The 525,511-nt window shown below is 41.3% G+C and overlaps 4 protein-coding genes across 14 annotated transcripts; 3 read left to right on the forward strand and 1 right to left on the reverse strand.

Moving 5' to 3' along the window:
• Positions 1 to 24,376: 24,376 nt before the first annotated feature.
• LOC121282822 (vitamin D 25-hydroxylase) lies at positions 24,377 to 62,292 on the forward strand. Its single transcript, XM_041196637.1, has 5 exons — positions 24,377 to 24,616; positions 45,157 to 45,298; positions 58,912 to 59,544; positions 60,270 to 60,599; positions 62,117 to 62,292. The coding sequence occupies exons 1-5, from the start codon at positions 24,377 to 24,379 to the stop codon at positions 62,290 to 62,292; spliced, it is 1,521 nt and encodes a 506-aa protein (XP_041052571.1).
• A 33,184-nt stretch (positions 62,293 to 95,476) lies between these two features.
• On the reverse strand, positions 95,477 to 360,946 carry pde3b (phosphodiesterase 3B). 9 transcript variants are annotated; one of them, XM_041196602.1, is made up of 17 exons: positions 359,827 to 360,946; positions 189,434 to 189,487; positions 159,580 to 159,714; positions 148,689 to 148,946; positions 144,011 to 144,159; positions 134,667 to 134,782; positions 127,271 to 127,478; positions 126,236 to 126,330; positions 125,515 to 125,666; positions 122,231 to 122,368; positions 120,474 to 120,585; positions 110,902 to 111,015; positions 108,989 to 109,188; positions 100,057 to 100,260; positions 99,096 to 99,260; positions 98,497 to 98,755; positions 95,477 to 98,146 (listed from the first exon to the last, which is right to left on the reverse strand). In XM_041196602.1, the coding sequence occupies exons 1-17, from the start codon at positions 360,700 to 360,702 to the stop codon at positions 97,902 to 97,904; spliced, it is 3,480 nt and encodes a 1,159-aa protein (XP_041052536.1). In that variant the 5' UTR covers positions 360,703 to 360,946; the 3' UTR covers positions 95,477 to 97,901. The 9 variants fall into 9 exon arrangements, with proteins under 9 accessions (XP_041052536.1, XP_041052535.1, XP_041052533.1 ...); XM_041196601.1 differs by having other exon boundaries at positions 122,231 to 122,365; positions 144,002 to 144,159; XM_041196599.1 differs by having other exon boundaries at positions 99,096 to 99,257; positions 144,002 to 144,159.
• A 17,876-nt stretch (positions 360,947 to 378,822) lies between these two features.
• psma1 (proteasome 20S subunit alpha 1) lies at positions 378,823 to 401,914 on the forward strand. Of its 2 annotated transcripts, none has more exons than XM_041196832.1 (10): positions 378,823 to 378,932; positions 386,658 to 386,702; positions 388,999 to 389,100; positions 392,344 to 392,447; positions 393,380 to 393,468; positions 393,707 to 393,777; positions 393,947 to 394,076; positions 394,211 to 394,290; positions 400,766 to 400,870; positions 401,666 to 401,914. In XM_041196832.1, exons 1-10 carry the CDS (start codon positions 378,930 to 378,932, stop codon positions 401,723 to 401,725), a joined length of 789 nt encoding a protein of 262 aa, XP_041052766.1. In that variant the 5' UTR covers positions 378,823 to 378,929; the 3' UTR covers positions 401,726 to 401,914. The 2 variants fall into 2 exon arrangements, with proteins under 2 accessions (XP_041052766.1, XP_041052765.1); XM_041196831.1 differs by lacking the exon at positions 378,823 to 378,932 and adding an exon at positions 379,296 to 379,319.
• A 10,283-nt stretch (positions 401,915 to 412,197) lies between these two features.
• Positions 412,198 to 465,641, forward strand: copb1 (COPI coat complex subunit beta 1). Of its 2 annotated transcripts, none has more exons than XM_041197670.1 (22): positions 412,198 to 412,352; positions 425,670 to 425,820; positions 427,592 to 427,821; positions 432,787 to 432,956; positions 436,390 to 436,504; positions 436,927 to 437,019; positions 437,436 to 437,573; positions 438,155 to 438,274; positions 439,774 to 439,881; positions 439,977 to 440,123; positions 441,019 to 441,164; positions 442,188 to 442,284; positions 442,941 to 443,098; positions 443,995 to 444,115; positions 448,798 to 449,025; positions 452,315 to 452,494; positions 456,211 to 456,355; positions 457,974 to 458,093; positions 458,408 to 458,553; positions 458,655 to 458,744; positions 464,983 to 465,138; positions 465,317 to 465,641. In XM_041197670.1, exons 2-22 carry the CDS (start codon positions 425,730 to 425,732, stop codon positions 465,374 to 465,376), a joined length of 2,859 nt encoding a protein of 952 aa, XP_041053604.1. In that variant the 5' UTR covers positions 412,198 to 412,352; positions 425,670 to 425,729; the 3' UTR covers positions 465,377 to 465,641. The 2 variants fall into 2 exon arrangements, with proteins under 2 accessions (XP_041053604.1, XP_041053605.1); XM_041197671.1 differs by lacking the exon at positions 412,198 to 412,352 and adding an exon at positions 412,786 to 412,894.
• The last annotated feature ends 59,870 nt before the right edge of the window (positions 465,642 to 525,511 follow it).

Raw genomic sequence — 525,511 nt, forward strand, 5'->3', positions numbered from 1 at the left:
TTGATTGACCCCCTTCATTTCACATGTGGTGGTTGGCTAACAATGCAAATTGCCAAATAAAACTACAAATATCTTTAAAATTAGGAATAGATTTATTTTAATAAAATGGTGGGCCAGAGTTCAGTCACTTGTCGTGGCACAGAAGATGGTAAATGCTGAGCTGTTCAAATCCGAGAGGGAAACTTGAAACAACTGCCACAGCTATTTTACAATTTCTACTTATTTTGTGATGCATGCCTTGAATTCAGTAGTAATAAGACCACTGACCCTTATAGACTTCTTACAAAACTAAATTAAGCCTTTATTAATAAAAAATAATTTTAAGCACATACATAAGTTTACAAATTACTACTGTGACAACTCCTGGCTCCCCTAGTTAATCTAACTCCCAGTTACACTTCCATTAAGGCAACAGTAAACACACAGATTTTTTAAAAACCCTGACAAAGTAACATGATACCTGAACAATCGAATTCAAAGTGAGTTATCTTCACTTCAGTTCGTGTAGATAGCAACTTGAGGCTTAAGAGGCTGAAGGCTCTTCACACTTGTTAGATCTTAGAATGCCCTCCTCTTACACATAACCTCATCTCCGTTATATAGGTTTCTCCCTTTTTAATGTAAACCCCATTGTCCCAATTTGTCTTTTCAACTCTACTTTTCTAATAATAAAAAGCTTTCATAGTACCAATTTTATCGGTAATCTTTGGGAAAAATAAACATATTGTTTTGCTTCTTCTGGCTAAGTGTAACATTTCACCACCTCTTTTGAAATTCAAATTACTCTGGTTTATCTAAAAATGCAAATTTTCCCTTTGCACCTCACATTCTAAAACATCAGCCATGTTTAACTATATAACATTTCAAACCTAGCTTCTCTTCTGATACTTCAAAGCCTTCAGACCTGTCTTTAATTTAGTTAAGTCCACCACCACCCACCCCGCCCCCCCAACACACACACAGACACACACTATTCCTACCTTACAATAAATTCCAATAACATTATGAAAGTTAATATATTTTCCTGACACACCCCAATTACCAGATCTGCTGTTAGTGCAGTTTCTTTTTCCAGTTCAAGAGCATAGTGATAAGTTTTTCCTTCTTATCATTCTCATAAAGTTTTTCATTCTTGTTGGACTCTGTGTTGTTTTCGTTCCTTCTCTAGATAGAGCACTTACTCCCTCAACAGAAACTCTTGCCCTTTTAACTGAAACTCCTTCTCTCACTTGTTTTTGTCTTACCATTTTAATTTCTGCCTCCTTTGATCTGTTGTTCAATACCTCTCTGTTTCTGTTCAGTTCACTTGTAAATTTTAAATGATTTGACTTCCCTTCATCGACAATGTAATGCAGAATCTAACTGATGCCACCAGCTGTTACAAGGATTTTGCCTTAAATCTTCTCTTGGGTATAGCAATTCCAGTCATTTCATAAACAGATAAAGTGTGCTATGTTTAGATGTGTGCCTACATTAGTCAATATCTAACTATGTGATAACAGAACTCAGAAGTATAACAATAACTCCTGTTGATCGGAACTGGATATTTATGTATTTCACAGATGTGCTTTTTCAGTCTCAGACCAAGAAACACTTGTTAAGATCTGTAGTGTATGCCTGTGTATAAGGGAGCAAATGAGTAAGGAGGTAAAGAATGAAAACCCCAAGGGTGATACCAATTTCTGAGTCTGTGAGGCCTGCGAACTCCTGCTCTATTCTTCTATTACCTCTATGCCTCCAATCTCCAAGGCACTCTCAGTGGGAGAAATGAATAGCATAGGTTAGATGACCTCATCCCATCTGCATGCACACCTGATAGTTGCATGTAGTCTTCTGCAAGAAGATAGAAAAGGAGCATATGTTGGCTTAACATGAGGGAAAATGTGCGTCACACAAGTATCCAGCAAATAGCCAGCTTATGTGATTATGTGAACATAGAGCATGCAAGCACCTTGTGCTTGCCCCTTGCAATATTTCATGGTGCACAGGACAAGCACATTGTAATGACAACAACATAGAACATGCTGGTAAAATAAGGGCATTTGGAAATGATATGTATAGTTGCAGAGTGATGTTATTTTTTTCCTATGTAATGCTGCACGAACTGAGCTTACAATGATATATTATGATGCCTTGTACAGCAACATTGCTAAATTAAGCAAAGTGTGAACACACTTACTTTGGCAATCTTACATAATCCAGTAGATTCATTCCTCACCTGCTCCCAATATATGTCCAGAGGTGGCATAATATCTGACCATTCAGTAACCTCCATTCAGGCTTTTTTGCCTGCACAGGTGGGTGCACTTCCACTACAAAAAGACCCCCTCCCTTCTCTGTAGCACCCCCTGCAGAAGCACCTCTGAAAAAGAACCCTAAATTGGTGCTATTCTCTCTCTGAATCTTGCTTCATCTATTTTTTAAGACTTGTATCCAGTTCTCTTTTGGGAGTGACAAGATGTCTGTTAAAAGCTGATGTACGTGCACCAATAAATATTTAAATGAGGTGCTAGCACTTCATAGCATGAGATTAGCTCTGTGCACAGAAAGTTCGTACAGCACCAGAGGAGGATGGCCACAGTGCATTTGCATCTATATTGCCTTCTTGGTGTTACATGCCATAAGAGTCCTGTCATTATGAAACAATATATTGACCAACTCACCATGAGCAAATCCATAGGTGATCTGACAGTTTAAACAAATCAGCTAATGTCTTCGCTAAGAGACCGAGCAAAGGGATTTAATAGAAATGAATCGACACATTTATATGCTAATACCACACAGTGCAATTTCACCCCATTAGTGTCTAAAGATAGATTACCTCATTTTTAGTAAATGTTGGCAACAGTGAGGATTTTCAAATCATGATAAAGGATTAGCAAATTAATTTATTAGTATATTCATTGTGCAACTGAGAGATGATTGAGCATAAAATTATATTTAGGTATTACATTTTTCAAGGAACATACTTAACCTAAAACACAAAGTCAATCGATTGTCCTGCAGTCAGTTCTTTTCTAAGCATGTTTTACATCTGGTAATGTCATGATACTCTCCATTTTCCACTTTTATTTTTCTTTTCATCTCCTGAGGTTTTTTTCCATCTTTAGGCTTCAGCTTTCTCAAAACTTTCTTGCTTTTGTGCTCCTGCAAGCAATGACTGTTCAGAACTTTGTTAATTGGGCAAGTTGTGAAATGGATGTTTGAGGAAATTAGTCAATATGCTTTTATATTATAGCTAATGAGAAATCCTTCCACTGCACTCCATACTATAGATACAGCAATGCTCAAGGAACTAATTGTATGAAATATTAGGTTCACAAATGTGTCATTTGATCAAGGAAGCCAGTTTCACAAAAGTAATTGATGTGAGTATGTCTGTTATATTCATATAGCAGTTGGGCATATTCAACAATTGGGTCCAGAATCACTGGCACCAAACTGTAAGTAAATGTGAAGAAAAGCACATTGACTGGCCAGAATCATAGCAAAATATAAAAACAAGGAAATTATGCTAAACATCTCAGTTGTGTCCAAGCCTGGGCACCACATTTTAGGAAGGATGTCAAGGCCTTGGCAATGTTATAGTGGAGATTTATCAGAAGGGCACCAGGGATGAGGGACTTCAGTTATGTGGCGGGACTAAAGAAGTTGGGGTTGTTCTTCTTATTGTTGAAAAGGTTAGGGTAGATTTAATAGAAATGTAAAAAATTATGAAGGGTAGTGATAGAGTAGAAAGGGCAAAAACTGTTTCCACTGGCTATTGGCCTATTGGTAACCAGACAACACAGTTTTTAAAAAGGCAAAAGAACGAAGGCGAGACAAGAGTGGGTTGTGTATTGTTATAATACGGAACAAAAAGTGGTGAAAGTAGATTTAATGGTATCTTACAAACTGGTACTTGGAAAGAAAAAAAATGCAACATATGGAGAAAGAACAAGGTTGTGTGGGATTAATTGGATAACTCTCTCAAAAAGCCAGTACAGGCACAATGGTCCAGCAGGTCACTTGTGTTTATGACTCTGATTTCTTCCAGCACTTGTTCTCCCATAACCAAAATTTTTAACATCCATCATAAAGGTTTTTTTTAAGAAAATTACGAACATCACAAAATGATTAAATTTACCCATTGAATTGTCTTTTGTGTTTTTAATACTTTCATTAATGCTTTTGCTTGAAGGCCTCAGCATGCCCCCAAAAATCTAGACTTTACACAAAACCTTTACTCTATTAACTGAAGGCAGATCCTGTAACCTGAACATATCTGGTGCACACACAATTCGCCAGGAAATAATGGGAACATTTAATCAGTTTAAATATCTTTCATCAGCTTTCAAGACCTCACCATGGAATAAATCATATGTTTGAATCTACATCCTGTCACTTATAGGTAATTACCAGTAGCTAACTAGATAACTCCTCTTTTTTATAAAAGATCTGACACTTATGAAAAGTAATGCATATGTTCTTACAAAACAGTGCATAACTATTGCAAAGGGTTTTTTTGTTATGGTAATTGGGCACATGAACATAAAGTGGATAGCCCAAAATTATGGCATCAAAATAAAAATATCAAAGGCTAGGTTATACAGTCCTGATGAAGAGTCATGTGGACTTGAAACGTTAACTGTATTCCTCTCTGCAGATGCTGTTAGACCTGCTGAGTTTTTCCAGCTATTTTTATTTTTGTTCCAGATTTCCAGCATCCGCTTTTATCTTGGTGAGATTACTTTTTGTGAGAAACTTACCTGACCAGTTTGGAGGCTTTCACATATAAAATGTCAGGTTGGGAGGCATCATGGGTGCTATTGATTGACCTCTAATAAAGAAGACATTCAAAGTTCACAGCAGCAAGGGTGTGCTGCACAGGGAGCTGCAATGCTGAGCTGTGCAGGGAGTAGTAAAGGTGTTTTATGCAGGGAGCAGCAAGGGTGTGCTGAGCAAGGAGCAGCAAGCGTGTTCTGTACACTGTGCAGCAAGGAGGTGCTGTGAAGAGAGCTGCAATGGTGTGTTGCGCAGAAAGCTGCAAAGCTGAGCTGTGCCGGGAGCAGCAAGGCTAAGCTGTGCAGGGAGCACTAAGGGTGTGCTATGCACAGTGCTGCAAGGAGGTGCTTTGAAGGGAGCTGCAAGGGTGTGTTGTACAGAGAGCAGCAAGCATGTGCTAAGCAAGAAGCAGCAAGGGTGTCCTGTGAACTGTGCAGCAAGGAGGTGCCGTGAAGGGAGTTTCAAGGATGTGTTGTGCAGGGAGCTGTCAGGGTGTGCCATGCAATGAGCTGCAAGGATGTGCTCTGCTGTGTGCAGCAAGGACGCAGAGAGCTGCAACGAGATTCTGTGAAGGGAGCTGCAAGGGTGTGCTTTGCAGGGTGTTGCAAAGGTGTCCTGTGAAGGGAATTGTAAGGGTGTGCTGTGCATGGTGCAGCAAGGAGCTGCAGTGCAGGGGGTTGCAAGGCTGAGCTGTGCAGGGAGAAGCAAGCATGTGCTGTGAAGGGATCTGTTAGGGTGTGCTGTGCAGGGAACTGCAAGACTGAGTGTGAAGGTGGCTGCAATGGTTTGCTGTGCAGGATGCACAGCTGAGCAAAGAGCAGCAAGAGTGTGCTGTGCACTGTGCAGCAAGGTTGTGGTAAGCAGGACGGAACTGTGCAGGGAGCTGCAAGGGTGGGTGTGCAGGGAGAAGCAAGGTTGTGGTATGCAGGGTGCTGCAAGTTTGTGATGTGCAGCGTGCTGCAAATGTGTGCTGTGCAGAGAGTAGCAAGCATGCATTGTGAAGAGAGCTGCAAGGGTGTGCTGTGCAAGGTGCAGCAAGGAGGTCCTGTGCAGGGAGCTGCAACGGTGTGCTATGCAGGGAGCTGCAAGGGTGTGCTATGCAGGGTGCAGCAATGAAGTCTGTGTAGGTAGCTGCAAGGAGGTGCTGTGAAGAGAGTTACAAGGGTATGCTGTGCAGGCGGCAGCTAGGGTGTGCTGTGCAGGGAGCCGCAGGACTGAACTGTACAGGGAGCTGCAAGGGTGGGTGTGCAGGGGGAAGCAAGCGTGTGCAATGAAGGGTGCAGCAAAGGTTTGCTGTGCAAGGAGCAGAAAGGGTGTGCTGTGCACGGTGCAGCAAGGAGGTGCTGTGAAGAGAGTTGCAAGGGTGTACTGTGCAGGGTGTAGCAAGGGTGTGCATTGCAGGATGCTGCAAGGAGCTGTAAGGGTGTGCTGTGCAGGGATGAGCAAGTGTGTGCTGTGCAGGGATCGGCAAGGAGGTGCTGTGAAGAGAGCTGCAAGGGTGTACTGTGCAGGGTGCTGCAAATTTGTGATGTGCATGGTGCTGCAAATGTATTCTGTGCAGGAAGCAGCAAGCATGCACTGTGAAGGGAACAGCAAGCTGAGCTGTGCAAGGAGCAGCAAGCGTGTGCGTGTGCAAGCGTGTACAGCAAGGTGGTGCTGTAAAGGGAGTTTCAAGAGTATGTTGTGCAGGGGGAAGCAAGGGTGCACTTTAAAGGGAGCAGCAAGTGTGTGCTGTGCATGATACAGCAAGGGTGTGCTATGCAGAGAGCTGCAAGGGTGTGCTGTGCATGGTACAGCAAGGAGCTGCTGTGCAGGGGGTTGTAAGGCTGACCTGTGCAGGGGGGCAGCAAGCGTGTGCTGTGAAGGAATCTATTAGGGTGTACTGTGTAGGGAGCTGCAAGGCTGACTGTGAAGGTGGCTGCAATGGTTTGCTGTGCAGGAAGAACAGGCGCATGTTGAGCAAGGAGCAGCAAGGGTGTGCTGTGAAGGGAGTTTCAAAGATGTGTTGTGCAGGAAACTCCAAGGTCGTGCTGTGCAGGGAGCTGCAAGGATGTGCTGTACAGGGAGAAGCATGGTTGTGCTGTACAGGGAGAAGCATGGTTGTGCTATACAGGGTGCTGCAAGTTTGTGATGTGCAGCGTGCTGCAAATGTATGCTGTGGAGGGAGCAGAAAGCATGTGTTGTGAAGAGAGCTGCAATGGTGTGCTGTGTGCAGCAAAGAGGTCCTTTGTAGGGAGCTGCAACAAGTTGCTGTGAAAGGAGCTGCAAGGGTGTGCTTTACAAGGAGCTGCAAGGGTGTGCTATGTAGGGTGCAGCAATGAGGTCCTGTGCAGATAGCTGCAGGGAGGTGCTGTGAAGAGAGCTGCAAGGGCATGCTGTGCAGGGAGTTACAAAGGCGGGTGTGCGGGGGAAGTAAGCATGTGCAGTGAAGGGAACAGCAAGGGTTTGCTGTGCAGGGAGCAGCTAGGTTGTGCTATGCCAGGAGCTGCAAGGCTGAGAGTGCAGGGGGCTGTAAGTGTCTGCAGTGATAGGAGCTGCACGTGCGTGCTGTGCCGGGTGTTGCAATGGTGTTGTGCAGGATGCTACAAGGGTGTACTGTGCAGGGTGCAGCAAGGAGGTACTGTGAAGGCAGCTGCAAGGGTGTGTTTGTAGGGTGCTGTGCAGGGTGCAGCAAATAGGTGCTGTGAAGAGAGCTGCAAAGGTGTGTTGTGAGAGTGCAGCAAGCTTGTGCTGTGCAGGGAACCACAAGGGTATGCTGTGCAGTGTCCTGCAGGTGAACAACAGAGTGGGGAGCAACAAAACAGTTGATTTTGCAGTAGGCAGTACCCACCTAACAGGATGTAAAGACTTATGCTCAGCTTCCTTGACTTCCCACAGGAGGGGCTTCAGAAGGCTGAGTCTGTCACTTTAGGTGGCTGCAGACACCCGCAGCCTCCTAGAAGGAGATCTTGTAGCCAGGCATTGCCTGTAGCTGTGAAAGTCACCTCCACCCTCAATTTCTTTGCCTCTGGTTTCTTTTCTGGAAACATGTTGAGAGTCTCACAGTCGGCTGTATATAAATGTATTTGACAGGCGATGGCTAGATTGTTGTAGGGTATCAATTGTTGGAGGGTGTGTAGGCCTTCCTGCTGAAGGGAGCAGCCAAAATGAGCCAGAGTAGGATTCATATCTCTGACTAGCTGGCTTCCCACAGGTGCAGGGTGCCACAGGTTGCATGGATGTGGCAGTCTGAGGATCAGGTGAATGGGAACACCACCACCTGCAAGGTCACCTCCAAGTCACTCACCATCCAGACCTGGAAACATATCGCCGTGCCTTCACTGCTGCTGCATGAAAATCCTGGAACCCCCTTCCCTTATAGTACAGTGGGTGTACCTACACCACATGGATTGCAGCAGTTCAAGAAGGCACATCACCACCATCTTCTCAAGAACAATTAGGGATGGGCAATAAATGCTGGCCCAGCCAGCGAAGCCCACACCTTGTGAAAGAATGAATGGATAAATAAATAAATAGATAGGTATATACATAAAACATCTCAGTGCATGCTACATTGTCATGGAGATGTTTGGATTGTAGGTTCATTGGTTTCAATTTATCTGGGTGCTTGCAAAGAGAGTTAGTTGTAGCTTGGACTTGGTGTGTGCAGTTTGTAGCTCAATGAGAGAAGATAGCCAAAGTAAAAGGCAGTTAGTTAGGCCTGCACTGTAAGAAATGAAGTTAACTTCATCATTTGCCACATGGAATGAAGGTAGTGCTTAATCTCAGCCAGGGAAAAGAAGCTGGAAGGTCGCCTAGTTTGAAGCTAATGGAGAAATCTATAGTGATCCTCACAGAGTTTTGTGCAAGATTAGCTTGGAAGTATTGAGAAGACAACCAGAAGAATGAATTGAGGCATCCACAGTCAAGAGGTAGTCAATGAAAGTCTTACCTCTGAAAGTAGCTGGAACGGATGAGAATTAAAGTGGTTTCCAGACGACTGTGGCATAACTTTGGGTGGGCCCATCAGAAATAAATAATTCTAAGATATCATAAAATATAAGATCATTCTTAGGGGAATTAAGAAGTAAAATTGAGTGCAGAACCTACATAACTTTAGAGGAAATTTGGCCAGGTGGGCTAGTGGAAAGGAAGGAACAGCAGAGGAAGCTGGTCCAGTGGTCTCAATCTTAATGAAATGGAAGCCCATGAACTACTTGTACTTATGGCTGGAGGTGAGGGTGGAGGAGATCGGGAGAGGGGTTTAAGAAGATAGTTTGCAGTAGAGAAAAGAAACTGCATTCCATTTTTGCATTCCAAGATTATACTATTCTGGAATAGTGAGCAGTTTTAGCAAATGAGAGCAGGACCAGGACCTGATAATGTCTAATGTGGCCAAGCCAGAGCTGAACCAGTTGTCTGCCATATCAAATATAACTTCAAAGAGCTCTCAATAACCCATGCCAACAATTGAAGGCATTTTGCTGTAGCTTGTCAAAGCAAAGCTCTTTATTACCCTAGACGTGAGGAGATAGATATTAGCAAGTGAAGTTCAATGAAAGCAGTAGTTTTCTGATTACGTTCTGGATGCCATTTGAGAGGTGCAGATGGTTGGGCATGCCATTTGGTATTTCTACTGCCCTGGAAGAGTATCAACACAGACAGCATGAGATAGCCAATGATCTTCCAGGAGTGGAAGTGATCATGAATGATATGCTGGACTATGGATGTGGGGATATGATGGAAGAAGCCATCACACACCATGAGGAGAATGTAGAGATACTGTTAGAGAGAGCCACCAGGTGAAACTGAAGCTGAACAAGAAGAAACTGCGACTGAAGATGACAAAAGTCAAGGACATAGGTCATGTATTGACAGCAAGGCACTTGCCTCGATCCTGATAAGATGTGATTTGTAGCAGAGATGCAGCAAAAAACAGATGTGAAGATGGTTCAACTATTTGTAGATATCTTGCCCAATTTGTTATAGAAACATAGTAAATAGGAATAGGAGTAGGCCGTTCAGCCCTTTGAGCCTGCTCCCCCAATCATTATGATCATCCAACTCAATAGCCTGCTCCCACTTTAACTCCTTCTTGAAAATATATAATGTTTTGGCCTCAACTACTTTCTGTGGTAGCAAATTCCACAGGCTCACCATTCTCTGGGTGAAGAAATGTCTCTTCATCTCAGTCCTAAATGGTCTACCCTGTATCCTCAGACTGTGACCCTTGGTTCTGGACTCCCCCACCATTGGGAACATCCTTCCTGCATCTACCCTGTCTAGTCCTGTTAGTATTTTGTAGGTTTCTATGAGATCCCCCCTCATTCTTCTGAACTCCAGCGAATATAATCCTAACCGACTCAATCTCTCCTCATATGTCAGACCTGCTATCCCAGGAATCAGTCTGGTCATCAGAGTGCGAACTTCTACGCAAGCTCACTGTAAAGGATGTTCAATGGTATTGGGGCACAGAACAAGAAGCAGCTTTCACTCGCATCAAACAACTATGACAGTGATGACAACACCAGTGCTGAGGTACTATGATGTCAACGTTAAGGTCACCCTGCAGTGTGATGCCAGCAAAATAGAACTTGGAGTAACCCTTATGCAGCAAGGACAACTAGTTGTGTTTGCATCTGGAGTATTAGTACAAACCGTATTAAGAAAGAGTGCTTGGCTATTGTCTTTGTTTGTGAGCATTTTAATCAGTACCTGTTTGGGAAAGACAAAGTGATGTTAGAGACTGATCACAAGCCACTTCAAAGCGCCTTTCTATCTGTTCAGAGGTGTCTGCAAAGGATGTTACTTCATTTGCAGAGATATCAATTGGAAGTGAAGCACAAGCAGGGGGAGCAGATGTACGTCGCTGACATGCTGTCAAGAGCTGCACTCTCTTAGAAGGAAGTTGATGATGCTAGTACAGATTGTGAAGTCTTCCAGATTCAATTAGAAGCAATGGCACAGCATGTTGTGGAAGTCAACAACCCCAGCAGAGATATTGGCTGCGACTTTCCGGGCAGGACCCGTCGTTGGTGAGACGGGAAATTTGGCGGGCCAGCCAAAAGTCCATTGACTTTTCGGTGGGAATTTCTGTTAGATAAGCATCTTGCTCAGATCAAGCTATCTACACAATGAGATGCAACTCCCCATTTTTTGCTGCCAATCCAACCTTACAACTGGTGGGCAGGTGAAAAGACCAAGCGGCCTTTGCACTTTTTAGGAAACCTCATTCATGGGCGGGATGAGGTTTCCTAAAGCAAACAAAAGTAAAACAAACAAAAAAATTTAAATTTAATTAATAACATGCCTTGCTCATGTGACAGAGTCACATGAGGGGACATGTTTTATAACATTTTTTAATTCTTTATTTTTGTTTGAAAACTCTTCATCTCTCTAAGGCAGTTCTGTGTGTCAGGGAGATTCTCAAGCGCACACTCGGGTGCATGCGTGAAGTTCGCGCACACCCCGCTTGTCCTTTTCCCAACACCCCCCGCCTCCCCCCCCCCCCACACCAGCAGCACTGAGTGCTGCCACTTAATTGGCCAGCCAGCATGAAATCACCTTCCGGCCTCGATCACGGGCAGCGGTCAGCTCCCTGACCACCCTCGCCCACCCCCACCGATCCTGTTTTCTCCCTCCCTCCTCTTTTAAATAGTGGGATTACATTTGCCATTCTCCAATCTGTTGGGACTGTTCCAGAATCTGCAGAATTTTGGAAGATGACAACCAATGCACCCACTATCTTCATGTCCACTTCCTTTAGTACCCTGGGATGTAGATAATTAAGCCCTGGGGATTTATTGGCTTCCCATTAATTTCTCCAGCACTATTTTTTTTTTACAAGTAATGATTTCCTTCAATTCCTCCTGCTCACTAGACACTTTGTTCCTTAGCATTTCTGGGAAGTTATTTGTGTCTTCTTCCGTGAAGACAGAACTAAAGTAGTTGTTTAATTGCTCTGCCATTTCTTTGTTCTCTATTATAAATTCTCCCATTTCAGACAGTAACCTTTTCCTTTTTACATAATTACAGAAGTTTTTAAAGTCCATGGTTATGTTCATTGCAAATTTACCCTAATACTCTATTTTTCTCCCCTTAATCAATCTCTTCGTTCTCCTTTGCTGAATTCTAAATTGCTCTCAATCCTCAGGCTTGCTACTTTTTCTAGCAACTTTATATGACTCCTCTTTGGATCTAATACTATGCTTAATTTCTTTTGTTAGCCATAGTTGGGCCACTTTTCATGTTGCGTTTTTACGCCAAAAGGGAATGTATAACTGTTGCAATGCATGCATTCATTCCTTAAATATTAGCCATTGCCTATCCAATGAAGTTCCCCAAAATATAGTAGCCAACTCACCCCTCATACCTTCTTTGTTTCATTCATTTAGATTTAGTACCCTAGTTTCAGATTGGACTACTTCATTTTCCATCCTAAAGAAAATTCTATCATGTTATGTTCACTGTTCCCTAAATAACCCCACACAACAAGCTTATTAATTAACACTTTCTCATTGCACAATACCAAATCTAGGATAGCCTGTTCCCTACTTGATTCCTTGATGTATTAGTTTAAAAATCCATCTTGTACGCACTCAAGGAATTGTCCACCACAGTATTATTGCTAATTTGGTTTGCCCAATCTATATGTAGATTGAAGTCACCCATGATTATTATAGTACTCTTGTTACGTGCATCTCTAATTTCCTGTTTCATGCTGTCCCCTACCTTACCACTACTGCTTGGAGGCCTATAGACAACTCCTATTAATGTTTTATGCCTCCTTTTGCTTCTCAGCTCCACCCAGACTGAATCTACAACTAGATTTTCTGAATCAATATCCTTTCTCACTATTGAACTGATTTTATCCTAAATTAACAATGCCTCCCCACCTCATTTTCCTTTTTGCTTGTCCTTCTTAAATATTGAGTACCTTTGGATATTCAGTTCCCAGCCTTGGTCACCCAGCAGCCATGTCTCCGTAATCGTAATCATATCTTACTCATTTACAGCTATTTGCACCTTATTGCAAATGCTCTATGCATTCAGATATAGTGCCTTTAGACTTGTCTTTTAACATTTTTACACATTTTTTGTACTGTAGCCTTATTTGCTGCTAGCCCTTGTTTCCTCTGTCTTCCACTTTTGCTTTCTACTTTTCTGTCTATTATTTCTATGTTTGTTTCCCTCTCTGTGTCTCCCCACTCAGGTTCCCATCCCCCTGCCACTCTAGTTTAAACAAGAATTTAAACTACACAATACTAGCAAAATGCTGTTAGGATATTGGTCCCGGTTCCGCTGGGGTGCAACCCGTCTAGCTTGTACAGCTCCTATCTTCCCCAGAATCAGTCCTTGTGCCTCAGGAATCTAAATTCCTCCCTCCTACACTATCTATCCCGCCACGCATTCATCTGGTTTATTCTCTATTCCTGATCTCACTAGCACGCGGCACTGGGAGTAATCTTGAGATTGATACCTTGAGATCCTGCTTTTTAATTTTTTTTCCTAGCTCCCTATATTCTGTTTTTAGGACTCATGCCTCTTTTTACTTATGTCATTGGTACCGATATGGACCACGACCTCTGGCTTTTCAAACTCTCCCTTCAGAATGTCCTGCTGCCATTCAGTGACATCCTTGACCCAGGTACCAGTGAGGAAACATACCATCCTGGTATCATGTCTGCAGCCACAGAAATGTCTATCTGTTCCCCTTATGATAGAATCCCCTATCACTGTTGCTCTCCCACTCTTCCCCACCCCCTACCTGTGCACTCAACAAATGTCAACTCACTTGGCAACTTGGAACCTATGTAAAACTGTTGTCACTTCAGACGTACATGGTGTAAGTGAATAACCAAATAGCTCGTCACAACTGCAGGTACACACATGCAACCAGGAAGCTGCTCCTTCACACAAGGCAATGGTTATGAAGATTTGATTTTGCCAACTGAACAAAGAACAGAATAACCATTAGTCCCAGAGATCAACTGCTCCCCAACAAATGCAACAGATCAGCAGCAACAGTCTCCATGGCGATGACATTCCCCAGAGAGGCAACGTCACCCCAGGAACCAGGAGACACCAGATGAACAACCAACAACAACCCACATGGATACCATTAGAATACCTGAATGCTTTAAAAATTATGTGTGTAAAGCATGTATAAAGACAGACTAAAGTGTGACAGACTAGAACAAACAGTTTTCTGTTTGTCATGATGACTTTCTTTATATGGCAAGCCACAGGCATGCAACTGCTGAGGTCATCTTGGGTGAAACAAGGCTTTAGGTAGAGGTTACTTTATCCACCACATGGAACAGAATGTATGTAAACCAAAATAAGTAATGTTTGGCCTCCTTGTAAATCTGGAAAAATAGCAAGAAATCTGGCTCTGTTCTTGAAGGCATATACAACAAGAAACCCCTCACAAGTTCATCGTCACATTCTACAGAGGAAAATAAAAGCTTATAACTGAAAAAGACAGACTACAGGGCCAATTTAGGCACCGCAAGATTAAAAGCCCGATCCCATAGCATTCACATAAGCTGGAACAGCTCCTATAGCCTCAAGCCCAGTTTCTACCTGTTTCTTGAAAAAACAATAGATTTCACCCTGTATAGCACTACTCTGAGTATTCATAAAACAGTCATGTATGAATATATGAGGAAATTTATATTTTAATATGTGATCCACTGTAAAATTACAGGAAGAAAATATAAATCAGTTCCACTGTTCCAGATGTGTACGTTAAGATTTTTGTAAAGTTGGTGACCAGAGCTGTATTGTTTTCAATAATGTTCATTCCCACTGCTTCTGGAAATGATACACACATCAGAGCAACTTTACAGTTTAATCAACAGAATAAAATTCCTGTCTGCTGCAAGTCACATGATTTAAAAAATGATCATTTGTTCCTGTTAAAATTTCAGGTATGTCTCCTGAAAATATCTGATTCAAAGCTTTCCCAAAAATAACTTACATAAACAAGTTCTCAAATCCTTACCTCTGACAGAGTATGAAATACATGGCTAAATTTTTCCAGCTGGGTCACCATCCCAACCTTGGCCTCAATTCAGAGTCAGGAACTGGGAATTGGCCATGGAGAGACATCAGTCATGATCTTCCTAGATGCTCCAATTAAAAAATCGCCTCTGGAAGTCCTGAGGAAGCGGGAGGCCCAATAGGAGGGCCCACAGTGATTTCTGGCCTGCAGCCATACTGGGAGATATGACCACTGCTGCGGCAGGCAGGAGACTGCGAGGGCACCTCAAAATGCAGGTGTTTTCTGCAACATGAGGTAAAAAGTGAAAATCACCCATGGCTACTCTGTGGAAGAGAAATCCCTCCATAAGTTGACTAGTGGCCATGGCAGTGGCCATCCCACACACTGGCTCATGCTGGGGTGACCAAGTGGAGGCATTGATGACCCCCACTATGCTGCAGGGTGAGATCTAGTTGCCTGCCAGGCTCCGGCCTCTGGGTGAGGCCCAATTGCGATCAGGAAGATTCTGACTGCGCCATCAACACTCCCCCAATTGGCCCATTAATAAGCCTAATTGGCTACCTGATGATGCCAGGTGAGTAGCCTCTGCAAGATTGACCCCACCTCCAGCAAGATCACTAGGTGGCAGGAAGACGTCAAGTACCCAACCAATGCACTATTTAGAAATTTAGCACTAGCAAGACGATATATATTTATTCCACCAACTCATTAGTCATTTTCTCATGTATTTCACTAGAATGAATCAAAATTATGGTAGATATAAAGGTTATGATGTGGCTGAATTTCCATGGGAGAGCCCCAACTCTTCTGTCCTATTCAACAAATTTGGTGAAAGAGCCATTAGAGAAACAACGTGAACAGCATTTCACCAGGGTCTCCGTGGGTCTCCTGCTAAAATTATGGTGAATGAGTCAGAGCATCTCTGTGGAAATTCATTCCTGCTGAAGAGGCTGCTGAGGAGGAACGTTTTCAGTGGTGGACTGCAAGCAGTATTAAATATTGGAGCATGGTGAACATGGGTGAATTATGCTTAATTTTGAGGAATTTTCCTGAAAAAATGAGCATTACTTCTGAGATTAGGCAGCATTTATGCAGAGCTTTTACATGAGAAGAATAAATGGCTAGGTATATCCCCTGATAGGGTAAATTGTACATGGACTGGGGTAGCAACAGGCTTGGTGGAGTGTTACCTTTTCTTGTTGTATGGTTCTGATGTTAATTTCTGCACTAGAAGTACCCAAAAATGAGAATTTTTATGTGAATGTTTCCATTATTTGTGGTACGAGAAAGATAAGATACAAGTGAGGTTAATCTAAATGAACAATATGAAATATCCCTTGTCCTTGGTTCCTTTTGGATATACTTATAAGGCCCAAAAAGGCAATTGTTAAGCTCTTCTTGTCCATTTGTCTCTCCATCTCAAATGATATGAGTATTCAATAAGAAATCCATTTGCTTTCATTATCATGCATTTTTGGAGTTCTCAGTCATGTATAATTGAGATAAAGATTTAGCAAGGGAGCCAGCTGATTCTGTCCTTTAGCTGTGAACTTAATTCCATTTTTTGAGCCTATTTTAGCACCTGTATTGAATAAAATGTCTATATAATTTGTCAACAAATAGTGTCCCTGCTCTTTGTACATAACTTTGTGAATATTCCAACACAACAGCTATAACAGATAATAAGTACAAGGGTTTTCAGTGCTATTACACAACTATAGTTTTGCAATAGTTTGCAAAATAAACGCTGACAACTAGCAAAATGTCATAAAAGCTGAGATTTAAAGATCAAAGAAGTGGAGTGATCTAATCTGAGATCTGAGAAATACTTGATATGCCATTGATTTCTGGGAACCAGGAAGGTCCCAGTTTTAGTATGCTGCATCAGTTGATTTAACAGGGCCACAGTGGGGTACTTTAACTGGCCTCAGAGTCCCTGGGGTTATGGGATGGAGGAAACAGACTGTGTTTACACTCTCCCCCACAATCCAGTGTACCTTGGAAAACCACATGTGTGAATGTTAGGTCATTATAATGTTCTGTTTGGTTCGGATTACAAACACCTACTGATACTCATTATCTAGGGTACTTGAGGGAATATAAAACTACACAGCAGCACATATAGAGGATATATGTAACGTGCCAGAAGCAGCTATAAATCAGGAAAACAGAAAAGAGGCATAAATGGGTCTTTTTCAGGTTGGCAAGACGGAATGAGTGGTGAGCCACAGGGATCACTGCTGGGACCTCAAATGTTTACAATTTCTATAATGACTTGGAAGAAGGGATGGATGCCAAATTTGCTGATGACATAGAGATAGGTAGGAAAGTAATTTGTGAAGAGGACATAAGGAGGCTGCAAAAATATATAGATAGGTTAAGTGAATGGGCAAAAATCTGGCAAATGGAGTGTAATGTGGCAAAATGTGAAATTGTTCAATTTGGCAGGGAGAATAAAAGAGAAACATATTTTCAAAATGGTGAGAGATTGCAGAACTCTGAGATGCAGAGAGATCTGGGTGTCTTAATGCATGAATTGCAAAAGACTAGTATGCAGGTACAGCAAGTAATTAGGAAAGCTAATAGAATGTTATCATTTATTGTGAGGAGAATTGAATAAAAAAGTAGGGAGGATATGCTTCAGTTATACATAGCACTAGCGAGGTCACATTTGGAGTATCATGTACAGTATTAGTCACCTTATTTAAGGAAGGATGTAAATGCATTGGAAGCAGTTCAGAGAAGGTTTATCAGACTAATACATGGAATGAACGGGTTGTCTTATGAGGGAAGGTTGGACAGGCTAGACTTGTATCTACTGGAGTTTAGAAGAGTAAGAGGTGACTTGATTGAAACATATAAGATCCTGAGGAGACTTGACAGGGTGGATACGGAGAGGAATTTTCCTCTTGTGGGACAATCTCGAACTGGGGTTTATTTACTCATTAAAAATAAGGGGTCACCCATTTAAAACGGAGATGAGATTATTTTTTTTCTCTCATGAGTCTTTGGAACTCTCTTCTTGAAAAGGCAGTGGAAGCAGAGACTTTGAATATTTTTAAGGCAGAAGTGGATAGATTCTTGTAAGCAAGGAGGTAATAGGTTATCGGGGGTAGGTGGGATGCACATTTGAGGTTACTATCAGATCAGCCACGATCTTATTAAATGGTGAGAGCAGGCTCGAGGGGCTGAATGGCCTACTCCTGCTCCTTGTTCGTATGTTCACATGTTCGCATATTTGCACTCTCAAGAAAGGAGAAGAAATTGCAGAGGGGGTAAAAGAAACCTTAAAGTTTCTAGCTTTGTTCACTATCGACTTACTTACATTTCAGTTGCATACCCTAAAGCAGTTGTCACTGTTGACAACTAAAATGACATTTCATCAGCAGTAACAAATCCAACTGGGCTTAGGTCTTTGTCCAGTTCTATAATATCTTAACATTAATATGTATCTTCTTCAATACTGGTTATGTTTGAGCGTTAAGTTTTGGAATCACCATTACAAGTTCAGTAATCTGATAAGACCAATAGACCTAAGGGATAGATACCGTTATAATGTTCAGTGTCAAAATTTTCATTGACACAAGTTGTACATAAATGCAATGCACCATAAAGTGAGAGGAAACGGATTATCTCACATGGTGAGAGCCATGTAGACCTGAGCCATGGGACTGAATCTTCGGCTCGGTGAGCGGGATGGGGCCCACTCACTGAGGCATAAAGTGACGCGGGGTGACGTCCGGTATGCATCCCGACATCACTGCGCATCATTTAGATTTTCAGTTCGGCAGGTATGCTGCTGTCTTGGCTTCATGCCGACTGAACTGTCAAAGGCCTGTTAAGGCCATTAATTAACTAATTAAGCCCATTGAGAAAGCTGCCCATCCAACCTTAAGGTTGGGGGCAGGCGAAGAGCCCAGGCGGCCTTTGCATTTTTCATGGAACTTCATCCACGGGCAGGATGAGTTTTCATGAAGGGTTTATAAATTAAATACATTTTTTCATTAAAATTCATTGACATGTCCCAGTTCATGTGACACTGTCACATGAGGGAACATGTCTTAAATTTTTTTTCTTTATTAAAATGTTTAAAATTTAAAACTTATCTCCTCAGGGAGGTTTCTGGGCTTTTTTGTGCGCATGTGCGAAAGAGCACACTCCTGACTCAGGGAATGCCCCCCTACCCCCCCAACCCACACAGGGAGTGCATAGCGCTTCTGGGTGTGCGTCACGCTGGGCGGGCCTTAATTGGCCCGCACACATAAAAAGGCAGTGTGGACCCGATTGGGGATGCCGATCGGGTCTGCACCCACCCCCGCACAGCCCCCCCAATCGGGGGAATATTCTCTCTATGTAGAAAGATTGTGAGTGCAATCTCCCTGGGAAGAAGGAATTGTAAACTCAAATGGTAAATTAACTTATGCCGTACCTGTGCATATTGTAAATCCTATTGCAGAACAGCTCTGGCATAAGACGGCAGACGTCACCTGGATATACATTCAGTCAGAAAATCATGTACAATACCAATAGTTTAATTTATTCCACACTCTAATCTTAAAATGTTGGTATCACCCATGCTTTGCTGTAATATTCAATTTTTTATTTTAAATATAACTCATTAATAATAGGCACAATGGTTACCTGTTTTCAAATGGAGCATAATAATAAAATAAAATATATTATCTTTGATTGTGTTATGGTTTTGCATACTCTACTGATTCGCATACTTTGGCCTGTAGATGAGGAACTTGAAACAAACTATTTCTGTTTTTTGTCTAGCTCTTTTTACCCAGCCATCTTTGAACCTCCAAGTTTTGCTTCTCCACTTCATCATTCCAGCTCCCTGAGGCCATTTTTCTCTGGCTAATGCCCCCTGTGCAACAGTTTGAGATCAGGCTGAGGCAAAAGGTTGGAGACTTGTAACAACTGTTCTCAGCCACACGGCCCTTCTAGATGCAGATTTCCAGTAGCATCTTCAGTGCAGGCAGCAAGTGTTGCATCTGAAACAAGTTCTAAGATTTAAATTACAAACAAAAGTTATGGAAAAGGTATAAATCCTCCTTCTGTGTAATTTTCCTTTGCTTATCCAGGTTGCAAATCATGTACTAATACTGCCCATAAAAATTGGGAATTCTCAGTTGCTAGGTTGCACTTGAGATTCAAACTTTTTGAAGGGACTGGCAGAACCTTGGATTGTGAATCACCAATCAACCATTGGACAGTTTGGAGAGTTAATTTGATAACGTTTTGTTGCAGTTAGTTGTACAGTATATGAGCAGTTCAGAAGTTATAATTTTCTGCACCCACCAACTTCCTTAGCACAATGCGTGCCGTATTTAGAAAGCCATTATATGTTTGCTACTTGGAGAAAGAGAACGAGGAATAACCTTTGGTTGTTGGGATGTGTGACGTCATTGCAGTATAAGGGCTACCACTCACTGTCACCCTTATCTGGCCTGACAGAGCAGTAATCCCTTGATTTACCATGGAGACAATGATAAGACGAGCTGCAGCTGAATTCCAGGGCAGAATGGTATTGGCATTAACAGTAAAGGTGATAGTCACCGTAAATTTTGTTTTGGATCAGGCTGCTTCCAGAGCCAGTAGCGATATCAATCTGCAGTACATTACTGTATAAAACAGGTGCTATCAATCTGCAGTACATTACTGTATAAAACAGGTGATATCAATCTGCAGTACATTACTGTATAAAACAGGCGATATCAGTCTGCAATGCATTACTGTATAAAACAGGCACTATCAATCTGCAGTACATTGCTGTATAAAACAGGCGATATCAATCTGCAGTACGTTACTGCAGAAAACAGGCGACATCAATCTGAAGTTCATTACTGTATAAAACGCGATATCAGTCTGCAATACATTACTGTATAAAACAGGTGATATCAACCTACAGTACATTACTGTATAAAACAGGCGATATCAACCTGCAGTACATTACTGTATAAAACAGACGATATCAATCTGCAGTATATTATTGTATAAAACAGGCGATATCAATCTACAGTACATTACTGTATAAGACAGGCAATATCAATCTGCAGTACATTACTGTATAAAACAGGCACTATCAATCTGCAGTACATTGCTGTATAAAACAGCGACATCAATCTGAAGTACATTACTGTATAAAACGCGATATCAGTCTGCAATACATTACTGTATAAAACAGGTGATATCAACCTACAGTACATTACTGTATAAAACAGGCGATATCAACCTACAGTACATTACTGTATAAAACAGACGATATCAATCTGCAGTATATTATTGTATAAAACAGGCGATATCAATCTACAGTACATTACTGTATAAAACAGGCAATATCAACCTACAGTACATTACTGTATAAAACATGTGATATCAATCTGCAGTACATTACTGTATAAAACAGGTGATATCAGTCTGCAATACATTACTGTATAAAACAGGCGATATCAATCTGCAGAACATTACTGTATAAAATAGGTGATATCAATCTGCAGTACATTATTGTATAAAACAGGCAATATCAGTCTGCAATACATTACTGTATAAAACAGGTGACATCAATCTACAGTACATTACTGTATAAAACAAGTGATATCAATCTGCAGTACATTACTGTATAAAACAGGTGACTGATGGATTGATTTCCAGCGCAAGCAATGGAAACAGTGAAACCCCATGAGAAATAGAGAACAGCACAAAAGAGCCAAAGATCCTTTCAAAGGGCAGAATCCAATAAGTACAAGGTGCTATTGATGACATGCATATAGCCCAATGTCTCCTGCACAAAGGAATGATCCAAGAGTGAGTTAACTCACCACAACAGAGGATATTTTCTCCTCATGCTCCCATAGGCCCTCCCTATTACTAGTCTTCCCTGCATCTCCTTCATATTCTTCAATATTGGTAATCCCACCCTACTTGCCTGCCAGAATGCTCACACCTCATCAATGCTTACCTTTTCCCAAACAAAAATGAAGTTCTGTGCAGATATTGCTACAATTGTGCCAACATATAATTTATCAAGGTGCAAAGTGTCTTTAGTGTAACAGGGTCATTTGAGAACTCATTGGGGTGTTGTTTGCCCTTTTGCAAGTTGCCCTAGGCTCAGGTAAGGGTCCTATGCTTAGTGTTATGAGCCATGATGGAACCAGTGAATTTTTGGTGGCAATGGCCAAAGAGCTAGAACCTCGATGGAAAATGACTGCTTACAGGTGTATGATCCTTTGGGAAGAGAACTTTTTCTTTTAAGCACACATGAGGAAAGCAATGAGAAATCACCTTATGTGTTCATTTACCTAGTCATATTGCTCATTGACGTTGGAAATGGAAGGCTTTTACAAGCAACTGAAGAGGAAAGGACAAAACCATGAGGTGTGGAGAAATGAGCAGAGGACCTGGCCTTAGGCAGATCACTACTATTTAAACTGTCTCTGAACCCATGATGTTTCCCTTTTATAGCAGGCTTGCTTCTTGTGCTGATTACCTGATCTATGCTTCTTCCCCATATAACCCCACGGCTAAAGCCTGCGACAGGAGGCTGAGTGTCTGTATGAGGCTTCTGCGATTGAGCTCGTTCTTGATCATTATATACATGGTTCAAACAGGATCCTGCATCAGGTTGCAGCATTACTGCAGGTGTGGCAGCAGCCTTGTTCACCCTGCTTTCCAGCTCATGGTTAACAGCGAAGACTGGTAGAATGGTTATCGGGAGAGACAACATCTTTCCCTCCCATATCCAGCTAAACTTGCTCCCAAACTCTCTGTCACCATGCTTGTTGAGCTATATGTGAGCAGAGTTCATTGCACCAATGATATTGCTGAAGTACATAATCATGGTTCTCTCCTTTCCATTAAAATAGCTAGTTCTCTGACGAGTAGGTGGCAATCCAACCTGAGGCATGTATGGCAGCAGTGGAGATTCATGAAAGATCTAAAGAATGACATAACAGCTGCTGTCATGGAGCTGGTTGAGGAAAAAGGAAGACAAATTGAAAGCACAGCTCTAGAAGGTGGCAGTGTCACAACAGTTGCAATGGAGGCACAACTGAGAATTCCTTCCCACTGTGGTAGGTAGGACCCTTGACTTTAACAAAAACAGAATTACCTGGAAAAAACTCAGCAGGTCTGGCAGCAACGGCGGAGAAGAAAAGAGTTGACGTTTCGAGTCCTCTGTTGAAGGGTCATGAGGACTCGAAACGTCAACTCTTTTCTTCTCCGCCGATGCTGCCAGACCTGCTGAGTTTTTCCAGGTAATTCTGTTTTTGTTTTGGATTTCCAGCATCTGCAGTTTTTTTGTTTTTAAGGACCCTTAACCTTATCCATTCCATTTCCTGCACTTCTGCTCTCACCTGCTCCCCACTCACCCCTCCAAAATCATGAAGGGTTCCCTTGTCCTCCCCTTCCACCTCATTAGCCTGCCTATTCAATGGATCATCCACCACTACCTCCAATATGATGCCACAACCAAACATCTTCCCCTCCCCTTCCATTATTCTGAAGGGACCATTCCCTCCTGACCCCCGGCCCAGTCCTCGATCAGCCCCTTTCCCACAGCACCTTCCCATGCCCTTTTACCTCCTCCCTCCTACTAACTGTCCAAGACCCTTCCTGGTGAAAGGACAGTTTAGTTATACTTCTGAAGAAGAGTCCTAATATACATTAACTCTTTTTTCTCTCCACCGAGGCTGTTAGGCCTGCTGAGTTTTTCCAGCATTTTCTGTTTTTGTTTCAGATTTCCAGCATCTGCAGTATTTTGCATTTATCTTAGTTATACTTATTTTAATTTAATATACTGTACGTTGTACAATGGAGGCACTATTTACAATGTGCCCGTTGCTGTCAACCAGATTCACATATTCGGATCGTCAATGTTGGATTGTGATTTCAGTGAAGTGGGGAAGGTGGCAAATAAGTGGCGACCTTTTTCGTCTTCACCCCAGTTCTTTCCACTGCCAAGGTAACATTATTTCCATGAAAGTAGCTTTACTCCCATTTTAAATAGTATTACATTGTAGCTTGCTCTGTACTTTTCAAAAAAATGTTTGTGCGCGCATATAAGCACAAGAGAAATCTTGTCGATTGAGTCTTTTGAAAGACCTCCTATACGACTAAACCACATCTTCCTATGCTCTCTCATTTAAATTTCTCGTTTAAACGGCGTTTTGGTTTTCAATAACTGAGACCAACTCAAAAGAGTGAGTATAACGTCCGGGGTTACATTTTTTTTGTGACCAACTATGATTCTTTAATAAATGAGCTGGCCCCAAAGAATGAATCAATGCGCTCCGAGCAATGGGTCTGGTGGGAAGACGGGTTTGTGTACGCTGCCTGCGTGAGTTTGCTGTGGATGAAATCCGCCTGGAAAAGCAGGCTCCGGATCAGCGAAACCTCCACCAAAGTCCGACCGAGCCGGGAACAAACCTATTGACAACATTCTCAACCAATCAGAAAAGTGCTGCAATGGGGAACGGAGGGTTTCGGGGCGGCATCAATCCAATGAAATTTAAAAGATTTAAAAGATTATCAATCCAATGAAGAGGAAACAGAGCTGGGATTGGCGGCAGGTGAGAACACATGAAAATGATTCAAGTGTGAAGGGCTGCGAGTGTGTAAGTCATGTCGGCGCAGGGGCCTTGGTCGCTCTTTCAGGCGGTTTCTTTTTCGGACATATGTGTGGCCCTGGGCACTTATGCCTTCTTTTTGTTGAGTCTACTCCTGGTCCGGCAGCTCCTGAAGCAGAGGAGACCCCAAGGGTTCCCACCGGGTCCCACCGCTCTACCTCTCATTGGAAGTCTCCTGTCACTCATCAATGAACCACACGTCTTCTTGAAGAAACAGAGTGAAATTCATGGACAGGTACTGAAATAAAACAGTTTAATAAAAACTGTACTATGTGTTTGATATTCGATTACAACGAGGTCTGTATTTACCACAATAAGTTAGTCACCCCATAGTTTAAGTCTATTTCTCATTTGTGATTTTTGACTTTAAATGTTGATACTGATTCTTGGGTGTTTTTATCTGCCGCCGATTTTAGCTGCAGTTGAGAATCAGTGCTTTTTTTAACCCTAATCTAATTGTAAACTATGAAAAAAAACAGTAAGGACCTTTGTACTTTGCTTATCCTGCTGGCAGGGTGATCATCAAGTGCATAGCATCACATTAGTGTGAAGAGGGAAAACCTTGCAATTACTTATAGCCTGCATTTATATAGTGTCTTTACGAAAAAAAAATGGAGACAAAACTTGACAATTGAACAAAGAAAGAGACATTAGGAAAGCTTCTTCTTATTGTGTCCACGGACAGTCTATACATGGCCCAGCCAGAACTGGACACATTTTTGCATCTTGTTGTTGAATTTAGCAAGATCTGCAACAGTGCAGGGTTCCTCTAGCGATAGGCATTGCAGGAGATGTTGCATAGTCTGTGGCTCAGTTCCACATTTACAAGTTGTCGGGCTGGTTGTATATCCCCATTTGCTTACTGACAACTTTGAACAACCTACCCAGTCCTAAGTCTGTTATGGCACTTCCAGGTTGCCCAGTTGCAATTAGCTCCTGGGGAAAGGCTTTCATCTGGTAGAATTTCAAGCGCTGGGGGTTGTTCGAGACTGGCGAGCTGGTCTTTCCACAAGGCGATGCAGGCTTCAGATGGGGTTGATTGTAATGGAACAACACTGTTCATGAAGCTCTTCCTTGACTTTAGGTGGCTGGGTGTAGGTGTACGACCATTAGAGGGTGCCTCTCATCTGATGTTTGACAGAGTCACTCTTTCTTGCTGGCTACTGTTCTCCTTATATCAGGGGGAACGGTACCCACCATGATATATAGGCTGTTGGTGTTTGTTGGTTTTAAACAACCTGTGATAAGTTGGCAGCTTGCATTCAGACCGGCATCCATCTTCTTAGCATGAATAGATCTTTCCCATGCAGGGCAGGCGTATTCGGCAGTGGAATAGCAAAGAGCAAGTGCACTGGTTCGCAATGTTTTTGAGCTTGCTCCCCATTTTGGGTTAGTGAGCTTATTCAGGATGTTGTTTCATGTGCTCACTTTTGCCTTTGTCTTTTTGATGTGGTTCTTGAAGGTGAGGCATCTGTCAAGGGTGACTCTTAAGTAGATAGGGTGCTTGCAATGTGTCAGTGTTGCTCCACACCAGGTTACATTAAGCTGGCGTTTGGCTTCACGGTTTCTGAGGTGGAATGCACAAACTTGCATCTTTGATGGGTTTGCGCGAAGTTGGTTTTCTTCATAGTAGGATGTTAGTCCCTCCAAGGCATCAGGAAGCGTTTTCTCCATGGTGTTAAAATAGTGCTTTGGGCAGTGACACATAAGTCATCAGCATGTATAAAACGGTGTGTGACACGGTCTATAGGTTGGTCATTCATGTAGATGTTGTACAGCAGCGGTGCAAGCATGCTTCCCTGAGGAAGACCATTCTTCTGAATACACACACCAGTTGCTCCTAAATGGAAAAATAAACAAGAAACAACCAAGAACACAACTAGATAGGAAGAAGTACAGTGATGACCCTGGCTTCACTGGACCATTCACCATGGAAGAGCTGGAAACTGGTATATCTTGTCAAAAACACAGGAAAGCAATTGGTCTTGACAACAGAGCAACAGAGCAGATAAAGCATTTTGGATCACAAGCAAAGAAAAGGCTCCTACAATTGTTCAACCACTGCCTGGCAACACACAAGCTACCTAATATTTGGCAGAAGGCACTTGTAATAGCACTATTAAAGCCCGGAAAAGATCCCTCAGATCCTAAGAGTTTTCGGCCAATTTCACTGCTTTGCCACACCAAAAAGCTGTTTGAACACCTGATATTCAATAGGATAGCACCAACTGTAGATGAGAAGATCATTCCAGAGCAAGCAGGTTTCCGTCCTGGCCAATAACAAGAAGCCAACTGTTCAACCTTACACAACATTTCGAAGAGGTTTTGAGCAAGGCATGGTAACAGATTCTGTCTTTGTAGACCTGTCAGCAGCATACAATACTGTGAACCATAGACATATCCTCTGCAAGATCCTAGAGATGACAAAAGATATTCACTTAACAGAGCTGTTAGAAAGCATGCTTCAGAATCATCGGTTCTATGTTGAACTAGGTGGGAAGCGCAGCAGGTGCCGTATTAGGAAGGTGACTTAGAACTTGGTCAAAATGTAAGTTTGAAGAAGAATCTTAAAGGAGAGTAGATGAATGTTGAGGTGAAGGGATTGGAGCAGATATTCTGCAGTGTAAGACCTGAAGGCAAGACTGAAAGAAGTGGGAAATAAACAAGACACCACACTGAGAGGAACAGAGTTCTCAGTGGATTGAAGGGTTGATTTGAATACAAGGGTGAGTATTTGAAATTGGGCACATGGGAGGACAGGAGACATTGTAGGTCAGTGAACACGGGTGATGGATGAGCTGAAGTTTATGGAGGATTGGAAATTGTCCAGATGAGAATTGTAATGAGCAAGACTGGGGCTGACATAGGCTGGTGGAAGCCTGCCAGTGAAGAGAGGGAAGCAGGAAATGGCTGCAGCTGAAAACATCAGGCAGCATAAAGACACTTTTACTGCACCCCCCCCCCCCCCCCACCCCCGCACCCCCCACCCCTTGATAAACAGTACGTTAAGTAATGTGGAAATATAGACTGGTCCCTTAATCCACTTAAATATCTGATATGCCCAATTTTCTACCATGTTCTGCATCGCTGAGCAATGCTGAACAGCTGTTACACATAGGCATTCCTAACATTTGGTGTTACTTAGGTATTCATGACAGACAGTGGAATGTCACACCATGGTTACTGTCTCATTCAAATGAACTGTCCCATGTATGAGTGGATGCTATCACCAGCATTCTCCATTTTCCATCCCTGCCTGCATCAATACTGGTTTAGACATGGCAGTAGTGGAAAATCCTGCTGACATGCTCTAATTCAAGTCTCCTGCTCTGCCCCCATTTAACTGTTAATATTCCTCTTCATTATATTTTTGAAAGTGTCATGGTCTCTGCTTTATTAAAGATTTGTGGCATAATTTATACATTCTAACTTGCCTCAAAATGTAAATAATTTTTCCCAATCCCTCTAAATTTTTTCCTGTGATGACATTAAATTGATATCCTTTTATTTTTCTGAACAATGGAAATATTATTGGTCACACTATCATAACTGCCACATTTTTAGGTTTTTGTGGTACTTTCCCAATTTCAATAACATCAACTGCTCCTGTAAGTGGTATTTGTGTCCCCTATGATCCAGTGTGTATCTTTTCCTGCTCAATATAAATGTAAACAATAGGCCACAATAGAGAGACCTTACTCTGCACACTGAAACATTTCATGTGTTGCTACAAGATTTTCCTCAAAAGTGTCCCGGATATTCATCCAGACTGAACTGAGTTTACACTTTGAATCAATGTGATTTTTTTTATGTAAGATAAAAAAGTGAATAGTAAATGGTATAATGTAGTACTATATATATTTCTCTACCATCCTTAATACATAAAATAATAAAGATACCATATACTTAGGGCAGAAGGTTCAAATGCTGACACAGGCTTAAATCTCTGAAAAGTGACATTGGGTCAGGATGATCCTGCCCACTTCCAGAATTGACCCAGCTGCGTTTGCAGGCGAATCTCATAGAGAATCTCTGTGCAGCTGTCGGGAAGGTCATTAAGATATTCAAACAAGTAGTGGATAGTGTAGAGGATAGCCATAATCTCCAAAACGATATAGATGGGTTGGTGGAGTGGGCTGTAAAGTGGCAGATGGATTTTAACATAGAGAAGTGTGAGGTCATACATTTAGGGAGGTCAAACAGTTACAGGGATTACAAAATAAATGGGATATACTAAGAGGGGTAGATGAAGTGAGAGATCTTGGCGTACAAGTACACAGGTCCATGAAAGCAGCAATTCAAGTTAACAATGTTGTAAAGAAGGCATATGGAATGCTCTCCTTCATTGGCAGAGGTATAGAGTATAAAAGTAAGGATATAATGTTGGAATTGTATAAAATACTAGTGAGGCCACAACTGGAGTATTGTGTGCAGTTCTAGTCACCACATTACAAGAAGGACGTAATAGCTCTGGAGAGAGTGCAGAGAAGGTTTACAAGAATGTTGCCAGGGTTAGAAAAGTGTAGCTATGAGTAGAGATTAGATAGGTTGGGGTTATTTTCCCTGGAACAAAGAAGGCTGAGAGGTGACTTGATTGAAGTGTACAAAATTATGGGGGGAATAGATAGAGTGGACAGGATAAAATTGTTTCCCTCGATGGAGAATTCTAGAACCAGGGTACATAGATTCAAGATAAGTAGCAGAAGGTGTGGGGGGGACATGAAGAAGAACATTTTTACGCAGAGGGTAGTGGGTCTCTGGAATTCGCTGCCCAAGTTGGTGGTAGAGGCAAAAACTTTAAACTCTTTTAAAAAGTACCTGGATCTGCACCTAAAGTGCTGTAAGCTGCAGGGCTATGGGCTGGGTGCAGGAAGGTGGGATTAGAAAGTGCACCTGGGAGTCCTCGGGCTGGCATGGACAAGTGGGCCGAATGGCCTCCTTCTGTGCTGTAACTTTTCTATGGTTCTAAGAAACCTTTAAATTTAACAGCCAGAGGGTTTCATTTCATGGGACACTGGAAGCAGTACTGGGGAAAGAAGGAGCTGTTCCATTGGGTTAGGCTCCATTTAAACTAAGTTGGGATCAGTGTCCTGCAAAACTATAGGACAGTAGATATTTTGGTATGGATTCACCTAAGCTTCTGCCACCATACTGTATTTGATGATCTTTGGTACTGTAGCCAATCTTCAGTGAGGTTTTACTAATACCAAGTGATCTTGGCTTACCTTACCTTGATGAGGCTTTGCTTTCCATTGGACAGACTTGAGAGAGTCAGTATGGTTTAACTTTAAACATTTTATTAAGAACTACTTACAAAGACCTCCATAGTAAGCACAGTATACAGGAGACAGACTATCCTGCTCCTAGCTCTCTCAGACCCACTCAGTCATCTGACTACCGATGTCACAGTTTTGTCACTAATATCATCATGATCTCGTTAACATATGCATTAACCCATTGCTTAACATCTCCTCCCAAGTATAATCTCAAACTGTTACATCCTTTTGTTAAACTATTTGCATTAGGTTTTCCAACTACTGTAAACCTCCTACGGTTTCCCCCCTCCACGTCGCTTGCACAAAGGGCTTCAATCTCTTACGGTGTTTTCAGTTCTCTAGGAGGACATTGTGGATCTATGCAGTCACTTGTCTTTTCCCTGGAAGACAAACACATTGACAGAGTGGGATAGCACTTTTCCATGACTGCTGGTAATTGGGCTGTGATCTCTATGACTGAACTGTAAGGATTGTTGAAACCATTTAACGAAAGGCTGATTCAAGAGAAAAGACTTCAGGGTTTGGACACTTGCACTCTCTTGGACAGGAAGAGGACTAACACTCTCTTTAGAACCTTCTGCTCTCTCTTTGCACACTTGAAAAAGGCCTGAGAACATGAAGTATCTTCAATTCCAGTGAAGAATTTCACAGCTATGGACAATGAGAAAAGTATTCATTATCTGGAATTTGAATAAATCTGGAAGATGTGAAGAAGAATGACTTGGAGGATATGAGGAAAATACAACTTTCCTCCGAAAGTTAGGGTACTATGTGCACTCTCTGCAGGCCGGTGGTAACATTGCCACACTTGTTTTAGCATGAGGCTGTTACACTGTAGGCAATGGGATGATAGTGTCAACATAAGGTGGTAAGACCACACCATCTTCAACAATGGAATGAATCTCCAGAAATAATTGCAAATGAATTGTGTTTTAAAGTTCTGTAACCACAGGTGCTTGAGAACTGATACAGGTCGTTAATGAAAGAATTGAAGGACTCCCCTGGCCTTTGGGTTCTCTAATAAGTTTTGCTCTTTCTACGACCAAGTTTTTTCTGTCGCTGAAATATTTCTCAAAGGCCTCTGTCCCCTCTTCGTATGATGTCAAGTTTTCCCCAATACCCTGCTGCACACAAACATCTTCAGCTATGGCTCCCACAGCGCATAAAAGTGGACAAACCTGGTTTTTCTGAGGTTCCCCATACAACTTTGAAATCGCTCAGTACCTTTCGAGCACCAGAGATCCCACCTTCGTTCCTGCTGTGGACCTTCAATGTGTTGGAAAGGTTGTGGAAGGGATAGTGACTGCTCAGTGGCTAGTGACAGTTTGCTAGACTATGGCCTCCAGCGCTGTCACTATGTTTTGGTATGGATTTGCCTAAGCTTCTGCCACCATGCTATGATGGTCTTTGGTGATGTAGACAATCTTTAGTGAGGTATCACTATTACCATATGGTCTCAGCTTACCTAACCTTGATGAGGTTTTGTTCCCTTTAGACAGACATGACATAGTTGGTATGGTTTAACTTCAAATTTTTTATTAAGAACTATTTACAAAGACCTCATAGTAAGCATAGTATATAGGAGACAGACCATTCTGCTCCTAGCTCTCTTGGAACCTCTTGGTCATCTGACTACTGATGTCACAGTCACGTCACTAGCATCATCATGGTTTCACTAACACATTCATTAACTCATTAACTAAAGTAGATATGGCTTTAAACTGAAGGGGGAGGAGAGGGGTCAGGTGAAGGCAAATTAGAAATCTAGAGAAAGGTTGAGGCAACAGAGCAGTGTTACGATTTTGGTAAAGGCAAGCAATGTGGGAGAGGAATTGACAGAAAGTTTAACGGTAATAGTACATCAGTGAATATGGTCCAAGAAAAGAATAGTGGTTAGAAAATAAATTAAAGATTCTTTATCTGAATGCACAAAAGATTTGTAATAAGATAGATGAACTAATGGCACAAATAGAGATAAATGGGTTTGATCTAATCATCATTACAGAGTCATGTTTGTAAGGTGACCAAGGTTAGGAAATAAATGTTCCGGGAGACTTAACATAACATTTCAAAAAGACAGGCAAAATGGAAAAGGAAGAGTAGCTCCGAAAATAAAGGATGACAAAGTCAAGAGTAATAAAGGATCTTGACTAAGAAGGTTAGGAGGTAGAATCAATACAGGTGGAGATTAGGACTAAAAGGGGTTAGAAAACACTGGTGGGAGTAGTATACAGGCCCCTGCCAGTAGTTATACCACCAGATATGAGGGAGGGGAGGGAGATTCTCTTCCTGGAGGGTGGCAGGAGGTGGACACCCTCCTAAGACCAAGCAGGCCTGGACGGAGATAGCTGACGCAATCATCAGGAGTGTGGTTCACAGAGACTGTATCCAATGCAGGAAGAGGTTTAATAACCTTATTCACTCTGGCAAGGTGAGTGCAATTCCCAGCCCTTAGGAGAAGCCTCTGGGTATTTACCCTCCAGGAACCAATTAAGGGGCTTTGGAGCACATGCCGTGTGCATCCAAGGCACTTAATGACCCCTCAAAATGGCTGAGAGCCATAGGCTGCTGAGGACCTGCCAGCACTGAAACGTGCAGCTTCTATTGAATAAGAGCAACTGGTGTTGACCACAGAGGCCAGTAGTCCCTTATCTACCTCTCTTTTGTCCTTGCAGGGGAAACAGGCTCATAGTGCTCGTGAGAAAGCCCAGACAAGGGCAACGTATAAAATAGAAGCAGGAGAAGACCTTTGAGCCTGGTCCACCATTCAACTGGATCATGACTGATGTCAGCCAAATGTGAAACACAGAGTCATGATTTTTTAATAAATGGCCGAGCAGGCTCGAGGGGCTGAATGGCCTACTTCTACGGCTGACTACGTCAGCATACCTGCAAGTCACCACCACCATGAAGGAAGTGATAATGGACATCGCCAGGGTTGCTGGCAATGAAGAAGTCAAGCAAGGTAAAATGGGTATCCTGGTGGAGATGGGATTACAAACTGAGAAGCATACATTAAGGGGGTGCCGTGCACTCCATCCCGTCCAATCTGCCCAACAGAATGCTAAAGACTGAGTTGCATGGGGAAGCCTCAGCACTGCAGAGGCCTCTGCTCTCCAAGGCTAGTTCTCATCTTCTCTTCTTGTGTCTCCCACAGGTTGCAGCATCCATGAGCAATGACCAACACCTGCTTTATCATCGGGTCAAGCATAGACTGAGCAGACCTCAGCACAGGCATCTTCACACCTTACAAGTGCATCCTCGAGCAGTGCAGTTACAGTCACCTTAGTGGGTCCTCATGCACATTAGATAAGGTGGCGTTTGGTGATTCACACAGGAGGTCCCAGAGACAGAGGCAGCCCTGGGCAGACCCCTCGGAGGATGGATGACAGACACAGCCCTGCTCAACTTGGTGCAGACCTAGGGCCTCAGGAGTCACAGGAAAGAGGCCCATATGTCAAAGTTTCCTGAGGCAGTGCAGGATCATGGGCTGAGAATGGAGGAATCCATCCAGCTCATGTTTATCACAATGGCCAGAACATTGAGCGCACAAGCTCCTCTAATGAGAGAGTGGCCAATCTCATGAAAAGCGCCATATATGGCAGCACCCAGAGTGCATGCAAGAACGGCATGCTGATGTACAGAAGATGCACGTCACATTATGTGGTCTGGACCAGTCAGTGGTGCTGATGGTACAGGGATGCCTAGAGAAGAGACCAATTAGTTCCAGATTATGCTACCCTCTAGCCATCTGGAGTGCCAGCCAACCACTGACAGACACCAAGGAGGATGAGGGTGCCACCCCTTACATGATGCCATCATCATCATCGGTCTCCTCTGATTGATGGAGCATCTATGCAGCAGGACCCATTGATGGAGGTTTCCTCTGCAATGTTGCAGAAGCAGGAGATTCTGGAGATGCCCCTACGAGCAATTCCATGATGAGGACGACCAGCATGTGCATCTTTGCCTCGGGTAGAGACAATTGAGCTGGCTGTCTTCACTTCCCCTGAGGCCACAAGGAGGGCACGGTGTTGAAGTGGTCAAGAGCAATGGCCGCTCTGTCAGGGAGAGTACTGAGTGAGTCACTGGAGTGTTTTATACCTGTAACTGTGCATTGTTTTTGTGAGAGCCATGTAAATATTGACACATGAAGCCAGACATGTGAGCATCTTTTTATTAATGGTGGTACATATAAAGAGAAACAAAGTGGTGAGGGTGAGCAATCCACAGTGACGGTGAAACCTTTGTGCAGACATGCATCCTTCATTAGCAGTAAGAGTTTACATGTTCCAGGCTGTCTCTTCAGTTGAAGTGCTCAGGGTGAGTTCCAGACTATGTCGTTACTCCTATGTCAGAGAAGCTCACTCAAGCCTGAATCAGATGATCCCTGACATTAATGGCTTCCTGTGAGATTCTCGAGCCCTGCACCAGGCCTGGCCATCTCCCTGTGCAGCCAGGCTACCTTGGTGTTCTATCTCCTCTTCCTCCGTGGGGAGCTGTGTCCATCTAGCACTTCACTGTCTTCAAGGCCATGTTATGGAAAGTGCACTAGGTCACCACAATATCTGAGACCCTTGTAAGAGGGTACTGCAGAGTGCCACCTGACTGATCCATGCGCCAGATTTGCATCTTCAAATACTCGATGCCTCCTCTATTGTTGTCTTAGTGACCAGATGGCTTCAGTTGTAGCACCACTGTGTCTCTGTTTCAGGCTCTCGTGGAGGTGTGAGTATCACCCATTAGTATCCTTTGTCCTCTGGAATCCATTCTTAGAGTTTGGTGGGTGGAATGAAGATCTGCAGCAGTCTGGACAGCTAGAGCTGTCAGGAAAGTGAATGCATATATGCAAATTCTAGTTGTGGTTGACCACTGAGAGAGTGGAAGACCTTCCAGTTGATGAATCTGACTGACCAGAGACTGGCTGCCTTGATAGCCACAGGGTGCAATTGATGATGCCCTACACCTGGGGGAATCCAGCGACAGCAGTGAAACCCAATGCACTCTCTGCTGGCAAAGTCTCATCTGTCATGAACTGTCCATCCAGGTAATGGAGGCATCCATGACCTGAAGGATGCAGTGGTGCACAGATGTTTACAGTTGATCTTGAAAGGAACCAAACGTGAAGATGTTCAAGGCCATAGTGACTTTGATGGCTACTGACAAGGCATAGTGAACAGTGCTATGAGTTGTGAGGTCCTCAGCAATGAGGCCACAGATCTCTGTGACCATCTATCTGGAGATTCACAGTCTCCTGCAGCACTAGCTCTCAGTAAGCTCAAGGTAGCTCCTTCTTTGCTTCGCAGATATAACTTCAGCACAGGATCTATGTTCTTCCTGTCCCTCATCCTTCTCTGCCCTTCTAAGGAGCAGGGCTCTGCTCTTCTTGTGGAGAGAATTGCTTTCTTGCCATTGGACCCAAAATCTCATAGTCATGCTCCAACTGCCAGCTGCTGGCTTCCTTGTGCTCAGGTGCACCCCCCCCCCCCCCCCCCCCCCCCCCCCCCCCCCCCCCCCCCCCCCCCCCCCCCCCCCCCACCACCAAATTATGTTTGGCAGCCTTGCCCCCTGCTCTTGTATCTCTGGAATGCCTGGAGGTGCCGACCCCCTGCACTGCCCAGTGCTAAATCAGAGCATGCCTCTTTATTGTGCTCTCGGTAACCTTTTTAGCAATCTTAATTGCTGTGGTTAATGGATTGACAGGATGTCAGGATCATCCTGGTGAAACTTGCCAGTACACAAAACAGTGTTGGGAAACAGGCGTGCTGCCCGGCACTAGTATTTTCGTCTCCTGCCTGCCTCCATTCCCATTCTTGGCGGGACCTGCAAAATTCAACTCCTCGCCCCAACGATTGACAAGGCAACCATCACATTCACAAACTTTCCTCCTCATAAAAGCTGATCGTACCAACTGAAGGCTACTGTCCAAGGTGAATTGGAGAATGCAACAGCAGCCAGGTGAATGAGGAGTTCAAATAATATCTTTAATTCATTGAAATAAACCTCAATATAACACCATTAACAATGATATAAGGTCCCAAGTGAATCCCCTTGTGCAACAAATATGTCTTTCTCACCTGCTTCCTCTTACTTCTAGTGCTACTCCTGTGGCTTCAGCTGAGCTGGAGATAGGCTGCCCATTCTCCTGCTCTCAGACATGAAATGCCCATGGCAAATACCCTCTGAGAGGAGGGGTAAGGGATGAGAATTGTTTGAAAAATCCTCACTGTTTTGTGCCCTTTTCCATCTTCCTTCTCAGAGCCCACCTATACTTCCCTCCTGGGCAAGAGTGGGAGAGCTCTTGGCTGCATGTCAGTCAGGAGTTGAACCACATGGATGAGGCTTTGCTCTATCCTGTATAAAGCACCAGAGTGTGTGCAGGACATTGATCTGGATCAGCATGCACCTGGTGACCTACTGCATCTGATTCTCCATGTAGCTGGCCACTCTTTCCATTGAGGTGGACATCATGCAAAGGCCTGAGACACCATGTGTCATACTGCAAATGGATTTCTCCAACACCTCTCCAAGACTGTTCATTGCCTCTGTAAATGCTGACAGAAGCACATACATTTCCTATTGGTGCTCCACAAGTTCCTACTTTGTGGAAGACACCCGAGCATTAGTAACTACATCCAACTGAGCAGAGCTTGAAGTGCACTGCACCCTCTGGGAACTCTTCATTGTTGTACTTGTCTCCAGCACTTGCTGCTGCTCACATGTGATGTGCTCCTAGCTTGGTTGATCACATGGCAAACTCTACCACAGCTGCCATTGAAGTGTGTACATCTGCATTTGTAGAGGATGCACATTAGTTGTGCGATGATACATTCTCAGAGTGCTCACCCTCCTCTGAGTACTCCTCGGCTGGTCCTTCAGTAGCTCCTCCACTCGTGAAGGACCAATGGGAGATGAAGCAGGAGTTAGTGCTGACATTGAGCCTAGTGTATGTCATGCGAGTTCAGTTAGTGGTGACATCAACTCAGCTTGATTAACTGTTAAGTGTCAAGTGATGGCGCATCATCTAATGCTGTCATTAGATCTCTGGATAACCTCCAACCCCCACCTCTCCATCACTAACTCCTAGGGCAGAATTTTATGACAGTGGGATTTTACGTTTCCGCTGAAGTCAATGGGAATTATAACGGCTCGCCGCATTTTACGTCCCCGTCCCCGCTGAAATGGGGCCATAAAATTCTGCCCTTAGTGTGTGTGCCATCCTGTCAAAACTCAAGTGCTGGGGTTCCTGTAAATCAGTGTTTCCCAAACCATTTTCCAATGTGGCCCTATTTTAGGATTCAAAAATTAACATGACCCCAGAAGCCAGCAAAAACAAAACAGCAATAAAGCAGCACTGTAGCATTCAGTATATAATTTTTAAAGTTCACTTATTATAGATCAACATTTTTAAATATGAAAATATGTTTTTAAAATATTTTTTAAAAAATATTATTTTGTGTACTCGTAGGTTTCAACCAAACTCTTCATATTCACTCAGCACTCACTTCTAAAAGTCTTCTTTGAAGTGAAAGAGCACCTTGGGCTCACTGTCCACCCTAAGCTGTTTGGTAGAATTGTCCTGTGGGAGCCTCCAGACTGGGTCGTCTCCTCTCCACAGTCGCCATAGCTGCTTGGCGGAGGGGTAGCTTGCAACCCCACATGTGACCTCTGTGACCCCATTGGGGATTGTGACCCACAGTTTGGGAATGCCTGTTTTAAATACTGAGCCTTCAAGTGCGTGTCGTCACCACACCCGCACTTTATGATTGGCCAGGAATGCCAGTAGTAGGATGTTAATGCTGTGGTTGTCCCAGCAAAAAACCCTCTTCAATTAACAATGGGTTCCCAACCTGCTACCAGCCTCCCTGTATGTGGGTCAAACCTATTAAGATTCCGCCCTTTATCTTTAACATTAGTGGAATTTTAACTCTCCTTAATTTTTGGGAAATAAGCAGGGCAACAGTTAAAATGGAGAGGCTTTATTTTCCACTGTTTTCAAATTTTAATGTGGCTGCTTTTTGAAATGGATGAGGCTCCTGACAGACAAGACATTAATAAATGCAGATCTTATTCAAATGATGTACATGGGAACTCAATGGCATTTTAATTCACTCCTGAGCTGTGCACCCACTACAGCTAGGTGAAGCTTTAGGGCCAGTGAGCCCTCCATAGTAAAACTTCCCTTAGTGGGGACAGGAGAAGCAGGACCATTGTGTCAGGCCTGACAAGGAAAGTTCAGGCTGCTGCTGTCGTGGGCATCCCCTTCTCCCCTAACCATCTGTGAAACCCTCTTAACATCCCTCCCTTGCCACACGCCATCCCTTCACGCTACCCCCTTGCCAGGTCACACCCTGGTAACTCTGGATGGTTGTGAGTGGTCTTTAGGCTGCCTGATCGTCTTCCCTTTCCATTGCCAGCTGCCACATTCCATCCAAAGTATGCAAGCAGTTGACTGGCAACATTCAACCAGGGTTGCCAACTCTGATAAAATCTCCAGGAACAGAGTTAATCACATGACTTGCACACACATTCCAGCCTTTTAGTTGACCAACACATCCACCTTTGTGACATACTGCCTTCCTACACCAATTGGAAAGCCAAAAGACTCCTTACCCTATTTGATGATGCTCGACAGTCAGCCAAGCAGCCCATTTTTCCCCCATTTTCAATATTATTATATCTGGTAAAGAAAAGTGTTCAAAGAAAATGACAAAAAAAAAAAAATTTTTGATGTCCTGAAGCTTTTTCTCCAGGGTTGCACGCAGCAGTGCCCTACAGTTTGATCTTCAATTCCTGGAGACTCTAGGCCAATTCTGGAGGGTTGGCAACCCTACTTTTGACTGAGGATGTTTCAGGCCTACAACAAAGGCTCCTACTTGGGATTGCCATCCAATTTTGGCAAGAGTCAAAATCTGCCCTAAAGAATTTATGCAGAAGTGTACTAACTGTAGTCGTATTTTGGCCTAACTCTATTTCTAGACAATACAAAACTTTACAATCACCTGTTGGCTATGAAACTCAAACATGAAGAATGAACACAGACATTGAATACAATTCTGTTGTGGGAGGTCTCTGATCCATTCTAGAAGACTCCTGGCTATTAATGACACTGTCCCCCTATTAGAGATGTCAAAGACAGCTGTTAATCAAAAGCTACTAATCCAGGCTTGAGTCTATTCTTTGATCTGTGCTGAGGTGATTTGGAACCTATACCCCAGCGATCTTGAATCAAAAGCAGTAGATGCTGCATCTTTCATAATTAGATTAGACCAAGCAGCCATTCATCAATATAGAATGTAGGCAATATTGATAATGGCAAGGGTGTCTTAATTCAATTAAATTGCCTTGTATTGATCAAACACTTTAGAACACCATTCATAGAATCATAGAATTATACTGTACAGAAGGAAGCCATTTTGCCAATGGTGCCTATGCCAGCTCTTTCATAGGGATATTCACTCCCCACTCAAGCATTTATCTCATTTGAATGTGATACTGAATCTGAATCACCCTTTCAGGTATTCTAAATTGCAACATTCACTGTCTTTAAAAAAAATGTTTCCTCATGTCACCTCTGGTTCTTTTGCTGATCACCTTAAATCCATGCCCTCTGGCTACTGACCCTTCAACTACTGGAAACAGTTTCTCCTTAATCACTCTCTCAAAGCCAACAATTATTTTGAATGCCTCTAACAACTTTCTTTGCTTTAAGGAGAACACCACCAGCTTCTCCAGTTTTTCCAAATAACTGAAATCCCTCATTCCCCCGGTACCAAACTAGTACAATTCTTTTTAATTATTTTTTATTAATTTACAGTATGTGGGCATTGCTGGCTTGGCAAGCATCTATTGCCCATCCCTATTTGCCATCCTTCTTAAAATACAGTGCCCAGAAATTAAAGTAATACTCCAGCTGAGGCATTACTTCCTTGTTCTTGTCCTCTATTTCTCTGCTAATAAAACCTAGGATCCCATTTTTTTTTACATAGCCTTCTCAACATGTTCTGCCACCTACAAACATTTGTGTACATATACCCCAGTCTCTCTGTTTATTCCTGCAGTTTAAAACTGAACCATTTAGCTTATATTGCCTTTCCTCATTCCTCCTACCTAAAGGTGTCACCTTGTACTTCTCTGCTAAATTTCAACAGCTGTATGTCAAACCATTTTACTGGTCTGTACATGCCCTTGAGTCTGCTGCTATTCTCCTCATTGTTTTCTAAATTTACGACTTTTGTATCATGTACAGACTTTGAAAATATGCTCTGTATTCCAAAGTCCAGGTCATATATCAAAAAGAGGTAGTCTGAATACTGACTTTTGGGGAACACCACTGTATACTTACCTCCATTCTATAAAACTACAATATTTTTCTTTCTGTCCCTGAGCCAAATTTTGTATCCATGCTGCCACTGCCTTTTTAATCTCATGGTCTTCAATTTTTCCACCAAGTCTAGTCATTGTCAGCTGCACCTTAATTCAAGGATGAAATCTACTCAGAGTCGCAAGTTTCTGCCATGTCTTCATGTGACTGAACAGGCCAATTCTCAACCCACAGATTGTTGAGCACTACGAGGTGATGGTATCCAGAGTTCGGGATTTGTTTCCTTTTCTCTCGCTGCTCTGCCTCATCATCAAGCTGTTGCGGCTCAAAGCATGATGCAACTTTGATGGACAAGTTGTCACCTCTTTGAAAAATTGGTAGCCAGTTTCTCTCGGTCATTAATGTCAATGCTGTTGTGCTTCAAGGAGAGCTTCAGAGTATCTTTGAAGCATATTCTTTGTCCTTCCCTGGAACATAGGAAAATAGGAGCAAGAGGAAGTCATTCAGACCATCGAGCCTGCTCCGCCATTCTATCCGATCATAGTTGATCATCCACTCGTTTTTCCCACAATATCCCCATAGCCCTTTATGCCATTGGTATTTAGAAATCTATGAAGCTCTGCTTTAAACATACTGAATGACTGAGCTTCCACAGCCCTAGATGTTAGAGAGTTCCAAAGATTCACACTTCTCTGAGTAAAAAAAAAAAATTCTCATTTTGGTCCTATGTGGCTTTCCCCTTACTTTGAAATTCTTTCTCCTGGTTCTACACTCCCCAACCACGATCATCTTACCTGCATCTACCCTGAATATCCCTTTTAGGTATTTTATAGGTTTCAATGAGATCATCTTTCATCCTTCAAAACTCTAGAGAATACAGGCCCAATTTCCCCAATCTCTCCTCATAGAACAATCCCACCACCCCGGGAACAAGGCCGGTGAACCTTTGCTGCACCCTGTCTCTGGCAATACTTGCCATTTGAGAGTTGAGAAAACAGGACCTGGCAGGGGAGATGCTTTTCGGCCATTTGGGCAGTGTTGAGTCCATTGTTGATTTTTCAGGAGTTCTGACTGAATGCTTTTGGAGCTGGCTTCAAGAAAGGCACTAGCATTTGTTTGGTGGTCCTTCCATTGAATCCGGAGAATGTGTGGAGACATTGCTGATGGAATTTCTCTTGCACTCTTAAGTGTTGCTAATACATAATCCAGGTCTCACTGTCGTACAGGAGTGTGCTGATGACAACTGCTCTGTACTATGACTTATGATGACTTGTGGAGGTCTTTGTTGTCCAACATTCTCTGCCGCAGTTTGTAGAAGGCTGAGCTGGCACAGCTGAACGGCACCTCATCTTCCGACTAGGCACTTTACAACCTGCCGGACTTAATATTGAGTTCAACAACTTCAGATGATGAACTTTCTCCTCCATCCCCACCCCCTTTCTGATACCCCTTTTTCTAATTATTTATATGTTTTAAATATATTTTTCTTTTCCCACTTATTTCCACTATTTTTAGATGTATTCCCATCCCGTCCAGATGACCAGGTGTGTAGATGAGGATAGTGCAGTTGATGTAGTTTATATGGATTTCAGCAAAACCTTTGACAAGGCCCCACATGGGAGGCTTATAAAGAAGGCAAATGCACATGGGATACAGGGTAATTTGATAAGGTGGATTCAAAATTGGCTTAGTTGTAGGAGGCAGAGGGTGATAACAGAAGGATGCTTTAGTGACTGGAAGCAAGCATCCAGTGGCATGCTCCGTCCCCTATTATTTGTCATTTATATAAACAACATAGATGACTACGTGGGGGGTAGGATTAGTAAGTTTGTGGATGACACAAACATTGGCCGGGTGGTTAACAGTGAGGTTGAGTATCTTGGGCTACAGGAAGATATAGATGGGATGGTCAAATGGGCAGATAAGTGGCAGATGGAATTTAACTCTGAAAAGTGTGAGGTGATACACTTTGGAAGGAGTAATATGACAAGGAAGTATTCAATGAATGGCATGGCACTAGGAAGTTCTGAGGAACAAAGGGATCTTGGCGTGTGTGTCCATAGATCTCTGAAGGCAGAGGGGCACGTAAGTGGCGTGGTGAAAAAGACATATGGGACACATGCCTTTATCAATCGAGGCATAGATTACAAAAGTAGGGAGGTCATGTTGGAGTTGTGTAGAACCTTGGTGAGGCCACAGCTGGAGAACTGTGTGCAGTTCTGGTCACCACATTATAGGAAGGATGTGATTGCACTGGAGGGGGTGCAGGGGAGATTCACCAGGATGTTGCCTGGGATGAAACATGTAAGTTATGAAGAGAGGTTGGATAGATTTGGGTTGTTTTTGTTGGAGCAGAGAAGACTGAGGGGCGACCTGATCGAGGTGTACAAGATTATGAGGGGCATGGACAGGTTGGATAGGTAGCAGCTGTTCCCCTTAGTTGAAGGGTCAGTAACAAGGGGGCATAAGTTCAAGGTGAGGGGCAGGAGGTTTAGGGGGGATGTGATGACTAACTTTTTTAACCAGAGGGTGGTGATGGTCTGGAATTATGTCAATGGTGGTCAGTTTAGTTTTGGTATGGAGGCAACTGAGGTTAAAAAGTTTTCCATCTGGACAGTATTTAATACTGACACCAGAGGGTAGTTGATCTTTGATGAGGTAAATAGTCACTGTCGAGGTAGATTGCAAATAGTATGTGGATTATCACACAGTCTTGCTTGAAGCTTTCTATCAGTTGCAGGATTGTGATGAAGTTTACGGACATCCAAATCTTTAGAGCACAATCCACAGAGCCTTACGATTTACTGAATCAAATGCTTTGTCAGGTCAGTGAATACAATGAAGTGCCCCTGGTGTTGTTCTTGCCATTTCTCTTGGATTTTCGGTAACAAAAACCATGTCGGAGGTTCCTCAGGAAAGTTGAAAGCCACTGTGTATCTGGGAGGATACCTCCTCCTCAGCCACAGGCATTAGGCAATTAAGGAAAATGTGGATTTTCCTTGATTTTACCTCAATTGTTTCTACAGCATGATTTATCTCCCTTCTTGAAGACAGTTACTAGTGTTGCATTCCTGAAGCTGGGGGCGAGGTGGGGGTGATGATGGTGTGGGATTCCTTGTCATCCCAAATCTGTAGGATGAGTGCATGGAATCTTGATATAAGCAAAAGCCCACAAGCTTTGAAGGCCTCCGCTGGAATACCATCGCGGCTGCAGGCTTTATTGTTTTTCATTAGTTTCATTGCTTGTTGCAGCTCTCCCATTGATGATGATTCACAGTTGAAGAATTTGATGACTTCAGAAAACTTTTGTATGTCGTGATTGCCAGTGTACTGTTGGAACTTTTGGGCTTTCTTTTCTGATCAAATGTCCTTTATCTTCCAGACTTGTCTTTGGATGTCAGCCTTGAGCTGTTGGAATGCTGCATTGTTGACTTGCGACCTTGGGTTGTTCTGCCAGACAATGAAGGTTGCTTGTTTTTTATTCTGGAAGGTCACTCATTTCAGCATCGTTTTTATTGAACCAGTTCTGGACAATGTTTGAGCCCAATAGCCGGGCATAGGACTCCAATACAGCTGACTTTCTTTGATCCCACTGGTCTGGAATTGAATTGGATATGTGAAGATTTTTCAGTTTGGTTGTGAGCCACATGTGGGATTCCTCTCTTCAGCTGGGATGCTTTAGTGCTGAGACATTGATCTTCCTTTGGAACCTTTGGGCCGTGCAATGTATTGGTGCTAGCTGAATGTTCATCACTGATCAAACAAGTCTGTGATGTGTCCAGCAGGCATCATTCACCTGCATAGATCGAGTGAGACAGACAGTCATCACTTAGATTTTTGGCCCATATTTATGTTTGTTCTTTCATGAGATGTGGGTGTTGCTGATAAGGCCAGCATTTGTTGTCCATCCCATAACTGCCCTTGAACTGAGTGGCTTACTGGACCATTTCAGAGGGCAGTTAAGAGTCAACCATGTTGCTGTGAATCTGGAGTCACAGGTACGCCAGACCAGGTAAGGATGAGCAATTTCCTTCCCTAAAGGATATTAGTGAACCAGATAGATTTTTACAGCAATTGATGATAATTGTCATAGTCATCATTAAATTTAAATTCTACCAGCTTCTATAGTGGGTTTTGAACCCATGTTCCCAGAGCATTAGCCTGGTCCTCGGGATTACTGGTGCAGTGACACTACTATTATGCCACCAACTCCCCATGAGCAATGTCATATTCCAGGAGGTGCCAGTGCTTTGATCTAGGATGCCTCCATGTTATTTTGTATTTGTCCTTCTGGTGGAAGAGGGCGTTTGTTATTATGAGACCATGCTGAGCACACTTTGTCAGTAGGAGGATGGCATTTGCATTGGCTTTTCCCACCCAGTTTTTCCCATTGGTTCCACTTCAGACATCGGAATCATGGCCCTAATTTCCCTTGAGAAACTGAGTGGCTTCCTAGGTCATTTAAGGGTCAGTTACATTGCATTGAGCTTCATTGGAACACTGCAGCAAGCCTAAGACAGGTCGGAATGGAAGCAAGATGCAGAACTAAATTGACAAGTGGCTGAATGTTCAGAGTCACACTTGTAGGCAAACAGACTTGTGCCATAAAGCGGTCCCCAGTCTGCAATTGGTCTTCCCAGTGTTGAAGAGACTGGTGTTGGCGCCTTGAGGATAAATCCTACTAAATGCGTCAAGATTCGTTGCGGAAGTTAAAAGAAGCATGCATCTAAATGTGCTACACATGACCTGGTTCCCACAATGCCAGAGTGTTCATTCCCTTGCTTTCGCATCCCTTCCCTTGATGAATATAAAATATCCCAAATGATAAGAAGCAAACAGAAACTTAATTTTAAAAAGTGAGATGTCAAACCTTCATAGGTTGTAAGTTGCCTTATCTTATTGACATCATGTTAAGTAAGGAGTACCAGACTTCCTACTGCTGAGGAAAATTACAAAATATTTGGTGATCAGCTAGTGGAATAATACTAGTACCATGACTAATTTAATTATATAGTATATAAGCAGGTGGTGACTGTGTCTGCTGTGACACCCATTGCAAAAAAAATTCAGAGATTTCAAATTGCACACAGTTATTCCATATATATTGTGTTTTGTGGTGGTATGCTTTACCAGTATCTTAATTTCATTGTTAAATGTCACTTTCTTGTTTAACAGATTTACAGTCTTGACCTTGGTGGTATATCAACTGTTATCGTTAATGGGTATGATGCAGTTAAAGAATGCCTTGTTCACCAGAGTGATATTTTTGCAGATAGGCCATCTCTACCTCTCTTCAAAAAGCTGACAAACATGGGAGGTAACCCAAAGTGATAAATACCATTCGCCATAAGATTATAGTTGGGGATATCTTTTGTAGTCCAACTTTTTCTTGTGGCTTTTAAATCTAACAGTAAAGAGGGTCTGTACATTGGAATATCACAATGAAAATGAAACATTTAGTAATGCACAAACAGAGTGTTTCGAATACCTGGTTCATAAGTCATATGTCTGAGAATATAACTTTTGGTTTTAAGAATTAATGTTTTAACTGTAGAAAACTGGATCATCTGGTTGAGAAATTCATTTTTAAAAACTCTGATGTAAATGCAACTCAAACAACCCTGGGTTTATTACACTTAAAAGGTAGCCTGTGTTTGTCTTGCAAGGTCAGAGTTGATAGTGAAAAATCTTGAACAATGAATGATCCACCTCTTAGCTTGTAATGGAGCCAGGGAGTCGAGAGAGAGAGGCCAGTTATATCTATTAGCAATATAAATTATTCATAGCGATTGCAGAATCAAAGAGTTATGTTGAAGAGTAAATAATTTGTTTGCATTTCTGTTTGAATCATCTCAAAGCATGCCACTTCATCATGGAGACAGGATGTGGGGTTGGGGGTGGTGCAATGGGAGGTTATTTTCTTTAATTTATCTGTGTGTTTAGTGATAGAAGTAGGCAGTTCAGTTTGGGTTTCATGAGGAAAAAGCAGCTAGTGGAAGAAATCTACAGTGGTCCTCATTGAGCCTTCTGGCAGAAAGCAGTCAGCTTGAATAGTTAGCTTGGAAGGAGCTGCTGAGAAGCTGTAGGGGCAAACTGGGAAAAAGCAGTTTATGTATGCCCAAAGCCAGGACAAGGAGCTGAAGATTCCATGGCCAATAAAGAAAATTGGGAGATTGCTTAGACAAAAGCTAATGGAAGGATCCTTATGAAATTTGTATATTGAGGAATAGCAGGAATAATGAGGAGAATTAAAGTAAATTCTGGAGGGCTGTGGCATACCTTTGGCTTGGTCCCATTAAAAGTGAATGAACCGTCAAGATTTTGTAAAATAAAGGAAGAAGTAAAAAATAGAACTGAGTTTATAGCATGAGTGTTAAGTTAGTGGTGCTTGCTTTGTTCAATTTATTTTTGACATATAATAGTTTGTTTTTGTTGAAAAACATGAAATATTGTGGTGCAGTTCTGTCGGTTAATTGCTGGGTGTTTGGATTTCTTCTTTAAATGTTAGCAGTCCCAAACGGGATCGTAACAATAGCTTTTTTAGAAAAAACAATGAGAGAAAATGCTTTTGTTATTTGCAGGGCAGTCCAGTACTTAAAAGTGAAGTCCAGCAAAGAGTTGATTGCTGACAAGAAAAAACAAATTAATGCACAGTTTTCCCAGTGGAAAGTCCATTTATAACTTTTTTAAAAATGTAATCAGTTAGCATTTTTAAAAAAGAATTTGTCAGCATCACAAGTATGGTTAAAACCACAAACTCGATATGTTCTTTTGCACTTCCCTGCACTGATATGGGTGTGTTTGGGCAGTATTGAAATTGCAGATAAAAGCTTGTATTTTGTCACAATATGACACACTGATCATTAACATTTCAACACACTTAGTGCTCACAAAGATTCCTAAATAATATGATGAATGAGTGTATTGCTGATATCATTTTTCCAGTCTGCACTTTGCTTAATTGCTACTGGAAAGATCTTTCAGGAAATTTTCCTTTGTAAGCATATATGTAGAGGAAAACATATATTAAATACAGATTAAGGGGAAATTCTTTGAGTTTAGTCCCCTCTACTGGTGCATTCCCAGAATTGCCATGCATTGCACCATTTGCAGTTAGTTTGGTGACAACTCACGTAGAACATGATTGTACTGATTAAAACTTGTTTTTTAAAAAATTATATATTATATATATATAGTTTATTCATACAGTAGAAACCCTATCAGCTCAGTTTGTGGTCTTATAAGCCTCTTATGTAAATTTGAATTCCAGTATCTTCTATTATTTTGACTAGGAGAGAAACAGAACTATGCAAACCTGTATAATTTCTCATCATTAAACAACTCAAGGCTATAATCACGTCATTTTTAATGCTGGAAAGCTACAGCTACAGCATTCTGTGGAAGATGTGGAAGTGAGCAAGCAATGATTTAGGGTCAGCTGACAAGGGAGCTATCCAGCCTCTTGATAAACTGTTTATATAAATCTGCTTTATATCTGCTGTATAAACAGAAAATGCTGGAGATATGCAGCAGTCAGGTAGCATCTGTGGAGAGAGAAACAGAGTTAATGTTTCAGTAAATTTTTATCAAAATTGGGAAAAGTTTGAGATGCAACAGGCTTTAACCAAAATACAGAGGCGAGGGGAACAGGTGTGGGCTGGGGGGGTGGTGGGAGTGTGTGAGAAGAACAAAATGGAAGGCCCATGATAAGTTGGAAGACAGGAATGATTAACTGACAAAAGGGATAATGGTGCAAGGCATAAAGGAGCAGTAATGGGACAAGTAAAGACGAAAAGATGGATAGAGGAGCTGTAAATAAAAACAGCAGAATCACATACCAACACTTCGTCTGAAAAAATGGGGGTAGAGGTTATGATCCAAAATTGTTAACTTGATGTTAAGTCTGGAAGGTTGCAAAGTACCTACTTGAAATATGAGGTGCTGTTACTCGAGCTTTTGTTGAGTTTCATTGCAACAGCTTGAGAGGTCAAGGACAGAGGTCAGAGTGAGATAATTAAAACGGCAAGTAATCTGAAGCTCAAGGTCTCAATTGCAGAATGAACAGAAGTATTCATTAGTGCAATCATCCAATCTGTGTTTAATCTCCCCAGTGTACAGGAGACTGCATTGTGAGAATACAGTATACTAAATTGAAAGAGTGCAATGTAAATCACTGTTTCACCTGGAAGGAGTGTTTGGGGCCCTAGACATTGGGAAGGGAGGAGGTGAAAATGTATGTGTTGCATCTCCTGTACTTGCATGGAAAGGTACCATGGGAAGGGGAGCATGTGTCAGAGGTGATGGTGGAGTGGACTAGGGTGTCACAGATGGAACAGTGCCTTTGGGATACTGAAAGGGGAGGGAATGATGTATTTGGTCACAGAAATAGTGAAGGATGATCTGTTGGATGTGGAGGCTGGTGGGGTGGATTTTGAGAGCAAAGGGGTTCTGGAAGGGGTGAAGGCAGAAGTGCAGAAAATTGGAAGGACATAGCTGAAGGCCCTGTCAACCACGGTGAAGGGGAATCCTCAGAGGAAAGAGGAGGACCTATTGAAAGAACTGGTGCAGAAAGTGGCATCATTAGAACAGAAACAAAAACAGAATTACCTGGAAAAACTCAGCAGGTCTGGCAGCATCGGCGGAGAAGAAAAGAGTTGACGTTTCGAGTCCTCATGACCCTTCGACAGAACTTGAGTTCGAGTCCAAGAAAGAGTTGAAATATAAGCTGGTTTAAGGTGTGTGTGTGGGGGGCGGAGAGAGAGAGAGAGAGAGAGAGGTGGGGTGGGGGTGTGGTTGTAGGGACAAACAAGCAGTGATGGAAGCAGATCATCAAAAGATGTCAACAACAATAATACAAAAGAACACATAGGTGTTAAAGTTAAAATTGGTGATATTATCTAAACGAATGTGCTAATTAAGAATGGATGGTAGGGCACTCAAGGCATAGCTCTAGTGGGGGTGAGGAGAGCATAAAAGATGTAAAAAAAAAAAAATTAAATAAATAAATAAATAATTTTTTTTTAATAATGCAAGTAGATGGGAAAAGGAAAATCTATATAATTTATTGGAAAAAAAAAAGAAAAGAAAGGGGGAAACAGAAAGGGGGTGGGGATGGGGGAGGGACCTCACGACCTAAAGTTGTTGAATTCAATATTCAGTCCGGATGGCTGTAAAGTGCCTAGTCGGAAGATGAGGTGTTGTTCCTCCAGTTTGCGTTGGGCTTCACTGGAACAATGCAGCAAGCCAAGGACAGACATGTGGGCAAGAGAGCAGGGTGGAGTGTTAAAATGGCAAGCGACAGGGAGGTTTGGGTCATTCTTGCGGACAGACCGCAGGTGTTCTGCAAAGCGGTCGCCCAGTTTACGTTTGGTCTCTCCAATGTAGAGGAGACCACATTGGGAGCAACGAATGCAGTAGACTAAGTTGGGGGAAATGCAAGTGAAATGCTGCTTCACTTGAAAGGAGTGTTTGGGTCCTTGGACGGTGAGGAGAGAGGAAGTGAAGGGGCAGGTATTGCATCTTTTGCGTGGGCATGGGGTGGAGCCATAGGAGGGGGTTGAGGAGTAGGGGGTGATGGAGGAGTGGACCAGGGTGTCCCGGAGGGAGCGATCCCTACGGAATGCCGATAGGGGGGGTGAAGGGAAGATGTGTTTGGTGGTGGCATCATGCTGGAGTTGGCGGAAATGGCGGAAGATGATCCTTTGAATGCGGAGGCTGGTGGGGTGATAAGTGAGGACAAGGGGGACCCTATCATGTTTCTGGGAGGGAGGAGAAGGCGTGAGGGCGGATGCGCGGGAGATGGGCCGGACACGGTTGAGGGCCCTGTCAACGACCATGGGTGGAAAACCTTGGTTAAGGAAGAAGGAGGACATGTCAGAGGAACTGTTTTTGAAGGTAGCATCATCGGAACAGATGCGACGGAGGCGAAGGAACTGAGAGAATGGGATGGAGTCCTTACAGGAAGCGGGGTGTGAGGAGCTGTAGTCGAGATAGCTGTGGGAGTCAGTGGGTTTGTAATGGATATTGGTGGACAGTCTATCACCAGAGATTGAGACAGAGAGGTCAAGGAAGGGAAGGGAAGTGTCAGAGATGGACCACGTGAAAATGATGGAGGGGTGGAGATTGGAAGCAAAATTAATAAATTTTTCCAAGTCCCGACGAGAGCATGAAGCGGCACCGAAGTAATCATCAATGTACCGGAGAAAGAGTTGTGGAAGGGGGCCGGAGTAGGACTGCAACAAGGAATGTTCCACATACCCCATAAAGAGACAGGCATAGCTGGGGCCCATGCGGGTACCCATAGCCACACCTTTTATTTGGAGGCAGTGAGAGGAGTTGAAGGAGAAATTGTTCAGCGTGAGAACAAGTTCAGCCAGACGGAGGAGAGTAGTGGTGGATGGGGATTGTTCGGGCCTCTGTTCGAGGAAGAAGCTAAGGGCCCTCAGACCATCCTGGTGGGGGATGGAGGTGTAGAGGGATTGGACGTCCATGGTGAAGAGGAAGCGGTTGGGGCCAGGGAACTGGAAATTGTTGATGTGACGTAAGGTGTCAGAGGAATCACGGATGTAGGTGGGAAGGGACTGGACAAGGGGAGAGAGAAGGGAGTCAAGATAACGAGAAATGAGTTCTGTGAGGCAGGAGCAAGCTGAGACGATCGGTCTACCGGGGCAGTTCTGTTTGTGGATTTTGGGTAGGAGATAGAAGCGGGCCGTCCGAGGTTGGGCGACTATCAGGTTGGAAGCTGTGGGAGGGAGATCCCCAGAGGAGATGAGGTCAGTGACAGTCCTGGAAACAATGGCTTGATGTTCAGTGGTGGGGTCATGGTCCAGGGAGAGGTAGGAGGAAGTGTCTGCGAGTTGACGCTCAGCCTCCGCGAGGTAGAGGTCAGTGCGCCAGACAACAACAGCACCACCCTTGTCAGCGGGTTTGATGACAATGTCAGGGTTGGACCTGAGAGAATGGAGTGCAGTAAGTTCAGAGAGAGACTGGTTAGAATGGGTGAGAGGAGCAGAGAAATTGAGATGACTAATGTCGCGCCGACAGTTCTCAATGAAAAGATCGAGAGAAGGTAAGAATCCAGAGGGAGGGGTCCAGGTGGAGGGAGAATATTGGAGATGGGTAAAAGAATCCGTTGAACTGGGAGAGGACTCCTGCCCAAAGAAGTGAGCCCGGAGACGAAGACGGCGGAAGAAGAGTTCAGCATCATGCCGAGCCCGAAATTCATTGAGGTGAGGGCGTAAGGGTATGAAACTAAGTCCTTTGCTGAGCACTGAACGTTCAGCATCGGAGAGGGGAAGGTCAGGGGGTATGGTGAATACACGGCTGGGGTTGGGATTGGAAGATGGGGTGGGGACGGAGGGACAGGCCGGGGTGGAGGGTCCTAGATGGGTGTTGGTGTCGATGAGTTGTTGGAGTTTGCGTTCCTTAGTACTTGAGAGAAAGAGAAAAAGTTTCTTGTTGAGGCGTCGGATGAGCCGAAGGATAAAATGAAACTGGGGGCACGCGCAGCTTTGAAAAAGGGTACGGCGGTGCTGCTGGAGGGAGAGGTCGAGTGTGTTCATATGGCGGTGCATGGCACTGAGTGTGGATTTCAGAATGTGACGGGAACAGCAGTCCAAGAAACGTTTTATGTCCTGGAGATACCTGTAATCCTGGGTGGGTTCGAAACATGAGGGGTGGAATTTCAGTTGAAATCCACGTGGGGTAAGTCAGAGATGGAGACAGTCACTGAGAAAGGAGATGTGGCTGTGAAAGCAGGTTTTATTAAACACCTTGTCAAACACTAGGAGGGAAATGGAAAGCAAGGAAGGTGAGCAGGGCAAAAGAGAGATACGGAAATCTTGTCGCAGAGAGGAACAGAACTTCTTCAAGGAGGTAGGCATTTCTTGAAGAGCAGTGGCAGTCAATTAAACACAGAGATAAAAACAAAAACCCTGCGGATGCTGGAAATCCAAAACAAAAACAAAAACAGAATTACCTGGAAAAACTCAGCAGGTCTGGCAGCATCGGCGGAGAAGAAAAGAATTGACGTTTCGAGTCCTCATGACCCTTCGACAGAACTTGAGTTCGAGTCCAAGAAAGAGTCGAAATATAAGCTGGTTTAAGGTGTGTGTGTGGGGGGCGGAGAGAGAGAGAGAGAGAGAGGTGGGGTGGGGGTGTGGTTCTGGGAAAAACAAGCAGCGATAGAAGCAGATCATCAAAAGATGTCAACAACAATAATACAAAAGAACACATAGGTGTTAAAGTTAAAGATGGTGATATTATCTAAACGAATGTGCTAATTAAGAATGGATGGTAGGGCACTCAAGGTATAGCTCTAGTGGGGGTGGGGAGAGCATAAAAGATGTAAAAAAAAAAATAAAATAAAAAAATAAATAATTTTTTTTTTCCTTTTTCTCTTTTTATAATGGAAATAGGTGGGAAAAGGAAAATCTATATAATTTATTGGAAAAAAAAAGAAAAGGAAGGGGGAAACAGAAAGGGGGTGGGGATGGGGGAGGGACCTCACGACCTAAAGTTGTTGAATTCAATATTCAGTCCGGATGGCTGTAAAGTGCCTAGTCGGAAGATGAGGTGTTGTTCCTCCAGTTTGCGTTGGGCTTCACTGGAACAATGCAGCAAGCCAAGGACAGACATGTGGGCAAGAGAGCAGGGTGGAGTGTTAAAATGGCAAGCGACAGGGAGGTTTGGGTCATTCTTGCGGACAGACCGCAGGTGTTCTGCAAAGCGGTCATTAGAACAGATTCGACAGAGATACTGGGAAAATGGAAGAGTCCTTACAGGAAGCAGGTTAGGAGGAAGTGTAGTCAAGGTAGCTGTGGGAATCAGTGGGATTAGTTGTTAGCTGTTAGCTGAAGCTTATTCCCAGAAATAGAGGATGGTCCTTGTCAAGGACAAAATCTATTTGGTTGGAATAAAGAAATAAAGAATATATAAAGAAACAATAGAGGTACCATCAAACTACTGACTACCAGTGATAAAGATATAGAGGAGAAACTTTGCAGATAAATTACATAGAGATGCAAAAATTATAGAGTAGCGATAATGAAGGCCTTAATTACCTTAATATAGACTGGGATAGTAAAACTGTAAAGGGTAAAGAGGAGGTAGAGTTCCTGAAGTGTGTTCAGGAGAATTTTATTGATTAGTATGTTTCCAAGCCAATGAAAAAAGAGGCATTAGTGGATCTAGTTCTGGGGAATGAGGTGGGACAAGTGGATCAGGTGTCAGTTGTGGAACGTTTAGGAAATAGTGATCATAGTATCATAAGGTTTAGGTTAGCTGCGGAAAAGGACAAGGAGCAATCTAAAATAAAAATACTATATTTGAGATGGTCCAATTTCAGTGGGTGAGAACAGATTTGCCCCAGATATATTGGAATCAAAGAGTAGCAGGCAAACCTATAATAAAACAATGAGCTGCTTTTAGAAAGGTTCAAGTACAGCTATGGTACATTCCCATGAGGGGGAACCAAAGCCAGAACTCTCTGGATGACAAAAGAGATAGAGAGTAAGATGAAACATAAGATGTGCACGTATGACAGATGACAAGTGAGAAACTATGAGAAAAGACTGGTAGTTAACAAGAAAGGAAATCCAAAGTCCTGCATAAGCATATGAATAGTAAAAGGGTGGTAAGAGAAGGGGTGGGGCTAAATAAGGACCAAAATGGGGATCTACACAGGGAAGTACAGGGTATGGCTGGGATACTAAATGAGTTCTTTGCATCTGCCTTTGCCAGAGTCATAGTGAGTGGAGGTAGCTGAGATACTAGATGAGCTAAAAAATGATTAAGAGGAGATATTAAACTACAAGATCCTGAGGGGCATGACAGGGTAAATACCAGGAGACTATTTCCTCTTGTGAGGGAATTAGAACTAGGGGACACAGTTTAAAAACAAAAGGTCTCCCTTTTAAGACTCAGATGAGGAGAAATTTTTTCTTTGAGGGCTGTTGTATGTGGAATTCTCTTCCCCAGAGAGCAGTGGAGGATGGGTCATTGAATTTATTCAAGGCAGAGTTAAAATAGATTTTTGATAGGCCAGGGAGTCAAGGGTTATGGCAGGGAGATAGGAAAGTGGTGCTGAGACCACTGAGATAAGATCAGCCATGATCGTATTAAATGGCGCAGCAGGCTAGAAGGGCCTCTTCCTGCTCCTAAATCCTATGTTCCTACTGGAAAGGTTCGTTGTACTTAAAGTTGATAAGTCACCAGGACTGGTTGGGATGCAACCAAGGATGCTGAAGGAGGGTAGAAAGTATGGAGGTATTGGCCGTAATCTCCCATTTCTCCTTCAATACTGGGGGGTGGCAGTGGTGCCAGAGGATTGAAGAATTGCAAATGTTGACATCCTTATTCAAAAAGAATATAAGGATAAAGCCAGCAATTATAAGCCTGTCAGTTTAACATCGGTGGTGGGAAACTTTTAGAGACAATAATCTGAGATAAAGTTAACAGGGTCTCTACTAGGACGACTTGCTTTTCTTGATGTATGTTGATCTAGACTTGGGTGTGCATGGCACAACTTCAAAATTGGCAGATGACACAAACCCTGGAAATATTGTGAACTGTATTGAGGATAGTGATAGACTTCAAGAGAACATAGACAGGCTGGTTGAATGGGTAGACATGGCAGAGGGAATTTAATGTAAAGAAGCGTGACGTGGTACATTTTTGTACGATGAACAAGGAGAGACAATATTAAAAAGGCATAATTCTTAAGGGGGTGCAAGAACAAAGAGACCTGGGGTATATGTGCACAAATCCTTGCAGGTGACAGGAAAGGTCGAGAAATTGGTTAAAAAGGCACATGGGATTCTGGGTTTTATAAATAGAGAAAGTTATGGTGAATGTTTATAAAACTGAGATTCTGCCTCAGCTGGATAATTATGTCCAATTCTGGGCACTGCAGTTTAGGAAGAATGTAAAGGCTTTAGAGAGAGTGAATAGAAGATTTATGAGCATGGTTCCAGCGATAAGAGATTTCAGTTAAACAGATAGATTGGGTAAACTGGGGTTATTCTCCTTGGAAAAGGTTGAGAGGAAATTTGATAGAAGTGTTCAAAATCAAGAGGGGTCTAGACAGAGTAGATAGATAGAAACTACCTTCTGTGCTGTAAGCATTCTATTATTCCATAATGCTGTATCATATCTAATCTACTCAACTGTACAATTTACTAACCATTAACAGAAAATGAAACCTTTTGCTTATTGAGATCAGTCAATTAGGTTACACCTGTAACTTCCCCTCCAAGCCACACACCATCTTCACTATTCCTTTGCTGTTGCTGGGTCAAAACTGTGAACTCCCTTCCTAACAGCATTGTGGGCATATCTGCACCACATGAACTGCAGCGGTTGAAGAATGCAGCTCATGACCAGTTTCTCAAGGGAAGATAGGGATAGGCAACAAATGCTGGGCCTTGCCAGTGATGCTCACATTCCATGAAAGAATTAAAAAAGCTGTGTTGCCATAACAAACTGTAAAGGATGTGAGAAGCTTGAGTATTACAGAAAATTAACAGTAGTGTTCCTTGATCTTTTGACCATCATTGTTATAGAAATTGAGACTGATAGTGAGATAGAATGGTTGTTTCAGATCTCACGGTTAGTTACCAAGTAATAGTGTTAGGCAGCATTGTAGAATCATTTTTTTCCAAAAATAAAATGGGATCTAAGGCAAAGTAGTGGCTATTCTTAAACTTCCCTCATGTTTCAGGATTTTTTTCTCTTTGTAAACTGTGGTCATTTTAAAGATTGAAGAATAAATTTATTTCTGTGGCTAGGATTGCAGAAATTATTGAACTCATTTTCTCCTATTTTTGGATAGAATCTATATTGTAATATAAAATATATTAATTCCAGGTTATTATTTGGAGTTTATTACCTTGAAAATAAAATATTTGATGCAAAAATATGGTACTGGAAAATGGAAGCAAAATTGGGTGTGGGAATGGAGCAGTGATCTTTTACTCCCAATTTATTGACCACATAGTTAATTATTATTTCTAGCAGATGGCATTTAAATGAGATGGTGAAAACATGGGGCATTGTACTTCATTAACACCTATTATACACTGATTGAAAATGCACACCCACATAGAAAGGGCATTCAGTTTTGTTTGCGGAAAGGCAAAAGTCAATCAGTTGGCTGCTGCAAGCTCTTCATTCCTACCCTGTTTACAACTGGACTTCATTCCACTGCCACTATTTGGCTGTCAGATTTTGGATATCATCTGCACTTTTATCACCAATGGCCAAAATTGTCTTGTCCAAATCAAGAACGAGTGTAGTTCACTTTTCTGAAGCCGCCTATTGCCTCAGATCATCCTGAATGATGCAGGCCACTCCTATCTCCTTTTCAGCACATTTAACTGCGTTTTCAAACCCCTCTTCCTGCACTGTTGGGGTGGAATTTAACCCAGGGATTTGACTGCCGCTGGAGAGCTCGAGAGAGCCCCACGTTGCCTCATTTGGGGAAAGCCCGCTGGTATTAAGTGCCAATCAGGCACTTAACTGGACAGCAGTGGGCCTTTCTCAGGATCAAGGACCCCATGGGCGGAAATCCTGCCCTCCACCCACCCCAAGAGCTGTAGGCCAATCAGAGGTTGGCAGCTCTTTGTTGCTGTCAGTGTCAAAGGAACCCCTGAAAGATCTATCCTTAATCTTCTCCTTTGCCTTTCCCACTAACTGGCCCTTGGCAACATCATCTACAAATGCACGGTCAGCTTTCACATGCATATTGACAACATCCAGTTCTAACGCTTCACCCTTTTATCGATCATTTGATAGTTTCCATTCTGCCAGACAGCTTATTTGACATTCAGAAAGTTAGTTAATGCACAGAAAACAGAGTAGAAATAAAAGGATCATTTTCAGATTGGCAGGATGTAACTAGTGGGGTACTGCTAGGATCAGTGCTCGGACCTCAGCTATTTACAATCTGTCTCAATGATTTAAATGAGAGTACCCAGGGTAATGTTTTCAAGTTTGCTTATGATACAAATGATTGGTGGGAAAGTAAACTTTGAGGAGGTAAAGAGGCAAAGGGAAATAGACAAGTTGAGTGGTGCAGAAGAACATGGCAGATGAAATATAATGAGGGGAAGTATGACGGGAATATACAATAAATGGTAGGACCCTGGGAAGGACCGAGGATCAGAGAGACCTTGGTATACACGTCCACTGGTCCCTGAAGGTAGCGGGACAGGTAGATAAGGTGGTTAAGGCGGCATATGGGATACTTACCTTTATTAGCCGAGGCATTGAATGTAAGAGCAGGGAGGTTATGCTGGAACTGTATAAAATGCTGGTTAGGCCATAGCTAGAGTATTGCGTGCAGTTCTGGAATCTGCATTATAGGGAGGATGCGATTGCACTAGAGAGAGTGCAGAGGAGATTTACCAGGATGTTGCCTGGGCTGGAGAGTTTTAGTTATGAGGAGAAATTGGATAGACTGGGTTATTTTCCCTGGAGCAGAGAAAATTGAGGGGAGACATGGTTGAGGTGTACAAAATTATGGGGGGCATAGATAAGGTAGACAGGGAGGAACTTTTCCCCTTGGTAGAGGCATCAATAACCAGGGGGACATAGATTTAAGGTAAGGGGCAGGAGGTTTAGAGGGGACGTGAGGAAGATTTTTTTCACCCAGAGGGTGATGGGAATCTGGAACTCACTGCCTGAAAGGGTGGTAGAGACAGAAACCCTCATAATATTTAAGAAGTATTTGGATGTGCACTTGCGATGCCATGGCACACAAGGCTATGGGTCTAGTGCTGGAAAATGAGATTAGAATAGTTAGGTACTTGTTTGACTGGCGCAGACCCGATGGGCCAAAGGGTCTTTTTCTGTACTGTAGACCTCTATGACTAAGTTATCTACTTTCTTAGGAAAAGTTCATTGTCCACCATCATTCATGACCGGATGTGACAGGACCCCTGAGCTTTGATCTGATCCATTGGTTGTGGAATCACTCAGCTCTGTTTACAGCATGCTGTGGCTGCTGCTGCTGCTGCTTAGCAGGCATGTAGCTTCACCAGGTTGGCACGTCATTTTTATGTATGCCTGATGCTATTCCTAGCATGCTCTCCTACACACCTCATTGAACTAGGGTTGATTCCCTTGCCTGATGGTAATATTAGAGTGAGGGTTATGCTGGACCATGAGGTTACAGGTTCTGGTTCAATATAATTCTGCTGTTTCTGGTGCCCTACAGTATCCCATAGATGCCCAGTTCTGAGTTGCTAGATCTGTTCTGGATCAATCCCATCTAGAATAGTGGTAGTGCTACATGACAATGGAAGATGCCCTCTGTGTGAAGATAGGACTCTGTCTGCACAAGGACTGTACAATGGTCCCTCTTATCAATACCGTCATGCACAGATGCAGCTTTCACAGGTAGTTAGGTAAAGACAAGGTCAAGTATGTGTTTCCCTTTTGTTGGTTCCCTCGCCACCTGTTGCAGGCTGACTCGGCCAGTTTAGTCAGTAGTGGTGCTGCTAGGGCACTCTTGGTGATGGATGTTGAAGTCCCCCACCCAGAGCACATTGTGCCCTTGCTCCCCTCAATGCTTCTTCCAAGTGGTGTTCAGCATGGAGGAGATAATGATTCATCAGTTGAGGGAGGGAAGTGGGTGATAATCAGTAGGCGGTTGCCATGTTCACCTTTCATCTGATGCCATGAGACTTCATGGGGTCCGGAGTCAATGGTGAGGATTCCCAGGGCCACTTTTCCTGAATGTATATCTTTGTGCAGCCTCCTCTGGTGGGTCTGTCCTGCACTGGGAGTGTTACATTGTAAAAGAAGTGATTCATGCTAATCAATTGTGTCATGTCTCAGACCAATCCTAATTTTCATATGTTGTGTTAGTTAACTTGACGGCATTGGAAAGTGCATCAATATTGTGTTTTTAAAAAAATGTTCTTTTCCCAGGGCTGTTGAATTCCAAATATGATCGTGGTTGGACTGACCATCGTAAAATTACTGTCAACAGCTTTCGCTGTTTTGGACCAGGCCAAAAGGACTTTGAAAACAAAATTTTTGAGGAATGTATGTTTTTTTTAGATGCTATTGACACATACAAAGGAAAATCATTTGATGCCAAGTGTCTTGTAACTAACGCAGTTTCCAACATCACAAACCTAATTACTTTTGGAGAGCGTTTCACATATGATGATACAGAGTATCAGCATATGATTGAGATATTTAGTGAAAATATTGAATTGGCAGCCAGTGTATGGGCATTCTTGTACAATGCTTTCCCTTGGATTGGGATCCTGCCCTTTGGAAAACATCAGCGTTTGTTTAAAAATGCAGCAGAAGTTTATGACTTTTTGCAGAAGATTATACAGCGGTTTTCACAAAACAGAACATCACAGAAACCCCGGCATCTCATTGATTTATATTTGGACGAAATGGAAAAGAACATTAATGATCCTGAATCTTCCTTGTCAACAGAAAACTTAATTTTTACTGTCGGGGAACTTATTATAGCTGGAACTGAGACTACAACTAATGCACTTAGATGGGCCATCTTGTACATGGCACTGTATCCAAATATTCAAGGTGAGAAAACAGTCATAGAATACACTGACATTTCACAGATATTTTGAGTTGATAAAGTAAAGTAATTAATCACAATTCTTATTGTGAATTTCAACCAGCTTCTTTCTGACTTCGATCCTTATGGGAAAGCTTTAACCCAACCTAAATTTAAATGATTAAATATCAAAGTTCACTTGAGTTCATTGGCAATGTACAATTGTTATTCAAGTAAATCTTCCCCTTCAGTTCTACTAGAAAAATTGAAGACAACTATTTGTTCAATGCAGTTGCCTGGTTATGGTTTGTGAGGCAAATTTCATATTGCAATCTTATTTTTGCCAGTGTATGAAAAGTCATTGTAAGCTACTGTAAGCACAGAAAAATATTGATTCATTTGAACAATAGTGAATTCTTGAGGTCCCACACCATTTATTCCATTGCCCAATGGAATGAAAAAAATGTGGTACCAATACTTAAGTTCATTTACTCAGAATAATATTGAATACTGGGCAAGTAGGAGAGGTATACAAGTAGTCTATCATGGCTTAAGCAATCGAAAAACTTCTCAAGGTTTTCATTTTGAAGATTTCAATGTCATTTGAACATCTCAATCAGATTAGTACTTTCTTATCTATTCCCACTTAACCGCTATCATTTCCATAATAGTTCTGAAGTGCTCTTTAGTAAGTGTACTTTTTCAAATGTATAGTGAAAGAAATCACGATTTTTATTTGCGTCCTTTGCAGAAAAAGTACATCAAGAAATTGACACTGTTGTGGGAAAAAATCAAGTGCCTTCTCTGGAAAACAAGTCACAGATGCCATACACAGAGGCAGTTCTACATGAAATTCTTAGATTTTGCAATATAGCTCCACTTGGTATTTTCCATGCAACTGCCCAGAACACTGTTGTTCGAGGTTATTCCATTCCAAAGGGAACAACAATTATAACAAATCTTTACTCTGTACACTTTGATGAGAAATATTGGAGCACTCCTGACATATTTTGTCCCGAGAGATTTCTGGACAACAACAAGCAATTTGTGAAGAAGGAAGCATTTATTCCATTTTCTATTGGTAAGTAATTAGCTGTGTGAATGCATGTTGCGTTTTGATAAGGAGGTGGTGCAAGTGAATTAGGTAGAGCAATATTGCTGACATTGGTTCAAAATTTTAAAAATCTTTCTCTTTAGTGATTATTAAATATTTTTTGGAATGCTTTCAAAAGTGCTGCTGTGGTGCTGCCGCATTTATATACAGCTGTCATGGAAAGGTGCATGCATTACTGAGTTCTGGAAGAAACATGTTAAAACGTACATCTAGGGAACTCTCTAAATGGTTCACTGGAAAAGGGAGCAGACATAAGTCCCAGGTTCAAAATTAGCTGGGGTATGATAGTTTCTGAGAGAAGATTTAGTCAAAGTTCCTGCTCCTGAAAACTACCTATTAGGTGCTATTGCAAAGTACATGTATAAAGATGTCCAGCAAGAATAGAATAAGGCTTGACTTTTACTTTTAAGCAGCTTGCGATCAGAGATTACACAATAGAGAATACATTTGGGTGGTTACTCGAGGGTAACTGTGGAATGTATCTCATTTAGAGAAAGCCTCCAAGAGCTTATGGGAACAAGTCAGATTTTTTAAAAACCTGCAGCACTTTCAGGTTTCCCTGGTTTGGAGTTGGAAGATGTTCTCATAGTATCCTAATATTCTGTACGCGGCATAATTATGCTCATAAATGATAATTTGTAAACACTTATGAATATTTTCACATCTGATCTTTTAAACATATTGTGCTAGATGGTGCTGTGAGCTGTTCATTAGATTTGTATTTTCCCCAGAGACTTTCTATGGGATTTTGTATGGCAAGTTGCTATCAGTGGGACAGCCACACTGCATGACGCCATCTACAGGCTTCTAAAACCTGGGAGAACAGGACAGGGCAAACAATTGTGCATCTCCATAAGCAGTAAGATTGAAGAATTGTTAAGGAGCAGCACAGATCTAAACCAAGCAGTATAAGTTAGAATAGTGAATTCTGATATTGAACTTTTGACACAAAGTGGAATAAATAGAGGAAAACAACAAGTAGATTGAGAAAAAGAGAAGACACAAAGAAAAATATATTTTTTTAATAATCTCTCACAACAATTAAAAGCTGTAGATTGTGAATTCATATTTGTAAAGGTTAGTTTTCAGTGCCAGAGAGGTTCTTTTGCAATAATTAAGACTTACAACACCTTTAAAAGGAAACATAGACTGGAATGCCTTGACTTCATTTTTTGAGATAAATTTGGTCTGCATCTTTGACTTGAGTACAGGAATTTCACACCATTTTCATGCCATGGCACATTTCAGACAGCAACTTTTAGATTTGCACATAAAAAATGGTGAGCACCATTAACCTTGTTGTTATTTTCATGGCCATATCTCATGTATAATATACAAAAATAAATTGTATCATTGATGATAGCATTGGGGTGAGCAGCATGGGACTAATAATATTGAATACTTTGAGGAGGAACAAGGGTTATTACACAATGAGATGGTTTTCATTTTCATTTGAAACTAGTCATCAATTCCATTTTTCATAGGACGAAGGCGTTGTCTTGGAGAACACCTTGCAAGAATGGAGCTATTTCTGTTTTTTACCATGTTATTGCAAAGATTTCATCTTCATTTTCCACCAGGAACTATACCAAATCTGAAACCCAAACTGGGAATGACATTGCAGCCTAATCCATATCTTATCTCATTTGAAAGACGGTGAAATAATCTCAATAATGACCTATTAAAACAAATAATTTCATAATGGTGGGGGTGGGTGGAGAAAAGTGAAATTTAATTTTCTAAATGTTTGGTGTAGCTGATTTCTCTTTTGTTTTTCTAAATCTATGCTTTAATCTAGTGATCTAACTAATCCTACATTGAGGTAATGTGATATCTCCCCAAAAGGCTATAGAATCATACAGGTGTACAAGAAGGACATTCAGCAAATAGTGCCTGGGCCAGCACTTAAAAGCACGATCTAATTCATCCACTCTTCTGCTCTTTTCCCATAGTCCTGCAAATCTCTCCTTTTCAAGTATACAGAATTTTATTTTCAAGATTACTATTAAATCTGCTTCCACCACCTTTTTTAGTTCCAAGACCATGTCAATTTTTCGTAACTATCGCCTGTGTAAAAAAACACTTCTCATCTCCCACTTGGTTCTTTTGCCAAATCACTGGTTACCAATTCTCCAGCCAGCAGAAACAGTTTCTCTTTAATAATTCTATGTCTAAGGAAATTAATCTCAGTTTCTCCAGTCTCTCATCCTTGCTATAATCCTAGTAAATCTCCTCTGCGCCCTTTCTCAAGCCTTGACATAAATTAGAAACTGTGGTGTCCAGAATTGCACGCAATACTCCAGATGAGGCCCGACAAATAATTTCTAATGGTTTAGCATCACTTTCTTGCTTTTGTATTCTGTGCCTCAACAAAATCAAGCATCCCATATTTTTCACATCAACTGCTTATAGCTCTTTCAAAGAGCAAAATGTACCGAATAGTTGCATCATTCAATGATTTATTCTAACTTGGCATTTCACCTTCAAAGAATTGTTTATGTAGACCCCCAGCTATTTCTGTTCTTGCACCCCCTTTAAAATTGCACCATATTGCTTGTGTAACTTCTCCTTATTTTTCTTTCTAAACTACAAACACTTAAAAAAAACTTTAGTATCTTTAAACTAGGCTGTTAAGACTAACAGTTGCATTGCTGTGTCAGCTCTAACTACAATGCAGAACATGAAACAGTTAAGTTGGCTCATGTAAGAAAATAGCCCTGCACCCAGGTTCTAGCCTTAGTTTCTGGTAAATGGCATGTTTCTCCCTACCCTCTGTACTCACTTAAACGCAAGCCTCAGCCAGCAGTACTCTATAACCAACTGCTATATAATATGCAAGTATGGTCCTCAGTGACCAGATACCCTTCCTTTCTATAAGGAAGTACTTTATTTTATTAGCCCAGTGAAGACAGGATATGAATCATGTGTTGGCTGTCCGTCACTTTATGGATGACATCTATTCAGGGTCACGAGTTTCTGTCATGGGTCTTCATGGGACTGAGCAGGCTGATTCTCAACCCGCAGATCTTCAGGCACATGGGGGAGGATGTCCCACGAGGCGGTGGGATCTGGAGTGCAGGATTTGCTTCCTTTCTTTTCTCCTTTGCCTCTGCAATGCCTCATCACGAAGGCACTCAGACTTAAAATGTAATAGCTTGATGGACAAGTTGTGGCCTTTCTGAACAATTGGTATCAAGCTTCTACCAATCATTCATTTTGATGCCACCTCACTTCAAGGAGAGCTCCAGAATGACTTTGAAGTGTTTTCTTTGTCGTCTCTTGGAACATTGGCCATTTAAGAGTTGAGAGAACAGGACGTGACAGAGAAGAGAGTTTTTGGCCATCTGGACACCGTCCAGTCCATCAAAGTTGATTTTTGAAGGGGTTTTGCCTGAATGCTTCTGGACCTGGCTTCAAGGAGGACATTAGCGTTTGTTCGACTGTCCTCCTATCTAATCAAACTGATACGAATCATGCAGAAAAACAATGCACTCCTATTCACAATCACTCTTTGAGCAAGAGTATTTTCAAACTGTCTTTACAGCACCTCTTTTGCTGAATGGTAATTATAAACAGGATGATTGTGGAATTGAGTACAGTACTGTTTCAAACCATTTTGTTTAATAATTTAGAAGTCGAAGCCACGTGACAACAAAGAAAACAATCCATATAATTTTTGACAGTAAGTACAATATGGCTATAGTAGTTAGAATTTTTTTTATTTCTTCTACCCTGTTCTTGTTGGCACTGGTTTTCGGGTTCCTGTGTTTCGCTACCAATTAGTTTATTATAGTTTGCATAATTGCATGTATGAAGCATTCTTTGTATTAGAATTTATTGATGGAAGATCATGTGTGCATATAAAACAAATGTGAAATGCTAGACATTAATACCAGGAAGCAAAGCGAAGTTCTGGAATGCAATTCCAGTTTCTGCTTCAGTTCCAAGACCACGTCAAATTTCAAGAACAGGTGGTTAAAGGAAAATAAAGGTATCTGTGTAGCAAGAAGGAACAGGGGATTAAGGGGATTTGTGTGAAGGATAATCACATAAGAAATAGGAGCAGGAGTAGGTTATTCGGCCCTTCGAACCTACTCCGCCATTCAATATGATCATGCCTGATCTTCTACCTCAACTCCACCTTCCCACACTATCCCCATATCCCTTAAATGAACAGAAACGTAGGTTAAGGTGAATAGCTTATGCATGTGTTGTAATTTCTGTGAATGTAATTCTATGATTCAGCTTGATTTATCAGCTATTTACATGTGACTTGTTTTATACAGTACTTTCAAAACTTTTTGAGAAGTAATAAAGATACAATATAGAATAAAATAAGGTTATTTATATTCATGGTCCAGGTGGTTTCTTTAACTAACCCTTTTCTTCTTCTTTGGGAACTCGGTTGATTAATCACTTTCCACAATTTTTATTGAACACAGCAACAGTAAACTGAAACTGAAAAATATTGAAAGACCACCTGTCCTTCTACTTCTCTTTTTAACAATTGCTCCCGATATTGAAATTTAAATGTTTAGCTGTATTCCTGCAACATGGAAACTAGAAGTATTTTGATGATAATTTTGTCAACTAGCAAATAGTAACTGGAAAGGTTCTCCATTGTAATGTGTTTCCAATGACAGACCACCTACTGAATGCAATCAAAATGCAGGTCTACTTGCAATTATTGACAATGCCAAACTATTCATTAGTTTAAAACTACAATGTTTCATATTGCTTTCTCTGTGAGAATTAGGCAGCGTAGCTAAATGTGAGCCAATCCAGAGTATTTTAACATTTCACCTTTTCTTTCCCAGTTTCTTTGACTGATTAGAATATGTTGTGGTCGCAGTGGATATACAGATCTTAATGCCAATTCTTTAAATAAAATGCTGATCAGTTCCATAAACTTGCTCAGATTCTGTGTTACAAAGGACAATCTTCTAATAGATTTTAAAGGAACATTAAAGGTTTCCATATTCAGCTTCCTAAAAGGTTCCATTCAGAAGGAAATGCTGGAAAAACTGATGCAGCTGGCTTGCTGCATGAAGATAATAAAGTAAATATTTCACATTGTACACACATTAGCTTTTAACTTGAGTAAAGTGAATTTCAGTTCAGTGCGGGATCCAGTTATTCGCCCATGCTTCTTCAAACAGCAAGAGTATTAGAAGTTGCCATACATTGAGATTATGATTTTTTCAGCTAGGGAGTTCCCTAAATAACAAGGTTTACTTGTATTACGATTGCCAGGCACCACCAAAACACTGATTCAATAGAAATAATTTCTGTTCGTTCGTGCAAGCTGAGACAAATAGCACTGTTTCCCATTTAAGTGCCATCTACTGTGTCTTGGACTCTTGGCAGTCCTGTAGCCCACTTAACATTTTGTGTAGTCTGGTTGATATTGTTGCAAATGTAGCATCTGCCACATGCTCCAGCTTTTTTCTACCTGTCCTTTTTGGAGTGAATGGGAGTAAAGAGGTGGATGGATGGAGGGTGAAGAGTGAGGAGAAGTAAAAATATTGTAGATAGTTCAAAGGAGGAGGCAGAGCTAGCAAAAGCAGTGAGGAGCTAAAGAAAGTCGAGGGGGGTGGTGGTTTGAAGGTGACAGGGTAAGACATGATAGGTGTAAGGACTGCAAGCTTTGATGCAGCTGTTTCATATTCTGATGGAATACATACATTATTATTTTGGGGGAATACGTACAGTTTCTATTCTAAAGTTTGACAGTTAAATTAACCAATTCTGGTAAATGAAGATTTCTACATTAATAACCAATATAATGGAAAACTAATAATATATCTAATTGAAAAAAGTATCTGTCTTGCAAAATCACATTGATTAGCAATAAATAAGAAAGTTTTACTAATGTCCTGCTAATTACAAAAGGACTATTATACAGCAATGGGTAGTGTTGAAAATTATGTAAATATCATTCGTGACTTTTTTCTTTGGGCATTAGCTATGGCTCATAGGTTAGAACACTTGCCTATGAGTCAAAAGGTTACAGTTCAAGACCTACTCCAAAGTCCTGAGTGCAAAATATAATCTGACACTCCAGTGCAATACTGAAGGAGTGCTGCATGACTGGAGGTGTCATCTTTTGCATAACATAAAAAATCCCATCTCAGTCAATGTTTATCCCTTAACCAACATTACTAAATCAGATTATCTAGTCATTATCACTGTTTGTGGGAACTTGCTGTGTACAAAGTGGCTGCCCTGCTCTTTATATTTACAACAGTGAAAATACTTCCAAAAGTACTTCAGTGGCTGCAAAGCCCTTTGACACATCCGAGTCATGAAAGTCACTATAGAAATGTAATTCCTTTCTCTTACAAAAAAATCCAGACAATGTTGATTTTACTTCCCTTTTTATTTAACTTCTCTTTATCCCATTTGGGCCCTTCTCTCCATTTCCTGTGACATGATCATATTTCTGTAACACAATCATACCTCATTTCATTTCTCTCCTCTCAGGTACTTTGCATCTCCGTCCCCAAAATTTGCATACCAATCCTTCAGTATTCCTGTATCACCTTTCTCTGCCACCCAATCTTGAATCCCCCTTGCATAATCTCTCGGCTTTCTCCATTTAACTCTCAACATTCTTCAAAGGCCCAATCAAGCAACCTCATGACACAACTTCAACTGCTGCATTATCCACTCTCAAAATGCTTAGTCCCCAGCAGGTATGCTGGTTGTCATCTTGCCAACCTTATTGCAGTCTCACTGCCAGAGGATCAACAATCATGAAATGAGATAATCATCTCTGCCCAGCAAGGCCTTTGCCACAGGACCTCATTGTGGTTGATTGCATTGACGTCATAGTTTGACAGAACCTTAGCTCATGATAATGACACCTTGCAGCTTACTGAAGGCTCCCCAGCCATTTATACCATCCACCACCTGCCCCACTCAAATCACTGTAGCAGTGGTGTAGCTCTTTTCATCAAATCTTATTTTGGTTTCTCACCTCCTCCTCTAGCACCTTCTCTCCCCTCCCCCCGCTCCCCCCAACCGAGTACCTCATCTTCTCCATCCCTCTTGCTTCAGAGTCATAGTCATAGAGGTTTACAGCATAGAAAAAGGCCCTTCAGCCCATCAAGTCAGCACCGGTCAAACGAGTACTTAACTATTCTATTCCCATTTTCCAGCACTAGGCCCATAGCTTTGTATGCCATGGCATCATAAATACTTTTTAAATGTTATGAGGGTTTCTGCCTCTACCATCCGTTCAGGCAGTAAGTTCCAGATTTCCACCACCCTCTGGGCGAAAAAATTCCTCACATCTCTTCTAAACCTCCTGCCCCTTACCTTAAATCTATGCTTCCTGGTTATTGATCCCTCTCTCCTTTAAAATCCTCATATTCTAACATTTCCCCCCCACCCCACCTCCCCCCTACCCCCCCCCCCCCCCCCCCCCCCCCCCCCCACCACCTACCCCACCCCCCCTCCACCTAAAGACACCCTTGGGACAAAATGCAGCTCCATAGTGCCCTGTTATTCAATACTGAGTGCCATTTTTCCCCAAAAATGCTGCTTGCAGCTAGCACACACTTCTGTGTTAGCTGTGCCATACACTATTTTGATGAGGGCATTAGCATGCATGCAAGGAGTACCTGTTGGAATTATGTAGAGTAGGCAGATCATGGTGCTAAATCAGCGTATAATGCTGTCTCAAGCACACGAAACTGAGATAAACATTTTCTCTCAAAGAGTCGTTAGTCTGTGGAATTCTCTTCCCCAGAGAGTAGTGGAGGTGGGGTCATTGAATACATTCAAGGCTGAGTTAGATAGAATTTTGACCGACAATGGAGTCAAAGGTTATGGATGTGGGTGGGTGGGGGGGTGGTGGAGGGATGCAGACAGGAAAGTGGAGTTGAGGCCACAATCAAATCAGCCATGATCTTGTTGAATGATGGAGCAGGTTTGAGGGGCTAAATGGTGTACTCCTCATTCTTTTGCTCTTGATCTTGTCTACTTGCTGTGATTGTGGAAGTAGTTAGTGTTTTTCATGGTTGTTTAAAGCTGCTTTGGCCTACAGGGGCTGGTGGTAAAAGATTTTGCCCTGTTTTCATGGATTCTACACAAGACACTTGTTCCCAAATATGGGTGCAGTAATTTACATCCCTTTGGTTTACTGGATAAGAGAATAAGCAAAGGTGATACAAAGCAGAACAAACTACTGGATGGGTTTCCTACCTGAACCTCGGGTAAGAACAAAGAAAAGTACAGCACAGGAACAGGCCCTTCAGCCCTCCAAGCCTACGCCGATCATATTTCCCATCAACAAAAACATTTTGCACTTCCGGGGTCCGTATCCCAATGGGCTGGGTCCTCCATTGCACAACAGTGGCAAATATAGAGGTGTTCGCTGCTGTCATGAATTGGGACTCAATGGAAGACCTGATCTGCATTGTTTAAACTTCTGATGGGCAGATCCTTGCAGCACGGGCCCTTCTGAATCTGTCTCCGACACTAATAGTCTGAGATGTGTGCTTGTTGTGCGATACTTACCCTGGTATTGTCCCGCTATTAATATCTGGCATTGGTCAATGACTAACAGTGGACCCTATGCCACATACCTTCCCACCCACCTCCACTCCAACTACCCACTCCCCACACTTACTCACCCACCCACTAAAACCCTTAAGACCATTAAAACTTTTCTGAACACAGCAGCTGGTGTTGTAAAAAGGGGGTGTGTCCTCTCTGCTGCTCCTCTTCACCATTGCTCTCCATGGATGGCTACGTCGAGAGGTCACAGCTTCACCCAGGACAGGAAGACCTGGCTGCAAAGCCAGAAAAAGGTAGGGCCATAATTATCTGCACAGTCAGTGGCGATTGCCCCTGCATCACCCCTGACCAGAAGATCGGGCCTAATGTGTCAGATGTCTCTTCTGCACAAAAGAAGTCCTTACTGTAATCTACTACTTGTTGCAGCCACAACTGTAGCCTCAGAGCAAGGCAAGGATGGCATTTCCACTGCTGTGGAGGTGACCTGACCATGTACTTTTATGCGTTTGATTCCTTCCAAGCTGGTACAGACAATATTTGCAACATCTCCCAGTTTGATGTCCACTGTTGCATGAGAGACCACTGAGGTTCTATGTTTAAAGAGCGTTGAATACATTTCATTCTCTCTCGCAAAGAAGCTGGCAGAGCATTTGCATAGCTTCATGACCACTGCAGACCTCCCCGTGGTGCATGGTATCACAATCCAAAGGAATTCCAGTCCCTTTATGCTCAACATCCAGTTAGTCTGAGAGCATAAGCAGTGTATCATGTTCTGTAACAGTCTGTGTGAGATCTACATTTGTGCCAATATGACAAATCAGAGGGTCACTACCACAATAACATGGTTCCTGACTCCAGTGTGCAACATATAGACAGCATGCGTTATAACAAAAGCTATGCTGCCACACAAAGTGTGATAGACAAGACTATTGGGAAGCTTAAACATCCCTTCTGCTACCTCAATTCCTCTGGAGTTGGGCTGCAATACATGGCAGGGCATGTCAAGATTTGTGCTGGTCTGCCACATTGTACAACCTTGCCATCATGAGGGTACATACTTTTCCATTAACTATATGCCTGAGGAAGGGGAGGACAGAGGGGTCAACAAACTATAGATCATTTCTGGCTGGGTTCTGTGATTGACTCATCCAAATATCATGCTATTAAATACAATTCCAATTTCCCATTCACCACCAGAAACACTTTGTTGCTGACCTTCTCCTTCATGGAGGCAAGACATACAGCCATGCCTGATCCCACCAGTTAGATGCTGCAATAGAGGGGAAAATGTGTTTGTGAGTGTAGTGCAATAGATTTGGGTGTTGTGGCTGTCATGGAAGGTTATGCAATCTATAGTAAGTGGGTATGAGACTTGCAATGGCGCTAAGTGTGTGATGGTGAGGTGAAGCTCAGAATGTTTGGTGTAAATCATGATTGATAGAGATCGTTAGCAGTTACGTGATAGGGATATATGCATTGAGCAATGAGAGGTTTGTGGTGGGATATGGAGTATTTTAGGATATATTCACTGACCTCCACCATTCCTGAGGTCATTGAAACTCTTGTGGTACTAGATCCATGTCCTCAGGGTGAGCCTCCCAGCATTGACAGTCTTGAATATCTGGGACCGCTGCTTTTGCAAACTTTGTTTGAAGGGCCTGTAGATAGATGACACCGTTTCTCCTCCAGGACCAAGGCCTCCAGTGCAGCATCAGAAAGTTTTGGTGCCCTCTTTATGCCAAGTTGTGCCATTCCTGTGTACTTTTACAATAACTTCTATCACCTCCTCCAGCCAAAATGCACTGCCTCTTTCAGAGGCGCAGGCTGGTTGGTGGCAGACTCTCATGATTTTGTGCCCCCTTGCTCAGGCATCCACCCACTGAACAGGGCACTTCACACTGGTTGCATGTTACAATCATTTAAATGAACAGGCAGGACAAAGCTTGCGTGCTGCCTGCATCAGAAGCAACAGGCTTATGTTAATCACACATCACAATCCTTATGCCTATTTTCGGGTGTTAACCCATTTTGCAGCCCCACACTCCTCTTTCTTTCAACCCCTGCATGGAGTGACATCCTCTTGATAATTTCAGCCTTCAACTCAAATCACTTTGCCCTTTCTCCTCCAAGCTCTCTGGCCTCCTTTCTTCCCTTAACCTCTACCCCCATATACATTTCTTTACATAAACATACATTCAAATGCACTCCCTTGATCTTGCCATCTCAGGCAGCTTCTCTACTCCATAGACAAGGCCATCTTTGATAACTTCTTTGTATCCTTCACCACTCACTTCCAACTCGAGTGTCGTCTGCATCCATTTCAAAAGAAACTTTCCCCTCCCACCCACCCGCCCGGCCAAGACACTTATATTAGCACTTTCAAACTCCTCTGTAGCCTTTGGCCATCCATTCACCATACTTTTCAACTTTTTGTTTGCTCAGTCATTCTCTCACGTCGACCTTTGATGCTCTTAATCCCAGAAAAGCCATTACATTATCACATCCTGGTCATTCACTGTGTTACGTTCTTGATGCTCCCTCCCTAAGGGGTGCAGAGTTGAATGTATGTCACGCACAACAGTGTTGGCTTTCATTGTCAGATGTCATTGTGTCACATCGAGTATTTGTGAGCACTGCTTTCTGCCAAAAGCACCAATAGTCCACAATCATTCTGGAATACAGATACAACTGCTATTTACTTTCAGCACCACCAATTGCCGCCTTAAACTCCTCTCCCTTTCAGTCCAAATGTGAGGAGCTCATGAATTTGTCACCAAGATCAAAACAATCAGTTCATCTGTCTCTGCTGCGTTCCTCACTTCCCCTTGTCCAACTCATGATTTCATGCCACCCTAGTTCCGAGCCCTTATCTTTCTCCAATTTCTTTCCTAGTACCCCCGGTGCAAACTCACCTCATCAGAGATCCATCTGCCCCTTTCCTATTTTTACTTAGTTCTGTTGAAGGGTTATGAGGACTCGAAACGTCAACTGTGCTCTTCTCCACCGATGCTGCCAGACCTGCTGAGTTTTTCCAGGTATTTTTGTTTTTATTTTTGTTTCCATCTGATACTCTCTTGGCTTTATTCCCACTGAACTACTGACGAATCAACTTCCCTCTTACAGCCACAAACTCACAGCCCCATAATTAAATCCACTTCCCTCCCATTGTCTTCCACTATACCATCCTGACAGCTGGGGAATTTAAATTCAATTAACTAATAAATCTGGAATAAAATGCTAGTCTCACTAACAGACCATCATAAAAACCCATCTGGTTCACTAGTATCCTTCAGATGAGGAAATCTGCTGTCCTTACCTGGTCTGACCTACATGTGACTCCAAGCCCACAGCAATATGGGTTGACTCTTAAATGCCCTCTGAAACGGCCTAGCAAGCCAGTCAGTTATATCAAACCACTACAAAGTCTCAAAAAAGGAATGAAACTGGACGGATCACACGGCATGAACCGAGGCACTGGAAACAACAACAGCAAAGTCAGCCCTGTTGACCCTGCAATGTCCACCTTACTAACATCCGGGGGCTAGTGCCAAAATTGGGGGAGTTGTCTCACAGACTAGTCAAGCAACAGCTCACTGAATCATATCTTACAGATAATGTCCCAGACACCACTATCACCATCCCTGGGTTTTCCTGTCCCACCGGCAGCACAGACCCAGCAGAGGTGGGGGCACAGTGGTATACAGTCGGGAGGGAGTTGCCTTGGGAGTCCTCAACATTGACACCAGACCCCTTGAAGTCTCATGGCATCAGGTCAAAAATGGGCAAGGGTACCTCCTGCTGATTACCATGTACTGCCCTCCCTCAGCTGATGAATCAGTGTTCTTCCATGTTGAACATCACTTGGCGGAAACACTGAAGGTGGCAAAGGCACAGAATGTACTCTGGGTGGGAGACTTCAATGTCCATCACCAAGAATAGCTCAGCAGCACCAATACTGACTGAGCTGGCGGAGTCCGAAAGGGCATAGCTGTGAGAGTGGGTCTGCAGCAGGTGGTGAGGGAGCCAACAAGAGGGATAAACATACTTGACCTCATCCTCACCAACTGGCCTGCTGAAGATGCATCTTCCATAATGGTGTTGATAGGAGTAACCACCACACAGTTGTTGGGATGAAGTTTCGCTTTCACATTGAGGATACCCTTCATCATGTTGTGTGGCACTACCACCATGCTAAATGGGATAATTTTGAACAGATCTAGCAACTCAAGGCTGGGCATCCACAAGGCACTGTGGGCCAGCAGCAGCAGCAGAATTGTACTCAAACACAATCTGTAATTTCATGGGCCAGCATATCGCCCACTCTACCATTACCATCAAGCTTGGGGGTCAACACTGGTTTGATGAAGAATGCAGGAGGGCATGCCAGGAGCAGCACTAGGCATTCACAAAAATGAGGTGTCAACCTGATGAAGCTATAACACAGGATTACTTGCATGCTAAACAGCATAAGCAACAAATGATGGACAGAGCTAAGCGATCCTACAACCAACGGATCAGATCTAAGCTCTGTAGTCCTGCCACATCCAGTTGTGAATGGTGGTGGACAACTAAACAACTCACTGGAGGAGGAGACTCCACAAATATCCCCATCCTCAATGATGGAGGAGCCCAGCACATCAGTGCAAAAGATAAGGCTGAAGCATTTGTAATAATCTTCAGCTAGAAGTGCTCAGTCAATGATCCATCTCGGCCTCCTCCAGAGGTCCCCAGCATCACAGGCGCCAGTCTTCAGCCAATTCGATTCACTCGTGATATCAAAACGGCTGAAGGCGCTGGATAGTGCAAAGGCTATGGGCCCTGACAATATTCTGACAACAATACTGAAGACTTGTGCTCCAGAGCTTGCCACACTCCTAGCCAAGTTGTTCCAGTACAGCAACAACATTGGCATCTACTCGGTTATGTGGAAAATTGCCCAAGTATGTCCTGTACACAAAAAGCAGGACAAATCCAACCCAGCCAATTGTCGTCCCATTGGTCGACTCTCGGTCATCAGTAATGGAAAGCGTCATCAATAGTGCTATCCAGCGGCATTTGCTTGGTAATAACCTGCTCACTGACGCCCTGTTTGGGTTCTACTGGAGCCACACAGCTCCTGACCTTGTTACAGCCTTGGTTCAAACATGAAGAAAAGAGCTGAACTCCCAAGGTGAGGTGAGAGTGACTGCCCTTGACATCAAGGCTGTATTTGACCTCAAGGGGCCCTAGCAAAACTGGAGTCAATGGGAGTCGAGGGGAAAATTCTCCACTGGTTGGAGTCATAACTAGCACAAAGGAAGATGGTTGTGGTTTTTGGAGGTCAGTCATCTGAGCTCAAGGACATCACTGCAGGAGTTCCTCAGGTTAGTGTTCTCGAACCAACCATCTTCAGCTGTTTCATCAATGACCTTCCCTCCATCATAAGGTCAGGAGTGGGGATGTTCGCTGATGATTGCACAGTGTTCAGCACCATTCGTGACTGCTCAGATACTGAAACAGTCCATGTCCAAATGCAGCAAGACTTGGACAATATCCAGGCTTGGGCTGATAAGTGGCAAGTAACATTTATGCCACACAAGTGCTAGGCAATGTCCACCTCCAGTGGGAGAATCTAATCATCTCCATTCTATAATATTACCTTCACTGAATCCCCAACAGCAATATCGGAGGGGTGACCATTTAATACAGCCTTAACTGGGGCAGCCATATAAATACTGTGGCAACAAGAGCAGGTCAGAGGCTGGGAATTCTGTGGCGAGCTTCTGACTCCCCAAAGTCTGAGCACCATCTACAAGTTAAGAGTGTGATGGAATACTCTTCACTTGCCTGGATGAATACAGGTCCAATAACAATGAAGTCTACACTATCCAAGATCAAATAGCCCATCAGTCAATATCCCATCCACCACCTTAAATATACATTCCCTCTATCACTGATATACAGTACCAGTGTGTACCATCTATAAGACACACCACACTAACTCACCAAAGCTCTTTGGAGCACTTTTCACACCCACAACCTCTATCAAGTTAGAGAACTAGAAGAACAAGGGTAGCTGACATATGGGATCACCAACACCTGCAAGTTTCCCTCCAAGTGACACACCATCCTGACTCAGAACCATATCACTGTTTCTTCACTGTCATGGTGTCAAAATCCTGGTTCTCTCTTCATAACATTCCTGTGGGTGTACCTACAGCACATGGACTGCAACGGTTCAAGAAAGAGGCTCACCACCACTTGATCATGGGCAGTTAGGGATGTGTGGCTTTGCTGTCCTTGCCAATGACACTCGCATCCCAAGAACAAATAAAAAAAAGTCCGAACCAGACTGTTTGCAACCTCACCATTTTTTCTCACACTGAGCTGAGTTTAGAATATCATTTCTTATCATATTACAAAGACTGTATGTACTTCCACCTCTGTAACATCATCCATTTCAGCCCATCTTCTGCTGAAACCACCATCAATGTTTTTGTCAAATCCAGACTTGACTATTCCAATGCTCCCCTGGCCAGTCTCACATCTTTCCCCCTGCATAAACTTGAGTTCATTCAAAATTCAACTGCCGGTACCCTAAATGACTAAGTGCTGCTCAACCATCATCCTTGCGCACAATATCTTACAACATCTCCCAGGTCATCAATGCCTTAAGTTTACTATGATCACATGTTCAAATTACTTGATGGTCACCACCTCCACACAAACTCCATAACATCATCCAGCCCTCCAAGGCTCCTGCATTCCTCCTACTCTAGCCTATTCTGTATGCACCACTCCCTTGGCTGGAATTCTCTCCCTAACCCTCTTCATCTCTCTCCTTCTTGAACATCCTCCTTAAAGCATAATTCCTCGTGCAAGCTTTTAGTCACCTTTCTCAATATCGCCTCCTTTGGCCTTGTCATTTTTTGTTTAATTAATTTCCTGTGAAGTGCTTATGATAATGGCACTATATAAAGGCAAGAGAGTTATGTTATTGTTGTAAAATAAAACAAGTAAAATAAGTAAATTATCAAGCGAGGATAATTTTACTTTTCAGCTTTGTTGCCTTGCATGAACCACAAAATTTCTATAACTACTGAAACACGAATGGAGTTAAGCAGAAATTAAGTGATTATACAAGAGAATCCTCTATTGATGACCACAACAGTGGCTTTCAACATCAATTATCAAAACAACGTTATTCTTTTTCAATATTCAGTAGCAATACAAAAGGGAAGGTCTGGTAAGAATTGTATTGGGGCAGGGCAAGAAAGACAAGGTGACTTCTGGTTCAATGCACTATCTTTTCATCCTCTAGATCCTTCACTGCTCGTCAAACCTCGTTACATCAGTTGGAATTCCAGGAATGAATGTCGTAATTTTTTTAAAAAATCTACTGATCCAGCTAGCTACTTTTTGTCTGGTGACTTATTATCCAATCTGAAAAAAATGTATGGAATAGGAGCAGGGAAATTAGGGACCTTAATTTTAGATACTTTCCCAAGTGTCTAATTACTGAAAATTTCTCATCATTAACTGAATTATCTTGGGCTAGCTTTGAGCAAGTTATTTATTCAATTTAATTCTTTGATTGAGGACACTAAAGTCATACTTCGTCTCTTAAGAACATAAAAACCTAGCCCCTCATTTAGTTAAATCATAGCTGACCTTTGACCTCCACTCCACTTTCCTACCTGATCACCATATCCAATTTCCTTGAAGCCCTAAAATCTATTGATCTCTCCCTTGAAAATACTCATCTCAGTCCGAAATGGCCAGCCCCTTATCCTGAGGCTATGAGTCCTAGTTCTAGACTCTCCAGCCAGGAGAAACAGCCTCTCAACACCTACCCCATCAACCTCTCTCAGAATCTTACGGTTTATTTTTATTCATTCTTAGGATGTGAATGTTGCCAGCAAGGCCAACATTCATTGTCCATTGCAATTGCCCATGAGCAAGTGGTGGTAACCCACCTGGTGAGTTACTTAGTAGGCTATTCCAGAAGGCAGTTAAGAGTCAACCAAATTAGTGTGGGTCTGGAGTAACATGAAGGCCAGGTCAGGTGAGGACAGCAAATTTCCTGCCCTAAAGGACATTAGTGAACCAGATGCATTTTTAATAATTTGGTTTTATTCATGATCATTATTAACCAGGCTAGTTTTTTTTAACAAAAACAGAAACAAAAATGAAGGGTCATGAGAACTCGAAACGTCAACTCTTTTTTTCTCCGCCGATGCTGCCAGACCTGCTGAGTTTTTCCAGGTATTTCTGTTTCTGTTTTGGATTTCCAGCATCCGTAGTTTTTTGCTTTTATCTCTAGTTTTTTAAAAATTCCAGATTAATTAATTGAATTTGAATTCCTCGAGCTGCTGTGATGGGATTTGAACTCATGTCTCCAGGGCATTAGCCTTGGTCTCTGGATCACGAGTTCAGTAACTTTACCACTATGCTAACGTCCCCTTTCAATGAGGTCATTTTTCATTCTTCTAAATTCCAGAGAATAAAGGTGCATTCTACTTCATCTCGTCTCATAGACCAATCTTCTCATCCCAGGAATCAATTTAGTGAATCTTCATTGCATGCTTTCTTTGGCAAGTATATCCCTTCTTAGATACTGTGCACAGTATTCCAGCTGTGGCTTTAAAGACCTGTACAATTGTACCAAATATTTATACAAGAAGCCCCACACAATAAAAGCCAGAAAACCATTTGCCTTCCTACTTGCTTGCTGTACTTGCATACTGACTTTGTGTTTTGTGCACATCCAAATTCCTCTGATCACCAACACTTTTCTTCTTACCAACGTGAATAACCTCACATTTCTCCATATTTTACTCCACCTGCTGGCTTCTTGCCCGGTCACTCATCCTATCTATATCTCTTTGAAGACTTTGTGTCCTCCTCACAGCTTATTTTCCCACCTAGCCTTGTACAGTCGGCAAACTAGGATATATTACACTTGTTTCCTTCATCTATGATCATTTATAGATTGTGAATAGCTGATGCCCCAGCACTGATCCTTGCAGCAGCCCACTAGTAACAGCTTGCCAAACTGAAAATGACATTCTCTGCTTTCTATCCTTTAACTAACAGTCAAGTCATTTTAATATATTACCTCCAAATCTGAGCTCTCATATTGTGCAACCATCTTTTGTGTGGCACGTTATCGACTGTAAGCTTGTCAAAACACAATCTTCTTTTCATAAATCATGTTGACTCTGACTTTGCCTTGTCATATGATTTTCTAAGTGCCTTGCTACCATTTCCTTAATAGTGCGCTCCAGTGTTTTCCCAATGTCCGATGTCAGGCTAACTGGCCTGAAATTCCATTTTCTCTTTCCCTCCTTTAACTAATAGCATTGCTAGCTTTGCTACCTTCCAATCCTACTGCAACAATCCGGAACCAGGGGATTTTAACTGTTTCTTACAAACACATCCACTATCTCTGCAGCCACCTCTTTTAGAACCCAAGAATGTAGACCAGCAGGACCCAGGAATTTGTCACATTTTAGCCCCATTGATTGCTCCAGTGCTTTTGCTTTACTACTATTTGCTATTGCTGAAGAGACATGTTGCCAAAGCTTTTCATCTTGCACTCATCAGGACAAATGCAAGAATGCCACATTTTACACAATCACAAAAATTTATACCTCAGGAGTAAAAGAGAGTGCTGATTGTTTGGCATTGGCTGAGGCATTGCCTTGGAGAAAGAAACAGGAACCAGAGGCTCCCCAAGCTCCTGGGTAATTTAAAAAAGGTGCAAGACTTTAATAAATTCCTTTTGCTTGAAGAGAACAGGTTCCTGTGTATGAATGCAAGTCACTTCGAGAAAGCATAAATGAGCCACATTAAGAGCTTGACTGATCATCTTAAATTGGAAGTTAATGTAGCTTTTAGTACACTCAGGATTGTTCAGCAAATGCTTTCCAATCACAATCACATCTAACAGTAGTCATTTTGTTTTGGGTTTTGGAAGTGTGGACTGGTTTAGTATGGTCTGTACTCTGCCAATTATGAAGAACCAAAGGAACATGCTGTTTGACCTGATCAGCCAATCTTTGGGGGTACGGCCTACATACCTGGCATTGCACCAGCACTGAAATGCATACACCATGTTACTCAATTGTGTGGTAGACAGAATGTCTCTTTTGACTGTCTGCAGCATCCTGTTAGTTGAAAATACCACTTTGTGCATAGTAGCAGCATGAAATGGCTTGCTTAACCTGTTGTTTAAATTTTTGAGCTACTTTACCTTTCCAGGGTAATTTGAGGTACTTTAAAGGTCTGAAAGTGGTGGCCTTTGGCCCTTACTAGCAATCTTGTAAAGAGGGCCCTCGTCATTTGCCCACCTTGCAAGCTTGTCGCAGGAATAGAATGCATCAAAGCTATCCTGCGGGACAATGGCTAAACTGATCGGATCATTGTTTACTGTGTATGATGCAAACGGGCCAAAGACAACCAACTTTCAGACCTGAAAAATGCCCAATTTACCTCAAATTAATCTGGAAAGGCAAAGTATCTCAAAAATTGAAACAACAGGTTAAGCAAGCTGTTCCACACTGCTGCTATGGAGTGGCCAAACAGGATGCTGCCATCAGTTTGAAAAGACTTTCTTCCTCTCACACAATTGAGGAATGTCGTGTATTAATTTAAGTGCAGGTGTGATGTCAGGTAGGTAGGCCCTATGTCCCAATGACTGGCTGGCTGAATCAAACAACATGTTCCTTTGATTGTTCATCTTAGGCAGTTTACAGACTGGATTCAAGCAGCCTGCTCTTGCAAAACCCAAAATAAAACATCCACTTTTAGATGTGATTCCGCTCTTAGGCAGCATTTGCTGAACAATCATGGGTGTGCTAAAACCCTACACTAACCAGTTTAAGATAATCAGTTAAGCTTGTAATGTGGCCTGTTTATGCTTGCAAGAAGTGACATACATTCATGTACAGGGACCTGTTCTCTACAAACGAAAGGAATACATTCAAGCCTTGCACCTTTTTTGAATTACACAGGAGCTTGGGAAGCCTACAACTTGTTGCTTTCCGGAAAAGCCTCCCGAAATCTCTCCCCCTCTCTCCTTCATTTTCCTCCTTTAAAATATTCCGTAAAACCTACCGCTTTGGCCAAACTTATGGTCAATAATTCCTCCTGTGGCTGTGTCATACCTTATTTTATAATGTTCCTGTGAAGCACCTTGGGAAGATTTATGATATTAAAGCCCCTTTCTAAATACAAATTGCTGTTATGTACATTACAACTTTGAATCACCATAACTAATTTCTCCAAACATATAGTGGCAGGCACAATGTCCAAACTAATTTAAGCTACTTTTCTAAAATTCATGGTTATGCCACACTTTGCAAGATTTGCAAAAACAAAATTACATATTGGATGCTCGATGATTTTTGTCATTGCAATTGTTTATGTAAATTTTCAATGATGGTGTGGTGTTCAACTTTCCTTGCTGGTTAATAAAGCTAAACAGCTAAGAGAATAGAGAGATTAGGGTACAAGTTGAGGAAAGGCAGTCTTCCTTTCTTTAAAATGCTTTAAAGTGCTTTAAAGCAAGAAAATGAGATTGACACACAAAGTTCAGCAAAACTATCCCTCACCCTTAAACTCATACATACTGGTCCTACAGAGGGGCCTTCATGCCAAGGATGTACAACAGTCTGAAAAGGAGCTCTTGCTAGTCTTTGCCTACAAGGAGCCTGGGGTTAGTGGAGAAAGAAATGTTTGGCCAGGGCACAGCTAACCAGGAAGTTGACTGGATAATGGTCAAGACTGGGAACTCTGCTCACTCAAGCTTGGGGGTGCTGAATCCTAGCTGACATCATATAGGTGAGTAGAGTCCACTGTTTGAACCTGGGAGTCTTTTGATGTGCAGAATTTGTTCTTGGATTTGTTGGTCCATCGAGGTTTTTACTGGAGCATTGTTTTAAGATTTTTGAATTAACTTGTTAATCCTAACTGAAATGCAGAGACTTTTGAAGTGGTGAATCTTCCAAATAAAATTTTATTGAAGACACTCAGGCAGAAAAATCAATTTTATCAGTAAGTTATGATGTGTTATTATTAAATATATAACTTTAAAATATTTTAATGCATTGGTGATCTTAAGGCAGATGCCATCAACAGGGGGAATGTGAAAATAAACGCTGCACAGTTGTATATCTGCACAGTGCTTACAAACTGTGCTTTCTGGAAGTTTGCTGCCAACCCTCTGGTTTCCTCCCAGTCTACAGCCTTACCTCAGGGATATCCTGCCCACCTGCGCTCCCAACCATATGCAACCTCAGAACTGTCGCCAAGCTTTGTGACATTAACACACCACGTTCAATCCCTCCCTCCTCACCCGGCAGCTCGGGCAACAGCATCACGTCCAACTAAATCAGAGTTAATACAATGCACAATTTTAAAAATACATGTTTAAAGCACAATATATTTCAAATACATCTCTCCGGAGGCAGATGTTGGAAATAAAATTAAAAGGACGGAATTCCATGATCCCAAAGTTGGAATTCCATCAAATGGCAGAAATTTCTCATCCCTTTTTTTGTGTCTTCTACTGTGAAAACGGATGCAAAATACGAACATTTGTACCATTTTCTTATTCTCCACTATAATTTTTTCTGTCTCAGTCTCTAAGTGACCCACATTTCACTATTCTCTTACAATCTGTTTTAATATTTCTGGCTAGCTTACTCTTACATTATATTTTCCTTCTATTAATTTTTTGGTCATCCTCTATCCAACACTTTTCCATCCCCGGTTTACTACTATTCTTGTCAATATACTGAGCATCTTCTTGTAATCTAATTGTCACAGCCGCACTGGCATGACGATATTGTGACTCTTATTAAAAAAATACAATTTTTAAAAGCTACACTTAAAAGACTGAAATTCAAGATGGCTTCCAAATATCACCAGATCCCTATATTATCTTGTCTCCAGATCAGAGAACAAAGAGGACTCTCATTTTGATATTGACTCAATGTTTGTCAGAGCAGGAGACAGGTGAAACCCCAGACACCTTCATTGTTAAAAATGTGAGTTTGCCTTTTAAAACACAAAAGCTATTGAAACAACAGGCGGGAGAAGAATCTAACCACTTAATGGGATTACAACAATACCTTATTTGGACCATGGCTTAACACAGATGAGATCACATGATACAATAGCCATCTTTGTTCCCTACAGACAGATATTAACAGAAAATTCAAACCGTTTTGCAGAGAAATATCTTCAGAGACTTCGAGAGAGAGCAGCTTAAGCATATACCTGCAATATGTCGCAAGGCAAACAAGGACTCTCTCTTCTGACCAGTTCCAAGTTCAACTGAGTTCTCAGCTTCTGGCAGATCTACTACAAAAGCCTTTGCAGCCACAGAGAAATCCCTGCTTTTCAAGATCTTCACTTCCAGCCAAAACATCAACTCAATTAAGGAACATTGGGCTCATAATGAAATAGAGACCGAGTTAAATTCCATTTTTATAATTACTGTTTTACCTTCAATTGTACCTAGTTTAATGTGTGTGTGTGTGTGTGTGTGTGTGTGTGGGGGTGTATTGTGTATGTTAGCGTGGGTGAGTCATATGAGTGCGACATCAAGCTTTTGTTTAACCTTCAGGGCAAGTGTGCGTGAGAAAAAAATAAGCTTTGTTCATTTTTAATACACAAAAGCTTGCTGCTGAGTTGTTTAAATTATCTCAAGTCACTCCAAGGGTTAGAAAATACACACATCCACATACAAATATATTTGATCACAGGCATTAACGGTAATGCCTTAAAATTGTCCGTGATATGATACTATGGTGAACCTCATGATTTAGACACAGATGGAACTCTTTTTCCATGGAGATTTTTTTTTGAGGGAAATTATCTTGTGGAGAATTAAGAAATATTTCCTTAAATGTTTTCCTTTGCTTACCTACCATCACACCTTTTATTCTAATTCCCCAATCTACCTTAGCCAATTCATCTATCATCCCTATGTAATTGGTTTTATTGAAATTTAGCCTTCTAGTTTCAGACTTACGTATGTCACTGTAAAACTGAATGCGAAATTCTATATTATGATCACTTTTCTCCACTGGATTCCTTACTATGATGATTAATTTACCCTGTTTCAGTACAGAAGACAAGATCTGAAATAGCCCTTTCCCTGTTTGATCCACAATTTATTATTCTAGTTCATCCTCCAAACTACTTTTGTCAATTTGTTTGTCTGGTGGTCCCTACAACGGTTAGAGGCTCTCACAATCATTGTATTTCCTTCATCACAAACTTCTATAATTTCTTAATTAATATTTAGCCAACAGTAAAGATATTGTTTGGGGGTCTATAAATTAACAGCCTCCCGCGCCGCCCCCCCTCCCCCCACACCCTTTACCCCCATTTTTTCATCCTTGTTATTTCTCATTTCCACCCATACTTATTCCACCTCCTGCTCTTCTGAGCCAATATCTTACCTCGCTTATGTCATCCTTCATGATGAGAGCTATCCTCCTTACACTCCCCCTCTCCCACCAACCCCAACCAAATGCACACTTTTTATTTTGCCCATCTTCTCAAATCTTCAACAGGTCCCAACCTTGGTTAGCATATCTCTGTGATGGCTATTAGATCAAACCCATTTATCTCTGTGTCATTAATTCATCTTTTTAACTAATACTTTGTGCATTCAAATAAAGTGCCTTTAATTTTAACTTTTAACCATTTTCCCTGATTTCTCTGAGGGAATGGTGTCATGGTGATAATGTTATCGGACGAGTAATCTAGAGACTAATGCTCAGGGAACATGGATTCAAATCTCACCATGGCAGCTAGTGGAATTTGAATTCAATTAGTAAATCTGGAATTGAAAGCTAGTTTCAGTAATGGTGCCATGAAATGATCATCGATTGTTGTTAAAAACCCATCTGGTTCACTAATGCCCTTTAGGGAGGGAAATCTGCCATTCATACCCAGGCTGGCTTTCTTTAACTCCAGACCTACAGCAATGTGGTTGACTCCTAACTGCCCTCTGCAATAGCCTAGCAAGTCACTCAGTTCAAGGGCAATTAGGGATGGAGAACAAATGCTGGCCTAGCCAGTGCTACCCACATCTCTTGAAAGAATAAAGAATAAAAAATTGAACTGATTCAGTGATGCATTATTGCTGTTAAACTTGGTGTCCCTACCTGTCACAAACTGCTTTCACCCAAATTGCCACAATGTTCTATGGTCTTAAATTGGTCTGATAATATAATGATAACATAAATGTTAATAACTTTAGATTTATCATTTTTCCCCCGCCTGAAGAGTACCCCTTCCCCACCCGCTTTCATTTAAAGCCATATCTACAGCCCTAATTATATGATTCACCAGGACACTGGTCCCATTCTGGTTTAAGTGGAAACTGTCCCAACAGAACTCATTCTTTCCCCAGTGCTGGTGCCACTGCCCCATGATCCAAAACCCCTGTCTCCCACACCATTTCTGAGGCACACATTCAACCCTCTGATCTGTGTGGCTCTATGCCAAATTCCCAACATTTATATGTTATTAATGATGCATTCCATTTATGATCATTTATGGTTATCTCATTCAATTGAACAGCCAAGGTTGATAATGCAACCTCATCTAACAACGCTTAGCCTTAATACTTTATTCCCACGCTGAAGATAATTATAATCATAAGCTCACAGGAGCCCTAGCTTCAGAAGAGCCGACTACTTATGAAGAGAAAAACTATACGGAGAGATGCTGAGAATGGCTCCGTCAAATGAAAGAGGTTACTTACTTAACATTCCTAACCAATATTGTAGTATTCACAGAATCAAGCTAGGTATTCTCCAACAGCCACATAATGAAGATGAGGATGGTTTTGTAAGCTTGCTCCAGAGCCATTTTGTAAGCTGATTGTCAAAACTAAATGTTATACAATATTGAGTGAGTACTCCATTGTCAGAGGTGTTAGCTTTTGAATGAGGTGTAAAACCGAGGCCCGTCTAACCTGCCAAATAGTTGTACAAGATCTCCTGGTTCTTATTCAAAGAACAGTACAAGAGCCTTCCCAGTGCACTAACCAATACATGTCTCGAAATCAACATGAATAAAACATACAATTAACTGATGATTCCCTAGTGAAGGCGCCTCTAGGTAGCAGCGATCATAATATGATTGAATTTTACATGCGTTGAGGGAGGAACAAGTGCGTCTAAGACTAGTATTTTAAACTTAAATAAGGGCAATTATGAGGACATGAAAGCAGAGTGAACTGGAAAATGATGTTAAGGGATATGTCAATAGAAGTTCAGTGGCAGACATTTACAGGGATGTTCCAGAATATATACATTCCAAGAGAAAGAAAAATTCTAAAAGGGAGGGCCCACCATCCATGGTTAACTACAAAAGTTAAAGACAGTATCAAATTAAAGAAGAAGCATAAATACAAGACAGGTGGCAGGTCAAGAGATTGGAAAAAATATAAAGAACAACAAAGAATGCCAAAAAGATTAATGAGGGAAGAATTAAGAGTATGAGAGAAAACCAGCTAGTAACATAAAGGCAGATAGTAAGAGTTTCTATAGATATTTAAATAAGAGTTAACAAAGTGACTGTTGGTCCTATAGTGTGTGCATCTGGGGAATTGATAATGGAAAGTAGGGAGATGGAGGTTGAATTAAACAGGTATTTTGCTTTGGTCTTCACAGGTAACAGCCCAGAAATAGCTGTAAATCAGGAAATGGAAGGGACGGAGGAACTCGGGAAAATTACAATCACCAGCGAAGTGCTATTGAGCAAATTGTTAAGGCTGCAGGCTGACAAATCCCCAAGTCCAGAAGGACTTCACCCTATTTCTTTGAAAGAAATGGCTAGTGAGGTAGTTGATGCACTGGTTTTTAACTTTTCCAAAATTCCCTAAATTCAGGGAAGATTCCATTAGATTGGAAAATAGCAAATATAACTCCTTTATTCAAAAAGGGAGGGAGACAGAAAGCGGGAAACTATAGACTATTTAGCCTGTCACAGGAAAAATGTTAGAAGCTATTATTAAAGTTGTTACAGCAAGGCACTTAGAAAAGTTCAAGACAATCAGGCAAAGTCAACATGGTCTGTAAAAGGAAAATCATGTTTAACCAATTCATTGGAGTTCTTTGAAGGATTCACATGTGCTGCGGATAAAGAGTAACCAGTGGATATACTGTACTTAGATTTCCAGAAGGCATTTGATAAAGTGCCACATCAAAGGTTACTGCAGAAAATAAAAGCTCATGGTGTAGGGGGTAACATATTGGCATGGGTAGATGATTGGCTAGCTAACAGAAAGCAGAGTGTTGGCATAAATGGGTCTTTTTCTGGTTAGCAGGGTGTGACATGTCGTGTGCCACAGAGTTCAGTGCTGGGACCTCAACTGTTTACAACTTATATAAATGATTTGGATGTAGGGACCGAAGGAATGGTTGCTAAATTTGCTGACAACACAAACATAGGTAGGAAATTAAATTGGATGTAAGGAGGCTACAAAGTGACATAGATAGATTAAGTGAGTGGGCAAAGATCTGGCAAATGGAGTATAATGTGGGCAAATGTGAAATCGTTCATTTTGGCAGGAAGAATAAAAAAGCTTATTATCTGAATGCTGAGATTGCAGAGCTCTGAGATCCACAGGGATCTGGGTACCCTAGTGCATGAATCACAAAAGGTTAGTATACAGGTACAGCAGGTGATTAGGAAAGCTAATACAATGTTATCATTTGTGAGGACAATTGATTACTAAAGTAGGGAAGTAATGCTTCAACCGTACAGGGCATTGGTGAGACCACATCTGGAGTACTGTGGACAGTACTGCTCTCCTTTGTCATGAAGAGGAATTAATGTCTATAATATAACTGAAAATTATTTTTAAAATAGAGGTCTAGTGGGGTCTGTGTCTATGTGTTTGACTGTGTGTGTCTTAGTTGGATTAAAGCCAGCTAGTTTGGGTGCTTTGACGTATAGTAGTTTTGAGATGTTAATTAGATAAACATAAGGAGGATAGAGGATAAATTGTAAATTTGCATTTGTTGAATAAAGCATTCAAGAGTGGGGGTAAAATCTTGCACCAAGCTGGGAGATGCCAAGCAATGTGTTTATATTACTAATAAAATTGGTGGAATCAATGAATGTTTTGTTAGAAAATGTAAAATTAAAAACCTAGTAATATGTTGAAAAACTTATATTCAAAGGAAAAGTTAGTTATAAACAGAAAGGAGTTTGTGTGTGTAAGTCAGAGGCATTTAAGATCTAACCAGCCTGTAAGCCTATAGCTGTGTTTGTAAAAGACCCAAATTGCAAGGAACCTCATGTTGAATTTGTAACGTCAAATGAGCTTTGCCTGGTGTCTGTTTAAAGTCTATGGGTTACCTGTTGCCTTGGTGGAGATTTACCTGGGAGTAATTAATTGGGGATTTGTTTAAAGGTTATTATGGTAGTAATTTGACATAGACATGTGTTTGTGTTTAATTTGTTGTTAAATTAATAAATGTTTAATTTAGCTTTATATAAAAAAACCTCGAAGCTTGGTGGTCTTATTCCTGAATTCAGATCTGCATCTCAAATATACCAATTGAAAACATAGGTTATGACAGTTGTTCAAGTTTTCCTCTGGAGTTTAAACAACTCCGCTTTTACCAACTGCTGTCTCATAATACCTTATTTAAGGAAAGATGTAAATGTGTTAGAAGCACTTCAGAGAAGGTTTACAAAACTAATACCAGTAATGGGGGGGGCTGTCCTATGAGGAAAGGCTGGACAGGTTAGGCTTGTATCCACTGGAATTTATAAGAGTAAGAGGCGACTTGATTGAAATCTTTAAAATCCTGAGGGGTCTTGACAGGGTGGATGTGGCAAGGATGTTTCCTCTTGTGGGAGAACCTAGAACCAGGGGTCACTGCTTAAAAAAAGGGGTTGCTCATTTAAGACAAAAATGATGAGTTTTTTTTCTCTTGGAGGGTTGAGAGTCTTTGGAACTCGCTTCCTCAAAAGACGGTGGAAGCAGTTTTTGAATATTTTTAAGGCAGAGCTGTGTGGATTCTTGATTAACAAGGAGGTGAAGGGCTATTTGGGGTAGGCAGGAATATGGGTCGAGGTTACATTCAGATCAGCCATGATCTTATTGAATGGCTGAGCAGGCTCAAGGAGCCGAATGGCCGACACCTGCTCCTAATTCGTTTGTTCGTATATTATCTGGCTATTGATCTCATTGCTATTGGTGGGACCTTGCTATGCACAATTTACTGCTGTATTTCCACACAACAGTGACACTTCAAAGCATGCTTAATTACCTAAAAAATATATAAGTTGATTAAATGAATGAACATAAAAAATTCTTTTTATCATTCATTTACGGGATGTGGGCATCGCTGGCTAAGCCAGCATTTATTGCCCATCCCTAAATGACCTTGAGACGGTGGTTGTGAGCTGCCTTCCTGAACCACTGCAGTCCATATGGTGTCGGTACATCCACAGTGCTGTTAGGGAGGGAGTTACAGGATTTTGAGCCAGCGGCAGTGAAGGAACTGCAATATATTTCCAAGTCAGGATGGTGAGTGGCTTGGAAGGGAACTTAGAGGTGGTGATGCTCCCATGTATCTGCTGTCCTTGTCTTTCTAGACGGCAGCAGTTGTGGGTTTGGATGGTGCTGCCTAAGGAGCCTTGGTGAGTTTCTACAGTGCATCTTGTACATACTGCTGCGATTGTTCATTGTTGGTGGAGAAAGTGAATGTTTGTGGATGGGGTGCCAATCAAGCAGGCTGCTTTGTCCTGGATGGTGTCAAGCTTTTTGAGTGTTGTTGGAGCTACACTCATCCAGGCAAGTGGAGAATATGCCATCACACTCCTGACTTGTGCCCTGCAGATGGTGGACAAGCTCTGGGGAGTCAGGAGATGACTTACTCACTGTAAGATTCCTAGCCTCTGACCTGCTCTTATAACCACAAATAATTATTTGTGGCTAGTCCAGTTCAGTTTCTGGTGGTTAATGGTAATCCCCAGGATGTTGTTAGTGGGGGATTCAACAATGGTATCGCCATTCAATCTCTGTGGGTGATGATTAGATTCTCTGTTGCTGCAATTAAATAAGAATACATGGGTCAGTGGTGCAGGTTGTGTGCAGCAGCTGCAGCATACAGGAGTTTGTGGAGAGCATTGTGATCTCTGGCAACCATGGCTGCAGTATGTGTCTGCATCTCAAACTTCAGCTTAAGAGTTGTTGAGCTGGAGTCTGAGGTGCAGACATTGCAATGCATCATGGAAGGGGAGAGCTTCCTGGACACTTTGATCTGGGAGGCAGCCACACAATTGTGAGGTGTTTTTGCTCGGGTCAGGTCCCATTGATGTTTACAAATCTGACTGCCAAATTCTCTTACCTATCATTTTGACAATGGAAGTGATTAAATCAATGGGATCAAACTTAAAAAGGTTGGATAGCTCAGTCTGCAGTCAGAAAAAGATTATTGTTACCCCCTGCGCAATCTACAGAATTAAAAGTTCATCACTATTAAGGACACACGTATAGCTTCTGCTGGCACAACTCTCAAATGTTGAAATTCTCACTCTAATTAGATTCAATAATGAATCAATGTTCTGAATAAACCTCTGAGCCACTTGTTGGTTCAGGCTTAGGTGTTCTGTGACAGCTTAGCATAACAGCAGACTAGAATAAAAGATTTGATTTTTTAGAAAGGTGGTCTTCAATCTGGTGCCTTTATCTTGGGACTAGTAAGGTTAGATTTATCAGTTAAGGAATCATCCAGCATGAAAAACGACAATCAACTGCTTATATGGAAAGCTTATATATGTCCAACATCATCATTCATCTCAAAGGATACCTCATAATGGTAGGGAAATCATTTACCGTAACATCACAGTAACTTTAAAAAAAAGTTTTCAGACTTTACCTCTCCTGCCTTCTCCAAACCCTAGTCTCCCACTAAGCGGAAAGGATATTAATCATGGTCAGCTTGAAACTGATAGTTTAGTTGTTGAAACTCATAAGTATATATAGGTGGTCATTAGGTTATATATATTAATATACCCAATCAATTACTCTGGAACTACAAGTGAATAAATGTTCACCATGGACAGATATCAGAGCTCCATATTCTGCAATATTTTTCCAAATGGTTTCGGATCAACAAGGAATTTGCACTAGTTTCTTTTGGATGGACTTAACTGTTATGCATTTTTTCAAACTTTTGGAAGGGATCAAAGAGAATGTATCATTTTTGATACAAGAGCTTTTTCTAGAATTTTGATCTAGGTTTTTCACAAGTTCGCGTGGCCTTTCTCCAAGTTACAGATAAATATGAAACTCCCAGCTTACTCATTACATAAGTATGATATTGCATTTCAACATAAAATGAACATAATACTGGATAAAATGCATGCATAAAATTATAATTGAAGTTACTCTTTTCCAGGGCCTGATACTTGTTAAATGACTCAACTTTAGCTTTTATGGTTTCTGCTATCAACTGAATCCTTTAATTAGCTGTCTGTAATCACTCTCAAGATTCTATATACTTTATACAGTGCATTACTGAGTATTTTTGAAGCTATCCAGATAGTTTCCAGTCAAGACCCAAATGATTTTAGCAACATCATTCTGTTCGACCACTTAGAACATGTTTTCCTTTAAAAATGCATACTTCTGAAAATAGCAATTACTGTTTAAACAATTCCTTCATTTTTATTAATAATGTTAATGCATTGTTGAAACAGCACTGAAATAAGGTAAATTCCAACAGCTTTGCAAGTGGTTTGACAGATCGTGCAGCTCAATCCTACATTCGCAATTAAAAATAAATCTGAATAATGCACTTTGTTAATTAAAACAATCTGGTACCAAATTACAAAAAGGTATGAGAAAACAGCTATAACCAACAAAAGGGTCTCTGTATTTGCCAATGTAGGAGCATAATGGGCAACATCTGTGAGGAATCTAGGAGCTATGTTTTCAGATTCTAGCTGGATTTTTTTTTGTGTAAGGTGAAAAACTAGAGATAAGGGCATCTTTAACAAAAATAATAAATGCTCAAACTGTACACAATATCTCCAAAGAAAAGTTCCAATTATATGTTGACAATAGCAGGTATTTCAGAAAGGTACAGTTAACATTGCCTGTCTCGCTTGTATTTATCTGGTCATATTTTAATATTTAACTGTGAAGATCTGACAGGTGGTTTCTCCAGTGTTTACGAATAAATGTCAGATTGCGCATAACAAAATCGTCATCTTCACATCTGCAAAGCTCAGAATCTACAACTGAATAGGAATGTGTTGTAGTTCCCATATAAAGGTAATAATTGTGTCTTGAAAAAATTGCACCTTGAACAGCCAGATTCTTACACCACTTAGCTGTTGAAGAATTAATTCAAGAATACATCCTTAGTTTGCTGGTTGGAAGAACCAGCAATGCAATCCCAAATAATAGCTGGAAGACACAAACAGAGCATGGTTGTAGAGAATGGGAAATGAGGGTTAAGCGAAGAAACACTTTGTTGAACTTTGTTCAAATACTTAGTGGGGGTATAGTCCTCTATGTTGAGCACCACTTGGAAAGAGCAGTGAGAGCAGCAGAGGCACAGCATGTATTTTGGGTGGGGGAACATCTATGCTCATCAGCAAGAGTGGCTTGGTAACCAATCATACTGAGAGCACTGGCATGGTCCTGAAAGACATAGCTGTTGGACTGGGCCTGCAGCAGGTGGTGAGGGAACAAACTCAGGGAAAACCTACTTGGAATTGTCCTCACCAACCTACGTGGCATCGGTGCATCTGCGTGTGACATTAATGGTAGGAGTAAGCATCGCACAGTCCTTATGGACACTGTTGACACCCTCCATCATGCTGTGTGACACCACCACTGTGCTAAATAGGATAGACTCATAACAGATCCAGCAGCTCCAAACTGTGCTGTGGGCCATCAGCAGCAGCAGAAATGCATTCCACCAAAATCTATAACCTCAAGGCCCGATAGATCCCTCACTCTACCATTACCATCAAGTCGGGGGCCTGATCCTAGTTTATTAAGAGGTGTAGGAGAGCATGCCAGCAGCAGTACCAGGTAAACCTAAAAATGAGATGCCAACCCAGTGAAGAACTGCATGTGTGTCAAAATGGCAGAAACAGCTAAGTGATCTCAAAACCAATGGGATCAGATCAAAGTTCTAAAGTCCTGCCACATTTGGCTGTGAATGGAGGAGGAGGATTCATGAACATTCCCTTTCTCAACGATGGTGGACCCCAGTATGTCAGAGCCAAAGGCAATGCTGAAGCATTTGCAACCTTCAAACAGAAGATTTAAGTGAATCCTTCTTGGTCATTCTTCTGAGGGTCCCAGCATCATAAATGCCAGACAACAGCCAGTAAGATTCACCTCATGTCATTTCAAGAAACAGCTGAATGCAGCGGATAAAGCAAAGGCTATGGGACCTGACAATGTCCAGCTGTACTGCTGAAGACTTGTGTTCTAGAACAAGCCATATCTCCTGCCAAGCTGTTCCACTACATGAACAACACTAGGATCTAACATCAAAGTGGAAAATTGTCCAGGTATGTCCTGTCCACAAAAAACACTAATAATCCAACCCAGCCAATTACCACCCCATCAATCTACTTCTCATTCTTCTGCAAAGCAATGGAAGGGGTCACTGACAGTGCTATCAAGCAGCATTAACTCAGCAATAACCTGATCACTAATGCTCAGTTTGAGTTCTGCCAGGACCACTCAGCTCCAGATGTCATGACAGCCTTGGTCCAAACATGCACAAAATAGCTGAATTTCAGAGGTGAGGTGAGAATGACTGCCCTTGACATCAATGCAGCATTTGACCGAGTGTGGCATCAGGGAGCCCTAGTAAAATTGAAGTCAGTGATAATTAGAGGGAAAACTCTCCACTGGCTGGAATCATACCAAGCACAAAGAAAGATGGACCTGATTGTTGGAGACCAATCATCTCAATCCCAGGGCATTGCCGTAGGAGTTTCTCGGGGCTCAATCATCTTCAGCTGCTTCATCAATGATCTTCCAGCATAAGGTCAGATGTGGAATGTTCCCAGGTGATTGCAACTCCTCAGACACAGAAGCAGTCTGTGTCCATATGCAGCAAGGCCAGGACAACATTTAGGCTTGGACTGACAAACAGCAAGCAATATTGACACCACACAAGTGCCAGGCAATGCTCATCCCCAAAAAGCGGGAACCTAACATGACATTCAATGCCACTGCCATCACTGAATCCTTCACCATCAACATCCTGGGGCTTATCACTGACCAGAAACCTAACAGGCAAATGCTGTGGTTACAAGACCAGGGTAGAGAGTGGGAATTCTACAGCGAGTAACTGACTTCTGACTCCTCAAAGCCTGCCCACCATTTACAAGGCATAGGTAACGCTTGTGATGATGCCAATTGGCTGGATGAGTACAACTCCAACAACACTCAAGCTCAACACCATCCAGGACAAAATGGGCTGTTTGAAAGGCATCTTCTCACATTAAGATATAAGGTAACAATTTTGAGTACTATAAATCTAAACTCAAAACATTTGAATATTAATGATCTCAAAACCAAAATAGTTTAGGACTGAATCCAAATCCCATGTAGAGGCAAACTAAGAAACTAAAGAATGAACTTTGCAGATCTGAGAGATGCCAGTACTCAATGTACTCAAACAACCATTCATGGCAAAAGATGTTTTGGTGGGTGGGAATAGCCACAACTTGGATTGGCAATAATCTCAAATTGTGTACATGATCTAGCAGTACCTGTGAATAAATTTGACTGCCCACTATGCTTTGACAGGTTGAAATTTTCATGCCCCAAATGGGCTTCCGCATTCAGCAATGTGCACCTTCAGTCTCAAGGTTTCCATGGAAAGATCAACAGCACTGACTATTACAATCTCTGTACCTCTAAGCCAGCACTCTGAGGAACTGTGTTAGCAGGAAACTTTGGGAACCACAATGCCGGATCTGATGTCCACTAGAGTAAACAGGTTTGCCTGCATATTGTTGTAGGTGGATCAGTCGATGTTGAGGACAGTTTGGTGTGAGAACCAGTGTGTGCCAACTGCTCGAATCTTGGAAATGTTTTGTGCTGAGAAAAAACACGAGGCAGTGTACAGAGATCGCATCAGGGATTTTCAAGTTTTCTAGGAACGCTGCTATTTGAAAATTTGAAATCATATTCTGGTAGTCCTTTTACAGAAGCAATAATCGCTTCTCAGAGGTGATGAAAGTCTTTTTGTAGTTTTGTCAAGTGTCTACTGGTTCTACGAAGCTCAGAAAAACCAAATGGTCCTCTCTTAATTTACATCAATGCCTGTTCTGGTCAGTCATGAACAACCCACCTTGGAGAATGTTTGATAACAGTGTTCAACTATGTTTCTGAGAGTGGAGAACTGGACTATTCTCTGCAGTATCTGTGTGTGTTTTAACGGATTGAATTTTGACAGCCATTTGGCTATGTACAACCATCTAATGAATAAGATCTGGTCATGTTAAGAGTTCATTCCATACTTCAGAAGTCGTGACAGATTAAATCAGTACCATGTGAGTTAGTCACTGTGAAAGATCCAAGACATTCAAAACTGAAAGCTAAATTTGGTTGATGGCTGAGGCAGGGATTGGCGGGTTAAGCCAAAAAATGTCAGTGAGGTGATGCAAGCTACTTTGCAAGTCTAGGAGCAAACAAACATTTCAGTAGTTTAAGGAAACCTTCTCTCTGCATTGTTAAGCAGTAGAAAGATTCTGAACTGAAAACAAAAAAAGTTAAAGAATCAATAAACCCCAATAATAAACTTTTATGGTCACCATGAAGTTTGGCTAGAAGGAAGATCTCATTTTATGATCCCCAGGATATGGCACTGATTATTTTTCCTTTATGGAATCATAGCAATTTTGTTTTTTTTTTCCTTCAGTTTTTGTTTTTTTAAGTTAGAAAATTTTAGAATTCCAATAATTTAAATTATCAAGATAATTGAACTGATTTTTAAAAGAAAAACAAAACATCCATTGGTCAGTGTGGACCAAATTTACAAAATAAATGGGAAAATAAGAAATAAAAAGTTTAAAAATGTTGCTTGCTGTCATACACTTGTGTTCTATTACACATCAGCTAGTGCTAGCTGAATTCTAATAACGTACTGTTAACTAAATTAACTATACAAAACTGAGGAATCACATCATCAATGTAAACCTTTGACACAGGATAGATTACCTCAATTTCTGAATTCCTTGAAGAAATAACTATTTTTTAAAAAGTAAAAATGGAGGTAAAAATTAAACCAATAGGACACAAAATACTCCACTGAGTTAAAAAAAATATATTTCCAGAACTAGAACAACTTTAGGAAACACAAGGCAAGAAAATGATGCAAAAAGTACCGTATTACTATTTGTTTAAAAATGCTGTAAGTTAACGACTGGGTAGGCAGTATTTTAAAAATTCACTCAAAACAATTATAAAAATTATATATACTAATTTATAGAGCAAATAGATTGCTCTAACTATTGATAAATATAAAACAGAAGATGTAGCAGTTTTCTGTACTATTGTCTGAAAAATGAAAGTGTTTGCCTAGTCACATTTTAAAAAATAAGTATTTAAACACAATCAAGATTCAAAATGGTTAAACACCAAGCCTGTCTACTAGACAGGCATTGCTATTAACATTGGACATGACAACAAAACAATGTGTGTTTATATATATAAAAATAAATGTGTATATATCTATATATGTTATATATATATATATATATATATGTATACACACACACATATACATACACACAAAATAAACGAGCATTTTAATGGAATAAATTACATACAGTATGTGCTGTTAGGAGGTGTTCATATTTTTAACATTTAGTGCACAGCTAACAAAAGATTTTGCAACCATGGTTGGAGCATTCAGTTTGCTTAACTTTCCCTTCCTTTGTCAGTCAAGTACAGTACCTTTACAGCACCTCCCCCTTGTTCGATCAATATCATCAGTCACTGGGGTGGTTCAGTCTGTTGTATAACATGCATATTAGTGGTACGCTGACTTAAGATTTCTGATCTCTTACAGACAATAGGACAAAGAGCTTGGCATTCACTGTATGACCAATATGACAACTTGAGGTTTAGTGCGTTAATATTGTAAGTGGCTGCGAAAAGGCACACAAACACTTTGTTGCAGAAATTAAGGAACGATAAAATGCTCCTATGGCTATTAGAGGCCTTATTCCTGCTGACAGTGATGAGTCGAAATCTCTTGCTATCTTAAGATATCTACAGTCCCTCTACTCGCATCTTCCGCTATAGATATATAAAATGCATTTTGATACAATCCATTATTAATACAAACATGTTCAGATGAATTAAACATTTTTATAATGTAGGCATCGATCTGTGCATAACTAAAAACACTTGTTTGGTATTAAAAAGGTGCACAACTGTTCCAGTAGCTATTTGTACAGTCTACTTAAGAAAATTACATACCTGCAGCCTAAACTAACTTACAAATATTGTGTAAGAGCTGTACATGCATCTTCTTTGCAACCACGTTTACACTGGCTGAGTTTGCAGATAAATAGTTCTGAGAGGTACAATGCCCTGTGGAATGTCTAGAATTTCTACTGTGAAAAAATAGAACTACACACTCTACGATATGACATACTCCATCATATTGAAATTATATTGACAAGTATTTTACTATTTTCAAGGTATACTGATAGCAATACACAGTAACCTTTCAGCCTCATGATGTGCAATAACCAATTCATATTACGAGCAACATGGAGACATAAGAGGAAGTTTGTGTATAGTATGTGACATGAAAGATCAGTTGAACTTTCCAAACAAAAATGGATTTAAAATATGTGTTGTTAACTATGTCAACTGTTTTTTTTCTTTCAACCTGCATAACTTGAATGGCATTGCTTCATGTATCTTAGCATGGATCCTGAGTTGCAGTGAAAAAGAAACTATAACATTAAAAATTCCTTCATTATTAACATTACTCCTCTGTTCTATTACAGAACAATTATACTGTGATGTTCGGGCAAACTGAAATGCTTGGCCACTGTGCATTTCTGGTTACTTCCAGCACAAAAAAGGCAAAAACCAAACAAGGCAAAGAGTACATTAAAAGGCATCAGAAAAATGATGCAGCTAGAATTTTAGTCACTCTAACATTCTTTTCTGCAGTCATAAAATGAGACAAGGATTCTGTGTGTTACCTGCATTAAAGCAGATACTTTCAGAGAAAAAAAAATCAGGGGCCCTTACAACAAGGCTCTTTACTGCAGTGCTCCATTCTGAATTGCTACAGGCATAATCCGCAATTTTCAAGTCCACCTGATATAGATGCTGGACATCCGATACATGCCTAATATCCACCTTCCTCCTCACTAACGGAAAATGATAAACTTTCAGTTCACTTTGGTAACAGCAGTTGCTAAGCTGTAGTTTTTGCAACATCCTCCAGTACCACATGGAAACTGAGCACTCTTTATTCTGCAAGACAGCATCAACATGAAAACATTTGGACACCACAGGGCACAAAGGGCTTTGTTTCATGGTATACTCTAATCTTTCCATGGGTGAAAGTGCATATAGGAGTGGGATCCTGCTGAGTGCTAGAATCCTCTCACAGTATTAAGGCCTTTTAACAAAGAAGTATATCAGTCTCTGGTGTCAGCAGAGTGAGGCTTTACTATGTTCTTTATTTAGCACTGCATCTTCTCTTCTCAGCATTGTTTCTCCTCCCCTTGTTGCCTCTCCTCCTCTTCATCTGCTTCTTCAATTACCTGGATTTCATCCGAAGTTTGAGGTAAGGATGAGTTATCTGTTTGTTGTATATTTAGCTCTGACTTGCATTGCTGTTCATGCTCCTCCTCTTCAATGACCTTCTTCCACAGGTTATGATTTTCTGTTAGGTGGTGCATAATCTGGCAGAAGATTCTCCGCCTTTCTTTTCTCTTCCTCCTCTGCCCTATGAGTCAAAAGAATTAAATTAAAAATATTTTACATTTTTGCAGTCACTATTAATAACTGACTTTGAGTATATTTTTTGGTATTTTGTAGGTTCATTGCTCTTAATTTAATTGCAACCCAAAGAGGATCCATTCAATTTTATTTGAAACAATTATGAACAGCCTGCTTCAAAAGTTCAGTATAACAAAACAAAAATATGCTTTATAACAGTGGATATGAAACAAACTAGTGTTAATATAATGGAATTTCTGCCAGGTCATTCAATATGAAGCCTTATTTGTCATATAAAGAAATGTAGTATTTACATTTACTATCACTCAGAATTTTATTTTAAGATAAAACATTTACTTGTTGGAAGATCAAGATCCTCGTCATCCATTTCATCTTCAGTTTCTAAATCTTCTGCATCATCATCATCCTCACCACATTCTGGATCAATATCATCGTCATCCACCCACTGACCTGGTAGTAATCCTGCAGCAGCGTAGGAATTACACAGAGGACCTACAATATGTGTAATGAAAGATTCCTGCAGCTTAGCCAACTGAGGTGAAGAACGGTCCATGAAAGGGCTAATGGGTAACCCAAGGCTTGCTTCTTCATCTCCCTGTATAGAATAAAATAATATCAGAAATCCTCTAGTATTAAATAATGAGTCCCTTTACTTCGACAGCATAAATTACTATAAATCTCATGGGAAATCTTTTGTAGAAGATTATTCCTAATCTATTTGCATTGGATGAATTACTATTGTACCACTATGGTGCAAACACATGACAAATGCAGAATATGCAAGACAAATGGTTGATACTGCTATAGTACAATTATACATAATGAAATTTGGTACTCCATTTAGGCTGTTATGTCATTTATAATGAGATTAAGACCTATGCTTCATAACATCCAGCATATATTTTCTTGAAGGTATAACAAAAAGCAACTGAAACCTGTTCATAGAATTCATTGACAATGCCTTCTGTCCATTGCAGATGCAACTCCCTCATCTTTGCAGGGCCATTGATATCAGCCAGTTTTATGCACACCTGGCATACTAATAGACGATCATTTTCATTGGTCCAATCAATTCCTGGATTGTTGACTTCATTTACCTGCTTCAAGACAGCAAAAATGCCAGTATAACTTTACACATTTACAATTTATCACTACACCAAAAGTTAACTTTTACAGAAATCAAACACTAGAAGCCAGGCAGAAAACACTGGTTGTAATATATGTTTTGGATCAAAGCAGTGTTATTTAGATTTTGGTCTTAATGTATTTGTCATCAATTAGAAAAAATTTACCGAACACTTTCCCAATGTTCTAGCAAGTAAACACAACATCTGGTATAGGTGCAGAGCATACAAAGCAGATGGCCCCATGTTCCATGCTGAATTAACTGTATCACAAAAAGTCTTAGCACCATTGAGGAGGGGAAATTAACTAGAGTTTCCACTTATGATTACTATCCAGTTATTCCTGTCCCAATGTGTACATGAATAAAGAACAAGGAAAAGATTCGACTCAGCTGTAATACCCTCTACAAACAGTGTAACAAAATTCATAGTCATTTCTCAAGATAAGAGAGGGCTGCAGACTCAATGAGCTGAAGCAACAATCCTTGCCCCCAAAATTGATGAGGAAGAAAAGGGAGACAAGATTGGCAAAACTGTGAAGAAATAAAAACATCTGTTTTTCTAATGAGGTTCAAAACTCAATATATACATTTGTATTTGCACTGTTGTCAACATATTCCCTTTTGTTCTGATCGGACTTGCCGATATTGAAGAAAATTTGTTTGCAATTACTAAATGTGTCAAATAAAAATGACATGGGCTATTTTGTTTCTTGTAGTGATCACTTATGCCATAACAATGATGTTTGATTAGAAGCAGCTGTTCGACAAACCTTGGAGTTAAACTCAGCAAGGAAGTCAAAATGTTTTTTCAAATCAGTAGCAAGGATTGCTTCAATCACCAAGAAACGAAAACGTTTGAACTCAACGTGATCTAGGTTTGCCAAGAAGTTGAACTCTGAACGGGACATAAACAAGTTCCACGCAGCGGCAGAATGATGATTCTCCAAGACAGATCTGTCATTATAAAGGACAGCCTAGAAAATATTGAAAGAATACGATTTTAAAATTATTGAAAAAAACGTAAACACTCAATTTAACTATTACAACTCTAAACATTTTTTAAATTGAGACTTCAAATATCCTATCGTTGATCAAATATCATGAGAATGTTCTAGTATTACAATGTTGGTATAGCCTAGTAGCTTGAAAATCCATAAAAGCAGCACTTACTTCAAGTTACGAAATCAGTTAATGAACTCGTCAGTCTACGTGTTTAATAAAATGGATGAACAGCATTGAGGTCTTTTTATCACTTCCCACTATTTTTCACTCTCACTTGGCCCATCAGAAATCTGCAATTTCATTTTCTCCTTGATCATTAAATGCTAGTTAGATCTCTTCGCCATTACTGATAGATATTCAATTTAATCTATCTTACACACAATCAGATCTCAAACATAAGTGCTACGGCATTACTGTTACCATGCTAACATTTCAGCCTCAGCTGTTAATTATATCACAACACACATGAATTCTCATAAAATTTAAACTAGTTAACTTGAAGAGCTACATTTTCACAATGGTCAAGAACCCCAAAATAAACATTGAACTTTTGAGTTTTATCCATATTAAGCGCAGATAGTAAATTAGTTATTCAATATTTAAGTTATTCAGCATTATAATGCACAAAAGACTGAAGTGCACCTCTTAACAGTGAATGCCCCCAAGCTTGGATGAGGGAAAAACTTACAATACAATATGTAGCTCCAACTGTTCTAAACCGGCTTTCAATATTGTATTTTTTCAAAGAACAGACCACTTTCAAATATTAGATATATCATAGGAATAAGTAGGAGATACAGTAAACTGAAATGCAGTTTATTTTGTGAGAAGAATCCTGTCAATGTCTACCATATTTTCAGGTAAGCACATGGCTCAATCAATTGCCATGTAGGGTAGGCAGATCCAGCTCAGAATTATAAATGTGATTACGCATAAGAAGTACAAAACCTAAGAAAATGTTAAAAATACCAGGAAATTAAAGGTGCAGAATATATCACCAAGTCACACAAGAATGACTGAGCTGCAAGGCATCAGTCGTGCCACTGCATTAGGAGCACAATTTTTTAAAGTTTGTGTCTGAAATGAACATCGTTCAACATTTGGAAACACTCTCAAAGAACTAAACTCCAGTATTAGAATAGTGAACCAAGATGCCCAAAAAAATAACTTCAGTCAGTAAGTAATCATTAGGTGTAAATATTTTTTCAGGAGAAATTAGTAAATCTGACTAATTAAACTCCCCTCAACACATCTATACAAATTAACCATACTTTGTGGTTCATCTTTACTGTTGCTTTGTGATCAACGGCTATATTCTATGTAGATAATGCAATGAATAAATGACAGTTAAAGAAATTATTCAAAGTATTTGCAATTAGTATTATTAATGTATAATTTCACTCAATTCAGTAGCATAGTAGTAACAATACATTGCAAAGATGTCTTTCTGCAAAGTCAGTTAGCACTGAGGATTTGACTGTGCTAAAGCCACATTACATCAGTACTAAAGTGGAAAAAATAAAGACAGAATTACTATACATTTGTGGTTGGACACAGAAATTAATATTGTTTTGATAAACCTTCAAAGAGAATGTAAAGTAAAATTTGACTGTAACCTTGATGTTGTAATCAGTGCTCCCTAAAGAATTGTTCAGGTTTAAGTGTGGACCTTAAGCTATTTTGTATGACAAATCAAAAGTTTGAGCTTGATTATTACGATTAAATTTCAAATCCGTTTCAAATCTTATTTGATGAATATATTATTTTACCTTATACTATTTACAACAAATGCTGTATTTATATTTTATTCTCAAAGGACTACATATTAATGATCTTGTTGGATTATTTGGAGCTCTTTCCACTGCTTTGCTAAAATTCATTGTTGGACTAACCTTTTAAGTACGGAAAGGATTCATCAGTTTTTACAAAAGAAACCTTATCTTTCATATGTCAGTTAAAAACTGATGTTTGCAAAAAAAAAAACACGCTATGAGGTAACATACCAAACAAAAACATCCCGGCCTGGATCTTGCAGTCAGCAGCAAAGTGACAGTGTTCACTGCTGACCTTGAAGAAAGCTGCCCCACAAAGATCTAGCAATCTCTGTGGCATGAAATTCACCGGCCCCGACCTTAATTTGATTCTGGTGCCAACTGTAGAGGATTTTCTGCGACCAGCAACAATGATGTCATCAAGCAGCCAATCACAATAAAAAGCAGAAATTGATGTCAGCTCAAGTGATTTCTCAAGATCTTCACTTCAATAGCACATTCTGTGGAGCAGCAGGGCATCACTTACAGCAACTTCTGGATTTCTGCGTTTAACAACACTTGGATGCTAGAAGTTGCTGTCAGTCTCAGCTAAATTATGGCGAATGGCGACAGTTGTGCCATTACAACCGCAAAATTCGTGCCCATATCTTGATTCAGTATACTCTTAAAATAAGTCAGTACTTGTCATTTTGGTGAAGTGTTACCACAGTACTCAAAACATTAGTCACAAATCCCATGTATATAATTACAAATAGAGCAATAAAGTAACTTAGTTCTTTGGCCCAGTTCTTTAGCACTTCATCTGAAATGTCAAAGACTGTATTTTTATCTTTGGCTGACTAGATTTAATCAAATGAGTTTAAAAGATAGAACAAAAAAGGAAACATTTTACTTTATATTTGTAAGCTACATAATGGTCAAAAATATATAAAATGCACGCTAAATGTATGCTTCATAGAATCTTATCTGCTGACTGCATCGAATTTAAAGTTACTGAAATTTGGGTGCAATAAAACTGTTTAATAAAAACTGTAATTTCAAAATAATGTCATCTGACTTCACTCTGTGTATAGACAGAAGAGCTATATGTTACAATGGAAAATTAAGGACAGAAAGAGGCCACTCAGTCTATCGTGCCTGTGCTGGCTCTTTTGAAGAGCTGTCATGCTCAGACCCACATCGTAATTAATTGTCAGTAACCCTGCAAGTTCCTCATCCTGAAGTAACTGTTCAACTCCCTTTTAAAATTATTTATAGAATCAGCTTCCACCACCTTTTCAGGTAGAGTGTTCCAGATTCTGACAACTGAGTGAAAACAATTCTCCATGATTTTGAATCTATCTTTCATAGTTATAGGTTGCTTTTGTCAACTAAAATTATTTTTCAGTAAAGTATGCCACACTGATAAAAGTGGATTACATTGGATGTGCTGGAATGAATGGTTACTGAAGCTGAAATGAATTAGGTACTCTCAATCTGTTGATAAAAATATCAATGCAGAGAAATCAAGAAATTGACGGAAGGGTAAGGGAGAAATGGGGCAAGAAAATAACTGGGGAAAAAACTTCTACTCTCCCTGCTACAATTGTCTGGAGCCTTGTACTCAGCAGGGCAGGACTCAAACTTATTGCAAGGGAACAATATTATCACTTACCTTCTCTGACTACTGATTTAAAATGTCTTTGGCCAGAATTTTACATTCGTCAGTCGGGCGGGCCTGACCGACTCGGCGGCAGGCAGATGGCCGATTGTCACTGGTGAAACGGGCCGCGCCGCCATTTTCTGCGGGCAGGCCAATTAAGGCCCGCACCGCGGCTTTGCGACTCCTGTGGAGAACGGGAAAATAGTTGCAGGGGCAGGCGACCTCAGACTGCTGGTTCCAATGGGGAGCCGGCAGCCTGTTTAAAGGGTGGCCAGGCAGCCTGCTTGAAGCAGTGCACCATGGCCACCCAGAGATCAAGAAATGTTGCATGGAGGGCAGACGAGGTGGTGGAGGAGGAGGGGGGCATGCTGCAGGAGAGGCCAGTGGGGGGCCACTGTGCCCCCAGATTTTCAGATGCATGCCTTGCTGTCCTCCTGCAAAAGGTGGGAAATCGCTGTCAGATTCTGTATCCTGAGGATGGGAGGAGGAGGGGCCCCCCATGTCACCAGCCAGGCGTGGGAGGAGGTGGATGAGGTTGTAAGTGCCCATGATGACGTCCGGCGCACAGTGCAGAAAACGCTTCAACGATTTGCTACGCTCTGGACGGGTGAGTACCATGTTTGTCTTGGCCATTTGACCCAGAAGGCAGCCTTAGCCTTTGACCACCACCCCCCATGTATGGCTGCCGTTACTGCATAGGGCATCTGCCGCATGCTGGGTGGGCAAATGGGTACTGACAATGCTTACATTAGCCTTAGTGGTTGAGGAGAAGAAGGGCTTTCCCCGCAGCATATGTTGGTTTCTGTGGCATTTGAGTAGTTTGGGGGAAAGCTGCAGGGGAGGCCAGTAGACACATACTGAGAACTCCAACACATGTCATATTGATGGTAATGAGATGGTCCAAGGGGTGCCTCAAGATCTTTTGGGCAAGTCCCATCTGCTGGCATCGGCACCGCACCTATTTGATCCTCCTTGCCATGGGCGCTAGGACCTGTGTGCTATTCAAAGCGATGGACGCCGAATGTGTCCAAGGGGACCATTGGGGGAGGGGGTTGGGACCAGCCATACTATCTTCTGGGGACTCATCACGAGTAGTGTGGACAGGAGCCGCTGGAGGCCTCGGATGGGCCACTGTGGTTGGGGTGCGGCGTGCGCGTGCAGACTACATGAGCAACCTGCCCCAATAAATCCTCTTCTCTGTTTTGCAGGCAAAAAGTAACCACAATGCCCAGGAGCACCTGAGGACTAGAGGTGGGCGCGCCCTCTTCCAGCGCCTCACCCCATTCGAGGAGCAAGCCATGGAAATGGGCAGGAGGCAGGAGGCCAGGGCGGCGAGGCTGGGGTCCAGCAGGCAGGTATTTGAGGTCCACAGTCCCATCCACTCTGTCTGCCCACCATCCAAACCACTGATGGTTCCTGCAATCGTTAATACTGCAACAATGCTCGTTCACAGACTGAGACATTCTGACGTTTGGGTCATACAGGAGGGACCCTTGGCCCCTTGAGGAATAGCATCTCCACCACCTTCCACAAGTCACCTTACTCCATTTGTGACCACTATCACCATGGTCTAACATGCTATTGGATCGCTGCTGCACAGCCAAAGACTTATTCCATTCTAGGGGGCTTGGGACCTCCTGCACCCATTCAGCCAGTGCGGCCCAAATTACTTTGTCCAAAAGGTCCTCAGCACCTCAGCTGTGAACCTCATGGGCAATTTAGATGAATGCCACCACATTACTCATTCCTGCGCCAAGGGGAAATGTTGCCTTCTGGCCACATTGTCTATGCCCCTCCTTACAGAATGGAGGGCAATAATGTGACCTCTCAATCTCCCGTGTTCGGCGGAAATTGTCACAACTGTTTGAGATGTTTCCTCAGCCCCACAACTATCCAGACAACAATGCATCCACATCAGGTACTCCTGCACTCTCCTCACTCCTATGGTTCATAACAAGCCATGTGGCATTCATGAGGCCATCTGACCAGCCTGTCTGCATGTGCGTTTAATGTTTGGGGCCCGTCTTGACTCATTTCCACCTCCCAATGTTCTTCTCCTTAGGGTCTTTAAGGGTGAGCGACTTATGAGGCGGGGGGTGGGGGGGGGGAAACGGGATGAAAAGTTGAAGTGAATGAACGGAACTGATGCACCGTCCTTGTTGTTAGTTTTAGCATCACCACCAGAGTGACCACACGTCTGCACCGCAGCCCCCCGATCACAGCTGAGGGGCAACATGTGCAACTTGAGGCACATCATTTCAGCCAGCCAGGTACCAGCGCAGACACACACACCTCGGTGGGGACTTTACCGTCGGCTAGTGTCCCGGGTCACAGTGGAGAGGGCACATCACGATCGCTGGAGGAGAGGGCACATCACGATCGCTGGAGGAGATGGTAGGGACAGAGAGTGCTGATGGCTCCAGCAGTTGGAGGGCAACAGGGGACGAGGCACATGCTGAGTCCAGCACTGATGACACGCCTCTGGAGTTGTCCCCATTGCAGCTGCTGCAGGACAGGCAGCAGGAAGTGTGTTTGCATCTGGCAGGGTTGCATGAGGGACTGGTTCAGTTGCTCTCTGCGACGGAGGAGTCTAGGCAGAGTGCACATGAAGATTCCACCCTCAGGGCAGAGCTTCAGGCTTCCTTCAATGAGAGATCGGGGACTCTCATTGAGACGGGTTCTAACCAAATGGATCAAAATATGATTGGGATACGCTCTGACCTGCAAGCCCTCACAGCGGTACTGGCCACAGGTGGTCTTTCCCATTGTGGAGATATTGCGTGGACACCAAGCTCGGTGCCCATGCATCTGCGGTGAGCAGGGAGGTCGAAATGGACCTCACGTCGGAGCAGCAGCCTGTCGTCACTGCAAGCTTCTCTCATGGTGCTCCCATTCAGGGCAGCAGCTCCTCCACCCCTCTGCCAGTCAACATTTCTTACGTTGAGGCTACAACTGGGGTGGTGCCAGTTCAGGAACTGGCCACTCCCTCCCAGGCGGAGTCATCACAGGCTCCACGGGCCAGAGGATGCCCGCCAAGGTCATCTTGGCCAATAGGATAGCAGAGTCAGCAGGCTGTCTCACAAGCCACTCAAGAGCGATGGGGTGGCACGCAGACGTAGCACACGGAAACTTAAGCATAAGGCACCTTAGGCACTCCCCGTGTACGTCACCGGTGATTTTGTGTTGGCCTTGGAATAGGGACCCATTTTTCTGTCATTGTGAAATGTTCATGTGTGTTTTAATTTTGGACACAATAAAGTCCACCTTTGTTACCATGGCTGAGGGTCTTTTCATTGTGGCGCTTTTTTCTTTTTCACATAATTATCATGAGTGCTTGAGTGGACATTGATGTTTTTGTACTAAGGCCTTATTTGCAGCTGATAAGGAGGAAGATGTAGCACCTGAGTGCCACGTGTGGAAGTCCCAGGCAATGCTGTTCCTGCTGATCCATGTGTGTGGAGCTAGCTGAAGGTTCTTTGGATTAAATTGTCCCAGGTGTACCTGCCTCCTTGGTGTAAGCGCGGGTCTTCGTTGTGCCCCTCATCATCGCCCTGTGCTTCCTCATCCTCTGAGGCACTGCTGGGTTCATCATGTGCAGCCTCATCCAGGGCATCAAGGTCTTCATTGCCAATTCCATCCCCCCTTTCCAGCGCAAGATTGTGCAGGGGGCAGCAGACTACCACGATCAGAGAGACGCGATCTGGGGGGTACTGGAGTGCGGCCCCTGAGCGGTCACGGCAACGGAAGTGCATCGTGAGAAGACCGATGGCTCTCTCCAACACAGCCGTTGTGGTGCCCTGGCTCCTATTGTACCGCTGCTCAGCTTCTGTTCTTGTACAGCGTAGTGGTGTCATGAGCCACCTTCGCAGGGGATAGCCCTTGTCACCCAGCAGCCAACCATCCAGCCAAGCCGGAGCACTGAAGAGCCCCAGCACCTGGCAGTGTCTGAGGATGTAGGCGTCATGGGACCTGCCTGGGGACCTTGCACAGACTTGTAGAATCTGCATCCTGTGGTCACACACTATCTGCATGCTCATGGAGTGGAAGCCCTTCCTGTTGACAAAGGCACTGGAATCACCTGCTGGCGCCTTGATAGCCACATGTGTGCAGTCTATTGCACCCTGGACATGGGGGAAGATAGCAATGGCTGCGAAGCTTCTGGCTTGCCATGCCTGACTTGCCTGGTCGCAGCGGAAGTGGATGAAGGTCGATACCCGTCTGAACAGAGTGTCTGTAACCTACTTGACACAAGAGTGGACAGCTGATTGGGAGACACCACAAAGATCACCCACTGAGCCCTGGAAGGAGCCAGAGGCATAGAAGTGGAGGGCAACTGTGAGCTTTAGAACATCTGGAATGGGATGTCCTCCCACACAGTTAGGAGAGATCTCAGGGCCAATCATCTGACAGATATAATTGACTGTCTCCCTTGAGAGTTGGAGCCTCCTTCGGCACTGCACCTCAGTCATATTGAGGTAGCTGCTTCGCCGCCTGTATACCCTGGCAGCAGGATAGTGGCGTCGTCTGCGGCCCCTTGCACCTTGGACAACCTTTTGGCCCTGCGCCCCTTGAGCCTGCACCTGGACACCCAAAGGAATCTCCCCTGGAGGCTGATTGTTCAGTCCTGGCCTCCTCCTTATTCTATCCCTCCCTTCCTCCTCAAAGCTGCCTCCACTGGAGAGGTCAGAACCTATAGCCCCAGGCTAAATGGAGGCCTCCGGAAAGCTGCAAGGCCGAAAAAGAATGCTGTCTGCAGACTGGTTTCAAATTACACAAAAACCTCTTGGACATCGATGAGAACTACTAACAATCACACAAGTATGTTTTAAACACTTTTATCAATTATAACTTCATGTAAAACATGAACAATCCCTCTGAGTCCACATATCCTGACATTGCAAAAGTTTTCTTAAATAATCTCCTACCCGCCTGCCCGTTGGGCCCGTGCGCTGACCCGAAGTTCGCACGGACCCCTCAAAATCGTACACAATTGGCAAGTTAAGGGCCTTAATGAGCCCTTCAATTAATGGCAGGCGAACTGAGCGCGCCCGCTCACCAAAATATCGCGTTGCCACCCGCACGTCAGCCGGAAAATTCTGCCCTTATTCTCCCAAGTGGTAAGCTGGAGTTGGTGATTTAATTGCCCACCAGGAAAAGGCTTGAGCAAAGACTAGCACTAAAATCATGTACCAACTTCACAAGAGTTAAGCCTTCTTAGGAATACATTACTGCAATGATTTAATCAAGTAATTCATATTATATCCATGCTTAATTAAACCCACTTACTTGAGGTGCATTTGTTGCTACTAAGAATGCATTTGTACGCCCAGGATGATCATAATCATGCATGGCAGCTGCAACATAAAGTGCCATTAACTCCAGAGCTGGGATGTTTGATGCGAGGCAGCTATAGCTATCATCCGAAATGGCACAACTTCGGGAAAACATATACGCAACCCGGCCTGGTGATATTCCACTGTCAGAATCTAAGAAATAGTGAATGTTTAAAGGTCTATTGTAATGAAGTCACATTAGTTTTTCAGCTTAGGCAGCAATAAGCTTCCTGGAAAAGATCATAGCATTTTCTATAGTCACTATAATGATTGAAACCCAGTGCACTTTGTAAAACATGACATATATTCTGATTATCCCAATATCAAATTGGTTGACGACAAAATAAAACAATCATAATGGAAGAAAAAAGTGAAAATGATGCATTGCTGAATGGAGTCCCAGGTCTTGCTTGCTCTTAAATCTTTTGGCAAGTATTTAGCTTTCTCCAAGTCTCAGAACATGGTTATTTTGATTATGTAATTTTCATTTGTGGATGACAATTATATTTTTTGACTTTTAAAAACCTCAAAACAATATTCAAAAGAAAGCAACACAGCACACAGTACAATGCAAAAAGCACCTCCTGCTAACTATTAATACATTTTGCCCCTAAAAAGGACAGTCTCAAACTATCATCCATACTCTATGAACTATCTCAGGACACTATCTTACTACCTTCCTTTAAATCTTTTCTACAAACAAACCGCTTTTTAAATAGTATTTTTGATTATGCAAAATATCAAACTGACATGCTAATACAGTCAGAGCTCCCACAATTAAGGAAATGGATTGCGATGAAAATATATTTGCAGTCATGTATTTTTAAATGCTCTGCAAGTAAACTTAAAATTTAAATTTAGAAGCACCATGATGAAAAGCGATCTTGGTATCACCTTCACAGTGTGAACTTTAACTCAGTTCTTCCAAGCTGATAAAGCACTCCAGCCAAAAGATTATTTTGCTGGTTTTTCATCAAACAGTGACTTAAGGCACAAAGAGGTCATGTTAAAAACGTTGACATCAAATTCCTTTTTGATTTTCCCCTCAAAAAAATGAAGAACTTTGATGCTTGGAATTCAGAAGGCTAATGCTGCTATGTCATAACTTGTTACCATATTCATGTCATCCATATTCAAGTCATCCAATGAAGTAAAGTTGCTTAATTATGTAATATGCTAGTAAGAATAACAAAGTTTAAGTGAGCTGAAGAACTAGGCAGCATAGCAAACACTTTGGTACATAACATCCTGCTTCTGAAATGAGCTAAATGATTGATTTGTAGCTCAAAAGATATTTTAAACCTAAAGCGTTGCATTTTAAGTCGGCTACAAAAATGATCTTTTTTTAATATTTAGGAAGGTTTTTGTGAACCTTCCCACTGTCCTAACTGCAAGTTTAACAGCAACACGTTTTAAAGCCATCAGATGCAATTTTCTTCAGTGTCAACCAAGCATTTTCTTACAATGCTCCTCCATGGGGATGGTACACAGCTATGAACTATCACAAGTAGATACAATAGGATAAAACAATGAAAGAGGTGTGTCAGTGCACAGGTGTGACAATACACATCTTAAACTGTTCTCAATTAAGTTACGTACCTGTGGATTTCTTATTTCATACAATTGACATAGAAGCACCTTTTCATGAAGGGAATTAAAAAATATGCAAATTAAATATGTATAGTACTATACCAAATACACAGAAGCTCTCCAGGATTCAGGAATAAAGAATTAGTTCTGAGTTAATCATTAAAAACGTCCAATCATGCCAAAAAAGAATATATTCACCAGTCTCCAAATGACATTTTGGTGTTATCTTAGTTTAAAAATGATAGCAATTCTGCTAAAACAGTGCAAAGCATATACCTGTGTCACTTCCCATTAAATGATCACTGTTAATTTGCTGGAATCCTGGGATAGGCCGAGTTGTTAAGTACCAAACAGCATGAAGCACATCAGTGGCATGGACACGGTTGTGGTCTATTCAAAATAGTGGAACATGACAAGACAATAGGTAAAGTAAAAACCATTTTAATGATTTTTCTTTCTCTTAAAAAAGCATCAGCTCCTATAAAATGGTTGGGAAAATTTCTCCCTTTGTTGATAAGCTCAAAAAATCACCAGTTATTTCACATCACGAGATATTTTTTTCAGTAGATACTCTTTTACCCTGCTGTAACCCTCTCTCTACCCCTCAGCCCCTGTCCTGCCCAGCATGGTACTAACGCTTTTTGCTTTTTATTTAAACACCTCCTACACAAACCCCACCCCCCACCCACCCTTCTTATTAGTCTGCCTAGGTGCTTTTCTTTGTTGCGCAATAACTTATGCCGATATATGGTTCCCAAGTGGAAGTATGGTGAATCCTGTGACAAAAATAAAAATAGCTGGAAAAACTCAGCAGGTCTAACAGCATCTGCGGAGAGGAATACAATTAACATTTCGAGTCCGTATGACTCTTCATCAGAACTAGATGCCAAGATGGTAAATCCTGTATTAGTTTGTCCAAATGCTCAGTCCTCTTGGAGAAACTATGTGAGAATATCATAACATCTAACCATTACTGGCAGGTTGGATCTCTGACCTGAAAGTGATATTGCCCACCTTATTCCCCACACCCCCCGCCACTGCCACCCCACACACAGGTCAGAGTTCCATGTCTCAAAAATGTATTCCAGATAAATTAACAGCGTCAATTATCTGTAATAATACTCATTTTTTGTCTGTCCGGACTGTTTTGATTGGTGAGTTTAAGGGGCACATCTCTTGTTGGGTTTATTTGGTCAGCCATGCCTCCAGTCATGGAGACACCAAGTGAGTGGAGGGATAAGGGAATTGGTAAAGCCTGGTAAAAATGAAGATTCAATAGATTTGAATGAGAAAAGTTTTTGAAAAACTGCCAAGTGAATTAAAATAATAATAAGCATTGATTTTATAGACAAAGATGATGTTAATAACAGACCATACCCTCCAGAGTTTCTATACAATCTCACCCCAATGAGCATGCCACCATATAAACTAAAGTTCAAGGTAAAAACGGTTATAATGGTGTTATGAAATTTGAATCCTAAGCAAGCTGTTTTCTTTGATGATAGGTGCTGAAACTAAAACAGATAGAAAGAATGTGTACATTCCTTGAATAGTATTGAGCCCTTCAGATGTAAATTTGACTTTTCAACTCAGGAAAAAGCAGTTCCAAATTAGACTTTCATATTCTATGTCTATAAAGGAGCCACACTCTTGACAAAATTTGTATTTTTATAACTTGATCGGTTTTAACAATTGGAGAGCTTTACGTAGCATTTTCCAGAACGAGCAGTTTTGATTCTGTTGAAATTTTTGGTGAAAGATAAGGTAATTTGATAATTAGCCATAGTTCAGAAAGAACCATTGGCATCTCTCTCCATTAGTGAAAGACGATTGGCAATATATAGTTCAAGAGGAATCCCTCCATAAGCATGGAGAAAGGTGAGGAAGCAGGCCTCCAAGAGCTGGTACGGCTGCTACAGGGATTAAACATGTTGGCATCATACTCTAGCCATCTGAGAAAACCAATCCCCTAATGTTTTTGAAGAAAGAGTAACTAGGAACCCAGTATTTAAATAAACACTGCTGCAATAAAGATTTTTTTCATTCATTCATGGGATGTGAGCTAGGCCAGCATTTATTGTCCATCCCTAATTGCCTTTGAGGTAGTGATGGTGAGCTGTCTTCTTGAACCGCTGCAGTTCCTGTGAGATAGGTACACCTACAGTACTGTTCAGGAGGGAATTCCATGATTTTGACCCAGCAACAGTGAAGGGACGGCAATATATTTCCAAGTCAGGATGGTGAGTGGCTTGGAGGGGAACTTCCAAGTGGTACTGTTCCCATGCACCTGCTGCCCTTGTCCTTCTAGATGGTAGTTGTTGTGCATTTAAAAGGTGCTGTATAACAAGCCTTGGTGAATTCCTGCAGTGCATCTTCTAGATGGTACACAGCTGCCACTGTGTGTCGGTGGTGGAGGGAGTGAATGTTTGTAGCTGGCATGCCAATCAAGCTGGCTGCTTTGTCCTAGAGTAGACTAGCGGTAACACTCAAGCTTCTTGAGTGTTGCTGGAGCGGCATTCATCCAGGCAAGCGGGAGAGTATTCCACCACACCCCTGACTTGTACCTTGCAGATGGTGGACAAGCTTTGGGGAGTCAGGAGGTGAGTTACCCGCCACAGAATTCCTAGCCTCTGACCTGCTCTTGTAGCCACAGTATTTATATAGCTAGCCTGGTTCAGTTTCTGGTCAACGGTAACCCCCAGGATGTTGATAGTGAGGGATTCAGCGATGGTCAAGAGGCAAAGGTTAGATTCTCTCATCTTGGGCACTACTCTGAGGAACCGCTGCGGTGATGTCCTAGAGCTGAGCTGATTGACCTGCAACAACCACAGCCATCTTCCTTTGAGCTAGGTAAGACCCCAACCAGCAGAGTTTTCCCCCACCGCCCCACTGATTCCCACTGACACCAGTTTAGCTAGGGCTCCTTGATACCACACTCGGTCAAGTCCTGCCTTGATGTCAACAGCAGTCATTTTCGCCTCACCTTGGGAGTTCAGCTCTTTTGTCCATGTTTGAACCAAGGCTGTAACAAGGTCAGGAGCCGAGTGATCCTGGCGGAGCCCAAACCGAGCGTCAGTGAGCAGGTTATTGCTAAGCAAATGCCACTTGATAGCACTGTTCATGACCCCTTCCATCACTTTACTGATGTTCGAGAGTAGACTAGCGGTAATTGCTCCAACAACTCATCAACACCAACACCCATCTAGGACCCTCCAACCCGGCCTGTCCCTCCGTCCCCACCCCATCTTCCAATCCCAGGCCCAGCCGTGTATTCACTATACCCTCTGACCTTCCCCTCTCCGATGCTGAACGTTCAGTGCTCAGCAAAGGACTTAGTTTCATACCCTTACGCCCTCACCTCAATGAATTTCGGGCTCGGCATGATGCTGAACTCTTCTTCCGCCGTCTTCATCTCCGGGCTCACTTCTTTGGGCAGGAGTCCTCTCCCCGTTCAACGGATCCTTTCACCCACCTCCAATATTCTCCCTCCACCTGGATTCTTACCTTCTCTCGATCTTTTCATTGAGAACTGTCGGCGCGACATTAGTCGTCTCAATTTCTCTGCTCCCCTCGCCCATTCTAATCAGTCTCTCTCTGAACTTACTGCACTCCATTCTCTCAGGTCCAACCCTGACATTGTCATCAAACCCGCTGACAAGGGTGGTGCTGTTGTTGTCTGGCGCACTGACCTCTACCTCGCGGAGGCTGAGCGTCAACTCGCAGACACTTCCTCCTACCTCTCCCTGGACCATGACCCCACCACTGAACATCAAGCCATTGTTTCAAGGACTGTCACTGACCTCATCTCCTCTGAGGTTCCTCCCACAGCTTCCAACCTGATAGTCGCCCAACCTCAGACGGCCCGCTTCTACCTCCTACCCAAAATCCACAAACAGAACTGCCCCGGTAGACCGATCGTCTCAGCCTGTTCCTGCCCCACAGAACTCATTTCTCGTTATCTTGACTCCCTTCTCTCTCCCCTTGTCCAGTCCCTTCCCACCTACATCTGTGATTCCTCTGACACCTTACGTCACATCAACAATTTCCAGTTCCCTGGCCCCAACCGCTTCCTCTTCACCATGGACGTCCAATCCCTCTACACCTCCATCCCCCAACAGGATGGTCTGAGGGCCCTTAGCTTCTTCCTCGAACAGAGGCCCGAAACAATCCCCATCCACCACTACTCTCCTCCGTCTGGCTGAACTTGTTCTCACACTGAACAATTTCTCCTTCAACTTCTCTCACTTCCTCCAAATAAAAGGTGTGGCTATGGGTACGCAAATGGGCCCCAGCTATGCCTGTCTCTTTATTGGGTATGAGGAACATTCCTTGTTCCAGTCCTACTCCGGCCCCCTTCCACAACTCTTTCTCCGGTACATCGATGATTACTTCAGTGCTGCTTCATGCTCTCGTCGGGACTTGGAAAAGTTTATTAATTTTGCTTAAATCTCCACCCCTCCATCATTTTCACGTGGTCCATCTCTGACACTTCCCTTCCCTTCCTTGACCTCTTTGTCTCAATCTCTGGTGATAGACTGTCCACCAATATCCATTACAAACCTACCGACTCCCACAGCTACCTCGACTACAGCTCCTCACACCCCGCTTCCTATAAGGACTCCATCCCATTCTCTCAGTTCCTTCACCTCCGTCGCATCTGCTCCGATGATGCTACCTTCAAAAACAGTTCCTCTGACATGTCCTCCTTCTTCCTTAACCGAGGTTTTCCACCCACAGTCGTTGACAGGGCCCTCAACCATGTCCGGCCCATCTCCCGCGCATCTGCCCTCACGCCTTCTTCTCCCTCCCAGAAACATGACAGCATCCCCCTTTTCCTCACTTATCACCCCACCAGCCTCCGCATTCAAAGGATCATCCTCCGCCATTTCCGCCAACTCCAGCATGATGCCACCACCAAACACATCTTCCCTTCACCCCCCTTATCGGCATTCCATAGGGATCACTCCCTCCAGGACACCCTGGTCCACTCCTCCATCACCCCCTACTCCTCAACCCCCTCCTATGGCACCACCCCATGCCCACGCAAAAGATGTAACACCTGCCCCTTCACTTCCTCTCTCCTCACCGTCCAAGGGCACAAACACTCCTTTCAAGTGAAGCAGCATTTCACTTGCATTTCCCCCAACTTAGTCTACTGCATTCGTTGCTCCCAATGTGGTCTCCTCTACATTGGAGAGACCAAACGTAAACTGGGCGACCGCTTTGCAGAACACCTGCGGTCTGTCCGCAAGAATGACCCAAACCTCCCTGTCGCTTGCCGTTTTAACACTCCACCCTGCTCTCTTGCCCACATGTCTGTCCTTGGCTTGCTGCATTGTTCCAGTGAAGCCCAATGCAAACTGGAGGAACAACACCTCATCTTCCGACTAGGCACTTTACAGCCTTCTGGACTGAATATTGAATTCAACAACTTTAGGTCTTGAGCTCCCTCCTCCATCCCCACCCCCTTTCTGTTTCTTCCCCCTTCCTTTTGTTTTTTCCAATAAATTATATAGATTTTTCTTTTCCCACCTATTTCCATTATTTTTAAATATTTTTACATCTTTTATGCTCCCCCCACCCCCACTAGAGCTATACCTTGAGTGCCCTACCACCCATTCTTAATTAGCACATTCATTTAAATAATATCACCAAATTTAACACCTATGTGTTGTTTTGTTCTGTTGTCTGTGACATCTTTTGATGATCTGCTCCTATCACTGCTTGTTTGTCCCTACAACCACACCACCCCCCTCCATTTCTCTCCCCCCACCCAACCACCCCCCTGCCCCCCCGCCCCCCATACAACTTAAACCAGCTTATATTTCACCCTTCCTTGGATTCACCTAGTTCTGTTGAAGGGTCATGAGGACTCGAAACGTCAACTCTTTTCTTCTCTGCCGATGCTGCCAGACCTGCTGAGTTTTTCCAGGTAATTCTGTTTTTGTTCTAGCGGTAATTGGCCGGGTTGAATTTGTCCAGCTTCTTGTGTACAGGGCATACCTGGGCAATTTTCCACATTGCCAGGTAGATGCCAGTGTTATAGCTGTATTGGAACAGCTTGGCTAAGTGCGCAGCAAGTTCTGGAGCACAAGTCTTCAGTACTATTGCCAGAACATTGTCAGGGCCCATAGCCTTTACAGTATTCAGTGCCTTCACCTGTTTCTTGATATCACGGAGTGAAGACTGACATCTGTGATGCTGACGACCTCTGGAGGTGGCCGAGATGGATCATCCACTCTGCACTTCTGGCTGAAGATTGTTGCAAATGCTTCAGCCTTATTTTTTTGTACTGGTGTGCTGGGCTCCCACATCATTGAGGATGGGGATATTTGTGCATCCTCGTCCTCCAGTGAGTTGTTCAACTGTCCATCGCCATTCACAACTGGATGTGGCAGAACTGCAGAGCTTAGATCTGATCCACTGGTTGTGGGATTGCTTAGCCCTGTCTATTGCTTGTTGCTTGGCATACAAGTGGTCCTGAGTTGTCACTTCACCAGGCTGACACTCCATTCTTAGGTATGCCTGGTGCTGCTCCTGGCATGCCCACCTGCACTCTTCATTGAACCAGGGTTAATCCCCTGGCTTGGTGGCAATAGTAGAGTAGGGGATATGCAGGCCATGAGGTTACTGATTGTGGTTGTATACAATTTTGCTGCTGCTGATGGCCCACAGTGCCTCGTGGATGCCCAGTCTTCAGTTGCTAGATCTGTTTGAAATCTATCCTATTTAGCACGTTGGTAGTGCCTCACGATACGATGGAAGGGGTCTTCACTGTGAAGGCAGGACTTCGTCTCCACAGGTGGTCATTCCTACAGATATTGTCATGGACAGATGCATCTGTGGCAGGCAGGTTGGCGAGGAAGGGGCCAAGTATGTTCTTCCCTCATGTTGGGCCCCTCACCAGCTACTGCAGACCCAGTCTAGCAGCCAAATTCTTATGGACTTGGCCAGCTCGGTCTATAGTGATACTACCAAGCTACACTTGGTGATGAATATTGAAGTCCCCCCCCCCGAGTACATTCTGCGCCCTTGTTACCCTCAGTCCTTCCTCCAAGTGGTATTCAACATGGAGGAATATTGATTCATCAGCTAAGGGGAGGGTGGGTACATTGTAATCAGCAGGAGATTTCTTCACCCATGTTTGACATGAGACTCTGTAGGGTCTGGAGTTGAGGACTCCAAGGGCAACTCCCTCCCGACTGTGGCGCCACCTCTGGTGATGGTGGTGTCTGGGACACTATCTGTAAGGTATGATTCTGAGTATGACTACGTCAGACTGTTGCTTGACTAGTCTATGGGACAGCTCTCCCAATTTTAGCACAAATCCCCAGATGTTAGTAAGAAGGACTTTGCAGGTTCGACAGGGCTATGTTTTCCATTTACGGTACCTAAGTTGATGCTGGATGGTCCATCCGGTTTCTTTCCTTATTTACTTTCTAATGGTTGGATACAACTGAGTGGCTTGCTGGACCATTTCAGAGGACATTTAAGAGTCAACCTGGTCTGGAGGCACATATAGGCCAGACCAGGTGAGGACAGCAGATTTCCTTCCCTGAAGGACATTCGTGAGCCAGATGGGTTTTTACGACAGTTAACAATGGTTTCATGATCATTCTATTTTTATTGTATTCAAATTCAACCATGTGCTGTAGTAGGGTTTGAACAGAGCATTATCCTGGGTCTTTGTCAGTGACAACACCACTACGCCACCACCTCTCCATATTAATTTGAACACAAGTGTTTTGCAGGTCTCTTCTAGTAATATTTTAATACAAACTGGAAAGAAAAGAAATTCATCCATTTTATTCAGATTTGTTTTAAATTGTCAGTCCTGATGTATTAGCATTGTATATAGAATTTGCTTGTAATTTATGGTACAGAAACAGGTCATTCAGAGCGTAAAGTCTATTCTGGCATTTATGCTCCACCTGAGCCTCCTCCCATTCTAGTTCATCTCCATCTAACCACATGTTCTCTTCTTTTCTCCCTTATATGTGTAAATTGCTTCACCTTAAATTTATCTATGCTATGTGCTTCAACTTCTGCTTGTGGTAGTGAGTTCCACATTCTAAATGCTTCCTGGGTGTTAGGGAGCTTCTCCTGAATTCCATTTCAGGTGGTTTGTAGTTTTTTTTTAGTTTTAATTGGTACATTATTAGAGATCAAAGATATAACATCTTTTTTAAAAAGTAGTAATTAATCAATACTTCTCCACAGGGTGTACTTAGAAAAGTAGATATCTAAGTGGCAGATGAAAGAAAACAAAGTAGATGAGCATTACAAATAGCGTTTGAAGGAAAGTATGGGCCTAGAATTTGATTGAAGTCATGCTGAGAGAATTATGACTCAGCCCATCATGTTCATGCCATCAATGAAGTGCTACCCAGCCTAATCCTACTTTTCTGCCCAACTGACCAGACCATCTGAATCTTCCTGCAGTCTAAAGTCTTCCTCCTTAGCGTCAGCCACATGGTCAATTTTTGTATAATCTGCAAAATTTATCACGCCGCCTACAAGTCTAAATCATTAATATATTAAATGCAAAAAGGGGTCAAGTACTGGGCCCTGCGGAACGCCACTTTTAACAGCCTTCTGGTCGCAAAAACACATAGCAACTGTTATTCCTTTACTTCTTGCCACTAAGCCAATTTTAGATCCAAATTGCCACTCTCCCTGGGATCTCAAGGGCTTTTACTTAATTTGCTAGGTTTCTAATGGCGAGCTGCATAAGGACCCTACCGCCGGAGCCAGAAATCAGTGAAAACGGTTGAGGTGGCAAATACTTCCCCTTTTTTTGCTCTAATATTACCATCAGAAATCCCACAAAGATTAAGCCTTGTTCAATGAAGCATAACTAGGCTTTTAACAGTGATGCACATTAATAACGATTGCTGAACAACTGATCTAGCCTTGAAAAAATATTTTATATTCTTGGAATGTCGTTAAATGTTTCCAATATTATTAATTAGTAGATTTTTAAATTAAATTTTTAAAATAATTACATATGTCCCAATATCTATTTCACTTAAAGGTGGTTCAACTGTTAGTACTTTTCATTTTCTGGTTAACGTCTATGAGAATTCTTTAATGTATCTGCATGTTTGGGCAGTTTGATGATGTCCCTGTAATTCGACACTGAGAATTCCCCACTAAATTGTGCTACAATCAATTGTAAGTCAAGAGAGTTAAGATTCTCAACACAGATCATTAGATCTCTCAGCACAGCCTTCAAGATCAGCAGCAAGCGTCTTTGTTTCCCTCTGAGCTTGTTAAAAGAAAGGATGAAAAGGAGGAAACAAGTTCAAACTGAGATCTCCTACTGTTGGGAAATGAGTGAGTGGGAGTGAGTGCGTGGAGAGCTAAGGATGAGGCGAATGAAAGCAGATGAAGGGGTAAGAAGGAGATGAGCTGTTGAAAAGGGAAAGGGTTGGGGTTGCATTTGGAGCTTGAGGAGATAAAAGCACGAATGCTCGGAAAAATGCGTAGAAAATAAACCACTGATAGCAACATTTTCCCTGCACTTCCACCAAAAAATGCATGCAGTTACAGTCAATGGTTCCTTTCGCTACCACACTAAGCCACCCACAACCTCCTTTCTCAAAGGAAACCAAGGAAAAGTGAACAGTCAAAAGAGAGAGATGCAAATAAAAATAAGTTAGGGAAAGAGAAGCAGGAGTGATGAAAAGGAGAAATGCAAAAGCAGAAGAGGAGAGAGAGAAAATAACACAAATACACTAAAGGCAAAAAAAGTCAAATTATTCTCGTTTGGCACTTGCAATGCTACAGATGAGAACGTACTCTACATATAGATATGCTAGAAAAGACAGGGAGCTATTAATACTTACAAGGAATGTCACGGTAACCATTCTCCAGTGCACGAAAGTAGTTCATGAACTCCCGAATGGGGATTTTGAAGAGGTCAAATAAGCCAGTATCAAGAAACAGGGAATAAATGACCTAAAAGACCAAAACAGTTTTGTTGGTTGCCAAAACTTACAAAGGGAAAGTGACTGATAAAAGGCAAAGAATGCACAGAATCAGAGTTCTCAAATTTTGACCATCTTAATAGCTTCTGGGCTTCACCTTACAACAAATTCTCCATCATTGGTTTACACATAGCCATATTTGTATACACAGACCATATATTTGTTGTACATTCAGGCATTTTAAACTTTATTGGGCAGTGTGTTATGAGCAGTGCCAGAAGTTCGTAAAAATTTAGTGGACAGAGGGGTTTTGTTTTCAAAAATCAGGCTTACTATAGAAGATAACTGATATGCTTCAGGTAGTAAAGTATTTCTTTGTCTTAAAAGGAAAATTAGTCAAAAATAACTGACAACAAGCATATAATTTAACTTTTGCTTCTTCGCATAAAAACCCCTTCATTTTCCCCCAATCTTTCAAGCCACAAACCATCTTTAGAGCTTTTTCACAATGCCGCTCTTCTACCAGCCAACTGGAGAGAAAGAAGAGTGCCATAGCACCCAACTCCTCAATCCCTCAACTCTCAGAAAGACAACCGGTCTCCACTTGACTGCACTGGGAATTTTGTTGTATTGAACCTGTATTCCCTTGTTGCATTGTAACTATAATAAATATATTTTTATTTAAATGTTGAAATCACCATTAAAATGAGCTAGCAATCTAATTTAAATATATTCCCTAGTTGGACACCATTGTCATTATCTTTAATCATCGTGATTTCACCTCCAGCTATGATGCTTTACTCAAAATCCTTTTATGATTGCTATCAATGGTGAATAGTTAGTCAGCATCAAACACACTTCCAAGTTTCTAATCACAACGCTGCTACTGTAGGAAAGTAGCCCTTTGACAAGCCTAAGGAGGAATAGGGTCATTCATCTTTCTTCTGCTCACTTGTGACGGAAGTATTGCAACCGGTCCAGTGCTTCATTAGGCAGGCCAGTTGAGAACAGTCAGCACCTTTCAATTTCACAAGTTGGATTTTGCTTGAAGGTGTAACGCGCAAGCTACTGGTTCACTCTGATACATAAATATTTCATAAAAGTGCATTTTTCTAGCTTACTGATGCTACTTTTTAATTTTGCATTAGTTTTTGAAAGTTCAAGTGTTGCTGTTCCATTATTAAATAAATACAAATAGTATTTAGTATAATAGCATACTAGTAAATATTATTTGGTAAAGAAAAGTTTAAAACACGTTTGAAGTTTAGAATCCTTTTAACCACTAAAAATTATGTTAATGGATGCCTGGGTTGCTACTGCTTTGTTTTTTGAAATAGAAATAAAGATCCTGAGTTATATCCCTTGTTTACAAATTGCACAAACTTCTGTTTTGCTATTCTTGCAAATCATGGACCTAAAAATTAGCATTGCAGAACAAAGGTCAGGAAATATTTGTAAATGTTCACAATCTCAGCTACTGTATAATAATCTATGCATGAACTTTTCTAAGATCGATTTTTGGCTCATGAACTTAATCAAATTTTTTAACAAAACATGGGCATATAGGATTCAGTTTTATACTCGATATTTTTATTTCATGTCATTGTGCATATGTTTGTGTCAAAATTAATGGTCACTTAATCATAACAAAATATAACATCAGTAAGAAAACTAACCTGACTAAGAATTCTTCCAGATTGTCCACCTGTCATCTCTACAAGTTCAAAAATCGGAAAATTCCAACTATTTAGCTTTTCCATGCATAGCTCAGTGCTTTGTGTTTCTATTGGCTCCAGCAAAAGCTCTGGCAGCTGCTGTTGGTTTAGAAGCAAAATGAAATAGTTATGTCGCAGAACCTTGCATCATAAAAAATCATTTCTTTCAAATGTGACCAACTATTCCAATAAGGATAATTACAACACTTGCATCCCTTCCCAGGCACCTACCCATGCAAGCACAGGAAATTTAACACCTACCCTTTTACCTCTTCCCTTTCCAAAATCTCAGGCCACAAACATTCCTTCCAGGCCAAATAACAGCTTACTAGTACTTCTTTCAACTTAGTACACTAGCATTGCTGCTCACGATGCAGTCTCTTCCACAGCAGGGGGACCTAAAGCAGATTGCATCTTTGCTTTGCTGAACACCTCTGTTCAGTCTGCAAGCATGACCCTCAGCTTTCAGTCACTTGCCATTTTAATTCTCCATCCTATTCTCGCTGTCCCTTCTCTGACCTCAACTTCCTACATGGTAGTACAACAGAAACTGCAAGAGCGGCATTTCAGCTTTCAATTAGGCAATTTGCAACCTTCCTAAAGTTCAACAAATTCAAATCATAACCTCTGCTCCCATTTTCTCAGACAATAGGTGCTGGAAACGATTCTGTTGTGGCCATTTACACCTTCCATGGACTCTGTTTTGTTTCTTTACTATTCCATTACCATCACATCTTTTTGCACCAAAACCTTTTTTGTCATTTAATCACTCCGACCCCTCAAACTATCGCAAACCTTACATCAGGCATGCCTAACGTGCATCCCATGGGCCCATGTTGGGCTCCATGCCAGGCTGGGAAAGACACACTCTGTGCTGGGCCAGGCGAGGTGGTGGGGAGAGACACATGGCTGGGCTGGAAGAGGCTGGTTGCAAGAGTTCGAGTTGGGGGGATGGCAGTTTCTGGTGAGGATGAAAAGACTTGTTGCCCAAGGACGTAGCAGAGAGGGAGTGTGAATGAACGAGAGCGAGCATGGGGGGAGGGGGAGGGCAAGTGAGAGGGGGGCAAGTGAGCACAAACGGGCAGGCATGGGGGAAGGGGAGTGAGAGCAAGGGTGGGGTGAGAGGAGCGAGAGCATGCGATCAGGCATGGGGGGAGCGAGCGCAAGCAGGCAGGCGTGAGGAAGGGGGAGTGAGAGCAAGGGTGGGGGGAAGGGGAGCAAGAGCACGCAAGCAGGCGTGGGGGAAGGGGGAGGCAAGAGCAAGCGAGCAGGCGTAGGGGGAGGCGAGAGCGAGTGAGCATGGGGGTGGAAGAGCAAGAGTGAGCGTGGCGAGGGGAGAGTGAGCATTGGGGGAGGGAAAGAGGGAGAGCGAGCATGGGGTGGGGAGAAAGCAAGAGAGAGTGGGGGGTGAGCGAACATGGGTTGGGGGAGGGGGTGAGTGAACGTGGGGAGTGGCAGTGTGTGTGGGCCTGCACGATTGGGGGTAAGAGCACAGGAAGCCTGTGCTGGGGGAGGCGGGGGCAGAACACAGGCATGCCCATGCTTGGCAGGGGACAAAGCACAGGTGAGCCCACACGGAGGTGGGGGAAGGAGAGAAGACAGGCAAGTTCATGAAGGCGGTGGTGGTGGGGCGGGGAGGAGGAGAAGAGAGAGACGAAGAGCAAGCCTACACGGACAGAGAAGGAATGAATGAGTGCGGGAGAGAAATTGAGTGAGTATGGGAGAATGAGTGAATGAGTGTGGGAAAGAGAATGAACGAGTGATTGAGGGACAGTGCACACGAGAGTGAGTGAGGGAAATGTGTGTGTCTGGCTCCTGCAGTCTTATGATTCCCACAAACCATCTCCCCCACACACCAGCACACAGTCACACCCACTCACACGGTGGGTGAATGAGCACCAAGAGATTGGGAGCGAGCCAGACAAACCTCTCACACTCTAATGGTAATCTTTATTAATTACTTTTTTAAAATTATCAACTTATTGCTTTGACATTGTTTTAGTTTTGATCAACAAGTTGTTTCTTTTCTTCATAACTCAACTTCATTTTGAAATTCACATTTCATGTCGTACCAATCCTTATCTTTCTGAAATTTGCTCATCGGCCCCGAGTGAGAAGAAAATGGAAATAGGATATCTCCTCTCTCCAAGTGCAGAAGTTGGACAAGCTTGCCTTCCATATTTTATTCTTTCTTCCCATCTATTTTAGACCTACCACACGCATGCCATACCTTTTCCCCGGCGCTGCACTTGCTTTCAAACTGTTAAATCTTCAACTTCATTCAATTCTGATAAAAAATCATCAATCTGAAGCATTAACCATGTTTCTCTCTCTTCACATGCTGCCTGGTCTGCCTAGTGCTCCAAGCATTTTCTGATCTTATTCTATTAACTATTGCTGGCAGGAAAAACAGATTTGAAGCAGGGATACAATATATCAAATTGAAGTGGCTAAGACTTATCAAAAGTGATATTTTCACATTATCATTAATTATGTTTCTTAAACAAAACTTTGAAATAAATATACTCATACAATATAAGAGTGATATTAATTTACTAAAGGTGAAACAATATTCCCTGCAAGCGCTCCCACTCTGTTCCCCCACCCCCAGCTCTCCAACTAGCTGGTTGATTACAAAGTCATCTCTTAGGGAATTTCTAGATTGTAATTCAGCTTCTGCAATGTATCAACAGTTGCTGTTATCAGGTTCAGCCTAAAAATCCCTATATTGCCACAGTGACTACACTTCCAAAGTACTTCATTGGATGTAAAGACTTTGAGAAATCCTGAGGTCATGAAAGGCGCCATTTAATGCAAGTCTTTCTTTGTTTAAAAATTATTCCTATCTATTCAGTCTGCTTTATAAACAATATATCCCCCTGGGATCTGTACAAATTGTTATGGAAAGTATCTATATAAATAATTTGATTCCATGAGTGACTGAAGTCCCAAGAAGAAAATGCTTTCATTCCTACGGCAAAATATTTCAATAGACTTAATAAAATATTCTTGATATTTTCAGTAGTTTTCAACTTCAAAACACTTGAAACGTCAAAAATATTTCAAGCAAGATTGGCTATCAATGATTTCTGATAAGTTTAAAGTTTACATAAGAATTTATGTACAAGTCCCATGAGAATGCTATGTAAAGTGTTCATATATACAGGTATGACTGATCAAATCCAATGTGTTACTGCTAAGTCAGTAAACAAAAATAAAAACTCAGTGGCAGAAATCTGTCTCACCACAGACTGATTATTTTGCACATGTGTCTGCTGATCATCATTGTTTGTAAATTTTATGGATCCTTCATTTTCTAACTGTTCCTTTATTTCAGTCCCCGAGATGTGTTCTTCCTTTGATCCACTGTTAGTAGCAGTATTTTCAGTACCTTCATCTTAAAAAAAGCACAAATTCTTCCTGTTTATTCTTTCAGTGTTTCATCTTGTTTATAGAAGTGTTATTTTACATACCCAAGTTCTAAGTACTTTCTTCTTAGTTGAGCACATAACCTCAACTTTTATATCTTAAACTTTGATCTTAAACACAATAGCAATGCATATATGGATACTAAGATAATAAAACAATTACTACAATTTAAATTCAATTCATGAAACGAATATTTTAAACTATTTTTATGCTTTGTAATTTTTTTTCTGATCATAAGCCTTTAATGAAAAAATATAATTTTATTGTATTATTTTATTGCAAGAAAGTGACTGAGTGAATCCAAATTGTGAAAAACTCTACCAGGTCTCAGCCAAGCTTCAAAATTCAGTATTTCACAATAGTGGCATAAATCCCTTTTTAAGAGGAGAGAAAATAACAATATCCATTAGGCTTTGCCAACATACTGCTAGCTAATCACGAATAAGCAGATCCCATCAGTATTGAGCCATGCGTGAAAATTATTGTCGAAGGAGGAAAACTCGATGATCACAACCATAGAATTTTTCACTGACATACCTTGTCCTTTGGCACGGGGTGATTCTGCAACAGACTGCAAACTGCTTTCTCCCAAATCTATATTTTGAACAGATCTAAGCATATGTCGTCCGCAGCTGTAACAAATTAATTTTACAAAGCAAACATAATAAACAATTATGAATCGAATTTATTTGCCAATAATCCAGAATGACCAAGTTTCCTTCTTCATGTATCTTCATTCTGTATTAAATTCCAAAATTAACAAAACTGGTTGAACTCTCCTGTTTGTAAAAGCATGATTTTCCATATTTTAAAAAAACCTGGACTGAAAAACCAAGCCAAATCCAATAGGCCTAGCTGCACAAAACTACTCTATAACTAACTAGTCTTAGGAAACAGCACTCATTGATGCTTTAAGAGAAAACAACTTGTATTTCAGGTCTGTAGGAAAATCACATCAGTGACTGGGACAGATCTAGAAAAACAAAAAGCACTTTTTGATTGCACATGATTGCGGAAGTAATATAATCCAGGTTTTCCTGCACATTGGAAATGTCGCATTCTGAAAATGCGCAATAAAACTGAAGATTTTTCTTATTGTAGTAAAACTTATCAAGTTTTGTATCACAATGGAATCTTTATTTTAGTTGACAAGTATGGAACATTTACAGATGATCTGGAAAGAAAAATACATGTCATAAAGCATTTTTAAAAAATTACAACTCCCTTTAATATGGTAAGCAATTTAGAAGTAAAATCGTGAATACCTACAATGTGCTGCACTGCAAGTACTTGTTTTACATTTTGATTAGGTATATGTGAGAGATTTTCAAAATACCACAGACTGGGATCATTTAAGCTACAACTCACACTTTGGAGATCTGGTATCCCTGTTCGTTTTAACTACAACTAGAAGTTTCCAGCCAGCTTTGTTAGTGACATCTAGCAATCACATAACAGTACATTATTTGATAAACTTCCTTGTGAAATGTTAGAAAAACTTCATTCTTTTATAAAGGGGTTCGAATCCCACAATTAGCTTTCAATCAACATGTTCAGTAATGCATCATGTACCTGCTGCAGAGAACACTGCTTGACATTCTAAAAGATTGTTGAAAATCTGGAGAACTGAGCGTGTATCCAATTGGTTTATGGAGAGTCACCCTGGGTTTGGTCAATATGTCAGCTGTATCAGGAAACTCTACCGGTGAGCGATTAAAACCCGTCATTGCCCCAGGTCCATGAATTGGGGAATTCACGGGACTGAGGCTAGGAGAAGTACCTGGAAGAAAAGAAAGATTTAACAGCTTAATCAAGGCCAAATCATAGATATTTTTCTTTGAAACTTTTTAATTTGTGAGAATGAAGCTGTGTGTATTTTATTCTAAATTGTTTTCTCATCTCTTTTATCTGTTGTATTTGTCAATAGTAGTCAGGAGGGCGACCTGTTTCCAGCAATCCAACAATGCTCTTTTGAACAACCAATTAAAAGGGACGAATATGCAGCAAAATGACATGTTCTTCAACAATTTCCCCCTCCTTCCCCTGAAGCACTGTGTAGCCTCTAGTTGTTACTTAAACACAAATTAATCTCAGCAACATGGGAGATTGCAGATGTAAATCTACATTTCAACACTGTGTGGCAGCATGCACCGCTGTTTCAAAGTACAGCTCAAATTAATGAATATTTAAAAAATGCTGCAATCTTTTGTATTCGCCAACAGCCAAAACAGATGATAATTAGTGCTACAACAATAAGCAACAGCAGCAGGCTGTGTCATTAGTTATGGTGAATTTCTGATGTCCTTTCAAGGCACATACATCTGCAGTTTTTTGCTTTTACATAAGTGCCTTGTGTTTTACCAGTCAGTAATTTTGTTTTTCTTTGTGTTTAATTATTTTGGATCATGTGAAAACCAGAATAAATCCAAGCAGTTACAACCATTGCAGAACATGGCTCAAAATTGGTAGCCATAGCAAAGAAGAAAATTACTTGCTAAGTGAGATTTTGACCATCATACACAACAGTCAATAACAAATGACAAAATACTGGTTTGCAGATAGAAAAACATAAACTCAATATGCAATAAAGAATTGTAGCCTTATCTTTTACAGTTGCATGTATAATTCTTAAATTAGCTTCTTAAACAGGAGAAACACTAGAAAGATCACTGCCATCACATGGAACTGTGTTCCAAAATAGAATGAACTTATAACAGCAAATAACTTGAGCTGAGCTGAAGTCTGAGGTATAGACATTGTGGGGCAGCAGGAAAAGAGGGAAAGTTACCTGGACACTAATCCAGGAGACAGACACACCCCTTACGTTAGGAAGTGAGACAGGTCTGGTTAGTCAATTAAACAAAGATAAAAACAAAAAACTGGTCAGGAGCCTCAACATTTGCCTTTGTCCAACAGGCACAAGGTTGGTGCTGCCTGCATGGATGAGCAAACTGACCATGGCACATTCAAACAGGGAGAGCAAAAAGCTCAGCAGAGTCATGGGAACAGATGCTGTTATTTGTAACCACGGCCAGGAGTTCCAAAGGTTTTTCTGCCTACCTGGTGCAAGGGTTGAAGACATATTTTTTAATTAGAAAAAAAAACCTGGAGTTGGAGGAGAGGATACAGTTACTGTGGTGGCTTAGGTATCAACAACAAAGGTAGAATATGGAATGAGGTTCTGCTGAGGGAATTTGAGAAGCTAAGGTCCAAATTGAAAAGCAGAACCTCTAAGATAGTAATCTCTGAATTATTATCTGAGCTCCATGCAAATTAGCAGAAGGTCAAATTGATCAGAGAGGATCAGTTGGCTCAAAGAGTGGTGCAGGAAACAGGTTTAAATCCATGGCACATTGACACCTATACTGGGGGAAGAAGGAGCTGTTCCAGTCCGAGTAAATGTTATTTTAAAGCCCTATCTATAGCCCCAGTAATAAAATGGGTCAGGGGGGAAAAGGGTTCAAGTGAGAGGAAATTTATATTTCTAAAGAAAAAAGTGAAGACCACAGAGTAGTGCACTGATTTAGATGAAGTGTGTGACAGGAAGGGGCAAAATGTTTAATGGTAATAGTGCATCAGTGAATAAGATCAAATCAGGGAGTAATGGTAACAAGTTAAAATGAATTTATCTGAACAAATGAAGCATTTGCAACAAGAGAACAAATTAATAGCACAAATAGAGATAAATGAGTTTGACCGAATAGCCATTACAGAAACATGCAGAAGAATTTTCGGGTCGGTGAGTGGGGGTGGGGCCCGCTCGTCGACGCGTAAAATGACGCGCGGTAATGTCAGGCAGGCGTCCCGACATCACCACGCATCATTTAGATTTTCAGTTCAGCGGACGCGCACCTGACTCGGCTGTGCGCCCGCTGAACCGTCAAAGGCCTATTAAGGCCATTTATATAGTCAGTAAAACAATTAACAGGACTGCCTGGCCAACCTTAAGGTTGGAGGGAGGGTGAAGAGCCCAGGCGGCCTTCTCATTTTTCATGGAACCTCATCCACGGGTGGGATGAGGTTTCATGAAGATTTCATTAATAAAATTTTTCATCAAAACTCATGAATATGTCCCAGCTCATGTGACACTGTCACATGAGGGGATGTCTTAAAATATTTCCTTTTCTTTATTTAAATTTTTAAACCTTTAACTAATTTCTCTGAGGCATCTCTCAGGGAGATTTCCATGCTCTTTCATGTGCATGCCCTGACTAAGGGAATCCCCCCCCCCCACCCCCACCCCAATGCCTGCTCAGCGCTTCCAGGCGTGCATCATGCTGGGCGGGCCTTAATTGGCCCGCCCACGTAAAATGGCGGTATGGCCTCAATTGGGGCTGCCAATTGGGTTTGCGCCTGCCCCTGCACAACCCCCCCCCCACCGACGGGAGGAAATTTCTGTCCACGGTTGCATGGTGACCAAGGGTGGGGACTAAATATTCCTAGAAAAACAAAATAGACGAGGAATGGGCGTAGCCCTAATAATAAAGGATGTAGTAAAGGCAATAGTGAGGAGTGATCATGGTTTAGAAGAGCAGCAAGTAGAATCAATATGGGTGGAGATAAGAAAGACAGATCGGACAACCCTAATGGGAGTAGTTTATAGTACTCCTGACAGTATTTATGCTATTGGACAGATTATAAACCAAGATATTATAGAAGCTTGTAACAAAGGCAATGCAATAATCATAAGGAACTTCAATATTCATAAAATTGGACAACACTAATCAGCAAAAGTAGAATGCACAGGTCGGCTGGGAAGGTTGGCTAAGATAAATTGGAAAATTAGATAAAAGGTACAAAGGCAAATCAGCAATGGTAAACATTTAAGAAAATATTTCTTCATTCTCAACAATATACATTCCACTGAGAAATAAACACTTCACTGGAAAAGAGATCCATCTGTAGTTAACTAAATAGATTAAGGATAGAATTAGAGGCTGGTGGGGGAGAAATTATAATGAGGAATAAGGAAAACGCAAAATCATTAAATAAATATTTTGTGACCATCTTCAGAATAGAAGGCACAAAAATCATACTAGAAATAATAGGGAACCAAGTGAATAATATTAATTGTTTTAAGCTTCTCACTCCTATTACTGAAGGCATACTCCAGAGCTAGTTGTCGCCCTAGCCAAGCTGTTCCAGTACAGCTACAACACTGACATCTACCCAAAAATATGGAAAATTGCCCAGCTATGTCCTGTCCACTAAAAGCAGGATAAATCCCACTTGGCCAACTACCGCCCTAGCAGTCTACTCTCGATCATCAGCAAAGTGATGGAAGATATTGTCGCAAGTGCTATCAAGCAGCACTTACACAGAAATAACATGCTCACATATGCTCAGTTTGGATTATGCCAGGGACATTGAGCTCCTGACCTCTTTACAGCCTTGGTACAAACATAGACGAAAGAACTGAATTCCAGAGGTGAAGTGAGAGTGAAAGACCTTGACATGATGGCAGCATGTGACCGAGCATGGCATCAAGGAGCCTTAGCAAAATTGAAGTCAATGAGAACCCATCACTGGTTGGAGTCATACCAAGCACAAAGGAACAAGTCCTAAGCCCAACATCATCAACTGCTTCATCAATGACTTTCTCTCCATAAGGTCAGAAGTGGGAATGTTCGCTGATGATTGCATAATAGTTGGTACCATTTGCGGCTCCTCAAATAATTAAGCAGTCTGTTTCCATACGCAACACCTGGACAACGTTCCGGCTTGAGCTGATAAGTGGCAAGTAACATTGCCGTTACTCAAGTGCCAGGCAAACTCCATCTCCAACAAGAGAGAATTGTAACCATCTCCCCTTGACAGTCAGTGACATTACCATTGTTGAAACTCCTAACATCAACATCCTGGTGGGGGGGTTACCATTCAGCAGAAACTAAATTGGACCAGCCATATAACTACTGTGGCTACCAGGGCAGGTCAGAGGCTGGGAATTCTGCAGAGAGTAACTCACCTCCTGACTCCCCAAAACCTGTACACCATCTACAAGGCACAAGTCAGGAGTGTGGTGAAATACTCTCCACCTGCCTGGACAAGTACAGCTCCAACAACACTCAAGAAGCTTGACACCATACAGGACAAAGCAGCCCGCTTGACTGTCACCCAATCCACCACTTTAAACATTCATTCCCTCCACCACTGATACACAGCGGCAGCAGTGTATACCATATAGAAGATGCACTGCAGCAAGTCATCGAGGCTCCTTTGACAGCACCTTGCAAACTCTTGACCTCGACCACCTAGACGGAAAAGGCAGCAGATGCATGGAAACACCACCACTGCAAGCTTCCCTCCAAGGTACGCACCATCCTGGCTTGGAACTATGTTGCCATTTGTTCACTATAATCAGACCATACCTGGAGTACTATGTCAGTTCTGGACACCATTTTTGAGGAAGGATGTAGTTGTCATCGAGTGGGTACAACCAAACTTCACTAGATTGATTCCTGGGAGAGTGTTATCCAATAAGGAGAATATAATAGGCTTATACCTTCTGGAGTTCAGAAGAATGAGAGGCAATCTCGCAAGATACAACGTTATGAGAAGGCTTTACAGGGTAGATGCTGAAAGAACGTAATCCCTGGCTGGTAAAGATAGAACAAGGGGTCCTTGTGTCAGGATAAGATCATGGCATTTTGGATTGAGGTGAGGTGCAATCCCTTTACTCAGACGGTTGGGTATCTTTGGAATTCATTACCGCAAAGGGCTGTGTATGGTCAGTAGCTGAGTATATTCAAGGTCAAGATTGATAGATTCATGGACTCTAAGGGAATCAAGGGATATGTGGATCAAATAGAAAGTGGAATTGATGTCATGTTCTTATTAAATGGCAGAGCAGGCTCAAGGGGCTGAACGGACTACTCCTGCTCCTATTTCATACTTCATGAAAATTTTATTTGTACTCAAATAAAGAGAGATACTTGCCTTTCAACAATTACTTCATTTAACAAATGACACCTGTGTTTTTAAACATGTATGTAGAGATAGCTTCTGGTAAGCTCCATTTTCAAAGATCAGCAAAACAGAAAACAATAACATTTGTGGGACAACTTGATGAGAGGAATTTTCACATTTAGAAAGTTAATATTTCCCCATGTCATGTTTATGTTTATCAAACATACTGAGCAATGCATCTGTTTTTCAATATGAAATAGTGCTGTAATCTCTTAGGTCAGACTAAATTGTTTGATATTTCACTCAAGAATTGGGCTGATTTTTGAATGCTAAATAACGTTTAATAGAAAAATTAAGAAAAATATTCGTGGCTAAACTTAAGGGTAATTGTACTGGGCATAGATGGTTTACAAACTGGGTGCAATATGCTCTGACAATAATTGTATTCAACAGAATACTCAAGCTAATGAGAACAAAAATGTAAAATTTTGAAAAGTTACTGAGGGGGCAGTGCTTATAACCATATAAATAAAGTACATTTCTTTGTCAAAATATTACAGGATTATTATAAGACCTATATCATGAAATTCAGTTAGGCACTAGAGCCAGGGACAGAGCACAAGAATGAGAGACAAAATGAGAGCAACTGTGGCAGAGTCAGCATGACAGAGCAAGTGACACACATACTAAGGAATAAAATACATGTCCAGACTTTTTTTTTTGGAGGATACTATTCTGCATGATTCTTTAAGCACAAAACAAAATTCTCAGCTTTGTAGAAATCTGAAATATAAGACAAATTCATATATCATAACCTAGATGAAAGCGAAGCTTAACATTGAAAAGCAGGGAATATGGGAAACTCAGTGACCCTGCAAGTAAAGCACATGTTTGGATCAAAGTCCAGTCCAGATCCATAGGATAAAGGTTTTCTTTCCCCTGCTGACCATAATGATTACATGTGAAATGCAGTTCACAACCCTCCTCACAACAGAAGAGTATCCCTAAATTTAACGTTCTCACTCACAAGGGCCACACTGATAAACAGTACTGGGAATGGAAAATGTCACACTGTATCTGCAGTAGCATTCTAAGATTAGGGATAGAAAGAGGGAACAATGTGTGGTCCAATCACTTATGCACTACCTGGCCTGGGGCTACTTGAAGCAGAAAGAGGTACTTGAAATAAGAAAGTTTTTAATTCCCAGCGGTAATACCCTTCACCTTAATAAATTAAAAAAAACAAATTCAAGTAGGAACCACATTCAAAGTATTCATTTACATTTCTTCAAATAAGTGTGTATTTGTCTTAACCAGAGACACAAAATATTCAAGGTTCTGTGCTGTTAAAGAAGACAGTATCATTTATGAGAAGCCTATAACCTGAAAGCTAGAAAACAGAGAAAATAACATTGGGCCAGAGGAAATATAAGAGGAGGCAGCAGGAATCAAAATTGGGCTGAAAAGATTTAAGATTAAAACTTAGAAAACCAGAAATAGCTTTAGACAGAACATCAGAGCTAAATTTTCAACTATGGAGCCTCTGGAAACTAATCCAAGTTCAAAAGTTCCAGTCTTTGTTACATTCCCACAATGCATCTTTTCTTCCCAAGCTACAATCGCTGTTCAGAGAAAATGAAAAACTGGCAGCCACTCAGTATAAAACAATGGAATGGTAGAAATAATCAAACGGAAATTATTTGGTTAAGTAATTCAGGTTCTCTCTCAAACCATGAGAGTGTAGCTCAAATGATTCATCATCTGAAATTTGGGAATTCTTTTTAGTTTTAACTCAGTCATAACTTGACTCTTTAGATTAATGCAGTAATGCAGGTCAATAATGTCGCAATGCTTTCTTTTGGACAGGATGATATGTACATTCATCTTGATTTCATGCTAACATATTGAAGATGCAGACTTTGTATTAGAAGATCAATTCTCAACTTCTCATTTTGATTTTGTTAATTAGAAACCAAATTTTTAATCAACAATTGCTGTCCTGTTAGCTGCATCAGTTTCACCAAGAGCAAATCTCAAGAATCTTAGGAACAAAATTTGTTACCTGCTCGTCTGGGTCCATGATGCGATGTCAAAGATAAAGACGCAGATCGAGATTTTGGAATTGTCAACAGGTTTGAACTGGAAGGTCCATTCACCTGTGAACCTATAGTTAAAGTACTTGAAAACAGAAGACCAAAAAACAAGTCAGTAAAAAAAGTGCGCTCAAAGCATCCTAATATACTACATCAATGAAAAGTTGTGTATCCCACCATACAAAAATATACAGCGTAATTAGAAACATATAATATATTAAGGTAAATTATTTTCAATGGTTAACCTCCATCATTTAAATTTCCACAGCTTTATTTCCGTGTTTCGGCCAAAAAAAGAAAATCTACGAGGCCTTTTACTTCAACAAAAGTTGAAACTTGTTATAAAGAAAGGCATACATTAAAAAAGCATCTTTCATAACCTCAGGACCAAAGCATTTTATAGCCAATGAAGAACTTTTGAAGTATAGTCACTATAATGTAGGGAAATGGAACAACAGATTATTTTGCAAAGAAAGGTCGAAAAAAAATAGAAATGAGATGAGATTACAACCAAAAAATCTGTTTTGGTAATGTGAGTTGAAGGATAAATATTAGCCAGGACACCTCTGCTTTTCTTCAAATTGGGCCATGGGATCTTCTACCTCCACCTGAGCAAGCAGACAGGATCTCAGGGTAGTGTGTTATCTGAAAGACAGAACCTCTAACAATGCCACATTTCCTCAGTATTTCACTGACATCGGCCTATTTCATACGCTTACATCATGAAGTGAAATTTGAACCTTCTGAGCAAAGATGTACTGAGCTAAGGCAGATACCCTTAATGATAATACACTTGGTGTTATATGGCATAACAACTATTAATCCTTTAACAAAAAGTGAGCAATGCCCATGGAAGATTTACAGGTCTTATAAGAGATGGAAAACTATTTTATGCTGGGATCTTCTGACCTGAAGTCAGAAATTTATATGCAGATGCTCAGATTAACCTCACAGGTCGACACCCACTTACTTAGACCATTCCTCACATTGGCATTAAAGGGAGAGGCAGGGTTAATAGTCAAATGTAACTTGCTTAAGACCTCACAGCGCCCACAAATCTATTTATTGTTTGAGAGGGTGTGAGCATCGCTGGCAAGGCCAGCATTTGTCGCCGAATTGCTTTTGAGCCAAGTGGCTTACTAGGCCATAACAGGAAATGCTTAAGAATCAACCACATTGCTATATGCCACAGAGGCAGGCCAGCTAAAGGTGACAAATTTCCTTTCCTAAAGGGCATTACTGAACCAAATGGGTTTTTATGACAATCGATGATAGCTTCATGGTCACCGTTGCTGAGACTTGCTTTCAATTCCAGATTTAAAAATTGAATTTAAATTCCACCAGCTGCCATGGTGGGATTTGAACCCATGTCTTCACAGCATTAGCCTGGGCCTCTGGATTACTAGTACAGTGATATTACCACTACACCACCATTGCACCCAGGAAATAAAGAAAGGATACAACAAACTCTAAAATAGAGATAGGTTCAGTAAAATGTATTTTTTTTGTTTTCCCATATTACTGCCATTTCCCAACCATGTGAGCAGATTATCAACTATCTCCAACTTTTCTGCTAATAGCATCTTTGAGCTAGCTAACTTGAGGTGACTTTCTGATCTTTCCTCTTTCTAAGCACTGTGATTATTTTCCACTCTCTAGAAAGTCGAGACACATTGAGACTGGGAACTCACTATAAGGTGAAATTTGAGGAATGACCCGACTTCCCCATATTTAATAATGTTACAAAAATCATAGAATTTTATAGCTCAGAAGGAATCATTTAGCCCCATCTCATCTGTGCTCAAACTCCAAATCCTATTTCATGACCTTTCCCAAGACCCTTGCTTCTCTTTAAAATATTAGCCCCAATTTACTTTTAAAACCCATCATGATTCTGTTTCCACCATAATTTCTGGCATAACAATCTACGTCCTAAGAGCCCTCCATGTAAATATTTTAAACTACCTTTTGCTTCATTCTTTTGAGAACTCACTAACTGGTGGAAATAATTTTCCTGCACTTATTTTATCAAAAGTCCTCAATATCTGCATCTCAATTATATGTCTTTGAACTTTAGTATTACTGAAAAAAGACATTTTGTTGAACCTTTTCATCTTGCACTCATCAGGACAATCTCAAGAATACCAATGTTAGGGGAAGCAATAACTTTATACTGTACGAGGCATCACCTCGACAAATCAGAGTCCACTTTCCAACCAATCTCTTTGCATACAGTATAAAGTTGTTGCTTTCCCTGACATTGGTATTCTTGCGATTGTCCTGATGAGTGCAGGGTGAAAAGCTTCGACAAAAGTTTTTCAGCAATACTCAAGTTCTGTACTACCAAACAACTATCTCTGAACTTTCTTTATTCCAATGAAAAGTGCCTTAGTTTCCATAATCCATAATCTGTTGTTGTAACTTTTGCTCTCATTGCCTCTGCAAACTCTCCAGTTTTAGGAGTAAAGGAACATAGTGCAAAACAGAAAATATTATGATTTACCTCTGAATTGTGGAGTAAAAATAATGTTCTTGCAATCTTTCTACTATGGAGTTATCGAATTTAATTGTGGGATGGATGAAGTTGATTCTTCCACTGCATGCTCCAGTAATCCCTCTTTCGTCCTTTCAGACACTCCTTAAAATCTACCTTTTTGACCAAGCTTTTGGTCATTTGCCCTAATTTCTCCTCTTATGGCTCAGTGTCACATTTTGTTTTATTGTGCAACTGTGAAGCGCCTTGGGAACTTTTAGAATGTTAAAGGCACTATGTAAATATAAGTTTTCCTTATCAATGAAAATGAGTTTAAACAGAAAATGTAATAATTTCTATTCACTTAAAAACATTCAGTTAAGTTGCTTGTTTACAATTACTACTAAAGCTGGCTCAAAATTTTAAATGAGAATATATTGCAAAAAACACAAAAAACTGCAATTTAATACAAAAACATGAACGCACAGAATTAGGGCATTTTACTAAATTTAAAGGAAAAAGTTAAATAACCATTTGAATAAGTACATATCAACATCTGATCTGCAACTACACAATCTTCAAATTGCAGACAATATAGGCTCATTTTCACTTCACTCTGCTTATACATAGTTCTCAGAGAAGTTATGCACTAGTGCAACTTTCTTCCAAAGGAAACTGCAAACGTAAAGCAGATTACAATGAAATGTGTGCACACCGTTGATCAATACACAACAGAACATAATTCTTGAACCAATTCCAGGAATAAATTGTCCAGGATGAAAGGTGGCTTAAACTTTTGTAATGAACTCCGATACTTACCTTAATCAGCAGTTGGAGATCGGGAGTTCAGAGGCCAGGAACTATAATTCCCGGCAGGCCTTGGGACTTCTGCATATGTGCCAGCTGGGAAATGGCTACACATGCACAGTTCTTCCACTTTCACATCATCAGGCCAGCAACCATCCCTGCGCACATGCGCAGAAGGGAAAAAAAGGACAAGAAGTGAAACAGCACGAAAAGATCAGGGGGCCTGAACAGGAGTGCCATTTAAGAAAATGTCCCAGGGAACAGGACACAAAAATGGACAAGGAAAAGGTCCCAAATCAAGAATACAGTCCAAAACCAGGGAGTGGGACAGAAAAGGGTCTCAGAAGACAGTCCCAGGTAAGGGACAAAGACAGAGATCAGAACAGATCCTGTTAAGTAAAGTTGAGAGAAAGGAGCAGAGATAAAAAAGACTTCAAGTTAATGAAATAGCTGTGAGGAGCAGACTTGAAGCAAAGTGGGCTTGAGAGAAGCCCTGAAGATCCGAGAGGCAGCTGAATGTTGGTGATTTCATGCTGCAAACTGTAAGGGAAAAGTACACTTTTGGGGTAGTGGTGTTCTGCTTGGCGTGGCTGAAGATCTGAATGTGAACTTGGAAGGCGAAGCGTGAGTGTACTTGGAGATCCAGAGAAAAGGAATCGCAGAAGGCGAGATTGAAACTCTGGAGGTGGATTATTGTTGAAGCCATCCGAATGGGAGCGACTTCTGGAGAAGTTCCAAGGCGTGTTCTTCAAATGTGGAGATTGGGAACCCTCTTGAGAAAGATAAGTTTCAGTGAGGCTGGGTGGATCACGGTGTGATAAGCATCTTGGTGGGAGTTGAGAAATCCATAAAATCCGCTTGGGTTAGATTGTCATGTACTCTGGAGTGCGGTGGGTCCGACCACAATTCGCTAGTTGGTTCACATGAACCACATACTTACCCTGAATGTTAGAGTATAAGATAGATATGGTAAAATATTTTATCTTTCCGAAATTGTATGTGTCTGTAAAGATATAGCTGGGTTGAAGGAATAGTGAATAGTTGAATCCTTCTATTGTGTTTGAATTGAGATCTTTCCAACCTTTTTGTCTGGCGTAATATAGTTCATTTTTCTTCTTTAATAAATGTTCTTACCTCCACAGTTACTAAAAAACAAAGCTATGATCCAGCAAGCCTGGTTTCACTCTGGGATCTGACCTGTCCAGCTGTAGCATCAGCTGGGACATTAACACTTACAAAAATCATGAAAAATCAGGCAAGGACAAGAGAGTCTTGAAAGAGTGGCGAAGCAGCTGCTTGAAAGCGCTGAGGGCTCTTCCGATATAGACAGCAGTTCCTCAGCACCATTACTTTGTAACTTTGATGACTGAGGCAGATCCTAAACAGGTGCAGGTGGGCCCCTCCACCCAATGTGTCGGAGCCTTCTAGGCTTCAGACACCCAGAGAACGTTGATTGTGGTCATCTAATGCACTTGAGCAAAAAAGCAGGCAGACAGTCTCCAACTCAGCTGCATGTACCGGGAAAGCACAAAGAAGGAGCACCCACAAGCATTTGTGTAAATCCACCTGGTTGCATTTGGGTCCCACTGGGCGATAGCTTAGTGTTGAATGTCTTTGAGTATTTGGGAATTGCCTTTGAGTATTAAATGAAAGGTTACATTTGTTTCAGATAACATTTTGCGTGATTTCTGCAGTTTTGGTCTGCCACCAGTTGGTAAGCTCTTGAAAAAGAGGTCATGGAAAGGCTTGCACTGCATGAGGGCAATGGTGAATGCATGCCATGGCGTAATGTCATGACTGGCCACTATGGCTATATGAGGGAGAAGGCTGAATCATTTACTTGTGCGTTTATGAGAGGCGCTGGAGAAATGTGTTTGTCTGAGTCCATTTCACTGGTACTCATGTCAATGCCCGTTTACAGCTGCCCCATGGGTGCATTGTCATTGCCTGCCTGGTCTCCAGCCTCCTCCAAGGAGGTGGTGGTGGAACACTCAAGGAGGTCCTCACTCTCAAGGCAACTCCCTCTGGAGCACCAGCTTGCTCAGAGCACAGCATGCAACAACAATATGTACGACCCTTGACGGGGTCCACAGAAGGCTCCACCACATCTATACAGGCATCTGTACCTCATTTTCAGAAGGCCTATGGTGTATTCAATGGCTGCCCTTGTCGTCATGTAGCAGCAGTTGTAGGTGCCCTCTGCCTCTGTGTGCAGATTCTGTACAGGTATAAGGGTGCTCAGTCACCCAGCATCCATCCACGAAGGTGTTCAAGCGACCTAAAAGCTGAGGCAACTGGGACTGTCTCAGGATGAATGAGACACAACCACTTCCTGAGAAACTTGCACACACCTATCAGATCCTTTTGAGCACACTACTTGTATATTCAGCAATTGGAAACCCTTCCTATGGGGCAAGGCTCCTGGCTGCTCTAAAGAAACCTTGATGACCACAAGTTTGCAGTCGATTACGCCCTGTAGCTGGATGAATCCTGTAATGGCTCCAAATCTAACTGCCCTCTCAGCCTGACTGGCCTGATCTATGCGGAACCCATGCAATGGTCTTCCCTCTGGTACAAGGCATCCATTATCAACTTGATGCAGCATGGGCCGCTGACTGTGAAATCCCAAAGATGTCTCCAGAGGATCCCTGGGAAGATCCTGAGATGTAAATATTGAGGGCCATGGTGACCTTCAGTGCCACAAGTAATGGGTGGCCACCACATCCCATTGGCCTCAAATCCTTCTCCAGCATTGCACAAAGCTCTGACACCAACTTCCTGGACATACCCAGTCTTTGTTTGCACCGATGTTCTGACATTTCCATGAAGCTGAGTCTTTGTCAGTAAACTCTTATCAGCTGGGTATTACCTTCTGTGACCATAGGCCCACAATTGTGGCCTTATGTGCCCTTTTCATCCACATCCCTTTTCACCCTCATGAGCCTCCGGCTCCTATGGGTTTTGCATGGTCATCGGCCTGAAATGTTAACTCTGTTTCTCTCTCCACAGATGCTACCAGACTTGCTGAGTATTTCCAGCATTTTTTGGTTTGCTATGAATTCATTCCTAATTACTGTAATGCATCACTACATCTGTAACAATATGTCAAGAAATTATTGCACCAGGGATTAGAAATAATTGCTGGGCCTCCAAGAGTCCTCAACCAATTTCTGAATTTTATGCATCAGGAATTTCTAGTGCTAGAAATTTATGCTTCAAGGTAAAGACTTCATTAAGTATAAGGTAGGAACTTCAGGTACTATCACAAAAATGAGATGTCATTTTTCTCTCCATTAAATGTGAGAGATTTTTCGTGACTTTTATCAGCATTTTCCAACACTTTGGAAAGATCAATTTTACAATCTAAATAGAAAACATTTGGATCTGAACACTTATTCAACTGGCCCACCAAATACTACAAGACAGCTGCAACATTATTTCTACCTGATTTAGTTGGGCTTGCATATTGGATAATATTGTATTCAATGCATTCACAAAATGTACCCTCTTTTTATTCCTTTGTAGAAAAGACCAAAAAAAAGACATTATATAATTTGAACATTGATTTTTCAAAATCATTAAGTATTTAATCTATAATGAATTGTTTTAGAATGGAGATTTCAGTTCACAGAAATATTTTCTGACATGGAACTAGCATGTCACTATATTTATGGTTTACTCTAAAAGATAGGTATATAAAGTATAAAATAAATTCAAAAATGGTTTAATCCCACTGACAAGTGGAGTAAATATAAATAGCAATTGCAGCTCAAAAGAATAAAAAAGCTCATCTTTTCCCCCATTTTTAAAAAAATTCCTTTACTGTAAATATTGCAATAACAGCCTAGACAGGAGATGCAGTAATAGTTACAGGACTGTGCAGATTCAAAATGACTCATGGAATGAAACATCTGAAATTTCAATTGATGTCCCCTATCTCCAACGATTGCATTTTCAGGCAACCGCCTTTAATAGAGAAGATAGACTATCAAGACTATGAATTGCTGCACCATTATGATAACATGGACATCTGGCAGGACACACTCTTATGAGGGTACAGCACAGCCTCATCTGGCGCCATTCCCCCACTTTCTCCATAAAACCCTGCACATTCTTCCTTTTCAGAGAACAATCGAATTTCCTTTTGCCATTTCTTTTCACTTTTCCACCCTGATTATTTTTAAACACAATTCAAGAATAATTAGTAACGTTTGATAAATTATTCCCAGAACGACTTCCATCTTGTTCTGAAGCTCTCATCAGTGCTGGTTGACATGAGATACCTGCAATTCCTGCTGAAAGGGGTCTAAATCTCACTCTCACTTTTCTCACAACATACAGCACAGGAGGCAGCTACACCACCCATTATGCCTATTCCAGCTCTCAAGGAGCTACCCAATTAACCTCACTACCCTGTTCTTTCCCCATTGTCCTGGTAATGTTTTCTTTTCAATATCTATTCAATTCTTTTTGGAAAGTTGCTATTAAATCTATTTCCACCACCCTTTCAAGCAGCAGATTCCAGATCCCTCGTGCATAAATAAAAACCTCACCTCCCCTCCAGCTTTTATGCCAATAACCTTAAATATGTCTCTCTTGTCAATGGAAACAGTTTACCCTTATATATTCTATCAAAACCCTTCTAGTTTAGAAAGTCTCAATTGAATTTAACCTTACCTTTCTCTGCTTTAAGGTAAACAAACGCTCTTCTAGTTTCTCTATATAACCGGAGTCCCACAACCCAGGCATGATTCTAATAAATCATCTCCTGTGCCATTGACATTTTTCCTTAACTGTGGTGTCCGGAACTGGACATAATGCTCCAGCTAAAGCTTAAGCAATGATTTCATAAATCTGAGCTTTTCTTTTTTTGCTTTTATACTCTATGCCTCTATTTATAAAGTCCAGGATTCCACAAGCTTTTTTAACAGCTTTATCACTTTGAGCTGCGTTTGTGAATCCCTAGGTTGCTCTATTCATATAGCCCCCTTAAAATTGCACCATCAAGTTTATACTGCTTCTCCTCAGTCTTTTTTCCGAATCGCATCAATTTTAAATATCATTTGAACTTGATTCTCTTGGTAAGCAAGTTTCACTAGTCAATGGCCAGTGTTGAGTTGAGGGGTGGAAGTAAAGAAAAAACACAAAACCTTCTTGCTACATTCTATTGACCATGCCAACAGCCCAGAATTTTCTGGACAGTGTCTTATTTATTACTTTTTTTCTTACTCTCAGATCAATTAAGTTTACATCAAGAGTTACTGGTAGAGCTAGCTGATAAAAGTACAGAGAGGTCAGTGGGTTATTTGGGACATGGTGAGCAAAGGTTCCAACGGTCTATCTCCTTAACCAATTAGATTAAAGGATGTAGGAAGAAACAGAGGAACAAGGAAGAAAGAAATAGGGTGAATTAGAGTCAAATCACAGAATTACCGACAGGGAAAGAAAGATTGGATTAAGAGAAAGCAAAAAATAGAAAGAACCAGCAAGGAAATAAATTCAAGAATTTAAATTTTTTAAAAACTTTTAAGAACCATTTAGAATGTTGCAGAAATGGGACTTCACAGTTTCAACTGCTCTTGTTCTAAGATGGAGAGATTGAGTAGCATTGCAGGAATATAAATCCTGTCATTAAAAGAGTCCACATATCATTAAGTACCAACCCTAACTTCCTGTGCAAATAGTGCAAGAGCAGCAATTTCTTTAAACTCATGGGGAAGTTGACTGAAGTTTTTTGTGGCTAATGGCGCAGGGGTGCAAACTGCCCAGCAATCTGAGTCGATTCACAACTCATGGCATATCGCTTTCCAGCCACCAATTTCTAAGTTCTTTGCATGATAATAACAGCATGCATATTAAATTCTCCATTATTTTCCAAATAAATTCTGGCCCACAATGGTTATGAAAATAAACCAATTCTTGGCACTAGAATTCTGGTATTTCATGAAATTCTTACTTTAAAATGCTTACATGAATTAAACCCAACAATTATGCTGCTTTTAAACTTGTAAAAATGTAATCTACCTCACTGACCCACTGTCTGGGTGGGATTTCATCCCGTTGCTACGATCCCATCTAAGTGGAGCAGGTTCCATTGTTGGCAAACCAGTGGCTGACGTGGTCGTTGTCCATGTTCCTGTATTTCTTCTAAGCTGTCCAGTTGGTAAACTTCTCCTCAAACGCTAAGTTCAGAAAAATAAATTATGTTAACAAATAAATTGAACAAATGGATTTAGCGATCGACACCAATTTTATTAGAGCCATAGAAATATTACAGCATAGAAGGAGATGATTCAGCCCATTGAGTCCATGCTAGCTCTCTGTAAAGCAACCCAATCAACCCTATTCCCCCTCTCTCTCTCTCTCTCTGTAGCCCTGTCAGCTGATTTCCTACAAGTGCCCATCCAATTTCCTTATGTCTCCACTTCATTCACCCTTTTCGGCAGCAAGTTCCTGGTCATTGCCACTTACTGTGTAAAATTGTTCTTCCTTACATTTCCTTGCATCTCTTGCCAAAACCTTAAATCTGTGTCCCCTTGTCTTTGTAACATCAGCTAAGGGGAACAGAGTTTCTTTATCTAGCTTATCTAATCCTGTCATAATCTTGGGCACCTCGATCAAAACCTCCCCTTAACTCCTTTGCTCCGATAACAAACCCAGCTTTTACAACCTAACATTCTAGCTTAAATCCCTCATCCCTGGAACCATTCTAGTAAATCTCCTCGACACCCTTTCAAGAACCCTCACGTCATTCCTAAAGTGTGATGACCAGAACTGGACCTAATACTCTAGTTGTGACCTAACCAGGGCTTTAGAAAGGTTCAGCATAACTTGCCTGCTTTTGTTCTCTACACCTCTATTTATGAACCCAACATCCCATATGCTTTGTTAACTACTTTTGCAATATGCCCTGCCACCTTCAAAAATTTATGCACCTGATCCCCCAGGTCCCTCTGTCCTGTAAACTCTTTGAAGTTATGCTATTTTGTCCATATTGCCACTCTCTATATCCCTTTTGCTAAAGTGTGTTACCTCAAACTCCTGTGTTAAATTCCATCTGCAACCTGTCTACCCACTCAGCTAGCCTATCTATGTCCTTTTATAGTTGTTTGGTATTATCCTCCGTGTCAGCCATTCCTCCAAGTTTGGTATCATGCGCAACTTTTGAAATTTTACTCCATAATCCAGTGTCCAAGTCATATATGGTCCTAGCACTGAGCCTTGGGGAACATCATTGTCTACCATACTCCAGTCTGAAAAATAATCATTTACCATGATTCGCTGTTTTCTGGCTTTAAGCCAATTTTTGATCCAAGCCAACACTGACCCTCCTATTCCAAGAGTTCAGTTTAGTTAACCAGCCTTTAATACGGTACTTTGTCAAAAGCTTTCCTGAAATCCACATGACAACACTCATTGCTTTCCCTTCATCAGTTTCTCTATTACTGCATAAAAAAAAAAATTACATTAGTCAAGCAAGATTTGCCTTTTACAAATCCATGCTGGCTCTCCTGAATTATTTCAAACCTCTCTAAGTGCCTGCTGATTATTTTCACTGATGGTTGTTTCTAAAACCTCACCCTTCACTGATGTTAAAATGACCAGTTTGTAGTTACTAGCAATGCCCTTAAGCCCTTTCATGAATAAAATTGTCACATTTTCCATTCTCCAATTCTCTGGCATCTCCCATGCAGCTGTATCAAGGGAAGATTGCAAGATTAAGGCAGGCCCTTCCTCTATCTCCACACCCACTTCCTTTAGCAACCTAGGATGCAAGCCAACTGGACCAGGCGACTTATCCATCCTAAACATAGCCAGTTTATCCAGTACATCCTACTTCTCAATTTTAACCCCATCCATTACCTCTACCATCTCTCCTACCAAAATTTTGACAGCATCCTCCTCTTTAGTAAACACCGATACAAAGGTAGTCATTAAGTATTCTTTGCTTGTTCTGTAAGCATATCGCACCCTCTTTAGCCCTAATATGCCCCACTCCACCTCTTACTGCCTGGTTACTATTTACATGCTGGTAGATGACTTTTGGGTTCCTTGTATGTTAGTGGCCATTCTATTCTCATTTTCTCTTTTTGATAATCTTATTTTCCTCTATACTTCCTCTCTCAATACTGTAGTGTATAGTTACACCACGGAACTTTAGGATGGAACTTGCATGGTACTTCAGTCATATACCATGAGGAAGTTGAGCAAAAACCACCCACTTCTCAAGGAGAAAGGATAGGATAGGATAATAAGAGGCAGTTATTTCCAGGTGCCTGTCACCAATGGTAGATGGCCAAACATGCTCCATAAAGATGGATAACTTTTAAAAAGAAATACAAACTTTCAGTGAATAGCTGAAAGGGTGACACGAGATCTTATGTTTTAAGACTTTTACTATAACAACTAAAAGAACTATTGACGAAAAACCACTTTAAGCTCCAAAACAGAATTCTCCTCTTTTTAGATTTAGCATAACTAAAAATCCCACTTCACAATTGCACTTTACACTGTCCCTTAAATAGACAATCAATTCTTCCGGAATCAGCCTAAACTGATTCTTACCTCCTGAGGGCTGACTTCCATTCTTTTCCTTTTTCAGTCTGGTAACTTTCAACCCCAGAACCGACTTTCAGGGTGAGTGTTTTCCTGAAGATTCTTTCTCTAACTCAGGCTAGGCAAATCTTCCAGCCTCATATTAAATCTTCACAAATTTGGTCATTTCAATCTGAGCATGAGCTCCCACCCACATTCCTGCGTAAACTTTAGAGTTTTGTTCCTGCGTGAACTTTTGGCCTTTAGCTGGTCTTTCTCCTGGATCCTGGTAGGCTGATCTTTTTCAATGATATCTTAGAAACCCTTCTCCTCCCAAAGCCCATACCCATAGCAACAGGAATCATATGGGCCTTGCAGCCAAGCTGTATCGCTAATTAGCTATCTTATAGATTCCAACTCTATTCTTTCTTGGAATCAGGTAACCTGTCTAAAGTATAACCAACTAGAGCCTGACATTCTCGACTTGGAGGCTACCAGTCGATCCACTGTTAACACATATGCTTCTGCCATTGTTCACCAGCATGGACAGCAAGCACCTTCTTCCCTGTCTAACAACCTGAGCCCCTCTTTAATCTTTTAACAATCAAACTACCCAGGTTTAAAGTCAGCAGAGTTCAGGATAAGTCACATGACACCTTTCATTCTACCCTGAATTAAAAATACAGTCCTAAAACTTAACTGAGTTATAAAACCTCATAATTGTAACAGATATCAGGGAAAACATTATTTAACATGAATTCTCCTGTTTAAAAAATTACAAAATCTTACCTGTAAGAAAGAATTGAAATGTTCCATATTTCGATTATGGCATAAATCAGGATTAAAGAAATGATTTAAAATTAACAACCTTTCAGTTCACCTAGTCTACAATCCAATAAGGTTGAGGGGAAAAAAACAAATTCAAAAATAAAATTATGGAATAGTTCCATACACTTGCTGCAAAGCAATTTTTGTAAGCAACATTACCACAAGTCTGAAACTTTTAGTAATGTCATTATTTTTGTAAATCTTGACTGAGCAATTTGAAGAATATTTGTCACAAAGAATTTAAAATTCCATGCAGTCATCACTCAATGCATGGTTGCTTCACGGCCAAGTTCCCTGCTCCGTCTCAGTAATACATTTAGCCTCAACTTCAAATAAGCACCACTACTACACCAGGATACATTTCCCACATCCTCAAATCAACTATGCTTATTGTCTCTCTTAATGAAAATAACAATTTAGTTCCAATTTTGTACACTTCAACCCACGTTTACGAAAAACCAAGGTTAAGGCTTCCAAAATTAGGAGCATCTCATTAAAAGAAAATATGCAAAACCATCTATTATTAGCCCATCCCTTTTTTTTCAAAATAAAATAATTTCAAGTAAAAATTAGTGCTATGTTTATTAGAAACAATACATTTTAAACCAAAGCTAAACAGGTTAGCTAAAGGAATACTGGAGATTATATTGGACAATTCCAGTCGTACAAAATAGGTTGATGGTGAATCAGTCGTCCGGTTTACACGGTGCCTAATTTCCATTTTGTTTGCCATGGGCTTCACCAGAGAAGAAAATCAGGCATGGTGTAGAGCAGGCTGTTGATCTGCTGTCATCCTGCTTTATGCTACTGGCACTGGTCAATTTCACCCCCACAAACATACAATGTAAATTGGCACAGCCCATTGACATGACATATACATAATAAAGATCTTCCAGGTACTGTACATACTTATGATCACAAATTAATTATTGTGTGGTGGGAATGGAATATTGCCTCTTTTTGAAGTTTTGGACACAAATTTAACGGAAAACAAGAAATCTTTAAGTGCAATAAAAATGCTCCGATAACTGAGTGAAATATAGCCTTTACATGCTGCTGTGCTTGCCATTACTAACATTCTGCAATTTATCAACTTTTTTTTTACATCTGCTCAACTGATAAATTAGAACTTGCTTAAAATTGTACAACTCTTGCAATTGTTTGCCACCACAAACTCTTTGGAGACAAATGCATATGAGCCGCTTCAAAGTACAGATGTGTATGTGACAACACAATTCAAGTTAACAGCAAAGCAACATTTTATATTCTGCTGCACTATCAGCACAATGATACAAACAACCAAATCCCTGCAGGTCATGTCAAATCTTTTGCAGTATAGTTATCTAACCTTTGGAAAAATTCTTTCCCCTTTATCCGATAAGTCCTCCATTTCTGAACAGGGGTAAGAATCAGAAAATGATGTAAGGGGATTCACTCTTGGCCTATGTGTATTAGAGAATGTGAGCTGGGATGCAATCAGGCTGCTGATGGTTCGCAGAGAAGAGGTGATATTTGAAGGGAGGGACGGGTCAGCAAGAAGGTCTGTAACCAGGCTCTGTGCCTCACCCATAACGGCGGGATCCACTCCATACCCACTAACAGAATTCTGCAACAAAACACAATGTTATGGCTTTGAAATATTCAAAATTATGCATTCAGACATGTTTACTTTCTCTATTTGCACTAGGTTTGTACAATTTCAATGTTATTGTCATGGCCATCCAAATCTGTTGAAAGAAACTCAAAAACTATTACAGCTAAAATAAAACATTTTATAATTATACTGACAAATATATAAAATGGTTCATTTATACAACAACTTATATTTATATTGCACCTTTAACGTAATGCACCTTAGGATGTTTCATGATGTTAAAGGTGCTATATAAGTTGTTCTGGTGAAATGTCCCAAAGTGCTTCACAGGAGCATCATAAAACAAAGTAAACAATGAGCCACATAAGGAGTTATTCAGTCAAATGGCCAAAAGCTTGGTCAAAGAGGTAGGTTTTAACAAGTGTCTTAAAGGAGGAAAGGAAGAAAGAGTGACAGAAAGGTAGAGGGAAGGAATTCCAGAGTTTGGGGCCCAGGTAACTGAAGGCACAGTTACAAATGGTGGTGTAATTATAATTGGGAATGCACAAGAAGCCAGAATTAGAGGCAAAGGGTTGTCGGGCTGGAGGAGATTAGTGAGGTCAGGAGGTGAGCACATGGAGGCATTTGAAAACAAGGATGAGAATTCTGAAGTCAAGGCATTGCTTGACCAGGAGCCAATGTAAAAAAAAAATTTAAAACTGGCATAATTCTCCAGCATAATAAGTTAAACACCAGTTTTAAAAAAGTTTGTATTTTAATATTACTTTTAACAGCCAGTATAAATTAATCCATTACATCAGGCATCTCTCTAATACTGTGTGACACTTTGCATACTGTATCCTACAAAAAGCCAAGTATTTTGTTAAAATACACATTTGGTTCCTTAGGGAAACATTTGTTTTCTTTTTAATGTTGTCTTAATATTCAAGTGTTGAACTGAAGAAAACTCATTAATCTATTCTAGAATTTCTGAGGATTTATCATTTTACAACATTTTGTTTAAATCAGGCAAAAATCAGAAGTGACCACTTCGTTGACCTAAAAGCAAATTGAGATAATGGAGGTTGATTTTCCTTTGCCTCACGTGCACCACTCCCAAGCATTAGAGAGATTTGGGAGAGGCCATTATCACTCGTTCTCTCCCTCTCTCATTTATAGTTTATGAACATTCATTTGTTACTCTATGAACATTCTTGGAACCAAAACAGCATGGGTGGGAAGCTCTGATCAGAAACAGACAGGGGTATTAAAATGACAGGCAAATTGCATGGTCATGCTTTTGGTGCGAAGACTGCTCATGGAATCTGACTGCCAGATGTAATGGTGCTGGTATTAAAATGCTGGAAATCAGCAGCATGCAACTTCTTTAGTACCCAGTTAATTAAACTTTTGATATTCTTGGGCACACCACCCGTCACAGCAGAAATTTATAGAAAAAAATAATTTTCATTTATATATTGTATTTTATGTCCTCAGGAAGTTCCAAAGCACTTCATACCTAATGAAGTGCTTTTGAAATAAAGCCACTGTTGTAATTTGAGGATGCACAACAGCCAATTTATGTAAAGCAAGGTCCCACATACAGCATTTAGATAAATGATTAAACAATTTGTATTAGTGGTGTTGATTAGGGAATAAAAACTGTCCAGAACAATGGGAGAACTCTCCTGCTCATCTTCAAAAGTGTCCTGGGATCTTTTGCATCTGCCTGAGAAGCCAGATGGATCTTTAATTTAACAGCTGATCTGAAAGACACTTCTGACAAGTGAACAAAGAAAAGCACATATTAAAAATGGATCCTAATCTGAATGTTATTTCATTCATTCCAATACACTTTGTCATGGCACTACAAAAGTTAAAACATTTCCCAAATTACCCACTGTTATAGACTACTGAGACATAACAAACTGCATTACAATTATACCTTTGCACTCAGTTTGTCTGCAGAAAAGTTGGAAGTGAGTTCATATCTTTCTTTGAACCAAAATATGTTGCAAGAAAATCAGATGAAATAGAAATCTACATTATACAATAATTAAATCAATAACTATATAATATCACCCTCTTTGCCAATTAAGCTTGTATTCTTGTGTCTTTTTGCCTTGGTAAGCACCAATGTTGGTACTTTATAAGAACAATATTTCGATGTAGATTTTTTTTATATAGGTCATTGTGACGAGTTACATGAAAGGAGGGAAAGACAACCAAAGCTCTACCATCCAGCTTTCCAAGCAGTAGCTGTTAATGCTTTGAAAATAAAATTTGATAAATCAATTTTAGGAATAATCAAATAGCTTGTCACCCCCAACACAGAGTCAAGTCTAGACCATTATTTTTTTGTAGCAACTGGAAAAGGTTTACATTTTATATTAAAAATGTTTGGGTTCTAGAAAAACAACTGGTGTCATGGAAACATATGACCTCAGATCATTATTTCACCTTCCTCTGTTAGACAGTGATGCAAAAGTACTTGTTTTGTTCCCAATTCCAACCAAAATTCTTGAGTCTTGGGTGCCACAGGTGGCATGGTTATTATTATAGTGTACTAGAAGTAGTGGAGTACCATGGTCCTGGTGCGATCAGCACACCATTAACATGCATTGCAAAGTAACTCTTTCGAGTACAAACCCGTTTCCATCTGTTCCAGATGAAGTTACATTGTTTCATAGTTTGCCATTGTGAGATTTGAACTCTTGATCTTGGGGTTACAAACCCAGTACCAGAACCACTTGGCTATTTAGGCCAAGCAAAGTAACTTAATATCACTCATCACCACTGGATGAATACATATCAATGAGCACAGCAATGAGTTACTAGCTTCAAATACAAAGCCAGTTAACAACCAGCTTACTGACATTTAAGATGACAGCCAATTTACTAAAATGTATTGATGGAAGACTCAACTCCTTTTGTTCAAAAAAGTATTCCACTTCAATTTAATTTTGTGAAATATTACCGTTATCTAAGAATATTGGTGTGAAACCAACTTCTGAGATCGATAAGAGCAGCATAAACCAACTCGTTCTCCATTTTTTTCAGGGATAAAGCACACATGGGTCTCCATTTAGTGTGTGTTCACACCCCCAACCCCACCCCCTTTCTGTTTCCCCCTTCCCTTTTTTTTCCAATAAATTATAAAGATTTTCCTTTTCCCACCTATTTCCATTATATAATTAAAAAAAAAACCCCACTAGAGCTATACCTTGAGTGCCCTACCATCCATTCTTAATTAGCACATTCGTTTAGATAATATCACCAACTTTAATTTTGACACCTATGTGTTCTATTGTACTATTGTCGTTGACATCTTTTGATGATCTGCCTCTATCACTGCTTGTTTGTCCCTACAACCACACCACCCCCCCCCACCTCTTTGTCTCTCTATCTCTCCGCCCCCCACACACACACCTTAAACCAGCTTATATTTCAACTCTTTCTTGGACTCGAACGCAAGTTCTGTCGAAGGGTCATGAGGACTCGAAACGTCAACTCTTTTCTTCTCCGCCGATGCTGCCAGACCTGCTGAGTTTTTCCAGGAGATTTTCTGCACCTGGAAGATCAATGCTGCAGACTCATGTTTTACCACTTGGGGGCATAAAGGACAGGGACTCCAAAGTGTTCCTCAGGTTAGGAGTCCCAAGGATATTTGTTAAAGAACAAAACACCAATAATTAATAAATATTACTTTTCTAGTAACATGATGGATCCCTCCACCACAGTACTGTACACACTCTTGGTATGGCAAGATTTTTGAATAGACATCAAGTACATCATTATAATAATAAAAATAAAAAACTGCGGATGCTGGAAATCCAAAACAAAAACAGAATTACCTGGAAAAACTCAGCAGGTCTGGCAGCATTGGCGGAGAAGAAAAGAGTTGACGTTTCGAGTCCTCATGACCCTTCAACAGAACTGATTTTTCTTTACAAGGAGAGGGATGAAATATAACCAGCTTATATTTCATCCCTCTCAAAAAATCCAGTAAACTTCTGAGGTATGTTGATTACATTTTATGACCTCTCCACCGCATGAACAGTTATATGGTGGTAATAAGGTATTTGACCAATAGCAATGATTACTAAGGCATAAGCTGATAAAGGATATGAAATGGAAAACCAAAGGCAAACACATGCAGGTTACTGTAAATCTGAGCTGTTCAGGCTTTTCAAATAATAAAAATATTTTTTAGGCACAAAAGCTGCATTTTCAACCATAGTGTGCTTGTGATCTCAAAAAGAGTGCCGAAAACATCAAAAGAGGATACAAGAAACAATCAACTCCAGACAAAGCATACCATGAAGTCCAGGAAAAAAGTTTAGGGGACTTAAACAGACATGCCAACTCTCGTGTTTTTTTTTTTATTCGTCCATGGGGTGTGAGCATTGCTGGCAAGGCCAGCATTTGTTGCCCATCCCTTGTTGCCCTTGGGAACAGTTAAGAGTCAACCACATTGCTTAGAATCTGGAGTCACATGTAGGTGGGAACAGGCAAGGACGGCAGATTTCCTTCCTTAAAGGATATTCATGAACCGGATGGCTTTTTTCGAAAATTGATGACAGTTTCATGGTTGCCTTTACTGAGCTAGCGTTCAATTCCATATTTTTCTTTAATTGAATTTAAATTCCACCCGCTGCTATTTGAACCACTGCCCCCAGAGCATTGGTCTGGGCCTCTGGATTATGAGTCCAGTAACATTACCACTGTGCCACCATCTTTCCCAAAGTCAAATTGTGCCTCTCACAAAAGGGTTCTGTAACCTCAGGATTTTGGCAAGGAGATGTTTAGGCCAAGTCCAGCAGCTAAACTTTTGCACTTGTATCACCTTCGCCATGCAGAGTCAGCGCCCAAAGAACACCTCACTATCCTGGCCTACCACAAGCATCTCAGGAGCAAAGTTCAGACTCGTGTAGCTGAAATGCAGAAAATGCTAAGTAGATTCCTCTTCCTGATTGTGATGGATGTTTAGGAAGAAACATCAAATAACTGGGAAATACGGAACTGGTAAGTAAGCTGAATATGCCATTATTTAAAATTAGCTGTTTCTGTTGCCAACTGTTACTGTTTACGATTTGAGAATTTTGGATTGGAACATGAAATTGATTCATTTTGGTAAGACGAACATGGAGAGACAATACAAAATAAGGGGTACAACTCCAAAGGGTGTGCAGGAGCAGAGGGACCTGCGTGTATATGTGTATAAGTCATTAAAGGTGGCAGGACAGGTGGAGAGAGTAGTTGAGAAAGCATACAGTATCCTAAGCTTTATTAATATCGGCATAGGGTGCAAGTGCAAGGAGGTTATGTTGAACTTCTATAGGACATTAGTTAGATCTCAGTTGGAGTATTGTGTACAGTTCTGGGCGTCACAATTTACGAAAGATGTGAACACATTAGAGAGAGTGCAGAAGAGGTTTACCAAAACGGTTCCAGGGATGAGAAACTTCAGTTATGAAGATAGATTGGAAAAGTTGGGACTGTTCTCCTTGGCGAGGAGAAGGCTAAGAGGAGATTTGGTAGAGGCATTCAAAATCATGAGGGGGCTGGACAGAGTAGATAGAAACTGTTCCCACTCGTAAAAGGATTGAGAATGAAGGAGAACAGATTTAGTGATTTGCGAAAGAAGCTAGTGGTTCAGGTCTGGAATGCACTGCCTGGAAGTGTTGTGGAGGCAGGTTCAATCTAGGCATTCAAGAGGGCATTAGATGATTATTTAAATAGAAACAATGTGCAGGGTTATGGGGAAAAGGCACTGAGTCACAGTGCTCTTTTGCAGAGCTGCAGCACACACAATGGGCCAAATGGCCTCTTTCTGCACTGTAACAATTCTAAGATTTTGTAATAAGGGAGAATATTGGTGGTTCCCCGTTCTGAAACCAAACGTCACATTTGGATTTTCTCAAACTTCAAATATTTCAAATTAGAATACGAATATAAATTATGGTTAATAACATAAATAGGGTAGAGTTTTTGCTTCAGGAGCAATAGGGAATTCCAGCTATTCACAATGTATATTAATGATTTAGATGAGGGAACTAAATGTAATGTCCCCTAATTTGCAGATGACACAAAGCTGGGTGGGAGGGTGAGCTGTGAGGAGGATGCAGAGATTCTTCAGTGTGATTTGGACAAACTGAGGAAGTGGGCAAATGCATGGTAGATGCAGTAAAAGTGGATAAATTTGAGGTTATCGACTTTGGTAGCAAAAACAGGAAGGCAGATTATTATCTGAATGGCTATAAATTGAGAGAGGGGAATGTGCAACGAGACCTGGGTGTCCTCGTACACCAGTCGCTGAAGGTAAGCATGCAGGTGCGGCAGGTGGTAAAAAAGGCAAATGGTATGTTGGCCTTCATAGCAAGAGGATTTGAGTACAGGAGCAAGGATGTCTTGCTGCAGTTATACAGGGCCTTGGTGAGACCACACCTGGAATATTGTGTGCAGTTTTGGTCTCCTTATCTGAGGAAGGATGTTCTTGCTATACAGGGAGTGCAGCGAAGGTTTACCAGACTGATTCCTGGGATGGCGAGACTGACAAATGAGGAGAGATTGAGTCGATTAGGTTTATATTCGCTGGAGTTCAGAAGAATGGGGGGGGGAGCGGAATCTCATAGAAACCTATAAAATTCTAACATGACTAGAGAAGGTAGATGCAGGAATGATGTTCCTGATGGTGGAGGAGTCCAGAACCAGGGGTCACAGTCTGAGGATACAGGGTAGACCATTTAGGACTGATGAGGAGAAATTTCTTCACCCAGTGGGTGGTGAGCAGTGGAATTCGCTACCACAGAAAGTAGTTGAGGCCAAAACATTTTATGTTTTCAAGAAGGAGTTAGGTATAGCTCTTGGGGGAAAAGGGATCAAAGGATATGGGGAGAAAGCAGAAGCAGGCTAAGTTGGATGATCAGCCATGATCATAATGAATGGTGGAGCAGGCTCAAAGGGCTGAATGGCCTACTCCTGCTCCTGTTTTTTATGTTTCTATGTTCTGAGCAAGTGAGACAGGAAGTGCCATGGTCAATGATTGCAGATTACCAATCATGGTTGCAGATGACATTGAACTAAGTGGTAGAGTGATGAGAACATGACTAAGTATTTGGAGAACTGGAGAAAATAACTGGAACAGGGGTACAAAGACCATTGGACCAAAGATCCAATACACAGACCGTCAGTTTGAGCTTAGGGAAGATGATCAGCGGAGGTGTAAAGATTATGAGTGAAGACCTGGAGGAAGTGAGTAGTTTCAAATACTTAGGGTCAGTAGTAGCAGAAAATGGAAATATGGAAATGCAAATTAAGCAACAGATTAGCTCTGGGTGCAGCAGTTGGAAGAAGTGCAGTGCAGTGTTATACCAGAGAAAAGTATCACTGAAAGGAAGAATCTGCAAGACAGTCGAGAGGCCGGCCTTGTAATATAGTGCAAAAACTTGGGCAACATCAAGGAGGGAGGAACAATAACAGGATACTAATGAGATGAGAATGTTGAGATGGATGTGTGGAGTGACGAAAAAGCACAAGATCAGGAACCGTTACATCGGACAGTCGGTGCAGACTGTGGGAATATCAAACAAAGAAGCTGGGAAGAGGCTGAACTGGTATGGTCATCTGTCGTGGAGTGAAGGGGAGCGGGGGGCAGGGACGAGGAGAGCTGGGGAGGAGGAGGAGCTGACATGAATGGGGGCGGGGGGGGCGCAGACACAAAGGGGAGCGGGGGGGGGCGCAGACACAAAGGGGAGCGGGGGGGCGCAGACACAAAGGGGAGCGGGGGGGGCGCAGACACAAAGGGGAGCGGGGGGGCGCAGACACAAAGGGGAGCGGGGGGGGGCGCAGACACAAAGGGGAGCGGGGGGGGCGCAGACACAAAGGGGAGCAGGGGGGGCGCAGACACAAAGGGGAGCGCAGACACAAAGAGGAGCGGGGGGGGGGCGCAGACACGAAGGGGTGCAGGGGGGGTGCAGACACGAAGGGGTGCGGGGGAGCGCGGGCACGAAGGGGTGCGGGGGGGCACGGGCACGAAGGGGTGCGGGGGGGCACGGGCACGAAGGGGAGCGGGGGGCACGGGCACGAAGGGGAGCGGGGGCACGGGCACGAAGGGGGGGCACGGGCACGAAGGGGAGCGGGGGGCACGGGCACGAAGGGGAGCGGGGGGCACGGGCACGAAGGGGAGCGGGGGGCACGGGCACGAAGGGGAGCGGGGGCCACGGGCACGAAGGGGAGCGGGGGCCACGGGCACGAAGGGGAGCGGGGGCCACGGGCACGAAGGGGAGCGGGGGCCACGGGCACGAAGGGGAGCGGGGGCCACGGGCACGAAGGGGAGCGGGGGCCACGGGCACGAAGGGGAGCGGGGGCCACGGGCACGAAGGGGAGCGGGGGCCACGGGCACGAAGGGGAGCGGGGGCCACGGGCACGAAGGGGAGCGGGGGCCACGGGCACGAAGGGGAGCGGGGGCCACGGGCACGAAGGGGAGCGGGGGCCACGGGCACGAAGGGGAGCGGGGGCACGGGCACGAAGGGGAGCGGGGGCACGGGCACGAAGGGGAGCGGGGGCACGGGCACGAAGGGGAGCGGGGGCACGGGCACGAAGGGGAGCGGGGGGCACGGGCACGAAGGGGAGCGGGGGTGCACGGGCACAAAGGGGAGCGGGGGTGCACGGGCACAAAGGGGAGCGGGGGTGCACGGGCACAAAGGGGAGCGGGGGGGCACGGGCACAAAGGGGAGCGGGGGCACGGGCACGAAGGGGAGCGGAGGGCACGGGCACGAAGGGGAGCGGGGACACAGGCACGAAGGGGGGCGGGGGGGGGGCACGGACACGAAGGGGGGCGGGGGGGCACGGCCACGAAGGGGGGCGGGGGGGGGGCACGGACACGAAGGGGGTTGGGAGGCACGGACACAAAGGGGGGGGGGGTGGGGGATGCAGACACGAAGGGGAGCGCGGACAAGAAGGGGAGCGGGGCGGCACGGACACAAAGGGGAGCAGGGGGTGCACGGACACAAAGGGGAGCAGGGGGTGCGCGGACACAAAGGGGAAGGCGGGGCGGGGGGTTGCCACGGACACGACGTTTGGGGTGGGGGGGGGGGGAGAGACACAGTGGGGACCCCCCCCCCCCCTTTGTGTCCGTGACCCCCGCCCCCCTTCGTGTCCAGCCAGCGCATTTTTAGTTGCACTTTTAATCAGTGAATGGGTTTTCGCTTGATCTAGGATAATATACCAAATGAATGAGGTGCAACATAATTGGCTTTTAAAAGGTATGTGGAAGTATGAAGAAACATTAAGCAAAAATACAAGTGATTGCTCATAACTGACCGGTGGGTAATTTTTAAAACTATATGACTGTATATGAAGGCAGCGTTTGCTGAAATGTATGTTGAGTTGAACAATCGTCTCAGACAGAAGGCGGTGTATAATAAAATCAAATCAACAATGCCTGTGCAAAGCAATGGCTGCGTATTCTTGATCATCAAAACTAACCACCCAATGGTGAAAATATTCTAATAAATCACAGATATTTGAAATTATTATAAACAATACAACTTCTACTAGAAACAATACTCTGAAACCTGCAACAGTTTCAGTTTCTCAACCCAAATGCCACATGTTCAGTCTAATTTTTTCCACAGTTTTATGAAATAATTTGAAATAATCCATTGCAACTGGTATGAAAGCAGGAAACAGACTGTGCAGTCATGCAGTGCTACATCAAAGGGCTGAGTGTAGCTCACAGAAATATGTAATTCATGCAAAAGGGCAGGAATTAATTCAAAAGGTGACAAGAGTTTATACAATTTTGACACCAATACCATATACAAAAGCAGCTTGTCTGAATATGGCACAAAAGTCATTCCACACCCACCTCTGCCCCTTTTCATTTGGTTACTTCAATGATTTCAATTTCTAAAAGAAAAATATCTGCTCGGCTTAATGTATCCTGTACATTGTACAATGATAAACAACAGTGCAAGAAACAAAATACTTCAACAATGAAGTAAGGAACTTTTAAAAATTCATTTTGATAGAAATCTTCTAAATAATACTTCCAAAATTTCATAGGGCAGGATCTTCCGATTGGCAAGCGGGGGCGGGGCCCGCTTGCCAACACGTAAAATGATGTGGAATGATGTCGGGTGGAACTCCCAACATCACCCTGCGTCATTTCCATTTTCAGGTTGGCGGGGGCACAGCCGAGTGAGCTGCGGGCCCACCGACCTGTCAACGGCCTATTGAGGCCATTGAAAAACTAATTAAGGTCATTAATGGACCTGCCTGCCCAACCTTAAGGTTGGCGGGCAGGCCAGGAGCCCTAGCGGGCTTCAGAAAAAGCATGAAACCTCATCCACGGGCGGGATGACGTTTCATGAGGGTATTTAAATTTTTAAGAAAGTTTTCAATAAAACTTTATAAAACATGAGGGCACATGGCAGGGAAAATTTTTAAACATGTTTATTAAAAATTTTAAATCAGAGCTGATCTCCCTGAGGTAGCACTCACGCCCACTCCCACACTTCCTCCCCCCCAGCCCCCACTCTTGTGTTACACAAGAGAATTTCTATGCTCCAAGATCAGTGGCCATTTACCTGCGAGTGGCTGAAAACCTAACTGCGCTTCTGCATTGTTATTAGGGAATGTTGTGGATGAAACCTATACTTGCCTTGCTGAGTTCGGAGGTTGGGAACTGCGATTCCCGACGAACGTCGGGCATTCCGCTTATGCGCCATCCAGGAACTGACCGCACATGCGCAGTCTGGATACTTTGTTCTTCAGGCTGAGGACCGGCCCTGCACACCTGCACAAAAGGAAGAAAAATGGCGTGAAAGGACAGATCGGGTGGCCTGATATGAAGCGCCTTTGTTAATTGAGGGCCAAGGCTCCCAAACCAGGGAAAGGGACAGATAAGGACCCCAAAAGGTAGTCCCTTGTAAGGGATAAAGATTGGGGACAGAAACATGTCCCTTTAAGTTAAAAGAAAGGAGCAAAGAAATAAGCTCCAAATTAAAGAAACACAGAGAGCAGACTTTACGCCAAGTGGGCATGTGAGAAGCCCTGAAGATCCGTGATAGCAGCTGAAGTTGGTGACTCTGTGCTTTGGGCCATTGGGGCAAAAGTACCCCTTTGGAACAGTGGTGTTCTGCTTGGCACGGCCAAAGGTCTGAAATTGTGCTTGTAAGAGGATGCTTGAGTGTACTCAGAAATCCAGGGGGGAATGGAATCTCAGGCTGCAAGATTGAAACCCTGAAGGTGGGTCACTGCTGAAGCCATATAAGTGGGAGTAACCTTTGGAGAGAAATCCCAGACAAGAACTTCAAAGTTGGAGATTTTTGTGAGAAAGATGAGGGAGATCGGTTGGCTCACAGTATGACAAATGTCTGGGTGGGTTGAGAAATCAATGGAATCAGATTTGGTTGCATTTGTCATTTATTTTGTATTATGGTGTGCTCGACCACAATTTGCCTGTTAATTCACACGTAGCTCATACTTTCCCTGAAGGTTGGAGTACAAGACAAATATTGTAAATTGTTTTATCTTCCTGAGCTTGTTTATTAAAGTTTATTTTTGCTTGTTCCAAACCTGTGGAATCTTGTGGCTTGATTGACTCAGTAAGCATATCAAATCTCAAACTTTTTGTCAGCTTTAAACAAAACATTATTGGTTCCTAATTGGATCTCCCCCCCAACCCCGCCACACCCCCATCCACCCACAACCTAGGGTCTGGCCAAGGACCTTTTCTTCCTATTCTTTCACGGGACGTGGACATCGCTGGCTAGGCCAACATTCATTGCCCATCCGTAATTGCCTTTGAGAAGATGGCGGTGAGCTGCGTTCTTTGAACCACTGGAGTCAAAGTGATGTAGGTACATCCACTGTGCTGTTAGGGAGGGAGCACCAGGATTTTGACCCAGCAAAAGTGAAGGAACAGCGATATATTTCCAAATCATGATGGAATGTGGCTTGGAGGGGAACTTCGAGGTGGTAGGGATCCCATGTGTCTGCTGCCCTTGTCCTTCTAGATGGTAGTGGTCGTGGGTTTGGAAGGTGCCATCCAAGGAGGCATGGTGAGTTCCTGCAGTGTATTTGTAGATGGTACACACTATGTGTCAATGATGGAGAAAGTGAACATTTGTGGATGGGTTGCCAATCAAGCAAGCTGCTTTGTCCTGGATGGTGTCAAGCTTGAGTGTTGTTGGAGTTGCACTCATCCAGGCAAGTGAAGAGTATTCCATCACACTCCTGGCTTGTGCCTTGTAGATCGTGGACAGGCTTTGGGGAATTAGGTGAGCTACACGCCGCAGGACTCCTAGCCTCTGACCTGCTCTTGTAGCCACAATATTTATATGGCTAGTCCAGTTCAGTTTCTGGTCAATGGTAACCCCAGGATGTTGATAGTGGGGGGTTCAGCGATGGTAATGCCATTGGATGTCAAGGGGAGTTGGTTGGATTCTCTCTTGTTGGAGATGGTCATTGCTCGGCACTTGTGCAGCATGAATGGTGCTTGTCACTTGTCAGCCCAAGCCTGGATATTGTCTCGGCCTTGCTGCATTTGGACATGGACTGCTTCAGTGTTTGAGGAATAACAAATAGTCCTGAACACGCTGTAATCATCAGCGAATATCCCTGCTTCTGACTTATGATGGAAGGGAGGTCATAGATGAAGCAGCTGAAGATGTTTGGACTGAAGACACTACCCTGAGGAACTCTTGCAGTGATGTCCTGGAGCAGAGATGATTGACCTCCAACAACCACAACCATCTTCCTTTGTACTAGGTATGACTCCAACCAGTGGAAGAGTTTCCCTGATTCCCACTGACCCCAGTTTTGTTAGGGCTCCTTGACACCACACTCGGGTCAAATGCTGCCTTGATGTCAAGGGCAGTCACTTTCACCTCACCTCTGCAGCTCAGCCCTTTCATCTATGTTTGAAACAAGGCAGTAATTAGGTCAGGAGCCGAGTGGCCCTCCTCAATGTGAAGTTGAGACTTAAGTCTCCACAGCAACTGGGGGGACTGTCCGATACTACTGATACTGTCATAGACAGATGCATCTGTGGCAGGCAGGTTGGTGAGGATGCGGTCAAGTATGTTTTTCTCTCTTGCTGGTTCCCTCACCACCTGCCGCAGACCCAGTTTAGCAGCTATGTCCTTTAGGACTCAGCCAGCTCAGTCAGTCGTGGTGCTACTGAGCTACTCTTGGTGATGGACATTGAAGTCCCCCATCCAGAGTACACTCTATGTCCTTGCCACCCTCAGTGCTTCCTCCAAGTGGTGTTAAAAATGGAGGAACACTGATTCATCAGCTGAGGGAGTACATTACGTGGTAATCAGGAAGTTTCCTTGCCCAAGTTCGATCTGATGCCATGAAACTACATGGGATCGGGACTCAATGTTGAGGACTCCCAGGGCAACTCCCAGTCGGGAGCTTCAGCTCTGAAGAAGGGTCATAAGGCCTCGAAACGTCAACTTTGTTTCCACAGATGCTGTCAGACCTGCTGAATTTTTCCAGCACTTGGTTTTCGTTTCAGATTTCCAGCATCTGCAGTATTTTGCTTTTATATCAGAGATCGCGGGTTTGGAACCTGCTGTTGAAGGAACAATGCATCTCTCAGATGATGCACAGTTGCCAGTGATGAATGAGGTGTGAACCATGTGGACTGCTTTGTCCTGAATTGTGTTGAGCTTCTTGACTTTTGTTGCAGCTGCAGTCATCCAAGCAAGTGGAGACTATCCTATCACAGTTCTAGGTTATAATGTGAGGTTTTATAAGATTATTATGTTTCGAGGCTGTGTTTTAGTATAGAAATGAAGGAGGCCATGTGACCTGTTCTAAATTCTGCTGACTAAAAATCTGACTGTTGAAGATTGAAGGGGGCCCATGTTTTATACAGAAGAAGGTACAAGGTGTTCACATTTGTAGACAATGACAGGTGTATCTTTGCTGACAGTGGATAGGCTGTGAGCCTCCAAAGTCCCAGGCAGGTGTTGAATACATCAGGCTTTTTAAATGGTTATACTTTTGCTGCTTATTTAATCTGTAGATAGGATGAAGATGAGAGTCTGAAGGATAGATAATGAGCATTTTTACCTGGAATCTAGGTCCATGTGATTCACGTTGGCATGGGATAGCTTTGGGAGGGAGAGCATCCTTAGGAACTGTGTGATCAGGTTGTAATTTCTCCTAAAATTATCACTGAACCTCACAGATGGAAACAGTCTGCCAGGATCCGAGAAAGAGAGAACAGAGAGAGAGGGCAAGTCTCTACGGTTCAGTTTAGGAATGAGAACTCGCACTCTGATTTAAAAGACCAAATTTGTGAGGATTTAAAATGAAGCTGGAAGATATACCTAGCTTGAGCTAGAGGGAGAATCACCAGGAAAGCTCCCAATGTGAAAGACAGCCCTGGGTTTAAACATCACCAGGCTGGGAAGAGAAAAGATCAGAAGTAAACCCTTAGGAGCTAAGAATCTCTTTGGACTGGATCTAGAAGAATAGAATGTCTCCCTAAGAAACAGTATGAAGTATGAATAGCCATAGCATGGGATTTTCGGTTGTGATAAAAGTTAATGGGGAAAGTTCTTTTCTGTAGTTTAAAGTATAAGTTGCCGATAAAATAATATTTAGTCAATGTTGCTTCTAGCTCTGTGGGGTGGAGAGGCAGTAACAGCACCAATATAAATCAAAACAGCAGGGTAGTAACCTTCACTATTTCAACTATCTTATGAAAAGGTTATCTTACTCACTAGGTCTAATGAGACATTTGGGCATGCTTATTGCGACAGAATCTCAAAATCTGGTAGTGTGGTTGATCGTGTACATCTAATCTCTTTCTGCAACTGCGCTGGAAGCCCCTGCTCTGGATGGCGATGGTGGGGGATACAGTGATGCCATTGAATGTCAAGAGGAAATGGTTAGATTCTCTCTTGTTGGAGGTGGTCATTGCCCGCCACCTGTGTGGCGCAAACGTTACTTGCCACTTATCTGCCCAAACCGGAATGCTGTCCAGGTCTTGCTGCAGCATCTGAACAGTTACAGATGGTATTGAACACTGCCATCATCAGTGAACATCCCCCTCCAGACGTTATGATGGAGGGAAGGTAATTGATGAAGCAACTGCAGGTTGTTGGGTTGAGAACGCTGCTTGGGGAGCTCCTGCAGTGATGCCGAGGCTGAGAATATTGGCCTCCATCGAGCTTTCTGTAGTTTTTCCCCTGTATTCAATACAACTTGTGTTCAGTGATGTTCCACAATTTACTGGTAACAATGGAGCACCAGCAAACTTTACATGATAGCCCATCACCAGCAGTCGCTTGAGAGAGGATGATTCTTCCTTCCATGTGGAAGGTGGAAGTGAGATGTTAGTGTGTTAGGTGAGGATTTGCATGTGGCTTATAAGCCATATTCTAGCCCTGCAGGCTCTCCCACAGTAAGGACATCAGTTGTTGATTTGTAGAAGTGGTGTTGGAGGATTGTTAGTTTTCATTCCATTTCTGAGGACATGTCCCATCCATCTTACCTAATGTGAGATTATCATGCTTATCTGTACTTGGGCATGCCTGTGTCTTGGAGACTATTCATGTTTGTTCTTTTGTTCTCCAACTTGATTCGCAAAATCCTTTTAAGACGTGACAGCCAATGCGGCAACTCAAATGAATCCTCAAACTAAGCACCAAAAGTGGCAGTCAATGGGAATCCATTTTTATTGAAAAATTAGCAGCTGAATCCAATATGAACGACTGACTGCAGCTGGAACAACAATTCAAGTTTGAAAACCCAAGCTAATTCAAAGTGAGCCTTAAAAGGACCCCGAAGGGATAATACTTGTGAAAATGGATGGCTGGAGGTTGATGACCCTATCGTGGTCAAGAGGTGTGAAGTTGAAACATCTGGGAATCAGTGCAACTGCAGCAGCATGCACTCTGTTCTTTCAAAGATAGCAAGTCCAAGTATGCAGAAATTACATTAGACCTTGAAACTGAAAAAGTCGTGATTAAAGCAACCAACTGTGTGCCTGCACCTCCCCCATCCCTCCAGCTATCAGCCTGACATCACTCCTTGTCATCTCACTTTCCTACCAACTGGGCAGCAATCATGAGTGAGCAATAAATTATGGATTGCACAAGCCTGTTGGCCCCTCCTAATCCTCTCCCTCCTGCCAATCGGCTAAATTTTTTCTACAATCCTACCCACTGTCTGATAATTGTTCAATATGTCCCCTAACCATACCCTGACACACATCCTCCTTAGAGGCTTCCCCTGCATTAACCAGCTTCATTTTGCCGTTTATTAGTAACCCTCTCCACCAACTGCCTTTCAGCTCTCCTTCCCACTCTAATTGGCTGATGTTCCACCTTGATAAATGGTGCTGCAATGCTTATCCCCTGCCCCTCTCTCTACCCCTCATGAATTTTCTGATATCAGTACCTCTCCACCACTCAGACCAAGTGACGTAGACAACATGCATAGAATACCCTTCATCCTGCTAATTGGTTATCACTGAAAATCCTGTGGCTCACTGCTGTTACTTTGCTGTTAAGTCATCAACAGCATCAGAATTCAGGACACATCAAAACTTAGGGTTTTTTGTTTTGAGTGCATTCATTTCATCAACTTATGTTGGTCCCAGCAGCTTATATATATATTGCTTTCATCCTATCTTACTGATTGATTCAGTGTCAATTAATTGTGTTTACATTTGAAGATATACGTTTTCCCTTTGGCACACTAAACCAAACAGATTGACTGAGGAAGAAGTGTGAATTAAAGCAGGTGAATTGACTGCCAAATCAGGTATAGAAAAATAAATGGAGAGGGAAGAAAATATTAAATGAAGAGAGGTGAAGCAAAAAGAATTTTTAAAAAAATTTTAAATGTCACTTTTTAAAAAAAAATCCAACAACAATGAATACCTGAATAAGGCTCCACTCTTGTAATAGTTCACTTTCAATGCCAGAGAGATTAATTGGAAGTAACGGACATTTAGCACATTGTTAAAAGAATCTGACAGCTAACCCTGGCATAATTAAATATGTGCAGACCTTAAATGACTCAAAAAAAACTTGTTTCTTACATCACTTCACAGTAACTCTAGCTTTCAGTATCTAGTTTATACCTACAGCAACATCACATCATTCAATGCATTTCAGTGATGAGGGAGGGAAATGCTATTTTAATGAAGCCAATGATCTCGAACAGAAACTTTTAGATTTTTGCATTTAATGGTGCATCAGTCCTCATCTGAAGTTGCTGCAGCTTTTGCACATGAATAATGATGAGAGCTACTGGCTTCACTTTAATTTTAACTGCAAATTATGGACCAGTGGCTTCATCTCTGTTCTCATAACTTACAGTAAAGATTACGATTGCTGCTTGGTGCCACTCAGTCATACAAATGCAGTGGGTGTTATGAAATACAAAAATCATTTATTTATAATCAGACCATAAGTAGAACTGCCATTGCTCACATGCTAAAATACTGCCCTTCACTGCATGTTATTTCTTAGAGCTGCTGAGCTGTTGGTGAGCAGTACGTGTTGCATTGAAAATCAAAACCTTTGTTCCATCTGATCGAAGTTCAATACATGTACAGGTATTGCCACAGCATCATAAACCAGTTTGAACTCTAACAATGAGAAAGTTAGAAATAGCTGGTTGAAACAATATAACAGTTGAGTCTCTGACAGTAATTTGTTGGCATATGCACGGATTCATAAGGTTTCATTCAAATCATATTTGGGGCCTGAAAAAAAAACTACAAGCACATGGAACAATGCCTACTCATCATGTTTTATGTCCTTACTACTTCTGATATAATGACCTGTGTCAAGGCTGTATTCTAAGGCAATCATTTTTCACCCCATTCAAAGGATCATCCTCCGCCATCTCCGCCAAGTCCAACATGATGCCACCACCAGACACATCTTCCCCTCAACCCAATCTGTCAGCATTCCATAGGGACCGTTCCCTCCGCGACACCCTCGTCCAGTCCTCCATCACCCCCAACATCTCATCCCCATCCCACGGCACCTTCCCATGCAATCACAGAAGGTGCAACACCTGCCCCTTTACCTCTTCTCTCCTCACCATCCAAGGACCCAAACGCTCCTTTCAGGTGAAGCAGCACTTCACTTACACTTCCTTCAACTTGGTCTACTGCATTCGCTGCTCCCAATGCAGTCTCCTATACATTGGGGAGATCAAACGCAGGCTAAGTGATCGTTTTGCGAAATACCTTCAGTCTGTCTGCAACATGTTGCTTGCCATTTCAACCCATCATGCTGCTTTCATGCCCACATGTCCGGCCTTGGCCTGCTGCAACGTTCCAGTGAAGCCCAACGCAAATTGGAGGAACAGCACCTCATCTTCTGATGAGGCCCTTTACAGCCTTCCGGACTGAACATTCAGTTCAACAACTTCAGGCCATGAACTCTCTCCTCTATCCTCACTCCCTTTTTCAAAATTATTGTTATTTTTTTATCCACTTACTTTTATTTTTATTAATTTATTCATTGTTTTATCCCCCTTTTATCCTTTCTTCGCACCCCCCCCCCACCCCCCCCCAGCCCAAACCACCACCCCCTCCCGCACCCCAGCCCCATAAGGGCCATCTGTTACTTGTTCCATGTTGTTCTTTCAGAGTGCTGTTCTGCTATTAACACATTCTTCTTTCTTGCCTTTATGCCACAATCAGCACCTTTTTTAGCCCTTACCACTACCATTAATGCTCCCTTTGTCCTTTTATTCATGACATCTTTGTCAATCTCTCCTTTGCCCAACCTATTGCTGGCCTTCTATCCAGCTTCACACGCTCCTTCCCACTTAAACAGTATACATTTAATCATATTTCTACTTCTCTTTAGGTCTGAAGAAGAGTCATATGGGCTCGAAACATTAACTCTGTTTCTCTCTCTACGGATGCTGCTGGACATGCTGCGTTTTTCCAGCATTTCCTGTTTTTGTTTCAGATTTCCAGCATCCGCCGTATTTTGCTTTTATCTTTGTATTCTAAGGCACTTCAGAGGAGAATTTATAATACTGCACTGTAACCTGCCAAGTATGGAATACTTGGGACCAAGCCATTTCTGGATTTCTGAATTTTCTGGATTTCAGAATAACGCTAGGATGCCTAACCACAAGTGCTTGAACCGGAAAGAAATAAGCATCCAAGACATAAAGCAGGAACAAAACATTTTAAAGCAGTAATAAATACTGTTTTATTTATCCAAATACTCCATTTTCCATGTTTCCAAAGTACTGCACTCTTTAACATTTGAAAACACATTTATCAGTGAACACCCAGCAGGCCCAGGATACTTATGCGCCAACTTGGCACATGTAGAGGCTGACAACCGTAACTCAGTGACTGACTGAATGCGGGGAAAAGCGGGAGGTCATGCGGCTGAGCTGGGAAATTGAGTGGTGGCTTCAAACTATGTTGTGTTTCTGCTCCAGTCTGTTTACTGTACAGGCTGCTTACTCCGGGTTAACAACTCTCCATCACAGGCATCGGCAATTAGACCAAACAGTGGGGTTAGGGGCTGATTACTGTGTGCGTGTGTCTGTATGTAGGGACTGATTACTGTGTAAATTATATCTATGCCCATCCTCAAAAACCACCTTAAAACTCTTTAACTGCATCCTCCTCCATCTCCACGCCTCCTCCTGCTTGAATACCTTAGAGATAATTGTATCTGACAAAGGCCATTAAAGTAGTGCTTGGTAAAGCTCCGGAGATACCACTAACCACCATCAGGACCATAACATTAATGCTGTTGTCGCGCCACAGGTGGCCAGTCCTGGAGTTGCAAGTGCAATTCCCGACAATTGGTGTTTCCAGATTTTGGAGTTATGGATTTGAGAGGTTACAATGTAATTAATATCAATTAATTTCAATATCTTGCATCACAAGTTTCTGCTAATTGTTCTGAATCAGACATCTTGCTGTAATACAATCCAGCTGAAAATCTTGGAATTTTTCTCTACGCACAAGGGATATTGCTTCCTCCCCATCTACAGGAAATCTGACAATGTCTTGATTCTCTGAGTAAACACAGAACCTGTGTAGAATGCATTATTCAAAGCACAGGTTTCAAAATACTACAGCAGGAAATGTTTAGTCAGCCATCACAGAAATGATGGAACTGAATTCTGTCATTGCCAGGAGCATGTGCCAAGGCTAGTGGCTAATGAATTAAACAATATACTGCCATTCAAGGACAGCCAACAATAACCGTAACTGGCGAAGTAAAAATCCTTTCATCTTGGCACACTTGACCAGGTTTATTAACAGAACAAAGAAAGAATACAATGTCCCCACAAAAACATGTCTCAAAAGTTTAAGGTTATGTTTTTAATATCCCAGGACAGTATTCCAAGAGCAGCAGTTTTATTCGTGTCTTGGAAAACATTTCTGTCTCAATGACCACCAAATAGAATGCCATCGTTCATCTTACTGACCCCCTTGGCATTTGACTGAGCTCAAAGTGGCTGCCATAAGACACCAAATGTGAAGTCCTATTGGATGTTTCTGAAAGACATAGTACTAAACAACTGAGAGACATAATTGCTTTTGCATAGCTCAAATGTTGGCAGAATTTCATAAAGAAGTAATGAACTGAGTTCCTGAAGGAAACTTGCCAGTTCTAATGTTTGCATATTATAGCATCACAGAATGGTGACAGCATAGGAGGTGGCCACTCAACCTGTCATGTCCATAACAAAAACAGAATTACCTGGAAAAACTCAGAAGGTCTGGCAGCATCGGCGGAGAAAAAAGAGTTGATGTTTCGAGTCCTCATGACCCTTCGACAGAACTTGTTCGAGTCCAAGAAAGAGTTGAAATATAAGCTGGTTTAAGGTGTGTGTGTGGGAGGCGGAGAGATAGAGAGAGAGAGGTGGAGGGGGGGGGAATGTGGTTGTAGGGACAAACAAGCAGTGATAGAAGCAGATCATCAAAAGATGTCAATGACAATAGTACAATAGAACACATAGGTGTTAAAGTTAAAGTTGGTGATATTATCTAAACGAATGTGCTAATTAAGAATGGATGGTAGGGCACTCAAGGTGTAGCTCTAGTGGGGTTTTTTTTTATAATGGAAATAGGTGGGAAAAGGAAAATCTTTATAATTTATTGGAAAAAAAAGGAAGGAGGAAACAGAAAGGGGGTGGGGATGGAGGAGGGAGCTCACGACCTAAAGTTGTTGAATTCAATATTCAGTCCGGAAGGCTGTAAAGTCCCTAGTCGGAAGATGAGGTGTTGTTCCTCCAGTTTGCATTGGGCTTCACTGGAACAATGCAGCAAGCCAAGGACAGACATGTGGGCAAGAGAGCAGGGTGGAGTGTTAAAATGGCAAGCGACAGGGAGGTTTGGGTCATTCTTGCGGACAGACCGCAGGTGTTCTGCAAAGCGGTCGCCCAGTTTACGTTTGGTCTCTCCAATGTAGAGGAGACCACATTGGGAGCAACGAATGCAGTAGACTAAGTTGGGGGAAATGCAAGTGAAATGCTGCTTCACTTGAAAGGAGTGTTTGGGTCCTTGGACGGTGAGGAGAGAGGAAGTGAAGGGGCAGGTGTTGCATCTTTTACGTGGGCATGGGGTGGTGCCATAGGAGGGAGTTGAGGAGTAGGGGGTGATGGAGGAGTGGACGAGGGTGTCCTGGAGGGAGCAATCCCTACGGAATGCCGATAAGGGGGGTGAACGGAAGATGTGTTTGGTGGTGGCATCATGCTGGAGTTGGCGGAAATGGCGGAGGATGATCCTTTGAATGCGGAGGCTGGTGGGGTGATAAGTGAGGACAAGGGGGACCCTATCATGTTTCTGGGAGGGAGGAGAAGGCGTGAGGGCAGATGCGCGGGAGATGGGCCAGACACGGTTGAGGGCCCTGTCAACGACCGTGGGTGGAAAACCTCGGTTAAGGAAGAAGGAGGACATGTCAGAGGAACTGTTTTTGAATGTAGCATCATCGGAACAGATGCGACGGAGGCGAAGGAACTGAGAGAATGGGATGGAGTCCTTACAGGAAGCGGGGTGTGAGAAGCTGTAGTCGAGATAGCTGTGGGAATCGGTGGGTTTGTAATGGATATTGGTGGACAGTCTATCACCAGAGATTGAGACAGAGAGGTCAAGGAAGGGAAGGGAAGTGTCAGAGATGGACCACCTGAAAATGATGGAGGGGTGGAGATTGGAAGCAAAATTAATAAATTTTTCCAAGTCCCGACGAGAGCATGAAGCGGCACCGAAGTAATCATCGATGTACCGGAGAAAGAGTTGTGGAAGGGGGCCGGAGTAGGACTGCAACAAGGAATGTTCCACATACCCCATAAAGAGACAGGCATAGCTGGGGCCCATGCGGGCACCCATAGCCACACCTTTTATTTGGAGGAAGTGAGAGGAGTTGAAGGAGAAATTGTTCAGCGTGAGAACAGGTTCAGCCAGACGGAGGAGAGTAGTGGTGGATGGGGATTGTTCGGGCCTCTGTTCGAGGAAGAAGCTAAGGGCCCTCAGACCATCCTGGTGGGGGATGGAGGTGTAGAGGGATTGGACGTCCATGGTGAAGAGGAAGCGGTTGGGGCCAGGGAACTGGAAATTGTTGATGTGACGTAAGGTGTCAGAGGAATCACGGATGTAGGTGGGAAGGGACTGGACAAGGGGAGAGAGAAGGGAGTCAAGATAACGAGAAATGAGTTCTGTGGGGCAGGAGCAAGCTGAGACGATCGGTCTACCGGGGCAGTTCTGTTTGTGGATTTTGGGTAGGAGATAGAAGCGGGCCGTCCGAGGTTGGGCGACTATCAGGTTGGAAGCTGTGGGAGGGAGATCCCCAGAGGAGATGAGGTCAGTGACAGTCCTGGAAACAATGGCTTGATGTTCAGTGGTGGGGTCATGGTCCAGGGAGAGGTAGGAGGAAGTGTCTGCGAGTTGACGCTCAGCCTCCGCGAGGTAGAGGTCAGTGCGCCAGACAACAACAGCACCACCCTTGTCAGCGGGTTTGATGACAATGTCAGGGTTGGACCTGAGAGAATGGAGTGCAGTAAGTTCAGAGAGAGACTGGTTAGAATGGGTGAGAGGAGCAGAGAAATTGAGACGACTAATGTCGCGCCAACAGTTCTCAATGAAAAGATCGAGAGAAGGTAAGAATCCAGAGGGAGGGGTCCAGGTGGAGGGAGAATATTGGAGATGGGTAAAAGGATCCGTTGAACTGGGAGAGGACTCTTGCCCAAAGAAGTGAACCCGGAGACGAAGACGGCAGAAGAAGAGTTCAGTATCATTCGAGCCCGAAATTCATTGAGGTGAGGGCGTAAGGGTATGAAACTAAGTCCTTTGCTGAGCACTGAACGTTCAGTATCGGAGAGGGGAAGGTCAGGGGGTATAGTGAATACACGGCTGGGGTTGGGATTGGAAGAAAGGGTGGGGACGGAGGGACAGGCAGGGGTGGAGGGTCCTAGATGGGTGTTGGTGTCGATGAGTTGTTGGAGCTTGCGTTCCTTAGCACTTGAGAGAAAGAGAAAAAGTTTCTTGTTGAGGCGTCGGATGAGCCGAAGGATAAAATGAAACTGGAGGCACGCGCAGCTTTGAAAAAGGGTATGGCAGTGCTGCTGGAGGGAGAGGTCGAGTGTGTTCATATGGCGGCGCATGGCACTGAGTGTGGATTTCAGAATGTGACGGGAACAGCAGTCCGAGAAACGTTTTATGTCCTGGAGATACCTGTAATCCTGGGTGGGTTCGAAACATGAGGGGTGGAATTTCAGTTGAAATCCACGTGGGGTAAGTCGGAGACGGAGACAGTCACTGAGAAAGGAGATATGGCTGTGAAAGCGGGTTTTAGTAAACACCTTGTCAAACACTAGGAGGGAAATGGAAAGCAAGGAAGGTGAGCAAGACAACAGAGAGATACGGAAATCTTGTCGCAGAGAGGAACAGAACTTCTTCAAGAAGGTAGGCATTTCTTGAAGAGCAGTGGCAGTCAATTAAACACAGAGTTAAAAACAAAAAAACTGCGGATGCTGGAAATCCAAAACAAAAACAGAATTACCTGGAAAAACTCAGCAGGTCTGGCAGCGTCGGCGGAGAAGAAAAGAGTTGACGTTTCGAGTCCTCATGACCCTCCACCTGAACCCCTCCCTCTGGATTCTTACCTTCTCTCGATCTTTTCATTGAGAACTGTCGGCGCGACATTAGTCGTCTCAATTTCTCTGCTCCTCTCACCCATTCTAATCTCTCTCTCTCTAAACTTACTGCACTCCATTCTCTCAGGTCCAACCCTGACATTGTCATCAAACCCGCTGACAAGGGTGGTGCTGTTGCTGTCTGGCGCACTGACCTCTACCTTGCGGAGGCTGACCGTCAACTCGCAGACACTTCCTCCTACCTCTCCCTGGACCATGACCCCACCACTGAACATCAAGCCATTGTTTCCAGGACTGTCACTGACCTCATCTCCTCTGGGGATCTCCCTCCCACAGCTTCCAACCTGATAGTTGCCCAACCTCGGACGGCCCGCTTCTATCTCCTACCCAAAATCCACAAACAGAACTGCCCCGGTAGACCGATCGTCTCAGCTTGCTCCTGCCCCACAGAACTCATTTCTCGTTATCTTGACTCCCTTCTCTCTCCCCTTGTCCAGTCCCTACATCCGTGATTCCTCTGACACCTTACGTCACATCAACAATTTCCAGTTCCCTGGCCCCAACCGCTTCCTCTTCACCATGGACGTCCAATCCCTCTACACCTCCATCCCCCACCAGGATGGTCTGAGGGCCCTTAGCTTCTTCCTCGAACAGAGGCCCGAACAATCCCCATCCACCACTACTCTCCTCCGTCTGGCTGAACTTGTTCTCACGCTGAACAATTTCTCCTTCAACTCCTCTCACTTCCTCCAAATAAAAGGTGTGGCTATGGGTGCCTGCATGGGCCCCAGCTATGCCTGTCTCTTTATGGGGTATGTGGAACATTCCTTGTTGCAGTCCTACTCCGGCCCCCTTCCACAACTCTTTCTCCGGTACATCGATGATTACTTCGGTGCCGCTTCATGCTCTCGTCGGGACTTGGAAAAATTTATTAATTTTGCTTCCAATCTCCACCCCTCCATCATTTTCACGTGGTCCATCTCTGACACTTCCCTTCCCTTCCTTGACCTCTCTGTCTCAATCTCTGGTGATAGACTGTCCACCAATATCCATTACAAACCCACCGACTCCCACAGCTATCTCGACTACAGCTCCTCACACCCCGCTTCCTGTAAGGACTCCATCCCATTCTCTCAGTTCCTTCGCCTCCGTCGCATCTGTTCCGATGATGCTACATTCAAAAACAGTTCCTCTGACATGTCCTCCTTCTTCCTTAACCGAGGTTTTCCACCCACGGTCGTTGACAGGGCCCTCAACCGTGTCTGGCCCATCTCCCGCGCATCTGCCCTCACGCCTTCTCCTCCCTCCCAGAAACATGATAGGGTCTCCCTTGTCCTCACTTATCACCCCACCAGCCTCCTCATTCAAAGGATCATCCTCCGCCATTTCCGCCAACTCCAGCATGATGCCACCACCAAACACATCTCCCCTTCACCCCCCTTATCGGCATTCCGTAGGGATCGCTCCCTCCGGGACACCCTGGTCCACTCCTCCATCACCCCCTACTCCTCAACCCCCTCCTATGGCACCACCCCATGCCCACGCAAAAGATGCAACACCTGCCCCTTCACTTCCTCTCTCCTCACCGTCCAAGGACCCAAACACTCCTTTCAAGAGAAGCAGCATTTCACTTGCATTTCCCCCAACTTAGTCTACTGCATTCGTTGCTCCCAATGTGGTCTCCTCTACATTGGAGAGACCAAACGTAAACTGGGCGACCGCTTTGCAGAACACCTGCGGTCTGTCCGCAAGAATGACCCAAACCTCCCTGTCGCTTGCCATTTTAACACTCCACCCTGCTCTCTTGCCCACATGTCTGTCCTTGGCTTGCTGCATTGTTCCAGTGAAGCCCAACGCAAACTGGAGGAACAACACCTCATCTTCCGACTAGGGACTTTACAGCCTTCCGGACTGAATATTGAATTCAACAACTTTAGGTCGTGAGCTCCCTCCCCCATCCCCACCCCCTTTCTGTTTCCCCCTTCCTTTTTTTTCCAATAAATTATAAAGATTTTCCTTTTCCCACCTATTTCCATTATAAAAAAAAACCCCACTAGAGCTATACCCTGAGTGCCCTACCATCTATTCTTAATTAGCACATTCGTTTAGATAATATCACCAACTTTAACACCTATGTGTTCTTTTGTACTATTGTCGTTGCCATCTTTTGATTATCTGCTTCTATCACTGCATGTTTGTCCCTACAACCACATTCTTTCCCCCCTCCACCTCTCTCTCTCTACCTCTCCGCCCCCCACACACACACCTTAAACCAGCTTATATTTCAACTCTTTCTTGGACTTGAACTCAAGTTCTGTCGAAGGGTCACGAGGACTCGAAACGTCAACTCTTTTCTTCTCCGCCGATGCTGCCAGACCTGCTGAGTTTTTCCAGGTAATTCTGTTTTTGTTTTGGATTTCTAGCATCCGCAGTTTTTTTGTTTTTATCTCTGTCATGTCCATGCTGGTTCTCTGTGGGAGCACCTCAGCTAGTCCCATTTCTGCACCTATACCTCATAGCCCCACAAATCTTTCTCTTCAGATGATTATCCAATTCCCTTTTGAAAGCCAGGATTGAACCTTCCTCCGCCAATTCTGGGTACCACACTTTAGGAAGGGTGTGAAGGCACTGAAGAGTGTGCAGATAAGATTTACAAGAATAGTTCCAGAGATGAGGGACTCCAGTTACTTGAACAAATTGGCAGTACATTGCAGATCCTAGTCACTTGATGCGTAAAAAGATATTTCTTCATGCCACCTTTGATTCTTCGGCCATTCACCTTAAAGCAACGCTCTTTGGTTCTTGGCCCCTCAATCAATGGGAATAGTTTCTCCCGATCAGTGTCCACACCCTTGATGATTTAGAACACCACTATCAAATCTCTTTTCAACCATACCTTCTCCAAGAGCAATATTCCCAGCTTTGCCAATTTATCCAAGTAACTGGAGTCCCTCATCTCTGGAACTATTCTTGTAAATCTTATCTGCACACTTCAATGCCTTCACGTCCTTCCTGAATTGGACACAATATCTCAGTTGAGGCCAAACCAGTGTTTTATAAATGCTCACCAGAATTTCCTTACTCTTGTACTCTGTGCCTCTACTTATAAAGCTCAGGATCTTGTATGCCTTATGAACTGTTTTCTCAACCTGTCCTGCCATGTTCAACGATCTATGCACATATATCCCCCAGGTCCTTCTAATCCTGCACCCCCTCTTAGAATTGCATCTTTCATTTTATATTGCTTCTCCTCGTTCTTCCTATCAAAATGTACCACTTCACACTGGTCTGCATTATATCAGCTGCCACATGTCTGTCCATTGTACCAGCCTATCACTGTGCTCCTCACATTTTACAACACTTGCAAATTTTGTGTCATCTGCAAATTTTGAAATTGTGCTCTGCACACCCATGTCTAGAACATTAATATAGATCAAGAAAAACAGTGATCCTAACGCACCCCTGGAGAGCCCCCACTATTTATTAGGTTTAACTTTCAGGATTCTCTTTTTTTTACATCAATCATCTCTGTGGGTCAGTCAAACAAAAACAGACAGCCTTCACCCCATCATTACAATTTTTGCACTCCAGTTTTGTTCTCAACCACTTTTTCCTGCTTCTACCATGCATTTGCGCTTTACACTGACTAGACTTCAGATGTTGGTATACAGTGTGTCAAACTTTCTATTGCTATCACAGATCCATTTCGGATGTCACAAAAGCTACAAGAAAACAGTCAATCTCATAACAATTGTAACTGTGGTAAAGTTGAATCAGTGCAAGTGTACTACAAGCTCTTAAGAATTAATCATGTTGTAACTTGATAAAAATTAAAGTCATATAATGAAGGCAAAATGGTAATAATTAATGAATTCCTAGCGAAACTAAGTGAAATTGTTACCTTGCTGAGCTATGTAATGATTCAGTCCATTACAATAAAGTTTTGTTGATTTTGTAACCTAGCAGTTTGGACACTGCTGAGAAACCTGAACCTGATGTGTGAATAATCTTTGTGGTAGGAAATGTACTTCCCATGTAGCAAAAATTTTAAAAGTACATTTGTGTCCAATCAATAAGGTCTCTCACATTTGTGGGATTTAGGAACATAGGATTTGTCACTAAAAAAATTCTACATGCAGAATATGTACTTGGAAAAATTCCCCTTAGAATATAGTAAACACAAATGAATCTTCAATATCATCAGATTTCTGTTTGTGTGATACAATATATGCAAATAACCTCCAAAGCTCTGAATGAATTAGTGAAAGAGCCAAAGGGGCAGTTTATTTTGGACATCCTTCGCAGAGCTGGCTGAAAACTCAATTAATCTGAGAGTTGGGAAGATTCAAGGGGTAGGATGTGCCTCACCAAACCTCTTTGCCTGTCCCATCTGCTTTTACCTCAGATAACTGAGGGAACTCTTTGTATCCAAGTTTAAAACTATTGGTACTGCTGCTCTCCTGATATCAACTCCTGTACCTTGCTCATCTCCCCACAACTGTCTCAATCCATCATTCTGTAGTTTATCTATCTTCTCCACCCTCTGTAAGCTCATGTGTTCCACAAGGCCAAGCTCTTGCTGGTCTGCTCCCCTCCATTCTCACCTAGGGAGTATAGTGTTGTTTTGCTACTGTAGTCGTCCAAAGTCTGAGCCAACGATCCAGAAAAAGAATTTAAATCTCATCAATTTTGAAAATCTCTTCTGCACCTTGGGTTTAGCATAAATTATTTGTTTTTGTCGTCTATGCCTCTATTAATAGAGCCAAGCATTTGTAATAGACTTTCAACTTATTCTGCCATATTCAAAGATTTGTGTTCATAGAATCACACAAAGGCTGGAGAACAGAAGAAGCCCATTCTGTTAGCCGAATTAACAGCAACCCTCTGCAAGACCAATTCAGCTAGGCCCCACTTCTGTCCTTTCCCTGTAATGAAGCCAATTTTTTTTTTATCTTCAGGTGCTTATCCAATTTTTTTTGAAAGCCACAAATGAATCTGCCTCCAACACATCCTCAGGCAGTGCTTCCCAATCCTAACCACTTACTCCAAAAAAGTTTCAAGTGACCTTTGGTTCTTTTGCCAAACACTTAAATCTATGTCCTCTGATTCTCTGACCTATCTGCCAAAAGGAAAAGTTTCTCTCGATCTACTCTGCCTGACACCTGATGATTCTGGACAATTCTTTCAAATCTCCTCTAAATTTTCTATTCTCCCATGAGAACACCACCAGTTTTTCCAATCTACCCTCTAAACAGAAGTCGTTCATCTCTGGAAAAATTTTCGTAAATCTTTTCTTCACCATAAGACCTTCACAATCTTCAGAAAGTGTGGTGCCCAGAAGTGGACACAATACTCCACTTGAGACCAAGCCCATGTTTTATAAAGATTCGTCATAACTTCCTTGCTTTTGTTCTCTATGCGTCTATTTATAAAGCCTAACTTCATCGCATGCCTTTTTAACTACTTCCTCAACCAAGGGGAGACAATGCTGTAGTGGTAATGTCATTGAACTTGTAATCCAAAGGCCCAGGCTAATGGATTTAATTACATTAATAAAATAAAATTGAAAGCTAGTCTCAGTAATGGCGACCATGAAACTATCAATTGTAATAATCCATTTGGTTCACTAATGTCCTTTAAGGAAGGAAAGCTGTTATCATGACCTGGTCTGGTCTACATGTGACTCTAGGCACACAGCAATGTGGCTGACTCTTAACTGCCCTCTGAAATAGCCAAGCACATCACTCAGTTCAAGGGCTTTTTAGAATGGGCAACAAATTCTGGCCTTGCCAGCGATGCCCACATCCCATGAAAGAATTAAAAGCAAACCTGCCTGCCACGTTCAACAATTTGTGAAGAATAAAACCCCGAGGTCTCTGTTCCTTCACCCCTTTGAACTTTGTACCATTTTGTTCGCATTGACTCTCCAGATTTTATCAAAATGCACCACTTCACAGTTCTCTGCATTAAATTTGATCCATCAAGTATCTGATCATTTGGCCTGTTTATGTAACCTGTGAAATCTGTTACTCTTGTCCTAAATGTTTACTACATTTCTCAGTTTGTCATCTGCATGCTTTAAAATTATTCCCAATATACCAAGTCCTTAACCAAGTCATTAAAATATAGCAAAAAGATCATTAGTCCTAATACTTAATACTAGTTCCTTGAGAGCAACTCTGTGCATTTCCCTCCAGTCTGAAAACCAATTATTCATGAACCACTCTCTGCTATCCATCCCTTAACCAATTTCGTATCCATACACCACTGCCCATTTAATCCTGTGGGTTTTCTTTTTCCAAACACATCTATTTTGTACTTTGTCAAATACAGCAATCACACTATCCTCATCAACCCTCTACATTTCCTCAATAAAGAACTCAAACCATTTATTTCAATTTAGAAAAACATTTTAATAAATCTGTACCAACCTAACTTTATTAGCTTATGCTTTTCCAACTAATTTTGTTCTGGATGATTGTTCGACTGGCCCGTAACTGCCAGGGGAGAGATGTTGGAGGAGGATGGAGGTCAACATTGGCAAAGGTTGCAGACAGGTTGAGAAGGATGAGGAGGTATAGTTTACAATCAGGATGTTTTATTTTCCCAGAAAAATAGTGGGCTTGTGGATGAGAGTGCTGGCTTCTGCAGTCACTGAATGCCTTCAAGCAGCCTCTGGACCTATTTCTGGATCAGGTGGAGATCTCTTTTACAAGAATAGGTACTCAGTAACAAAAATGAGGACCAGAATGGTCTCCTGGATTCCTTTTCAATTCCCCAACCGGTCAGAGAGGAATTTTCCAGTTTCCACTGCCCCTCCTCCATCCAACTTCACAATTGGCTTTTTTGCCTCGCCTGGGAGATTACATATACTCTCCACCCAGAAACCATTTATTGTGATGCACAAGGTATCACAACTGCATGGCACAGGCTGAATGGACCATTAAGTTTTGTAATCACTGTTATTTTTGATATTTATATATTTTTACTGGCATTAAATACAATCTACCAGTTTCTTGCCACATCCCCCATTTTATAATTATCCACTTGCAACATTGGTTGGCTCTCAGAATTATTTACTACGCTACCAATTTCAGTTTCATCTGCAAAACTAGACAACGTTCACTCACTCTAGCCCTTTGTCCATATTACTGACATGCAATGAACAGAAGCAGTAACAGTGTGGTATACCACTATACATTTCTTACCTGCATGGTATTGCATCGCAGGACAGGGCCACCGAACAAAATTAGGAGTGAACAACAAAATTCTGAAAACTGGTTGAACATTAAAAAGCAACAGCACATTAAAAATTTGAAAAATATGGGAACCGTGGAAAGCTTTGAGAAAAGTAAATTTCAGGAAACCTCTTCCCAAAGATGACAAAACTGTTTCTCGTTTCCTCTCCTCACATGCCATCCTCTTCTCTCCTTTCTTCCCACTATACTCTATATTGCAATGTCCTTATCCTATTTTTTCCCAACCCCCCCAGTCCTTCGTCTTATTCCTTCTTTCAATTCTTTGCCTCTTCTGCCCATCACCTTTTCTCCCACCTACTCAAGAAATTGCATTTACATAACACCTTTAACACAGGAGGTCATCCCGGTGTGCTTCGTGGGAGTGCCATCAAATAAAATTTGACACACAACCACAAAGAAATATTAGGGCAGATAACCAAAAGCTTGGTCGAAAGGTTGATTTTAAAGAGCTTCTGAGAGGGGGGAAGAGGGAAATAAAGAGGCAGAGAGACAGAGAGGGAATTCTAGAGCTTAGGACCCAATCAGGTGGAGTCAGAACCAGCAATGGAATTAGTAATACTCAAAATTCTCCAATGCTCTTCTCCATTTCCTAACTGTCCCCTCTATCCTCCTTTCCCAATGTTTCTGATTGTTCCGTTCCTGTTCTAATTATCCCTTTCACTTCTCATCATCCTTGCCTATCTCTTCTCACACCCACTCATCTCACCCTTCCTCTTCCCAATCATTCTTTGTCTCCATCCTTTCATGCCAACTCTCCTCCCCTCCAAGTACATTCACCCCATCCCCAGCTCCTCATCCTCCATTATCACCCATTCCTCTCCCCTTATGGCTATTCCTACTCTTCAGTAAAGTAAAAACTTCTGCAAGTATATAAAGAGAGAGTAGGCATTGGTTCCTTCAAGGATGAGATGGGGAATTAATAATGGGAAACAAAAAATTGGCAGACACTTTGAATAAATACTTTGCATCTATCTACACAGTAAAAGACACAGAAAGCATCCGAAGAATAGCATAAAATTAAGATGCAAAAGGGAGGGAGGAATTTAAAGCAATAACCACTAGAGGAAAAACACTAGGAAAACTGATGAGACTAAAGGCTGATGAGTCTCCTGCATTTGATGCCTTGAATCCAAGGATCTTTAAGGAAACAGCTGCAGAGGTAGTGGATGCACTAGTTGTAATCTTCCAAAATTCCTGAGATTCTGGAAAAATCTCGGTGGATTGAAAAATGACAAATGTACACCACAATTCAAGAAAGGAGGCAGCCAGAACGCAGGAAACTATAGGCCAGTTAGTCCAACATCTGTCATTGAGAAAATTCTAGAATCCATTATTAAGGATGTAATAGCAGGACATTTTGATAATCATAATGCAACCAGGCAGAGTCAACATGGTTTTGTGAAAGGGGAATAGTTTTTGACAAATTTATTAGAGTTTCTTGAGGATGTGGGGAAGATAATGGGGAACCAGGCATTGATAAGGTGCCACATAGGAGGCTGCTGCATAAGATAAGAGCTCATAGTGTTGGGGTGATATATTACCATTGATTGAAGATTGACTAACTAATAGGAAACCGAGAGTTGGGATAAGCAGGTCACCTTCAGGTTGGAAAACTGTAACTAGTGGAGTGCCATAGGGATCAGTACTGGGGCCTCAATTATTTATGGTCTATATTAATGACTTGGAAGAAGGGGCCACTGTATCCTAGTCAATTTGCTGATGATACAAAGATAGGTGGAAAGCCGTGAGGTGAATGCAAAGAGCCTGCAAAGGGACATAGATAGATTAAGTGAGTGGGCAAAAATTTGGAGGATAGAGTATAATGTGGGAAAACGAGAGAATTGGAATAACAGAATTCTGGAGAGATTTGTTGCACTTCCCACGTGTTGCACCAGAGGAAACTGACGACTGTTCTATAAACTTGAGACATGTAAAAGGTTGGTATCAACAAAGTTCTCTCCCTCCATCTATCTCAATTTATTTTAATTCCCCAGAAAATCAATTTTTTTTTTTTCATTTACGGAATGTGTGCATCGGTGGCTAGGCCAGCATTTATTGCCCGTCCCTAATTGCCTTCAAGAAGCTGGTGGTGAGCTGCCTTCTTGAACTGCTACAGTCCCTGTGGTGTAGGTACACCTACAGTGCTGTTAGGGAGGGAGTTCCAGGATCCTGACACAGTGACAGTGAAGGAACGGCAATATAGTTTGAAATCAGGATGGTGGGTGACTTGGAGAAGAACTTCCAGTTGGTGGTGTTCCCATGTGTCTGTTACTCTTGTCCTTCTAGATGGTAACAGTTGTGGGTTTGGAAATGTCAAGAAGATATAATAATGTCTATAACGTTATTGGTAATTATTTAAAAATCGAGTTTAGTGGTGTCTGTGTGTGTGTCTTAATTGGTTTAAAACCAACTGGTCTAGAGGTTTTGATGTATAGGAGTAGGTTTGAAATGGTAATTAGATAAACATAGGGAAATTGAAGGTGAGGTGTAAAGGGGGCAATTTGCATTTTTAAATAGACCGTTCAAAAGAGCAGGTGAAATATTACACATAACCAGGTGAAGCTTAGAAACAAGGCGCTTATTTTTTAAAAAGCTAACTGCTAAAGTGGGTGTTTTGAAAGGGTTTTATTGTTAGAAGATTTAAAGTTAAAAAAACCTCATGACAATGATCATTTGCATTCAAAGAGGAAAATATGTATAAAGGAAGAGAAGGCTGTTGGTAAAAGGAGGAGGGATTCTAAGATCTAAAGCCTCCAGCCTGTAAGCCTCAAGTCTGTCTGCAAGGGCCCAGAGCTGAAACAAACTAATTTTGAAAACGACTGTTGAGGGTGTGCTTTGCCAGAGGTCAATTTAAAATTGCATGTTTTACTGCTGCCTTACCAGGGGTCTAACAGAGAGTTAGATTAATTAGGGGATTTCTGCGGTTATTATAGAAGTAATTTTGTTAACATATGTATGTGCTTACAATCTTTCTTGTATTAATAAATGTTTAATTCAGTTTTATAAAAAAAACCTCGAGACTTGGTCTGAATTCAAAGCCTGCATCTCGAAACATACAAACTGCAAAAATTGGTTAAGACAGTTGTTTCATGTTTCCCTCTGGGATTTGAATAACTCAGCCTTTACCATCGGTTGTGTCATAAGAAGGTGCTGCACAAGGAGCCTTGGTGAGTTCTTGCTGTACATCTTGGAGATGGTACACACTCCTGCCACTTGTCGTCGGTGGTGGAGGGAGTGGATGTTCATGAAAAGGGTGCCAACCGGACTTCTTTTCCTGGATGGTGTCAAGCTTCTTGAGTGTAGTTGGAGCTGCACTTATCCAGTCAAGTGGCATCCAGGCAAGTGGAAAATATTCCATCACATTCCTGACTTGTGTCTTGTAGATGGAATAATGTGAGCAAATTATAAAGCTCCGGTTATTACCTGTGTTTTGTTGACAGATGTAAATATTTTGGCCCGCAACTACTTCTAGTGAGTGGCAATTGAGTCGGGCTTGTTGGGGGGCGGGGGGAGCCCCATGGGCGTTGGGGTAGGTCAGTGCTTTGGTTGCTCAGAAGTTAGAAGTGGTTTTAATTTTTCTAACTTTTTTTGGGTAACTATTTCTGCATGACAGTCAGGACCATTCAAAGTTTGTGATTTAAATCACATTTTCAGGTGGTTCCCAGTGCAGGAAAATTGCCCACTGGAAGTTTGAACTTCCAGCAACTGCCATGCAATCCTGACCTGTGAACTTCTGCCCAGCAAATCTTTGGGTACCCCCCCCCAGTGCCCATCATGACCAAAGCTGATGTTATTCACTGAGCAAGCCAAATCCCAGAAGGAAGCTTGTCTTACTGATCATAACCTTTCTTTTTGTATTTTGAAAACAAGGGAAAGAACTACTGATTCCCGAAGCATAGACTCCAGTAACACTTTCAGGACTTAATAATTAAAAGGTTTATTAACCGGAAGAAAAAAAACACTTCAGCACACAAAATTAAAGTTACAATTAAAACAGTTTTACAAAACGCTCTGCCTGCAAAAAAAACCACTTGGTCAGAACACCCAAGAAAACTAGTTGGCAGCAGCTCCCTTATAGATTTTTAACCATAAAAACCCAGTAAGATACCCAAGGCAAAAACTGTTGTACTTTAATAAAAGTATACCACACAACTTCTAACTTTCTTCCACTTTGCTGTGTAAATCCAAGGAAATTCAGAAACAACCTTCTTGCTGAAACAAAGACTTTTCTGGTCTCACTGGGTGGCTGTTTCAGATTTCATACCTTCTCTCAGCACAGAGCAGGTATCAGGGCATCTCCCCAACACAGCCACCATAACTCAGCTCAATCATCTTTCCTGAAATATCCTTTTCACCTTGCACCTTAGATTCCATTGTCCTCAGCATCTCTTTGAACTCAACTTTTCCAAAATATACAAAAGATTTCATATTTTCCTATTGCCTCCATTTTTGAGTCAAATACGAAACCTTTCTAAGTTGTGTCCTGTCCAGAATACAGGAAGAATGGGAGATTCTAAGCTGCTCCACTGGACAAAGGCTACTTCATCACCCCCCTGGAATGTGACTTGTATAAACATTCCAGCCAAGCCAACGCAAAGGATTCATAGATGATAAAAACAAAAAACTGCGGATGCTGGAAATCCAAAACAAAAACAGAAACAGAAATACCTGGAAAAACTCAGCAGGTCTGGCAGCACGGCGGAGAAGAGTACAGTTGATGTTTCGAGTCCTCATGACCCTTCAACAGACCCCTTTCTTAATTTTACTTAGTTCTGTTGAAGGGTCATGAGGACTTGAAATGTCAACTGTGCTCTTCTTCGCCAATGCTGCCAGACCTGCTGAGTTTTTCCAGGTATTTCTGTTTTTGTTTGTTCATAGATGATAAGTCTGCACCAGCCAGTTACAAGACAAAGGTAGAGCTATTTGCAACTCCCAATGTTGTGCTAATGACCCCGCTGTTATCTGCTTCAAAACACAATGGGTTTCAACCAGGCACCTCATTAGCTGAATAGCTCAACCAAATCCCCCACCCTGTCATATGACTGACACTTCAGTTGTCTGAATTCCTTTGATCATACAGCTCTTGAATTTTATCTTCAGTTGCATTTTAACCTCTGAAGAGAACCGGACTCGAGGCTAGCAGCCTGCCTTTGACCTCAATTTTTGAGAGTCTGATTTCCAGGAGGAATCCTGTATTTTGTTTACTGAGTGAACTAATACCCAGGATACAAGAATACTTCACTGCACCTTCAACGGACTCAACCTGCAACCAAGTTCCTAGGATCAAGATCACGAATTCTGCCAGACTAAGCCACATGAAAGAACCTTTATTGGACATTGACTTACTGGACTCTGAGCTCACATGAAACCAGAATTATTATTTTTATTGTGGTCTTTGCCCTGAACCTCTCTCTTTCTCTTATCCCTCTTTTACTGTATGAATGTAAAAAGGGGCAGACATTGCAAAACCCTTTTCACACATTTTGTGAGTGTCTCTTACTTTACCTTATCATGATTTTGCTGTAGGGTTATTAATAGAAGGTTAGATAACTCCAAAACTGAAGGGTTAGGGAAAATATGCCACCACTTATAAAGAGGGAAATTAGAAATCAAAAGTACCTCTCACTACCCGTCCATAAATAGATGGGATCAGGGCTGTTTAAATTAATCCCTCTCCAGTCTGTAACAGTTGTAAAAATCCCCTGTCACTTCTAAACTCTCCTTTGAAATTTATGCATGCATCTAACATTTACCCTTTTATCTCTCAACTCTCACAGAAAAGCTTTCTCTATGAACCTTCTCCCCAGTCTACTTAATCATGGACACGCACACAGACACACACCTTTGTTACAGAATATCACCATATTCCCAAAATATTTTAAAAATCCATCTTCACACTCCGGAGATCGGAAGTTACAGGCCATTTGTTTCTGTGTCTCTCGGTTGCTGTAAATTAGAGAAAGAAAAGAGAAAGGCAGAAAAAGACAGACAAATATGGTGGAAATGAGAGATAGAGGAAGTGACAGACACAGAAATGCACAACCAAAAATGAATCACAATTCACAAAGCTCAGTGCTTACAAAGATACCTTGAAAAATTCAAAATCAATAGTGCCAGACCTGAGACCCTCACAAACCCTGTCATAAAGCCATACCCATGCACTCAATCTTCCTTCAGTGCTGACAGAAACCTGCACTCTAACATTAAGCTAAATGCTACATTGCACCTTAGTTCTGCAAAACTCACCAATGCAGTGTGATTTGACCTTCTACCCCAGCTATGATAAAACAGATGACCATCCGCTATTGATACCAAAGCCCAGGACCAAACTCAACACAGCTTGCACCCCTCCTCAGTATTGCTAAATTCCAAATATCTATTTTTAACTGCATCTTGTTGAGCACTGCATTTTTTTTAAAAAAGGTATTTAAAAAATTAAATACAAAAGGAACAGGATTATCTGGAGGATAAAAGGGTGGTAAAAAGTACAGCATGGTCTCAAAATGTTTTAATGGTGCTGAAGTAGGAGGTGGCACTGTCAACACAACATGACATGACCAACTGATCACAATGAGGTTGGACCCAACATTATGTAACAAGCTGCAACTTAACCAACAATCAAATAATCAAAATCAGACAGACAGGCTACAAGCAGCACGGTAATGTGGGCAGTGAAGGAGAAGCTGCTAGAATACATGGAGACCACAAATCGCTGATGAACAGCTATCCAGACAAGAGGTTGCAGTTATTTTTGTGCATTTTGTACACTGGAATCCTCAAATGGTTGCACTAGTTGATGAGGTCCCTGTGTGTTTGGGGGAAAAGGAAGCGGTTGGTGGAGGGGATTCTCGAGACAATCCATTGATGATTCAGCTGAGCAGAAGGGGATGGAGGTGTGAGGCTGGCCCCAACTAAGCTACATTTTGACCTTCAAATCTTTGATCAGTATTTCAGCCTCTTCATCCTGCTGGACTGAAAAGATTTTGGACCACTTGCCTCCCATAACCTTATTCAATCTCAGAACAGCCTAAGCCTGGAACCTCCCTTCCTGATGTTGCAACCCATCTCCAGTGATCCAAAATCTCATGACTACTTTTCCAGTGTTCCTAGATCCCAGAACTTGCTGCAGAATTGCCAAAACCTCCCTGAGACCTTCTTCCCCAATGTACTGCTAATCCCCAATATCCCATCTCACCATGGACAGAACCAGTGCCACTTTCCCAGTGCTCTGAGAGCCAGACCCAAAGAAGAAAATTGCAGACATTAAACCTCAACAAGCCTAATGGCAGGGGTTGAATACAGGGAACAAAGATAAATAGCTGCAGGGGAGAAGAATACAGAGGAACAAAATGACAGAAACTATAGCAAAAGGAACAGAAAGATAGAGAGATGATAAGGAAGTGAGAAAATATTCCAGAAGAGAGAGAAAATTACACCCAAAGAAAAAGGAGAATAAAGTCAAACTGTGTAAATAGTGAGAAAATACAGACCTATAAGCAGTAAACAGAAATCTGAATAAAATGTCACAAAAACGATGGCAGTGAGAACTAAAAATGCAAGCTATTTGCTGCCATTTGAAAGAGCATTATTAAAGTTTTGTTGGAGAAAATGACTCATATTTATGTTGATAAAAGCAAAAGACTGCAGATGCTGGAAACCTGAAACAACAACAAAAATAGCTGAAAAAATTCAGGTCTGACAGCATCTGTGGAGAAGAAGACAGTTAACGCTTTGAGTCCGGACTCGACTGGAAATGTTGACTGTCTTCCTCTCCACAGATGCTGTCAGACCTGCTGAGTTTTTCCAGCTATTTTTGTTCTTGTTACATATTTATGTTGTTTGCTTTTGATTAAAATCTTTACATCTTTAGGAAGGAGGCAGAGACATACACACAGACATGAGTCTGTCTTGAGCAATAGGGCTAAGAGGGAGGGAGGAAATAATCTGCAGAAAAATGTGGAGAGAGAGAGATAAATAATGAATCAGCCTCTGCTTGGAACTGGAGGCAGACTAGTTGTATGGGTTAGAAACCATATTTAAAAAAATTGAACCCTCTAACTCAATGTGTGAAGCACTGTGCCACATCTACCCACTTAATTCAGAAATGAAATGGGTTGTCTTATGAGGAAAGGTTGGGCAGACTGGGCTTGTTACCACTGGAATTTAGAAGAGTCACCGGTGACTTGATTGAAGTATACAAGATCCAGAACAGCCGTGACAAGGTGGACATGGAAAGGATGTGTCCCCTTGTGGGCGAGTCCAGAACTAGGGGGCATTGTTTTAAAATTAGGGGGTGCCCTTTTAGGACAGAGATGAGGTTGTGCGACTTTGGAACTTTGCCTCAGCAGGTGGTGGAGGTGGGGTCATGGAATATTTTTAAGGCATAAGTATATAGATTCTTATTAGGCAAGGAAATCAAAGGTCTTCAGAGGTAGATGGGAATATGGAATTTGAAACAAAAGCAGATCAGCCATGATCTTATTGCATGGCGGAGCAGGCTCAGTGGGCCAAATGGCCTACTCTATTTCTGATGTTCTTAATTACTCCTTGGTAGAGTCAGTTTTTCACTAGATGAGTTGTCAGAAGCTGGCAAACTATATTTTGAGCAGTATACAATAAAATTCAACAACAATGTCCAAGTGCACTAAACAGATGAGGTTAAGTAAAAATCGGATATTCTTATATACGACAATTTCTGATGTAATTTCGAAACATGAATGCAGAGGGCTACAAACCAAACAACCAAAAGTATAATTGTAGGAACTTCAGATTAAGCTACCACTAATGGAAAATTTTAATCATTTCCAACTAACTTCTGCATGAAGTGCTTTCGAGAAGTAGTTGAAGGTGGAACAGCACTAATTCCCGTTCAACAAAAATTAAAATGGAAAAATAAATCCCACCCAATAAACATACACCTTTCTGAGTGCCAATCACATTGAACAAACTCAACAAAATGTCTGGCGTTCCTGGTTTGCAGTATCGTAGAACAATTTTTGCATTATGCGTCAAAAAGTTAGAACATAAACAATAAATGTAAAATTTACTAATACAATATTGTCAAAAAATAAGATAGTCAGAAAGTACTGTGTTCTCTCAGGCCTAAGTTTATGTTAATACAAACTTGAGACTAACCTGATACTGGTAACTTCTGAACCATTGCTTCAAATCCCAATCCCAAAGGATCATCTGCAAAATATGAAAATAAGTGCCATTAACAGATTATAGTTGGAAAATAGATTTGCACCATTCACTGCAAAATAGGTAAATCGGCTACACTGATCAATACCACATTCCCACTACAAAACATATTTTCAACTTAGACTGGGGTGGCTGTGGGATGCAGAGGGAGGGAAAGAGGTAGGAGTGAGAGGCGGGGAATTAGTATTTTGTCAATGCCTGAAGGTGCAATGCAGGGAAGATTTTTAGATAAAAACAAAAAAACTGCGGATGCTTCTCCGCCGATGCTGCCAGACCTGCTGAGTTTTTCCAGGTAATTCTGTTTTTGTGTTGAAGATTTTTAGATGTTGCAGCCATGATTACACTATAAGCCCTATACAAACACAAATTTTGTTGTAGCCAGAAAACTGAGCAGACAACAGTTTTATCAAACTACCAGAACAAAAGTTGAAGTCAGATTAGATCCAATTACCTTCCAGTCACTCCCAATCCTGATCCCCGTTTTGCACTACAGGTGTTTGAACTCTTTCTGCTCTATGCCTTCCTGGCCCCTGCTGTTTCAAAAAAACTCTTACACATGACCAGTGCCTTGTTTCTGCTGTGTACAAGGATCTCTCAGACTTTGCCTCATTTCACAATTTTTGAAAAACCTCCCATTTAAAGTTTTCCTCACTCTAAATAGCTGAAAAAATGCCCTTACTTTTGCCCGTCCTTGCTAGCATAAAAGAGATCTCCAAGCCTTCATCTAGCTTCTGATGCTTTAAAAAATTGCACTAATGGGTTACTTGGTTCCTGCTGTATAAAAACTGACAGTCAAAAAAACATGCACATAGCATGAAAGTTCTTCCTTTACTTGCAAATCTACTTTATATAACATTGTCATTGAACTTTCTTGATAACTCTCCTCCCTTGTCTGATACTAATAGGACTATCAAGTCTCTCTCCATTGGCAGGCTACAATAACGTACATAATCTTTAATATCATAAAACATTCCACAGTACGACACTGCAGCATTCGCAAATAAAATTCGACACAGTCACAAAGGGGTATTAGGGGTATCCAAGAGATGGGTTTTCAGGAGAAGTGTCTTAAATGGAGAGAAAGAGAGTGAGAGAAAGAGAGAGAGAGAGGAAGGGAGGGAGGGGTTTAGGCAGGGCACTCCAGAGCTTAGGGCCCAGGCAGTTTAAGGCACGGCCACCAATGCTGAAGTGATTAAAATCAGGAATGCACAAGATACCAGAATTGGAAGAGTACAGACGTCACAAAGGGTTGTAGGGCTGGAGTTAACTGAGATAGGGAGGGACGAGGCCATTGAGGGATTTGAAAACAAAGATTTTAAAACTGAGGTGTTGCCAGATTGACAGTACAGGTCAGAAAGCTGCACTCACAAAAGCCTTCGATACAGGCAGAAAGAGCTTCTGGAAATTACTGATCCAAGTTGCTTGTCCCTACAAGTCCACACAAATGATTGGCCAGTTTCATGACTGTCAGCATATTGTAAGATGGAGTTTTCAACCATCCCCACCCCCACTTTAAAATTTTTTGTGTGGCCTCGCACATGCAGCAACCTAAACTGACCAACTGGAGTGCGACTTGCAAAGGAACTTAGAGCGAATATGCTAGCTCCCATATTTTTGGGCAAGTGTGAATTCATTAAGGAAAGCCAGCATGGATTTATTAAAGGCAAATCAATGTAACTAACTTGATAAGAGTTTTCTGATGAGGTAACAAGAGAAGTTTGAGTAGAGGAATGTTGATGTGGTGTGTATATGGACTTCCAAAAGGCATTTGATAAAGTGCCACATAACAGTCTTGTCAGGCAAGTTGAAGCCCATGGAATAAAAGGAGCATCAGCAGGGTGGTTCCAAAATCTCTGATGCACAGGAACCAGAGTAATGATGAACTAATGTTTTTCATTTTGGAATAAGGGATACAGTGGGGCTCCCCAGGTACGAGGGCCACTGCTAGCAATATATATTAATGACATGGACTTGGGTGTACAGAGCACAAATTCAAAATTTGCAGATGACACAAAATTTGGAAGTATTGTCAACCATGAGGAGGATGGTGATAGACTTCAAGGAGGACATGGGCAGGCTGGCGGAATGAGCAGACACATGGCAGATCAAATTTAATTGAGGTTTACAGTGAAATCCCCCAGGAATTGATGTTAGGGCTCCTGCTCTTCCTGATTTATCTTACTGATCTAGACCTTGGTGTAAAGGGCGCAATTTCAAAAGTTGCAGATGATACAAAACTTGGAAGTATTGTGAACCATGAGGAAAATAGTGTAGAACTTCAAACACACATCGATAGATTGGTGGAATGGGTGGACAAGGGACAGATGAAATTGAATGCAGAGAAGCGTGAAGCGATTCATTTTGATCGAATGATCACAGGGATACAAATTGTGAAGGGTGTAAAGGAGGTGCAGTTAATAAAGCATACAGAATCCTGAGCTATATCATAGGGACAGAGAACAAAAGCAAAAAAGTTGTCTTAAATCTGCATAAAATGCTGGTTTGGCCTAAACTGGAGTATTGTGCCAGGTTTTGAGTACCACACTTTAGGAAGAACGCGAAGGTGTTAGAGCGTTCAGAAAAAGATTCACGAGAATGATTCCAGGGATGAAGAACTTCAGTTACACAGAAAGATTGGGGAAGTTGATACTGTTGTCCTTGGAGGAGAGGGTTGAGAGGAGGTTTGACAGAGGTATTCAAAATCATGAAGGATGTGGACAGAGTAGATAGGAGAAACTGTTCCGTTAGTGGAAGGATCGAGAACCAGATGGCACAGACTTAAGGCAATTGACAAAAGAAGCAATGGCGACATGAGGAAAAACTTTCCAGAGAGTGAGTGGTTAGGATCTGTACAGCACAGCCTGAGAGTGTGGTGGAGGCAGGGTTAATTGAGGCTTTCAAAAGTGAATTGGATGATTATCTGAAAAGGAAAAATTTACAGGGCTATGGGGAAAAGGGAGGGAGTGGCACTAGGTGAACAGCCTCTTCAAAGGGGCTGAGTGGCCTCCTTCTGTGCTGTAACCGTTCTATGATTAATGTAGAGAAGGGTGAAATGATAGATTTTGGTAAGAAGGAGACATAATATAAGCTAAAGGATACAATTTTTAAGGAACTGAGGCGCATCGAGATATATGTGCACCAACACTGAAGGTGGCAGGGGAGGTTGAGAAAGTATTAAAAAAAATATTGGTTATCCTAGGCTTTATAAATTGAGGCATGAGAGTAAACAGCAAAGAAGTTATGATGCATCTTTATAAAACACTGGTTCAGCCTCAATTGGAATAGTATGCCAATACTGGGTGCCACACTTTACAAAGGATGAAGGCCTTAGAGCGGGTGTGGAGAAGATTTACAAAAATGGTGCCAGGGATGAGGGGCTTCAGTTACATGATAGATTTGCAAAGTTGGGATAGCTTTCCTTGGAGAAGGGGAGGTTGGGGATTTGGTAGACCTGTTCAAAATCATGGGCGGTCTAGGCTGAGTAGGCAGAGGGAGACCATTCCCATTGGCAGAAGGGTGAAGAACCAGAGGACACAGGTTTAAGGTGATTGGAAAACAAACCAATAGCAACACAAGGGAAAATATTTTCACATAACCAGTGGTTACTAATTATGATCTGGAATGCACTGCTTGAAAGGGTGGTGGAAGCTACAATTGTGGCTTTCAAAGGAGATTTAGATAAGCACTTGAAGTGAAAATAAAAATGGAAGGGAAAGGGTGGGGGAGTGGGTCTCGATGGATTATTCTCATGGACAGCCTGTGCAGTTTGGGCAAATGGCCTACTTCTGAGCTGCAACCAGTGTACGATTCTATGTCACTTCCAACACTGCAGCACCACTGTGCTCATGTCTCTGGAGTTGCACTGAGTTCAATAAGGTCATGGCTGACCTGACTGTGGCCTTAACTCCACTTTCCTGCCTGCTCCCATAACCCTAAATTACCTTGTAGATTAAAAACTGGTCTAACTCAGCCTTGAAGGTATTCAATGACCCAGACTGCACTGCTCTCTGGAGTAGAGAACATATCAAACATTAATAACCCTCCAAAAGGAGAAATGTTTCTTCATCTCCATCTTAAATGGGAGATCCCTTATTTTTGCCTCCGTCACCAAAGGTGGGCGGAAATAATGGGCCATAACTTCCTTGGAGTGGCAATCAGCATCAGGTTGCCCAAATACTTATGGGTGTTTCTTCAAATTCTATGGCCCAGTGCTTTCGCCCATTTGTTAGGCCGTTTGTCTGTAAACAATTTATCTCAAAAACTAATGGATGGATTTCAACAAACCTTGGTGCACAGACATAGTCTGGCCAGTTTTTGGGAAAGATGCAGATCCAGATGCTGGAATTTTTGAAAGGATCTATTAGTATTGGGAGACAGTATGCAGATGCAGCAACTCACCCAAACTATTTTGTGATTCATGTACTCGATCCCGCTGGCCTGCTGCAGATGCATCTGTCCATAAGAATGACCACTGTACTGTCATTGTGGAGACAAAGTCCCGCCTTCACATTGAAGGTAACCTCCACTGTGGCACTACCACCGTGCTAAATGGGATAGATTTCAAACAGATCTAGCAACTCAAGACTAGGCATCCATGAGGCGTCGTGGGCCATCAGGAGCAGAATCGTACTCGAACACTATCTGTAACTTCATGGCCTGGTAAATACCCCACTCCACCATTATCATCAAGCCAGGTGATCAACCCTGGTTCAATGAAGAGTACAGGAGAGCATGCTAGGAGCATCACCAGGTATACCTAAAAATAAAGTGTCAATCTGGTGAAGCTATAACACAGGACTGCTTGCGTGCTGAACAGCATAAACAACAAGGGATAGACAGGGGTAAGCGATCCCACGACCAATGGATCAGACCTAAGCTCTGCAATCCTGCCACATTCAGTTGTGAATGGTGGTGGACAAACCACTCACTGGAGGAGGAGGCTACACAAATAGCCTCATCAGTGCAAAAGATAAAAGGCTGAAGCATTTGCAACAATCTTCAGCCAGAAGTACCGAGTGGATGATCTATCTCGGTCTCCTCCGGAGGTCCCCAGCATCACACTCGCCAATCTTTAGCCAATTCGATTCACTTCACGTGATTTCAAGAAACGGCTGAAGGCACTGGATACTGTAACGACTATGGGCACTGACAATATTCCAGCAATAGTACTGAAGACTTGAGCTGCAGAACTTGCCACGTCTCAAGCCAAGCTGTTCCAGTACAGCTTCAATGCTGGCATCTACCCGGCTATGTGGAAAATTGCCCAGGTATGTCCTGTACACAAAAAGCAGGACAAATCCAACCCGGCCATCAGTCTACTCTTCGCCATCAGTAAAATGATGAAGGGATTATCAACAGTGCTATCAAGTGACAATTGCTTTGCAATAAACTGCTCATTGATGTCTAGTTTGGATCCAGCCAGGGCCACTCAGCTCCTGATCTCATTATAGCCTTGGCTCAAACATGGACAAAAGAGCTGAACTCCAGAGGTGAAGTGAAAGTGACTGCCCTTGACATCAAGGCAGCATTTGACCGAGTATGGCATCAAGGAGCCCTAGCAAAACTGGAGTCAATGGGAATTAGGGGGAAAATTCTCTGCTGGTTGGAGTCATACCTAGCACAAAGGAAGATGGTTGCGGTTGTTGGAGGTCAGTCATCTCAGCTCCAGGACATCCTTGCAGGAGTTCCTCAGGGTAGTGTCCGAGGCCCAATCATCTTCAGCTGCTTCATCAATGACCTTCCTTCCATCATAAGGTCAGAAGTGGGGATGTTTGTTGATGATTGTACAATGTTCAGCACCATTCAGGGCTCCTCAGATACTGAAGCAGTCCAAGTCCAAATGCAGCAAGACCTGGACAATATCCAGACTTGGGGTGACAAGTGGCTTATAACAGTCGTGCCACACAAGTGTCTGGCAATAATCATCTCCAACAAGAGAGAATCCAACCATTGCCCCTTTATGCTCAATGGCATTCCCATCAATGAATCCCCCACTATCAACATCCTGAAACTTGACCAGAAACTGAACTGGATTAGCCATATAAATACAGTGGCTACAACAGCGGGTCAGTGGCTAGCAATCCTGCGACGGGTAACTCACCTCCTGACTCCTCAAATCCTGTCCACCATCTACAAGGCACAAGACAGGAGTGTGATGGAATATTCGCCCTCTTGCCTGGGTGAGTGCAGCTCCCACAACACTCAAAAGGCTTGACACCATCCAGGACAAAGTAGCCTGCTTGATTGGCACCACATTCACAAACATTCACTCCCTCCACCACCGATGCACAGTAGCAGCAGTGTGTACCATCTACAAGATGCACTGGGCTCCTTCGACAGCACCTTCCAAACCCACGACCACTACCATCCAGAAGGACAAGGGCAACAGGTAGATGGGAACACCAGCACCTGGAAGTTCCCCTCCAAGTCACTCACCATCCGTTCCTTCACTGTCGTTGGGTCAAAATCCTGGAACTCCCTTCTTAATAGCACTGTGGGTATACCTACACCACATGGACTGCAGCGGTTCAAGAAGGCAGCTCACTACCACCTTCTCAAGGGTAACTAGAGATGGACAATAAATGCTGGCCCAGCCATGAAGCCCATATCCCATGAATGAATAAGAAATTCCCACAGTATTCTGTTGTCCCTCTCCATTTAAATAATATTCCACTTTTCTATTCTCATGCAGATCCTCACATTTTCACACATTATGCTCCATCTGCCAATTATTGCCGCTCACTTAACCCATTTCTATCCTTTTGCTGACTCGAGACTGCTACTAAATGAAGGGAAAAGATGAGAGGAGAAAGGCATGGAGCATAAAAGAATGGCAGGAGGGAAGAGCAGAGGTGCTAAGTGGATTTAGACAATACAAACATTGACAGCATCCTGTCAACTACCCATCTCCGAAAATACTCCCAGTTTGCACCTCCCCAGTCTCTTGCCCTTTGTTTTTCCCTACACCAGCACTCTTCCCCACCCACTTATAACTTAAAACCCACTTCCCTCCATTAAACTCGAGAACTGATTCTTTGTAGTGCCAAATGCTCTTGAAGTATATTTACTGGCAAAGGTACAAACACATAGATGGCCCGATAGGAAGTGCATATAGAGCAATAATCCAATTAGGAGAGTGGAGCGGATACAAGTCACAAGGCCCAAATGGGGAGGACAACAGCAGTTGAAGGTGGTTGGGATGGCATCAGGAACAGGGTGCATTGACAGCTTGCAGCAGAAGGTTCAACAGTGACAAGATCACCTCCTTTAGAGCCATTTTAAAAAGTCTTCAGAAATAAAATAAAAATATAAAAGACAATTAAAAATCTATCTAAAGGCCCTCACATCTCAGACAACTCAGGCCTATTTTTACTTTAGATCCCATTGAATGCTTTGGCCTCTTTCCACCTTATTGACCTGAAAGTTTGGAAAAAGCTGCTTTTCGTGATTCATTATTAAACACATCAGCCAAGATCTGTCGTGCCAGCTTGCAACCTTAGCAAATTGATGGAACATGGATTTAAACTTTACTTATGATACCGAGATTCCATGACATGTGACCAGAGGTCTATAGAGGTAAAACATTTGGGCCCTGCCTGAAAAGTGAATAGTCAAATTACCCTGTTAGGGTAAGGTATCTGAAAATTTGAGCAACAGGTGAAGCGAGCTATTTCACGTTGCAATGATCATCAAGCCAAAAAGACGTTCTGCTGACTGCACAAATGTCAGGTATGCAGGCCCCAAATCCTAATGACTGGCTCATATCAAACAGCATGCCCCTTTGGTTATTCATAGCAGGCCAGAGTATAGATCATATTCAACCAGCCCATGCTTGCAAAACTCGGGACATAATGCCCAACGTTATGTGATTCCGCGATTTAATTAATCAGCAAGTGCTGTCTAAAGTGTGCTAAGAATAACACTAACAATCAATTATCAGTCAGTCTCGCAATGTGGTTCAATTATACTTGCGAGAAGCTACATACCTTTAGTCACAGGGACCTGTCCTACACAGACAAAAGGAACATAACTTTCTTAAATCAAACAAAAAGAATGGGCACAGTAGTTCCCTGGTGCATTTGCCATAGCAATGCCTTGACTAGAGTTGACTTGCCAACCCCTTTGAAATTTGGCATTTTTGCATCTGGCCTGAGTGCAAGATGAAAACCTGTGGCAGGATGTCTAATTTTTCAGCAATATTCAGAAATCAGAAAGTACACCCAGTCACCAACCCTACAACCAGATATTATGCTTTGGAAAAACCTTGTAAAATAAAAGCCAACTTTTTGTGAAAAGCTTTGAAAAAAATATTTCATGCCCTTTATGTTTGACTGAAGTCCCACTGGAATCATTGAAGGCTACAATAAATTAATATAGACACACACACACAAACACAAAGAAGAAAAAATGCTAGAGACTTACTGTCATGTCAAATGTTGACACTTATGTCCTACAATACAATGAACCAACTTCAAAAATGTTGCCCTGGACTTCACATTGGTAATGCCTGAGAAACTGTCAGCATCGTAGCTTCACTGAAACTGACAGTAACTTCAGGACTATGCACATGTATAGAATAGAAAAGAAATATAAACGTTGTCATTGATTCAATACTTCTCCAGAGGCAGCTCCCCAACCACCTCCCAGGCTGCAATTAATGGAAATCAAATGAATTAATGAGAACTCTGATGCTGTTAAATCTCACTGTAAAAACACTTTGAAAGAAGTTGCACCTTATTGATGAGTGCAACAATATTTTTTAAGAGCTCATGAGCTTCATAACTACTGCAAAATGCCCTGAAAAGCTAATAACACGTCAAATTTCTCCAAAATGATAAAAAAATTCCACATTTTTTAAAACCTTTTTTCTTCATTTTTAAATATTTGTTTATCTTTATCTTAGCTTCTATGTTAATCCAATCATGAAGCATTCATTTCACGACTGAAAATTAAAATAAAAAATAAAGAACGTAAAGTGTTTCTAACTTCCTGATTTGCTGTACGTGAATACCTCAATGTGACTGCCTCATTACCTACTTGCTGGCATCACTGCTGCTGCATGCCAAGATATCCCCATAACTTGGTGCCAGATTTAAACTGCCATCAGCAAAGAGGAAATCCACACCACAGAGATTGCCAGACCTTTGCTGGCAGTTTTTTTTTGAGGTCAAAGCAAGTACCCTTTCTTCACCACTGACTGCAAAATCTGGGCCATAACTTGTAAAAAAGCATATTATTTTTGTGAAGGCCTTGCCAAGTCTCTTCATGCATAACGAACAAATTTTTGTTTTGCAAATTCAAATTCCACTGAGAGAGTAGTTTAAATAGATAAATAAAATTTACATAAACATACACATTGAGAATTTGAACACTTATTTTTGACAAATGTACAAGAAATCTGTACTATTCCATGTATAACCTGCTAGAAAATGAGAACAAATCATTGTCTTTGTAATCTTAATTATTAACTTTAACTGAGTTGAATCCATGATTTTCACAGGAATTGAGTTAAGATAACCATTTGTTATTCTGCACTCAAAAGGGGCAAACGTGCAGATCAGTGAGTTTTGCCAAATATGGAGATAAAACATGCGCTGAAGAATTCGAATATGAAATGGGATACAGCTAAGGATTGATATTTACTTTGTGTTGCGATATATTCAATATTCCATCCCTTCTGTCTATTTGTTAAGTAGAATCACAAATGCTGCATCACACATATCAACAGACAATTATCACGAATGCCCACAAATTATCAACTGACAGTTATGATATATCAGAAATATGTTAGAGCTACGAATGCAATGGTAATACACGGTTGTGAACCCGGATTCCAGAGGCTGTCTCACAAAATCAAAATTCAAGATGAAACTTGTGTGGAAATTTGTGCTGTTTGATGAATCACATTATCAAAGTTGCCAATACAAAAGTTTGAAACCTTATATGTCACTTTCACATAAATAGTGAAAATATAAATTCATAATTTGGGTAGGCGGGAATGTTGGGTTGAGGTCACAATCGAATCAGCCATGATTTTATTGAATGGAAGAGCAGGATTGAAGGGCTGAGTGACCTACTCCTGCTCCTAATTCATGTGTGTGTATGGAATCGGACAATATTGTTAGGCAGAACTATCTGCACAGTAAAAGCCTCATTAAATGGGCAAGCAATAAGAGCTGTTCAAAAATATATAATTTCAGGCAGGAAAATTGTGAGCTGTAGGTTCCAAAGTAACCAAGGCCACTAGATGTGTAGAATTGGACGAGAAATCCTTGCTTTTGTTAGATTTGTGCAGCACTGAAAGAGATCAATTTAAGCATTTAATCTTTCGAGAACCACATGAAATCAATCAACACAACTATTTTAATAAACGGTCCAACCTAAAAGCAAAAAATTGTGTACGCTGGAAATCCAAAACAAAAACAAAAATACCTGGAAAAACTCAGCAGGACTGAGCACCTGTGAAGAGGAATACAGTTAATGTTTCAAGTCTTCATCAGAACTAAGGAAAAATAGAAAAGAGGTAAAACATAAGCTGGTTTAAGGGGGGGTGGGACAGGTAGAGCTGGACAGAGGGCCAGTGATAGGTGGAGATTGCCAAAAGATGTCATAGACAAAAGGACAAAGAGGTGTTCACGGTGGTGGTATTAGCTAAGATATGTGCTAATGGTGACATTAAAGGTAGAAAGCAGGACGAGCAAGGTACAGATAGCCCTAGTGGGGGTGGGGGGAAGGGATCAAAATAGGCTAAGAGAGATAAAACAAAGGATGGAAATACATTTAAAAATAATGGAATTAGGTGGGAAAAGAAAAATATGTATAAATTATTGGAAAAAGGGGGATTGGAAAGGGGGTGGGGATGGAGGAGAGGGTTCATGATCTAAATTTGTTGAACTCAATATTCAGTACGGAAGGCTCTAAAGTGCCTAATCGGAAGATGAGGTACTGTTCCTCCAGTTTGCATTGAGCTTCACTGAAACATTGCAGCAGGCCAAGCATGGACATGTGGGCATGGGAGCAGGGTAGTGTGTTGAAATGGCAAGCGACAGGGAGGTCTGGGTCATGCCTGCGGACAGGCCGAAAGTGTACCGCAAAGCGGTCACCCAGTCTGCGTTTCGTCTCTCCAATGTAGAGGAGATCGCATTGGGAGCAGCGAATGCAGTAGACTAAATTGATGGAAGTGCAAGTGAAGCGCTACTTCACTTGAAAGGAGTGTTTGGGCCCTTGGACAGTGAGGAGGGGGAAGTAAAGGGGCAGATGTTGCACCTTCTGCGGTTGCATGGGAGGTTGCAGTGGGAAGGGGTTGAGGTGTAGGGGATGATGGAAGAGTGGACCAGGGTGTCCCAGAGGGAACAATCCCTGCAGAATGCCATTGAGTTGGGGGGGAGTCCTGAAGCAAAGATGTGTTTGGTGGCGGCATCATGCTGGAGTTGGTGGAAATGGTGGAGGATGATCCTTTGAATGCGGAGCTGGTGGGGTGATAAGTGAGGACAAGGGGGACCCTATCATGGTTCTGTGAGGGATAGGAAGGTGTGAGGGTGAATGTGCAGGAGATGAGCCGGACATGGTTGAGGGCCCTGTCAACCACTGTGGGTGGAAAACCCCGGATAAGTAAGAGCAACTGTTTTTGAAAGTGGCATCATCTGAACAAATGCAACAGAGGCGAAGGAAGTTCCTTCCCCACCAGCTTATCCAGCTCTATCTGTCGTGACCCCCCATCCGACTCGAAACATTAACTGTATTCCTCTCCGCAGATGCTGTCAGACCTGAGTTTTTCCAGGAATTTTTGTTTTTGTTAATAAAATGTCCGCTGCAGAGAGGCATCCGCATTACTTCTTTCAACTTGTGCACTGTAAACCACCAATTTGCAAATTAAAATAATAAACTTAGTCACTCGGGTGTGGGTTTACCTCCTGTTTATTCCAGGAAGTGGTTTATTGGGCCCAAATACTGTAAATGATTTTGCATAGAAACCATGTACAAGATAAATCGTGATATGTAAAACATGTAGCAAAATTGCAGACTGATTGGTTTAATACCTGCACAACCAATTCTCTACAAGAGATCAATTTCCAGTAGTTACAGTGCAAGATGTCACTTGGCAGCCACATCGTCTATGAAAACTGCACAAAGCCACAACACATATTTCCTCACATGCAAACAGCACGTAGCTCAAACAAACAATTGCTGATTTTGACGGTGCAATTAAATGCTTGATAAAACCCACATAGCACATTCATCCTTCTTAAATACCATTATAATTTGGATCAAAGAATCAAGAAAATTCACAGCTCAAGGCAACAATGATGCGACCCATTATTTAAGTGCCTTTCATGTCTACAAATAGTGTAATGACAGGAAATGCGATTTTCTTACTACTTAGGATGGCCAATGAGATTAAATGCAAAACAATCATGAAAATGACCAAATGCAAATTCAGATGAGGTCAGCAAAGTCAACGAAATCCTTAATCAAGAATATATGCATCAACAAGAAAGCTATACATTGATGTTCTGAATGTTCTTTTTAAAAGATGTAATATTTTTTGCAATACATTATATCCATAAGACATAGGAGCAGAAATCAGGCCATTAGGCCAACGAGTCTGCTCCACCATTCAATCATGGCTAATAAGTTTCTCCACCCATTCTCCCAGTAACCTTTGATCACCTTACCAATCAAGAACCTATCTCGGTCTTAAATACACTCAATTACCTGGCCTCCACAGCCTTCTGTGGCAATGAATTCCATAGATTCACCACTCTCTGGCTAAAGAAGTTTCTCCTCATCTCTGTTCTAAAAGGTCTTCCCTTTACTCTGAGGCTGTGTCCTCGGGTCCTGGTCTCTCCGACTAATGGGAACATCTTCTCCACATCCACTCTATCCAGGCCTTTCAGTATTCTGTAAGTTTCAATCAGATCCCCCCTCATCCTTCTAAACTCCATCGAGTATAGCCCCAGAGTCCTCAAACGTTCCTCATATGTTGAGCCTTTCATTCCTAGGATCGTTCTCGTGAACCTCCTCTGGACCCTCTCCAGAGCCAGAAAATCCTTCCTGAGATATGGGGCCCAAAATTGCTCACAATATTCTAAATATGGTCTGACCAGAGCCTTATAAAGCCTCAGCAGCACATCCCTGCTTTTGTATTCTAGTCCTCTCGAAATAAATGCCAACATTGCATTTGCCTCCCTAACTACCTACTCAACCTGCAAGTTAACCTTAACAGAATCCTGGACTAGGACTCGCAAGTTCCTTTGCACTCCAGATTTCTGAATTCTCTGCCCATTTAGAAAATAGTCTATGCCTCTATTCTTACTACCAAAGTGCAAGACCTCACACTTGCCCACGTTGTATTCCATCTGCCACTTCTTTGCCCATTCTCCTAACCTGTCCAAATCCTTCTGCAGCCTCCCTACCTCCTCAATACTACCTGTTCCTCCACCTATCTTTGTATCATCTGCAAACTTAGCCAGAATGCCCTCAGATCCTTCATCTAGATCATTAATGTATTAAGTCAAAAGTTGTGGTCCCAACACTGCCCCCTGCGGAACTCCACTAGTCACCAGCCGCCATCCTGAGAAGGACCCCCTTATCCCCACTCTCTGCCTCCTGCTAGACAGCCAATCTTCTATCCATGCTAATACCTTGCCTCTAACACCATGGGCTGTTATCTTACTGAGCAGCCTTCTGTGCGCCACCTTGTCAAAGGCCTTCTGGAAGTCGAAGTAGATAACATCCATTGGCTCTCCTTTGTCTCACCTACTCGTTACCTCCTCAAAGAATTCTAACAAATTTGTCAGGCACGACCTCCCCTTGATGAAACCATGCTGACTTTGCCCTATTTTACCATGCACTTTCAAGTATTCTGAAATCTCATCCTTAATAATGTACTCTAAAATCTTACCAACGACCAAGGTCAAGCTAATCGGCCTGTAATTTCCCGTCTTTTGCCTCACTCCTTTCTTAAACAGGGGGGTTACATTAGCGATTTTCCAGTCCTCTGGGACTCTCCCTGACTCGAGTAATTCCTGAAAGATCACCACTAACATCTCCACTATCTCTTCAGCTATCTCCTTCAGAACCCTGGGGTGTAATCCATCTGGTCCAGGTGTTTTAGCCACCTTCAGACCTTTCAGTTTTCCTAGCACCTTCTCCTTTTTAATGGCCACCATACTCACCTCTGCCCCCCGACTCTCTTGAATTTTGGCGATGTTACTCGTGAAGACTGACGCAAAGTACTTATTCAGTTCCTCCGCCATTTCTTTGTTCCCCACTACTACTTCTCCAGCATCATTTTCCAGTGGCCCAATGTCCACTTTTGCCTCTCTCTTACCCTTCATATATCTAAAAAAACTTTTGCAATCTTCTTTTATATTACTGGCTAGCTTACCCTCATATTTAATCTTCTCCCTCCTTATTTGTTTTTTAGTTGTCCTCTGTTGGTCTTTGTAGACTTCCCAATCCCCTGGTTTCCCACTGCTCTTTGGCTGCATTGTATGCTTTCTCTTTAGCTTTTACGCTGTCCCTGACTTCCCTTGTCAGCTATGGTTGCCTCGTCCTCCCTTTAGTATGCTTCTTCTTCTGAGGGATGAATTTTTGCTGTGTCTCCTAAATTACTCCCATAAACTCCTGCCATTGCTGTTCCACTGTCTTTCCTGCTAGGCTCATCTCCCAGTCAATTCTGGCCAGCAACTCCCTCATGCCTCTGTAGTTGCCTTTATTCAACTGTAATACCGTTACATCTGATTCCAGCTTTTTCCTCTCAAATTACAGGGTAAATTCTATCATATTATGGTCACTTCCTCCTAAGGGTTCCTTCAACTTAAGCTCCCTTATCAAGTCTGCCTCATTGCACATCACTAAATCTAGAATTGCCTGTTCCCTAGTGGGCTCCACCACAAACTGCTCTGAAAAGCCATCTCGTAGACATTCCACAAATTCCTTTTCTTGGGATCCACTACCAACCTGATTTTCCCAGTCTACCTGCATATTGAAATCCCCCATGATCACTGTAACCTTGCCTTTCTTACACGCCTTTTCTATCTCCTGGTGTATCTTGTGCCCCACATCCTGACTACTGTTCGGAGGCCTGTATATAACTCCCATTATGGTTTTATTACCTTTGCGGCTCCTCAACTCTACCCACACAGATTCTACATCATCTGACTCTACATCATTTCTTGCTATCGATTTAATTTAATTTCTAACAAAGCAACCCCACCCCCTCTGCCAACCTGCCTATCTTTTCGATAGGATGTGTATCCTTGGATATTTAGCTCCCAGTCCTGATCCCCTTGCAGCCATGTCTCCGTGATGCCCACCACATCATACCTGCCAATTTCAATCTGCGCCACAAGCTCATTTACCTTATTTCGTATACTGCGTGCATTCAAATACAACACCTTCAGTCCTGTATTTCCCATCCCCTTTCTCATTGTCGTCCCCTATCTGATGTGCTTGAAGTTAGATTCCTAGCCCTTTCCAAACACTCTGTCCTATTTTGTGCTCTGGAGACTTTAATAGCCTCTCCTGGGCTCTCCTTTCTTTTCAGTTTTTTCATAATTTTCCATGAAGTTGAAGCCACCCCCCCCACATGCTGCTTTGTTTCCCATTAGTCATACTTCTTGGAGTTTTACCCTCCCCTCGCCCCCTACTTTCTAGTTTAAAGTCCTGTTGACCACCCTAATTTACCCTTTTTGCTAGAACATTGGTCCCAGATCGGTTCAGGTAGAGACCGTCCCAACGGCATAGATCCGTCCTGTTCCAATACTGATGCCAGTGCCCCACGAAATGGAACCCCTCTTTCCCGCAACACTCCTTTAACCACGTGTTTACTTCCCTTATTCTCGCGTTCCTATGCCAATTTGCGCGTGGCTCGGGTAGTAATCCGGAGATTATAACCCTTGAGGATCTGTTCTTTAATTATTACAATTAGGACCACTTTTGCTGCCATTTGATTCCCTCACTTGGTGACATGCACTTACTCTCAATGAAGAATGAACATGATTTAAATGCCAATTGTCATCCTTTTTTAAGACTTGTTCAGGAGCACTGGGGGCATGCACCAACATATAGTCAGCTGCCTGATAGTTGATCCAATAGCCTTCATATCAGCCTGCAAGTGAGTAGGCAATTTGACTAAATTGTTTATCACAATAAAAAGGATCCAATTCATACATTTTGGCTTTCCCAGCATAGAACCTGCACTTTCCTGTCAAGGTGACCCAAGGAGCAATCAGGAACAGGAATCCTGGCTGATTACTTCCAGTTCTCAAGCTCAGGGGTGCTGAAGATTAACTGTTACATTCACCCATTTAAAAGCACTGAAATTATCACAACCAATATTCAAATCTGGGAGTGTGTGTGGCTGGTAATATAAGAATTGGGTCAATTTACACAGTAACCGTTGGAGGGGATCCTGAACAGAAACATCCTGAAATTCAAAAGATTTACTTTCACTTCCAAGTGATAAAATCAATTACATCAAACAATTAAGATAAAAGCAAAATACTGCGGATGCTGGAAATCTGAAACAAAAAACAAAAACAAAAATTACTAGAAAAACTCAGCAGGTCTGACAGCATCTGTGGAGAGAAAGGCAGAGTTAACGTTTCAAGTCCATATGACTCTTCATCAGAACATTAGTTAGTAAAATGTTTTTGACATTTATTTATTATTTATTAAGGCTTAAGTATTAGGAAAATTTAGCATCTTATCTATCTACTGATCAATATTTTTCTATTCATTAAAAGCAGTGTATATGTGGACCTCATGTCATATCCATTACCCTCCTGCTTCACTCTCAGTTGTCAAACTTAGTTGAATGGCTCAAAGTAAAAAAAACATTTGCAAGTAAATAATGTAGAGCTCAAAATTGAGAAAAGCAGCTTGAAAACTACCAAGAATGTATTAACTCAGGAAAACAATAAAGTTCAGGTTTCTGGTCGATGATCATTCTCTCTCCACAGGTGCTGCCTGACCTGCTCAGTATTTCCAACATTTCTGGTTTCTATTTCAGGTAAGTGGCAAGTAACATGTATGCTATACAAGTGTCAGGCAATGACCATCTTCAACAAGAAAGAATCTAACCATCTCCCTTTGACAGTCAATAACATTACCACTGCTAAATGCCCCTCTAACAACATCCTGCGGTTTACCAGAATCTGAACTGGACCAGCCACATAAATATTGTGGCGACAAAAGCAAGTGAGAAGCTGGGAATTCTGTAGCGAGTAACTCACCTCCTTACTCCCCAAAGCTTGTCCACCATCTACAAGACACAAGTCAGGTATGTGATGGGACGCTCTCCACTTGCCTGGACGAATGCACCTCCAACAATATTCAAGAAGTTTGACACCATAAAGGACAAAGCAGCCCACTTGATTGGCACCCCATACACCACTTTACACATTCACTAGTTCCACCACTGACATACAGTGGCAACACTATGTACCATCTACAAGATGTACTGCAGCAACTCACCAAGGCTCCTTCAACGGCACCTTCCAAGCCTGTACTTCTCTGACCCTTTTTCAGAGCTAAAGAAAAGTAGAAATGCGTCTGAAGAAGGGTCAAATGGACTCAAAATGTTAACACTGTATCTCTCTCCACAGATGCTGTCAGACTTGCTGAGTTTTTCCAGTGTTTTCTGATTTTGTTTCAGATTTCCAACATCCACGGTATTTTGCTTTTACCTTAGTGCTTTAAATAAATCCTATTGAGTAGTATAGCTCCAACATGGTTTGAGGAACAGGTTTTATTGTTGCGACCATTACTGTTTCCTATATAGCTGAGATGATAAGCTATTCAGAATGCATTACAAGCTTTTTTTCAAAGCATGAGAATCAATAGCCAAAAAATTGTTTTAACTCTATGCATCTTAAGCTAAAGTTTATTTTAAAGATGACTGACAAATTGTCCAAATAAAAAAAGTCATTAATGTGATAATTCCGAGCTAGGTCCATTTTATTTTTTTTTCATTGATGTATAAATTTAATACATGTACTTTAGTACATGCAAATTACACATTCTACTAGAGACACTTGGCAATTTGCCACGTATTTGGTTTTAAAATACTGGATTTTTGTCTTGCTACTTCCAACAGTCTTTAGGCAATTTTTTTCAAGCTGAATATCATCCTGACTTGGAAGTATATTGCTGTTCCTTCTTCATCACCAGATCAAAATCTTGGAACTCCTTACCAAACAGCACTACCAGAGCATCTACACCACACAAACTGCAGAGGTTCAAGGTGGGACATTCACTAACTTCTCAAGGACACTTAGGGATGACCAATAATCACTGCCCCTGCCAGTGACTCCTATATCCCATGAATGAAGGAAACAGCTTGCATACATAACACACCTTTAATGCAAATAAGTGTTCCAAGGCACTTCCAGGCATTACTTGACAAAGCTGAATGCCAAGCCCAAGAGGGAAATATTGGAGGAGTGCTTAAATCTTTGGTTAGGGTGGGTCTTAATGAAAGTCTTAAAGGATAAGAAAGATATGGGCATCAAAGAGATTTAGACTAGAAATTCCACAATGTGGGGGCAAGGCAGCTGAAGTCATGGTTGCCAATGGTGGGGCAAAGGGGGCGAGGGGTGCAAAAGAGGTCAGACCCAAAGGTGCAGAGTTTGACAACAGTATTTAGAGCTGGAGGAGATTAGAGATAGGGAGAACCTTGATCATGAAGTAATTAAACACAAGGGTGAAAATCTTAAATATGAAGTACTGAAGAACTGTGAGCCAAAGAAGCATAGGAAGAACAGGACCGGCATGTGAGCAGAAATCAACATAGAATAGGTATGAGGAGTAAACTTTTGGATGACCTGAAGGGTTGAAGCCAGGAGGCCAGCCAGGAGGGCACTGAAATAGTCATGATAACAAAGAGCAGGGTGAAGATTTCAATAGTAGATAGCAGAGGTATTGCAAAAATGGAAAAAGGGAGGTATTCCTTATGGGGAGAATACAAATTGGGAAGCTCAGCTGAGGGTCAAAGAGAAACCAAAATTCTGAACAAAATGGTTCAGCCTCGGACAATGCACTGGGAGGGGAAACAATCACTACTCAAGAGCAGACGGTGTTTATGGTGGTGGCCGACAACTATAAGTTCAGTTTTTCCAATGCTTGGCTAGCAGAAACACTGGCTGATCCATAACTGTACATTAAACAACCACACTGACAACATAGAGGGAAGGGATTCAACATAAGAACATAAAAAAATAAAGAGTTGGGGGCACCATTTGGTCCCTCAAGCTGGCTCTGCCATTCAATGTTCAAGGTTGATTTGATCTTGGCGTCAATTCCACTTTCCTGTTTGTTCCCAAAGAACCCTGAACTCCCTGACAGTTCAAGAAATTGTCTACCTCAACCTTGAATTTATTCAATGATTCAGCCTCCACAACTATCTGGGGTAGAGAATTCTAAAGATTCATGGCCATCAGAGAAGAAATTAGTCCTCAATCCCATCTTAAATGGTAGATCCCTTATTCTGAAACTATTCCACTTAGTTCTACATTCCTCTAGAAGGTGAAACATCTTCTTGGCATCTACCCTGTCAAGCTCCCTCACAATCTGATATATGTTTCACTAAGATCATCTTTCATTCTTTACTTTCCAATGAGTATAAGCACAATCTGCTCAACTTTTCCTCAGAAGACAACCACTTCATCCCAGGAGTCAACCTAGTGAACCTTCTCTGAACTGCATCCAATCCTTCCCTAAATAAGGAGACCAAAACTGTGCACAATGCTCAGTTGTGGTCTCACCAAAGGTCCTGCACAAATGTAGCATGACTTCCTTACTTTAATAATCTAAACCCCTTGCAATAAAGGCCAACTTTTTTGTTTTTGTCATTGCCTGGCACTTGTGTGGTACAAGCGCCACTTACCACTTTTCAGCCCAAGCCTGAATGTTGTCCAGATCTTGCTGCATGGACTACTTCAGTATCTGAGGAGTTGCAAATGGCACTGAACATTATTGCACAGTGAACGTCCCAACTCTGATCTTATGATGGAGAGATCATCATTGAAGAAGCAGTTGAAGATGATTGGGCTCAGGACACTACCTTGAGGAACTCCTTCAGGGCTGTCCTGGGACGGCTTCCAACAACCACATCCATTTCCCTTTGTGCTAGGTATGACTCCAACAGAGGAGATTTGTCCCTGATTCCCAGTGACTTCAATTTTACTGGTGTTCCTTGATGCAACACTCGGTCAAATGCCTCCTTGATGTCAAAGGCAGTCACTCTCACCTTACCTCTGGAATTCTGTTTTTTTGGCCGTATTTGGACCAAGGCTGTAATGAGGTCAAGAGCCAAGTGGCCCTGGCAGACAAACTGAGCATCAGTGAGCAGTTTTGTGCTGGTTAATTGTCACTTGATAGTACCTGTCAGCAACACCTTCCATCATTTTGCTGATGATCGAGAGCAAACTGATGAAGCGGTAATTGCCGAAATGGATTTGCTCTGCTTTTTGAGGACAGAACAAACCTGAACTATTTCCCACCTTGTTAGGTGCATGCCAGGATTATTGCTGTTCTGGTACAGCTTCACTAGGGGCGCAGCTAGGTCTGGAGCACAAATTTTCAGTACTATTGCCAGAATGTTGGCAGAACCCACAATCTGTGCAGTATCGACTTTTCTTGACATCGCATAAAGTGAATCAAATTGTACGTAGAATGGCATCTGTGATGCTTGAGACCTCAGGAGGAAGCAGAGATGGATCATCCACTTGGCACTTCTGGCTGATGATGGTTGCAAATGCTTCAGCCTTGTCTTTTGCACTCATGTGCTCGCTCCCCCATCAATGGGGATGGGGATATCGGTGGAGCCTCCTGCTCCTGGTTACTTGTTTAATTGCCCACCAGCATACATGACTGGGTGCGGCAAGACTACAGAGCTTTGATTTAAACTGTTGGTTTTAGGATTGCTCAGCACTATCTATTGCATGCTGCTTTCACTGTTTGGCATGCAACCAGTCCTGTGTTGCAGCTTCACCAGGTTGACACCTAATTTTTAGATATGCCTGGTGCTGCACCTGGCATGCCCTCCTGCACTCTTCATTTAATGAGGGTTGATTGCTTGGCTTGATGGTAATGGTAGAGTGGGGGATATGATGGGGCCACGAGGTTACAGATTGTGGTTGCTGCTGGTGGCCCACAGCGCCTCACATATGCCCAGTTTTGAACTGCTAGACCTGTTCTGAATCGATCCCATTTGGTACAGTGGCAGTGCCACACAACACGAAAGAGGGTATGTTCAATGTGAAGAAAGGACTTCGTCATCACCAGGACCATGTGGTGGCCATTCCTGCTTGTACATAACCTACACTATCATGGACATACATCTGCAACAGGTAGATAGGTGAGGAAGAAGTCTTGGTTAAGTACTTTAGTTTCTGGATTGAGGTTTAGACCAATAATCTTCTGACTGGAGAGTTTCACCACCAAAACCAAGATAACTTGACACCAGAATGTGTGAAACAATGTGCCCTTGAAAGCCATAGCCCCTTCAGCAGTCAGCTGGTGTAGAATAATAAAAATTTGTATAGAGAATACACTGACTGCAGTAAAAGTGGTAGATAATCTTAAATCAGCCTTCCTGCATTTTGTCACACAGTGGTATTCTGACTTCAGACCATTCCTTCTTGCCTTAACAGTTCAGCTCGTTCCCAGGTGACCTTCAGACTCTTTGGTCTTTGGTCACAGAAATAATTAATAAATAAGGTGGCCACAAGAGGCTGCTAGAGCTCCATTCTCAAACTTTCCCCAATGCTTTATTACCACGGGTTCCCATGTCTCCTCCACTCACAGAATTAGAAAGAATATTCAGCATAAAATAGCCCAACTGGTTCATACCAATGTATATGCTCCACATGAGCCTCTTCCTGATCCTCTGCATCAGCATAGCCTTCTATTTCTTTCTCCCTCGCATACAGAGCTAGCTTCCCTTTAAATGCATTAATGTTATTCACCCAACTGCTCCTTGCGGTAGTCACTTCCATATTCTAACCATTCCTGGGGTAAAGAAGTTTCTTAGCTGAAATTACTTGTGACATTCGCCACTCAAGATTCATCAGCCTTGGCCACACCACAGCTTACGCAGATAAAATTCTCCTCAGCCCCTACTTAGATAACTTGCTCTCTTCTCCAACCTCGTCCCAAGAAAAAGTTTGCCAGTGCTGAGATAGTTCAACATCTTTGCACTACACACCCACCCCCTTCTCATGCCCATTCTCCTGTCTCAATCGCTGCCCTTATTCTCCCCTCGCACTGTTCATTTCTATCCCTCTCCCAAACCCCTCCCAAGTCCTCTCCCTTTCAGCTCTCCTGTCTTCACTAACCTTCTCCCTTCCCCTAGCTTTTTTCATTCTTCTACTACTGTTTGCATTGCCAGGGGAGCAATTCAGTTTATAAACACAAAATATTTTAGTCAAGAATACTTTAGGATTGCTGATAAAAAAGACATGTTGAAGCTTTTTGTTTTGCACTCATCAGGACACTTTGTAAGATACCAATAATGGGGAAACAACAATTTATACTGTATGAGAAAAAGAGTGCTGATGGTAAGCAAGTGGGTTCTCATTGGTAAAGGCATTGCCGTGGAGAATGCCCCTATGATGGTGACTGACAGTTAACTGCCAAGCATGTTTGAAATTTAAACCAGGCAGCTTGACCCTGATAGGTCAAGATATTGCCCCAAGGAATGAGTCAGTGAATGGCTGTCACTTATTTTGTTTAGCTGAAACAGGCACAGTGTGCATACATGTTCTCTCTGTCTACAAAGAACAGGGCTCTGTGTATCAATATATCTATATTTCAGTACATGCAAATGCGCCAGACTGAGCAATCTTAAATTAGCAGTCAGTGTAATTCTTAGCACACTGAGAATTATTTAGCAAATGCTGTGGAATCACATCTAATGTTGGACACTGTGTTTTGTGCTTTGCAAGCACAGGCTAGTTGGGTACAGTCTGTACCTTGCCCATTGTGAACAGTGGCTGGGACATGCTGTTTGGGACATATGGCCTACATACATAGCATCACACTGGCACTGAAATTCATATACCACGTTACTCATTTGTGTGTCAGGCAGAATGTCTTTTTGGCTTGATGACAGCATCCTACTGGTGGCGAATGTCACTCGTGTTGCTACTGCATTGTAACAGAGTGAAACAACTAGCTTCACCTGTTTCTCAAATTTGAGGTAGACTGAGCACTTTTTTAGGGCCAGAAGTGGCAGCCTCAGGCCTGTTCATGTGTTTGCGCAGTATACGGCGCAAAATCATCTGATCGGGGTAGCTATTATCCTGCTCCTTATTTCAGCATCAAGCTTGCATGGTGGACAAATGGCTCAGGCCCTATTTACAAGGTTGCAGATAAGACCAATCTTGGCGTGTGGAAACATAAGAAACCCAACGTGTACGCATGTATATGAGGTCAGTGAAGTTAGGCTTGCGGTAGACCATAGTAGAGAATCCCCAGATTTCTCAACTAGTGCTTCAAGGAAGAGGAGTTCATTTGACTGCTCCATTTCAAAGGTGAATTTGAGCACAGGGTGGAAGCCATTAAGACATGTAAGGAAATTATTACATCCAGCTGCAGATTTAAATATATTTTTGATATGTGGATGATATGTTTGCTATGAGTGTGGTAGAAGGTTAGGTGTCATTTCATTGAAGACACATTTCTCATGGAACCCAACAGATATTTGAGAGAGCTGAGCCTAGAGGGGATCCCATGGCAATACCATCTATTTGGGCATACATGGTATCATTAAAACAGGCCGCAACTGCGCAAGTTGCTGAGTTCATAAGTTCAATGAATACTGATTCACACAATGTTGGTGGGTCTAGATTGCTGCGATATAGTGCTGCAGCACAAATATCTTTGGCTTCCTTAAGTGGGACATTGGTGAATAGGCTAGCAATGTCAAATGAGCAATGTCAAATGAACACAGCACTGTTATGACATACAAGTCCTGAATGACCTTCACAAATGTGAAGGAATCCTTCACTGCCAATGTGGGAAACTTGCTCAAAACGAATTGTAACAATTCGGCCAACTATTTGGCCAATTCATGTTGTGAAGAACTGCTCAAAGATATGATAGGGCATAAAGGGACAACACATTTGTGCGTCTTGGGCATACGCGAACATAGCAAGCCATGAGGACGAACCCTGTCATATATTTCACAAGGCAGCTCATTGCTCTTACACAAGTCCAGCAAGCATTTTTTAAAGCTTATTTTCGAGCAAGGTTGTCCGGTCATGTTGAGCAGCAGGTCCAACAGATATAGATTTGGACCTGTCATGAAGAAAGGTGTGCATTTTGTTGGTATCGTCATTCCTGTTAAGGATGATGATTCCCCTCCCTTTGACAGGTTTATTGATGTATGTGTCCGGGTTTGTCTTAAGGCCTCACAATGCTGTAAGACATCCATGTTGCGTGTGAAAGTCAGACAGGTCATTCGGAATCCCGCAGTATACATGCACTAGATCAGCCTGACACACTTTCATGGATTCAGCGTCTTTGGTGGACGCTGATTTGTGGTAGAATAGTTGCGAGTAGAGAATTTCAAACTCAGCACATACCTCAAAACAGTGTCTAACATGAGATGTGATTCTGTGATTGGACAACAATTGCTAAATAATCCTCAGTGCACTCAGGATTACGCTGACAACCAATTTAAGATTGTCAGTCGGGCTTGCAATGTTACACATTTACATGTACTGGAAGCTACATATATCAAAACACAGGGCCCTGTTCTTTGCAGACAGAAAGAAAACGTACACACATTGTGCCTATTTCAGTTAAACAAAATAAGTGACAGCCATTTGCTGACTCGTTCCTTGGGGCAATGCCTTGACCAATTAGGGTCAAGCTGCTTGGTTTAACTTTCAAACATGCTTGGCAGTTAACTGTCAGTCACCATCACTGGTGCATGCTCTGGGGCAACACCTCTACTAATCAGAGTCCACTTTCCAACCAACCAGCACTCTCTTCTCATAAAGTAGAAATTGCTATTTTCCCTCCCATTTGGTATCTTGTGAAGCATTCTGGTGAGTGCAAGACAAAAAGCTTCGATGTGTCTCCTTTTTTCAGTAATACTCAAGTTCAAAACAACTAAATGACTAAAATACTTGGTTAGTTTAGGAGATCGACTGAAAAATTGCAATAATCATGACAAAGTGTCTACCATGTTGTCTATAATCTAAGACATTCTTTTTTCATTTGCCAATTGATGACACTTTGGCCAATTAAAGAGCAAAAATATCATTTATATTAGACCTCATTTCTTTCTAGAAAAGATACATAGCTATATTCCAGTCGAAAACCACACACAAGGGCTTACTAAAAAAAAAATTATTTTTTATTTTTACAATCTTCAGAGAAAACATGGCATTCCATGCATAAAAAAAAATCCTTCATTAATTCGATCAGCTACAATTTACGAGGTGGGGTTTCTGGGTGAAAAGAACAATATTTTTTTCTGACCTAAAACTCCTCCCAATACACAAAAACCACAACGTAACGTCAATCGCTGAATTCAAAGACATTATCAGGCCCACTTAGGTCAATGACAGTTGTTTTCACATTATCTCTGCTAGCAGAACATGTAAAATGAATGAGCCCAGAAATATATATTATATTTACCATTTAATACTGTGCTGTATTTTACTAAGCTAACATTTAACAACTTTAAACAACACTTCCAACAAATGCAACTTTTAAAACAGCCTCCATTCTAATCATCTTGGTAGCAGAATGCTTACAGCAAAAAGTATGTTTTTTTGTTGTTTTAAACACAAAATATGACGAGACCTGGAGATGTAGTCAAACATTTAACCACAAATCTCTCTCTTTTTTGGTGTCAAAGTGGCCGTTCTTTGGGCTTGCATCAATAGGGTGACTGAACCCCCTTTTGGGGAAAGGCATTAAAGCCAAGTCCAATCCTATTCACAACAGACCATCAGGACTTTTCCTCCTGATTAGTGTCAAGCAACTCGTGCTGAAAATGAGTGTGTGGATCTTGCAGGCAAGATATAAACAACAATAACTCACATTTATATTGCATTTTTCAAGTAGTAAAACATCCCAAAGCACTTCACAGGAGCATTATCAAAAAATAGGCCACATTGAGGCATTAGAACAAGTAATCAAAGAGGTAGAATTTAAGGAGTATCTTAAAAGAGGAGAGAAACAGAGAGACAGAGAGGTTGAGGGATGGAATTTCAGAGCTCAGGGTTGTTGCAGCAGATGCTGTGGTTACCAATGGAAGAGCTAAGAAGATAAGGGATGGGTGACAGGTCAGAATTTGAGGTATATGGAGAGCCAGAAGGTTTAGGGCTTGAGGAGGTTACAGATGGGGGAGGGCAAGATCATGGAGGGATTTGAGAACAAGCACGAGAATTTTAAAGTTAAAACATTGTTGAACCGCAGGCCAATGTAGGTCAGCAAGCACTGGGGTGATCGGTAAGCAAGATGTAGTGCGAGTTAGGATACAGGAAGTTGAGTTTTGGATGAGTTCAAGTTTGTGTAAGGTGGATGCTGGGAGGCCAGCCATGAGTGCACTGGAACAGTCAAATCTGGCAGCAATAAAAGTACGAATCATAGCAATGTTATAGTATAGAATGAGGCCATTCGGCCTGTCAAAGCTGTGTCATACTCTGCAAGAGCAACTCACCAAGTCTCACTCCCCCCACCTTTTCACCGTAGCCCTGCAAATACTTTCTCTTCAGATAATTATCTCATTCTCTTTTTAAAGTCACAATTGAATCTGCCTCCACCACACTCTCAGGAAATGCATTCCAGATCCTAACCACTTCCTGCATAAAAAAAGTTTCTCATTTCACCATTGCTTCTTTTGCTGATCACCTTATATCAATGTCTTCTAGTTCTTGATTTTTCCACCAATGGGAAGGGTGTGTCCCTATCTACCTGCCCAGTACCCCCATGAATTTAAACACCTCTGTCAAATCTCCTCTCTATGACAAAACAGCCCCAACTTCTGTAATCTATCCAAGTAACTTAAGTTCTTCATCCTTGTCACCATTCTCATGAATCTTTTCTGCACTCTCTCTCTTTAAAGCCTTCACATCCTTCCTGTGTGCCCAGAACTAGACACAATACTAGAGTTGAGGCTGAACCAGTGTTCTATACAGGTTTATCATGACTTGCTTGCTTTTGTACTTTATGTCCCTATTTATAAAGTTCAGGATCCCACATCCATTATTAATCAATTTCTCAGCTTGCCCTGCCACCTTCAATGATTTGTCCACATATCCTCCCCCAAAGGAGCAAGAGGTAAGTCTCATGGACAATAAATGCTAAATCAACCGCTAATTTTCACCTCTAAACTTAGAATTTTCTACCATATAAAATAAACTAGTCCCAGCAATAAAGTGAACACAGAAAGCATCAATAAGCCATTTGCCTAGAATTTTTTCATCTGTTCATATTGAAACTGGAGCTTGTAAACAGATCTACTTGCTTATGGAACATATGTACAGAACAATAAGACAATACAGTAGCAATAATCACAATTGACTTTTAAATTCAAATAAAAAACAAAAATTGCAACAGACAGAAAACGATTAACTAAACTGCAAACTGTTCCATAGGACTGTTCTTCAATTTGTCTGACTTTCTTACCTTATTCCTTCTGTGGATCTTTCCAATTTGTTGTGCACGCATTCTTTTGATCTTTTAATGCCTTTTCATTGCTTCACTTGGATGATCCTCAGTTACCTTACATTTTCATGCTTTTCAAATAGCAGTTTGCAAGACATTCAAGTGGTTAATTTCCTCTGTGATTGTAGTGTCTATTCTTTCTCTCCCTATCATTCACCCCACTATTTTACCTCATGGCCCGATACAGAAATTTTTCTATCTCCCAGCTTTTTTTCTTCAGAATTCTATAATTTTCTGTTTTTAGTTTTTATTAAATTTTATGCACTGTAATCATTTCTGCAATGCTAAATACCAAGTGTGCCTCAAAGCTAAGAGATAGTTTTACGAAAACATCAATTTTGTGGTGAGCCTAAAATTCATGGTGAGTCTGCTATTTTATTCTGGAATAAATGGAGTTGTTTGGCAATGAAAAGTACATCAAAGCCAACATTTTTCTTCCCCTTTAAATATACTGTACACAGCAACTTCCAAAAGATGACGCATTAGCCTAACCACGCACGATGTCAAATCTTTCACATATGGTAATTTCTATCTTATTTGTGATTGCTTTATTGCCATTTAAAAGTCGCAAAATAAACGTAGCCCAAGTCAGCTAACCTCAGCCACAGCAGATCCAGATTTAGCTTTAAAGCTTTTGACTCAGGAGGGAAAGATCAAAATGTTCACTCCAAATTGCTATCCTGCTATTTGTAGACATCAATTGACGACAATGCCATCTTCAGACACCTCAGCAGTCTGCCTAAGAACAATGTCCAGATTCCCAGAGAAGGAAAGCCCCTGCCCTCCCCCACTCCTGAAAAATTGGAACAATGTCATTCCACACAATCAGCAAATTGGGATGTTCAAGTCAATTCAATTTTTTTTGGCTGGTTCATTTTTGAGAGAGGTTTTAATGCCAAAACCCCCTGTTCCATCTAGGTCAACTAGATTCCTAGAATAAAAACAAAATACTGCAGATGCTGGAAATCTGATATAAAAACAGAAAATGCCATAAAAACTTAGCAGGTTTGGCAGCATCTATGGAGAGAAAAATAGAGTTAATGTGTCGAGTCCAATATGACTCTTGAAGGTCTTAAAGAATTTCTGTCCTTCTCTTCAACGAGATTCCCGTTTGTCTTTCACCTTGTTTGCCTTCATTGCTTTCCAATTTCCTCCTGGTGTTTGATAAGGTGTCTACCAAAACTCATTTTTACAGCCACACCTCCTTCCTCAGTGACTATCTCCAGCTTCGACTTACCCAACATGGGTTCCAACAAGTTCCATCCTTCATGTTTTGAATCCACCCAGGATTACAGGTATCTTCAAAACATACAAAATTCCTCAGGCTGCTGTTCATGGGCATCCTGAGATCGATACTCAGTGCCATGTACTGCCATATGTACACACTTCACCTCTCTCTCCAGCAACACCGCCTCACCCTATCTCAAAGCTGTCCTTCCCCACCCCCCCCCCCAATTTCATTTCATTCTTCCTCTCATCCAGCGCCTTAACAAGAAAACTTTTCTCTTCCTTTCAGGCGTTAAGGAACACAAGCTCCAACAACTGAGTAGTACCGTCAACCCTCCAGATGCTTCCTCCTCTTCCCTCTGACCACGTACCTTCATCTAATCCCAGCTCTTGCTGTGTATTCACTATACCATCTGACCTTCCCTTCCATGATGCTGAACGATATGTGCTCAGGAGTTCCAAAAAAAAGTCATATCGGGCTTGAAACCTTAACTTGTTCCTCTCTCCACAGATGCTGCAGGACTTCCTGAGTTTTTCCAGTATTTTCTATTTTTATGTCAGAGTCCTGGAAGGCAACTCTCCATTTCAAACATCAATTGTCACTCACATTGCTCCTCATGTCACTGTTCCACATGCAAAAGGATTTACACATCTTCTTGTGCTAAAACTCTTAATGGTGCAACAATTAGTGATTCACTTCCCAAGTATAGGTAGAACCTTGATTGCAATCTGGGGCACCCTAACAGTATGCCCTCTGGAGAACAACACTGCAGGGTTCAATGGGGGTCAGCTGGCAAATCCACCCTCGAAACATCAAAAGTAGCTTGCAAAAACACAAAGACAGGAGCAAAAAATTCAAGAGAGGTCGCCCCATACAATATCACTATACATTATGTTCCTCCATCATCCAGGGCTGAACAATTGCAGGCGCCCCTGGCAACAGGAAAACAATAGAGTTTGCTTGGAGGAGCGATCGAGCATGGGAGAGACTGAGTATTTGAGGAGCTGCTTCTGCGGTCTCTCACATGCTGCTGCTCCAGTACCTACAATCACAGGTTCCCTCCATCCCAATCTTGCTGCTCCTCCAGAGACAGGATCTATGATTGGATGAGCAGCACAGGTGGGAGGGAGGGAACGTGGGATCGGTGGAGCTGGAGCAGCGGCATGGGGGCAGTGGATGATGGGGAGAGAGAGAAAGTCGTACTTGGAACCGAGTGGTTCCACAAAATCTTCGCCTAATCTGCATTTGACTCCCCAATATAAAGGAGGCCACGACTGCCAAACACGATTTGCCCTTAACAAATCCATGCTGGATTTCCTTAATTAATCTATATTTGTCCAATTGACTGTTAATTCTGCCCTGGATTATTGTTTCTAAAAGATTCTGCCAACCAGTTTAAACTGGCTGGCCTGTAATTGCTGGGCTTATCCTTATACTCATATTTAAAAAAGGGTGTAATATTGGCAATTCTCCAGACTTTTTGCATGCATATTGCACATCATGATGAGAAAAAGATTAGTGTTACATTCTGGACTTCACGACAACGGATAATAAGGAATGCTTAACAATATTAAATTTTTATCGCTTTGAATGACATTTAGTTTCCTAAGTACATTTTCAATTTTCATTATCCATTGACAGCAAAAAACTTAAGCATCAGATTCTAGTATATTTTCACCACCAGCTGCAACTTCCAGTACTGAAGATTTAGTCACCATTGCAGTAGATTTTAAAACAACAAAATTTGGGTTTATATAACACCTTTAATGTAATAACATATCCAAAGGTGCTTATGGGAGTGTTCTACAGCAAAATTTGTCATCAAGCAACATGAGGAGATAATGTGGCATATAACGAAAAGTTTGGTCCAAGAGGTGGTTTTAAGGACCGTCTTAAAAAATGAAAGGGATACAGCTGAAGACATGGCCACCATATTGTGGAGCAATTAAAAACACAGATGTTCAAGAGGGCAGAATTGAAAAGGCACAGATACAGTACCTTGGATGGTTGCTGGGCCGTAGGAGTTCGAGAAGTCGGGAGAGGCAAGGCCATGAAGGGATTTGAAAACAAGGTTAACAATTTTAAGTTCATGGCATTGTTTAATTGAGGGCAAATGTAGATCAGCAAGAGCAGGACTGAACAGGAATTGGCACAGGTAAGGGTGTGGATAGCAGATTTTTGAATAACACCAAGATTATAGAGGGTAGAATGAGAGGCCAGCAAGAGGTGCATTGGAATAATCTAGTCTCAAGATTAAAAAAGGCATGGATAAGAATTCCAGCAAAAGCTGAGTGAGTCAGACACCAATTTATGGTGACTGGCAAAAGAAACACAAACACGCAGTGGGTGTATTACCTTAGAGCGTGGTGGAGGTAGATACAAATCAGGCTTTCGAAAGGAAATCGGATAAGCACCTTAAGAGAAAAAAATTGCAGGGCTGCAGGAAAAGGGAGGAAAATTGGGACTAGCTAAGTTGATCTTGCAAAGAACTGATACGGATAAGACAAGCTGAATTGCCTCCTTTTGTGCTCTAATGATTCTACGGTTCTATGATTCTATGTAACAGAGGCACCAGGGACCAGGAGGGGAAGGTGGGAGGATGAGCAGTTTAGTGAGAATAAGTTGGGGAGAGCAGGAAGTTGGTCTCATGGGCAAGTGGAGCTCAAAGAAAGGATGAGGGTAGATGGGGGAGAAACTAGAGAACAATGCGAATTCAGGAGCAAGGCAGGGGTACATACATCCAGTACCTGATGAGAGGAAATTTCTTCCAGTAAAATATCAGGAAGACCAAAGCCATTGTCTTTTGTCCCTGCAACGAACTCCATTCCCTAGCCACTGACTCCAACCCTCTACCTGGCAACTGAGAGGTGGAACCAGACTGCTTGCAACCTTAATGTCATATTTGACCCTGACTACATCCGTACACCGTCACCACAAGCACCTAATTCTACCTCCATCTGGCAAGGTCAAGGGGCTAACCATGAATAGAGACTGGGGATTTTACATGGAGGGAGAGATTAAGAGATAATAACAGCACAGATAAGTCAAGAGAAGACAGAGCATGGAGAGTTGAGATGGAGGTTGAAATCACTAAGGAAGGTTGAGGGAAGAAAGCATTGGACAGAAAACTTCTAGGTGAGAACATTTTCAAATGAAAAGAGGACAAAATTCCAGTCATTGAGCAGAAAAGGTAATTTATTTTCTTCTTCAAAACTGTCACTGAAGTAACCATTTCAAATTGCTCGTTACCATTGTTTTTAAAATATTAGCCATGCAAAAATAATTGCACCAAATCTCCTTACCAAAATCATCCCATTCTAGATAAAATATCTAAAGCCCAATCTTTTCATCCTTAGCACAAATACAAAACTACAAAATCAATATCAGTAGATTAATGAAATTATAATAAGATACTATAATCAGATTCTGACATCCATTTCCACTCAACATCTATTCAAACATGTTGTTGCAATAGTATAGATTTTATGAAAAAGCTAATCTTTCTTTTAGGTGGATACAAGGAGCCTTAAAAATGGCTGCCAAAAGTCATCTGACCTTTTACAACTGCAATGTTTGTCAAGCTTCTAGAAAGCTCCAAGTGGATTGCAAATAGTCATACTCAGACATGAAGACATTTGAAATTCAATGCGCATTTCCACAACTTACAATGGCTTCTTTGGAAGCGTAAATAGCTCTTTCTAATCTCACCAAATCTGAAAGAATGGGAGCCGTTCAAGTTAATGGACGAGACATTTAAAAGTTTAACTGCCTCGTCTAAAAGACAATGAATGAGACTATTTTCCAGAGCTGGACTAACCAGGAAGCATGATTTGACTGTTTAGGATAGCAGCCATTGAGAGTTTTGAACTGTATAAAGTATGGCTGAGAACAACCATTTTGTGCAGAACTCCATGAAGGACTGAAGAGCCATCACCCAAGAGGGTTCTTGACCAAGACGCCTTTGGGATTTGGACCAGGTCAAAGTCACACTCAAGACAGATGGTCAAGGAGCAATCCTCCACCCTCCTTCCAGCTTCGCTATTGCGGGAAGCCGTGGCTACCTTGTCTATGCTGGGCAGCCCAAACTTTGTCACTCATGTGGTTAATCTGGTCATGAGGCAACCAACTGCAGTGCCTCTGCAAGAATTACAAGCAGGAAGGGCACCAGACAAATGACTGCAAACAGACTAAGTGCTGCAACCTATGTGGCAAGGCAGGCCACCTCTTCAAGACCTGCCCCAAACGCTGCTTCACTTATGCACAGATGGCTAAAACCAACGAGGGGGAAGCAGATGAAACACTTAGTGTCACTACTACCAATGACACTTGGAACCCGGTAACCACCAAGGCCTCCGGTGAGCACAACGGGACAAAGGAGAACCATAACAAGATAGACAGAGACATGATGAAGGAAAAGATTGAGGCAGCAGACAGCCAAACAACTGCACTGCCCCCTGAATCTCCCACTCCTCAGCAGAGTGAACCAATGGAGAAGGAACCAGCAGAAAATCATCCGGGGGAGCGGCAGCTGGTGAAGAGCGCCAAAAAGAAGGGGCTAAGAAGGGACCAAGCCACTTCCCAGATGAGTGACAAGAGGCGTCTCCCAAGGGCTGCTGCTCTACAAACGAAGGGCAAGGGTGGCACCAACAAAAGAAATGGCAAAGCTCTAGGGAGTTGGAGGACGAGACACCTGAGCTCCAGAACATTGGAGGCAATGAGGAGGCCAGCGCACCCCAACTTTGCCCACAACTTGAAGACGCCAGGGCACCCCAGCCCCACCTGAGCAGAAAATCTCCAATGGGGTGGGTCAGGACAGTTTCCTCAGCCCATCCAAAAAGGTCTGAAATTCTCAAAGACAACAGGTTTGGTAAGCGTCAAAATGCTTTAAAAACGGGGATGTAGATTGTATCATAAATGCGCGTAACATTAAATCTACCGCGCAATGTGTTGCGACCTTGATTACCTTGCCAAGGTCAAAGCTGACCTGCTGTTTCTGCAGGAGTGTGCAATACCGCACCTCAGCTCCTTTAGGCAATGGTCACAATGGTGGACCCATGGGCCATCAATCTGGTCGGAAGGAAACGACTCTCATTCCTCTGGCCTGGATATTCTACTGCGGGGAGGCAACTTCAACGTTTCTGAGGTTAAGGAGGTGGTGGGTGGGCGCCTCCTTGTAGCAGATGTAATGTACAAGAATGCTCTACTCTGGTTAATTAACATGTATGCCCTGGCACAAAAGGGCGAGCGGCTGGTGGTCTTTCAGCAGCTCACTGCTGCTGGTGACCTCAACTGCATCATCGATGCGGCTGGGCAATCCAGCAGGGCCAACGGCAAGTTGGACACTACGTCCAGATCCCTGATGGAAACAGTAAAGGATGCCAAGCTGCACGACGTCCTCAGCAGCCCTGCAGACGGAGCGCAGTGTAGATACACCTGGTCGCGGCCAGACGGGTCCATCCGTTCCAGGATAGATTTCATGTTTGTGTCCCGTGCGTTCACAGTCAGATCCACCAACGTCAAGCTGGTGCTCTTCTCTGACCAGTGCCTCCTACTGGCTGATTGTCACTTACAGGAAGACCAGAGGGCTGGCAGGGGGACATGGAAGCTGAACGTGCAACTGCTGACCCCAGAGAATATTGAGGAACTCAAGAGGGGTTACAAAGGTTGGAGAACCGTGAAACCCCTCTGAGTCCCTGACACACTGGTGGGAAGCGATCAAGGAAAACATCAAAAGGTTTTTCATCCTCAAAGGCATCCAGAAAGCCAGAAAGGAACAGAGGGAAATAAACCGACTCCAGGAAAACATGCAGAACCTACTGCAGCTGCAGTCAATGGGGGTCAATGTCAAGGAGAAACTCCAAGAGGTGAAGAGCCAGCAAGCCTCACTCTTTGCCTCAGAGGCCTCCAAGATCATCTTCCAGTCCAGAGTCTGCTCCTTGGAGCAGGATGAGACATGCTCACTTTTCTTCTTCCAAAAGGTAGAGAGAGAGCGCTCTGTGATTAGCAGCCTGAAGGAAGAAGACAGCTAAGTAAAGTCATTGCAGTCTGACATTTTGAGGATCAGCAAATCCTTTTATGCCGGATTGTATGACGTGAAGCCCACAGAAAGCGCAGCCTCCTGGTCCTTCCTGTCCTCTATCACAGAGGGCTTAGACAACAGTACACGGGAGCATCTGCACAAACCGCTAACTCCTGATGAACTGACTTCGAGTCCTTCGAGAAAAGTAAGACTCTCGGAAGCAACGGCTTATCTGCTGAATTGTATTCGGCTCTGTGGGACTGGATCGGCCCAGACCTGCTAGAATTGTACCAGAGTATGCTTCTGGCCGGCAGCGTGTCAGAATCCATGAGGAAGTGCATCATCACCCTCATCTACAAGCAGAAGGGGGAGAAGCAGGAAATTAGAAATAGGCGACCCACTTCACTGCTGAATGTGGATCATCAGATTCTGTCCAAGATCATCGCCAATCGGGTCAAGTCTGCTCTGGAGTTGATGATCCACCATGACCAGACCTGCGCTGTGCCTGGCAGGAACACCTCCGACAGCCTTGCGCTACATAGGGATAAGATTGCCTTTGTCCAGGACAGTGGTGTGGACACCTGCCTCATCAGCCTGGATCAGGAGAAGGCCTTTGACAGAATATCACACACCTACATGGTGGATATGCTCTCCAAAATGGGGTTTGGGGAGGGAATCTGCAACTGAATCTAACTGCTCTACACTAACATCAGTAGTGCCGTTTCAATCAATGGGTGGGAATCAGAAAGCTTTCCAATTAAATCTGAAGTCAGGCAGGGCTGCCCTCTCTCCCCTCTCCTCTTTGTGTGTTGCAAACCCTTTTCTGAGCCCATCAGGAAGGATCTGGGCATAACAGGAGTGACGATCCCAGGTAGTGGAGGCATTCCAGTCAAAGCCTCCCTGTAAGTGGACTATGTCGCCATCTTCTGCTCAGATCCGCCATCAGTGCACAGACTGATCAATATCTGTGACCAGTTCGAACTGGTCTCGGGAGCCAAGGTAAATCGTGGCAAGAGCAAGGCCATGTTCTTTGGGAACTGGGCTGACCGATCCTTTGTCCCCTTCACCATCAGTTCAAAAGGCCTGAAGGTGCTGGGGATATGGTTCGGAGGGACCAGGGCATGCGGGAGAAACTGGAAGGAGTTAGTGACTATGGCAGAAAGGAAACTGGGCAAGTGGGAGCGACACTCCCTCTCCATTGCAGGTAAGAAGCTGGTCATCAGGTATGAGGCACTCTCGGCGTTGCTGTATGTGGCGCAGGTCTGGCCCGTTCCTCACTCCTGTGCGAAGGCGATCACTTGAGCCATTTTTTGCTTCATCTGGAGGTTAAAAATGGATCATGTCCGCAGGGACATGATGTACTAGCCTCCACACAAAGGGGGTAAAAACGTGCCCAACGTCACCCTCATCCTGATGGCCACCTTTGTGTGCGGCCACATCAAGCTGTGCGTAGGCCCTCGGTACGCAAACACCAAGTGCCACTACGTGCTGAGGTTCTACCTGTCCCCAGTTTTGCGAAGGATGGGTCAGGCCACGGTGCCGTGGAACGTTCCGAGTAGTTGGACCATGCCATACCACCTGTCTCTAATGGAAAAATTTATGCAGAGAAGCACCTTTGACCACAAGTCCATCAGGCAGTGGTCGGCACGTAATGTCCTAGAGGCCTTGCGGGAAAAGGAAATGGTGGATCCTGTCGGATGGTTCCCCGAGCAAACTGTCAAAGTCATTCAGCAGAATGCCTCAACACCAGAACTTTCCAACAAGCACCAAGATGTAGCGTGGCTGGTGGTGAAAAAGGCCTTCCCCGTCAGATCCTTCCTACATGTCAGGAGTCTCACCCCCTGGCACATTGCCCTCGAGGTGGCCGGGGGGTGGCAGCAACCGTTGTTCACCTCCTTGTGGAACGTGCCTTTGCAAAGAAGGTCTGGAGAGAGATGCAGTGGTTTTTGTCCAGGTTCATCCCGAGCAGTGCTGTGACACAGGACTCTGTGCTCCACGGGCTGTTCCCAGGGACATACACCAAGACAAACAGCAACTGCAGCTGGAGGATCATCAACTCAGTGAAAGATGCCCTTTGGTCTGCCTGAAACTTGTTGGTCTTCCAGTGCAAAGAGTTATCCCCAACCAAGTGTTGCAGACTGGCACATTCCAAGGTCCAGGACTATGTGCTGAGGGAGTCACTAAAGCTTGGGGCAACTGCCGCAAAGGCGCAATGGTGAAAGGTCACTGTCTAAGACCTTTCTGCTATTGTGCACTGAGGGGCTGGGAATTGTATAGACCCCTCGGGCTGTACGGCTCGCAATGAATGTATGCATTGAATACTAACTGTATTATAATTGTATTGAAGCACCTCAGAGTGCAACATGATGTATGTTGATAACTCCGATCCCATTGCATTGACTGTCTGTAATGACCATGTTGAAATGACCGTAATATTCATTGATTGTACTGAAGCACCTCGTGATTCATGTGTAAAAATTGAATCTGATTGCACTTTTTGTGATGGAGATTTAGAAACATTTTGTAATGTTCTTTCAGATATTAATTGAATAAAGTATATTTTTCAAAAAAAAGAGGGTTCTTGACCAAGGGAGGGCAAAGAGGAAGGTATTCAAAAATCAACTGCTGTTCTGTCAAAAGAGTCCAGGCAATCTGTAAGTACTGCAACTGCAGAACGACTGAAGAACAAGAAACTTTCACTCTTCCAAAAGCCTGAGTCCACCTACAAAGTCTCTGACTATTCTGTTACAGAAGCCATCACAACTGCTGAACACAACTTCAATGCTTCACTCCAAACAACCACTTTAACTGCAAGCTACAGGCCTGTAACATTTTAAAGGACTGAACTGAATTTCAGCTTTATAACTATATGGTACCCTTATCTGCATTTAATCTATGTACTTACTTGGTAACTTAATTACTTTTACATAAGCAATTTAGAGCAAAAGTTTTGTAATAAACAAACCTTAATCTTGTTCAAGGATAAAGCTTTACTGCTGGTTATTTTGAAATTGAGTCACAAATTACAAGGGGGCTACATGCAAACACACAAATTATTAGCTCATGGGCCACTTTAAGGAAATACCTCTTACACGGTCATGACACATTCTTTTGCAAATATAACGTGGAGTCATTCCCATTGTGCCAATACAAGGGCAATTAGGGATGAGGAACTAGTTAGTGGTGCTCACAACCTATGAAAGAATTTTTAAAAATTAGCATTTTACTATGTAAATTTTGGGTAAAATTACAGAGCTGGCAACAAATTGTGGATACAAAGTTCATGAGTATTACAACAGTTTTGGTGAATATAAATTTACAACGACCAAGTAGCTTAACAATTCAATTATTTGCCTGCCTGCCTGCACTTAGCCACTTCTGATCAAAGAATTGCACAAAGAGAATTAAGTTTCTCAAGTGAAACTCAGAGCCTCCATACATATGTAAATAATTAATGTCCAAGGTAACAAGGATACCCAATACGTGGCCACTTCATATACATTTTGTTCACCAGTGCAAGTCAAACATCCCTAAGGGTTCATATTAATAAGTGGATAAGCAAGTCCGTGCGTATCTGTGCACGTTTCTAACAGATCAGTTTCCTGAGGAACTGTGTTAACTGCTGCTGTTAAATTGGAGCTGGCACAGTATTATTCTAAGCCACTGAACTAGCCTAATTGAAAATGAAACCAACTGTATCAATTTTGTATTTGGCTGCAATACACGCCAACAATTGGAAACTTATCTCAACACAGAGGTGAATTTGCATATAGCAGAGCAGCATATGTAAGGGAGCCTTTTGGATACACCAAGATTACATTCCTGAAATCGCCTTCTTGGTCAAATGAATGAACATGTGGGACACAACTATTTGCACTTCAAGTGCATCAGACGCACCAGGGTGCATTTCATCACTATCCTTAATAAACTAATCCCTATTTAATATGCAATTTATTCAACAGAATCAAAGTCATGGTGAACAAAGTGCAGTGATAATGTCATGTTTTCAAGCCTCATTAAAAATCAGATCCTATCAGAAATGCCTGTTTTTTGGAAGTGCCATGAAAGACCCACTTGGGAAGCCAAAGCCAAGTATCATCCTCAGGACGGACAGATAATCCAGCCCCCAATTTTCAAGTCGTGCATTCAGTACTTATTTTGTACAGTACTTTGATACAATTAAATAGCAAAACTTTAAAGCCACTTAGAAAGCAGAAAAATTGAGTTGGTTGGGCACAGGATTCTCTCCAAATTCCTCCAACTGAGGAATTGACAATGCAGTCCTCCCAAGGGCTACATGATGCCCAACAGCGACATTATCCGAAACACGATGTTAGGTTCCAGGTGTACGTCAACATCACCCAGCTCTACCTCAACACCATCTTTCTCGATCCCTCCATTGCTTCTGATTTGTCACACTGCTTGTCCAACATCTAGTCCAGGTGAGAAATTTCTACCAGTTAAGTATGGGAAGACCAAAATTATTGTCTTCAGTCCTCACCACAACCTTCATTCCTTAGACAGCCAACTCATTCCTCTTCCTGGCACTGCCCAAGGCTGAAAGAGACTGTTCATAACCTTGGTGACACATAGGTACAACATCTCAAATCCAGCAACCTCGGTATCAAAGCCATGCCAGATTTAGAATATTGCTAGATTTCAGGTCAAACGGTTTGAGCCACGGGCAGTTTTGGTCAAGCTGGGCCAGGTGGAGTCATGGGATGCTTGGAGCATGGGATAGAGCCACACTGTGCCAATGCAGCGGCCTAGTCAAATTGTCCAGCTAAGTTTTTTAAAAATTTACCCAGTTAAAATTGATGCATGGAACATGATAAATGTGTCCCATTCTCGGACAACTCCAGTTTTTGGACAACCGGATTTGAGACACTCTGACCGCATATCCTCTGCAACACCTAAGACTGCCAACTTTTACATCTGTGACAGCGCCTTGCTTCCAACCCTGCTTCAGATAATCTGCTGCTGAAACCCTTCCCCATGCCTCTTACCTCTGGACTGAACTATTCCAATTTTCTTCTGGCTGGCTTCCAACCTTGCACCCTCTACAAACTTGAGCTCATCCGAAGCTCTACTGCCCAAACCTAGCTCGCAGCAAGTCCCATCACCAGTGTTCATTGACTTACATTGGCTCATAGACTGGAAATGCCTCATTCACATTGGCAAATCCCTCAACGAGCTCCCTTCTCCCTGTATATGTAACCTCAAGCCCTACAACCTTCAGACTGCTCCACTCCTCCTTTTGCCTATTCCAATTTTCATGCTCCACAATTCTCAATTCTGCCTTAAGCTGCCAGGTCCCGAAGTTTTGGAGCTAAACTCTGAAGGGTCATATGGACTCGAAATTTTAACTTTATTTTTCTCTCTCAACAGATGCTGTCAGACTTGCTGAGTTTTTCCAGCATTTTCTGTTTTTGTTTCAGGTTTCCAGCATCCACAGTATGCTTTTATCCTAAGTTTTGGAATTCCCTAATTAACTTCTCTGTCTCGCTCTACATCCTCCTTTCCACTTCTTTCTCTGCAATGGTTCTTAAGACCTACCTCTTTGACCATGCTTTTGGCCAACTTGCCTAACATAGCTCTATTAAATTTGGTTTGATATCTGTGCTCCTGAAGTGCCTCGGAATATTTTAGTACATTAGAGGTGCTATATAAATGCACAAATGCTGAAAATTATCAGGTCAGGCAGCATCTGTGGAGAGAGAAGGCAAATTAATGTTTCAGTTTAATGACCCTGTATCATTATTCTGATGAGGGGTCTTCCACCTGAAATGTTAACTCTGTTTCTCTCTCCACAGATGCTGCTGTGTATCTCCAGCATTTTTTGTTTTCATTCATGTTTCCAGCATCTGCAGTACGCTTTTGCATTACTACAGAAATGCAAATTGTTGCTGTTGGAAATACCACAGCACCAGCACTGGCTGTAGGGGGTAATTACAAACTAATTAAATTTTTTTGGCAACTTTCATTGTAAATTCACATTTACAAGGGAAAAAAACTGACCAAAGCATGATATAAATTTGATACGCGAATGAGTTTCGCAGAAGGGCACGTGTATTCAACTTTTTCTTTTCGCGTGTATTACTGATCAATCTCCTCCATCATCCCAAATAGGAAGAATATGGTCTCTTGTCTGCATTGGTATTTCTGTCTCTCTCCCACAGTTGGGGGTGTTGTACAGAAAATGTAGCCCTCTGTGGCTTCCTTCCCATCTCTACCTCATTCCATCCTATACTCCTGCAGCTGATAATCTGATCACTTTTGGGTGCTCGCCTACAAATTACTGGATTTGTTGAATTCAGTTTCACAGCTTGCCTAATGGCTTTTAGGATTAGAAGTCATGACATTTGAGTTGTTAATCTAGTACAATCATACCACAATATTATATCATTTAAAAGTGTCTGAATATGAAGGAACATTCAATAATGATTCTACAACTCATTCTACTTTTCAAAAAATACTGTTGCTGTATAGATGAGATCTGTGGTAATGCAAAAGGTTAAAAGTGAAGGTAAGCATCATGTGCCAGAGTTGTAGAAACATGCTGGAAACTGGGAGAAATCTATGGCGTGCCTTAATGTTTGTGATTTGGCAATTCAAATCTTGGTGGCCCCAACAATCACCACAGTCAAATTCACAAGTTATCTCTCCATGTTAAGTCGCCTGCAACTACACGCCAATACACGATGCAACATATCTTAAAATAAATAAATCCTACTAGAATATTTAAACATTCTCCCAGTAAATCAAATACTCAGTTTATTTTGTGTTGAAAAATGATTAATACAAGCTGGTGATCACATAAAGCAGCTTTCATGCCATGTATCCTTTTCATTTAAATGCTTGATTGCTACTGTGTAGACTTTGGAAACTATACAAAAGATATGGGTTTAAGAATTCCTGAATTTAAAACAACTGAACAGAGCCATGGTTTTCAGTATACAGCAGATTAATGCTCCCGCTATTGTCACGACTCACTGGGGATAGTGCACTGCAATATCAAGTCCCACTGCTCCCCAAGCTGCGACAAATGTGAAAAAGTTTGATCAACCCACCTAACTGTTTAATCTAGTTTAAAAGAATACAAGCACCAGGATTGTAACCTAAATAAGTAAATAACTATTTATTGAACAAACTGTATTTAACCAGTGGCAAAAGAAAGAAATATGAGCTGCTAAATTCTAACTTCATAACCTAAACCCTATCCCTTGTTAAATCCCTATATGCACACACATTACAAGACACATAAGACACACAAAAACATGGATTTTAAGGGTGGGATGGAACAGTTCAATAACACCAATTCAAGAGTACAATATGCGACATTGAGTACAAGTTGATGTCTGCCAAATTCCTTTCAGTTCTTTGTTGATGACACAAGATGATCTTCCAACACTTTCAGTCTTTAGTTCATTGATTGAGCATTTGCCTTTCAATGTCTCTAATGGTGATTTTCCCCTTTGCCTCTTGACAGGGGTTTTCAGAGAGAGAGCGGGATTTAGAGATACAAGGAGAAAAAGCCAGCTAGCTATTTTATAGTGGAACAACTGGGATCTTACACACACAGGAGCGAGTGGTTTTAGGTCTTTTTCCTTTCAGGCTAAGAGCTATTCTGCTGCACTGCTCTCACACAAACCCTGGTCACCTGGTCAGGAGCCAGTTAAAATGTCACTGCCAGGCAGTTCCCACTTACACCAGACTCCTCCTCGGCACCATCCTGTCTTTCATGGCACACACTGTTCCAGGACAGTTACACCGTAATTTTAAGTCACAATCCAACAGAAAGATAAAGATATGTTCTTTACACTATGCTGCAGGATTTATAATAGGGAGGTTAAGAAATTAGATGACATTATTTCCACTTGAAGTTGCAACATAAATACAGGCAGATAAGAAATGCAACCATCCATCAAGGAGGTGAACTTTCATCCCCAACATCTTTCCAAATGGCAATTTCTTTAATTTTGCACAAAAATTATTGATTAAATGCTGATTAAGAACAACTGTATTCAAACAACAAGCATGTTCATTTTGATGCAGGTGTTCTACTGCAAGTGGTTTCAAAAGCAGTTTAAGACACTCGTTTCTGACTAAAGCAGATTACTTTAAACTTTCCAATAATTCCTATAGAAACAAAGGAGTCTGCAGCTTGCTGACTTTGTGACCTTCCAGATTGTATGCCAGTGGTGCAAAACATTGAGGTGGTTCATTAGATCCCACCAGACAACTTTTAGTATTTGGTAATGCTCAAAAAAATTGAGGATGTTGTAAAAACCAGAAAATAATGACAAATAATTAAGTTTCATAATTAGTTTCATAATTAGAAACATACTTGTAGCATGTTTTATAAGTAATGAAAATCTTCATCTGGCAAGGAAAATTTTATTTTTAATTTTCACACAAGTCTCACTCCCACCATAACCCATATACAATATGTACAAATATTAAGTTAATCATTGTGCATTATGTTCAGAATGGACAAAAGACAAATTGCAATTCCCAATTTTTATTTTAAGCAGCAGGACAGGCAGAGGGAGATACAGAGTAGGCCCAAGGATGAGAACACAGCGAGACTGGCGAGAGGATAAAACGGCAGGCCTGAGAGCTAGACCAACAGTAGAGATAAAGGAGCTAGTGGGTTCATAGCTGACCGACTGAGTTTGAAAAGTGTGATGTCACAGGAAAGCAGGTTAAGTGATTGGTTGGTGAGTATTTCTCTTTTTCTCTCTCCAAATGAGGGTATTTGTTTACACTAGGAGCTAGGAAATTAAAAACTTCAATTGGAGTAAGTATAGTTGTAAACTTAACAATAAGTGCATATGCACAGAGCAAGTATAGAGGCATGAATTAAAATCTGTAGTTTAAACAAGGTGCTAACTAGACTGCAAAAGAGGTAATAGATGGGCATTTGAGACCAGGTGCTTGTAATTGCTGCACCATGTGGGAACTTTAAGATGCTTCATGCGTCTAGAGGGAATCACATGTTTAGCAAGCACCACCAGCTGCTTCAGCTTCAGCTCAGGGTTTGAGCTTCAGGGGCAGCTGGAATCAGTCAGACCATCATGGAGGATGACAGCTTCTTGGATCACACATTACAGCAGGTGATCATCCCACAGGTAGTAAGAGTTCAGGACAGTCAATGGGTGACCATCCATAAGAGTAGGAAGAGGCAGAAAGCATAGGAGTGTCTGCTGTTTCTGCCAATCTCAAAAAGATACACAGCATTAGAAACTGCTGGAAGTGATGACACCTGGAAGGAGTGCGGTTCAGATCATAGCACAAATGGGCAAGGGACTGCACAAGAGGGAAAAACAAAGAGTAGAAATGCAATTGTTACGGGAACATCCATAACTAGGAAAACAGAAAGGCATTCCTGTAACCGCCATCGTGAGTCCCGCATGGTTGTCTCCCTAGTGTCAAGGTAAAGGGCATCATTGGATAGGGTGCAGAATATTCTACAGATGGAAGGGAGTGAGCCAGAAATTGTGGTACATGTCAGTACCAGCAACATAGAGAGGTCAGGTATTGAAGTCCAATGTTTGGATTTTCAGGAGCTGGAAGAGTATATGGGGTGGGGGGGAGTGGGGGGGGTGGGGGGGGGTTCAAAAAGTAGGACCTTGAAGGGAATAATCTCTGGATTCCTTCCTGACTCCCAGTGCCACAGACTAATAAGGGTAGAAAAAGGATCAATACATGGCTTGAAGCACGGTGCAGGAGGAAGGGCTTCAGATTCTTGGAGCACTGGGATCAGCTCTGGGGCAGGAGGCATCTACTCAAAAGGGTCAGATTGCACCTCAACAGGGTTGGGGCCAACATCTTCTTAGGGAGGTCAAATACAATAGGTTGAGAAGAGAAGTGAAGAGGAAAATAAGATTGGCAAAAAGAGTATGAGGCTGGTAGTCAACATAAAAGGGAACCCAAAAATTCTACTGGCACGAAAATACTAAGTGGGCAGGAAGAGATGCAGTGAGTCTTATTAGGGGCAACGACTGTGACATATGTTTAAAAGTGCAGGGCAAGGCTAGAATGCTTAATGAGTACTTTGTACGAGTGTTTACCAAGGAAAAGGAAGCTGGCAAAGTAATCACAGAAACAGAGATGGTATAGGTAATGGATGGAGTGATAATTGAGAGGCAGGAGGTACTGGACAGGCTAGTAAAGATTAGAGTGAATAAGTCACCTCGTCCAGACTGCTTAAGGAAATGGGGTGTAGTTAGTGGGAGAGCTTGCCATAATCTACCAATCTTCCCTAGATACAGGAGAGGTATCAATGGATTGAAGGGTGGCAAATGTGACACCTTTATTCTAGAAGGGACAGTTTGAGTAACTACAGGTTAGTTAGTTTAACGTCAGTGGTAGGTAAAGTTTTAGAAACAATCAGGGAAATAAATAAACATGCACTTGGATGGGTTTGAGTTAATTAATTTGTAATTGATATAAATTTGCACAGGTCTGTAAAAGACAGAACATGCTTGACTAATCTAAATGAATTTTTCGATGAGTTAAGAGGAATTTGATGAAGGGAATGCAATGTAATTTTTAACAGAAATAGTCAATGCGTATATTCGCTAACAAGTCTACATTAGTGAAAGACCAACAATCAAAGGTGAAACTATTTCAAATTGAAGACAAGAACATTGCAAGCCATAGAACATATAATATTAAACCATAAAGCAAAAGCGCAAAGATAGTCTACTGTACATTTAAAATAGTTACAGTGTAATGTTTTTGCCATAAACACAATGCAAGGTCATTCAAGGTTGTCCAAATAGGAAGTGGTCCATTATATAGTCAACAACACCTGGCAGTTCTCACAACTTTCACATCTTTCTCCTTTCAGCAAATTGGAAATATAATTTCAGATAAATAATACCATTGCACGTATTAGTACAATGTTACAGCCAAGCACAAAACAGGTTCACAAAACAATATTCAACTTTTAGTCCAAGTGTCCATTTAAAAAGGAGTTCCATATTTCATTACTAATACAGGCACTAAGTGCCAGACCTTCCCAAAAATGGTCAAATTCTTTAGCATCGTACAACAAGGCAATATTTTAATTGAATACCAATATTTTAATTGCACCAATAGCACCTCCCAAATCTTGAGTGTTTAAAAACATAAAACGAGACACAAGGTCTTCCAAAGGCAGCAGAGAACTGTTGCCTAGTAAGTAAACACAATATCTCAAAAGGGGAAAAAAGGAATCATACATTCCAAGTTTCAAATGCAGTTAGGTACTTCAAAACTGTTAAAGCAAATAGTAACGTGTAATTTTGAGATAAAAGAAATTGGCAAAAGTAAATATTATTTTAAGGTGGAAATATTCTGTTTAAGTTTAGCCTAAATACCCAACATGGTACAAACAGCTACATTGGAGGGAGGGAAGAAAAAGTTCAAGATATAATGTTAATCTATAGAAGCTATTCTGACCATAGAATCAGAGTTCAAAAGGTTATATTGTCCACAAATAGAATAATTAGTGAATCCCACTCCTTATAAAGAAACCGCTGAGTGATTTTGGGTGTCATTATACATAATACATTATACCTTATATACATTATACATTATACATTATACCGCTGAGTGATTTTGGGTGTCAATATACATTATACAACAAGCATTTGGATTCCAGGGACAAGCAAAGCATTTATTGCGAAGTTATTTTATTTTCACCACTGGTTCGATGTTTATTTCTTGTGTAGGAGGCAAAGGTTTAGATGAAGACTTTTCATGTTAAGCAAAGCAACACTGTAATTAACTTCACACTTCAGTCATGTCTGGAAGCAAAGAGATGACATACAGCAAAAGTCAGGAAACTAGTAATGACAGATTAATGTGGGAGAGTAATCATCATTATTGCAAAAGTTTCTAGGATGTGACACTTAGTCTCATACAGATCTCTCCCACAACTTTTCTTTTATTTTTCAAATTGTATTTTTCCTGATTACCTTTCAGTCTTCAGTTCTGTTTAAGGGTTACACCTAACAAAATGTCATGAAGCTGTCACTCAAATACTGGCCTGGCTAACAACACCGACAACCCATGAAAGAATTATTTTTTTTTAATTCAGTTTAATGCTGGCTGAACTATTGTGCATTTCCAGTATTTTCTGCATTGGTTTAACTCGTAGTAGTGGTTTCATTTAATATGTGAAGCATATTTGTTACATACTACAAATATGGGCTTCATATGTTGCAAGTAGTTTAATCCACAGAATTAAGGATCTACCATCATCCATGAATGGGCAGGGAAAGAAATCAAAAATATCTTATTTCAGGCCATTAACCTGCCTCTCCATAATAGGAGGTCTCATCTTAAACTGTACCGTCAGTTGTTTGACCAGATAAGGAACAGAGACAAGTTGATGCAAATACAAACTAACTTATGAGTACCTCTTAACAGTTTCAGGGCACCCTTTCGCTTCTAGATTGATCTCTTCTCCAAAAGAGGGTAGCCAACTCTTTAAGATTTGGAAACTCCAGAACACGCCTAAAGATAAATCTCTTGGGCACTTCTGCAAGTAATCCAGGAGAAAAATAATAAGGATATTTTTAAAATTGCAACCTCTTTTTGATTTTCTTTGAACACATTCATTTAGTAGTTAGAAAAAGATTAGAGGCTGGAAAAAAGGCTGTTTAAGTGGAAAGGACAGTTGAAGGCAGGAGTACAAGCGATGAAACCTCTAGAAACATGTCCAACCAGACCTGACAATTTAATACTAAGAATAAAGACAACCACACCTATGGTAGTTAAACATAATTAATTTGGTCAATCTTCTAAAGTAATACTGAAAATGGTGATTGGAAACAAACACATAATGCAACAGAACTCAATTAGTTCCCACTCCTTCTCAAAAGGTATTTTGTTGATTTCTCAATTTTGAATATTCTTTTATTTTTATTCTGCATGGGATGCAAGTGTTGCTGTCCTGGATTACCCTAGAATCACCAGGAATTCTAAATTAATCTCCAGGTCAGTGGAGTGACCAACACCAGGAGAAAAATCATAGTGGTGTTTCAAACACAGGATTGAGTAATTGTTACAGCGCAAAGAGAGGCCTTTTGGCCTATAAAGTCTGTGTTGGCTCTCCGAAATGAGCAATTCATTTAGTGCCAATCATCCACCTTCTCCACGTACCCTGCACATTCTTCCTTTTCAGATAATTGCCTCATTTCCTTTTGAATGCTTCAATCGAACCTGCCTCCACCACAATAACAAGCAAATGCATTCCAGACTTGAACTACTCACTGCATGAAAAAGTTTTTCCTCAGTTTGCTTTTGTTTCTTTTGCCAATTACTTTAAATCTGTGCCCTGTCATTCTCAATCCTTTCTCCCCATCTACTCTGTCCAGACCTCTCATGTTTTTCAATGCCTTTATCAAATCTCCTCCTAACCTTCTCTTCTCCAAGGAAAACAGTCCCAAATTCTCCAATATATCTTCATAACTGAAACTCCTCATCCCTGGATCATTCTCATGAATATTTTTGGCACTCTCACCAACACCTTCACATTCTTCCTTAATTGCAGTGCCCAGGACTGAACACAATACTCCAGCTGAGGCTGAACTATTGTCTTATACAAGTTCAACAATAAACTCCTTGCTCTTGTACTTTTATGCCCCTATTAATAAAGCCTAGGGTACTGTCTACTTTATTAACAATTCTCTAAACCTGTCCTGCCACATTCAATAACTTATACACGTATACACCAGGTCCCTCTATTCCTGCATCCCCTTTAAAGTTGTACCCTTAATTTCATATTGTCTCTTCGTGCTCTGTCAAACAAAATGAATCACTTCACATTCCTCCACATTGAACTTCATCTATGCCCTGTCTACCATTCTGCCAACTTGTCTATGTCCTTTTGAAGTTCTACACTATTCTCCTTACAGTTCACAATGCTTCCAAGTTTCATATCATCTGCACATTTTGAAAATTGTGCGCTGCACACCAAGGTCTAGGTCATTAATATATCAGCAAAAGCAATGGTCCCAACACTGACCTGTGGGGAACTCCACTTACAGACTTTCCTCCAGCCTGAAAATCATCCATTGACCAGGACTCTGTTCAATGTCACTCAGCCAATTTCGTATCCGTTGCTACTTTCCCTTTTATTCCATGAGGTTAAACGTGACTCAGAAGTCTGTTGTGTGCCACTATGTCAAAGCTCCTTAGGAAGTCCACGTGCACATCATCAATATCATTGCCCCCATCAACACTCTCCCTTCAAAAAACTCAAGTTAAACACAATTTTCCCTGAAGAAATTCATGCTGGCTTTCTTTAATCAACCCACATTTGTCCATGTAACTATTAATGTTGCCCTTAGTCATTTTTCTAGAAGTTTCCTCACCACCAAAGTTAAACTGACTGGCCTGTAGTTGCTGGGCTTATCCTTACTCCCTTTTTTTTGAACAAGGGTGTAATACCGAAGTGCACAGAATACTGGGAGAAATAGATAGCACTTATCAGCCCAAGATGGAATGTTGCCCAGGTCTTGCTGCATATGGGCACTGACTGCTTCAATGTCTGAGGAGCTGCGAATGGTAAACATCATGCAATCACCAATGAACATCCCCACTTCGGATCTTATGACGGAGGGAAGGTCTTTAATAGAACAGCTCAAGATGGCTGGGTCGAGGATGCCACACTGAGGAACTCCAGCAATGCTATCCCGGAACAGTTTCTCCCCATCTACTCTGTCCAGACCCCTCATGATTTTGAATACCCCTACCAAATCTCCTCTCAGCCTTCTCTTCTTCAAGGAAAACAGTCCCAAATTCTCCAATCTATCTTTAAAACTGAAATTCCTCATCCCTGGAACCATTCTCGTGAATCTTTTCTGTACTCTCTCCAACACCTTCACATCCTTCCTAAATTGCAATACCCAGGACTGGATGCAATACTCCAGCTGAGGCTGAACTATTGTCTTATGCAAGTTCAACAATAAACTCCTTGTTTATGCAATTTATGCCCCTATTAACGAAGCTTAAGATACTGTATACTTTACTAACCACACTCTCAACCAGTCCTGCTACGTTCAATGACTTATACACGTATACACTAGGTCCCTCTGTTCCACAACACCTTTAGAATTGTACCCTTTATGATGATTGAGCTCCAACTACCACAACCATATAGAATGTAAATAATAATGCCAGAGGTAAAATAAAACAGGCAAAACTGTTAACTGAATCCTTCAAGAGATATCACTTGCAGTCAAAAAAGGTACGGCAATGCCTATGGTAAATCACCAAAACATCCATTTTTGGATCATCATTGGTCAGATGACATGGGGTTTCTGATGGTGAATATATTTGCAGGTTTGAAGCATACACTGCAAGGTGTCCAGAAATGGGTTTCCAGAAATTACAGCTATCCCTAATAATACAACCAAATGATCTTTCTATTTTGTAAAGTCTGGAAAATTAATCATGGTGAACTATTTTAAACCAATTGATATCCAAGTATATTTCAAGTGCGAATCAATGGATAATGAACAGAATTAGAATCTTTTCCCAAGTAAACCGAGGTTAACTGAAATTATTCTACTCAAACTGGGCTCTTCTAATTGTGCGCAGATTGAAATTCAAACCCACAACCAACCAACCTATTCAATATATTGCAATGCTATATTATGCAAGTACCTGCATTGATTCAGCAGAGAGCTCAAAACATATGATTTTAGCTTCTTTTAACTAAGTGGTGAAAAGCATGGTTGACAACTTGCACTGATAAGAGTGCTAAAAGCAAAGAACTGCAGATGCTGGAAATCCAAAACAAAAACAAAAACAGAAATACCTGGAAAAACTCAGCAGGTCTGGCAACATCGGTGGAGAAGAGCACAGTTGACGTTTCAAGTCCTCATGACCCTTCAACAGAACAAAGTAAAAATAGGAAAGGGGTGAAATATAAGCTGATTTAAGGTGGGGGGGGTGTGTTGAGACAAGAAGAGCTAGGTAAAGGGCCAGTGATAGGTGGAGATAATCAAAAGATGTCACAGACAAAAGGACAAAGAGGTGTTGAAGGTGGTGATATTATCTAAAGGAATGTGCTAATTAAGGGTAGAAAGCAGGACAAACAATAAGAGTGATAAAACTAATAAGAGTGCCTTTAACTTGGTAAAATGCCCCAAGGCTTTTCACTTCAAACAAAACTTCAGTCACTCAAGGGGATATTAGAACAGGTGACCAAAATTTGGGTCAAAGAGGTAGGTTTCAGGGAGCATCTTAAAAGAAGAGAGAGAGAAAATTGGATATTAAGGGACGGAATTCCAGAGCTTTCTGGGCCTTGTCCACCACAGGAACGGTCACCAATGATTGAGCAATGAACATAAAAAAAGTTAGTTTTTTTTAAATTGAAGCTCTATTCACAGGGCTGTCTCTTTCCCCAATCTTCCTTCCTTACATAATGCTTTTTGTCCAACCCTAATGTCTCCCTGAAATACCGTTTCCCACTCTGCTTTACCTTTTCATTAATCCAACTCCTTTCTTTTTATCCAATTCCTCTTCAAAATCTTTACATAAAAGGACAGAAGCATTAAACCAAAATCAAAGTGTCCCACTTTGCACACTACAACACTTCACTGTCCCAAGTCCAACAATCCAAACTACCCCAGTAATTCCTGCATTCCCTGACCTACTCATCATCCCTTACTTCCTCTGCACTGCTGCAACTGTTCCCTGAGAAATCCCAACACTGCCTCAAAAATCCCTAATGTCTATCTTATCAATACTTAATAGCCCTGACCATTGAAAAGCTCTCACACCCTTTCCCAAATCCTTTCAAATCAGATAATCTGCTTCCAAAACCACGTCATCCATCTTATTTTAAAGAGAATAAATGCCATAAAACATTCACTTCCCTAAACAGGTTCATATCCTCTGACGCCATGAGGAACACCACAGGAGAATAAATTAAGCTATTTTGGTAAGAGTTTACTGAATGGGGACAGGGGCTTTGCTTCTTTATAATTCATCGTGAAGTAAGCATTCCTCACTATCAAAATCTAGTGTTAAGAAAATACAATAATTTTTGTAATATTTTTCTGGTTTGTTACAAAGTAGATTTACGGGCATGAGTGTGGATGATTCTGTGTTAATTACATTTGTAGTCAGGTAGGTTGCAAACTTGAAATTATCAAAAGAAGCTAGGTGTAGAAATGTACTTCAAATGCTAATAAACAACCATGGATGCTGATATAGCATGTAAGGTGTGCAAGGAATTTGAATTTTTTGATAAGTGAAGGGATTATTTGAATTTCAAAGGGATGTTAGTCTGTTTACAATGAGCCAGAAAAGCAAGGGTCAGCAGCATGTTCATTTTTCCCAAAGGTTACTGACAATATTGGCAAGATGCAAGTTTTTAATATTATGGGAAAGGTACAGTTGCAAAGGCATATGGAACAATGGAATTTACATATTAAAGAGAGAAACATATATAAAGGAGAATGAAAGGCTATGTTGGGGGGGCCACGTAAGATCTAACAGAAGAAGTGTGTGAAACAGCCCTGAAGCCACCTCCAGCCATTTGTGCATCAGTCTCTTATATCCAGTAACTAAAGTTGGAGAAAGTTATTTGGAATTCCACTGTCAAGCATGTACTGTGTTAACTTGCTAGTTTTTTAAAAATCTAAAATCTATTTTGGACCGTTGCCTTAAAGGGGGTATATAACGGAGTCAGGATAATTAGGAATTTTAAAATTTGTTACAGTATTAGGTAATTGTGGACTTAGGCATGTGCTTGAAATGTTTTATTTTATTAATAAATATTTTAATTTAATTTTTAAAATGTCTAACGGTCTCAGTGGACTCTAGTTCTGAAGTCAGTGTACACATCTTCTCGTAACAAATACAAATTGCAAAACCATTTTGATAGCGTGACCAAGTTTCCCTTGTTGATTTGGTCCACCTGGCACACATCATCTGCCACATCACAACACTGATACCTCTTAGCGATCAGTGTAACTTAAATTCACAAATTATTACCATTATGAGAAAGATCAAAAATAATCAACATTTAAATAAAAAAGACTGCAAATGCAGTAATCCTACATGAGTTGCTGCTAATAAAAGATCTTTTCAACAAATTGTGTTTGTATAAGAGGTTGGGGCAATTGACAGTAATGGACAACAAATGCAAAGGTTTGAGAATGATGCAAAAGTACTTTCACAGCAATATTATAAAAGGAATAGGTGTCATTTTGGCTTTGAAGAACAGCAACAACATTCTGGTTACATTCAAGGCACACTTTGGAAAAAGGAGCAAAAATCTCTCAGAATCACGGAGTGTTATGACGCAAGAGGAGACCATTCAGCCCATTGTGTCTGCACCAGCTCTCCAAATGAACATGGTGACATGGTGCCATTCTCCTGCCTTTTCCCAATACTATTGCACACTTTCTATTCAAATAATCACATGCCCTGCCTCCACCAAACTTCCAGGAAGTGCATTCCAGACTTGAACCACTCGTTGCGAGGAAAAGTTCTCTCACATCACGTGCTTCTTTTGCAAATCACTTTAAATCTGTGCCCTCTCTATCTAGATCATTTTACAAACGGGAACAGTTTCTCCTTTTCTACTCTTTCTCGCCCCTTCATGATTTTGAAAACCTCTATCAAACCTCCTCTTAGCCTTCTCTCCAAGAAGAACAGTCTCAACCTCTCCAATCTATCTTCATAGCTGAAGTTTCTCACCCCTGGAACCATTCTTGTAAATCTCTTCTGCACTCTCTCCAATGTATTCACATCTTATACTGTGGCGCCCGGAACTGTAAACAGTACTCCAGCTGAGGTTGAACTAGTGTCATATATAAGCTCAGCATAATATCCCTGATCTTGTCGTCTATGCTCCATTAATAATGCCCAGGATACTGTATGCTTTATTAACTGCTCCCTTCACCTGCCCTGCCACCTTCAATGACCTGTGCACATATACACCTAGGTCCGTCTGCTCCTGCACTCTCTTAAGAATTTTACCCCTGAATTTATAATACCTCCCCATGTTCTTCCTACCAAAATGCATCACCTCACACTCATTTCCATTGAGCTTCATCTGCCACCTATGTGCCCACTCCACCAACTTGTCTATGTCCTTTTGCAGGTCCATACTATCCTCCTCACAGTTTACAATGCTTCCAAGTTTCGTATCATCCGCAAACTTCGAAACTGTCCCCTGCACACCAAGATCAAGATCATCAATATATATCAGGAAAAGCAAGGCTCCCAATACCGACCCCAGGGAAACTCCACTACAACCTTCCTCCTGCTCAAAAAAAAAAATCCATTGACCATTACTCTCTGTTTCCTGTTACTCAGCCAATTTTGTATTCACGTTGCTAGTGTCCCCTTTATTCCACGAGCTATAACTTTCCTCAAATCTGTTGTGTGGCACTGTACCGAATGCCTTTTGAAAGCCCTTGTACACCACATCAACAGAATTACCCTCATTGACCTTTTCTGTTACCTCTTCAAAAACCTCCAGCTAGTTAGTTAAACACAATTTCTCCATTAGAGATTTATGCTGGCTCTTCCCAATCAACCCACGTTTTTCCATGTGACTTGTTAATTCTATCCTGAATAATTGTTTCGAGAAGCTTCCCCACCACTGAAGTTAAACTGACTGGTCTGTTTTTGCTGGGCTTATCCTTGCAACCATTTTTTGAACAAGGGTGCGATGTTTGCAATTCTCCAGTCCTCTGGCACCTCCCAAGTCTAGGGAAGACTGAAAGATTATGGCCAGTGCCCCTGCTATTTCCTCTCTTAGTCCTTCAATATCCTTAGAAGCAACTCATCCAGTCCCCTTGCTTTGTCAACTTTAAGTACCAACAGTTTATCTAACACTTCCTCCATATCAATTCTGAGCCCTTCTAGTGACAGAGTTTCCTCCTCTGTCACTGTGGCCTCAGTGGCATCTGCTTCCTTGGTAAAGGCGGATGCAAAGAATTCATCTATCATCTCGGCCATGCCCTTGCCTCCATGTGTAAGTCCCCTTTTTGATCTTTAATCAACCCTATTCCCCCTTTTACCATCCTCTATGTGTGTGCTGATAGAAGACTTTGGGATTCCCCTTTATGTTGGCTGCCAGTCATTTCTCATAACCCCTTTTTGCTTCTCTTATTTGCTTTTTCACCTCTCCTCTAAACCATCCAAGTATTCCACTTGGATCTCAATTGTATTTTCTACCTGACACCTGTCATAAGCACACTTTGTCTTCTTTATTTTAATTTCTATTTCCCTTTTCCTCCAGGGAGCTCTGGATATGTTTCCCTACCTTTCCCTTTTGAGGAAATATACCTCAACTATGCCTGAACCATTTCTTCTTTGAAGGTAGCCCATTGTTCAGCTGCAGGTTTTCCTGCCAACCTTTGGTTCCAATCTATCTGGCCCAGCTCCATTCTTGCCCCATTGAAGTCGACTTTCCCCCAGTTTACCTTACTCTGGATTGCACATTGACCCTTTCTACTGTCATCCTAAACCTTACAATACAATGATCACTGTCTCCTAAATGTTTCCCCAGTGACATTTGATCTACTTCACCCACCCCATTTCTAAGAACCAGGTCCAACAGTGCAACCTTTCTTGTTCGACTGGACACATACTGCTGTAAAAAATTATCCTGAACACAATCTAGGAAATCCTGCACCTCTCCGCTCTTTACACTACCACTGTCCCAGTCTACATTCTGGTAATTAAAGTCCCCAATTCTAACTACTCGAAAATGTCTGCATTTCTCTAATTTCCCTGCGGGTTTGTTCCTCTACATCTTTCCCACGAGTCTATAGGCTACACTGAGCGATGTAATTGCACCCTTTTTGTTCCTTAGCTCTGGTCAAATTGATTCTGCCCTTGAACCCTCTGGGACATCCTCTTTCTCCAGCACTGCAATGCTCTCCTTATCCAATACTGCCACCTGCCCTCCTTTTCTTCCTTTCCTATCTTTTCTGAACACGTTGTATCCAGGAGTATTTAACACTGTCCTGCCCTTCTTTGAGCCAGGTCTCTTATCGCTACAACATCCTCTCTAATATTCGCTCCTGGTTCATACAGCCCTGCCTAGTTACGTTAAAGACCTCCCAACAGCACGAGCAAAGCGCCCTGCAAGGAACTCGAGCCCGGTTCTGTTCAGGTGTAACCCATCCGGCTTATACAGGTGTCATTTTCCCCAGAGCCAGTCCCAGTGTCTCAGCAATCTAAAGCCCTTTCTCCTGCACCATCTTGCCAGCCACACATTCATCTGCCTTTTCCTCCTATTTATGCACTCACTTGCAAGTAGCACTGGGAGTAATCAGGAGATTCCTACGTTTGAGGTCCTGGTTGCTAATTTTCAACCGAGCTCCCGAAATTCTGATTGCAGGACCACGTCCCCCTTCCTAATCAAGTCATTAGCACCAATACGGACCACCATCTCTAGCTGATCGCCCTCCCCCAGAAGAATGTCCTGCAGCCGCTCAGTGACATCCTTGATCCTGGCACCAGGGAGGCAACATATCATCCAGGAGTCATGTCCACGGTCACAGAAACACCTTCTATTCCCCAAACTAATGAATCCCCTATTACATATACTCACCCTTGCTTCTTCCTACCCTCCTGTACAGCCAAGCCACTCGCAGTGCCACAAACTTGGCTCTTACTACAGCCCTTTGAGGGACTAGTGTCCTCACCAGCTGGGGAGTAACTCAGCAGGGCTTTGCACTTTTCCTTGATGAACACTGCAAATTTGCCACATCAATTTGCATTGCATTGTTCATTACTGTATCACGTGGCAACCATCTGAAGAGCTGGCTGTCCTCCTTAAAGCAGAAAGGTTAAGGGAAGACTCCTTGTAGACATTTAAAAGCATGAAGGGTTTCTTTTTTATTCATTGGATGTGGGCGTCGGGATGGTGTGTGGCTTGGAAGGGAACTTGTAGATGGTGGTGTTCACACATGACTGCTGTCCTTGTCCTTCCAGGTGGCAGAGGTCACGGGTTTGCTGTCAAGGGAAGCTTGGCGAGTTCCTGTAGTGCATATTGTAGATGGTATTGGAGGGAGTGAATGTTTGTGGGTGGGATGCCAATCAAGTGGGCATTTATTGCCCATGCCTAATTGCCCTTGTTCTGCCCTTAAGAGTCAACCACATTACTGTGGGTTTGGAGTCACGTGTAGGCCAGACCAGGTAAGGACAGCAGACTTCCTTCCCTATTTTGGTTTTTACGACAATCGACAATAGTTTGGTCATCAGTTGACTTTTAATTCCAGATTTTTATTGAACTGAAATTCCAACATCTGATGTGGCAGGATTCGAACCCAGGTCTCCAGAGCATTACCCTGGGTCTCTGGATTACTAGTCTAGCGACAATACCACTACGCCGTTGCCATGTGTTGATAGAGTAAATTAGGAGAAACTATTTCAGAGTAAAGCAGTCTGTGCCCAAGTGCAGCAAGGCCTGGAGAGCATTTAGACTTGAGCCACGATACACGCCAAGTAACATTCACGGCGCACAAGTGCCAGGCAATAACCATCTCCAGAGATAATCTAATCATTGCCCCTTGACATTCAATGGCATTAGCATCGCTTAATCTCCTATCAACAACAACCTGGAGGTTACTATTTACCAGAGCTGAACTGGAACAGCCATATAAAAATTGTATAAAAACAAAAAACTGCGGATGCTGGAAATCCAAAACAAAAACAGAATTACCTGGAAAAACTCAGCAGGTCTGGCAGTATCGGCGGAGAAGAAAAGAGTTGACGTTTCCAGTCCTCATGACCCTTCAACAGAACTGATCTTTCTTTACAAGGAGAGGGAAACATAGATATATAAATATAAATATATAAATATATAAATAGAAAAAAATTGTGACTGCAAGAACAGGTCAGAGGCAAGCAATTCTGCAGCTTGTAACTAACCTCCCATCTCCCCAAAGCCTGTCCCCATATACAAGGCACAAGTCAGGAGTGTGATGGAAGACTTTCTACTTGCCTGGATGAGTACAGCTCCAAAAACACACAAGAAGCTTGACAACACCCAGGACAGAGCAGCCCACTTGATAGGCATCCCACTCACAAACATTCACTCCCTCCAATACCAATGCAAAGTGGCAGCAGCCATATACAATATGCATTACAGGAACTTACCAAGCCTCCCTCGACAACAAACCTGTGACCTCTACAACCTGGAAGGACAAGGGCAGCGGTCACGTGCGAACACTACCATCTGCAAATTTCCCTCCAAGCCACACACCATCCTGACTTGGAAATATATCGCCATTCCTAGGTCAAACACCTAGATCTCCCTCTCAAACAGCAATGTGGGTGTACCTACACCACATGGGCTGCAGCAGATCAAGAAGGCACCTCGCCACCACCTTCTCAAGTGCAAAGTCACTGGACTAGTAATCCAGAGGTCCAATGCTCTGGGGACACAGGCTCAAATCTCACCATGGCAGCCAGCGGAACTAATTCAACTAATAAATCTGGAATATAAAGCTTGCCTCAGCAATGATAACATGACAGCCATCATCAATTGTAGCAAAAATCCATCTGGCCAACCAATGTCCTTCAGCAAAGGAAATCAGCGATCCCCCATCCAGTCCAGTTGACACGTGATTCCAGACCCACAGCAACACAGCTTACTCTCAACTGCCCCAAAGGCAACCCAAAATGAGCAACAAATGCTGGCCCTGCCAGCGACACCTACATCCCATGAAAGAATAAAGGAAAAAAGAATTGATATGATTGGAAGTGTACTGTCTGACAAGGCGGTGGAAGCAGATTGGATAAATACTTGAAAGGACAAAATTTACAGGCCTTTGGAGACAAAGCCAGGGAGTGGGACTAAATTATTCCATGATTGAAAGCAATTGCTGATTTTAATCTATAACATAAGCAAGGGATGTGAACATTCAGGTAATTAGAAGCATTTGTGGAAAGGAATATTCCGATCATAGTGTAAAAGAGCAAAATGACAAACTATAGAATTATTGGTCTGGATAATATAAATGTCAGCTTTGATTCAGTGGGTAACATTCTTGGCCTGAGAGAGAGTAGATAGATCATGGGTTCCATCCTCACATCGGAGACCTAAACACATGTTCCAGGCTGACACGCCAATGCAGCACTGAGGAAGTACTACACTGGCAGACCTGTCGTCCTTCAGAAAATTAAGCTGAGATCTTGTCTTCCCTCTCAGGTAGACGTAAAAGACTCTGTAGCACCGTTTCAAAGATCACCGTAAATGCATGGAATAAAGGAGAATGCTCTGTGGGTATTCCCATTAGGATTCGATGGATAGCATTCTGAAGAGGGAGTCCTAACTCAGGGCACCGATCAAATCCCTCCTGTAACTGGATTTTCTTTTGGTAACCGAATTGATCGAAGCAAGATATCTTTGTGCTGGGAAATAGGCCCATTCCAGCCAAAGGCAGGGCAGCATTACATTCCATCAACAAGAGCTGGGTTTGAACCCTGATCTTGGAATGGAGAGATCTGTTAAATTAGAACATGCATTTCCATGCGAGGAGTATGGTTCCATTGGCTCTGCTGCTTCAATGATCACTCTTCACAGACAGGGAGTGTTGACAAGCTGGTCTGTTGTAGGAGGCACTGGACCCAAACCAATCCTGCACATTGTCCAACTTTCCAGCAGTGATCATCAACCATCAGTAGCAGATACTATGGATATATAAGGTTATAAAGGAGTCCAATAGGATAAATATAGAGAAGATGTTTCCACTTGTGCCAAGTCCAAAGCTAGGGGCCACAAATATAAGGTAGACACTAATAAATCCAATGGGGAATTTAAGAGAAACTTCCTAACCCAATGAGTAGTTAGAATGTGGAATTTGCTACTACATGGAACAGTTGAGGTGAATTACACAGATAATTTAAGAGGAAGCTGGATAAACACACAATGGATAAAGAAATAGAAGATTTTGCAGATAGGGTTAAAAGAAGAAGAGTGGGAAGAGGCTCGTACGAAGCATAAAAACCACCTAGACCAGTTGGGCCAAATGTTTCTATGGTGCACATTCTATGAAATTCTCCTTCGAGACACAGGGTGAGTTGCAGCATGTTCCTTGCACCACAACTAAACTCAGCTAATTTACAACAGACCAGGAACTGAATTCAGGACTTCTGATCTGCCTGGGTCAATTACATGCTACCTTTAAATAGATCCAATGGGGAACACCAATAAATATTTCCAAATACAAATACACAGCTACCAGAAATAACAATGTATTGACAAGGAGCAGGATTATGGGAATATTTCAAAAGGCGCCACTGCTTAGTTCAATCAAGACAAGATTTTTTTTCAGGCTGTGTGAATAACCCTTCAGGTAATAAATACATATTTGTTCAGTTTACAACATCACTCTTAACAAGCCAGAATCAACAGATCTGCAGTGTGCTTGAAATCTCTTAGTTGGCCTTGTTATAAAAATACAAATAATCCAGGTAAACAATGCAATAATTTTAATGTATGAAGAACTGACCAACAACATGCCTCAAAGCAAAGCTCAGTTACAAAGGACACAATCTGCAATAACAGTGACCCAAGCATAATTAATAGCCTTAAAACATAGGTCATATGCAGAAAAGAATCAAATTAAAATTGTTCATAAGGTGGGGAACCGGATCAAAGTCATGGCATCAGCTGATGGTGTTCAACGCAAGCTTAAAAGAATTTTGCATGACCATATAGAATCATATAATCTCACAAAATAAGAGGCAACCATTCAGCCTGCCATGCCTTTAATGACTCTTTGGGAGAGCTGTCCAGTTAGTCCCACTACCCTGTTCTTACAGCCCTGTAATTTTTTTTCCTATTCAGGCATTTATCCAATTCTCCTTCAAATGTTACTCCTGAATTTGCCTCCACAATTCTTAGAGGCAACGCATTCCAAATCAGAACAATTTGCTGTATAAAATCACACACAAGGCTCCAGGACTTAAATATGTCCCGTGAAATGAATCAACAGTATCAAAGGACTGAATTATGAAGGAATGTGACTGAGCTATATATAGCAGGTAACACTTTATTAACAGCATAAAATAAACAGACAAAAAATTCAAGCTAACCTTGCGAGTAGGACAAAAGGACAGGTTGGAACTACTACAGGGCAAATTTACACCTCATGTTAGTCACATTAAGAATCATCTATGTATGGAATCAATTTCAGGGAAAGTTTGTGGAAGACAAAACATAAAATCCTTTGAGAAACAGTTGGAAGATGAGGACTACAGGCTGTTATTGGATTGATGGGTAAGGAAAAACTACACTGTCTTCCTAATCTGTATTTATCCAATTAATAGACTGCAATTCAGTTACCAGTTAGGAATGCACAAGCATTGACTGAGGACATAATGGTACTCAATCCAGCTGCCTGACAAGACGCATGGCCCAGACGCATTTAAATACTTTTAAAAGGAAATGGAGAGCAGCTGTAACCAGTGAAACAATACCACAGTTTCTATCTTCATGAGGAGATATAATTTTTTTTAAATTGTAGCTAGTTTAACCAAAAAAATTTGGATTACCCAGCTATATAAAATAAAAACTAATTTGCAGGAAACATCTCAAAAAGTTGCAGATCTTCGGCTTTTGAACTAGGCATCAAAAACAAACCCAGTTTCTTCCTTCTTTCTGATTTAATCTGTCTAACTACCCAACTTCATCTTTTATTCCACATCAATTTGAATGACATTAAGAATTACTTTCAGTCCCTGGTATAAAATACAAAGAGACAGTACTTTTCTCCTCTGTTCCAAATAGATTTTTTGTAACTCAGTTTCTACCGATCTGCTTTGTCCAGACCCCTCATGATTTTGAGCACCTCTATCAAATCTCCCGCAAATCATTTCTTATCCAATTACAATGGCCCCAGCTTCTCCAATCTATCTTCATAACTGAAATGCGTCATCCCTGGAACCATTCCTATGAATCTTTCCTGCACCTTCTCTAATTCCTTCATATCCTTCCTAAAATCTGCTACCGAGAACCGAACGTAACATTCCAGTTGAGGCCAAAGTAATTTTTTATACAGGTTTAACAAGCAGGCAGGCTGTGACTCATGGGGTACCTCAAGGATCCGTGCTTGGGCCCCAGTTATTCACAATCTATATCAACTATTTGGATATGGGATTAAATGCAATACTTCCAAGTTTGCAGATAACAAAAAACTAGGTGGAAGTGTGAGTTGTGAAGAGGATGTAAAGATGGTTGAAGGGGATTTGAAGAAGCTAAACGAGTGGGCAAGGTTGAGAGTGTGGTTAAAAAAGCATTCCATCTGCTTTGAAATACAATGTGGAGAAATGTGAGGTTATCCACCTAGATAGGAAATACAGAGTATTTCTTAAATGGTGAGAGGATGGGAAGTGTTAAACTTCAGAGGGACTTGGTGTTCTTGTTCATGAGTAGCTGAAAGCTAACATGCAGGTACAGCAAGCAGGAAAGACAGTAAATGGTACGTTGGCCTTTATTATAAAAGGATTTGAGTATAGACGTAAAAATGCCTTCCTGCAATTATATAGAGCCTTGGTGAGACTTGGAGTATTGAGTGCACTTTTGGCCTCCTTACCAAAGGAAAGGTACAGTTGGCATAGAGGGAGTGCAATGAAGGTTCACTAATTCCTGGGGTGGAGTGATTCTACTACGAGGAAAGATTAAATCGACTGCACCTTTATTCTCTGAAGTTTAGCATGAAAGGTGATTTCATTCAAACATACAAAATTTTTACTGGGCTTGACAGGGTCATTTCTAAAAGGATGATTTCCTTGTCTGAGGGATATAGAACCAGGGGACACAGTCTCAGAATAAGTGGCAAACAAATTAGGACTGATATGAGGAGGAAATTTTTCACTTGAGTGCTGAACTTTTGGAATTCTCTGTCCCAGAGAGCTATGGAGGCTCAGTCATCGTGTTTCTTCAAGACTGGGATTGATCGATTTCTGCATATTAAAAACATCAAGGATAGTTCAGGAAAATGGTGTTGAAGTAGATGATCAGCCATGGTCTCATTGAATGGCAGAGCAGGCTGGAAGGGCTATTTCTTATGCTTTTGTACTCTTTGAGCCTAATTATCAAGCCCAGGATTCAGAATGCTTTTTAACCACGCTCTCAACCTGCCCTGCCATTTTTGATCCTGCATTCACGATAGAATTGTACCTTTTATTTTGCATTGTCTCTCCCTGTTCTTCCTACCAAAAATTAATAATTTCACACTTCTAGGAATTAAATTTCCTCTACCACTTGTCTGCTCATTCCACCAACCTGTGTCTTTTTGAAGTTTAATACTATCCTCAGAGTTTAAAATAGTTTCAAGTTTTGCATTATCCACAAATTTTGAAATTGTGCCCTGAACACCAAAAATTAGTTCATTAATATATATCAAGAAAAGCAGGGGTCCAAACACCAATCCCTGAGTGCCCCACTATAAATCTTCCTTCAGTCCGCAGAACAACCATTCACCTCTACTCTGTTTCCTGTCACCCAGCGAATTTCATATCCATGTTGATACTGTCCCTCTATTGCATGAGTGTTAACGATGCTCTTAAGTCTGTTCTTTTTTTTATTCATTCACGGGATCTGGGCTTCACTGGCAAGGCCAGCATTTATTGCCAATCCCTGGTTGCCCTTGAGAAGGTGGTGGTGAGCTGCCTTCTTGAACCGCTGCAGTCCATGTGGTGTAAGCACATCCACAGTGCTGTTAGGAAGGGAGTTCCAGGATTTTGACCCAGCAACAGTGAAGGAACGGTGATATATTTCCGAATCAGGATGGTGAGTGGCTTGAAGGGAAACCAGGTGGTGGTGTTCCCATCTATCTGCTGCCCCAATCCTTCTAGATGGTTGTGGTCATGGGTTTGGAAGGTACTGTCTAAGGAGCCTTGGTGAAATCCTGCAGTGCATCTTGTAGGTTGTACACACTGCTGCTACGGTGTGTCAGAGGTGGAGGGAGTGAATGTTTGTGGATGTGGTGCCAATCAAGCAGGCTGCTTTGTTCTGGATGGTGTCAAGCCTTTTGAGTGTTGTGGGATCTGCACTCATCCAAGCAAATGGGGAGTATTCCATCAGACTGCTGACTTGTGCCTTGTAGACTGTGGACAGGCTTTGGGGGGTCAGGAGGTTAGTTACTTGTCACACGATACCTAGCCTCTGGCCAGCTCTTGTAGTCACAGTATTTATATGGCTAGTCCAGTTCAGTTTCAGGTTAATGGTAACCCCCAGGATGTTGATAGCGGGGGATTCAGTGACGGCAATGCCACTGAACGTCATGGGGCGATGGTTGGGTTTTTTCTTGTTGAAGATGGTCATTGCCTGGCACTGTGGCGTGAATGTTACTTGCCACTTGTCAGCCCATGCCTGGATATTGTGCAGGTCATGCTGTATTTGGACATGGACTGCTTCAGTATCTGAGGAGTCACAAATGGTGAGCATTGTTCAATCATCAGCGAACATCCTCATTTTTGAACTTATGGTGGGTCAATGAAGCAGCTGAAGATGGTTGGGCTGAGGACCTCCTGCAGTGATGCCCCGGTGCTGAGGTGACTGGTCTCCAACAACCATAACCAGCTTCCTTTGTGCTAGGTATGAATCCAGCCAGCAGAGAGTTTTCACCCTGGTTCCCACTGACTCCAGTTTTGCTAGGGCTCCTTGATGCCACACTGTTAAATGCTGCCTTGATGTCAAGGGCCGTCATTCTCACCTCACCTAGGGAGTTCTGCTCTTGTGTCTATGTTTGAACCAAGGCTGTAACAAGGTCAGGAGCTGAGTGGCCCTGGTGGAACCCAAACCGAGCGTCAGTGAGCAGGTTCTTGCTAAGCAAGTGCCACTTGACAGCACTGTTGATGACCCCTTCCTTTACCTTACTGATGATACAGAGTAGACTAATGGGGCTGGGTTGGATTTGTCCTGCTTTTTGTGTACAGGACATACCTTAGCAATTTTCCACATAGCCAGGTAGATGCCAGTGTTGTAGCTGTACTGGAACCAGCTTGGCTAGGGGCACAGCAAGTTCTGGAGCACAAGTCTTCAGTACTATTGCCGGAATATTGTCAGGGGCCAAAGCCTTTGCACTATCCAGTGTCTTCAGTCGTTTCTTGATATCACGTGGAGTAAGTTGAATTGGCTGAAGACTGGCATCTGTGATGCTGGGGACCTCCAGAGATGGCCAAGACGGATCATCCACTCGACACGTCTGGCTGAAGATTGTAGCAAATACTTCAGCCTTATCTTTTGCACTGATATGCTGGGCTCTCCCATCATTGAGGATGGAGATAGTTGTGGAGCTTCCTCCTCCCGTGAATTATTTAATTGTCCACTACCATTCACGACTGGATATGGCAGGACTGCAGAGCTTAGATCTGATCCGTTGTTTGTGGAATCGCTTAGCTCTGTCCATCACTTGCTGCTTATGCTGTTTGGCACTCAAGTGGTTCTGTGTTATAGCTTCACCAGGTTGATAACTCATTTTTAGGTATGCCTAGTGCTGCTCCTGGCATGTCCTCCTGCACTCTTCATTGAACCAGGGTTGATCCACTAGCTTGATGGTAATGGTAGAGTGGATATGCCTGGCCACGAGGTTTCAGATTGTGTTCGAATACAATTCTGCTGCTGCTGATCCACAGAGCCCCATGGATGCCCAGTCTTGAGTTGCTGGATCTGTTAGAAATCCATCCCATTTAGCATGGTGGTAGTGCCACACAACACAATGGAGGGTATCCTCAACGTGAAGACGGGACTTTGTCTCCACAGTGGCCATGGATACTGTCCGATACTACCATCTGACACTGTAATGGACAAATGCATCTGTGGCAGGCAGGTTGGTGAGGATGAGGTCAAGTATGTTTTGCCCTCGTTGGTTCCCTCATCACCTGCCACAGACCCAGTCTAGCAGCTTTGTCTTTTAGGACTTGACCAGCTTGGTCAGTAGCGGTGCTACTGAGCCACTCTTGAAATCCCCCACCCGTATTACATTCTGCAGCACCAATTGTGCAGTCATAGTTTTGCCCACCAATCTTTGATTCCAATTTACCTGAGTCAGATCTGTGTGCACACCATAACCAACCTAAACTTTGTGATAAGTGCCTTCTAGAAGTTCACATACACCACATCAACAACATTACCCTCATGAACCCTCAGTGCTACGTAATCAAAAACTCAAACAAATTAATTAAACATGATTTACCCTTAACAAATCCGTGCTGGTTTTCCTTAATTAATCATATTTACCGAAGTGACTATTAATTTTGTCTCTAATTATCATTTCTAACATGTCCCCCCCCTCCAAATCAAGGTTAAACTGACGAGCTTGCAGTTGCTGAGTTTATCCTTGCACCTTTTTGAACAGCGGTGTAACATTTGCATTTCTTCAATCCTCTGGTGCCACCCCTGCAACTAAGGAGGTTTGGAAAACTATGGCCAGTACCTCCATAATTTCAAGCCTTACTTCTTTCAGTATCCTTGGTTGCATCTCAACTCGTCCTGGTGGCTTATCAACTTTAAATACCACCAACCTGTCCAACATTTCCTCCTCATCAAATTTTAAACCCAGCAAGTGTTTCACCTACCTCCTCTTTCACCATCAATTGGGCAGCATCTTCTTCCTTAGTAAAGACAAATGCAAAGTGTTCACCGAGTACCTCATCTGTGCCGAGCCTCCATGCGTAAATCCCCTTTTAGGTCCATAATCAGCCCCACTCCTACTTTTACCAGAAGACGTTTGGAATCCCCTTTATGTTAACTGCCAGTCTTTTCTCAAACCCTCTCCGTGCTCTCATTTTCTTTTCAATTCCTCTCCAAATCTTCTACATTTAGACTGATTCTTAACTCTATTATCCATCTAACATCTGTCATGTGCACCCCTTTCCTGCTTCATCTTCCTCCTCATCTCTTTTGTCATCCAGGGAGACCTGGTAGTCTTTACCCTGCTTTCCCCCCCTCTGTGGAAATGTACTTTGACTGTGCCCGAACTAGCTTCTCTTTGAAGGTAGCCAATTGTGCAGTCATAGTTTTGCCCACCAATTTTTGATTCCAATTTACCTGGGTCAGATCTGTGTGCACTCCATAACCAACCTAAACTTTGTGATACATTGATCCCTGTCCCCTAAATGTTCCCCTACTGACACCTGGTCCACTTGGCTCAGCTCATTCCAAAGAATCAGGTCCAGCAATGCCTTTTTCATTGGACTGGAAACACGCTTAGGTCGAAAATTCTCCTGACCACACTCTAGCAGTTCGTGCCCTCCTCTACCCTTTACACTAAGTTATGAGCCATGTAAAAATGGTCACATTTAATAAATGGAACATTTTAATAATAGGAGAAAAATATGTTTCATCTGGGTAGCAGTTTTTCATTTGATCAATTCTTGTGGAGCAAGCATACAAAAATTATGGAACAAAGGTGGATAAATGGAGCTGAGGTACACACATGATCTAACTTAACTCAATGGTTGATTGATTCGAGGGGGTACCAGTTTGCAAAATATAATTAAGTTGATTTTTAAGTACATTATACAAAGCTTTATTGTAGATTTTCCCCCACTTAGGTTCAGACTTTGAGTAGAATTGTTTCTAATTGAACAAAATTTTAAAAGTAGGACACACATGACCATAGATTTTGATGGAGGCATTGTTCCCTACACCCTCAAAGGTACTCAGCAATAATCCATGCTTAAAATAAGGCTACTTATTCAAAGATAAATTATTTCTTAATCATTGTACATGAGTAATCAACTGGACGTTACTCCACTTAACTGGAGGAAGTCTATTTAAACTGCACTATACAGCAGCAACTGCGCCAAAATATTTTAAACCAAACCTGACAAACCAATTATTCTACTTTAATTTTAAGCCAATGATGCGATATGGTAGCAAACACAAATGGTCAAAAGAGCTAGTTCTTAATTTTAGTTGGCACTTACAACCTAACATGAACAACAATGTTTATGATCACTTTTTCTTTGTGTGATCAAATTTCACTGATGTATCAGTTTGGTTAAAGTGTTGGTAAAGGTTCAGTGGTGGCCTCTCGTCTGAATCAGAAGCTTGAGTGGTGGCCACATTCCAAGGCTTGAGCATAAAATCTAGGCAGAGACTTCTTGTGCAGTATTGTCAGAGGTGTCACCAGTTTTAACGAGATCAAACTTGCCTGCCCGGATGGAGGAATTCTCCTGGTTCCTGGCCAACACTCTTCCCTCAACCAATAAAACATTAATTGATGATTTATCTCATTTGCTGTTTTATGTACAAATTGACAGTCATATTAGCCTATGCAACAACAGTAACTACAGTTCAAAAGTTGACTGGAATGGCTGGAGATCATGAAAGACACTGTATAAATGCTAGTTCTCTTTCACTGAACCTCCCTTTCCTGGGTTTCTTTCAAATTAAATAGACAAAATACAAGTACTTCTACAATTATTGCATTCAAATCATTTACTTAAACTGTTGATGAATTGCAATGTGCTTATGCACACACTGGTGATCCAACTACCGATCTATTCAAAATACAGATCCTTGACTGGATTATGCTGAATACAATTGCCTTCATTTAAGGCAAAATCTCACATGATCAGGTGGCTTGCAGCTGCAACACTGAACCATGTCAGCTACAAACACACTAGCATCAGGCTCTCAGGTAAGGAGATTAGATTTCAAATCCCAATCTCAGTTGACAGACCTTCGGTTGGAATGGGGTTTGGTGGGGGCAGACGGCAGCCAACTGGGTTTCAGAGCGAGGGAATAACGCTGGTCAGATTCAGCATTGGTAAAATTCAAGTGTGCTGTTTGGCAGTTTGACAAAAGATCACTTATGTTGTCTGTATAAGTTTCCATAAAATTGGCTGGTCTCCTCTCCCGGCTGGAGCTAAAATACATGGACATACAGGGAAGGCAGAGGATGGAAGGAAGTGGGGGCAAGCAAGTGAAGGGAAAGGATTATGGTGAAGATGAAGATAAAGACACTCCAAAAAATACAATGAACTTAACAAAATGACATCATATTTCACCTATTTGCTTTCATATAAAACAGTTGCTTGAATATTGCTGAAGAGAGCCACGCTGCCTAAGCTATTCACCTTACATTTATCAGGGACACACTCAAGAATGCCAAATTTCAAACAATCATAACAATTTATACTACAGCAGAAAGAGTGATCGGTTGGCAAGGTACTGCAATTTCAAAACAGTGCAATTTCAACTCAACAACTATTCCGTTATTGCTGGTTTCTCCAGAAGAATTTTTCTTCAAGTCATCAACATGCCCTGCACATTTATCACAAAATGCATAAAGCCAGCTTTAATTAAATTCTCAATTCTTAATTTAATTCTCAATTCCACTCTTTTTTGATGTTTTAAATGCACCATAAGCAAATCAGTGCTGCATATCCAGACCATGTTGGTCATGTTCAACTGAACAACCATTATCTTTTCCACTCCATCCTCAGTATTCACCTAAATGCAGACATAACAGATTGACTCCTTCATGATTCTCCCATCCTATATGCTTTTCAAGTATAATGTAAAAGCCTGTTACACTAAATGGGAAGTTTTCCAGTATTAAAAAACACAAAATAGAAACCCTTCATATATTGTTTTTACTAAGAAGTCAAGCATAAAGTTACTTTTTGTCAAAAAAAACTGCTGGGCAGCTCTTCTAATTTTAAACCTTGCTTACAGCAGTTTTATCATGGTCAAAAAAAGCACTACAAATGGTAATAAAATTATTTTAGATAGGAATTGCCCAGTAAACAACAGTGAAGCGATTATTTTACCTCAATAGCTCTAATGAAATAGTCCTCATGTTGATTGTTACCTCTGTGAAGAGAGATGCCAAGCATGTCAGCTGTGGTTCAGTGGTAGCACTTTTGCACGAGTCAGTAGGTTTCAAATTCAAGACCTCTCTAGAAACTTGGTTACATAATCTAGGTTGACACTTCAGTGTAGTACTGAGGGATTACTGCACTGTTGGCGATGCCAACTTTCTGATGAGATATTAAACTTCATTCAGGGCCTCTCACTTGAATAGTGCCATGGGATCCTTTATAAAAGCAGGCAGCTTCTTTCTCCTATATAAAAAAAATATAAAAAAAAAACTGCGGATGCTGGAAATCCAAAACAAAAACAAAAACAGAATTACCTGGAAAAACTCAGCAGGTCTGGCAGCATCGGCGGAGAAGAAAAGAGTTGACGTTTCGAGTCCTCATGACCCTTCAACAGAACCAAGTGTCTGAACCAAGATTTATCTCTGACCAATGTCATTAAATCAGGTTATCTCAATGTTGTTTGATACCTCGCCTGGTGCTATTTGGTTGCTGTGTATACTACATGATAACAATGGCAACACTTCAAAAGTATTTAGGTTGCAAAGCACATTGGCACATTCTGAGCACTATACATAAATATAAGTAGGTTTATTTTAACTGCATGCAGAGAGTGATTAAACTACTTCCTGTACTATAAGCATTCATAAACACTCATTCAAGAGTGCATTCTGTCTGTGGCAAAACCTACAGTACAATTAATTTCAATTCAAAACAGACACATTTTCAGTCCATTGATCTTAGTATTAAAATATGCTTTATCCACAGAATTTCAGACACGATGGCTCACTTACAAAACAAAACGTAGGATGCATAAAGTCACTATTACATGTACTTCTTTCTAAACACTTACAAATTTTAAGTATAAGTGCATTACATAACACTTCAAATTTGACATTACACAAAGTGCAATACAGATCAGTTTCTTTCAATACATGAGGTGTATGAGCTGCATGAGGGCTTCACTACACTCGCGATTACAGGTTATGTTTACAGGGTACTTTTGCATGAGATGTGAAATATTCTCTGGTGCAAACAGTTGAGGGATTTTACACTGCTTCCAGCCACTCAGGGTAGAATGGAAGGGTGGGCCTGAGACAGCGGCCTACTCCCACTGAGCCTTTGCAACTGCTTCCTCAAGCTTCAGTACATCCCTCAGCATATCGTCCTGGGCCTTGGAATGCATCAGTCTGCAGCACTGTGATCAATAGTTCTTTACACTGGAAGATCAACAGGTTTTGGGCGAACCAAAGAGCATCTTTCACCAAGCTGATGGACCGTTACATGTATAAGACTGATCTCACTACTACTTTCTCTAGTTTTCCTATCACCTTCATGCCTTCTCTGAGCTCATCTTGTCCATGAGACCCACCTCTTGCTCTCTTGACCATTTTTTCACTAAGCTATTAGATATAGTTAATAATGCTCTTTCTTCAAGTACTGCCCCTCCCTTTAAATTTATGTCATTAGCCCTCTCCTCAAGAGAGCAACCCTTGACACCGCCATCCTTGAAAATTACCTCAAAGTCTCCTACTTCCCTTTGCTCTCCAAAGTCCATGAACGTCTGGCAAAGGTAAACTATCCCTACTTGCCCTCACAACCTATCTCACCCACATCTTCAATGCCTCTTCACTTTCATCCAGTTGAGAGAGACTGCACTTGCCTCGTTCTGTTCTTATCTACCTAATCATAGACACAGTGTCACTTGCAATGGCTTCTCATCCCGCTCCCACACTATTATCTCTGATATCATTCAAGAATTTATCCTTGACCATCTCCTCTTTTCATCCATATAAAAAGACATGAATTTATTTATTGTTTTCCACAACCACTAGACATCCCAAAGTATTTTATAGTCAATGAAGTGCTTTTTGAAGTGTTGTCACTGTTACAAAGCAAGAAACACAGTAGTTATTTTGCAAACAGCATCTCCTCCATATAGCCACATGATAATAACAAGGTAGCCTTTTTTTTGAGATGTTGATTGAGGGATAGATATTGGCTAGGATACTGGGATAACTTCCCTGCTCTTCTTCAAAATAGTGTCCACCCAGCAAACAGATGAAGCCTTGGTTTATCATTTCATCCAAAAGATGGCACCTCCAACATTATTATACTTCCGCAATACTGCACAGGAGTGTCAGCCTTGATTTTTATGCTCAAGCCCTGGAATGTGGGACTTGTTACCACTACCTTGTGACTCAAAAGTGACTGTGCTACCCACTGAGCCACAGCTGGTACTATACGCTGTCCCGCAACAACAACATCCAAAAACGAGCGTTAGTTTTCATATCTAAGTTGAAGACAGCCAGCTCTAACTTCACAACACCTCTCTCAAATCTTCCACTGTTTTTAAATTATCAGACTGCTTGTTCAATATCCAGGACTGGATCAGTACAAATTTCCTCCAATAAACATTTGGAAGACCAAGTTCCCACTCTAAACTCCCCAGCTATGCGCTCCGTTCCTCTCCCTGTCAGCTGTCTGAGACAAAACTATTCTGGTAGCAACAGTGGTGTCTTATTTGACTCCATGATGGGCTTCCAACCTCATGTACGTATCATCACAAAGGTCGTCTATTTCTACCTCTGTAAAATTGCCTACCTTATCCCCATCTCAGCTCACCTGCTGCTGAAACTGTCTTTCAGACAAGAACACCAGATTTAGGAGTTCGGCATTCAGCCCCTCAAGCCTGCTCCACCAATCGATTAAGATCATGGGTGAACCATTTTCCTGTCTGCCCCCCATAAACCTAGACACCCCTGTCAATCAAAAATCTATCTAACGCAACCTTCAATATATACAATGACCCAGTCTCTAATGCTCTCTGGGAAAGAGAATTCCACAGACTAGCCACCCTCAGAAAAAAATCCTCCCTGTCTCAGTCATAAATGGGAAACGTGCTAATTTTTAAATTGTGTCCTCTCAGCATCCACCCTGTCAATTCCCCTCAGAATCTTATATGTTTCAATAAGATCACTTCTTGTTTTACTAAATTCCAATGGGTATAGACCCAACCTGCTCAACCTTTCCTCATAAGACATCTCCTGTACTATTTTGATTCTATAATCTGCTTCTAATGCAACTATATCTGTTCTTAAGTAAGGAAACCAAAACTGCACACAGTACTCCAGATGCAATCTCACAAAGGCCCTTGCAATAGACACCAACATTCCATTTGGCTTCTTAATCACTTGCTGTACCGGCATACTAACTTTCTGTGAGTCATGTACAAGGGCACTCAGATCCCCCTTTACTAAATTCTGCAATCTCTCCTAATTTAAATAATATGCTGTTTTTTTATTCTTGCTGCCAAAGTGGACCTCATATTTCTCCACATTGTAGTCGATCTGCCAAATTTTTGCCTGCTTGCTTAACCTATCTAAATCCCTTTGTAGGTTTTTTATGTCCTTTGAACAACTTACTTTTCCACCTATCCTTGTGCCATCAGTAAATTTAGTTACCTTACATAAGGTCCCTTCACCCAAGTCATTGATACACAATAGCACTGATCCCTGTGGCACTCCATTCGTTACATCGTTCCAACCCAATAATGACCCATTTATCCTCACTTTCTGTTTCCTGTTGGATAACCAATCCTTTATCCATGCTAATATGTTACCCTCTACACCCTGAGCTCTTATTTTGATGCCACACCTTTGATGTGGCATCTTATCAAATACCTTTTGGAAATTCAAGTACACCACATCTACAGGTTCCTCTTTATCCATCTCACTTGTTACTTCTTCAGAAGAACTCTAACAAATAAGTCAAACACCATTTCCCTTTCACAAAATCATGTGACTCTGCCTGATCCTATAATGATTTTCTAAATGTTCTGCCATTACCTCCTAATAATGGATCCTAGCATTTTCCCTGTGACAGGTGTTAGGCTAACTGGCCTACAGTTTCCTGATTTCAGTCCCCTTCTTTCCTTGAATACAGATGTTACATTTGTGATTTTCCAATCTGCTGGGGCCTTAACAGAATATAGGGAATATTAGAGGATCACAACCAACACAACTGTGATGAACCAGCAATAAGTAAAGCTAAGTCATTTAAAAATCCCAGAGGGAAACATTAAACAACTGTCATAACCTATATTTTATTTTGGTATGTTTGAGATGCAGCTCTAAATTCAGGAATCAGACCACCAGTTCTCAAGAGCTTTATATCAAAATACACACGACATTTATTAATTTACACAAGTTAAATATATACACATGGCCACAAATTACTATCATGACTGTTAACAAATTCCCAAACTAATCTCCATTAAGGCAACAGCACCCACAGGCTTAACCAGACACCTGGCAAAGCATTTTCACCTCACAAATTAAAAATGAGATTCCTCTCACTTTGGCTCCTGTGGAGACAGTTGTAGGCATACAGCTACTTTGATCTCACATTGCCTCTGCCCTGCACACTCAAAATTGCTCTATGTTTTACCTAGCACAGCTCATTGAACGCAAATTCTCATTGTATCACCAGCTCCTTTGAACTCCACCTCTTCTAACAATAAAAACCCTTTCATAGTACTAATTTTATTAGTAATATAAACACATTGCTTGGTCTCTGCTAGCTAGGTGCCAGATTTCACCCCACTTCTTGAATGCTCTATTGAACAAAATGCAAATGTACCTCTACCTCTCTTACATCTCAAAATTAGTGCACGAAGCACCCAGACTATCTAGCTTTAATCCAATTAAGACACACCCACAGACTAAACCTCTATTTTTAAAAGAAAAGTAACTTCCAATAACATATATATTTATATATATATTAAAAGCTTCATGACACAACTGTTATTTCTGCAGCCACTTGAGTGCAGGCCATCAGACCCAGTGGACTTGTTAGCCTTTAGTTCTAATAGTTTTTCCTGTAACTTTTCACTAGTGCTTATGATTGTTTTAAGTTCCTCACTCCCTCTTACCACTTAATTTTCAAGTGTTCCTGGAATGTTTTTTGTGTCTTCTACTGTAAAGGCAGACACAAAATACCTTCAATGTTTCCACCATTTCCTTGCTGACCACTATTAATTCCCCAGTCTCACCCTTTAAGGGACCAACAATCACTTTAGTTATTGTTTTCCTCTTTAAATATTGTAGGAACTCTTATCTGCTTTTATATTTCTAGCTAGCTTGCTCCAATGCTTTAATTTCTCCCTCATTGTTTATTTAGGTATTCTTTGCTGGTTTCTAAAAGCTATCCAATCTTCTGACCTACGACTAACCTTCACAGCGTTGCACACATTTTCTTTCCATTTGATACTAACCTTAACTTTCTGAATTAGCTATGGATGGTGCATTCTTCCCATAGAGTCTTTCTTTCTCAATGGGATATATCTTTGCTGAGAGTTATGAAATATTTCCTTAAAGGTCTGCCAGGGCTTCTCTACTGCCCTACCTGTTAACTTACTTTCCCAGTTCAATTTACCCAGCTCTGTCTTCACACTCTTGCAATTACCTGAAGTTCAAGGCAGTGGTCTTAGACCTACACTTCACACCCTCAAAGTGAATGTTAAATTCTATCATTGCTATGATTACTGTACCCTAGCAGCTCCTTTACTATGAGGTCATTAATTATCCAGTCTCATTGCACATTACCAGTTCTAAAATAGCCTGCTTTCTGGTTGGCACTAGAACATCCTTCTCCAAGAAATTGTCTCAAATACACTTTACATACTCATCTTCAAGGCTACCTTTGCCAATCTGATTCATCCAAGTTGAGTGAAGATTAAAATCACCCATAATTATTCCAGCATCTTTCTTACAAGACCCGATTATTTCTTCTTGTATAGTCTGACCGACAGTATAGTTGGCGTTTGGGGACCTATAAACGACTCCTACAAGTGACTTCTTACCTTTGCGATTTCTCATCTCTACTCAAACCAATTCTACATCTTGATCTTCTAAACTCAAGTCATCTCTCACTAATGTACGAATGTCATCTTTAATTAACAGAGTTACCTCACCACTTGTCATCCTTACCTGGTCTGGCCTACACGTGACTCCAGGCCAACAGCAATGTGGTTGACTCTTAAATGCTCTCTGAAATAGCCTGGCAAGCCACTCAATTGTATCAAACAGTTACAAAGTCACAAAAAAGGAATGAAACTGGACGGACCACCTGGCATCGACCTAAGCACCGGAAATGACAACAGCAATCTCAGCCCTGTCAACCCTGCAAAGTCCTCCTTACTAACATCTGGGGGCTAGTGCCAAAATTGGGAGAGCTGTCACAGATTCATCAAGCAACAGCCTGACAGTCATCCTCATGGAATCATACCTTACAGATAATGTCCCAGACACCACCATCACCACCCCTGCATACGTCCTATCCCACTGGTAGAACAGCCCCTGCAGAGGAGTCCTCAACATTGACTCCGGAACCCATGAAGTCTCATCGCATCAGGTCAAACATGGACAAGGAAACTTCCTGCTAATTACCACATACTGCCCTCCCTCAGCTGATGAATCAGCGCTCCTCCATGTTGAACACCACTTGAAAGAAGCACTGAGGATGGAAAGGGCATAGAACGTACTCTGGGTAGGGGACTTCAATGTCCATTATCAAGGCTTGGTAGCACCACTACTGACCGAGCTGGCCAAGTCCTGAATGACATAACTGCAAGACTGGGTCCGCGGCAGGAGGTGAGGGAACCAACAAGAGGGAAAAACATAATTGACCTCATCCTCATCAATATACCTGCCGCAGATGCATCTGTCCATTGTCCATGACAGTATCGGTAGGAGTGACCACCGGCACAATCATTATGGAGACAAAGTCCCACCTTCACATTGAGGGTACCGTCCATCGTGTTGTGTGGCACTACCAACCGTGCGAAATGCAATAGATTTCGAACAGATCTAGCAACACAAGACTGGACATCCATGAGGTGCTGTGGGCCATCAGCAGCAACAGAATTGTATACAACCACAATGTGTATCCTCATGACGCGGCACATCCCCCACTCTACCATTACCATCAAATCTGATTCAATGAAGAGTTAAGGAGGACATGCCAAGGGCAGCACCTGGCATACCTAAAAATGAGGTGTCAATCTGGTGAAGCTATAATACAGAACTACTTGCGTGCCAAACAGCATTAGCAGCAAATTACAGTCAGAGCTAAGCAAATCCCACAACCAACTGATCAGATCTGAGCTCTGCAGTTCTGCCACATCCAGTCATCACTGGTGGTGGACAATTTAACAACTCACTGGAGGAAGAGGCTCCACAAATATCCCAATCCTCAATGGCGGAGGAGCCCAGCACATCAGTGCAAAGGATAAGGCTAAAGCATTTGCTACAATCTTCAGCCAGATGTGCCAAGTGGATGATCCATCTCGGCCTCCTCTAAACGTCACCAGCATCATAGATGCCAGTCTTCAGCCAATTCAATTCATTCCACGCAATCCAAGCTAGTGAATTAAAAGAATATTTTTCCCTCTCTGTACTTCAGAAACACTATGCACGTCATACAGATTAGGACAAGGGTCTGTAAAGTTCCAATTTCCATGGATATTCAAGGGTCAAGTTTACCTTTAACTGTGTAGAGAATACTGAGATGAAGATTGTGATCACAAGGATGAATCTCAAACAGATTTGTTGCCAAATCAAGTTTTCAATTGCACTGCCCAAATTATAATTTGGAGCACTGAGAGTGACTCAGGCTTCACACTGCATATTTTCCTTATAAAATATATAGAGATATGCTCCTTGGGGGTCAGTTGGCTGGACGGCTGGTTTGTGATGCAGTGACAGCAACAATGCAGGTTCAATTCCCATACCGATTGAGTACATCCATGTAGGCCCACCTTCTCAACCTCGCCTGAGGTGTGGTGACCCTCAGGTTAAACTCACCATCAACCATCTCTCTTAATGACAGAACAGCCTATGGTCCTCTGGGTCCTACAGCAACTTCCACTACCTTTAAAAATTTAAAACTGGACAAAGGCATAATATGGCTGAATCTATGTCTGTCTGTGACTCTCGAACAAAAGGAGCTACCTGGCAGTATCGAAGAAACTAGCACCTTATCATCTCTGAAGAGTCACTAATGACACATTGTGGGCTGCACAGACCAAACTCAAAGAGAGCTATACAAAGACTATCTGCATTTCATAACTCAGGCTGGCCAACCAGAGTTGACTCATCTGCTAAAGCAAAGGGCCCTGCAACCTTCCCTTCAATTCTTAATGGTTGAGACATTGCACAATTTCAGACGAGGAATATGCACCCTTTGTCAAGCACAGTGTGAAGAGGTGGGAATCATGTGACGTGGACCTCTAGTTTGTGGAACCAGTAATACTGCCTTGCTATATTGCAAAGTCAGTTTGCCGTTTTACCATCTAACTAGCAGCATCACAGACAAGGAGCTCAAGCACAATTGGACACTTGGCCCCACCTACACTACTTCTCCTGCAAAGCCTGTACCATCGCTTACAAGACTGAATCATCTTTGCATGCCTATCTCATCAAGTGAAGTCAACACCAACATAAAAATGAATTCACCAGCATTTGTTTTCACCTCACAAATCTCCATGAAGGAATACCTCATTGGACTTGTGAAACAATATTTCTTTTCTCCATGGTCTCTATACTGTAAATCTTTTTCTCAATCCCCCTTTTAATGTATGACTGCATAGGAGGCAATTAGTGATGTTTAAATTAACGCCCTCCTGTCCGTAATACCATGTTCTTCCAAATACAGAGCTAAGGAATGACTGTCATCAAAATGAGTCAAACCTTAGACTTGCTTTTCTCCCCCAATTCATTAATGGGATCCGAGCACCACTAGTAAAACCAACATTGCTTATCCCTAATTGCCTTCGAGAAGGTAGTGGGGGTGAGATTGCAAGGGAAAGTGTTCCAAGATTTTGACCCAGCAATAATGAAGGAACAATGGTAGTCTTAAGTCACATTCACATAAACAGTGACCTAATATCATTCAGCATTAACTAAATTCTTTGAAAATTAATTTTTCAAATGTTCAACTTTGTTAAGATCTGTTTGTCAAAGCAGAGGCCAAGGTACCTAAACTTTTAGGGTTAATTGGAACCAAACTGTGAGATCAAGAATTTCAGAAAGATAAAACAATACCACGACGTGAGAATCTCACCACTATTACTCAATGCTGAAAGCACAGCATTAGTGCCACATCAGCGATAACAGTTCGGATACAAAAAAGTGAGAGATAAACAGAATGCAGTTTACGTTGGAAAATTTGGCACTTCCCACACAACGGGGCACAAAGGGGGTCACTGAGGCTATAATAAGAAGCTTCAACAAGTTGCATATGGCCAGAGCATGTATAAGAAGTACACTAATTTTAAGAGTTTTGTGATTTATGACAAATCTAATGGTCTGATTAATTAATAAACATACATATTGAGAATGTTTTAGATGGAAAGCATTTTTGGGAAATTGAGACTTAATAGGTTGAAAAGTGAAGGTTCTTTGAAAAAAAGTGCTTCATCAAAAAAATCAAACCACAACAGAAGAGATAACCCATCAAACAGTTGCTTCAGCAGCAACCCACCAAATACCTCAAATTTGTAATGTAACAAACATGTAAAAACATGTAATGAACATATCCATCCAATGTTCCAGTTGATGCAACAACTTTTGCCCTGTGTATCTCTATTTTCTCTGGGGTCTCAAACTAGATTTTTGACCCCTTCGCAGATGTGCATCCTTCACCAAGGCCTGATAATTTTGCAGGATCTGCAAATGTGTTGTTTGAGGTCTCTCTGCGCTTTTATGCACTGCCTCCTTTCTTTGTGCATTCAAATAATAATGAACTTATAATTGATTTTTTAAAAATAAGTCAGTAATAAGTACTTCAAAAGTAACAACCTATCCAGGTTTGAGGGCTGCCTTATTCTCTTCATGCGGATCCACGTCACTGTTTTCAACGTTTTAATTTCCTCTTCTCTTCACTGCTTTTTTCATCATCCATCTTCATATTTTCTTCCACTGAATGACAACCATGATGAGCCAGTTCATGCATTCTTACTTTTTCATACAATTTACCGTACTTAACACATTCCATATGAAATGGGTAACTTTCAGCGCATATCTATACACACACATATTCACACATTTCAATACTTATTGAAACAAAATCTCGAAACATTCATAACTATTTTCAACCACATTCAAGATTCCATCATTTAATGTAAACATTTTAGAAATAATTAAATACATTAATATATTACGGGCAAAGTCACAAAAACTCACAGCTGTTAAAACTTAGTAGGATTTTACTCCTGTACGTGATTGAGCACATTATAAGCTTCATTCTGAGAAATGCTACAGGTAACATACCATATCATGCCAAGACGGAGAGGTTTTCAATTTGCTGTCTGGATTTAACACTGGCACTGTTGATCATCTGCCTCTCCGAGAAATCACCCAATTCTGATTTCTACTGATTTAATGTGGACTTATTTCTTCAACAAAATGTATGTTGAAAGATACTTGGCAAACAGAAAGACTTTGAATGTGAATACCTGTTCTTTTTGACAGAAGATAGAAACATTCCAATTAATCATAGCTGTGCTAGCTATGTACCTAGTCCAGCGTGTTTTATTTCGGGAAAATTGTTCTCCTTCCTCACGCTCCTGTACTTATCACTGTTTAGCTTCACTTGGCTCATTTGTCCAAATAACAACTTTTCAAGTGCACATTCTCTCATTCCAACTGTCCTTGCCCCAACAGCCGCTATACAACCCTCAAGTAATGATTACTGATGCAATCACTACTACACCCAAAATGTTCACCTGCCAGTCACAAATCTAAACTCTCATCACTTGGAACCCTCAGAGATAGACAGCCGCACCTAAAAGAGTGGGAGAGAGTAGGACTCAGAGACAGACAGCAGCACCTATAAGAGCTATCCAATGCGTAGCTCCAGAGCAGACCAAGTGCTTTCTGAGAAATATCAAAGTGTGACGTCAAAGGAAGACAAGCAGTTGATTGGTTGGTGAGTATTTTTCTCCTTTGGCTTTCAAAACTTGGGTAATTTTAGTAATTGTAAAGGTCTTTGTTAGTGGTAGTAAAGTTGACTGATGAGCATTTCCTATTTATCTTAACTAGGGAATTTCAATTCGAGTTAAGTAGAACATTTATTGAAATAATAAGAATATAAGTACAGGTAGGGCTAGAGCTACTAATTAAAATTTAATTGGTAAAAAATAATTAATTTAAATACTGTAAAGACGACAGAGCAAGTGATGTGTTATGGCTGTAAAAGATGAGAACTCATGGACACCCATGTGATCCAAGGCAAACACATCTGCAGGAAGTGTCTGCAGCTGGAGGAACTTCAGCTCAAAGTCATTGAGCTGGAGGCCTAACTGAAGACACTGACATCAGGGAGGGGAAAAGTTACCTGGGCACTTGGTTCCAAGAGGCAGTCACACCCCTTAGGATAGGGTCATCTGATTTAGTCCATGGCCAGGGACAGAAGAGTGTGACTGCAAGTGAGGCAGGAAAGGGGATCAAGAAGGTAGAAGTGGAGGAACCTCAGCTCTTGCAATTGTCCAGCACGTCTGAGGTTCTTGCAGTCTGTATGCACGAAAGCGGGGGCTGTAGGATGGATGAGCAAACTGACCATGGTACCATGGCGCAGGAAACCATCCAAGTGAGGACAGTAGATAGGAATGTAGTGGTAGTAGGGGACAGTACAGTCAGAGGAATAGACAGTTCTCTGCAGCCAAAAGAAGGCTGTATTGCCTGCCCACTGCTCTGGGCTGGAGAGGAACTTGCAGTGGGAGAGGGAGGATAGAGTTTTTGTGAACCACACAGGTACCAACGACATATGTATGGGAACAGACATAGTTATCTACATCCAAGAGTGTGATAGGGACTGTCTCAGGATAAGAGGTAGACCATTTAGGACTGAGTTGAGGAGGAATTTCCTCACTCAAAGGACTGTGAATCTTTGGAATTCACTACCCCAGAGGGTTGTGGAGGCTCAGTCATGGAGTATGTTCAAGGTGGAGATTGTTAAATCTCTGGATATTATAGACATCAAGGGATATGGGGAAGTGTGGGAAAAATGATTTGAGGTAAAAGAGCAGCCAAGATATCGCCAAGATGCGGCTTCAGGGGCCGAATGGCCTACTCCTGCAATGTTTCTATGTTGCAACCTTCCATGTTCACCCACTTAGTTATTCTAAATGCCATGGTCCAAACACTCAATGCCCTCTTCCCCTTGACTAATCACTCCTGCATCCCAGGTATCGAGAAATTATCACATACTTTTCTCCCCACTGGCCTTCCACAGCTGCTCAATTTTCAGACCCGGAAGTGCCCTGCACTATTGTCCCAAAATCTTAGAAATCCAGAATCCTTCCCCCAAACCAGTGGCGAAATCTTACCACCTTTGAAGTTATTCTTCTATTGGGGTCAAATGTGAGTCCTGACCCCAATGGTCTGAACATCCGCCTGTCTGCGCACCTAATTTGCCACCTCCGCTGTCCAATTAAGGACCTGCAGCCCCAAAGAGAGAGGTGGACATTGTTCAGGCAGCAAGGAGAGCCTGAGGGCGCCTCAACATGGAGGTGGCTTTGAAAGCATGCAAAGATTTAAAGAATGATGAATGAAGCCAGTAGGTCCTTCGGAGCAGAGGGGAAACCCCTCTGGCGGATTTGCTTGAACTACAATTGTGGCTTTTCCTGGCTCTGGCCCCATAATTTGGGCATGGAGCCTCTGGTTCTGATAACCACCTAGGCTCACTATTGAGTTTATCAGCAGCAAACGTGGGATAGAAACAGGCTGTGGTTGGAAGAACAGCGAACACTGGCAACTCTGGAGCAGACGTGTTTGCCCTCTGTTCACCGTACTTTCTCTCCCTCCACCCCGGGCTTACAGTGCTTTGGCCCAGCTCTGGCCACATTCTCCTCGTCCCACCAGCTCAGACTGCATCCCCCAGTTCCTCCCACTTTCCATTAGCTCAGGCCATGTTCCCCAAGTGCCCCCACATTCTCCCAGTTCCTCCCAACGTTTAACCAGCGCTCACCTTGGCGGCCAGCAGCATTCAAGCTGCCGCTTGGCCTCAGGCCTCACTGTAGGCTTCTCTTCCACTCTTATCACAGCTAACCTGCCCCCACGGCCAATTTGGTGAGTGTGAGGGTGGGTGAGAGAGTGAGTGAGGGTGGTGGGCAAGTGAGTGAGGCTGGGTGAGGTTGAATGACTGGGGGGGGCAGTTGGAGGAAAGAGAGAGGGGGGTGGGGGTGGAGTGTGTGCATGAGAGACAGGGAGGTTGAGTGTGCATGTCAGAGAAGGAGGGTGACGAGCATGAGAGAGAGAGGGAGTGTGTGTGTGTGTGAGGGAAGGCTGAGAGGGAGAGGAATCTAGCTCACTCCTAGTCTCAGTGTTCTCATTCACCCTCACCTCCACACAAGAAGCACTCTCACAGTGGTGAGGGTGAGTAAGTGAGCATCCTGAGATTGCGAGTGAACGGGACACACCCTCTCTCACCCTTTCACACTCGAACGATTGTCATAATTGAACAAAAGTGAATAACAAATAATAAATTTATTGTCATGACCAATTCTGCCAAAGAGTGGCATGGCTATTGAGTTGTCTTTATTTTTTTTCTTAAAATTCGATGTACTCACAATAACAAGGCGAGGTACAGCATCAGAGCTATTTTATCCTCATTACTAAATGTAATAACTCGACGGAGCGGACAAGTTTCAACAAGAAACAGATGAAATTTATTAGAGAGCGCTTTTCAGATGCTACATGCTCAATCAGGACTCTCATCAGGAAGCCCCACCCCCCCAAGATTGCCCGAGCTGAGGGATCATTGGTCAGAGCCTCCCAGAACATCACATGACCCCTGACAGACAGGAGAGGCAAAACCTTCAGTTACTGCATTTCCTCCCTCTTCAGCTTTTTTCTTACAGTTTCCATGTTTCCCTAAGGGGGAAATATTTGAATATCCAACAACATATGCATATATACAACTTCAGGGTGATTAAAGATCAAGTCTCTGAGTTGCTCTCCTTATACGGTTGGAGCAGCGTAGCTCGACAGCTTGCAGTTCCTCAACAGGATCTTGAACTACATAGGACACAAGGCACATCATTAGAAAGTGGTAGTTCGAGGTTCGGCAAACTGTACAATGACATCGGGCATGACTATTCTAGTTCGATCTGTCACTTCAGGGACTGACAGTTTGACGTTAATTAAAGGCAGAATAATTGGCTGTTGGAATTTCTCTCCAGGATGAATATGATCTATGTGCTTATGAACGATTCTTTCTTCCACTTGTACTCGGAAAGATAACAGACCAGTCTGACTTTCGACAATATTGGATCTCTGTTCGTCCAATTTCTAATCTGCTTCGCACACACAGGGGAAGGATCCAAGAAATTCAATAATAGTACTACTTTTTGTAGAACAGGAGCATGTACATTGCTATCTGGTAATGGGAGACAACTGAGTGCATCTGCATTTCAAATGTATTAGCCAGCACAGTACATAAAAGTATGTTCATATACAGATAATATCAGATCCCAATGTTGTATTCTTGCTGATGCTATTGGCGGAATGACCTTATCTTCACTGAATAAACCCATTAATAGTTTATGGTCCAACACAATGGTGAAATGTCATCCATTTAGGTACATGGTGGAATTTCTTCACTCAGAATACCACCGATAAACCTTCCTTTTCTAGCTGGGAATAACTCTTCTCGGCTGTGGAGAGGGTTCTCAAGACATAGCCAATGGACCTTTCTGATCCATTTTCCATTCTGTGATAACACGGCTCCTATACCATAAAGAGAGGCATCACATGTTAATACCAACTCTTTCAATGGGTCATAGTGTACCAATAAACACGACGAATGCAACAAGTTTCTTTACTTTCACAAAGGCTTCTCCCTGTTGTGAATTCCACAACCAACGGTGATTCTTTTTTAACAATAAGTGTAATAGTGCCAACACCATTGATAAGTTAGGCAAGAAGCGGCTATAGTAGTTGATCATACCCAGGAAGGACTTCTTAAGTTTGGTTACACTGGAAGGTGAGGGTGCATCTTTTATTACTCGAATTTTCTCTTCTACTGCATACAAACCCATGGCGTCCACCGTGACCCAGGTAAGTAATTTCTGGTGCTTGAAATGTGCATTTTTACACCTTTAACCATACGCCGGCTTCCACGAACCTTCTCAGCACCTCCTCCAAGTTGGTCAAGAGTTCGGTCTCCGTTGACCGTGATCAGATCATCATCTGGGTACACTGCCACTCAGGGTAGTCCATGCAAAACACTCCAACATTCTGTGGAAGATGGCGCATGCAGACAATACTCCAAAGGGTAGGCAAGGGTACTGACAGAGGCCCTTGTGTGTTAACAGCCACGTATTCTCTCAACATGCTATCCAGTTCTAATTGTTGGTCGACGTGGCTCATATCCAATTTTGTATAGGACTTGACTCCAGCCGATGGCCTACCCTTGGAATGGGGTACTTGTCAAGTTTCGCGGTCTTCTTTACAGTCAATTTATAGTCCCCAGAAATAGGTAAACTTTATTACAGTGAGCTTTTCAGGTGCTACATGCTCGATCAGGACTTTCATCAGGAAGCCCCAGCCACCCTGGATTGCTTGCGCTCAGGGCTCATTGGTTAGAGCCTCCCAGAACATCACATGACCTCTGATATACAGCAGGAGAGGCTATCCCTTCAGTTACTACAGATCTTTTTTGTTCAGCAAGTTGTTTCTTTCCATACATCAGCATTTTTTTTGAAATTCATGATCAACATTGTGCCAAACCTTGTGTTTCTGAAATTTGCTGATTGGCCACCCACAGCCATCCCCCCTCCCCTTCCCCATGAGTGCAAGAAAAATTGAAATGTGGCCCCCAATGTGAAAAGGTTGGGCAAGCCTGGCATACTGTATCGTCCAAAACTGATATAAAACAAAGAGAAGACAGCTAGAAACTGAAGCAGCACAAATATAAATAGCTTCGCTGTGCTGAGTCACTGGCTTGAAGAAGAAACTTCTACCTGGTGTGGCAAACACAGATTCAGTCAAAGCATTCTCGAGGAATCTGATCAATTTATAGTCTAGCAAGGCTGGTTAAAACAAGTCAAAAAGCTCATAATGATCCTAAGGAATAGAATAAATATTCAACACCTTTGACCTTGAGAAAACATTTTTGCTCAACAAAACCTGGATATTTGTTTCAGCAGGAAGCCCAATTAGAATATGGAGCAGCTTCTCAGCTTGACTAATTAATTCCTACCAATTATGCAAATACCATATCAAGACAAAGTGCTTTCAGTTTGAAAAGAACTTACATGCAGCAAATTCCACTATTTGTAAACAGCCCCATTTGACTGAAGTAAATCACCTGGGTACAAGCACTATGCCTGGGCTTTGCTGTATTGTTAAATACATTGTTCAGTAACCCCAATACTATAGCCGTAGGTTTCAAGTTAATTTCCAAAAAGTTCCAATTAATAGTATGGATCAATATAACTGACAGCACTTTTGGCTGATGAATGCAAACGGTCTAACTTGAATGTCAGGAAACATGAGACCCCAATTGAAGCAACAATGTCCTGACCTTAACAAATGCTGCAGTTCTTTTCATATTCCTGTTCAACTTACAAAAGTAAACTGTAACAATGCCCTCAAGTTTCAGCTTCACTGTACACAGCTTTACCTGAGAGAAGTGCATTATTTTGAGAACAAACTAAAAGTCATGCAAAACAACTGCACCCCTCGCTTTGCAATGACTAAAGTAATATTCCCAATTAAAAACTAACTCAAGTCTGAAACAAATAATGGCCATTTGGCCCCTTTATTTTCCCTAACGAACATGTGCAAGTGGCCCTCTCATGGGTTTATCCAACCCAGTCAACCCTCTGTAGTAACCAGCCATAAATGAATGTCCAAAAATATAAAAGATTACATTTTTTTCTCTAGAGCTTAAGCAGATATTATCCAGTTTTCGAAGCAAACTTAATTCTAAATGCAGAATGTGGAGAGAGAAATAGAGTTAACATTTCACGTTGATGACCTTTCAGCATAACTGAATGGTCATCAGCCTGAAACGTTAACTCTGTTTCTCTCTCCAGAGACGCTGCCAGATATTTTGAGTATTTCCAGAATTTTATGCTTTTATTTGGGATTTCCTGTATTTGCATTTTGTATTACAACTATGATTGTTTTCACTCCACAGGTAAATTATTTGCTGTTACAGCAGCACATGAACCATTGTGTCTCAGTGGTATTTGATCATTTCTGTTTCTTCTTGAAACCACTACTTCACAGCAAAAAAATTCTAAACTCTTGTGCCATTTGACATTTGTAATTTTGTACTCATATCCTCCAGGTCTTATTCAAATTAAATAACTGCAAGATATCAATGCTTTTGCATGCTCTCCAGTGTTTTGAAAATCTGTACCATAACCTGTCTCAGTTTCCTTTCCTGCAATGAAAATAATTTGGTGTTCTGAATTTAAGCTACACATTAACACTCAGAATCATCCTAGTTGTTCTTTAAACTCAATCTAATGCATCAATTTCCCTTCAAAAACCAAACACAATAGTCAAAATGTCAAACAAACAGTCTCGCAACATCCTTGCCAAATAACTTAGATATATACAATATTTCATCAGCCCTATTACCTCAATCTTAGTCATTAACTACCCCCAAATCTTTCTCCTTTTCTAATGAATATCCATTCACTATTCGGTGCCATTAGAATTCTTGAATCATTTAAGTCACACTAGCTGGAAATTTTGTTCCTTTGAAATCTTTGCAAGTTTTGAAGCTTCAGAGATTAAATTTAATTGTATTCTGTGATGCAATTGTTTTATTGCAAGATATTGAGGCATTAAAAAATATAAAAATGAATACAAAAAAAGTTTTCTAAGGGTGTACATTTTGGCCGATATCTTCCGATCAAGCTTGGAGCCCCTGGGGTAGGTAGGTAAGGGTAGGATAGTTGAAGTAGCTGGGAAGGGGGTATGGTGAGTAAGGGGTAGGGAGGCTAAGGGAGTAAAGGAGTGAGGTGGGTTTGGGTTAAGGGGCTAGGTTCGCTAAGGGGGTGGAGTGAGTTGAGAGGGTATGGGATGAGTTAAGGGGGTAAGGGAGTGGGGTGACAGCTGGGTAGGGTGGTGAGGCTGGGTCAGGTTAGGGGATGTCAGGGTGTTGGTGGGGGGGGTGTCAAGGAGGTGGTGGGGAGAAAACGGGGAAAGGAGAGATTAGGAAGGTGAGATCGGGTCAGATCACAGAATCGTTATGGTGCAGGAGGTGGCCATTTGGGTAGGGTGGGTCAGCTGTATAGTTATCCAGGAGTTAGATTAGGATTTTGAGTCTAACATTTCCTGGGTAACTATCCAAGTAAGTCAGTCAGAACTGTACAAAGTCCCCAACTCTAATTCAGAGCTGAAGACATTTTCGGAGGGTCTCAGGGAGCAAGGGAATGTGCCCACTGGAAACTTCCAAGATAATTTCAATGCAGATACTGCATTGGGACTTCCGAGGGGTCCCATAGCGCATCTTGTGGGGCAACTCTGGTCTCCAACTATCCGGAGGCCCAAGATCTGGGCCTTTGGGTTTAGGTCACAAACACTAATTTATTCTTCATAATGTTCAGATTGAATATTTACATTTCACTGCTGTGAATTAAATTACTGAAACAATTATGTTTTACACATACATAAATTTTTAATTCTTGGCTCTAACTCACACATCACATTTCTATGACTGAATTGGTGCTTCAAGGCCAAGAGGTGCTGCCCTATGTAATGACAGGAGCAGTTCTTGATCCAAGTTCAAATTGGGAATAACAATGGCCTCCCAAAAGCAGACTCCTCCACACTACTTATTCACCCACATTCACAACAAAAAAAATTATTATTCACCACACAGACATATTCGGAAAGTTAACTTTTTAACAAGTGCACGTGACAGTTGGTCCAATACAGTTACTTTGCCCCACCTGATTTTTATTCTTTCCTTCTTCTCAGTCATAATTTAAGACAATTTGTCCATGCATACCACCTTATATCTAGCCAAGTAGCCCAAATTATTTCTTAAGGTAGGAGTCAAGCCCAAGACCACCAAATTAAAATTCAAAAATGGACGATCACATTTGTGGTTTTGCCCTATTTTTGTGTAATTACAATTGACCTTCTAAGAAACTAATTTGAAAAACCTGCATTTTCCAAGCCAGGCATGGATTTTTTTTTAGATCCTGCCTCCAATAACATTTCCTGTTCTTAAGTGCCTTATTATAGACTTACTTACATTAAAATCCATATTATTCCTCAGATCACTGATATGATTTTTTTCAGATCATTTTGGATAGCATTAATCTGCTTAAGTTAGTCACCTATCCACTTGGTGTTATATGCAAATATTACACCAACTACATTTCTCTATCATTTATGAACAATGTGCAAAGATGAACGAGAACAAAACGTCGCAGAGGTCTGAGGTCAGGAATTCCACAGTATGGGGAAATGTAAATCGACAGCTGTTGATGCAGTAAATATGCACAATTGTGCTAAGCTAACATTTTTATTCAAACTTTGAAGACATTTAACATAAAAGTGTTGAAATATCGTAAATTATAACTGAAAACTTATGATGGACAAACTGTGAAATTGTAAAAACACTTTACAAAACTAAGTAGTTAAAACACATCTAAATTAGTTCTTCTGCACACACTTGGACTTGATAACCAACAACAAGGCACTATGTACCATCAGAATTGTATTCCATCACGATCACCTCTTGGCCCAACACATCCCGCATTCCATCATTGCCATCAATCCTGGTTCAATGAAGAGTGCAGGAGGGCATGGCAGGAGCAGCACCAAGCATACCGAAAAATGAGGTGTCAATTTGGTGAAGTTACAACACAGGACGACTTGCATGCAGAAGCAACATGCTATAGACAAAGCTAAGCGATCCTACAACCAACAGATCAGAGCTCTGCATCCTGTCACATCCATTTGAGAGTTTTTTTAAATTAATTCATGGCCAGCGTTTATTGTCCATCCTTCATTAACCTTGAAAAGTGGTAGACAACAGGAGGAGGTGACTCCACAAATATCCCCATCCTCAATCATTGAGGAGCCCAGCACGTCAGTGCAAAAGACGAGCCTGAAACACTTGCAAACATCTTCACCCAGAAGTGCCAAGTGGATAATCCATCTCAGTCTCCTCCTGAGGGCCCCAGCATCACAGATGCAATCTTTAGCCCAATCAATTCAATCCATGTAATATCAAGAAACTAAAGTGGATACTGCTATGGCTTTGGGGCCCTGACCTCATCCCAGCAATAGTATTGAAGAATTGTGCTCTAGAACTGACTGCGCCTCCAGCCAAGCTGTTCCTGTGCAGCTACAACAATGTCATCTACCCAACCATGTGGAAAATTGCCCTGTTCATATAAATCAGAAGAAATCCAATCCAGCCAATTACTTCCCCTTCAGCCTCCTCTCGATCATCAGCAAAGTGATGAAAGATGTCATCGGCAGTGCTATCAAGCAGCAATAACCTGTTCAATGTTGCTCAGTCTGGGTCCTGTGAGGACCACTCAGCTCCTGACCTCATTACAGCCTTGGGCCACACATGGGCAAAAGAACTAAATTCCAGAGGTGAAGTGATATCAAGGCATCATCAGACCCAATGTGGCATCAAGGAGCCCTGATAAAATTGAAGCCAGTGGGAATAAGGGGGAACACGCTTCACTGATTGGAGTCATACCTAGCACATAGGAAGATGGTTGTGGTTGTTGGAGGCTAATCATCTCGGTACCAGGACATTGCTGTAGGAGTTCCTCAGGGTAGTGTCCCAAGCCCAACCATCCGACCTTATTATGGAGGGAAGGTCAAGAAGTGGGAATGGTCGCTGATGATTGCACAAAGTTCAGTACCATTCGCAACTTCTCAGCTACTGAAGCAGCCCGAATCCATATGCAGCAAAACTTGGACAACATTCAGGCTTGGGCAGATAAGTGACAAGTGACATTCACGCCACACAAATGCCAGGCAATGACCATCTCCAGCAAGGGAGAATCTAACCTCTCCTTGACATTCAATGCCATGACCATTGTTGAAATACCCACCATCAACATCCTGAGAGCTTACCACTGACCAGAAACTGAAGTGAACCAGCCATGTAAATGCTGTGGCTGCAAAAGCAGGTCAGAAGCTGAGAATTGTGTGGCAAGTAACTCATTCTCTGATTTCTCAAGTTTGTCCTCCATCTATAAGTCAGGAGTGTGATGGAATACTCTCCACCTGCTTGGAAGAGTGCAGCCCCAACAACATTTAAGAAGTTCAATACTATTCAGGATAAAGCAGCCGGCGTGATCAGCACCACATCCACTAGCCGAAACATTCACTGCCTTCACTACCAACACACAATGGCAGCCGTGCATACTACATACAAGATGCATTGCAGCAACTCACTAAGGCTCCTTCAACAGCATGATCCAAGCGACGCATTCATTCCACGAACAAATAAAAACACTGTGTAAAAAAATTCTAATTTACATCTTCATTCTTTGATCTTAAAATGTTGTTGTCAACGACCAATCTGCTCTTTCCCCATCCCTGAAAACAATCTTTAACAGTATTTCTGTCAAGCATTGTTTCCAACAATGTCTATTTTATCATATTGATTGCCACAAAAAGTAACCAAAATACAAGATCAAAATTAACCTGCCTGCCACTGGGAGTGGCTATGCATCTTGGAAAAAGATCTGCTCTAATTACCATCCTTTAACAAATGTCAATAGTCTTCACTATTGAGATATTTACATTCCTAATTTAATAAGAATAAATTTAGTACAAAAACTAAGCTCATGATGTTTTAAACAAAAGTAGGTGAAAAAGAATTTAATGCTCAGTTTCAGCAGCTAATTCTGCTGCTTTTATTACACAGTTGCGGTTGCTCTCAGTGCTGACCCAAGGCAGAAGAGTGTGGTTCAAGCTTTACACTCAGATTTGAGCACCTATTCTAAGCTGCACTTCATTTCACTGTCGAGGGAGTGTTGTATTGTCAAAGGTGCCACTTTTTGATGAAAGATTAAACCATGTACCTGTTCAGGTCACATAGCAATTTGGAATAAGACCAAAGGTTTTCTCCCAGTGCCCAAGACAAACTCAACCAACACCACCAAAAGATGTCATTTAAATCATTCATCTCATTGCCATTCATGGAATCTCACTACACATGCACTTGCTGCAACATTTGCAACACAAAGAACTGCATTTCAAAATTCATTTGTTGGCAGTGATACACATGGGGATGTGAAAAGCATGGTGTAAACCCAAGCCTTTTAATTTATTTCTTAAACTTAGTGTTAAAACCACATGATAATATAAGCATAAACCTTCAAAGAAAAGTATCAGAATACAAATCACAAATTCCATAATCACAATATAGATCATTGCCTTTTTTTAAAACAATTAAAGACAATAGCTTTTCGTAAATGAGTTAACTGCCTTTTTCCACTTGTGTTTTGTCCCTAAAGTTTTGTAACCACTGATGAAAGCTTACCTATCTCTGTAATCTTCCCCAACCCCACAAACCTTAAAAAAAATCCCTCCCTACACACCTCTGCATCACTTTTCTCCTTTCAGATACTCCTTGAAATCTTTCTCTTTGACCAAGCTTTCGGTCATCTAACTTAATAATCTCCTTATATGGCTCAGTGTCATACCTGGTACCTTCACCTGAAGGGGAAAGGAGGTAATATTTTTGCCCCATGTGTTAGTCTGTTTCTAAACAATATCGCTCAAAAACTAATGGACAGATTTCAACACTTGGTACAGAGATAAGGATATGGTTCAAGGAGGAACTGCTTAGCTTTTGGTAAAGATGCAAACCCTGTAATTGCTTTTTCTAAAAAGGCTCTGTTAACACTGGAAGATAGGGTGAACTGACCGTTTTTTTTTATAAAGAGTGTTTTATTTAGAATGTTGTTGTTTGTTTTAGAATGTTGTGGATCATCTCAGCTGCTGTGGTGCAATTTGTCACAGCTGTCAAATATGAGCAGAGTTTTCAGAGCAGGCTGCGGGATGTGGATTGGCCTGAAGCCTCCTCAGTGAGACGGAAGCTCTACTAAGAGTTTCTTTTTTCAGCTTTAGCTACAGACTACCATCGAGGCAAAAAAAGCTTCAAGGAAAAGCTGTGGAGTCAAATGTTGCTTGGAGTGCCGGAATAGTCTGGCATATAAACACCAAAACGGATAACTAGTCTGACATCGCACCATGCCAAACCAGCACCGAGCTGATTTTCCAGTTCTTGTTTTTTAGTTTATTCAATTAAAATTTTTGCATGGTACATTCTAAAAATGTACAGTTTTCAGGCAATTCTGGTTTTTGGACAACCAGATTTGAGATACTGCACCTGTAACTCTTAACCACTTAAGATGTTGTGTAATATTGTGTTGAGTTAACACAGTGTGGTGGAGGCATGTGCTCTCCCGAGTGCCATCTTCCTGTGTTACTGGTAATATGGGTGGACAAAGTCTTATCTACCTACCTGCACATGCGTTCAGATCTACAGTTAAACAAGTGTGCGCAAACCATTGCCTGTTGAGACCAAAATGATCAAAGTAAACATCTTATCAACAGTATGATTTTCAGATATTTGAGGGTTAATTCCAAGCTATATTCTAAATACAGCACACAAAAATGTGACCAGCAAAACTGAAGCAGCTGGCGTTATGGAAAACAAGATTTAAGGAATGGTTCACACTGAAATCTGTCACCCTTACCAGGTCTGTCCTAAAAGTGACTTCAATCCTACACCAATGTGGCTGACTCATAACTCGGGAGTGACCTGGGAAGTTGCTGCCAGGCCTGACAAGTATTTAAGAGTATTATCTGTTTATATTTTATAAAGGAATGTTTTATTTGACATAAATTCACTTGCACTGCTTAGAAGAAAATCCAGAAACTGTACATAAATGTTTCAACACATTAACAAGCGGTAACTGGGTGACAAAGAGATACAGGTACAGATAGCCCAGATCTTCCACAAAGTGGCAATCATCATCGGATTGCCAATCCGCTCAAACTTTTCAATGCTCCAACGGTGTTCCATGTTTCTGGCCAGGTTTTCCGAGCCCAGCTTCTTCAGAAATGTCAAGTGTGCAGTCCCTCGAAGAACTCCATCACAGCACTGTTGCATTGGGGATGACAAGCCATGCCCCCTTTTTATGGCATTAGCTGTCATAAAGTAAGTTTTAATGTCCTGTGTGAAGATTAGTTAATGTTGGTAAATGGATGTGAACAGGTAGGGTGGTGAGCTGAGTGGGTAAGTTAGCAAATGGCGAGGTGGTAAGTGGGTGGGCTTGGAAGGGTCATCAGGTTGAAGGCTAGTCAGCTGGTCGGGGTTAGCATGGTTGGGAGGGGTAGGCAGGTTGGGTCTGAGGGGTTGACCAGGGGTGTCAAGGTTGGGGTGGGTGTAGTATTCAATTTGAGTGATTGGGGAGTCTGTTCTGTGGTTACCCAGGAGTTACACTAGAGTTTTTCTGTCTAACATTTCCTGGGTATTCAGGTAAGTCTCCTAGAACCGTCCAAAGTCTCCAACTCTAACTCAGAGACATTCGCCTAGCTCCTGGGGATCTTCCCTTATGAGAAGAAAACAAATATTCAAACATTATACCCTCTAAGTTGATATATTTACATTGCTAAATTTCTACATTGGTAAGTGAAATAACTTATGAAATAAAAGTTTAAAAATATATAAAAGAAAAATGTAATTTTCTACCCACAGTACCTCCGGGTTGCCACGGATCCTGCTTTGTGAAACTCCCACCTCCTGATCACTGCGAGGAGAGCAGCGAGGCAGGAGTATTAAAGAAAAACATGGATTGTAGCAATGCCAACTCGGCACTTCTGCACCTGCACAAAATATTGGAACTCTGGCTTTAGTTCAGATCTGGACCTTCAACAGGAATCTAAGTCCAGGACAGGGAAGCAATGAGAGGGTGAGTTGGGGGGGTGATGGGAGGAAGAAGCTGCAACTTGTAAGGCTGGGGGGGGGGGGGGGGGGGGGGGGGGGGGGGGGGCAACTCAGGAGGGCTGGGGTGGGGAGGCTACTCCAAAATGGTGCCAATCAGGTCACACAAGAAATGGCATCAAAACAAATCTTGCAATGCTCAACAAGATTACACATCTCATTAAACTGAATAACAAAGCAAAACAATGCTAAAGAGGACAATGTTAAACAAGGACTTACTGTACATTTGAGGCAGGGTTAGATAGATTTTTTGTCTCTCTTCAGGGAATTAAGGGATATGGGGAACAGGTTGGAAAGTGGAATTGTAGCCCAAGACCAGCCATGATCATATGGAATGGTGGAGCAGGATTGACAGCTCATGTGGTCTATTCCTGCTGCTATTTTCTGTGTTCTTGTAACAGTAAAAGCAACCACGAAGTTGATAGATAAACCCAACCAGTTTGCAATTAAATATTCTGTCCTTATGCCTAGAAAGCCCCTCAGTTGCTTCAAAGTGATGCAAAAGGCAATAACTGTTATAATTAAGGCACACCAATACGTTATCAGGGTAACTAGGGAAAGGAAATAAATAATGGCATGCCAGTAACGTCTACCCTCCAAAAATGAATTTTTTTAAAAATAGATATGGTGGTAAATGTTGTCCTCACCCTGTTTGTACTGTACCTTTAATAAGCACCAGTACATCCATGAGCTTTCGAGTTTCAGTGAGAATAACGATACAACAATAAAATAATGAGTAGATATAGGTAATGCAGAATGCATCTTCAGATGAATTGACTAAAACAAAAAAAAACTATCACAGTAAATTAAGAAATCAACAAACTTTTTTTTCCCAATTTGTTGGGTCGTAACATCCGAGCTCCCCAGTGTTGGATTTGGGATATACCCCAAAGATGTGCTGGGGACCTCTTCTTGGAAGTTCCCAGTTAAGGATTTGCATGACAATTACCCAGACAAGATCAAACTCGACTGGACAATTGACTTGCACTGAGAATCATCCAAAAATGTAATTCAAAATCGCAAACTTCGAATGGTTCCGCCAGAGTTACACCAACAGTTACCCAGAAAAAGCTAGAAGAATTAAAACCTCTTCTCACTTCTGGGTAACTTTATAAACACCCAGATTGACCCCCACGAGACTCCTCACACACCACCAACCACCCTCCACTAAGGATTCCACCCCCCCTACCCCATGGGTCCACATCCCATCCCGCCGACCTCCAATCGCCCGTGTGCCTGACCTGACCCCTGCCAACCTCCAACATGCCCCCACCCACCCGACCTTGCCGCCTGAACCCCCTGACGTCCAACACCCCCAAACGCCACCTGACCAATCCCCCACCCAAATCCCCCGGCATCCGACCTTGTCACCCCCTAACTGAACCCCCAATCTCGCAACCTCCGACCTCCCTACCCCCATAACCCTCCGATTCCCCGACACCACCGCCCACCCCCCTCAATCCTATCCACGTACCTTCTCCCTGGTCTGTCAATTTCACTGGGCCCTTTAAACTTACCTGTTTTACAGCAGCTAGCACTGTGAAAAAAAAGGGGTGTGGCCTCCTTGAATCCACCAGAGCTGCACTTTGCTGGGGACTGCGAGGAGTCTTTCAATGCAGGCCCCAAGCAGCTCCGGCAATCGGAAGTGTCAGTGTAATTTTCAAGGGCAGGTAAGTATGTATTTATTTCTTCTAAGTCCTGCAGGCCATCTCTTTCCGATGCTAGTTGGAAGTTACAGCCCAATATTAAATCATTTTTCCCAAGTGTAGAAAGGTTAATTGTTCAGACACTCCAAATTGAAATGTTCAAAGCAGAATAGTGAACACTTTTGCAGATATTCAAATTGAGTTTACTGAAAGTTAGATTTGTCAAATTAAAGCTAGATTTATTCTGCCCGTTAGCCAATTCTGATCACTGATTGCATCCCAACTTGTCAAAATAGTAACAAATCAATTGTAGTCAACTGAAGTACTCTATATTCAGGGTACTAATCGGAGTAATTTGTACATCTGGCTGTATCAAAAGCCTGAATAACTACCTTTGGGGCAGATAATGTGTTTCACAGCTTTGGATCTACACTGATAACAGAGGTTACAGATGCAGATTCTTATTGAAGCCTATCACCTTAACATTATTGTTACAAATATGAAGTTTTCTGGGTCAATGCCTTTAGTTTAGGGTAAGATGGGGGAATTAAGGGGTTATGTAAATTGCTAACAAGCCTGGGTGGTTTAGTTGCTAAAAGTTATAGAATGGCCCAGGTTGTTTTACTAGGGAGAAGATGCAAAATGACCTGGGCAACTATGCTGACAGTGTAGACAGTTAGTCTCCAAGTTCCAGGGAGGTGTTAGGAATATCAGAGTTTGCAAACAGTTAGACCTTAAACTGAGGTCTTGTGGTACAGTGGGTAGCTTCCCTGTCAGAACCTCCAGGTTTGAGTCCCACCCCAGGACTTGATGGCCAAGGAAGGTGCATTCATAGTGCAGCCAAACAGGCTGAATATCAATCTGCAAATCCTTTCAACACCCACCAATGACAGGGGGTAAGAGAGGGAGAGATTCCAGGCCAGCCAAGTGATGGAAAGAAAATTGGCACCGTTGGCCAATTGGTGAGAGAGATCCAACAAGTCTCTTTTATTCACCAAGCAGGGCGTGAGTGAGAGCTCACACTCGAATTGAAGAGACCGAGCTTGAGAGAGTTATACGAAGCTGGAAGATTCATCTAGCTTTGGCGGGAGAGGGGGATCTCCAATTCATCCCTCAATGTGAATTAGAAGTTATCAAGTCGGTAAAGAACAGAGAAGCAAAGAATAGCTTTGGAATGGTTCCTAGAGAATGAAGTACCCTTTTAAGAGTAAGACAGAGTAAAGTATAACCATGACAGGAGGATTTTTGGTCATTGCATAAGTTGAATAGGAAATCTTTTCTGTTGTTTACAGTATAGATGGCCTACTGAAATAGTGTTTAGTCAATATTGCTTTTTGTTTTTTTTGTAAAGGTCTTAAAACTTGAAATCTTGTGTGATCCTTTATTCACTGGAAGTTACAATTTCTTTTTAACGTTATCTGTCTCCATGGGGATTGTGACATCATCCAAAGACAAGGTAATAAATGGGGAAAAAAGCAGCTGATTTTAAGGAGCTGAGAATGGAACGAGGGAAAGTAAAACTGGAAAAAAAAAATCAATGACAAACATAAAAATAGAATAGCATTGGGAAAGCTTTAGAACAGTGATCTCTAGAAGCGGGAAAAATATATTCCATTTAAAAGAGCCAGCAGCATTAAAAAATATAGCAAATCATTCTACAGGCACATAAATAATAAAAGGAATATCAGAATAAGGATAGGGTCACAAAAGAATGACTCCCCAATACTTATCCATCAACTATAAGGCACAAGTCAAACCTCAATTGAATCTGCTTCCACCAGGCAGTGAATTCCAGATCCAGTTCAAGGTTGCTTCATTGCTTCTTTTGCCAAACAAATTATAACAGGTCTTCTGTTTCTCGATGCTTCCACCAACAGGAATAGTTTCTCCCGATCATCTCGATCTCGACCCCTCATAATTTTGAGCTCCTCTAACAAATGTCTTCTTAATCTTCTTTTCTCCAAGGAAAACAGCCCCAGCTTCTCCAATCTATCCTGGAACCATTCCAGTAAATCTTTTCCACATCCTCTCTAAAACCTTCATATCTTTCCTAAAGCAATGGTGCCAAGAACTGAACACAATACTCTAGTTGAGGACAAACCAGTGTTTTATACAGGTTCATCATAACTTCCTTTCTTTTGTATTCTATGCTCCTATTTCTAAAGCCATAAAAGCAATATTCTTTATTCACCCCTTTTATCACTTGATCAAAAAGCAGCTGTGAAAAGAATACCTACAATGGTGGTACACATTGACAATGTTAGAAATGCAGGTCTCTTTAAGAGTAACTCTTTCAAGTACAAACTCGTTTCCATCTGTTTCAGATGAAGTTACATTGTTTCATAGTTTGCCATTGGGTGATTTGAACTCTTGATCTCAGGGTTACAAACCCAGTACCCTAACCACTTGGCTATTTAGGCCAAGCCTCTCTTTAAGAGTAACTCTTTCGAGTACAAACACGTTTCCATCTGTTTTAGATGAAGTTACATTGTTTCATAGTTTGCCATTGTGAGATTTGAACTTTTGATCTTGGGTTTACAAACCCAGTACCATAACCACTTGGCTATTTAGGCCAAGGCTAAGAAATCACCTGACCAGCATGTAACTCTTTCAAGTACAAACCCATTTCCATCTGTTTCAGATGAAGTTACATTGTTTCATAGTTTGCCATTGTGAGATTTGAACTCTTGATCTTGGGGTTACAAACCTAGTACCATAACCACTTGGCTATTTAGGCCAAGCCTCTCTTTAAGAGTAACTCTTTCGAGTACAAATCCGTTTCCATCTGTTTCAGATGAAGTTACATTGTTTCATAGTTTGCCATTGTGAGATTTGAACTCTTGATCTTGGGGTTACAAACCCAGTACTATAACCACTTGGCTATTTAGGCCAAGCCTCTCTTTAAGAGTAACTCTTTTGAGTACAAACCCGTTTCCATCTGTTTCAGATGAAGTTACATTGTTTCATAGTTTGCCATTGTGAGATTTGAACTCTTGATCTTGGGGTTACAAACCCAGTACTATAACCACTTGGCTATTTAGGCCAAGCCTCTCTTTAAGAGTAACTCTTTTGAGTACAAACCCGTTTCCATCTGTTTCAGATGAAGTTACATTGTTTCATAGTTTGCCATTGTGAGATTTGAACTCTTGATCTTGGGGTTACAAACCCAGTACCATAACCACTTGGCTATTTAGGCCAAGCCTCTCTTTAAGAGTAACTCTTTCGAGTACAAACCCGTTTCCATCTGTTTCAGATGAAGTTACATTGTTTCATAGTTTGCCATTGTGAGATTTGAACTTTTGATCTTGGGGTCACAAACCCAGTACCATAACCACTTGGCTATTTAGGCCAAGCCTCTTTAAGAGTAACTCTTTCGAGTACAAACACGTTTCCATCTGTTTCAGATGAAGTGACATTGTTTCATAGTTTGCCATTGTGAGATTTGAACTCTTGATCTTGCGGTTACAAGCCCAGTACCATAACCACTTGGCTATTTAGGCCAAGCCAAAAGTTATATTGTTTCATAGTTTGCCATTGTGAGATTTGAACTCTTGATCTGGGGCTTACAAACCCAGTACCATAACCACTTGGCTATTTAGGCCAAGCCTCTCTTTAAGAGTAACTCTTTCGAGTACAAACCCGTTTCCATCTGTTTCAGATGAAGTTACATTGTTTCATAGTTTGCCATTGTGAGATTTGAACTTTTGATCTTGGGGTCACAAACCCAGTACCATAACCACTTGGCTATTTAGGCCAAGCCTCTTTAAGAGTAACTCTTTCGAGTACAAACCCGTTCCCATCTGTTTCAGATGAAGTCACATTGTTTCCCATTGTGAGATTTGAACTCTTGATCTTGGGGTTACAAACCCAGTACCATAACCACTTGGCTATTTAGGCCAAGCCTCTCTTTAAGAGTAACTCTTTCGAGTACAAACACGTTTCCATCTGTTTCAGATGAAGTGACATTGTTTCATAGTTTGCCATTGTGAGATTTGAACTCTTGATCTTGCGGTTACAAGCCCAGTACCATAACCACTTGGCTATTTAGGCCAAGCCAAAAGTTATATTGTTTCATAGTTTGCCATTGTGAGATTTGAACTCTTGATCTGGGGCTTACAAACCCAGTACCATAACCACTTGGCTATTTAGGCCAAGCCTCTCTTTAAGAGTAACTCTTTCGAGTACAAACCCGTTTCCATCTGTTTCAGATGAAGTTACATTGTTTCATAGTTTGCCATTGTGAGATTTGAACTCTTGATCTTGGGGTCACAAACCTAGTACCATAACCACTTGGCTATTTAGGCCAAGCCTCTTTAAGAGTAAGTTGAAGAGGACAAGTTGCAGAGTGAATTGAGAGCAGGTAATGCTCATTGAAACTTGTGATGCTCATTGAAACTTGTATTTAAGAGCTAGGTTTTTCCCCAGTCAGGGTTTTTTGCTTCTGGACAGAGAAAGGATCCAGAAGGAAAGAGTGGAAACTGGTATTTGTAGTGAACTATAGTTTAACAATAAAACAACTGTGATTCACTGAGTGTCTTCTGCTGCCTGATTCAGTAAACAAATATCCACCTATTAGGCACATATTGCTGGATTGCTTTGTAAATATTCTACCAGTGAACATTTTCAGAACATAAAAAAGGATGTATGCGAACAATGATACCATTCATCATAAAAGCACTGTTGCACATTCCTCAGTGGTGTACAGCCTGACTACAGAAAATCAATGCTTATTGATCCATGCCCAGGTAACTTGTGTAACTGCCAATGCTTTCAATTGTGCTCCATCACTCCTGCTGACTATAAGGACACTGCCTTGCTCATACATAGGAAGAACAGGAGTTGGCCATCTGCACTTCAGCCTGCCCATTTTTCAATTATATCATGACTGATATGTATCCTAATTCGATTTACCAACCTTGGCTCCATATCCCTTAATAGCCTCGACTATCAAAAATCAATCAAGTTCAAATTTAAGTAATTAATGAGCAGGCATCAACTGCTTTGTGGGAGATAGTTCCACATTTCTGCCCTTTGAGTGAATAATTGTTTCCCATCTACTCCTCTTAATGCATCCCCAAGCAGTGGAAAAAGGGTATTTAGCTACTCTATCAATTCCTTTCAGAATCCTAAAAATCTGGGTTCAACTCACTCCTTGCCTAGTTTAGGTAATCATTCCCAGTAATTAACCCCTGGAGCTCCAGTAACATTCTTACGAATCAGCAGTGCACACCTTCCATGGCCAATACATTCTTTTTAACATGCAGTGCTGACTCTACAGTACCCTAAGCATGGTCTAACCAAGGGTTTATGTCACAAAATTCCCCCTTTGCCTTCTAGTTACAAAAGCAAACATTCCATTAGACTTTTGATCATCTTTGTACCTAACCACAACATTTCTGTCATTGTTACTCAGCCACCCCTTTATCACTTCGGGCCTTCATTGTTCCTAGCATTTTACCATTTAAAAAATAGTGAGATCTGTCCTTTTTTTGGTCCCACATTTACCTGCATACAATCCAAGTGGTAGTTCTGCCACTCACTTAATCTATCAATGGTTCTTTGTAACTTTATGCTCCCATCAATGCTACTTAATATACTACCAGTCACTTGTCATCAGCAAACTTGGATATGTGACTATTAGATTATCAGTGTATTTTTTAAATATAGCAAATAGTTGACACCCCAGCACAAGTCCTTGTGAGACATCACTAGTCACTTCCTTTTAATTTGAGTACATATTTAGTTTTCCTGCTCTGTCTTCTGCCACCTAACTAATCTCCGAACCAGGTCAATAACTTGTCCTCAATTCCATGAGCTCAAATTTTGGCTAACAGTCTCTAATATGGAACCTTATCAACTGCATTCTAGAAGTTTGTATGAAGTGCATCTTTAGGAATCCCCCTTTCTACTGAAATTACTTCCTCAAAACACTTAATTAAGTTCAGTGGACATTATTTACCCTTTACAAATCCATGTTGGCTCTCTGTAATCAGTTCAAATTTCTCCAAACAATCAGTTACTCTGCCCTTAATTACAGAATCCAATAATTTCCATTGAACAGATGTTAAAACTAACAGGTCTATAATTTCCTGTTTACTGTATCCCACCTGGTTTTACATTTGCAATTTTCCAATCTAAAGTAACAATCCAGAATCAGGACTGCTTTGGAAAATCATATCTAAAGCATTTGCAATTTCCTCACCCATTTCCTTTGAAAACCTGAGGTTTTCCATGAGAATTCCGACTTACCTGATTCCCAGGTGGAGGTCAGGAACCACATATCCCAGCATGTCCTGGGAGTTTACACACACACACAAATTGGGAACGGGCTTTGAATGCACAGTCCAGCATTTGGGAGCTCTTTGGCCAGGGACAAGTACCCAGTGCACCCATGTGGGAGGAGAAAAAAGGTATCACAGGACCGAGCCCCAGAGAGGAGTCCCAGGACAGGGCAGGGCAGGGAGATGTCCCAGAGACAGAGAGCACACCAGGGAAGGAGTCAATGGGAGGAGACCAACACCAGTAGGAACTGTGGGGGAGAGAAGCAAAAAAGGGGGCTCCAAGCAGGAAAAGAGCTGTCGTTGGAAGGCTGCGAGTAGTAAGGGCTCACGAGAAGCCCTGGAGAGCTGATAAGGCAGTGGAAGATTGGTGACTCCATGTTGCAGGCAGTTGGGGCAAAGATAACCCTTTGGAGCAGCAGTTTTCTGCTCGGCGTGGCTGAAGAGCTGGAGTTGTGCCTGAATTGGTGCTGGAGTGCAGACTTGGAAATCTAGGGGAAAAAAGTCTCAGGAGACAAGATTGAAACCCTGCAAGGTGAGCAGTCATTGAGGCAGTCCAAGTCAGTGCGGCTTTGAGGGAATGCCAAGGCTAGATCTTTGAAATGGAAGGGTGAAAATTTGGAATCCCTCATGAGAGAGGCAGAGTTTTAACAAGATTGTGTAACTCAGTGGATACTGACGTCTGGGTGGTTTGCTGAGAAATCCATGGGATCTGTCTTGGTCGCATTTACTATTTAATGTTCAGCATGGGTGTTTGACCTGTTAATTCGCATTACCTCATGTTAATCCTGAATATTAGAGTACATGATATAGTAAATTGTTTTATTTTTCTGACCTTGTCAATTTATTTTGTTTGTTCAAAAATCATGCAATATTGTGGCTCAAACTCGATCTACTTTAAATAAAATTTTATGGTCCCGAACCAGATCGTACCAAAGACATGGGGGCCTGGTCCAAGATCATAACATCAGTCATCAGTGTCATTTTTTTCTAATACTGTTATGTTGCTTAATTTAACTTTCACAAGTTTTAGTCCTTGATTTATTATTAGTTGCCCTAGAATCTATTTCTTCTATTGTGAAGACAGACACAAAGTAATTTTCAACAAGCCTACAATTTCTTTTTCACTTGCAATATTAGCTAAATCGTTTTTCAAAATGGCCCAACATTACCTCTGACTACACTTTTTCTTCTAAGTGTAGAAACTTATGTTTATCTTGATAGCCATTTGTGTATTCCTTTCAGAGTCATTACAACATAGGAGGCAGCTACTTGGCTCCCATGTCTGCGCTGGATCGCCAAATGAGCAATTTGCCTGGTGACACTGTCTGGTCTTCTCCCCTTTGCCCTGCACATTCCTCCTTTTCAGATAACAATCCAATTCCCTCTTGAATGCTTTGACTGAACCTGCCTCCACCACACTCGCAGGCAGTGCATTCCAGATCCTAACCACTCACTGCATGAAAAAGATTTACCTCATGTTGCCAGAGCTGCTTTGCAACTCTATCTTTTTAGCCTTCCAGCTCGTCTTTTTTTGTCATCCATGTTATTCTTCATATGTACACTATTCTTTGCACTTCTGCATTCTTTTTCCTTTGGTTTCATGCTGTCATCTTTTCTGTCAACCATAGTTATTTAATTTGGTAGGCCAAAGAGGGTAGACTCTTGCCCCACAGGGTTATATACTAGGCCTTTATTGAGCCATAATTCTTTTCTGAACACCTGCTGCTGCTCATCTGTAGATTTACCCAATAATAGTTTTAACCTGGTTGCTGTTGTCAGTTTTGTCTCATCACATTAAAGTTAGATTCTAGATTTTGCTCAGGCAAAGTAACAGTGATACACTTCTACTTTTCAAACCCAACACGGAGTTCAAATATATTAAGATCATTCTGAGATAAATGCTTCCTTCCTCTTCAATTATTAACCACATCTGGCTCATTATTGAACCTAGTCTAGCCTGCCCTCTTGTAAGCTTTAGAACACATTGCTCCCTAAAACTCTCCTGAATGCACTCAAGATATTCACTTTTGCTCTTCCCAATCTATATGTAAGTAAAAGTCTTCAATTAAAACCACACTGTTTTTAATACAGGCCTCAGTAATTTCTAAATTTCTAACTGCATTCTGTTACTGCATGGCTGCCATCAGGTGGTTTTTCTTTTCAATTTAACTATGGAGTCTCCAGTGATCGAGAGCGTGTAGGTAAGGGAAGCAATATTTTAATCATAGCTTTAATCAATCAGGCTACCCTATCCTCCTCTTTCTATTTCTCTATTCTTCCTGAGGACTCATCAGCAAGAATATTTAACTCCAGTCATGACCAGCTAGCAGCCATGCCTCAGTAATAGTCAGCACGCCATATCCGCTAAGCTAAGCTGTCTTTGAGACTCTAATTCGTTCAATCTATTTCTTTTACTCAGTGTATTAGTATAAAAACCCTAACGCTGCCCTAATGCTGTTGTTCTTAAACTGTGCAAATAACAAAAGAATAGCAGTGCCAGTAGCAGCCCATTCAATTCTTTGAGCCTGATCCATGCTATTAAATACAATAATGACTGATCTTCTACCTCAGCTCCACTTTCTCGCATTATCCCTTAGTTGCCTTAATATGCTTCATACTCATCTCTCCTGCTTTAACTACAATTATTTTATCATTCGCTTTCCCTGGAGTATCCACCATTTGTGACCTATCCAGAATGCCTCTCAACATCCTCCACTATTTTTAGGATAGCAGTAGGTGTAAAGCACTTTCCTCCATCAGTCTCTTCCAGAACAATCAATTCTACTGTTCTGATTATCTAATGCCAATTTGTGTTTACAGTACCATTGAATTGTAGTGTTGATAGCTAGATATAAGAGCATAAGAAATAGTAGCAGGAGAAGAACACATAGCCCATCAAGCCTGGTCCAAAATTCAACACAATCATGGCTGATCTTGGGCTTCAACTCTATTTTCTCACCAGCTCCCCCTACCCCTTAATTCCCTGTGATAGCTTAATCTGCCTATCCCATCCTTAAATGTATTCAACAATGGAGCATCCTCAACCTCCTGAGATAGAGAATGCCCAAAGATTCAGAACCCTTTCAGTAAAGAAATTTATTTTCAATTCAGACCTAAATAATCGCTAACAAAGCTCAATTTAAGCATTAGTGCAGCAACACATATGGCTGAAGCCAACTTATTTTTTAATACTAATACAGGCTATGAAGTACTTCTTGCGTTGTGTTGTCACAGCCGTATTTACACAACACACACACCAACAGCTGCCTTATATTGTGATACATGTGATATTTGCTTACATCTATAACTTAATGAAGTTTTCAAGTCCCCCACAGCTGTAGAAGTGTCTAGATCCTTCATTTACTTACCTTCCAAGGGTAAGGGATCAACATTCCTTGCAGCAGCACTGCCACCTCATGGTAGAGATTAAATTCAGCTGAAAAGTCATACTATCCCCAATTCTATGTCGAAAATTCACACAAGTGGCCTATATCAGAGGCAGATCATCCACAGTGCTGTTTTAAGAATGCGGTGGCCCCATTCAGTATTTTCTGGCAGTCAGGTTTGTGACCCAAATCTCTGCTGCCCTGTTCTCCAAACCAGGCAGTACCATTACAAATAGCCAAACCACACAAGAACCATACATCAAATGGGCTGATTTATAGGCTACTTATATAGTACCAATGAAAATAGCCAACAGAAAAAAAAAATTCAACCCTGAAAAATTATATATGTTAACATTGACACTTCAACCATAGCCAGAGTAACTACATTTCTTATGCTTTACCAATTTTAACTCTGGAAGTATAAACACTATTTACAATCAGCAAGATTTGATTGAAGTCGGAACATTTATCTCAAATTAATACAACTCAACTGTAAATGGGAAATGATTTGTGTTCAATTACAGACTTCCTTTTCGACTGCTTAAATAAAGACCCAAATTATGACACTTTACTTTTCAAAATAAGAATAACTATGTTAGTATGCTCATGCTTCAGGCTTTAATTCCCATTGTGAAACGAAGAACAGATAATAGTTCCTGCAAGTTAATCACAATTGTGTTGATAAAGCTGTCTGTCCAGAACAAATGATCTGGCAACAGTCAAGTTAAGGTATTTAGAATAAGTGGTGGTCTTAATTTAAAATCCTACATTATAAAATTCTACACATCTCAGTTGTTGGGCTTAAAAACAAGTCTGAACAACAATACTGTATGTCCGTGCACACAAAATTGCAACAACGTGTTTGAGAGTAGCCAGAGTTGAAATACGATGTCATCGGTTGTGTGCTTTTAATGCTGAAGTCAGGTGATTTTACATATCTGCCTTGGCATCTCTCAAAAGTTTGACTTTGGTTTTATATTTTTGTGCATATTTGTATCAGTAGCATCTTGACACAATCGGAAAAATGCTTCTCTTTAGTCTTGAACAGTGTCTGCAAAACTAGAAGTCATATTTCAAAAACTCCATTCAGGTAAAACAGACATTTGTTCAAAGGTAGGATGTTTGTACAGGTACGTATATGAACACAAGTGTGAAAGCTAAGAACAAAACAAGTAGACCCAGTTCAATTATATTAGACAACTGTGATTATATCCATTTCAGCTTATATTTTTTATTATTCTTTCATGAGATAGGAGTGTCACTGGCGAGACCAGCATTTGTTACCCACCCCTAACTACCCTGGACAGAACGATGCTGCCACCTTCTTGAACCACCGCAGCCCAGGAGGTGCAAGTGCACCCATCTTCGAAATTCAAAAATTCTTTATTTTCTTTCTGATAAGATTGAACTTGTGCTTTTGAAAATGATCCGATACAAATTGGAACTTGAAGCTATCAACTAAGCTTTTAAAGAAAAGCTATTACAGTTAATCGTCATCAAGCACGTCAAGGATTGTTTGTGTACACGTGCAAGGGGGACATGTTCCAGGTCAGCGGTGAAGCGGAGGCAATAAGCTGCCAACTGCTTTAAATACTACATGTCAACATTTTTCATTGGCTGCAGCAGAAACCTGCTCTCCCACATGTAGCATGGATCTATCAGTGAGGTGAGCAGTGAGACCAAGTGGTGAGGTGCAATTCCAGTGAAGCCACGTCCCCTGTTACATCATGAGCTATAGACACATCTATTGGGGTCTGCCTTTATTCAATGAAAAGTTTTTACAATAATTTTCAAAAGTAGATCCAAAAAAAATCGTCACCATCATCCCTCCCCAGCTCTTCTTCAACACCAGCAAAGCTAAGGAGCTAGGGGTGCAGGGGTGGAATGCAGAAGAGCCGGGCATAAATGATTATTTATTTCATTCTATTTTTTAGAAAAAACATTTTGCAATATCTATGAACCATGATTATCAATTTTTTGATTTAATTTCTGTACTGCTATTTTTTTTAAATCCTGGCAAAATACAACAAATTGTGATTGACGACAGGATATTTGATCGAAATATATGTCACTGCTGGTATTGATTCCTTCAGTCTCTAGAGATTTCTACATTCCAACTATACATTCATTGCTTGGGAGGGGAGGGGAGAATGGTGTGAGGAGCAGAGCTGGGGTGCATGAGTGTTTTGAAACTCCTGCTGATTTTAAACTGAACTCCACACCGGCAATCAGCAGCCCTAAATAAATCACTGCAAATACAAGTGTAAGTACAGCCCAAGTTTAAATGCTGACTGGCTCCGGCAAGAACATCAGCATACTCTGTCAGGCACACCACAGCTTCCCAGAAATTGTGGTGCCATTGCGACCCTCAGTAGCAACAAACGTATAAGCATTCACTACTATTGGAACTGTAAGATCTGGGACTTGTGTTTATATTACTGGAGGCATACAATTCTGCTCCTTTGTCACCAATTCTATGCGTTTGCATGGCCACTGCTGCAAGCAAAATCAGACTGCTCACACACATAGCATAATTTTCAGTATGAAAATCAGCCTTGCCACCTTTCCCACCACCCTGAACACCCTAACTCCATTCCACCAACCTACCCTCAGTCCCACTACTGACGATACAGCCTTCAGTTGCTTGGTCCTACGTTCCAGAATTCCCTCTCCAAATCTTTCTAACTCACTCCCTTTAAAATTGTTCCCAAAATACAAACATACAGATATACAAAAATGTTGGATGCGGAAAAAAAAAGACCCATCTAGCCTGTCGCATATAGTTGTGATGCTTTAGGCATCAGATCAAGTATTCCTTATCCTTCCGTAGCTTTGTAATCTTATCAAAGAAGCAAAAAAAAATCAAAAATTCGAAACAATTAAGTGGAAAAGCTATCTGAAAAATTGCCCTCCAATTGGGCAATAGACAACAGATGTATTCAATAAGGTAATTACATTTACAACAGATTCAGCATAAAGACAGGGCAGAAGCCTGATTTGGAGAGTTGCGACTAAGGTGGGCAATGATTTGGGAAGTGACAATGTGTGGAAGAGTTGTGGAAAGAAAAGTTTTAAGGAAGGTGTGATAAAGGCTATTTTGACAGCAAGAGAAATGGTATCTGAGCAGAGAGAGCAATTGACATCAACTAAAATGAAAGGAAGTTAGATAGCCAGCAATACTGCAAGAATAGAATCTTGAGAGCCTGGCATGATTCTCACACACAAGATGTGCACAAAGTGGTGATGAGACTACTCGCAGAGAAACTGGACAAAGATATGCGTTCACAGCAAGAGCAGCAGAAGCCTCAGGAAAGATTTAGCTTGGTAGACAACTGGAAACTAGATGGGAGGGGGAAGTTGCAAAGGCAGCTGAAAGGAAGCTCTCAATGTAAATGATGAAACTGCAAAAGGGTTGATGAGGGCAGTGTAATTGATGTTGTGTATATGGACTTTCAAAAGGCATTGCAAAAGTTGTACATAATAAACTGGTTAGTCATAGGATTGAAGGGCCAGTGGCAGTGTGGATACAAAAATGGCTTTGAAATAGAAAGTTGACAGTAATGGCAAACAATTGTTTCTCAGACTGGAGGGAAATATATAGTGGCATTCCCAGGAGTCAGTATAAAGACCACTGCACTTTTTGGTAAATACACAATTGACTTGTACGTAGGGATAGGGAGTATAGTTTCAAAGTTTGCAGATAACACAAAACTTGGCAATGTTGGGAGAAGGATATGACAGGTGTCAGGAGACTGGCATAAAAGGCAGACATGGCAGGTGAAATAAATGGTGAGAAGTGTGAAGTGCTGCATTTTGGAAGGAAAAAGAGAAGCAATATAAACTATATGGTGCAAATTTGAAGGGGTTGCAGGAATTAAGATACCGAGGGCTCAAATAACAATTCCTCGAAGATGGTAGGAAAAGTTGGTGAAGCTGTTAAAAAAACACACGGGTGACATACATGAATAGAAGCAGTGTTCAAAAGCCATAAAATTATGCTCAATCTTTGCAAATCTTTGGTTAAACCTCAGCTAGCAAGAATAGTGTCCAAGGTGGCCTGCATGGCCTCGGAGTGGATGCAGTGGTGGTTACTGGAATGAGATCAGGGGATTTCAGTTAGCTGGAGAGACCAGAGAAGCTGGAATTGTTACCACTAGAAAAGAGAAGGTTAAGAGGAGATTTAACAGGGGTGTTGAAAATTATGTAGGGTTTTGTTGAAGCAGAAAGGGGGAAATGGTTGGTGACCAGAGGGTACAATTTTGAAATAATTGACAAAAATGCCAGGGGAAAAGATGATAATTTTTTTATACCCAGCGATTTATGATGATCCGGAATGCACTGCCTTAAAAGTTTACGGAAGCTGATTATACAATAGCTTTCAAATGGAAATTGGACCTCTACTTAAAAAGGAAAAATATGTAGGACGATGGGACAAAGAGCAGGGGAATGAGATAGTTAGCTATTTCAGGCGGCCAGTGCAAGAACAGTGTGCCAAATGGCATCCTTCAGTGGTGTATGATTCTATCTCGGGTAGGAACTTGGAATGGGACTTAGGAAGGGGGCTGGAGAATGAGGTTTTAAGGGAAAGCCAAGAGAGATGAACCAGGTGTCAGAGGAGTTGGTAGAGTTCAAATAATAATCAAATAATAACCATACCATCACAAGGGCAGTTTGGGCAGAGCATGTCATCAAAAGTATAGCAAGATAGTGAAGCTTTGAAATGGGGGCAAGATATCACCATCCAGGAGCTGAGTTTCAATCAAAGCCTTAATGTCAATTCTAATCATTCATAATGGATGGCATGGAGCATGTTAACAAATGAATGGACATTCTAAAGGGAATACAGAAAAGGTGGTGATTGTTCATATGCTGGCAGAGTCCAAGGGGGACATTGGGTGAGTGTATTAAGATGGACAAGAAGAATCTCATTGAAATCAGCCCCAGCGGTGGACCGGCTGGTCAATGCTAAAGGTAGAAGGGGCAGTTGAGGTGTATTTATATGTGAAAATATTAAGCTTTGCACCAAAATACTGCATTGGTTACAAAACAATTATTTTGTATAAATTTTCCATGAATAATTATTTCATTGCAACAACTGAAAGCTTACTGAGAACAAGATCATAAACACAAGACAAATGTACTTTAAGACACCAGATCTCAAGACTGTTGTATGCCACTTGTGTCTGACAATACCTTTTTGCACTGATGCAATGTAATGCTCGACACTGCTTAAAAAATTATAACATTTAAAACATTTTATAAGAATACCCGATCATATGTACACAATAAATATATTGTTAAAACGTAATTGAAATTAAGCAGCTAAAACACGTTTCTCCATTAATACATAATAATGAGGGTTGCTTTTCTGTGCTATAGGTTTAGGTGATGCAAATATGCCTATTAAACTATTACAGAGCTCTGGAATAGATGCAAGACAGTGCTGTTTCCAATCCTTAGGCTATTTTGCGTCACTGATGAGTGAATAATTATTCTGAGGTTAGTCTTAACAAGCCCAAATTTGGTGTCAATGAAGAAAATTTGGCATGGTAACAGCACACTGTTTGTTGCATGCTTATTTAAAGTACTATCCTTAGAACCAAAGTTTAAGATTTTGTGGCAATGACAAATAGCACCTCATACTTCTGCCCTTTTCAATCGGTTTGCCCTTAGCAGCTAAACACACAAACCTCATCTCCAACATGAATTTACGTCAGCAGTTGCCTAGTAACGGCCTTTGGTGTAAAAGTGGTGTTTCTGCAGCAATCCCTGCAGCTGACATACAAGCTAGGTTGGGCCAACTATTTTTCAAAAACAAAGAGTTGAAGCACAAAAATCAGCTCTTGAAACCACAAGCGAACTTGTCTCAGAATAACTATGAAATTCAGATAAAAAAACAACTTACTCAGCTGCTGAACACATCTTGCATTTAACTGTTAGCTTACTGGGTTCTTTATTTTTTTGTTTCAATCAAAATATGATTACTTTGCATTTAACTAAATTTTAGATTATTCTTTAGGCAAAAGTTCATGAATTTGAACATCCATTAACTGATTTGAACAGCAAGGGTAAACATCAGCTGCCTGAGGTCCTAGTTAAGGTTTTACATGGAATGCATTTTTTTAAAACCCAGAGTTCCTGTAGCTCTAAGAAATCAAGGCACCAGATCACACAGGAAAGGACATGCATTTACAGAGTGCCACTTACAGCCTCAAGATATTTCAAAGCTGCTTACAAACAAAGCACTTTTGAAGTAAAGTCACTCATATAACGTAGGAAATGTGGCAGAAATGTGCACAGTGGCAATGAGATACATGGCCAGATTATCTGCTTTAGTGATGTTGGTTAAGAAATAAATATTGATTAAAGGAAAATATTGGGCAGGACACAGAGCTCCCATCTTCTTGTCCAAATAGTGCCATGTGATCTTTTATGTTCACCTGAGTGCGTCTCTGTTTCATGTTTTATCTAAACAATGGGATTTCCAGCAGTGTAGCCTGCATTGGTATCAGCCATGATTTTGGGTTAGGCTCTGAAGTGGAGGCTGGCTGAATTGAGGATTTCTGGCTCAGAGATAGGCATACCATCACTGAGGTCTGACTGAAATTTGTTGGTATTTCTATCTACGTAAAACATATGAATGAAAATTATCATGTTTTCCCCTCCACTCCCACTCTGAAATTATGGGTGTCTTAGATTCAGTGGAAGAAAAAAAGCATTGTGAAAAACATGCAACCCACTGCAAGGTTCAGCTAAATAATGCAGACAATTGGTATCCCCATCCACTTTAACAGAGGGAAAAAAAATCAGCCAGTCTCAACTGTTGACTGCTATCCAAAAGCACTTTCCCAGAGATGTGTGCAAAGACTTGTTTTTATTCATTTGCCAGATGTGGGCATTTCTGGCAAGGCCAGAATTTACAGCCCATCTATTAGTCATTTTATAGGCCATTTCAGAAGGCAGTTATGGGTTAATCACATTGTTATGAGTCTGGAGTCACATGTAGGCCATACCAGATAATGACAACAGATTTCCTTCCCTAAAGGGCATTAGTGAGCCAGGTGGGTTTTTACAACAATCTGGTTATTGCATGGTCACCATGACTCAAACTAGCATTTTTAAAATACAGATATAGGATTAACTGAATTCAAATTCCCCAGCTTCCACAGTGAGATTTGAATTCATGTCTTCAATACATTCATCCAGGCCTCCGAGTTCCTCGTCCAGTGACATTGCCTATATGCTGCAGTTCCTGTAGCAGTGCAATATTGTCACAGCTCAACAAGACAACAGGCCACTTGTCAAGATTCCAAAAGACTGCTTCCAAGTATAGATCCATACAGCAATAAAAGGGGAATAAAATCATAACAGGCTGCAGCCATCTGAAAAGTATGCAATACATTCATTTTAATATACATTTGTCATCTAGTAGATCAATGGATTAATTGTTTTTAATATTCACAAAAATTCCTGTTCTGATCATACAAAAGTGACATGGTCGTTCAACATAACTTTAGTATTTAAAGTTAATGCACAAATCTAGCACTGTTGCCAAGTTTTAGCTTACAATAACGATAGCAAAATAAACAAAAATACAGATTATTTTCAACTTGGATGCATTTGATTAAAACCTGAATACAGGTTTAAGTTGTGAAAGGAATATGTAAGTCATGTTGCATAATTGACCAAGATCTACATGAACATGTTTCATTTCAGCAAGTTTTTTGAAAAAAAATCCCGAATTTCCAGTACATGATGTTAATTGAATGGCCACATTTTTCAGATTTATAAATTTGCAACGCACTCACAAATGCTGGCATGTTCTGACACAGCAGTCTATGCTAAACTGGCAGTGTAAACCCCAAATCAAAGCCAATCTTGAGTCAGTTGGTCAACCCGATCCAGAGTGAAGCAGACTGACATTCTATGTACTGAGTAAAAACTTGATGCTTGAAATGTCTAGTAGTATGGACTCTTGATTTACAAAAGGCACAGGTGGCCTTGGCACTAGATAAACCAAGCCATTTGAATAGCAAGAATTCTACCCTCCCAATTCTCTAAAAATTTATATATCTATAGTGTTGCTAAAATAAACGAGACACACTGTCGAAGCTTTTCATCTTGCACTCATCAGGACAGAATTCACAAGAATGCCAATTGTGAAGGGAACAACAATTTATACTGCATGAGGAGAGAGTGCTGATTGGTTGGCAAGCAGACTTACTTACGCGTGCTAGAAGCTGCATATATTCACACACAGGATCCTGTCCTTTGCAGACAGAAGTAATATTTCCAGGCATTGCACCTTTTTCAACTCAACAAAAGCTTGGGGGTACAGCCATTCCCTGGCTCATTCCCTATGGCAATGCTTTGACCAATCATGGTCAAACTGCCTGGTTTGAATTTAAATAAAAACTTGGCAGCTAACTGCTCCCTGATGGTATTCGTGGCAATACCTCTACAATCAGAGCTCATTTGTCAACCAATCAGCGCTCTTCTCATGCAGAATAAATTGTTCTTCTCTTTACAATTGTTATTCATGCAAATTGTCCTGATGAGTGCAAGACAAAAAGCTTCGGCAGCATGACTCTTTTTACAGCAATACTCATGTTCTGTACCATCATATGACTATTTCTATCTTTTGAAACATGTGCAGTTCACTCCTAAACAGTGTCAGTTAATGTTCTGGACAGGTAGGAACAAAACATTATATACTGCTTCTGCTGAACGGGAACCAATCTGAGACAAGTTGCACACAGTGTAAAACGCTCTGCAAACCTACTTGCAAAGAGAAACAATCTGACATGGACATAATGGAGTCATTCAGGGGAAGACCAAACCTGTTCAACAAAGGGGCAAAACAAATTCTATTCACAATTCCATGATTAAAATTGAACATGGTTAGAAAAACATGGTTCTCTTTGTTTAACAGTCTTTAAAATGAATGATGCCTGATCATGCAGCAAACATTGCCCTCCAAGCCCAAATTCCCAACTCTCACTCCCAGTGCACTCCCAACCTGGGACTCTGTGTCTGAATTTGTAATGCTCATTCTTAAATACATAAATAGTGAAAGCTGTACACATTTTTAACAATTTTAAAACTTAGCAAAGCAGATAACAAGTTGAGCATTAAAAGGTGGTTTAAAAAAATGATTTTAAAATATTGCAAAATAAACTTTTCCAGGTATTGTGACAACAGAGTGAACTGCTGATATGTGCACACTGAGGTACCCTTCCTAAAGCTCATATGTAAGCAGCAACATCATGAAATGGCCACATATGCGCATGTGGCAACAAATTCTTCAAGCTGCATTTTCCCTTCTCCCAATTTCAAATATTTCCTGAAAATTTAATACATTTTTTCTGCATCAAAGTCAATGACACTACTTTGTTCAACAGCAATTTATATTTATATAGCATCTCTAACATAATAAAACATCCCAAGGTGCTTCACATGAGTGTTACAAAGCAAAATTGGACACCAAGCCAGATAAGTCTTTGTAAGGGTAGATGGCCAAAAGCTTCATTTTAAGGAGCATCTTCAAGGAAGAAAGAGAGAGATGGGGAGTAGGGGAGTTTTCGGGATAGAATTTTAGTTAAGTTAGAATCGGATGAGAACAGATAAATCAGAAGGTTGTGGGGCTGAAGGATAAGGAGGGACAAGGCCATGATGGGATTTGAAAACAAGACTGAGAATTTTTAAAATCAAGGCCATGCTTGACCAGGAGCTAATGTGGGTCAGTGAGCACAGGGGTGATAGGTGAATGGCAGTTGGCACATGTTAGTTCACAAGCAATACAATTTTGCATGACCTCAAATTTGCAGAGGAATAACTGTGGGAGACAACCCAGGAGTGCAATAGAATAGTTAAATCCAGAGATAACAAAGGCATAAATGAGCTGCGGCAGGGGCAAAGTCAGGCAAAGTTCCAATTATGCTGTTTTAGTGACGCCACAGATACATGGTTGGAAGCTGATCTCAGGGTTAAATACGACGCCAAGGTTGCAAGAAGTCTGGTTTATTCTCCAACAGTTGCCAGGCAGAGTTTGGAGTATGAGCCAAAGACAGGGCTTAGATCTCCCTAACATTTAACTGAAGGAAATTTATGCTCATCCAGTACTGCTCCCCAGGATTATGTCCTCAACTCAAACCACAGGAACTCTCCAATTAGGTAAATCAACATCACCTTTCAAACTTGAGAACTCTACCACCTCGAAGTAGAAGGGTAGCAGCGATATGGGAAGGCCAGCATCTGCATGTCCAAGTCATTTATCAACCTGAAGTGAAACTGTATCGCTGTTCCCTCACTGTCGTCGGATCAAAATTCTGGAACTCCCTCCCCAGCAGCGCTGTGGGTGTACCTACACCACATGCACTGCAGCAGTTCAAGACGACAGCTCATCACCAGCTTCAAGGGAAATTAAGGATGGGCAATAAATGCTGGCTTTGCCAGCTACGCCCACATTCCAAGAACAAATTTGAAAAGTACAAATACCTGGAGAATCTAGGAATTCAAAGCTCTTCAATCAGTGGAACAATTTAAGAATGCACTGCCTCACCCTCCTAACACCGAAAGATTGATAAAAAAAATATGTAACTACATGGACTTTGTAATTTTTTCCAACATAAAACCTTTAATGAATGTAAAAATGAAAAGTGAACAATAATAAACAACAAATTTACCTGTGATGAATGCAATTTTTAAAAATGGGTACAAAGCAGGAATCCAGTAAATTCTGATTTATTTGGGTACTCTGAGGCAAATCAGTATCCAGCAGCACATTTTTTGTAAAGTGAAACACAGATTTTTATTCAACAGCTTGCCAGTGATTTCAGCCAAGTTAGAGACAGGAGTAGAGACACATTTCCAAAACTGGCTAGTGCTTATATTAGGGTCTCTGAGCTTGGGTCACGATTGAAAAAAAAAAATTCTTTTCTTGATCTACTGGAACAATTTAATGACATTAAATATCTTAGACCATTTTTAGTTTCAAATGAACCTAAAACCTTAATTTTTATTTTTTAAAAATGTAACCACGATTTGAGACTTCATTTTTAATTCAAAAACTTACAAACTCAATAGCAAATAGCTCAAATGTTTGCCAACGGCAATAATTTTTCAGTACTAGTTAAAAAGCACCATTGCTAGAATGATTGTGCAGTGATTTTTTCATGAATTACTCTCTGCATTAGATAAAGAAAATCTTTAAACTGTTTAAAGAAATGCAGAGAGCAACATGATGTGACAGCCAAAGTTATATGTTGCTTAATTTTAGCTTAGTTATACAAGGACCCAATAAATAGTAGAATATTTCCATTTAGACTGCAGGCCTTATAAACAGATTACATTAACTCACGTGACACTGTACACAGAACAATCTGCATAGTATATATCTATTTTACATATTTTACATTTTTCTTTTTACTAACTATTTATCTTTCCTAAGTAATTACATCATATAGAGGTGACCTACAAAAGGACGGAAAAATTAATTGCCAAGTTTATGTCATTGACACAGCAGAAACGAGCATTAAGGCAAGGGTATTATTTTATTTTTGAGAGGAAGAACAAATTACTTCTTCTGACACGTGTACAATTAATTGACAAATAAAGAAGAGCCTAATAGGGCATCCAGAATGAACATATTATTTGCATACAGTGACCTTCAAAACCAAGGAGAATCTCATATTAACAAAGATAAAGGGAAGAAAATGATGAACTTGCATTTATACAGTACTTTTCACAACTTCATGACTTCCCAAAGACCTTCACAACCCATTAAAATTATTGCGTTGTTTTAATGTAGGACACAGCTAATTATTAGGAAACTACAAGGGCCTGTGGGAGATTTTGGAGCATCCAATTGCTGATGAGACAGTAAACAGGTCAGGTTTGATCCTACTTTATCTGTGGCATGGATAAAGAATTTTACCTTGAATAATCAGCTCCATTCCACCACTGAGAATTTATCCAACAATTCGAATTATGATTAAAGAACAGCATTTATACAATCCAAAGGATAAAGATACGACCCGACCAAACAATGATCCCTTCATGAGGAATTTACCTGTGAAAAGTTCAAAGCAAAATACGGCGGATGTTGGAAATCTGAAACAAAAACAGAAAATGTTGGAAAAACTCAGCAGGTCTAACAGCATCAGTGGAGAGAAAAACAGAGTTAACGTTTCAAGTCCGTATGACTTCTTCAGAGCAGATGGCAAAGAGCCATACGGACTCTAAACGTTAACTGTTTTTCTCTCCACAGATGCTGTTAAAACCGCTGAGTTTTTCCAGCATTTTCTGTGAGAAGCTCAAGCTTGGTTTCACCGAATTCAAAAAAGCAATGGGATACAAGGAAAAAGCTGAAAATTGAAAAGAAAATGACTAAAGGGTACGAAACAGCATGTGCTTCTTGCTTTTGAGCCGAGGGTTATTGGTCAGTTAAACACCCTCAACTAGTATTGGGGTAAATATATTTTCTAATTTTGATTATCAACAACATGTATTCAAAGGCTGGTGAGAAACTAGGAGAGTGAAGAGGGTCGAAAGAAGTGGTCTGGAAACAAAATGTATGTACATGAGAGTATCAAACAATTTTGAAAAATTGAGAGCAAAATGGAGATGTAAACACTTCATAAATGTAACTGAAGTAGATAAGTGTGAAGTTAATATGATTTTTGGCTATTACTGAATTCAGTTCAACATGCTCAAACACTTGTAAAGCAACAATCAGCTAAGAGCAAAACCCCTGCAATGAGCAGTACACTGAATGAGACGGCTCTAACAGCAGAATGGAAGTCAGAAAAAGTCAAGCTTAGAAAGGGCTTCTTTACAAAGGCCTTCATGTTCCTAGGCTAGTCTCAGTCAGGGTCACAGCCAATTAATTACTTTTTAAACAAGGTCTGAAAAACGACAATGAGATAAATGGCTAATTAATTTGTTTTGGTGAGGTTGTTTAAAGGAAGAAAGTTGGCCAGGGCCAAACAAGCCCCGTTCTTCACTGAAAAGGTGCCAGGAGATTTTTTATGTCCACTTGATCGGAAAAGGCTAAGGTTTAACCTCTAAAAATCTAACACTTGCTTAGTAACTGTACCGAATTGTCAGCCTAGCTTATGTGTTAAGTCTTGCAGTGAGGTTTGAATCTGCAACCTTCTTAATTTATATGATGTTTTGGTCAGACCACAGAAATTTTATATCCAGTTCTGGACATAGAGGCATAAAGAAACCATTCAAGTCCCGTATGTAGCACGCAAAATATCTATGACGTCATGGCTGCTATAGAAAAAAAGACAACTTACATTTGAGGAAGAACTGAAGATATCAGGGTTTGAAAAGTAATGAGTGAGAAACTTGCAAGATAGCAAATAGTGTTGGAAAAAGAAAAATCCAGAACACCACTGTAAATTAAACTATGCCAGTTGGCTGTTATAATGGAGGGTCTGTGGGTTCTGTTTGGATAAATGAGTTAAAATGGGTTACATGTCCTTTTTTCTGTCATGTCTACCTTGTAATCACTTCAATGGAGAGACAAAGGTTGAAACTACATGAATTGCATAGATTGTTTGTTGAGGTCTCAAAATGAGGCTTGGACTACCACCCTCTGACTCAGAGGTCAGAGTGCTACCACTAAACCAAGGCTGGCAGCTTGCCAGTGGATCCAAATGAAAGCTGCTTAAACAGTGTCTTGCACAACCTCAGAAGTCTTAGAACAATTTACAGCCAAAAAGCACTTCTGAAGTGTAGTTACTGCTGTATCTCAGAAAACTCAAGTTTTTGATAACTGATGCGAGTGTAGCATGGAAATTCCCTCATACATTTCAATAAAGTTGAATTCAGGAGACAACATAATTAAATTGCACTGCTGAGTTTGCAGTGATATGATGGAGAAATCGTGTGCACCACAAGTATTGCAAATGTATCGTGTTGTTCAATTGGACTAGGATTTTTTAAAAATTAAACATAAGAAACAAGGGTAATTATGCAGAGCTATGGTATGCTTCTACAATACTTGTTGGTTTGGGTCCTTTGTTCAATAGATGCACATGACTTTAAATTCCTGCTAGTTGACCTATTTTGGTTCATAACACTAGACCCATCCACCCATCAGTCAGATGGAATAGCCAAAGTAATTTAAGGTCAGAGACATGAAACCAATGTAAAACCAAGAAGGAGCTGTGTTATCTTAAATATGCATTACACAAGTTATTTTAAAAAAATACAACCTTCCAATGTTGAAAAAAGGTAGATTCACAACATCTGGGAAATACTGAAAAGGCTAACTCTCAGATCAAATGAAAAATATGGAACTATGGTTTCTGTTGCCTTCACCTAATGAAGGTATTTTTGCTTTGAAGAATACAAAAGGCAGTTTACTGCTGCTATGAAGTGTTTTGTTGGTATGATATCTCTACTGAATTAAACACCAACATATTGGCCAGAAACAACCATAAATCTTGTATGGTGATATTACCGCAACATAAGCTAAGCAAAAAGCTATTACAATGTCATCTTAAAAACTGGGTAACATCATCAGTTTAGTAAGCATGCACACTTTTGATCAAAAAGGTGCTATATGGAAGAATGACAAAATAAGATACCACTCCAAGCCACATGGAGATACTTGGTCAGGTGGACAAAAGCTCGATCAAAAAGGTACATTTTAAACAGTGCCTTTAAGGAGAAAAGTGAGGTGGCGTGTCAGACAGGTTCGGGGGGAAATTCAGAGCATCTGGCTTGGCCACTGAAGACATGCCACACATGATGGAGCAATTAAAATCGAGGACGCTCAAGACACCAAAATTAGATGAGCACAGATATCTTGGAGGGCTGTAGGACTGGAAGAGATAACAGAAATTTTTTATCAAGGGAAACTGTTCATTGTATTTGCAAGAGAAGGAGGGAACCAAGATTTTGCTGGAAGCCAGGAGAGATCGACTGATTCTTTAGTTTTGTGATATTGACTCACATTCTAACCTTTTCTTGCCACACTAACAAAATATCTTTGAGTCAAATGGCCTCCTCCTTTGATATATTATTCTTTCTTTCAAAAGAGGAGGAAGTGCCAGAAGAGTAAGGGCTCAGGTCAAGGCATAATCGGGTGACAGATGTCAAACTTTCACCACAATGGTTTTAACTGGGCTTGTGGTGGAAGGTATTGCCAGGCAGGGAGGCTTCATTAAGGGGCAAGCTGTTATTACCACTCAGCCAGATTTTTGTTAAGGCTGTGGTGTTGATGCAATCATCCTCATTAAGTTCATGGATAGCAACAGTCAAGTTCACAAGTGAACAAGCATTCTGGAGAGAGATGGGTACAGAGGCAATGACTGCTGATCCATTAGCAGGGTCCACAGTGTCAGCAGTCATAGGGGCGAGTTGGACAGGGAGGATCGGCACAATAAGCCCTCAGCAGACACATGAGCAGGAAGGCTTATGAGAGAGTAGGATGGGGCAATTATGGTTGTTGCTTATAATAAGCAAGAACTGTGTGCCTCAATGGGTCCTTAGACTGTCAAGAGAGGCACAGTAGAAAATTGTAGGTTTATCTAAGCATGAGTTAAGCCTAGGACACCATGATTCTCTTGCCCTTTTTTTCTTCCCTGCGCATAACTATCCACTGGCCATGATACCGGGGTACACAGACATAACAAATTTACTAGCACATAACACTAATGAGATAATTGAGAATAAAACATATCTTGTAGCACAACAAAAATTGCTTATAATGCTCAAGTAGTTATTTGGATCAGGGTCTTAACTCTAGGCTACTGATGCTGAGAGCAATTATTCAGTCCTGTGACCAAGTGTCACTCAAGCTAAAGCAGCATTTATTTTCCAAATTAAAAGTCATGTGCATTGTTCAGTCAGTTGATACAAAAATTTAATTATTAAGGAAAATGTTATGGAGAAAGAGCATTGGATAGTTCTTTCAAAGAGCCAGCGCAGGCACAGTGGGCCAAAGAGCCTCCTAATGTGTTGTAAGACTCTATAAAGATTCATAAAGTGTTAATTAAATACAAGAACTGAAGTAATTATTGTTTAATTTATCAAGGTTCTGATATGGTTAAAAAATATTAAGCTATCAAGAAATATTTTGTTAAGATCACAATTAACTTTGCCAAGCGTAGTGATTTTTTTCCCCAATTTCGCTTTAGATGACACTCTCAGCAATCTTTGTGGCACAATCTGCAGGGCACTGGGCAAGAAACAGATCAAAGAGATCCCCAAGCTCTTCCAAATCACTGAAGAATACCACTTCACACTTCCTTTCCAAAGTGATTCTAGTAACAATCCTTATGCGAGCCAACTTCTGACCCACATATACGCATCAAACAATCAAGAGTTCAAGGCACCTCTGAAACGAGAAGAATTGACATTCAGCCAGGAAGACTAACTTAAGACAAGCAAAACATTTGCAGAAGTTCTGAGTTTTGCGAACTATGTGATATTATCAGACAATACAAACACACACTACTTCAATCACAGGAAACCAGTTCAGAATTCATCGACTCATAACAATTCTTGATTCGCTGAATCCAGTTTGTCAAATTCCACCTAAATCAACCTGCATGGATGCCACTTTATTCCTGCACAAGGAGAATTAGGAATCATAGAACAAGAAACTTCATCTTAATCGGAAACCAATTTTATTATATGCCTCATATTCTTGTGCATCTTAATGCTTCTTATTCTTGCACATTGTGCCAACTTAATCTGCAGCATGATTCTACCAAATTGGCAGCACTACACAGCTTGGCATCACCTCAGGCACCTGTTTGGAAAAAAAAGCAGTCCTGTATCACCAGCTCTCGACATTGGATGCGGTTACATGAGCTTGTGCCCAGACTGATTGTCATGTTTAATATTTTAAAATGGGAAATAACATCAGATAGCTCAAAGTATGGTCTTTAGTTCTCCATAATATAAAATAAATGGACCTTCCCATTTGCTTTCTCCATTAAAAATACTACCATAAGTTAAAGAATAGCAAACAGTACTCTATGTAAGTACCTGCATTTGCACAGTTTAATTGTAAACATCCAGGAAATTTTAGAAGTGATATTTATGATCAGCAAAAGTGACCTGTTGGATCTGTCTTTACTGTTCAAGGCTGACATACACACAAATAAACCTTTTTTGAACAGAATTATTTTCAATTAACTTTGTTGGTATTTGTTAGATCTCAGACATTTGCAAAATTATTCCTTTGTCCACCGAAAAACATTAGAGGTCGCCCACGTATAACTAGTGGTGCAGTGCAACTGGTCCGTAACTTGGCTCTTAGGATGAGAGAAATGGCAATGAGAGAAAATGGCAAAAATGAACTGTTGAAGGACAAACATAACAATTCCAGCTATAACACTATGAGACGAGGTTAAGAGTAACATGCCTGTCTAAGGTCTCTTGTTTTCATTATCAGCAACTTGCAGTCGAACTCAGCCCTGCAGTGCTTTCAAAAATAACAGGCCTGCAAGTTAATTGCTGCTGATCATGACGCAAACAGTTTCCAAGACATCAGCCAGGTTCTGGACTGCTTGCTCCAGCAATCCCTCATCTGTTTGCACTCACATAAGCAGTTTGACAATGCAGTTGCTGCATCCTATTTCTGTCTTGTAGCTTCAAAACCGAATCAGATACACCAATTATTCATTCAGCAAAACCAGGTAACCATGCATTTTGATTTTAAATAAAGCAAGATTTTAACAAAATTGGACTGAAGGCAGCATTTCATCCTTGTTGTACCAGCACAGTTCCATTTATACAAGAAATACCTAATAAAAGTCATCATTAAGCCAGATTTTAATAAACTACTGACAAAGTAGTGTCTGGTTACATTCCTTTGCTGCTCCTGCTTTCCTTCAGTGCTTCAACCCTGTTTTCATTAATCAGAGTCAGCATTCCTTGCTCTAACATAACAAGGTCAAGCCCTAGGAGTACAAAAAAAATCACGAATGCTTTGTAACAATCCTACTTGTCCTGCTTTGGAAAGATTAGCTTCATAATAAAATAATCACTGAGCCCATCTGAAGAGGAAATTATGAACTTGGCCTTTGAGACTCTTGCTATTTTGCTGCTGTTAAATGTTTCTTATTTAAAGAAATAATCTTTATTTCTCAAAGGTTATAAACAAATTCTTGCAAAGAACATGGCAGCTAACACCCCATCTTCTATATTGTGTTATGAAGTCATGCTTTATATCGAAAATTACTTTTATGTATTTACTGGACGGAAACCACAGGTTGCATTTTAAAAGACTAAACAACAGCATTTCAATTACTTAAAACAGCATCTTCTAAGATAGCTGAACATTAACGTAGTTGTACCCTGCAAATTCCAAAGGCATTTTAACAGAGCCAGACTACTTTAAGTCCTCACTTAAAAGTTGTGGCTGCGTCCCTGAAAATTGTGACTTCAAGCACATCATGGGTTCCCAAAGGAATCAATGCTAAAAAGGAAGTTAGGTTCCTTCAGACATTTCTTGCCCGGAAAAAACAATGTACAAGTTGAGATACTGTACCGTATGTGTGCAACACTGTGCATAAAACAAGTCACTGAACATAACAGGAATACTATATACAAGTTGAAATTTGATAAAGTTAAAGCACCCAAACAAGCCCCAAGTAGTACAGCTTTGTGTTTCACCCACAGCACTCCTGAAACTCAGTACAACTTTTTGTTTGCTTTCCTTTCTCACTCTGTCCCTTTCTTCCTTTTCCCTCTCAGGCCGGCGGGAGCTGCTCCCTCCCGCCACTCACCCCGGGTTTACTCACTGTTCATCATTTGAATGGTGGCCAGCAGCTTCACATCCTTGCCCTGTGCTGCTGCTCATAGCCAGGGCTTCTCATGACTGCAGTGGTAGCTCCCGCATCAGAACATGGCAATGGCTGGCCCAAAGTTCAGTGTAGACGGGAACAGGGCCAGAATGCAGATGACATAAAATTGAAAATTACAACATAAATTGTAAAAAAAACTCAAAAGCAAACTACATTGAAGCAAAATGACTTTAATTGGGGCAACTTATAGTGAGGTCTTGCTGTATATAGAACACATCAGAAACAATCACCTTAGAGGAATGTGAATGGCCCATTTCCTGAACCATTCACAAAACACCCAGACAATCAACACATGTATTTAACTGGGTGTGCAACAAGTCATTGGATGCAATCACTTCAAAAAGTGAACCCTGGCTGGGAAGGGAATTCTTCAAGCCATAATTTAATCATATGTATACCATGGACCTGGAATCAACTCTTTCGAGTACTAACACGTTTCCATCTGTTCCTATTCAGATGAAGTTACATTGTTTTATAGTTTGCCATTGTGAGATTTGAACTCTTGATCTTGGGGTTACAAACCCAGTACCATAACCACTTGGCTACTTAGGCCAAGCCATGGACCTGGAATCAACTTGCTTTGACCATGTTTTGTAACTGATTAGTTAGTGAGAGGGGATCATGTGATGAGCCAACTAATCCTCTTTTGTGTGTCATAAGAAACTGCTTTTCTCCAGGCCAGAGCACAGAAGACAACAGACAGAAAAAGCAGGACCAAGTGAATTCTCTCTCTCTCTTCATTCATCCTAGAAGCTCAAGCCCCGTCTGTTATTTGACCATCCTTAGACCACTGGCAGTCCCAGCCGCTGCTGGCTCTAGACAAAATGATATAAATCGTCCATCAACATCTTTAAATCTTTTGAGGGAACTGAAAGCTGAAATTACAGAAACACAAGTGATAATCTTCCAGTCCTTCCTTAGACACAGGGATGATGCCAGAGGACTGGAGAATTGCAATATTACAACCTTGTTCAAAAAGGCGTGCAAGGATAAAGCCAGCAACTACAAACCAGTAAGTTTGATTTGGGTTGTAGGGTAATTTTTGAAAACTATAGTTTGGCACAAAATCAAGAGTTACTTAGACAAGTGCAGGGTAATTAAGGAAAGCCAGCATGGATTAAGGGAAAATCATGTTTTACTAAGTTGGAGTTTTTCAAGGAGATAACAGGGAAGATTGAAAAGGGCAAAACAGTTGATGTGGTGTGTATAGATTTTCAAAAGGTACTTGGTACAGTGCCACACAACAGACTTCTGAGCAAAATTCTAGTTCATGGAATAAAAGGGAAAGTGGGCATTTGGATAAGAAATTGGCTGAGTGACAGGAAACAGTAGTGATAAATGGCTGTTTTTCAGATTAGAGGAAGATTTATAGTGGAGTTCCCAAAGGGTCAGTGTTGGGACCCTTGCTTTTCTTAATATATATTAATGAACTAGACTGTGATATTCAGGCCATGATTTCAAAATATGCAGACAATACAAAGATTGGAAAAATTGTCAACTGTTTTGAGGTTAGTAAGGAACTTCAATAGGGCACCGACATATTAGTGGATTGGGAACAGTATAACAAAGGAAGAAACTTTAAAGAACAGAGGGACCTCAGTGTATATAAGTCATTGAAGATGGAAGGGCATGTAGAGAGGCTTTATTAATTGGGGCATTGAGTACAAGAGTAAGGAGGTCAATTTGAACTTATACAAGACACTAGCTGTGCCTTATCTGGAATACTGCGTCCAGTTCTGGACACCATTCTTGATGAAAGATGTGAAGACATTGGAGAGAGTACAGAACAGATTCACAAGAATGAGTCCAGGGATAAAGAAACTGTAGCTATGAGGATGGATTGGAGAGGTTGGGACTGTTTTCCTTGGAGAAAAGACCAAAGGAGATTTGATAGAGATATTCAAGGTCCTGAGGGGTACAGACAGGGTAAATGTTGAGAAATTGTTCCCACTCAAGTGAGAATCGAGAACTAGAGGGCACAGATCGGAAATAATTGGCAAAGGAAGTAACAGTGATCAAAGGAAAAAATATTTCACCCAGAAGGTGGGTGGAGTCTGGAACAAACTTCCTGAGAGGGGGAAGCAGGTTCCAACAAGGTATTCAAAAGGGAACTGGGCTGCAATGTGAAAAGAAAGAATGTGCAAGGTTACAGGGATAAGGCAGGGGAGCGGGACAAGGTAGAATGTTATTTCAGAGAGCCAGTGCAGAACTCAATGAGCCGAATGGCCTCCTTCTGCACTATAAAGATTCTGTAATTCTGTCTTGATGCAGAATCTAGACAGACCATTGAGCCCAGTCTGAAACTGTCCAAGTCACCAATCTACAAGATTTGTATATCCCTAACTTTTAAACTACTTAACCTGTCCTCCTACTTTGTAACTTACTTGTGTCTGTGTGTTTGAACCCTTGAATGCATGTGTGAGACAGGGTTGGAGTGCTTTTACTATTTTCATTTAGATAAGTTAAGTACAATACTCTCCTTTCTTTAAAACTTACAAGAAAAGCTGTGTCTTTTTACAGTCACAACACAAACACTTAAGAACTCACTGAATTGGCAAGCATATACTTTTAAAAATCCTTTTGTGATCACACTAGGAGTGGGAAAAGAGGGGAGCCATTCTACCCCTCCTCACCTGATCTTGCAAATCCAAAACAAAAACAGAAACAGAAGTACCTGGAAAAACTCAGCAGGTCTCACAGCATCGGCAGAGAAGAGCACCGTTGACGTTTCGAGTCCTCATGACTCTTCAACAGAACTAAGTAAAAATAGGAAAGGGGTGAAATATAAGCTGTTTTTGGGGAGGGGGTGTGTGGTTGTTGGGACAAGCAGCCAGTAATAGGAGGAGATAACCAAAAGATGTCACAGACAAAAGAACAAAGAGGTGTTGATATTATCTAATGGAATGTGCTAATTAAGAGCGGAGAGCAGGACAAGCAAGGCACAGATAGCTCTAGTGGGGGTGGGGTGAAATAAGACTAAAAGGGCGTAAAATATATAGATAAACGATGGATGGAAATACATTTAAAAATAATGGAAATAGGTGGGAAAAGAAAAATCTATATAAATTATTGGAAAAAACAAAAAGGAGGGGGAAGAAACGGAAAGGGGGTGGGGAATGGAGGAGAGAGTTCAAGATCTAAAATTGTTGAACTCAATATTCAGTCCGGAAGGCTGTAAAGTGCCTAGTCGGAAGATGAGGTGCTGTTCCTCCACTTTGCGTTGAGCTTCACTAGAACAATGCAGCAAGCCAAGGGCAGACATGTGGGCAAGAGAGCAGGGTGGAGTGTTGAAATGGCAAGCGACAGGGAGGTCTGGGTAATGCTTGCGGACAGACCGAAGGTGTTCTGCAAAGCGGTCACCCAGTCTGCGTTTAGTCTCTCCAATGTAGAGGAACTTCCTTGTTGAGGGAAGGAAAAGGAAGGTAAGATAATGAAAGTAAATTCAAGGGCAAGTCACCGCAAGCCATTTTTGTGAATCTCGCAGCAGCCAGTTGTCTGCCAGTCCACTTGCCAAAGAATGCTCTTTCATTCAGGAACCTGAAAAAGTTATTTAATCTTTGCTTTTAAGAAAGGGAGACCAATTTACTAAGTAGCTTTGAAATGTGCGCTTGCAGGAGACTGAAAAGGATCAGTTGGGCAGAAAAAGTAACAAATGATGCACTGCTGTGGGGTGTGAACAAACAAAAGAATTTGCTGAATGTAATTAGTAACAGACCAATAAGATGTGTCCTACCTAGACCATGAGAAGATACACTTGTAAGAGATGTTATGGAGGGAAATTTTCAAGGTAAAGAAAGAGGAAGGTAGAGAATGTCAATACTGGATGGCTTGAAAATTGAACCTACAATCTTATGTTCTCTTGAGTATTTATGTTGCCTTTATCTCTTTTCTTACTCTGACCTCTTTCTCTCATTCTTATCTTCAGGTTACTATTATATCCACTTAAATCATCCCTCTGCTCCTCACCAAAATTTCTAAAACCTAGTGCACAGGTATATCAAGTAATCAAAAAGGTTAATGGAGCATTGGCTTTTATATCAGGGCAGCTGGAATACAACGAGAAGTTATGTTTCGGTTGTACAAAACCTTGTACACACTCAGAAGGATATTTTGACTTTGGATGTCTCCTTTTCTTAAAAGCAAAGATTAAATAACATTTTCATGTGCAGAAAAATCTCCCATAGAAGTTGGATATTGTGCTTCCTAATTTCACTCCTGAATAACCTAGCTCTAATTTTAAGATTGAATCCTCTTTTTTCTGGATTCCCCCGCCAGGGGAAATAGCTTGTCTGTATCTACTCTATGCAATTTCTTTATCATTTTCAAACACTTTGATAAGTCCTCAAACTTCTAAATGCAAGGAAATACAGGCTGCATTTATGCATCCTGTTCTCATAAAAAATAAATTTTTAAGTTCCAGTATCAATAAAAGTGCACTCCATTCCCTCCAAGGTTAAAATATCCTTCTGAGTTACACTGCCTAAATCAGAAAACAGTGCTCCAAATGGAATCTGACCAAGGGTTTGTACAACTGAAGCATAACTTCTCGTTGTATTCCAGCCATCTTGAAATAAAAGCCAATGCTCCATTAACCTTTTGGATTACTTGCTATACCGGTGCAGTAGCTTTTAGAAATTTCGGTAAGGAGCAAAGAAGGATGATCTAGGTAGATACAATAGTAACCTGAAGATAAGATAAGAAGATAAGCAATGGTCAAAGACATTAATGAAGACACAGAATCTGGCATCAAGATTGGGGGGGTGCAGAGGGGGTGGTGATGGTGAATGATATCAGTTAGATTTGCAGATGAAAAAGCGCATGTAGCAAACACAGAGTTTACAAGAACTAGTGGATAGACCAGTAATAGCAGGCATGAACTTTAGAATGAAACTGCTTGTATAGCAATGTAAAGGGCATCAAAAGGAGTATCGCAGACACCAGTGTACCAGTCAACCTATGAAGCCTTGAAAAATTCCTCCAAAAACAAAAAGGGGCTCAACTTATATACCAAGTATAAAAGTAGTGAGTGTGGGTGGTTCCCATTTTGAAATGTCATCTGCTTCCAATACAAATGCTGGATACGTTTAAAACTCGCACACACACCTTTGCAACATAGCCCATATCATCTGCTGGATTGCTTATGTCCAGTTATAAGATATTGATAAGTAAGATACTGATAAGTAAAACATAGATGAGAAAAATTGAGGTTGAATACTGATGAGAGTATAGCAGGTCGTGGCTAAAAAGGGAGTCAACTTACAAGCCAAATATATGCAAAAACGTGATTTCTGAGGTTGGAAAATTTTACAGTAACTGGAGCCAACAATTAAAAGTAAAGAAATAGGTGTAATCAGGCTAACAATAACATGGCTGCAGGCAGGACCAGATTAGCAATTAAAGGTCAGGCATGTGACAGACTGGATTGTGATGGGGTTTGACTGATTGGAAGTGGTATTTATGTCAAGTCCAGAACAAGAAGATACAAATTTAAGATGGCAACCAACATATCAAATAAAGAATTTAGGAACAATTTCTTCACTAAGACTGAGAATATGGAACTCACTGATTGCAAGGGGGACCTTGATGCATACAAGAAGAAGAAAATAGAAGGCAGGAGGTAATTAAGAGTGGGAGAAGGCTCATGCGCAATTTAAACATGGGCTGAATGGTCTATTTCTGACATGTCGATTCTATGTAATTTTATGATTAATTCCCAGAAAAAGAGTGAAGGATTTCCATACCTACCGCAGCTAGATAAATAACTAAGCAGCTGCGCAACTACATTATTCTAGAAATGACTCGTCCGGATAATTAAAAGAAAACACTGGAAATATCATCACCCTTTTTACATACAAATAAAAATATATTGGCACATCTGTGGCATTGCTCACAAGTAAATCAAAGAAAGCATTCTTACAGAATGGACCATTTCGCTTTGAAATGTTAAATTTGATCAAAAATAAGTTTTGAAGTATCATTGTTCTGCCACTCTCAACCTTCAAGAACGAGGGTAGCTTCCAAATGATTTATGACAACAGCTGCTCATACAATAAGCATGTGGCGCAGTTAAAAATTCTGATGAAAAATGAGCTTTGATTCACTTTACGTAAGTTTAATTCTACCCTTCTCTCACAGGTTTTGTGTATGCCTTTCTGTCTTCCATTACTGGATACTCTGTTTGTCTCTTGTATGCTTTTTTTCACTGATACTCATCCAGTCTCTCACTCTTGCATTTACATACTTGCTTCCATGCTAAGGCCCACAAACGCCCTCATCCATACCCACATTCGCCCACACTAGTTGCACCTAAATACCCTCTTACCAACTCTACTTCCACACACATACACACTTAAGTCACTGATCCACTCTTCCCCCCCCCACTCACAAATACTCATGTTTCATTTACGCCTCTGTATTCATCCAAAGCTGCATCCTTTCTTCTCTACAATAAGCACACTTTCTCCCACCACCCATCTTCTCTCCACCCACTTCACACTCTCCTTTCCATAATGACACCTCACCATTCCACTGACCTGCATTCTTTCCCATTTCCACCCACATTATGTACTACACACCAACTTACCCATGTTCTTACACCTTTCTTCACAATCCATCCACAGGTACTCAGCGTATTCACTCACCCACACATATTAATGCACGCACACACAAACCATCTCATCCCTTGCCCCAAACCATCATTCCCAACATCCATTCACTCTCAACACATACACACATTCTTCCTGACACAAAAAAATCTTCTCACACACAACCCCGCTGTATCTCATGTACACGTAAAGCTTTTTCTATCCCACCCCCTCCCCACCTCAACCCCATCTCTGTACCTTACAGAGAAACATTTTTTTTGTTTTAACATAAGAATAAACATTAGTAAACATTTACAATAATTTTTCTCCCCCAGTGAAGTTAAAGTCAAACTTCAGCTTGTGTTTGACTGGGGGAGCGGGAGGAACAGTTGTTTGTAACTCTTTCGAGTGCAAACACATTTCCATCTGTATCAGATGAAGTTACATTGTTTCATAGTTTGCCATTGTGAGATTTGAACTCTTGATCTTGGGGTTACAAGCCCAGTACCATAACCACTTGGCTATTTAGGCCAAGCGTACCATAACCACTTGGCTATTTAGGCCAAGCATAACCACTTGGCTATTTAGGCCAAGCAAAAATACACCCATCCTCACTTGGAGTAACTCTTTCGAGTACAAACACGTTTCCATCTGTTTCAGATGAAGTTACATTGTTTCATAGTTTGCCATTGTGAGATTTGAACTCTTGAACTTGGGGTTACAAGCCCAGTACCATAACCACTTGGCTATTTAGGCCAAGCAACAGCTGTTTGTAACTCTTTCGAGTACAAACACGTTTCCATCTGTTCCTATTCAGATGAAGTTACATTGTTTCATAGTTTGTCATTGTGAGATTTGAACTCTTGATCTTGGGGTTACAAGCCCAGTACCATAACCACTTGGCTATTTAGGCCAAGCGTACCATAACCACTTGGCTATTTAGGCCAAGCATAACCACTTGGCTATTTAGGCCAAGCAAAAATACACCCATCCTCACTTGGAGTAACTCTTTCGAGTACAAACACGTTTCCATCTGTTTCAGATGAAGTTACATTGTTTCATAGTTTGCCATTGTGAGATTTGAACTCTTGAACTTGAGGTTACAAGCCCAGTACCATAACCACTTGGCTATTTAGGCCAAGCAACAGTTGTTTGTAACTCTTTCGAGTACAAACACGTTTCCATCTGTTCCTATTCAGATGAAGTTACATTGTTTCGTAGTTTGCCATTGTGAGATTTGAACTCTTGATCTTGGGGTTACAAACCCAGTACCATAACCACTTGGCTATCATACCAGAACTCTGCTGGGCTTTTACATGTAGTGGTAGATGTCACTCTTTCGAGTACAAACCCGTTTCCATCTGTTCCTATTCAGATGAAGTTACATTGTTTCATAGTTTGCCATTATGAGATTTGAACTCTTGATCTTGGGGTTACAAACCCAGTACCATAACCACTTGGCTATTTAGGCCAAGCAACAGTTGTTTGTATTTGTTCTTAGGAGGTTGTGATAACAACGAGGCAGAATTAACTTTCTATCCGGACTTGTTCCGACAGCAATAAGGATCGAGTGCGGGACTGAAGTTGCACGTAAGCCAGACTCTTTTCCACTTGGGTTCTCATCCAATGGCTTCCATGGTGTCAGTTTACAAATTGTTAGATTTATTTTATTTAATTTCACAAATTATCAAGGTGGAATTTGGACTCCAGACCTTTTTGTTAGTTCAGGACCACAACAATAAACTACAATATTTTGTATTTAAAAAATAAATGCTACTTTAATCAATGTAGGTTGCATGAAGAAAGAACCCAGTTGAGTTCTGACAAAAAGGTCTACACCTGAAACATTAATATGTACTATTCCTCCACAGATGCTGACTGTGTCAAGCATTTTCTGTTTAGGTTTCAGTTTTACAGACCCTGCAGTATTTTCTATTTTGTAAATAAACAACCACTTATATTTGCTTATTTTACCACAGGTCCAAATCTTCAAGGTTTATATTAACAGTTTTTATGTAGGAGTTTCCTCTGTTTTCCACTGAACTACATGGAGGGAGGATGTCTTCTGGTGAGAGAATGAAAAGACAGAGTATTCGCAATTGATGTGAACTACAGTCAATCAAGAGGAATCAGAGTATTTAAGAACTTCCGTTTACATAATGCCTTTCACATCCTCAAATGTTCCAAACTTTTCTTTCACAAGGTGCGAGTGCTGTTGACAAGGCCAGCACTTGTTGCCCTTACCTAATTGCCCTCAGGGAGGTGGTAGTGGCGAGACACCTTCTTGAACTACTACCTGGTGTAAATACACCGACATGCTGTTAGGAAGGGAGTTTCAGGTTTTTAACGCAACAGCAAATGAAGAAATGGTGATATAGTTCCTATTCAGGATGGTGCGGGGTTTGATGGGGAACTTGCAAATTGCCATGTTCCCAAATATCTCCTGCCCTCATTCTTTTCTAACATGTGAAAGTTATACAAACCTAATTATTGAAAAATTTTTTATCATGAAGAAACCGCAGGAGTTTACAATTTTTGTGGAAATTACAAATCTTTTACAATTAATTCTTATCTCAATTAGATAGTCAAACTTTAACTACACCTAACTATTGTGACATCCACACATTATGTGGAGCACAGTGAAAAAGTGTTGGCTCCAAACTATCGCCACCCATCTGCACAAGAACTATGAACTGTCAAAAAGTTTCCTGAACACTGATTATAAATGATGTCAGTTGGGAATTGGGCAGCAGCATTTAAGTAAACTCAAGTTTTCAGAGTGATAGCACACTAATGTCAGCTAGCCTTATTAAATGACTCCCTCTCTCACTAAACATCATAATTTGAACAGGAATTTTCATTGCACGTGTGTTTCTTTACACTAGCAAACTTAGCACTTGATTCACCAGGAGAATTTCAATAGTGTACAACACATCAATAAATGATCATTAACATGTTACTTAAACTCTCCACCTCTCCACAGGTCTTTTAGCTTTTAAGACATTCCTTGGCCAAGCTTTTAGTCTCACCTCCTAATATATTTCTTTGGCTTGGTGTCAACTTTGTCTGAACACACTTCTGTGAAGCATCTACTTAAGACATTATCCTATATTAACGTCATTGTATAAATGCAAGTTATTTTTAGAGACAACAATAATAACATTCTCCCATCCCACTGAAGTGTTGGCATCAAAAGCTGCCCGTTTGACATTTAACTGCAAAACTACAACCTTTTAACTGCAAGCATTACAAACTTAACATATCATCAGAAGCCATACAGCACAATAGAAGGTTCTTTAAATAAGACAGCAATAGCTGCTTCCAATGTATGTTTCAGCATTGTAATATCATCCCAGGATTCACATAAATTTCTAACTATGAAAGTTTCATTCTCAATTCAAAGCATTATTTGACTCAATGAATTTTGGTACAGCCATCTGAAACACTCCATTAATTAGTTCCCAATAAAAAGATTCATCTCAAACACTCCAACCGAATAGATTCCATATTGTACTCCTATACACCAGGAAGTGAAAGTTCAAATATTAAAAGTATGATCACCTTACAATGAAATCAATGTTACATCACGTTGCATGCATAGCAGGGGAATGTAGCAGTTGACTGTTCTTCAAGATTGTGTTTCTATGTTGGTCAGGCAACAATCCACAGTTTGCTTGATAATTTCAACTAATTTTAAATACACAGAAGTGTGAAGTGATGCATTTTGGAAGGGGGCATGAGGAGAGGCAATATAAATTAAATAATACAAACTTGAAGAGAGTGCAGGCTCACATATCCCAATCTTTATTGTCATTTTCAAAGTTTATACGTCTATTAAAAAGCAAACAGGGTCTAGGGCTTTATAAACAGCGGCATAGAGTACCAAAGCAAAGAAGTAAAACAAATATAAATCACTGGTTAGGTCTCAGCTGGAGTACTGTGCTCAATTCTTGACAACACACAAAGGTGGCTGTAAAGCTCTTAGGGAGGGTGCAGAGGAGATTTACTGGAATGGTACCAGGGATGAAAGACTCCAATGATGTGGAGAGACAAGAGAATCTGGGATTGTTCTTATTACAGCAGAGGAGGTAACAGGGAGATTTAAGAATAATACAGTAGAGAAGATCAATGGGTCCATGGTGCCTGTGCAGGCACCATAAACAACTATCCAGTTAGTCCTCATATACTCCATCAAAACTTCTCAAGATTGTGAAAGGCTTTGATAGATAGGGAGAAACTGTTGCTACTAGTAGGAGGATTGATAACCAACAGACAAAGATTTAAGGTCATTGGCAAAAGAACCAAATGGAGCAAGCTGCCTGAAGAGGCAGCGGAAGCACAGTGATAACTTGCAAAAGAAAACTAGACAATGCTTGAAAAGAAAAAAAAATTACACAACAATGGGAAAGAGGTGTTGAGTGGACTGAATTGAATGCTTCTTTCAAAGAGCTAGCACAATTGGCCAAATGACCTCCCCATATGCTGGAAGATTCAATGGCTCTATTCTATGAATTAGTTATATGTTACCTCTGCACTTAGTACCACGGTTACTACGTCTTGGGAAATGTCAGCACGTGTCGATACTAATGAGCGAATGTGTACTGAACTGCAATATCAAATTGCACACATACAAAGTTGAAGGTTAAGAGAGTTGTATTTTTAATGATCAGCTTTTAAAGCAGCATTTAGTGTGAACATTCAATGATTTATGCTTTTAAAGTTAAACTACTGAAAGATTCAAAATGGCATCAGAAAATGAGGTAAATTTACACAATCAATGTTTATCCAAAAATGCTGTATGAGAAATAACTTTGCATCCATCAGCATATTTCCTCAGTTCATGTTTTATTTAGAAAAATAACATTCAAATTCATATAAATTATCCATCAGTTTCAATGTTATTGTACTCAATTTATCATAATTAATGTCCAATCATGTGGTCAGTGTTAGGACCCTTGCTTTTTCTGATGTATATTAATGATCTAGATCTTGGTGCGCAGGGGCCAATTTCAAAGTTTGCGGATAATACGAAACTGGGAAACATTGTAAACTGTATAGAACTTCAAAAGGACATCGACAAGTTGGTGGCAGATGAAATTCAATGCAGAGGAGTGTGAGGTGGTTCATTTTGGTAGGATGAACATGGAGAGAAAATATAAAATAAGGGGTACAACTCTAAAGGATGTGCAGGAGCAGAGGAACCTGGGTGTATATGTGCATAAGTCATTAAAAGGTGGCAAGACAGGTGGATAGAGCAGTTAATAAAGCATACAGTATCCTAGGTTTTATTAATAAAGGCATTGAGTACAAGAGCAAGGACGTTGCGCTGAACTTGTACAGGACACTAGTTCAACCTCAGCTGGAGTATTTTGTACAGTTCTGGGCATCACAGGAAGGATGTGAGTGCATTGAAGAGAGTGCAGAAGAGAATGGTTCCAGAGATGAGAAATTTCAGTTATGAAAATAGATTGAAGAAGTTAGGACTGTTCTCCCTGGAGAGGAGAAGGCTAAGAGGAGGTTTGATAGAGGTGTTCAAAATCATGAGGGGGTTGGACAGAGTAGAAAGGGAGAAACTGTTCCTGATTGTACAAGGATCGAGAACAAAAGGGCACAGATTTAAAATAATTTGCAAAAGAAGAAAATACAATGCGAGAAAACACTCTCCCACAGCGAATGTTTCAGGTCTGGAATGCACTGCCTGGAAGTGTGGTGGAGGCAGGTTCAATTGAAGCATTCAAGAGAGCATTGGATGATTATTTAAATAGAAGCAATGTGCAGGGTTATGGGATAAAGCAGGAGAAAGTCAATGAGTTATAATGCTCATTCAAAGATCTGGTGCAGACACAATGGGCTGAATGGCCTCCTTCTGCACCATAATAATTCAGTGATTCTGCAAAATCCAAAAGATAAGTCATTGTCGCCAGCATAAATTTGGTACAAAAATCCAAATGTGACATGGGCCAACCCCACTGGCATTTCTACAGCAAGTGTAGCAAAATATCCTAATTTCCACAAGACCTGACAAAGATCAGAAAATCTCTTGGCGCCAGAATTCATATGACATTAATAAATCTGTAACAATTTCTGGCAGTCCAAATGGTACAGTTTGTGGCATAACAAAAATATGAAGAGAGACAATGTAGTCCTAAATATAGTTGCTGTAAAGAATACAGTTTTAAAAGATGTTAAGTTACCTTTAAAAACTTATTTACAAAACACTCTGACAATCAGGGTCTTAAGCAATAGTGGAGAGGCGGCGGGTGAAGGCAAGGCAATGCTAAATATAGATATGGATACACAGTAGGAACAGGAGCCCTTCAGTTAGATAATGACAGACCTGTACCTCAATTCCTTTGATCCGCAGACGTCTACATCCTCAGCTGATAGAAAAATGTTGATTTCAACCTTGAAAATTTCAATGAATCCACAGCATTTTAGGGGGAAAAAGATTCCAGATTTGTATTACCATTGCATGAAAAAAATTCTTGTTACTTTCACTCCAAAATAGGCTCACTCTAATATTAAGGTTGTACCCCCCTGTTCTGTTGGGAATCGGGAAAATGCACAATCAGCACTGCTAAAGCCTGGAAACAATCCCTCAGTTCCAGCCCACCCACTTTCACTAATGCCATATTCTCACATTTCTTTCTCACTCCTACCTGATCCTGGTACTCCTTCCTGTGCTTCCAAGCTCAGTGACTACCAGTTTCAAATCCTGCAATCTCCACCCAGCTTCTCGCAAGCCACATGATTCCCATTTCAATACCCAAAAACCACCCTCTCAACACTACCAATTTCCCAATCCACAGGTCCCATCTAATTCAATGCTCTTGCTATATGCCATTCCAGGAGCCTACCTGCAACTTGTAATTCCTGTCCTAACATCTTCTACTGTATCATGGGCTTTAACAAGATAAAATAAAAACAGAAAATGCTGGAAGTATTCAACAGGTCAAGCAACATCTGTTGAGAGAAACACAAGTTACATATCAGGTCCACAACTTTTCATTAGTTCTCCGTGACCTGCTCAACATTTTCAGTTTCTATTTCAGATTTATAGCATTTGTAGTATTCTGCTTTTCTATTAGTGTTTAAAAAGGTAAACATTAAACATACAATTAAATGAACACTTAAATGAAAATCAAGATTGCTGATTGACAGTTTTGCATGTGAACATGTACATCATCAAATTTAAGCCCAAAATTATCACTAGCGCTCCCATGCAATAAATGTTCAATTGGACTTGAACCACCATAAAGCAGCAGTTCTGATTCATCATGAGCAGAATCACAGGAAATCAGCCAGTTTCTCAATCAAAAATTGACAGTGCCTTACATGAAGGCCAGTTAATTCAATTTGATGTTTGTTCACTCAAGTTACACCAAACATAAGGATCTACATCAACTGCTATAAGAAGGATTTTCATACTAAAACTTGCAGAAATCAAAACTACCTATGCCCCAGTTCAAACATTACTATGCTGAAACAAGACATGAGTTGCATAGGTTGTTAGTCGCAAGCAAAAATTATTTGCAAATTTTGAGAATGATTATAAAATATAACAATACTTTTGAACGACATTTCTTAATATACCATGATCTTGGGAGGAAAAAATTTAAGTTTTGAAAGAAAATTCGTTTTAATTCTTCCTTTAGTACTTGAAGGCAAACAAGAGGCAAACAACAAGCTGCCTTGGAGTTTGAATTATTTCTGGTCTGTCACACAAGTAAAGATAGAATTTATATTTCATGGCTATCACAACTTAATAACAGTTTGACGTTTCTTAAAGGAGCCACACATATATGCATTAATTCCAACAATTTTCTTAAGGCCCATCATGAACTTTCTGATCCTCTACATTTTGTCATAAAGCTGCCTTTTACTTCGCTCTGGAAAATTCAGAACTTTCCTTCATTCAGAAAATTGAAGTTATAAATCCAAAGTGTCATCCTCTAACAGAGTTTGTTTGGAGTACCAAAATGCTATTAATTGTCAACTGTGATTTCAAAATAAAAAGAATACCTACTTTGGTATACCCATTCTCAATGTCCAATCTGAGAATTGCAACTGCAAAACTTGTTCTATGAAGATTCTAGAGCATTAGTACTGCAACAATTGCAACTTGCTGTAAAGAACAAGTGTGGATTTGTTCTCGTGACTAAACTTGGATAAATATTTTGTTTAAAAAAAAAATCCTTGAGCTAAAAATTCTCAATAGAATGTTGGGCTCACTGGTGAAGAAAGTTAGGTACATAAGGCAGGAATGGCCCACCAATTAGCCATGAAACAAAGCAGTAATGGAGGGGGAAGGAAAAGGTGAGACGTTGCAGGGGTTAAGGATGGCAAAATAGATCCAGCCATCAGAATTTCATGTATGAGAGGAGAAGCATTTTTGCACAGGTCGCACATCACCTTTATGATCCATTTATAAAAAGATAAAATTAGTTGAGTCTCTTTAGCCTGGAGAACACCCTTACACTCGTTCAAAACCTTCAAAATGTTTCACAAAAATGATTTTAGATTGGAGCGAACTGTGCCAGTAAATCATCAGGAAATGAGCAAGGACCAGAAGTGAATACTTTCAACCACTGAACCTGCAGCAGAAACACACATAAAGGGCAACTTGTGTTGAATATGTGAGCCTTACTTCAGTGTTTACTGATGGACCAGTGGGCTGACAGTTGATTAATTAGATATTGTAACATTTTAATATGAAATTAAAGGTGGGGGCAGTCAGTCGAACAATATTCAATCCATTTGATTCAAGGCACCTGCAGTAAGGCAGTTAACACAGGCATGCAGAGATGAGAAGAAGCATGTCCATGTAACCTTAATTCCCTGTATCCATTCACCTATGCATTTTGGCTGCCACTCCAGACCAGAATATGCTACTTGAAACTCACTTTTTCCCTTTGACTTCAGAAATCTTAGGCTGAACCAGACTGTTCACAATTTTGTTGTCTTTTTAATTCCGACTGGTGCTTCAATCTCATATCCTGTCCATTACAAAGACGATCGGCTTCTGCATCAGTAATAGCTGTCATCAATAATTTCAGCTGCTGAAACCCTCATACTTGCCCTTGTGACCTCCAGATTTCACTATTGTGGTTATGCTCTTCTGGTCATCCACCCATCATCCATAAATGGCAGGGCAACCCACATCAACTCAAATTCCATTATATCTGATCTACACTAGCTTCTCATTCCCCCTCTGCCGACAATTTAAAATTCTCATCCGCATGTATAAATTCCTTCAAATTCCAATGTGACATTTAATAGAGTTAATATTGAAAAACATCTTTTTAATCTCACCCCTTGCTCACAATACCCTCTGACCTTCGTCTTAGTGACTCTGAACGATCTGTCCTTAGGGGGATGTCTCAGCTTCATCCCCTCACTCCCCCATCTCGATGGATTTCAAGTTCGACACAACTCTGAGCTCTTCCTCTGTTGCCTTTGTCTCTGCAGCCATTTGTCTGACCAGGAGTCCTTTCCCCACACAGCAAACCCTTTGCCCATCTCCAATATTCTCTTTCCACTGAACCCCTCCCTCGGGCTTCTTTCCCATTCTTGACCTTTTCTTTGAGAACTGCCGGTGTGACGTCAGCCACCTCAATTTCTCTGCTCCCCTCACTCACTCTAACCTGTCTCTCTTTGAACTTGCTGCACTCAATTCCCTCAGGTCCAACCCAAACATCATCATCAAACCTACTGACAATGGTAGATGCTGTTATTATCTGTCGAAGTCAACTCTCTGATACTTCCTCCAACCTCTCTCGGAACCATGACCCCACCACAAAACATCAAGCCAACATCTCCAGATCTGTCACTGACATCTCCTCTGGCGATCCAGTCTCCATGGACACCAACTTTTTAAAATTCTTTCACAGGATGTGGGCATTGCTGGCTAGGCCAGCATTTATTGCCCATGCCGAACTGCCCTTGAGAAATTGGTGGTGAGCTGCCTTCTTGAACTGCAGTCCCTGCACAGTGCTGTTAGGGAGGGAGTTCCAGGATTTTGACCCAGCGATAGTGAAGGAACAGTGATATATTTCCAAGTCAGGATGGTGAGTGGTTTGGAGGGGGAGCTTCAAGGTGGTGGTGTTCCCATATATCTACTACACTTGTCCTTCTGGATAGTAGTGGTCATGGGTGTGGAAGGCGTGCCAATCAATCAGACTGCTTTGTCCTGGATGGTGTCAAGCTTCGAGTGTTGTTGGAGCTGCACTCACCAGGCAGGAGGAGAATATTCCATCACATTCCTGACTTGGGCCTTGTAGATGGTGTACAGGCTTTGGGGTCAGGTGATGAGTTACTCGCCACAGGATTCCTAGCCTCTGACCTGCTCTTGTAACCACAGTATTTAAAAGACTAGTCCAGTTCAGTTTCTGGTCAATGGTAACCCCCAGGATGTTGATAGGGAATTATAGACCTCAAAGCCAAACAGCCAGTTTCTACCTCCTTACCACTATCCATAAACAGGACTGCTCTGGTAGACCTATCATTTCAACCCATTCCTGCCCCACTGAACTGATTTCTTCCAATCACAGCTCTTTTTTTCCCCTTGGTGAGAAGAGAGTGGGCAATATCGTGACTCTTCCAATGCCTCCATTACTTCAACAGTTTCCAGTTTCCTGGCCCTAGTCACCTCCTCCAATCTCTCTACATATCTATCCCCTAGCGGGACGGTCTGAGGGCTGGTCACTTCTTTCTTGACCAGGGATCAACCAATCTCTATCCACCTTACATCTGGCTGAACTTGTTCTCACACTGAACAACTTCTCCTTTAATGTCATTCATTTCCTCCAAATACAACGTGTTTCTAATGGATTATAGTATGCCTGCCTTTTTGTGGGGTATGTGAAATATTCCTTGGTCCAGTCTTAATTAGGTCCTCTCCCTCAACACTTTTTCTGGTGTACTGATGTATATCAGTGCTATTTTCTGCTCCTGCCCGGAACTGGATAATGTCATCAAATTTACTTCCGATTTCCAATCTTTTCTCAGCTTCACATGGTTCATCTCCAACTCCACCTTCCTCAACTTCTCTGTCATCATATATGGGGATAAGCTGTCAATGAGTATTTACTACAAGCCCACTAACTCCCAAAGCTGCCTCACCCAGGCAGGAGGAGAATATTCCATCACATTCCTGACTTGGGCCTTGTAGATGGTGTACAGGCTTTAGGGTCAGGTGGTGAGTTACTCGCCACAGGATTCCTAGCCTCTGACCTGCTCTTGTAACCACAGTACACTTGCACATATCCTGCTTCCTGCAAGGACTCCATTCCTCCGGATGATGCAACCTTCCATACCAGCAATTCTGAAATATTTTCCTTTTTCCTCAATCTAGAATCCAGTCCCCACCATGGGTGACAGGGCCCTCAAGCGGGTCCATCCCATTTCCTGCACTTCTGCTCTCACCTTTCCCCTCCATCCGAACAAGGATAGCGTTTCCCTTGTCCTCACCTTCCACCCAATCAAGCTCCATGCTCGACAGATCATCCTCCACTATTGCCGCCACCTTTGATGTGATGCTACCATCAGGCACATCCACATCTTCCCCTCTCCATTCAGCATCCCAAAGGGACCGTTCCATCCATAACATCATGGCCAACTCCTCAATCACCCCAACAGCACCTCCCCTTCCCACGGCACCTCTCCATACAAGCACAGGAGATGCAACACCTACTCTATCTATCTCCTCACTGTGCAAGACGCCAAATACTCCTTCCAAATGAAACAGGGATTTACTTGCATTTTAGTATACTGTATTCGCTGCTCACAATGCTGCCTTCTCTAAATTGGCTGACCAAACATTTATTGGATGACTGCTTCTCGGAACACCTCCGTTCAATCTATAAGCATGGCCCCAAGCTTCCTGTCACAGTAATTTTTCATCTTGCTATAAGACAACAACAAAAAAAAACAATTACAACACTGCATGCACATTCATTTCTCTTTAAGGTAAGTTACTTGTCTGATGTGTACTCGATAGAAGTGCCAAGATGTCAAAAAAGGGAAAATATCTAGAATAATTGCAGTTACATTTGTCAAATAAATGTGTAAATTTCAAATGTGTGAACATCTCATTGTCTAAATATACACCTTAGCACATTTATCATCAAAATATACCTAGCACTTAAGATATCCGTCCTTAAAACTCTAAGTACTATCCTTCAAATTTCATGCAAGCCAAGTTGATTTTATTTTGGAAAATCTTTGTGATGCATGCAGGATATTAGTGCACTAATTCATTACAGCAAAAGATAGTAGGACAGAGATATTTGCTCTTCCTTACTCAACAAAAGACATCAACATATTTTAAAACAAAATGTCATGCAATATCATCGGTCCCTATTCCTAACATGCACTCAAATAGGCTTGAACAATGTATGCTCCATTCTTCTCTTAGAGTCAAACATAAATCAGATACATGTTCTTAAAAAGAGCAGTGCAAAGAAACAAACATTTAGACATTTAGAAACAAACATTACTGAATGATTTACTGCTTGAATATGTTTCTTTATATTCAGTATTTCAGAAATCTCATTTTCAAAAATTAAAATCCTTTGTCAACAGATTATTCAGGATATCAATACAATGCTCCACAATCACATTTGACAAGGTACAGAATATTTTGTTGTTTACTCACGACCAGGATCTCGAACCAAGTTTAAAAATATAACAAAGCAACAAGGGATGTTACGCACATAGCTAATACAGCATTTTTTGCTATTTCAGACTGCTAAGTCTTGTTTGAACAAGTCTTTCTTCAGGAAGAAAGAATGGATTGTAATTTTTTAATATATTAAACTTGCAAATAACAGTGACTGAATATGCTTTTTAAAAACAACACTATGTATTGCAAGACAAAGTAGATAATTTATTATCTATCAGAATAAACACCCCTTAATTCTGCATCAACCAAAATGATGTTTTAGAGAACAAATAAAAAGCAAGAAAGATCCAAAGTAAACAAAAAGTTCCAAGTCTCTTCGGCAAAATGCAGTATTCCTCTGGTCAATCTGCACCAACAGAAGCTATGCTATACTATGAAAATATTCACGTGTATTCCTTGCAAAATTTGAAAAAAAAATCTAGCCCCAAGAGCTGAGAAAACATAGAGAATATTTTGGTCCGTGGTAAGGAAAAGATCCAATCATTTTCATTTTGGACTTCCAACTCCAACAAAACACAGCTATGTGCACACAGACAAAGAAATAGTAAAAAAAAAATTGAAAAAAGGCAGAAAAGTCGTCTAACAAGAACAGACTCAAGTTTGAGGATTATCAAACGTAGAAAAGGGCTTACTGCAGTTGCCAGAGGTACTCACTGAGCATCCAACATGTCTGCACTGTTGCTTCATGCAGTCCATGAGTTGAAACCATGCTGTCTAAAAAACTGCAGGACGTGGGAAGAACTCATGCTAAGGACAGTTTGTTATTTTAGATGATGGCCATTTTAGCAAGCTTTAGAATATGAGATGTAAGATGACAATTTGAAGCATTGAAGAAAGAAAGTTCTTGCGTTTATACCATCCCTTGCACAACTTCAGAGCATTCCAAAGCACTTTACAGCAAATGAGGTGCTTCTAAACTTAAATCATTGGTGCACTTTAGTGCAAAATAAAAAGTATTGAACCCAGGTCAGGGACAGCTACCAAGTTACGGTGTTTAAAGCAGACATAATACTAAGAGAAAGCTACTGAAAGTAAGTTTATGGTCAGGTATGCATTTAATTTTTTAAAATTTAATCTAGAAATTTTTCAGAGAATGGAGTTGGCTGCTTAACAAAGCAATGTAACCTATCAAATGATTTGAAAGTAACTGAGATTCACTCTCTCAGGATATATCAAGTGATAAGTGGTTTTGATTGGTTGGAACCAATCAGGGTGTTTTGCAACTTTCAAACAGAACACACAAATTCATCCATCACAGCACACTTTTTGAATGCATGACACCTAAGAACGTGGCCTCTGAGACATCATATCTGAAAAGTACGTCTCTCAAATTATAATTTTTCCAATCCATCAGGCAAAAAAACACAAGCGGCTGAACCAACCAGGTCTCCATTAATTTGACAATCATTTTACCAAATTTATACAATCGGATATATGACAGATGGGTAACCAGAATTGTGAAGTAAATTGCTCAGTTTTTCCAAAAATTATTCACGAATGAGCAAGAAATAAACCAAGTACCAACTAGTCAGACAATTCTAATAATTTCTCACACTGTTTATAATTGCTGCCTTTTCTTCACTTAGGCGAGCACATACAGCTAAAAGATGTTAAATATGTATCACATGCCCAAAAAATTGACAATTCTAAGAAAAAAACAGCTAACCCATAAAATTGGTTGCGTCATATTCAACAGTTCACAAGCCCTTCTTTCTGTAGTCTATGGCAAAGTTGGAAAATTTCTTCCATGAGATTTCCAGTTTTTTTGATCAACTTGTATGTGATTCAAAGATATATAACAGTGGCAGCAATTTCCATACTGTGCCAGTAATATGCACTGTGATGACCAGGAAGTCACGAATCACACTTAATGTAGCTCAACAAAAACTCAGCAAAATGGATGGGCCAGTAATTATGCACTCTACTGGATTTTCCTGGAGCATTAAGTGGGCAGCCAATCCATTGGAGTCAGTTTGGCGCCAGCACCAAAGTTCATTTGCCCCCTCAGCGGTTGCAGCTTCAGTAACTAAATTCTCTGCCTGTGTACACATATTGAACTGCAATGAAAAATAAGCTGCACAAGATGGATTTTTTTTTAAAGGCATGAAATAAAATTACTGAGCTAACAGTACTGTTTTGGTTAAGTGTCTGTGTCACTGAAAAAGACAGGTTCGCAGAGGTGGTTGTTTGCTGATAGCAATTTCTAACCAAAAACATCAAATCTGTTTCAAATCAGTGAAGCGGACCACGGTCCACAATGAATTTTAATCTGGTCAGGTGAGTGTCATTGGAATTTCAACAATAGAAAAAATTCACTGGGCAATGCTATACATATGGTAGCTTCAGAAAAAAATAAAAACTATGAAAATAACGCATGTGAAAATAACTAAAAAAGGAAGGTTTTGAAAGCGGAAGAAAAAATAGAAAACTTGCATCTTCAGCAAAGTAATTCAACTGTTGAGGGTAGAGCCAAACAAAAATAAAGTAAGCAACAGGAAACTAAGAGTCTTGGAAGATAAAAACAATAAATTTCTACATCTTAAATAATCATTTATTTTTAAATGGTAGATAAACATTAGACCTTTGAGGTCTGTACCTTTCAGCAACAGTAAGATATATAATAATTTTACAATATAATGGAACACATTGTTCCTGTAAACATTAACTTTACACTTGCTGTAAAGATACAAAGCCTCAAAACATTTTATTTATAAAAAGGTATCTTCACTGAAGAAAGCCATGTCCAACCAGATAGTTATTTACCAAATAATACTTCGTTGAATAATGATGCTTCAATGTTTATTAACCCCAAGTCTTATGTTCAAAAATCTGCTACAACAAGCTTAAAAGTTAGGATCATAGTTACAGGGGACAGACACAAAAGTAATCCAAAAACAAGTCACACAAATTTTAAAATGAGTGCACTAGAGATACTTAATTTTACATTCTTGGAAAAATACAGCAGTGCAAATACTATCAAAATGTATGTTATGTTATAAGACAGTTGTGTTTTAAATAGTCTCTTTCAATTCAAGGTAAAATGGAACATTTCTGTTAGTTCTAGAACTAGTTCTGCTCAATGATAAGCTAATGTGAAACAAAAACAGAAAATGCTGGAAAAACTCAGCAGGTTTAGCAGCATCAAAATGTTAACTCTGTTTCTCTCTCCATGGATGCTGCTAGACCTGAGTTTTTCCAGTATTTTCTGCTTTTGTTTTGGATTTCCAGCATCTGCAGTTTTTTGTTTTTATCTCTGTGTTTAATTGACTGCCACTGCTCTTCAAGAAATGCCTACCTCCTTGAAGAAGTTCTGTTCGTCTCTGCGACAAGATTTCCGTATCTCTCTTTTGCCTTGTTCACATTCATTGCTTTCCATTTCTCTCCTGGTGTTTGACAACTACACCCCCTCCCCCCCCTCCACTTCTCTATCCCCACCCAACCCACACACCCCCCTCCCCCCCCACACACATACCCACACCCACACACCCACCTTAAACCAGCTTATATTTCACCCCTTTCCTATTTCTACTTAGTTCTGTCGAAGGGTCATGAGGACTCGAAACGTCAACTATTTTCTTCTCTGCCGATGCTGCCAGACCTGCTGAGTTTTTCCAGGTAATTCTGTTTTTGTTTTGGATTTCCAGCATCCACAGTTTTTTGTTTTTATCTTTATATTAATGTGACCTGGTTGCTATTTGAACCGGGACCCAGGTCAAATTTTATTGAAACCCAGGCTCCAGATTTAATACCTGACCACCAAGGGAGAGGCAGCTGGCCAGGCTTTACACAGACTTATGGACTCTCAGTTATTGAGACAGAAACCCTGGATAAAGAGGGAGTCATAAACAACAGCTGCTGAAAGCAATAGGGCAAACACTATCCTCTGTTAGTTACCAGGCAGAATATTTGTCGGAGCTTGTTCCCTGGTCGAAGAAACAGAATGCAAGAGATTTAAGGACACTGGAAGATTCGCCCTGACATGGCCGGAAGAAGGAACCATCGGAGCAGACCTTACTGCTGGAAGTCAGGTTGGGCATTCTCAGAAGATTGAGGGAAGCGACTGTCAATGGATACTGGATGTTACAAATCAGCAAAATGGGAAGAAGCAAACCCTTTGGAAGCTGGGAGTAACTTTGGACTAGTTCCTACAAGCACTACAATTTTGCATGCAGCATTATGTAGTGTGGGGCTGTCGGTCATGTTAAGAAACTAATAAGGAATATCCGTCCTATAATTTAGAGCATGAGTTGCTTGCTAAATAATTTTTAGTCGATGCTGATTTTAGTTTGTTTGTTACAATGAAAGTCTGAAAACTTGAAATCTAGTCATGCGATTCCTTTAAGTCAGTCACTGGAGATCCAATTTTTTTCCCCCCAACTTATCAGTCTATACAGGGATAACATTTATTTTGTAAAATTACAAGCTGCTTACACAAGTTTCTATGTTAGCTGGTACTTACATTTTCAAATCTACATCATGTGTACACGACCCAAGTTACACTCATGAGGAAAAAATATATATTTTGACATTGTACAATTAAATGGTTGTTCTACTGGGACATGACTCGGATAGCCTAGATTTTACAGTATGGTACTCACGTTTAGCGTGATCAGAGAATGAGACAGTGGATAAGCCAGGAAGGTAAAGCAGAATGGAAAGTGGAAAGAGGCACGTGACAATTTACCTATAAGTAATTCCTCAGCACAGCACTTAAGTATCAGCCTAGAATTTGTGCTCATGTCTCTGGAGTGGGATGAATTAACAACCTACCAGATGCTAGAGTGTACCATTGAGCCACAATAGCACCCATAAATAGGTCACAGATTGAAAACAGTGAAGGACGCATATGGAATCAACAGAAAAGACATATTTGCCCAATTTTTAACTGGCAAAAATAGCAGCTCATTGAGTAGTAGTTATTGGACAAGTTGTCCAACACGGGCAATAGAGGGATCAAGAGAGGTTCTGGAAAAATAGAGTCACAACATGTGACCATGTACTTCATCATATAAAACAATATGTAAACAATATGCACAAATTCCCTTAGCCTTTTATGAAGAGAAAACATTGCTGAGATTAAAATGGTAGGAACCTGAAGAGCAAGGTTTCAATGAGAGGTGGTGGATAGTATGGCATAGTGAGGCAGAAAAAACAAAGTCACCAGAAGCTGCAGGCTGCATTAATAGTGGGTATGCCACTGCATGCTATTCTTAACATAATACATAAAGACAATAAAATAACAAAAAAAAGTCAAAAAACAAAATACTGCAGATACTGGAAATCAAAAATAAAAACAGAACATGGCGAAATACTCATCAAGTCAGGCAGCATCTATGGAGCGAGAAACAAGTTAACGTTTCAGTTCTGATTAAAGGTCATCGACCTGAAGTTTCTCTCCACAGGTTTTGCCCAGCCATTGAGTATAGAGCATTTTTTTCATTTTTACCAACAAAATATAGAAGATGTGCTTTGTCAGTATAATTAAGGACTGTTGGAAGATGAAGAAATTGTATTCATTTGGTATTGAGACACATTGATCAGGAAAGCCCCATGTTCACTCCCCTATGGGTCTGTTAGCTAATTTCAGAAAGAGTGGTTTAAACTGACTTCAGACCATCTCAGCTAGGGAGAGAAAAACTGGCAGTTTCCATTCCTGATTGCAATCTGAAGATATCTACAGGAAAGTTAGCTGAGGGAAGGATCAGAGTTTTCCATGATGTTCCCAGGCTTAAATAACTTTCTGAAATGCATAGCCTACGCTCTCACTAATGCCCTTTTGGACTAGGCTTTCAACACCCCAACAGCCGCCAATTTCAGCAGGAGGGTAGAAATCAAGACAATTGTACTGAGCAGTGGTTTGTTTAATGAATTCATGCTGAAGATTTTGTGAATGTTACAGACACACAACATAATTTAAATGCAACATACATATTTGTGGTAGGCACATTTGTTTGAAAATAATATAGTCCAAAGCGAATGAAACTTAATGCACAAAATAACATATGATCCATCTGTTGTTCTTGGTGTAATATTTAACAGTTTCAGACACAAAAAAGTGAGCTTTTGCCAAATCTCATTTCAGTTGTGATGTAGGAATTACTTGAATGGTCATATGTGATCAATTTTATAACACCTTGCCATCACAGTTATAACATCTGACTATATTAACCTGTACCTTCACCACATATTTCATGAGAAAACACATATCAAAAGGTGGAAAAATTTTGCCAAAAGAATCTGTGTCTAAGTAATATTTCTACTAAATTTTACTAAGTACATATTTCTTCCTATATAGACAGCTGTGTTTACAAATTTATTTTTGAATAAGAGTTCAGGTTCAAATCTTACTATCGCTCCATTACTACTCTGCTCTTGCTTCAATAGAATTGTAATCAATTGAAAAACAAAGTTTCTACTTGATTAGCAAAACCATGTTTAATTGAAAAAAAGTGCATACTTGTATTTAAAATTCTAAACATATGTTATGCTAACATTTGTGGTCTTACTTTGCAGACATGAATTTAAAAAGCTCCAGTAAAGCATGGTCATCATTCAAACTCTGCCTGATTAGCCAGTTGCATTTAAGCAGTCTATAACAAGCTGTCTCACAAGCAAAGGAAGTCTGCAAGCAAATGGAATTCATTACTTACATAAAAATGGTAATGACATATCAGCTTATTTGCCTTCAGTAACCAATGTTGTAATTTACCTTTTTCCTTATGTTTGGATCTAAATTCTAGTGCAAAACATGCAGTGCTGCATCACTTTTGAAACTGGCTAATAAAGGACATATATTGTGTCAAGAGTGCTCAATCTATTGCAAAATAACAATCAGAACTTCATCACAATCCATTTGAATATATCTCTAGTTTTTTGTTTACTGTGGGTCCATAAAGCTGATTCCTTTCCCAAGTGCATTTGGTTAATGTAGCACGTATTTTCACAAGAAGGAAACAGCCAAATACCAAGGGTGGGAGGGAGGGGCAGAGAGAGGAGCATGCAATGATCAAGAAAGATAGAGCAGACTGGAAAAGAAACTTGGTGGAGAAGTCTTTAAAATTATGAGGGGGTTTGATCAGGAATCTGGAGAAACCTTTTTCAATTGTGGATGAGGCCAAAAAAGGCATAAATACAAGAAAAACAAAATCAAATAAAGAGTACTTCATTTTGCACAATGGCAAGAATGTTAAACATGGAGTGGTTGAAGCAAATAGCATTGCTTTTTAAAGGGACACATGATGTATCCTTTGTGGAGGGGCTGGGGCACAGTGGAGGAATGTGGGAAGAGATAGAGTGGGAGAGGCTCGTTTGGAGTATAAACAATAACAGTGATCAGTTGAGCCAAATGGCCTATTTCTGTGCTGCAGCTTCTATATAATTCCTTGATCTGCGAGTTTGGCAACATTAAAATAAAAACGTTGCTATGGACGGAGTTGGGCAAGAACTGAAACCCTTGCACGCTTTCCCTTACTGTCCATAATCAGTATGGTTTTGGGGTGTCCGTGTGTCTCTTAATGCACTGCCCACCATCTCCCCCACCCCTAGGTATGTAGTCAACAGAAGAACAGCAGCAAGCTATCATGAAACAAAGAAGATTACTTATTCACACATTCACCCCTAAAGTCTATATGCTATGTCACTCATGCACTCAAGAAAGATACAATTAAAGAGAGCAGTGCACTTTTACAAGTTGTAGACAATAGAATAGTTCATGTTTGGCTCATCATAAGAAAACAGTCATTGCAGGCCCTGTAAAGAGACATTTCATTCTGAAAGAGTAGTCTGGTCAGTTTCAATAGTTGGTGTATATCGGAATTACTGCAGAGTTCCTTCAAGGAGATGGATGTTTAGCAGGTCGTGAAGTTGGTCACTTGTAGCTTTTCTTACCAGGAGGTCAGATTTCTTTCCAGATGGACTTAGATTAGCAATCAGTCTAGAAATCTTTTAAGGTACAGCAGTCTCTAAGTTTTAAAAGGCTTCAATGTTGTTGTCTTGGTCTGCAGCTGATATTCTTAGACTTTGTGGACTACAGCAGCTCAAGGAGACAGCTCACCACCACCTTCTCCAAGGGTGAATCAGGGATGGGCAAGAAATGCTCGACTAGCCAGTGGTGCCCACATCCCATAAACAAAGAGAACAAAACTGGCTGTTTCTTTCTGTTTCTTGGGATAATAAAGGATTTTGGTATTAGAAGCCAGTTGCTATCACATGATCAACTGCTATTGTCAATCCAGAATGGTTTAAAGCTTAAAGCCATTCCTATACAATGGATCAGACAGAATGCACTTCACATCTATTTGTGGTGAACTGGTTCTCAGCATTTCCTTTTTGTGTAATTACAAACATGGGAGAGACAGTCTGGAAAACCATTGATTTTGAGTTGAAACCACAAAGAATGACAGGTATGAATCCCACAGAGGGGGGGTAGGTTCTGTCTGGGTTTATCCATTCAAAGGGGTGGCCCACGGTTCAATCACGAATTTTCTGGGAGGAGGAAGGGGAAGGCGGTGGCAGAGTGCTATTGTCACTGGACACGTAATCCAGAGACTTAGGGTAATGCTCTGGGGACTTGGGTTTGAATCCCACCACAGCAGATTGTGAAATTTGAATTCAATTTTTAAAATTCTAGAATGAAAAGTCTAATGATGACCATGAAACCATTATTGATTGTCATAGAAACCCATCTGGTTCACTAATGTCCTTTAGGGAAGGAAATCTGCTATCCCTTACCTGGTCTGGCCTACATGTTGATTCCACATGTGGTTGACTCTTAACTGCCCTCTGAAATGGCCTAGCAAGCCACTTGCTTCTCAAGAGCAATTAGGGATGGGAAATAAAATGCTGGCTAAGCCAGCAACGCCCCCATCCCATGAATAAATTTTTAAAAAGCTTGAGGTAATCAGTGTTGAATTTACAACAGTCACCTAACCCTTGGCAGCCATCTGAGCAATCTTATCAATGTCCTTTCTCAAAACTAAAAGCTTCCATACGAACACAGTTTGAAGCTGTGAATCATTCATGCCTTCACTGGGCATAACACCTTTTCCAAAAGCAAATAGTTAATAAAAAATGCATGTAGCCACATCTGTATAATTATCATTCAGAATAATTTTATATTTGCACATCAGTATATTAAATGCCAATTTTCTTGAACACAAGTATAGTAAAGGACATCAAGAATTATCAGAAAAATTAGGAATTATATCCCTAATATATAGCCTACAGTTTGCAACAATCAAAATGAAGCACTTTTGTGGCTCTTTTTGCACTACACTGGTAACTGTCATTTACAAAATCTGTGTCAAGTACTCATAGTCCCTGATTATTCTCCAAAACGCGGATATTTTTTTCTGCATCACATGCTGTATAGTTGGTGAAGCAGAGTATAAATTTCCCAAGTTGTAGGGTTAACATGACTTTTAGCAAGGTAACAGATCACAGAAGCCTTTGTAGTGCTTCAGATCTAAGGCTGAAAAAAATATCTTCGAATGCAAAAAAGCCATGGTGCAATTACATTTTCATTAGGCTACACAGCAATACAAAACAAAGTCATTGATCGGAAGAAATGTAATCAACATTCAAACAAGTCTGTTCTATCCTCTTGCCTCTCAATCAGAAAGTTATGGGTTCAAGCTTTTCTCAAGAGCAATAAAGATTACAGTGCAAGTATTGGGGTTTCCTGGTGTCCAAGACTATATTACTCCCACAATCATCATAAAAAACATTATTTAACTGGCCACTCCTCATTTGCTCTTTTTGAATCTTGCTATATGCAATGATTGCCATGTTTGTCTACAGAGAAGTGAACGCACTTCAAGGAATTCAGTGGTTGAGAGGTGATCTGGAATTTTTTTTATCAGAGTACATCTTACAAAACTTAGCCAATATCCCATCTAAATATATATTTTTTGAGTAAATAATGATGCATTTGAAAACAATAAGTGATTTCTTATTACTAAAGTAAAATACTGGAGATGCTGGAAATCTGAAATAAAAACAGACATTGCAGGAAATACCTCAGGCCAGGCAGCATCTGTGGAGAAAAACATTGTTAACATTTCAGAACAATGATGAAGGGCTGAGAGCAAGAAACATTGGTGTTGTGGGACCTTTAACATCCACCCAAGCAGACAGATGGAGCTTTGGTTTACATCTCATCTGAAAAACACACCTCCACAGTACAACATTCCCTCAGTATTGCAGTGGAGTATCAGACTTGATTTGTGTGTTCAAGCCCAAGGGTAGGACTTGAGCCCAAAGCTTTGTGAATCAGGAGGTGAGAGTGCGACTAACTGAGCCACGGCTGACACTCAGGGGCTGGCAATACTCAATGCCAGGAGTTATACAGTGTTAATCCTCCGTTTAGATACTTTCTAATAACACGTTTTCCATGTAAGGCAGTTTTTTTGTATAAAAACCATCAGCCACAACCTCAGTTTTCGGCTTAACGCCACTAGTAAGCCTCAAGGGGCTGAATAGACTGCATAGTTATTCTCTAACTAACTATGTCACACCAAGAAAGATAAGAACAATGAAATATTCCAACTTGTCCTGGTGAGAGAAGATTCATCATTAGCATCTCACAGTGGGACTGGGATTGATTCTCAGTGGGTCAAGATTTTTCTGTTCCTGTCCCCTGCTTGGGATGTTTGCCTGTGGGCACTCCGGGCTACTAGCAGCCGATAAAGGTGCCAGGACTCCAGGCTGGATATCAATCCCAGGCTTCAGGTCCGATGCTCACTCCTCACCTTCTCAGAGGCAGTGTTGCCAAGGCTGAGGTACAGGCCGAGACGCGGTAACTTCTCCACCATTTCCCACTCTCCACTGACAAATAAACAAACAGCAGATCCCCATGTGACAGAAGGACCAGCCAGAGTCAGTCAACTCTCAGCTTAATCTAAAAAGAACATAACCCACCCTTATTACATGCATTCTTTTAGAAAAATTATTTTTGTTTAGCGAGCTTTCATTTAGCATGCCTTTGTTCAGAAACACATTAGACATGTTAAATGAGAGAAAAGCGGTACATGACAAAACACAGAAAAAAGTCAAAATTTGAGCAAGTAGGAGTTGGTATCTGATGCCTGCAGAATGTACCCCAGAAAGAAATCACATTTCAGGAAAGAAAAAAGATAATTATGTCATGTCTCATCATATCTCTCAGAAGACTACTGAGGTGCAACCATCATTATGCCAGCAAACACAGGGGCCCTTCCACATAGCTATACATACAATAAATGGGAAAACTTGTTTTTGGGTGGTGTTGATTCAAGGAGGAATGGTATCCAGGACTCTGAAGCCTTACCGCTCATATGTAAGTAACGCTTTGAACCATTTAATTTCCAACTGAATGGGCTGACATACATCAGTTAAGGTCTCATCTGAAGAATGGTACCTCCTCATGCAACATGCCCCCAGTACTGTAGTAACTGTCTGCCAAGGTTGTATGTTCAAGGCCTACATCAAGGCATGAACGGACAAACATCTAACATGGAAGTAAGTGTGTTATCAACAGTGCTAATGAGGAGGAAAAAGGGGAACAAACTAACAGAAATAATAAAAATTGGAATGGTTAATTTACTAGTTGTCAGTTTTATCAATTAATGAAAATACTGCATGTAGATGAGATGTTATCTTGAAAGCAAAATTAAGTTAATGCAACTTGATACAATTTCAGTTTTAAGGACTGAAACCTGTGGAAGGTATTGAACTGCAAGTGCAAAAAAAAAATCAATCATGGCTTTCAAACTAAGCACAACCACATTATGCATTTCACTGTAAAGAGTATTCCTTTTTCTTAAAGTGCAAGATTTTGATTAGCAGAAGCACCAATTTTATTTTCTGGTACGACGTATTGCAACTATTGCAGTAAAAGTAATTTCTAATTATATATTTTTTAATTCAACTGTGGTTGAACTTAATCTTTAAAAGGTTGATGGCTGTTTAATTAAACTCAGCATATTATTGCATTGATAAGTTAACAAAACAGAATACAAACATTTTGCAGTGATGTGACCAAAGTGCTCTTACATCGAAATGCAATTCAACTGGTAGAGCAAAAACATTAATTGGCATTAATGACAGAGGCCAATTCCAATCTGACCTTTCTGATCACAAAAACAATAATTGTGACAGAGAAGCCAAAATAGCTTTTGATCCTCAGAAAAATCCAGAGGTTTCATTACTTCTTTAAAACTCACTAACTGCCACAGAACATTGTTTAATATGCCTAGATATGTGAATCAAATGATTTCTGTGACACTGCTCTGACTACAATTTCAACAGAAGCATAGCCCATTTAGCTTGAATGTGTCAACACTTGCAAAAAAAAGGGACTGCAGAATTTCAGACTTAAGCATTCATCCACATTGTCAGGAAGAATATTTTCAAGCTTTTTGCATAACGGCTCATCCAGTTGATAGCATTTCAATCTCAAGTCAGAATGTCGAGGGACACTTGCAGGCAATTCAAACTGACAGTTCAGTACTGCAAGGAGAGAATGTCAGAGGATTCTGTGTCATGCTGTTCAAGTGGACACACAATATCCTGAAGCACTATCAATTGATACCAGGGAGTTCTCCCAGTGCTCTGCCCAACATCCTTCCCTCAACGATCACCACCAAAAGCTAACTGGTCATTCATCACATTTGCTAATTGTAACAATTTAGTTGATGAAATTCAGGAACCCAAACCAGCGACTGTCTACATATGAAAGCTTTATATCAATTCACAACAAACCAAATGTGATGATCTTCCTTTCTGCCGGTCAGAAACATTTCTTGCCTTGCTGGCCAGTGACATTCAAGTCCAGTAATGCACTTTCCAATCTCAGCTCTTTGTCAACTATGCTCTCCAGGCTGGACTCACACTTTGCAACCTCCGTAAACTTGAGCTCATCAAAAAACTTGGCTGCTAGGAAACTCTGCTGCTAAGATACTAATTTACACCAAGTCCCATTTATCCATTTATATTTGCTGATCTACAATGGCTCCTGGTCTGACAACACCTCGATTTTTAAATTCTCATCTTGTTTTTTTAAATCCTTCCATGGCCTCGCCCATCTATAACCTCATCTAGCCCCATGACACTTCTGATTTCTGACCTCTTATGCATCCCAAATTTTCTTCATTGCACTGTTAGCAGCCTGCCTTCAAGTCCCTCAGCCCTACAACTCCCTCCCTGAACCACTCTGCCTCTCTACTTCTTTCATCTCCTTTAAGACCCTCCTTAAAATCTACTTTTCTGCCAAGCTTTTGGTCACCTGTCCTAATACAGGTTGAGTGTTCTTTATCTAACTCCAAAAACCAAACACAACCAAGAGCTGCACTTTTTTTTGAACCTCACCGACCTTTGCTTGTCTGCACTGTTTACCTTGTGATTTTTGTGGTGAACATGTCAAAAAGAAAATTAGCAGAGAACCATAGAAAAGCTATGGTGCAAAAAGTGGCCATTCAGCCCACCATGTCTGTGCCAGCCAGAAAAGAAAAGAAAAAAACTAGCTGCTCATTTTAATCCCACTTTCCAGCACCTGGTCTGTAGCCTGCAGGTTACAGCACTTCAGGTGCAGATCCAGGTACCTTTTAAATGAGTCGAGCATTTCAGCTTGAACCACTAATTCAGGCAGTGAATTCCAGATGCCCATATCCCTCTAGGTCAAAAGGTTTTGCCTCATGTCCCCTCTACTCATTCTACTAATCGCTTTAAATCTATGCCCCCTGGTAATTGACCCCTGAGCTAGGGGAAACAGGTCTTTTCCGCCTACCCTATTTGGACCCCTCAATTTTATACACCTCAATTAGGTCACCCCTCAGCCTCCTCTGTTCTAAGGAAAACAACCCTAGCCTATCCAATCTTTCCTCATAGCTGCAATTTTCAAGCCCTGGCAGCATTCTTGTAAACATCCTCTGTACTCACTCCAAGACAAACATGTCCTTCCTATAATGTGGTGACCAGAACTGCATACATTCCCGATGTGGCCTAATCAGCGTTTTATACAGTTCAGCATTACATTCCTGTTTTTGTATTCTACACATCATCCAATTAAGGAAAGCATTCTATATGCTTCCTTTAACACTTCATCCACATTCCTGCCACCTTCAGGGACTTGTGGACCTGCACACAAATGTCTCTCACTCCCTCAATCCCTTTCAATATACTCCCGTTTATTGAGTATGCCTTTGCTTTGCTTGCCCTCCCCAAATGCATTACCTCACACTTTTCTGGACTGTATTCCATTTACCACTTTTCTGCCAACTCAACCAAACCATTGATATAATTCTGGAGACAACAGCTATCCTCTTGACTATCAACTACACGGTCATTTTTTGTGTCATTTGCAAATCTCCCAATCATGCCTCCCATATTTATGCCCAAATCATTAATATATACAACCAACAACAAGGGCTCCTACACTGAGCCCTGTGGAGCACCACTGGAAACCACTTTCCATTTGCAAAAACATCCATGTACCATTACCCTTTTTTTTCTTGTTGTTGAGACAATTTTGGATCCAACTCACCACCTTTTTTGTATCGCATGGGATCTCACTTTTCTGACCAGTCTGTCATGTGACTAGACTTGTTAAATGCCTTCCTAAAATCCATGTAGACAACATTCAATGCACTACCCTCAATCATTCTTGTTACTTGCTCAAAAAATTTGATTAAGTTAGTAAAACACGACTTACCCATAACAAAATCATGCTGACTATCCCTGATCAATCCATGCCTAAGTGACAGTTTACCCTGTACCTCAGAATTGATTCTAATAATTTACCCATCACCGAAGTCAAATTGACTGGCCTAGAATTTTCTGGTTTATCCCTCGCACCCTTTTTAAATAATGCAACAACATTCACAGACCTCAAGTCCTCTGGAGCCTCACCTATATCTCATGAAGATTGGAAAATGATCCTCAAAGCATCTGCTATTTCCTCCCTGGCTTCCTTTAGCAGCCTGGGATACAATCCATCTGGCCCTGGTGATTTATCCACCTTAAAAGGACATCAGTCCCTCCAGTTCTTCCTCTCTCATGATGATTGTATCTAATATTTCACACTCCTCCTCATTAGGCAGAATGTCTGCATCATCCCGCTGCTTTGTAAAGACAAAGTACTCATTGAGAACCCTGCCCACATCTTCAGCATTAACACATTAGTTACCACGTACATCTCTGATGGGCCCTACCCTTTCCTTAGTTATTCTCTTGCTCTTAATGTACTGGTAAAACATGTTTGGGTTTTCTTTGATTTTACCCACCAATATTTTCTTGTATCCTCTCTTTGCTTTCTTAATTTCCTATTTTACTTCACTGTGTACTTTCTATACTCCTCTAGGCTATCTACACTATTAGCTTTTTGTGATAGTCATAAGCTTTCTTTTTCTGCTTCACCTTACCCTGTATGCTTCTGGATAACCAGGAGGCTCTAGATTTGGCAGTACCACCTTTTTTTATGGGTACATGTCACTTTTTTATTCCTCCCCCTGATTTGACACCGTTTTCCCTTCTAACAGCTATATCCAGTCTGCTTTCACCAGATTACCTCTCAGCTTTGTAAAATATGTCTTCCCCCAGTTTATAACTTTTACTTTTTTTTTCCCCATTCATTCATGGGATGTGGACTTTGCTGGCTAGGACAACATTTATTGCCATTAAGTAGGTGGTGGTGGTGGATAGCTTTCTTGAACCCCTGCAGCCCATGCAGTATAGGTACACCCACAGTGCTGTTAGAGAGGGAGTTCCAGGATTTTGACAGTGAAGGAACAACAATATAGTTCCAAGTCAGGATGGTGAGTGGCTTGGAGGGGAATTTCCAGGTGGTGGTCTTCCCACAAGTCTGCTTCTGTCCTTCTAGATGGTAGTGGATGTGGGTTTGGAAGGTGCTGTCTAAGGATCCTTGGTGAGTTCCTGCAGTGCATCTTATAGATAGTACACACTGCTGCCTCTATGTATCTATCGGTGGTGAAGAGAGTGAACGTTTATGGACGGGATGCAAATCAAGCAGGTTGCCTTGTCCTTGAAGGGCGTCCAGCTTCTTCAGTGTTATTGGAGCTACACTCATCCAGGCAAGCGGACAGTACTCCATCACACTCCTGATCTGTGCCTTGTACATAGTGAACAGGTTCAGGAAGCAAGTTACTCGCCACAGGATTCCTAGCTTCTGACCTGCTCTTGGAGCCACAGTATTTATATGGCTAGTCTAGTTCAGTTCTGGTCAGTGGTAACGCCTCAGGATGTTGACAGTTCATACCAATGAACATCATGGGGTAATGGCTAGATTCTCCCTTGCTGGAGATGGTCATTGCCTGGCACTTGTGTGGTGCGAATGTTACTTGCCACTTGTCAACCCAAACCTGGATGTTGTCCAAGTCTTGCTGCATTTGGATATGGAATGCTTCAGTTTCTCAGAAGTCATGAATGGTGCCGAGCGAACTTTCCCACTTCTGACCTTATGATGGAAGGAAGGTCATTGATGAAGCAGCTGAAGCTGGTTGGGCCGAGGACACTGGCCTGAGGAGCTCCTGTAGTGATGTCCCAAAACTGAGATGACTGACCTCTAACAACCACCTTCCTTTGAGCTAGGTATGAGTCCAACCAGCGGAGTTTTCCCCTTGATTCCCATTGACTCCAGTTTTGCTAAGGCTACCTGATACCTTAATCAGTCAAATGCTGACTTGATGTCAAGAGCAGTCATTCTCCCATCACCTCTGTAGTTCAACTCTTTTGTCCATGTTTTAACCAAGGCTGAAATGAGGTCAAGAGCTGAGTGACCCTGGCAGGACCTAAACTGAACGTCAGTGAGCAGGTTATTGGTAAGGAAGTGCCACTTGATAACACTGTTGATGACCCCTTCTATTTCTTTACTGATGATCAAGAGTAGAGTGACAGGGCTGCAATTTGCCAGATTGAATTTGTCCTGCTGTGTGTGTGCAGAAATACCTGGGCAATTTTCCACATTGCCGTGTAGATGCCAGTGTTGTAGCTGTCCTATCTCTGTCTTTTTCCATAATGAGGCTAAATCTAAATATTATGGTCACGATCTCCAAAATGGTCCCCAATGCTACTTCATCCACTTACCCAGCTTCACTTCCTAAGGCTAAATCTAGAATTGTGCCCCCTCTTGTCGGGCTTTGTTACATGCTTGCTAAAAAAGTTCTCTTGAATGCAGTTCAAGAATTTTTTGCTCTCTGTGCCCTTCACACTGTTTGCATCCCAACTGATATTAGGGCACTTGAAGTCTCCCAAGTATTACTGCCCTATTGTTTTTACACTCAGAAATTTACCAGCACATTTCCTCTTCTAACTCCCTTCCACTATTTGGACGTCTACAGTACACTTCCAACCAGGGTGGCTGCCCCTTTTTTTTTAAATTTCTGAGCTCAACCCATGTGGCATCATTTGGTACTTCATTTAATATATCATCCCTCCTCACAGCTGTAATTGATTCTTTAACCAACAATGATACGCCCACACCCTCTTTATCCCCCTCTCTACCCTGCCTCTAGACTCTATATCCAGGAATGTTGAACTGCCAATTTTGCCCCGCTTTATGCCAAGTTTCCGTTTCAGCGATGATATCATGCTACAACATGTCTGTGTCTACCTGTACTTTTTCCTGTCTTTCAGAGTCACGCACACCACGCCACTCCCCTCCCCCTCCCTCAGCAGCACTAGCAAATCTCCCTGCAAGGATATTCATCCCAGTCCTGTTCAGGTGTAGCCCTTACGGCTTGCACAGATTCCACCTTCCCCAGAATCGGTCCCAATGCCTCAGAAATCTGATGCCCTCTATCCCATACCAGATTTCCAGCCATGTGTTTAATCACTCAATTCTCCTATGTCTATACTCATTTCCACATGGGACTGAGAACAATCCCGAGATTGCTGCTTTAGAGGTCCTGCTTCTCAATCTCCCACCTAGCTCCCTAAAATCTGCTTACAGGACCCATCCCCTTTTCTATTTAAGTCACTGGTACCGAAGTGGACCACGGCCTCTGGCTGATCACCCTCCCCCAGAAGAAAGTCCATGTTTCACTATGTTAAAGTGACATATAAATGCAAGTTATCATGTTGCTTTCTTTCAATTTTATCTTTCAACTGTATTCGCTGATCCTTTTTTTTTTTCCCCTGTGAAGAATTTACTTCCTTTCATAATTTCTCCAGTTTAACTTTAACCCTGGTCACATGCTTTATATGAGATGTGTAGAAAAATCATTAAATTGCTAACTGGTATCCAAGTCAAGAGCCATTGGAAACATGAAATATCCCGTTAATAGGGCCTTTACATTGTTAAATGACAGCTGTAGCTTTTGCATCAACTTTAAGTAGTTATTATAATGTAAAATACAGCAATTTCTTGACACTGAGGCTGATGCCAAACTCAGTTTTATCTGCAAGTTCAACAGTGGAGCAATCTGGTGATTTACAACTCACAGATCTCTTCCTTGCTCCAAATTGATTTTTCAGTATATTAGTAGCGGTATGCGCCTCAGATTCTCTGTTACTAATGCAGCAAATTCAGGGCCTGTAAGCAAAGGCTGGTTCCACTGGTTGGTGAAAATGTAATGAGGAACCATAAACTTGGGATCAGCACAAGGGGATTGAAAGGGAAATTTATTTTTTTTACTTCAGGAGGGCTTTTAGATACAATGTTTTACCACAATTGGCTATTAAAGCTGAAGCTGCAATATCATTTAAATTAAATTCACTAAATACAACGAAGGACAAGGATATGGGATTTCAGTGGATAGTTTAGTTGAAAAATGAATACTAGCACATGCACAAACAAATTATCTCCTCCTATGTTATAATGGTATTTTTTGTGACATGACATTTTTAGAGCACCTCCATCTGATAGCTCTTGGAAATTCCCTCCACACCATTCAATTCCACACAGAAGAATTCCCTGTACTCCTTACTACTGCACACCAGCAACTCTTGTCTTCCAACAAGATAGCCTAAGTAGAACATTTTACCAACTGGTAGATCAAGTATCTCCTATTCAAGAATTAGTGTTTAGGTACGCTTCCTGGCACTGAAGAATGCTACATGGCACCGTTATGATCCCAGCTGAGGTTATCGCTGGACAAGTCTGATCCCAGGGTGGAACCCAGCTTCATAAATCCTAACTTTTATTTGTTTGTTTAGATACGTGGAGAGTAGCCACGTGGAGAGTAGCCACTGAACAGAATCACAGGGGTCAGCTGATGAACTTTTAAGAAAAGCACGAAATATTTATTCAGAAAGAAAAGCTGAACCATATTACAACACTCCTTCACCCACAATCATACCTTTACAGATATACAGGTTTATAAAGGATAACACAAGTTACCAAAAGCTATCTTATACTCTAAATGTCCACAGTAAGTACACAGTCCATGTACCAATAGGCACCCTGTGGTCAGACACATCACACTCTGAAACCAAATGACAGATGCCACCTCAACCAGATGCTATGGACCTCTCAACTCCCCCAGACACTTGTCACACTGTGAGCCAACCAGTCTCACTGAATCCATCTTTCACACAAGGGCTTCCAATCTCCACTTTTCAAGAACTCGCTTTGCAATCTTCTCCCAAATTGAAGCTCTCTCTCAGACACCTTCCGCAAGGGTTCCCCTCCAGGGTTTCAAACTCTCCTTCAGATGCTCCCTCTTCCCTAGGACATGACATGCATTCAAGCTGTCTTCCATGCACTCTCTCTCTCACCAGCTCAGCTGATAACAGTTGGACCTTCTTGCCTCTTCTCAAGCCTTAAGCCTTTCTCTACACTTCAAACTTCACTTAACCAGGACCTTTTCCCAGGTTCCTGTGCTTCTTTTGTCTAGAAGGTCATCTTGGGATTTTCCCCTGTTCCACTCTCCTGGATTTTTGGGGTTTTTCTTTAGCTTAGGACTGGCTATCTGTCCTTTGCCAATAGCTGCCAGGGAAACAATCTTCAAAACCAGCTGAGCTCCAAGAGCTTCCAAAATAAACTGCTGTTTCTCTTCTTGTGTGCGTGGGAGGGACCTGCCTCTCCGGACCCCTGTTGCAAGGCAACAGCCCATTCTTCTACTCTTGTTTAATCCAGCTGCAACAGTCGTAAAAATCCTCATTAGAAATGCAGGCACCTTTCTTGAAGTGAAACTAAAACTCAATTTGACCTTTCTTAACACAGATACAGAAATACAAACCAAACTTAAGCATTAAAGCTAAAACTCATTCCTAACACCCACAAATACAAATATAACGTGCTTAAACTGCCTCTTTGTCCTGACAGGCACAGTGGCATCAAATACCTGTTTGAGCAACCTTAATATCCTGGCCACTCACCCATATTGCAACAAGAACCAAACAGTTGTTTTGCCTTTACTTTTAGTACCATTTACAACAATCACTGTTTCAAAATTTGAGGAGTCTGCTCTTCAGCCTTTGGGTGCAATTCATACAACTTTGTTCACCTTTCATCACTCAGCAAATTGAAAAACAAACAGCACACAACCTATGTGACATCACTCAAGAAATGGTTAAATAGGCTGATCACGACACTGCCACCTGCACAAGATATTTACATGAGTATGGACTGTTGAAACTATTCCTCATCTATGGGGCCGAAGGCACTCATGTATTTTTGCAAAAACAAGGGATCCAAATTAAACTGTAATCACTACAGGGCCAACAGCTAAAACTTTTGCTTTGGATTTGGAGATGCTAGTTTCAATCAAGAACCCTCACAACACTACAAAAAAAAAGTGGCTTCACAAAAAACATAGATATTTATGCTACAGCAGGTACCAACCAAAGAATTTGAATGCCACTTTAACTTACTTACAATAATGCAAAAAAAAAGCTTCTTACTTTTTCAGGGGGGCCATGGGCTCTCTTGACATGTCTACCAACATTACACTAATCAGAGAACTCTCCGCTCACTCAAATAGTGGTAGAAAACTTTGAATTTTAAGATTAATATTGGAGCTCTGTTCTCATCCCAAACATATTCTGGTCAGTTGTTGACTTCGTAAAATTAAAAGAAAAGTGGATATGGGCAATGACTACACATATAGATAGATAGATATCTGGATTTTGCAGGTGACAAAGTGGCTGAAACTGGTTTTCCTCAATGTTCTATGAAATTTTGATCAAGAGTCACCTGAGCCTTGGTCTTCAGGTCATATGGAACAAGAGGGAAGTGCAATTGGAATGAAATTGCATCCAAGCAAAAATCTTTGTTAAAATTGTGATTGATGCAAGACAGAGATCAGTGACATCATTCATTTACTTCAGTAGCATAATTCCCTCCACAGAACACTTTTTTATTCCATCCATTGATCTAATTAGGTCCAAACTATTGTCCCTCAGGAACAAAGCAAGGAAAAACCTAGCCCCTTCAGGCGGTTCTGCCCTTCCAGGTTCCATCAATGACAGAGCAGGATGGACAATCATTAAGAGTGTTCTGGAATATTATGGAATTGCTTAGCTCAGGTACTAGATGACGATCAGAGCAGTGCAGTATAGATTTACCAAAAATGATAAATGGACTCCAAAGGTTAAATTACATAAACTTGGACTGTATTCCTTGAAATTTAGATGGTTAAGGGGTGATTTGATTGAAGGCTTGAAGATATTAAAGGTGAATAAATAACATAGCAAGAGGGAAACTATTCCCACAGATTGGGGGGTCCAGGATTAGGGGACATGGTCTAAAAATTATAGCCAAACACTCCAAGAGTAAAATTAGGAAATACTTCTACCAGCAAAGGATGGTCAAAGCTTGAAACTATCTTCTGCAAACAGCAGTGGATGCTAGATGAATTGCCAATTTTAAAACAAAATCGATAGATTTTTGACAAACAAAGTTTTTTTTTTTATTCGTTCATGGGATATGGGTGCCACTGGCTAGGACCACATTTATTACCTATCCCTCACTGCCCTTGCTCAGAGGGCAGTTAAGAGTCAACTACATTGCTGTGGGTCTGGAGTCACATGTAGGGCAGACCAGGTAAGGACAGCAGATTTCTTTCCCTAAAGGATAATAGTGAACCAGATGGGTTTTTTGACAACTATCGACAATAGTTTTTTAGTTTTTTTATTGAATTCAAATTTCACCATCTGTCATGGTGGGATTCGAACTTGGGTCCCCAGAGCATTACCCTGGGTCTCTGGAATACTCGTCCAGTGACAATATCATTATCTTATTAAGGCAAATGGGACCAATATGGAGGCAGGTTGCATATCATCATAATCTCACTGAACAGAAAAAGAGACTCCCGAGGTGCAATAGCCTTCTTATGTTCTTTTGTCCCAAACCTCTTTCTATTCTCCCATCACCAAACATGCCATCATTAAGCAAATTCAAATCCAGAAAACCCTCTTCCCCTCTCAGAAATTTACTATTTGCTTATATTTTCTAGGACAACCTCTTGAATTCTCTGACCAAAGGCAGGGCCCGATCCACAGCACTGCAATCCGCACTCCAGCCAGAACAGGGATTGAACCCTATGTTGCTGACACAAATCTGATCCACGCTGGCCACCAGCCAACTGAGCCAAACAACCCACCCAAGGAGTCCAAGTTTCTGTGTCAACATCCACTTTTACATACATGTTGTAGTCCAGAGCTATGAATAGTGACGGTAGAGGCTGCAATTTTCTGTCTCTCCCCTTATCACCTGTCATTGGCATGCGTTGGAAGGAATTACAGGCTGATACTCAACCTGTTTGGCCGTGTTATGAAGGCACCTTCCTTGGCCATCAAGTCCGGAACTTCTGGCTCAGAGGCTACCCACTGCACCACAAGACCTCCTTTCTGGGACTAGTAGTTTCAATTCATTCCTCTTAATTTAAAATCTGTTTCTCCACATTACCAAGAATCATCAATTAAGAGATTAAGAGCCACAGAAAAATACTAAAATCTATCAGCAAAATAAGCATGTTCTATGTTCTTCTTGCAAAATTTATTAAATAACTGCATAAAAATTAAGAAAATTCTGATTATCTCTTACACACTCAAAACATATGCTTTATTAGAACAAGTTTCAGCTATAACTTCAGCTATATACATTCTTAAGTCAGAACAAAGTTAAAACCAGACTAGTCTTCACCTGAAATTCAAAAGTATTTATTTTAAATTATTTTATTTGTTGATTCCTTGCTTGAGTAAATTATTAATTCACTTCTACCAAGTTAAAAGAAATATAAAATAGGAAACAAATAAAAGGTTGGCATATCTGATCTTTTTATGTGTCAGATAGCTCAGCTGGAAACAAAAGTCAAATAAACCTCACTTCAGCCAGCTCTCAAACCACAACTCATAAATCCACAGTTTACTATATTTACAACTTGCCCGTCAGCTTATGTTGCAGTACCTTTTTAAAAATATTTTAACCATTTAATGTGATAACTTTGCTACAGGGCATTTTAGAAATGTTCATTACAAGAACCTAGTATGCGTTCTGTGTTATTTGGCTGTTTCTTTCGCATACTGCAACTATTCCAATTAATCACAGACCCAGTGGAAAAAGATGTGGCGTTCCAATTTGACATACAGAGTAATCCTAATGATATCTATTAGCTGACTGGCCTTCAGGGTTATTTGAAGCCAAGCACTAAGAATCTCAGTCATCAGTGTCAGACCTACCTGTCCAGAACCAATGACTCAGGTAGGCTGGTCAGACATTAACAGCACTTCCATCAGACTGGCTGCAGATGCCACAGACTTTTCAACCTGCCAGCTCGAGCAGCCATTTGCCTACATTCACTTGTCCATTCAGGTCTTCCAAAACAGAATTCTCAACTTAGTTTTGGTTCATAAGATTTCTGTGACTGTTGTAACTCTTTCGAGTACAAACACGTTCCCATCTGTTTTTCAGATGATGTTACATTGTTTCATAGTTTGCCATTGTGAGATTTGAACTCTTGATCTTTGGGTTACAAACCCAGTACCATAACCACTTGGCTATTTAGGCCAAGCCCCCATAAGATTTCTGTGAGCTAAGTTGTTGATTTTAACTGCTAAGTTAAAGCAATGTGCCAAATTGAAGCCACCTGTATGTCCACTTTAAGGAACACAGGAGGACACATCAGTTAGGTTGCGCTTTCATATCACCAAGCAGCTAATTACAAATTAGTATTGGCAGCAACTTGCAGTGGCTCACTGGGGCACCGAGTTATAATCAACAATTCCATTTGCATAGCACCTTTATGTAAGGAAACAAAGGCGCTTCATAAAGAGGCATTAGGTAAACTGGTACCAACCAAAAAGGCAGACATCAGGAGAGCTGAGTGCAAGCTTGGCTAATGATGGATTTTCAAGTTTTTCAAAGGCGAAAGTATTTTAGGAAGAAGCTTTGATGAGTAGGGTGGATTGAGACAGCTGAAAGCTTCTTTACCAATGGTAGTGCAAATGAATACAGGGATACACACAGGCAAGGAGTCTGAGGAACATAACATTTAAAGGTTAAATGGGAAATTAGAAAGGAATGACCTAGAAATGAAAATCATAAATGCCCAGGAGCAAGTCCACAACCACATAATCTTGTAAATGGAGATAAATAATCAAATTTTAACCATACGTTATCCAGTCAACATTACTCATGTTGATAAGTCTATTGTATTACATTGCAGAACAAGTTCTCATTAAATAATTCAGTTTAAAATAATTACATATATACAAAGTTTAAACTCCAGTATACAAACAAATGTCAACGTCTTGAACTGAAGTCTTGATTTCTCCCTTCTCCTATCAACAACTTGAAATAATCCAGCTCTTACACTGACGCATTTTTGCAATGCTGAACACAAAGCAAAATACTGTAAAATTAGTTCCAAACCAGACATGGACATATCAGTATTAACTGGGTTTTTGTTTCCAAAATTAAAAAGATCTCTGGCCCAAACATTTTTATGCAAAACACATTTTCCCCACAAAAAATTGTCATTTCCACATTATTTATTAAAAGCAAAGAGCCTCTGTTATGATATGTTTTATTTACAATAAAATCTCTTAAGTATTAACTGTTCTATATGTGCTTCCATGTTTTGACTCAGAACTTATATTGCTACTGGTTAAAATGCCCCACTCAACATTTCAAAAGAAAAGTACCATGCATACTTTATGCACATGTGCCAATAATTAGCCTATTTAAAAATTGTTTGTTTATTCACCTGTATTAAGGGATGGATCAAAATAGTTGCATGGTCAAATCCACATTTGAACTATCTTAAAAAATGTTTCTGCTAAATGAGGAATTTTCAAATTTAGAAAATAAAAGCAGTTAGTTATCAAAAAATTGGGAGTAATCTCATTCCAGTCTATTTTTAAACTCAGTTAATAATGGAAACCTTGGCAGTAATATACACTAATGTCCACAGATCATGATTTTTTTTTACAATTCTGAAATCAATCACAATTGTTATTCGCTTTTACATTTTGACCAGCAATTTAGGAATGGAACTAACAACAACTTAGTGGAGTTAATGTGGCTCCTTTTGAACTATGTTGCTAGAAGTGTAAATTGACAATAGAAATAGCTTTATAACAGTAGGCTGAAAATGAATTATAGATCTGACACAAAACTCACTGCTATGGTTTAATTTTCAACAGCAAACTACTTCTTGTACAGAATTGAAGGCATTTTAATTGCCTTGCTAACCAGTTTCAGAGCCGAAGACAGTGCTCTTTAAGCAGACTGTTAGGTATATGCAAATGCCCCTTGCAACATATTTCTTCCAAGGACTTTCAAGTTCATATATGATGTCAAAAGCTCATTTTCATTTAGCTCTCTACTTAAATGAATTGCAGTTATTAAAACATCAATGAAAATAATAAAATTCCACGACTCAAAAAATATTTAGTATTCCTTGGAAGGTGCCATGTTCTGCAAAACCTTCAGGATTTCACGTGCTATACTTTCTTACTTGGGCAATCAAACACTATTTGATCATTATAGAATTTGCACCTTTGCATCACAAAAGATTTTTCCAAGATAAAGCATCGATCCCGTACTGTTCACGACATTTCAAAGATTCACCCACAGAGCATGGCCTTTAAACACCAGTCTGTTTCGAAGATGTTTACAAACACTAGGCGTGTGTTTTCAATATAAACTGCTCAATCTGATATTTTCTGGGATTTCAAAAATACCGTTAAATTCAGCAAATCCTACCTGTTCTCTCGATATGCAAGGCAAAGACGTCCTCCTGGGCATCTTGCAGCCACCATAATAGCTGGTGGATGTTTCTCCCAAAGAAACACAACTTGATCTCCTGCGTGGTTTGATAACTGGGATTTTTTCCTCTGTCGTTACCCTGCGACGAGCTTCTTTCGGAAACAGGCAATCAAAATACACAGCAACGGTCGCCCCCACCATCCCTACCCCACAGGCCAAGAGGGGTCTCAGAGCTGCTGGGAGGGCGATCAAACTGGTGATGGAAGCCAACCTAAGGACACCGGCGAACAGCAAGATCAGGACGCTCTGTTTCACTTTCAAAGTGGAGAGTAATGTCAGCAATCCCACGCAACCCAGCACAACAGCCGGGGCCAGCAACCTGCAAAGAAACAGCTGGTCCTCACCGAGCAGAACTTGCACCACCAAGAAATCTCCGAGATAGCAACATGGAGGCAATGACAGGAGCCAAGCCGTGCTGCTTTCCCGTTTGCTCTTCCTCAGATAAAATGTCAACCAAAAGAAGGCACAGCATATACTAAAGAGCGGGCTTAGGGACTGGAATGCGATCGCCCAGGCCGTCTGGAAAGTCTGCAGCAAGGATGAAATAAACTCCGCGTCCAGGCATCTCCTGGCCACGATGGATAGCGCGACGATTGCGAAGGCACTGCAGCCGCCCCCGAGGTAAAAGGCTGCGAGTTTCGGACGCGCCAAGCCGAGCCTCTCCAAGTTACACCACCTGCAGATGGAAAACCCGCCGTCCTGTTTCAGAGGGGTGACGCAGCTCTTCACATAACCGTTGCGATTGCTCTCCTCCTGGCACTTGGCGTTGCTGTTGTTGTGCTGCGCCGAATCCCCCTCCTCTCTCAACGCCATGTTTAAGTCCCCCCTCCTCCTCTCCTCCTCCTCCTCCTCTCCCCCGGTCCTTTTCCGTGTGTTATTCCGCACACGCACTCGGGAATCTTTTACCCGCTTCGCGCCTCCCAAATCACTCGCTTACTCCACTAGGGCGAAGGAGATCGAGCATTTTGTCCGAGGAATAATAGGAAAAACACAGCCCACATACTGCACTCGCTCTCATACACACAAACACACCACCAACTCGCACATAAACACATTGAACCCGACCTGAGCTCACTGACCCCGCCTCCCTCCGGCTCCGCGAAGCCGCTGTTCCTACAGCACCGCACGAGCCCTCGCTTCATCCGGCTGCCGCTCAGCGCGCGCGCCAACGGCTCCCTCCTCCCCCACCCACCCCGCTTCAAACCGCCTTCCCGACCATATCACCCCCACCCACCCAGTGAACGCGCGTCAACGCCCCCTTCCCGCTTCAAAACGCCTCCCGCTCAACTGAATGGAACCCTGGAAGGGGCCGAGCGTGCACGAGCCTCATGCACCGCCAGCCCTCCGTGGGTCTGTAGCAACAAGAGCTAGCAGCTTACTTCCCCTATATTGATTTTCTCTTCTGAAACGTGAATTGCATTCTTTTTATCTGTAACACGTTTCCTAACTCAGTAAAATCGAAGCTACACTCCGTCGTATATTGACATCCAATATTTTCATCTTAGGCCTCTACTCGGGATGTTATAAATCGAAAGAATCCATGTATTTTATTGTTTACTTCAATTGCCAGAACATCGGCCTCAGAAAGCTGCTGTCTTTTAAGAGAATGAAAGAACAACTGACTTCCAGTCATGTAATAGGGAGTTTTTGTAAGATGTATGTAGTTCTGTAGGCCTCACAAAGAGGTTTCGAGAGGTTGTGTAATTTAACAGTAAGTGATTATAAACTACGAGTAACTATATACATATGTACAGTGTAAGGTCTAAGCTCAGAGCTGTCTCCATGCTGCCTCTACACATATATCTGTCCAGTACAGGATTGTCCTCTAGACTCAGGTCAACTCTTCCTGTACATCAATGTGGGCAGTGCTGCACTCAGTCCCAAATTAACCCTTTCTATGCCATACTCTTATACTATACCTCCCAAGTCTTTGTCCAACATATTTACAATGCATCCCTGTTTATCCAACATAGTTACATTACTACTACTAGCCCTTCTCCCTCCACCACCCCCTCCAAGTTTCTATGTTTACAGGATCGGGTGGTCTGGAGGCTTTATAATTCTTCCAGATTTTGTCAATACAACAGTTGGAGGAACGAATGGTAGACTATTTTGTACCAGGTAAACCTTGATGAATAGGAGGTTGTTTTGGATATGGTCAATCTGGCATTTGGTCGTCTTCATCAATTTCTCTCCAATGTATAATGGGAGGATCACCTTGAGTGAGGGATGAGGAGAAGGCTCATCCTGTCCCTCATGACTACCTTCTGGCAGACTGACAAGGTATGACTGTGGCTGGCCGTTGTCTGTCCAGACAATGACTCTCTCATTATCAAAGTCCTCAATCCAGCCTTTGTCGTCCTTATGTTAAGATGGCAGGTGCGATAGCTTTGCTTGTAGGTGGAAGCCGTTCTGTGTCCTGGATGTTTAGGTAATCTTTAGCTGCCAATCCTGGTATTAGCTTCTTTGGCAGGATTGGGAGTTGTGTGCGGAGTTTTCTGCACATCAGTTGTTCAGATGGGGCTAAGCCACATTATAATGGGATGAACGTGTCGGTTAACAGTGCTGTTAGAAAGTTGTCATTCTTCCTCAGGAAAGCTTTTATGGTGCAGACCCCTCGTTTTGCCACACCATTCAATTAGGAGTATCTTGGAGAGCTGGTACAGTGCTGGAAACCATAGGTGATGGCAGATTGGATAAACCATTCATTTGCAAATTGTGGAACGTTATCCCATATTATCTGGTCTGGGAAGCAATGGCTCGCGAACATCTCCTTCAACTCTTATCACTGCCTCTGTGGTTGTTGTGTACAATTATTTCACATCAATCCATCGGGAGAAGTAGTCTACCACAATGAGGAAGGATCTGCCATTGAAGACAAATAAATCCCATGACCTAATTGAGAATTGTGTGGGGATAAGGGGCTCCCTCTGGACCTACTTATGTAGCGCACACACCTGGCAGTTCACTATCATGTCCTAAATTTCCCTTGAAATGCCTGGCCACCACAGTGCAGATTGGGCTTGCTCCCTGCATTTGGGAATGCCCTGGTGTCCCTGCTGTCTTTTTTGGGAGGATCACCAGCCAAAGGGAGGCTGAAATGAGCAGCCACTCGTTGTATACCAGGAGATGGTAGATAACGGTAAAGCGCTTCTGCTGTTCAAAACAAACCTTCATGGTACTACCATTCAGTCTCTACTGTGGCCACCCTTTTTGACAGTTATGGCAGAGGTGGGCATTCTCCACATCTCACACTTGTTCCTTCAGATTTACTGGAGTTTTCCTGTGGTAGCCAGCAGGTGTCTCCTCACCAATTGGGAGTACAATTCGAGTTCCTCGATCAAATTGACATCGTGAAGGTCCACTATGGGCCTGGCAGGTGTGTCTGCCATTTTTTTCCTGAATGTATACCACCTTGTATGCAAACCTCATGAGGTGCAGACTGAAATTCTGGATTCTGGGGGGCATCTTTGCCAGCTCCTTCTCATCTAGCAGTGAGACCAGTGGCTTATGGTCTGTTTTAGTGGTGACCTTTAGGCCAATAATGTAGTCCATGTACTCCTCACATACCGAAGTGACCGCGAGAGTTTCTTTTTTAATCATGGCATATCTAGTGTCTGTGGACAACAATCCTCTGGATGCGTAATATGCTGACCGGCGACATCTGTCCAGTTGTTCCTGAAATAAGACTGCTCCAAGGCCTCTGCACAAATCATTCACTGCTATGTTGGTGGACAGGGATGGGTCATAGAGGGCCAAGATGTCGGTTGAGAGCAGCATGGCTTTGATGCAACCAAATGCTTGATCTTGGTGCATCTCCAAGTGCCATGCCTGTTCTTTCTTGAGAAGATGCTGCAGGGGTTCTGTGACCTGTGCCAGATTGGGTAAAAATTTTGCCAACTGATTCTTCAAACCCAGGAATCTCTGGAGATCCAGAATTGAGGATTGACTTGGGAACTCACTGATGGCTTTTGTTTTCTGTGGGTCTTCCACGATGCCTTTGTTGTTGACACTGTGTCCTAAGAACCAAATAGAGGTCTTGGAGAATTTGTACCTCTCATTTAGTGTCATCCCTGCTTCCTGCAAGCATTCTAGGACCATTGTGAGCCTTTTGTCATGTTCTTCCACTGTTGTGTCGTGGACCAAAACATTGTCTAAATGGCAGACGACACCCTCTTGGCAAAATGACCAACGTCGTGTTTAAAAGATTTCTGGTGCGGAGATGATTCTGAACGGTAAGTGACTGAAGCAGAATTTGCCAAAGTGGGTGATGAATGTGGTCAGCAATCTGGACTTTTCATCTAGTGGATGTTGCTAAAAGGCACTGTTAGTATTGAACTTTGAAAACATTGTGCTTTTAGAGAGTTTGGTCAGGCTGTCATCCACCGAGGACATTGGGTGGACTTCTCTTGCTACGGCTTTATTGAGCTGTGTCAACTTGACGCAGATACAGATGGACCCGTTCAGTTTTGGAACTGGGACCATCCCAAAACACCATTCAGTTGGCTGAGTGACAGGGGAGATGACACCCGTTTTTGACACTTGACCAGCTGTTGCTCCACTTGCTTCATAAGTGGATGGGGTATTTTTCATGGCATGAACAGGCACACGGGCTTAGCATCCCCCCTCAGTGTAATCCTGTATGCGGTCCTTAGTCGCCCCAATCCGGTAAAGAGTTTCGGGAACTCTGCTTTAAATTTGGAACTGGGCCCTTGCTGGTTGACCTCGTCATTTTCTATAGGGAGCTGAGGTCGATACAGGCTTTTCAGCTTAAAAGGAAACATTCTTGGTTGTGAGCGACAAACAGGATCTCTCATATTCTCTTGTCTTTAGTGTCACCTGCAGAATACCTTTGACTGGGAGTTTGATGTTGCCTGTTCTGTACAACTGCATTGTGGGTGCAATCATCCATTGGGTCACCAGCCATGGTTCCTTGTCCAAGAGCACCATAGCATGAGCTCTCATGTCCAATTTAAAGTTTGTGAGATGACCATTAACTGAGATATCCGTGTTCCAAAATGAAAATCCCTGATCTTTGACCTCACCCAAGAAGCATGGTTGTGTTTCCTCTTGGTACGGTACCTCGACTTTGTGAATTGCCTTGGGATCATATGTGCATCTGGTTGTGTTAGCTTTGCATAGCTTTTTGAAGTGTATTATGGGTTGCAATTAAAACACTGTGCTAAGACTGGCTGGATATTGATCACACCCATGGGGTCACTTGGCTCCACAGTGCTGGCATGGTCACCATGGTAGGTTCGGATATTGCTTCCCTTGGCCTGTGGCATCCCTGCACCTCTGCTGTTTTGCTACCTGGACAGTGGGAGTTGATCTATACCATGGCTTGCCTTCGGCCCTTAAGATGGATCTGTGCTGTAAACATATTTCAGATTGCCTGACAATCTGAATGGCCTTTTGAAGGGTCAAACCTTCTCTAACTTGAAGCATGTCAGAGAATGCATCATTGGCCACTGTGACAACAATTCTGTCCCTGATTAGCTCTGATTTCAGGTCACCTTAGTCACAGCCTTCAGCCATTCTGTACAGTTCATTAATGAAGGAGTCAACAGGTTCTCATTGCTGTTGGACACGTTTGTTAAACTATGCTCATTCAAGGATCTTGTTACTGGTCAAATTAAAATATGTGTCAAATGATGTTAAAACATCATCAAATTTTGCTGAGGATTCATTGATTCCATGTGTAGCTATTTCATCATTAGCTATTGGACCGACAGAATAAAGCAGTGTATTAACCTGTTCAGCTTCTGTGTTTTTGTCTAGACCTGAGGCATCATGTATCTAAGGAATCGCCTTCTCCAAAGTCCCCAATTTTGTGACTGGTCTGGGCCTTGGATGAGTCCAATCTGTCCTGGTAAGGTAGATTTTTGATCCATGGTCATTTAAAATTAAAAGGATGTATAGCTTTAAATGCTGTAAGGAAATCCAAGATGGTGCTGCCGTATGCTTTTTCTCAACAATGTTTCACACGCTTGTCAGTTATGCCAGGCTTCAAAAGTCATGGCATTCACACTTCCTGTGTTTTAAAATTTTTGGCAGTGACTCTTTGGATCGACCGTTCTCTGAGTCTTCCCAGCAGCATCTAAGTATTTTTGGGTTGTGAAGCCATCAATTCCCAGCTTCTGCTAGGTTTTTTAACTGTCAATTATTTTTTAAGTTTTTTTTTCCATCGGAGTGAGCTCGACCGCCATGTGTTCAGGCACCAACTCAGAATCGAGCTGTTTGCGATATGTTTTAAAATGGCAATTCGGACTGCTGCTGACTTAAAAGCTTTTTAAAACTTCTTTCTGGCCAAGAACTTAAGTTTTTTTTAGCTCATCCCTACTAGGTCTTCTGACTCTGTAATCTCCAGGTATTGAAGTTGGATTTCCACAGGATTCAGTGGACCGTTCTGCCACAGTGTGGAGTTGTGCTTCTGCCTCTGCCTCCAATCTTGCTTTGGACCTTTTTTCTGGAAATCTGCTTCCGAGCCTTTACTTCTGGTGCTTTTTGTCAGGTCAGGATGCTGTTTTTTTCCATCTTCCAGGTTTTAAATTTCTTCTCCAGCTTCTGTGAGCCTCTGGTTTTTCTGATAGCTGCCACTATGTTGTAAGATGTTTTGTGGTTCGGTAGATCTCATATAGAGGTTCTGAGTCTTGTATACTTTCAAAGTAAGTGTTTATTAACCACAAGTAACAATATACATAAATACAGTATAAGGTCTAAGCTCGGAGCTGTCTCCATGTTTGCCTCTACACACATCTCTATCCAGTACAAGACTGCCCTCTAAGCTCAGTCATATGTTCCTTTACATCACTGTGTGGACAGTACTGTACCCAGTCCCATGTTAACCTTTTCTATGCCATACCCTTATACTACAGGAGTCACAGTAAATGGAGCACTAAATATAGTCACTGGGCAGCAACAGATTTACCCACAGCAGGGACTCACAAACAACAATTAGATACATGACCTGGTTGTATTAGCCAGGGAATAGTGCTGTGGAATACTTCACATCCCACTGTCAGGGCTGGTGGACTTCCATTTAACATCTTATCCATAAGACAACACCTCAGGCAATGCAACATTCCCCCAGCAGTATACAGAAAAGTCACCTTGGATTATATACTCAACTTTTTAAGAATGTGCAGAAATAGAAGTAACAACTTAGAAGGAGTGGTTGATTTTCAACCACACTGTTTTTAATATCTTATTTGCAATCAGAAAGTTGCAAAGGGAAACCAACATTCAATCTGTGCACATACAATACTGTACCGTGGCAAACATGTACACTGTGGTTTCGTGGAAAGTACCCACTGCAAATGATGCTGCTGAGAGTGAAATAAATTATATCGGGAGAAATTCAGAAGTATGTTTTAATGAATGCATCAGATGTTACCTTATTCTTCGATAATTTTAAACTAGTACCGCTATTTCTATAAAACTTTTTTTTTTAAAAGCACACTCGTTCATCACATGTATGACAACAGTAAAACAAATTAAATAGTGCAAGAAGCTACTAATTGCTTGCGTAGACTATTTCATCATTGGGGCTCTCTGAATCAGAGAAATGCTGCAAGATGTTCTAGCCATTGGTTACAGAATGTAAACATTTGTGTGTGACTTTGAATAAAATATACTTATTGTAAACTTTCCGCAACCAAATCATTGTCTTGTCAGTTCTAGTGAATCTGTCCAGAAAGTCCCACAATTGTAGACGCTGTACTTTACTATCTTTGTTTCCACAATAATGAAACATATAAAATATTCATTTTACAAATATAACAATCCTTTCAAATCCTGGTCAATTTTAGATTACAACTAGAGAACAAGAGGTACATGTCCTTCAAGTATCTTTAAATACAAGTTATTGAACTATGAAACTTTGTGTTTTAGAAATTGGCACCAACCTTTTATGTATCTCAATGAAATAACTAATTTACTATTTGTATTTTTCCATTTTGAAGTATGTGTCAGTGATCTTCAAAGTAATTTTGCACAGTCACAAGGGGTTTGGTATTGATTTTTCGAGGAACTAAAGGAAAACTGCAAAAGATTATTGTTCAAAATGTGCAGAAGGTAGTCACGGAATTGTCATCCATCCGCCATACCACACATTCAATGGGCATCAGGTGTTGGGAATCTCATTGTAATACATCTGTATATCATTATAAGGCTAGCCCACCAGACTCATCCCTCGATGCTGGATTGTCCGCTTATATCGGCGTGATTGCATGCTGACATGTTTCACAACTGCACATAAGAAATGTGCACCTGGCGACCTGCTCTTCACTCAGGACTTTGAGGTTTGTTTGCCTTTCTTGCTTTAGGCAAGACTCACAGTCATTAGCACCACAGCACTTTTAGTGGAGGCTCACGGGCAGGTCTCTACACACCGCACCAGCCATAACGTGGGGGTGGCTTTGTACGGCTGCAGGGCTAGGGCTTGCTTGGGGAAGGGAGAGAAGTGGCCTCAGGCAAGGAAAGGGATTGCAGCGTGAGGGCTGTACTGAGGAAGGGGGGCATCCTAGGGTTTGTGTGGGAGCATCCTAGGGTTTGTGTGGGGGCACAAGTTGATCTGTGCAAGTGGCCTCAAGTTGGTGAGGGCTGAGGAGGCAGTCTCCAGAGCAGATGAAGCCAGTTGGAGAAGTGAAGGTGTGTGAAAGAGTGAGTGGTGATGTCCCTTGAGCTGGCAGTGAGTGAGATGCCAGCGAATGTGTAATGGGCTTGAGTGTGTGATGGTTGCCTTACTCTGGCGGCACAGATGAAATCAATCATCCTCTATCTGCATTGGATGACCAGCCCTTTCTGTGCAGAATTGGCACTGATCACCACTGCCATCGCCTACAGAACTGGAGTGGTAATGTTGCTGCCCCTCCTGCGGCCAGAGCCAGGGTAGAGGACATCACGGCAGACCTCTACACCATCCAAAAGGCGCTCAAGGGATGCATCACTAAACTTGGCGTCTGCGGTCTTCTTGCCTTTCTGGAATATCTTATTTGCAGCAGTCCTGGGCTGGAAGCACTGACAGGCATGCGCATGGCTGTACTTTACATGTGGGCCCGACATGATGAAGTGGTGGGGTGACAGTGTGACAGGTGAATCAGAGCCTGCAATCGAAACAGTGTGTTTACCAGGAATGCATAATAAATGCAGCAGATTTGGGAAGATGCAACGTGAGAAGCTGCCTTTGCAGCCGATGGGTAAAATGTCATCTTACCGCCCACCACCACACTTTGGGCAGTATCATCCCAGATTCGTACTGTGTGTTAACTCAAAAATGAGCATGCATTTGTTCCACATTTTCAACTTCAACTGGACTTTTATTTCAAGGGCTTCCAAAAAACAGAATTAGTTTATGAAATAAGTCATGTTGGAGTGAATGATTTGAAAACAAGGAGGTTAATTTTGAAATCCATATGTTAAGATGTAGAGGAGCTTCGAGATGATGGGATGGTGAGACAGACAAGAATGTTGGATGCAGTTTGTTTGATAATTTGTGGACAATTGGTGGGGAAATGCCAGAATGACCTTGGAGAAGTTAAGCTTTTATGTAATAAAGGTGTAGACTAAATATTCAATATGATGTAACTCAAATGTGCTACATGATCTCAAATGGGATATATAAAACTTTCAAAAGAAACAATACAAGTAGATTTCTCTAAATGTTATAACTAACATATTAAATGTGTACTGAAATAAAAACAGAAGGCGCTGGAAAAACCCGGCAGCATCTGAGGAAGGAGAAAAAAAAGAGTTAACATTTTCAAGTCCAATATGCCTTCTTCGGAACTGAACAGAGGTAGAAATGTAATGGGTTTTATGCTGTTGAAAAAGAGGGGAGGGGGTCAGGTGGAACAAAAGGGAAAGTCATGAATAGTTTAGAAGGTTAGGAGATTAAATACCAAAGATGTCATGGCACAAAAGGCAAAGGAGTGGTAATGGTAATGGTAAAGAAATAAAGCATTGGTCCAAAGTAGGTGTTAATAGCAGAATAGAGCATGGCTCTGTCTGAAAGCAAAAACATAGAAATAAGATACAAAACAAAAACAAAATTACCTGGAAAAACTCAGCAGGTCTGGCAGCATCGGCGGAGAAGAACGCCGATGCTGCCAGACCTGCTGAGTTTTTCCAGGTAATTTTGCTTTTGTTTTGAAATAAGATACAAACTGGCATTTGGGGGAAACAAAATCAAAATGGAGGACAGAGTTCATGGTCTGAATTTGTTGAACTCAATGCTGAGTCCAGAATCGAAGTGCCTAATTGGAAGATGAGGTGATGTTCCTGCAGCTTACTTTGGGTTTCACTGGAACACTGCAGAAGGCTGAGGACAGAAATGAGAGCTTGAGAACAAGATGGTGAATTGTAATAGCAAGCGACTGAAAGTTCGGTGTCATGTTTGCGAACTGAGTGGAGGTGGGTTTTTATTTCAGATTTCCGTTTTTATTTCAGATCTCCAGCATCCACTGTATTTTCCTTTTATTATAATATGTACCGATTTGGTTTCATGTCTTTTATAATAAATTAATATGCTCCGCAATGTGACATTCTTTCCTACTTGAAATACCACAGGTATTAACAATAAATCTAAAAACTTGGATGAAAGGAAATGTTTAGTAAGTTTCGTTTTAAATCCTTTAAATCTCAACAATATAGTACATATACCCGGAAGAATTGTTACTCCTCATTATCAGGTTTCAAACTCATGCGTGTTATCACTGTAAAATGAAAATGCGTTTTTTGTAAAATTATACACAGCTAGAAAATTATCTATTTATTACATGTCTGCACAACATTAATTGCTGGAGCATTTTTGCCCTTAAGCAATTACTTCGACTAACCAAATGTTAACAAAGTTAAACAGAGGTCATGAACTTCAGAAGAATGCAATATGTACGGTACAGTCTGGTAATCATTTGAGAAAATTGTGTTAGAATTTTATGATGAGGCGAATCTCCGGTATTCAATTGTAACACATTTTTACATTTCTAATATTTACGCTAAACTCCACTGAACTGATGCCACTGACGTCAACGAAGGCAACATCACAGAAATATTAACTTGATACATAGACAACTTTTTAAAAAAATACATTATGTCAAATACATTATGCTTTAGCTTGAAAGCTTACTTCCATTTTAAAAAATTGGGGCGGTGGGCCCAGGAGTTGAGGGGGGCGGGGGGTGGATTCAAAAGTTAAAACATAGACAAATTGTCCACTCTCGGTTAGCTACGTTGTAATACAAAAGTGCAGCACCAGTGTTTTGAACCGTCTGGCGCCACCATGAGGGCCACAAAGCTGCTCATTAAGAAATTGATCCGAAAACGAAACCAAGATTTGTTTAATATCACTTTATTAAAATATTTTGACCAGTGGATTTTCTCGCGCTATTTTTACCTTATGGAGTTTTTCTCCAAGTTTAACAGAACAGGGATTTTTTGTCGATTTTTTGTTTGCTTGCTTCAACAAACCAGAATAACATACTTTACGAATTGCCAAAATAAGAGACCATGGCATACTGTTTATTTGTATTTTGCCCTAACTTGCTGGATCTTGAGTGAACATCTGAATATTTAGATTAGCGAAGAAGCGCAATTCATTCGTTCCCATGTTGATGGATGGCTTGCAAAGAGATCTTGTGACATTTCGCTTTGTTGCCAAAATAAGGACATGCGAAATTAAGAGCTCAAGTTTGCTGACTTTGAAGACTGGAATGAGGAACATTTGGTACTGCTGTGCCGATCTTTACTTATTTTGAGCATATTTTTACCCAAGACGCCTGTTGTTAATTACTGTTAGTAAATTGTTATGTTTTTAATTTCGAAACAGCCTAAATTTCTACTATTGTCCTCAGATGTCACACAAGCCTTTATTTGCTGAACAGCACGTTGTTCAACATTCTATAACCTTTCTGAGGTCGCCGATTTGAACTGTTCTCTTGTTTTTTCTCTCTCTCCATATATGCTGTCTGACATGTTGAGTATTTCCAGCATGGTTTCTTTTTATTGCTAAATATTTCCTTTCATTCAGAATTTTCTGACACTTTTTTAGATTTCCTTTGTGAGCTATGCATTTCCCGTTTTCACTATTTCTCCTTATAAATCTTATATTAAAAACGATTAGTATTCCCAACATTCTACCGACACTGTGCCTGGAGGCAGTGTTGCCAGTGTGACGTTAAGTGACTCAGGAAGTCCAGTGGAGCAGCGTCATGTGACAGTCGCACCAGGAGGTTGCAATGATGAGTGGTCTGGAGAATTTTTTTGGAAGTTTTCACTAGATCCACCATTTCTCTACCTTCATTGTTATTAAAAAATAACCGCCTAGAAAATTCAACCCTCCATTGACCCCACAGAAATGTGTGGTAGGTTTGTGATAATGAGGCATGCAAAAGTATTTAGCCTTTTTGCAAACTGCAAACGTGCATTTAAAATCAAAATTGTAGGCTAATTTCAATATCAACAAGCATAACCTCACTTTTTATCTATGCCTCTCTATTGCCTTTCGCCTGGCTCCTCCCTTACTCTTCACCGTTTCCCTCCCTACCTCTGCTCACATACTTCCTTTTCCATTTATATTTCACCCCTCTCCTTGGATTCACCCAGTTCTGTTGAAGGTTCATGAGGACTTGAAACGTCAACTCTTTTCTTCTCCGCCGATGCTGCCAGACCTGCTGAGTTTTTCCAGGTAATTCTGTTTTTGTTTGGATTTCCAGCATCCGCAGTTTTTTGTTTTTATTATTATCCTTTTCCATTGCCCACCAAGCCAAACTTCGCTCAAGATTTCCGACTGCTTTAGCCCAGAACTCACATCTGTCACTAGTTTCTCTCCAATATCCCTCATAGCCTATGAGCTCATCTTGTTATTAAGACCCACCTTCTGCTTTCTCAACATTATTGCCACTAAACTGCAAACCATCCAACTACACTTCCTGGCCTCCGTACAGGCTGACATTCCCTCTCTTCAGATCCTGCTTTGCTCCCTTCCAAAACTGCTGTCATTACCCCCATCTGTCTATTTAAACTGCCACCCCATCTCCAAAGTCCTTGAACTTGTTTTTCCAAATCTATGCCTATCTTTCCTATAATTTTATGTTTGTGCCCCTCCAATCAGATTTCCACTATTGCCACAATTTTTAAATGGCTCTATTCAAATTAACTAATGACATCCTATGTGACTATGACCTTTATGTACTATCCTTCCTTTTCCTTCTCGACATATCTGTAGCCTTTGATACAACACCACCCTTCTCCAACACCGCTCCTATGTTGTCCAGCTGAATAGGATTGTCCTTGCCTGGTTCTACTCTATTCAGGCGTAGCCGCAGAATGTGCTCCAATGGCTTCTCTTCCCATCCCTTGCACCATTACTTCTGGAGTCCCCCAAGTATCAATCCTTGGTCCCCTCCAACTTATCATCCATATACTGCCACTCATTGACATTGTTCAAAAACACATCATATTCCACATATACGCTGGTAACACCCAGCTCTGTCTTACAATTATCTCTCTTGAACTCCTCCACTGTCTCTGTTGCCAGGCTGCTTGTCTGATACCCAGTCCAGGGATGAGTCAAAATCTCCTCTAAGTAAACACTGGTAAGCTTGAAGATATTTATCTTTGCTCCTGGCAACAAACTCCACTCCCTAGCCACCAATTAAATTGCCTTCCTGGCCACTGTTTTAGGCTGAACCAGGCTGTTTGCAAACTTAGTACTCTATTTGACCCCGTGCAGAATTTCCAACCCCATATTGTCTCCATCAAGACTGCCTACTGTAACTCCCACCACATCCACCATCTCAATTCCAGTCTCAGCCCACCTTCTGCTGAAACTCACATCTATGCTTTTGTTCCCACCACACTCATCTATTCCAATGCTTTCCTGGTAGGCTTCCCATCTACAACCCTCAGTAAACTTAAACTTATCTAAAACTCTGCTGCCCATATACTTGCATCAAATACCATTCACCTGTGACCTCTGCATTGGCTCTTGGTCCACCAAGCTTTGAAATTAAAATTCTCACACTTTTGTTCAAATCCATCCATGAATTCGCCCCTTCCTTCCCTTGTAACTTCTTCCAATCTACAACCCTCCAAGAACTGTGATCCTCCAATTCTGACCTCTTGTACATACTCCCTTCCTTTGCTCCACCAATTAAGGTCATGTATTCAGCCATCTGGGCCCTAAGCTTTGGAATTCCTTCCCTAAACATCTCTGAATTTCTGCTTCTTTGAGATGCTTCTTAAAACCCATGCTTTCACCATGCTTTTGATATCCTGTTCTTTTGGTCCGATGTCAGTTTTTATCTGATTACACTCCTGTACAATGTTAAAGGCGCTGTATAGATGTAAATTGTTGTGTATTTTTGCTGGGAGACTGCAGCAATTTTTTTTAATTGCACTTTCAATGCCATTGATTTTTGCTGCACAGTTCCTAATCCTGTGCAGACTTTTGCTCAAATTTCTTTATTCTTCTCTTTCATCCTGATACAGGGCTATTGTGAGAAAAGAAGGACTTGCATTTATACTGTGCCTTTTGTGACTAGAGGACATGCCAAAGTGCTTTAAAATAATACTTTTGAAGTACAGCCACTATTGTAAATTAAGAAACATGCAACCAAAATGCGCACAGCAAAATCCCAAAAACAACATGATAATGACCAAACCTTCTGTTATTTTGGCAAAGTTGGTTGAAGGAGAAATGTTGGCCAGGACATCAGCTCCTCTGAAATAGTGCCACTGGTTCTTCTGTGTTCATCTTACAGGGTACAGGGAGCCTTGGTTTAAAATCTCATTTAAAAGGTGGCCTTCCGATGATGCAGCACTCCCTCTGTACTACAATGGAGTGTCAGCCTAAGTTTACATACTCACATCTCTGGATCGGTACTTGAACCCACAACCTTCTAAGGTACAGGGTTATCAATTCTATGCAGACTGCCTCAGATTTTTTTGTTTATTGTGTTGTTGATATTCTTACTATTAATTATTTTCTTTCTTAGAGACCTGTATTTCCTTCAAAACAATGTTAATTTTGTTTTGAGGGATGGGGTTGGGTGCAATGATTTAGCTTTTTCATCCCTAAAATTCTAATTGTGAACCACAGTTTCAAAAATTATGTTTATTTTAAGCTACAGAATTACTTAAAATTTTTGATTTTTTTGTTATTGAGTTCCTTATATATTTGGTTCCTGTTTTGAATTGTCCTTTTGCTTTTACCTATGGTATTAAATGTTTATATTCAGATTTAACACAGCATCTTGTCAGATGTCTCAGGATTGTTGATGATTACTCATACTTGTTATTCATTTAATTATGGATGGACACCAATGTCTTTAACTTGCACAGGCTTGCACAAAGATTACTGAACAGCTACTGAGTGAACTCTTGTTCGCGGATGATTACACTCTTATAGCACATACTCCTGAGGATGTTCAGCTGCTTGTTGATCACTTTGCCCTATCCTCAGAATACCTTGGCCTGACAATGAGTCTGAAGGAGACAGAGATCTTGTATCAACCCAACCCAGACACATACTCCCAAGACCCCACAGTCACTATCAACAACATACCCCTCCATTCCGTACAGGTGGGAGTATCCTCTCCAGTACTACTACACTGGCTGACAAAATTAAGCATTGCCTGGTAAAAGCAAGCTCAGTGTTTGGCAGGCTCACTCGCAGACTTTGGAAAGAGCGTGCAGTTTGACTCAGACAAAGATCAAAGTCTTTCCACCTAACTGAAGTCCCTCTTCACTGGTATAATTCTGGTAAATCTCTTCTACACCGTCCATAAAGCCTTGACTTCCTTTCAAAAACATGGTACCTGGAATTGGACACCATGCCAAAGTTGAGGCCTAGCCAATGTTTCATAAAGCTTTAGTGTAACATCCTTTGTTTTGCATTCTCTGGCTCTATTCATAAAACCAATGATTCTGTTGTATGTTGTATGTTCAGTAGGTCTTACAAAGAGGTTCAGAATCTTGTATAGTTGAACACTAAGTGTTTATTGGTAACACATAATTGTAATAATGTCCTTTATGGAAGGAAATCTGTCATCCTTATCTGGCCTGGCCTAGATATGACTCTAGACACCCAGCAATGTGGTTGACTCTTAAATGCCCTCTGAACAAGGACAATTAGGGATGGGCAATAAATGCTGGCCTAGCCAGCGACGCCCACATCCCATGAATGAATAAAAAAAATATATATACAGGTATAGCCCAAGCTATGAGCTAACTCCATGCTTGTTTCTTCACAGGTCTCTGTCCAGTTCACAACTGACCCTAGTCCAGTTCATGCATCTTTTTACATCACAGTGTGGGGCAGTACTCTTTCCCAGTCACATATTAACCCTTGTTATGCCAGATACCCTTATACTACAGATTCTGTAAGCTTTAGTAACAACCTTTTCAACTTATCCTGCCACATTCAAAGACTTATGTTAGTACATTCCAGGTTTCTGTGTTCCTGCATTCCTTTTAAAGTAAAGCATATAGTATCCTAGGCTTTGTAAATAGGGGCATAGGAGGTTTATGCATGGAGGCAGGGAACATAGCTGAGGTATTAAATAAATACTTTGCATCTCTCTTTACCAAGGAAGAAAATGCTGCATAGGTCATGGTGACAAATGAGATAATTCAAACACTTGAAGGGTTTAAAATGGATAAAGAGGAGACCTTGGTTAAAATTGATAAGGCACCAGGCCTGGATTGAATGCATCCTAGGATATTGAGCGAGTGAGGGTGGAAATTGCATAGGCACTGGCCATTAATTTCCAGTCTTTCTTAGACCCAAGGCTGGTGCCAGAAGACTGGAGAATTGCACATATTATACCCTTGACATGCCAGTCAGTCTAACCTTGGTGTGGGGAAGTTTCTAGAAATGATAATTCGGGACAAAATTAATAGTGACTTGGGCAAATGCGGGTTAATTAAGGAAAACCAGCACAGATTTGTTAAGGACAAATCATGTTTATCTAACTTGCTGGAGTTTGTTGATTAGGTCAGAAAGGGTTGATGAGGGTAATGTTGTTGATGAGGTGTACACGGACTTCCAAAAGGCATCTGATAAAGTGATGCAAAACAAACTTGTGAGCAAAGTTAGAACTCATGGAATAAAAGCGACAGTAGCAACATGGATACAAAATTGGCTAAGTGACAGGAAACAGAGAGTAGTAGTTGATGGATGTTTTTTGGACTGGAGGAAGATTTAAAGTGGAGCTCCCCAGTTGTTGGCGTTAGGACCCCTGCTTCTCCTGACATATATTAGCGATCTAGACCTTGGTGCAAAGGGCACAATTTCAAAATTTGCAGATGATACAAAACTTGGAAGGCTTGTGAACTGTGGGGAGGATAGTGTAGAACTTCAAAAGGACATAGACAGCTAGATGGAATGGGTAGACAAGTGACAGATGAAATTTAATGCAGAGAAGAGTGAAATGATTCATCTTGCTTTGAAGAACATTGAAGGACAAAATAAAATAAAGGGCACAACTCTAAAGGGGGTGCAGGAGCAGAGGGACCTGGGTTTATACGTGCACAAGTCATTGACAAGTTGAGAGAGCATTTAATAAAGCATACAGCATCTTAGGCTTTATTAATAGGGGCATAGAGTACAAAAACAAGGAAGTTATATTAACCTTGCATAGAACACTGGTTTGGCCTCAGCTGGAAAATTGTGCCCATTTCCTTGCCAAATTATTTTAAATGCTTCCCAAAGCATGCATTTAACCATTCTCCAAGGACAATGATTCCAGTTCTGTTGAGGTTCAGCTCATCCAACTTGAACAAGTCCACCTTGCCCTACAATTGGTCCCAATGCCTTAGGAATTTGTAGTCCTCAGTCCTGTGCCATTTCTCTCAGCCAGAAATTAATCTGTCTTATCCTACTGTTCTGATTTCCACTAGCATGTGGCACTGGCAGTAAACAAAGATTACTGCTTATGAGGTCCTCCAAAGCTCCTGGAACTCTGCCTGCAGAAACTTAACTCTTTCCCTTCCCATACCATTAGTTCCCACATGGATCATGTTTTCTGTCTATTCCTCTTCCCTACCCTCAAAATGTTCTGCACCCTCTCAGTGTTGGCCTTTACCCTGACACCAGGGAAGGAGACAGCATACAATGCAGGATTCACATGGGCAGTTACTAAGATGCCAGTCTATCCTACTGAGTATCAAACCCCTTGTGGCCAATCCAATTTGACACTTTGCTGTGGTCTTGTGCAGTCATTTGCCTCATGATGCTGTGGTTGTGCTTTGGACTGTCGTCACCTGAGATGTCCTCACCTTTACCAATACTCCCAGAGTCCTGTTGCTTCCTGTCCTGTAAGACGTACATCCACTTACAGTCTTCTTGAACTGTTCCAAGCTGTGGCTAGGCCAGCTCCTGGGACGTGCACTCAAGGAAGTTCTTAGCTCCCTGAAAGCCCTACCATGATTCCAGGCGCTCTGCAAGTTCAGGAGCGCGGTGCTTGTGTTTGAGCACTGGAGGCACATCCAGCACATCTTATCCAAGATACGTGAAGCGTCCTTAAGTTCCCATGCAGTACAGCAGTTTCAGGCACTGGGTCTCAGTTATCCCATAATTTTAATTAAACATCTATCTACTTAAGTTATAGATATTTTAGCTCAACGTCCCCTTACTTCTATTATCAACTATTTATGAGCTTTACATTTATATGTTCATATCTTTTCAGTTCATAGCTTTTTAATGCTGGTATAACTTAATTTTGATTTTCTCCCCTTAGAGCTAATTAATTATTCTAATTTATTTATTTACTGTTGCCTTTTGTTTTAAGGTACTTGATTTATCCTTTCCCCTCTACACCGAATTCCCAATCGCAACAAATTTTCTTTGCCACTGTGTTCAGCCAAACATCCTCTGCTTCAGTCCCAATCTTGCTGCATGTCACTTCTGAAATGGTGACGTCTACTCCGCTCGATGATTCGATAGTCTTTGTTTTTCCCCTGGCTGGCGCCCAGGGGTGATCCATCGATCCGAGGCACTATCGATCACTGCTGGAAGGGAACGGCGCGCAAGCAGCAAAATGGTAGGGAGCCGCCAGTGTGTTTGTCCCAAGTTGCTGGCATAGCCAGTTCACGCTCATGGCGCTGTTAGTAATTCATGGTGCGGTTCGGCCGGCTGGTGTTTTTTTCTTGCGCTTGTTTTTCCTCCTCGGGGCCGCAGCTTTTGTGCCGAGTCATGTTGCTGGAAATGGAGCTGAGGCGCTGCCTCAGGCCTCCCGGGCCGGCCTCGCCCCATTGCCGCTTTCTGACCGCTGACGGTGAGCGGCCGCTTACTCCACACCGGGGACAAGGGATGGCAAGGGGCCACCTTGGCTTTTGATAATCGGTAGTCGTGTTTGGAAGCTGTCGGATCGGCCTCTGGGGCCTCGGCGTTGGTTAACACACGGCCCCGGACATGGATAATGCCCAGGGTGTTTTACTCAATTTATAATTTAAACAATTAGTATGATTTCCATGTATTTATAATAATTTATTTTGTGTGTGCAAATAATATCTCAACACAGGTTTTCTGACAAACTGGGTGAATATGCTACAGCATTTTTGGATCAAGGAAGTGGATGTAAATTCGTTTTGGAGAAGCCAAGAATTATCGGGGGTCGGGAGAGTGGGGGGCAGCTGTTGATTCTTGAAGGAATGTACGGAGATATGGTTACAGCTTTGTTCATTTGCCCTTAATTTGGGAGCACTTGTTCTGTTTCAGTGGATTGGCACATTAGATTCTTTTCGGACAATATATCGTAGAAGTTGCAGTTACATAGTGCTTCATTACATCCTCGCTGCTTGACAACTAATTAATTACTTTTGAAGTATAACGACTGTTGTTTGTGAAGTGATGTGGTGGTTATTTGTGCCTAATATCCCTCAGTGAGATAAATGGCAATGCGTTGTGGAAGGAGAAATGTTGTTGTCAAAATTATACTTTATTCATAAAATTAATCAAGGTACATAACAGTTCAAATTTGACATTACATAAAGCCCAAAGCGGATCAGCTTCTTTCCAAACTTATCGGTTTCCAGCCCCTTAGTGTGCTGTGATGGATCTTTCCCCTGGAGAGAGAAAGATTTAAAGTTTCATCAGAAATGGGAAAAGTCAGGGAAGTAACAGATTTTAAGCAGGAAAAGGGGATGAAGGATGGCGGAAGAAACTGAAGGGAAAAGGTGTGATGGCAGGAGAGATTAAAGTTGTGGTTCTCCGCCTAGAGACTTTCCAGGAGGTCTGTGAAATAATGTGCAAATGTAAGGCCGGAACAGAGCTGTCCCATCTAGGAGTGGAGCACTGAGTGCAGCATGACAATAAACACCTGTTTTCTTCAAAAAAAGCACTTTTTTTTTACAAAAAGTATTACATAGTGTTTTAATTCAGATGGCAGGTCCTCGATTGAGAATCCATTTGATAAAGTATCCTTCAATCAAAAATGTTTGAGAACAATTGGATTAAATGACAAAAGGGATGATGGTAACGGGACAAGTAAAGAAACAAAAGATGTGTATAGAGGAGGTACAAATGAGAACAGCAAGATAATTAGCAACAGCAAGATAATTACCAACAGCTGCCACCACAAAAAAAGATGGGTAGAGGTTATGTAAAATGGTTGAACCCAGTGCTAAGTCTCGAAGGCTGTAAAATGCCTGATCAACTGGCCAGGTGTTGTTGTTCGAGCTTATTTGAGCTTCATTGGAACAGCTTAGGAGGTCAAGGTTAAAGTGGAACTGAGGTGCAGAATTAAAACGACGTGACCAGAAACTCAGGATCACACACGAACTGAATGGGAATGTTCCACAAACCACCAGTCACCCAGTTTGCATTTGGTGTCTCTAATATAGAGGAGGCCACATTGTGAGCAATGAACACAGTACATTAAATTGAAAGAATTCATAGTAAATCTCTGTTTCATCTGGAAGGACTGTTTGGGGTCCTGGATGGTGGGAATAGAGAAGATAAAGGGGGAAAGGTGTAGCATTTTCTTCACTTTCACCAGAAGAGGTGGTGGTGTTGGGCATGATGAGGATTTAGGAAGGAATGGCCCTTTTATAATGTTGACAGGGGAGGAGAGGAAGGAAATATCTGTTTCATATTGGCATGCTGGAGTTGATATAAATGGTGGAGGATGATCTGTTGAATCTGGTGGGTTGGAAGCTTAGGACAAGGAATATATTATGGTTCTGGGAAAGAGTGGGAGCATAAATGCGAGAAGTGGAATTATACACGGTCAAGGACCCAGTCAACTAGAGTGGAGCGAAATACATGGTTGAGGACAAAGGACAAAATAGCGGAAGCGTTGGCGAGGAAGGTGGCATCGCCAGACCAGTTCCGACGGACACTGAGAAACTAGGAGAATGAAATAGAGTTCTTGTAGAAAGAAGAGTGGGAGGAAGTGTAGTCAAGTTAGTTGTGAGAGCTCATGAACTTATGGTGGATGTTGGTTGGTGTGCTGTCCCCAGAAAAGGAGATGGAGAAGTTGAGGAAGAGATGGTCAGAAGATGGATCATGTGAAGGCGAAGAAAAAGTAGAAGCTGGAAGCAAAGTTGACAATTTTCCAGTTCAGAGTGAGAGCAACTGGCAGGTTTATCTATTTTTGGGAGGTGCTGGTTCAGTGGGAGAAATTGGTCAGAACATGTAGAGAATACTCCTTCCAATTGAAATTGTGCCAAAGGATTTGTCTAGACAACAGCATTTTGTATTTATATGGTATCATGTTCCAAGGTGGTTCAGAAGAGCGTTATGAAACAAAATTTGGAACCTTAAGGAGGTAATGAGATCATCTAAAGCTCTGCTGTTGGTATCCTTATTTGCGCCAGGTCCTGTTCAGTTCAAAACAAAAACAGAATTACCTGGAAAAACTCAGCAGGTCTGGCAGCATCGGCAGAGAAGAAAAGAGTTGACGTTTCGAGTCCTCATGACCCTTCAACAGAACTCTCTGTTTATCTCTGTTCACTTCAAGACCGCCTGACGTACATTGGCTTCCCCCCATCCCCCCCAACCAAAGTTAAGCAAAACCTCAATTTTTGAAATTTGCATGCTTGTTTTCAAATCCCTCCATGGTCATGCCTCTCCCTATCCCTGTAATCTCTGGATCCTACAATTCTCCGAGATATCTGCACTCATCTAATTTCAGCATCTTAAACATCCTTGATGTTAACCGCTCCACCATTGGTTGCTGTGCCATTAAATGCCTAGGCGCTAAGCTCTGGAATTGCCCTAAGACACTCTACCTCACTTTTCTCCTATAAGACCCTTCTTAAAACATACCTCTTTGATCAAGCTTTTGGCCATCTGCCTTAATATTGCTTTATGCAACTCAGGGTCACATGTTCCTTTATTACGTTCCTGTGAAGCGTTTTTGGAACTCCTGTTCTGTTGAAGGTGCTAAAAAAAAAAACTTTATTTCAAAATTACAATGCTGACAATGAAATTTTAAATAAGGAACAAACAGGATGATGAAACCTAATTATATTGTGCTGTGGATTGACGCGGCTTACTTTCACAACTCATTGGGGATAGTGCGTTGTAATATCAAGCCCCACTGCTCCCTGAGCTGCGACAAATGTGAAAAGGTTTGATTAAACCACCAGATTGCCCCAATTCTACCTAACTATTTAACTTAGGTTAACAGAATGCAAGCACCAGGTTTGTAAACTTAATAAGTAGGTAACTTTATTGAACAAACTGTTGTTAACCAGTGGCAAAAGAAAGAAATATGAATTGCTAATATCTCGCAGTATAACTTAAACTCTACCTCCTTCTTAAATCCCTATACGCACACACACACAAAAACATGGATTTTAAGGATGGGATCAAACAGTTCAATAGCACCAATTCCGGAGTATAGGATTTGAGGGGTTGATTTTAATTGATGTCTTCCAAATTCCCTTCAGTTCTTGTTGATGTCATGAGGTGGTCTTCCAGCACTTTCGGTATTTGGTTCACTGGTTGAGCATTTGCCTTTCAATGTCTCTAACAGTGATTTTCCCATTTGGCTTTTGACAGGGGTTTTGAAGGAAAGAGCAGGTTACAGAGATATGATGAGAAAAACCAGCTAGCTATTAATGTGGAATTACTGGAATCTTCCACACACAAGAGAAAGCGGTTTTAGGTCTTGTTCCTTTTAGGCTCAGAGCTACTCAGCTGCACTCCTCTCATGCAAAACCTGGTCAGCTAGTCAGGAGCCAATTAAAACATTGCCAGGCAGGTCCCTTGGTCTAGGACTCCTTTCCAGCACCATCCTGTCTTTCACGGCACATTCTGTTCCAGGATTGCAACATTGTATATATCTCTCATCCTGTTCCAGTGGACACATCTTTCAACCTGCAGCCATTGTAATTTTAATTCCCGGTCCAACAGAAAATAAAAAGATATGTTCTTTACAACAGTCCAACAAATAATGAGATATGTTCTTTACATTATGAATTCTCGTTCTCAGTTTTGTTGCTGTGCAATAATGGCAATTGAAGGCAAGATTTTCCCTCAGCAGGGATAGTTGCTTTGGAGCACTCTTGTACATCTCTTTGAGACTGGTTTTGGAAGAGATGCAGAAGACATTTTGTGCCTTTCATAAGGTATCATACGTGGTGACCAGAAACAAGAATGGAATATGCCACCTTACTTTCTCTCTCCCTCCTCGCACCCCCCGCCACCCCGCCCCTCCTGAACCCTGAAGGTGAGAAAAGACAAATACTCAATATTTTAAAACAAAAATATTTCTAAATGCTATAAATATGAACATTTTTTACTTTCTGATATAGTTCAATAAAAATAAACTTTGCACCCAAGATTCCTCTTTATTTTCCTCTTCTCATGTCTTTGCATTGTTCCACCTCTCCACCCCCACCATCACCAAATTCCTGAGCTATCATGAGGAAATCATGGCCTCTGGTTTTCCATACAATATGATCTTTTTGTTGAAGTCAGGCAGTAAGCTTGGCCAGATTTTAGAGCCATTGGGTATCATGGCTGACATTGCTGTCCACACAAGTGCACTTCGTAGATGGTTTAAAAATGAACAGGAATGTTTGTTGATTTAATAACTTCTCCATATTTTAAAGACATATTGGTAAGATTTGTGTTTTTACATTATGTACTGTAAGTATGGGATCAAATGAAATCTGTAAATACCTTCAAGTATTTTGATTCTTTAGATATGTGAGATTTGTAAAGGTTTTAGCAGTGATGCTCATGTGTAACATTCCACCTGACTTGGTTCATTAGTGGCTACCAAATCTTCTCCAAATGGTGAATCTTTGATCTGTCATGTGGATCCATTTCATTTCTTCCAAAGTCAACCTGTACTACTCTTGCTTGCCTCCTATGTATAGGTGGGTTACCCATCATTCAGTGTTGGCTTTGGTGTCAAATGACCCAAAGAAGAACCAAAATAATTTGAAAGTAAATGCCACTTTTTAAATCATGAAACTATTGACTTTTCTGCCCAAAAAATATCCAGCTTATGCAAGGTTGCTTAGTTGATATTTTGGTTTAAATTTCTTGAAAAACATAGTCTAAATCTGACATTCAGAGTGCAAGGCATTTAGTCTTTTTTTCTGTATCTTCAATTCTAGCTTTAGTTCAAAGTAATAGATGGATTTACAGGATGATTAACAGTCTGACTGGCTGTAATGCGAACCCTCCTTCAATGGCCATTATCATCTTCATACCAAACATAGGTAGCATTATTGTGGAAATAAACTCCTGCATTAGAGACTGGCGCTATACCCTCCACGATAAATTATTTTTCCTCCTTTAGTTGAGATGACTGAATGCCAGTGTATGTTTGTCAGAGAAAGTTTCTCATATGAAAATTTATAGTTTTATTGAACATATTTTATCCAATACTTTCAGAAATTTGAATATGCAAGAAGAAACATTGACGTGAATAACTTTGGATTTGAGCATGTGCTAATGGTCATATTAATTCTTCCCCAACTCATTCTTCTCCCTGTACTCTAATTGAGTAACTGCACTCCTAAGACTTAATGGCCCAAATTTAGTGGTTGGAGTTGAAGGAATGGTGTTCGCCACTTGTTGCCCCCAGACCCTTTGCAGGCTTTTATGCAGCAGTTTGGGCTTCCTTGATCATTTCCAGCTCAATACCATCTATAAGGGATCTATAACATGTATGAACTGGACAAGCAACATCAGGTTTCTTTAATCAATTGGATTGAAGAATCCTCACTGAGACATGCAGTCTAAACCAGGAAATAAAAATCAGAATATTTAATTCATTGCAAAATCATGTACAGAAAGTGAAAGAAAGTTGGATTGAGAGACGTGATAGAAATAAAAAATAACACAGAATTTCTATTTAACTCTCAATAATTAAGTTCTGTTTTCAGTGTCAGAGAGGTTATTTGCCAATCATTAAGACTCGTCACACTATTATAATTTCACTTATACCTGAATCCACTGGCTCCAAATTTTTCTGGCACGTTTACTGGATAACTGGTGGGTAAGTACAGCAGCCTCATGCCCTTGTGTGAATTTTAGTGCTGAGTCTCTTGACAAGGTACCGGTGGAAGCTTGTGGAAGAGCACGGCAAACCAGACAGAAACTTCTAAACTTCTGTGCTTAACCACATATGCAGTCTCCAGAAGTTGCTGACCATTTGACCCCAAATTACTGGTGAGCGTTGTTGGCCTCATTGATCCTAATGTGAAATCTGGGTCAGTGTTTTACCCCAACAAGAGTTGCTAATATTTTACATCACAGGTCTGAATTATTTATGTACTTAGATGTGTTTTATGCTGCTGTGGTGTTGGCGCAAATGATTTTTTTGGAAAGTAGGTGTAGTCATGTAATGTAATTTGGAGTTTGAACCCAAACTGACTGAAGCAAGTGGAGTAAAATAATCCATTGGACCTTTGTCTGCTTTGATCAGGAGTCTGGTTAGGTCCTAGTTTTGCATGTACGTTACAGCTAAAATAAAACCCTTTAGCACTGCTGCTGCAAATTGGTGTTAATCCAGTCATAGTCTGGATTGCTTTGTATTCTGTCGGGCAAGTAAAATGAGCCATTCTCTTTTAAGATCATTAGTGTTCAGATTACATAGTTATTCTTGGAAACTGTGTATTTTCATACGTATTAATATTTTATAATGATGTTACTGGGCTAAAGAGAACCCATAAGAACAAAGTAATAAGACCGCCCCTCAAGCCTGCTCCTCAATTCTGTATGACCATGGCTGATTTTCTACCTCAGTTCCTCTTAGCCCCTGATCCCCATATCCCTTGATTCCCTGAGAGATTAAAAATGATGATCTCCATCTTGAATATACTCAATGATAGAGCACTACAACCCTCTGGGGTAAACAGTTCCAAATATTCACAACTTATTGTGAAAAAATTTCTCATCTCTGTCCTAAATAATTGACCCCTTATCCTGTGATTGTGTCCCACTGTTGATATTCCCCAGCTGAGAAACAACTTCAGTGTCTACCCTGTGAGGCCCCTTCAGAATATTGTATGTATCAATGAGATCACTACTTGTTCTTCTAAACCACAGAAAATAAGGTTTGAACTGGACCAATTGTTCTGTCCCTGCCTGGTGCATATTGAAGCTTGGTGCTGGGATTATTAGTTGATCATTGTGAAACGTAGAAAAGAAATGTGTTTCAGCATCTTGCAAGAATGCTGGTACATATCTACAATATGATACTTCGTTGTGCTCTGTAATAACTTGATCATTGTGTTCTTTTGAAGATCTATATTTGTGTTCATTAAATGTATATAAATTTGATATTTGTTTCTTCATGCAGTTCCGTAATCAATATGACAATGATGTCACAGTTTGGAGCCCGCAGGTAAAGAAAGTTTCCCTTTGTTTTACATTCTATTTCATTGAAGTTTTGCAAGAAATTCAGATTGTGTTGTAACCGTAGATGCAACTGACTTCAATTTACTCACAGGCATTCATTATTTTGTACTTTGAAGGGTAATTCTTTAATTTCACTTTTGGTTCTTCAGCATGATGCTAATGGTGCTATACAATTGATGCTTGATGGCATTATCACTGAACAGCAATTGTAGCATAATTAGCAAGGTTATATAATTAAATATGGTTGATAATTGGCATTGTATTTAAGGCAAGAAATTTTTTTATTGAACTGTAATTTTAAATAATGAATTGGTGATTATGATGCGGTAGAAATATTATGGTGTTTGTTGAACTTTTTAGTGCCATGTAAATAGTTCCACTGAGCCTACAACACAAAAATAGGCCATTTGGCTCAACTGGTCTGTTCCACCATTTATGCTCCTCACATGCCACCTCCCTTTCTTCATTTAACCTAGTAAGCATAATTTCTATTCATTTCTTGTGCTTATCTAGCTTTCCCTTAAATGCATCTACACAATTTACCTCAGCTGCACCTCATGGTAGCACATTGTGACCACTGTTTGAGTAAAAATGTTTCTCCTCAATTCACTGTTGTGTTTATTAGTGACGAACTTACTCCTATGATCTCTAATTTTGAGCTCCTCATGAGTGAAAACATTTTTTCTATGTTCAGCCAATGTGAGGTGTTAAACTTAGGAAGTTATAAAACTTATCATTGTGAATGGAACAAATTGCTGGTACAATGATTTGCATTATATATAGCCCCTTTAGGCAAATGTCCCAAATGGTTTTACAGCGTAGCAAAAATTGACACTCAGCCAATAAATGTTAGGATGGGTGACTCGAAGCTTGGTTGAAGAGGTAGATTTTCAGAAGGAGAGACAGGATAAAGGTTCCACAACTTAAGATTTGGATGACTGAAGGGACAAACACCAGTAATGGATCAAAGAGAGGTGGGGGGTACAAAAACGCCAGAGTTGGAAGAACGCAAAGTTCTTGGAGGGTTGTTGGCAATGTACCCTATAATTCTTTTTGATTGTGCAGCAATTTGTTCACAGCTGCATGCAGTAACTTAAAGGGGTCAACTTGTGCATGGCCTGCATGGGAACTTTTGGCTTGCTGTGCAGCTGCATAGCTTAGAAGAAACACTGGGTACGGGGTTAGAGGATATTGGAGAGGCGAAGACACGCAAGCACTGGAACACGGGTGTGAGAATTGAAACATTGGTAGATGGGAGCCAATGGAATGCACTGAGCAAAGGTGATGGATGGATGGAACTTAGTATGGATTGAGATATAAGCAGCAGAACAGCTCAGGCAAGTTTATAGAGAGTGGAAGATGTAAGGCTAGCCAAGAGAGGATTGGAATAGTTTTATTTAAAGTAACAAAAGCATTGAGAGGGTTTGCGCAGCACATGGGCCAAGGTACGGCCGGCAATGGGTGATGTTATGGAGACGGAAGTGAACAGTTTTTGTGATCTAAAGGTCATTGGTGTTTCCAGCTCAATTTGGGATCAAATAGGATACCGAGGTTGTGAACAGTTTGGTTCAGCCTGCTACATTGGATGTGCAGAGCTTATGGCATGGGCTGAAATTTCTGTCTTCCCAATGTTTAATGTGGGAAGTGTAGTACATCCAAGAATGGATGTCAGGCATGCAGTGTGACAACACAGAAGCTGGGGAGGGGTTGAGGCAGATGGTGAGGTAGAGCTGGGTCTCCTGAGCTGGCGATCTGTATTTAGATATCACCTTTAGTGTAAAGATGAGAAATAAGAGTGAACCAAGGATAAATCCTTGATGGACTCAGGGCCACTATGCAAGGGCAAGAAGAAAACCATTGTGTGGCTACAACAGGAAGGTTAATACTGGAACCATGCAAGAGCACTCCCAGTCAGTTGGACAACAGTGGAGAAGTGCTGGAGGAGGATGGTATGGTTGATTTTATCAAAAGCTGCAGGGTGGTCGAGAGGTATAAAGAAGGATAGTGCACTAAGTTACAGCACCAGAGAATGTCATTTGTAACTTGAAGGTCGATTATGCTGTGATTGGGCAGAAACCAGATTGACAAATATCAAACATGGAGTTCCAGGAGATAAGCAGGGGTTTGCAAGGTAAAAACTCGTTTCTGGTAACATGCTTTATAATTTTAGCTTGAAATGTTCCAAATTAAAATTATTTAATTCCTTAGTTGGGAGGAAAGTTGTTTTGAAATAATGTGTACACTCGTTACCTTAATTTTCAAAAATTATTTTGCTCTTACAGGGACGTATACATCAGATTGAATATGCAATGGAGGCAGTGAAACAGGGTTCAGCCACTGTAGGGCTCAAGTCAAAAACCCATGCCGTTCTGGTAGCTTTAAAGGTAAAAATGTGGATAAACAGAAGTATTAAACAAAGTACCTTTCTGCAAGCGTGAAGGTGTAGACAACAACTTGTACTGTCCAGCCAATTGTTTACTTCCTGTAAACACTCTACCTTTGATAGGAAGTTGTATTGGTGCCAAACATCAGAAATGAGAAAACACTATTTGTATGTAAGATCGTGGTGAATTTTTGATTGCCACATGAATAAGAACTAACTAAAATAGAAAAGTGAGAACATTTGTTAACCTTAGAAGGATTGTTGAAATACAAAATATTCACAACAGCAGAAACAGACCAGTCAGCTCGATTGGCCTATGCTGATGTTTATGATCTGTACAAGCCTCCTCTTACCTTACTTCACCTCAGCCTAATGACACCATATCATGTACTATGTCATATATTAAGGGTTCAACACATCACAGAATCCCACAGTGCAGAAGAGGCCCTTCGGCCCTTCAAGCCTGCACCGCCACGTGAGAAACACCTGATCTACCTACCTAATCCCACTTACCAGCACTTGGCCCATAGCCTTGAATGTTTTTAAAGGATGTGAGGCAACCCACCTCCGCCACCCTCCCAGGCAGTGCATTCCAGACCGTCACCACCCTCTGGGTAAAAAAGTTTTTCCTCACATCCCCCCTAAACCACCTGCCCTTCACCTTGAACTTATGCCCCTTGTGACTCACCCTTCATAGGAACAGCTGCCCCCTATCCATCCTGTCCATGCTTCTCATAATCTTGTACACCTCGATCAGGTCACCCCCTCAGTCTTCTCTGCTCCAATCAAAACAACCCAAGTCTATCCAACCTCTCTTCATAACTTAAATGTTTCATCCCAGGCAACATTCTGGTGAATCTCCAATGCACCCCTTCCAGTGCAATCACATCCTTCCTATAATGTGGCGACCAGAACTGCACATAGTACTCTAGCTGTGGCCACTGGACACTGGCTTCCAGTCACTAAAGCATCCTTCTGTCATCACCCTCTGTTTCCTACAACTAAGCCAATTTTGAATCCACCTCATCAAATTACCCTGTATCCCATGTGCATTTGTCTTCTTTATAAGTCTCCCATGTGGGACCTTGTCAAAGGCTTTGCTGAAATCCATATAAACTACATCAACTGCACTACCCTCATCTACACACCTGGTCACCTCCTCAAAAAATTCAATCAAATTTGTTAGGCATGACCTCCCTCTGACAAAGCCATGCTGACTATCCCTGATCAAACCTTGCCTCTCCAAGTGGAGATAGATTCTCTCCTTCAGAATTTTCTCCAATAGTTTCCCTACCACTGACTTGAGACCCACTGGCCTGTCGTTCCCTGGCTTATCTCTACAACCCTTCTGAAATAGCGGAACCGCATTAGCTGTTCTCCAGGCCTCTGGCCCCTCCCCCGTGGCCAGAGAGGAATTAAAAATTTGGGTCAGAGCCCCTGCAATCTCCTCAGCAGTCTGGGACACAAATTATCCAGGCCTGGAGATTTGTCCACTTTTAAGCCTGCCAACATCTCCAATACCTTGTCACTCCCTATATCAATTTGCTCAGGAACCTCACAGTCTCTCTCCCCGAGTTCGATACCTTCATCCTCATTCCCTTGGGTGAAGACGGATGTGAAGTATTCGTTCAATATTCTACCGATGTCCTCTGGCTCCACCCAAATATTGACCCCTTGGTCCCTTGTGGGCCCTACCCTTTCCCTGGTTACCCTCTTCCCATTGATATACTTATGGAATATCTTGGGATTTTCCCTACTTTTACATGATCTGTTTTACTAAAGCATGCATACGTAGCTTGATTATGGTAAAAATAATCAAGCTATATATGCAAGTTTGAATAAAGCAACTCCTGTACTAAACCTTTGTTACCAAGCCGGCAGTTGCCTAACAGCACTGTGAGTGTACCTACATCACAGGTTCTGCAGCGATTCAAGAAGGCAGCTCACCACCACCTTCTGAAGGGCAACTATGGATGGACAATAAAGGCTGGCCCAGCCAGTGAAGCCCACATTCTGTGAATGAATAAAAATCCTGTTAAATTAAGTACAAAATGCTTATTTTAATCCTTCAATTGCCAGTTTTATCTCTGTCCCTTTCCTCTTTCTCTCTATTCTTGGATTGTAGTTCATTTATTGTGAGCAACCTTCAGCCTGATTCAAGTGGTTATGTTTAATGAAGGTAGTGTTTTAATAAGGACACTTTTCCAGGAGATGCCATTGGAAAGAAATCCATAACTAAAGCTCAGGTGGACAATTACTCTCCTTACCTAAAGAGACTGAAACAAGATTAAAAACTTAATAATACAGATTAAGGGCCCAACCTCTGACCCTGTTGTCTATGAAGTTCAGGCTCAGAGGTGAGAGTGCTACCAACTGAGCCACAGCTGACACTGGCAATATGTTGCATTCCCTTCATCAATTTTTTCTGTGAATTCATCAAAAAGTTTGATTTATCAAAAACGTTCTACCTTCTTTAAATCGTGCTGGCTCTCCCGAATTAATTTAAATCTCTCCAGGTGCCTGTTGTTTTTTTTCCCTTGATTATTGTCTCTAAGACATGACACCCCCCCCCCCCCCCCAACTAATATTTCCTGACTGGCCTCCAGTTACTGGCATTGTACTTGCAACCTTTCTGGAATAAAGGTGTAACATTTTCCACTGTCCAGTTTTCAGACATCTTGTATCCAGCGAAAATTAGAAGATTATAGCAAGCCCTTTGCTATCCCCACCTCAACTTTTTAACACCCTGGAATTCGAGCCATCTGGACTGGGCGATTTATCCACTCCTAAGCATCGCCAGTCTTTCCAATACATCCTGTTTATCAATTTTCACCCTATCCATTACCTCTACCATCTCTGCTTTTACTGATACTTTGTCTGCATTCTCTTCCTTACTAAATACCAACACAAAATATTCATTTAGTATTTTAGCCTTGCCCTGCGTCTCTAAGTATTTATCACCCTCTTGGCTCCTGATAAGGAGGGACAAGACACCTTTTCTCCCCCAAGAAGTGCATCCAAAAGCTCTTTTTCCACCACCACACCAAGTACCAAAACCTCATGGGTTTATTCATTTGCAAGATTGAGACTTTCCATGCATCTGCCTTTTCCTCCATGTACTCTCCCTGCTTATCCCCACTCCTTTTTTTTCATCCTTCCCTTCCTTCTTTCCTCCACCCTTCAAACCGTTGTAATTCAGCATAAGCTTTTATTGTATTAATCTTCTGAACCATTTGTTTTGTAGAGAGCTCAGTCAGCATTGGCTGCTCATCAAAAAAAAGTCCTTCATGTTGACAATCATATTGGCATCTCCATTGCTGGTCTCACAGCTGATGCTAGGCTGTTGTGGTGAGTATCTGTGCAGTTAGCCAGTCAGTTACTAATTTGTTTAGTTGCAATTAATTTATTATAGAGGCACACTATTGAGAGCAAATGTGTCTAGAAGTAAGATTATGCCTTCTGAAATGGGGCAGTCAATGAAATTTATCCTTGAAGGTGAGCTCTGAATAGTGGATTCATATAGTGTTCCAAACATTTACTTCTCCCTTTTGATGTCGTATTATTCCATTCCCTTTCCACCCTGGTGTTATGTTGTAGTTTTCCATCAAAGAATATTGTTACCATGCTGTCTTAAGATAAACTATCTTCTTTTTGTTCATAATATACTTCAGGAGTTTTCATCCTCTTTGACCTGCACCACCTCGTCAAAGTAGTAACATTGATATATTATAAGAACAACAGGTTGGCTAGCATTTGGAAGAGTAAAATCTGATCATGTTTCAGGAAAGAAGTCTTAAATTAGGAATAGGAGTAGATCATCTCACCTTCAAGCCTGTTTCCATTTAATGGGATCATGGCTGATCTGTGGCTGAACTCCATGTGCTCGCCTTTATTCAATATCTCTCAATATCTTTGGTTAACAGAAGTCTTATCAATCTTGGATTTGAAATGAACAGTTGACCTAATGTCAACTGCTGTGTACTTGCCTTTTTTTAATAATCTGCCCCTATTTTTGCTATGGGTAGGAGAGAAAGTACGGAGATGCATCACAGTGAAATTGATAATGGGGGGGAGAGCAGAAGACTGGTGGTGGGGGCGCAGGGAGAAATAAACTACTATAGTAACACATGATGTCTGATCACATTACATTTCTGTGACTTAGGTAGATACATATGACTGTTCGTGATCAGTATCTTTTCTAAGTGCATTATTACTACTTGCTGCATTTACGTTCCATGCTCATGATTTGTAATGCCTTCACCCCCTGCTTTTCTTGACAGCAACTTCATGCGTCAGGAGTGTTTGGACTCAAGATTTGTGTTTGACAGGCCACTGCCAGTATCGCGTCTCGTGAGCCTGATTGGAAGCAGTATCCTTTAAAGAAAAAAACACAGCTTTTCTATCAATTAAATAAGTTCAAACTTTTTTTTTTATGCATAGCTAAGACCAACTTAAAATATTTCAGCAAATTTTGAGTTTAAAACTTTGTTCCTGACTTGCTGTAAACCATTGTTTTTTATGCAAAGTAGATTAACTAACATTCAAATTTGTGTCCAATTTTGAGTTTGGTTGAGAAGTATGATGATTCTTTAACCACTTTTATCTAGAAACTCAAATTCCAACACAGCGTTATGGAAGGAGGCCATATGGTGTGGGATTGCTTATTGCTGGTTACGATGTAAGTTCTCTCTTAGTTTCAGAAGACAAAAGTTAGATTAATTCCTGTCCAGAGTGAGGCCTGATTTACACTGTACATTTTATATATTTGAAAATTTAGACCACAATGTTTTAGAATGGTCCTTCTATGTCAACCTGTCAGATTAAACAACTTTTCCTTTCATCCTAAGGATATTGGCCCTCACATTTTCCAGACTTGCCCGTCGGCTAACTACTTTGACTGTAAAGCCATGTCAATTGGTGCCCGTTCACAGTCTGCTCGAACTTACCTGGAGAGAAACATGGATGAGTTCCAGGATTGTAAGTGTGACAAATCGAGCGGTGTTTCTCAAAAGTTTCAAATTTTTACTCATTATATTTCTATCCTTTCCCTCTTTCTCTTTTCCCCCCCTTCCCATTCCCCGGCCCCGATCCCACTGCCTCTTCCTCACCAGGTAATTTGAACGAATTGGTCAAACATGGTCTGCGTGCATTGAGGGAAACACTTCCTGCTGACCAAGATCTTACCACAAAGGTATTCTTTTCTGTTGTTACAATGAAGTGCTGTACAGTGCCATGCTATTTCACATAAGTACGTGAGGGACTTTGACTTGTGCTCCACTGAAATCTCTGGTTAATGCAATAGGACAGTGAGTCCAAAGTAAAACAAACCAGTATACCGTATAAAAACAGTGGTGAAGCATATATCACATGACATGAAATGTGAGAGCAGACTATTGGAGTGTTTAAACAATATTTCCACTGCCTGACTGCTCTGGAGGAACTCAGCAGATTGCGTGTCAAGATTTGTGACAGTCTGCTGCACAGCTATTGCCAGTAGCTTTATGGTGGCCAGCAGAGGAGGAAGGGAGGAGACAACTAACATATATAGCCCCATTCTGTCTAGCTGTCCAACTGCAATACCAGTAAATGTAAGCGCAACCCCAATTTCCCCATTCAGCACTCCTGCACCTTACCTCTGTTACTGGCCATTACAGTTTCTATTTGGCTAGAATGTAAAAAGAAAAGCGACCAAAAATTGAATTTTCCAAAAAAAAATTTATAAATCAAATTATGCCATTTTTCATACAAATATCAAGTGATGATCATTTTGTGTTTCTTTTGTGTCTGTTTTCTGCCTTGACCTGTTCTAGTGCTCCCACACAGTTCTACACCAGTGGCTGCAGCATGACTGGTGGAAGGCTGCTGACTTTCAGTGGGGGAGACTCCAGATGGCATTGCAGGATGACCTTGAGTGCCTCTGGCCAGAGAAGGCCTGGCTTTGGACTGTACCATCTTTCCATGGGTAGCATCAGTCTGGATTGTCTGTTTGGCTGATGGGCAACACCAGGGGCAGTGGTAGGAGATAAATGCTGTCATTGTGAAAGAAGGCAGCTGTTTCATGCTTCATGGCGTCAATGCTAATCCCCCAGGGCATTGCTTCAGCAATCCTGTATTAGGCTGGAGGTCAGATTGATGGACTGTGCAAATCCCTCTGAACATTGGTATCCATAATTCAGATGACAGCAGTCTGAGCCTGTGTGGCAACAAGGTGATTTTGCATGACTTCCAATGGAGCACTCAGACACTGGATGGCTTCTGCTTATGCTGCATTTGAAGCTGAGACATTGGCTATCAGATAATATATCATGGTTGAGTCTGCAAGTGTGCTAATGGAGTTAGCCATCACTTGCACACTTGAAAGGATGGGCTCCGAACTCCCTGCAAAGCCCTGTGCCGTGTTGGAGCTGGACCCCTTCATGCTCCTTGATGTTGGCTGCAGGCTTTTTGGCAGGCCTGTCCCCCTGCCAATGCACCAAGCATTTCCTTGTGCATACTATCAGATGCCCTCTTTAGGCTACCCCATCAAGGTGGAGATGATGGCGTAGTGGTCATGTCACTGGACTAGTAATCCAGAGGCCCAGGCTAATGCTGTGGGGTCAAGTGTTCAAATCCCACCACATCAGTTTAATCATCTGGAATTGAAAAGCTAGTCTTAGTAATGGTGACCATGAAACCATTATCTGGTTCACTAATGTCCTTTTGGGAAGGAAATCTGCCATCCTTTCATAGACTGCACTAAATGTGACTCCAGGCCCATCAATGTGATTGACTTTTAACAGCTGTCTGAAATGATGTGGCAAGCCACTTCGGCAATTAGGGATGGGTAACATGCTGGCCTTGCCAGTGAGGTCCACATCCCTTGAAAGAATAAAAAAGCCCTCTTCTGAATTTGCAGCAGGAGAATTTGTGCCATTTCGCCCTCCATTGAGTTGGCACCCTTTTACCCTTGTCAGCTACAGGCCACTCATGCCTGGTGTCTCAAAGTGCAAATCCCAACGCTAAGTTAGCCTCAGGTAGACAGAGTGCCAGGTCGCTGTGTGTGAGAATGAGTAACAGTATTCCTCCTTCATCATTGTCTTCCTGCTCTTCCACCTCATGCAGTTCCCCCGAGTCACAAAGCTAGGGTTGAGGGGTAAGAAGCAAGAGGTGCATGATTACACCATCTGTTGCTTTTGAATTGGAAGAGATTGTGAGGGGGACTGGGTATGAGCAGATTGTCATCTTGATGGTTTCAGCCCTGCTGTCGGCTGTGGCCGTTCTAATGAAGCTGAGTCCTATCTCTCCTTTGGGATAAGGGCATGCAGCAGTGCCTGTCCCCTGCCAGTTAGGTGCTGCTGTCTCTGGGTTGTGTCTCCTTATGTTGCAAGAGAGAGATTGAAGTGGGAGAGACACAGTGAGTGTAGTACAACCTTTGGATGATGTGGCTGTCATAATTGAATATCTTGCAGCGTGCAAGCCATGAGATGTTCTGGTGTAACATTTGCAACATAGCTAAGTGGGTGAGGGTGAGATGCAGCTATGAAGGTTAGGTATGAAATTATGATTGATGAATGTTGGTAGTTAAGTGATTGGATATGGGTTGGAACAATGCATTGAACAGCACGTGAGGCTAATGGCACAGTTAATGGGATGTGGCATTTGACCATGACCACTCTTGTGATGTCATTGAACCTCTGGCGGCACCCAAGTCCTTGGGGCTGGACTCCTGACATTGACTTACAGCTATCTGGTCCTACTGTCTTTGCAAAATTTGTCTGGAAGGCCCCCTGGCTCCATGTGGATCAATGACATCTCTCTTCCTCTCGACTGAAACGTCCAGTGCAGCATAAGAAAGCCTCGGAGCCCCCTTTCTGCAATGCTGCACCATCTATTTTCCTCAATCAAAATCAATTTTAGAATATCTTCTATCACCTACTACAGCCACATTGACCCTCCCTGTTAAGAGATGCAGCCTGGCTTTAATTTGTGTTAAACTCCCAACGATTTTCATGCCCCCTGCTCAAGTGTGCATCCACTCAACAGCACACTTAACAGTCATTTAGATTACCTGGCAGCACACAGTTGCCTGCTGCGAGTTAATCACATATTGCAATCACTACACCTGTTTTTGGGGGGAAGTGGGGAGAATTCCTGTGTCCGTCCTGGATTACACGTCCCTGATGTGTGGCCGTTCAATTCCCCCTTTTTCATTCTTAGACACTAGAATCACAAGTTGAGACACTAACATCAGAATCTGGTTGCAAATCAGTTCTCAATGTTCTTTATTGAGAAAAGCTACAATGGACAAAATTTAGTGTTCAGGTATGCTCACTATCACCTGCCCAATTGGTCTTCCGACAGTAGTGGGTTCTGTGCAGCCGGTGACCAGCCAAAGTCCTCTTCCTGTGTCTGTGTTCTGATCAACTGTATTCTTCTTCCTTTCTTCTCTCGTTTCTCTGTCTCTTGTCTTTCTCTTCCTTTGGCTTAAAGCTGACAGGTTTTTATAACCTTCTTTGCTGCAGGGTTCTCTTCTTCATGTAGACATGATTTTGAGTGACCACAGTGATCTAATCATTGGTGGGTCACCTCGTCCATTGTGGCCACAACTTACTGTGATCTAATTCGTTCCACTTCGGCAACTTATGTCCTGGCCATTGTACTTTGATAGAATTGATTATTTTTCATAGTAGGGCACAGCAATGGCTGAGAAAGTACAAATATCGAAGTTTAATAATGCTAAATGGTTCAGCAATGCCCTTTTGTTCTGGTGTCAAAGTTCCTTCTGCAGTTTGCTGAGGACAGCTAAATTGTCCTGTGGTCAATGGCCTCCTACAGTCCTCCCTTTAACATCCTTTCTCTTGTGGAAGGGGAGATATTATCTTCACTTTCTTCAACTGTCCTGCCGATTGTTTGAGTGATTAGTAAGCAAATCTTTACACTTAGAATTAAATAAAATTTACCTTTTCCCCTTCTCTTTGCAAAACTTTTACTTGTTTATGCAGTTTAGCTTTGGCAATCATACTTTTAAAGTGACATTGTAATATTAATATATACACAACTATAATCAACTGACTGATGACCAATATATGTGAAATTATCCTGATCCATGGTGGAACTTCAATGTTTATGTCAATAATTCCACATGGAGGTACACAAATGTCATCAATTTCCTTTACCAGATCCGGAGATTTCTGTTCCAACTCATAATAATGCCTTTGTGATGTTTTAAAACTGTCAATTCAGTATAATGCTAGGGTAATAAAGATACATTGTAACCAAATCGTGACACATTAACACTGCAGTTCTGATTCTGAGAGCGGACTATTTGCAATAGTATTAACAGTTCCATGGTAATGTTTTGGAGTAATGACTATAGGACCAATTTGCACACTTTATTGGGGGTGCATACAGAAAGTGTTGGGTTGTTAATGGCGCAAATGGTTTACCCATTGTACTTAAACTCTGCCTCCTGAGTAGTTAAACAATTGGTGCCATTTCTAAGCTGGTTATCAGGGATAACTTCCAATGAGCAATGAATAAGTACTGTACCATTAAACCCACATGACCCTGTGCCGTTTGGATCAAGGTGGAATTGACATATTACTATACCTTCTCCTGCCTGATAACACCCCTCTATACTAGTGGTCAAAATTTCCTCCTTTATCTCTACTGTATCATTTTCTGTGTGTAGGTATTTCATAAAATACCCCTTGTTTTTATTCATCCCTATATTTTTCAATCTGTACAAATCCAGGGGTACATGCTCTTTGGGTACTGCAGGCATCCTTAACATAATTCCCAAAATCTTAGTTTGTGTCTTCCCACACTTTATGGGAACGAGGTAAGCTTCCGTGGCCAGTTGATAACTGGTATGGGTGCAGTTTCTGATCATAGGAACTCAAGGCTCTCAAATAATCATCATCTATCCACTTGGGAACTTCCCCAACTGCTGCAAGTTTTCCAGTGCCTGCTCAAACAATCAACATCCATATGTCACACATACGTCATTCTGTGCTGCCTCAGCAGGTGCATTTTTATCTTCTCTGTTTTCCTGATTAATTATTTGTGACATCTTTTCCAACTTTCTAACTACTTCCTGCCTTTGGATGGTTACTATCTGATTCTCCCTTAACCCATCTGTTTCAGTTGTAACATTTTGCTTTAATATTTCCATGAGCCTAATTTTAAGATCATTAAGTTGTACTTGTAGCTGGGCATTATCAAGACTGTTAACTATTGAAGTGCCTGTATTAAAATAGTGCCTGCATCAGCTGTTACACCTCGTTCCCTCCTGACATGTACCACAGTCCTCTCATTATTCTTACTTTCCCCATACTAATTCTCAGAGAATTGCATTAAGACTTACTGCTATAATTTCTCATACAGTTGTTCAGTTTGGTGTTTACAAATTGCAGGCAAATGTAATCTGGTAAGGTTCAGCATCACTGGTACCACTTCATAATATACCCCATAATACAGTTGTTGTCTAGTGGGAATCGTTCCTAATCCGTTAGGTGGTCCAGGAATTTCCTCTGTTCTATTTCTATTCCCCTGTGTAACTGTGAAGGTTTTGCAGGAGGTTATTTTGCTTTAATTCATAGTTCTATTCCCTTCAAGCTCAGGCAGTCTGGCTGTTATATGTAAGTCATCTGAAGTGGCCCAATTAATACCATTCACAACCATCATTGAGGTTATTGCAATAGTGGTAGTACATGAGGTATTACTTTCCTTAATATACAAATAAATCCCTCCCTTTCCCTTCCACCCATTTGGTCCAACATAACTTCTTCCATTCTGCTCTTGTGTTACTGGTATTCCTCACTGTTGCCATCGTGAAATATAATTCCCTTTTTCATCAAGTCCTTTCTTCAGCAAGATATGATAACCAGCATATTCAGGAGCATTGGATACATACTGCTTTCCCCCCTACGTTGAATGTGGTGGCTACTATGGTAATGTTGGTATCACAGTTCACACTTGCATCTGAGAAGTCTGGTTGATTTTGATTATTACTGTCCAACCATCCCTGCCAATACATCCTGATATATGAATGTGGCAGTCCCATTACCCTTCAAAGATTTTCCCAATTGGTTTACTTAAGGCCTAATGTGGCCATCACAGAGATATACTTTAGACTCTTCAGTATCTCTCCGTGTTGCCTGAGCAATTAATATATTATTCAATCATCAAATTATCCATTCTTCCATCCTGATTGTTCCTGCAAGAGAAAACATACATGACTGAGGTTTCCTGACACAGGATAGATACATGGCAGCAAACCTCACAGGTTGAGTGATTAATTTAAGGGTTTTTTTTTTGTTTAGTCAACTGGGTGAGAGCGTGATGCTAGGACCTGCTCTTTTCCACACGTGAGTACCCATAGATGGCGTATTCCTTGGTGCTTGTCTCGGAGGTAACAGTGGAGTATAAGGGCCTTCCCTTGTCTTTGACTCCTCCTGACATCATCATCGTACCAGACACAAGGCATAGCCCTACAGGGGTTATTGGGTTTTGTGACTAAAATATTTATACGTGCTAATTTAATTTAACATATCTAAATTGTAGAGTAAAATTCTGCAACTTCAGTTTAGTCTGGGGATCACAACTGTTCCTGTATGTTTTCATTGTTCAGATTACAGTGCAACTTTATTCTAGATATTGGTATTTTATTTTCCTTTGCCTGTCAGAATGTCTCAATTGGAATTGTGGGTAAAGACATCGATTTCACCATTTATGATGACAACGATGTTACACCATTTTTGGAAGGCTTGGAAGAAAGACCCCAGAGAAAGGTATATGTGGATATTCTTGATGTAAGATGCAAGTGTTTACTTGCAACTATATTTTAAACTGCTGTGTTCCATACTGTTATTTTTGATCAGCTAGCTGTCTGACACTTGCAGAAACCTGTCACGCATCATATCTCAAATGATAAATCAAATTGCTGATAAGCCTACTTGTGGTTTCTCTTTGCCTGATATGGAGTGATATTTCTTTCCATAGGGAGATATGCCAGTTTTCTAAGCTCAGACAACTTAGGCACATGTTGGCAAGAGTTTTGGGGACCCTAAGAATGCATGGAATATTGCTGGGGTTTAATTGGGTAAAATCTCTCAGCCTACCAGCATTAAAAAAACTTGTCAGTTTCTTACCCAATTTGGACCACTTCGTCTTTAATGACATTGGCATCCATGATTTTCTTGAAGCAGGTAAGATGATCTACTTCTGGTTCTACCAGTTGAGCCAGTCTGCCTGGACAAATTCTAATAGCACCCTGCGTGTTAGCAACCTGTTTGTTTCAGGTATCATATTTGAATCTTCCATTGGAATTTGATAGTTCCGGTCTCTGACGAACTATTATTGAGTTGGACCCCCTTTGATCCTTAAGAGATCCTGTTTATTTTGAAATTGAATGGTAAATTTGATCATTACAGATTTGTTTCATCATAATTATAAGCCCAGCTGAGGTTTTTTTTTAAAGATTGTAGTCTTATTTTAATCTAATTTTCTACTCATCCAGGATACAAATTCATGTTAAACTGCACATTTTTTTGTAACTTTACTAATCTAATGAAAATGTCTTACAGGCGCCTCCAGCTGATGATGCAGCTTCATGTGAAAAACCAGAAGAACCAATGGAGCATTAATCTGTTGACCTATCATCTTGTGCTTTGTAGCTACATTTGCAGCATAGCAGAGGCAGGGCATTTGAGACAGCTTATGTTTCAGTAAAACAGGGATAAAAATACCATAATTGGTTATTTTCTATAAAGATTTTGTAACCTATCGACATAAACCAACTGTAAAATCAATAAACCCTTCATGTATTCCCAAAATTTGGAATTTTGTTGTTTATTGGGGTGAGATGCTTGGCAAGGCAGGTTATCAGGTGATAGTCGAGTCTCTCATTTAAATATAGTCCCAAGAACTTAAATATCCATGAGATTTAAATTGATTCTTAAAGCAAGGTGTTTACGTGCTGAATTGATAGATACACTGCCCAGTATGGCACTGAGCAACTCAGATGAATTCAAGTTAACGGCCTTATGTTTTTTTGAGTTGGCTAATTTCAGACAGGAGGGCAGTAAAATTGGGAAAATTGGCTATTGGCTAGGGAAGGAAAAAAGGTTGGCAGTTTTCAGTCCTTAACTACTGGCCATTGACCACTGATAAAAGATATGTGTTTTTGATTCACATCAGGACAATATCAGATTCAGCTGTGGTATGGCCAGTGTTGAATGGCCTAACAGGGTAAGCAGCCATACATTGTTGTGCTGGAGGATAGCTGATGCTTGTGGGACTCTACTCGGAGAAGAATTGATGACCTTCAAGAAAAGATGGAAATGTTAAAGCAAATAGAGTGCTAACAATGATTGATTATAGTACTGACTAGATTAGATGCATTTTGCTTTTCAAACCAGTAATCTGAGAGTTGTCTCCAGAATTAATACTACATTGAAAATCCTTTATTTGATAAAACTGAGTTATAGTTTGGCAACATGGATCTGGAAGGGAACTCTGTTGGTTCCACAAGATTATATGCTCCTTGAATTTACAAACACATCCTTGACTGGTGAATGACATCACTGAGGGTAGATTTCCAGATTGGAACATGATTTGGATGTTCAACAGCTTAATGAGGGCAGTGCTTAAGGCTGCTGCTTGAAGCAGACAAATCTAGGTATCTGTCAGGTTAATCCAAGTGCTGTTTAGCAGCTTATAAATTTCAGGCCACTGGTCAGCAATTGACAGATTTTAAAAAGATAAGTTAATCGTCCACGCTGTTGCATGTAGAGAATTAAGACTAAGTTTAGTTCTTGTGTCAGATGGAGATGGAAGCTAAAGGATAAATGGACCGGGGTGACTGAGAATGGTGATGCTGGAAGCTCCAGTGGTGTTGGGTAAAGTGGATAGTAGGATCGGGGGAGTAGAGCAGAGTGAGAGACAGGTGGATAAAAAGTGAAAGGAGAGCAGAAAGCTTGAAGGGGAAGGTAGAAAAGGTTAGAAGTTATTGGAAGAAAATAGAGCAGTATCAGAAGCCGAAGGGGAGGAAACATACTGGAAGGACTGCACAGGGGCTCAGAGGAGTGATATTTGCCTAATAGAAGTGGCACACAGAAATAACTTTAAATATTCACACAAATTTTAATATATAGGTAAATAAATGCTGCTTAGGCTGTGGTGCTTTTGAGGGGTAGTCAAGATCAAGTCAAGGAAGTGGGGTTGGAAGATAATTGGACCAAGGTATGCAGATGTAATTCAGACTTCAATTTAAAGTCATGAATGCTGTTCCTGTATTTATATTTAATTATAACTTCGCATGTCCACAATTTTAATAAAAATTGCCTAAGTAAACTCATCAAGCTGCTAACAGTGGCACTGCTGTGCTTAGACTGATGAGTGCGCAATTAGTGTGACAAGTTGCTGGCCAGTTTCCATCGTAAATGTGAACATAAAAGTTTACAATAGAAAAAGTTGACCAGATGTGCACACAAATACAGAATTTTTAAAATATTACAATCTTCCCTGGCATTGTTCGTGAAGAAACGGAAGATTCACAATTATTAAACACTGAGTACACTTATTGGGAATCAGACCTTGGTCACTGATTTACACTAACACTCTTCTTCTCTGTACCCTTGGTCCTGAATCATGACTTGCATTTATTCCCTCCTTTTCAGAATCTTCAGCTATTTCATTATGTAACTTATCCTTGCTGTTAGATTAATTGGTTTATAATTGCCAAGCTTACCCACCTCTCTCTTTTTACAAAGAAACAAAGCTTAGCCAACTTCACCTAAAGAATCTTGTTGCATTTGAGGTTTTTTTATGGATACTCTTTGCATCCACAAACAGCCATGCCATGTAAGTTGTGCACAATTCTGGCCTTGCCAGTCCTATCATACTAATTATTCATGAGTTAGCTATCTCTTGCTAGCATTAATTTAATGGGTCAGCTGAACTTTCACTCACCACCTAATTCTTGTTCAATCCAAACTCCGTGATCAATTTCATTCTGTTTCTCCTAATTTAAGTGCTCTGAGTCATGCTGTTGAGATGGGAATTCACCAAAGTGATATATCACCAGCAGTGAAAGAGTCAAGAATGGACAGTAATAGGCCCTGTGGGTCTGGAAACCCATGAAAAGCTTGAATTTAAAAGCCTAGTAATATGGATGATTGTAGTGCATTAATGTAAACTAGGTAGATATTATTGCCATCTGGAAAGAAGTCAAGAGTTCAAGTCCAAATTAGCCTTGAAATGTCATTGATTGGAAACTGGTTGAAAACTCAATAATAAAATCCTTGCTATTCAGCACTACTGTCTTGTGTCTGATTTGGGGTTGCCCTCACGAATATTACAAAGATATTGCACTTAGTATTTTAAACTAAAATTACAATTCAAATTTATCATGAATGAACTATTATATAAAATTCTAAATGTTTCTATTGATGACTCAACAAGTAAAACTTAAACCCTACAAAGTAAATGGAAAGTGTCCATGGAAATGTTAACATAGTGGCTATGTTCGTGGAGAATCCAGAGGCCCAGACTAATGATCCAGAGACACAAGTTCAAATCCCACCATGGCAGCTGGGGTAATTTAAATTCAATTAACAAATCTAGAATAATTGTGAGGCTACCTGATTGTCATAAAGACCCACCTGGTTCATTCATCTCTTTAAAAAGGAAATCTTTTCCTGCTGCAGTCTGGCCTAACTGACTCCAGACCAACAGCAATGTGGTTGATGCTTAATTGCCCTCTAAAATGCCCTGGCAAGCCATTCAGTTCAAGAGCAATTAGGGATGGGCAATGAATCTTGTTCTCGCCACTGACGCTGATGTCCTAAGAACAAATATACAAAATGAGTCAGTTAATCTCAGTTGAGATAACAATAAGGAGACCACAATGCCTTAGCACCACTTACTTAGCAAGGGGGAAAAAATGTACAGGCCTGTTTCTGATCACTGTTGAATGATCCTGGAAGTCGTGTGAATGCTGGATAATGCTGAATTGGCAATAAAAACAAAAATTTGCTGGAAATACTCAGCAGGTCAGGCAGCATCCATGGAGGGAAATAGTTAACATTTCAGGTTGAGATGACCTTTCATCAGAACTGCTGGATTGGGCTTGGCTGTAATTTTACTAGGGTTGAAAACCCTATTCACTATTGTGTGTTTTTCTGAGATTGGAATTGAGACATGTTCTTTGGACCATAGGAAGAAAGTTTTATAATACATTTTGTGGATTAGATGTGTGACTGGAGGGCGCTTGATGGAACAGGTCAGGGTGAGTTTCACTTTGAGTGTAGCATGAATTAAGTGCAATGTGTGTCTTTACTGGGGCATTTGGGAGGGAGGTTTACTGTGCACCTGACTGATCCACCGAAGCTGACATTGGGCGTTATTTGCCTTGCACTTAAATGCCTCACCTGGATCAATACATAAGTTGAATATGGAAGTTAAAAGTTAGACACACTTTGTAGAGAACAAAATTGTTAGAATAATGACGTTGATCATTGACTGAACTTTGAAAATAACTATTTTAAAACTTTTGTTTTTCAACTGGAAACCTCAAGATCATAATCACTCTTGGCTGACTAACTAGCTTCTGTGACTGTATTCTAATAAAAGACAGTTTTTGCAACAGTTATACTTTTCTGCTGATATAGTTTTGTGGAAGTTATGATAGGCTCTCCATCCATGAGATTAAAAGATTGGTATGTATATAAATTTTCAAATGCGAGCAAACTGAAATAAAAAGGATCCCAGAAGCTTCCTATGTTACAAAAATGATTCAAAAGTATTTAATGGATTGTAAAACACTTTGAATGTTCTGAAGTCGTGAAAGGCATGTAGAAATGCAAGTTCTTTCTTCCTGTTCTATATTTCTCCAGAGTTGAGTTGACCCTGCAGTTCATCAAGAGTGGACTGAGCTAATCAATCATTCAATAAGCAATCAATACTGAGAACAAATGGGTTCCAGTTAAAACCACACTCAAACAGAATGAAGAATGCATGTCCCGATATTTAAAAGAAAGGTCCGTGGTAAAACAAAACAATTATGCTTGATCAGCAATGCTCAGAGGCAAATTTGACAAACAAAAGACATTCTTTGAAACTAAAGCATTTAACTCACAAGAGAACAAAGAATAGTATCACATGCAATTAAAGATGATTAAAAATAGCCGTACCAATTGCCAAGGGATCTCCAGAAATGAAGATTGTGAGATTGTGGCAGTAATAGCAAAAGATTTTCTAAATACGTCAGAAAACCACAGAGGATCACGTCGGACCATTTCGGATATTGTCGGCCAGATTCAAACTGATTTTCAGGTTATGGCAGAGCTGCTGAATGTCTGTTTTGCATCAATCTATCACTCCAAAGATGATGCATTTGTTCCAGATGGGAAGTGATCAGTATTGAAGAGCACTACAGCATTAAAATCAATAAAATGTTATTTTGGAATTATAGGAGCTGCCCTTTTCGACCACTGAGAATTGAAAGGGGCCATTAGAAATACACGACTTGGCTCCCAAGAAAGTAGGTCATGCTGAACAAGTTTAGAAGTGGTTTTGGAGGCGGTTAGTAGTGTAGTGGATGAAGGAAATCTAGTGGATATTTACCTGGACTTTCAGAAAGCCTCTGATAAGGTACCTCACATTAGATCTTGTAGTATCATTCAAAATTTGAAATGCTAGATTAGGAATTAGCTCCAATCCCACAGCCAGAAAGTTATAGTTATCCAATGTGGTCAACTTGGAGACATGGGAGTTGTGTCCCCCAGGAATCAGACCTAGGCCCACTACTGTTCAGTCTGTATTAATGATGACAGGGGTGTTGAGTGTATGGTAAGTAAATTTGCAGATGACATCAAAAATTATGCAAGGATTAAGACAGCAGAGTAGTATAATTGAATCCAAAAAAATGTAGATGTGCGATGGGATTGGAACACATTGATAAACGCTGCTAAGATAAATGTTGTGTAATATATGTTGGTAAGGGTTGCACAGAATATTCATCATTTGCAGGGAACAATACTGAAAGAGTTCATGAAAAAACAATCTTGGTGTCATTGTGTGGGGAACACTACAGATTCATGGACAATGTAGCTAAAGCTTAAAATATTGGGTTGTATCAATAGGATCATCCAGTTTCAACCAAAGAACAATGTTTTGACATTCTACAGTCTGCTGGTCAGACCACATCGTGAATGCCGTACCCGGTTTTGGTGCATGGTGGGTTAAGTAATAACCTTGGACAAAATCCAAAGAAAAACTACAACGGTGATTCCTCACTTAAAGAACCTCAAATACTCATAGGCTCAAACACTTTGGTCTATTTACTTTTGCGCAGTATGGACTTGAAGGTGACCTGATAAAGTTTTATAAAGTAATTAATGGGGTTTATGGTGATCCTAATGGTAGACTATTCCACTGTAATAGACTGGGGAGGACCAAACACCATGAGTTTAAACCATGTAAGAATAGGAATAGTCTGGATGTTGGGCAGTTCTTCTTTTCCCAGAGAATTGTGAGCATCTGGAAGGCATTGCTAGCTGATATAATGGATGCTGATTCTCTGCATGCTTTCTAGACAAAATTGGACTGGTTCTGAGTGAACAGAGATCACATAATAGAAGCTATGTTTTTGTAGGTAGTACTTGGTCCATACAATCTCTTGGACTGGTTTAAATCACCTAAGGGGGTTGGAGAGCAATTGTGCAGAACATTTTTCCCTTTCCTTTAAAAGCAGTTAATTTGTTATAAAGTGCTTTGAGTCGTCAAGTGGTCACGTTAAGTGTTATGTAAACGCAAGTCCTTTTTTAACCCTGGTCTTATGCCTTTCCCAAGAGATTACAGGCTGGTTTGAGGGTGAATGGGAGGTTTGGGAAAAAGTGTTTAGCTGTGATGATTTTCCCATCATGGTGTGGGGTAGGCTTGATGGACTAGCTGCTTTTTTTTCAGCCATATGTTGGTAATTTTGGACTGGGCAGTAGGCGGAAGCCCGAGGCAGCACTGATGTACCTTATTCAACCGGCTTCACCATAATTTCAGTTAGCTAAAGCTGCTTAGCTAAAATGTAAAATGTCAAAGTTGAAAAAGCCAATCAGTCCATCAAAGCTCATCTTTTGACCATTTCCAACATAGCATCAAATTGTATTTTGAACACAATTGTTGTTTTTTGTTTTTATTACTGTATCTGTTGGATCATTTTTAACATTCATCATTCTTTAAATAAACACATTTTTCCTTATATGTGCTTTGAATTTACTTTTCACACATTTCAAACATGGATTTTATAGAAAAGAGTCTTTTTTGTACTCTGTCCTGCACTTGGAGAAACAAAAGTTAATTGCTCTTCAAGGAACATAAGAACGTATAAATTAAGAGCAGGAGTAGGCCATTCAGCCCTTCAAGCCAGCTCTGACATTCATAAGATCTGGCTCTTCTTCTGCTACAACTCTACCTTTCCTCATTGTTTCCATATCCCTTGATTATCTTTGCATCCAAAAATCTATTGGTCTCTGCCTGGAATGATTTCAACAATTGAGCATCCACAGCTCCCTAGGGTAGATAATTCCAAAGATTAACAATGTTTTAAATGAAGAACTTTCTCTTCATCTCAGTCCTAAATGACTGATCTCTTGTGCTGAAACTGTGACCCCTAGTCCTAGAATTCCCAACAGGGGAAATATCCTTCCAGCATCTACCTTGTCAAGCTCCTGATGAATGTAAATGTTTAAATGAAATCACCTTTCAATGTTCTAAACTCAGAGAAAATAGGCTTAGTCCACTCTATCCCTTCTCATAGGACAATCCCCTCATCCCAGGCATCAGTCAAGTAACCCCATGTTACACTCCTTCTAAAGTAAGATTATCCTTCCATAGTTACAGAGACCAAAACTATACACAGTATCCAGGTATTGTCTCACCAACGCTTTACATAATTGCATTAAGATGTGTTACTCTTTGACTCCAATTCCTTTCTACTAAAGGTTAACAATCCATTTGCTTTTTGAATTTCTTGCTGTATCTGCGTGTCAACCTTCTGTGATTCATATACAAGGACACCCAGGTCCCACTGAATGCCAACATTTTCCATCTTTCACCATTTAAAAAATATTCTGCTTTTCTATTTTTCCTATCAAAGTGGATAACTTCACACTTCCCCACATTGTATTCCACCTGCCACATGACCAGTGAGTGCAGGTTTCATCAACTTTGTGGGATTCTTTGGAGACATAAAACAGAATAGTAGTAATAGATATGAATGTGATATGTGAATTTAAAAAAACATTGAGTCAGTTATCACTTAAAAGACTTATGACTCAGATAATAATGCTTGGAATTTAGTGGAATGTGGCATCATGTATAGGGAGATGTCTGGAGGGCAGAAATCAAAGAATATGTATAAAGAAAGACTTTTTTTGGAGTAGATGAATAGTATTCCACTGTGGCCTGGTTTCAGAGACACTTAAATTCACAACATACACAAATGGTCAGAACTTCTTGGGTTCATCTGTAAGAGGTGTGGCTGCTACCAGCATCTTTCAACAATTAATAATAAAAACAAAAAAACTGCGGATGCTGGAAATCCAAAACAAAAACAGAATTACCTGGAAAAACTCAGCAGGTCTGGCAGCATCGGCGGTGAAGAAGAGTTGACGTTTCGAGTCCTCATGACCCTTCGACAGAACTACAGTTCTGTCGAAGGGTCATGAGGACTCGAAAAGTCAACTCTTTCAACCATTATTGTTTAGGGCTCCCACTTGTGCCACATCGGCAATATGGCCCATGATGTGAATGAGCACTTCTGTGTTGTCCTTCTGTCTTGTTTTGGGTCTGCCTCATGGCCTCTTTCACTTGGATGGTGGTTTGATGGCAAATGCTCTGGAATTGTTTGATTCATGATGGTGCATGAAATGGCCATACTAGAAGTGTTGGTAATGATCAACCAACCAGGACACCAATGGCTAATTAGTCAGGTTTTGTACAGCCTCATTTATGATTTAGACTTAATCTTTTGCTGTGGGTGTGAAGTGGTCTAGAATCAATTCATTACATTGGTGAGTATCATATTTCTGAGCAATATTTAAATATGGATATTACTAGCAGATTGTTAAACTATTTTTTGAAATTGTGAATGCTGTTCAATTTCCATATACCAGCTATTTAAACTAGTATGGACTGATGAAGCTATCCTACACTAGTGGTGCCAAGGCATTCTCTCACATTTTTACAAACGCAAGGGATCAAAAATGAATTGCAGCACATACATTGGTATCACCCTACTGCCACCAGTGGACATCACTTAGACAATGCACCAGGAACCTCCTGAGAGAGAAACGCTGCTTACAATAGGCTTGTATTGTAAGCCGATTCAAAAGGCTTCACGAAGTTCAGATCGACCATTGAACAGACATTTACATTATGGCGGATGGCAGCCAAACAACACGAATATGAGGAGCCAATATATATTGCCTATAATTATTCAGAGAAAGCTTTTGACTCATTGAATTGACAATGCCTATGATTGCTGTTACAATCTCTAGAAATCCCTACTAAAATTATATAGTTAATCAGAGAGCTTACATTCAAATAAGCAGCCGGGTCTCTGTTAAAGAGAAAGTTCTCTGAGCCGACTGAGTTTACTATAGAAGCACGTCAAGGCTATGTTCTTATCCCAACCTTTTTCCGGTTGGGTTTGGACGATATCTCGACGACAGTAGGAGGAGATATGAATTCTAACCTAGGCAAAGACATTTGCCGATCACAAGGCGGCCCTGGTTGAAAGCGTGGATATCCTTATCAAAGCTCTATGAAGTTTTATTTATCAAGAAACACCTAGCCTTGATCTCAGATCAGATAGATTAAGAAAAACATGTAATTGTTAGGACGCAATATCATTCCAGCTACCCACAGATGACTTGATCTACCAACAGGCACATTTCGCTTGTGAGCTACACAATGGACTCTTCATCCCATTCGTAAAGTCGCAATCCTTAAGTACTTTGGAATTGAGGGAGCGAAATTGAAATTTTCTGCTGAGATCAAATTGGGAATTATGAAAGTCTGCATGAGGGCTCTCGACGAATAGACAGTCAAATGTAAGGTAATGTAGTAAAGCATGAACGAATACATTTTAGAAGTAATAAGGAGGAAATAATTAGTCCTTGAAAGTTTTAAACAGAGTCAAAGAACAAAGGGAAGTTGGTGTGTCGAGACACGAGTCAGTGGGAAAGACAAACTGAATCCTTTGTTTATTACCTGGAAGCAAATGCAAAGGCATAATGTTGAACTTAATCCATTAATTCAATTATATTTGGAAAATTGTGTACAAATTTGGGCATCCCATTCTAAATATTATATAAAATGAATGGATAAGGAGCGACAAGGAGATGATCAGAGTTCAAGAATACAAGCTGTGCAAATACACATAAAGTTTTTCACCAGAGGTAAGAAGTTTAAGAGATGATCTGACAGAGATCTTCAAGATTATGAAAGGTTGTGATAACATTAAATAGCATTACATCATTTTCACTGATATGTGAGATGGTAACAAGAGGGGCAAGTAAAATTTAAGGGGATGGTTAGAATGTGGAATTCTCTGACCACTCATGACTGAAGCAGTGCCCGCTTGAAAAAGAATATCAACATAAATGGGAAGCGATCAAGAGAGTGGAATTAGGTTAGGTGGCTCACGTGGAGAATAACAGCGACAGGCGAAATAGATTGAATTCTGAACACTCAATGATCAAGGCTGTCAAGTAAACTATTGCCTCTTCGGTGGGTTACTGGAAGTCGACATCTTCAGGTGAGGAGAAAAATAATTGGGAAAAAGTAAAATAAATACATGCATCAAATGTATTCAACACACCAGGGGACACATCTTACATTTAAAAAAGAGCTATCATTATGGGGGAGGGGGTCCTGATTGGAGTTACACCTATATTCCAAAAGGTTGAGAAAAGTTGCAAATTAATGCGTTAGAAATATTGGAGATGTATCAGAATTTCTGGATTGTAATGAGTGACAGACTCTGGCTGGGGCTGACTGAGATGGGGAGTGTGACGTGGCTGTGAGGAAGGCGTTTGTGTGTGTATTTCCCCCGCTCGGCCGCCGTCGGTGCTCAGGTCGCAGTTCCACGTCAGCCGGAGCGGGAGCGACAGGAAGAGAGAGAGAGCGGCCGGCTCGCTCGCCAGCCTGTCTGTCTGTCGCTGACTGGGTCACGGGCTCCGAACCTCACTGCCTTCCCTCCACGGACATCAGGTGCAGTAAAACCCTCTCCCCGCAGCGCTCTGTGAGCAAGAGATTGTCAGTTAGCGGCCCGAGGCCTAGAGCCGGGTTTTTTTTTGTTGCCGTCTCGGCCCCACTCGTGCTTCAGCAGCTGGAGATCTTCCTTAAATCACAACAGGGAGCGGCCTTGCTACCTTTTAAATTGAGTGGAGTGGATGATTGAGCTTTAGATTGAATTCAAATCAAATGAAATTATAAATAACTCTTTAGAAGCCGGTGCATTTTTTTAAAAAAACATAACTAATATCTGTGAACATCTAAAATGGTTCAATGTTGCCACGACATAAAGTTCTATCAATGCTCAGTTTTGAGCTTCACTCTAAAGATCTGAAGTATTGTTTTGCAAATCTCGTGACTTTTTAGTCGGGTAAAATTTGCCTTGCCCTCTAAAGTGCCGAGCGATCAAAATGGCCTGGTCAACGGTTAAATATCTGTCGGAGGTGAAGTATTTGAGCAGGAGAAAACTGTTGTTTCGTGAACATTAAGAGGAACAAAAATTGAAAGGACTTATTTATGTAAGTAATTATGTGAACTTTGCCAGCAAATTGTGCACAAGATAATCATGGACCAGAAAAGTCAGTCAGCCCATCTTTATTTCATTTGGAAAGACTCCAAAATCCGGTTGTAGCATGCATTTTCATAATTTTCTCCACTTTTCTGGGAATTCCATTCCATTTCCAATCAATAAGCATTTTGTTCTTACGGGCTTGAGTCTGTGTCTGCCTCCTTGGCTTAATTTGGCAGTTTACTTTTTAAAGTAATCTGCATTTACTATTTCTAAATTGGCTGCCCTTCAGAATCTCAATAGATGCATCCTTCCAAATCTGAAATCCTGGTACGTCATAATTCAGGCCTCATTAATACAATGGATTAGCATAACTATTCTTTTTACTGAATAACTCTTTACCAAGACACAGAAGAGAACTCGATCCGATCAGACAGCTGTAGGCTAGATTATGACTTCCTCTGATTTGTGCCGATTGTAGTTCAACATTTTATTGGCTTTGTGGATTGATCTCTGCGTTTGGTTGTGCATGTTGAGTGTCAACTTTATGAAAACTCTTTGGTCGCCTTCAGCTTTTGTGCCATTCATTGAGAATGTGTGTTGCTGATTTTTCCATTTCATGTTTATATTGAATATCATCTGCCATTGTTTTGCTCATTTGGATATTTAGTGTCACTCGTTTTGTAATTTGAGCTGCTTCCCCTGATTTTGCTGCCCCTTCTAATTTAGCATTTGCAAATTTGAGCAATGTGCATTGAAATACTGAATATAAGTCTTGTCAGGCAACAATTAAGTCATTATCTTACATTGACTTCAAATTATGCAGCACATTTAAATGTACTATATAATTTGGTAGTGTGGAAAAAGTCCTTAATCCTTAACTGTCAATAGAATATTGATAGTTGCAAGTGAAATTTAATACTTGCTATTTAAATATCAGAAAACTGCAATGACAAAATGTTACCTGAAAAGAATTGCATTTCATAACTTCAAGTTGTTATACATTTCACAGCTAATTATATTAATACAGCGTACTGAGTACAATATTTACATTTGTTACAATATCAGTTGCTTTTAGTATGAGATGCTCTTCTTGAAATTAGATGAAAACAAAATACAAATTATTTCCTTAATTGTTGTCTGTTAAATAGAAAAAATGCTTTTGTTAATCTCTATTAAAATATTGATAATTTCATAGAGATGGATAGTCTTTCAGAAGGAAGATGTGACCTGCTTTTGACCTCTGCTTTATTCCTTTTGGTTCCAGCCATTCATGAATGGCAGAGGTTATTGGAAGTCACTATGTTAACCACATGTTTTTGAACCAGATAACTGAGCTGGTGCAGACATGATGAGCTGAATGGCCTCCCTCTGCATTGTAGCAATTATGATTTTGTGATTCTATGGATGATAGCTAAAATGCGAATGGCTTCGCTCAGCACTTGCTGGGTGTTCTCCTCTACCAAAACTGTTCACTATTCCAGTATCATCATGTCATTTGAAGATAACCTTGGCTTTTCTTCTCCACTGCAAATTGCATTTTTGAAATCCTCTCCCCTCGTCCTCCAACAACAAGGGTTTGAAACCATCTGTTATGCTGCTTTTGCCGCTTCCCTCCTTCCTCTATCCCAACAAGCCAAACTCCCCCTAAGGTTTCTCCTGCCTGAGCGCAGAACTCACATCTTTCTCTGTATCTCCCCATATGCCCCGTCTGAGCTCATCTTGTCCATGAGACCTGCCTTATGCCCACTCAATCCTAACAGCAACAAACTGCTGATAGCCCAGCTTTGTTTTCTGGCCCCTATGTTAACTGATACTGTTGATGATTCTCTTTCCTCAGATACTGTCCTCACCCCTTTACATCTGCCGTCATGCCCCTTTCCTTAATAACAACCCTTGACACCGCCCCCTCACCCGTGTAACCTACTGCATCATCTCCAAGCTCCTGTTCCTCTCCAAAGCCAGTGAATGTGTTGTCGCCTCCCAAATCCAAGTCCATCTTTCCTGCAATTCCATGTTTGAAACCCACCAATCAGCCTTCCGCTCCTGTCACAGTATCGAAACAGCCCTTATTAAAGCTTCTAATGAAATCGTCCGTGACTATGGTAAACAATCACTCCTTATCCTTCTCAATCTGACTATAGCCTTTGATACAGTTGACCATAGCATTCCCCTCCTGTACCTCTGCAGCATCATCCAGGTGGGTGGGACTGCCTTTGGTTGCTTCTATCCTTATCTATCCAGGCAGAACCAGAGAATTGCCTGCAATGGCTTCTCTCTCTGCTCTGAGATGTTGCATCAGGAGTCCCCCAAGAATCTGCTCTTAGCCACTTCCTATTTCTCACCTACATGCTGCACCTCTTTGGTATCATTGAAAACACCATGTCAGGTACCACATGTATGCTGATGCCATCCAGCTCTACTTCACCACCTCCACTGTTTGTGATTTGTCACACTGCTTCACTGACATCCAATACTGGATGAGCAGAAATTTCCTTCAACTAATTATTGACTTTGGTACCTGCCACAAGCTCTTTTCCCTTGCAATTTTGGGAGCTATTCCTGGTGTTATGGCCAATATTTATCCATCAGGCAACTTCACAAAAACATATCATATTGCCATTTGTGGGAGCTCGCTATGTGCAAATTGGCTGTTGTGTTGCCTACATTAGCACTTTCATTACATTTCAAAAGTACTTCATTGCTGAAAAGTGCTTTGGGTCATCTTGTGGTCATGAAAGGCACTTTTTAGAAGCAAGTGTTTCTTTTATCCTTTGCTTTCACTAACTCCATCACTGTCCCTGAAGACTGAGGTCAAACCAAACTGCCCATGTCATTGGTGTCATATTTGATCAAAGGATGATTTTTAAAGAATTCTTTCACAGGATGTGGGCATTGCCACTATTTGTTGCCCATCCCAATTACCCTTGAGAAGATGCTAGTGAGCTGTCTTCTTAAACCACAGTAGTGCATGTGATGTCGGTTAACAGTGTTGTTAGGAAGGAAGTTCCGGGATTTTGACCCAGTGACAGTGAAGTTCCAAGTTAGGATGGCATGTGGCTTGGAGGGGAATTTGCAGGTGGTGTGTTCCTATGTATCTGATGCCCATGTCGTTTTAGGTGGCTGCAGAATTCCCAATCTTTGACCTGTTCTTACAGCCATAGTACATTGGAGAGACCAAACGCAGACTGGGTGACCGCTTTGCAGAACACCTTCGGTCTGTCCACAAGCATTGCGCAGACCTCCCTGTCGCTTGCCATTTCAACACTCCACCCTGCTCCCATGCCCACATGTCCGTCCTTGGCTTGCTGCATTGTTCCAGTGAAGCTCAATGCATATTGGAGGAACAGTACCTCATCTTCCGACTAGGCACTTTACAGCCTTCTGGACTGAATATTGAGTTCAACAATTTTAGATTATGAACTCTCCCCTCCATTCCCCCTCCCCCTTTTTTTCCAATAATTTATATAGATTTTTCTTTTCCCACCTACTTCCATTATTTTTAAATGTATTTCCATCCATTGTTTTATCTCTACCTTTTAGCCTTTTTTGATTCCTTTAACCCACCCCACCCCCACTAGGGCTATCTGTACCTTGCTTGTCCTGCTTTCTACCCTTAATTAGCACATTCCCTAGATAATATCACCACCTTTAACAACTCTTTGTCCTTTTGTCCATGGCATCTTTTGGTTATCTCCACCAGCACTGGTCCTCTATCCAGCTTTACTTGTCCCAACCCCCCTTAAACTAGCTTATATTTCACCTCTCTTCTATTTTTACTTAGTCCTGTTGAAGGGTCATTCAGACTCAAAACATTAACTGTGCTCCTCTCCGCAGATGCTGCCAGACCTGCTGAGTTTTTCCAGGTATTTTTGTTTTTGTTTTAGATTTCCAGCATCCGCAGTTTTTTGCTTTTATCATAGTATTTATTTGGCTGGTTCAGTTTCTGGTCAGTGGTAACCCCAGGATGTTGATTGTGGGGGATTCAGCAATGTTAATGCCATTTGAAAGTCAAGGGGAGATAGTGGAGTAGTGTATAGTTACTAAACTAACTATTCAGAAGCCCTGGCTAATTCCCTGGTGGCATAGGTTCAAATCTCACCATGGCAGCTGGTGGAAATTAAAATCAATTAATAAATCTAGAAAATAAAGCTAGAATCTGTAATGGTGACCATGACAAGTATACATTGATTATTGTAAAAACCCATCTGCTTCACTAATGTTCTTTAGGGAAGGAAATCTGCCGTCCTTACCTGGTCTTGTTTATATTTGACTCCAGACCACAGCAACATTATTGACTCTTAACTGCTCTCATTCCATGGGCAGTTAGGGTTGGTCACCAAATGCTGGCTTTGCCAGCGACGCCACATCCCATGAAACAATAAAAAGAAAGATGGTCATTGCCGGGCACTTGTGTGGCGTGAATGTTACATTCCAACTGAAGCTTGGATGTTGCTGCATATGGACATTGGCTGCTCCCGTATCTGAGGAGTCACAAATGGTAACAGTCACAGCTGTGCAAACATCTCCACTTCTAACCTTATGATGGAGGGAAGGTAATTGATGAAGCAGCTGAAGTTGCTTGAGCCTGATGACTCCTGCAGGAATGTCTTGAGATTGAAATGATTGACCTTGAACAATGACAACCATCTTCCTTTGTGCTTGGTATGACCCCACCCAGGGGAGAGTTTTCCCCCGATTCCCATTGACTTCAGTTTTGCCTTGGCTCCTTGATGCCAAACTCGGTCAAATGCTGTTTTGATGTCAAAGGTGATCACTCTCACTTGACTAAAGAGCTGAATTCAAGAGGTGAAGTTTGGACCAAGGCTGTAATGAGGTAAGGAGCTGAGTGGCCCTGGCAGAATCCAAACTGAGCATTAGTGAGCAGGTTATAGCTGTGTAAATGCCACTTGAAAGCACCTTCAATCACTTTGGTGATCAAGAATAGACTGATGAGGCAGGAATTGACCAGTTTGGATTTGTCCTGTTTTTATGGCCAGGACGTACCTGGGCAATTTTTCACATTGTCAGGTAGATGCCAGTGTTGTAGTGGTATTGGAACAGCTTGGCTTGGGGCGCAGCTAGTTCTGGAACACAAGCCTTTGGTATGACTGCCGGTATGTTGTCAGGGCCTATAACCTTTACAGTATCTAGTGCCTTCAGCCGTTTCTTAATATCATAATTCTGACCCCATACCCCATCACCAAGACAGTCTATTTCTACCTGTGTAATGTTGTCTACCTTAGTAATAAAAACCAAAAAACATAACAACTCAGCAGGTTGAGCAGCATCTGTGGAGAGAGAAACAGAGTTAATGTTTCAAGTCTAATATGACTTCTTTGGAACTGAAGAGAGACAGAAATGTGGTGGGTTTAATGTTGTTGAAAAAGGAGGGATGGTCAGGTTCAACAAAAGGGAAGGTTAGGGAGTGGGGGAGATTAAATTACAAAGATGCCATGGAACAAAAGGCAAAGAGAGCGGGAATGGTAGTAGTAAAGGAACAAAGCATTGGTCCAAAGTAGGGAGTTAATAGCATAATAAGGTCAGTGCTGTCTGAAAGCAAAACATGTGAACAAGATACAGACTGATGCTTGGGGGAAAAATACAAAATGGAAGATAGAGTTCATAGTCTGAAGTTGTTGAACTCAACAACTGAGTTCAAAACTGTGTCCATGCCCTAAATTGCACCAAGTCATCCATGTGTTCGTTAGCTCTTAGTCTAGCAATACCTCAGTATTAAAATCATCTTTCTTGTTCTCCATCCCTACGTGGCTTGCTTCTACCTATCTCTGTGACCTCTTCCAGCTCTACAATTCTTTTCTTCCAACCTGACAACCCTCTGAGATATCTGCTGTCCTCCAATTCTGACCTTGAGAGCATCCCTGATTTTAATTGCTCCACCTTTGGGTGCTGTGCCTCCAACTGCCAAGGCTGCAAGCTCTGGAATTCCCTGCATAAGGTTGTACCTCTCGCTCCTCATTTAAGACGTTCCTATCTACTTCTTTGAGCAAGCTTTTGGTCATATATCCTGATATTTCCTTATGTGGTTCAGTGTCAAATTTTGTAAATTATCTTGGGATGTTCACTATGTCAAAGTCCCTATATAACTGCAAGTTGTTGATGATGGTGGACAGAAATTTTGACAGTCAAAAAAAAATTGTACCAGATAAAAATGGGCAACAATAGAAATGTTCAAAGAATCAACTTTGTCCTAGTTTTGCATGAATACTCAATTATTGAAGTAAGTATTGTACACTGTGAGAAGCCTAATCTTTGAATTAGCTGACCCCCTACAATCTGTTAAGATCACATTAGAGTGTTAAGAGTGAGTACTTTTTAATATTGATTTCCCATAAAGTTGTAAATGTTTAGCATAGGAAGGTATAGATTGGCACCGCATTCACAAGCATTCAGTCCCTCCACCACCGACATGTTCAGTTCTTGGTTAAGGTACCACACAGGAGGCTGCTCAGTAAGATAAGAGCCCATGGTGTTAGAGGCAAGGTACTAGCATGAATAGAAGATTGGCTGTCTGGCAGGAGGCAGAGATTGGGGATAAGGGGATCCTTCTCAGGATGGCGGCTGGTGACTAGTGGAGTTCCGCAGGGGTCAGTGTTGGCACCACAACTTTTCACTTTATACATTAATGATCTAGATGAAGGTACTGAGGGCATCCTGGCTAAGTTTGAAATGATACAAGGATAGGTGGAGGGACAGGTAGTATTGAGGAGGCGGGGAGGCTGCAGAAGGATTTGGACAGGTTGGGAGAATGGGCAAAGCAGTGGCAGATAGATTACAACGTGGGGAAGTGTGAGGTCATGCACTTTGGTAGGAAGAATAGAGGTATAGACTATTTTCTAAATGGGCAGAGAATTCAGAAATCTGGAGTGCAAAGGGACTTGGGAGTCCTAGTCCAGGATTCTCTTAAGATTAACTTGCAGGTTGAGTCAGTAGTTAGGAAGGCAGATGCAATGTTGGCATTTATTTCAAGAGGACTAGAATATAAAAGCAGGGATGTGCTGCTGAGGCTTTATAAGGCTCTGGTCAGACCACATTTAGAATATTGTGAGCAATTTTGGGCCCCGTATCTCAGGAAGGATGTTCTGGCCCTGGAGAGGATCCAGAGGAGGTTCACGAGAACGATCCCAGGAATGAAAAGCTTAACATATGAGAAACGTTTGAGGACTCTGGGTCTATACTCGATGGAATTTAGAAGGATGAAGGGGGATCTGATTGAAAATTACAGAATACTGAAAGGCCTGGATAGAGTGGACGTGGGGAAGATGTTTCCATTAGTAGGAGAGACTAGGACCTGAAGACACAGCCTCAGAGTAAAGGGAAGATCTTTTAGAACAGAGATGAGGAGAAACTTCTTTAGCCAGAGGGTGGTGAATCTATGGAATTCATTGCCACAGATAGATAAGTTCTTGATTGGTAAGGGGATCAAAGGTTACGGGGAGAAGGCGGGACAATGGGGTTGAGAAACTTATCAGCCGTAATTGAATGGCGGAACAGACTTGATGGGCCAAATGGTCTAATTTCTGCTCCTATGTCTTATGGTCTATGGTCTTATGGCCTGTGCTGAGTGATAACATTTAAACTTTGATCGCAGTAGGGGTGCTGCAATTGACACAATGTAATACAAGCAAGTCAGCTAGTGGCTCCTTCTGATTTCTGTCCAAGGACGCTTGCTAGAAGGACATCTGTGTAATTTTTGGGTGAGGTCAATTTTGTGCTTCTGACTGACCACTGGATTGAATAGCTTGTTGACATTTCCTGATGAGGCTCACAGGAAACTTGAGAATAGTGGCAAATTGGGTAAGATACTGGAAGGCATTGAAAACCATGGAAAAGTAGTTGAGCCAAGTAAGAAAGGCAAAGAGAGAGTATTTTTTAATATTGATTTCCTTTAAAGTTGTAAATGTTTAGCACAGGAAGGTATAGATTGGCACCGCATTCACAAGCATTCACTCCCTCCACCATCGCCACACAGTAGCAGCAGTGTGTACCATCTACAAGATGCACTGCAGGAATTCGCTAAGGCTCCTTTGACAGCAACTTCCAAACCCACGACCACGACCATTACCATCTAGAAGGACAAGGACAGCAGATAGATGGGAACACTACCACCACCTGGGAGTTCCCCTCCAAGTCACTCACCACCCTGATTTGGAAATATTTTGCGGTTCTTTCACTGTTGCTGGGTCAAAATCTTGGAACTCCCTTTCTAACAGCACTGTGGGTGTACCTATGCCACATGGACTGCCGTGTTTCAGGAAGGCAGCTCACCACAACCTTCTGAAGAGAAACTAGGGTTGGGCAATAATGCTGGCCCAGCCGGCGAAGCCCACATCCTATGAATGAATAATTTAAAAAAATAAAATAAAAAGATGAAATGCCACTGTTTGGTTTTACCTTTTTTGAAAATATTTTCAAGTACAATGTCAGCATTCATTTCTAATCATTCCTGTTTCTGAACCAGCCAGATAAAGATCTTAGTACTTTTCTCATGTAAAGTGTAGTTCTCCTTCTGGTGTTGCTCTGAATGGATACATGTGCTGAACAGAATCTGTTTTCTTTCACTCACATTAACACAAACGTTGGCAGTAGCATGTAACTTATATGGCTGTGTGAAATTTATCACAGATGAGATGTAAATTTGTATGCTTCTCACAGATTTACACTTGATTCTTTTGTTGCTAAGTATTGTGACACAAGAATTGAAATGTGTTAAAATTACTTTTACCTGTGATAAAACTCATTTTTGCCAGAACAATGCCTGTTCAAATGAAGTGGGCAAAAGAGCTGTGTAGTTACAGATGATGACCATTTAGAGTAAAATTGTGAAAAATAGTATTTGCACAAATCAATTATCCTTTCAGTTGACATTGAAAGGCAAATAAAATTAATTTCTATGATTTTCAACTCAACTGAGAGTGAGATTTTTTTGAACAGCCATAATTTTTCTGTTTGCGGTGTTAGCTTGTGCTAGAGCACAAGTTTTGCTCTAGAGGTTTTCATTTATTTGAATCACTTCCCTTCTCTATTTCACTGCCTTTTTTGATATCCAGCCCGGCTGAGCCTCAATTTCCTCCAGTTAAACATTGGGAAGATCAAAGCTATCATTTGGCCCGAACTCACTACTATCTCCAGACCTTTTTCACCAATTCCATCCCCCTCCATATACCTGAGTTGGGGCTAACAATTAACAACCTCTGTGCACTATTTGGCCCCAAGTTAAACTCTGACCGAAATCTTGTGCAGAACTTAAACTGTTAATTTTCATTTCAGTAATATAGCCCACCTCCAGATACATCTGCTAAGCCCTCATCCATTCCTTTGTTGCCTCCAATGTTTTGAATCCTCTCCTGGCTGGTCTCCTATTCTTCACTCTGTGTAAACTTGACCTCAACTAACCTGTATTCTTTTTCACACCAGGTTCAGTCAGTCATCATTGTTATATTGGTTCCCTGTCTTCCAAAGCCCTGGATTTCAAATTCTCATTCACATGTTTAAATTTCTCTATAGCTTGAACCTCTTTATCTCTGGACACTTTGTCAATCCCCTTCTCTTGAGCACTCTTCCTCTTGCTGCTTTCTCTCCCCAGCACTTCATGCTCTGTGGTGACCTTGCCTTCAGCAGCCTAGGTTTTGTGCTTTGTAATGCGCTCTCTGAACACCTCTTGTTCTCCATGTCTTTCACCTTTTTTTAACATCCCTTAAAACCAATCTCTATCACCAAGCTTTTGGTCAGTCCGGCAGATATCTTTGTCCTTGACTCGGGGTTCTGTCTCTTGATTATGCTTCTTTGAAATGCTTTGGAACTTGAATTGTAAGTCGTCTGTTCGTAGATATTGGTAGAAGATAATGTGATACCTTTGACAGTTTCATGTAGTGATTTGCATTTTAAAAAAAAATCTGAACCAACACGGATTTCTTTTTAAAAACAAAAAAACTGCTGATGCTGGAAATCCAGAACAAAAACAGAATTACCTGGGAAAAACTCAGCAGGTCTGGCAGCATCGGCGGAGAAGAAAAGAAGGGTCATGAGGACTCGAAATGTCAACTCTTTTCTTCTCCGCCGATGCTGCCAGACCTGCTGAGTTTTTCCAGGTAATTCTGTTTTGTTACGTATTTCTTTTTGTTGTTGGACAAAGGGCTCTGTCAGCTCAGTATTCAGCGATATGTACAAACATTGAGCCAGGTTTTACACGAAATTGGTGGTTGTATTGATAGCAAAACTGACAATGTTCATTGTCATTACTGTATGAAACTAACTGCAACTTCTGGCAGAAGTGCAGAAATCCAGAAGTTGCTGTCAGCGATGCCCTGCTCTGCCACTGGTTGTACTTATGAAGTCCTTGCAGATGAAACTCTTAGAAATCACTCTATGACGTGAGCATCTGCTATTTCTGTTGTTAATTTTGTTGTAAAAAGCCTTGAAAAGGCTTTGTTGATTGAGGTGCAGCTGAGTTTTAACAGCATGCCAAGACAATTATTATGACCAACCTCATCAAATGTGAAAAACTATTTTTATTTTTGTAGAATGTTAAATTTCACCATTGTGACATTAAAAAAAGCTCACAGATTTTAAAATAGGAATTATATATATTTTTAAGCTTGCTATTGAATTTACCTTAATCTCGTATGTCGCAATCTTTAGTTTGCTCCCTGTGAAATGATTAAGAATTGAAGGACAATTAGCACTTTTTTCTTAGATAAAAGCAAAAAACTGCGGATGCTGGAAACCCAAAACAAAAATAAAAATACCTGGAAAAACTCAGCATGTCTTGACAGCATCTGTGGAGAAGAACATAGTTAACGTTTCGAGTCCGTATGACTCTTCAACAGAACTAAGTAAAAATAGAAAAGAGGTGAAATATACATGGATGATTTGCTTCGGTGCTGTTTCATGCTCTCGTCTGGATCTGGAAAAATTTATTAATTTTGCTTCCAATTTCCACCCCTCCATCATTTTCACATGTTCCATCTCTGACCCTTCCCTTCCCTTCCTTGACCTCTCTCAATTTCTGGTGATAGACTGTCCACCAATATCCATTACAAGCCTACCGACTCCCACAGCTACCTTGACTACAGCTCCTCACACCCAGCTTCCTGTAAGGACTCCATCCCATTCTCTCAGTTCCTTTGTCTCTGTCGCATCTGTTCTGATGATGCCACTTTCAAAAACAGTTCCTCTGACATGTCTTCCTTCTTCCTTAACCGAGGTTTTCCACCCACAGTCGTTGACAGGGCCCTCAACCGTGTCTGGCCCATCTCTGGTGCATCCGCCCTCACACCTTCCTCTCCCTCCCAGAGCCATGATAGGGTCCCCCTTGTCCTCACTTATCATCCCACCTGCCTCCACATTCAAAGGATCATCCTCCGCCATTTCCGCCAACTCCAGCATGATGCCACCACCAAACGCATCTTCCCTTCACCACCCCTGGCGGCATTCCGAAGGGATCATTCTCTCCGGGACATCCTGGTCCACTCCTCCATCACCCCCTACACCTCAACCCCCTCCCACAGCGCCTTCCCATGCAACCGCAGAAGGTGCAACACCTGCCCCTTTACTTCCCCTCTCCTCACTGTCCAAGGGCCCAAACACTCCTTTCAAGTGGAGCAGCATTTCACTTGCACTTCCCTCAATTTAGTCTACTGCATTTGTTGCTCCGAATGCAGTTTCCTCTACATTGGAGAGACCAAACGCAGATTGGGTGACTGCTTTGCAGAACACCTTCGATCTGTCTGCAAGCATGACCCAGACCTCCCTGTCGCTTGCCATTTCAACACTCCACCCTGCTGTCATGCCACATGTCCGTCCTTGGCCTGATGCATTGTTCCAGTGAAGCTCAACGCACCCTAGAGGAACAGCACCTCATCTTCCGACAAGGCACTTTACAGCCTTCCGGACTGAATATTGAGTCAAACAATTTTAGATCATGAACTCTCTCCTCCATCCCCATCCATTTTTTTTCCAATAATTTATATAGATTTTTCTTTTCCCACATATTTCCATTATTTTTAAATGTATTTCCATTCATTGTTTTATCTCTACCTTTTAGCCTATTTCGGTCCCTTCCCTTCACCCCACCCCCACTAGGGCTATCTTTACTTTGCTTGTCCTGCTTTCTACCCTTAATTAGCACATTCCTAAGATAATATCACCACCTTCAACACCTCTTTGTCCTCTTGTCTTTGACATCTTTTGGCTATCTCCACCTATCACTGGCCCTCTATCCAGCTCTACTGCTACCAACTCTCCCCCCCCCCCCCCCCCCCCGCCGCCCCCTGCTTAAACCAGCTTATATTTCACCTCTTTTCTATTTTTACTTAGTTCTGTTGAAGAGTCATACAGACTCGAAATGTTAACTGTGTTCCTCTCTGCAGATGCTGCCAGACCTGCTGAGTTTTTCCAGGTATTTTTATTTTTGTTTAGCACTTTTTACTTCCTGGTTTTCTGGCTGTGAGGCTTCTTCAGTGTGGTTGGCTGCTTAGCTTGCTTGATGACATCATTATTGCTGGACTTGAAAGATCCCTGTAGCTGCTGGTAAATGAAATTTAACATTGGGAAAGGTGAAATCCTTGCCACAGAGGTCAGTTGATTTTTGAGGACAGCTTTCTTTGAGGTTAGCAGTGAGTGGGTCACTTTGGCAGCTGACTGCAAAATCTGGGACAGTAAGTATGTTGATGTTGTAACATCTGTTGTTTTGGTCTTTCCAAAAAAAAAATCTAGAGAAAACTTTGAACAAATAATCAGTCTATTTATTTCCCCACCCACAGCTTACCTGCACTCCTACGTTACCTGTATTCTTACTTAATTTGCCTACAAAAGCTGGCATCATGACAGCTGCGGAAAATGTATGCTATACGCTCATAAATGTGTCCTTGGACTCTGAACCACCAAATGAAATGAGTCTGAAAATTGACTTGGGTAAGTTACTGTTATATTTTTAATCTCACTGCACCCTGAGTTTATTTTGTGACTAGTAGCGGTGGGAGCCCAGTCAACCCCACGGAAGGATGCCAATGCTGTTCCCGGCTATGCATAATTATTGTGTCAGTTTCTTTTCTATATCAGCAAAAGCAGAAACACAGATCTTCTTTGGAACATTTCCACTGGGAAGTGAAATGGCAGCTCCAGTATCACTGTAGAGCCTTTTGCCATATGTCATCTAGTAGTCAGATAAAAAAATACAATCTGTTGGGCTTTTGAGCTACAAGTGATGTCTGGCCTGGAAATTCCTAAACAGGTGTACATTATTACAGATTATTACCTCCAAAATAAAAGACATTGTTAGTGTGACATACAAATAATTTTGGGATATTGTAGAGTTAAATTTATGAAGGATTTCATTGAGGTTGGGCAAGAGTTATCAGTGTTAACAAAGATCCTCGAAATCTGAGATAAAACCACAAAATGCTAGAAACAGAAGCTCAGGCAGCACCTCCAGAGGGAACTGAGAAATCAGTGTTTAAGATGTGGATCCTTCATCGTCATTAAAAAATATTACAGAAGAACAGAATGTTAAAAGGAACAGTGCTAAGGGAATGACGAGGGAAAATTCACTCTCGTAAACAAGGACTTAATAGGTCATTCTATTCTTATTTTTACTCTTCCGTTTTTTTCTTTATCTTTCTGCCATGGACCGAAAGGCCTCCTTCTGTGCCATAATGGCTCTCTTACTAAATGCTGTTTTCCCTTTAATATCTTCCTGTTTGATGAAAGGTTCACATCTGAAATATTAACTTGTCTTTTCTCTCCAAGGTGCTACCTAACTGGCTGAGGATTTTCTGTTTTTTTCCAGATTTTCTCAGTATTGAGCTTCTTCATTAAGAATAATTTTTCTTCATACTTTCAAACAAATTTCATTGAATACAAAATGTAGGAATTTGTACATTGAAATTGGATTTACATCCTACAGCTCAATAAAACATAATTGTGGTCACAAGAAATAAAAGGGGAAAAATACGTAGTTAGCATTTTTGAGCTAAGCAGCCATATTTTATGATGCTGCCATATATGTATCATGCTAGAAAATTTGGTTGTGTCCAAACCTTGGAATTTAAAGTAATTTTTAGGATGGAGTCAGAAATGTGGTATATATCTATTTATTTCCTTCATTGGTGAATTAATAAAACAAAAATTGATCGGAAAAGTTAACTGATCTGGATATATAAAATAACATCATGTAAAACAGTTAACAGTCAAAATGTTTGAACAATGACAAAATATTTAGGATATTTAATGTTTAGGGTGACATTTTGTGGGGATGCATATTTCATTATTCTAAATTGCTTTTGGTTTGCACTAAGTATATAGGCATTCATTTGTGTACTGCAGGCACTAAATGTAGTCTCTTTCCATCCCAACCCCCATTTCAGAAAAGGAAGATGTTAAGGTTTTGCAAGACGCATCTTTCTCTTGATCCCTGAAAATTTAGCATAGGCTGGTGGAAGAAGATGCTACAATCCCTTTTTCAAAAGGGAATTTGATAAATACTTGAAAAAGAAGCATTTGCAGGTCTATGGGGAAAAAGCAAGAGAGTGGGACTAAATGCAACACTCTTCCAAAGAGCTGGCACAGGCATGATGGACCAATTGGCCTCTTCTTGTCCATTTCATTGTGATTCTAAATGATGATGTAATCTCATAATTTTACCAGAACTAAATGTAGTCTCTTTCCATCCCAACCCCCATTTCAGAAAAGGGAGATGTGAAGACTAAGACTGATGCATTGAAGAAGGTGATCATCATGATTCTGAATGGAGAGAAGCTTCCAGGGCTCCTGATGACCATCATTCGGTTTGTGTTGCCACTGCAAGACCACACAATCAAAAAACTGCTGCTTGTCTTTTGGGAGATTGTCCCCAAAACTACCCCTGATGGCAAGCTGCTGCAGGAGATGATTCTCGTGTGTGATGCCTACAGGAAGGTAATTGTGGTTTGAATAATTTAGTAATAGAAATGGTTTTAGTACAAGATGAATTTGAACAGTAAACCCTTGAATGCATCATTTTCTCTCTGCCATATGGTCAGCTGTTACAGTCTGACAAAAAAATACTAAAAACCTCTTCAGCAGTGAAAAATGCTTTCTCAAGAAAGTGACAAGTAATAAAACAGTTTCATGGCATTTGCATGACTTTTCTACAAAACAGAACAGTAGTGCTTCATTTTAAAAAGCAAGTTTGAAGAAGGAAAAAGTTGTGGTATGAAATGCAGTTTGCTCTTGTTAATTTAAAAATCATTTTTCACAGTATCACAGCATCTTTACAGTGCAGTGGGAGGTCATTCAGTCCATTTGAGTCTGCACTGGAGCTCTGAAAGAGCATTCCACCTAGCCCTACTCCCCTGCCTTACCCCTGTAACCTTGCACATTCTCTTTTCAGGTAGCAACCCAATTCTCATTTGAATACCTCGACCAAACCTGTCTCCACTACCTTTTCAGGAAGTTTGTTCCAGACCCCAACCACCCTTTGGGTGAAAAACTTTTTCCTCACATCAGATTTACTCCTTTTGCCAATTATTTTGAATCTGTGCCCTCTAGTTCTTGATGTTCCCTTGAGTGGGAACAGTTTCTCACTATTTACCCTGTCCATTCCCCTCAGGGACTTGAATACCTCTATCAAGTCTCCTCTCAGCCTTCTTTTCTCCAAGGAAAACAATCCCAACCTCTCCAATCTAGCTTCATAGCTACAGTTCTTCATACCAGGTATCATTCTTGTGAATCTCTGTACTCCAATGCCTTCACACCCTTCCTCAAGTATGGCACCCAGAACAAGTATGGTGCAATGCTCCAGATGAGGCCTAACTAATGTCTTATACAAGTTCAACATGACCTCCTTATCCTTGTACTCAATGCCCCTATTACCAAAGCCTAAGAACATTTCCAATCTTTGTGTCATCTGCAAATTTCGAAATTGTGCCCTGCACACCACAGTCTAGGTCATTAATATGTATCAGGAGGAGCAAGGGTCCCAACACTGGCCCCTGAGGAACTCCACTACAAGCTTTTCTCCAACCTGATAAACAACTGTCTCTGTTTCCTGTCACTCAGCCAATTTCTTATTTAAGAGCCTACTTTCCCTTTTATTCCAAGACCTAGAATTTTGCTTGTAAGTCTGTTGTGTGGCACAGTATCAAATGCCTTTTGAAAATCCATATGCACCACATCAACAGTGTTTCCTTTATCAACCTTCTCTGTTACCTCTTCAAAAAACTCCAAGTTAGTTAAAAATAATTTTTCCTTGACGAACCCATGCTAGCTTATTTAATTATCCTGCACTTGCTGAAGTGATTATTGACTTTATCCTGTACTATAGTTTCCAGAAGTTTCCCTACCACTGGGATCAAACTGACTGGCCTGTTGTTGCCAGCTTTATCCTTGCATCACTTTTTGAACAAGGGTTTAACATTTGGAGTTCTTCAGTCCTCTGGCACCTCCTCTGTGTCTGAAGAAGATTGAAAGATTATCACTAGTACTTCTGCAGTTTCCAATCTCACTTCCCTCAGTACCCCTGGATGCACTTCATCCGGTCCTGGTACCGGAATCCTCCTTCCTTTTCGAATGCAAGGTCTTCCAGTGTACCAGTTACCTCCTCTCTCACCTCGGCCTGAGTAGGATCCTCTTCCTTTGTAAAGACAGATGCAAAGTACTTGTTCAATACCTACGCTATTTCTCCAGCCTCCACGTGCAAGACCCCATTATTTTTCTTCACTTACCCTCTGGTCCTTCTGCATTCAGCCTGATTTTACATCGTATTTTCAGCCTGACATCTGTTGTATGTGCGCTTCTTCCTTTTCATCTTCACCTTTATCTCTCTCGTCACCCAGGGCGCTCTGGATTTATTTATCCTACCTTTCCCCTTCAAGGGAATATACCTTGACATTGTTTGCAATACTTTTTCTTTGAAGTTGGCCCATTGTTCAGCCACCATCTTTTCCGCCGACATTTGATTCCAATTCGCTTAACTCTAATGCATTCTCATCCCTTTGAAGTTGGCTTTCCCCCAATTAATTATCCCTACTCTAAATTGTACCTTGTTCTTTTCCATGATTAACATAAACTTTATGATACAACAGTCACTTTCCCCTAGAGGCTCTTCCACTGATATTTGATCCACTTGGACCAACTCATTCCCCAGAACCAGGTCCAAAATTGCATGCCCTCTTGTTGGACTGGAAACATACTGTATGCAGAAAATTATCTTGATCCCTTCCAGGAACTCTTGTCCCTTTGTACTATTCCTATCCCAGTCTATATTTGGATAATTGAAGTCCCCCATTCTAATTACTCTATAATTCCTGCACTTCTCTGTAATTTCTTTGCAAATTTGTTTCTCTGCATCCCTTCCACTCGTTGGTGGTTTGTATACTACACCAATCATTGCATCTTTTTTATTCCTTATCCATAGTCGGACAGATTCTGTCCTTGACCCCTCTGGAACATCCTCTCTCTCGAGTACTGGAATGCTATCTTAGATCAATATTGCCCTCCCCCACCCTTTTCTTCCTTTCCTGTCTCTCCTAAACACCTTGTACCCAGGAATATTTAGCACCCAGTCCTGCCCTTCTTTGAGCCAGGTCTCTGTTATATCAATAATATCATAATTCCATTTGTCAACCTGTGCCTGCAGTTCACCAATCTTATTAATCACACTCTGTGCATTCACATACATGCACATTAGTCCTGATTTAGGCTTTTTTACATTTCCCCCTTATTCTGGCCCCATCTAATGACTTACTGTTGCCTACTCTAATTCCATCAAGCTCTCCAGTTATTCTTTCTACTTTGATACTACTCTTGATATATCCTCGTTATCAATTGATATTTCTCTACTTCCCACTGACAGTATTTCTCCCCTGCACTCTGATTTTCCCCTCAGATTCCCATCCCCCTGACAATTTAGTTTAAACTCTCCCCAATAGCACTAGCAAACCTCCCAGCGAGGGTATTTGTCCCAGTCCTGTTAAGCTGTAATCCGTCCTCCTTGTACAGGTCCCACCTGCCCCAGAACCAATCCCAATGCTTCGTAAATCTAAAGCCTTCCCTTCTACTCCATTTCTCCAGCCACATGTTGAACTGCTCAATCTTCCTATTGTTATGCTCATTTGCACATGGCACAGGGAGTAATCCTGAGATTACTGCTCATGAGGTCCTGTTTTTTAATTCCCTTCTTAATTCCCTAAAATCTGCTTTCAGAACCTCATCCCTTTTCCTACCTATGGTTGTTGGCCCCAATAAGGACCAGGACCTCTGGCTGTTCACCCTCCCCCAAAAGAATATTCTGCAGTTACTCTGTGACATCCTTAACCCTGGCACCAGGGAGGTAACATAACATCCTGGATTCACGTCAACGGCCACAGAAACGCCTGCCCAAACAGTGGAATCCCCTACTGCTATAGCACTTTCACTTTTCCTCCTCCCGTCCTGTGCAGCTGAGCCACCCGTGGTGCCACAAACTTAGTTCTTGCTACAGCCTTCTGAGGAACCATCTGGCTCACCGATATCCAAAATGAGAAAGCAGTTAGAGAGCGAGATAGCTTCAGGGGATTCCTGCACTACTTATCTGTTTCTCTTATATATTCTGGTGGTCACCCATTCCCTCTTTGCCTGTGTACTTCTTAGCTGTGGTGTGACCACCTCTCTAAACATGCTAAGCACGTAATCCTCAGCCTTGCAGATGCACTACAGTGACTCCAGCTGCCACCCAAGCTCCGCAGCTTGGAGCTCAAGTTTCTGCTTTCTGCCACTGGCAACACTTTCTGCAGATGTAATCATCGAGGGCACTTTGTGCCTGCACAACTTCCCACATCCCACAAATGTTCATTCCACTTGGCTGAACTGCATTGACATACCTTAAAGTTACATAGAAACTAGGAGCAGGAGTAGGCCATTCAGCCGTTCGAGCCTGCTCCGCCAAACATTATGATCATGGCTGATCATCCAACTCAATAGCCTGCTCCCCCAAAGTGTTTACTACAGAGTTTATTTACTAACTTATTCTAATTTATTTTAATTGTTTTCTTAATTAATTTAGAATAATTCCTATGTATACTACAATTTACTGTGTTTATTAAATGCTAGTACCACCCACAATTACAACTAAAAGTTACTTGTTTCTTAATTACATGAGTATGTGTTTTAGGTATTTTCATTATTTTATTTTATATTTTTTTTTACTATTTGTTATTTATAAACCTACCTTAATTCCTGGGTCCTAATCTGGCTTTTAACAAGCTGGCTTTTAACACATTGGCCGATAAGTGCTTGGTGTAAAGGGCAATCAACTTACTGGCTCCCTGTGATATCACAGTTGTTTTTTCCCACTCAGTTTCTTCAGAAGAAGAGTAATACGGACTTGAAACACTAACTCTGTTTCTCTTGTCACAGATGCTGCCAGACCTGCTGAGTTTTTTCAGCATTTTCTGTTTTATGTAAAATTTCCAGCATCTGCAGTATTTTGCTTCAATTTACAAGTTATATGATGATGCAAGTAGTCAGTTGAATAGTATTTTGAAACAAATTTAAAAGCTGCCGCTTAGTGCTCCAGTCTTGAAACAAAAACATGACATAATTTTAAGAAACTTCTCCAAGGCCTGCAAATGGATGCTATTAGCAGAAATTGACTTGTGGTTATTTTGGTCTGGGCTAGTTTCGTGGGCAGGGTCAGATTTTAGCATGATGTTGATATAAATTAGCACAAAAGACTGCCAAAACTTGATTTATGCTCTATGTAGTTTGCACCTACAGTTGCTGTATCTTTCAATTTTGAGTCAATGGCTGCCAGTACAACTGAGTGAAAATTCTAGGCCCATGTGTGTTTTTGATGAAAAGGTGAATGTATACACTGTCTGAAGCATAAAAAGTACTAGTAAGATCTTGTTTGAATTTTCTTAGGATCTGCAACACCCAAATGAGTTTATTCGAGGATCCACTCTACGTTTTCTGTGCAAGCTGAAGGAGCCAGAACTTTTGGAGCCATTGATGCCAGCCATACGTGCCTGCCTGGAACATCGGCACAGTTATGTACGCAGAAATGCTGTGCTGGCTATCTACACCATCTACAGGTAGATTCATGGAATATTATAGCAGAAGAGGAGAAGGCCATTTGGTCCATCATGCCCATGCCAGCTCTATTTCATAGAGTTCCACTAACAAAATCAACCCCCCCACTCTTTATTTCCACAGCCCTGTAAATATTTTCCTTCCCTACTTAGTCAATTCCATTTTAAAGTTACTATTGAATCTGATTCCACCACCCTTTCGGTGTCCACATCGTAACAATTGGCTGTCTTTTTTAATGTTTCCTCATGTCATTTTTAGTTCTTGTGCCAAGCACATTAAATCTGTGTCCTCTGATTAATAACCCTTCTGCCACTGGAAACAGTTTCTTATTTATTTTATCAAAACTGTTTATGATTTTGAGGATCGCTATAAAATCTCCTCTCTCAAATCAGAATTGAACAAAATACTCCACCTGAGGCCGAAGCAGCGTTGTATAAAACTTTAGCATAGATTCATTGCTTCTGTACTCTGTGCCTCTATTTTAAAGCCAAGGACCCCATTTGTTTTTTAACAACCTACTTGATTTGTCCTCCCACCTTCAAAGATTTGTCAGGAGGACCCCTCTGTTCTTGCAACCTCCTTTAAAATTGTACCATTTTGTTCACGTTGCCTCTCCTCATACTCCCTGCAAATGTGTATCATTTTACACTTCTTTGCTACATTTCATCTGCCATGTTTCTGCCCATTTCGCCAGTCTATGACCTTGACAAGCTTTTATGATCCTCATTGTTTGCCATGCTTCCGAGTTTTGTGCTTGTGGAAACTTTGGAATTATGCTGGTATGTCCAAGTATAGGGGATTGATATATACTGTCCCTTAGCTAATTTTGTATCCACATTGCCATTTTTCCTTTAATCTCACTAACTTCAATTTTATTATCAAGCCTGTTCTGTGGTACTGTTAAACGCCTTTTGAAGGTTCATATGTGCAGTGTTAACACTGCTACCTTCATCAACCCTTTCCACTATCTCAACAAAGGATTAACTTAGTCAAACATGTTTTAACATCCTTTCACATCAATGCTGACTTTAATAGCCATACTTTTACCAATGCCGATTAGGTTTGTCCTGTATTATTGTCTCAAAGTCTTTCCACTGTCGTTGTTAAGCTGACTGGCCTATAATTGCTCGGTTTATCCTCTTTTTTTGAAGCAGGGGAGTAACGTTTGAAATTCTCCAATCCAGTGGCGTTGTCTCCATATGTAAAGAGGATTGGAAAATTATGTCTTGAGCCTCTGCAATTTCAACTCTTGTTTCCCTCAGTAGCTTAGGATGTAACCCAGCTGATCGGGTGCCCTTTCTGTTTTGGGAATTGCAAATCTTTTAAAAACCTCCTCTTTTATTTTTATCCTATCCAGTATTGCTACTACTACTTTTACTGCTGCAGTGGCACTATCCTCTAGTGAAGTTGATTGCAAAGTGCTCATTTTACACCACAGCTATGCCCTCTGCCTCCACAAGATTATCTACTTTTTGGTCCCAAATTAGAACCACCACCCTTCCTTTGACGCCTTATTTACTATTAAATGTTTATATAAAGACTTTGGGTTCGTTTACGTGTTAGCTGCTCATCTATTCTCTCAGAATGCCTCTCATTTTTTGTTAGATCTTCCCCTGTACTTTATTCAGCTTGGTTTTCTCATATATTATCAGTTTTACATTTGTCATAAACATGTTTTTTATTGCATTTTAATCTCCAAATCTTTGGTCATCCAGCGATCTTTAGCTTTGGCTATTCTTCCTTTTCCCTACATGGGGATGCCTCTATTCTGAATCTGAACCATTTCCTCTTGAAGGGCTCTCATTGTTCAATTTCTGTTTTGCCTATCCATTTTTGATTCCAAACCATTTGGTCCAGATGCTATTTCAACTCGTTGATGTTAGTCCTTCTCCAGTTAGGCATTTTTACAATTGATTATTCCTGGACCTTTCCAAAACTATTCTAAACCTCATAGTATTGTGATCATTGCTACTAAATACACCCCCACTGAAACCATGCTCTACTGGCTTCACTTTATTTCCCAGAACTGGATTCAGCAGCACTTCTTTACTCATTGGGCTGGAAACATACTGATCAAGTGAATGTTATGTTTGAGTTGTGCTTGTCCTATTTTCTTGGAAGAATATAACACGGACCTTAATAGGCCGATGAAGCAAGATACTTTTATCAAGTGAGGAATTGGATGGACAGAGTATGCCGAATGTTTTCATAATATACTACACCTAGAAAGCTTACTTTAAAAATAAGAAATTTTACTGATGATCCTCCCTAAGAGAGATTGTTCACATCTATTCAGATTGAAATCCACAATTATGGGGACTCTATGCGTGATATATTAAATTAGGGAAGACTTTTTAATTCACATGATTCAACAGATCACACTCTCAATGAACCCTGTTGAATTGAGGATGGATTGACCTTCTTGCTATCCAACTGGTAATGAGCATTTGATGTGTGTTTTATCACTTTAGTCAGCATCTTGTTACCTGCTTAGGTCAACAGCTTTGGACTAAATCAGGCACTTCAGACACAGCTGCTTTCCTTTCATCAGGCAATACAAGCCGTTTTCTGATTAGCACTGGCATAATTTTTTCTGTGAGTAGCAATGCAGTGAAACAAACAGTTTGGGAGAGCATTTTGTTTTGAAAGGACTTTAAGTGGCTTTTTATTCTATAGAACAGGTCTTGGAAGAGTTAAGATTGTTGTTGTCCTAAATTTACGCATGTCATGTAACTAGCTTCTACAATAGTGTACTACTGTCAATAGTGTTTTTATTAGACAGTTAGACTGGTGGCAGGTGGTAAAACCAAAATCTAGGGACGAGGCAGTGTCACAGTGGGAGGGAGAGGGGGAAGATTAGTCCATTAAAATTTGACAGTTTTCATTTTGTTGATCTACTGGCTGTGGGATAGCGAAATTATGGGAACAGTTCCCAAAGATCAATTTTAAACGAATTTCTGCCTTTTTCTCCCCCATCCTCCACTTATATTTCTCTCCTCCCCAACCAGATTATAACTGTTCAGGAGTACAGTATATCAAAACATTGAACAGCAAAAGTACTAAAGATTTCTGCCTTTAGATATTATAGTGGGCACTGAAATACAACTGAATACTGTAATGATACCGTAAGACAAGTTAGTCAAGCAGTCTATGCTGATTATTAACATCTGTTGAAATTTAGTTTATTCAAAGACATAAAGCAAAACTTGAGCATTCAGATGAAGGCATTGTTTACTAAGTGCTTTGGTTATTTTAATTTGCTGTTTTAGTAAAAACTTTTAGCTTAAAGATCTACTGATTTGAGACTAAAAGAAAGCTTCACAAAATGCTGAACTTGAGCACTTGGGATGCTTTTTAAAAAAAACAATCACCAGATTTTTGTTGGCATGTTTTACGATAATTGCTTTTGGGTGTTATTAACTTTTTTTCTTGTAGGAATTTTGAGAATCTTATTCCTGATGCTCCTGAGTTGATCCATGATTTCTTGGTGAATGAAAAAGATGCAAGTTGTAAACGGAATGCTTTCATGATGCTTATTCATGCAGATCAGGTAACGTGTTTGCTTTGTTTACAAATTTTGATCAGGAACAATAAATTCAGCTTCAGTTGTAGCCACAGGATGCTGTCTAATCTTTTTTCAACCTATGTTAATTGAAAATACTTGAGATATGTGAAATTTATAGCAGGATTGTTTATTGGGAAGAGGAGAGTAAAAAAGAAACACCAGACTGTTGGATGCACAGCTCAAATCATGAAGGGTTGATGAACTTAACTGAGATTGATAGGTTTTTATTAGGCAAGGGTATTGGGGGATTTGGAAGCAAAGTGGGTAAATGAAGTTGAGATATAGATCAGCCTTAAACTAAATGAACCTAATCCTTAATCTAAGCGATTTGCGAACAGACCTAGATTAGAAATTGTAATTTTAAGATAGTTAATTATTTCTAATACTGTTTCTTAAATTTTCTCTAGGACCGAGCTCTGGATTACTTGAGTACATGTATTGATCAGGTCCATACTTTTGGAGACATTCTGCAGCTGGTTATAGTTGAGCTGATTTATAAGGTGAAGTGACAAAAAAATCAGCTTCATTCATTGTGTGGGCGTGTGCAATGTAAGGGGAGCCTAAACAGAGTGGTGGAATTGGTGGTGTAAAAGAAGACAAAGATGATTTTTGACCAATTTCTCTTTAGTGCTTATATTTTTAACTCTATTTATTAGGGTTGCAAACGGCCTGGATATTATGTATTGCTTGGTGGCGACAGTATTTAAGTTTCAGACTGGATCCAATTCTGAATTGATATTATCCTTAATGATCAGTACTTATCTCTGCATCCTAAAATGTTAATTGGAAAACCTGGAAGAGTTTGTCACTTAACAGTTTAAAAATATGATGTAAAAGGAAGAGTGCCTTAAAATAAATGGGAAGAATTTAATGTTTAATTGAATATTCAGTGAATTAACTACAACTGTTGCATTAGGTATGCCATGCCAATCCGACAGAAAGAGCCCGATTTATCCGCTGTATATACAACTTACTCCAGTCTTCGAGCCCTGCAGTAAAATATGAAGCTGCTGGCACTTTAGTTACACTCTCAAGTGCTCCAACAGCCATCAAGGTACCAATTTTATGATGTATTTACAAGAAACTTTTAAAACACTCATTATAGTAGAAAGTGAAGACTCATGCCAAAGGCTGTGAAATCTGGAACTTGTGAAAATGCAATAATTCTATATAGATACAACAATATTTTATTTCTATTGTAGCAATTGTGTAATATTTCCAGTTCATGGGAGATGGGTATCCAAACAAATACATGTATTGTCAATAAACAAAAACAATTCTAGGAAGGCTTTTATTCCGGTCTGAATGTGCCATAGTTTACTCACGAGTTTAGAAATCAGTATCAAAAGTATGATAAATGCTTGATTCTTAAACATATTTATAAATTTCAAATTATGTCCAGGTCTCAGTGTCAGAATAGGCTATTTTGTAATGTATTCTTCTGCTAGCTGTTGACAGCTACGTGTTACCTGGCCTGACCCTTTCCAGTCCACAGAACTACTTTATAAGCAATATATACATTTGTATATAAACTAATGTTTGGAAATGCAATATACATGTGTGACAGATGTATCTCAAAACTTTGATATACTTTGAAATAAAAATTTAATAGGTATTTGCTTTGTCTTTCTCTAGGCTGCTGCACAGTGTTACATTGATTTGATTATTAAGGAGAGTGATAACAACGTGAAGCTAATTGTTCTGGATCGCCTTATTGAACTTAGGGAGCATCCTACACATGAAAGGGTGCTGCAGGTAATAAACCCAGAATTGGTGACTTGAAATTGTAACTATTGATTTTTTTTAATCTTGAACACCCTGACGAAGATCCAGTTTGTGCAAACCCACCTGTTCTCTTCTTTTGCGCTTCCTTATGCACCATCTCGCTTGTGCCTACCCACCCTTTCTTTCACCCCCACTCACTTTCTCATTTTTCCCCTTCCTTTTTTCTCTAGAAACATGAGGTGGTTCATTTTAATAGGGCAAATTAAGAGTGAAAGATATGCTAAGTGGTCAAAAGTTTAAAAAGGAGTTGAAAAGCAGAGGATATCAGTTGAAATTTTCAAGGCTAAGATGTATAAATTTTTAAAACAAAAACAGAATTACCTGGAAAAACTCAGCAGGTCTGGCAGCATCGGTGGAGAAGAAAAGAGTTGACGTTTCGAGTCCTCATGACCCTTCGACAGAACTTGAGTTCGAGTCCAAGAAAGAGTTGAAATATAAGCTGGTTTAAGGTGTGTGGGGGGGTGGGGGGGGGGGGCAGAGAGAGAGAGAGAAGTGGAGGGGGTTGGTGTGGTTGTAGGGACAAAAAAGCAGTGTATAAATTTTTTGTTGGGTGAAGATTTCAAGACATGGAAGTTAGATACAGATTAGCCAGGCATAAATTGCAGAGCATGCTCAAGGAGCAGCCTGGTTAACTTTTTTAAGTTTAGCTGCACAAATGCTTTTCATGACAGCTTGATAAAGCTTTTTTCAAACAAAACCTAGGTTTTTCTTTTTGGCTTTACAAATGAAATAGAAAAGCAAAGAAGCTGTGCCAAACTTTTAAGACTTGGTCAGGCTGCAGTTAGATGATCATTGTCAGTTTTTGGCATCTACTTTGGGAAGGAAGCCAAGGTCATGGAGATGGTACAGTAGAGTTTTACTGGGATGATAAGTGTTCAGGTGATTGCATAAAGAGTGAAGAGACAGAAGCAGTGATAACTTAGAATACAATATATTAGCAAAAGAAAAATGTAATAAATGTGTGAGGAAAGAACAGGAAAATGGATGGGAAAAGTAAATGACAGTTGTGTCCTATTTAAAGCTATTATTTTTAAAACTGCGGTATTAAATTTTTAATGCTACAGTATTCCATTTTGCATGTGAAATTTCTAATTTTCTTAGTTATCCAGAAAGAAGAAAAACTCCTAATATGAAGGCTTGGTAATCCCTGCAGTGTATTTTCAACGAGGTTCCATCTTTGTGCATTTTCTTGCATTTGGATTTGAACTTCACTTTGATTTGGATAAAGTTGCTTATAATTAATCAGGCATGAAGGTAGAACACTGCCCATTTTGGTGCCTAAAGAATTAGTCTGAACCTATGCCTTTTTGGAAAGAAAGCTTTTAAAAAAACCTTTCAGCTGACCATTAGGGGGATTAATGATTATCAGCTTCTGTGAAGAAGGCTGGTGGAGGTTAGAAATTTTAAATCAAAATATATATTTTTTATCTGACATTAGTTGAGTTTGAGTTTAAATATGTCCCTTTCAGGATTTGGTAATGGACGTCCTGCGAGTTCTGACCACTCCGGATTTGGAAGTACGCAAGAAGACATTGCAATTGTCACTGGATCTTGTCTCTTCTCGTAATGTTGAAGAGGTATGGCCACCCAGCATCTGAGTAATTCTGTTTTTTGTTATCTTCTAATCTCAAATCTGTGTTTGATAAGTTCGCTGAATGTTGGTGTCCCACAGCTTGTCATAGTTCTCAAGAAGGAAGTAATTAAAACAAATAATGTATCGGAACATGAAGACACAGACAAATACCGACAGCTTCTGGTCAGAACATTACATTCGTGCAGTGTCCGTTTTCCAGACATGGCTGGAAATGTTATCCCTGTGGTAAGTGAGCATAATTTATTAATTTCCTTCCCCTCTAGTACATAATACTTTTACTCATGCTGGGGTATAATTGAATAGATTAATGCATCCTCCAGTGCCTAATGCAAATGATTTGCGTTTCATGTGTAAGCCTAGATGGTGAGTTGACAAGCAGCCGTGTGTGTGTAATGGTAAGAAATGAGGGTCGGTGTAGTTGAACCTAATCTCGTCGTCATCACTGTCCACATGCTGTACAGTTGGCTCAATATCTGTCAGGAACATGAAACTTGCCTGATTTTTCTTCTGCTCTCCCTAATCCCAGGCAATGCTGTTTCATCACCCTGCTGAAATCTGCTACCTCAACACAAGACAGAGTTCTTACTCAATCCTTTTTGGTCTTTATGTCTTGGCTATTTTATATGGTGCATTTACAACTGAGCAAGTGTGATGAAATCTTATTTTGAGACTCTGATGTGGCAAGCTTCAACTTTGCATTCCTTGTATAAAAAGATTGTCACAGGTTGTGTGAAAGCATTTATCCTACACTCTATACTAGCTACCTGATTTTCCCTGGAGTCAAGTTGATATGTATTTTGTTAGCCTGCAGGTTCAGGTTTTCTGCTTCTGTGAGTACACTGAATTTGGATTTGGCTCTAGATGTCACTTGATAGTCCCATTGAGTTCTTCTATTCTGATGTAAATAATTGAAAGAGCATTTTGATAACAAGGCCTTTGGATTGTATTATTGGTTGTTGAAAAGATGCATGGGCATTTCTGACAATATAACAGTTACTGTTGTATGCTTTGTAAATAACAATGGATTTCCAAATATATTTGTTGAATGATGCAGGTACAGTCATGTGCAGGTTGTAATTTTTGTTTTTGGTGTTTCAATACTTGCATTATCTCTCCACAGCTGATGGAATTTCTCAGTGATAGTAATGAGGCAGCTGCTGCTGATGTTCTGGAGTTTGTGCGAGAAGCTATTCAGAGTTTTGATAGCCTTCGGCCGGTCATCATTGAGAAGATGTTGGAGGTGTTCCATGCCATCAAATCTGTCAAGTAATTACTGAGGCATTTTAGACACTATAGCTTAGCTGCAAAACAATCTTTGCAATTCTTGTGTCCTTCTCATTTTTGTGAAATTTTAGATTTATTTTTTGCATTTTGAGCTAACTATTCACATATACTGCCTTTGCAAGTTGTTTAAGTTATGGTTGGACAGAAGTGTAATCTTGGGTTTGCTGTATTCAGTAGGAGAAACTGATTTTGTATAGAATATAAAAGGTATCTCTATGAATCTACATCGACTATAATACCAGGCTTGAATTAATGTTCTACGTGTGTGTTAACTACTGATTTTAAAAGGGCTGGTTGTTGTGGCTGTATATGTTGGTTTTCCATTTGAGGACTTCATGTTCCAAATCCCCTCAACTTGTATGGAATTGGCTGTACAAACTAGAGAAGTTGGGAGGTCTAAATATACTTGAACTTATTACAGTTGGCTCAGTTCATCTTGGTCAAAGTCATCTTAGGATTTTGGGAGTTATGTGATCTTAATATTGTAACTGGATAATGCAATGTGCCAGTTGCAAGATCTAGTGAGGTGGCAATATAGTCGGGGAATAATAGGTTGCTTTTCACTTTCATGAGTACTGCTCATCAAATGTATGGGAAGATTGTAATTTTTAATGAATTAAAATAGTTTATTTGATTTGGAATAATGGAAATAGAAACAAGCAGTCAGTGTAGCTATTTACCAAGATCAGAAAAGCTTAAAATTCAAACATTATTTGAATCTGTGATATTCTCATTGCTGTTCACGTGGATTCTCTTCCCCACCCCCAACTGTGCTGCCATTTTGGGTTTTGATTTCAGTTTACCTTACGATTAAAGTTATTAAATTTAGTTTTGGTTCACTCAGTAAATTATTTTGTTAACTATAAGCATGAAAGTAATATTAGATTTTCTGCTAGAGATGTATGATTCATAATGAAATAAAAATTGTGTGAATTTCATTAGATCTAACCTCAACAACACCTTTTAGTCCTCAATGCATTTTATATAGCTCCTTCTTTTTCACAGGATATACCGGGGAGCACTCTGGATTTTGGGAGAGTACTGTAGCTCCAAGGATGACATTCAGAGTGTAATGACTGAGATTCGCCGATCCTTGGGTGAGGTATGTATGGAATACTTGTATTTTCTTCCTTCCTCTTCTAGGTAACTTTGCTCCATTCCATAGGATGCTCACGACAATGTCTTTGTTGAAGATACTGCACAGCCTTGCTGGTTCAGTTTCCCAGTTTTCTCAACCCAAATTTGCAAAACACGCCCTGCAATGAAAAGGATATGTGACTATTTCAGCAGACATGGTTTTCTTAACCAAACCCAGTCTCTGAATTATTAAGTAATGTCTGTAAATAGCGATTCAAAATAAAACTAACAAAATCTATTGAAAAGTTCTAAGTTGTGTATTAATGTCCAAGTTAACTTGTACTAATCAGTAATTTAAATGTTATACTAGAAATGTCATTCTGCTCGGACGCACATCTTGAAATTGCTTTCAGAAATTTCATCCAACACCTATATATAAAAGAAATATAGTTCTAATGTTGCCTGGGAGAGAATCTGATGTTGAAAAAGTAACCTGAAGAATGCCAGTTGAGGAATATTATTCCGTTAAAGTGAAAACTTGATTCTTGTCATCGTCCCAAAAGAAACTGGATCATGCAGGAAATGCCAGGTTGATTTCGTGGATTGTTGTTCAAGACTACGTGGACACACTTTGAAACCATAAACGCTGTACTTTGTATTTCCCTCCTCCTATGTTGATAGATTCCAATAGTTGAGTCTGAGATAAAGAAAGAAACCGGTGAGTTGAAGATTGATGATGATGTTCAGGTGATTCCAACGCAAAAACTTGTGACGGAGATGGGGACGTATGCAACTCAGAGCGCCCTGAGCACAAGACCTTCCAAAAAGGAAGAAGATAGGTAATAGTAGAATTTTTCTAACAGGGTTTAAAAAATAACGTTTTGTTAAAAGGATAGATTTTGGAACTGAATCTGATAATAGCCTCCATCCCAAAAGAATGACATGCATATCAGGACATAAAGAAGTAAAACTTAGGAATATGAGCATGTACGCGCTGTAGTCCCAGCCTAACATATGGGTGGTTTCCCTTGTAAGCACTTCATCTTCCCTTTGTGCCCATGGGTCGTATCAACATAGGAGAAGCTGAAAACGTACATTCTGTCGTGTATAGTGAATTAAGTTCCATAGTGGGAGAGGTGTTGAAAATGCACTTACAATATACATGAACATTTAGTATCAAACCTCATGAAAATAGTTGTCAGCACTTGTATGTTTAATCATTGCATTTATTTCCTTTTAGAATTAGTTTGCTAATTGAACTTCGAGATCACAAATATCTTCTGATTTTTTAAAAAGCACATACTCGCAGCAAAGATTTTTATGGCCCAAGTTTAGGAAACAAAATCAAAATGTAATAATCTGAAGACTAATGATAGTCGGTAGAAGATGATTTTTATATTTTCACTACTGAATTTCCTTACATGCATAATTTTTTTGAATGGATAGCATTTTAACTTAATACTAAGCAGGCATTTTGCTTAAACTATATAGTTTTGAAGGTAGCAAAGGTAATTTTAGAATCTAGTACTGCATTCATTATATCTGTTTTAGTGATTAGCAGTAAGCCTGTAAGAATTTTATGTTGAATGATTAGCTGTTTGGCACAAGGAACATAAAAAGTGAACTGAATTACGCTTTCATATGCCATATATTAAATAAATACATCCACATTGCAGTTCTTGGTATTATGATATAATTAGGTGAATTTTAAAGAAACTTTTCTACTTTCTTCAAGACCACCTCTGCGTGGATTCCTGCTGGATGGGGATTTCTTTGTGGCTGGTGCCCTTGCAACCACACTGACCAAAATAGCTCTGCGTTATGTGGCACTTGTGCAAGAGAAGAAGAGACAGAATGTAAGTAGTAATTGGGATTATATTTGAAAATATGACTTGAAAATGGGACACCTAATTTACAGTGTCTCTATAAATAAGTACAGTAAACTGAAACAAGCTTAAAAATAAATCAGATATTCTAGGCTATTCAGTGAGGATTTACCTATATCAAAGTTATTGGCAAAATTTATAAGTTAATTTAGCATTGTTAATGCTTTTGAAAAGTTGTAAATGGCTTGCAATGATTCATATTCAAGGGGTATACAGAAGCTCAAGTTCTGAATATGGGTGTAGCCACTTGCCTATCTCTTTTCTATTACAAATTGTGATGGTTCGTTTAAGCGGGTGGAGCAGATCAAGAGTAGTTGGGTGGATTACTTGACTTCATTGGAGTAGGAATTGTAGCAGTGACAACTCAAATTTTGTGGAACAGTGGATGGTCAGTTCCACCAGAGGATTGATTTTGAGCACTTGTGTTCCACAGGAATTGGTACTGGCACCACTGTTGTTCATTCTCTTTATATTAACAATTTGAACTCTGGATTCAGAAGTACAATTTCAAAATCTGTGAATAATATCAATTGGGAGGTATAGCTATTACAGAACAAGGGTGCAGCAAATTACAAGAAGACATTAATAAACTTGCAAAATGGGCATATAATTGGCAAATTAACATCAATATTGATAAGTATGAGGTGCTGCATTTGATAGGAAGATGAAGGAAGCCACAAACTTTGGAAAATAAAATCTGAATGGACTAGTGGAGCAAAAGAATCTCAGGGTACAGATACACAAATCACTAATGGGAAGGATACAGAGAGATAGAATTGAAGAGCAGTGGAGTTAAGTTAAAGTTGTATAAAACCTTGATTAGAGCACATTTGGAGTACTGTGAACAGTTCTGGTTTCCATATTATAAAATGATGTAGAGGTACTGGAGAAGGTGGAAAAAGTGCAGGTGGCCAAGAGAAATTATCACTTTCAGGGAAGACAGAACAGGTGGGGGCTCTTTTCTCCATTGTTATGACAATGTAGTTGGTGAAATGAAGTTATTAAAAAAAAATCCCAGAGGGAAACTCTAAACAACTGTCAAAACTATAATTTTAAGTGTTTTATTTGAGATGCTACTCTAAATTCAGGAATCAGACCACCAGCTCTTGAGGTTTTACATTAAACTAAATGAAACATTTTATTAATTTACGCAGGTTAAAATATATATACACATGGCTACAAATTACTACTATCATAACTTTTAACAAATTCCCAATCTAATCTCCATTAAGGCAGCAGCAGCTCATAGATTTAACCAAACGCCAAGCAAAGCATTTTCACCATACGAATTCAAAATGAGGTTCTTTTCACTTTGGTCTCTTGTGGAGCCAGTTGGAGGCTTGCAGCTGCCTTTTGATCTTACATTGTCTCTGCTCTGCGCACCCAAAACAGTTGTCTTGTTATACTTACCACTGCCCATTGAATGTTAATTCTCGTTGTATCAACAACCTCTGAACCAAACCCCTCTAACAATAAAACCCCTTTCATAGCACCAATTTTATTAGTAATATAAACATATTGCTTGGTAGCTGCTAGATAGGTGTCTGTTTTCACCTTACTTCTCAAATGCTCTAATCAAAAAATGCAAATGCACACCAGTTCTCTTACATATCAAAATTAGTACACATCAAAGCACCCAGGCTCGCTGGCTTTAATCTAATTAAGACACACCCACAGACTAAACCTCTATTTTAAAAGAAAAATCTTATCCAATAATATATCCATCAATAGCTTCATGACACCGGAAAAGAGGGATGGCCTGATAGAGGTCTTTAAGACAATGAAAGGAATTTAGGGTAGAATTGGATAAAATGGCTCCACTTGCAGGGAAGACCAAAATTAAGGACCATAAATATATGGTAGTCAGCAATAAATCCAATAGAGAATTCAGGAGCAAGTTCTTTCTTTCATCATCCAGGGTTTTCTGGCTTTGTTTGTTCTTTTATAGAATAGAAAGAGTAAGATGAAGCAGAAAAAGGGTGCATATGACAGATGTTAGGTTGGTAACATAAGTGAGAACTCGACTGAATGTAGAAAGTTCAGAGGCGTGAGGTAGAAGTGAAGAAAGAAATGAGAAGCAAAGACAGAGTATGCAACTAACATAAGAGGGAAACCAAAAGTCTTTCTATAGAGATATAAACAGTAAAGTAGAGGCAAAAGAATGGCTAGGGCCAAAATAAATTCAATTGTGGCTTTCAAAAGGAAGTGGATAATTATCTGAAGAGAAAAAGGGGATTTACACATTAAGGCATAGAGGCATGGCTGAGATGTTCAGTGATTACTTTGCATCTGTCTTTACCAAGGAAGATATTGCCTAAGTCATAGTGAAAGAGGAAATAGTTGAGACATTAGATGGGCTAAAAATTGAAGATGAGCTATTAGAAAGACCAGCAATTCTTAAAGTTAATAAGTCATTAAGGGCTGGATCAGATGTATCTGAGGATACTGAGGCAAGTAAAGCTGGAAATTGCAGAGGCACTGACCATTATCTTTCAATCCTCCTTGGATAAAGGAGTGATGTCAGAGCAAATATTACACCCTTGTGCAGAAAAGGGTGTAAGCATAAATTCAGCACTACAGGCCAGTCAGTTTAACCTTGTTGGTGGAAAAGCTTTTAGGAAGAATAATTTGGGACAAAATTACTCTAGATGTCAGTGTTTATGTCAACATTTGAAGTCTCAAAATCCCTTAAAATGGACAGGGGGTGTGTGGAGGGTGGTGCGGCTTACACACGAGTATAAAAGTGAAATGCCGACATGGGTATGGGTGGTTGCTATTTTGAAATGTTATCTGTTTCTGACACAGGATGCAAAAGTGATTAATAAAGCTTATAGGATCCTGGGCTTTATAAATAGGGGCATAGAGTACAAAAGCAAGGAATTATGGCGAATCTTTATAAAACACTGGTTTGGCCTCAACAAGAGCATTATGCCCAATTCTGGGCACCATATTTTGGGAAGATGTAAAGACATTAGAGAGGGTGCAGGAAAGACTCACGAAAATTGTTCCAGGGATGAGGGACTTTAGTTATATGGATAGATTGCAAAATCTGGTGTTTTTCTCCCGAGAGAAGGGAAAATTGAGAGGAGATTTTGATAGAGGCACTCAAAATCATGAGTGGTCTGAGCATAATACATGGGGGGAAACTGTTCCCATTGGCAGAAGGGTCAAAAACCAGAAGGCAGTGATTTAAGGTAATGGGTAAATGAACCAGAGATGACATGAGAAACACGTGGAGCATAAATATTGGCATAGATGCTGCATGTCAAACTTGGAAGCAGCATGTGGGTGGTTGCTATTTTGAAATGTCATCTGCTTCTGACACAGGATGCAAAAGTGATTAATAAAACTTATAGGATCCTGGGCTTTATAAATAGGGGCATAGAGTACAAAAGCAAGGAATTATGGCGAATCTTTATAAAACACTGGTTTGGCCTCAACAAGAGCATTATGCCCAATTCCGGGCACCATATTTTGGGAAGATGTAAAGGCATTAGAGAGGGTGCAGAAAAGACTCAAGAAAATTGTTTCAGGGATGAGGGACTTTAGTTACATGGTTAGATTGCAAAATCTATTAGCAATCCCACAATCAACGGATTAGGTCTAAGCTCTGCAGTCCTGCCTCATCCAGCCGTAAATAGTGCGGGACAACTAACTGGAGGGGGAGGCTCCATAAATATCTCCTTTCTCAATGATGGAGAAGCCCAGATGCAAAAGACGATGCTGAAGCATTTGCAACAATCTTCACCCAGAAGTGCCGAGTGGATGATCCATCTCAGCCTCCTTCTAAGGACCCCAGCATCATAGATGCCAGTGTTTGGCCAATTTGATTCATTCCATTTGCTATCAAGAAACGTTTGCAGGCACTGGATAGTGCAAAGGTTTATGGGCCCTGACAACATTCCACCAATAGTACTGAAGATTTGTGCTCCAGAACTAGCCAAGCTGCTGCAGTACAGCTACGACACTGGCATCTACCTGACAATGTGGAAAATTGCCCAAGTATGTCCTGTACACGAAAAGCAGGACAAATCCAATCTGACCCATCACTGCCTAACAGTCTATTCTCAATCATCAATTGGTGACAATAATGTTATTTGACAAATACAGTCATGTCATTAAATGGACATTTCAAGTTGTTAAAAATGGATTTTGAAGTTATTTAAACTGAGTGTTTAACATTCTTTTAAAGGGAATAATTTCAAAACTGTAAAATTGTGCTAAGTTATTGGAAGTTTGGGCAATTTTGAGGGTGTAACTGGCAGGGTATTTAAGTGCTACCGGTGTACATAGTATATTTGAATTTTCAGAAGGCATTTGATAAGGTGCCAGAGAAGAGTGACTTAAAGGAGCTGACTTGTGGCCTGTACAGGAATCTCCAGATTGAGATGAGAAATTTCTTCACTTAAAGGTTTGTGAATCTTTGGAATTCTCTATCCCAGAGGGCTGTGGTGCTCAAGTCGATGAATATATTCAAGACTGAAATTGATAGATTTTTAGCCACTAAGGGAATCCAGGGATATGAGGATAATAGGATAGAAAAGGAAAGTGGAATTGATGTCGAAGTTCAACAGTGATCTTATTGAAAGTGCAGTGTGACCTGCTCCTTCTATTTCTTATGTTCTTGTGTGCTTTTTTTTAAAAAAAAAAAGAGTTTTGCTGCAGAGGCCATGCTGATCATGGCCACCATTTTACACCTTGGTAAATCATCACTCCCAAAGAAATCGATCACAGATGATGATGTTGACCGTATCTCGCTCTGCCTTAAAGTCCTTTCAGAGTGTTCCCCACTGATGAGCAACATTTTTAACAAAGAATGCAGGAAATCTCTCTCTCAAATGCTTTCAGCCAAACTGGAAGAGGAAAAGCTTTCTCAGAAGGTAATATTTGTATGAAAGTCAATTATATATTACATAACAGTTGTGCTAAATGTTGGATAATTATAATATTTCTTGCTGCTAGACATCACACGAGTATATTTGTAATGAAAGAATCCACTAAACTCCTGTTTCAAATAACTTCAGTGCCAGTGATTTCTGATTTTAAAAAAAATTCAGAAATGAAGAAAGCTAATAATTAAATTATAATTCTCCATCTGTTCTGTGACACGGCACAACTCTGAATAAGGATTTTTATTGAAGTGAGACTTGCGATCCATGGTAAAAAGAACATTTAAGTTTTTGAAAAATGCAAAAATGGGCACTGTTGGGCTCTTTGCTCTGAATAGGAATGCTTGTTGAGGAAATGTTACCTTCAGAATCCAAGGTTGATACTCTACTATGTGATGAAATATTAAGCTTTGCAACTTTCTGTTGAATCATTACATATGTTAGTAAATAGCTTTGCCTCATACATAGTTACCAAGTAGCAGCACTATGTATTTGAAGGTGAGATTGGGAATCAATCCAATAAGTTTACTGAAAGGGGAGGCAATGGTGTCATGGTATTGTCACTGTACTAGTAATCCAGAGATCTGGGGTAATCCTCTGGGGACTTGGGTTCGAATTCTGTCACCGCAGATGGTGGAATTTGAATTCAATAAAAATCTGGAATTAAAAGTCTAATGATGGCCATGAAACCATTGTTGGTTGTTGTAAAAACCCATCTGGTTCACTAATGTCCTTTGAAGGAAATCTGCTGTCCTTACCTGGTCTGGCCCACATGTGATTCCAGACTCAGGGTTAAATGCCCTCTGAACAATTAGGGATGGGCAATAAATGCTGGCCTAGCCATCGACGCCCACATCCCATGAATGAATTAAAAAGAGCAGAAAAGTAATTTTCCTCAAGTTGTATTTCCAACATGGCATGAAGGTGGCCTTTTTGAGGGGCTTGACTTCAAAGTGCTGGCAGTGTATATTAACATTTTATTGCCATTGTTAAGAAATTGGCACTGATTATGTTGGTAGATCAGATTGAGAGTCTGAGTAGCTACCAGACTGAGACCTTCAGCTTCAATTTAGTTAGAGCTATGTACCAGGCTGGTAAATTTTAAATGCATTTAAAGCATTGGTGATGTTATCTGCATTGACATCATCTGAAATAGCTCTGTCAAAGTTTAAAGACTGCCCAGAGGATTGGGATCTCTGAACATATTTCTGAAGCTTTATTTGAAATTGTACCAAGTGGTGTGAGACTATCTCCTGTAACAAGCGTTTTGCTTCTTTCCAGACTCAGGTTCAGACTTAAAGTAACTAATAGTAGAACTGTTGAGTTGTGACAATGCTGAAGTTGCAGTACTATGAAATAGGTTGCCCAGTAGTTGACTTATGTCCTGTCTTTAGCTTTTTTCAACCTTCCTTGCCATGTTTTGAATCTTTCTTGGCATGTTTTCAACCTTTTTAGGTGATAACCTGAAGCTATTCTTCCTTTTTAAAATTATATGAATATTTTTGAGATTCACTTTAGATATATGTGAGGAACTCATTCATTCTCTGTCCTAGAGATGCCAATGCTTTTCTACAGTCAAGCCCAACTTGCAAGTCCAAGGGTCCAAGCATGCACTATGGTAATTTCTCCTCCTCCTTTCTGGTGTAGTTGAGAACAAGAGGCCTCCAGCCCCTCTGTTGCTGAAACGCTCATCCATTCCTTGATTACCCCCAGACCTGATTATTCCAATGCTCTCCTGGCTGGCCTCCGATCTTCCGCCCTCAAATAATTTCTGCTCGTGAAAACCTCTGCTGCGCTCAGCCTTACTCTCACCAAGCCCCATTCACTTATGTATGTTCACTGACTTACAATGGCCCATGGTCCAGCAACACCTCAAATTTAAATTTCTCATCTTAGTGTTCAAATCCTTCCATGCCCTCACCCCATCTTCAGCTCTATAGCTCTCCATGATTTCTGCACCCCTCCAATTCTGGCCTCTTACTCGTCCTTCATTTCCTTTGCCTGCCATTGGTCTGACATTTGGGTCTTATTCTCCGAACAGTAATCCCCTGTTTGGAGTAATGCATTTTCGTCTTAGAGGGGTTTTCATATTAGGGAACTTATCAAATATTGCTGTCAGCCACTACTTCCATGCTCAGTTTAGCCTGGTTGGTAAGCCTTAAGGTACTGAATGGACTGCTCCTATTATTTTTCCTGAATGATTTCTGACCTCTCTGGGTGGGATGCGATTTTCCTGTTCCTGACCCCTGCTTGGGGTGTTTGCTGGAGCCGGCCTTGCAGGCTTCCCCAGACTCCGCCACTAACAGCTGATTAAAGGTGTTCACGTTTGATGTCCAGCAGCGATCCTGAACTCTGGAGTGGGTATCAATCCCAAATTCCAGACCTGGCACCCACTCCTCACCACCTCCGTGCCCATGTTGCCACCAGTCAGCAGCATGTTGCCAGGGCTGAAGTGGAAGCCAAGACCCAGTAACTTCTCTGTCATTTCCTGCTCTCCACCGCTGAGTGAAAGAGCGGCAGATCCCTGTGTCTGAGAGGAGGAGCAACCAGAGTCAGTCAGTGTACGTCCTGAGTTGGTTGGCTCATAGCTTAATCTAAAAATTACAGATTTGGAATGTAATTCACCCTTATTACATGTTATGGAAATTTTTTTGTTTAGTGTGTTTTCACACTATATCATTTTCCAGGAACACATTAGATGTACTAAACAAAGAGTTACTGTAATCGTCTCCTAAACTTCTCCGTATCTCTACTCTCTTCATCCTTTAAATATGCTCCATAAAACTTACCTCTCTTGTCCTAATATCTCCTTATGTGGCTGTGTTTCAGACTTTATTTGATCACACTCCTATAAAGTACCTTGGGACATTTTACTATGTTAAAGGTGCTATATAGGTGTAAGTTGTTATTGGTGTACATATCCTTGTAGTTATTACAACATGTTAGTTAATGCAGAATTAAGTGTGCTTTTGAATAGTTTTGGAGAGTGTTGTTTCTTCATTCTTCATCCTTTTTGATTCCACTACATTTCAGAGGACCTGTTGAAATGTCTTGTTTCATGCATATGTTGGATTGGATTGAGTTAGAAAATTGACTTTCACACTGCATCCAGTTCACTCGGTTGGATGTTTTGGGAATTTTGATGTGTGCTGACAATTAACTTTGAACAGTGAAATGGGAAACCTCATGTTCACTTTTACTGCTGTAAAAATGCCTGTTGGTGTGTTTAAATTTATCTTGGATACTTAACACTTAAAACATTTTTCTTTGTGCGATTTAGAAACAGTCTGAAAAGAGGAATGTAATGGTACAGGCAGACGATCCCATTTCCTTCATGCAGCTGATGGCCAAGAATGAGATGACCTCAAAGGAAGACCAGTTTCAGCTCAGCTTATTGGCTGCAATGGGTAATACACAACGAAAGGAAGCCTCTGATCCCTTGACTTCCAAGCTCAGCAAGGTACTGTGAAAATGCATCTTTTAGCTATCATAAACCAAAAATTTTTGTAAACCTTATTCCAACCACTACATGGTGCCAGGTATGTCTTCCCAGGGCTGAAAATGTATTTGGAGTCTGTGCATAAATAGTACCTCACAACCTGCTTTTTTTTTTGTTTATGGTTATGAGCATTTTTACTGTTTTTTTTTTGGTCCCCTTTGAACATTTTTGAACATTTGAAAATTTAAACAGAATAGATTTATGTTAAAGCTGCCTGCAATCACCTAATGATGTTGTGCATTGATGTACCAATATACTGCAACATGGATTTTTGTGTGGCTTAGCACCAATGATTATCCACATAATGAGTTCCTGAACTTAGCACAATCATTTGGAGATGCTATGGCTCTCCTGCTAAGTGATATTGTGCAGTTGAACAAAGAATGGACACATTTATCCAAGTATTTTTTGTTTTTATTGAGGGCAAATGAGGAGTAGAATACTTATCCAAAATAGCTTCACTTCAGTGGGCCATAATTTATAGTGTCAGGGCAAACTAACAGCGTCTGCCATTGGATTGGAAAATTAGGTAAAGGGATACATCAATAGAAATGCAGTGGCGAACATTTAAGGGGATATTTCAGACAACACAATAGATACATTCCAACGAGTAAGAAAAAGTCCAAAGGACGGCCATACCATCCGTGATTAACTAGAAAGATTAAGGATAGTATCATACTTAAAGAAAAAGTATATAATTTTGCAAAGATAGTTGGAAGGCCAGAAAATTGGTCAGAATACAAAAAACAGCAAAGGATAACTAATAGATTAATGTGGAGGGAAAAATTAGAGTACGAGAGAAAGCTAGCCAGAAATGTAAAAACGGGTAGTAAGAGTTCCCTAAATATTTAAAAAAAGAAATGAGTCAACAAAGTCAGTGTTGGTCCTATAGAAAGTGAGTCTGGAGATTGATGATGGAAACAAGGAAATGGCAGATGAATTGAACAGGTATTTTGCATTGGTCTTCACAGTAGAGGATAAAAGTAACACCTCAGAAGCAGCTATAAATTAGAAATGGAAGGGAGGGAGGAACTCAGGAAAATTACAATCACCAGAAGAATGGTATTGAGTAAATCGCTGGAGCTGCGGGTTGACAAGTGCCCAGGTCCTGATGGACTTCATCCTTGGGTCTCAAAAGAAATGGCAAGTGAGATAGTTGATGCATTGGTTTTTAATTTTCCAAAACTCCCGAGATTCAGGAAAGGTTCCATTAGATTGGAAGATGGCAAATGTTACTCCTTTTTTAAAAAAGGAGACAGAAATCAGGAAACTACAGAACAGTTAGCTTAACATTTGTCATAGGGCAAATGTTAGAAGCTATTATTAAAGAAGCTATAGCAGGGCACTTGGATAAGTTCAGGATAATCAGGCAGAGTCAGCAAGGTTTTGTGAAAAAGAAATCATATTTAACCAAGTTATTGGACTTCTTTGAGGGAGTAACATCTGCTGTGGATAAAGGGGAACCAGTGTATGTACCGTACTTGGATTTCCAGAAGGCATTTGATAACGTGCCGCATCAAAGGTTATTGTGGAAAATAAAAACTCATGGTATAGAAGATTGGCTGGCTAACAGGAAGCAGAGAGTTAGTATAAATGGATCTTTTTCACGTTGGCAAGATGTAATGAGTGGTGTGCCTCAGGGATCAGTGCTGGGACCTTAACTGTTTACAATTTATATAAATGACTTGGATGGATGGGATGGGTTGCCAAATTTGCTGATGACACAAAGATAGGTAGGAAACTAATTTGTGAAGAGGAAATAAGGAGGCTACAAAAAGATATAGATAGGTTAAGTGAGTGGGCAAAGATCTGGCAGATGGAGTACAATGTGGGAAAATGCGAAATTGTCCATTTTGGCAAGAAGAATAAAAGAAAGGCATATTATCTAAATGATGAGAGATTGCAGAGCTCTGAGATGCAAGGGCACCTGGATGTCTTAGTGCATGAATTGCAAAAGGCTAGCATGCAGGTACAGCAAGTAAATAGGAAAACTAATAGAATGTTATAATTTATTGGTTGGGGAATTGAATACGAAAGTAGGGAGGTTAATGCTTCAGTTATACAGAGCGCTAGTGAGACCATATCTGGAGTACTGTGTGCAGTATAGGTCACCTTATTTCAGGAAGGATGGAAATACGTTGAAAGCAGTTCAGAAAAGGTTTACCATACTAATACCCGCAATGGACGGATTGCCTTATGAGGAAAGGTTGGACAGACTAGTCTTGTAGCCGCTGGAGTTTAGAAGAGTAAGGGGCAACTTGATTGAAACACATAAGATCCTGAGGGGACTTGATAGGGTGACTGTAGAGAGGATGTTTCCTCTTGTGGGAGAATCTAGAACTAGGGCTCACTGTTTAAAAATAAGGGGTTACCCATTTAAAATGGAGATGAGGCAAATTTTTTTCTCCGAGGGTCATGAGTCTTTGGAACTCTTCCTGTAAAGGGAGTGAAAGCAGAGCCTTTAAATATTTTTAAGGCAGTGATGGGTAGATTCTTGGTACACAAAGGGATTATAGGTTATTGGGGGTAGATGGGATGCAAATTTGAGGTTACTGTCAGATCTGCCATGATCTTATTAAAAGGCAGAGCAGGCTTGAGGGGCTGAATAGCCTACTGCTGCTTGTTCGTAGTTAGACTTGTCCTTACATGTTTAGGTTTTTACATTTTTTCAAGTTGCTGTAAGTATGAGCTGATAATGGTGCAGCAAGGGAAACAGGATATCTGGGATGTAAGTGAAGGCAACTGTGTATCTCTAACCGATCAGATTGATGGATTGTGAAAGTGACATTGCAAGGACTGAGAAGGAATTGTAGAATGGGTGAATTCAATGCCAAATCAAATACAGAGAGATCAGAATAGTGACTTTTAAGACTAGATTGAGAGAGAAAAATAAGAGGAAATAAATGGAAAGTTTAAAAAGTTACATTTTATATTTAATATCTTCGATAATTAATACTTGGAGGGTTGACACTCCTGATTAGTATTAGTTAATTTTCAATGCCAGAGGTGTTGACTGGCATCATTAAATGGGTACTTAGATAATAAATGATTTGATTTAACTCACTGTGTAAGCTTAGTTCATATCTAACATGGAAATACGCAGTTTCACGCTGCTAAATGCATTTCAATGGTGAGACAGTCTGGGCAATGCAGTTTTCACAAAGTTAACAGTAGATGATCACCTCTGGGGCAATAATTTTTGGTATCTTTGTTTAGCCTCACATTTGCTCTTGCCTGAAGTTGCTGCAGCATTTGATTATAAATAATGGTGAATGCTTTTTGTCTTGCCACTATTATGACAGCAAGCTATAGGCCATAGTGCATAATCTGACTGCATTTTCATCATTTTTCCTTTGATAGTAAACCATGATTATACAGTCAAATCCATAAGTTCTGAAATTCTGCTGCATTCAGTAGTTGGGAATGGATAGTCTAGGTACATGATGGAAGCGGTGGTATTTCCAAATTAGATAAATCATTAACCGATATTGAGCAAATAATGTTTCTTTCATGGTACAGCCCTCCTGTGTTAGGCAAGCCTGATTATCACCTTTTTATTTTTATCCTAAAATACTTCACATCACCACTTACCAACATGCATTTTCTTTCAGGAAAATTTATTGCTGGCTCTCTAGTCAAAAGGAACTTTGGGCTAATCATATTCTTGTCCCTTGCAGGTTACGCAGCTGACTGGTTTCTCTGATCCAGTGTATGCAGAAGCCTATGTCCATGTTAATCAGTATGACATTGTACTTGATGTACTTGTGGTCAATCAAACCAGCGACACACTTCAGAACTGCACTCTGGAATTAGCCACATTGGGTAGGTTTTAACAGTTAAGTCCAAGATGCTGGGGAGAATTTTTTGAATGCAGGGCCCTCCCTGCTGCCCGCCACCTGAAGAGTCAGCGGGAAACCTATCCTTGCAAATCACTGTAGCGCCATAGCCATATAACACTCCATGGAGCGTTAATTGGCTGGTGGCAGGACTTCAGCCCCTCACTCGGGAGGGCGTCCTGCCTTGGATAGCTCCCAGCCAATCTGATTTGGCCAGCAGCACTGTCGTCCTGTGAGTGCACTGCTAGGACCACAAGAAATCCAGCCAATCTTAAGTGCCGGAGCTCACAAGTGTGGGGAGTGTTGAGGTGAGGTTGGGAGGGGAAGGCCTGAGGGGGCTGGGGATTGTGATGGAAAGGCCAGACAGGAAGGGAACACTAAAGGAGTGGGTGTTGGCACTCACTTTTGGCAAGGGGGCCAGTGATGGACCCTTAAGTGGCCTTGTGAGGTGGTGGGGAGGGTAGGTTCTCCCTGCCTGCAAACTCACTGGCAGAGCGGAGTGGGGAAGAAGGGCGAGAACTGTGATACATCTCCATTCAAACCCGCTTCCTCACCCTTCATCACCCAATTGGTAAATGCACTAAGTATGCCGCAGATCAGAAAGATCTCAAGTTAAGATTTTGGTGTTCAGTTACATTCACAGACGTGAGTGAGGAGTTGTTAACCTCAATTAGATTGCTTTTACAACAAAGTGACTATCATCCAGAAATGGGATTTTTTTGCATTACTAAAGAGGCTGAAGGATTAAAATGAAAGTAACATACTACGCATGCTGGAGATCTGAAATAAAAACAAAATACTGGAAAAACTCAGCAGGTCTGGCAGCATCTGTGGGGAGAAACAGAGCTAACATTTCAAGCCCAATATGACAACTTCGGAAATGAAGCATCACCATTAACCAGATGTAAAAGATCCCATGGCACGATGTGTAGAAGAGCAGTTGACTGTAAAACAATTTAGGACATTCTGTAGACTGACAGGTATAAACTCCGGACCTTTGTTTGTTTCTTTTACTCAAATATTCAAATTACAAGCATTAATGCCTTGTGATATTCCTCCCTCTTTTAAACCTGTGTATTTTGTTTTCCTTTAAAGACATGATGCACTCCAACTCCAACACTCTGTCAGTGTCACCCTTTGGCTTAAATAAAAATAAAATGCTGGAAAAAAAACTCAGCAGTCTGGCAGAATCTGTGGAGAGAGAAACAGAGTTAGTGCTTTAATACTTTGAGTCCAGAGAAGAAACCAAAGGTCCTAAGTATACACCTTTCATGTCTTTAGAATGCCCTAAAGTATTTTACAACCAACTGCTCTTCTACAGATAATGCCATGGGATCTTTTACATCTGGTTAATAATCGTAACAGTTGAAGCTTCGTTTTAACATCTCATCTGAAAGAATTCAGCTGCCACAATGTAGACTTCCCTTAGTACTGCACTGAAATGGCAACCTAGGCTTGAGTGCTCCACCTAAGCCAACATGGACAAGTTTTATACCCTGAATTCTATTTTTGACTGTATTGATCATTCTTTCACGTTACCCTTTGATAAAGATTTGGGATTAGCAAGTTTTAAATGTGAATCATGTTTGCTTTGTTTCCAACAGGTGATCTTAAACTGGTTGAGAAACCTTCACCTCTGACTCTGGCTCCTCATGATTTTGCTAACATTAAGGCGAATGTGAAAGTAGCTTCAACAGAAAATGGTATCATTTTTGGTAATATAGGTGAGTAGGAATTTTATGTTTGGCAATAACACAAAGAACTGTTTTAGACCAAAGAAATGCTATATTTGCAATTGTTACATTCTGCTTTATTAAATTAAGATTTGGTGGATTTTTTTTTAACCAGCAACATGTCTTTTAGCCATTGAAAAGAATGGGATAGTCTATGTTTAAGCTAATGTGTTTTAATATTCTCTCCAATGAGAAATTGAAATTTGAATATCGTTTTTAGTTTGAACTTGTGAAATGACTTCTCCCTACGAAAGATTTGAACCAACTACTTAACTGACAGTTGTGTCTCATATCTGTGCTTGCAGTGTATGATATATCTGGTGCTGCCAGCGATCGAAACTGCGTGGTACTGAGTGATATTCACATTGATATCATGGACTATATTCAGCCTGCCTTGTGCACTGATGCAGAGTTTCGTCAGATGTGGGCTGAATTTGAATGGGAAAACAAGGTATAGTAACAATTTACCAAAATAATATTTTGTTTTTATAGATTGAAGTAAGTTTTCATGAATGATTGAATTATTCTAATTTGTTTTGTTTTCTGTTTAAGGTTACAGTTAACACAAACATTACTGACCTAAATGAATACTTGCAGCACATTCTTAAATCTACCAACATGAAGTGTTTGACCCCAGAGAAGGTGTGTACTGCTTTGACATAGAAGTTTTAAAAGTAATCAGTATATTTAAAAAAAAACCCAAGCACTTGACCATTTTTCTTTCTTTGTGCAATGTTGATTTCCTCCACAAATAATCTCTCCCCACCTGATCTCAATTGGTCTTTGGGATCCCAATTCTTGGTCAAAATTAATATTTACTATTTTGAATCTTTTTTGCAATAAGCTTGTCTCCATAATGTTTGTAAATGGAGTTTTGGAAGGTGTTTAAAGCACCACTCAATGGACATTTGAACAAATATGAAACTCGTGGGATTGAAGGGACAGTGGCACCATTCCTAGGAAATCAGCCAAGAGAAAGAAAGCAAAGAGCAATGGTAAAACATTATATCAGAGTCAAAGAAAGTATATAGTGGTGTCCTCTTTTTGATACATACTGATGACCTGGACTTCCAATATCAAAGGTATAATTTCAAAGTTTGCAGGTGACAAAAAGCCTAGTGAACTGTGTGAAGGATGAAGTCAACTTTAAGAGGGCATCAACAGGCTGATGAAATTTAACGTGAAGAAACGTGAAGTGATACATTTTGGAGGGAAAAATGATGAGAGGTAATATAAATTAAATGGTAAACAGTAAAGCAGGTGCAGGAACAGAAATCTGAGTTCACGTATACAGATTTTTAAAGGTGATGGAACAAGTTTTTAAGGCTGCTGAAAGAGACGTACAGAATCCTTAATTTTTTTTTTTATAAGTTAGAGGTATTGAGCACAAAAACAAGGAGGTTTTGGTTAACTCTGATAAATAATTGGTTAAGCATCAGAGGCTAATTCTGGGCACCACACCTTAGGGAGGATGTCAAGGCCTTGCAGAGGAGATTTACCAGAATGGTACTGGGGACAAGGGATGTGATATCTAGCGAGACTGGAGTTCCGAAGAAGAGTCATATTGTGCTTGAAACGTTAACTCTGTTTCTCTCTCCACAGGTGTTGCCAGACCTGCTGAGTTTTTCCAGCACTTGCTGTTTTTACTGGAGAAGCTGGGGTTGTCCTCCTTAGGACAGAGAAGCTTAAATGGAGACTTAATATTGGCATGCAAAATTCAGGGGTTTTAATAAAGTACATTAGGGGAAACTGATCCTTTGCAGGAGGTAAGCAGACATACAGACACAGATAATTGGCAAAAAACAAACCAGAGGGAAACAAAAAATTAATTTTAACGTGGAATTGTCACAGTCTGGATTGCCCTATTTGAAAGGGTGGCTGAAACAGATTCAAAAGTAACTTTTCAAAGGGAATTGGATAAATATTTGAAAAGGAGAAATTACAGGACTAGAGGGTAAGGGCATTTCTATAACTGGATAGCTGTTTCCAAGGTCCAGCACAAACATGATGGACCAAATGGCTGACTCCTGTTATACGATTCTAGAGCTAAGTGCTTCTTTATATCCTGCCCTGTTGACACATTTTCATGGACAAGTAAGAATCTCCACCAGAAACCTGTTGGTGTTTGTCAGACACTTTGCCAGTCCTTGAAACCCTTTGTTAATTTTTCTTGATGTTGATTTCTCGCTATGCTGCACTGTATTGGATATTCTCTGGTAACTTTTCTAAGTGAACATTGCTCAACAGTGAATATTGGCAGACTATTCAGTCAAAGGAATACCATATTTGAGCGAAATCTCATCTTTGTCCAAAGTCCGTACACATTTCCATCCAATATCTTGGCAGTCTGCATGGCATAATGAGTCACTGGATGAAATCACTGCACTATTGCAGAAGCAAGGGTTGGACCATCAGTTAAACTTCTCGGTCCTAACTCCAACTTAGCTGAGATAAGCTAAATTTGCACAGACTAGTGATCAAACTTGGGAATTTACTGGTCTGTTTTGCTCACTGCCTCACTTTGCCAGCATAGAAGCAAGTTGCTACAATTGTTGTTTGTTGAGGTGGTGCTCGCTGCAAGATGGTACTTGATTGGCTTTAAATCAGCCTGTATTGCTTAGGACCTATGAGCTCTGTTTCTGATGTAGTGTGGAGTTGCTTTGACCAATCAACACCAACAGCGGCATCTCCTTTATGTGTCACATTAAATCTAGGAAAACGTCTAAAGGCACTACGGAGGCATTACCAGGCAAAAACGGATGATAGACTGAAAAAGTAGTTAGTCCATGGAGTTTTTGGGACTGTTTTTAAATGAGGCAAGGGAGGTAGAGTAGCAGATATACTTAGTGAGGGATTTCTAGAATGTGGGGCAGACGGCCATGCCGGCAGTCCTGGAGTGTAGGGTGGGGTTGAGATGCACAAAAGGCCAAAGTCTGAGAAAGGGATAGTTTTTGGGTGTCCCTTTAGAGCCAAAACAGGATATTGAGCTGGAGAAGGGTGGGACCATTAAGGGATTTCAACATTAGAATGAGAATCCCAAGCTCAAGCATTAGGTTACAAATTCAGTGTACTGTCCTTAGACCAATCAGGTTTCAGAAAGGAAGACTACTTTCCTTTTAACCATTCACCTAATTACATTGTGATAAATGCTGTACAATAGACCAGCTATTTCTGCTTCCCAGAGGTGAGTGCTGATTGGTACTGAAACTTCCCATTGGTATTTGGTGGACTTCTTTCCAACAGTGTATCTTGTGACTTACCATGAACACAATGTCACAGGAGATCTTCTAGCTTTCAAGTTGTTACCATTTTCTGCATTTTTACTGTTAACTAATCAAAATCCGTTAAGTATTTTTCTACCCATCCAAAAATTGGTAACTTCTCGATCCGTGCACTTGCTCCAAATCTTCCATTTTTGTCACTCTTTAACCTTCACATGGTGACGATGTAGCAATTTCTCATTTCAAGTGCATCAAAAAAATTCAAACTTTTAAAATAAAAGTTGTGGAGAAATACTTCAAACATTGAAAGATTAACTAAGTATGGTGAAGCTTTTTACTGAAAATTTTTTTTGTGGCATTGCACTTTTCACACGATTTTTAAAAATAGCTAATTAAATAAAGTAAACTCAAATTTTGATGCATTATTATGAAACACGCAAATATGGTCTTTTAATAGAAAAGATTTATTCCAGAACTCAGTACTGGGACAACTACTGTTTTTAATTAGCATATCTGAATCAAATTGAGAAACTAAATAAAAAGGACACAACACAGACTGCAGATGAAAGTGAATGCAGGCAGCTGCATTGCATTCAGGAAGGAAAAAGCAACACACGTACTTCATATTTGGTGTTAAAGTCATTGAGGATAAAGACAAAATCTTCAAAAACTCAGTCCTCAACATATTCAACCAATACAGAGCAGAAATCAACAAAGCCAATAAATGTGGAACCGTGTAGCTAGAACAGTAGATCATAAAGTTGAGAAATTTAGAATTAATCTTAATTGTGCTCAGGCCTCACTGAAACTTAAATACTGTGTTCATTTTGGTCACTGAAACACAAGGCTAACAGTCAAGCTGTAGAGGCAGTGCAGAGAAGAGTCTTGACGCTATTACTGAATGTCAAAAGGCTGAGTTATGAATAAAGACGGAAGATACTTCACCCACTGAATCTCTTAGTGCTGCTTGTGGCAAGTCAGCATGTGCTGTTTTATAAGGACAGGAATGTTGTGCATTGTGAAATACAACATATTCTGCTGAAATCTTGGTGTACATTTTTTAACTACATGGTATAATTGCTCTGCGTTCTAAGTTTAGGGTCAGTTAAAGGTCAGGCTGCAGATGAGAGTCCTAGCTATCTTGTGGAGAGGTCAGTTAGAGTGCTGCAGATATTCTGCTTCTGATATCAACTGTGCTACAGAAGGTTGCATTAGATAAGGTATGACATTTGGAGTATTAATGTGCTTTTTAAAAAAAAAATGGCTTTCTTGTCATTCTGACTTGGTATTGTATGTGCAATATTCAGAGCGAGATGAAGGGGTTGGGTGGGCTGCACTGGTGTTAGGGACAGATAGGCCATGAGGATTAAGAGGAGGTTGGATGGGCTAAAGGAGAAGTGGAGAATGTGGATGGGTGGGCCGAGTGGGTGAGAGGGGAGGACTATGAGTAGGATAGGAAAAAGTTTCTTTAGTACAATGTTATGCAGCTACAGGTGAGTTTCTTTGTAATTTTTTTTACACAGCAGAGAAATGTGACAGGACTGTGAGGCTCCAGAGACTCTCTTGAAATAATCTCTCAGAAGTTTGATGGCAAGATCTGGACGATAAAACCTTAGTGTGTGAACTGCAGCTTTTCTGAGTGTTTGGGTTAATGGATCTATTCTGAAACGTGGGTGGTCTGTGTAATTCTCTGAGGAGAGGGATTGGAAGAGCATGTCATTTTAAAGAAACCGACTCATTGAATATATTTTGAGCCTTCCTGTGCACTGCCACCTTGTGGAATTATCAGAGCTGCATGCTGACAGAGATATAGTTTGAGCCAGTGTTACATGAGAAGTCTTTTGCTTTGTATTGGTAAATCATGGAGCAATCTAAAGGCAGAATAAGTCAGATTCTGAGTTTGATAATACCACTGCAGGATTTACAGTGGAAATAATTTCATGACTCATCATTTTTCTCAAAATCATGCTTCGTATATGTCCCTTTATATGTTCAAAAATTTTAAGCCTGCGATATGCATACGTTGTAATCAAACTAAGTAGATTGAAAGAAAAGTAAAAAATGCTGGAAAAACTCAGCAGGTCTGACAGCATCTGTGGAGAGAAAGACAGAGTTAATGTTTCAAGTCCATATGACTCTTCTTCAGAGTGAAGAAAAGTCATACGGGCTCGAAACATTAACACTGTTTTTCTCTCCACAGTTGCTGTCAGACCTGCTAAGTTTTTCCAGCATTTTTTTGTTTTGCTTCAGATTTCCAGCACCCGCAGTATTTTGCCATTATTACAGTAGATTGAAGATGGATGTAGGAGTTTAGAGATAGTGACAGGGGGTTTGCTGCATTGAAGACCTTGGGTATTACTCTGCTTTAGATAAAATGGCTGGCACCACTCCGGAGGTAGTGTTAAGGTGACAAAACCTAGCAGCAGAATGGGGAAGCATATCCAGAATCTCAGAACAGGGAGAGAGGTTCCTGGTCCTGAGAACAGAGAGATGGGTGTTATGGTACATCAGTATTGAACCCAAGAGAATGTGACCAGACCTATCCCTTGATTGAAACATTTTTCACAAAGCTTCAGGCTCTGATCCAGGCTTCTGTTTCACGTGTAGCATCTGATGACCTATCACAGGTTGGGAAAAGAGTAGGGGAAGTGGGAAATGGGTCATGTAGCTTGGTAGGTAAATATGAGATGTGCACGTGCTTGGGAGTCAGACCCAATACTCATTTCTTCCCCCTCCTTTGTAGCATGTGCAAAACAAAACAATTACAGGCATATGTATCAAGCACATACAGTGAGATGGATCTGTCCAGCTCTGCTCCTTCACTGCAGCTTAAAAAAATTGAAATATACAGGCACAGTAAAAACACTTCAGAGAACATAAAGTCTGAAAAGAATGAAACTGTTAAAAACAGCATTACTCGGCTCAGCATCCCAAATTGACAACTGGAAGTCCAGGTATGAGTCATATTAGGAGTATGAACCAAAAAGTAGGAGCAGCAATTTTACTCGTAACAGGAAGCATATTGTGCATCGTGTAAGCAAGATTTTTAAGTTATTATAGATATAGATTGTTCAAATCTAAGACAAGATATGAATTTAAAAACCCCTTAATTAACAAAAACTTATTTACATTTTGTATGTAAAGCAGTGGATTGTTCATGTGTGACATATGAAAACAAAGAAATAACAGTTATATGTGAGGCAATCCCATTCTGGTTACAGTATAATCTCTAATTAATATTTAGCCTCAAGGATCTATTGGGGATAGATTTACACACACACCCTCAAACTTCAGCTTTTCACTGCAACATTGCAGAGGTCTGAATTGCAGTTTTTAAAGGATTCCTCTAATTCTATAAATACAATATTTTTGGGGAACCTTTTACTAAAAAATTGTTTACAAGTTCAACTTATGGACAGTTTCTCAATTCTTTAAATAAATTTCAGTAACTTATTTAAGATCAATTTCTCCATTTCTTGCACCTTTGGCATGACTCACAGCATCACATTTGTGCTTCAAATAATTTTTGTTCAGGGAGTTTCCCTGTATTATTTTGTTTTAGGAAAGACTCTTGATGGCAACTAAATAAATCAATCAAATAACAGCTTGAATTATGCACAACTTGGCAACTTCATGTGAATTTTTTTTTAATATTTCAGGCTCTTTCTGGTTATTGTGGCTTTATGGCTGCCAACCTCTATGCTCGTTCCATATTTGGAGAAGATGCACTTGCAAATGTCAGCATAGAGAAACCAGTTCACCTTGGACCAGATGCTCCTGTGACTGGTCACATACGCATTCGGGCAAAGAGTCAGGTAATTGGTAATTTACACTATCAATATTAGTTAACCATTATCTTATTTTTGTCAGAAAAGTCTTGTTTTTGTAAGCACTGAATCTTAAACTGCATTTATGTTTGAAATATAACTTTGAATGCACCTAGCAAGTACCCTGTATGTCATCTCCTGTTCACCTATGTTTGTTATCTTACAGGGAATGGCTCTCAGTTTGGGTGACAAGATTAACCTGTCCCAGAAGAAAGTCAAAGCATAGTGGCTTTTTCAAACATCCATATTGGCTTAAAATAATGTTAGTTTAATCTAGCAATATCCTATGTTTACTTATGAAGAGGAGATCATAAATGCTGAGTTTGTTGAACAGAACTTGTGATTTTGTTGAGCTTTCCATGAAATTAAGCTTCTAATATACGTTTCAAAAGACTGTAGAATTCTTTCCCTTTGTCTCCTTTCTGTCTTGCTCCAGAGGTTCCTTGTTTTACACTAAAGTTTATCGATTATAATAAAGATACAAAATTCTACAAGTGTTGTGTGTTCATCTGGTTGTGACTGCGTATTTGCATCATGTCAAGGTTGCATATGCAAATTAATTTTGATTAAAGTACACATATATGTGATAATTTGTTTTGAGTGGAAATATATGGCGACCAAAGCAGCTGTTGAAGGAAAATGTTCATGTACACATTACCTATGGAAAGTCATGTCTTGATAGGAAAATGCAAGGGTCGGCCATTGAGCCACAAGAGCCTGCTCCATCATTCAATAAGATCATGGGTGATCTGATGGTGACCACACTGCCTGACTCCCTTATGGATCAAAAATATATCTAACTCAGCCATGAATCTTTTCAATGTCCCAGCCTCCACTGCTCTCTGTGGAACTGAATCCAAAGACTAACGATCCTCAAATGAAATTCCCCCTCATTCTTCATCCCCCTTATTTTGAAGCTGTGCCCTTCAGTTCTAGATTCCCCCGTTAAGGAAAGCATCCTCTCATCATCTCCTCTGTTAGGCACCCCCTCACAATCTTGTACGTTTCAATAAGATTATCTTTCATTCTACTAAACTCCAATGAGAGTAGGCTCAAGCTTATCTTATAAAGCAGCGCCTTCATCCCATGTTCGTATGTATCAACCTGGTAAACCTCTGAACTGCCTCCAAAGCAAGTATATCCCACCTAACACTGTACGTAGTACTAGGTGTTGTTTCACCAATGCTCTGTGCAGTTGTAGCTTTATTCCGTTCTTTTACATTCCATCCCACATGCAATAAAGGCCAACATTCCATTTATCTTCATAATGATGTGCTACATCTGCATGCTATCTTCTTGTCATTATGTACAAAGACACCCAGATCTCTCTGAACTGTAGAGTTCTGTACTCTCCATTTAAATAATATTCTGCTTTTCTATTCTTCCTACCAAAGTGGACAACCTCATTTTCCCACAGTATACTCCACCTGCCAAATTTTTGCCCACTTAACTTACCTATATCCCTTTGCAGGTGCTTTGTATCCTCCTCACAACTTGTTTTCCTACCTATCTTTGTGTTGCCAGCAAACTTGGCTACAATGCATTCTGCCCTTTCATCCAAGTAATTATAGATTTTAAATAGTGAGGCCCCAGCACTGATCCTGTGGCATTCCATTAGTTGCAGTTTGCCAACCTGAAAAATGACCAATATATCCTGATTTTCTGTTTCTTATTAGTTGGCCAATTCTCTATCCATGCAAATATATTATTCCCAATATAATCTGTTATCTTGTGTAGTAAACTTTTATGTGATACCTTATTGAATGTCTTCTGAAAATCCAAATACACATCCTCTAATTTCCTCTTAATGCACCCTGCTTATTATATCCTCAAACAGCTCTAATAAATTTGTCAAACACTATTTCCCTTCCATAAAACCATGTTGGCTCTGCTTGATTGTATAATGATATTCTAAATGTCCTGCTACGACTTCCTTAGAAATGGATTCTAGCATTTTCCTAATGACAGATGTTAGGCTAACTGGCCGATAATAACCTGCTTTCTCTCTCCCTCCTTTCTTGAATGGAGGTGTTATACTTGCAGTTTTCCAACGTGCTGAGACCATTCCTGAATCTAAGGAATTTTGGAAGATTACAACCAATACATCCACCTTCTCTGCAGCCACTTCTTTTAACACTGTTGGATGCAGAACATCAGATCCGGGGGACTTTTGGCCTTTAGTCCATTTAGTTTATCCAGTTCTTTTTCCTCTAGTAATAGTGATTGTTTTAGGTTCCTCCATCCTATTTTCCCTTTGATTTTCTACTATCACTGGTATGCTTTTAGTATCTTCTACCATGAAGACAAGTACAAGTCTCTGCCGTTTCCTTGTTTCCCATTATTAATTCCTCGGTCTCATCATACAAGTGATCAAAATTTACTTTAGCTGCTCTTTTGCTTTATATACTGTCTCTTACTGTCTGTTTTTATATTTCTTGTTCATTTACTCTCCTAATTTCTAGTTCTTTTTTTAGTCAGCCTTTGGTTTCTAAAATTTTCCCAATCTTTAGGTCTACCACTAATCTTTGCAGCGTTGTGCGCCCTTCCTTTCAGTTTGATACCATTTTTAACTTAGGGATGATCCATCCTTTCAACAGTTTTTTTTCCTCAATGGAATATATCTTAGTGAGTTATGTAATATTTCCTTAAATTGTCCTAAAGACAATCCATTGTCTTAACCTTTTAAGCTATTTTCTAAGTCCACTTTAGCCAACTCTGTCTCCACATTGTTATGGACTGAGATGGGAGGAGTGTGCAGTTACTTCTAGCCCCACTTCTCCACAGGTCATAACAATTTAAATGTTTAATTCACCAAAAAAGCTGACCAATTGTTTACCTTGGATACTGTTACTCCCAGCATAAAAAGGCTTCTAACCAGGCTTCTTTTATTAAACACAAAATTGATTTATTATAAAACAAACTAAACTGGTTAACATACACTTCTAAACTACAACTTGGAACACTTTTCCCCTTTTGAAAAAAAAACATTCGAACCTCCATTCACACACACAAGACAGGACAGAACAAACACAGTCATCTGCAGAGACTGGAGTATGGGGAAGTTTCTTTTAAAAGGATAAAATTCAGAAAGATCTCAACATTGCTGACCTAATAGAATTTTGGTTACAATAGATCTGGATGTTCTTTCAGATGGATTTTTTTGGCGAAACTGTTCTCGACTCTTACTTATCAGGACTTAGTGAACTCTCAAAATAAAACAGATGATTTATCCCACTGAGATGTTTGAGGAAAGTTCAACACAAAGGTGGGTCAAAGAGCAGGAAAGAGAGAGAGAGCCTTTTCTTTGCAGCCTACTTCTAAAGTGCACATACACACCTCTACGACTGACAGAGTCTTACTGACTACGATGTTCAAAGAATACTTCTCTTAGGCTAGGTGTTTTTAAATAAATCACCAAGAGTCTTTAGCCTGGCAACAGCAGTTCTTAACTTAGTTATACAAAGTATCGCTCCTCCAGGTGTTCCTTGCTGCACATCTCTGTTACATAGAAACTAGGAGCAGGAGTAGGCCATTCGGCCCTTCGAGCCTGCTTTACCATTCAGTATGATCATGGCTGATCATCCAACTCAATAGCCTGCTCCCGCTTTTTCCCCATACCCTTTGATCCCTTTCGCCCCAAGAGCTAGCTCTAACTCCTTGAAAACATACAATGTTTTGGCCTCAACTACTTTCTGTGGTAACGAATTCCACAGGCTCACCACTTTCTGGGTGAAGAAATTTCTCCTCAGTCCTAAATGGTCTACCCCATATCCTCAGACTGTGACCCCTGGTTCTGGACGCCCCCACCATCGGGAACATCCTGCATCTACCCTGTCTAGTCCTGTTAGAATTTTATAGGTTTCTATGAGATTTCCCCCCCCACCCTCATTCTTCTGAACTCAAGCGAATATAGTTCTAATCAACTCAATCTCTCCTCATACGTCAGTCCCACCATCCCAGGAATCAATCTGGTAAACCTTCGCTGCATTCCCTCTATAGCAAATACACCCTTCCTCAGATAAGGAGACCAAAACTGCACACAATATTCCAGGTGTGGTCTCATCAAGGCCCTGTATAATTGCAGCAAGACATCCCTGCTCCTGTACTTGAATCCTCTGGCTATGAAGGCCAACATACCATTTGCTGCCTTAACCACCTGCTGCACCTGCATGCTTACCTTCAGTGATTGGTGTATGAGGACACCCAGGTCTCATTGCACATTCCTCTCTCTTAATTTATAGCCATTCAGATGATCTGCCTTCCTGTTTTTGCTACCAAAATGGATAACCTCACATTTATCCACATTATACTGCACTGCCATGCATTTGTCCGCTCACACAGCTTGTCCAAATCACACTGAAGGACCTCCGCATCCTCCTCACAGCTCACCCTCCGACCCAGCTTTGTGTCATCTGTGAATTTGGAGATATTACATTTAATTCCCTCATCTAAATCATTAATATATATTGTGAATAACTGGGGTCCCAGCACCGATCCCTGTGGTACCCCACTAGTCATTGCCTGCCATTTGGAAAAAGACCTGTTTATTCCTACTCTTTGTTTCCTGCCTGCCAACCAGTTTTCTATCCATCTCAATACACTACCTCCAATCCCATGTGCTTTAATTTTACATGCCAATCTCTTATGTGGAACTTTGTCAAAAGCCTTCTGAAAGTCCAAATAAACCACATCCACTGGCTCCCCCTCATCAACTCTACTAGTTACATCCTCGAAAAATTCCAGTAGATTTGTCAAGCATGATTTCCCTTTCATAAATCCATGCTGACTCTGTCCAATTCTGCAGCTGTTTTCCAAGTGTTCAGCTATTAAATCTTTTATAATGGTCTCTAGAATTTTCCCCACTACTGACATCAGGCTGACTGGTCTATAATTCCCTGTTTTCTCTCTGCCTCCCTTTTTAAATAGTGGGGTTACATTAGCTACCCCCCAATCTGTAGGAACTGTTCCAGAATCTATAGAATCTCGGAAGATGACCACCAATGCATCCACTATTTCTAGGGCCACTTACTTAAGTACTCTAGGATGTAGATTATCAGGCCCTGGGGATTTATCAGCCTTCAATCCCATCAATTTCCCCAACACAATTTGCCTACTAATACTGATTTCTTTCAGTTCCTCTCTCTCGCTAAACCTTGCGTTCCCCAACATTTCTGGTACGCTATTTGTGTCCTCCTTTGTGAAGACAGAACCAAAGTATGTATTTAGTACATCACCTACACTTCATCTTCCGACTAGGCACTTTAAAGCCTTCCGGACTGAATATTGAGTTCAACAATTTTAGATCATGAACTCTCTCCTGCATCCCTACCCCCTTTCTGAACCCCCTTTTTTCCAATAATTTATACAGATTTTCCTTTTCCCACCTATTTCCATTATTTTTAAATGTATTTCCATCCATTGTTTTATCTCTAACTTTTAGCCTATTTCAATCCCTTCCCTCCACCCCACCCCCACCAGGGCTATCTGTACCTTGCTCGTCCTGCTTTCTATCTTGAATGTCACCTATTATCACATTCCTTAGATAACCTTCAACACCTATTTGTCCTTTTGTCTATGACATCTTTTAGTTATCTCCACCTCTATCCAGCTCTATCTGTCCCACCCCCCGCCCCTTAAACCAGCTTATATTTCACCTCTTTTCTATTTTTCCTTAGTTCTGGTGAAGAGTCATACGGACTCAAAATGTTAACCGTGTTCCTCGCCGCAGATGCTGTCAGACCTGCTGAGTTTTTCCAGGTGTTTTTGTTTTAGATTTCCAGCATCCGCAGTTTTTTGCTTTTATCTTATGTATTTAGTTGGTCAGCCATTTCTTTGTTCCCCATTATAAATTCACCTTTTTCTGATTGTAAGGGACCTACATTTGTATTCACCAATCTTTTTCTCTTCACATACCTATGGAAACTTTTATAGTCGGTTTTTATGCTCCCTGCAAGCTTACATTCATACTCTATTTTCCCCTTCTTAATCAATCCCTTGGTCCTCCTTTGCTGAATTCTAAACTGCTCCCAATCCTCAGGTCTGTTGTTTTTTTCTGGCCAATTTGTATGCCTCTTCCTTGCTTCTAATACTATCTCTAATTTCCCTTGTAAGCCATGGTTCGGCCACATTTCCTGTTTTACTTTTGCGCCAGACAGGAATAAACAATTGTTGCAGTTCACCCATGCGCTCTTTGAATGTTTGCCATTGCCTATCCACCATCATCCCTTTAAGTAACGTTTCCCAATCCATCATAGCCAACTCACGCCTCATACCATCGTAGTTGTGTTTATTAAGATTCAGGACCCAAGTCTCAGAATCAACTACATCACTCTCCATCTTGATGAAGAATTGTATCATATTATGGTCGCTCATCCCCAAGGGACCTCGCACATCTAGATTGCCAATTATTCCTTTCTCATTACATAATACCCAGTCGAGGATGGCCTGTTCTCTCATTGGTTCCTCAATGTACTGGTCCAGAAAACCATCCCATCCATACTCCCAGAATTCCTCCTCTATGGTATTGTTACTGATTTGATTTTCCCAATATATATGCATATTAAAGTCACCCATAATTACAGATGTTCCTTTATTACATGTGTCTCTAATTTCCTTTTTAATGCCATTCCCAACATCACCACTACAGTTTGGGGTCTATGTACAACCCCCACTAACATTTTTTGCCCCTTAGTGTTTCTCAGCTCTACCCATACAGATTCCATATCGTCGGAGCTAATATCTTGCCTCACTATTTCGTTAATTTCCTCTTTAACCAGCAATGCAACCTTTTCTTCTTTGTCTGTCCTTCCTTAATACTGAATACCCCTGGATGTTCAGTTTCCATCCCTGGTCACCCTGCAGCCATGTCTCCCTAATCCCCGACGATATCATACCTGTTTACATCTATTTGTGCGGTTAATTAATCCACTTTATTGCGAATGCTCCTCGCGTTAAGGCACAAAGCCTTAAGTCTTGTATTTTTAACATTACTTGTCCCATTCCCACTATTTTTCACTGAGGCCCTGTTTGATTCTTGCCCTTGATTTCCCTATCACTTTTCTTATTCCGCTTTCTGTCTTTTGTTCTTGTCTTTGATTCCCCTTCCTCTGACTCCTTGCACAGGTCCCCATTCCCCTGCCATTTCAGTTTAAACCCTTCCCAACCACCCTAGCAAATGTTCCCCCTTGGACATCAGTCCCAGACCTGCCCAGGTGTAACCCGTCCAGTTTGTACTGGTCCCACCTCCCCCAGAGCCGGTCCCAATGTCCCAGGAACCTGAAACCCTCCCCCTCACACCATCTCTTCAACCATGTATTCATCCAATATATCCTGCTATTTCTACCCCGACTAGCACGTGGCACTGGTGGTAATCCTGAAATCACTACCTTTGAGGTTCTACTTTTCAACTTACATCCTAACTCCCTATATGCTGCTTTTAGGATCTCATCCCTTTTTTTTACCTATGTCATTTGTACCAATATGTACCACGACCACTGACTGTTCACCCTCCCCCTTCAGAATGTCCTCTAGACGCTCTGAGGCATCGTTGACCCTAGCACCAGGGAGGCAACATACCTCCCAGTCTTGTTTGCGGCCACAGAAATGCCTATCTATTCCCCTTACAATTGAATCCCCTATAACTATTGCATTCCCACACTTTTTACTCGTCCGCTGTGCAGCAGAGCTAACCACGGTGCAATGAATTTGGCTGTTGCTGCTTTCCCCTGAGAGGCCATTCCCCCCAACAGTATCGAATGTGGTATATCTGTTTTGCAGTGGAATAGCCACAGGAGATTCCTGCACTGCCTGCCTAGTCCTCTTGCTTTGCTTGGTGGTCACCCATTCCCTTCCTGCCTGTGGACTCTTAGCCTGCAGTGTGACCACCTCTTTATATGTGCTATCCATGATACTCTCCGCCTCGCAGACGCTCCACAGTGTCCCCAGCTGCCGCTCCAGCTCCAAAACCTGGGCTTCCAGGAGCTGCAGCTGGAGACACTTCCTGCACACATGCTGGACCCTGGCACTGGAAATGTGCCCGGCTTCCCACATAGATCTGGAGGAGCACACCACGGCTTTGAGCTCTCCTGCCATGACTTACCCCTTTAGATTAAATTAAACTTTTTGGAAGATACTTAATATCAATTACTCTCGGGCCCTTTTTCCCTGCTCCTCATTGTTACAAAATATAGCCCCTACAAATGATGAACCTCAAACTAAGACCTTAAAAACTATAAGCAATAAAAATAGTAAATGCTTAACTGGCGGTACTCAAAGGATCACCTCATTCCCTCCTCATCAAACTCCCTCAGTCACACCTGCTCTCCCAGCTTCTCTTCAATCCCAGCTCCTCTTCAACTCCTGACTCCTCTCGCACTTCTCTTCAATTCCTGACTCCTCTAGGTGCTGCTGACTGCCTGACCCAGAGTCCTACTCTTGCACTCTCCTCTAGGTGCCACTGACTGCCTGTTCCAGAGTCTTGCTCTCACACTCTCTTCTAGGTGCTGCTGACTGCCTGTCCCAGACCACTCCTCTCATTCTCTCCTCTGGGTGCTGCTGACTGCCTGTCCCAGAATCCTCCTCTCACATTCTCCTCTAGGTGCTGCTGACTGCTTATCCCAGAATCCTCCTCTCACACTCTCCTCTAGGTGCTGCTGACTGCTTGTCCCAGAGTCCTCCTCTCACACTCTCCCCTAGGTACTGCTGACTGCCTGTCCCAGAGTCCTCCTCTCACTCTCTCCTCTGGTTTCTTGAAGAATAGCATATTCACGGCTCCGAATTAATATTGCAAACTTTTAAAAATAAATTCGGAGGAGGAATGCCCAAAATGCAATGTCCTTCAAATTTTTCCAAAAACAGGTTCCTCACAATACGTTTGTAATTGCCTTTATATTTAAGATACTTGTTTCAGATGCAAGTTTCTCAGCCTCAAACTGAATGTGAAATTCATCTTGTAATAAATACTCTTCCCTTGAGGATCCTTTATTGAGATCATTACCTAATCCTGTCTTAATACACATTACCTCGTCCAAAATAGCCCTTTCCCACTTGGTTCTATGATATATTTTTCTAAGAAACTGTCCCAATAAACTGTATGAACTTGCCTTTGAGGCAACCTTTGCCAATTTGATTTTATCTATGTGTAGTTTAAAATTACCCAGATTACTGCAGTGCTTCTCTTCCAAACACTCATTATTTTGTGATATCTACTCTATCCTAAAGTGCAGCTACTGTTCGGGGGTGTTTAAACTAAACAACTCCCACCAGTGATATACTTCACTTGCAATTTTTCATCTCCAACCAAATTGTCTCCACATCTTGATCTTCTGAGCCAAGATCATTTCCCACTACTGTGCTGATCTCGTCCTTTATTAATGAGCTCGCCAGCCTCCTTTCCTTTCTGCCTATCCTTTTAAAATGTCAAATACTCTTGGAAAACTCAGGTCCCAGCTGTGGTCACCTTGCAATCATGTTTCAGTATTGGCCACCAAATCATACCCATTTATTTCTATTTTGGGCCATCAATACATCTCTCTCCACAATACTGCGTGTATTCATATAAATAGCTGTTAAATCTGGCTATTTACCATTTTCCCTACTCTAATCCAATTGCGGGTGCACTATTCTGTTTGTATGCTCTGTCCCTTCCTATCACGCTCTGGTAATCATGTCTCATATTGCTACACTGCACTATTGCCTTCTCCTTTCTCTTTAAATGTTGAAATTTCCCCTCACCTGAACCCTTCCTCCTCTTCCGCTTTTAGTTTGAAGCCCTCTCTACAGCCCTAGTTATTCAAATTGCCAGTACATTGGTCCCAGTGCTGTTTAAATGAAGTCCATCCCAATGAAACAGCTCCCTCTCTCTCCAGTACTGGTGCCAGTATTCCATGAATCAAAGCCCATTTCTCCCACAACAATCTTTCAGACATGTATTCAACTCTCTGACCTGATTTACCCCATTGCAATTTGCTCATGGCTCAGGTAGTAATCCAGAGATTATTACCTTTATGGTTCTGCTTTTTGATTCAGCCTCTGGGTGGTCAGAATACCTTAGCAGAACCTTTTTCTTAGCTCTGCATTTTCTTTGCTACCTACATGGACCACGAAAATTGGATCCTTTCCGTTCCACTGCAAGTTCCTCTCCAGCCCAAAGGAGATGTCCTTAACCTTGGCACTTGACAGGCAACACAGCCTTCGGGACACACATTAGATGCTGCAGGGAACAGTATCTATCCCAGCAACCATACTAGCCCTTATAATGACATTTTTTTTCACTCCCCCAGCTTCCATGACTCGCTGTACCATGGTGCTGTGGTCAGTTTGATTATCCTCCCTGCAATCCCTGTTCTCACCCACACAGGCTGCAAGAACTTTGTACCTGTTGGACAAGGAGAAGGGCTGAGGCTCCTTCAGTGCTACTTTCTGGATTCTTAAATCTGCCTCAATCATAGTTACACCTTCTTGTCCCTGACTACAGACCAAATCTAAAGTTCTTAACCCAAGAAGTGTGAGTGCCTCCTGGAACAAAGTGTCCCAAGTGGTTTTCCTTTCCTGATGCACCACAGCATCTGAAGCTCAGACTCCAGTTCATCAACTCTGAGCCGAATGTCCTTGAGCTGCAGACACTTGCTGCAGCTGTGGATCACACAGGTGTCCACCAACTCCCAATTGCTATAGCTGCAACACATCTGCCCTGCTTTTTATATATTATTTTATTCAGCCAATTAGGTTTTCAAATTTTGAAATATTACTGATTATTTGTAATTAAGTTGTTAAACTGTTTAAGCTATTAATTTGATATTGCGCTTGTATCACCCTAGTCCTTTTTAAACTACTGCCCTAGTTTAGTGAAACAAAAAAAATCATAATATACACCATCCAATCACCTACCTGCTCACCTAATTAATGCTCCTTAGAACTCAGGTCTCGTCATCTCTTGGACCATTCCTTGTCTTGCAAACGACCAGAACAAAATCTCATTCCTCACTCACCAAATTTCCAAGTTAAGTATTTTGTTGAGGCTGCAATCCATCGAGCTGGCATCCAAAGTCCTTACTCTGTGTTATCAAAAGCCTCCTGTATTTATACTAGCAAGAATTCCAAAGACCTGAGTTAACCCTGATCACCAGTTTAACAAGTTCCAACTAGTTATTTAAAAAAAGAGTTATCTAAAAAAAAGTGATCTGTAAAGAAAAAGAAGCATATTATTTGCAAATGGTGAGAGATTGTAGAGTTCTGAGATTCGGAGGGATCTGATGCCCTTGGTATGAATTACAAAAGGCTAGAATGCAGGTACAGCAAGTAATTAGGAAAGCTAATAGAATGTTCATGTTTATTGCAAGGAGAATGGAATTTAAAAGTAGGGAGGTTATGCTTCAGTTGCACAGTACACTGGTGAGATCACATCTGGAGTAATGTGTACAGTGTTGGTCTCCTTATTTAAGGAAGGATATAAATGCATTGGAAGCAGCTTAGAGAAGGTTTACTAGACTAATACCAGGAATGGGTTGTCTTATGAAGGAAGTTTGGACAGGCAAGACTTGTATCCACTGGAGCTTAGAAGAGTAAGAGGCGACTTGATTGAAATTTTAAAGATCCTGAGGGGTCTTGACAGGGTGGATGTGGAGAGGATGTTTCCTTTTGTGGGGGAAATCAAGAACTAGGGGTCACTGTTTAAAAATAAGGGTTCACCCATTTAAGACAGAGATGAGGAGAAATATTTTTTCTTTCAGAGGGTAGTGAGTCTTTGGAACTTCCTTCCGCAAAAGGCGGTAGAAGCAGACAATTTACCTCTGCCTTAAAATATCCAAGTAGATTCTTGATAAACAAGGGGGTGAAAGCTTATTAGGGGTAGGCGGGAGATTACAATCAGATTAGCCATGATCTTATTGAATGGTGGAGCAGGCTCTGGGGGCCAAGTGGCCTTCTCCTCCTAATTCGTACATCTGCATGGTTCTAAATAATTTTACAGCTGCCACCAGCAGGCAGCTTGTTTACCACTGACTAATATGTTGGAAAACAGGAAAAGGAAATTGAGAAGTCAGCTCCCAGTCTGGCTGCTGGTGCATGTGTGGTTTCTCCAACGATTTAAGCCATCGTTGTGCATCCCAAAATCTCAGCTCCTACCTGCTCCAGGCTTCCTCCAGTCCATTGCTAACTCCTCCTTGCCTGCTGTCGGCTTTCACCTGCCCACTGCCGGCTCCTGCCTGTAGCACTGCTGGCTCCTTCCTGCCCAAAATGGTGAACCAGTGCGGTGCAAGTAGGACGGAGCAGGGGAGAAATGGTGAAGGGATGTGTGGGGTTGCGGGAAGAGTTGGTGATGCTTAGAGAAGTGGTGAATGAAGCAAAGAAGGGCAGCTGGAGAAGTGGGAGGGGGCACATGATGCTTGAAGAAACGGCAAGGGGATGTGGCGTCACGGGTGGAGTGTGAGAAAACGACGAGGGGCGGTGGGGGATGTAAGAAAGCAGCAAGCTGCAGTGGGGGTTGGAAGCAAAATAGTGTTGCGTTTTCTTGACTATGTATCTTTGTTCATCCAGGCATCCGCCTGGGACCTTAGTCAGTGACATTACAGGCACTGACACTGCATCTGCACATGTGCAGTAAGTGCTCTCCCTAGAGTTGTGACACAACTAAACAGAAGGAAAAGGAAGACCATAAGACCATAAGACATAGGAGCAGAAATTAGGCCATTCGGCCCATTGAGTCTGCTCTGCCAATCAGTCAAGGGTTGATAAGTTTCTGAGCCCCATTCTCACACCTTCTCCCCATAACCTTTGATCCCCTTACCAATCAAGAACCTATCTATCTCGGTCTTAAATACACTCAATGACCTGGCCTCCACAGCCTTCTATGGCAATGAATTCCATAGATTCACTACTCTCTGGCTAAAGAAGTTTCTCCTTATCTCTGTTCTAAAAGGTCTTCCCTTTAGTCTGAGGCTGTGCCATAAGACCATAAGACATAGGAGCAGAAATTAGGCCATTTGGCCCATCGAATCTGCCTTGCCATTCAATCATGGCTGATAAATTTCTCAACCCCATTCTCCCGCCTTCTCCCCGTAACCTTTGAACCCCTTACCAATCAAGAACCTATCTACCTCGGTCTTAAATATATTCAATGACCTGGCCTTCACAGCCTTCTGTGGCAATGAATTCTATAGATTCATCACTCTCTGGCTAAAGAAGTTTCTGCTCATCTCTGTTCTAATAGGTCTTCCCTCTACTCTGAGGCTGTGCCCTCGGTCCTGGTCTCTCCTACTAATGGAGACATCTTCTCCTCGTCCACTCTATCCAGGCCTTTCAATATTCTGTAAGTTTCAATCAGATCCCCCTTCATCCTTCTAAACTCCATCGAGTATAGACTCAGAGTCCTCAAATGTTTCTCATATGTTAAGCCTTTCATTCCTGGGATTGTTCTCATGAACCTCCTCTGGACCCTCTCCAGAGCCAGAACATCCTTCCTGAGATACGGGGCCCAAAATTGCTCACAATATTCTAAATGTGGTCTGACCAGAGCCTTATAAAGCCTCAGCAGCACATCACTGCTTTTATATTCTAGTCCTCTCGAAATAAATGCCAACATTGCATTTGTCTTCCTAATGACCGACTCAACCTGCAAGTTAACCTTAAGAGAATCCTGGACTAGGGCTCCCAAGTCCCTTTGCACTTCAGATTTCTGAATTCTTTCCCCATTTAGAAAATAGTCTATGCCTCTATTCTTCCTACCACAGTGCATGACCTCACACTTGCCCACGTTGTATTCCATCTGCCACTTCTTTGCCCATTCTCCTAACCTGTCCAAATCTTTCTGCAGCCTCCCTACCTCCTCAATACTACCTGTACCTCCACCTATCTTTGTATCATCTGCAAACTTAGCCAGAATGTCCTCAGTTCCTTCATCTAGATCATTAATGTATAAAGTGAAAAGCTGTGGTCCCAACACTGACCCCTGCGGAACTCCACTAGTCACCGGCCGCCATCCTGAGAAGGACCCCCTTATCCCCACTCTCTGCCTCCTGCCAGACAGCCAATCTTCTATCCATGCTAGTACCTTGCCTCTAACAACATGGGCTCTTATCTTACTGAGAAGTCTCCTCTGCGGCACCTTGTCAAAGACCTTCTGGAAGTCCAAGTAGATAACAACCATTGGCTCTCCTTTGTCTAACCTACTCGTTACCTCCTCAAAGAATTCTAACAAATTTGCCAGGCATGACCTCCCCTTGATGAAACCATGCTGACTTTACCCTATTTTACCACGCACTTCCAAGTATTCTGAAATCTCATCCTTAATAATGGAGTCTAAAATCTTACCAATGACCGAGGTCAGGCTAATCAGCCTGTAATTTCCCGTCTTTTTCCTCATTCCCTTCTTAAACAGGGGGTTACATCTGCGATTTTCTGGTCCACTTGGACCTTCCCTGACTCCAGTGATTCCTGAAAGATCACCACTAAAGCCTCCACTATCTCTTCAGCTATCGCCTTCAGAACTCTGGGGTGTAATCCATCTGGTCCAGGTGATTTATCCACCTTCAGACCTTTCAGTTTTCCTAGCACCTTCTCCTTGGTAATGGCCACCATACTCACTTCTGCCCCCCCGACTCTCTTGAACTTTGGGAATGTTACTCTTGTCTTCCACCATGAAGACTGACGCAAAGTACTTATTCAATTCCTCCACCATTTCTTTGTTCCCCACTACTAATTCTCCAGCGTCATTTTCCAGCGGCCCAATGTCCACTTTTGCTTCTCTCTTACCCTTTCTATATCTAAAAACACTCTTGCAATCTTCTTTTATATTACTGGCTAGTTTACCCTCAAATTTAATCTTCTCCCTTCTTATTTCTTTTTTAGTTGTCCTCTGTTGGTCTTTGTGGGTTTCCCAATCCCCTGGTTTCTCACTGCTCTTCGCTGCATTGTATGCTTTCTCTTTAGCTTTTATGCTGTCCCTGACTTCCCTTATCAGCCATGGTTGCCTCATCCTCCCTTTAGTATGCTTCTTCTTCCGAGGGATGAATATTTGCTGTGTCTCCCAAATTGCTCCCAGAAACTCCTGCCATTGCTGTTCCACTGTCTTTCCTGCTAGTCTCATCTCCCAGTCAATTCTGGCCAGCTGCTCCCTCATGTCTCTGTAGTTGCCTTTATTCAACTGTAATACTGTTACATCTGATTCCAGCTTTGTCCTCTCAAATTGCAGGGTAAATTCTATCATATTATGGTCACTTCCTCCTAAGGGTTCTTTCACCTTATGCTCCCTTATCAAATCTGCCTCATTACACATCACTAAATCTAGAATTGCCTGTTCCCTAGTGGGCTCCAAAAAGCCATCTCGTACACATTGCACAAATTCCTCTTCTTGGGATCCACTACCAACCTGATTTTCCCAGTCTACCTGCATATTGAAATCCCCCATGATCACTGTAACCTTGCCTTTCTTACATGTCTTTTCTATCTCCTGGTGTATCTTATGCCCCACATCCTGACTACTGTTCGGAGGACTGTACATAACTCCCATTATGGTTTTTTTACCTTTGCAGTTCCTCAACTCTACCCACAGATTCTACATCATCTGACCCTACGTCATTTCTTGCTATCAATTTAATTTCATTTCTTACTAACAAAGCAACCCCACCCCCTCTGCCAACCTGCCTATCTTTTCGATAGGATATGTATCCTTGGATATTTAGCTCCCAGTCCTGATCCCCTTGCAGCCAAGTCTCCGTGATGCCCAACACATCATACCTGCCAATTTCAATCTGCACAACAAGCTCATTTACCTTATTTCATATACTGCGTGCATTCAGATACAACACCTTCAGTCCTGTATTTTCCTGTCCCCTTTCTCATTGTCGTCCCTTTATCTGATGTGCTTGAAGTTAGGTTCCTAGCCCTTTCCAAACACTCTGTCCTACTTTGTGTTCTGGAGACTTTAATAGCCTCTCCTGGGCTCTCCTTCCTTTTCAGTTTTTTCATAATTTTCCATGAAGTTGTATCCAACCCCCCCCCCCCCCCCCCCCCCCCCCCCCACCCGCCCCATACGCTAACCTGCTGCTTAGTTTCCCATTAGTCATACTTCTTGGAGTTTTACCCTTCCGTCACCGCCCCCCCCCCCCACCCCCACTTTCTAGTTTAAAGTCCTGTTGACCACCCTATTTACCCTTTTTGCTAGAACATTGGTCCCAAATCAGTTCAGGTGGAGACCGTCCCACCGGTACAGGTGCCTCCTCTTCCAATACTGATGCCAGTGCCCCATGAAATGGAACCCCTCTTTCCCGCACCACTCCTTTAGCCACGTGTTTACTTCCCTTATTCTCGCGTCCCTATACCAATTTGCACGTGGCTCGGTTATTAATACGAAGATTATAAACCTTGAGGACCTGTTCTTTAATTTAGTTCCTCGTTCCTGATAATCCCCAAACAGGTTCTCTTTCCTAGTCTTACCTATGTTATTTGTCCCAACATGGACCACAACAACTGGATCCTCCCCTTCCCTCTCCAATATCCTTTCAAGCCAGTCAGAGATGTCCCTCACCCTGGCACCGGGCAGGCAGCATACCATGTGGGACTCTCGATCCTGTTTACAAACGATGCTATCAATTCCACTAATTATAGAATCCCCTACAACTACCAATTGTCTTTTTGCTCCCCCCTCTTGAATGGCCTCTTGTGCTTTGGTTCTGTGGTCAGCTGGCTCATCCTCCCTACAGCCCTGTTCCTCATCCACACAGGGAGCAAGTACCTCATACCTGTTGTACAAGATCAAGAGCTGAGGCTCCTCTGTTCCTGAACACAGGATCCCTCTACCTGCCTCACTTGCAGTCACACCCTGCTGACCCTGACCACTGACCGAACTTGAGGTACTTAATCTACTGGATGTAACCGCCTCCTGAAACAAAGCATCTAGGTAACTCTCCCCCTCCCAGTTGTGCCGCAGCGTCCGGAGCTCAGACTCCAGCTCATCAATTCTGAGCCGGAGTTCCTCCAGCAACCAACACTTGCTGCAGATATGGTCACTGCGGCTCGCAATGGTATCTGCCAGCTCCCACATCATACAGCTACAGCACATCATCTGCCCAGCCATCTTGACTTAGATAATTGATTTATTAATTAGCTTTGCAGTTTTTTTTCAAATTTGGTGCAGATTTCCTACCAACCAATCAGGTCACAGCTTTCCTGTGATGTCACTTTTTCAGTTTAGGCTTCAGTTACTCTGTGCCCTGAGGTCACCACTCTGGTGCTCCTCCTTTTGAGTCTGCTCCTTGTAAACAAGGCTGTGAATCCCCGAGATAAGCTAGATTTATACTCACCACTCCGGTGCTCCTCCCGCTGAGTCTGCTCCCAGGATTTACTCACCAATCAGCTGCTTTTTCTTTAAAATCCACTTTCAGAAGAGTGTCCTTCGCAGGTCTGGTGCACTCCTGAAGGCACTGCCTCTTCCTCTCTTTTTTTTTAGGTTTGAGGAGGAAGGAGGGATGGAAACACTACAGCAATGTAATGTTTGGGCTATTCTGTTCTTTGACAGTAGGTCCTCCTCAATTCCTTCCTGAGTTGCGGTGTCTGCGGTGACTTCTCCCAGAATGCTTCAGTCACTTCTCAGCAGCGCCCTCTGTTGGATGTTCTTCCTCCTGTTAGGTGCAAGAGCCCTTCTCCTCGATTCCCTCCTGAGTCGCGGTGCCTGCGGTGACTTTTCCCAGAATGCTTCAGTCACTTCTCACCAGCGCTGTCTGTTGGATCGGTGGTGTCTTTGTTAATTATATGATAATGACCATAGAAAGAAACTTTTAATGTGTGACAGAGTCTGTGAGTGTTAATTTAGATAAGGGTTTTGTTACAATCATGAAATTGTTACATATCATTAAATACAGAAGGAACTCTGGCAATTTAATTGAGACTTTGATAACAAGTATTTGTGTACTGTCTTTGACATAGTAAAACATCCAAGATCCTTTACAAGAGAATTATTAACCAAATTTTGACACCGATTTATGTAAGGAGTCATTAGTGACCATAGCTTGGTCAAAGAGATAAAGAGGTTAAGAAATGTTTTAAAGGAGTAGAATGAGCTGGTTAGACTTAGATGTGAATTCCAGAGCTTGGGGCTGAGGTAGCTGAAATTGCAGCCTGCATTGTTGGGACAATTAATAAATCAGGTTGTGTAATAAAGTCATGAGTACCTGGCAATTAGCAAATTTCTGCATCAAGCAACATTTAAGTTCTAACTGAACTCTGGATCAACTTCTACCACTTTCCCACAGGATGGAATTTTTTAGTGACCTTAAAAGGAAAGGATCACAACGATGCTCAAGAATCCCACACTACCTGTGAGCAATGTCATAGGAGATCTGTTAGAGATCCACAAATCTGTCACATAGAACATAAAGCAAAGAAGATCATTCATTTGCACAAATAATTTTTATGTACTTAGTGGTAAGAAACTTTAAAAAAATAAACTTGTTGACTGATAACTGAAACTAATCAGGTGTCTGTAGTTCACAGACGGTCAGTTTCTTAACATTATGTTACATCTGCTTGTACAAGAAAACCCAATGCCATTAAATATGGTGGTTGACATGTTTTGGTAGAGGAAGATGCTTTTTTATTACTCCTTTGTATGAAGAATTAAATCACTTCATATTTTGGATTTTCAGAATGTTTTCATATACACTTGTAATTGTCAAAGATGTCTACATTGCAGTAATGGTTATGTTGTGGAAACCAAGAACTTTACAGTGTTTTGCAGGACAATTAATGTACAAGTGCAATTTTGACTTGTGCAGAAACCGTTCCTTTTGGCAAATTAATAATGATCAAGAAACTATCGGATTGCTGATTCACTAATACCCTTCAGAAGAGGAAATCTGCAGTACTTACCAAGTCTACAGGTGTGACTCAAAACCCACAGCAATGTGGGTGACTCTTAGCTGCCCTCTGAAATGACCCAGCAAACCAATCAGTTGTACAAGACTGCCACAGCAAAGTAAAAAAAAAACATAAACTGGTTGAATCATCCAGCATCAACCTAGGCACCAGAAATAACAAATCCACACACTGTCCAGTTGACCCTGCAAAGATCTCCTCACCAACCTCTGAGGAGTTGTGCCAAAATTCAGAGAGCTGCCCCACAGGATAATCAAGCAACTGTCTGATAGCCATACTCACCGAATCATACCTTATAGCCAATGGCCCAATATTCCAGGGTATGGCCTGAGCCACCAGCAAGGCAGAGATACCAGAGGCAGCACATGGTATACAGACATCAGGGAGTGCCTTTGGGAGTCTTCAATTTCGACTCCTCATCCCTTGAAATCCCATGGCATCAGGTCAAAGACAGGCAAGGAAATCAACTGCTGATTACCACCTATCGCCACCCTCTCCCTCCCCCACCCCCATCCTCAACTGAGCAATCAGTACTCCTCCATGTCGAACACCATTAGAAGAAGCACTGAGATAGCAAGGGCACAGAATATACTCTGGGTGTGGACTTTAGCATCAAGAGTGGCATGGTAGCATTACTACTAACTGAGCTGCTGGACTGGACCAGCGGCAGATAGTGAGTGAACCAACATGAGGGAAAAAAAACTACTTGATCTCACCCTCACTAATTTATGCATCTGTCCATGGCAGTATTTATAGGAGTGACCACCACCCAGTTCTTTCAGAGACACAAAGTCCTGCTTTGCACTGAGGACAATCTCCATCGTGCTGTGTGGCTACATTGCTGTGCTAAATGGGATCGACTCAGAACAGATCCAGCAGCTCAAAACTGGGCATTTATAAGGTGCTTATGCACTAATCTCTATGTCTAATTCAGCAGCAGAATTGAAATCAACCACAATCTGTAATTTCCTGGCCTGGCAAATCCCTCATTTTCCCACTATCATCAAGCCAGGGGGCCAACCCAGGTTCAATGAAAAGTGCAGAAGAACATGTTAGGAGAAGCAATAGGCATAGCTAAAAATAAGTTGCCAACCTGGTGAAGCTACAGTATTAGAGTATATGAATGTTAAACAGCAGAAGCAGCTTGCTACAGACAGAACGAAGCGATCCCATAATCAAGGGATCGGATTAAAATTGTGCAACCTTGCCACGTCCAGTCATGAATGTTTGTGGACAAGGCTCCAAAAACGCCAGACAAAGGCAAGGCTGAAGCATTTGCAACTGTCTTCAACCAGAAGTGCCAAGTGGATGATCCATCTTGGCCTCCTCCTGAGGTCCCCACCATGATAGATGCCAGTCTTCAGATAATTTGATTCACTACAATTGATATCAAGAAATGGCTGGAGGCACTCAAAGGCTTTTGGGCCCTGACAGCATCTTGGCTGTCATATTGAAAACTTGAACTCCAGAACTCCAGACATATTTCTTTTCCATTAGCTTCAATGGTGGGGTGGGCTGGGGCACGAAATATTGGGTGGGATGTAAAACAGACTGCCAATTCGCCTGGTCTCCACTATTTTCAAGGCTAATTCTCCCTATCCCCTGCATATCTAGACATAGAGATAGTGATTAGAAGTTGGCAGCAAAGACTTTAAAGTAGATAAACATGCTTGACAAATCTCAGATTTTATTTTTGAAGAGGTAACTGCATGGTAAACGAGGGAAATGTAGTGGATGCAATGCATATGGACTTTAGGAAAACTTTTAACAAGGTGCTACATGGAGATTACTCGAGCAGAAGAGTTGTGCATCTAGGGGAGAATAGCAAACTGGAGTGAACATTGGTTGGAATGCAGAAAGCAGAAATTTGGAATTAGTGGCAATTTTTTCAGAAAATTCCAGCATTCAGCTTTTTCCTGGCAAATTTATCCCACATTGTTGTTAAACTAAAGAAAATTTTCAGTCATTTCTAAAACCAGCTGACCCATTTTACTGGTGAGTTTTGTGATTTTCTTTCAGAAATGAATAACTTTTTCATGTGTTGTGTTATAAATACTCCTGGAAGGACTTAGTTAAATGAAGAAGGTAAATAAATGGTCAATGAAAGCTAAAGAAATTGAATAGATCGATTGATTAACTATGTACTACTTGTTTGTTGACAAATCGTAGTTTAAAAAAAGCAAGGATTTGATTGCTCAGTTTTCTAATAGTTACTTATCCTTCACTGATACTTTTTAATTTTATTCACATTTAATGAATTAGATCGTTGGAATTTTAATAGTAAAGTGGTTCATTGAGTCAATCATAATTTTTTGTCTTCCGGTGTGTGACTTCCTAAGGTATTTGAAGTTCGCTGGCTTTGAAAAGGCATGGATGTGCCTGAGTTGTAAGATTTGTTTATATTGATATTTCTGAACAGTTTCACGTCTTTAAAAATGTGGATTGCCATTTTTCACATTGCCCAAAAGGATGTGACTTCGCTTCACGACTTTTAATGGTATTTGAATTAACTTGCAACTATCCAAGCTCTAATTACTGACAGAAATATTGATAGAAGTGACTTGGCAATCTTGAACCATGTCGCACTTTAGTTTTCTAATTTCTGTTTCTGAGAGTTTGTATTTTTTAATGCTGTGCTCTGCTATGTGCTGACCCAGTTTTCTTCCCTCGCCATTCCACTCGGCCATGTACTTCCTAAGATAAAATACATGTAACGAGTAGCGTCTTCTCATGTCACGTCACAACTGTCATGATGGGCAATGTTAAACAAATTGAGCAGCCAGTACAAATTGAATTGTTGTATAATTATCTGTATCTGCTCTGTGCCCTACCTGCTTTGCATGTACATAAGCACACAGTGGTAATACAGTCTTTGATTGTTATTGAAGAGTGAAACGCATGTTCTGATGTCTACAGGGATAATAAAGATGACATGAGGGATAGATTTTCGGCTTTACCATCTGGGTGCTAATCTGGCTGACAGGATCGTCAGTCCTTTCGGTAACCAGTCCAATTTAATTGAAATCTTTACTTGGCCGTTACTTTTACTGTAATCTTACGCAGCTGGTGCTGAGATGTTTTGATATTTTGAAGCTTATCGTGAGATATTGTTGGAGGTATGACTATTTAAATTTTTCGGATTTACATTAATGATTCACTTACGTTTATTGCAATCATCAATGCTTAACCTTGTTATGGTATTCTTCATAAAAGGCAGTTAAATAAAGTAGTATTTTTAATGGAATTCGGTGTCTCCCTCAGGCTGATATTTTGGACAACTGGAAGTTAAACTTACTTTCATTTACTGTACTTCTATAGTCCTGATGTTGATTGATCCGGTTTGGTCAATCAATGATTCTCATTTGAGGTTAAGTGTGAGTTTGATATAAATCAACTTGGGCATTGCTTACAAAATTTAGAGATAAAACAATGTATTTGAATCTAATTATCTGATACATATATCTAGGCGAAAGGGAAGGGGAAAGATTTGTTCAGCGTTTTTCCATTGATATACACGTCAGATTGGGATTTTTCAGTACAATACTGTGCTTTCCAAACATTGGGGTATTCTGCAGGATTTGATGCTGATGCAGAACAAGGCAGGAGTTAGCCATCCATTTACTACATACATATATTAAGCTGTATCCACATGGTTAATAGCATAGCACAAAGCAATAAAGTGTTTTGAGATGCATCATCATGTTTAATAGGTTAACTGTGCTATCTCAATGCAGGTTGAAGGCAAAGATATTTATTCCTTTATTTACTTAAGCTATTTAACATTTATTTAATTAAACTATCAAGGAATAGAAAAATATATAGTAAAGAATCCTACAAAAACATAAATAACAAACTAAAAATCAAGATAGAGATAGGGCTGCTAAGGAATATACATGATAAACTCAAAGGTAATGAGAGCAAAATGGCAGGAATAATAAATAATTATTTTGTCTCATTATTTACCAGGGAGACAACATGATAGGCATGGCAAAAGAATAACAGGTCAAAAAAGACAGAGATGTTTAACATAGAAAGGGGGAGGTAATCATTAAACTAATAAATCTTCACAAGAATATAACTCCTGGTCCAGGGGAATTGGACCTCACTTATTAAAAGAAGTTAGGGAGCATGAGTACGTAAAGACAAAAATTCATTAGAAGAGGAAATAGTGCCTAAGAATGGGTGAACAGTTAATATAATTCCTATATAGTTTAAAAGGAAAATAAAATGAGTCAAAGGAGTTATATACCAATTAGCTTAATGTCAATGGTAGGTAAGATAATGGAATCTTTACCCATAGATGGATGATATTAGAAAAATATCTAGAAACTGAAAATACAATAAAGCACAATCACTATGGGTTCCAAAGGGAAAGCCAAACTTGACCAACCTTACTGAATTATTTGAAGAACCAACAGAGTTGGCAGACTAGCATAATAAAGAAGAAACATAGAAACATAGAAAATAGGAGCAGGACTGGCCATTCGGCCCTTCGAGCCTGCTCTGCCATTCATTATGATCATGGCTGATCATCCAACTCAATAGCCTGCACCTGCTTTCTCCCCATATCCTTTGATCCCTTTCGTCCCAAGAGCTATACCTAACTCCTTCTTGAAAACATACAATGTTTTGGCCTCAACTACTTTCTGTGGTAGCGAATTCCACAGGCGTACCGCTGTCTGGGTGAAGAAATTTCTCCTCATCTCAGTCCTAAATAGTCTACCCCATATCCTCAGACTGTGATTCCTGGTTCTGGACTCCCCCACCATCGGGAACATCCTTCCTGCATCTACCCTATCTAGTCCTGTTAGAATTTTAAAGCTTTCTACGAGATCCCCCCTCATTCTTCTGAACTCCAGCGAATATAATCCTAACTGACTCAATCTCTCCTCATATGTCAGTCCCACCATCCTAGGAATCAGTCTGGTAAACCTTTTCTGTACTCCCTCTATAGCAAGAACATCCTTCCTCAGATAAGGAGACCAAAACTGCACACAATATTCCAAATGTGGTCTCACCAAGGCCCTGTATAATTGCAGCAAGGACAACCAGGTCTTGTTGCACATTCCCCTCTCTCAATTTATAGCCATTCAGATAATAATCTGCCTTCCTGTTTTTTCTACCAAAGTGGATAACCTCACATTTATCCACATTATACTGCATCTGTCATGCATTTGCCCACTCACTCAGCTTGTCCAAATCACACTGAAGCATCTCTGCATCCTCCTCACAGCTCCTCCTCACAGCTCACCCTCCCACCCAGCTTTGTGTCATCTGCAAATTAGGAGATATTACATTTCGTTCCCTGATCATTAATATATATTGTGAATAGCTGGGGTCCCAGCACCAATCCCTGTGGTACCCCACTAGTCACTGCCTGCCATTCGGAAAAAGACCTGTTTATTCCTACTCTTTGTTTCCTCTCTGCTAACCAGTTTTCTATCCATCTTAATACACTATCCCCAATCCCATGTGCTTTAATCTTACATGCTTATCTCTTATGTGGGAATTTGTCGAAAGCCTTCTGAAAGTCCAAATTAACCACATCCGCTGACTCCCTCTCATCAACTCTACTAGTTACATTCTCAAAAAATTCCAGTAGATTTGTCAAGCATGATTTCCCTTTTGTAAATCCAATCTGACTCTGTCCGATATTCCTACTGTTTTCTAAGTGCTCAGCTAGTAAATCTTTTATAATGGACTCGAGAACTTTCCCCACTACCGACATCTATAATTCCCTGTTTTCTCTCCACCTCCCTTTTTAAATAGTGGGGTTACTTTAGCTATCCTCCCATCTGTAGGAACTGTTCCAGAGTCTATAGAATCTCTGAAGATGACCACCAATGCATCCATATTTCTAGGGCCACTTCCTTAAGTACTCTGGGATGTAGATTATCAGGCTCTGGGGATTTATTGGCCTTCACTCCCATCAATTTCTCCAACACCATTTCCCTACTAATACTGATTTCTTTCAGTTCCTCCCTCTCACTAAATCCTGTGTTCCCCAACATTTCTAGTATGTTATTTATGTCCTCCTTTGTGAAGACAAAACCAAAGTATGTATTTAGTTGGTCAGCCATTTCTTTGTTCCCCATTATAAATTCTCCTGTTTCTGACTGTAAGGGACCTACATTTGTCTTCACCAATCTTTTTCTCTTCACATACCTATAGAAACTTTTCCTGTCAGTTTTTATGTTCCCTACAAGCTTACTCTTGTACTCTATTTTCCCCTTCTTACTCAGTCCCTTGGTCCTCCTTTGCTGAATCCTAAACTGCTCCCAATCCTCAGGTCTGTTGTTTTTTCTGCCCAATTTGTATGCCTCTTCTTTGGATCTAATACTATCTCTAATTTCCCTTGTAAGCCATGGTTTGGCCACCTTTCCTATTTTACTTTTGTGCCAGACAGGAATAAACAATTGTTGCAGTTCACCCTTGCGCTCTTTGAATGTTGTCATTGCTTATCCACTGTCATCCCTTTAAGTAACATTTCCCAATCCATCATAGCCAACTTGTGTCTCATACCATCGTAGTTTCCTTTATTAAGATTCAGGACCCTAGTCTCAGAATCAACCACGTCACTCTCCATCTTGATTAAGAACTCTATCATATTACGGTTGCTCATCGCCAAAGGTCCTCTTCACAACTAGATTGCCAATTATTCCTTTCTGATTACACAATACCCAGTCTAGGATGGCTTGTGCTCTAGCTGGTTCCTTAACGTATTGGTCCAGAAAACCATCCTGTATACACTCCCGGAATTCCTCCTCTATGGTATTGTTACTAATTTGATTTGCCCAATGTATATGCAGACTAAAGTCACCCGTAGTTACAGACGTTCCTTTATTGCATGCATCTCTAATTTCCTGTTTAATGCCATTCCCCACATCACAACTACAGTTTGGGGTAGTAGGCTTATAGTAGGCTTATAGTAGGTTTACTATAGTTACCACATTGTAGGCTCATGACCATGGTCAGGTCACGTGGAATCAAGGAAAAAAATAGCAAAATGGAAAGCAAGCTAGCTACAAAACTAAAAATGGAGAGTAGGGGTTAAAGGTGGCAAACTAACAAAAAAAGAAATGGCAAGCAGCATCCCACAAGGTGCTGGGATCACTGCTGTTCACCATTTACATAAACAGTAGAAGTACAATTTCAAAAGTTGTGAACAACTTTCTGGTCTGCATACATGGACAAGATGGTGGACAAGAAAGCTATTCCCAACAGCAACAACAGTCCAGATCGATTTGCTGTTGCCCCTTGTACAGATGCATTTTATTCCCATATGGTAGCTTCCTTATATTAGACTACTTCAGAAATCATGGAGATAAATTTGTGCCCTGCTGCTCAAAATATCAATGCCACGTACATCTTGTTGCACTGTTATCCTAAGGATGTGTTAAAATTTTCAGTTAATTAGATGGTAGAAGCGTTTATTTATGTTCAACATTTCAAGCCAAATTTTCATAGCAAATGGAGGCAAAACCACTTTTCGCTTGATTTGCATTGTGATACATTTAAAGTGAAGTTAAATAGACACACGAGGGAGAAAGGAATAGAGGCTACGTTGATGAGGTTAGAAGAAGAAAGATGTGAGGAGGCTCATGTGCAAAATAAACACCATTAAGGACCTTTTTGGGTCGAATGAACTTTTGTGTACTGTAAATACTATGTAACTATGTATGTAACCAAATTGGGGGATGTAGTTAATACAGAATATAGTGATAAAATATAGGAAGACATTAACTCATATAAAATATAGTTTTTCCAGTATTACATCGGGGAGGCGATTGTGTAGTGGTATTGTTGCTGGACTAGTAATCCAGAGACCCCAGGTAGTGGGTTTGAATCCTGCCATGGCAGATGGTGGAATTTGAATTCAATAAAAATTTGGAATTAAAGTCTAATGATGACCATGAAACCATTGTCAATTGTTGCAAAAACCCATCTGGTTCACTAATGTCCCATTAGGGAAGGAAATCTGTTGGCCTTACCTGGTGTGGCCTACATGTGATCATGCCCCTCTGAAATGGCCTACCAAGCAACTCAGTTATAACAAACCGCTGCACAAGTCACAAAAAAGGAATGAAACCAGACGGACCACCCAACATTGACCTTGGCACCGGAAACTGTCAACCCTGCAAAGTCCTTCTTATTAACATCTGGGGGTTAGTGCAAAATTGGGAGAGCTGCCTCACAGGCTAGTCAAGCAACAGAATCATACCTTACAGATAATGTCCCAGATATCACCATCACCATCTCTGGGCATGTCCTGTCCCACTGGCAGAACAGACCCAGCAGAGGTGGCCTCACAGTGGTATATAGTCGGGAGGGAGTTGCCCTGGGAGTCCTCAGCATTGACTCCAACCCCATGAAATATCATGGCATCAGGTCAAACATGGGCAAGGAAACTTCCTGCTGATTACCACGTACTGCCCTCCCTTGGCTGTTGAATCAGTGCTCCTCCGGCTTGAACACCAGTTGGAGGAAGCATTGAGAGTGGCAAGGGCGCAGAAGGTACTCTGGGTGGGGGACTTCAATGTCCATCACCGCGAGTGGCTTGGTAGCACCACTTCTGACCGAGCTGGCCAAGTCCTAAATGACATAGCTGATAGACTGCGCCCATGGCAGGTGGTGAGGGGACCAACAAGAGGGAAAAACACACTTGACCTCATCCCCACCAACCTACCTGCTGCAGATGCATCTGTCCATGACAGTATTGGTAGGAGTGACCACCACACAGTCATTGTGGAGACGAAGTCCCGCCTTCGCATTGAGGATAACCTCCATCGTGTTGTGTGGCACTCCCACCGTGCTACATGGGATAGATTTCGAACAGACCAAGTAACATAAGACTGGGCATCCATCAGGTGCTGCGGGCCCTCAGCAGCAGCAGAATTGTACTTGAACACAATCTGTAACCTCATGGCCCAGCATATTCCCCACTCCATCATTACCATTAAGTCAGAGGATCAACCCTGGTTTAATGAAGAGTGTAGGAGGGCATGCCAGGAGCAGCACCAGGCATACCTAAAAAAGAGGTGTCAACCTGGTGAAGCTATCACACAGGACTACTTGCATGCCAAACAGCATAAGCAGCAAGAGATAGACAGAGGTAAGCAATCCTACAACCAACAGATCAGATCTAAGCTCTGCAGTCCTGCCACATCCAGTCGTGAATGGTGGTGGACAATTCAACAACTCACTGAAGGAGGAGGCTCCACAACTATCCTCATCCTCAATGATGGGGGAGCCCAGCACATCAGTGCAAAAGATAAGGCTGAAGCATTTGCAACAACCTTCAGCCAGAAGTGCCGAATGGATGATCCATCTCCTCCGGAGGTTCTCAGCATCACAGTTGCCAGTCTTCAGCCAATTCGATTCACTTCACGTAATATCATGAAACGGCTGAAAGCATTGGATATTACTAAGGCTATGGGCCCTGACAATATTCCAGCAATAGTACTGAAAACTTGAGCTCCAGAACTTGCCACGTCTCGAGCCAAGCTGTTCCAGTACAGCTACCACACTGGCACCTACCTGGCAATGTGGAAAATTGCCCAGGTATGTCCTGTGTGCAAAAATCAGGACAAATACAATCTGGCCAATTATCTCTCCGTCAGTCTAATCTCCATCATCAGTAAAATGATGGAAGGGATCATCTACAGTGCTATCAAGTGGCAATTGCTTTGCAATTAGCTGCTCACTGATGCCTAATTTGGGTTCCGCCAGGGCCACTCAGATCCTGACCTCATTATAGCCTTGGTTCAAACATGGACAAAAGAGCTGAACTCTAGAGGTGAGGTGAGAGTGACTGTCCTTGACATCAAGGCAGCATTTGACCGAGTGTGGCATCAAGGAGCCCTAGCAAAACTGGAGTCAATGGGAATTAGGGGGAAAACTCTCTGCTGGTTGGAGTCTACCTAGCACAAAGGAAGATGGTTGCGGTTGTTGGAGGTCAGTCACCTCAGCTCCAGGACATCTTTGCATGTGTTCCTCAGGGTAGTGTCCTAGGCCCAACCATCTTCAGCTGCTTCATCAATGACTTTCCTTCCATCAAAGTTCAGAAGTGGGGATGTTCTTTGACGATTGCACAATGTTCAGCACCATTCAGGGCTCCTCAGATACTGAAGCAGTCCATGTCCAAATGCAGCAAGACCTGGACAATATCCAGGCTTGGGCTGACAATGGCAAGTAACATTTGAGGCTGACAAGTGTCAGGCAATGACCATCTCCAACAAGAGAGAATCCAACCATCTCCCCTTGATGTTCAATGGCATGACCATCCCTGAATCCCCCTCCATCAACATCCTGGGAATTACCGTTGACCAGAATCTGAACTGGACTAGCCATATAAATACTATGGCTGCAAGAGCAGGTCAGAGTCTAGGAATTGTGTGACGAGTAACTCACCCCCTGAATCCCCAAAACCTGTCCACCATTTACAAGACACAAGTCAGGAATGTGACGGAATACTCCCCACTTTCCTGGATGAGTGCAGCTCCAACAACACTGAAGAAGCTTGACACCATCCAGGACAAATCAGTCCGTTTGATTGGCACCACATCCACAAACCTTCACTCCCTCCTGGCAGCAGTGTGTACCATCCATAAGATGCACTGCAGGAATTCACCAAGGCTCCTTCGACAGCACCTTCCAAACCCACAACTACAACAAGAACATGGGCAGCAGATAAATGGGAACACCACCACCTGGAAGTTCCCCTCCAAGTCACTCACCATCCTGACTTGGAAATATATCGCCATTCCTTCACTGTCACTGGGTCAAAATCCTGGAACTCCCTCCCTAACAGCACTATCTACACCACGCCGACTGCAGTGGTTCAAGAAGGCAGCTCACCACCACCTTCTCAAGGGCAACTAGGGATTGGCAATAAATGCTGGCCCAGCCAGCGAAGCCCACATCCTGTGAATTAATAAAAAACAGCTGCTGGTCCTGGTTCTTGGGAATGTGGTGGGCCAAATGGATCAAATATTTTCGGGGACAATGATCATTATATCATAAGGTTTAGGCTTGTTATGGAAAAGGACAAAGAACGATCCAGTGTAAGAATAATTAACTGAGGGAAAGCCAACTTCAAGGTGGTAATTAAAAGCAAATACTGCAGATGCTGGAAACCTGAAATAAAAACAGAAAATGCTGGAAAAACTCAGCAAGTCTGGCAGCATCTGTGGAGAGAGAGAAACAGAGTTAATGTTTCAACTACATATGACTCTTCTTCAGACCTAAAGAGAAGTTAAAATGTGATGGATATTATACTGTTTAAGAGGGGTGGAGCAGGTGGAGCAAAATAGAAGATTGGGAATAGGTGGGAGCTCCATAAGACCATCAGATGTAGGAGCAGAAGTAGGTCATTTGGCCCATCGAGTCTGCTCCACCATTCAATAAGATCATGGCTGATCTGATAATCCTTAACTCTACGTTCCTACCTTTTCCCCATAACACTTGATTCCCTTACTGACTAGAAATCTGTCTATCTCTGCCTTGAATATACTTAATGACCCAACTTCTACAGCCCTCTGCAGTAAAGAATTCCACAGATTAACTACCCTCTGATAGAAGAAATTCCTCCTTATCTCTGTTTTAAATGGCGACCCCTTACTATGCCCTCTGGCCCAGGACTCTCCCACGAGGGGAAGCAACCTCTCAGCATCTAGCCTGTCAAGCCCCCTAAGAATCTTATATGTTTCAATGAAGTCACCTCTCATTCTTCTGAACTCCAATGAGTCCAGGCCAAACCTACTCAACCTCTTCTCATAAGAAAATCCCACCATACCCGGAATCAATCTAGTGAACCTTCTCTGGACAGCCTTCAATGCCAGTATATCTTTCCTTAGGTAAGGGGACAAAAGCTGTTCATAGTATTCTAGGTGTGGTCTAACTAATGCATTTATAGTTTTAGCAAGACTTCCCTATTTTTATACTCCATTTCCTTTGAAATAAAGGCCAACATTCCATTTGTCTTCCATATTACCCAAACTTGTATGCAAGCCTTTTGTGATTCACACACAAGGGCTTCCAAATCCCACTGCGCTGCAGCTTTCTGCAGTCTCTATCCAATTAAATAATATTCAGTTCCTCTATTCTTCCTGCCAAAGTGCATAACCTCATGTTTTCCCACATTATATTCCACCTGCCAAATCTTTGCCCACTCACTTAACCTGTCTACATTCCTCTGTAGTATCTTTGTGTCATCTCACCACTTGCCTTCCCACCTATTTTTGTGTCATCCCCAAACTTGGCGATAGTACATTCACTTCCCTTATCCAAGTCATTAATATATATTGTAAATAATTGTGGCCCCAACACTGATCCCTGTGGCATTCCACTTGTTGCAGGTTGAAAATGCCCCCCTTATCCCACTCTCTGTTTTCTACTAGTTAACCAATCCTCTATCCATGCTGATATACTACCCCCAACACCATGGGCTCTTGTCTTATTAAGTAGCCTTATGTGCAGTACATTATTGAATGCCTTTTGGAAATTCAAATATATTACATCTATTGGTTCCTCTTTATCTATCCTGCTTGTTACCTCCTCGAAGAATTCTAATAAATTTGCCAGGCATGATATCCTCTTCATGAAGTCATGCTGACTCTGCTTCATTATATTATAAGTTTCTATATGCTCTGCTGTTACATCCTTTATAATAGACTCTAACATTTTCCCAATGACTGCTGTTAAGCTAACTGGCCTATAGTAACCTGTTTGTTGTCTCCCTCCCTTTTTTAATAAAGGTGTTACATTGGCAGTTTTCTAATCCTCTGGGACTTATCCAGAATTTAAGGATTCTTGGAAGATTACTACCAGTGCATCAACTATCTCTGTATCTACTTCCTTTAATATCCTAGGATGCAAACCATCAGGTCCAGAGGGCTTATCAGCCTTTAGCCCCATTAGTTTCCCTTGTACTTTTTCTCTAGTGATAGTTATTGTATTTATTTCCTCCTTCCTTTTGCCCCTTGAGTATTTACTATTTTTGGAATGCTATTAGTGTCTTCTACCATGAAGACTGATGCAAATTATTTATTCAACTACTTTGCCATTTCCTGGTTCCCCAATATTATTTCCCCAGCCTCATTCTCTAAGGGGCCGATGTTCATTTTGGCCTCTCTCTTCCTTTTTATATATTTAAAGAAGCTCTTACATTTTTGTATTACTTGCTTGCTTACCCATAAAGTTTATTTTCTCCCTCTTTATTTTTTTTGGTCATCTTTTGTTGGGTTTTAAAACTTCTCCAATCCTCTGTCTTATCGCTAATCTTTGCCAAATTGTATGTTTTTTTTTCATTTTGACACTATTCTTATCTTCCTTGGTTAACCATGGTTGATTTATCCCCTTCCTAGAATCCTTCTTCCTTACTGGGATATATCTTCGTTGTTAGTCATGAACTATTTCCTTAAATGTCTGCTATTGTTCATCAACCGTCTTTTCTGCTAAACTCCTTTCCCAGTCCACGCCAATCAACCCTGCCCTCATTCTTTTTTAATTACCCTTATTTAAGTTTAGCACAATTGTTTCCGACCAAAGTTTCTCACTCTCAAGCTGAATGCTAAATTCTACCATGTTATGGTCACTGTTTCCTTGGGGATCTTTTACTCTGAGATCTTTTATTAAACTTGCCTCATTTCACATTACCAGATCCAAAACAGCCTGATCCCTGGTTGGATCCACAATGTATTGTTCTAGGAAACTGCCCTGAATACACTTTATAAATTCTTGCTCGTGGCTACATCCGTCAATTTGATTTTCCCAATCTACATGAAGATTAAAGTCACCCATGATTAATGTACTGCCTTTTTTACTTCCCTCATTATCTCCTGATTTATTCTCTTGTCCTACAGTATAGCTACTGTTGGGGGCCTATAGACTATTCCCACCAGTGTCTTCTTCCCTTGTTTTTTCTTACTTCCATTTCTATGGATTCGACACCTTCCCAATCCCAGATCATTTCTTGCTATTGTACTTATTCCATCTCGTACTAACAAAGCTACCCCACCACCCTTTCCCTCCTGCCTGTCCTTTCGAAAAGTCACATACGCCTGAATATTTCATTCCCCGCTTTGATCTCCTTGTAACTATGTCACCGTAATGACTAAAAGATCATACACATTAAGTTCTATTTGTGCCGTTAATTCATTTATTTTGTTCCAAATACTACATTCATTTAAGTAAAGAATCATTAATTTTGCCCTTTTATTATTTTTCCCTCATTGACCCTATTTGCTGCTTTTTTTAATGTTTGTACACTCCGTCCCTTCCTGTCACACTCTGGGTATCATTACCTAAATAGCTGTCCTGCAATGCTGCCATATCCTTTTGCTTTGCAAGCCTACATATCCCCTCTCCAAAACCCTGTCCCCTTCTATTTAGTTTAAAGCCCTCTCTACAGCCCTAGTTATTTGATTCGCCAGGACATTGGCCCCAGCATGGCTCAAGTGAAGCCCATCCCACCGCAACAGCTCCCTCTACCCTAGTACTGGGGCCAGTGCCCCATGAACTGAAGCCCATTCCTCCCACACCAATCTTTGAGCCACACAATTAACTCCTTGACTTTATTTACCCTATGCCAGTCTGCCCGTGGCTCAGGTATTCATCCTGAGATTATTACTTTGGAGGTTCTGCTTTTTAATTTAGCTCCTAACTGTTCAAATTCCTTCAAGAGAACCTCCTTTCCAGTCCTATCAAAATCATTAGTACCAACATGGACAACAACTCGATCCCTCCCCTCCCACTCCAAGCTCCTCTCCAGCCCTGAGGAGGTGTCCTTAATCCTGGCACCGGGCAGGCAACACAGCCTTCGGGACTCATGCTCACAGCTGCAGAGAACAGTATCTTTCCCCTACCACTGCTACGTTCCTATTTCCCCCCCACTTGAATGGCTCCCTGTACCACGGTGCCATGGTCAGTTCTCTCATCCTTCCTGCAGTCCCTGCTCTTGTCCACACAGCTTGCAAGAACCTTGTAACTGTTGGACAGTTGCAGGGGCTGAGGCTCCTCGAGTGCTACCCCTTGTGTCCCCATACCTGTCTCACCTGCAGTTATACCATCCTTCCCTGAACACAGACCAACTTTGAATGACCTAATCTGAGGGTTGTGACCCCCCCTCCTGGAGCAAAGTGTCCAGGTAACCTTCCCCCTCCCTGATGTGGCACAGTGTCTGCAGCTTGGACTCCAGCTCCTCAACTGGGATCTGAAGTTCTTCAGGAGAGATTGACAAAGATGTCATGGACACAAGACAGGGGGAGTGTTAAAAGTAATGTCAAAGATTAAAGCAGGTGCTGATAGTGGCATCAAGGAAAGGTAGCAGAACGTGTTAATAGCAGAAGTGTCAATGCTCCGTGAAAGTACAACTTAGAAACAAGTGACAGATGGTCCTGTGCTTGGGTGGGGGGTGGAGGGGGTGGGGGGTGTTGGGGGGTGGGGAGGGGGGAGTGCATGGCAGTTGGAGAAAAAGGATTTAAATTTTTTTTTAAATGAATGAATTAAAAAAAAAATTGGATTTAAAAAAGGGGTAAAGATGGAGGACAGAGCTCATGGTCTTAAGTTGTCGAACTCAATGTTAAGTCCGGAAGTTTGTAAAGTGTCTAATTGGAAGATGAGGTCCTGTTCTGCCAAACATTAACTTCTCGAAATATTAACTCTGTTTCTCTCTCCATAGATGCTGCCAGACGTGCTGAGTTTTTCCAGCATTTTCTGTTTTTATTTCAATGTGGTTGTAGTGGATCTTGGGCAGACATACAGGAATCAAAGGCGGACAGGAAAAACAGTACCTGAACAATGGGCTACCTTTAAAGAAGAAGTAGGGCAAATACAGTCAAAGTACATTCACACAAAGGGAAAAGGTAGGGTAAATAAATCCAGCGCTCCCTGGATGACAAAAGAGAGAGAGAGTAGGATGAAGAAGAAAAAACATGCTTTTCACAGGTGGTGGGGAAGCACCTAGAAATGGTTGAGAGAGTGCTTAAAGCATACTTTTACTGGGCGTTATTAATTGGGGCATGAGAACAAGAGCAAGGAGATTATGTTAAACTTGTATAAAACACTGGTTCAGCCTCAACTAGAGTCTTGCGTCCAGCTCTGGGTGCCATACTTTTAAGAGAGATGTGAAGGCATTGGAGTGAGTGCAGAAAAGATTCACAAAATGGTTCCAGGGATGAGGAACTTCAGTTACCAAGATAAATTGGAGAAGTTGAGGCTGTTTTCCTTGGAGAAGAGATGGCTAAGAGGAGATTTGATAGAAGTATGCAAAATACTAAGGGGTCTGGACAGAGTAAATAGGGAAAAAACTGTTCCCGCTGGTGGAAAGATTGGGAACAAGAGGGCACAGATTTCAGGTAACTGACAAAAGAAACAATGAAGACCTCAGGAAAAACATTTTCACACAGTGAGTGGTTGGGGTCTGGAATGCACTCCCTGAGAATGTGGCGGAGGCAGGTTTAATCAAGGCATTCAATTGGGAATTGGACTGTTATCTGAAAAGCAATAATGTGCAGGGCTACAGGGAGAAAGCAAAAGGAGATACTAGGTGAATTTCTGATTCGGAGAACCAGTACAGACATGACATGCTGAACGGCCTCTTTCTGTGTAGTAACAATTCTGTGATATCTTATTTCTGACTTGGTGTCAAATGTAATTTTAAAATGCTCCTCTGAAGTGCCTTGTAATATTTTCATTATGTTAAAGGTGTTCTATAAATACAATTTGTTTTTGCTGTTGTAGTCTCAGCTGCTGCTTGATTCTCCACAACCCATCCCTCACCTACCAATATTGTTTATCAATCAGGACATGTATTTAACATTCATACACCTCATCTCACCCATACATATTTAACACTGTTGCAAGCCTCATACCCACACCTCCCAGCTTACTCACAGTGACAGATATTCAACCATGATTGCCACATCACCCAAATAGATATTACAACATTCACTGACACTCTTCCTTATCTTGCAGAAGATGGCGCACAATCGGAGGCTGCAGGAAGAAACAAGCTTGCATTTTCTAATCTCCATCGAGATGCTTGCCATTACTGGGAAGGCCATTGCTGGGCTGTGGCCGCCAGGGGGGCCAAAGCAATTGAAGATGAGGGTATTCACAAACCTAAGCCTCCTTCTCTCATCCCATTTCTCTCCCATCCCACAGTCTCGGATTCAGAAGCTGCTGATGGTATAAGCACACGCTATTAACTTTCTTATTTCTCCTCACCATGACACTACCCTTGTTACTTTCAAATACCCTGGAAGTACAGTTTACCCAGGCAGTGGAGGAAGAGCAAGGAGACAGTGCAGATGAAGACATACCATCACTCGACTGCACAGTTGTAGTCACGAACTCAAGGTAGTGACACTGTGCTTAATTTAGAGGACAGCATTGAGAAGGGATCTATACATGGTGAGACACCAGGCACAAATGCACTGCAGTTAGGACAATGGGAAAGGATAGAGCAGATGTCACCTCTCTTTATAGGGTGAGGTCGCACACTAGTTCTGCAACAGGGGACTCAGATGATGACTTTGATGGACCAGGCTACAGAAGAAATGTTTGGCGCAATGGAAAACCTGTCAGAAAGTGTGTGTTCAATATCAAGGAGCATGGATGAGCCCAGTAACAACTTGGAACAAGACTTTCCACAGAGTTTGAAGCCCATTCTTTCCAAATGGAAATCTGGCTATGGAGGTGGCTATCTCCAACAGTGCACCTGTAGAGCCAGCACCTGACAGCCAATGTCCAGCTTCCATTAGATCACAAGCACGACCCAGCAGTGAAAGCTCAGATTTGTCGTCATGGCTCTGGATACCAGTGCGCAAAGGGGTTTCCAGGGCATCCTGCTGTACTCCTACAATTTGTTCTCCAATAGATCTGCTCCCTAAAGACCTTCTGCTGATATGGCCTCCTGTGGAGAGCCCTTCTCCACTTTATGCTCCTCCCTCTTTCAGAAGTTTGCCCTGCTCTGCATGATTATTTCTTCTGGCTGTTGCTGCAATTTTATGCATTTTGTGTGCTTTTCTATACCTGTTAAAAATTTCAGTAACCTGCAGGGTGGTGTTTGGTTGATGCTGAAGCACTTTTTTGGTGACTTCTGGACTTGTACACAAACCAGTTGCTAACTGACACGGGTAATGTTAGGAACTAGATACAGTTTAAGTAAGTTGTGTTTGTATTTGTGGGTGTTAGGAATGAGTTTTAGTTTTAAGTTTAAATTTAATCTGTAATTTGTGTGATAAGAAAGGGGGGAACTTGAGTTTTAGTTTCACTTGAAAGGATGCCTGCATTTTAATGAGGTTTTATGATTCTTGAACGGGAGTTAAAACAAACACAAGGTAGAAAAACTGTGCTGTTGCCGAGCAACAAGAGGCCCACATAAACAGGGAGAAACAGAACAGCAGTTTTTTAGTTCATCTGAAGCCAGGAGAAGCTGGACACAGCAGAGGGAACGCAGAAAGAGCAGATTTCCCAAAAGAACTAAAAGGAGTGAGACAGAAAGGAAGGGTCCCAAGAAGATCTTCTGGTCAAAGGAATAGTAGGAATCTGGGACAAGATCCTGTTAAGTGGAAGTGAAAGTAAGGAGCATGGAGGAAGGCTCCAAGCTTGAAGGGGGAAAGATGCAGGATGCAAACTTAAAGCAAAATAGGCTTGCTAAGAAGCCAGAAGATCCAAGGAGAAGTCAAGGTTGGTGACTCCTTACTATGGGCATATGAAGCAGTGGTGTTCTATTGGCATGGCTGAGTATCTGAGAGAGAGTACGTGGAAGCAAGCTTGAATGCACGTGGTGCTCCAGGGGAGAGAAACAACAGTAGGAGAGTTCAAAACCCTGGAGGCGGACCCTTGTGGAAGGCGTCCGAGAGAAAGCATCATTTGGGAGAAGATTCCAAAGTGGGTTCTTCGAGAGTGGAGATTGGAAATCCTTGTGTGCAAGATGGAGTTCAGTGAGACTGGTGCGTCAAGTTTAGGGGGAGATTTGATGAGAGATCCATAGCACCTGTTTGAGTTGACATCTGTCACTTGGTTTCAGAGTGTGGTGTGCATGACCACAGGTCGCCAAATGATTCAAATGGACTGTGTACCTGTGAACATCAGAGTATAAGATAGCTTTTGTAACCTGTGTATCCTTACAAATCTGTATATATCCGTAAATGTACAGCTGTGGATGAAGGAGTGCTGTAATATCATTCATCTTTTTTTGTTTAATAAATGTTTCATTCTTCCATTAGAAGTTCATCAGCTGACTCCTGTGACCCTGTTCAGTCGTCACTCTCCACGTTTCTAAACAAAATATAAAAGTTAGGATCTATTAAGCCAGGTTCCACCCTGGGATTTGACTTGTCTCATAGTAGCATCAAATGAGGTCATAAGTAGCCAAGTAAGGGAAAAATGAGCATATTTCTGCACAGTGAATATGAAATAAGGTTTCACCTGGTAATGAGCTATACTTCTTGGTCAAAATTCATTTTTTAAAATTTCAATTTCATTTTAATTCAAATTAAATTTCAAGAAACGACCCAGCAACATAACCTGCATGTAGTTAATGATCCCATTAAATTACACTGGTGAGGTGTTGGGGCTGCTGAGGTGTCAGAGCTGGGTGGGGGTGTTGAGAAGGTCCTTCGTTCCATGGAATACATTGCTCACCTGTGAAAGATTGAGAGAGGGCATGGCTGCAGTGTTGAGCTCCAAAATGGTGTCAAATCAGTGTTGCATGTTCATTGATGAATTGGTCTGCCTGTTCTGCATGCTGTTGGAGGTCGTTAGTTTCTAACTCCTTTACAGATATGGTGTCTGTTGCATTTCCCATCAGCAGTGTCCATGCACATTGCTGTTGCCTTTTCAGTAGTTGAGAGGCCTCACAACACCGGAATGAAATGGTTGCGACAGAACCCAATCTTGCCCCTTCCCACCCATAAGACCATAAAACGTAAGGACAGAAGTAAGCCATTCGACCCATTGAGTCTGCTCTGCCATTCAATGAGATCATGGCTAATCTGATAATCAACTCCACTTTCCTGCCTTTTCCCCATAATCCTCGATTCCCTTACTGATTAAAAATCTGTTTCTCAGCCTTGAGTATACTTTACAACCCAGTTTCTACAGCCCTCTGCGGTATAGAATTCCACAGATTTACTACCCTCTAAGAGAAGAAATTCCTCCTCAACTCTGTCCTAAATGGGCGATTCCTCACTCAGATTGTGGCCTCAAGTCCTTTTTTTTTACTCATTCACAGGATGTGGGCTTCGCTGGCTGGGCCAAAATTGATTGCCCATCCCTAGGTGCCATTGAGAAGGCGGTGGTGAGCTGCTTTCTTAAACCGCTGCAGTCCATGTAGTGTAGGTACACCCACAGTGCTGTCAGGAAGGGGGTTCTAGGATTTTGACCCAGCGACAGTGAAGGAACGGCAATATATTTCCAAGTCAAGATGGTGAGTGACTTGGTGGGGAACTTCCAGGTGAAGGTGTTCCCATCTATCTGCTGCCCATGTCCTTCTAGATGGTAGTGGTCATGGGTTTGGAAGGTGCTGTTGAAGGAGCCTTGATGAATTACTGCTGCTACTGAGCATCGGTGGCGGAGGGAGTGAATGTTGCTAGATGTGGTGCCAATCAAGCGGGCTGCTTTGTCTTGGATGGTGTCATGCTTCTTGCGTGTTATGCGAACTGCACTCATCCAGGAAAGTGCCGAATATTCCAACACAATCCTGACTTGTGCCTTGTAGATGGTAGACAGGCTTTGGGGAGTCAGGAGGTGAGTTACTCATCGCATGATTCCTGGACTCTGACCTGATCTTGTAGCTACAGTATTTATATGGCTAGTCCAGTTCAGTTTCTGGTTAATGGTAACCCGCAGGATTAGTGGGGGATTCAGTGATGGTAATGCCGTTGAACATCAAGGGGTGATGGTTGGATTCTCTCTTGTTGGAGATGGTCACTGCCTGATACCTCTGTGGCGCAAATGTTACTTGCCACTTGTCAGCCCAAGCCTGGATATTGTCCAGGTCTTGCTGCATTTGGACAGAATGCTTCAGTATCTGAGGAGTCGCGAGTGGTGCTGAACATTGTGCAATCACTAGTGAACATCCCCACTTCTGACCTTATGATGGAAGGAAGGTCATTGATGAAGCAGCTGAAGATGGTTGGGCCGAGGACACTACCCTGAAGAATTCCTGCATTGATGTCCTGGAGCTGTGATGACTGACCCCCAACAATCACAACCATCTTCCTTTATGCTAGGTATTACTGCATCTAGTGGAGAGTTTTCCCTCTGATTCCCATTGACTCCAGTTTTGCTAGGGCTCCTTGATGCCATACTCTGTCAAATGCTGCCTTGATGTCACTTTCAACTTACCTCTGGAGTTCAGCTCTTTTGTCCATGTTTGAACCAAGGCTATAATGAGGTCAGGAGCTGAGTGGCCCTGGTGGAACCCAAACTGGGTGTCAGTGACCAGGTTATTGCTAAGCAAGTGCTGATTGATAGCACTGTTGATGATCCCTTCCATTACTTCATTGATGATGGAGAGAAGACTGCTGGGACTGTAATTGGCTGGGTTGGATTTGTCCTGCTTTTTGTGTACAGGACATAACTGGGCAATTTTCCACATAGCTGGGTAGATGCCAGTGTTGTAGCTGTACTGGAACATCTTGGCTAAGGGTGTGGCAAGTTCTGGAACTCAAGTCTTCAGCACTATTGCTGGAATATTATCAGGGCCCAGAGCCTTTGCACTATCCAGTGCCTTCAGCCATTTCTTGACATCATGTGGAGTGAATCAAATTGGCTGAAGACTGGCATCAGATCCAAAGGAGGCCGAGATAGATCATCCACTTGACACTTCTGGCTGAAGACTGTTGCGAATGCTTCAACTTTATCTTTTGCACTGCTGTGCTGGGCTCCTTCATCATTGAGGATTGGGATATTTGTGGAGCCTCCTCCTCCAGTGAATTGTTTAATAGTCTGCCACCATTCACAACTAGATATGACAGGACTGTAGGGCTAAGATCTGATCTGTTGGTTGTGGGATCGCTTAGTTCTGTCTATCACTTGCTGCTTATGTTGTTTGGCATGCAAGTAGTCCTGTGTGATAGCTTCACCAGGTTGACACCTCATTTTTAGGTATGCCTGGTGCTGCTCCTGGCATGCCCTCCTACACTCTTCATTGAACCAGGGTTGATCCCCTGGCTTTATGGTAATGATAGAGTGGGGGATATGCCGGGCCATGAGGCTACAGATTGTATTTGAGTACAATTCTGCTGCTGCTGATGGCCCACAGCGCCTGATGGATGCCCAGTCTTGAGTTGCTACATCTGTTCGAAATCTATCCCATTTATCACGGTGGCAGTGCCACACAACACGATGGAGGCTATCCTGAAGGCAAACTTCGTTTCCACAATGACTGTGCGGTAGTCACTCCTACCGATACAGTCACGGACAGATGTATCTGCGGCAGGCAGGTCGGTGATGATGAGGTTAAGTATGATTTTCCCTCTTGTTGGTTCCCTCACCACCTGCTGCAGACCCAGTCTAGCAGCTATGTCCTTTAGGAACCGGCCAGCTCGGTCACTAGTGGTGCTACCGAGCCACTCTTGGTAATGAACATTGAAGTCCTCCAACGAGAGTACATTCTGCGCCCCTGCCATCTTCAGGGCTTCTTCCAAGTGGTGTTCAATATGGAGGAGCACTGATTCATCAGCCAAGGGAGAGCGGAATGTGGTAATCAGCCGGAGGTTTCCTTGCCCCAAGAGGCTTCATGGTGGCTGGCGTCGATGTTGAGGGCTCCCAGGGCAACTACCTCCATGTATATCACTGTGCCTGCTGGTGGGACAGGTCATATCCAGGGATGGTGATGGTGGTGTCTGGGTCATTACCTGTAAGTAATGATTCCATGAGGATGACTATGTCAGGCTATTGCTTGACTAGTCTGTGAGTCAGCTCTCCCAATTTTGGCACTAGCCCCCAGATGTTAGTAAGAAAGACTTTGCAGGGTTGACAGGGCTGAGATTGCCGTTGTCATTTCCGGTGCCTAGGTCGATGCCGGGTGGTCCGTCTAGCTTCATTTCTTTTTTGTGATTTTGTAGCGGTTTGATACAACTGAGTGGCTTGCTAGGCATTTAAGAGTCAACCACATCAGTCACATATAGGCCAGACCAGGTAACGATGTCCATAAAAGACATTAGTGAACCAGATGGGTTTTTACAACAATCGACAATGGTTTAATGTCACCATTAGCCTTTTAATTCCAGATTTTTATTGAATTCAAATTCTACCATCTGCCATGGCGGGATTCGAACCCAGGTCTCTGGCTTACTAGGCTAGCCAATGCCTCTCGTAAAGGAGAAACAACCTCTCAGCATCTACCCTGTCAAACCCCCTAAGAATCTTATACATTTCAATAAGGTCACTTCTCATTCTTCTAAACATCAATGAGTACAGGCCCAGCCTACTTAATCTCTCCTCATAAGAAAATCCCTCCATACCTGGGATCAACTTAGTGAACCTTCTCTGGACTGCCTCCAATGTGAGGGGACCAAAACTGTTCACAGTATTCTCGGTGTACCCCACCCCCCGCATTATTTAACTAAATAGTTGGATGGGAAACAGGGAGATGGCTCAGTGAGTAAATATGCTGTGTGCAGTATTTCTAATCCCAGAAAAATCAGAGAGATTCCAGCCTGGAATGTGCTGAGTTGTTGTAGTTTAGCTCTGGCATTGCTGGATATGTAACAGTTGACTTCAGCGCTTCAGAATATAGAAGAAAATAAATCAGTCAGGGCTTCCCTTTTCCATTTCTGTAATGATCTTCCCTTCATATGCACTTGTGGATGATGACTGCTTGGAGAATGATATTTCAGCAGTACACATACTTTATTTTAATACTTTGTTATAAATAGACAATCTTAATTTGTGCAACCTTTAAATTTTAGGTATGCTGCTTCTTGTCCCTGTAAAAGAATGAAAAACTTGTATTTATACAGTGCTTTTCACAAAATTGGACATTTCAAACTGTTTTACTTTCAATACTTTTGAAGTGTAGTCACTGTTGCATTATAGGGAATGCAGCAGCCAATTTGTGGCAACATGGCAAACCCCCACACTCAATGGTGGCGGCTATCCCTTGATTCGATGATGACATTTACTCAGGGTTGCGAATTTCTGCGATGAGTCTTCATTTGACTGAACATGCCGATTCTCATCCCACAGATCTTTGGGCACATGGGACAGGAAGTCCCACGAGGTAGTGCAGGATTTGCTTCCTTTCCTTTCCTTCTCTGCTGCCTCTCTGCCTCATCATTAAGGCATAATGACTCAAAGCATGATGCAGGTTGATGGACAAGTTGTTGCCATTTTGAACAATTGGTAGCAAGTTCCTCCTCGTCATTAATGTCAATGCTGCTATGCTTCAGAGTGTCTTTGAAGTGTTTTCTGGAATGTTGGCCATTTGAGAGTTGAGAAAACAGGACTTGCTGGGGGACAGTTGCAGTCATATCATCATGGAGCAATTGTAGGATTGAATCATAGAATCTTGACAGTGCAGGAGGAGTTTGGTCCATCGAGTCTGCATTGGCTCTCTGAAAGACCATTCTATCTAGTCCCATTCTCCTGCCTTATTCCTGTAACCTTGCACATTCTCTTTTTTCAGGTAACCATCCAGTTCCCTTTTGAATACCTTGATCGAATCTGCCACCCTCTCAAGAAGTTTGTTCCAGACTCCAACCGCCTTCTGGATGAAAAGACTTTTCCTCACATCACTGTTACTCCTTTTCCCAATGATTTTAAATCTATGCCCTCTCGTTCTTGATGCTCCCTTGAGTGGGAACAGTTTCTCACTATTTACCCTGTCCATAACCCTCAGGATCTTGAATACCTTTCTCCAAGGAAAACTGTCCCAACCTCTCCAATCTATCCTCATAGCTACAGTTTTTTATCCCTGGAATCATTCTTGTGAATCTCCTCTGTACTCTCTCCAATGCCTTCACATCCTTCCTCAAGTATGGTGCCCAGAACTGGACACAGTGCTCTAGTTGAGGCCTAATTAGTGCCTTATACAAGTTCAACATGACCTCCTTACTCTTGTACTCAATGCCCCTGCTAATAAAGCCTAAAATACTATATGCTTCATTAACTGCTCTCTCAACATGCCCTTCCATCTTCAGTGACTTACGTACATATACACTGAGGTCTCTTTGTTTCGGCACCTCCTTTAGAGTTTCTTCTTTTTTTAAAACTGTCTCTCCACATTCTTCCTGTCAAAACGAATCACCGCATGCTTCTCTGCATTGAACTTCATCTGCCATTTGTCTGCCCAATCCACCAACATGTTTTTTAATGTTCAGCCTGATTCTCCATTGTATTTTCTACCTGACATTTGTTGTACACGCACTGTTTCCTTTTCATCTTTACCTCTATCTCTCCTGTCATACCTTTGTCCTACCTTTCTCCTTCAAGGAAATATACCTTGACATTGCCTGCAATACTTTTTTTTGAAGGTAACCCATTGTTCAGTTCACTGCTATCCTCACAGTTGATGTTTCCAATCTTCATATCATCTGCAAATTTTGAAATCATGCCCTGAACACCACAATCTAGGTCATTAATATATATCTGGAAGAGCAAGAGTCTCAACACTACCCTTGGGGTACTCCACTACAAACCTTCCTCCAATCTGAGAAACATCCATTAATGACTACTCTTTGTTTCCTGTCAATCAGCTAATTTCTTATTCAAGTGCCTAATCTCCCTCTTATTCCATGAGCTAGCATTTTGCTCACAAGTCTATTGTGTGGCACCGTATCAAATGCCTTTTGAAAATCCATATACACCACATCAATAGCGTTGCCCTTATCAACATTCTCTGTTACCTCCTCAAAAAACCCCAGCAGGTTAGTTAAACATGATTTTCACTCAATGAGTCCATGCTGGCTTTCCTTAATTATCCTGCACTTATCTAAGTGACTATTGATTTTGTTCCAAGCCAAAGTTTCCCAAAGTTTCCCTATCACTGAGGTCAAACTGACTGGTCTGTATTTGCTGTCCTTATCCTTGAACAAGGGTGTAACATTCACTATTCTCCAGTCCTCTGGCATCAACGTGTGCAAGGAAGACTGGAAGATTATCACTAGTGCCTCTACAATTTCCACTCTCTTTCCCTCAGTACCCTTTGATGCATCTTATCCAGTCCTGGTACCTTATCAATTCTAAATCATTCTCCTTCTCCATTGCACATTCTTCTAGTATACTAGTTATCCTCTCACTCATCTCAGCCTAGGTAGCATCTTCTTCCTTTATAAAGATAGATGCAAAGTACTTGTTTAATACCTCTGCTATTTCTCCTGCCTCCATGTACAAGTCCCCTTTTAACCTTAATTGACCTTAATGTTTCTTAGATCACCCTTTTATTATTTATATGCTTATAGAAGACCTTGGGATTCAGTTGGATATTATCTGCCAGTCTCTTTTCATGCTCTCTCCTTGCTTTTCTTATTTTTTTAAGTATTCAGCCTGATTCTCCATTGTATTTTATACCTGACATCTGTTGTATGCGCACTGTTTCCTTTTCATATTTACCTCTATCTCTCCTGTCATCCAGGGCGCACTGGATTCATTTGTCCTACTTTTCTCCTTCAAGGGAATATACCTTGACATTGCCTGCAATACTTTTTCTTTGGAGGTAACCTATTGTTCAGCCACTGTCTTTTCTGCCAACATTTGATTCCAACTCACATAACTCAGATACCTTCTTATCCCATTGAAGTTGGCTTTCCCCAAATTAATTATCCCTATTCTGGATTGTTCCTTGTCCTTTTCTGTGGCTAACCTGGAACTCATGATACAATGGTCACTGTCTCCTAAATGCTCTCCCACTGATATTTGATCCACTTGGGCCAATTCATTCCGCAGAACCAGGTCCAATAGTGCCTTTCCTCTCATTGGACTGGAAACATACTACTGCAGAAAATTATCTTGAACAGGAATGAAATAGGCAACAATAAAATTGATTGGTGTAGTTTATGGACCACCAACTATAGGAAGGGATGTAGAGAAACAAATGTGCAAAGCAATTACAGAGAGGTACAAGAATTATCGAGTAATTACATGGGGTACTTCAATTATCCATAGACTGGGACAGGGATGGCACAAAGGGACAAGATGGGCGTCATTGGCTAGGCCAGCATTTAATGTCCACACCTAATTGCCCTTGAGAAGATGGTGGTGAGCTGCCTTCTTGAACTGCTGCAGCCCATGAGGTGTAGGTACACCCATAGTGCTGTTAGGAAGGGAGTTCCAGGATTTTGACGCAGCAACAGTGAAAGAATGTTGATATATTTCCAAGTCAGGATGGTGACTGACTTGGAGGGAAACTTCCAGGTGGTGGTGTTTCCATGTTTCTGCTGCCCTTGTCCTTCTAGATGGTAGTGATTGTGAGTTTAGAAGGTGCTGTCTAAGGAGCCTTGGTGAGTAGATACACTCAGGCATAGTTGCCAGTCTCCTCACGCGTCCCTTACTGATTGTGATGAAGTTTCTTGGATACCCTTACTTTTGGAACACAATTCATAGAACCTTGCGATTTGCTGCATAAGGTATTTTGGTCAGGTCAATGATTGCAATGAAAAGTTCCTAATGATGGGAGAGCTGCAACAAGCAATCAAGTGGATGGAAAACAACAAAGCCTGCGATTCTGATGATATTCCAGCTGGGGTCTTCACTGGGCTTTTACTCACATCGAGACTCCATGCACTCATTCCAGAGATTTTGGAAGAAAAAGAACTCCCCCCACCACCCCCACCAACACCTCCAAGAATCCAACAATTCTAAGTATCTTCAAGAAGAGAGATATTCAGGTAACTTTTAAAGTCCAGGCTTAGAGTCTGCGTTAATAACTGGGTGAGTGAATGGGTGAGAAGATGAATGAGTCAATGGGTGAGTGAGTGAATGGGTAGGTGGATGTGGTGGGTGATGTAGGTAGGTTGAATAGTTTGGTGAGTGGGGTGGGTGATGGAAGTAGGTGGGTGAATGGTGAGGTGGATGAATGGTGAGGTGGGTAGGTGGGTGAGTGCAGAGATTTTTTGGGGTAGTCAGGTTGGGTTGGTGAGGTACTCGCATGGTTGGGGAGATAGTCGGGAGGTCGAGGTGGGTAATTAAGGGTGTTGGTTGTGTGGTTACACTGGTATTAGACCAGGTTTTAAACTGGCTAACATTTCCTGGGTAACTATCAATGTAAGTTGTGTGGATCTTTCCAAAGTCTCTGACTCAAGCCAGGACTTCCGCAAGGTCCTTATGCATATCTGCCAACCGATATCTGGTATCCTACGATCTGGAAACCGAAAGATTTGGGCAAGGTTAACATCAATTTAACTTTGGGGCACTACCACCATCTGGCAGAATAGCGGTGCTGATAGGCTCATAGGGGGAAAGACTTTGTCTAATTTGGTGAAAAGGCACAATTCTGTCACTTGGCATCAATCCTAAATTAGTTGACATTAGATCTAGTTGTCTTAGGAAACTATGGCTGGGAAGCTAATGATAATTAAAATTCTTGAAATATTTAACGTTTCAAGCTTCAAGGTATGTAGATTCTGTGTTATGTATCCATCGAAGCAGATGGGAGAGCAGTTCAGGTTCAGGAAGAAATGGAGCAAAAATCTGTCCATTGGTTGGTGCCATTTCAGGATGCTTGGGTCATGTTCTTGAGGATTTTATCCTTCGGATGAAGAGATTAAAGTCCATGTCCATCTAAAACTACTATGAATATATATAAAGTTGAACCTTAACAGTCAGAGAATACCAGTCAGACAAAACACTTATTTTGCAAATGGTGTGCTTGTTAGTTGCTAAATGGCCCTTCTTATTGTCCATATCTGATTTTCATCTTTTTCAAGCATTTACTTAAAAAAAGTTCAAGTTTTCTTGAGTTTTCACGATCAATGGGAATGGTTACACTTTTTTGACCGTAAAACACTTAATCTCATTTTATAACCCGTGAATTGTAATAACAGAATATCGCATTTAGACAGTTGTTTGTGTGATTCATGCTTAGCTCAATTTTAATTGTATTTTTAAAGTCTACAAAGTTTCTATCCTCAGCTGACTTTGGATAATTTCTGTAAAGGCCTGGTCTGTTTAGCAGATCTTTCACCAAACTGCCTTGATACATAACTACAGTTAAACTTCTCGTTGTGACAGTGTAAGGCTGACCAAAGAGTACTCGCCCATTAGTAACCACATTAGTCTGGTAGATATTAACGGAAAGGTTGAATCATCTCATTCCTCACTGCTGAGACGTGATTACTGTGAATGCTGTATTAATATCAAGTAGGATATTATCATAAAAAAATATCCAATGAAAGCAAAGGACTGTAACTGTAATAATTCACATAACAGCTCCCTATACGTGTGCACAACTGGATAAATGAAACAATCTTCTGCTGTGAACTTAACCCTTTCCCACTAAAAACAGCATTCATAAAAATCAATTCCTACTGCAATTATGAAACGATTGAAAGGATATTAGCTTTCAGGTCTCATAAATGCACTTAGATTGTAAAATCTGAAGTCTTAACTAGTTTGTGACAAATTTGTATTTTTACAAACCCAAAGCAGAGGTGCTATGCAAGCCTGGTTTATCCATTTGACATATGTACTTTCGCTCATTTTGTGAGTGCAAATAAGTCAGCTGCTGGTCTTGATAAAGATGACTGCAAGCAAGTTTTAATAACTAAACTGTAGACATCATGCTTAAAATCACAGGAAAATAACATGCACATTTCAAAATAAAAATCTTGCTCACTTGCATGTAACTCAGCAGCTACTATGAGTCATAAAACATAGTGAAGCCAGTACTTCCCAAACTTTATCCCATTTCAAGGCTTGAAAATTTCCGGCACCCCCGAGTGTGAACCATGTTGCGGGGGTGGGTGGTGTTAGAGATGTGGGGGGCGGGGAGAGGGAGCTGAAGGAGCTGGGGGTGAGGTGGACGGGTGCAGTTTTTAAACCACTGGGTTTTTACAACAAAATCACCTATCTTTTCACTGGCCTTTTTGAAGCGGCAATCAGGCCTTAAAGCAGTTAGTGCACACACAACATTGGAAAAATAGGGCCTCGCAGCTGTTAGCAGTCAATCCGAGCTTCACAGCAACATCACTGCAAATCTTGTCTCATGAACCCACTGGAGGTTGTGACCAACAAAAACAAAATAGCTGGAAAAACTTAGCAGGTCTGACAGCATCTGCAGAGAGGAACACAGTTAACGTTTCCAGTCCGTATGACTCCATCAAACTAAAGAAAAATAGAAATGAGGTGAAATATAAGCTGTTTGAGGGGGGTGGGACAGGTAAAGCTGGATAGAGGGCCGGTGATAGGTGGAGGCAAAGAAGAGTTTGCTAAAGATGTCAAGACAAAAGGACAAAGGGATGTTGACGGTGGTGATATTAACTAAAGGATGTGCTACTGGTGACATTAAGGGTAGAATGCAGGATGAGCAAGTGACAGATGGCCCTAGTGGGGGTGGGGTAGGGGGAAGGTATCGAAATAGGCTAAAAGGTGGAGATAAGACAATGGATCAATGGATGGAAATAAATTTAAAAATAATAATAGAAATAGGTAGGAAAAGAAAAATATATTTTAAAAATATATAAATTATTAGAAAAAAGGGGCATCAGAAAGGGGGTGGGGATGGAGGAGAGAATTCATGATCTGAAGTTGTTGAACAAAATGTTAAGTCTGGAAGGCTGTAAAGTGCTTAATGGGAAGATGAGGTGCTGTTTCTCCAGTTTGCATTGAGCTTCACTGGAACATTGCAGCAGGCCAAGGACAGACATGTGGGCATGAGAGCAGGGGTGGAGTGTCGAAATGGCAAGTGACAGGGAGGTCTGGGTCATGCTTGCGGACAGATTGAAGGTGTTCCACAAAGCGGTCACCCAGTCTGCATTTGGTCTCTCCAATGTAGAGAAGACTGCATTGAGAGCAGTGAATGCAGTAGCCTAAATTGAGGGAAGTGCAAGTGAAGTGCTGCTTCACTTGAAAGGAGTGTTTGGGCCCTTAGACGGTGAGGAGGGGGGAAGTAAAGTGTTGCATGGGAAGGTGCCGTGGGAAGGGGTTGAGCTGTAGGGGGTGATGGAGGAGTGGAGCAGGGTGTCCCTGAGAGAACTGTCCCTATGGAATGCCGACGGGGGGGGGGGGTGAAGGGAAGATGTGTTTGGTGGTGGCATCATGCTGGAGTTGGCGGAAATGGCGGAGGATGATCCTTTGAATGCAGAGGCTGGTGGGGTGATAAGTGAGGACAAGGGGGACCCTATCATGGTTCTGGGAGGGAGAAGAAGGTGTGAGGGCAGACGTGGGAGATGGGCTGGACACAGTTGAGGACCCTGTCAACCACTGTAGGTAGACAACTTTGGTTAAAGAAGAAGGAAGACATGTCAGAAGAACTCTTTTGGAGAATGGCATCATCAAAACAGATGTGACCGTGGTGAAGGAACTGAGAGAATGAGATGCAGTCCTTACAGGAAGCAGGGTGTAAGGATCTGTAGTCAAGGTGACTGTCGGAGTCGGTAGGCTTGTAATGAATATTGGTGGACAATCTATCACCAGAAATTGAGACAGAAAGGTCAAGAAAGGGAAGGGAAGTGTCAGTGATGGACCATGTGAAAATGATGGAGGGGTGGAAATTGGAAGCAAAATTAATAAGTTTTTCCAGGTTCAGACAAGAGCTTGAAGCAGCACCGAAGCAGTCATCGATGTAAGAGTTGTCATCATGAAAGAGTTGTGACCCACAGTTTTGGAAGCCCTGCTTCATGTATTATGCTGTGGCAAAACATGGTGCTTTAACACAGTGGATCCTCGAGTTCCTTATTTTCACACGTTGCCTTTTAAACTCTAGTGATATTTTCTTTTTTCATCTGATGTAATTCTTCGCTGTATGAATTTTCCAAACGGATGTTATATTCATTCTTCCGGAATTACTTTTTTTCTTTTTCTTTTTAACAATGGGCCATAATTAGCATTCAAGGTTTAAAGCAATAAAGGTTTGTCATTTTTACCAGTCACTTTTTGATTATTCTCATTCCATGTTTCCTAGCATAGGAACAATGGACCAAATAGTCTCCCATGCTGTATGTGTTTTTGGAAGGACAATTGGGCATGTTCCATAAAGATTAGCTAAATCATACTATATTAGGTTTGAGGCAAGGTTTATACCATACTAAAATACAAACAGTAAATGTTAACTGTACAGGACAGGTCCATCAGCACATATGTTATATCTTCTAGTTCCCATTGAGTTTGAATGCACGATGGGCAGGAGAGAAACTGAGTGAAAATGGACAGCATAAATCCTAGACAAAATTTTTGAAAAATGCAGCACACATCTCCAGCCAAAGTCAAATCACCAGATCTATTGATATGAATTTCAAATGCTGAAGCAGGAATCAGGTGAGCTTGTTGACAATTTCTTACAAAGACTGAAAAATGCAGTCAGAAAATGTAAATTTAAGGACAGAGCAGAAAGGCTGCTTGATCAGCTCATTTGGGGCTCTGCACAACAATAATTAGTTCAAAAGAATGTACAGAAAGAATCTGTTGGAATAATATTGTAAGCACTGCACAAGCACACAACACCATGAAAAGACAGATGAAGATGATGACTACCCAAATGGCTAGCTTTCAGTTAAGTCAAGAGAAAGGCAGTAAGGATTGATGCAGTGAAACACCAAAGGAAAATGCACACCAGACAGGGAAAGATGTGCAAGAGCTGTGGATGACCTCATGAGTTTAAGGACAGAAGGAAATATCTTACATATGGATCAAACTGCAGAGCCTGGGGAAAGCCAAATCACTGGGAAAAGGTGTGCAGGACAATGAAAGAGGATGATAAATGAGTAAACGGAGACAGAGCAACAGGGCAAAAGAGTAGAAAAAGAGATCAAAACATCTATAACCAGGCAGATGATGATGAGTTTGAGAACACAATAGGCATAAAACCATACAACTGCATGAAATATCTGGATGTGATAGTTCCCAGGGGAAAGAAATTCACACAGCCATTCAGAACAGGAAGAGGTGGGAAATAAGCCTAAAACTATCAATCTGAAGCTGAAGTTTGATACCAGATAACAGAGTAATATCATCACACTCAGACTATACCAAAAGGCCGTTCCTGAAAATTTGAAAGTAAATGGTTACCTGGGAAAAGTGCTCTGAATCTGAACAACGTCCTGTCACAGCATACAGGGGAACTGAGATTCAACATCCAGGAACAGCCAAATCATAGGGGCACACAAAGAAAAAGATGCTAACTGTATGTTTTATGTCACTGAAACAGATGGTCCTGCTATCCTGGCATTGAGCAGCTCTGAAGAGCTACAGCTTATCTCAGTAAACATGAGATAAAAGGTCTAGGTATAAAGACCCATTACCCGATGAATGTAACACCACGAAACTGCATCAAATCAGAGGTGATACCAGCAAAGTTGAAGAGTTACAGATGGTCTCTCAGCAAGTGCTATAGGGATGGTCTGATAAGATACAGCCAACATAGCCAACAATCCAGCTGTACTGGTCTTTCATGTCACTCGAAGATGATGTTCTGCTCACCAGCTCCAGAATAATCATACCCAAAACAATGCAGGAAAAACATCTCCAGAAGATACATAAAGGCCACATGTGAAAGGAGAAGTGTAAGCTTCGAGCCAGATCAGCTGTGTAATGGAAAGGCATCTATAAAGACATTGAAAAAATTGTGTCTACGTGCAATTTATGCCAGAAGTATAGAAACAGATGGCAGAAAGAGGAGATGATAGTTACTGGAGTATCAGCCAGATCATGGCATACTGTGGGAGCTGATTTATTCACACACAATCAAGAATGCTATCTCATAGTTGCAGACTACTATTTAAAGTTCCCTTTTAACTCAAAGGTGAAACATTTGGGAGTTACCAACATTCATCTCTGCAGTATGAGATCTGTTTGCAGAGCAAAGGATTCCTGAAAGAATAATAGGTGACAATGGAACCCAATTCAGCTCCAGAAAATTTATGGAATTTGTTCAACAGTAGGGGTTCCTTCACCTCATCATCACATTACCCAGGCGAACATGAATTTATAGAAAGACACACCCAGATGGTCAAGAGAACCCTCATGAAATGTCGAGAGACAAAGGAAGACCCAAACCTTGCCTTATTGTCACTCTGATCTACACTTCTTATGGCTGACGCAAAATTGCTGCAGAGCTGTTGAATGGAAAGAAGGATAAGGCAACTCTGCCAAGCAAGATACATCCTCCAAGTGACAACTTACTGATACACAGGTAGACAGAAGTCAACACTTCAACAAACATGTTAAATCCCTGTCTGAGCTGTTGAAACGACAAACTGTACAGGCACAGGATGCAATCATGAAAATCTGGAACCTAGCAAAAGTTGTTGGTGAAATGGAGACCCCAAGGTGGATACATCTTTGAGACTGAAATTGGTACCGTAGATCGTGGTGTATAATTAGACCTTTGAAGCCTCCAAAAATCCTTCCAAAAACAGGTGTTGACTTCTATGCTGAGTTTAAAATGTTAAACGCTGATTTGGGGTGTGGATGGTTGCCATTTTGAAATGTGAAAAGAAAACATAACACTGGTAATTCATATTAAATTAATGTGTCTTGGTTTATTGAATGAATTAATTCTACAAAAATACCTTTAAACACAATGAAAGGGTGTTATACTGTCAAATTCATTGATTTTGGCATCCAACGCAAACAGCTCATTGAATTCATTCTGAATCACTTTGGCTATTATATCATTGTAAGGATCCCGCTCTGGATCAGATTTGGCACTTTTGCTTTCAGAATTACCCTCCACAACAAATCATCTTTCTCTCCATCCAATGAATTGAATAATCCGCATTTTTGAACAATCTGATGACACTTGGTGCACTAATAGCAAAAAAAAAGCATCCCACAATTTTGATAATGAAATCACGCAAAACATCAAACGGGGCAGCAAGCATACTCTTGTTGAAGATTTTGTTCTCCATCAACCATCCATCTATGCCACTTGGCTCAAACATGATCCTTGAATGGCTTATTGAGGCACGCGTTAAAAAGTTGAACAATGGAGGTTAGAACCCCTGGTGTAACTACAATGTGGATGTTATTTCTTCGCAGGCACCTCTTAATCTCATCAGTTATATGGGACCTGAACATGTCGCACATGAATGAGCCATAGGGATGCATATTCTCTATAACAAAAACAGAATTACCTGGAAAAACTCAGCAGGTCTGGCAGCATCGGCGGAGAAGAAAAGAGTTGACGTTTCGAGTCCTCATGACCCTTCAGCAGAACTGGGTGAATCCAAGGAGATGGGTGAAATATAAGCTAGTTTAAGGTTTGCGGGGGGGGGGGTGGTTGCATAAGGGGAGAGAAGTGGAGGGGGGTGGTGTGGTTCTAGGGACAAGCAAGTAGTGATAGGAGCAGATAATCAAAAGATGTCACAGACAAAAGGACAAAAGAACACAGAGGTGTTGAAGTTGGTGATATTATCTAAACGAATGTGCTAATTAAGAATGGATGGTAGGGCACTCAAGGTATAGCTCTAGTGGGGGTGGGGGGGCATAAAAGATTTAAAAATAATGGAAATAGGTGGGAAAAGAAAAATCTATATAAATTATTGGAAAAAACAAAAGGAAGGGGGAAGAAACAGAAAGTGGGTGGGGATGGAGGAGGGAGGTCAAGATCTAAAGTTGTTGAATTCAATATTCAGTCCGGAAGGCTGTAAAGTGCCTAGTCGGAAGATGAGGTGCTGTTCCTCCAGGTTGCATTGGGCTTCACTGGAACAATGCAGCAAGCCAAGGACAGACATGTGGGCAACAGAGCAGGGTGGAGTGTTAAAATGGCAAGAGACAGGGAGATTTGGGTCATTCTTGTGGACAGACTGCAGATGTTCTGCAAAGCGGTTGCCCAGTTTAAGTTTGGTCTCTCCAATGTAGAGGAGACCGCATTGGGAGCAAAGAATGCAGTAGACTAAGTTGGGGGAAATGCAAGTGAAATGCTGCTTCACTTGAAAGGAGTGTTTGTGCCCTTGGACGATGAAGAGAGAGGAAGTGAAGGGGCAGGTGTTGCAACTTTTGCGTGGGCATGGGGAGGTGCCATAGGTGGGGGTTGAGGAGTAGGGGGTGATGGAGGAGTGGACCAAGGTGTCCCGGAGGGAACGATCCCTACGGAATGCCACCAGGGGGCTAAAGGGAAGATGTGTTTGGTGGTGGCATCATGCTGGAGTTGGCGGAGGATGATCCTTTGAATGCGGAGGCTGGTGGGGTGATAAGTGAGGACAAGGGGGACCCTATCATGTTTCTGGGAGGGAGGAGAAGGCATGAGGGCTGATGCGGATTCCTTCTCCTCCCTCCCAGAAACATGATAGGGTCCCCCTTGTCCTCACTTATCACCCCACCAGCCTCCGCATTCAAAGGATCATCCTCCGCCATTTCCGCCAACTCCAGCATGATGCCACCACCAAACACATCTTCCCTTCACCCCCCCTGGCAGCATTCCATAGGGATCCTTTCAAATGAAGCAGCATTTCACTTGCATTTCCCCCAACTTAGTCTACTGCATTCATTGCTCCCAATGCGGTGTCCTCTCCATTGGAGAGACCAAACTTAAACTGGGCGACTGCTTTGCAGAACACCTGCGGACCGTCCACAAGAATGACCCAAACCTCCCTGTCGCTTGCCATTTTAACACTCCACCCTGCTCTCTTGCCCACATATCTGTCCTTGGCTTGCTGCATTGTTCCACTGAAGCCCAACGCAAAGTGGAGGAATAGCACCTCATTTTCCGACTAGGCACTTTACAGCCTTCTGGACTGAATATTGAATTCAACAACTTTAGATCTTGACCTCCCTCCTCCATCCCCACCCCTTTCTGTTTCTTCTCCCTTCCTTTTGTTTTTTCCAATAATTTATATAGATTTTTCTTTTCCCACCTATTTCCATTATGTTTAAATCTTTTATGCCCCCCCACCCCCACTAGAGCAATACCTTGAGTGCCCTACCATCCATTCTTAATTAGCACATTCATTTAGATAATATCACCAACTTCAACACCTCTGTGTTCTTTTGTCTGTGACATCTTTTGATTATCTGCTCTTATCACTGCTTGCTTGTCCCTACAACCACACCACCCCCCTCCACTTCTCTCCCCCCCCCAACACCCCCCCCCCCCCCCGCCCCCCCCCCCCCCCCCCCCCCCCCCCCCCAGCCCCCACACCCCACCTTAAACCAGCTTATATTTCACCTCTCTCCTTGGATTCACCCAGTCCTGCTGAAGGGTCATGAGGACTCGAAATGTCAACTCTTTTCTTCTCCGCCGATGCTGCCAGACCTGCTGAGTTTTTCCAGGTAATTCTGTTTTTGTTTTGGATTTCCAGCATCCGCAGTTTTTTGTTTTTATCTGCATATTCTCTGTGTTATTGATAAATAACTTCACTCCATCCTCATCTGTTGTCATGGACATGCAAAACCTCCTGCAGGGAACTTGACACTTAACATGGTTTTATGTTTGAAAATTGCCATAGGCTTTAATTCCTTTCCATCGGCCATGCAGGTTAGTATCACAGTGAATCTTGTCTTCCCCTATCCCGTCGTTTTCACTGGACTTGTTTCGAAACTTTTCCACTCTACACTTTGGATTGAAATTCATAGGCACTTCATTCATGTTGCCAACCTGACTTAAAAGGTACTCGTGATTTTGTTGCATCACTGGAAACAGGTAATTTTGGCATCGAGGTCTTTTGGTAGTCTCTGTGCAACCTTGGTCTTCATCCACAACACTAGTCTGTTTCATTCCATAAAGTGGCTAGGCCAACTAGCTTTTTGTGTGAAATCCTTGCTGGAATTGCAGTTTACACTCAAAATGCTAGAGTTTCACTGAGTGTATTTCTTGCAGTTCTCCATGTAGCTGGTATGACTGCACATGACTGCAGTGTGACAGTGAATGTGGCATCTCTGGATAACAGTTAGTTCCTATCTCTTTATGAATAATAATATGACAACATGTAAAACCAACAGTTAGTTTTTCGAATATGACCTTTAAACTGAAAATGGGAAAGTAAGCAACTATTTAATGGAGCTGAGCAGACCAAAAATAATGGAGAAGGAAAAATAATGGCTTGAATGTTGAAACAGATTTACTGAAAAACTGGAACAATGTGGGTTATGAGTAAAAGATCAAAAAGGAAAGAACAAGGGAACAGGATGAATTAGATAGCTCCATCAACCAGCACAGACACGATAGGCTGAATGGCCTCCTGTGTTGTATCATTCTATATACTGCACTGAATAATCTAAGTCTAGGGTTAAGTAGCTTCTGCTTGCTTGTAAGAAGTGGGAAATAGGTTATGATAATGATGACTGATTGCAATGCAGCCATCCCCTGTTGGCTGCAGCAGCTCTGGCAACATACGTGGAGAGAAAGAGTTAAAGTTTCAAGGCTGTGGCAAGAGCTCTGTTTCGGTCTCCACAAAATGCTGCCTGACCTGCTCAGTATTTCCTGAATTTTCTGCTTTTGATTCCACATTCCCGGCATCTGCAATATTTTGCTTTTGTATTAGCTGCGAGGGAAGATGGGGATATTTTATGCTCCACATGTTGGATTATTACCTTAATAAGGCTGTGTTTATCTATGCCACAACAGTAGGGGGAGCGCTTCCTGCACATATGCAGTGTCAGACTTTGTGTCAGTATCATCATGTCAGCTGCTGCATTAAAACAAACAAGTTGGCTTGACAGACTACTGTGCAGTTCTTTAGCAATTGCAAGTTCTTGTATTCGCTTGACTTATCATTTATCAACTGTTCCCTCTGTAAAATATGCATCTGATGATTCAGTGAATACTGAAGAAATATGATCAGAAAATTTCAGTCAATGAAGTTTCTAACTTCTGATGAATCAGAGGGTGTGGAGCACTGATTGCAATATTTTTTGGTGAAAATAAATGTAAAAAAGTATTTTGAATAAATTAGCGAATCACAAAATTGTTACAACGCAGGAGGAGACCAATAGGCCTGTCGTGTCTGCACTAGCTCTCCGAATGAGCAATTATCCTAGCGTCATTCTCCCGGTAAACCTGCATCCACCGCACTTTCAGGCAGATCCCAACTACTCGCTGCGTGAAAAAGCTTTTCCTCATGTTGCTGTTGTTTCTTTTGCCAATTAATTTATATCTGTGCCCTCTTGTTTTTTATTCATTTACAGGATGTTAGCATTGCTGGCTAGGCCAGCACTTATCATTTATTGTACATCCTTAATTGCCCTTGAGCAGGTGGTGTTCATGTGCTGCCTTCTTGAACCGCTACAGTCCATGTGGTATAGGTACATCCACAGTGCTGTTAGAGAGGGAGTTCCAAGATTTTGACCCAGTGAGAGGGAAGGAACTGTGATATATTTCCGAGTCAGACTGGTGAGTGGCTTGCAGAGGAACTTCCAGGTGGCAGTGTTCCCATGTTTCTGCTGCTCTTGTCCTTCTAGATAGTAGTAGTCGTGGGTTTGGAAGGTGCTGCCTAAGGAGGCTTGGTGAGCTCCTGCAGTGCATTATTTAGATGGTAAACATTGCTGCCACTGTTTGTCAGTGTTGGAGGGAGTCAATTTTTGTGGAAGGGGTGCCAATCAAGTGGGCTGCTTTGTCCTGGATGGTGTCAAGCTTCTTGAGTGTTGTTGGAGCTGCAGGCAAGTGAAGACTATTCTTTCACACTCCTGACTTGTGCTTTGTAGATGATGGACAGGTTTTGGGGAGTCAGGAGGCAAGTTACTCACCATAGGATTCCTAGCTCTGACCTGCTCTTGTAGCCATGGTATTTATATGGCTAGTCTAATTCAGTTTCTGGTGGATGGTAACCTCCAGGATGTTGATAGTGGGGGATTCAACGATGGTCATTGCCTGGCACTTGTGTGGTGTTAACGTTACTTGCCACTTGTTAGCCCCAGTCTGGATATTGTTCAGGTCTTTCTGCATTTGGACAAGGACTGCTTCAGTATCTGAGGAGTCACAGATGGTGCTGAACATTGTGCATATTGTGCATTGACCTTTTGATGGAAGTAACATCATTGATGAAGTTGTTGGGCCAAGGACACTACCCTGAGGAACTCCTGCAGTGATGTCCTGGAACTGAGATGATTGATCTGCAAAAACCACAACCATTTCCCTTTGTGCTAGCTATGACTCCAACCAGCGATCCTGTCATGAGTGGGAACATTTTCTCCCTATCTACTCTGTCCAGACCCCTCATTATTTTGAATACCTCTTTCAAATCTCCTCTCAGTCTTCTCTTCTCCAAGGAAAAGAGTCCCAACTTCTCTAATCTATTTCACAATAGAAGTTCCTCATCCTAGGAAAAATTCTCCTGAATCTTTTCTATGCTGTCTCCAACGCCTTCACATTTTCCCTAAAGTGAGACATCCAGAACTGGGCACAATACTCCAGCTGAGGCTGAACTAGTGTCTAAAGCACATTCAACATAACTCCTTGCTCTTGTACTCTATGCTGAGGTACAGAGGGACCTGGGTGCCCTGGTACATGAATCAGGAAAAGTTAGTACGTAGGTACAGAAAGTGATTAGGAAGGCAAATGTAATGTTCTTGTTTATTGCAAGTGGAATGGACATAAAAGAAAGGATGTTTTACTACAGTTGTACAGGGCATTGGTGAGACCACATCTAGAGTACTGTGTACAGCTTTGGTCTCCTTATTTAAGAAAGGATATAAATGTGTTAGAGGCAGTTCAGAGAAGATTCACTCAACTGATATGTAGGATGGGGGGGGGGATTATCTTACAAAGAAAGGTTGGGCAGGCTGGGCCTGTATCCGTTGGAGTTTAGAAGATTGAGAGATAATCTTAATGAAACATATAAGATCCTGAGGGGACTTGACCCAGTGAATGTCAAGAGGATGTTTCCCCTTGTGGGAGAATCTAGAACTGGAGATCACTGTTTAAAAATAAGGGGTCGCCCATTTAAAACGGAGATGAGGCAATTTTTTTTCTCTGAGGGTCATGAGTCTTTGCCCCTGTAAAGGTGGTGAAAGCAGAGTCTTTAAATATTTTAAGGCAGAGGTGGATAGATTCTTGGTAAGCAAGGGTGTGATAGGTTATTGGGGGTAGGCGGAATGTGGAGTTCAGGCCACAATCAGATCAGCCATGATCTTTTTGAATGGCGGAGCAGGCTCTAGGGGCCAAATGGCTTACTCCTGTTCCTAATTCATATGTTTGTATGCCCTTATTAAAAAAACCTAGGATATTGTATGCTTTGTTAACTGCTCTCTCAACCTGTCCTGCCACATTCAATGATTTATGCACATATTCTGCCAGGTCCCTCTGCTCTGGCACCCCCTTTAGAGTTGTACCCTTTATTTTACATTGTGTCTCCATGTTCTTTTGACCAAACTGAATCACTTCATATTTCTCTGCATTGTACTTCACCTGCCACCTGTCTGCCAGTTCCACAAACTTGTCAATGTCCTCTTG

Source organism: Carcharodon carcharias, chromosome 10 (assembly GCF_017639515.1).
Source record: "Carcharodon carcharias isolate sCarCar2 chromosome 10, sCarCar2.pri, whole genome shotgun sequence".
Classification (NCBI taxonomy): Eukaryota; Metazoa; Chordata; class Chondrichthyes; order Lamniformes; family Lamnidae; genus Carcharodon; species Carcharodon carcharias.

Coding starts and splice junctions, on each gene's coding strand:
- pde3b (XM_041196598.1), bottom strand. CDS start 360,702: ATGGCGTTGAGAGAGGAGGGGGATTCGGCGCAGCACAACAACAGCAAC. Junction 189,488..359,826: donor CTTGCATATCGAGAGAACAG/GTAGGATTTGCT, acceptor CATATTTTGCAG/ATGATCCTTTGGGATTGGGA. Junction 100,261..108,988: donor TAGCAACAAATGCACCTCAA/GTAAGTGGGTTT, acceptor AATATTTTCTAG/GCTGTCCTTTATAATGACAG.
- psma1 (XM_041196831.1), top strand. Junction 386,703..388,998: donor TCACAGTTTGGAGCCCGCAG/GTAAAGAAAGTT, acceptor TTGCTCTTACAG/GGACGTATACATCAGATTGA. Junction 400,871..401,665: donor AAGAAAGACCCCAGAGAAAG/GTATATGTGGAT, acceptor AATGTCTTACAG/GCGCCTCCAGCTGATGATGC.
- LOC121282822 (XM_041196637.1), top strand. CDS start 24,377: ATGTCGGCGCAGGGGCCTTGGTCGCTCTTTCAGGCGGTTTCTTTTTCG. Junction 45,299..58,911: donor AAAGCTGACAAACATGGGAG/GTAACCCAAAGT, acceptor TTCTTTTCCCAG/GGCTGTTGAATTCCAAATAT. Junction 60,600..62,116: donor ATTTATTCCATTTTCTATTG/GTAAGTAATTAG, acceptor CATTTTTCATAG/GACGAAGGCGTTGTCTTGGA.
- copb1 (XM_041197670.1), top strand. CDS start 425,730: ATGACAGCTGCGGAAAATGTATGCTATACGCTCATAAATGTGTCCTTG. Junction 443,099..443,994: donor TCCAAAAAGGAAGAAGATAG/GTAATAGTAGAA, acceptor ACTTTCTTCAAG/ACCACCTCTGCGTGGATTCC. Junction 456,356..457,973: donor TCTGGAATTAGCCACATTGG/GTAGGTTTTAAC, acceptor TGTTTCCAACAG/GTGATCTTAAACTGGTTGAG.